This window comes from Myiozetetes cayanensis, unplaced genomic scaffold, assembly GCF_022539395.1.
Source record: "Myiozetetes cayanensis isolate MyiCay16 unplaced genomic scaffold, myiCay2020 scf1, whole genome shotgun sequence".
NCBI lineage: Eukaryota > Metazoa > Chordata > Aves > Passeriformes > Tyrannidae > Myiozetetes > Myiozetetes cayanensis.
In genome coordinates this window covers 69984434-70561149 of record NW_026086604.1, presented here as the reverse complement: position 1 = coordinate 70561149, position 576716 = coordinate 69984434, and the positions used below count along the sequence as shown (strand labels likewise).

General features: G+C 38.0%; 4 protein-coding genes across 7 annotated transcripts; 1 reads left to right on the top strand and 3 right to left on the bottom strand.

The window, feature by feature from the left end:
* Positions 1-107915: 107915 nt before the first annotated feature.
* On the bottom strand, positions 107916-137645 carry MTRR (5-methyltetrahydrofolate-homocysteine methyltransferase reductase). Of its 4 annotated transcripts, none has more exons than XM_050317900.1 (15): positions 137496-137645; positions 136759-136888; positions 130169-130322; positions 126979-127096; positions 125678-126050; positions 123024-123146; positions 121275-121428; positions 119572-119660; positions 117794-117974; positions 115394-115436; positions 114763-114949; positions 112361-112479; positions 110979-111071; positions 110712-110891; positions 107916-109783 (listed from the first exon to the last, which is right to left on the bottom strand). In XM_050317900.1, exons 2-15 carry the CDS (start codon positions 136774-136776, stop codon positions 109639-109641), a joined length of 1977 nt encoding a protein of 658 aa, XP_050173857.1. In that variant the 5' UTR covers positions 136777-136888; positions 137496-137645; the 3' UTR covers positions 107916-109638. The 4 variants fall into 4 exon arrangements, with proteins under 4 accessions (XP_050173857.1, XP_050173846.1, XP_050173866.1 ...); XM_050317889.1 differs by lacking the exon at positions 137496-137645 and adding an exon at positions 134381-134562 and having other exon boundaries at positions 136759-136891; XM_050317909.1 differs by lacking the exons at positions 130169-130322; positions 137496-137645 and having other exon boundaries at positions 136759-136891.
* Positions 137646-137739: 94 nt separating this feature from the next.
* On the top strand, positions 137740-144990 carry FASTKD3 (FAST kinase domains 3). The gene is made up of 7 exons (XM_050321548.1): positions 137740-137807; positions 138343-139797; positions 140936-141021; positions 141483-141645; positions 142526-142595; positions 143840-143954; positions 144704-144990. Exons 2-7 carry the CDS (start codon positions 138372-138374, stop codon positions 144800-144802), a joined length of 1959 nt encoding a protein of 652 aa, XP_050177505.1. The 5' UTR covers positions 137740-137807; positions 138343-138371; the 3' UTR covers positions 144803-144990.
* Positions 144991-148015: 3025 nt separating this feature from the next.
* On the bottom strand, positions 148016-156029 carry CFAP90 (cilia and flagella associated protein 90). Its single transcript, XM_050327974.1, has 3 exons — positions 155853-156029; positions 151734-151850; positions 148016-148229 (listed from the first exon to the last, which is right to left on the bottom strand). The coding sequence occupies exons 1-3, from the start codon at positions 156027-156029 to the stop codon at positions 148086-148088; spliced, it is 438 nt and encodes a 145-aa protein (XP_050183931.1). The 3' UTR covers positions 148016-148085.
* A 6967-nt stretch (positions 156030-162996) lies between these two features.
* Positions 162997-371165, bottom strand: ADCY2 (adenylate cyclase 2). The gene is made up of 25 exons (XM_050320235.1): positions 370900-371165; positions 351274-351471; positions 306944-307105; positions 271912-272061; positions 237132-237280; positions 235759-235870; positions 234590-234717; positions 228756-228914; positions 228267-228399; positions 227761-227937; positions 226400-226443; positions 223968-224048; positions 219585-219654; positions 216553-216650; positions 210116-210200; positions 199639-199776; positions 190819-190938; positions 186281-186465; positions 184748-184832; positions 178120-178278; positions 172941-173087; positions 171696-171803; positions 169561-169675; positions 164932-165056; positions 162997-163788 (listed from the first exon to the last, which is right to left on the bottom strand). Exons 1-25 carry the CDS (start codon positions 371125-371127, stop codon positions 163636-163638), a joined length of 3309 nt encoding a protein of 1102 aa, XP_050176192.1. The 5' UTR covers positions 371128-371165; the 3' UTR covers positions 162997-163635.
* Positions 371166-576716: the final 205551 nt, after the last annotated feature.

Here is a 576716-nt window from a genome sequence, read left to right as displayed (position 1 = left end):
GGAAAAGAGTGTAGAATACAGTAAGAAACAAACTCAAAAATTCACAGTAAAAGAATTACTGGAGTCAGATGGCATTTATCCAAGAGTTATAAAAAAATTAATGGAGCCAAGTGTAGAACTATAAAGGTTGGCATAGTGTCTCCTGCTTGAAAAGGTCTTGGTCTGACATCAACTTTTAAAGAGGCTTCCAGTGCCCCTCTGGGAATAGTATGTCTGTAAACTTGGTGTCTCTAAGGACCTAATAGCAGGAAATTTAATCAAGTAGAGAATTGGTGAGCACTGGTAAACATTATCTAGTTAAGAAAAGTCAACACAGCTTTTTTTTTTAAAAAAGGCAGGACTAGAAGAAATCACTGTTGTTCCGTGAGTCATTAAACAAACAGGGTGATAAAAAAATCAAAACAGATATTTAAAAGACTTCTGACAGAGCACCTCACCTACAGGCTTTCAAGGATATTAAGCAGTCATGGAATAAAATGGAAGGTCCTTGTTTGGCTAAATATCTTTTTAAAATAAGGAAAACAAAGGGAAAGAATAAACACCATTCTTACTGTGAATAAAAATAATAAAGAAGTTCTGCAGGATTTGCTTACCATCTGGATACTGAAGTTTTGCTTCTCTAAATGACATCACATCTGTATGGCCCTTTGTTGTTGCTATACAATTCCTCTTTTAAATCATTGTCCTCATGCAGCCTTTGGTTGATTCTTTCTTCTCTATAGGGTCCTTTGTAATCAGTTTTCTGTTTAATTTGGTCATGGAAAAATCTTTAACTTGATTCTTATCCCAAACTTCTCTGTTTTTCCATTATTCCTCCTTTCTGTCCATTCAGGTTTTCTAAAGTTCAGGATAATTTCCCATTGAAATACAGAGGGTGTTTCCAGTGCTTTGTCACAGCCTTCACAATGACATGCAAGATGACGGTGATGATTAGTTTATGTTGTCAAAGCAATGGTGCATCATCTCCATCATCAGTGGCTCGCTGTCACTATTGTTGCTTCATCCTTCCCTGAACTGAAGAATGACAGCCTCAACTCCACTTCAGCTTCCAGCTTCATGGTGACATGATCTGGAACCAAAACTGTGATTCTTTCTGTGCTCTGCATTCTCATCTGGATACAAATACCTTTATCTACTGACCTGTGAAGCACTCCCTGTGCCTAGCTATTGGCAAAAAAAAGTTCCATTCTGTTTCACGTTCCTCTCACAGGTATTTAAAAATTTCATACATAAAAAAAGAAAAATCCTTCAAAAATCCCAGGTGATTTTTCTTCTGTAGAATTAGACGCCTGACTGCTCTTCATACTGGAAGCAGAAAGCAATTCTTTGGTTATAGAAATCATTTGAAGTGGATTATTGGAGCATTAAAATCTCAACATTTTCTGATGTTAGGAATTAAGTATAATGTCTAGCAATCTATCCAGAGAAGGTAATTTCTGGGGTATAGCTGCATAAACACTAGAAATTACTGCCAAAAATATTTCCATGAGAAAAACTATGCTAAATTGAAATATGAATGATGTTTAAAAATTACATCCTTATTTGAAATATGGTGCTGAATAATGATATTTTATATGGAAGACACTTTAAATGGCATCCCTCATGCTTCATTTTTTTAATAAGCAATACTGATAGAACAATGATGTTAACAGTTGATTATAAAACTAAAGATAATAACTGTTTATTTATAATACATTAAAATACAGTTTCTGATAAAGGAAATGCAGTAGGGTTTTATGATTGTATGGTTTAATTAAGGGGGTTTTTTAGTTGGGTATTTTCAGATTCATATGTTTTGTCAGGTTTTGCCCAAAAAGCTGTTAAAATTATTGCAAGGGGAAGGTACTTGTATAAAAACAAGCAGCATTTGAATTTAATTTATTTCAGCAATGAAAACAATTCATTTTATGAAACAATGATGGAACAGCAGCACAGGATGAATGGAAAGCGTTGCTTGCATCTTGGATGTAGGTCCCTGAAGAAACTCATTAATAGCTTCATTTTAATGTGTTCACGTATTTAATTTATATTTACATTTAATAGATATTTATACTTATATTTAATTTATATTTACAATTCATTAATCTCTATGCTATTTAACCCTGTCCAAATTCTAATTCAAATTCTAATATCAAACCAGGTAGTGCGGAGGTCAATGAGACTAAGACAATCCCAGGGGAGGCAAAAAACTGAAATGTTTTATTGGACTTACAGGTTCATTTTTAAACAGTTTAGGGTTTACATGTTCAACAGGGGTTAGAACTATTACAATTTATTACAAATAGGGAGTTTTGGGGGACGATATAAGGGGAAAACCCACGTTAACAAATTTGGGGTCTTAGCAATAACCTCATGGGAGAAAAACTTTATCTTAAGGGATTCTACAGGGGAAAATAGGTATTCAGGTTTACAGGATGCAAGGACTCAGGGAACACAATGGGAGAGGTATTCTACAGGATGCTGGGATTCAGGCATACAAAAGGAGAGATAAGATACAATAGGGTTTCTGCAGAGGTTTGATGCAATCCAGGTGTGGACCCTCTGGGCTCTATTCTTTTTTACATCTAACTAAAATCATCTGTATGAATAGCAAATGACGATAAAACCAATGCAAAACAAAAAACCAAAAAACAACAACAACAACAACAACAACAACAACAAAAAGAAAAAAGAAAAAAGAAACAATCGCCCAAGAAAAACTTTTTAGATTGTAAGCACTTCAAATCACATTACAAGTCTATATGTAAAGTTTCAAGGACATGAAAAGGTATGATCTGTCCTCAAGTTAATGTGAACCTGGGAATTCTTTTCTGCATCTTGGCAAAAATTCAAATCTCTTTCAGAGTTTTGCTGCTATTGTCTTGACACCTTTGTTGCACCCAGTGAAATGCATGGAATAACTAAACATTCAAGAGCATATACGTATATGTATGTGTATATATATATAATGAAATTTAACTGTTTTTTAATGGAAACACAGGTTTATCTTTTACATCATATGTTAGAAACAAATTACTAAGACAAGGACGGGGGAGAGGAAGGTGGTTTACTGATTTAGCATTAATCCTAGGTTTCTGAAACTGATATTTCTTTTCTGCATTCTGTGGGCAGTGAATTTCCTTGGAAGACACAGCCAAGAGAATGCAGCTTTAGCATTGACATAGTAGCTCAAGATTTTGTGCTCCATGGCTTTCATAGAGGTTCCACACAAGAGTGATAGTTTTTCTGCTTCTTTGTCAGTTAGGGATCTCAACTAGAAGAACATTGTATTAATGAAACAAATGAAAGGGTCTGGAGGGGAAGCTTTAAAGGAAAAGCTGAGGTCACTTGGTCTATTCAGCTTGAAGAAGAGGAGACTGAGGGAAGACCTCATTGCAGTCTACAGCTTCCTTGTGAGGGGAAGCAAAGGGTTGGGTAGTGATCTCTTCACTCTTGTGATCAGTGACAGGACACGAGGAAATGGCAGGAAACTGAGTCAGGGGAGGTTTAGGTTAAGTAACAGGATAAGGTTTTTCACCCAGAGAGTGAGCACTGGTACAGGCTCCCCAGGGAAGTGGTCACAGCACCAAGCCTGTCTGAGTTCAAGAAGTGTCTGGACAATGCTCTCAGGAGCATGGTGTGATTCTTGGGGCATCTTATGCAGGGCCAGGAGTTGCACTTGATGATCCTGATGGGTCCCTTCCAACTCAGCATATTCTATGATTCTATGATTCTATGTTTCTATGAAAAAATGAAATTAATTGCAAAATTATTCAAATTACTTTTACCACATAATAGAAAGAAGCAATCTTTGCACATGGTGAAAAATCTGATAAGTTTAGAAATTGCTTCTACTTTTAGTTATAAACTGACAGACTAACTTGTAACAAATGCTTTGTCCTAATTTTTCCCCAGTGTCCTGGAGACAGCTGACCGCCAATGACCAAAGGGACATTCCATACCATATGTTGTCATGCTCAGTATATAAAGTGGGGGAAAGAAGGAGAAATGGGGGGTGCATTTGGAGTGATGACACTTGTCTTCCCAAGAAACCACTGCAAATGATGGAGCCCTGCTCTTCTGGGGATGGCTGAATATCTACTGCCCATGGGAAGTGGAGAATTAATTCCTTGTTCTGCTTTGCTTGTGTGTGCAGCTTTTGCTTTCCCTATAAAAATGTATTTATCTCAACCAATGAGATATCTCATGTATTTAAAAATAAATGTATTTACCTCAACCCATGTTCACTTTTATGCATCTGATTCTCTCCCCCATCTCACTGGAAGGTCATGAGTGAGCAGCTCTGTGGAGTTTAGTTGCCAGCTGGGGTTAAACAATTGAAAAATCCATTTTTCAAAACATACATGAATTCTTATAATATCTTGGAATATGTTTGAACATGTTCATCAAACAAAATAATTAGTTTACTTGAAGAGTATTTACAGGTGGTTGACCTTTAAAATTTTAAAATTTTAGTGCCTGTCCTTGAACACATGAAAGCACAAAACAACTTTTCTTTAATCAATATGAGAATTATGCAACCTTTTCTCCTGAGAATACCTAAAATTTAAGATTCTTTTAAGATATCTAAAACTGTATTGATACATGACTGTGAACCTGATTCTTTTTAAGAAGTCACATTGGTTAAAATAAAGTTAAGTACTTCAAGTACTGCTATCTGCAATTTCATTGTGATGACTCCAAGGGATCCCATATGTGTTATGCATGGCACCATGAGTGTTTAGAGAAACCGTGTGTGAAAGGCAGTGTACAAATACAGCAGAAGTGAATATACTCAGAAATTCAGGCAAATATGGCTGTCAGACTCTATAAGGTTTACCAACCTCTGTTGCTAATGCCAGGTTCTGTTCGTGAAAAAGTAAAGTGTCTCCATTCAGTATAAAAGAAATTTGAAGAAAATAAAAGTGTTATTTAGACTCTATCTGTGACATCCTGTAGAAAGAGTAAGATCTTAGTTCTCCAAACTTCAGATATGGTTTCATTGTTACTAATATCTGCAGAGAAATATTTGGTTGGTTGTTTTTTGTTGTTTAACTGGAAGGTAAGATACTTTTTCTACAACTTTCAGTTTCTACCAAGGGAACAGCACACCTAATATTTAATGGAGATGTAATGTGCTTTTAGCAGCACTTTTTAGTCATCATGTTGCTGTGATATGAATAATCTTGGTTATCATCAACAATGAATTTCATTTCTGGGAATAAGTACAGTTATGGACAAGTAAATATAAGATTGAGAACACTCCAGATGACAGAATCATTGCATAATTTAAGTTGTAAGGAACCATTGGGTCTAACTTTGAGCCTCTGGAGTCATCTGGTCTAACTTTGAGCTTTGCAGCATGCCTAAATTCGAAGTGAGATTGGTGCTTGGGACCTATACTTAGTACTTTTAAGGATCAGCTGAAACTGCTGTAATGTATGATTAAATGTAATACTGATTACATGTATTGGTACTGAAATTGTGGGTTGGTGGTCAGGTAGCCATATACGGAATGACAATATCTGTGCCACAAGACACGTAACCCAAGTCAACACAGGAAACTGAGTAAATAATCCAGGTGAACTGATGGAAGCAACTCAAGTAGTGCTAAGACAATCAGCATCAGCAAGATATTATCAATGTTTCAGCTTTTTTATTTCAGCATAAAAAAATTTAACACCATCAGTTTTCAGTCCTGGCCAGAACCAGGTCAATAGATAATTTTTCCCAGAACGGTATTACCAAAGATCAATTCCTGCCAGCTACAGTCTGGAGACTGAAAAGGTTTACCTTGCAAGTAGTAATGCTGAGTAGTGTGGTGAAAAACGGAAGAAAACCTGGGATTTACCTGTAATGCAATTATAAAGTCTGACTGTGTCTTCATGGGGTTTTCCAAATTAGCATTGATTCAGCTATATCAGATCCTTACTGCAGCAGAAATAACAGGTGTTGTGTTGGACCTTCCAATTTCCAAGCACAATATGAAAGCTATTAATTTAATGCTCTCTAGTAATGTCTTTTAAAATGTGGAACAAATGCTTCTTTTTACAACCAAATGGGGCTATGTGTATCTTGGTCTGGTGGGACTGGCAACAAATGTGAACGTTGTTCACTGATGTAAAATTAATAACTTCAAATCTATTAAACTGTGATTTATTTTGCTACAACAATTAATTGGCTGAACTCAAGAAGTTCTGTGCAATTTATTATGGATGATTTTATATATACAATTTAATTTTACTCTTGGATCTCGTAGTATAGTTTTACAATGAGCCTAATTTAAAACCATAAGTAAAATACCACTTACATTTCAGAAAATCTCTGAGGAATGGAAAAATGTACTGGCAATTTTCTTTTCCCGAAATGCAGGGCACAAACTAAAATTAAAACTGAATTTAAATCATCCACTGCTGGATTGCTGCTTTTTAATGCATTTGACTCCTCTATTCTACAGAAAATTTATTTCTAAATTTGCATAAGTTTGCTCAAAGGTAGTTCTTTTTTACAGTATAACTATAAGGTAATCAATGTTGTACTTGAAGGTCATTTTAAGAAATTAACTAGGAACAGTCAGCAACTTTGTGAATTTGCAATGCCATGGCTTTACTCTACATATCTTGATGAATAATTCAACCTCATTATACAAGCAAAATAATGAGTTTCAAAAATATTGTGAATAAAGTATTATTAGTGAATAAACGAAGATGCTTAAGAGATGTGGAGAGAGCCCAGAGCAGAGCCACGAAGATGATCAGAGGGCTGAAGTGCCACTCCCATGAAGAGAGGCAGAGAGAGTTGGGGTTGTTCAGCCTGGGGAAGCAAAGGCTCCTTGTAGACCTTATAGCACCTTCCACTACCTAAGGGAACCTACAAGAAAGTTGGAGAAGGACTTTTCACAAGAACATGCAGTGATAGGACAAGGGATAATGGCTTCAAACAGAGAGAAGGTGAATTTAGATTAGATATTTCTACTGTGAGAGTAGTGAGGCACTGGAACAGGTGGCCCAGACAAGTTGTGGATGCCCCATCCCTAGAAGTGTTCAAGGCCAGGGGGGATGGGCCTTGGAGCAACCTGGTCCATGGCAACGGGGTGGAACTAGATGATCTTTAAGGTCTATTCCAACCCACACCATTCAATGAGGGTGATTTGATGATTATGACTAAGATGTTAGCACACAGAGAAGATGCAGAGTGTGATGAACAAAAGCAAATCAATTTCATTTTATTTCAGAGATGAGACACCACCAGTTCTCTTTATGTCTGTCCTCTGAGCAGCAATATTCTGTAGACACACACTCAGATTTCCTTTTTGTTGGACAACTAAGGTTTTGTCCATACAGGACATCAGCAAAATCATGTCTAGCACCAAGAGTAGTTCAGGTTAAGAGAAGCATAACTTTTGATTTTAAAGGGAGCTAGACTATTCTTTTGGGGCTACTATTAAAAACATGAATCAAGCATTTTTGTCTCGATCTCTTTATTAATTCATTGGCAATGGCATTCAGATCTGTCTCTCCCTCCTTAATGTCCCCAAACCAGTGAAAGAAAAGGAGAAATGGAACCCATCTTTCATTTGTTCCAGCTATGAGACGAAAACATTACAAGTGGAATCTGTTGCCTCACTATATCACTATTTAACTCCAACAGATTCTTCACTCTGCCTTTCAAAAATATTTCACTATTAAAAATATGCCATGAACTTAGCTGAAACTTACTAAAAGGTTGAATCATGACAGAAGAAAATATTTGTTATCAAATTTACTTTTATAAAGGGACAAAAGGAAGTTCAGTCAGACCAACCAGCAGGTTCATTCAGTTCTGAAGTCCAAACTCAAAATAGTAGCAACATAAGTAAACCCAGGTCTCAAATCTTTTCTTTTTGTTTTCTCTTGAAACAGCAAATTAATTCAATTAGTTGGAACAGGCCATGCGTGTTTAATGTGACAAGTTGAAATGGGAGAGCTACCTTTTAGCCTTGAGAATTCTAATGACATCATTAATGTTGTTTATAGAAATCTACAAAATTAAATCATTGCTATTAAACACCATCATCTCTGAGATGGAAGCTGAATGACTCCTGGGTCTGATAAGAGAAAATAGTCTTTCATTTCTAGATCACTGCTTTGAATTCAAGCCAGGATAACAACAATGAGAAGCTATTATCAACAAAAGACAGGCAACATGCTCTATGAAAGGCCATTATGGTGTCAGACAGTTTCCTACTGTGACAATACCTTCCTGGGAAGCGTGTTTTGAATTCAGTACTGTTCTACAAGGGTATTAAGATCAAGCTATTGCCTAGCCAAGAGTCCAGTGGCTATTCTGCAGAGAGATCTTAATTCCAAGTATCACCAAATATCCACATCCCACCAAAACTAAAGTCATTTTATAAAAGAGAAAACCATGGCTTCTAGAATACAAATTGTTTATGTTTATGAGAAAAAGTAATCTATAACTGCAAATTAAATAGCCTGTGTGATGGGGAAGATCCTGAATAATACCTCTGGGTGTGACTGGCCATGTCTGTTTTGATCTGGACCCTGATGCTGGCTCATAGACTTGATTTCCTGGCTAGTCCTTGAGCCTGCCTCACCTCTCTCCTGGAGAGCACTGAGCTGGGACTGAGCCTGGTTACTGTGCCTGGATCTGATGCGGACCATGTGTTATGACCCACCCCAGGAGGGATGAGTAACCCAAGGTTCTTATTAATAAGTTCCTTGGGGTGGATTAGAGTGAAACAACACTGAACAATCCGTGTTTGTAAACATATATACATAGGGTTTATTTTAGAACAATTTTATTTCAAAGGTAAACAGGTATGTTGCTGGTTTGGGTGTTATCAACTATAGCAATACAGCAATATTAAAGCATAAAAATAGCACTTCAGGAAATGCATAAGAAAAGGAAGAGAAATAAAGGATAAAATGGAAAGATATGTATAGCCACTGCCCACTGGATCCAGCGATGAAACTTGGTAGTCACAGCCTTGATCATAGAATCATAGAATTATAGAATTAACTGGGTTGGAAGAGACCTCCGAGATCATTGAGTCCAACCCTTGATCAAACCCTACTGTGATTCCTAGATCATGGCACTCAGTGCCACATCCAGCCTCATCTTAAAAACCTCCAGGGACGGTGAATCCACCACCTCTCTGGGCAGACCATTCCAATGCCTGATCACTCTCTGTAAAGAACTTCTAATATCCAACCTAGACCTCCCCTGACAGAGTTTAAGCCTGTGCCCTTCTTTCTGGAGCTCACCTCCCAGTTCTCCTTGTTTAACTGTTGGTCTGACCAGTCACCAACCCACTTCTGTGAGGCACAACAAATTTCTATCATGAACATTTAAAAATATTTCATATGTTACCAAGGCTGTATTGATCAAGGAGCATCTCCTGAAGGAACAGCTGGCAAAAATATTAATACAGCTTCTAGAAAAATGACTGGATGACAAACAATGCCACAACATTGGTATTAAAGAACACATCTCTTCACACAGTTTGGTACTTTTAAGCTCTGACATGCCATTTCTAAAGCCAAAATCTTTTTATTCAACTGATTATCTATAGAATTTGGAATGCTTTTTGGCATAAACATGAAGAAATTATTTTTTATATGCAGAGTTCTGTATTTATGACTCTGAAATTAGCTGAAGAAATGGCACTGAGCTAGTTTAAACTGTCATAGTGTGTACTAGTTGTTCTCAGGGAGACTTAAGTGCATAGTATGTTCTTGCTTATGCTTTTAACAGCTTCTCTGAGTTATAGCGTGCTAATACAGACTGTATGAAAGAATCATTCTTTGTCTGCCACAGTCTCTGAAAAGACTGAATGGGTTAATGATTTTATTTCCCTTTACAGAATACTTCCATCTTGATGTAATTTGAACTGTTCTTTTTTTTTTCTTCTTCCAGAGCAGCTTTAGAAAATTGCAGTGGTTATAAATCCTTCACTATGGGTTTTGAAGCTGCAAATGCCAAGGTGCATTCACCATTTACCTCAACAAGCCTCCTCACGGCAGCTATTACAAATGAGGTGAAATATATGTCAATGTCACGCAGCATTATTCTGACTTATCACTGCAACTGTCTTTGTAAATAACCTTTACAACGTCAGAAATCTAATCTTTTACTATTTCTAGTATTTAAACACTTGTTTTTAAATGGTATTTCAATAAATTGCTGGTAACTTTCAATTGCAAACAAAGGTTGCATACAGACTACTGCCCTGAAGAAAATGTAAACATGTGGCTCCTAGTTATTCACACTGTTAGGTTGCTTCTGAGTCCTGCTCTGGTGTGAACTATCCAACTCCCTGTGGGTCCAAACTTGGGAGAGCTGTGGGGAAAGGATTCTCAGAAAACCCACCATATAGATCACAGGGTTGAGATTGCTCAGGTTTGTCTTGCTGCACTTGGCACAGTACTCTAAACCTATGCCAGGAGGCTTATTTGCCCTCACGCTATTGCTCCAGCAAGTTCTACCCCACTCCAGTAGCACGTCATTAAAAAACCAATACTTTGAGTCATTAGATAACATCCAGCCATACATGAAACCTGCATGAGAAGTTGAAGGGACAGAGATTTTCACACGCACACACACACACACTCACACACACCCCAAGCAGATTTACACAGCTGCCGCAGTCTGTCTGCCTTTAGCAGCAACTAGGTGCCACATCAAAACTCACATAAAATATAAATAGAGAAACACAGTGAGCCCAGTTCTGTTCTTCCTCTCTGATCTATCAGGTTTGGAGCTTATTTGGGAAATCACACATATTGTCACTCTCTAGACTTATAAGCACAGCCGTGGTCCTGGATCCCTTAGCTATTAGTGTGTTTAATACCCATGCCAAGGCCCTGGGCCCCCTTACTCAGTCTATAGGTCTCCTTCTCACTCCTAGGCAACCTTGATGTTCACTATCAAAGCAGATGCTTGCACACATACATATGTACACACACACACGCTCATCTCATGGTCACCCACCCCAATAATCACATGCACACATGTAATACTGTCGAGGGCTCTCTCAGCCTGCCTAATACCTACTACCTATGCTTGGACCTGGAGCTCGCTTAGGGCCCCCTGACTCTGACCTTGAGACATATATGGGATTAGATCTGACTGGGGATAAATAATCACACTTTGTTCTTTCCAGTCCCTGGCATTTAGAGACCTTACATATATAGGTACGTTGGTGTCCCCCAGTTGCCGAGCACAGAGCTGAAAGCCCTGTGGTCTCAGGTCTTTTCTGCAGTTGCCGACACCCAGAACTCTCTTGCATGTGAGTGTCTCCAGATACCCACATACCCTACAGGACTCACATATAGGATAGAAAGTGGGTTTACACAGGAAAAATTGTTAAGAAAAATTATTTAATGGGAAGATAGGATAGATTGAGGTGCTCAGGCACCTAAAATTATTTAATAGGAAGATAGGATAGATTGAGGGCTCAGAGAAGCTAGCTGACCAGCAGGCTGTTTAAACAACCTATTTTTCTAAATTTTCTCTATTTTCTCAAGTTTATTCTTCCCAGACATGCCCTGAACATAATTTCTCAGCCCTTGGCTCTTCCTTTAGGCTTTCCATAATAAGTTTTGCAAAGTCCACAGGGTTCCTCAAGCATCCCATAATATCCAGCCTTGTTTTCAGCTTCGTATCAGTTACAAGGTTCAGGTTGACCCTCTTCAATGCTGTGTCTGTGTACTTTTTCAGTGAACTATCACTCACTGTTAGAGGAGTTCTGGTTTTCGTTACTATCTCTGTTATCACATACCTGTCAGATTTGTGTATCTGTGTGTTCAATTTATCACCTTTTTTGTTATTTGTTATTTAATAGTGTTGAACCAGGTAACTTAATGAAGCAGATGGTCTCACATTCCCAACACCCTTACAATGATCAGTCAGTCTGAAAGGTCTGCAAATGAAGTCCAGGATGCATCCTGTGCGATAATAGGCTTTTTTCTTTACGTGCTCTTTGATTTCTAGAGTGTAAATAGTACATTTTTGCTATGGAAGGTGTTGTATTATGTGCATTGTGAGGACTGGGTGGACCCACTGTATGGTCTTTCTGCAGTGCTCTGTCAATGAGTGAACAGGTTCCTGTAGGCACGTAACTACAAATGCAGTACATTTATGTTTATCTGTCTTCTCTGCTGCATTTTGAACTGTGGCAACTTTCCGGTTTCAGCCAGGACATGCAAAAGCTGAAAGGCCAAATGCCACAGCAACTGGTCTGTAAGGAAAGGCAATAACATTCTCACACAGGTTGCACTAAATGTAGCCAGAACTTTGTATGGTTCAGGAGATCTTGGTGTCCAGCCTCTCCTCAGCATTTGCCACCTTCTAAGTGGGACATATGCACGTGCCAGATTTCAGAGCCCAGTCGTGGTCCACAGCTAGAAATTTCCACTCACATTACGCATAAGGTCTCATCAGCAATCTGCCATGGTATGCAGGATGACCAAGTGTTTCTGCTTGCAGTTAATGCTGTCGTAGTAATACTGTGGGAGACGTTGCCTTGGTAGAAGTGGGAAAAGGCTCTTACCATCCCAGGAAGGTAAGCTATATGGATGACTTGTGAAAAGATGGTCGTGGCAGAGGCTTCACAGTCCTCTGTCATTTTCAGACCCACTGTGAACTGACTGGCAAGAGAGAAGCCCAGCCAGATCCTTATACTGAGCATGGATTCTCACAAGGACCATGGCCAGTGTGGGATGCTGGAGCTGACAGGTCCTCACAAAGGAGCTCAGTATGATCCTCACAGCACTTCCAGCCTATCCCATCTGCAGAGCTTCCGAGTCTCTCCCCATTGTGGGAAAGTTGTTGGCCACAGCAACTCAGGCAGCCCATCAGACTGATTTTAGTGACCGTTTGAGTGGCACACTGCATTTTTAGCAGTCATTCTGCTAGCCTGTCTTGCTCATATGGCATGCTAGCAAGCAGCAAGCAACTTTCCAGATGTTACTGCAGACAGTGAGAGTTCTGCCAAAGTGCCAGATCAGCCTGGCAAAATGCAGCAGTGGCCAAAGTATCAGTTACTAGCAGCCTGCAAAGCAACAGATGATGCAACAGGCAGCCTGGCTTTACTGTAGGCAGCAGATACAGACTGCCAAACTGCACCTATCTGTGGAGGCTACTGAAGCAGTCACATGCTACATAGGGAGATAATAAGCAGCACTGTATGTTGTGCTAGAAAAGCACCTCTATGAGAAGGCACAAAGCTCTTTGTGATGTGGTACAAAGAAAGATATCCCATCAAGTGCAATGCAATACGGATATAGCACTTCTCTCTAGAGTGCTTGCAGCAATATAGACATGAACAAATCCACATAACCAGTCCAGAGGGGAAGTGAAAACTCTCCGAGCTGAATACTGTCAGAAACATTGGCACAGAAATACTGGACTTAAGATGGTAAAGAACACAAGAAATTTCTCTATTTTTTTCATATTTTTTTTAAGAACCAAGCAGATTATACACTTTTTTCTTGATCGGATTGAGACACTGTAAAGAAATAAAAATTCCCCGTGTAGGTGGAAAATAAAGAAAACTAGGTGAAATAATATCCTCATTATTTTTGCTGCTGAATTGCAATTCTACAGTACTGTTATAGCAGGATGATTTAGCTCAATATAATACTCCCAGTTGTCTTATTTTCCTGTTAACAATGTTTGTTTCTCTCCATGGCTGAAGAAACTGTTCAAGGTTCTGCAAGAGTGATATATGGAAACTTCTGCTAGTCAGCAGTGACTGCTAGTGGAGAAAACACTAAGGAACTATTCTTCTTCATCCACACTTCATTATCCAGGATACAAACCAACATTTCAGCATGAAAGGGAGCAGATAAAAAACACAAGAGAAAGGGAAAGACAGGGAATGGTTGACATGGTAATTTCAAATTCTCTGCAATTTTTTTCATTGTTAAAACATGAATGTGGAGAAGTTGCAATAATGTCTGGGGTTAGACAAATCAAGCTTCAGAAATTTTCAAATTAAGTGTAGAGTATTGAGGTGCTTGCATTACCAGTAGCCTTGGATTAGCACTTGGGCTGTGCTGTTATCAATATGTCCATGACCTGAAAGTTAAGGCTCTGAAACAGTGTGGTCAATAGTCCTGAGTTTGTTTGGGTTTTTTTGAGATAAAACAGAAGGCTTCCACTGCAACAACCTCTGCCATGGAAGCAGACCTAGATTTACTTAGAGTTGGAGCAGGAAGAATTTACGGGGCTTTAGTCCCCTTCATCTACTGGAGGTGGTGAGTTCGCTTCCTCTCCCACAATTCTTTCCTCTCCTCTTACAGGTTTAGACTTTATTGTCTGCCCTTAATTTATGAAGTCAGACTCCTTGGAAATTAATATTTTTGCTATTGCTTTCAATCATTTCCACATGCACCTCTATGTTTCTCTGGCACACCCATTGTCAGGAACACACTTCTGAGCCACAACAGGAGGAACTTTTGTGTGCTCTTTGATGCAATAATCAAGGCAAAAACATCTGTGTGTACATACAGGTGTATGTGTGTATGAAAAGAGAAAGTCCTTTCATTTTGCCCATGGTCCTTACAGAAAGTTGATTTGTGCCACAAACATCTCTAAGCATCTTCGAGTTCTCCAAAGTTAAAAACTGAAAGATGGCTTCAGTTTAAAACAGAATTCAACAGTGTGAATGTACCTCTACTTTGCATAAATGTCTCAGCTAAACTCAAAACCAAAATATAAATTGTCATACTATCATGACAATGGCTGTTCTTCCATACTTTTGTTTCTCAGTGATATCGGCTGAAAAAGAAAGGAGAAATCATAAAATGATGTCTTTGAACACCACATCTAGAGAAGACTTCTTAAAATGTAGCATTTGGAAAAACACTTTGATTTGTGATACTATTTCAAACTTTTATATTCACAAATTGAGTGAAAAATTATATTCTTCACTTTGCAGGGTTCTATTCTTTTAATCTCTGACCTACCAATATGAATACTGTTAATTTAACAAAAAAACACAAATAATTCCCCTTTAGATACTTGAAATATAAAGAATTTTCTGTAGCTTTCAGAATGTCACTCACAGATCTTCCTGTGTTAGTCAACAAAAGGCTAAAACAATTTCAAAAATGAGTTAATTAGTGAAATGGCACAGCCCTTCTAAGTGAAACCATTTTACAACATTGCTGTAACCTACTGAAAAAGACACAGATGTGCCTTACGGTGCAGATCCTGAGATTAGATATGACATTCATTCCTAAGGCTGCTTATCTTAGCTTTATGGACTCATGACTCAAGTCCATGATCAGTAAGGACTTTGAGCAGACATTTTATACATGCAAGTTGTCCTGTTGTCTTCATTACTTCCCATCTGTAAAAATGTGAAGCAATGCTGCTATTTCCCAAGGCAATATAAAAATGTCACTTAAAGCTTATAAAGATGAATTCATTAAGCATTTGAATATCATAGGAATAAGTGCACATAAAAAAAACCCCCAAACTTAATTATTACTGTCAGAGAAGGATTTGGATGTGATTCAGTAAACAAAAAATGCAGCCACATACTGAATGAGTATAAAAAGACATATAAGACAGCTGGTTCCTCCCTCGAGCAGATCTATTCTGTGTTGCAAGGCCCTAATCCACAGTCAGTGATTGTCGCAAAAAGGTTTCAGCTAACAGCAGTCAGCTGTGGACTAACTTTTGGCAAGGAATGCATCTGCTCTAAATTTAGCAGCAAAACGTGTCTATACACTTACAACATATGCTCACACAAACAGGAAGGATCCTGGAATCATGGAACAATTTGGGTTGGAAGGGACTTCTGGAGGTCTGCAGCCCAACCTTCCGTTCCGCTCAAAGCAGGGCCAACTTCAGTACTAGAACAGGTTGTTCAGGACCTTTTCCTCTTGAGTTTTTAAAATTAACGATGTCTTTAAAGTCACCAGACAGCCTGTTCCAGTACCCAGAAACTCTTGCTGTGAAATCTACATAGAGAATCATCCTTCAAACACTTTCTAGCTTTTTGGTGTTAAATTTTGCAGGTATTCTTTTATATTGGTTTCTTTTTCAAGTTCATTTCCAAGGTCATATGCAGGTGTGGGCAAGCTCTTTGAGACAGAGCTCTATTTCTCACAAAGCTTTTATAGTGTCCGTTCTTAATTGGTGATTAATATTGTAACAAGTATAGTATCAGCCATAAAATTAGGATGTAAGGTAAGCAAGACACGGTTATGTTTTACACTCAAAGGTACTTCTGGTATTTCAGGTGTCTGTCCTTTTTTGCATTAAAAGTTCTTTGCCCTGGAGACAGGAGTCATATGTACCCTCCAAGAAATCACTGATATAATGGAGAAACACTTTATGTTTCTCCATTAACACCCCTTTGTTCCCTAATGCAGATATGAAGGTTTTCCTACATTAGGACGCTGAGAGAGGTGAGATTGCACATATTTTCAATTTAATAATGTATAAGGAAAAAAAATGTCCTGGGGAAAAAAAAGCAGCTTTTCTGTCATGAAATCTCCCTAAAATCACTGGGTGGTACAGCACCTGTAGTGGCACAGGTCTGTTTGTTCAGAACAGAGCTATAGTCTACCTTTGACATACACACAAAATAAAACATTCTTTCTTCTTATGGAATCATTTTCATACATTTAACATTCTTGGCTTTTTATAAAAAACAAGTTCATTTCTTGTCACCTGATTGATTTATAATTAATTACATATTCTGTTTTCCATCGTAATGCTTATCCATGATCCTTGACTTGGTAAAAGTTGTTAGCAATTTTCAAAAAACAGACTTGCTCTAAGGATTGCAACAAACACATAGTATCAGACAGTTTGCATAAAGTCTCATTTTCTAGTTTGTTTGGTTTTTGTAGTCCATTTCATTATCATGCAAATGGAGTTAGGCCATTTTGCAGAGAATCTAATTGTTAGCATAATATGTCCTCGTTATTTCTGCAGTGTAGCAGTTTGCATTAGGAATTACCAAGTGTAAAAGATACTCACATAACAGCATGGTTTTTGAGAAGCAGAGGCTACTTTTTATCAAAAGCTGTACGTACTGGTTGCCAAATCCAGTTTAGAATCACCAACAACCCTCAGTGAGCCTAAAGTGCACAGCTCTTCCAGAGTCTAAACATGCCACGGTTTGCGTCAGTAGAAGCAACATCAGTTTTCTGACCCATACATTTGAAGTCTTCCTCCCCTAATGCTTTCATTTTTATATAACCTGTAGCTCTCAAACGATGAAGACAGTATTATGCCATGCTTACATAGTTGCAGCAAAGGAATAAAGATAAATAAAAGAGCTACTAAAATAGCAAATGGAAACCAAACTGATCTCTTTTTAGCTAGGAATCGGAATGCAAAGCTTAAACTTTCATCCTATTTCCAAACTGTAAATCTTGTATTTTCAGAAAATGCTGCCAATTTAGCACTGTTGAACTTTGGAATACAGCCATCCATGCATAAACACATTTGCACATTATTTTGGTTGGCTCTTGCTAAAGCCATATGCTGGGGGGCGTTTCAATTAAAAAGACACCTCAGAGAAACTTGCAGTGTTCACACAGGATAAAACATCTTTTAAAGTTCTAAAATATCAACAAAATACTAAAATAGAAGGAATAGTTTTCTCCCTCCATCAATGTAAATAATACTTGCAGAGTGAATTTTAACAGTCAATATTTACTTTTTTATAAAGACACTTCTCAGTCACTTGTGTTCTGACATTCAAGTTTTGATGCAGAAAGGATCAGTCACTTCTAAACCCCAGTGACCAAAAATAAGCAATCCATACTCCTCTGACAGTTACTATGGAGCACCATTTATGTAGCACAGTGACAAAGCAGCTAAAGAATAAGGGTTATTTTCCAGCAACACATAAAATTATTTAATACGATTGAATAAATGAAAACTGAAGTATCAGAAGAGGGTTTATATTTTTTCACTGTCAACTTCCAGCTAAAATATGAACTTTGCAAATATGTATGTTGTGTTAACTAGGAATAGATTAGACTGCAACTACCACTGTACTTCAAGCATGAAGGAATTTGTTTCTTAATTTTGGCACTAAACTTGTGGCTTATTGAGCAATATTGCATACTTACTCTGGATTTGCCTCTTCTAGTCATTAGGAAGTGATCAATCACAACTGAACTGTGTATATAACTGCTGGGTACTGAGCTGACATCACTAGTGCCACTGTTTCTCAGCCAGAAGAGGGGATAACCCAAGTTCCATTGCCTTCCTTGCACAAAAAAACCTATTTAAACAGACTTCTCTAGTCTTCCAACAGCTTCCAGTTTGCCAGTCTCTTTGTTTTCTGGAAAAGGTTCAAAAACTTTTTCTTGAATCAAAACAAATATTTATTCCTTAAACAGGACAGTGAAAAATGAATCAGACTGGGGACAGAGGAGGGTTCAATTCTGAGTCCTTGTTTTCAGCAGCAAATCTACTGCTGACACTGCTGGAGGACTTGCAAGGAACCATGGCTCCATTGCCTGCACTGGGGAGGGAGAGTGGCAGCTTTTTCCCTTGATATGAAAGAGAGGAAGAACATCTCCTCTTTGTCCATACAGATCAGTGCTGGGTCTCTTGAGCATTAATCAAACAGTGATTATTCGAAGTGAAGATTTGTGTCTATAGAAAACCATGGCAGCACAGAAATCCAGATACTGGCTGACTGCAGTAGTTTTATATGAGACAAGAAATACATTGCTATAGAGTCTTCCAGCAGTTTGATTTATAGCAAAGCAAACACCTTGGTAATTGTGTGTAATAATTTACTGGTCTAGACTACAATATCTTGCACTTATTAATGCTGATGAAAGCTTTTTGCCTGTAAAGTTTTTCTGAGTCTTGTTCACTCTTTGTAGTTCATTTTTGATACATTTTTAAAAGGATGTTTTGTTGTGCTGGGAAAACTGTCTGATGGGAAAGTATCTCTTAATGTACTTTGTGTTTATGCCATCAGACAGTAGGTTTATAAACAATATTTTAGACAAATTTCAGCTTTTGCTACATATGTTCTCCTCCAAAAGGTCAAGAAATCTTCCTAGTAAAATTTGGAGTAAATGATGGTATAAAATAATAAGATTCACAGTTAAAAATGTTTTTATTAATCAATTTTTAATATGTTATGATCTCATCATGTGAATTGGTCTCTTCTTCCTGATTTGTGAAAAAGAGTGAACACTTTACACTTTCCAACCTTTCTGTTTCTTCTTGAATTCCTCTCTTTATTTGTACTCCTGTCTTTGTTTTTACACTGAGCTAAGACTTTTCATTTGCCATCTATGGCAACTCACAGCTCTCTACACCTGTTACAGTTAATCTAGAGTCCAGGAATACACTTGGTGGTGAGTATTCCTCTGAAACCTGTATTTGTCAACAATGAATCCCACCTGATGTCACATTCCCTGATACCTAATACCCTCAAGATCTCTGGGACTCTGAAATGCCTCTATCTGCCTTAGTCTAAAGAATATCCTGTCATCTGAAAAAATTTGCTTCTTATTATTTATTGGTCTTTCAGGCTTGCTAACATATCTTAGAGTGGTCAATAAATCAGTTATGTTTTCCCTCATAAAAAGATTAGAATTTTCAGAGAAGCTTTGAATCCCAAATTATAACAAAAGCTCATGTGGAAGGGAGGGATGTTAGTCTTGATCTGGAACAGCTGAAAGAGCTTGAAATTAAATTGTCCAATTCATCAGGCAGGCACAGGATAACTACAAATTATTTCTGCTAGGGAAACTGGGAAATGAAACGATTTTTTTCTTATTTAAACAGTGGTTACAATGCAGTCTGCCCAGACGTGTATGTTTGCATTCTGTTTTGCAAGAGTACAGTAGCAATCTGCAAACAATACTAAACCAGGAAGAACTGAGTAAGCACTAGAGGAACTGCTGATTTTGATGGAATAGAGAAACAGAGTGAAAAAATGCAATTAAATTGCATCTAGATGCAATTAAACAACAGCACATATACATGGTAAAGTCCACAGGGAAAGGCTCTGAAGGTTATTGTAGCAGAAAGCCACTCAGGAATCAGTTCCTGTTGTGGAAGAGGTAAACATTCAAATAGGATTACAGCCTGAAAGAACAGTAAACAACCCTCTTGCTGTACTTTAGCTAACAAAATGTTCATGTTGCAGTGCCAGTGAGTAGGCTGGGAGTACGCTAGAAGCTGGGAGAGGACACAGCCAGGACAGTTGATCATAACTGGGTAAAGGGATATTCAGTAGCATAGGGCATCAGGCTGAACAGTAAAACCAGGGGGAGCTGGCTAGGGAACTGTCCCATTGCTGGGGGCAGTGGTTGGTGAGCAATTGTTCAGTGGTTGGTGACCAATTGCACTGTGCATCACTTGGTTTGTATATTGTCTTATAATCATTAATAATATTTTCCTTTCCTTTTCTGTCCTTTTCTGTCTTTTTCTCAACCTACGTTTTACCTTTTTGCCTGTTCTCTACCCCATCTCACTGGGACAGTTTGCAAATGGCTGTGCTGTGTTTAGCTGCCTGACAGGTCAAACCACAGCACAGGGAGAAGCAAGTTGTATGTTAGAAAAATAGAATCCCTTCTAACAGCGAGCACCAGGTGGGATTTCTGAAGAGGCTGAGAAGCTACAGGAGCCCTATAAAACAAATGTCTGCTGTGAATTTCTTGGGGCATGACATAGTTGGGATTCATCTTGCCCAATTCCATCTGTCAAAAAGCATTCACCATTCAGTTTATCCTCTGGGAAGTCTTCACGGTCAGTGGAGGCAAACTTAACAGCAGAGACAATTTATCTTGTGCTAAATGAGGTATCTAGACTAGATAGACTGACGGGGTGTTTCCTTGGTTAACTCAAAAGTAGTCTGGAGGCACTATACAGTTTAGGACCTGTGACTGGCTTCTAGGGTATTTTTTTAATAGTTGTAAGCCAAAAGAAATGTGTGATATTCTTTAAAAAGCATTACATTGCACTTGTTCAAGATATCTACAACTTTAGAGGTGTGTTAGTGACATAGATTGATAAATTTTCCCATTAGTGAATGTAAAAAGTGCATGACTGTGGTTTGAACCAGTTGTTTGTTTAAATGATGGTTCATCAACTTATTGACATAACTGAGGAACTCAGTTATTTTTCAAGAACTTTAGCATAGAGCTTTCTCTTTCTGAAAGACACATTTGTTAACAACTATGCTTCATTACATGCTACTTGCTCACGTTTTGGAAAGATTAACTTGTGCAGACAGAGAAAATCTTGAGTGGAACAATTGTGACCATCTACCTAGCAAAGAAAATGAATAGCTTAAGATAACAACTTACAAGAATTTCATGAAAATATAGTAAGACATGTATTGTGCTCTTACAAACCTTTTCTGCATTCAAAAATTAAAGCAAAGGATAACATCCTTGAATGGTTTATTCTGTGTGAGTTATTTTACTGCCTTTAATCATGATAATATAATATATAATAATTTAACATCAAATAGTGCAGGGAAAACCTCAACACAGTAAGGAAGACATATATGAAGGAATATTGATGCTGAGCAAAGAACAGAAGTTCCAGAAACAACTTTGTCACTGCCAGATGACATTTTAATGTTGGTGTAAATATGAGGACAACATCTTAACTGATACTTTGTACCTTCCTTTGTAAGCAGTTCAGACAGGAGATTAAACCCGAAGGAGTTAAATATTATATGACCATTGTGTATGAAATTTCTTACCTTAAAGAAATAAAAGCACCTTGGAAAGAAAAGGCCATGTGATCCCTCCAGTATCATCGTGGTAATTATTATTGATGGAATCACTGGGAGTATATCTGGACCCTAGATGTAAGAGACAAGCATAAAGAATAGTGCACAAGTGCCCTTTTCCTTTTTCCTGACCAAGCCAGGCTGCTCAAGTAGGTTTGCAGTCCAAAAGCTACAGTGCATGTTAATGCATACTGAGTCTATCCAGCAATTGTTCTTATATCCCATTTCAGGTTAATAACATAGAAAAAACTTACCTTTAACCAGTAGTAAATTCACACATGGCTGATGTGAGAGTAGAGGGAATACATAATAACTTGCAAAGTGCCAATGCACTAGAACTATAAGATGTCAAGTCTCACATCATCCAGTTACAACAAGAAAATCTTTGAAACCATTAAAGCTTCAATTAAAGCATTGATCTAAACCAGCAAAAATAGAAGATGATTTAAGTGTACCTGAAAATAATTACTTTAAAATTAGTTTGACATTCACACCATTAAACTGGAAGGAGATGCTTTCTTCAGTATAGAACTGAAACAGACAATTAGATTGCACCCAGGCAGAAAAACTTACAGATTCTAATCCAGGAAAACATATGCTTACAAAATTGACCACGGGTGTAGTAATTATCTTGGACAATTTCAGTGTAGTGGGTTGTCATCCCTTGAGGACTTTGTCTTAAAGTTACAAGCAAAATCCAACTGGACCAGTGACTTGGAAAAGTGTAACTAGGGCTCATATTTTTTTGTGATGAGGTTTGTGCAAGATTATAGTTAAAATAGGACAGAGTATATAAAACTTGAAATAATGGTATGAAAACTTCCTGGGATGGTGAACCGCTAATAAACTGGAAGGGTCACACTACTTTGAACATCAGTGTGGAAATTTTTTCTACTGATACATAAGCCCAGCCATAAATCAATATAAAAGTGGGTTTGGTTTGGGTTTTATGTTGTTGTCTTTTTTTTTTTAAATTTGCGACAGAAGCAAATAATAATCATTGCCATCATAAAGTGACCTAGACACAACATTATAAATATAGTCATTAATTATAGGTATTAATTAACTAATATTAAATACTTAAATGGAATTAATAATTCCTAATTCTTAAATCTTTACTGGTAAGCAATATCTTACATAAACTACAGTTTGCTTGTTTAAATTTGATTTGTATGGAGAAAGGTCAAACAGGTTGGACCAGAGCTCATAAGCCACTGCATTAGGTAAATCATCAACATTCTTTCTGTGTGTAAGTAGGCCAAGTATATCATGGTGTCAGTATCCAGTGATAGTTGTACAATCTGCACTCTCAGGAGGTATTAGCATTAATTCCAGATGTTTGTATAACACCACAGAAGCTGCTCTCTTGTGTGCTTATTTTGATTCATCTGCCAGGAAAATTTAGGTGGTGTTTGCATGAAGAATATTCCTGCAAAACATAGCACTACCGAAACCTGTGGCTTATTCTCCACTTTGACTCTTCACATATATATATATATATGTATGTATGTATGTGGCTTCTGGAAACAAATATACTGACTAATTAGGAGTCTGGGTTATGTTTGTTGTTGCATTTTTTGTGACTACTATCCAAGCTGCAGTGTTACAAAACAATCAATTCTGTAAAGCAGTCCAGGCTTCTTCTAATAGTATATACCACATCAAAACTTCAGTCAATCCAAGTATGTCCAGAAATGGTATGCTCTTGTTGCTTATGTTAGTGGCTGATAGTTTATGTTGGCCATTATTTCAATTTTGCTGTGATCTGGCTGCATTCCTTCTGAAGACAGAAGGGATTTCATGTGATTAACTTAGATTTCTGCAGGATGGATAATATCTTGATTGAACTTCGACATAGTCTGTTTGGGTCCTTGCCATCACTTGCATTTCTGATTGTGATCTGTCTAAGTTGATACTACTTTTAGCACACCATCAGCTCTTTAATACACAGGGCCTCCAAAAGTTATTGTTCTTTTGCTGAAACTTTACATTAACTAGCCCTAATGCAAAATATAGACACTAATGTTTACAGCACATGGGTGCATACTTGAGATATATGTCTTGCCTAAACCAAATTGCATATATCTGACTTTCTTATCTGTAAGAATATCTTTAACTTCATATTTGGATCCAGATGTATGTTGATCCAGAAATAGAATAATTCCAACTTAGTATAGCCTTGATTAAATTGATGGGATCCACAAAAAAGGTAAAAAATGACATCTCTCTTATCATAAATACACTTAAAAAACAAAGACAATAATAAACCCTAAAGCCTGACCAAAATGAAACAGGAACCCTAATATTTAATCCTTATCTAAATCCTAAAATTAAACAAAGCCCTAAACATAACACTAACCCAAACCCTAAATCTAACCAAAACTTTCAGCTTTGCCTTTATCCCACTCATCAGTCTAAGCCTAACTTCACCCTAACTGAACAAAATCTAAGTCTTAGGTGTAACAGTTTTACCCTAATCCTAAACCCTTCCTTAATGCTAAAGTCAAACTCCATCACTGAACTCTAGCCAATATCTAAATCTGAACACTAATAGTGAACCCTAATTCTAACAATAATTGCCTCTATCTGAAGAGTTGAAGTAACCCTGTCTGACTCTAAACATAAAACCAAACAAAATCATTGACTGCAAGCATAGCCATGACTTCTGATCCCAACCTCTACTCTGCCCAAACCCATAATCATAATTGCAAATCCTAGTACTAAACCTGGCAAAAATTGAATGTCTAGTCTGAATTTCCCTTTGGGTTTTTACTGTGCTATTCCACACATGGAGTATTTAAAGTTTAACACCAAATTTACTTATTTGAATCTCTTCTAACATTACATGGAATTTTGATTTTGCAAGAAGATACACCAACACACTTAAAACCCAAGTATAAACAATCAGAGTATAGCAACTGCATTATATAGTTGAATCAGAGTACCAGCATAATTCTCAATATTTTTCTTGGTTGTATTTTACTCCTGTAAAACTTTTTGCCAAAATGTCTTATTTTTCTTACCAAATTAAAAGAATTTCTCTTAGAGAAGAGTGTGTGGCTCTTTCTCCAGATGCGAATTGAAGGTTATAATGAACCAAAAGGCTTTTAAAGAGTCTTAAATAAAATGTAACCACTCCGAGCAGTTTATGGCTTAAAATCTGGATTGTAGCAGTTGGTCGCACCCTGTTTTGGGTACTCAGCTACAAGTTTTGTGACTGTTTCTGTTCTTTTTATCAATTGAGGGACAGATAAGAGGTTGATCCACTCAACTGCTACTATTTGTTGATTCACTCGACTAGTTTAGCCAGTTGGCAGCTGATCCACTCAACCGATATAATCATTTATACAGAAGGAAGACAACTGTCCAGTCTGCCTTGTGCTAAATTCAGATTTCTTTGCAAAAGTCATGACCATTCCCTACATTCCTCTCTGAGCTTCATGGACATGTCACCATTCAAATCTTCTCTGAACCTTCTAACATTGCAATGGTTCATTGGTTAGACAGGTCCTGGACAAATAATAAGGTCAGGAACATATGAATTACCTTTTGTTTAATATTTTTTTCTGCTACATAAACGCTATCTGTGTTGCAATTTGTAGTCATCACTAGCAAATTAAGTCATTCCTTAAAAAAGGGTAAATTGCTTGCTCAGAACAAATCTCGTACCTCAGGAGCTGGCAGGTGGACTGCAGTTGTAATGCCAGTCTTCTGGGACAAGAACATCGATTAAGAGAGGTAGAAGGTAATGGACTACCAAAGGCAGCCTCAAGTCTAAAGTAAAAGTATGTCTTTTATATTTGTGCCATGTAGAATTAAATCATCCCAGTGTTCTTTCCTCATGCAACCAGGAGTGTGTCTCCTTTAATTGCCACATTACAACATGGGAGCTAATAGTGAGTTGTCCATCAGTTGTGTTCCTTAAATTGTTTCCAGTGACACTGCTTTCCAAGCTACCCACTTCTATTTGTTCAGACAGGTTTAATTACCATGCTCATTATCTTAAGAGATGTATAGAGTAATTCAAATTTTTCCTATCTGGAAAGATGCTTTACAATAAAACATCTGACTAAAGATAGATACAACACTCCAGGATAGCTGCTCTGTCATGGTAGGCACCATCAAAGAGCCTTCGGTGTCATCTAATTTAACCATGAGGAACTCTAATGCCTTGAAAGCTGCACCAAGCTGTCACAGACTGCCATTCCACAATCCAATGGAGCAAAAGGATATGTCTCTGCCTGGTAATAGGTGATCTGAGCCTTTATGCATAACTTGCTATGTGTTAGAATTGAATATCATAATAGCCAAGACTGGTACAACAAGGCAAGATGGAAAAGGTTAGACTACTGGATGTGGCCCTGGTTTGAATGAGAGGCTGAAGAAGGAAGATCTAAGGCAATAGAAAAAAATATACTCCCCCCTCTCTCCAAACTTATACTTTTAGATTATAGAATTGCTGACAAAGGAACGATCTGGAAGAATGATAAAATATTCCTCACCAACTGAAGGAGAACAGGAGGTACTGGCAGATCACATTCCTGTGATTCTGTTCAATATATTCATGTCTCATATGACTGTTATAAATAAACTGGAATACAATGGCAAAACCAGGTGTATCCAAGTTCTCAAAGTATGTCAGACTTATAATACATTAGGAATATTTTTGCAGAAATTCCCATTCCAATTTACCTGAATGTGTTACAATTATTACCAAAACATATGATTTTATTTTAAAGAGGTTTTTTTCTTCATCTATCTGTGTTTTTAGAAGAGCTGCTTATTTTATTCATTGTTAAATAAAATAATCAAATAGGGAGTACATTCTGCAAAATTATTAAAACCTTGTCCAAGAAGAATATCACATGCTAAAAAAGTATCAGAAACTCAGCCCAAGGACTGTTAAAATGTGTTTTTCTCTGAATATGTGACTTTAGAAATAGATATAACCCATATACCAGATGTTTAACTTAAAAAAAATCTTTGAGGTTGATTCTATTTTTGCCTTACTAAATATGTGGCTTTCTTGAACTGGAACAAATAACTAGAAACTTTTTAAACATACAAAACCAAACTATATAAGTCAGTAAACTAACATGCATATATACTACTTAACTCAGAAGCAAAACAACAAGATAGGAATATAATTTATTTCTAGGTGTGCACCTTCAGGTGCCATAGGAGTGTTAATATTCTACAAAGAAGTATGCATCTGGTTCACTCACAGAATATCAAATTTGCTGAATGGGAACTTGCCTATAATTATTACACTGGACTCAAAAGGACATTGTGAGTCTCTTGTGTCACAACCTCCACAAAAGAATGCAGTTTAGTTAATTGTTTGGTGTATTTAACAAGCAGGTAGAAATCTCTTGTTACAGTATGGAGTGGATTCTTGAAACAGCAATATTGAGCAGTGTTGGATATGTGGGCTGATCTCAGTTCTCCCTTGGAACTGAGCTTCAATTCAGGAAAGCAGGACTTTCTAACTAGAAAATACTACAATGTTGTAGAAATCATCACACTAGGTTTCTCACTCATAAATCATTCACTACATACAGAAACATAGAATCCCAAAATGGTGAATTTTTAAGAAACTGTTATAACTCTAATAACAGAGAGAGTCTGGTACTGCTGTTGTTTTGTAGAGTAGCCAGGTATGAAGATTTACAAGGGAAAAAAGTAGGGGTTTGCCTCAGTGTTCCTCTTCTTATTATATTTTTCTCACTCCTTGGACAACTTTATTCATTTTCATAAGCAGTTTGCTCTGTTTTCAGTGTGCCAATATACAAAATTAAGCCCTGCTCACTTGACTGCAGTAAGCAGTTGGTTGTACCAGGAGCTGGATGTATTTCAAATTCCCTGAACCGAGCCAGCTATGCAAGCTCCAGAACAGCAGCATTGAGGGGGAGGAAAGGAGCAGCCATAAGGAGGACAGGGATGTCACTCCCTGTCTCTGTAACTCTGCTGTCATCTAACACACACACATATACACACACCCGCAGCTTTCCGGGTGCCTGTGTACCAAGCATCCATGACCCCACTCTGATATGGCACAGCTGCATAACTCAGGCTGCTCTGAAAGAGCTGTCTACAGACATGTAAGAAAATAAATGCTGCAGAGAGACACAGGATTTTTTAGAGAGAATCAGCAGCATCTCAAAGTTTCAAGGTTGAAATCACCAACGTGGAAAGACACAAGACCTAAAAAAGAAAGAAAACCGAAATAAGGCTAATTAGGATGGTCAGTCTAGTTGAGACCTCGCTGGGAATTATGGGGTCATCAAGTAGAGCTTTCAGGGTTTCTGTTTTTTGCTGGAGCTGGGGTAAGACAGCAACTCAGCATGGGCTACTTTTCAGAAAGCAGATGCTTCCCCTCCTGTCTGGCCAGCAAAGGCGTCTTCAGACACCTCATCAGGATGATAAGCATGCTCATGGTTAGCCTAATAGCTCTTTGCTCACATATAGTTTTGCAGTAACTGGGCACCTAAATGCCTCTTTTCCTTCTGTTTTTCTCTTTCTCTCCAGCAGCATGCTTATTGTGATACTAGTAAGCATTCATACATTCAGTTCTTTCTTGTTAGAAGCTCTCCTGTTGCAATCTGAAGTATGTTGCTAACTGCTGCATTGGTAGGAGATGATTAAGGTATAGAAGGATCATTACAATCTTCCTTTAAGTTCTGTTCAAGAATTTGACAATATTCAGACTACTCAGAAAATCCTGGAGTAGATACACTGTTGAAGGAACCCCCAAGTGAAGAGCAGAGCACCCAAGGACCAGCATGTTATGTAGAACCAGCTTCTGCAGGAAATGGGGCAAGGGGATCAAAGTCACGCCTGCATTTCAAGCCTGCCTTGTTCAAAAGAGTGTGAAACATCATAATCCTGGGTGTCTTCATGTTTCTGTGAAGGTCGTGACAGTATTGTCCAAAAACTGCAGTAAGCAGTTGGTTGTACCAGGAGCTGGATGTATTTCAAATTCCCTGAACCGAGCCAGCTATGCAAGCTCCAGAACAGCAGCATTGAGGGGGAGGAAAGGAGCAGCCATAAGGAGGACAGGGATGTCACTCCCTGTCTCTGTAACTCTGCTGTCATCTAACACACACACATATACACACACCCGCAGCTTTCCGGGTGCCTGTGTACCAAGCATCCATGACCCCACTCTGATATGGCACAGCTGCATAACTCAGGCTGCTCTGAAAGAGCTGTCTACAGACATGTAAGAAAATAAATGCTGCAGAGAGACACAGGATTTTTTAGAGAGAATCAGCAGCATCTCAAAGTTTCAAGGTTGAAATCACCAACGTGGAAAGACACAAGACCTAAAAAAGAAAGAAAACCGAAATAAGGCTAATTAGGATGGTCAGTCTAGTTGAGACCTCGCTGGGAATTATGGGGTCATCAAGTAGAGCTTTCAGGGTTTCTGTTTTTTGCTGGAGCTGGGGTAAGACAGCAACTCAGCATGGGCTACTTTTCAGAAAGCAGATGCTTCCCCTCCTGTCTGGCCAGCAAAGGCGTCTTCAGACACCTCATCAGGATGATAAGCATGCTCATGGTTAGCCTAATAGCTCTTTGCTCACATATAGTTTTGCAGTAACTGGGCACCTAAATGCCTCTTTTCCTTCTGTTTTTCTCTTTCTCTCCAGCAGCATGCTTATTGTGATACTAGTAAGCATTCATACATTCAGTTCTTTCTTGTTAGAAGCTCTCCTGTTGCAATCTGAAGTATGTTGCTAACTGCTGCATTGGTAGGAGATGATTAAGGTATAGAAGGATCATTACAATCTTCCTTTAAGTTCTGTTCAAGAATTTGACAATATTCAGACTACTCAGAAAATCCTGGAGTAGATACACTGTTGAAGGAACCCCCAAGTGAAGAGCAGAGCACCCAAGGACCAGCATGTTATGTAGAACCAGCTTCTGCAGGAAATGGGGCAAGGGGATCAAAGTCACGCCTGCATTTCAAGCCTGCCTTGTTCAAAAGAGTGTGAAACATCATAATTCTGGGTGTCTTCATGTTTCTGTGAAGGTCGTGACAGTATTGTCCAAAATATGATATACAAAGTCTTTCTTTCTTTCTTGTATTCTCTTCCATCATATAAAAAATGCGCTGTTTTCCCCATCTCATTTTCAGAAATTTTTAGCTTACCACTTGTGATTCTATCTTGACAGTTTAATATCTCTGAGTGACAGTAGGTATGAGTCACACTAATCCATTGTATCCAGCTTTATGAACTTCTCTGAACTTGCAAATGGTGCCAATTTGTGTCACTTTGAGTGACCAGATAGATGAAGGTAATGAAATCATGTCATTGCCTTGATGCACAGTGGTGGATTGCACGCTGCTGGCACAAGCAGGACTCTTGCCTGTGAAGGCTGTCAGCTCTGTCATTGGATCAGGTCTCTTCCAGGGCTCTAAGCTCAAAGTGTCTGTGGAATTATTTCTTCCACATCTTAAGGAAAGATTTTACCTGTTTAACATCCCTGCACAGTCTGAATCTGATTCTATTGCACTGGACTGTGCAAATATATTTATTTTTAAACAAACAAATAAAAACTGAGAAAGTCCATAAACCATAGAAAACAATCCTGCTGGCCGCTTCTGCCTGGGACAGAACTCTGTCTGACAAACTAAAGCCAAACAGACAAAAGTGAAGAATACACAGCTCTACACTAGGAAGCAAAATATCAAGGGCCATTATGTCACATTCTTTGAATAGAATTATAAACAGAAGATAGAATGAAAAATAACAAAAGAAGCATGGATAAACGTTTTTGCATTCCCTGATGCTTCATAGGAAAGCAAAAATCTCCTTCTTCTGTATGTGAAATTAATCTTATTTTTTGAGTTCTGATAATCCACTAGGAAGTGAAAAGGAAATATTTTGATGTCAGGGAGATACTTTTTTTTAGCCAAAATGAAATGTTTTTCTTTGTAGTGAGCATGCTTTGATATGTAAAATAACCAGAGAGAAATTAATAAGCAAAATAATTTTAGATCAAATTATCTAAACATTTTGTGGTTTGAACTTTTTTCTTTCATTGAACATGCTTAAATACAAAAAAAGTTTTAATTCCTCCCTGGAAGACATCAGATACCTTTAGAGTATGTCAGAAAAAAAAAAGAAGCGAGGTAAATTGTATATTTCAAAGGCATCAGGATATTAATTTAATGGATTTGAAGCATAAAGTCCCAAATTCAAGCTACTGTTTTGATTCAAGAAACTTTGCCCTAATGCTGACTGGGTGTTAGACTGCATTCTAGCCACTACTTTTTTCTGAGATGACTAGCTTTCTCTTTCAATAGAGATGTAGGATATGCTTATATGAAGGACTTTACAGTATCAATAACAGAAAAGACAAACTACAAAAAACAAAGGAGAATATAATTAATTTGATTACTGACCTGTGGTTCAGGCCATAGTTACATTAATCCTAGCTCTTCTGCCCAATGTACTTCAGAAGATATTTTTGAATGTTACCTAGACATTTGAGAAAAAAAAATCTCAGTAGAAATAATGAAAATTAGGCCTCCAATTCTGCTGCATTGCTTTGAAAGTCTTGGTCACTGAATTGTTAAAAAAAAAAAAAAATCAACCAACCAACAAACCAACCAAAATAACCATAAAATACCCCAAACAAAGAGAATATATGCATCATATTTACAAAGAAACTACAGTTATCATCACAAGCTCCCTTTCAAAGTTGAGAACAAAGATGGGACTAAGTCCTTGGGTAAAATTTTCAATTAGACTTAAACTTTAATGAGACAGGTTTCTAACAAACTGAGGATTTTTATAAATTTAATCTTTAGGTATTTCAAGAGATGCATAAAACCCCCACAATTTTAGAGACCAGTGACTCAACATCTATTTCCCTGTGGAAACTGATCTCCTCACATTGAAATAATACTTATGTCTGTTCCAAACAATATTTTTTCACAGTTTGAAATTATTTTGCAAATAAAACTAATACAAAATACCTAGGGAACAAATACCATTTCAGCAAAATACCATTTCACCAAAAAATGCTCCAGAAACTAAAACGTTATCATATGAGCAACACCTGAGAAAATTGTCTATTCATCATGAACAGATTCTAGAGAAAGATTAGAGGAAACTTTGTAATTTACTCAGTGTTCAGGTCCTTGAGCTCAATCATTTTTATAATGACTTGGCGTCAAGTTACAAGGTTTCAGTTACTTCAGTTAGTACACCCAACTAGATAAAACATATGGGGACAATTAACGATTCATTTCTCTTCAAATTTACATTTCTTTCATGAGGATTATTGCTTCTTTAATTAAAATAATTTCTTGCAAGTGAAAGTGCTACTTGTATTGTCTCAAGTGACTAATTCAATTTTCCTGTCTTATTCTTTCTTTTAGTGACCTTTACCACCTCTTTCTACATTATGCTTGATTTTCATCTGCTAATGAAAAAGGTTAATAATTTGAAGGAGTTTAGGTTTGCCAGCTCAAAAAATCAGATTTTTTTGCTGAGTTAGTATAATGTATGCTGAACTACTACTATCATATGCTCACTAGAATAAAGACAAATGAACAGAAATACATTCTCAACATTCATAATTTTTGTAGCAAGCTACAGTCACATGGGAAACTGTTTAATATGCACAGAATGGTTAATATTAATTTTTATATATTTGGTGAAGTTTAGTAAGATCTTTCTTCACAGCATAGTGTGACTACCTCCTGCATTAAGAAACATTTAAAGACACAAGATATATGTCAAATATTAAAACAGTAAGCCTTTTATCTTTGCCTGGTAGTATCATGTACAGCAAGTTATAGCAAGGGTTTATTTGCACTGGAAAGCAGTGTCCCCTCCACTAGAGACACTGCACTTCTTAAATTAAAATTAAGAACACCAGTGGACACACCTTTACATTTGCTGACATAAAGATCCAACATGATAAACTATTTTCCTTGATTAAAACTGAAAAACACCACTATTTCTTTCATTGTACTTTCACAGGGTTTTCTTTCTAAAAATCTATGTAGCTTTAGCTTGAGTTCTGACAGGTTTGATGCCATGACCACTTCCCTAGGGATCCTGTTCCAGTGCCTAATCAACCTCTGGGTGAAAGCCTTTTTGTTCTAATATCCAACCTAAATATCCCCTGACACAGCTTTATGCAGTTCCCTCAGGTCCTATCACTGGTCACCAGAGAGAAAAGGTTAGTCCTTAATCATCAACTGGAAATTGCTCTAAAGTGAGGAGGAAGTATACTGTACCTCCTAGATGCTACTTAACTGGAAATGTTACTTTCCTGAAGTATTCAATTTTTTGTATCCTTGTCTCTTTAATTAATGACATTAATACTTTGTAAGTAAAAAGGGGGACAGAAATCAAAATGTATGCAACTAGTGCATAGGGTCTACATTGCCATCAAGATCTGATCAAGACCTTCCCTTCTTCTGGTTAGAACCTTCTATGTGATTTATAAAGCAACAGGTTGAAAAGAAAATGTTTACAAAACGTGAGAGCACAAATGAAAAAAAAGTTGAGACTATTGTATTTTGTTAAAATTTTTTAATTATTGTTAGAATTTTGTTCCTAGTTACATTCATATGGAATTAAGATTTCAGCCTCTGTCCATTAACATCATAAGCCACTTCCATATCCAGGTGTATATTTCAAAGATAAATAACTGTGCATTGTTATAAATTAGGTCATTATTATAATGACAAAAGTGTCAAACATTTGACTGCCTTTAATAAATCAACATGCCAGTGGTGTTTTTTCATAATTTCTTTGGTGATGTAAAAAAAAAAAAGAAAAATAATGTTTTCTCCATTTACATTGGGGTTCCAGTTTATTTGAGTGCAAACAGCTCTCCAAACTTGCCAGCTGTGCTTGGAAGTCTCTTGCATTCTTTCACCCTTATTGTAGGTTTCCCACAGACACTGAAAGGAAGATCTAGATACTACTTAGGTCTCATTTCCCTCTGCCCAGTCCTTTTCCTAGCTTCTCTAAACATCTCTCAACATCCTCGGGGGTGGAGGGCTGGGATAATTCCATTTCAGTTTCTCAGCTCACCACATTGATCCTTCATCAGATGAACCCCTCCAGACATAAGATCTGTGTACCTTGACATAGGAAGATCCAAGGGGCATCCAATGTTGCACAAACGTGGGCTTGCCAGCATCTCGAGTGATGTCAGATTTAGTTGCTATCTCTATTCCTTTTTTTACTGCGTATTTTATTGGAATCTTATTAAAACAGCTGTGTTATTAAGCCATTTGTTTCTGGGCCTTGATCACTGAGCTCAAGAAAGAACCTATACTGTTTCCCTCTCTCTCACACCCTGTCCCGGTGCAGAACAATTATAATCTCTGCATGAGTATCTGTGAAAGTGGCAGCAGAAGGAGTTCTGCTTCAGAACAGTGTTTGTGAGCAGTCCTGCTTCTCTCCCTCTTCCATCCTAGTGTGCACACAGTGCACTGTAATACCACCCACATTTTTAATTTTTTTAAAAATGACAGGGAAATTTCAGTCCTTGTTTGGATTTTCTAGTGATATGAGTCCTCTTTCCAGCCTCTTGCTAAAAATAAACAGGGTCCTTATATGCTAAGGCTGACAGTTAAATTTAAAAACACATATAATCTTTATCTAGCTATTGGAGGGTTCCCCTCTTTATGATGAAAAGAAACGTTTCAATTCAGCTCTGCTTGTGCCTGGCCATGTACCCTATTGATCCAGATTCTGATCCCTGGGACTGATTTCCCAAGTTGACCTTGGACCTGCCTCATCACTGTGGGCTTATGATTGCCATCATAAGGACTGACCCTGGTTGCCATCACTGGATAAGTCCCAGTTAGCATCACTGGACCTGATCCTGACTTGTGTTCCCACCTCGACCTTGGACTTGTCTTTTCACCACAGTGATCTGAACCCTTGACTGACCCTGACTGCCTTTCTCAGGCCAGTCCTCTCTTTCTCACCTTGGTGTTGTGAGGCTGAGCCTCAGCTGTCAAAGTCTCTGCTCTGCTCTGCTCTGACGTTTGGGTCACCTGGGTCTTTTTGTTCCCCAGCATAACAGCATGACAGTCTGTCATGCAGCTGTGTACTACTCTGTTTGATCACCGTATAAGTTGTTTGTTATTGAGCACTTTAAAGGACAAAATTAAAAATGTCTGTGCAAACATGCTGGACCTAGGGAGAAAAAAATATGGATTGAAAGTAAAATGAAAGCTCAGATGAGTGGTCCATCTAACATCATTAAATAAGGCAAGAAGATATAAAAGTGAAGGAGAAAATTAATAAATACCAGAAATAAAAGTGACAGTATTTGACTGCATCTCAAACTTTAAATAATTGCTAGAGGCTAGAGGCTCCTGGGATGATTTACAATGAACATTAACAAAAAAGCTTGTCGACCTTAAGTAAATAAATCCATGACTCTAAAGGGTTGTGCTTGTCTGACATAATTCAATATGCACAGTATGAAAAAAAAGTGTAAACTGTTCAGCTCACACCTCAAATAAAGTAATAGATGTTGTCAGATGAACATTGAAGTCAGGACGTTATTGGTTCTTGACGGAAAGTTACTTCCAGAACTCATCTCCTGCTCATTCTTGAAGCCCTCTGTAGGGCATTATTTTGTAACTATATATATATATATATGTCTACCTTAGCATTTTATGGTATTTGAGAAGTATTATTCAGATCTTCACTGCTTCATGAAAACATTGAAAACTGCTCAATGTTTCAGCAAATGAATTTCGGTCTAACTGTCCTTTGCAGTGAAAAAGTGAGGGCAAGGGTGGAAAAATCAGAGACACATCTCAGAGACCTAGCTCTTCAAGGAAGCTGATCATTGTTTATTATCCCTGTGGGGACTCCTTTTTAAAGACAAACAGGAGAAGGCTGGAGCAGCTCTGTGAGAAAATGAGGGTGCAAGGCCTTTATCTTCTAGAAATTGAGTATCAGTGAAGAAAACAGACTTCAACATACTCACTGCGAGTCCTGCACCACCTTACCTCTGACAGTAGGAGACTTCATGAACCGTACCATTATTGTTTTCTCCACAATTTTCTGCTTGGTCAGAAGATGGAAGGTGAAACTTAGTGATGCTAAAAGTGGATTATTTTGCATTGGTTTTTCCAACTTCCATTTCAATAATGTGTTAGAAGACAGAATCTAATGTCAAATTCTGCATATCTTACCACCTGAGGAAAAATGCACAGGGCTCCTAACTGCACCTGGAAACTGATGCTATGCTATTGTTCATGTTGCCCTATGCAATAAAAGAACTCATTCAGAACCAGGTCTTACTGTGTTGTGTGCTGTAAAATCCAAAAGACAGTGGAGTTTTAATACTTTTGACTCTAGCCTTGTGCATGTGTGCATTTTTTCCTTGTCAGATTTTAACATTTTGAATACATCAGTTCTAGAGTAGAAACCCTAATATTTCACTGCAATTATGTTTAACATAATTTGCTAGAAATCACCTTGCAAATTAGGACACAGGATATGAAATGCTAACAGAAAGAGTAATTATACATACCATTCATATCACTTTTACAGACTATAAATCTTCATGGAGATGTCTGCTCCAAACTTCAGCTCTAATAGGTCTTTTCTTAATGTCTTTATTAATTTTGTCTTGTTTATTGTTGTAAATGTATCACCATTCTCCTGCTCATTGAGATGAAACTACATCTTTTTTTCTTACTGCTGCTTCCCGGGAGCATGAAACACAAATGAGTTACACCTCATCAAACCTCACATTTTTCTTCTGTGATATAAGTAGTCATATTTTCTTGCTGGCACATAATTCAGCTTGCAGATGCCTCATCAGCCTTCCTCTGTCCTTGACACCTGTCAACTGTTTGTCCTCTTGGTGAGGGTGTTCAGTGCATTATTATTCCAATCCGAGGAAAGTCCTTGCGAAGTGTCTGTCAATAGGGTGTGTAAGGTCACTCATATACAAGCTCATACCTTTCTCTATGCCACTATTCAGGAATGTTAGCATGAGTCAGAATGCTAAGGCTGTAATGAGAAAAATTCATTAGATCCCTTTATGCATTGAAGAGTCAAATCATATTGCAACATTTTCTGATGATCCTGATCATGCAGCAAGTTCAGTGTGCATAATGGAGAACCTTGGATCATAAATTTGTATATCTGGCTGTAAGATTTGATTTTTAATTACCTGAACTTAGTGAAACTGCTTAGAAAGTGGCAATAAGGTTTTTTATTTCAGTACTGAAATAGGGCATCCAAAAAACCCATTCTACACTATATTTATCACCTGTTTTAAAGGGCAGAAGTAGACAGCATGAACAAACACTAAAGGTTAAAAAAAAAAAAAGGTAAAGTTAAGGTAAGTTACTGTCAAGGATTGCTGGCTTAAACAGAGATGTCAGTGTTTCTCACAAGTAAGGAAGGACAAATTCTGACAGGTGAGATCATCACAATTTTGCCAGAAAATGTTATGACCTTCAGAATTTGTGCAGTAACTTTTTCTAGGCATGTGATCTCTTGTAAAGTTAGTGCAGCATTTCTGAACCATGTTAAATTGACACATGCACACAGGTAAGTCACAGAATCACAGTTTGGTTTGTGTTGGAACAGACCTTAAAAGATCATCTAGTCCCAGTGCCCCTGCCATGGTCTGGAACACCTTCCACTAGAGCAGATGACTCATCCTGGGTGACATAGTGGGGATACCACCATCAGCATGAGGTTAGAAAATACATAAATCAATGCAGAGCAAATGTGTATGCATGAACTGTCAGAAATAATGTACTTAGTGGGAGAAACAGAGAGTGAAGGATAGCATTTTGGAGTACCTCAGGGACAACAGGAGAAAAGAGATGCCATCAAAATAGCTGATAAAAGAGCAGTTAAAGGAAAACAAAGTGAATGGACTATTACCCTGAAAGCAAATGACCCACAAGCACTAGCAACATTGCTAACAGCTCTCAAACAGAAGAAATAAAGCCAATTCCCTGAGATACAATAGCAACTAACATATTACTGAGTTCTGTTTCAGCTAAGGGCAATACTCATAAACCCAGCAACAGAAGGGCAGTAGAAAATCAGCAATATCCATCAGTTGAAACGAAGAAAGATGATGAATCTCTGATTTTTAGGCAGGCACAGATACTACAAACAGTATATACGTATAATATATATTTAGAGGAGGGAAGTCAACATTAACCAAAATGAAACATCAGACGAAGAGGCTGAACTTTGCCTAAAATATTTTACTTGTTTTTTAAAGCAAAACCAGAACTCAGCTGAGTCGGTTGGTGCTGTAGATCAGTATATCAGTAATTTCAGTTAATAAGCAATCCCTCAGATATATTCATCCATTTCCTAGAAATAAGTGCAGCTTACAAGTACATGCCCATGTTTATATAAAAAATATGTCCATTTTTGTCCACATGATAATGTGAAAGAGAAATAGCTTACAAGTCATAGAAGAGATTATGTAGAATTATGTAGTCATAATATTATCAATAGAAGAGAAACTAAAATCTAGTCTGGAGTTCTAAAGTCTACTTTATGGATTTTGAAGTTTTTGTTAAGGGAATCTTAACTACAGTAGGCCACACAGTTAAACTCTTGCATATAGAATTGTTGAAACATTTTGGTTGGAAAACACCTCTAAGATCACCAAGTCCAAACAATTTCACTCTGCTGGGTGCAAAACATTATTGCCAGAAGCCCTATTTACTATAGAAATGTTTGACAGTCGTCATGCCTGATTTCTGCATGGCTCTAGGGCCGTTACAAAGTAGTAATTGTTTGAAAAAAAATATTTTAGAGGAAACTTCTGGTATTTTAGGAAATAAATCCTAAAAGCAATCTGTGACACAAACACAGTTTTCTGTAGTAGTGGGATTATTGCTAATTTTGTACTGGAAAAATCCAGAACAGTCAGAAACAATTCCACCTGTCAGCTGCCATATTATTTATAACTTCTTATGTATTTATGCTCCAAGTACCTCTCTCCATATAAATTAGTTCTACATGGATTACGTTAAAATCATCATATTTTTATCCCAAAAAGCATTCTAAGGCTCCTGTGTCTAAAAATTAGTATTTTGTGTCTTAACCATGCTAATAGAAAGTAATTTTAATAAAAAGATTTTTCTTAACTGAAAAATAAATAGTCTAAGTAGCAGCTGCACAGGGCATTCAGTGTTGAACCCTTTCAATTTAAATGATCTCAGCCAGTAACTTCATCTGGAGCAACAATAAGGCTGCAGTTATTTGTTCTCAGTTAAGTTGTCAATAAACTTTGATTGATGTATGTATATTTTGCTGAATTCAGCAATATAGCATAGCAATCAGTGTATTGTGGAAGTAAGTTGCTATTTTGGAAGCACCTGCCTTTCATATCAAATTTGAAAATTCCTATAGAATAGGCTGTTTGGTTCATATGGCTCTGGAAACCTATATTCAAGTTGTATTCAATACACATCTGCTCACGTGTATTTTATGCGACAACCTTGAACAAAAACATTTCTTAATCTCCTATTTCATACTTTTATTATATAAAAATTAACCTTCAAATTTCAAGATAAATTAATTATTTGAGAATGCAAGTCATTGCCATTTTATCAAAATCACAGGGCAAAACTAGGTTTGAGTGTTCAGTCTAGGATACAAAGCTGAAGGAAGATCAACATAAATCTATACCACAGGGATTTGGCATAGAATGCTGATCTCAGACACATGCCATGGAAATTTCTATGCAGTAGACATACTGTGAATCATAAACACCGCATCACAAAGCTGGGAGCTTCAGGCTGTAGGTTTGCTTCCCTTTTTGACAGGACTTTAATTGGTGGTTTCAGAAGACAGCTTTAGGTCAACCCCAAATAAGCTCCAAAAGAGCCTGCTCCAAACATTATGATTTTGAGTCTAAAGCTCAAATAAGTAGTGATAATTAAAATATGGATTTGGATTTTTTTCCTTCTAAATATATTTTTTCTGCTACATACTTCTATCATGTAGATAATGATAGAAGGAGTGATAACACTGAAAATATAACAAGAAATTTTCTTTCCTAAATATTGTCAGTAAGGCCATAAACTGTACTCACACCTGCTTGCTCATTCAGGAGAAGAAAAAACAATAAAATAAAAGAGAGAGAGAATATAGTTCAAGAAAAACTACCAGAATTTGCTCTGCTTGAGCTTTTCACACAGAAATAGAGTGAAGGCTTAGCCTGCCAGAACTTGCTTGAATCTAACATCACCCACCTATCAGTTCTTGACTCAGTTAGGAATCCTCGGGCCCTCTTAAGACAGAAGAATCCAGGAAAAAGTTTTCTTGGGGATCAGACTGACTAGTACAAACATTTTTTCTTAGCATTAGTGAAAGGGCAATATCTCTTTTAGCAATTGTTATCTAATTAACTGAAAGTTGGTATGCCAACTAACATCAACCCCCTAAAAAGAACTTACACTCTAATGTAAGCAGACTGCTAAGGGAGAACCATTAAAGAAAAATGCAAGATTGTAAAATGTCAAATGCTTGTCAAGTGCTAGTGCTCAGCAATGAGTTTTGTGACTCAGTTTTGGAAGAGAGCAGAGATCTTTGGATTTCTTTCTTTTTTACACAACAAGTCCTTAAGCAAATCAAATTATTTTATTATTAAAAATATTTAATTACAATTAGTAGTTATAGGGAAGCTCCTTAGAACCAACTATGCACTGGTTGAAGAGTATGCTTAAATATTAATGGGCCATCTGAGTTTAATTTTGCCTATTCAGTTCTGTGGTCAAAAGTGTTTCAGATACACAAGCAAATTCTTAATTAGATTGATATTTTAGGATTTAATTGTGACCGAGCCCCTGGTGGTCTAGTGGTAAAGGCGCCGCGCTATCACCGCGGAGACCCAGGTTCGATTCCCGGTCAGGGCCACTCCCAGGCAGGTGGAGCTCGTTAGCCCTTAAAGGCAACCCACCTACGTCCTAAGGACCTCGCTGCCACCGTCCAAGCTCGCTTGGCCCCGGCAGATGAACCTTAGGATTAAAGGGTGGGCTCAGTTCTGCGCACACTGTGTCTCACCTAAAAAATCCAATGCGCAGGCTGGAAGGTGTAAAGACCTTCCCCGGATCTTCGCTCGCGAAGACTGGCCATTATTATTATTTTTAATTGTGACCACAGTGAATTCTTTCAAATCAGATTTATATGTGGAGTAAACAGATGGAGAATCAGGGACTCTAATTATACTTGAAGAACACTAACACTGGACCCATGCATTTTAACCTAATAAAGCCATAATCCAGATGCAACAGGTACACCCCTATAGGCTTGATGTTCAGCATTCTCTGACATAAGGTATTTTAGTGTATTATTTAAAAAAAAAAATCTCAATAATATTTGACTATCTATTCCTATCATATTTAATGAGGTAGGGGAAATGAACACAGACTAAAAGATAATATTGAAATATGCAGTATACATTGATTTTTAAACTTGTATATACAGGAGTTCAATCTAAAGTAGAATGGTTTTGGGTACATGATCTTTTCCAGAACAAGTATTAATAATATATATGTTAATTAACTACACACATTGAAAGTAAGTGTCCTATAAAATATTATTTATTGTATTGGTGTTCTGAATTACTGAAACACTCACTGTGTGATTCGCAGTCGTCCAGCGTGTTACCTTCCCTTTTTTTTTCGAGTTAATTGCTTGCAAATTAATTTTGGATGTGAGTAAACATTAGTCTAGGTATTCAACAACCATTTATTCCAGGATGCAGATTTTTATAATTTATCTGTGAAAAATTAACATTAATAAAAATCAGATTCTTGCTGCCTTCCAAAATAAATCACAAAAAATTTTATTTTAAAAAAGTTCTCATTAACTTCCCAAATCAGAGAGAACTTTAGTGAATGCATTTTTTGCTATAAAAATATTTTTGGCCACAGAAAACATGTAATTAATTTCTCTCTCTCTCTTTCTTTCTTTATTTTTTTTTTTTAACCTATGTGTTGGTTATAGGTGAATACATGATATTGCAATTAGTCAGTTTTTAGCAATATCAGTTTTTTGTCCCAGGCATATTACCTCTAATTGTTAAAGGGCAATTTTCATCAGTTTTGTTGGGAAATAGCTCAGTGAATATATATGTGTATTTAAAAATACATATAAATTACTCTGGAGCCCCTGGTGGTCTAGTGGTAAAGGAGCCGTGCTATCACCGCGGAGACCCGGGTTCGATTCCCGGTCAGGGCCACTCCCGGGCAGGTGGGGCTCGTTAGCCCTTAAAGGCAACCCACCTACGTCCTAAGGACCTCGCTGCCACCGTCCAAGCTTGCTTGGCCCCGGCAGATGAACCTTAGGATTAAAGGGTGGGCTCAGTTCCGCGCACACTGTGTCTCACCTAAAAAATCCAATGCGCAGGCTGGAAGGTGGAAAGACCTTCCCCGGATCTTCGCTCGCGAAGACTGGCCATTATTATTATTATAAATTACTCTGTTGACTCTTTGCAGCTTAGAATGGCCACCTGCATCCAGAACTGTTTACTGTCTTTATGGACCCTCCTGTGGGTAAGGGAGAAGGAGCTTGAGGTATGAACAGCAAAACAGTTTACAGTAGTTTTTACATTTCTCCAATACAGAAGAACAGCTTTGTTTTTTTAAACTCTGTTAACTGCAGTTAACTGCAAAATCTTACTAAGCTGAACATTATTGCAATCCTTCACTAGGAAATGCTATGTTTAAAAGGCTACAGATATTTTAAAAAATCTATATTAAATTTGCATATCAGAATCTCCTTTCCTCTCACATCCACCTCAGACTTTATGAAACTTGGTTCCTTGGGTATATTCCTCAAACATATTTCAACAGATTTTCTGGCAGATTTCACCTGATGGTTTCTCTAGTGACACTGAAAAACAGGACAGCCTGAATTACTTTAATTTTTCAAACGTGGAGTTAATAAAATTGACTACTACCCATCACTATAAAATGTCTCTGGATTTTTCTTTTTAATTTGCTTAGCTAAATTAATAGCAGCTGAGTTGATGTCCTGATTCATTTTTTCTGGGCTCATAATTTAATACGTTTGCATTAAGCAAAGAGGGAAACTGACTAAACTTTCAGCAATTTTTAAAACCCCTAAGGACACATTATGATTATGCTAAGAGACTCAGGGGCAGGTGATAATATTAAATAATCATATTCATACTATATGGGCAATGGATTCATGTTTGGATTAACCTGTCATAGGAAACCGAAGGTACAAACTCATGTGATTTTTTTTTCTTTTTTAACACAGATGCAGTTCTTAAAACAGCTACCAATAAAAGAACCTTTTTTTCCTTTTGTATCCTTAAAAGCTTTAAAATATTCAATTCTCAAATACAAATAATTTGATGAAGATAAAAAAATGTTATATGCCTTTAGAATACTGTGTTCTGGAAGATTTATTAATAACAGGACATAGTCAGGAATATTGCATTGGTTTCTTGTTCTGCCCAGTTCAAGTCTCTCCTAAACCAAAAGTTCCTTCTCATATCTGCCTAACCTCTTTTCCAGCCTCTTTCCTACATACCCATTCTCTATTTCAGTCTCTTATTCTGGCTAGTTCCAGTCTTGTCTGTAACCTATTTCCCACCATTAGGGGAAATTCTTCCTCTCTTTACATCTTTGTACCAATCTCTATTTCGTGAGTTCAGCAGTCGTGCTGACTCTGTCACTTCAGTAATGGGCCTGAAATAAAGCACCTGATCAGAAGGCTTTAAAAATTTCTGCAGGTGATCATACATTTAAGTTAATAACTGAGTATGATTATTCTAAACTTATTAGAGCAACCTAATTTCTTGATGCAAATGTGACTTTACTGGTACTAGCTGAAAGCGTAAATCATGTTGTATACTGTTTTTTGGAAGTCATCAGCAAAGAATGTGCAATCCAAGACAGTCATTGACCTATTTGAAAGACCTTGGGGTTTTTATATTTTAGGGTTGGGCTCTTAGGCAGTAGACAAAACCAAATTTGGTTCCATTCAGACAGAAACAAATACTTCAACAGTCATCACAAATAATCACAATTATAATTTTTCCTTTGAGGGAATTATGTTTCTGTCATGATATCCCAATAGAGAAGTACTTCAAGAATCTAGATGAAGAAGAATAGGAAATCTTTAGAAGAATAGGAAGCCTTAAGTCTTTTCTTCCTATTGATTTCTGAAATATCCTCATGCTATGTAAGTAATTATTTTCCCATTGTCCATTACGTGACCTTCTCACTAGTTTGGAGACATGTCCTCCCATTCTCTGAAGTACCATGTCATCTTGTCAGTGTTGTCCTGCTTTCTTCTACTCACTCTTCCTACAGTTTCGTTATTCATTCAGTCTTTATTTTCATGATGGATCTGTCTGGCTAAACTTATTGCCTGATTCCACCATATATATACCAATGACATGCTTAACTTAAAGCATTATTGCACTACTTCTCACCAAAAAGTGAGGATGTCTATGTTGTTAGGCAACCTGACACAGGGATCTAGAAAGTAAAACTACTATGCTGTAAGTACCGTTTAGTTCTTTCAAGATCTTTCTTCATCCTTTTGGTTAGGGTTTAGGACAGTCTGTCCGCAAAAAAACCCAGTTTATATGCACTTTCTGGTTTTCAGAGAGACACAAAATATAAAGTAGTCTGTTCTTGCAGAATTGCATTGCTTTCTTTGGTTTAAAAAGGCTATATGATATTACTGATAATAAAGGTGTGAGGTTTGTTATCTCTTTTCTCTCTCTCAGGTTTTAGTAATTGTTCTTTCCCCACTTTTCACTAGATAACTCCTTTATATGTAGGGAGCCTAATGCAGGTTTCAGCCTGCTAGTACCACTTCCTTTCTGCTTAGTCTGGGTGCCATACCTATACTATTATATCACACAATCCCAAGAAATTTTCAAGTTTCAGTAGAGTTACCTTGCTTGAATGGTCCATGGCATAGTTTTGATCTCAGCCAGATAGAACACTCCTGAACAGTTTCCACTTATGGTTCAAGAATTAAAATGGGCAAGCGGCTGTTTCTAGTAGTGAGTTAAAAAGTCATCACCTAGTTTTGGAGACTAGATTTCATTAGCACACTTGTGGGCCAGAATGTGTTCACATTTAATTCACTGCCATAAACACTGCAGATTTACAGAAAAGTTAGAATCAAACACCAGTGTCAATTAATGAGATGGTTTCAGTGGAAGGTTGGAAGTGTTGATTATATCTCAGATGTTTGGTTTAGCTGATGACTATGATGTCCATAAAGTACTGAGTATAGATTCATTACCATTCTTTGTGATACTTATGCCTTTCCTGGACATTAGGTTTTTTTCAATAAAATTATATGGTCACTTTTTAAAAATCTGAGTAGGCTCAGATTTATCTTCAGAAGTCCCTTATATTTGTATCATTCCCATCTTTATTCTATCTTTTTTACTGTCTTTGTACAGTAGTCTATCATAGAAACATAAAGTATGTCAAGTTGGAAGTGGCCCACAACTCTATGTGACACTTCTTCTCTTTCCACATCATTTCAGTAAGAGCTGGTTGACAAGTGAATAATATCATAAGTAATAGAAATATGTACAGCGAGTTGCTGTTTAGGATGGCTAAAAGAGGTGAAATCACTATTTCCTATGTATACGTGAAACTGTGTTTTTGTATAAGACATGAGTTTTGCCCTCACCCGCCATCCTGGGCTTTCTGCAGCAGAGAGCAAATCAGGCAAAGGATTCAGAGACTCTATGTCTGTCATTATCCTGTCCCCATGCAGTTAGCTAGCTCTGGAAGCCAGTGCTTAGACATTTGTCAGTATTTTTTCCTGTCCACGCCTTCTTTTACAGGTTCAGAATACTAGAGAGAGCAGGAATAGACTAGACCACAGCTCTGCATCAAGCAAGAGCCTTGCTTTCTCCATCTGACAATTGAATACTTGAATAATACATAGAAACTGTTAAAGATTTGTATGGTATAGCTAACAGATTTCCCTTCGTTAAAGGCCTATATTGCAGCACATCATGATTCTTCTGTTGCATTAGTAAAGAATGTCTTCAGTTTCATAATTTCTCATCGATGGCTTCCACAGTTAGGGTCTACTACCTAGCTGACAACAGATATTTCCCCTGTCCTGCCATTTCTTCTCACTCAGGTTGCAGAGATTCTGGTTGTTCCTTCTCCTGAGAGCTTATAGGTTGATTCATGGTTCCTTGGTCGCTCGTTTTGTCTTTTTTGTTTTGCTGGTTGGGTTTAGGATTTTTTTTGGTGGGGGAAGAGGGGTGATATGGGGATTAGTAGGTTATCCACAGTCTCATTTTTCAAGTTTTCCTTCTTGGACTTACTGAATTTTTATTTTGTTAGTTTGATACTTTTCCTAGTTTAGGGTATTTTAGGTATTAATCTGAATGTCTTCCATCATTTAACTTACAGCAGTCCTTCAAAATCACTGGGAATACTTCCTACAACAGAACCAGGAGCAGCCCTGGCTGCTACGTCTGCACTTGGACTCAGGTAGACTGTTGGAGATGGCCAGTCTGGAAATTCATCAGTAACTTTTATTCCCTTATCAGTTCCCTCCCATAGTCACTTATCCTTCTATTGGATCTGAGTTTGCAGGTCTGGTTCTGGTTGGCTTCCCTGCAGGCCCGTTTCAGTTGCCAGGTGCCTTCCTTTCCATAGTTTTAATTAGTCCCTAGTCCTTGAGGCCTAGTGTGTAGCTTAGTCTGTAGGTATTTCCAGATGTCCATCTTGGATACTCTGTATCGTTCTCATTCTTGACCCTTTGATCCTTGTCCTTCCCTTCGTTACTTTATGCGTGTGCTATGAGACAATAAGCTTTTTATAAAAGTAAGATACAAAATACTTATTCAGCAAAGCACAATAATTTGTCTTTCCAGTTTAAGAACTGCAAGCTGCATGACTATCAGTTTACAATGCTGACAGATTAATGAACCATTCTGCAACTTACAGTCTCCCAACCTTAACAGAACATTGATTATAATAACATATATATGTATATAAGAATATAACATGCAATACAATTTAATGAGTAAACTACTACTACTAATTTGTTGAGTAAATTTAAACTACTACTACTAATTTATTACAGCATGAACTCATATATCCAGGTTGTGTGTCACAGAAAGATGCAGCTGTTGGTGAAAAGAATTTCCCAGAAAATAATCATTCCACCTCAATCCTTGTGGAGATGTTTTCGTTTCCACAAAGGGAATATAACAAGCCTCAGAACTCTCTTTATAGCATACTAGGATGTCTAACCCCAGCACTGACTTCTCCATATTCCCTAGACTATACACTATGTGTCTCTTTCTTTTAAGTGACCTTGGCTGGATGCCAGGTATCCACTAAAGCCACTCCCTCAATCCCCTCTGCAACTGGACAGAGTAGAGAAAAAAAAAAACAGCAAAGGATTCATGAGTTGAGATAAGAGCTGGGAGAGGTGCCTTACTGATCACTGTCATGGGCAAAACAAACTCAAAATGTGGATATTATTCGAATTTGTTACTAACAGGATCAGAGCAAAAGAGTGAGAAGCAAAATAATCTTAAAAACACCTTCCTCCCACCTCTCCTTTATTCCAAACTCCACCTGCTCCAACCCAGTGGTGCAGGGGAATGGGGATTACAATCAGTTGTTGTTTCTGCTGCTGCTCAGGGAGAGGAGTCCTTCCCCTGCTCCCATGGGGTCCCTCCCACAGGAGACAGTCCTTCACAAACCTCTCTGGTGTGAGTCCATCCCACAAGCAAGAGTTCTTCATGAAACTGGTGCCCCACAGGTCACTCCTCCATGGAGTGCAGTCCTTCATAAATGAGCTGTACTGGAGTGGGTCTCCCACAGGGGCCACAGGTCCTACCTGGGAAAAACCTGCTCCAGCGTGGGCTCCTCTCTTCATGGGCTGCAGATCTCCAGCAGGACCCTGTTCCATCTTGGGCCTCCCACGGGGTCACAGCCTTCTACATACATCCATCTGCTCCAGCATGGACTTCATGGGCTGCAGGTGGGTCTCTGCACCCTGATGGTCCCCCATGTGCTGCAGGGGCACAGCTGCCCCACCATGGTCTGCACCACGGGCTGTAGGGCCTCAGCTCCAGAGCCTGGAGCACCTCCTACCCCTCCTTCTGCACTGACCTTGGTGTCTGCATTGCTGTCCCCATGTTCTCACTCCGCTCTTCCCTCACCAGAATTTTACACTGTGCAACAACTCCCCATTTTTAAATATGTTAACACAGAGGCATTACTGTCATTCCTAATTGGCTCAGCCTTGGCCAGTGGCAGGAAGCCTGTCCTGGAGACGCCTGGCATTGGCTCCACCAGACAGGGCAAGGAGCTTCTAATAGAAGCTGACTCTGTAGCCCATCCCACTACCAAAACTCAGCCACAATACAGATACCTTTTAATCTCTTTCAGTTTGTGTTGTTCTTACTTGTTCTTACTTTCCATCTCTGTTTTTCTCTCTCTTCAGTTCTTTTCACACTCCCAATATCCTGTCTTCTTCCTAGGTAACAAGACCTATTTTTTACACAGATGGTTTAACTGATGTGTAAGTAAGTAAATTCTTATTAATTGTTATTGACATGTATTTTGTTTTGAAAGATGCTACCTCTGTTTTGAGACCTGGAAGACACCTTGGGCTTATGCCTAAGATTATTTTTCTTCCTCAAGAATATTAGCATGTCTAGTAAAGAACACTACTTCTGCCTACAAAGCCTGTCCTGCCTATGGATTCTTGGAAAATGGTGTCAAAAGCATAAAATATTTTTATGATTATTTTTCCTAAATAGATAAATTTCCTAGATGCTTTTCATAATAAACGTTTTATGAAGTTATCGTTTGTTCTTGCTTGTGCTGTGTGATGTGTTCATGATGGAGTAGCAAATAGATGAATAGTTAAGTTGAAATTTTTGCTGATGGTATTAAGTTATTCAAGATAATAAAAACGGGAACTGATTATGAAGAAGAACTTGATACTAAGTAACCGGGCAATAAAACAGTGGATGAAATTTAATGTAGATAAATAAAACATGCACATTAGTAGAAATAACACAGATTTTCTTTATGGAGTGCTGTGCTCTGATCTGATGTGACTGTGGGGCTGGGATAGAGAAACATCATTCAATAGTTGTCAAGAAATGGAATTAAATGTTAGGAATCGTTAAGAAAGTAACAGACAACAAAATAGAAAACATCATTATGCTGTGGTGTAAATCCAGAGGCACCACCTTCTGAGATACCATATGGGATTTATGACTTTCATTAAAAAGTGTATATAGAATTTGAAAAGGAAAAGAAAGTGGTATGAACAGTTAAGGATTTGGAAGGGATTCTGTATGAAGAATGATTAAGTAGCCTCTTCCGGCTAAAGGTATGACAGAGACGAGAATGGTGGGACTGTAAAGTCACCTGTGACATGAAGAAGGTGAACAGTCAAAAGCTCACTCCATCTCCAGAGATAACAAATATACCTCACAACACAAGCCAAAGGGAAGAGCTTCTCTTTGCACACAATGCACAGCTGAACTGTTTCTTCCTTGGAGAAACTGTAGGTAAAAAAAATTGACATTGTCTCTGTGAAAAACTGGTTGATGGTAGAAAAATGCACTGAGAGATATGGAAAACAAAAATTACCTTTGTTCCAGTAAGTCCCAGGGACACTGCAGGCTGAGAGTCAAGAGAACGATTTGGAGAAGCCTGCTGACAGAAACAGGATATTGATCTAAATGAACCTTCTATGTGAATCCATGCAGACACTCAACAGCTTTTTCTGGGCTGAATTGCCAAAAAGTTCCTAAGGAATGTCCCTGCTGTCCCACAGTTGATAGGAGTGGAATGACTTCTTATCAGTGCTAACTCAGAACAACTATTGTCTGATCAAGTTGTTTTCCAGTGTGATCTTTTAAGAATCCAGTCTCATGTGATGGAAAATGATCCAAATTAGCCAGAATGTTCATATTTCACTGGTAAAGCCTTTAAAGTGATAGCTTTTGGGTTGGCAGTTTTATACTGCCTGATTCTAACTTTCCAGCAGTCTAAATCTCTGAAGAGTTTTAGCCTGAAAAGTTTTTGCAAAAGAGACAGCAGGGTAGTTCCTGCCTTCTAGCAAGATACATATACACAAACCAGATGAAGCATGTTTAAAGAGTTTCAACAAACTATCACTAAACTAGGCATGCCTAACATCTTTAAAATTTATGCATGAGCTACAGGGAGGCAATGTCAGCTTGCTTTTCAGAATGTTTGCCATGTTTTAAAAAGACAAAACATCCCATGTGCATTTTAATTGATTAAATAGTCCATAAAGGTTTCAAATTAGAATTCTCAACTTGCATTAATTCTTAAAATTATTAATGCTATTCATGGGCTCAAAAATGTTATTCTATCAAAAAAATCCCCAGACTTATGAGCTCATCTAAATTAAAATGCACACTGCATTATTCATGTAGAGAACCTAATTTTATTTCAGTGGGATTATTCATTACAGGAAAGATTATAAGTGAGTACAATCACTGGACTCTAACTGCAATTACTGTTCCCCAGTCTGAGCTGATTCTGTTCCATCTGCTTACCTGCTCATGCTTAATATTTATTGTGATATCTGAGAACCTCCTTCTTTGTAACTTGTTGTTACCTTGGGATATTTGGTGAAAAATATTTTCAGTATTTGTTGGCTTCTGAAAATTTTAAGCATCCTGGTAGCACACATTCAGGGTATCAAAGCTGGAGGCATTTTAATGTCCTTTAGGGTCACTAGAAGGGCACTCAAAAGTCTCTTTCTCCTAGCTGTCTCTCCTGGTCTATAGTTGAGTAGCATAATTTTCCCAGTCCTGAAATAGACTCTGACTGCAGCACCAGTAGGTACGTACATGTATATAAATATGTATGCACATGTGCACCTACCTCTGTGGCTGTCCCTTAGTCACCCTAAGCGGACTATAACAAATACAGACACCTCTGTTTATACTCTTCAGAAGTCTTTGCTTAATACAATGATCAGGCATTCTTCTTGGAGCTAAACATTGCAGATGGTCAAGCAGAGTATTAGGATATAAACGACTTTGAAAGGACCACTAATTTGTGTAATCTAAATATCCATTGGCCTGTGACCATCATTTAAGCCAATCTCCTTTCTTGAGATGTCCTACAACATCCTTTGTCTCCACCTCTTTTCTCTTTAAATAACTCTTCACTTTCTCTGGATAAAGTAATTCTCAAATTTCTTTTACCTTCTTTTGAGGGTTGTGTGCTGTATTTTGGTTTTTTTTTTTAAATTTGTGTAAGGAGGGTTTGCACCATCTGTGGCACAGAAGGGAAAATGTCAGTGACAAGCCAGTCAGATACAGAAAACAATTTTCATGTCACGGAACAAAGGTATGAATTCTGCAAAGTCACACAGCTAGATTTTTTTCAGAGACCATCTCAATGATGGTCAGTAGCACTCCTTAGCCAAGGGAAAAATATAGCTCCTATGTGTTTCCATCCATCCTGGCTGCCTCCATTTAGGGTTCAGGTTCTTGGTCAGTGTTCTCTGAATATGTTCATTAGCACTGAAAAAGCACTCTGAGAAGCTGAAAATCAGGTCTCCAAAATTCATCTGTAATTCCACTTCAGCCTTTTCTTTTCAGTTCATGGCAGGGTTCACCTTTTATTTCTTGGCCTCTGATCAAAAACTAGCTAATTACCAAAGCAGCATGAGGCTTGGATGATTGACAGATAACACATCATGAGTGAATAAAAAACTTCATTTTGCAAGGATAAAACAATAAAGATGTTTCAACAAGAAGTCAAACAGCAGGTTTCCAGAAGGTAGTGTTAAAAGGTTCCCAGATCATCACACTAGAATGGGTCTTTGTCATCTGTCTTCATGAGAACTGACAGTGTCAGCTAAGAGTATCTGATGGACTCTAACTCACGCATTCAACATGTGAGGCAAATGATACTCCAAGATCACCTCAGGGCAAAGGGACTAGGAGTAGGTGCTTTCCAGAATTGCTTGAAAAAATACTTGTAAGTTTCCTGGATACTATTGGAGAAAAGAGACATGGAGCAGAATTAAGTGTTCAGTGTACTTCCTGTTTGTAACTACTTGGATGGGGGTAAGGAATAATTCAGACTGAGTTAACTAACACAGCCAAACAGAAAACTCTTGTAACTAAACCTGCATACAGAATAATGCACTGTAACAAGGAAGCATAGCAGTGAAGCATTATATCCATCAAGTACAGCTTTTTATATAGTATTTTAAAGTAGTTTTCAGAATTATAAAGAAATATTAGATCCAGTACCTTAAGAGGACAGTTTTTGTTTGTATGGATAGTTGATTTTATCAGGAGTGAATAAAATCATAAACAATAAAAGAAAACCATGTTTATTTTATTATTGTGATTCATCTCTGTAACAGTCAAATTAAACTGAATTTACTAATACTACTAATTCAAGATGGCAAAATCATCTCAACTTACATGTTGCCACTCCATTTAAAATTATATTTACAGAACTGCTATATTCCTCCCTAGTTACATGATGAAGAGTAAATGTCAAATAAATCATTAAATCAAAAATGAAGTTCTACCGTTACAGTTATTTTATTAATCAAACATTCTACACTTAAGTATCTGCTGTGCCATAATGCTTGTAAAACTCTTTGGGATACTAACTTGTTTCTCTCAGTGACGTCAGGGTTTGAGAAAGAACAGCATTCAAAACAATACTTATGCACTGTTCATGCTTAGGTGATCATTACAAAGATATGTGCTTTTATATCCTAATCTATTAGAAGCATGAAAATCATTTTCCACTAAGGCCATTCCATAGTTGGAAAGTAAACAAACATGATCAGAGTACGCATGCTCTTTCTATTTGGTACTAGCCAAGAGCTAGCCCATGTCCAGATGAAGTATTTTGAGCTGTATTGAGGGTAAGGAGGAATGTAGGAGAAGCTGTAATTTGCCTGATCTGTTGAAGACAGACTGACCCATGTGGAGCACCATATTGAAACATTAGTGCTTTGGGCATTACACACCCATGACAGATAAAGTCTGTGCATTTCTACCTGATGACACAAGACTCTGTAGGATTGAGCTCTCAAGAGCAGGCTTGTGGTTTTTATATGGGCATAAGAATTGTCTACTCTTATCAGCTCATAATATATGAGGTCTGTCAAAGTGGGTTCAGATTGGACATTAGGAAAAGGTTCTTCACTGAGTGGGTGGTCGACCACTGAAATTGGTCCTCAGGGAAGTGGTCATGGCACCAAGCCTATCAGAGTTCAAGGAGCATCTGGATGACATCTTTCTCATACAGATAGTCAGTCCTGTTAGGAGTAGGGAGTTAGACTTGGTTATCCTATTGGGTCCCTTCCAATTCAAAATAATCCCTGAGTTCTATGAAAAAGTTTTCTGTGATAATTTGTGAGTGGGAATTAATAAATAAAGATATTTCTATATGTGTTATTTGTCTTAGGAAAATTTAATCATGTTTTGATCTGACATTAAATTTATCTGCTACAACAGTAATGAATATTTTGTGGCTTGCAGGACAGCCTCCCATGTCAAACTGTAATAGAATCAGATGATTTGTCTTGGTTCATTATATTATATTATATTAATCATTATTTATCATATTATCACATCAGATTAGAATCATGCAGCATGCTAGTAATCATATTAAATAACAGTAGGTGTTCTCTTTTAGTAGATTATTTTCTGATTTTTAAAATGTGTCACAGCAAAACCATAGATCTGAAATTATAGGACCAAATACAGCTCTGGGGAAATAAACACACTTAAGAAGCCTGTTGCTTTATTTAACCCAATATTAAATTTCAATTTAGCTTACATCTCTGAGAATACACAGAATTATTTTGTTCATTCACAGAGGACTTTTGGTAGTGTTTCAGACGCTAATGTAAAACATATGTGAAATTGAGGTAAACAACCAATAAGAAAGAGAAAATATCTTCTGCAAGTAATCAAAAATGGTATGTTGGTATGCAGTTATAATTTATAACTGTGTACACAGGACTGAGGAAAAAACCACTCAACTAGATTTCTTCATATTTAGGGTGATTCTGGGGAAAAAAAAATTAATAGGCTGTCACAATATCACAAAGCCCATTTGTTATTAAATGTAAATTTACTGTTTTGAGGACCACCCAACTGCAACTATTTTTTTTTCCAAATGCTTTGAAATGCAATGGCACATTAGTTCAATGTATACATAAAGAAATAATTTTGCTTAAGCACTTTGTCCTTCTAGAGAGAGAAGAAATACACTGGATTAATGACATCATATAGCCCTAAGAGCAGGTCAAATTTGAAACTTATTTGACATGAAGTCTCCACGTTTATTTCATGTTCTCTCTATGGTGTCAGCATATCTAAGAGAAATGAAACAAACATCTCTCATACTTGATTTATAAATTGGAGTAATAATTTACTTTTTAAGTGCCAAGTATTGTTTTTTATCCAAAGTATCAGACCACTAAATCTTAAGCAGTTCCATAGGTTTTCTACCCAAAACTTTCAATTAAAAGCCATGGCTGAGAATTCTGTAGAGCAAACTGCTCCTTTTCACTGACAAGGGAAAAATGACAGAAAATGGCTTCTGCACCACATACTACCTGAGCATAAAATACGTATTTTTAAGAGATGTCCAAATTCAGGGATGAGGAACCTCTCAAAGCAAGCACACTTGGATAAGGAAGAATCCTTACTCTACTTGGACTTCATAATACTGGATCAGCAGTAATTCTTAATGTTACCATCCAGATAGTGCTAAACTAGACAACAAGGAGAACCAAACTAAAAGTGGAAGAACAGAATTAGAAAAAGTAGAGGCTGAAGATTAAATATTCATCTGATATATATCGTGTTCTACCAAATAGACCTATCACCACTTCTGAAAATGACAGCATTTGTATGTCAATGTAGTTTTGTATACAAATACAAGTAGGCTAAGATTTTATTCCCATTTCCAAATATTTTCTTGTTAAACAAAGAGCTTTCAGGTATATCCATTTTCAGACTTTGAATGAGAGATGCCTGTAAATATTATGTGCCTAGGTTCACATGGTGTCTTGGATTGAAAGAAGTATTATTTTATCTGCATGTAGTAAACCATGAAATCACAACTTAATTTAAATTATATATTTTTTTAAAAAAATTACAGAGTAGGTAACATTTAGAGTAAGGTGAACAAACAAATTTCAAAATATACCCTGTCTGTGGAAAAAACACAACACAATTTTGCCACTATTTTGTTTCTCAATATAGTCACTGACCACTGTCATTGAGTTAGAATGAAATTTGAAGCAATACATTAAGTCAACTGCTCCCCGCACCTTCCCCCCCCAAAAAAATAAAAAAATTAAGCTGATCTATGTTCATATAATTATACCACTCAGTTTTATTATGTTGTCTCACATTTGTTCTAGGAGTCCAAAGGAGGTTTTGGAAGTCTTAAATAAGATTTAGTTTATATTACAAGGCTTTCACTTTAAAAGTAGGAGCTCTTATTTCATCTTCCACGGTATGAAATTTAGACACAAAAGGCTCACATTGGTCATTAGACAATAAGTCATTTTCTTTCTTTGCCAGTAAAGATCACATTAGCAAGGTTCAAGGCTTAATCAGCATGTCTGTTCACTTCTGTCTGTCTCAAAGACTTCTGACAGGTTATCAGTAGTATTTGCCTGAGTATGTAAAGGAAAAACAAACACATGAATTATTTTAACATCTTAATAGCAGGCTTAAAATACATGCCCACAATTACAGTTCTCTATAACACATTCTTTATAATTCTCACATTTGCTCTACCATCTTTCATATCTCTTCTAATAGCTGCTGACAGTGTGATATTCCAAAGCCTCACTGCAGTTCAGTAGACTGGAAACAGTCCACTTATCATGACATAGGAAGTTACACTGGAATATAAGTACAGAGTTATTTCTTTGAGAATGTTTTACATGCAGACACTCAGTCTTCAGCTGCTTCTTGTGATAGTTCCTGGAAGATTCAGTAGAACAAAGCTTTATTTTTCTACAAAATCAAACATCTAGGACAGGCAACAGAATTCTATTGTCCCACTTTTCCCTTTAAGAACTATTTACATACCCCTTATGAGACTGTTTACCACAAAATTCTTTCTTCCTATGATATCTTCCCTTTCTTAAAACTTAATGGTTTATTACTATGTTATACTTTTAACTTCAGAAGCAAATCCCAATGCAACTGATGTATAGACATATGATGTATATAGACATATGATGTATATATACATATGATGTATACTGTGATATAATATTCAAAGTTAGAAGTTTTAATTTCTTTTTTCCTTCTTTTATCTTTCAGTCTTGTTCACAATGGTTTCTCAATTGAAATGGCTGCACATTCTACTATCCACTGCAGTAAACATCCAAAGTCCATGCTGCACAGTCTTTAAAGAAAAATATTGTATTTCATATCATCAGTAAATTATTTTTCTAAAGGTAATTTTTTAAAGAAAAATTCAAATTGAAACTTCTTCAGGTAAATAAAGTTGCTGAACCTTATTCTATGCGGTTTTGCCTTCAGGAATGTGCTCCAGAATGGCTTGTGCAGAAGCCACTTCTTTTTTTCTCCTTTTTTTTTTTTTTATGTATACTTTTCAAAATGAAATACTTTACTTCTCAATTGATACCAGGCAAGATACTTCAGCCAAGAATATAGGGGTTTGAGGAAGTTATTAGAAATCAAAAATAGGGTTAAGATGAAAATGTGAACTCACATATAAACAACAGCTCTCTGCCATAATGTTGCATTAGAGCAACAGAGTTTTGTATTTCTACTGTGACAAGTACTGCACTTTCTGCCTCAACTGTTTTTCAGCAATTAAACATTATGAATTCAAAAGTAATCTCTCATTGCCTGTAAAGCTGTGCTGCAGTCCCATTTCAAAATAAATAAAAAAAAAACCAGAACCACTGTTGGCCTATTCATTAAGGTTTAACAGCAATAAGGGTAAAAAAAAAAAAAAATAAGTGGAAATTATTGGTACCATTTAAACATTTCACTCCTCTTTGGAATTTTTTTCAAGATAGCTGAGTACTGCACCAAAAAAACTATAAACTCTTAAGGAGTACTGCTTCACTGAACACATTGCTGTCATAAAAGCTTTTAAGGAGGTTAAGCAGCCTATCTTCAGTTGAAGGCATAAGAATTTGAAACCCTACATATATGGAATATCACTGTCAGAGAAGCTAGGGTCACATTAACTAGAGTTTCTTACTTCACAATTAATTTAAAAATACTCTCATTCATTAAATCTTCATGTCAAAGGGACAGTAGAAAATTATATTAAATTATAATTTTAATATAAAAAATATTAAATTCCTTGAGCTTCATCTGGGCCAGTAGAGAGTCATCCACCAGAAGTCATTAATGGGAAAGTATAGCTTCAGCTTCAGTGATTAAAGGACTATTAAATGCAACTTATCCTCTAAGCACAGATATTGCAGACTCAAAAGCGAAAACTTTATAGCAAGTGCATAAACAAAATACCTCCTTTCAGAAAAAAAAAGCACGTTGGTTGTGCAATTCCACACAATATTATGTTACAATTCAATGGTTCTAAGGGATGTTTTGAGAAGCTCTGAAGCAAAGTATTACTTTTAATTTAAATTTTGCTTTGGTCCCAAATTCACAATACCACATTTCCATATGGCTGTCATGAGAAAAGGTTGAGTAAATGAAAATTTAACTGGTAAATAAAAGCAACAAAATATGGTTCCAAATTACTCAAGGAATCATCGTCTATCTATGTGTATACATTTTGCAGTATATTCATAAAAAGGTTTACTAGTTTTTGAAAGACAGCACTTGCATAACAGTTTGGGGAATGTTTAAGGGAAAATTGCAGATCATGCAGTACAACAACTACAACATAGGTGTGAAGTTGGTGTATCTGAACCATAGGTGTCTGCAGGGGGAAGAGGGACAGACAACCATTCACTGAACTGTCTCTAACTATACTAAAGATTATTTATTTATTTATTTATTTCCTCTGGGGAAATATCCAAAGGGGAGATTTCAACATCCACAGCCTTTCCAGATCTGCCACAATTTGAATTATGAGTTCCCTGAAGATGAGAGATGGGAAGCAGAGACTGAGCCATGTGGGACCACAATCAATATTGGCAAGACAAATGATTTCATCTAACCTGGGAAGTAATGGCTTGATGTTACTTCTTTACCAAGCACTTTTGTAAAGCCAATTTTTTAAAAATAGTTGTTTAATTTCAAGTTCCAGTTATTTCTTTGAATTCATATAGATAAGAATTGCTGTCAAAAGATGGGCATTTCATCCCAGTTTTCTTTTTTTATCATTTTTCATTTTAAAAAAAAATCAAAACCAGAGTAATAGTGAATATTAAGTAAAAACTTAACTGTTAAATGGTGGAAAAAGCTACCACTGAGAACAAAATTATTAGGCAAACAGTATTCATGAGTTCACACTGACACAAACTCAAAAGGTAATGCATGCATTTATTTGGCACCTGGCAGTAAGAAGCTAACAGGGGCAGACAGATATCAAAGATCAGTTTATGGATAATCTCATTACAAGGTGCCCTTCAAAAGGGAAACTGAAGTTTACATCTATATTAATCTAATCAAGGCAGGTAGTACAGAATTAAAAATATGGCTTAGGCCAAGACATGAGTCTATTTAAAAAAATATTTAAACAAAATATTTGCAAATTTCATACTCTCCATAGTACATTCCTTTTTCTTCTTCAAAAGCCAGAAATCACGTGGGAGGCAGATCACTGTGTCTTCAAACCTCCAGTATCCCATGGAAGAATTGAAGGATGGGTGCTTAAGAAAGGACTAGGCTGATCCTGACTTCCTAATGGGAAAGTTGAAGCAAAAGGCACTCTTTTCTCTATTGGCAGTATTGCACAGTGCAGATGGTAGTTGAAGTCCATCTTTGCAACATGAGTCTTTACTTTTTCATTCCAGAAGCTGAGTCCCTTGTGTGTTTTACCTGTGAAGTGGGTCACTGTGCTTTGCAAAGCAGGTGAAGAAAAAGCAGCTGACCATAGTTTAGCTATGACTTGATTTTTTTTTCCTGCAAACTTGTTTTAAAGTTATTGAAAGAAAAAAGGAAAAGATACAGTCTTATTTCCCTGAAAAATATTTTTAAATAAAGACAAGTAAGTGTCTGTCAAGACTGACACACAAAGTTCAGTTTTAAAAATTATCCTGAAATAATGTGGGTGGATTTTTGAAGACTAAAGAGTTACAGACTTCTTTGATTGTTTATCTTTTATCCTCAAAAGCCATTTGATTTTCGCTCATGATGAATTCCTCGAAGGACTGCCTTTCCTTCATGCGGGTATGAGCCAACTCCAGAGACCAGGGACTTGTGCCTCTACTCCAATTGTTTTGTGAATGACCCCTTCCCTAGAAAGGAATCCCAGCTTTCTGGCTTCCTTACCCTCTAATTCCAGGCTATTGGAATTACTACAGTGTGTAGTAATTGCCTGGAAGACAGTTGAAATCTTTTCACATATCTCTCAGATCACTCAGGGATAGGGATCAGGGATTATCACCTCATTTATGAGTTCTTAGTCTTCCTCCTCCTAGATCAGCAGCTTCTTCCTCTTCCTATTTTTATGATGGCCCTGCTTCTCAGTAATTTGCCTCATCCACTTCTTCTAAACAGGCTGACTTTCACTTCCAGTATTTCTTCTTCTGTGTAGTGGCAACTGATACCAGCACAGGCTGGTTCTTTGGTTCAGCTTTGGATCAACCCTGTCACCAGGGTTGGTGTAGCCACAGGGCCCCTTGCAGGGATTGGAATAGCCATGGTGTTTGTTGTGGGTGCTGTGTTGAATAACCACAGTGACTGTTGCTGAGTAGCCACTGTGCCTGTCATTTTGTTGCCAGAGCCAGAGACCTTCTGTTTTCCCTTTGAGGGCACTGATAATGTTGAACAGGGCTTGGTAGGCCTGGGCCAGACCACAGCATATTGCAGTGTATTTGAGTCTCTCTAGAATTGCCACGGTGACAGCATTATTTTTCCAAATATCTTACTCTTTTTCAGGATTCTGCACTTCTTCAGGGGTGAAATTCCAAAAAGTTGAAGGTGCCCACTGCCCTAGACACTTGTCCATATTATCCGCCACCCTGACACTCATAGCTATCCAACCTCAGGGCACCCTGACACTCATAGCTATCCAACCTCAGGTTGCTGAGTCATAGTCTTAATAATGGCCAGTCTTCACGAGCAAAGATCCGGGGAAGGTCTTTACACCTTCCAGCCTGCGCATTGGATTTTTTAGGTGAGACACAGTGTGCGCGGAACTGAGCCCACCCTTTAATCCTAAGGTTCATCTGCCGGGGCCAAGTGAGCTTGGACGGTGGCAGCGAGGTCCTCAGGACGTAGATGGGTTGCCTTTTTTTTTTAAGGGCTAACGAGCCCCACCTGCCCGGGAGTGGCCCTGACCACTGGTCATACTCTTAAAGACCTAAATAAGACCTGAAGCACATTCAGGAGACATAGCAACAGGAACATGCTGGTTTGACCATCCCAGAGATGTTCAAAATTCCCAAGAGCTACTGTAATCATTCTGGAGGAGAAGAGGAAGATGGAGAAATTTGTTTCCCCCATGGATGGGCTCTCCAAGGGGAAAAAGTAACAGTGTAATCAACAGTAATTCCCGACAGGTGGCTCCCGAAGCGCAGGGATGAAGGCAGTGCCGAGTGCACACACCGGGTACTCTCCCACCACCTGCCCTTTTATCAGACCATGAGCCGGTGTTACAGAGCACAACAAGATGACAACCTTAACCCAGCCCCAAGATGTGATGAGAACCATAGAAGGGAACATATACAGCATACAAGGGGCTACACAGCACAACCCTCAGAACAAGCACAACTCTGAGGGCAAAGAGATCAACACTGTGACCAATCATTGCTAAACTAGTATAATGAATGCTTATAACAAATTCAGTTTAACATTCCCTGGTCAGATCTGTCATTGTCTCAACGCTTCTTGCCTCACGTTGGGTGCTAAAAAGGACCACTGTGGTTTAAATCAGCAGGTGGATAAACATCACACAGTCACTCGCTCGCTCCATCCTCATACCACTCACTCCCACCTATTTGCCCAGGGCAATGGGAGACAGAATAGGGAAAAAAAGGTAAAATTTGTGGCTTGAGATAAAGGCAATTTAAAAGGACAGAAAAGTAAGAGAGAAAATAATAATAATACTACAAAAAGTTAGAATATACAAAACAAGTGATGCACTCTGCAATTGCTCACCACTCACTGAGGCCAAGCCAGTCCCGAGTAGTGGTTTCCCCAGCCAGCTTTCCTGCTGGTTTATATACTGAGTATATGGTATGGAATAATCCTTTGGCTGGTTTGGGTCAGCTGTCCCAGCTGTTTCTACTCTTCTTGTGTGTCCCCCAGCCTCCTCTAGGGGAGTGAAGGAGTGGTGTGAGAAGCTAAAAAATCCTTGACTTAGTGTGAACACTGCTTAGCAACAATTAAAACATAAGTGTGTTATCAACATGTATTTTCATCCTGAATTCAAAGTACAGCACTATATCAGCTACTGAAGAAATTTAACTCTGTACCAGACAACACAAGGACACCACTGTACGGAAGGACTTCCATTCATCCATGATTATTCAAAACAAAAGAAAGAATAAAAATTCCAAACAAGACTGCTTATTTGCCAATTAAGCCTAATATCCTTTCAAGGATAAAGTCTTATCTAAAGAAAATTAAAATTTGATGGGGAAATGAAATGTACCCTTTACTCTAGGTAGTTTTAAACCTTAGCTGATGGTGCATGTGTTTCCTATTTCTTTCCACGGAAAACTGAAATACCAACACTGGACTGAAGCCCTTAGATACAACTACTGTTTTTAACTCAAATATACTGAATAGCTTTCATCTTTAAGTATCACAAAATGCTTTACATACTTTTATTACATAGATCCTTTCATTCATAAACAAAGTGCTGCTATTTTTTAAGTAGAATATGATGGGTTTTTTCCATTAGTATTACAGGCAATATCTAAGAAAGGATCTCCACAAAGACTAATTACAAAAAGGCTTAGCTTTTAGAAATCTAAGTGGAATGAACATTTCATTAGTAACACTGAGGTAATTATTTTAGCAGGCCTGAGGAGGAATTAAAATCATTTTTGTTAACACCCAAGTTTGCCTTAATGGATTCATTTTATCTTGGTCATATTCAACCTAGGATTGCAGTCCAAGTGGGTATGTCCACAAGCACTAGATGCTCAAAATCTAACAAAGGGTAATGCCATAATATTCTCTACAAAAATCATACAGTCATCATGCTCTCTAACTAACCAAAGTCAGTTCTACAGAAAACTAGTTGTGGGACTTTTTTAAAAAAATGGTGTTGTTTTTCACAGATTGGAAAATATTGAATGAGAAATACTGAATGAGAAATAGGGCAACAGTTAATAATTGCACAATTTAGGGTTCAAATCATTCCCCTAAATCAAAAAAGAATTAGATCAGACTGTCTGATTTTATACTGCTATATTGAATATTAAAAAGAAAGAAAAAAAAAAAAAGCCAAACCAAAAAGAATTCACCACAAACCACAAAACTAAAAAGACATAAAGACACTAGAAAGTAAACATCCTTGGCTAGTCAGTATCTACATGACTGAGTTGTTTTCATGAGAAAAGGAATACCTAGAGCTCAGACTAAAGGTTAAATTTGGCAAAACAGAAATCCAAACCAGCAGATCACATTCATACTGAAGACTGAGACTTCTCTTGTGAAGGTCATTAAGTCTTCTGTGTTGTCACACTCATTTTTGCATTCCTTACCAGCTTTTGGGTTAGCTTACTCCACAGTGGGAAAATCCTTGAAACTTCAGTAAAGTTATATAAAACAGTAAAAAATGTTTCTTTTACAGCACTAGTTCCAAACATTTTCCTTAAAAACCCATCAGGAATTAGTAAACCTTAAAATGGATTAGGTAAATCATATTTTATGCTGTTATCAAGACATTTTTGACAGCATTCATATAATAGTAGTTTGATATATATTCTTCACTAAAAGGGAGAAACCCTAAATATCAATACACTTCTCACAAATCATAGAAATTTATTTTTCATCAGAGAATGAGTCACTGGGGATTGAAAAATTAAATTAATTCCACTTTCCTCATAAAAAAGAAAAAGAAAGTGCTTTAACATGTCCCTTGGTTACTTTAAAAAAGTTTAATTTATTAGCTAGCTTTGAGAGGTAATACTTATTGAAATTAACCTTTAAGTTGTCAAAGATCAAAATGTTTTAAAAAAAATGAAACACAGAAAATGCCTCAAAATTTCAACTTCAGTTTTAGATTGCTACTACAGCTCTGAGCAAATGCCTAAAACTATGCTGATCCACTGCTTTCTCACCAGATATGCTTATTTATTCAAAAAAGTTCTGAAGACATGACAGGAATGTTTTCAGAGAGCTATTTTTATCAAAATCACAGTTCCTGTGATTTTCAAAAGCACAAAATTCCAGACCATTTACTTGAAACTCAGTTTTAGCTTATGAAGATATTAGTACAGAAGTTGGTTAATATGAAAGGCTTTATCAAAATGGTAGTTCAGTGCAGTTCTAGTGTTGGAAGAAAATTAGGTTGTGTTAGTGACAGAGCTGACTAAGGCAGACAAAAAAAATATTAATGTTATATTTTATTTGGTAAAGCTATTGATTTTTTTAGCTTGTAAAATAGAATGGTTTATCACATTTTTCTTTTCCAAATGGTCTACACAATAATAATTTGATCACTACTAACCTGTTTAAATCCAGTCATTCTCAAATATGCCTTCTTTTCAAAGACTGACATTTACTTTAAAGAAACACACTTTACTATCACAACATAGTTGCCTGCTTGTGATTATGATCTTTCTGAAACAGTGGGAATGATACTACACCAAATCATTGAATAATAAACACAAAATTCACGACAAAACCCCCTCATTATTAAAACAAAATCATTGTTATTCCAGTGTATGTGAGAGGCTTGCTTTTGTCATTTATATTTTTCCATGGAAGACTCTCAAACTGAAAGATCAGAGGATGAACTGGTCCTAGTCAGCAGTATTTGAGAGATTCCTTTTGTAAAATCTTTCCCTTTCCTTTTTTCTCATCCTTCCAGAAATAATCTCATTACATTCATGTTCAGTCTCATTCCTCAGAAAAGATTCTATAAGGTTTCTGAGACAAGTCTGAAAAACCTCTAGGGATGGAAATTCTACCACTTCTCTGGGTGACTCTTGGAAGACACGTCCCATCTAAGCTACTCAACTTACAACTTGTGGGGTTTGTCTCTTATATTAACTGCCACAATCAAGAAGAGTTCCTTTGCAAGTCCCTTCAAGCAGTTGTAGGCTGCTATGAGTTTACTTACCATCTAACCTCCTGTATTCCAAACTAACAAAGTCCAGCTCTGTTAACCACTCCTCACAACTTGTGTGATCCAGACCCTGACTTTCCAGTCTCCTGATGGACCCTGTGCAGCTTACTGACATCCTTTTGAAATGGGATATCAAACCCCAAACCCTTCTATTGCAAGCCACTGTGCATCAGACGACCAGAAGGTGCTAAAGAATACCTTTTAAGTGTACCTGATGCCACATGCTCAGTAACTGTTTTACTGGAGTAATGCAGCTTTGGGAGTTAAGTAGAATCGATTTCAGGACATGACAGAGGCAAAAGGAATATATATACAACATACTGTATACAGGAAAAACAGAGAAGATTAAAAAAAGGGGTACAAGACCGTCACAGTCCCTGTAAGAACAGGAACAAAGGAAGAACAGATAAAGTGCTGCTTTTTTGAGTGACCGTTTTCTATATTTCATTACTGTAGTCTCAGTAATCTTTTTCTGTTTTCCTGTATAAGTTGGCTTAGTAAATGAGGTTTTTTAAAAAGCATCACATGTGTCTGCTTGTTTTCTGCTACAAGCTTTTTACATGACGAGGTAACTGATACTGCAGTACTGAGTCAGAGAAAACTCAGTTTTCTGCATCAGTAACCCTCGTTTAGTATTCACTGTGAAAACAACCAGTCTATGAGTGCTGCTGCTGGACCTGCAGATACCACTGCTTCTTGCTTTCATGCTGATACCTGAGGACTAAAAATATCACCAAAGGCCCATTACTGAGTTTCATTTTTCTCCGATAATGGGCTAGGTGTCATTATTATTCTGATATTTGACTTTCCAAAAAGCCAGTGGGAGGCTTCCCAAAGTCCTGCGTTATGATGAGAAATGCCTTAAGTTGTTGACATCAAACTTTCCTGGGAATTGTAGTCTAGCTAAAGACAGACACAGAATGTAAACTGGAGAGAGAAAGAAAATGTTAATTTCCCAGAAAGTTAAATAAAATGGGTAACAAAACCATATCCTAAAACGCTTAGTTGCAAATAAATCATAGCGCATGAAAGACATTTCTACAATAGTTCTTTAAAACAAAATAATAGTTCATCACAACAAAATATTAGCAGAAATCACTGCTTCTGCATATGAAAGGCACATTAAAATGTTTTTAGCTTTTAATGTCTATATTAACTATATAGGCACGGGAAAAAGGCACTGTAACATAAAAATCTCCTTTCTTGGCTTTTAAACTACATTTTTTCTCCTAAGCTTTTTTTCTACATTAACACCTTCAGATTCTTCTGCTTTCTTATGTTATGTCAGACAATTGTGTAATTGTGTTCTGTGCAGCTCAGACCTGATTCAAATGCTAAGAGGATGTGAGTTTCTTTTATTCAAGACTGAAAAACACCTTTTCATACCTGTACATATAAATAATTCAAGTATTGAAATAAAAGAATATTTCTGTGGGAGTTTACATAGAATACTGTTACACATACCTGCACTTTATTGTTCTACCAACTGTTTGGGGCAGAAAGGGTAGCAAAAGGAAGGAAAAGAATGGCAGGAAAACCAGAGTAACTGCAAAGAATTTGTCTTTCTAATCAACTCCTGATGCTGAGTCAGTTTTCTGAGACAATGGCTTGTTTGTTTCTTTTCAATGCAAGGTCTAATGTTTCTTTCAATGCAAGAGTATTATATTGGCAGTTCTTTATCAAAGGCTTGCTTACATATTATGAATACAGAAAGAACACCTAGATTCTATTCAGTTTGGTTGTCACTAACCTTTCCCCAGGCAGGAAACTGGCATGGAAAAGCTGTGAGAGCACACAGTTGCTTTATTTCTAAAGCCAGTGACACATTCATAGGCTGTACAACAGGTGCAGCTAAGCTGTGCTTCCCGTATTGAAAGCTCATCCCCTTTTAGACTGGCTCACTAATCTTGAAATTGTGTTTGAAATGTGGGTTAGCTTTGTCATGCTCGTGGAAGGATACAGATGCTCTGAGGAGGACGACGAGTTGCCCTTTGTAGCAGAGAGCAGTTGGAAGAGACAGATCTCTGACTGGGGACAGATGATGAGGGCTTTCACTGTAACATCAGCAGCAAAGGGAAAACTAGGAGTGCCCCGGTGCCGAATCAGGTAGAAGCACAAGTCAGTCATTGGGATTAGTCAGCAGAGGTGAAATGTCTGTGAAGGCAAAGTGCCTGACCAAATGACCTGATGAGGTGACTAGCTCAGTGGACAAGAGGAAATTTGTAGAAATTATTTCCTGTCAAAGTAATTTTGTCTATTTTGATCAATTTGCCCCTTGCCCTCAAACCTAAATATTCATCTGTGAGCATATACATGCTGGACACTGACAGACATGATAGACTACGCATTTATTTCATCCGTGTCTTCAGTGTGGCCTTTAACTTGTATTTATATTTTCTGTAAGCACGTGAAACATGCTTCACAAGACCTGAGAATTGGGATGGCGTGATAAAGTTGACAACAGAAAAACAATCAAGAAAGCAGATATTTTTCAACAGGCACTAGATTACTGTGAGCTTGCCAATAAAATCCAAAGTCAGAGAAATGCTGATATGTCATATAGAGTTACTGACACTGAAACATCAGTAAAGCTGAAGAAATGTTTTAACACCAGGTTTTTAAAATTAATACCTAATATCTGTCTATCATGCTTTTATCTGTAACATAAAAGCTGCATTATTTTTGACAATTAAGAGACAGTATTCTGTGTTCAAACATTACTGTTCTTTGTTTTGTACCATAGATGGTTTGTACTCTGTCACATCACAGATGTTGTGCTCATATAATGATCCCACATGCCACATTATGCAGATGACTTTGTTACACTTAACACCCTGACTGAACCATACTCATCTCAGAAAATCTCAGAAGAAACAGTTTTTTTAATTTGGAAACTTCTGAAAGTGAGTTACATTATAATCAGTGGAGTGAAAAATATGGAGGAAGAACAGAAAATTGAAAAGCTTGAAGAGGCTCGTGCTTTTCAGACAGTAGAAAATAGTCTAGCTCTTGTGACCTTTATCTTAAAAGATATAAGGAGATCAGTGGTGTGGAAAAGCAAAGAGTGTAACCAGAGATGAGTTTAGGTGACAGACAAGAAAAAGAAACAATAATTGGAATAAGTAATGGACCTAGAAACAGAGAAAGGATTCTACAGAATGGTACAATTATTGAAGCAAAAACACAATGGTATTTGTGTTTGGCTTTATGAATGGGCATTCAAAATATTTCCACTTGTTTCCCCTAGTCTAGATCAGTCACTCTTGGAATTAGGTATCAGTTTAAGGAAAGATGTGGTACACTAGAAGAGAGTAAGGAATCTTTATTTTAGCAAATATCAAATTTCAATTTAAAATTGAAGTTGAAAATTGAAACAGAACCTACAAATATCAAATACCTAATTTCTTGGCTCTTACAGAGAAGTAGAATATTGTGAAGGGAATACAGTGACATTTTAGCTTCCATTCATGTATTTTTCAATAATTTATATAATTCATATAAATTATAATAAATCATTTATATACTCTAAGTTTTACTTTGTTAACCATTACAAGCCAACTGAAGGTACCTCTCTTCATAGCCTAATGCTAGTTCAGGCCTTTAGAGGCTTTTCAAGTAGAAGATCCCTGCTTTCACCATATGGCAGAGAAATCTGCAGATAAAAGTAGGTGAAACAAAAAATTTTGTGGTTTGCACCACAGTCTGTGGGGGAATCTGCTCTGCTTTGCATCTCCCTCTCCTTCTTCACTGACCTTGGTGTCTGCATAGTCATTCTTCTCACATATTCTCAGCCCTCTCCACCAGCTGCTGTTGTGCAGCCATTGTTTCCCTCCTTCTTGAACATGTTATCCCAGAGGTGCTGTCACCATCTCTGATTGGATTGGCCTTGGCCAGTGATGGGTCCATTTTGGAGCTGGCTGGCATTTGCTCTGTTGGAGGCAGAGAGAGCTTCTGGCAGCTCCTCACAGAACCCACCTCTGTAGCAACCCAGCTCTCAAAACCTTTCCATGCAAGTCCAAAAAAAAAAAAAATTCCCCACACTAAAATCAAAATAACATCATTACAAAACTGATAAAAGTGGTCAGTTTACACAAAATCCAGCTCTTATTCTTTCACCACAATTACAACAGACAAAATTCCCCACAATCTTTCTGCTCTTATCTCTCTATCTGTGCTGAGGCCGTGTTTTGCCTGTTAACCTCTCCCAATTATTATCCTTATCTCAATCCACAACACTTTCATTGTATTTTCTCTCCCTTGTCCAGTTGATGATAGGAGGGATAGAGCAGCTTTGGTGGGCACCTGCTGTCCAATCAGGGTCAGCCCACCAGAAAAACGGAGGTATTTGGTACACAACAAGAAGTGGTAGCCATTTCATGCTCAATATGGGGGATATATAGATATAGATATTATATTCATGTTATCGTAGTAAGTGGCCAATAGCTTCACCCAGACCTACAATCTGCATGGGGTTTTGTATCTGTATAACAAGATGGTAATCTCCTAGCCATGCTGACAAAAATTTTGCTGCATAAAGTGCATTTCTGGCTGAGAAACTATGTAACAAGTTCTCAGTTCTCAAAAATTAAAGAAGATTATTTAGTTAAACTGAAGCTGAAGTTCAAGTTAAACAAAATGTATGTAGTTTCAAGCTTCAAAGCATTAAGCCTTTTCATAAATAATACACACAAGTGCAAGCCTTTGTATGAAATGTAGTATGGCTACTTAATGCACAAAACTAAGTGTGTTTTTTCTCTAGACCTGAAATACACATTTCGCATGAGAATCAGCTTGATGCTCAAAAGACACAGAGTTGAATAGCCCAGGCCTGTCTGAAGTGGCTAAATTTTTAGTCACTTTGGAAAATTCATCTGTTATGTATATTTTTATTAACACATTATATTACAGCAAGTCCCAGAGAACTCAAAATAATAAACACCATAAGTGACTCAGATAGTCACAGTCTGAAGATGACTAGACCATTCTGAAGACCAGCCTTTAAAATCAAGCTGCTCCTTGCTTTTTAGGCAACAGTAGCCTACACTGCATTCAGATCAAAGCTCAGCTGGTAATGAAACAAGAGTTCATAATAAAATAACAGTTTATTTCAATTCTACTTTTAATTTCAATTTGCTGTTGCTTCTGCTGCAGGTTTCTTCTTTCACCACTGCAGCTACTGAAGTGCAGAAGCACAAAAGTACAGTTGAGTTTAGGTTGAATTGTGGTTTTCAGTGGAAACCTGAACATCAAAGCAAACATAACATTCTTCTCCAAATAGGGGATTAAATCCAACAGGCTTTTCCATTCATATTTCCTGAAAATGTTCATGATCTCAGAAGTAGAATGTAAAGTTGTTATGCTGATTTACTCTGCACTACCATAGTCATGGAGTCAATTATATGTCAGTTCAAAAAGTTAAATCATATGGGAAAGAAATGAGAAATCAGATAACAGTTCAAAGCTAAAAGCTAAAGGTATCAGAAGAGAGTGGTAGTTTTATAAGCCATTATGCCCATGATCCAACAGTCCATCATCTTATTTAAGCATACAAACATCCGTTCACAGCAGTCTTACAAGTCATCGCTTGTAATTAACCAGTTTTCTTCCTTTATAGCTTATTTTGAAACTGCTTTCCTATTATTGCAAGTTCTTTTATCTATATGGGTGAATTTGCTTTCATAAATGATCAAAAAGCAATACATTTGCTTTAAGGGCAGATATGCACCTCATGTAAACTTTGCACTTACTTTGAAAGAACTCTTTTAAAAAAGTGCAGAGGGTATCAGTGAAGGAGATGTCATTTCTTTTCTAAAATTAGAGCTCCGAAGGCTGAGAAGTCAACAAAATCTAAACTTTGCACTGCATTTAGTCTGAAAAATCAAGTTCTCAAAATTTAAAAAACAGATGAGGCAACATAGCATTGCCTCAGTCCTATGTACACAATTTCACAAAGTAAGTGTGATATGGAAAATCTCCTTGGAGTTTTTCAAGATTCATCTGGACAAAGTCATGGCTGATCAGACCTTGTGCTGTCAGTAGCCTTGCTGCAAGTAAGAAATTGGATGAGGCACTGCCAGTGGTCCCTTCCAGCAATACAACTTCTGTAATTCAATTAAATATGACTAATCACTGTAAACCACTGGCACTATCTAGGAAAAATAAAATGAGCGGCAGTGATGACTGCAAGGAGCCCAAGGTTGGGAATGGCCTTCAAAGTGCTTCAAATATCTTTGTCTCTTTTTCTAATTGTCTCACTGTGGCTCAGACTTCCTGTCTTATTAAATCAGAGAGGAAAATATCTGCAATAAGTGAGTACTTGACATAACTTCATTACAAAATCCAACAGAAACAAGGTAATTTTCCCTTAAAGAACAGAGTTGCCTATAATCCATTGCATAATTGTTTATACTTTGGTTAAAGGAAAAAATGTAGTTTTGATGATTCTGAATAGCAAAGTCTTTAGTCTTTAACTTCTTGTGTTCCAGCCCTTTATTGCAGGATAAAAACCATGACAAATATAATTTGAACTATAGTATATCTTGGACTGAATTTTCAATAGTGTCTTCTGAACAAATGTATGAGTTTTGTAACAGGTATTGATCAAATTCAGCCGAACAACAACACTAATTCCTCTTGGAAAACCTAATAACAACACACAATATATACACCAGAGTGATTGTCATACAAACAGAGTGATGTTCAAAAATATGTTCAACCCTTCTCTTCTGATGGAGGTTAGTACTTATTGACCTAAAAAGTACCTAAGCTGCTGTTGATAAGAACTACTACAGCCATTCAGGAATGCTTAATACTCCAAGCAAACTAGCAAGCAAATGCTGACAGCATTGCCACTTTTAGAACAGCCTTTATAAAAAGATGTATTTGTTAGTACTTTCCGTATCTGATCTACCCAACAAAACTCAAATGCTCTGTTTTCTGATCTCCTCTGCCTGTCAGCCATAACCTTTAAAGGTGAAATTTAAATCAACAATGTTTTTCAATAAAATTATCAATATTGTCTCACATTATACTAAAAGATCAAGAACTGTTACTTCTCCTATTTATAGAAGTGTACCTTGTCATCCAGAAACATTACAAGAGCTGATCCAGAAAATTAAAAACACTTAAAGTGAGATGCAAAGGCTGCTGAAGTCAACAAAAGTATCTGGAAATATTTTACTTCTGAGCCTAATTGCCATTAAACTGACCTTTTCATTTTCTGGCTGATTTTGTATCTGTAAACATAAACTACACAGTTCAGCTAGTCACAGGTGAAGTTATATATAGCCACTAGGTACTAGTGATAATTACACCTGAAAATAGTTCTACTGTGACTTTTCGTAAATGCTTTTGAAAGGTAACATCATAAAGGACAAACAAAAAAATTTCAAGACGTGATCAGGTCTGGAGTACTGAGCTTTTCCCCCCCTTTTATCCAGTTCAGTGAATTCGTCAAGGCATGTGTACTAGAAGCTCAGATGGTAGTCTCTGCCAACATTTCTTCTTTCAGTATGACAAATTTCCCAATAATCTAAGTTTATGTGTAAAGCCCAACACATTTTCCTACACACCTCACCTCACCATCACAACAGTGTTCTCACTTCTTCCTTTGTACATAGTTTTACCATATCTTAGATTTGAAAGTGTAAAGAGCAAATATAGTTCTGTATTTTCCACAATGTGAATGTTTTATACTTTAAAGGATCAAGTGTCTCAAAAATTTTCTTGGCATTACTTCTGAATTCAACAAATTCTTCTAAAGAGTTTATCTTCTTATTTATTGTATTTTGCAAAATTTAAAGTACTTGTAAGAGTGAGAAGAGATATGAATACTGTCTGTAAATCCATCATCAAAAGCATGAACTCAGAAAGGAAAAAAATACTTAAGTTAAAGGAGATTTTTAGCACAGGAACAAATGGTTCTCTGTTAATGAATTCTCTGTGTGCTTGAATCTAGAGGTTTAATTCTGCTTAAGTCTAGAGGTTTATTTCTACTTGGTTGAGTTCTGGAACATCTTTTTTGAATGACACGACAGAAAACACATAACTGGTGTTAAAAAACAGAGTTTCTATCAATGTATGAAAAAGATCAGTGACACAGTTTGGTAAAGGGAAAAGCGAGACCAGCGGGCTCGCAGCAGGACTGCAGGAGATCTTCTATATCACGGTTTTGATAGTTGGAAAGGGTCAGGATCAGCTCAGGGTCTGCAACTAGCCTGGTGTTAGGTAGTAGGCTATAGCTGCCAGCTAGCTCTATGTACACCCATGCCCTGCACCCCAAGAGAGAGAGACAGGACACAGTCAAACAGCCGAGGCTGATCTGCCTTTATTCAAAATGGAGGGCTATTTAAGAGGTAAGACAGGGAAGGTGGTGGAAGGGAGGTGGAGCATGCAAATCCACTACAGGGGATTGGTTTAGGGTAGATGTTTAAACATGAGAGGGAGTTACCATGCCCTGAGGCAACCAGGGAGAAACATGATTGGCTACTACCACATGGTATAATAGCCAATGAGATGCTGTATCTGTGCCATGAGGCAAAGTCTCTGGAACATGAGGGAGAAACAGAAAATGGAGGATTCAATCCTAGGAATAGGAGAAATCCTCATGTGTAAAAATAGAACTCTTTAAACAGTTGATGTAGCATCCGCAGGCATTTCTTCACCAGCCACAAATCTTTCCTTCCATTCCTCATACGATGTTTCTTCCTCCTCCAGGCCATCCCCAACACTCCTATGCGGCAGAGCCTGCTACAGGCTAAGCTGCTGCTCGCACACTCAGCCCTGAAGGGTCGTATGTGGTCTCACCCAAAGGGTAAGCACACCGTGCCTGACAAAGAGATGAGAGACAATGTGATCAACAAGCCAGCCAAAGCTGATCTGATTTATTGAAACAAAATGGACGGTTTTTAAAGGACAGGCTAGGGAAGGATCTGGAATAGGGGTGGAGCATGGGAGAAGCATGCAGAACCAGGGAAAATGATAGGTTAGGAAAAAGGGAGACGTAACAAAGGGGTGTGACATAACTATGAGGCAACTGGGGAAAGAACTGATTGGTAGCTACCCCACGGTAGACTGACCAATAGGCAAACTGTTACTGTGCCTGAAAAGCAGAGTCCATAACTGAAGATAAAGAAGGAACACAAAATGGTGGCCTTAACCTAACAATAGGTTTTTAGCCACGAGATCATTAGTAGAAAGTCCATTATGTAGGCTGACAGGCTGTAGCGGGATCTTCATTATCTTTAATAAAGTTGTCTCTCCATCGTGCAAACTCAGTTTCACTCTCTAGCTCATCTCCAACAGATCAGGTAGTTTGGCTGTCTGAAACAGCAGTAAAATGGCCCCAGTAAGCCAAGTGACCCCTTCCTGGTGTATATTCCTACCTATTTTGACAACAGCTCTAGGCAAGGAAACTTAAACCACTGAAGTATTAGCACTGAAAAACTTGGAAAGCTCTTCATAATGGCTGACAGTTGTATTACTTTTTAACCCAGTGAAACTGCTTTATTACACAGAATTTTATCTCATACATAGTAAATATTTTTATTTGGAGTAAATCTACACAGAAGAAATGTGTATAAGAACCAAATACATACATCACTGAAGCAGAAAAACATTTGAGAGGAGGAAAAGGTGGTATTTATCTAACATAAAATTTCTGTGCTAAATATCTTTTCTAAATGGAAGAAGAAATGTCCTGAGTTACCAGGTGTTGTTGCATTATGGACATGCCACTGCAAGCCACCTGGGGAAAACCTGGGGTGGAACTTCAACGGAAATTCTCTTCTGAGCCTTATGTTTCAACAGCATACTGATTTTGCTTCATCGATCTGACTAATTTAATTTGTGATGATCCCTTCCCTTCACTGAGAATCTGATAATCTTTCTCTTTATCCTGGAATTTTAAGGGGGAAAATGTAGCTGATGCTTTATCTTCTACTCTGCCTTTAAAACTCTTTAACCTCTCTACTCCCTCCTAGTCAGGAAAGCCCTGCCTGGGAACTTGAAGAACACAGAACCTTTTTCATTCAGTTTCAAACATTATCACTTGTTGCTTTAACTATTGAAGATATCTTTATTTTTTATATAATGCTCTTTGATATGAGAAACATTTTAAGGTAGTCTACACAAATTTTACTCATTTTTCATGTAGTCCAACTTCTTGGAAGCATGTCTTAGGAAAAGGAGGCTGCAGTATTACCAAAATAGAAAACCTACATAATACTGGTTTTTTATGTAGTTTCCTCACACAGAATGTTGAAAATTGGCAGTGCTGGGATCACTACTAAATACTGTAATCTTGCAAGTCATTCTCTTAATTCACTTCACCAGAACTGCTGTTGAAGCCTTTATATGCTATTGGATTCTGTTCTGTAGGCTGTAATAAACAAATCAAAGAGAAGTTTCACATTTGATCTGTGAGGTATTTTAAGTCAATATAAGCCTCCAAGCAGAGGAGTTAATTCAACACTTGTAAACAGTCAATCAGACAAGTATTCATTAGCAGAGGCCAGGGTAAGAACTAGTACATGAATTCTGGGATGTTCTTGTTTTCATTATCTTTGCAACAAACTGAATGCCACTAATGGGAAGACAAAATAGGTGAGAAGCTGATTCAGAATGAGGAATCTAAAGAGAACATCTGTGAGGCTCTTTGAAAACTAATGGTTACTGAAAATTGTTTACTTGATTGTCTAATACTTCCTGTCTTAAAACTAGGATATCTTTTGCTCATGGACCTTGAAATACTGATGCATTCTTAATACATTGCCTTTTTCTTTGCTTAAATCTCTAGTTGCTTCCACCTATTATCCTCCACTGGAGCAGTTAATTAGCTGCTTCATTTACAAATGCTTACATTTGGTTTTAAACTGCACTTAAGGAAGCAATATTTTGTGGACAGGAATTTGATGTCACTAGAGAACCTCCTTATTTAATCTTTTCTTGATTTGTTTTTCAACTAAATTAGCTGAAAGTTAGTTGGCAGAGTCACATGTAAGGACGTGAGGGTGTCATGAGACACTTTCCTGTGTAAGTCTAAGAGCTACTAGCAGCTCTACCATGCTAATTTTTACCAGGACAGCCTGGGCAGACCAGCCCAAGCATTCAACATGACCTATGCTCCCACCACACTGTCAGTGAAGAATACAGCCTGCATGGCTGTAGCCTTTTCTACACCATGGAACAGTGTTCAATAAGACAACAGATTCCCAGAAGTGCAATAATGTTGCTGCTTACATCTTCACTTGTCTTTACTCCTTCAAAGACCTTTTAGAATCTTCCCCAATGCTTCTGGGAATTTGGGAAAAATGCACTGTAGAATATAGCATTATTAGCATTCATAGCTCCCTTATTCCGTGTGTCTGGCATGTGTATTTTGAAAGTAACTAAATGCAGGTCAAGTCAATGACCATTTTTACACCAGCACAGAGTTAACTCCTGTAGAGAAGCAATGCAACACCCACACAGGCTGTGAAGCAATAACCCAGCAGGCAACTTGCATGCTTGTCTAAACTCTGCTGTCTAGGCCTGAGGAAAGTGTCATTTTTGTTTCCCACAGATGCAGTCTTCAGCCATCATTTCACTTACTGTGGTTAATTTACTGAGAAAAATGTGGTGGTTTATGTTGCTGTCAAAAGTAGCCCTTGTTAATTTTTTGAGTGCTGAGACACCAGCACTCTTTCCCTGATGATTTGTAGTGTTACAGTTCATCAGCAATTGAGACTAGTTTTGCCCCTTTCCCCTGACTGTTTAGATGTTAAAAAGGAAAAGACTAAGAGGCAAAGGAAAAATCCTACTCCAAAGCTGATTAACAGTGTTTATATTTGTCTCACACATGGGCAAGAATCAGTTGCACACATAGCACATTTAATGTCTGGCTGAGAAGATATTCATTTACATTTATTCCTTTTAGGTGATCCTTCATATCAGCAGTGTGTCTCTACTGTGATTGAAATGCTAGGTTTTAATACAGCAGTATTCACATGCTGGGTGTGGGGAGGGGAGAATAGGGTGCTTTATCAAGTGGTCTCATTTGTATTTGTTTATTTCAATATTCATGATGGGCTGACAAGTTTATGAGTTCAGTTCTGGGGATGGAAAATATTAAAAGGGCTTGTGGTAACATTGATCCTGAAAAGATTTCAGTTTCAAATTTTGCAGACAAAACTTGTATTCATCAACACCCCCATATGAGTGATCAACCTTTAAAGTCCATGGGAGTGGTTTCAAGCTTCACTTTATTGTAACAACATGTCAGCTAGAGAGTTATTAGTGAGCAGATAAAAGTGATGCAGTTAGTTACATTTGAAAGTCTCAGGACTGAAAGGTAGGAAATAAAAATCATAAATGCTGCAGCTGGAGTTATCAAGACTAGAATTTGCCATCGTTCAGAAGTACAAGGTGAAAATGGAGAATGTGATAACATGATAAATGGGAATGATCATATCTGTGACAGTCTTTTGATCTTCAAAGCACAGAGGGCTCAAATTTTGCTGATGAATCTTGCTAAAATTACTTCATGTCATTTAAACTCTATGTGGCACAAGACTCCAGAAAGCTTTAGGTGATAGTTATGGAAAACAGGGGCTTGCGAGCCTTCTGATCACTTTTGCATCCAAGATGATAGAAAAAACAAACTGATGGGATTTGCACTGACAAGTAGGCTTTTACTGTTTCTCATGATCTTGGGATTTCTTGGGCTTTCAAGCAGCTTTTGGAAATAAGGCTCATGTATCTTTCAGACACACTGCCTTTCAGAGAGATATAACTTCTCCAGTTCAGTGAGGAAAACATGAATTCTCCAGCATTAAGTAAATTCTACTGCTAGATTTTAAGGACTGGCTTAATTTGCTACAGTGATTTGACCTGTATCTTCTAATCTTTATTTGTTGAAGTATAACCTTAAACCAGTGGTTAGAATAGGCAGAGGCACATGAAAGCTGGCCCTTCTCCACAAAAAGCTAAAGCAGGAATTTCCCTATGTGACATCTGTGATCACCAGACTTGCTCAGCAGCTCTCTAAATCTGCTCTGCTTTACGTCCTGTTTCTTCAGGGCAGTCAAATACTGTTGGCCACAGAGGGCAGTGAGGGAAGATAGACTGACCTGAGTAACCTAAGAAGAGATGTCTGTAGCATCAGGATCCCAGCTCATGCAGCATCATCTGGACTCTTTGAATATCAAAGAGGGCTGTCTGAAATGGTACCAAACAAAGTAACAAAGTTTCTCAAGCAAAAGGCACTGTGCTGGGAGGACAGCTATTCCCTTTCTCCTGAGGGTGGCCTCCTGCCAGAAAGAAAGAAGTATCCTGCATATAAGACACTCCCACCAAAGAGGAAGGAGTGGGACTTGGAATGGTGAAGGGGAGCCATAACCTCAACCTGCAGGGTTAGGAGGACTTAGGGTAACTGCAACTAAATACAAGATGGTATATCTTTTCAAAGGTTAACTAAAGAATCTAAAGAAAATTATTTCCAGCAGATGAGAAATACAAGTCACAATTAGTAAACACACATAACTCATGTATGCTGGCGAAAAAGACAGAGTTTCAAGATTCTCCAAATTTAGCAGAAGGTAAGGAAAAAGTATTTTTAAAAAAATCCTGTATCTGAGTTGCGTCATGCCTATTCTTGACCTGTTTATTTCTAATGGGAATTTTGAGAGAGAGGAATTTTCAAAATTAAGAAATTCTATGAGTTAGACACCTACCAGAGTTATCGCTCTTCCAGTGAATGATAACACCTTTTCTTTGACTAAGACAGAGAGGGAGTAAAGAACTAACACAGCATCACTGGTATTGTTTATTCCCAGCAGCAGCAGTAACCAGTTCTTTTGGATGAAAGCAAGAACAGTGATCCTTAAAGACCTGATTAAATAGAACCTTATTAACTAGGGATCTTTTGCAAAACATGGATTCTGGAAAGAGCAATTTATGTGGGGAAAAAAATTAGTATTTCATGTGTTTATCTTAGGACAGATTGCAGTAAGTTTAACAAACTCTGCTGACATGGTAGTCACTTCTGTCAATAAAGGTAGATTTTTCTGGCAGAAAAACTGGAGTGTTGAATAATTGTCTGCACCTAATAGAGGAATCTGTTCTTCTAACTAATTAGAATTCCCTGAAGTAAAAACCCGTATACCTGCAGAATTTATCTATGTACATTCATTAATCATAGGAGACAAATGCAGAGGACTTCCTCGAGGTAGGATTAAAGGATGTCCAGAAGTTCATCAAGGACAGCCAGGTTTGTTATAACTGGAACTCCAGTCATGACAGTCACCTTAGCACTTTGACTGCAAGGAATCTGTGACATTATGAATGTGTGCCACTGTGCATGTCACATACCAAATGAGTGTAATTTCCTTCTAAAAATACCACACAAGGATAGTGACTAAAAGGATTTTGTTTAATCTAGTACCATCTCTCTCTCACCCGTCACAACCACCTCTGTGCAACCCAAAACACAGGTACATAGTACCAAATCAAACAGAGGAGTATACCACATACTCGGGTTTGCTCATTTGGGAATACTTACAATACTCATTCTGGATACCCATTCTGGAAGTCTTGCATCAGAAAATGTTTCACTTAATCTGAAGGCTATACTGTCTTCAGAAGGTCCTTGTCCAGTTTGACGAGCTAAAAACACCCAATCTTCAAATGCTGTGCATATTGAATATCTATCTGTATAAACACATACATTACACAAATAAGAAATTAAATACTTACATATATACTGATTTTTTATTTGAATCTGAGGTTTCTTGTCACGTGGAGACATATGGTAAATATATAAATGTTTATTGAGGATTTTCTAACTGATGGCATGTTTATCAGGTATAGTTTTTTCTACACCTGTAACAAACTTTTGCTGCAATTTGTCTGTAACCATTTCAGATCACAAGTACTGTTGAGAATCCTTTTTAGCATGGTGTTTCAGAACTTTCAGTATCACCAGGAGCCAGCAGAGGACACTGTTACCTACAATGCTTAAGAAGAAACTTATTTTGTCAATAGTTTCTTTTAATCAATTTTAAGCATCAGTAGAATAGTCTGTTTCCTCCTGTCTGTCTTGATGGGAATTATTTTCTTAGCTGTTGCCTAATAATTATTTATCCACAAACAGATGTCTTAAAACATAAAACTTTATACTGAAAACAAAGTCACTTCATTTTTCTGTTCCTAGTGCCTCAGGATAAGGCAGGGAAAGGCTTGTCCAAGCTTCAACAAGTTGCACTAAGCTATGGCATCTGTTTCACAGATTTTTCATTCAACTTGCAGGTCAGAAAAAGTCCATTCAAACAAAACACTGAAGATATAAAACTCCTTTCACTGAGAAAAAACAAGCAGCTCTTGAGCTGATAATGAGAGAGAACAAGCTGAGGCGAGGGAGGAGGACTCCTTAGCAAGGAAGAACTGCAGGATCAAGCACAGCTGAGTGAAAGAATTTTGCACGAGAGGATGGAAAGCTGGAATAACAACCCCAACTGTTGGCTGAAAGCCTCAAATCTCTGATGCCAAATGTCTGAATCTTCTGAGAGTCCTTGATATAGAATCACAGCCAATACAAAGATGGCATGTTTGGACCTCACTGCAAATTCCCACCTGCTTTATTTAAGCTATACTAATTTGATCTTTAACATCTCTGAAGTTAACTACAAATGGAAGACTTTCTATCTTGCCAATGCCAATAAACATTACCTGCCAGGGCTGGCAAATGGGAATTGTATGGACACAAAAGGATTCAGAAACCCAACACAGGATGCAAAGCCACTTGCAGTTTGACATTAATCCTAACAATAAGTAAGAGCAATGGAACGCTTAAAGTAATATTATTTTACTATATCAGTGATTGGATAATGGAATGAAGTGAGTTAAAATACCAGAGACCTATAACATGTTGGAGAGATGGCAGAATCTACACCTCTTGATCCATCAGGCATCTAGAGCTGGAAAGTTAGAATGTGTCTTGTAATAACTCAGCTGACTGAAATGTACAAAATCAGCAAAAATTTTAAATTGGTTGGGTTTTTTACTGCATTGGTCATTTATTAACAATTTTGGCTTTTTATATATGTTTTATTATGAATTTTGTGAATGCATTCTATTTATACTTGTGTTGTTTGAAGAATAGGTAGCAGAAATAGTTGTATGCTAGTGCTCTTGCCATCTATAAAGGTACTCTGAAACAAATACAGTTTTGTGATGATTTCAGTAATGAGCTTACAGTGAACTTTCGTAGGAATGGCATGGTTTAAAATGAGAAAAAAAAAAGAGAAAGTAAAAGGTCACAAAAAGAACCCTTAAATTATAAAAATGGACTAACTGGAAATTTTAAAAACTCATAAATCACTTTCCCTGCTATCTCTTGTAGTCTTGCTTTCAGTGTAACCTTTCTGGTCTGCAGAAAACTGCACTGTCCTCTTTAGCCTTTGCATTTTCACTGTCCTATCTCAGGTGTGGATTTTGTCTGCTCCCTATTCCTCCCAGTAGAGTCTCCCTATGAAATGCAGGCTCAGGTTCTTTGCCTCCACCTTCAGTCTGTGGGCTCCACGAGCCCTCCAGGAACAATCTCAACTACTTCCAAGAGAAAGGACAATCTGCCTTGGAGGGTCTGATCCACTTGCTTGCTTTTAGAAGGAGCATAGCACAAACCAAAAAAAAAAAGAAACAAATAGATGCTCTCTATTCCACTCTGCAATCCCTTGGAATTGCATTGTGGTCCAACATAAATAATCCTTGCGGTTCTCTACTCTTCATGCACACAAAGAGCTTTTTATAAAAACAAATAAATTTGCTGTGTCTTCTGCCTCACAGTAAAACCATATAAGAAAAATTCTTAGAGATCGGAAATTATAACTATTTGTATTGTCTTACTTTCATCATATGCATCTGATAAACTCTTTTTTATTTCTCACTTGTACTGTTATCTTTTGAAAAGATAGCACACCCCTGAAAGCAAAGAAAACAAATGCAGTAAACCTTAAAATAAAAATTGAACTAATTTAAAATATTTCAGTATTCCAGTCTTGAATCAAATATGCTGTAAATATGCTAGTCTTTCTGGACGTTATTGTCATGCATGGTCTTTAAGAGACCTGAAAGAAAGAAAATTTGGTCGGACCTAGAAGTAAAGTAGCCTGAAGGCTTTCAATGCATTTGCCTTGAAGTTTGTTTTCATTAAATAGGAGAATAACTGTAGAAACTTTGCACAGCATTATCTTTACGAACCGAATTGTTTGGAACTGGAGATTAAGTTGGCCAGGGAGTGGGGAGGAAGAATCCACACACATAGCTGGGAAAATGTCTCAGATGCTTTTTCCTGCCCTGTAATTTTTATTAAAGTAATTTCATCTTTAACAGAGGGTCATTTCACCAAAATTAGTTTTGACAAGCTCTTAGTAATAGCACTTACAGTTACACTGAAGTGCATCATTTCCAAGGAAAGTCAGATTTCAGGACATGCAAGTTATTGGTACAGCACCCTGCATCTCCCAGCAGAGGCATTGACTGTCAGCTTGATGGCAACCTTTCTAGGTTCTTAGGACAAGACTCATGGAGGGGTGCACCTCAAATGGGATTTCTGTTCTCCAGGCAGTCTTGGTTTTCACTGCTACCTATAATCTCATCCATTGCAAGCCTCAGTCAAGCACCATGTACAGGAGGATAAATGAGTAATGGGAAAGACATGAAAGATGGGGTAGTGGGAGGGATTGAGGGAATGGTTCTGAGTACACGATCCGTTGTAGACAGTAAGCTGGTGTTAACTGCAATAGCACATAGCATTGACAGAGCTCAGGACAGGCAAGAAGGAGAGATGGAGTTGGAAAAAGAGGACTTACAAAAGTAGCTTATTAGGGAGCAGCAAGAGGACTGTAAACAATACAGGAAATAATAAAAATAAAGCATAAAGAAACATGGGTTTAAATACAGAATAAAGCTGGAATGAACTATTATGAGGAGGAAAATGGACTTTTCAGATAGGTTAGATGGGCATAGAAAGTTTATGTCAAAGCATAAAACCTAGTAACCTTTATTTTGGTTTATACTACTTCCAAAGCTTCCTTGAAAACCTCTTTCTCTGTCCCAAAGCCCACACGGCCATGACATGAGAAATTGTGCAAGATGACTCCTCATGTTGGTTCACTAGGTGTTCTTTTTGATGCTGGGGCTGCTACAGATCCTGCCAATGCAAGTACGTGATTCCAAAGTTCAGGCTGCTGCCTTTAATTCTTGTGCTTTGTCACTCCTTGCTCAGTCTCCTGTCTCCTGCTGCAGATGCCAGAAGATTTCTCAATCTAGATTTCTCCCCTAGATTTCTCTAGAGGACACTTCTCCACCAGAGGACCTCAAAAAGAATCAGAGGAACTCCAACACTATCCATGCATGATTTGACAAATTGCATCAGCTACTCTTTTGCTTTCCTTCTACCGTTTCCTTCAGTGGAAAAAAAAATACCAAAAATGGAAAAAAATTTTGAAAATTAGAACCTCAAGTGAGTCAAGTGGTTTTGCTAGACTATGAGCTCTCTTAAGAGAGTCAAAAAATAGAGAGTTAATGGCAGCTTTCCTAATGATCTTCAAATACAACAACATGAAGTCTTGGATATTGCATTATTAAGAGTTGCAAGTTTTAAATCAGATTTAAAAGTGCCTCAGCCTTCATTCTGCTGTAACTTAGAGTGGAGAATCCCCTTCAGGAACCACCAGGGCTCAGGTCTTGTCTTGTCATTGATTGCAGCTGAACTAAGTGCTACCAAATTTTAAAAATTGTTTGACACTTTATGACAGTCCAAACCAGGCAGGTGGCTGTCAGCTCTCCATGTGGGCTGCCAGGGTGGAATATTAAACTAACCTGAGCATTTGTTTCTGGTCTGCTCTTGTCAAGATTGATTTGTGTGTGAAACTTCCCAGTTCTCAGCCTGTATGTGTAATACATTTCTCCACTCAAGTGCCTTGAATGATCTGCTAAAGAAACAGCCAAAGGGATTTCTTCAGATACAGGGAGAACAGCATGAATTCTCACTTTTGGGAGAGACTCAGCCAAATCCCAGTGACCATATCCAGTATTTGTGAATCCAAATAAAGGATGCAGAGAACTTACTTCATGTCAGATACTAACTGTTCACCCTCAGGGGGTCAGGAAAGGATATGCTACCCAATAGTAGGGGGAATAGGGGCTAGTATATCTGCCCAGTCTTTTTATTACTTTTCGGGAAATTAGCTTTTGACAGTGCTATGATACAGACTATGTGACCTGTCAAATTAAGTATTTCAATGTAATTTGAAGGTGAAATTATTTGGTTTTTTTCCTCTTTGAATTTTGAGAGATCTTTCCCTGGAAAGTCAGGAATTATATTTTGGGGGTAAAGCCATGTGTTCCTAGCAACACAAACACAATTTTATTCATGTTTACTAAGGAAAAAAAATACATGGTATATGATTCAGTTTCAGTCTGAAACTTTAGATGGAATTAATACAGTTCAATGTTAGATCTCTTCCTTCCTGAAGGAATTCTATGTAATTCTTAATAAACATGATAATTCTTGCAACTTGTGTTTCTGACACTGGACATAATTTTCATTAAATGCATGTAAACCTTGTAAGCACTCTCTCCAAACTGGTGCACCAGGGACTCATTTCAGCCTTCCACTCATCCACATACAGCATTATTCTGATCCAAGGGACATCATGTTATCCCTGACAAAGTGTTCAGAAAGTGTTGCCAGTTCAGATACAAATCCATTACACTAATATTTATGGGTGATTGAATCTGATGGAGAAAAGTTTTCTTCACTTTCTTTCCTTGATTCTTACAGCCATCTCTGGATAAACAGCAGGAAATTAGAAATGGCTGCTTTGTACAACCCTACAAGACATTGATACCATACCTACAGAATAAATCACAGCAAGCCCACTTATTGTTTTCCATTGAATATATGCAAAAAGAGGAATGATTTGTTGCTTCTAATGCTACTCTTTGTGTTACTGTGGACCCAAAGGGGCCCACAGACCACTGTAAATTGTGCAAATGTAGTGAAACATAACATTTTCTGAAAAGGTTATGATGCTAGGTATTAGGTAAATACAAAGTGGAGGAATTATCATTATCATGTTTACACAGCTTGGATGTTGAACCTACACAATTCACCAGAGGCAACATAAGAAGTGTGTGTCAAAACCACAAAGTAAAAAACAGGTTTTCTGAGTCCTGTACAAAAGCCTTACTAACAAGGCCATTCTTTCATGTTTTCTCTGTTTTTCAGCAGCAGTTGATGGCTTGTAAGTGCTGACAGAGTGTGCAGTTTACAAGTCACAATTTTCCTAACACTTAATAGCAAAAGATGATGCCTACAAAAGGTCAGCCAAAAAAATAAATAAGTAAAGCATGTGATGACAGAAATAATTACTGGAGACAGAGAACTCTGGCACTGGACAGAAAATTCTGCCAGTAAATCATCCCATTAATACAAATACACATGTTGTACTTTGATAAAGTCTCTGTGTGTAGGAATAGGCTTACTCCAAAACATAAATCGTTCAGACAAATTATTAATTTAGGTATAAGGAGAAAGCCAACTGGATGCACAATTAAATGTGAAGGATTTTTTGTTTGTTTGTTTGTTCCTGAGAGTAAATTCTCAGGTGGGGAAAATCTCTCATGGAAGTACCAGTTAAACTAGACTGTCTCAGTCAACTAATAGATCATCCTATGTGAAAAAGTGGTATATGGATGAAGACAGCTTTATGAAGTTCATTTATACACTAAATAAGCAATATTTCAACATATTCTGGGACAGGTTCTGCTTTCATTCAGAGATTTCCATCTTCTCATCCCTTTGAGGCTCCTTTCGTTTCATCACTTCTGGGATAGATGTGAAAAAGTAGCACAGAACAGACAGTACGCACAAAGTGAAGCACAACAAGCTTCAGTAATTTTCTCCAGGAAAATGAGAGAGACCAGGCTAAAAGAAACTTGAAGAAACGAGACAGGTTCAGACAGCAACCGTAGTCTTCTCCTGGTCAGCTGATTATGGGAGATACTAGTAATATAAATAGCACCTTCCCAGAAAATTAAGAACGTATAAGGCATTGCTTTGCACATGTAAGTCAGTAACAGCCTAAGACAGAGAGCTCTGCCATCTCTTTTACACAAACTCATCCTCTTGAGATGTTTTTAACCCCTTTCAGTCTGTCATTGGTATTTTTGATTCTTTTTTTTTTCTCATTGTGCTCTATTTGTGTCTGTCTAACACATCTGAACCAATTCAGCTAACATTTTAGCACTTAGATGAGGCATAATCACAGACCTACGGGGTCTTTCTTACTTTCCCAGGGCCTGACTATCTGGTATTAATTCACTCAAAACCAAATTCATATTGACTGGTGTGAAACTAGAAAGCTGAGAAGACACAAATAGTGTACGGTGAGAGTAACTGAGTTCAAAATGCTGCCATGTCACAGCTCGGCTGCAGTTTCCAAAGACTGACACTATGCTGACTTGTTGGGGCTCTCAGAGAGGATCCCTTCTTTCCTTCCAGCTCCTTTTGTATCCTGTATCCAGGAGTGGTGCTTGCACAAATGAAGGTGGAAATACAATTTCATCCACTCACTGCTTCCTACTATCACCAGAAAACGCAGAGATTTTCTCCACAGACTTTAAAGTGAGCAGCCAACCAAGTCCACAGGCACATAAAGAGGAGAGAAAACAAGTCTCAGATATCATGGGGCTTTCTGTTTCCAGAAAAGCAAGGGTTTAATCTATTTTTGCATGCTTATCATGCAGAAGAGGCAGACTTCAAACCCTTGTACCATAGCAGGGTACTCAGATACCAAGACAGGTTTTTCTAGCACATAATGAAGATAACTTGATGGCACTTTAATTTTGTTCATTCTTTGTGTAAACATTCAGCTGTAAAGGGGCCAGTCTGTAGCAATTCATTACAAATGGACAAATCAGATTCTTCCTTTAGGACAAGGTTCTTCATACAGGTTATAAATCATTTATGTTTGGACCCTTTAATTCAAATATTGTCAGTAGAGTGTGAGTCTACAACAGCGAGTATTGCCAGAAGCAACACTAAGGACACTTACTTTAGAATTCACTTTATTTGTTTACCTGAGGTGAGACAGAGGAGGCCAAGGAGTCACTTTTGATAAGCTTGAGCTGTGCCTGTAGGATCCTGTGTCTTAAAACTGTGTGGTTCCTTTTTAGCTGCCATCTGAGGACAAAGATAAAGCTTAAAATTTGGCTTTAAGACACAACAAACTTGGGTTTTATTTGCTTAGTGTGGAAAGTAAATTTAGGAGTTTGCTACACCTCTCGTTTTCCTAACTCTACCCCATCTTTGCCTGAAATACTTTTCCAACACAGACATCCAAAGAAAGCAATATATTTATATGACTTAAAATTATTCTTAAACTATATATCACAAAAATGAAATATTCACTTTCATAATTATTTTATTGTGTTCTCAATCTTCACGTAATAACAGCTCATTCTAAAATTAAATGCTGTGCCATACATTTCAGATTTTACAGATTATGTGATGGTAGTTCTGAAGGCATGCCTACCCCCGTCAATTTTCAAAACACTGAACTATTTCACCATTTTTTTTAAATAAAAGAAAGAGGTAATACCACATTTCTCAGCCAAACTAGCTCTCAAAAGAAAAAAGGTAAGAACAAAATCACTGTTATTTCTACTTATGCCTATTGCTTTGGTTTGATATATTACTGTTTTACATAATAAAATTTATTTTGCAAGTGAAATCAGAAAGAAAATAAATAGATAGAAAATAATAAACAAAATCAATACATAAAAGCAAACAAAATGAATAAAAGAAATATTATGTAAACCAGATACTCTTTTGTTGTTATTATAATACTCCTGAATCATCTTTGTGACTCTTTGCTGGATATGCTATAGTATATCCATGCCCTTCTTGCACTGAGGAGCCCACAACCAGGCACAGCATACCAGATACCCTGAGGCACCTGGTGTGTCTGTTGGGGATGGTCCTGTGCAGTGTTAATGGCTGGATTCAATGATCCTTGTGAGTCCCTTCCAACTCAGCATGTTCTGTGATTCTGTGATCTGTCTCACCAGTGCTGATCACCTTCCTTAACCTGCTGGAAACAGATTTCTTAATACAGCCTGTGTGACACGGGCCCATTTTCACCTTCTTCTCCATCAGGATCCCCATGTCTTTGTCTGCAGAGCTGCTCACCAGCCACTTGGCCCTGAGCTTATGCTGGTGCATGGGCTTGTTTCTCCTGCTGTTCAGGTCTTTGTATTTCCTGTTGCTAAATTTTGTGTGGCTATTCCTCACCATGTGCAGGACTCAGCATTCCCCTTTGCTAAACTTCATGAGACTCCTTCTGGCTACACGCTCCAGCCTGTCAGGCTGCCTGTGAAAGGCAGCACATTCAGCTTGTTAGCTAACCACTAACCTCCCTGGCCTGGTTCTGCATTATCCATCAGTGTGCTGAGGGTGCACTGCCCCATCCTTCAGGTCATTCATGGTGGTAGCATGATTGGATCCAGTACTGGCCCCTGAGGCACACCACTAGTGGCTGGTCTCCAGAAGGGCTTCATGATGCTGCTGACAACAGTCTGAGCACAGCAGTTCAGCTGGTTTTCAATCCCTATACACTTGTCTACCCTAATACTTCATTACCTTGTCCAAGAGGGATGCTATAGGAGGCAATGTTGAAAGCCTTTCTAAACTCAAGATAAACAACATCCACTGCTCTCCCCTCATCTTCCAAGCCAGCCTTCAAATTGCATCAGGCTTTCGCACACTATTTCCCCTTCATAAATCTATGCTGACTACTCCCAAACACCTTCAGAGTGCCATTAGAGTCCTTTTGATGTCAGTAAGAACCCATATCTCTGCCTGTAACTGCAGTCACAGATTCTCTGCTTCTTTCCACTGTGATGTTTCCCTTTAAACTTTTTCAGATATGACAATTTGCAAAGAAATATGTTGTGAAAGAGAAATCTGGGGATAAACTGGAATTTTTCAAGCAAGCGTCCAAAGACTTAAAAGAAGCAGGCTTTCAATTAAACCAGAAAAGTTATTCCTGCATACACTGCCAAGAGTAAGTTCATCCAAGAAAATCACGTCCTGATACCAGAAACAAGTTTGCAAGGGTTGATGTGCTGATAACAGGCTGTCACACAATTTTTTGTCATGCATCTTTCCTATGTTACTACCAAAACAAGCTTTTATCCCTTGCATTGCAAAAACTTCACTTGTATTGATTTAATGTACTTAATATTTCCCCATTTGCAGTGAAGTAAAAGAGGCAATTTCTGAATCATTCTCCACGTTCTCTGCTAATGTTTTCTGGTTCAGCAGAAGATGATAACAGTTGATTATTCTCCAACAACTACTATTATATAAGTAGAGAAAATGTATGATTATGCTGTAAAAACATCAGTACATATTAAGAATAGGATGATACAAAATTTACAGTAATATTGAGAGAAAAGAGGTGGAAATTGGGAGATACAATAGACAGTAAGAAAAACTGTTCCCTAAGAATAAGCAATACTTTTAAGACCAGTTCTTTACATAAATCACATCACTGCAGAGATGTTTTAATATTAAGACTATAGAAGTTGAATAATATATAATGAGATCTTCAGTCATGAACCTTTGTTCTAATTGATAAGACAAGAAAGAAAGCATACATAATAAGTAGTATAGACACAATGAAATATTACAGTCTCATAAATTAATTTACCTCTTTATTACTGACTAAATAACATACCTAAAAGCACACTTTTTATTAATATTCAAAAATGTCTTCTGTTTCAAAGGCTTAGAATTATGCTCTGTCTAAAACAGCACCTATACCCTGCCCAGTTTAGTATTCTCAAGGTTCATTCTGCATTCCATCTTGTACAATTTTTACAGTACTTATTCCATGCCTAAGAAGAGGCAGAACACCACAAACTACAGGAAAGCAGCTCCTCTCACCCTTTCTATTGATTTTACAGATGCTGTAGAGTAGATCTGCCCACAGAAGTTCTGATCAAGGCCTGACCTAGAAAGCAACTGCTGCTTGCCTGCGAACCTTGAAACAAATCCATCCAGCAAAGAGGACAAGATTCCAAGAGGCTAAAAGACCATCTAATGGAAGTGAAACACTGCTTCATGTCATTCTGGTTCCAAAGGGAACCTGGAAGCCTTGCATTACAGCAGCCTGTGGGTGACCTGAGGAGTCAAGAGGCTGGCAGCCAAACCGGCCAAAAAGAGGGCAGAAAGATATTTAATATTCTTTGAAAACTTTATCAGTGTTGCCACATTTCCACAGGGTGTTTCACCTTCAGTGCATCATCACTCTGTGGTAGAAAAGTGCCTGTATGGAAAATTTCTGCTGATCCTAAGGCAGGTGGCTATGACTGCATTTAGATCTGCTCTTTTTCCCCAATGCTTGCTGATTTCAAAAGGGTTTAGAATTCAGATCCTGAACAATTTGTTGAAGACCATCATCAAAACTGTAAAACTTTCTAAAATTAAAACAGACTTTATTAAAAAGAGACCATTTTCTACTCTCTTACAGTAATCCTTTCTATATAACTGTACAAGTTTTAGAATTTGAAATGGAAATCTAAACTTTGAAAAATTATACTGATGCATGTATAGACACATATTCTTCTCAACCCTTATCAGTTTTTGATATAACAGAACAGGGCCACAGCTAACCCGAAGCAGTGCTGATGGAAGTAGCAGTGCTCTGAGCAGGAGGCTGGACTAGAGACATCCAGAGAAGGAGGCTTTTCAACCAAGAATTCCCAGTGCTACCTTACTTTTACTGTGGAAAAATTGATATTGGAAAGGGAAGTACTAATTTAAACACCTTTGAGTGGTTCTAGAAGAACATACTGTGAAATAATATGTTCTGAACAGTAAAGCAAAAGCCTCACTATAAAGAAATATTTTACTGAACTGTAGCTACAAATATAAAATAATTACATTCAAATATAATATAAAGTTAAACTAATTCATTTTATTTTCTTTATAAAACAAAATCAAACTGTTTTCACTGTTCAGTCTGCGTACAATTCAAAATGGTTATGTGTATTTCCTTTTGAGGTCAATGGAGCCTATTGTTTTCTACTTAATACATAATTTTATCAGAAATGTCATGAAAAATCTGCACTTACCCATTTAAATCTGAGAATATTTTTTCTAAGCTAAATTTGCTGTAGGTACAAACTAATCAGTCAGTGTTTCGATTTTATTATTTATCTGCATTAAAAACTCCTACAGCATGTAACTTGACTGTCTGACAGAAAAATAGGCTGTTCAGGCTAGATAAAGTAACATGCTACAAGGAGAGAGATCATTATCTCAACCATTTAAAATTGAATAGTGCTAACACTTAGCATGCAAGCTGAAAAAACAAAGACCTGACTGCCAATATTTGTTAATCATTTGAATTCACTAAATCCCTTGTGCATTGGGAGAAATACAGAACAAAATTAAAGTGCACATTTAAATATACAATATTTTCAAGACCAAGGGGTGAACTTGCAAAAAAAAGACTATGAACTACATTTCTATGTAACTTGTAATGGAAATGGACTCCAAGAGTAAAAGAATAAAAAGGACTTGATAAGAAAAGCAGGTCCTGTACTTCTTGAAAAACAGCAGTGCTTCCTATTTCCTTTCTTCAGGAGTTAGACTCTTGAAAACTCTGACAGACTTGTGTTAGTCAGCCTTGACCACAGTTTCCCCTCAGCAGTGATGACAGCTGATAAGAAATATGCTCAGTCATACATATTCTCTCTACACCTACATTACCTTTTAGGGCACATGAATGTGTACAGATAAATGCTTTGGATTTAGGCCTACGTGTTTAAGCATGAGTACTTCACGGAATAATCAAAGGGTTTAGGTTGAAAGGGAACTGTGACTGTTATTTAGGCCTTCCTCTGAGGCTAACTTCAAAAACTAGATCAGAGGTTCCACCCCAGCTCTGCACACCAGTTCCAATGCACCATTTGAGATGTTCTACTCACAGTAATAATTTTCCTTGCCCACACAGAATCACAGAATACAGCTGTAACAGATCTTTGCCCACCAGCTTGCAAACTTCTCTCACACCAGCATTTCAAAGTTCTGTTTCAATATAATGTCCCAGAGAAACTAAAGAAACAGCAGCACTTGAGATGGTGAAATGGACATTTGGAAAATTATACATAGGAACCATGGCCTTTGTCATGAAGAGAAAGTTTTAGCCTGTGTCCAAGGAGTATGTCCATCTGGCAACTATAAAGAATTCAAAGCACAGATTGGTTTGGGTTTGAAGGGTAGTCCAACACTGCACAACTGAACATATCTACCTGTGGTGCAAAAAGACATCTTGCATTGATAGTCCAGGTGTGAAACAGGAGACAACAGTTTAAATTAAGCCCCAGGAGGACAAGGGGAATCAAAATAAGAAAATGGACAGGACCACTGACACAGAAGAAGAACATCTGGGCCTCAAGCCCATGACCATCACTCCTAGACCCATACAGCCATGCTTGGTATGTTCCAGGTGTGCCCCGCCACCATCACAGCTGGCCTCATGGGGCAACAGCAGGGATTAATAGTCTGAGGACTGGATAAGCCTTGGGAATCTCTCCTGAACTGGAGCTCCTGACAAGCAGCAAACTGACCCAAGGGACGTGTCAAGTCAGCAGTTGGAGTCCTTCATTCGTCTCAGCAAAGAGTATTCCTCCCGCTTGCCACTTCCTCCTGGTGCTGCTGCATGCCTGAGCTTCAGCTGATTTGGATGCTTCATTAGACAGAGGTCCCAGCCCCTTGTCTGCTATCAGGGCTCTGAGTTGATCAGATGCAGCAAATCTTCAGGTGGAGTAGGAGCCTTCTCTGGTGCCAGAAGTCACAGCCAGCTTTAGCCATCTTGGGAAGTTGGGCTCTTGAGCCTCTGGAGTTTCAGAGAAGGTCTCATTAATCTCTTTCTCCTCACCTTTGATGCTGCATGCTCTTATGAATGTCTCTCATAGCTCCCTGACTTGGAAGTATAGATCCTCAACAAGTACATATCTCCTACGCCCTTTGAGACTCTCTCACTGCCCAGGCCCAGTGAGTGGTCCCAGGCATACCCTGCAGCCTGAGACCTGCAGAGAAGCATCCTCCTTCCAGAGGAGAGTAAAAACACCAATTTGTATATGTAAACTTTAGTGGTTATTCCAGCATTTTGTAACAAATAACTTCAATTTAGAGAACAAATGTACTGACTGCAATTTTTTTGCCACCACAGAGAAGCTTTTGTGGTCAGCAGGATCAGTGCAGGGATGAAGTAAGATACCTTCCTAGGATAGAAGCGGAGCACCCAGATGGATGAAGCAAGAATCCTTTGCCAGTTTCCATCCCAGGCCTGAAGGCATCGGTCAATAAGCTCCACTTGACAACAATATTCAACTTAAATTTTCCTTCATTATATTGTAAAGATTTCCAGTCACTTTGCAAGCAAAAAGGCTGTTTCATGCAGACTTTGCAGAATAACTGAAAACAATAAACAAATATTATACTGCAATAAGTTTGCAGCATGGCATGGAATCGGACTCGTTATTAACTGAGAACACGATATGCCGAGTTAAATATTGGAAAATTCTCCCTTTCTGGAGAAAACTGAACAAACAGAATGAAATGTTGTGATGGAGCAATCTCCCCTTGAGTAATAGAGACTATATGGTTATCTATGCAGCAAGAATAGACACAACATCTATCAGATTTGTTGATTTCAGTAAAGCTGATAACACAGAATACTAAAACATACTTTTTGTAAAGGCTGCTGATAATCACTAAGAGCAGCAAGTTCACATTTGAGATCAGTGCAAAACAGCAGGCTTATCACAAAATTTTAATACAGAAAATTGGCTGGTAAATTCTTGTTAAGCAAAAGAGAGGCAATTCCTGTAATCCGTTCCTATGAATTAGTGTCTGCAATCTATACCACAAACATCAGTGTAATATTCTCATTGCAGTAATCACCTAAAAACTGTCTTTGAAGATGTCTTAAGATAAGACCACTGCAAACCACAGCTGTAAAAACTTTCCTTCTTTGATATTTTATTGTTTACTTTACTCAGTTCTTGTGTTTCTCTGCAGCATGTAAGAATTGTGAAAATCAAAAAGACATCACAAGTCAGAAACACACAGTCCCTATTATTCCACTGCTATGAGTATGATAGTGCAAAATTGAAAGATGCTTTTTGATTAATTATCATATGCATGTTTAGCCCAGAAATGGAAGATGCAGCAGGCTGGCAGCACTCAGGCAACCAGATTTGTTACAGCTGTTTGTGTCCAAAGACTTCCTGAAGAGTTGTTCTGTGAAATGGGCCTGACTCAGGTGGCACACAGTTGCCAATATCTCTTACCAAAGAAAGAGTAAAGAGTTCTGCTTTACCTCTAGAATACAAGTTAAGTGATTATGAAGAAGACAGTCTTCAAACAGTAATTCTGAGTAGCAGAAAACTCCTAGAAGAAATTACAAGCTTAAGACTTAAAAGCTGAAGCCTTGACCTTTGAGCAGAAATTAGACTCAGGTGATATGTTATTTAAACACTTGCCTTTGTTCATTGACCCTCTGAGGGAAAGAAAAACTGCAGGAGATGCTACATTTCATAATATACTTTACTTTTTAATAGAAGAGTATGACTGATTGTCTAAGAGGGCCTTTTCACATTAGGACTGCTAAAGTGAAGATAGCCATTTCAAGGACTCTGAAGATTCTAGGCTTTTCATGGAGTACTTGAGGGAATATTCAAGAACAACAGAGGTCTTCTAAAGCTTGAAGCTTTGAGTCAATTAGCAAAACTGACTGCTTTCAGAATCACACTGCAACGTAACAGGTGAATGGTTTCATCTCCCATTCAGTTGCAGCTTTTATATTTTAATGGATAGGAAATGTTATTATTTAATTTATCAGGTTATGCACAGATTGAGTTTTACTTTTCTAATACTACAGCTGCGTGCAGAGTATTTCTCACTATTTCACTGACAGATCAAAATGCTTATTTAAACAGCATTGGCTCAAATAGAGTCTGAAAAATATAGCAAGAAAATAAGAAAGGGAGAAATGTCATTTACTAATACATTTGCCATAAAAATAAAAGCAAAAAATAACCACCAAATAAATATATGCAATCAGTTCATTACAATACACACAGAGAAATATTTAGCCCTTCCTATCCTCAAAGAACTCGTTTTTTCCCCCCAAGTATTAATTATGGGTTTTTTCTAATCCTAAAGGTGAATGAAAGCAGCATTATAAGCTTTACCACAAGAGTTATGCTCAACACCTCCAAATCTAGATTTTTGTAAATAATGGATAACACTTAACTTGGTTTAAATAAGTTTGAATTACGTGAATGCTTCTGAGTTTTAAGGGTAATTTTTCTTCAGGGTCTCAGCCCAACCTTTTACATTTCAAGGAACCAAGTATGTCACTTTCAAAAAAAAAGGATACATGCACATAAAACTTCTCTCTGCTCGATGTTGGAACCTACAGAATCCTACACTGTACAAAACTATTACCATGAAGTTGATTTAAGTATCTAAAGATACATGAGCCTTAACAATTATAACTGACAATAAAATAGATTGATCTATTTAGAGGTAATAAAACTAGAATACATTTTAAATACTGGAATTTTCCAGCTGTCAAACTATATGTAGTGAAGAAGGTACTTCTCTCTGTAAACTATTCCTAGATTTTCTGACATCACCAGTTGCTTCTTCTTGTATCATTCAAAATCATAGCTGAGGAGATAATGGGATCTACTATAAGTAGGTATTTTCATTTGGATTTTTTTTGTTGTTTTCTTTTGTTTTTTTTTTTTTTTGTCACAGGTAGAAAGCATTAGATTTTCCCGTGTCCAAAGAAATAGGACTAAAAACTAATCCTCTGATCCTCTTCTGAAGAAACTTCTTCCCCAAGACAGTGGTTGATTTTAACATCTTTGCTTGCTTCAGTCCTGTTAAGAGCAAAGACAGAGCTCTGAAAATGTTACTGAAAACGATTAGAATAGCCAAGTAGACAGATAGAAAACCAGGGAAGGATTCAGACCACAATCTGATGCAGACTACACTTCTTCTTTACTCAAAAAGTGGAAATAGACATTGTAGATGAATTTGTTCTCTCTTATCTAAGAACAGGAGAGGTTGCCACGGTTTTTGTTTGCCAAATGAAAGTCAATGATCAATGGCTGCCTTATTTCCCCCTCTGTCTCTGAAATAATCTCACTGAAAACAAGGATCTTGCAGAGTGAAAGGGTTGCACCCTTGTATTCAGCTTAGATGGGTTAGAGCAGGTTAGTTGAGCACTGAAGGAGCTCCAAGCACCTGCACCACAACTTTGTGCAGTATCAGGGCTGGCTCTTGGCCAGCCTGGGCAGTCTGGGGGAAAATCAAAGTACAGGTCCTGAAGTCCCTCATGCTGAAGCCTGAACGAGTAACATTTTTGTTCTTTGAAGAATTAATACAAGCTCACTTAGTCTATACCACAGAAATTTGATTTTTGCATGTATGTTTTTAAGTTGTTATAGCTAATAGGCTCCTCCTATCTGGGGTCCAGAGCAAGAATGTCACAGATTAATAAAGTTAACAGGCAAGTACTGATGTGAAGTAAAAATTATACCATCCTTCAGCTCCAACCAAATGAAGAATTCCCATCATCTGGAAACCTGTTTAGCCATTTATCTCTCAAAATAAAAATAAAATAAAATTAAAAAAAAAAAAGGTCAAATAAAATACAGAATATCTGGTATTTCATCATTGATATTTTCCAGTTTCCCTAGTAAAATGGTTCAAATTCTTACCCTCAAGGGCCTTAATGAAATCAACATTTTTTTTGCTTTTGGAGGCAAGGGAGAAACCTCCCCAAAGTAGAATCTGAGGACACTTCACTTAAATAAAAAGATGAATATTCAGTCTTTCCTTTGTTATTTGTGATCTGGAAGGCTGATCCCTGGTGATGACCAGCCTTGTCTCCAGCAGTGCCTGCTGCAATGGGAGCACCCCAGAGCTTCTTGCCTTCATTCAAAAATAAGCAGAAGATCATAAGTGAACCACAAGTTATTAGTAATGTATTCAATTTCATACCTCACATGTTTTTCCTCATTTTTTTTCGTTTCACAAAGGATAAAAAAAACCATTGAAAAGTCAGGTGGTTGAAACTAAATTGAAGCAAAATTCCTCATTTTAAAAAAATTACATTATACTACCTTACTTTAATAAATGGGTTTTACCCAACCTGCTATGCATCCTTACTGATTGGATTCCAAAAGCCAAAACAACACAAACACACATACAAAATCCTTTTTATTTGCTCTCACAAAGAAGCAATAAATGTAGATAAATAGTCTTAAGTTTGAATATTCAATTGCTTTTGTGCAGCAGGTACACGCTTTATTTATACTCACAAGTATCATGCCTGATTGTTTTGCCTCAGTACAATCCTGTGAACATATATCAAACATGATACAGATAGTCTGTAGCTATCTAATGGCACTCGGGAGGCATTATAAAATTGTATCAAAGTTGATTTCTTCTGGCAGTTTGGAATTCCCTACAGGAATTCCCTTCCTTTCTGGGAAGAAACAGTGTTTGGATTAGCTAGTAGCATATCCACGCTCTTCAACAACATTCTCCTCACAAAGAGAGAAAAATCATAGCTAATTCCATCTATTAAATAATGATGGGGATCCAAAGTCACCTTCATTGTGCTGTATTGTTCTCACATTACATTTCCTTAAAAACTATCATTAGAAGTAGATTTATTAACATATCCCAATTCATACATCATCACAGGAAACAGACATGTACACTCATATAAACATGTATTATGATAAAATAATTACCTTCATTCCCACCTTCAGCTGGACTGAACACCTTTTCAGAGAGTGAACAGTGGCACTGATCAGTTGGTCAGTTATGTCTTGTCATTCAAGAGACAGCATCTCCTGACAGTAGAGTTCTGAAAAGCTCTCTGGCTTTGTCCTTTCCTTTCTTACATTAATATGCCATTATGCTGCATACTCCTACACATGTATAGCAAAAGGGAAGGTCCCCGGTTGCCCTGGTATTTAGACCTAAAAATGAATTTTGACCATGCAACATATGCCATGCTTGTAGGCTCATAAGATAATTTAAATTGGAAAGGATCTCAGGAGGTTTCTAGTAAAATTTCCAGGTCAAAGCAGGGACAGCTACAGGTCAGGCCTTTATCCCCTCCAAACTTGAAATAAACCCAGGAATGAAGACTGTTTCTCTCTGGGCAACCCGATCCACCACATGACACCGCTCAGAGTGAAAAAACCCTTTCCTAATATTCTTCCTGAACCCTGACTGTTTTCACTTATACCCCTTGTATTTTCCTCCCATTATGCAACACCACTTTGAAACATCTAGACCCATATTTTGCTGAGTCATGAGACAGCTGCTACAAGTGCTGAATGGAGGGGAATAGCTGCTTCCCTCAACCTGGCTGTTAACACAACCCTGCTAAGTGTTGGGCCTTTTTTTCTACCAGAGCACACTGCTATCTTACATTTAGCTTGGATTGTTGCACCATTGTGCCATTTTGTGGGGGGTTTTATCCACTTTTTTCCTTCACTTGTTTAACTGTTTATCTTGACTGATGAGTTTTTTCACTTTTGTTCCTCATAACCTTTCTCTGGTCCTGCTGGGGAAGAACTGTGTGGTGCTTACCACCTGACCAGGATTAACTCATAACAGAAATATTGTGGACCCCAGTGCCAAAAGTCTTGCTGAAGTTAAGGTAAACAACATCCACTGCTGTCTACTTATCTACAAATTCACTTATGTTATTCTAGAAAGAACTTGCATTGGTGAAGCATGATATACCTTTGTTAACTCCAATGCTGACTTTCCCAATCAACTTCTGTAGGAACTGTCTGTGGAAATGTATTCCAAGTCCATGACTTTTCCAGAGAACAAAGAGTGATTAATCAGTTTGCCTATTCTGTAGCTGTTCTTTTAGTCTGCATTGAAGCCAGCACAATGTTTGCTATCCTTCAGTGATATCCTTCAGAAGATCCGGGGATCTTCTCCACTCTACTCAACATGTGGAAGATGACCAAGAGTAGTCTCACCATGACAAATTCTCTCAGCACTTCTGGATCCAGCCTGTACAGACCTCTGGGCTTGGATGATTTGAACTCTTTCAAGTAATTCCTGACCTGATCTACATCCATGGCTGGTAGTTCCTTCTCTTTAAGGAGAGAGGCCTGGAAGACACTGTTGGTGAAGATGGAGGTAAAGCAGCAACTGAGTATGCCAACACTCTGTGTTTCAAATCGCAACAGAACATCTGCCTGACTCAGAAATGGGCCATGTTTTCCTTGCTTAACCATCTGTTCCTAATTTAGAGTTTTCTTGATGGCCTCAACATCCCTCACAAGCATTAATTCCTGATGACCTTTGACTTTCTGTATAGAATTCTTACATAAATGGGCAAGGTCTCTAAAATCCTCCTTTGTTGTTTGTTCTTGCTGAAATCTAACACATATTTAAATACTAAAGCATTGAGAAAGAATGGGTGGGAAAGAGAATAAAAGATAACCAAATAAACTCAAATGCTAAAAGGCTAAGGACAGGGTCAATTTTCTATATGCATCCAAGACATTTACAAAATAATTGAGCTTTGAAAAATCCTTCCAAGATCTGATATGTGTCTGTCTTTAGGAGAGCAGAAGGACCAATTTTCATAAAGGTTTCCCTAAACTAAAGCCCAGCCAGGCCCAGAATTCCAGCTCCCAAACTCTCTCACTGCCTGGCTTCTGAGTCGTTGTTGCAAAAAAATGCAAACACTACAGTTAAGCCATACTAAGCAGCACAGATCAAAACTTGGAACAAAACCACGAGTCTTGAAATATAAGTCGCTGCTCTAAAATATTTTCAAAATCATTGACGGTTTGGTTGGAGGGTTTTTTTACATCTTATTAACACCAGTTTCACTACAAAAGATATCTCTAAACAGAGCATCAAGACTGATGAATCACTTTGTGGCTATGCTAGGAATTTGCCTTACCTTCTATTGGAGCTATTTCAGGCCTCAGTCAAAATATATCATAAATCAAGAAGTCTATCTGTCATTGCTTCTGAAATGAAGCTAATTCTACCAGCCAAAAATGATAAATAGAAGTGCTTGAGGTTAAATTTGTTAAACAGTCTCTAGACTTTGCAATCATTTTCAGCTCTTTTAAAATTGTTGACCTTAAATGAATGGACAGTCTCATTTTGCTTTCTCTCCTACTGCCTTCTTTTAAAATGATCTTTTATTTTCTTCTGGGTGTGACACTTTAAACTCTCCTTACAAAGGCCATCAAAATGAGTATCTCTTTATGTGCACTCTGCTTGCCTCTGTATGGTATAGATGCTATTGAGACATGTCCATAATAGCAGAAATAGTACAAAGAAAACAACCACAAAAATAAAAAAACTAGCTATAGTTTGTGTTCTTTCTCTGACCCAATCAGTAAAAAAAATAAAATAAATAAATAAATAAATAAATAGACAAGTATATAGTTAAAGGCAGGTAAGTGGAACAGACCAAATGCAAAAATTTGCAGAAACCAGATGTCAAGTATTGAGGTATTGGCTAGACTAGAACTCAAACAACAGTGGATCACAGCAATAATTATTCATTGTAGCACAATGAGGATGGGAACTGTAATAAAGACACAGTGGATTTCTTTTATGCTTCATCCTTAACATTATGATTTTTTCCCCCAATGATTGCACAAAAGACTTGGGTTACACTAAGGTTGTGCCATCCTCCTACAATCTGATGTCCAAGCAGAAATTTCTGCTGATTGACAGCATTATTTGCTCAGCAGTTCCATCCCTGTTCACTTTTGATATTTATATTTTGCCTCATTTTGAATAAAGCGATTAGAATTTTTCCCCCTAGTAAATCTGTTCCATCCTTAGGTTTTTCTTTCTATAAGATAACATCAGACAGCTTCTTTTAACATCACACAGGCTGCTGTTTCCAAAAGCATTTTGCCCTTTTCACTCTTCCACACCTTAAGAAAGGTAGCTATTATAAACACCATCAAATTCTCTGGTGCTGCAGCTGCTCACCACCCTGGCAATGAGTGATCAGAGACGTAGCCTTCATGTAATGGGCCAAGAGGAGAGCAGGAAGCTACTGTTGATATACTCAGGAGTATGCAACATGGGGACACACTCTCCGAAAGAGGTCAAAGGAATTACTGAAGGCAAATGCACATGACACTATCCAAAACACTAGCTCACCAGGGACATAAGTTGGCCAGGAAACACTCATCCTTCAAAGCGGGTGATTGACTGTGTTAGTTCAGCACATTTCCTGTATTGCTGACTTTGGTGGAATTTTTATCTAACTTCAACCACAAATTAAAGCTGACTGCAAGACAGCAGAGTCCGCAGCAGCTGACAGCAGTGAAAACATTCTCTGCATCCTCAGAAGTGCACCTGTGGCAGAACTGCCTTCATTGTATTCCTCGGCTACAGTTTGCTAGCGGAGATAAACTGGGCAGTATGTCTCAGGAAAGCCACTGTGTTTACTACTCTGAACGATGCAAGCAATGAATCACAGGCATCCTGTCAAGGAATCTACTCAACCCCAGAATGCATGAAGGAGACAAAAATCTGAGACTGAAAATCAGGTATACTGAAAACCAATACTCATGACTCTTCAGATACATTATACCTACTTTAATGATCCTTCTCTTCCTTTCTCAAAAAAAAAGGCTGACCGGTATGCCATGGGCCAATTTGCAGCAAGAGAAATCTTTGTATGCTACACTGATCATTGACTGCTTATTTGCTGGTTTGCCTGAGGACGATTTCCACACACCCCACCTGGGTGATGACAAGAAAAAGGATGCACACACATTTTTCTGTGATCTTACCCATGACCAGTGCTGGAAGCATGTATATCCTGCACATATGTTTTTGTTTCCTTTCACAGGAGATTTTTTGAACTAGAATTACATAAATGCAGAGGATGACATGACTATCTGCATGATACTCACTAGTTTACCAGTATCAGTGCTAGCGAAAACAATAATATTTCCATATATTTCTCTATTCTGAATGGTCTGTCATAGAAAAAGAAGGGCATCTCCTCTGCAGAGGACAACACAAAATCTTCAGAAAGTCCATGGTATAAGTTCAAAGACAAAAAAAAAAAAATCAATTAAGTAAAAAGTTCTTCCATTACTGACTCCTGGCTTCTTTACACTTTGTTGCAACAGAAGTTCCAGAAAAGACAGACAGAATTCCAACCTCAATGCTGCCATTGGAATTATTGCCATAAAACAGAAAAATGCATGGAAAACAAAATATGTGTATAACTACAGGGAGTTCCTAATTACAGAATCACATAATCACAGAATCAGATAGGTTGGAAAAAATCTCTGAGATCATTGAGTCCAACCTGTGACCAAACACCACCTTGTCAACCAAACCATGATGGCTCTGAATGCCATGTCCAGTCTTCCCTTAAACACCTCCAGGGACAGTGACTCCACCGCTTCCCTGGGCAGCCCATGGCAATGCCCCATTACTCTCTGTGTGAAGGACTTCTTCCTAATGTCTAGCCTAAACCTCCCCTGGAGAAGCTTAAGACCATGTCCTCTGATCCTGTTGCTGGTTGCCTGGGAGAAGAGACTGACTCCCACCTGGCCACAACCCCTTTCAGGTAGTTCTGGGGAGTGATAAGGTCATCTCTGAGCCTTCTTCAGGGGGGCAGAATCACCTTTGGAAGTAAGACACGTTCAAAGCACCTAGCTAGAAGCTAGGATAGCTTCTAGCATGAGAAACACAGCCACAAGAATGTGCAGAGGAGGAGAGGTTATCAGAGGAGTATATGCAACTGCAAAAGAAGATAAGCTGATGACAGAAGTGTATACCTGAAGGTGCAAGAACAAAGAAGCAAGAAAGAAAATAAGAAATTAGGAGAAATTAGCTAAATCTTTTCAAAGATTCCACATGGTTAAATTGTAGAAAAAGATCTCTTTAGTGCAGCTTTTTCATACAATTAGTGGTGAGAGTTGGCACTGAGGTATACGACATGAGATAAATTGTTAAATTAAAATGTGTGTAATACTATATGACATTTGAAAATCCTTGATTTACAGTGGCTCACATTTATACTCAGAACTATAGAGAATGTGAAAACTAGTTATTTAACAAAATTATATATTTTTGGAGATTTTATAGATTTTAATTAGAAAATTTAAAGTAACAGTGTTGCTCCAGATAACCACAACTCATCGAGAGGAGCGAGAACTTCATGGAGGTCTTTGGCAAAATGAACCAGAAGTCCTATGAGTAATTTAACTGCTATGTTATTTGTATACGATAAAACATGCTGCACATACAAGGTAATGACAAATAACTTGTGAAAGTTACTTCTTCTATTCAGCCATCACCAGGTCTTAAATTAAAGAATTTACAGAGTCCCTCATTGATATGAGCACATGGATTCAGTATCTGTGTCTCACTTGTTCCAAAGTATAGTGTTGTGGGTTAGTCACGGTTGGTTTAACCATACACTAACATGTAATTTCTACTTGAAACTTGCAGAGTTGTCTACCCTGCACATCAGTGTTCCAAGTAAATATTAAACATTCTCTGATGCATTAGAAATTTAAGTGATCACCTGAAACTCACAATTACCTGGATCTCTGTCCAGATCAAAACTAACTATCCTCTAGTTTTGCAGAGTCTCAATAAATTACTTGAAAAATAGCAATGTAATAATTTGCTGCACAAGCCCAACTATAAAAACATCCACAAAATTTGTTTTATTTGGCTCGCTGGCACGTAGACTTTGTCTTTCTGAAGCCTGCCTGCATCCTTTTTTGCAGCCTGACTCACAGTAAGTCAACCAGTTTGTTTTTAATTTAGCTCTGCTTAGGGTGAACTTGCCCAGATGTACTGAATTGCTAAAGTTCATACCATGCCTTGAATATTTTCTTTTAGGGGATTAGTCTGGCTTTGGCCCAAAACAAAGTAGGAACACATATCATATGCAGTCACATACCAGCACTTAAGACGCTGCTGCTGAAAATCTTACAATGGAAAAATACTATTGAACTTCAACAGAAAGTTTTATTAGGAAACAAATGTGATCATTTTTAATGGAAACACCAGGGGAAGGCAATAGGCTCTACTGGATAGGCTGCAGCAGCAGTCCATTAAATCTCCTCCCCCAGTCCAACCCTTCCAAATATGTGTAATATTGAACATTTCAAAAAGTGCTGTCAGGAAAACAAAATGCAGACCACAGACCATCACGAAATGCTGCAGATATCAAAGCCATCAAAACCACCTCAGAATCCCTGCTGTTCAAGCTTTGAGTAATCTCTACAGGAATCCCTCTTCATGTGCAGGTTTCCTTGGAGAATATCTTTTTATTCTCTGAAGCTCAAGTCAGAATCTATCTGGGTGAAACTACACTCCGTATCGGAGAGGTGCCAGCAGTCAAGATGGAGACAACCACTTGCAAAGATCACTTGCAAGTGATATTCCTGTTGTCTCTGTGCTCCAGACTGTCGGGGCCCAAAAAAGGGCAGCACACTCATCTTGTCTATCAACCATTACTGCACCCCATGTTCTGCATCATCTGCCAAAGTGCTGAACCTGCACTTTGCACTATTGTCCAGGTCATTAATGAGGATGTTAAACAGGACTGGACCCAATATTATCCCCTGGGGCACAACATTACTGACTGGAACCAGCTGAACTAACCCCAACCACTGGAGACCAGCAGTTCAGTTAGTTTTCAATCCACCTCACTCTTACTTCTTTAGTTCCTATTTCATCAGTAAGACAGTGTTAAAAGCCTTACTGTAGCTGAGATCAAATGATATCCATTGCTTCCCCCTCTGATTCAGAAACCAGTTTTCTGAACTGGTTTATTGGAACTTATTACTGGAACATTTTGAGAGGCTAGCACATTGGTCAGTCACTACTTCCTCATCATACATGATGACTAATTTAGATCACCAAATTCCCCTTGGTAATGGTTTGCAAGGATCAAGGCACAAAGCTGACCAGCCTGTACTTATTCAGATCTTCCTTCTGGTCCATCTTGAAGTGACATTTTCTTTCCTCCAACCCTCAGGAACCTCTCCTGGTTGTCATGACCTTTCAGAGATAATCTAGAGTGGACTCACAATCTACACATTGAATATATAAATAGAAACACTGGATAATAACCAATTCAAAAAATACATTCCCTTGTATTATGACAGCAATGTCAGTTGGTAATATAATAATCCTACAAAAGCCTTTTCAGTTAGTAAGATTAATATAAACTAGATCAGTTGTGTTTCTTGTGTTTGAAAGCCCCTAGCATGGTACAGGCACTGTAAGAAATGATGAATGAGAGAAATAAATATTTCCACCCCATCCATACAGCAGTTTACAGATTTATGCCCTCCTTTTTATTTACCATTTGTGCATTCGTGAGTTTCTTTCTCTCTGAAAAGTGAAAAAGGAAAATCCTGTATTCTTCTGATAGCAATGATTGTATAGAGGGAACTACCCAGCAGCTATTTTTTTCTTGGAGGTGTTGACATTTTCTGAATAAAGGTCTACGTATATTTTAATAGTAAAATACAGCTGTGTAAACTGAAGGAGACAGTTATCCAGACAGATATTTCAAAGTATGTTTTATCTGTAGAGAAAAGACAGAAGATACATGGAGATCTTGGCAGTGCATATATATCTAAATCAATCAATCTATATTTAGATTTAGATATATACATGCATCTGCATGGAAAAAACAAAGACGTTTTACACAACCTGTTAAAAAAAAGTAGCAAAACAACTACTGCTGGAAGAATTATTACCCTTATTGCCTATGAGTTCTGAATGGACTTTTGCAGGATGTTTTACAAACATGAAAAATGTTTCCATTTACCTTAAAATGCAATACTCTCCGTGTGCAAAGCTGTAAGACCTTAAGAAACTTGCCCATTGGTAGATAAATACAGCCATTTCTACTTAGGAATTAGCTTTTTTGGGGGGAGTTTTTCAACAGTAACTTAAAAAGTATCAGTGCGTTCTGCTTCTCATAGGAACAGATGTTTTAAAAACCAACTTGTGTGAAAATCTTGGGCATCCGATAATTTATTTTAAAAATGTTACAGGATTCCTTTCTCCCTCTCCTATTTGTGTTTGCTCCAGCTGTTCTTAGGCAAGGAAAATGTAAAAATTTACTACAGTCAAGCTGTGCTTCTGGGGCTTCTATTGGCACCAATGCCACCCCCTTCCAGCATGTGTAAGAACTGTAACATGAAAAAGGGATCCTGCCTTTGAAACAGTGTCTTCTGAGAGCCATAAGCTGTTGACTGCATTTTTGACAGCTCATATACTGCTCCTTTTTCATCCTTACAGAAAACAAAAAGGAGTGCCAGTAACATAAAGACTGGCTTATTCTACAGGAATCTATTCCCACCAAAAGAGAGTGCTGTACTATCTTAATTTCAAGAAGCATGGTCTGTAAGAATCACAACCAGGGAGCCAGCGTTTAACTAGAAAAAAGTAAATTTTACAGACACATGGAATGTGCAGATGTACACACAACTTCCTGTTTCAACATCTGCCTCCATCCAAAAAAAACCAAACCAACCTGAGTAATCACAGCACTGTAATTCTGCTTTGGTTTGGTGATGTTCATAAGACAAGGGCAAGTGACACCGTTCTTCTCACAACACCTTAAGAACTGAAAACATTGAGGAGAAAGTACTGGAAGTAGCCCTGTTGATCTTCTAGCAAGTTACAATAAAAGGCATTAAAAAAAAAAAGTAAGGAAAACCAATCAATCCTCCAAGCAATAGAGTTAAAAGTAGATTAGAAATGAATACTTCTGACTGATGGAGCCTTACAAAACTGCTGTTTTCAAACCAACAGTAGGATCTCTTCTTTTTTAATAAGCACAACTGGCTTCGAGTGCTTTGTCAACATGACAAACCTTTTCCAGCACAAGCGAAGCATTTATTCAAATGCTAATGAAAGTGACTGTAATTTGTAGTGGTGCTGAATCAACTTTTCAAGACTGTAATTTGCATTTGTATAAAACTATGATTCTTTCAATATGAAATAGATTTGAATAGGGTTTTGAGACTAAACAAATTGATATACTGTTTTTGCCATCAATTTAAAAGCATTTTGATTTCTTTATGCTAGGCAACTTTAATAATACTGAGCAGCTTTTTCTATTTACACATTTTCTGCACTGGAAAGCAGACTCTCAAGTTTCACTAAAATAGTCTACAGGTCTTATATTAAACCATTGTATCAACTAGCCCAATTTTAAGATCCAAATCAATTGCTCATACCATTGTGGCAATTTAGATTCATCTCTCAATTCACCATAACTGACCAGAGCTTCTAGCTCATACCTTTCAGCCAGTTATTCTTCCTATAACCACTAGCAGGCATGCAGTGATTCTCCTATTTTTATTTCTTCAAGACACCCCACAATCCAGAAAAAAAATATAACATAATATTAAAAATATTCTGTTGGTCTTTATTAGATAATCACTGTCATGTCTGAAATTAGACTACTGGATTCAGTTTTGGTCTTCCCAACTCAGATGATGCATAACTGGAGTGAAATTGATGCACAGAAGGAGGCATAAAGTTTCCATTTGAAGAGCAGGGAAAAATTTGAAGCTGTCAGGTTGAGATGCAGAATGACAAAGCTACCGAGAAAAAAAAAAGTCCCTTGTATACAAAGGATATCCTGTGAAATTGAGACCCTAATAAAATTGGTTGTGCAAAGCCATCAACATACCAAACTGCTTAATGCATGAATATACAATGAGAACATAATTTTTTACATTATAGAAAATAACAGTTTCAAGCATACGACTTCATAGGAACCGTAAAGCTCAAAGTTGAGTTTCAGGCAGGTCATTTCATATCTGCTCACTATAAGTGTTCTTTTATTCTTCTTTTAAAATAATCAGCTACAGAGTAATGGACTGAATAGATACGGTCTCCAATGTGGAATTTCACACTACGTACAGCTGCCGATGAATTTGTCCATTCAAACTGGAGATTTGTGAATCAGATACATTTAAAATTATTTATGGCTTGGTGCCGACCAACATCTTAAAAAACACAGTCTTCAGGTATAGGCATCTGATATGCTATCCACCATGGACACGTTAGCCAAGCATGGAACCTGACAAAGTATTTCTATCCTCAACAGCACAGAAATACTATCATCTGGGGAGCAGTTTTAGTAAGGCTACAGGATAACATTTAGATAAAACATGCAGTATATACTTTCCACATGGTTTATGTGACAGCACATCTTTGTATAGCAACGGTAACTGGTATTAGGCCACATAAAATATAACTACTGGAGAAGAATTTGCATAACATTCAGGGATGGTTTAAAAAAAGTTAGCATTTTTGGAGTACAAAATACAATACAATAACTAATAGCACAGCAAGCCACCAGTCAATGGGAGAGTCCACCTAAAACCTGCACCGCTGCTACTAACTGCAGCATTCCGTGCATCTCCTGCCCAATGCAGCAATACAAATGATGGCAAAGAACAAACAGGAAACTGAAGAACATCTAACAAGCAGAAATAAGTGTTTTTTTCATTGAATACAGCTTTATACCCACCACCAGTCCCACAAAAACACACATGTCCCACCCACCCTCACCCCCACATTGTGGGCACCTCTTAACACACCAGACCCAAGACAGAATTTTTGTAGAGCACAATGGACCTATCCCTTCCCACAAAGTCTGAGGCTTAGATTTTCCATTCCACTAAAAAAAAGTTACTCAAACATACTGTTAAAAAATACCTCTGCATTTTTGGAAAGTAACTTGATTTTCTGACAGCGCAATTATTGAGGAAACGCATGAGAAAGACGGATCTATGAGGTAATCAGCAGCACAGTACCAGGAAAGATAGAAGCTCAAGGCACTCCTCATTTTCTTCTTTACTTTAGGCTCTCAGATAGAATAGCAGAAGCACCAAAGATAGAAAGGCAGGGACTTAGGAGAAGGATTTCTAATTACACCACTGGTAAGACTTATTTTCTCTTTACTAACACAGTTATTCTCCACTTCTAGTTCCAAAGTAAAACTGGAATGCAGTAATGCCAAAAACCGTGGCCTTGGGGCTTAACTTCCAAAGGAAACAGACAGCAAAACACTACACATTCCCCAGGAGCAATGAAAAATACGACAAGGCTTACGTGTGAAACAGATTCACCAAGCACAGCACACAACTTGACCAATTAACTAATAATCACTAGACAACCATAAGACTTCGAGTAAGTGATGTGGTTCTGATTATGCGTAAGTCAAAACAAAACAACAATATTCCCCAGGAAAAAATGATTTGTCTAAAATACTCTCTCATACTTTGTTTTTATCCTTAAAGGTCTAAGGATGACAGGGAACCGACAAGACAACAAGGATATTTAGAAGTTAGAAAAAGCAGAGGGAAGAGCAGAGATCTGAAGAGAACCATGAATAATTTACACTTTTACTCTTCCACCTATTTGTACATCAAATGTGCCTTGTTAGAAAGAAGACCAGACACTTGAAAATATGCTTTCAACAAATTAATTTTGCAGTGGATTGTCACATGGGCAATTGCTTTCAAAACACTGTACTTTACTATGTCTTCAAATTAACAAAATTAGTTTAGTAATCTAAGAAACTATTCACTAAGCAACCAAATTCAGCCCAACTGCTTGAGTTTGTTCATAAATTAAACCACAAACATTTTAGAGACAGGAATGAAAACAATTTCAAAAGAATTACACAGGAAATCTAATAAGCATAAAATGGAGTGTGGCAAACTCTGAGATACAAAGTAATGATGTAATGAAAAAGCTAAGTATTGAAGAGAATTTTGGAGCTGAAATTCTTCAGTAACCTTTTGGCAGTTACTTTCATTGTGCGAACCAAAAAACTGCAGTTTCAGGAAATATCTAGGAAGTATTCAAATAAATCTTGGCAAGTCAGTAATGTATTTGATAACACAGAGATCACTGTATAACATATTTACTCTGCAGCTTCTCTATGTGTACATTATAGGAAAAGAGACATGATGTAATGTCAACATACAGTTATGCTTGTACAAGTGCAGAAGTTTTTAATTTATACATTAAACTAATCTTAAAATGAGAGAATCAAGGCACTGAGACAGTCCATTATGTACCATCTCTAAAATCTCTGACACTTCAAAGGTCAGCCTGGTTTGCTGTCATTTAAGAGGTTTCATGTTCCTGTTTGAAGGCCAATAGAGAGTTAACATTTGTGTAACTACTGACAGCACTTTTGACAATAACTTTTAGCCAAAAGCATATGTGTGAAAAGAAGTATTTTGTATTACAAAGGCATAGGAAAAGCTAAATAATTTAGCTCCACACATCCTGTAAATAGCGTCTTTCTTCTCGAAGCATGGCCAGGATTTTCATTGCTTCTAATTTGTCAGCTTCCATTTCCATGCTTAAAATGTCTACTACAGCATCACTTACACCATCAGCCATGTGCTTCTTATCTCTGAAAAACAAAAATTAGAGGAGGAAAATGTTTATTTTTCCATTTATCAATAGCTTCAGAGGCAGGACAGTATTGGAAAAGCAGCATTTAAAAAAAAATCCAAATAAAAATACAGCTTTTATATTGTACAGCAAGATTCTCACTGAGTTTTCATGTAGCTGAGCACTGACACTAACCAGGGTTTCTCTCAATCAAACATTACAAAGTTTTCAGCACTGTAATTTGTAAGTAAAAAACCTTGCAACTCTAGTTGAGCTGTCACAGAATAACTGGTATCTTTCAGGAAGAATTGGACCTACTGAAGGTATATTATTATATCACTATGTGGTTCCAATATTAAAAAAGAACAATAAAAAAAGCTACCAAACCCGTCACTTACTACAAATGCTATTTTTAATATAAATAGCTGACATTTATATCTGCAGGAGAACATATTGACATTGGGCCCTATATTCAAACAGTTTGTGCATTTACCAACAAACTTTCTAAAAATCTTGAACCTCCAGGTAAGTTTGCATCCAAATAAAATTTCCCACTGTACAATATATATTTCTATTACAGAGCTTTAGCATTCTGGAGCACCCAAACCTGAAACACAGAAGAAGACTGCTACTATCTCACAGCTGAGCAGTTTCCCATCACATGCAATCATATATCTCATTTTCTAAAGAGAAATCTATTAGCTTGAAACCTCCTATAACTTAAAAAAAAAAAAAAAATAGAGTGACTAAAATAATCAGTGGAAAAGCTCTACTTTCAAAACTATATTGGAAAAGAATGGACATAGGGATGAAACTCTAGCTTTCCAGGAAGGCTCTTTCAGCATCATTTTGGTCCCTTCTTTCAGACAGCTCTAAGTTTTCCTAAAGCCTCAAACTTCTGCTTATACTGCTTTCTTTCCGAGACAGTCCATTTCCACTCTACTCACCCACATATATAGAAGTAACCCTTCTCTTCCAGCAGGACTCTGGCAACTTCCTTGGCATAAAGCCTAATGATGTCTTGCACATATTTAGGTGGAGCTACTTCTGCAGTTGAAGAGTCTCTTGAGAAACAAACCTTAAGATGAGTTAATGTGCCATTTTCAAGAAAACATCTCAGCTCATCTCTGAAAGGTAATAAAAACCTGTCAGCAATGGCTCAGAGGTAAGCATTCCCTCATGAATACAAAATGAATGTCAAATAGTGAACTTGCTTGAACAAATAGTCTCGATCCTGATGCCGACAACCAAAAAACAGCCATGTTTCTCCAAATTCCCAGTCTGTATGGTGTTCTCTGAGCTTCTGCCTAAATAGACAAAAAAAATCCAATCCTGTTTTATCAAGTGCAGAATCTAAAACATCTATAACCTAATTCTCATTTAAAGTAGTACTCCAAAAAAACTCTGGATTGGTAGAAATGTGAAACAACTTAAGATAAATTAAAGTCAAACCCTCGATTTTTTGACTACTCAACTTTTGGACCAGCTCAAAAATCAATCAACTTCAAAATTTTTATGTTTTTTGTCAACAGTTTGATATTGGAATAGTCAAGACTGACACATCCAAACATCTCAAAACAATTCTGACTGCTGAATAAGATCACTCCCTTCTACCCTTCATTGGAAGCCCTGTAAAACCACCTGGGAAAACTCAGCAATTTTAGAGCTTTCCATTTAGCAGCAGAAACCTGCCAGATTTTTATGAATAAGAATCCATTAACTATCACATATTCAGAAAAGTTATTTCATTTTCTTGAAACAAGGCCAGAAATATTACTTTAAAGGAGTTTTAGCTGCAATTTTCCAGTTGCATTTTGAGAGACAGATTTCATTTATCCTTTTAATAAAAGGCAAAATACTTCTGAGAGATAAAGGTATATTTAGGAATTTAAATTAAGGAGCACGGATGGTATACAATGATTTGATAAAGGTAGAAGCATGGAGTTAGAGACATCAGGTCAAAAATTCACTTTTCTCTCAAACAAAATGTTCTAAAACCAATTGTTACAGGACCCAAGAAACTCCCATTATCTTGCTGGAACTGATGAGTCACCTAGAAATTATACGTGTTGGTTACTTATAAAACTTAGAACTATTCCCATCTAAATACTCCACTCTTCCTGTTCTTTAATTCCTCAGAATGATCATGTTTTTACATATTCTTGGTGATGTGATGTCACTTCTTAAACAAACATCTCTGTGCCTTGCAAAATTACACTGCTGAAGCTGGAGGGGGAAAAGAAGGGATCTACCTTCCCTCAAACATGAACTTCCAAACACCCAGACTACTGCCGAGTTGACAGTTTACATACCAAGCCTGGTATTGGTTCTTACACAATTCACTCAATTCCTCATATGTCTAGTATGAACATCAAATACTGTCAGACAAAAGTGGAAGTTTTACTCATTTGAGAAACAAATAAGTACACAAGCAATGCTTGTTGGAATTTAGTAGGACTGTTTATAATGAGCATACTACCATTAAAAAAAAAAAAAAAAAAAAAGAAAATATTAACTGCATTTATACTCAAAACCTGAGGCTATATTTTTCCTCAACATAAAAAGGCTGCTTTCCAGGTAACAACTTGGTACACACCGGTGTTGTAGGAAACCAATGAATGGTGAAATTCCTGTTCCTGGACCAACCATGATGAATGGGACAGACGGGTCTGCAGGTAAGTGGAAAGTATTGTTTGGACGAGGAAAAATAGATATCTAAAATAAAATTAAATAAAATACAATTGAAGAATTTTCTTAAGCAGTGAAAACACCATGACATTTTTCAGAACCTTCAGGATATTTACATACTGTATATATCCACACACCCTTTCAAATCCTGCATTTCAGAGTTTATCTTTAATGCTACATAGACATTTAGAATAAAAGCTCACATAACTTTTGGGGGAAAAAAAAATCTCACACCATATTTACAAAACCTATTAATCCATCTGGAGGAAAACCACACAAATACAGAAGTTGACAGCACCATGAATTTGGGCAATACTGTTACAAAATTCATGCAAAGTTTGGTGTTAGTACTCAAAGGGAATTAAAGTTTATTATTATTATTTATTATTAAACAAAGTTTATTGTTATTATAAGCAACTCAACTTTTTGAGTTGTGGGCTGGGCATCTAAAAATAGTCCACTGGAGGTCAGGATTTATTTACAGTAAATTGAAGCCTACTGATACTGAACTTGCTTTCTTAATTTTCATAAAACTTTTACATGATCTCCAAAAATGCATATGGGTAAGGGGAGGCAGATAACAGCTCAAAGATCTTTGAAAATGTTTTATATAATTCTACTGCTAAACTGTAATTCTACTCTTCAGATCTGTGTCTGAAAGGAAGCCTAAATATAATTTTTTAGGAGCTCCACAACTATCCTAAGAGACATGGCCAGCAAAATGTATAGAAAACAAGAGAAGACTATTTTTAATTCTTTAAAAGATTATTCAAGACTCAGCAGCAGCCATAGCAGAGCTTCATCATCAACTGAAGTAATAAGCAAACATCCAATTTATTTTGCACATTAATAATGAAAGGATTTGAATTTACTTTCAAGTTTAAGGAAGAAGTGAGGCACAAGACCAAGCTATTTTAACTTTGCTCTGTACACCTGAGTGGTTTAGGACTACTCATTTCTTATCCTCTAATTCACTACAGATACAACAAATTTAAGCAGGATTATTTTCCTGTTTTCGTGATGACAAAAAAATAGTATAATTCTTGTTGGTGGGGAACAGTATTTACGTATATACTTCAAACCACACCTGAGTTAGGAGCTATTTTCCCTGTTAGTAATGCCAGACTGGTCATTCTTTTAAAACAGAGTGCAAATGGTAAACACATTTCTATTGCAAAGTGTATTCAATTAATCTACGGTATTTTTGCACAAGATCACACTCACCTATTATGTATTGTTATTCCATATATTTATACAATCTGTGTGTATTGCTACACATTTATCTGTGCTGAATTCTAGCTTGCACAGCAGATGGAAATAGTTCTGAACTTTATCCAGATTCACTTTGTGATAATATTTTTTTTTGCTTTTTAACCACTTCTTTTTCATGTTGGATCTTTAATAAACTTCAATTATAATTCAAATAAAGAGCAGATGTGAACACTGGAATAAGACATATGATACACATATTAATCACTCTGTGTTTTGCATTAGTTTTAAAAAATAAAGATAACTTGTATGGGGTTTCTTCTGTTTTGCCTGACTGACACTTTGAATTATTGGTATCGTTTTTTTTCAACCAAATTCTATGTTTGTTTCCATTTTTCGTAATCAAGTATAGATCAGACTAGCAGCATTTCATCACACTAATTACATAGTACAATTCCAATTTTTAGTGATTAGTTTACACCTAATAACTTTGAGACCAATTAATTACACAGAATCTCTGACACAAAAGGGAAAGAGGGGAAAAAAATATACCTTCTCCCAATAACACGCACCATGCCAAACCATCATTGATATGCATCAGAAAAAACAGATGACTGTCCCCTGTGTCATATTCAATAACTTGGCCTTTGCAAACTCTGCAACACCTAACAAAAAGTGTGAGTTCTGCAATTTCTCCTCTATTATCTGCCACCCTCTCCTGGAAATGACCAAGTGCCTCTCTCTTACAATACAAACAGTCATAACCATTTAATTGCACAGTTGTAGTTTAGTCCATGAAAACATCCTCCAAGATGTGCTTAGAACTACCATGGGGTGGAAAACCACTCTGTCCTTTCAGCAATGGGAAGTTTCCCAGTTCGGGTATGCACACATAAGTAAAATCTAAGTTTAGTACTTAGCAATGAAGTTTTAAACATGTTACAGAGGGGAAGGTAATCTTAAAAGTAGGGCAAACTGCTAAATTAAGGTGTATCATGCCAAAACATCTGCATTACGTCACAGCAGTAAACAAAGAAACCTGCAGTTGTTTAAAAAATGCATAAATTTAACAATTAATGAGTTTTGATCTAATATTCATACCTTTGCAGTTGAAAAGCTTTCTCCTTTTGTATCCAGAGTGTTTTTATTGGGGTGCAGTAGAGGTGCAACTAATTCAGCAAGCCACCCTGTACACACTCCTTTCCGTGAGACTGGTCTAGTGGGACAGGCAGGGAACTCCACAATATTAAATATGAAGTGCAGCTTTCCTGGTTGATAAAGGTTTGAACTGCGAAGACAAAAGTATTAAAAAAACAAATCAAAACCTGAGAAACAGCTGTACAATCTTGCAGCAGGTCCATTTGCAGCCCAAGTCATTTCAATTGAATCAAGATTCTCAGCGTTCAGCTAACTGCATAATATCTATATATAGCTAGAAAATGTCTTTAGGTTGGACTCAAGAGTGCCAGTGTCTACAGAAGGGAATCAATATTCCTACTGGATCCATGTGTGAGTGAGCTTGTGCTTGAGAACTTTACCAAAGCCTTGCCAGACATTCAAAACAATGTTGTTTGAAATAGTCAAACATTACATTTTTTTGCAGTAGGGTCGCAATTATGTTTTATCCTTCACTCCTCTCTTTCTTCTCTAGATCATAATGTACACAAACACATATGAGAAAAAAAAACATACCTAAATAAACCAACGACATATAATTTGAATATTTCATTACCTTGACACTGAATAGGATCTGGCTTGTAATTTCGGAAGATGTTCTGTAGGAAAAAAAAAAGCATCACTTACTTGATTCACTCCAATGAAAATATCATGAGTGTTCACAATACATCAGAATACAAGATATTTTAATTTAACTGTAATTTTAATCTATAAACATTCAGCGTTTGTGGTTCAGAAATAAGCTATTAAGACTTGAACTCTATTTTAAATGGCGTTTAGACTTTGCAGAACATTAATTAAAGATCCTATACAGTGAGGCTCCAACAGTTATTTTATGGGGTTCTTGGTCAATTAAAAACAATTGTAAGGTGCATAAAAGAGATGCCGGTAGCTAGTAGGTATGTTGAAGCTTGAAATTTAATTTTCCCCACCTTTCATCTATAAGCTCAAAAGCTCTCACAACAGGAATTGCTTGACTGAAAGGTTCCTAAATATAATGTCCTAGAAAGCAGATATGCCAGTTCAATTTCAAACCACTACAATTATCTGTGCGAAGTTTTGAAATCTCAGCTAAAAAACAACAGAGACAGTTTACGGAGCATTTTTTCAGCAGGAAACCCACTATATACATCACACACACATTTATATCGACATATGTATGTACATATAGTATGTACATAAACAGAACTACCCTTTTTGACAGTACAGGGACACCCTGGCATATTTTAAACATGCTCTGCTATGTATGATAGCTGCTAGGCAAAGTTAAGAAAAGCCAGTGCAGTGAAATCACTAAAAGACACTAAACCAGTCAGCACATTACTTCCCCGGGGAAACACATTTCAAAAACTTTTGAGATTTCCTTTTATTCAGTTAAGTTGCTACAGCACGTTCCATACCACCTATGAGAAGCTAAGTGTGTTTGCTCTCACTGTGAAAATTTGTGTATTTGTACTAAGTGAAACAGATATTGTATTTATTTTTTGAAATCCCCACAGTGTACTAAGAAGAACAAATTTGTGGTAGGTGTGGAGAAGACTGCAAGAACATAAAAAGCAATTTCTTTGTTTCATATCATGGAGTATATTAAGAAATTCTGAATTTCACTTTGGAAAATGACTGCCATTATTTTCAGATGTGTAAGAGATGGTTACAGTCAGGAGTCTCATTCCTTCAATGTTTTGTATCAGGAATCCAGTGACTGTGTTAGACATTACGTAAATACAAATATACTGGGAACACCATTCTATTTTAACAGGTAAAAGTGTAAGAAAAGAACACGTAAGCAGAGAAATCAGGAGTTATACAAACATGTCTTTTTTAATTGTACACAGCTGATAAACTAACCTGTAAAGACCCTAATCCCACAGGCACCTTATGCTTACTTTTACGTACAGGACTAATCTAGAGTCCATTAAAGCAAAGGTATGAACCCAAGTGTTTGCAGAAAAAACGCCAAAGGCTACAAACTGTAGAAGAGAGCTTTTTTCCCCAACAACAGTTTCAGCTGGATCGCTATAGAAAGCATAATACTTCTAAAGCAGTTACCTGAACTGCTCCCCTTTCTCAGGAAATTGAACATTTAGTCTGATGCATTTTCAGAAACAAAATCTAATTAAATCTAAACCAGTCAGCACATTACTTCCCGGGAAACACATTTCAAAAACTTTTGAGATTTCCTTTTATTCAGTTAAGTTGCTACAGCACGTTCCATACCACCTATGAGAAGCTAAGTGTGTTTGCTCTCACTGTGAAAATTTGTGTATTTGTACTAAGTGAAACAGATATTGTATTTATTTTTTGAAATCCCCACAGTGTACTAAGAAGAACAAATTTGTGGTAGGTGTGGAGAAGACTGCAAGAACATAAAAAGCAATTTCTTTGTTTCATATCATGGAGTATATTAAGAAATTCTGAATTTCACTTTGGAAAATGACTGCCATTATTTTCAGATGTGTAAGAGATGGTTACAGTCAGGAGTCTCATTCCTTCAATGTTTTGTATCAGGAACCCAGTGACTGTGTTAGACATTACGTAAATACAAATATACTGGGAACACCATTCTATTTTAACAGGTAAAAGTGTAAGAAAAGAACACGTAAGCAGAGAAATCAGGAGTTATACAAACATGTCTTTTTTAATTGTACGCAGCTGATAAACTAACCTGTAAAGACCCTAATCCCACAGGCACCTTATGCTTACTTTTACGTACAGGACTAATCTAGAGTCCATTAAAGCAAAGGTATGAACCCAAGTGTTTGCAGAAAAAACGCCAAAGGCTACAAACTGTAGAAGAGAGCTTTTTTCCCCAACAACAGTTTCAGCTGGATCGCTATAGAAAGCATAATACTTCTAAAGCAGTTACCTGAACTGCTCCCCTTTCTCAGGAAATTGAACATTTAGTCTGATGCATTTTCAGAAACAAAATCTAATTAAATCTAAATCAGTCACTTACCAATTAACAGATTAAGTGAAGGCTTGCAGCTTGGAAAAGCATGAAGTAAATCCAGAAAGCAAACATTAGAATCTCTAATAAAGCGCATGTAATCAGAGGCTCCTTGTCTGCTGCAAAGCTCTTGAAGTCTCCGTTTTTCTCCTGCATCACTGGTACATTCTACAAGAGCTCGCAAAAATGCCTGTAGGGAAAAAAATAAGAGTGAAACGTAAAAAAACTTGTCCTTTTGAGAAAAGGACCACTGGGAAAAACCAGGAAAAAAACCTGGGAAAAACTTGGGTTTCCCGGGGAGAGGAAGCAGGTTAATGGATAATACATTTTACTTCCTAATGTACACTTTTACCTACTTTCAAAAATTTACCTCTTTTTTTTGTTTGTTTTTGACTGCTCTTCTAAAGTCTGGGACAAGTTAGCAGAAAATCCTACTTAGTCTGAGCAGGGTAGAGACAAATAAACAGGCACAAGCCATTCCCTAAAAATTCAAAATTTATGAAAGGTCTTCTTAATTCCTGTATTTACACTTTAGTTAGGCAGCTCCGTAACACAAATTAAATTAAGACATACCACCATTTGCTAAGTTACAAAAGTCAGGAAGCAAATAATAAAAAGTCTTAGAAGAGGAATGGCTATAAATAAAGTATGGTATTTAATGACTCGTGTAAATGTTGCTGTGGTATATAAAGTGGTACTGTAAACTTTTCTTAAAAGAAAACTGATTTGAGCATTATAAGATAATGAAAAAATCAGATGTAAACAGTTAAAATTTTTTTCCAAAAAGAAAAATGGAAATAGACACAATGTCTAAAAGAAAAGTGATCCAAAACACCAAATGCAATCAGACGACACGTTCTACACAAAAACTTACTCGGAAAGTAATGTGAGTGTTTTCAACCACTGAGCTTCCAGACGAAGTTTTGAGAATGGAGTTACATTAAGTACATTTTAGGCTGAACAGTTAATACAGTAAAACTGGCTTTGGCCATATTCCCCAGCCAACACTCTCTGCCTACTCTCATTGTTGAGACAAATTTTCAGAACTGTTAAACGAGGTTTTAAAAAGGCTGAAACAACTGAAAGATTTTCTTCTGCTGCAAAATCCACTAAATTGAATATAAAGGTCCTCCTAAAAACTAATTTCCCTTAGAGATCCAATGAACACAACCATTTAGCTTCATCCCTAATATCTTTAAAATGTGTTTTGACAATACCAGAAACACACATGCTTTTCCAGTTTCGAGTTTTCAGTTTTTACATGCACAGAATGAAAGGAAAATTTACACACTGTATTTACATGTTGTGAGAACAAATACTACACAAACAAAAATCTTTCTCTGAATTCTGTTAGGTTACTGAAACGCTAAAGAAAAGCTTTAAAATAATTTAAAGGACACTGTAGTATATTTGCATATAGCAACACGTGTCTTCTTAGTGTCAGAACTTGACAGGTATAGCCCCCTCTGATTAGAAAGAATGATTTCTCTAAAATGACTAAGGGTCCAGGTTCAGTCAGCCTTCCAGTTATTTGGCACCAAATTATCTAATACTCTTCTATTTACTTCCAGACTAGTTATGAATCAAGGTACTGCAGAACAGGAATGTTTACCAGAAAAGCACCAGAAGTGACTCAGAGTAAGGTACAAACAGTAGCATAAAAACTCATAATCCTTATTCACCATGAAACATAGTAACCACATATGAAGCAAGGACAGATCTGTTAAGAGCCCATAAAGCACAAAATTACTAAGAATTTCTCTTTAGAAGAACAAACACATAAACACCTTTTTGGGAACCGCTCTTATTTCCAGACACCAGGTTAGAATGAATTTCAGAGTGCTTCTTTCAGGGATGTGTTGTGGACGAGATGCTCCTAGTTCAGTGGGAGGGAAAAAAAACCAAAATGTATATCTATTAGTATTAAAAATGGAATCACAGAGTGCTTGTTTCTTCAAGAAATATGCAAGCTAAACTGCATTTCATTCTGTATGTTTGAGCCCCACTTGCTTAGTGGAAATGATAAGCTAAAGAACAAGACAGTGCTCCAATGAAGTATCAACGACAGTGTTGCAATGAAAAGTCAAAACTAGTTAGGAAAGCAGAAAACAAAAAGAGGAGAATACTACATGGTGTTCAATTAAAATTCATTGCTAAACCACTTCAGGTTTTGTTGCTCCTTTCCACCTTGAAGAAATTCAGTGGAATACTTACCAGGAAAAGGAACATCCACATTTTTCCCCCTCCATCAATAAGCACTCCTGAAAACCAAAACATGCTGAAGCTTTCTAATTAGCCATTCCAAGGTGTACCCCGCCAGTGCCCTGCTGGAGCTTGAGGCTCAGCAGATCCAAGGGGTTTCTCTACAAGCAAATAATCCCTCCTCTACTCTCTATAGGTTCTGTTTCTGGGAAGGAGGTACACTGACATTTCATTTAACCCTTCATGATGTCAGCCAGGCTTATCAGCCTCACTGCATGTCATGCTAACATAGCTATTCCAAGTTAACTGCAAAAGCAATATAAGAGCATTTATGTGACAAAAAAACCCTTTAACTAATTAGCTCTGTAACTCCCAAATTGTTTTCTTACAGAAAGCCTTGAGCTTGAGGGTGCTCAGGACCAATCCTCATCCAAATGCCCAGCAGAGGTTAGTTATTGGAGTGGGGGTCAAGGATATGATCAGCTGCACATGGATATCCCATATGATATGCTCCAACATGGCCTGTCACATGAACTCACTTTGTTAAGAAATTGCTCGTTACTTGTGAATTCCAAGAAAGGGGCTTATTTACATCTCATACTTAACAGACAGCTTGTGTTGCCCTTAACAACAATGAAAGCAAAGGGAATCTGACCAGGAGAACTGATTTACATACAGATCAGAACAACAAAGAGCCCTACCCCATCCTGTGGAAAAAAGGTACAACTCAGCAGCACCATTAATACACCAATTGCAATGCAAGAATGGAGTTAATTTGAACGGGTCCACAGGCATACCTTGAACCTGCAGCCACCCTTCTGAAGCATGGGATCATAAGACTCAGCAGAACATATCACGTGGACTTAACAGCCCCTTCAAATTGACCTTGCAACAGCACTAGGGTTTCTACTTCAGGAGTGTGGCCCTCTTAAGATGCAAAACAGATTGATGTGAAGTGCTGTGCAAGGAGATTTTACTTTCAAGTGGGGGATTTTAAGGTTATGTGATTAAAGCCTCATCCACAAAGGTAAAGGAGCACAGAGTAAGAATATAATGGATGAACACCAATTCCAGGCTGAAGTTCCCAGTCAGAAGCTAACTCACCTACAGTAAAACCAGCATGCTTATGTATCCTCTCTTTTTAACACATTGCTGTGACTTCCAACATGCCTCCATGAAATGACAGCTGTGTTCCAACACTAAATGTAAAAATGTTTGAAACTATGCATACCAGCTACTACCAACACAGAAAGGAGCCCTGCTCCGTGACCAGTGCATCACGCCATACCTTTCTTTTTAGTGTCCTGCTTAACCTTTACACAAACAAAGTCATTTCCTTTTTCAGAAAGTCCCAAGATGTGAAGAAGCTCTTCCACCTCGTTGGCATTGTTGGGACATATTACATAGAAGGCATCTCCAGGTTGGTAGTCAAAGATTGTATCCTGTTTTGAAACAAGGAATCCTTTCTATTACATCGTATCACAGACCAAGGCTAACAGCACACCCATTCCTGACAACAGTCTTCCTGCTATTGCACTCACATTAACTTATATGTTCTTTTACTCTGTACTAACACTTCACTGTTTGGAGCACATCAGAAATGAAATAGTCATGTTTTCTTTCCAGGCTTAACCTTACTAATTAGAAAAACCTTTCCTTATCTGGTTTAAATATTTGGACACTCTTTAATGAGAAGTGCTGAGCAGCCTAAACAGAAGGGAAATAAATACGTATTAAGAGGATGTGTTATATAATCAGCCCAGATCATTAATTACTGATGTACTTTGTTTTCTGATTTGAGAAGAGCAGAGAAATGAAGTCCTCATGATTAAGGTAATGTTTAATAGAGAAAAATTATCACTAAAAGAAAATTTGCTGGTTAAATTATTTGATGAACTGTGACTGAAATTGCCCCAGCTGCTTTTAATTTTCTGGAGGAAAAAGAAAAATAATAAGATATGAGCACAGTGAAAATTCAAATCTTAAGATCTTAAGACCTAGATTCTTCTTAGTTGCCTGGGATTCTCATGTGCAAGTGCTGAAACCCTACTCAAGCTTCTGCCTGTTCAAGGAACATACAGAATTATAACTGCATCATTATGTTTCCCTTGTGCATCCGGTGAGGTGACCTGCATACACAGACTGTTAAGAATGGCAGGTGAAAAAGGCAAAAAAATGCTTACATTTGCAGAATGCACATACACATACAAATATATGGAAAAAAACCTGTTGCTCAGATAAACAGGCTCTATTTATAACCAGAATTTAAAGATGTTCCATATAGTGATACAGATTAAAAGAAGAGAATCCATTAAAAGTTACTGCCAAAAATCAGCCTATCCCAAAAGCAATATTCTACAAATCTGGGAAACCACTCAAAAGCAACATACTTTCCTTTTAAAGATTTCTTATAAAGTAATATTGAACGCTCTCTGCCTGCTTTTCATCTTCAAAACAGTATATAAAGTATGATCTTCACTAAATAAACTAAACTAGTTTTTTAACTGAGGATAACTGAGGTTGACAGTTTCAACAGCATGCTAACAAGTCAGAGAAAATGAATGCCTGAGGCAGAAACAGTGCTCAAGAGCTAACAATTCCTACACTACCAGTCAAATTACTACTTGTGTAGATTACCCATTACAAGGAACAGTCACAATTTACTACAGTTTCTGAATATTCGTTAAGTTGTATACTTAAAAACTGAAAGATTATTCATTTTCATTATTCCCTGACCACCTATCTCCACTGCAAATTCCCTTCAAAAAGGTATTTTGGTCACTACAATATCCATGGAAAAACAAAGAAAATGACACCTTATTTCTGTTTTGACTTCCAGGAAGTCCTATATTTCAGTGAATAAATCAAACTTCACATTTACAAAATAGATCAGTATGAGCTGACATCTTACTGTATAGGGAATTATTTTTTCTTTTTTAACAGTCAAATAATTTTCCCCTCCAGATATTATACATAACAACACATGCTTTTCACCCTTTATTTTAATCCACTAAAGAAAAAGCCATCACTAACTTACTGAAATATCAAGTTCCAAGAGCAAAGCAGTTTTTATTGCATCTTCTCTAGTGAGCTGAACTGCTTTCGTAACTGGCACTTCAAAGGTTGTTTCCTCCGAGGTAAGTGAGGACAGATGCGGATTCTGAAAAAGAAGATACAAAAACTTACACTAAAAATGCAAATCAGCTGAATGACAGCTTAGTATGACATACAGGAATTATTGTTGTTTTCTTTTTAAACAACTTGGAAAACAACTCAAAACAACAAGGAAAACACGAATCTTCTATATTCATAGAGTGTTTTGCTCTACATTTTTAAAAATCACATCTAAGCAGTAACATACATATATTCAATTATAAAAAGTCAGTAGGCTTGAACAGTCTAATGGGCCTACTTTATTATCAAATGCAGCTAACTGTTTCATTTTTCAAGAGCTGCCCTGAAAATAGCCAATTAGAGAATGGCATTTATGTTAAACCCCAGAAAACTCCTTCCTAATTAAAGGATTACCAGGTGCGCAGAATGGACATAAAAAGTAAGAGCAGAAGCTATATCACTGAAGATTTACAGCCTAAAACTTAGGAGTCAATATGGGGCTATTATTATGGGCAACTTATAACAGGAGTTAAATGTAGAGCTAATCAGCAAACTCCATACTACAACATTTATACACAGGTAAAAATGTGCCCCAACAATTGCAAATGCACACAAAGAATAATTTCGGATCACATCTGTCAAAGGCTGTCACCTGAAGATCAGGCTACAGTCCTCATTTCTCTATCACTATAGTCAGCAAGTTTCACTTGAGATCAATGCTGACAAAAAAGAAAAGAGGTGGGAGAGATACCATATGTCCGTAATAATATTCTGTGAAATGCAAAGGATTTATTCTACCCATAAGAGAGTATTTGTTAATCTGAAGTATCCCTATTTAAAAAAAGGAGACAAGAGAATCATTTAAGACCAACAGTTGGAAGTTTTTTTATTCTCTTAAAATTTTGAAATGGTGATTAATGGCCTTAGACATAATCAAGTCATTGTGCATCAACTGGACTGTGGTAATTGTCTACATTTGTATTCCCTCCAAATCAAGTTCAAGGCATAATGAAATCAAGATTTAAGCTAAACTGTATTATCTTACACTTGCCACAAATGCTTAAGCCCATTACTGCTCTGGCATTAATAAGCAGCAGCTTGTTAATTCAACCCTGAAACTCAACAGCCCAAAATACAGATCATATAAGTAACTAGAGATCGTGTACTCAGCCTTCTTTAAATGGCAGAAAGTCTCTTTGGAGATATCCAATACTCAAATTGATGCGTTTCAAAACACACCAACCTCAGCTGTGCTTAGCAAAAAATACCCTTGCCTGTTCCAATGTGATACAACGAGAAAGGACTTGCATTGTTTCATACCTGCAAAACCAAACATGACCCTCTATGGAACCTACTTGTTGACAAGATCCAGCCAACTGTGTCAAAACAGTGCCAAAACTAAAAAACCCAAACATGCATTTCATTGTTTTCAAGGCTCAAGACAACCATCCAGCTTTATATAGGAAATCTGGACTATAATCTTTCATCTGCCACTGAATTCCAGACTAGCAGATTCAGTTCTTTCCATCTGCTGTTCAGAGAGTGTCACAGCCCTTGGGATACTGAAGGGCTTTCATGATCATGAGCAGACACACCAGAGGACCTGGCCCAGGAACCCCATCTCAGCTCAGTCCTGGGTCTTCAGTACCTGCCTGAGCTACATAACAAGTGTGCTGACTCAGCAGCTCAGTCACAACCATGTCTGTCATTGGACACAGATCCTGCTGATCCGGGCTTGGATCTTGAGAGCAGACCAGATCCTTGGGTTGGCCTCAGATCTGCCTCATTCCCACAAACTTGCTTAAAGATCTGCATTCTCGGCTGATCTTGGCTGCAACCTCCTGGTTTGCATTGCTTGGGTGTTGCAGGACGGTGCTGGCTGTGCTACGGCACTCAGCTCCTGATTCTCACTCATTTAAAGAGCAGCCAGACTTCACTGCTCCCTTGCACAGATAACCAAGAAATCTGCCCTTCTGCAGATATCTAGGAAAGTTTGAGTCAAGCTTGACAACTGGAGGTAATTCCCAGCTCATGCTAATTCTTCCCTTTGCACAGTAGGTCTTTGTTCAACACGGCTTCATAGGAAAAGCATACTGGATTTGATCTACAGTTCATCTTCCATTTCCAATAGTAAAATTATGATCATGTTTTTACAATGGCCAAGTTTCTCTGTTGGTAAGTGTGCAGCAAGACTCTGAGTAATTTAGAGCCTCTTAATGCATTCCGAAAGTACTCAAAATTGAACAGAAACTGTACTATACTCGTCACTACAGAAAGATGTCTTTGCTGTCATAACATAAGCCACTGAGGATCTGAATTCTTGCCTTTCCGACAGTGCAACGCCAAATTATCATTTAGCTAAATTTTATCTTGGCATAAGTGTTCATACCTCATATAGTGACAACTACATTTTCACAATATAAATGGGCCTTTCACTTAAAATTCAAAAACCTCCTGTACCTGGGGACACATCTCCTTTATGCAAGTATCCACTTCTCTTCTGAGCTGGATGTAGGAGTATACACTCATACTCCTACGAGAACTGGAGGCTTTTACCACTCAAAGTGAAGTCCTTACCTTACCATGGGTGCCTTGAAACTGCACCTCTATGTATTCTGGTGGTAGGGTAGGAATATTAAGAGCAGACTGGGAGACAGGAGGGACGGAATTAACAAGTGAGGGTTCAGTGTTTCTAGCTGGAATCACAAGATTAATGTCATCCGGTTTCTGTGACAGAACATCAGAACTCCTTGCTCTGTCATCTTCTAGCTTCAAGTTCTCTACTTCAGAACTTAAGTTCAGTTCATGTGCAACATGTGGAGTTGGAGAGAGAGAGCTAGTAACAGCATCAACAACATTGTTCATGCCTTCTTTCTCTTTCTGCAATAGCAATGCTTCCTTGAGGGCAAGCCAAAGTCCATCAATCCAAGGATCAACCACTAATTCCAAACTGGGGAGGGAGGGAAAAAAAAAAGAAGAAATGCATCGATAAATTATTGTGACTTTCTGGACTATTAATTTAGAAATAATGAAAAGACAACAAAAGCTAAAAACACTGTTAACTTTCTATTTTAGTAACTGTGGCTGTTATCAAGATTACTTCTTTGTTTAAAAAAAATTGTTTAGTTGCTATCGCTGTGCAAATTTATGTAGTTTAAAATGTATAACAGCCTCACTCTTCTTCCAGTTTCTCATTTTTATTTTCATATGCTGAACTCTATGACAGGAAGTTGAAGTAACGGTACCAGAATATGCAACTTTTCATTGTGCTACAGCAACATCAATAGCTTACAGTAATGGTTCATTTTTATTATTTTAGAACACAAGATATAAGTTTTATGGTTATGAAAATGTTGTATTCAGCTGCCTTGCATCAGCATGCACAGAACCAATATAAGCTGCAGTTCAAAATAACTAAGACAAGACTGCAGCCTACTGGCCAGAAAGAGCAGCAGAACAGTGAGAGAGTTGTTTTCTTACATAATTCCTCTACAGCAAACAAGAAAATCTTATTACGTAATTCTTCTGCATAATTCCTACAGTCACCCTCCCCCACTAACCCCCCTCCCTCAGAAAAAAGGGAAAAAACAGGCTACATCTATAATCCCTCCAATTACTTTAAACTACATAATTTCTAAAACTGCTAAATATTCGCTATTTTTCAAGGCATTACAAATGTTTGCTCACACTTTAAAAATAGAGTTTTACTTAAAAACAGTTGAGATTGAAAAGGCATACTGTACTCAGGTGGAATTCATTCCTGTGAGGTGCTGAGCATCCAGGTTCAACAGATTTCAAATGGTTCAGAACACTTAGCCAAATACACATGCAAATATTGCATCTTGAAGAAATAAAATCCAAACTCATTCGGCTCTTACCCTACACAATCATCTGCTAATCCTGTGTCATAGAAGTGCTGGGCACCAAGTTCTTGAAGTCGTCGGTCTACTGTCTTTCCACCATTACAAAAGAACATGTACTCTGAATCTCCCAGACCTGGGAAATTCAAGGAAAGAGGAATCATGTCAATCAGGCAGCCACCAAGGCTATGCAGACAAAGATCTGCAAAGACAACAGAGGATTTTCTTGCAGGCAAATAGAAAAATCTGATATGTTGGAGCGAGCCGAGAGGAGGGTCATCAAGTTAATTAGACGGATGGAGCACCTCTCCTAAGAAGAAAGACTGAGAGAATTGTGACTGTTCAGCCTAGAAAAGAGAAGGCTTTGGGGGTGACCTAATTGCAGCCTTCCAGTACCTGAAGGGAGCCTACAAGAAAGATGGAGATAGACTGTTTACAAGAGCATGTAGTGACAGGACAAGGGGGAAAGGCTTCAAACTGGAAACAAATAGGTTTAGGTTAGATATTAGGAAGAAATTCTTTACTGTAGGGGTGGTGAGGCACAGGAACAGGTTGCCCAGAGAAGCTGTGGATGCCTCATCCCTGGAAGTGTTGAAGGCCAGGTTGGATGGAGCTCTGAGCAAACTGATCTAGTTGAAGGTGTCCCTGTCCATGGCAGGAGAGCTGGAAACTAGATGATCTTTAAGGTCCCTTCCAACATAAGCATTCTATGACTCTATGATATAATTACATAAACACTTGTGTAAGTATTCAGATGCTGCATGGAAAAATACTTACATATATGTGAACTTCAAACAAAATTGTGTTTGTCCCAAAACAGAGCTGAAAAAGTGGCTCCTCTGTCACATATACAGGACAGATAAATATTCCGAAAACACTTTGCTTTCAATATTTCACATTTTAGAAGAATGCTGCTTTTGTTTGAGGCTTTTAAAAAATACAAAACTCCTTTTACAGGAAAAATGTAAGGAACCAAAAAAAAAAGAAAAATAATACAACTGATAAACTTTGTGTGAATTACTGAAACAAACTATGTCACTTTCAGGGTGAAGTTGTTAATAATATATCAAGAATATAAGAGAGGAAGTATAAAAAGAAATCAAAAAACATTGGAAACTTGAGAAAAAAGAGAAAACATAGGAGTGATTTTAAACAAGGAAAAAGTAGGAAAATCAGAAAGAAGGAATCTGGTCCAACAGCCTCCAACTCAGGAATCTAAGATTTCTTTGTAGGTCTTGTTTTAACTGCACTGGGTTTCCTGCCCTTTAACTGTTGTGAAGATGTTCTGTTAGAAGACGCTGAACTGTCAGTCAGGAGGTATGTCCACGGAGGATTTAAGAGGTCAACTAAAACACTGACCCACCTTAAAAGTGATCAATAATCCTTAACAGATGCTTGTCTAACAATCCCAAAGACCACTGGTTAGACAGTCTTCACAAATTCTGCAAGTAATCCACACTTCTGGTTCAGTATCACTGTCAGAATTTTTCACAGCCTAACTCTTTCTCATGTGCAATTCCAAACAACTAGATCCTTACTATTCCCATTTGTGCTGGTTTTGGCTGGGATAGAGTAAATTTTCCTCATCATAGCTACTATGAGGCCATGTTTTGGGTTTGTGCTGGAAAGAGTGCTGATAACTTGGATGTTTTAGCTATTGCTGAGCAGTGCTTACACAGAGTCAAGGCCTTTTCTGCTTCTCACCCCACCCTACCACCAAAGAGGCTGGGGGTGCACAAGCTGGACACGGCAATGACAGGTGACCCCAACCAACCAAAGGAACATTCCATACCATATGGCATCATGCTCAGCATATTAAGCTGGAGGAAGAAGAAGGAGGAGGAGGACATACTGAGTGATGGTGTTTATTTTCCCAAATCACTGCTATGTGTGATGGAAACCTGCTTTGCTTGAGATGGATGAAATACCTTCCTGTCCACGGAAAAGGGTAAATGCATTCCTTGTTTTGCTTTGCTCGAGTGAGCAGCTTTTGCTTTCTCTATTAAACTGTCTTTATCTGAATCCATGAGTTTTATCACTTCTACCCCCACAATTCTCTGCCCCATCCCACAACAGAGTGGGTAGGAGGAGTGAGAGAGCAGCTGTGTGGGGACTGGTTGCTGGCTAGGGTTAAACCATGATGCCACCTAGACTATTCCTCTACCCTTATAAGAGCCTTTTTTTCTTTTAAGAGGGCTTCTGCTCTCACTCAAGTACAATATTTAAAGCAAACACTTCATTAAACCAGCTGAAATGAATACTATGAATGTATTTTAAGACTGGTAACTTGTTAGACTTGAATCATGTTATAACTCAGACACTGTAATTTCTGTTACAACAGAAGTCAGTATTAATACAATGCTTATCTTCATACCTACACATATGCATTTAGTAACCTATGAAAAACCTAGCCATTTCACAAACTGTAACGTATAACTAGGCAGTAGCACATCTCAAAACACTACATGGCTGCGATGTATATATTTCAGACTTCCACACTATATATCCAGTAGAAATTTCCTTCTAGTGACTACCTTGCTCTCCAGACACCTAGAAGTTTCCTCACTCCCAGCTACCAACTTAAACTTGTCAGATAAAAATAACCTATGTTCAAATAGACATTTCTGGAGTTTGTTTATAAACACAATCTGAAAACCCAACAAACTGACATTACCATCAGTTCAAGATTCATCAGCTGCATTTTGCCAAATCTGTATTTTGCTTATGCATGTTTAACACAAAGTTACATTCCTTCTCTTGATAAATATGACATTCAAAATTAAAAAAATGACTGCAAATTTAAAGGGATGGGATGATCTTAAAAACCTTCTTTTTAAGAACATTTTATACGGTCTTTTCCTCTGTATAGAAAAATGCCCAATGATTCACGCAGTCAAGTAAACCAATCTAGTTCCTAGAGACTTGAAATTAAACTTCCAACAGTTATAGATAGCTTACATAGTATGTTTTTTGTGCAAAGAAAATTAAACAATAAAAAATTACACTGGAAGCTAACATTCAGATCATTTCTGTGACACTTTTCCACTATTGCTCGTAGATGACACTACACAAAAAAAGTGTTTATATTATAAAAATAAATGTTTAATAAGCACTTCAAAAACCCCAACCAACCTATTCAGAAGTACAAAAGACAAAAAATATTCACTGACAGACAAGTTCTGCAATAATATAGAAAATAGTAAATCACCTAGCAATCCATACTGGAGATGTGCAAAATGATCAGGAGGCAAGGATGTGTCTTGAATTTTCTTTACAAACTTGCGAGCAGTGTCTGGTGGGTCCCCAGTACCAGTAGTGGAAATAACAATAACCACAGGATCCTTTTCCGTTTCCAGGTTATACTACAAGCAACAGAACAAGTTAAGTTACAAGGTGCCATTTGATACCTATTTGTGGCCTTAGATAATCTATCTTCTGCCCTTCCTCTTCCCAAAGGTACACAGAAAAACATTTAATCTCATTTTACCTAAATTAAACCACAGAAAGTCTTTAAAGCAATTACAAGTTGGTTTGGGGACGCAATTTGTAATCTTGCTTGGAGTTCTCAAAACCAGATTGGGTAAAGCCGCAAGGAACCTGCTCTGACCTCAACTGACCCTGCTGCAAGATGGCCTCATGAAGTCTCTTCCAACCTGAAGTATCCTATGATCTCATTCATAAATGTCAAAGGGCAGCATTTTGAGCAGGCTAATACACACATGAATAATACCTCACAACTGCACTCAGGTAGCTTAGATATGCAACTCCTACAGTATTTAATTTGTCAAGTGGAAAAAGTATTTTTGCATATATGATCAAAATTGCACAGTTAGCCATAAACCTTGTAATTTCACACAGATAAGTGGGGTGTGGCCTTACAGACTGTGGTGATAATTTCTAAGTTTCATTAAGTATCACTTGGTACTATCTGGCAACTTCCATGTTACATCTGTTGCCACAAAAAGCCCCTGTGCTTTGGGAAAACTAAGGTAGCTCTGAACAGTGATAATCAGACACTGTACTCTATAGTCTGATTAATTTTGGCCCCTTCACCCTGCCTCCAATTTCCTTCTCTCCCCTTTGCTAACAGCAATCTTACACATGGGCTACTCCCATTATACCAGGTTGACAAGAACTGCCTGTATTAGGCAGTGTCAGTGTGTCAGTTCCATAAATTCGAGTCTCATCTCAAGCAAAAATCATTTCGATTCTTTGATTATTCCAGCTTTCAACTGATAGTGGGCTGGGCACTGTGCTAGCATGCTGTTGGTCAGGTCACCCACACAACTTGGTCCCACAGCACCCCTATGGCCTATGGGTTTTGAACCATGCAGCCAGCCTGTGAAACGCACAGCTCCACAGACACCTTGCTCAGGAGTGACCTCTGGAGGACGCCAACCCCACCCCACACCCCAAGTGGGACTAACTGCCAGCGCTGCACTTGGTCAGCTACAACTCTGGATGAATTTTGAACACTTCTAAAGAGATTCCCCTTTTCTGGGCAGCTTCTTTCATCCAGACGAACTTTCCCACTAGTGTCAAATCTGAGTTTATCAGATTGCAGTCAGTGGATTTGTGCTCCTGTTATACAGTTTTCTGCTGCCAAGAAGAGTTTGGCTCACATAGGCTGCTATTAGATCACTCCTTAGCCTCATTTTTGCCATAATTAGCAACCTAAGCTCCTTCTACTACTCCCTGGAGGTTGCAGTTAAAATTCTCTTCCAGCATTCCAAGTTTAATAAAAATAGTAGGGTTATGTGAAAATAAAGATTGCAACAGATACTGTGTTTCACTTAGAGCAGTTTCAGGCCTGAAATTCAAAATTTCAGAGTTTCAGGAGTTATGATGTTCTAAATATCTCACTTCATAAATCATTCAAACCTTATCCCTTTGTCAAGCCATGTAAAAAATTACCTGACACCTACAACCCGAAATATTAGGAATACAGAGAAACAGAGTATAAAAGGGTCTTGCTGTTGTCAGTGTTTCTAAAACCTTTCTGAAAAATCTAAAAGCAGTTATACAGTTAACTTAAATTACTACTGGAACCTAGTCCCATCTCAGACAGTGGCCTACAGCAGATGCCTAGAGAAGTGTAAGCACACAGACTAAGCATGCAAGGATATTTCCCCAATTACGTTGCCAGATTTCAATGAGTTGTGGTTCAGGAACATTTCCAACAGAGGTTTTGTCTTTTACAAGTTCAGGTGAACTCCAAGAACCCACAAAATCCTTTGACTTCCAAAACTGAAGTATAAGTTGTACAAAAAAAGGCCTTAAGGGTCCTGTTGCAATAAGAACACGGATTTTCAAAACTACCACAGCTGATTTGCTAAGTACAAACACAACAGCTTCTGCCACAGGTGACTACTGCATTTATAAACAAAAGCAAAGTAAGGAAAGCAAGGGTCTAGTGGTATCACATAAGAATTCACTAAATGTACTAATTTACTGAGTTCCATTAAAAAACCAAAAAAGACAAAACAAAACAAACACAAAAAACCCACAAAACCCAAAACAAAACAAAACAAGCTCAGAAAGTATGAAGTGGTGTATTAGCACAGAGCCATGATCAGTTCACTAAATTCTTGCTTGCTCCATTGCAGATTCTCATCTGCAAACTCTTGGAAGCCAAACATTTGGTGATAGAGGTTCTACAATAGTTACTGGGAGGTCCGATATATCACTAGACCAACAAGAACCTAACACAACTACAGTTTTTTATTCTACTTTCCACTTCTTATATCTTTAGTGTTGTGGGTTTGTCCCATTTTTATTCTTTCCTTCAAAAGTTCTCCTCAGCTGAGGACAGCAATGCCACATAAGAGCAGCAAAATGCATGTTCAAGTATTCTGAATGATTACTGAGGAGGACAGAATCAGAAACCCAGGTTTGTCTTATCCAGAATAATCTATATCATGACAAATGCACCTGTTATTCAGGTAACTCATCCAAGGCTGACTACATGCATTGTGACTCAAGAAGATCTCCATTTAGCCTCCCATTTCTTACTGCTACTACCTCACTCCCACTTCAGTTTTCCATGAAAAGTAATCACCATAACCAACCAAAGATTTATGACCTCTTCTCACCCATGAGACTGCAGGTGAGAGAAACTACTTGGAAACAGCCAGTGTTTCTGAGATCTGAACAGTATTTGACCATCCATTTTTGCATGGCAAGAGGATCGCATTATGAGTATTGACTCTGTAGTCACCTACTCCATCCATACACCATCACAGCAATCCCTTTATGTGATGACAATATCTGAAAATACCCAACAGCTACATAAAGATGGACCTTCTAACTGACAAACAGGAGAAAAGTAGAAGCTTATGTGATAAAATCTACGAAGCTGCAGAAATTACTTCTTTTCCTCAGTGCCTAATTCTCAGATTCTCAATTCAGTACATATTTCTACCTCATCATGAACTTGCAGCAAGACAACTGAGTTGTCTTGCCAAATCTGACAGAATAGATTTATTCAAGAGGCAGAAATATCCTGTCTACCACCTTCCTAAAACTAATCTCCAAACCTGTCAAATGCAAAAGAAATTAAATGGAATGGTGTAAGGAGAATCTTCACATTCCAGGTTGGCTGCATAGAAGTCTCTTTGTAATGTTCAGCTACATACTCAGGGAACATTCATTCAAAATATCTCACATTTTCAAGTGCGTGAAAAAATATCTTTTAGGTGTTATTTTCTTCTCGTCCCATACGAAATATCAGGTTATCAAGTTTTGATTGTTTTTTATGGGTTTTATATGGTTCTGTTTGAGGACATACAGTCAAAAGTACTTTGTGAAGGAAATTACGCTTCATATTGCTTTTAGTTAGACACTAACAGTTTTCATATTCTTATTCTTGGATAACAGCAAGTAACAAAAAGCCACTTTCTTGCTCCAGACAAGCTTTTTACTTCTTTCTAGAATACAGCTTGAGTGAATCCCATGGGAATTGAAGTGCATACACAAGCAACACAAGAAGACCCCACAAAAGCTCCAGGCCATGCTGGAGCCCACAGTTAACAGAACACAGAACATCAATGCAACCAAAGAGACACAACAAGGGGGGACAGGGGGTAGGGAAGCATGTAATTTCTAACAACAGAAGACCTTACCCTATTGCATACAGAAATAGTTTTCAAGAAATCACTGAATTATTGTTAGAAGAGAGATAAAGATTTAGAGTTCTAATAAGAAAAATCAGAAGAAATGTGTCTTGGGCAAAAGGCTATTAAGAGACTGTGAGTATTGGTCCAAATTACTGATTCACAAGGAAAAAAAATTAAAATTCAATGGTATATTTTAGGTGGGTGCATCAGCTAGCCTTTTGATTACAAAGGGCCACCACTCAAGCACATGAAGAAAAATGCAGTTCTTAAATACTTATTTTTCAAAACAGCGTGGAGTATCTCACCTTATCCATTTCACTTATACAGTGCATATCAGCTTCAAGTCCATGGGCACCTGCTTGCTGCCATATTTCCTCAGCTATGGCTTTTGCCTGCCCCTTTTGTGTTGCATAGAGGAGCAAAAACCTCCTTTTTGAATTACAGCACATTTCCCAAAACACAGGATTTTAATTTTTTTCTAGAGACACTGCAGGGGAAAAAAGAATTAGAAAAAGTGAATTTATTGTACGCAGGACAGCAAGATTTTACTTTGCTTATGAGATTCAAAAGAGATACTTTAGTGATAGCAGTATTGGTGTTTGACTTGAAAATGAGGCATCTACTCTGAAGAGAAGCCATTTCTCACAACCAAGCCTTTTAGACCAGGTTTTGAAGTACTGGTCCTGTGTGCTGTAATGCCTTGATGTTGCAATAATATTGTAATATCCCCAATATCCCCAATATCAAGAATCTAGTTTGTAAGCAATACAATACAAAAACTATTTTTATGAAAATATATATTACTTTTATTATGTAAGTTATATTTTCCATTCCAAGTCAATGACTGCTTTGTTCACTTTTCTAAGATGTATTTGAAAACAAAACAAAATATAACATAGACCTGGTGAAGTCAAACTACAAAGCCTGAGGAAAAAAACCCAAAATTCTCAGCTTCTTCTTTTCTGAAATCAGTATTTTTTTCCCAAATGACTTTACACTTCACTGTCCACTATGTCTGTTCTTTGGAGCATAAACGTTAATCTTAATTTCGTATTTGAAAAAGGAGTTTTTACACAAGTGTAACTTGACCGTGCGATTAGCTCAGGTGGTTAGAGCATGGTGCTAATAACAGCAAGGTCATGGGTTCGATCGCTATATGGGTCATTTACTTAATATTGTACTCCACTGATACGGCAAGATATTTCTCCCCACAGTACTGTGGAAGGTTTCTTCCTATGGGAATTTTTTTTTAAAGCATAATTATACATCAGAAGCAGCAAAACTAAGTGACAGGTTTTTAAGAGCCTGTAACACACATGAATTCCATGAAAAGTGTATTTACTAGAAAATGTTGAGATTCTCATTGTATTTTCTTCTACTACATTTGCATTTATATTTTTCACCTTAAACTGATTACATATATCACCTAAAAATATTAACGACTACCTTAACAATCACTTTAAATAAATTTGTTTACATTAACGGCTTCATGTGCATGTGCACAGAAGATGCATACAACAAAACAATACACAGAATGATTCTTCACCCTCTTTTTCCGGAAGAAATACAAAGAAATGTGCTGACATGCTAACTACGAAGATTCATATAAAATAGTGTAAATACAGTTTAAATACCCTCAGATCCCTACTGTAATGCAGATTCACCCTAGTCATATGCTGTTTTCCCCTAATTCTGTTGTCAGCAGGTGGCATCGCCGGACTATAAATAGATAAACACAATAAATATGAAGCAGCATTTCACTACTACATTCTTTCTCATACCTCAAAAAGGGAGAAAGACAATCAATTTTCCACTGGGACCACACCATAGCACAGAAGCCTTCTATACACAGAAAGCTGAGGAGTAAGCTGCCAACATTATAAGCAAGGGATTACCAACAGACTTCAAACCAGAGTCAGTTTGGGAAGACGTATATGCTTGAGCAGCACAAAAGTTTTAGTAGAGGGGAAGGAGAGGGCAATAGAAAGAACACTGGTCACAATGTGGTCTGACATGGTCAGATAGATTGCCCTAACAGTGCCATGATCTCTGCCCAGGTCAGGCACAGCAGCTGCGGTCTCCATAAGACATTGTAAGCTCGTTCCACTCCACACACAGCAACAATAAAGGGTACAAAAAGTAGCCATACCCATTGTTGGTGAATATATGTGAACTTGGGGAGAGTTTTTTTCACTGTGGACTAGTAGACTGTATAGCAAAATTGGAGCAACTGCACTTCCTTCAGAAAGCATGTGGAAACAAGTGAATCCATGCAGCCAGAAGAGGGGACGATGCTGGAGATGCATATGCATCCTGAAAGAGGGTACTGTGTGCGTATGTAACAGTGTGAATGCATCTTTGTGGAAATGGTAGAGGTCACAATTCACAATTAGACAATTCCTTAGAATTAGATATAGAATGCTGTTTAAATATTTGCAGGCATTTATTAACATTTTTAAGTGCCTGGTATCCTATCTGTAGCATTGTTGCTATTGATCTTGAGTATGTAATTCAATCAACTGATTAAACAGTTAACTCCCTAACAGTTAATTATGTCATCAACAGACCAATAAACTCATTCGATCGTGATGCAAACATGTCTTCTGTCAACAACCGAAAGAGCCCCATGCACAAACTGATCAAATGGTGTCTGCTCAAAGAAAGAAAAATCAGTCATGCCTACCTGCAGATGAACAATCATAAACCAGCAACACGCTTGTTCTCAGATAAACATGCTGCCCACACTGCTCTTTGCTGCACTATAAACTCTTCAAAGATGATATGCCATTCCCACATGTGCGCTGCAAGCTCAACTGGAATGAAGAAGGGGAAAACGGGTAATTCTTTACTACTGAGCTTTCTAGAGAATCCCTCTAACAGTATTACCACACCAGCAGCCTTTAACATGTTGTTGTGTTGGTAGCTGCACATGTAAAAACAATGTTTAAGCCGGGAAAACAACCTGGGATTTGCTGGACCAAAGCAGGGCTTAACATGAAACTAAGGATGAAATTCCAAATTATAGCTCATCTGATCCAGTATTCGGAAAAGTCAAAAAAGCTAGGAGTCCACAGAAGATCGGCAGGGAGTCCATCAGCCCCGTCAGTCAATAACAGAGCAAGCCCTCCGTGAATGCCACTGCACGACACGTGCTGGCCCCGGCAATTACGCGGCTGCACTGCAAGGCCAGACCACGCACTGCCAAATACGTCCAACTGAGTGGCCACGGACCGGATAAAAACGCAAGAAACTTCAGTGCAAGGGTTTTAAGTTCTCTCAAAGGGTGGCTTTGAACCGGGTTGTGGGACCGTGCCTTCAGAAACGTAAACGCCACTCCCAAGCCCCCTTTTCAACAGCTGGTGACTTGCTCAGAACCACTTGCACTCTACCGCCAAGACAGACAGAAGCCCCGCCGCGCACCTGCCCCGCCCGGCTCCCGCTATCCCCCGCAGAGGGATGCGGGAGTACTTGCGCTGGAGGACGCGATCCGCAAATCCCACTCCCGAGGCAAAGTGCCAGCCTGCGCTCCGCTCCCGTCCTGGCGGCGCCGGGTGCAGCAGCACCAAGGGCGCGCCCCGGACGAGCGGGGCGGGGCGGGGCGGGCTGATCCGGGGCGGGCTGAGCGCCCCGCGGCGGGCAGGGGGCGGGAGCTGCTGCCGGCGCCCGGAGGTGCCGCCAGGAGAGCGCCGGAAAATCCCGGCAGGCCCCGCGCTGGCCGCCATGGCGGCGGAGGTGAGGCTGCAGCGGCGCTCCGGGCGCTGCCGTGTGCCCCGGGACGGAGGGACCGCGGCCCCTTTCTTTCGCAGTACCAGCAGCGACAGCAGCAGCAGTAGGCGCTGGGGCGGGAGGGAGGGACGCTGGGACTGTGAGGCGGAGAGGGATGGAGAAACCCGATGGAGGAGCCCCGCCGGTGCCGCCCCGCCCGTGTCAGACCCCCACAGCGCCCCGGCCTTCAGGGGTGGAGGGCAAAGCGCCGCCCCACAGTTCCTGCTCGGGGAAACGTCCCTGTCTGTATCCCGCTCCTCTCCCGAAGTGTCCTTAGGGAAACAAGGGCCAGAGATGCGCTGCAGCCTGTCACGCAGGTCTCGCCGCTCCCGGCAGTTTGTTTTCTTTGCATTGCCTTGCGCTGGTGGTTATGGCAGAGGGATTGTCCCAGTCCTCTCCAGCCGTCCAAAGCGTACTTTTTTTTTTCCCTTTTTTGCTGAATTTTAGTGACACTAGTGCTGTTTCCCAAACGATATATTTACATGTATTTTTCTTCCTCTAGGTGTTATTTCAGAACCCATTTGATTCAATATGGCTTTGATTAGCCGAAAAAGTTTCCAGTTTTATTCATCCAGCACACCAGCAAGCAGGTCTGTTTTGATGACCCTAAGCAAGAGGCTGAGCTTCCTCAGGGGGCAGCAAAAGCCCCAGTACTGTAGCTCTGTAGCCATGAGGATGCTATATATCAAAGATAAATCTCAGTATATGTTTTGTAGAAAAAACCACGTACAACTGCGGCTGCAGTCACTTTACGAAACTGTGCGTCTTTGTGGAGAAACTGAGAACTGTACTAAGTCTAATAACGTGTGGATGGATGAACAATTATTTTTCAAGAAGTTGAACAACCTTTGTACATCAGAAGAGATTTTTGACTTTCTTAGCTCTCTAGAAGTCATGTCTGATACTATGGCCTCAGGAGCCCTGCAAAGGATTTCTGAACTTGAAGTGGATGACAGTGGTGTGAAAAACCCTGGAGTGTTAGAGAATGAAGTTTTCAGGGCGTTATGCTTGCAATTGGAATTTGAATCTTCGAAACTGTCAAGCAGTGGGCTGCTGAACGCATTGCAGGCTTTGGTAACACTACAAATAGATCCGCAGAGCACGCTGATGGCAAGCTTGCTTTCAGAGAGCGAGGAGAGGCTTGGTAAGGGACAGTTGACTGTTGAAAATCTGTGTGCTCTTGGAGACAGTTTGCTTGAGTTGGAAAGCCCAAACTGTGCGATGCTGGAAGAAATTGTGAACCACATGCAAGAAAAAGACATTGAGAAATGGACTCCAAGGGAAATAGCGATGGTTTATAGAATACTACAGGTGACTGCCAGGGAAAGGAAGCAATACCAAAACTTGCTGAACAGACTGAACAGTGTCACTTTACCTGCAGTTTCCCAGCTAAGCCCAAACTTTGCAAGTGTAGTACTGAATTCACTGGTGGTTCTTTGTCAGACTCAGGCAGTTGCCTTAGTTACTGCACTGTGTAAACATTCTGCTGAGCATGTTCCGTATTTCACGGACTGTGAACTGGTAAACGTCCTGGATGCCTTCCTATACTTTGGACATCGTGAACAAAGTTTTACAGAGGCACTGGAAACGCATGTCCCTAAATCCATCCTTACCATGCATCCTCAAACAGTCTGCAAAGTCATGCAGTATTGCTGCAAAAAGGTGATCCTTTCAAAGCCCATCTTTGATGCAGTGGCAGAAAGTTTCATTTCCAATGCTGACAGACTCACCACCGACCAGATTGCTGGGTATATTATACCATTTGGGACTCTTAACTATCTGCCTCCAAGTGCTTCTTCCTTGTTTAGGAAGCTTGAAACTGTACTGCACACTCGGCTTAGTCACTTTCAGCCTCACACCTTGCTGAACCTACTACACTCATGTGTCCTTATTCAACGTTATCCACTAAATTTTCTGCCAAAAATATTTAGTCCCTATTTTCTGCAAAAGCTTCAAGGTAAGGAGCAGTGTTTCTCTAAGGATGTTCCACATTTCTTTCTACTATGTGGTTTGTCTCTTGTCAAGCACACATTTTTTATCACTCTCTGTCAAATCAGCAATGACCTGACGATCCTTGTGGGTCCCTTCCAACTCAGAATTTTCTGTGATGTGACTTTAGGTGATTTAAGAGAATAGTGATAAGGAGGCTAAAGAGTCACAGTTGCAGTTGTCTTTCATGTTATATCATTTAGACAAGTTTAAAAATTTGACTGTACAATCTTAAACAGTGACTTGAATTCCTTTTAAAAATTTCAGTTAATCCTTCAGTTTTTCTAGAAAATAGTGACCTGGTTTTCCCCATGTTAGTCATTTGTCTCATACAGGCTAGAACATCTCCCACGTGATAGCCTGTCCTTGACTCTAATTATTGCAAATTCCAATACTTTTGGACACAAACCTATTATGAACAACACAACATTTTAAGGAATTCTCTGTTAGATAGTAAAGCATTTTTAGTGTCATTATAGAGAGATGTAAGCTATGCTAGAATGGTGAGTGACTTCTTAAGATCTCAGTTAAGATTCCTCTGTTAATAAAATCAGGGTCAAGTTTTCAAGGTGATTAGAAATTTTGGTTACTTAATTTTTTTGTTAATATAAAATACCTTAAGGGGTTGATTTTTATAACACAGACAAATCTCCAGAAATTATTTGATATTATCCACTAGCAGATTAAAAAAAAAAAAACAAAAAAAAAGGTGAACCAATGAAATTCTGGTATTATAACTTGGGGAGAAGGGGTTATTGGAAGGGGATATTTATCCAAGCCCTCAACTCAGACTTATTCTCTGTAGAATGTCCTGTATGTCTCAGGTCCTCATTTTTTTTGGTGAAAGACTATGACAGTTTTAACTAAGGTCTTGCTAGTTGTATATTTTTTTAAGTTAATATTCCTGTAAATAATTCCCTCATTTTTCTAACTCTTGTCATTTCACACTGATCTTTCTGTTCATTCAAACCATTACCAAGAACTGTAATGATCAAGTAGCTTCTCTGCACATTAAACTGAATAGCTTTTCCTGACTTCTGCATGGTGGCTTGTGTAACGATACGTTGTTGAAGGTACCCCTGAAAGCCTGAATATTGTTGTTTCAGCTCAGCCACCTGGTTTGAACAGAGTTGTTACCTCCCAGCTAACCCAGCTTTTTCTGACTGTCACCCTGGAGTGCCCATTTTATGAGGTACAGTACACGTGAAACCAGAAGTGATGAAACATTTCTATCTGATTGATTGACTTGATATATTTGTGTGCTTGACAGAACTGACTTAACTCTTAAGTTATTAAAGTACTTTTTTTGTATTTCCAAATACTTTTCCAACAACTATTTGGTTTCTGTGTTTGGCTTGTGAAGTTGTGAAGCCCAAAAAGAGATCAGGCACACTTTGATCTTAGCCTGACTGGAGAGGAATGGAAACAGTTGTGCATTTCTCATGAGTGTATTCAGCATGACAGCATGGAAGCTTGGTGAGGATGTTCTGGTGGTTGGTTGGGGGATTCCAGCAGATCATACCTCAGACTGTAGGTCTTTCAACAGACTTGGCTTTGAAATGCACAGAACACAATTTGCTACATTAATGAGTTAATTACAGAAATGTTATCTCCTTTTTCTTTTGTTTGATTTGGTGTTCTGTCCTTATGTAGGGTCCGAAACTCCATCCAAAGTATCAAGTAAAGGCCTTTCCCACACCTCACAGTTCTTGTGATGTTCACCTCCTTAAAAGGGTGAAGACTGGATTACTTTATTTACTAAAAAAAAGAATATATTTTGCATCAGAGGTATCAACACCATATTTCTATGCAGTTGGTAAGTAACATTTCTTTAGATTAATAATTAAATGTGAGTTTATGCTGCCAAAACTTTAATTCCCTTTGTAAGAGTTCTAAATTTTGCAAATTCAGAAAAAGTAAACTAGAATACAAAACTCTGTAGAAGGTCTGAAATGGGGAACTTCAAGTAAATCCATTTTTATAGTCAGAAAGAAGAAAAGGAGGAGAAACGAACTACAGCATTTCTTGGAATTCGTGCAGCCCGTGTGTACTGAAAATAGCTGCTAACTCTTGTATTCTGTATTTTTACTATTAGCTCCTTATCCTTCAAACAATTTGTGTAATGTAAAGCAAAATGAGGCAGTGCCTGGGAGGGATGGGTGATAATACGGTGTTGAGGGAAGGGCCTCTTGGATACCATGGGTGTCGGAGGGCTTTAAAAAAAAAGAATAAAAGAGAAGGATGATTCCAGAAATTTTCTGCCTTCAGCTTCCACATGAGTGTTGAAGTTGGCAGGGTTTAGGTCCAAAACTCATGTTTGCAAATTGACATAATCTAGAAAATTAGGGAATTAATGAGAAAAACAAAGGATGGGGGCAGAGAGAGAAACTCTTCACAAAGCCCTCAAATTCCAGAGGCCCTAGCCACACCAGTAAGGTGCCATTTGACTACATTACGGTTTTTGGTGGACTTGGAATACTAATTTGCTGATTAGCATTAGGAAAGGCTGAAGTGTTACTATTCATCATTTATTTGTTTTAAGTCTGTACAAATCTTTTGCAAGCCTCTGTGATTCAGAAAAAAAAAGAATTATGTTTTAGTTATTTTATAAAACAATGAACTCAGAATGAGAATTAGAGTAAACAGTTCATTATAGGAATGAGCTTTAATGTCACTTGTTTTTTCATTTGTACTAGATATCGAAATTAAATTAGATGAGGAAGGTTTTGTATTGCCTGTAGCCCAATGTGAAGAGGTACACAAACGGTAAGAGAATAAAATAAACCATTGGTAAAATGTTGGTTAACAATGACAAAGAGCATCCATGGTGAAACACTGGCAAAATTTATTTGGAGTTTTTTCATTGACTTCAGCTAAGTTAAGGTTTCACACTAAAACCACTGACAAAAGGACAAAATTAACAATCTGTGCATTTTGCTTATTGTTTTGCCACCTGACTAGGTGATGTCAGCCAATTAGTCTCTTTAACCATTGACAGTCAAGAGATCCTGATTTGGCTTCTATTAATGTATTTAGATCTTCTGTAATTCATTTTCAAATTAAAAGTAAATTCTAATCAAGTTTATTTGCATAGATTTAACAGTTTAAGCTAGTTCACAAATTTACTTCTGTAAGGAATCCTGCATAATGAGGATATGTGCTACAGATGCTGGAGGTTTTAATTGACAAATGCATAGGAGTTTAAAAAATATGTTAAACAAGGGTTATTTTGAGAAACCTTAGATAAGCTTAAGCAACCTGCCTGTGTGGTATTTGCAACAGCCCTTCTGTGAATAAAGCAAAATACTTTGAAAAGGTTATGCTTTCTCCAGCTTAACCTTCACAAGACTCAGAGACTAATAAAGATTTTTTTCAAAAATCCCATGCTTAAATGCTTAAGAATGGGTTTTACTGGTTTTTTTTACATAACAGTTTTCATCTGTAAATAAGGTCACAATGTTCTTAACATACTAAAAATTAAGCAACTCTTTAACAGTAGCTATAGAAACAAAGGAGAGGAAATTTAGTTATAATCCATGATACTGCCAATCATATGTGCAGGTTTAACTTAAACAGATTTAGCTTAAACTTAACTTTGATTTGAACTGTAATAGATTTAACAGGTAAACTAGTAAGTTAAATAAATTTAGCTGCTGAAATGCTTTCAAGCTGAGGCATGTTTTTTGTGTGTTTTTCCTTCTAAAAGAATTCAAACCAGCTTATTAGTATTAAAAATATCAAACTCTTATTAACTTGTATGGTAATTTTTGTTCAGAGTAAAAAAAAGCTTTTCAGATCAGTTTCACTAAGCTTCAGGCTTTTGCCTCCCACCCTTAAATTGAGTGATTTAAATTGTCCTGAACTTCTATCCTGCAAAATCTGATTCAAGGTGGTATAACGAAGTAAGAAGGGAGGTATTGTTTCATGCTTCTTAGGAACTGCAGTATTTGTGATTAAATAACTGATTGTTGGGGGGTTTTCTTTCATACTAAACTTATGCTTGATTTTAGAATTGCCCTCTGTGTTGATGGTCAAAATAGATTTTGTGCTAATAGCCACAATCTGTTGGGAGAAGAAGCTATTAAACAGAGACATCTTCAGTTACTTGGTTATGAAGTTGTGCAGGTAAAGTCCAAAGACAGTAATTTGCTTTTGCTCTGGCTATATAAACATGTAAAAAATTATTTTACAATGCTTAAAACTAGTTTAAAGTAATTTCTAAGGCAGATGTAGTTTTGTCCTTGCTATATTATGTTCTCTCTGCCTAGCTTTTGTCTCTTTGAGGGCATACAGGAAATCCATTTTGTTCCTTGGATCAGTTAGTGTATTCTGTCTGTGTTTTCTGCCAGATAGTGGCTGCTTGAAAGATTACACCTCTGCAGTGATTAATTCAAGTTCTTGACTTACAGGCAAATCTTGTGTAAGAGTTCTGTTAAATTCGTATTTTTAATTAAATTCTTGTTTAAAAGGTTTGAATTTGGACTTTAAAAAGAGAAATTAAAAAAAAAAACAAACTGATTTGTATTGTAAATAAAATGTTCACAGCAAGTGTATCTTTATTTTACCTGTTGAATTAAATAGGGGTATTTTTACCTTAAATATACTTTTACTTTGTCAAGATTTTATTTTCCATTTATAATCACTTATTACATAGGGCTAACTTCATAATATTTAACTTAGTTTATGGATATCACTCTTTGTTTTACAATAATCTTTTTTCAGGTGATTTACAGATCTACATACGCATAAGATTAAATGTTTCCTTTTAAAGCAGAAAAATCTTGGATGTGTAATTTTTCATCTGCTTAATGAACATCTGTGTTCAGTTGTTTGTTAAAAGGTATTTCCAGCAATCATTTTTGTTTTGTTTCCAGATTCCATTTTTTGAGATAGAAAGTCTAGAAAACTGCAGGAAAATGGCAGAATATCTACACAAAAAAATCTTTCCTCATACGTACGGACTCAGAAACTGACACTGGAGAATGCCACTAAATCAGAAGTTGACCTCCTGTACTACAGAGTGTAAATACTGTGCTTGGAAGAAAACTGGTGTTTCCTAAATAACTGCATCTCAGATATTTTCAGCTTCTGGACTTGAAACCTTCCAATATTTGGAACAATTGACATGTAAAGAGTAATAAAGAGCATCATATTTTTTTAAGTTTTGTGTGAGTATTTATTATATGTTGACAGATGTGAGTGCCAGACAGTCATTGCTGCTTTTCCCTTGTATTTCACTCATTCTGATTCACAGCTGCAAACAGACACGTGACCATTCAAGGATAACAGCCAGTCTGAATGTAAAGAATATGCCATGCTACCTACTAATTGGGGCTCTCTTCACAGTACAAGACATTGTGCAGTTTACTTATAGCTTGTGTAATTTCCCAAGTCTTTCATAAAGCTAAAATTTGCAGTAGTTGCAGAAGCAGTATTGGCTTATTGCTCTTAACAGATGTAGAATGCTGTTCAATAAGTAGCAATGCCGTACAGAAAATGAGAGCACTTTTAATAAAAAAAGATTTGCTTTACTTTGTAAAGTAACAGCTGCCACAGGATAATGGACTTGCACAACTGTCTCTGTGGAGGTCCCCAATGTTCTGGATATATTCCATTTGTAGTTGTGTCTTTGGTGGCAGTTGTAGCTAAACTGTCTAAATAGAGTCACATATGCCCTCCAAAGTTCCTTCAGTTTACAGAAACTCTACACTCAGAATCTCAGAACTATGTCCTATGGCAGTCCTTTTTTATGTATGAGTAGAAATACTGGAACTGAGAAACCAGAACCAGTACCCACTTCATCCGGAACAAGTGTGCCCCAACTTGGGTTAATGTGTCGCTTTGCAGATGGATGAAGGGAAAACAACACAGCTTTAGTTTTGATCAGATAATGATCAACTGTCTTGATGAACTGTCACATAAACCATGTTTTCAGGTTAGCTTATTATTTATGAGTTTCAAAGCAGAATTCCCAGCATCACCTAGTTTGATTTTTAGCTGTTATGTTTTGATACAATAAAGGCAAAAGTTTAAATCATTGATATTCTGTATTTTACCAATAGATAACAGAGTATGGCCTTTTTTCCTTCTGAGGCTACAGTGAATAATTTGTGAGTTGCATGTGTGAATTGTCCCAACAACCCCTGGAGATTATCAGATGCAAAATCAAGATCCAGAATGCGATTTCCATTGTGTCATGCTGTGCATTCTGTTCATGATAATTTGTTGCATGTATAAAACCCTTACGGTAGGATATCAATGCTGACAGGTGAGGGAGCACCAAGAGGTAATGAAATGTTTTCCAATAGTGTAACAATAAGCTCAGAACATCAGTAATCTAACAGTTTGTCATCCTAGCAAGAGAGAAATTGAAAGAAAATAGAGGAAATGTTTTTTCAGATATTTATAAGGAACTTATCTGTAATAGAGAGGAATTTGTCAAGGTATTCTTTTTACAGTGAGCACTGAAGGGAGAAGTCAACCACTCAGAACTGAATGAGAAACAAGTAGTCAGAGGAACAACCCCTGAAAGGCCTTCAAAAGTGAGGAAGGATGAGAAGAGGGTGATGTAAGCAAAGAAATGAGATGGGATAACTCAGGTGTTTTTTGATGACTCGATTTTCTCTGTGGTGGGTGAAGTGGTGGTGCCTATTTATCACACAGGCCAGAAGGTGGTGGTGTTCTCAAAGAAATTTGATTTCCAATAGTTTTTCAAACACAGATGGTATGTAAATATAGTAAGGCTACTTATAAGAAGTAATTTGTACTCACTGTCCCAAACTAAAAATAACCTGCCAAGAATATGGCCATATTCCATCTCATTCTTTACTGGTATGCATTTGATACTGATTTTTGAAAAAAAAACATTCTAGTATTAGAAAATATTTCCTTCTGACTGTTCTTACTGCGATTCCTTTCATTTAATGCTGCTGGACTTGTTTAGTGAAATATTTATTGTTGAATATAGCAGTTAATGTCCTCTTTTCCCTAGCCCATTGAGTATAGAGGAACTTGCAGTTAATGAATAATGAAAGTCACAAACACCTCTCCAAATGAGCTGCTCTATGTGCTCTGCTTCTCACACCATGCCAAACAAGTGCTATTGACTGCCTGATTTATTACTTATCATGCCCCACATTAGGAAGTTTTTTGTTTCTGTTGTTTTTTCACTAGGAGTCTTGCTGTGTTCAAAAATGACATAGGTTTCCTGTGTGTGACTGACAAAACTAGTGTCAATCAAAGCTGTGGACTTCCAGTCCTTATTTTGGCATAATCAGCCTGGCTGTTGTTCCTTTCTGAACAATATGCCTCAGCTTTAAACAACAGCAGGATCAATGGCTCTTGAGAACCAAACTGATGCATACCCTGCAGGAGAAACTCCTCCTGAAATTACCCTAAAATTTTGGTACTGGATTCAGTGAGAATACAAGGTGGTAAATATTTAAGCAGGTTTAGGCATTTGCTCTATTTAGTGCTTGTTCTACTAGTATTACTTTTTTTTCTTTTTTTTTCAGCATTGGATACAGAGCTAATGATGTTTTTTCTTGTCAGATCAATCTGTCAGACTGATTGATCAGTTTCTATAGTGAAAGTCAGTGAAATGAATGTTTGAAATCAGCTAAACCCATATTTTGTCTATTCAGATGGTAAGCGCTCAGAAGTTCCTTTTAACTTGACTTCCACTTGAAGTCTGCTGGAACTGCTAAGCACTTCTGGAAGTCAGATCATTTCTTTATTTGCCCATTTATGGGTAAGCCCATCCATTTTAGAAAATTCTGAGCTTTATCTTCGTTTCAGTTGTTGTGCAGATGAAATGATGCCTCATGATTCTGTAGCAACATCGCAAGAAGTTTGTCACCACTGATACCTTGAGGAACAAGCTTGCTTAAATGTTAAGTCTGTGAATAGTTATGTAGAAGCAGTGCCTAGAATTGCAGAACCAGCTTTTGACCCAACAGGTCTCAGTTGCAGTTTTACTGCCTAAAATATTCAGCTCTTGTTGGTGCTGCTCTTCATGAGGTTTTTATGAGAATGTAAGGAGACGACATGCATTTTAATTAGCTTGAGGAGAATTACAGCTGCTCTTTCATCCTATTTTTAACTCAGATCATTTTCATTAACTAAAATGTAGAGGAAAAGGCAAAAGCACCATATTGTTTTTTGTTGTGTTTTTTTTTTCTTTCCCCTACATAAATGTTGCTAGCAATGACAGATACAAGAGATTTAACATGGATCCAGTCTTGGAGATTTTTCCAATTAGCGGGTGCTGCGCTTTTCCCCGTATATTGCTGCATGGAGGTGATTAGCCCTTGCATGTTCTTTGGTTGGCTGCTCTAAGGGCTTGTTTACACGTTTCCCATACTCTGAAGATGACAACACAGGAACAGGTCTTGCCATTTCCTGTGAAAATACAAAAGTCATCTTATAAGAAAATCACTGAACAGAAAACTTGGCAGTTTTCTAGTGCTAAATGTGCTGTGGTCAGGGTCAAAATAACTGACAGAACTGTACAGCACCTGCTATACTGATGTATATTTATTTAGCAGTGATCTGCGCCCTTACTGTTCCATCTTTGCCCTAGTTTTTTATGTATATGAATAAACCATTAGTGTATCATTAGATGACATGATGATAAGATATGAAGCTGTGGACTGATAACTTTTTACAAAGAAACATATACACGTAATTACCATGTGATTACTGGCAAATTAAATGCTATGTTACTGAAAAGTACAGATTTTATTTTTATTTTTCTTGTGCACTGAGTTGCATGATTCATTTGAAAAATGGGAGACATTTGTGTCCCCTGTTACAGGAACACCTACCCTGCTTGCACAATTCAGTGAAAGCACAGCATGAGAAAAATCAAAGCCTAAAGAAAAACTCTGAGCGACCACTAGTCCATGCAAGCTTTTCCTGAAGGAAATAAAGCATATACTACTTTAATTCTGTACAATGAAAGGTTTTACTAAAAATGCTTGTAGCTATAAGATTACTGAAATAACTGCAATGATTGGAAGTAGACTTGATGACAAATAACTTAAGATTATTTTAAGCTTTTTCTTAGCTGCACTTTAAGTGACTGTGCAATCACTGTCTCCAATCTGCAGTTCCTTCCTCTGCTACAGCAATGGGGAGCTATGGAGTCAGAAGGGAAAAAAACCCAGCATTTGTTTGGTTTTCTCTCTCTAGCCAAAGGTCTCAGGTTTATCAGGCTGTTTCTGTGTTTGTGCACTGGCTAACACAGTAAGCCTTGGTACCCAGTGTGTTTATCTAGTCTTGTAATATAAACAGTATCTAAAAGGAAAATCAAAATGCAGATGCCACACCACAGTTCAACTGCAAACAAATTACTTCTTTGCTACAACAGACACAAGTCTGAGCCAAATCAGAACTTGAGTCCTGCTAGGATGCATGTGGGAGCACAGATTGGAGGGGTCTCAGCAAGGCAGTCAACTGAGAGACTTTTCCGACATTTCCAGACTCCTGAACAGAACCTGAGATTCTTGCAAAGATGCTATTAACCCTAATTTTTTTTTTTTTTTAGCTCCTAAAGAAACCTCAAGAGAAAAGCCTATTATAAAACAACCATTCATCCCCCAGTTCTCCTACCCACCTTACTCTATCCTATTAAACACTGTTCAGTACACCAACTTTTAATCCCACCAGAACAAAAATCAAGTCAAAAAGAGCGGCAGGCAAAATTAAGACTGTTTTCTCCCCTGCCCTAGTTGTGGATAAATGTTGAAAAATGAGAAATTACAAAGTCTTTGTACCATCAAAAAAGACTTTGCTAGCAATACAGTGTTTACAGCACTAATCACAGGAAAACACTATGTAATTCCAATAGTTTGTGTTCCTTTTAAACAAATAAGAATCAATTTTTGGCATCCTCAGTAGCACAGCACTGACTGTGCACATTGGCATTTTGTCTTTGTCTGGCATTCAGCGGATTTCAGATTTTCCAACAGTTGGCTGGGAAGCATCCTGCTACACGCCTTCGCAACGTGTAACTCTAGCACTGCTAACACTTGAAATCAGCAATGGCAGCCTTGTGCAAATGCTCCGCTGCAGTTACTGTGCTGCATGTAGCTAAACTGAGTATCTGTGACTGTGCTCTTGAATTCCCTGTGTGCACCAAGGCTCTGCAGGAAATGAGGGGCTTACATGCAGTGGTTTTTATGTTTTTTCCACTTCAAGTAAAGCAGTGTACTGTGGTGGATTCAGCCTTTCTGCTTTCAGTGTTGTACTAGAAAGATGTTGATTGTGGTATTTCTATTTACTGTGTTTTATAATATAGTTATATAAAGTCTGTGAGGGCCACAATGATAATTAAAGAGAAGGAGTTGAGTACGTGACCTGCACTTAGTTATGGTCACATCCAGTGCTGGGTGTCATCACGTACAGCAGGATCATGTAGCAATTAACAGGTGTGGGTTTGATGTGTCTCCATGCTAATTAAAGGGCTGGATTAAGGGACACCTGTTCAGACAGAATCCCTTGTGTGCACTGCCCAGCAGAGCTGGTATGAATTCTGGCCCATTCTATCTTTAGGAAGAAAACTGGTAGGAAAGTGAGTTTTGTTGACACAAGAACTCAGTATAGAATCTAAATTTTACACTACTAAACCTTCTACACAAACTTCCCAGTTGGAGGTTGGGCTTGGTAGTGAGTGAGGGAAGTTGTCTTTGTTTTGTCAAAAAAAAAAATTAATTTCTAATTGGAGTAGTCATTTATATGCCTTTTGACCTCACAGAGGTTACAGTTGACAAATTGGCCTCACACAGATTTACTAGGCATGAGCAGGTGATGGTAATGGGCACTCCTGGGATTCCCTTGGGAGCATCTAATACTTCCTGCACTGTCTGATAGAGTGGAAGGGTATTATGGCTATGCACTTCAGCTGAAATGTCTGCCATATATGGCTTCTAGTGAGACAAATCACAACCAGTGGCCTTTGTCACAAAGTAACAACAATTTTATTACACAACATCACTTCACATCCCATGAGCCCGCTGGGATTATGAGGCCAACAGCACACAGAGGCTACACTTCATCTGGTTTTTGACAGCCTCTCTCTCTGTGTGCGCGTGTATTTGTGTGTATATAAATATAATTATATATATGAACACTTGTGTATGTAAGGGCATTATTCAGACACTACATGGAAAAATACCTATGTATATATTTATGTATATATATTATAGTATTTCTGTTTTACAGGCAGCTGTGTAAAACCATGGCTGTATTTAGCTATTGGGCTGCACATCAAACCAAGATTCCGCTGGCCTTGAATACTTCGCCCATCCTTTTCCAAGCATGTCCACGGTGTTCTGATTGACCACTCCTTTGCACTAGCTCCCTATGAATTTCCTTCCTGCAGGGCAGTCTGGTGTAAGTTTCCATAACAAACTCACCAGCTTCAGAAGCTTGGACTCTCGCAGCAAATGCTGGTGTAGTGAGGATGGGTGTCAGAGGACAGCAGTGAAATCAGGGTCTCTGAATGCAGTCCTCATGGAGAGAAAAGTTTTCAAGCATCACAGGAATAGCTGCAGGAGCACTTCAACTACAACTTTTGAGAGGCACAGACATTCAGAATTCTCCCTGAACTCTGTAACAGAGGATTTGCCTCTTTCCCCATGCTTTAACTTGCATATGTCTTGTCACCTGGAAATCTTCAGGAAGAGCAAGAGCTAAATAAAGAGCAAAGAGCTAAGTGTCTTCATGGGCTAATGTTTTCTTCTAAACCTCCAGGCTGAGCACAATGATGTCCTCCTTCCAATTCCTTTCTTACCATATAGGCTGCACTACAGAGGGTAAAACAATGCCTATAGCCTCCAGCCACGTTAAAAAAAAAAAAAATCAACTTTAACAAAGATAATTACGGATTTATCAAAGGATTACCTCCTCATTAATGTTGAGACCATGACCTTTTGCGTGTTTTCTGTCACAGCGGGAAAGATACTTGTTGTAACCTTCTGGTATTCTAAAAATGGTGTCATAGGTGAAAACATGTTCTGCCTTGAGAAAAGGGGAAAAAATGGCTAATTCACAGCATTGCTTAACTTTACAGATTACAGAATATATGTAGTCAAATCAATACTTAAATGGTGCACATATTGTATTAGATGATGACAACAGTTATATTACTGAGCTTATTAGCAAGTCTGGGCCATTCCTTTGTAATAGTTTGCAAAATTATCTAATGACACATGATACCTTTTTTTAAGTCTGGTCATCTCTGAAATTTCCCTTGTGGCAATTTACCTCAATTTCCACATCCCCCTTGCCCCCCTGTCCCTTGCCCACCCCTGCCACAGCCTGTTGTAACTTTTGGAAATTTAACTGCTTTATTTGCTTTTATTTTCTGAACTTATTACTCTTCTTCTTAAGTTTATATATTTGTTAAATGAACTGGCACAATTATGTAAAAGCAAAACAGGCAGTTTCTAAATTTATTTGGAATGAAAAAGACAAAGGTATCCTGCAGCCTAATCATCATTTAATTTCTGATTAAAGCAGAATTGAGAACAGTTCTGAAACATGCCATAGTGGTAAATCTGTGATCCAGTGGTATGCATGACACAGATATGTCATACATGAAAATATAGCACACTCCAAGCCAGAATATAATCGTATAACTGTTGATATAGGTGTACCAAATAACCAACATTAAAGATCTGATCTGCTAACAAAGGCATTTGTGAAATTCAATCAAGAAGTTGTCATGAATAGAATCACAGGAATTTCAAAATCAAAAAGAGTTTTCAAGGAAAAAGCAAAATCTCCTACTGAAATATGCTGTCATATGTAAATGAGCTTCATTTAAAGGTCCATATTCAGTTAAATACCAATCCATCACTGTCTTTGTGCATAGCTGACTAAAAAAAATGATGCATTTTGTTGGGCTTTTCCCCCCCTCTAATATAGTGTGTCCAATTTAACCTTTGAAAAATTCATGTATTTTGAGTCCTACAATTTACAGTGCAATCCTTCAAAAAGAGTCAAGTTAGGGCAAGTCAAGAAGACTATAATTGTTCCATTAAAAGAAAACCATAGTTAAGAGCACTAGTAAGACACTGCTGTAATTACAGGCTTAATTTGTAAAGATACCTCCATTACTTGGTTCTGCCAACAGGACGGATTGTTTGGTATTTAACCCTTCATTTCCCAGAAACCATCGAGCCTCAGAGGTTTTCAGTGATGTTCAAGAGCATCCTGCACCTGATGTGTCACCTTCATGATTATTATTATTTTTGGTTTCCTTACTTCTCCTTTATTCCCCATGTTTCATTCAGAATTTCAGTTGGCGTCTAATTTGCGCCCACCACCAAGAGTGTTATTTGCTCTTTGATTTTATTCACGTGGCATTATTTGTCTGTTATTTGTTACTCACACCAGAGCAGAAAACTCATTCTTTCCAGAACTCACAGATAGGCATCCAGCCTGTTATGTCAAAAACCAGCTCTCTCCCAGATGATCTGTTTAAGATTTTCTGCCAAATGTGTAGAGGCAACAGTTCTGTTCTCAATACACTGATAACTTCCTGCTGCTATTTCTCTTTGTTGTTAAATGATACCTTAGTTGGCCTGGGTGGTGGTGGTGGTATTGAGCTGTTTCTTAAACCCTTCTGAGCAAGTGAGTCATGCAGAGCAGACGATAAATATGTGCTCAGGGTGGGCATCCTCTGTGTACTGCTACTGAAGGTAAGTGCTTTGCAAGCATTCAGTAATATTCCAGACATAGATAAAATAAGTAATAGCTTTCTCCACAGCTCAGAAGAGAAAATATCAGGCAAACTGGCTACAGTAAAATGTAAAGCAATGGAGGGAGCAACTGTCAGACAAGGGATTAAAAGGCAGGAATTTCTGGCTTCTGGTCACATGATGAGCACATCTTCCTATTTCTCTCTGCTTCAGTCTCTGATACACAGTTGGGTTTAGGTATTTAAACTGAAAAAAGGAAATTTTTTTTGCTATATAAATAAAAAAAATTATTTAATTCCTTAATTGTGCAGAAGAATGGGTTGAATCTGCTTGTTCCCCTGTGGCCAAGGCCTGAGCTGTGAAGAAACCTATTAAACAGCTGTTATCCTGTTTGGTTTCCATGCCACTGGAGCAGCATTTTCCACAAATCAAATCATCGTGAGTGTGAAAGCAGACTATACTGTAAGCAAAAGCTATACTACATGGTTGCTAATTCTGTGCAGACTGAGTAGACTGTGAGCTCCACCAGCCCCAAGTGCACCTTTGACCTGCCCTAGCCTTACTCTTGTTGTGCTCTCCCTATCACATTTTGTTAAGAATGGCACCAACTGTGCTTGCTCATCTTTGGCTCACAGCACCTTCCCAAGGTGATGCTGGAATCAGCACGAAAGAGTCTGACATTACAAATCTAATTGTCTCTTAGCAGTGCCATCCGCTCAATGCAGGAAATTTGCTGTTCGTCTTAAGAATAGAATAGAATCACAAAATCAACCGGGCTGGAAAAGATCTCTGAGATCATCAAGTCCAACCTTTGATCCAGCACCGCCATGGTTACTAGATCATGGCACTCAGTGCCACATCCGTTCTCATCTTAAAAACCTCCAGGGACGGTTAATCCATCACCTCCCTGGACAGCTCATTCCAATGTCTGATTACTCTCTCTGTAAAAAATTTCTTCCTAATACCCAGCCTAAACTTCCCCTGGAAAAGCTTAAGATCATGCCCTCTTGTCCTAATTCCTTTAATGCCCAGCACTCTGATTCGGTCTGCACCTTGTCCACATCCCAGGGACACACAAGCTGCAAACTCAAAAATCACCAGTCAGTGCTGCCCAGTGATTGGCACATTGATCAGCCTGTCACTTGGGCTGGACTGGGATAAATATATGGGTACATTTATTGTCATAAATAATTATATGTTGCCATAATATTGCTATATTATGTTGATATCATAGACACTTCAGAACTTTTTAAGGATAATTTTTTTTTGAGGAAAAGGGTGTTAAATTCAATGTCTCATATGACACTTCAGAGAGGGAAGAATTTGCCACCCAGGAAGTATAGCTCAGCTGAGGCTGAAGGTGTAAGATTTTTTTCATTTCTGATGTTAAACATGAGGACTGAGAGAATGAGGAACAAGGGTGATATAAGGCAGCAGAGACTAAAGAGTGAGCTTCCTTGCCTTGTACATGTTAAGTGTCAGTGTAACACCAGAAGCACTTGGTTATCCAGGCATATAATGACATTGTTTTGGGTAGCTCTATTGATTTTCATTATTAAAGCTGAGCATATGGAAAAATTGTGCAATGCACATTGAAAACCTTTTGCCTCAACTGGAAACGGAGAAGTTTCTTGTTAAAGAAGTCCCCAGAAGTGTGTGGTACCAGAAAAACCACAGGTGCTGCAATCCAACCCCAGCAACAGACGATACCTTTCTTATTGTTCCCCCTAAAGATGCCTCACATTTCACTGATGCCACGTGACCTGTCAGTCCTCAATCCTTGATGAACTATGTCTGCTTTCTCTTACTGACCAGTGAAAGACCTTACCCTGCTTGGCCATCCACAAGTAGCAAACACATTTCGCAAATGCCTCTGAAGGTGAAACCTGCTATTTTGGCATTAGGCTAGCTCAAGACTAATGTGCAGCATTTCTACATTAGGAAGACATTTTTCACTGTGAGGGCGGTGAAGCACTGGCACGGGTGGCGGAGAGAAGTGGTGGATGCCCTGTCCCTGGAAGGGTTCAAGGCCAAGGAGCTCTGAGCAACCTGGTCCAGTCCCTGCCCACGGCAAGGGAGTTGGAACTAGATGATCTTTAAAGTCCCTTCCAACCCAAACTATTCTGTGATTCTGTGATGATTTTAGGCACCTGCCTGACCAGGTCCCTCATGATGACAGCCGAGCCCTTGCAGAGGGGCCGAGAATAAGGTCTCTATACTGCGCAGACATCCACGGGGAAGCCTTGTCCCTCCGGCCCTGGGAGGCTCCCCTGTGAGGCTCCCCGGCTGTCCCGCCTCCCTCCGTTCCCCCCCTCACCTTGGGCGCCCGGTTGAAATAGCTGAGCTCTGGGGGCCCTTCCCGTCTGGGCGGGATGAAGCTGAAGGCGGAGAAGGCAGCGAGGGCAGGCCGCCTCCTTGCCGCCGCGATACCCAGAGCCTCCTCTGCCCACCGCGACCCTCCCGAGCCCGGCGGCCACGGGCCGGGGCCGGCCATGTTGCGGGGCGGCCGCCGTCACCCGGCAACGCTCCGCGGGGCACGGCCCCGGCCCGGCCCGCAGCCTGGGAGGCTGGCAGGAACAGGGCCCCGGTCGCGGCTGGGCTCCGGGGCTCTGGACGTTCCAAAGAGCGGTGTTAATTAAGGCTGAAATGTGGATTCCCGGACACTCGGGCGTGGGGTTTTGGTCCCAGTTTTGAGCAGCGGCTCCAGCATCACCCGCTCTCAGGCCAGCTCCCCGGTCCCTTGTGTCTTTGGAAGCTAGGGAAGGTGGTTAGAGCAAAGTTTGGCTGAAAGGTACTAGCTTTTTTGCTGAATAAAATAAATTTTGTTCAATAAAAGCACATCGCAGCATGGAATTTCCACCAGAATGAGGATGCCGAGTCTTGAGGAGCTTGGTCTCTTTGCCCAGCAGCTCCTCACCCACTTGGGCACAGGTTTTAACGGGATGCTCAGCCATTTCAGGCAATGCAGTTGGAAAACTCACACACTTGTGCTGGGAGCACTGAAAGTAAACATCTCCTGTGTGCAAATTTCACACTGACTGTAAAACCTCTCTGCCCTATCAGCACCTGGGTTCACCCCACAGATACCCTGGTTTAAAACATACATGTAACTATGCCTATGCTGCTTCTTACTGTGCCTTTTAGGGATCTGTGAGGGGCTTGATTTGGTTTATCTTTGTTTTCTGCAACCACACTTGTAGAACTATTGTGCTGTAGGTACAGCATTACAATTATTTTTGCTACCACTATCTTTTGGTTAGGACTTTCACAAGAGCATTCTTCCAGGCATCTTGAATTTTACTGAACATTCAAAATTTGTTTTAAAACCCCCAACATTCAGAGTACCAGAATTCTTCACAACTGATTGTTTCAGTCATCTTGGAGCTGGGCAATAATTCAGGCCTGCAAAAGTCTCATTCCTACTATGTAGCTGCTACTCTCCCATCACTAATCCACCAAATAAGACAGACTACTGCTTCTTTGCAAGTGCAGAGTGGAGGCATTTATAATCTGCAGACTTCTGTGGGTTTTTTTTTAAACATTTGTGACAATTTCCATCTGCTTATCTAATAATGTCCCTCTACCAATTAAGATCCTCTTCTTTCTGTAGCACGAGCCAAATTAGAGCAGTGTAAGCGAGCAGTAGAATTGAAAATCCAACAGCTGCCTTACATCAGCTTCCTACGCAGAGACCTCTCTGGCACTGTGCAAGTACTTTTTCTGTAGTTTAGTCCAAACACAAAGAGATAGCAAGCCCATTTATAAAAAGCAGCTCAGCCGAAACTGCAGCTATAAATAGAGCCACAAGAAACTGTTCACCAGAGATATAAACTAAGCTAGGAAGAGCTCTGAAGTCAGATCTGAAAGGTTTCTCTCCCATTTTCTTCCTACTGTTCTCATGTACCTCATTTTGATTAATGTTATATTGATGGCATTAAATTGAATTACAGCATCTGGATGCAATACAGATTTTTAAAAATATTGTTGGATGCTTGTTATAGATTTGCCATACTTCCCTCTCCATTCAAAATAATTAAAAACTAAGGTTTTCACTGTTTTTTTTCCTTCCTAATGAAGGTATAAATCCTTTTACAATCATTTGAAACTTACAAAGGCTTTTTCTGGTCAACTTTAGCAGACTCCCCAGAAGCAGGATATGAATGCCCAGGGGTGTTTGTTCCAATTGCAACCAGACTTTACTAAGATCCTACTGTTAAGTGCATGTTCCTTTTATAGAGTAGCATGGAAGGTTGGTCTGTTTCCTTAGCAACTTAAATATGAACATGTAAACAATGAAGCAATTTTAATCTGTATGGTGAAAACTATGCATTCAAATACAGCTGAGCTAAGAAACCAAAGAGTTAAAAGTTGCTTTGAATTTGGTGTCTTAAGGCTGAGAAGATCAATTGCCTTTCTATTTAGAGAGTAGTAATACCCTTTCAGGTTCCACTGCTATGGTTCCTGAGATTTGAACATGTTGGTTTGTATTTTTATAGCAATTTTTTCCACACTTAAGTGTCTCAAAGGCAGGGTCACTGTTCTAAAATGTCAAACTGGCTTATGGAATAACTTTGAAAAAAGAATTCTTAAAAGGAATACGTGAAGAAAATAGTAATGGAGGCAGGTAGAGGGGACACAACAGAGACAACAACAACAGGGTAATGGAGACAGGATCCACAGAAGAGGACAGATGACATATATCTGGACAGGTCATTGATACACAGAAAAAACACAAGTAGCTATTTTCTTACTACAAGCTGAGGTACCTGTTTCAAGCTTATGTCACTTAGAGTTGAGAGCCTTCTGTCAAATTAAGGTTGAGCAATCTATCTATCTCCTATCCTAGCTTGACCTCAATATGTATCAGATTGCCATGTGGTCCTGACCTCCAGCTGAGCCACAAAGGAGAGACAGTCTTTGCAAAAATGTTCCATTTAATGGCCCTTGAAAAAGGCTGAATCAAAAATGGCTCAAAAACTCTCCACTTCCATTCCCATAGCTTTGGGCCAAGCTAGTTGTTTCACAGAAGTGCTTATTTCTTCTAGATTCTAATTATTGACTGACTGCTCATCTTAAACAGGAAGGTCCTTCAGAAACATGGGGTCCCTCCCAGAGGAGACAGTTGTCCATGAACTTCTCCAGTGTGGATTCTTCCCTCGGTCTGCTGTTCTTCATGAAACTGCTCCAGCGTGGGTCCCTTCCATGGAGTGCAGTCTGTCAGGAACAAGCCGCTCCACCACAGGTCACCTGCAGGTTCACAAGTCCTGCCAGCAAACCTGCTCCAGCATGGGCTCCTCTCCACTTGGGCCCACAGTTCCTGTCAGGAATTTCCCACAGAGTCACAGCCTCCTTCGGACATTCACCTGCTTCAGCGTGAGGTTGTCTGTGGGCTGCAGGTGCTTCTCTGCTCCACCATGGACCTCCGCAGTCTGCAGGGTTACAACCTGTCTTAACCATGGTCTGCACCACGGGTTGCAGGGGAATCTCTAGTCTGGTGCCTGCAACATCTCCTCCCCCTCCTTTCTCACTGACCGGGGTGTCTGCAAAATTGTTTCCTCTCTTTGGCTGCTCTTGCAGTGTTTTTTTTTCCTCTTCTTAAATACTTTATCCCAGAGGTGCTTCCATCACTGTTGATGGGCTTGGCTTTGGCCAGCCATCTGGCACTGGCTCATTGTCAGACATGGGGGAAGCTTCTGGCAGCTTCTTACAGGGGCCACCTCTGTAGCCCTGTCACCCCTTCCTTGTTACCAAAACCTTGTTACACAAGCCAGTATAGCTGACTGATATATGCTCCAATTCAGGTGAATATTCTTTTCAATAACCCTCTTGGTAAGTAGAGTAACACACAGTTTTATACATGTGGTGACATTACTCTTCATAACAATTGCTATTTGTAACACTGTTTTGGAATGCAAACATGAAAACCTGTAGTCCAAGAATGTCAACCTTTCAAAATACTCCACTTGCACTTTTTCCTGTCAAAACCGAGATTTTCATGAAGAGCGTCTCAATGTCTACAAATAGATTTGAAAAATGCTGCACCAAAAAAATTTCAAACAACTCTTAGCAGAATCTTTGTTTCAAACAGAGCATCCTACAACATAACAGGGTTCATATCATCATAATTGCAAACATAAATAAAATTCCCTTATCTTACATTTTGACATATCAGAAACTACACTGACCTGAATAATTCCTGACTCTAAATTTGAAAATGCTTAAAATTAACATGTAGTAAACTTTAGCGCCAGTTTCAGTTGATTTATATACCACTTCTGACAAATCCACACAAACCTGAATTACTTCAAGAAACAAAAAATATTCTTTTAATTACATGTTTTACTTAAGGCACATATACTCTACATTTGTTTCCTTCTCAGAATCACTCCACTATTTTAGACAAGAAATTAAAAATAAAACTAAAAAGCCCTAAGCTTAAAATTGTTTGGGCCCCACAAGTAAAAATGTTAAAGGATAGTATCTATATCAGCTGAAGGAGAATCTGCTATCTAAAAATGAATAATTATAGTATGTTCACACATAACTCCAACCAAAAAGAAAACTACATATCAAAGTACATGATAATCATATCTTATAACAGTAAATCTTCTGCTATATAAAGCAGCTTGACAACATAGCATATTATTTGTCCTGACATGAAGTTCTGAAAACAAAACAGGACAGACTTGAAACAGCTCTACCTTCACATACGCACAGCTGTTGCTTTAGAAACAGATGTGTCTAACTGGAAAAAAAGGAAGGTCTGTAGATATTTCACAAAATGGAGAAAATACAAAGGAATGTAAAAAGAATGAAAAATGCTTTTCATATAACATAAGTAAGAGACTACTGTCTCTCAGCAGTAACAGCAGCTAAATAGCATTCATTTCAGGTAATCCCAATTACTTTCATAGTTAATAAAAATACCTGCAAGTCCAATCTTTGTTCTTGACCTTTGGTAGCCATCCATTAACTGGAGCAAAGCACTGACTTTGAAAAAGAATTTCAGCAGGCTTCCCAGGTGTTTCCATTTGAATTTCTTCTTCCCAGACCACAATGAATCGTTCTTACATTGATCTTTTGGCTGCTACCTCACAGTGTGAAATGCATTTGCATTGTACTTTTGCAAGTCACACTCTGTGGTTCACTAGCACCCTATGAACTATGTCACCAACATGGAAGTTGTAGAACTTGATGAACCTTACTGTGATGTAGAATACTGGAATGTCAAATACTATTTGTATGATTATCATAAAGTTTTTCAAGTTACACACTGATACATGAGTAGTGTTACATCCAGTTACTGAAATTGCTGCAGGAAGAGGGAGAAAGAGGATACAAGAACTGTGGGAGAATCTAGACAGTGGAAAAATAAAACAGTATAAACAATAGATGTAAAATGCATTGGAAGACGAGGTATTTATTAAATACAAATAACTTCTCGGCACTAAAAAGATAATAATAATGCTTAGTAACTGAAGGCTAGAGGGAGGATGGTATGCACCTTTCTTTGGGCATCATACTGCGCGTATGAAGTATATCTGTTGCCCACTTTCTTTTTCTTTAGCAGGATTTCACTGCAAGAATCCAAATGAAATTACAAAATGAGAGAAGAGCACCAGTGAAATATGAGTTCTCTGAACATGGGCATTTTCAGCATGTTCTTGGAGGGCACACATATATCTTTCTTTATATTTCATTGGACTAGTCAGCTCCCCGCCATTCAGATGTTTTAGAATTTCATAGCTTACAGAAAAAAAATATTATTTAACTACCATAAAAATCAAAGAAACAAGTCTGTTGAGCTAGGTACAAGGTTTGTTAATGATGTGCAAGAATACAAATGAAAGCAAAATCCTGAATGTACAGATTATACCTGAAGGCTGCACATATATATGACAGTATTAATAGAATCAACTTTACATAAAGGGTTTTCATCCACAGTAAGAAATTATTTTGTTGACCTGTGGTAATACCACAATGATTTTAAAGGCCTGGAGTACATTCAAAATCTAAGAAGGAGATCAATAACTTTTTAAAGTGTTCCTAAGACAAACTTATAGTAAGTGGTAAGGAGAGATTTAGCAGAAGTCTTAAGCATAGCTAAGTGACAGCTTGCTTTAGCCAGTGACTGGGACATTGGTTTTGCTGCCATGTGAGCTCTTTGGAAAGTCTCTAATTTCACTAGAAAATATTTATATTAACTTATTAATTAAAAGGAAGAAATTATAAAGACAACAAAAATGTTTTTCATGAGATTTTATTAGACTGAGCACCTATCTTGAGAATTACTGATTAAAAGTCTCCAACTCCAGGTGAAAAATGTGAACATAACTGAAATAACTTATATTCTGATTTTAAACTAACTTAAGGGGACCAAAATTCAGATTGTCTGTTTTACAGCAAATGCAGGAACTTAGAAACTTACTGTCATTTCAATTTGCTAGTGGGTAGATGGCTGCTGTGAGTAAACTGTGCAACACTCAGTAAGACTGTGGCCTGATGCCATGTACCTGTGACCCACAATTTTGAGAACTTCTGAAAGGACACTAAATGTTATATAAATATGTGTGTGTATATATATGTATATGTTTTGTGAATGAGAAATCTCAGTACTTTTTACATTTCAACAGCATGCCAGAGCTAATAGTGCATAAGCTGACTTCCACATTCATATGGTATCAGTAAGAAAAAATTCTTGTAATTATATGCTATTTTGTAAGTAGGATGATTTGATTAATTTTGGTCTTGTTAGGATGCTATGCCTGTAAAAATATGTTAATTTCAAGTACTAGTTACAACTACACAAAAATTAATTGTTACTGTCTATGCTACAAAGAGCATAGATAGTACAATTACCTGCTTTTTCTGTCTTTCACCTGGCTCATCTATGAAACTCTACAAGTGTTATACTTTTTAATACAGTGGGATTTAAATTAATTTCAAATATCCACAAAATAGCAATTTTTGCATCTCATACTCATATCCTGAAAAATAAGATTACTTAAAATATCCCATGAAATCCAGCATTGCGAAGGTTAAGTGAAAGGCATGCAAGGGCAAAAGAGGTTGTCAAAGTGCAAAACAAACAAAAGTTTTCTTCCCTTGTACAGCTTCTCCTAGTTATTATTTAAGCACTGCAGGCCAGCTGTGAAGTAGGAACTCTACTACTGTTTTCAGTATCTCCCACTTTGCTTGTGTTTACGGATTTGAGGTAAGTCTTCTGTATCATGCTTGCAGAGTGCCTAGGATGTCACCCATGACTGAGTACAGTAAAGGTGATTTAGTTTCTGAAAGGCAATAGCAAGTCTAGCAGATATTATTGACCAGGACTGTTGAGACAGCTGGCCATAGCCTGTCTCAACATCTAACTGCTGAATAAAAAGCAGCAGCAGCAAAAGACACGCAGGTTTAGAGCAACAGAAGCCACGGAAGGAAGCATAACTAAGAGACAGCAACAGTAAGACAAAGTACATATAAACTTTTAATGAATTAACCTTACAAAAGACAATAGCTTCAAAACATTTGACACGTTTGTACAAAACTATTCCAGCATTGTTAGTTCTCTCTTCAGAAAGAATGCCAGCAAGCCACCCAACGTGTCCCTGGCTATGAGATGCAACTGATCACATCCAAATCATGTGTGGACAGAGTAAACTTATTTACAAATACTGTATACTTTAATACCAAATTAGTGGATGCTGTTGGGGAGCGACTGTATTTTCCAGAAAACACCATGCATCAGAAAATAGTATGCACCCCTAGCTTTATTGCCTTTTTTCCCTCGTTTGTCACTAACACCTCTCTCAGTCCTTTCAGGACTTTCATTACCTCCTTTTGATTCCTATTCCTTTTTTTCTTGTCTTTGAATAACAGTGCAAGTAGCAGTACAATCTTCCAGTCCTATAGAGTACACCGCAACTGTCCTTGAACATAGGAATATCAAGGTGCAAAATGATGGCTCATGGGACTATTCTGCAGCCATATTAAAATAAGTGCCACATACCAGAAAATAGCACGCATGTTAAGGGCCAAAATGTAGTTAAAAAGTGCGTGATACTTTCCTGAAAGTATGGTATTGATGACACGTACAAGCATCTTCAAGATGCCACATTCCCTTGTGAAAGGGATCTTGTCATTTCAGTATGTACAAAGTATGTCTTCAATTCTCCTTTTCCTTTTACATTTATTATTCCTCTGCAAGTGCTCATGTATCCCAGTGTTTGCAGGACGTTGTTTGTCTCCTCTGTAACCTGCAACAATACATTAATACAATCAGTGTTGATAACAAAGCAAAGCAAAATCTTCTTCCAGAGTGTGAAGAGAACATATGTTCCGCACAATTATAAAGGTTTTGCTATAATGCTTATAAGGCCTTATACATATATATAATGCTTATAACAGTCTCAGGTGATGTTTAAGAACCTGAGCTTTCAAGTATTCTGTTGCTGGATGCCTATTCTAATCACTTACATCAAGTATCAACTGTGATGTAACCACTTCTGTACCTAGGGCTGCAAACAGAGAGCTTGTAGATACTCAAATGTCACTTGGGACAACACTCTTCCTCACAGTACACTTTTCTCAGCTTCAGGAGCTTATTTTCACTTCTGTAGACCTAAGCTTCCTTATCTTTTTACAATTTCTGCCAATTTAGGATAAAGCCCACTAGGACAGAGGTTGTTCAACAGCATCATTTGTTTCAGACTATCTGTGTTTCTTTATGAAGCAACTGTTTGTAGATATCACTGCTTTAACATTCCGTTTTCAGTTTAGACTAACAGATGGTACCTTTACTTTTCCATTACTTAGTTCTGAATAATGTCAGTGATAGATTTGAAGTGCTCTCAATTGCATGCTGGGATGCCAAAGTGCTAGGCAGCATACTAGGCATATACTTAAAATGTGATCTCTGATTATGGAATCACTGGAAAGTTAGAAAATTGAAGTTCTTTTCTATACAGGTCTATCTACAATCAATACAGATAATAATCTACAAAGAATATTAATCAGCATGGTTCATTACAAGGGAAGTTTCATGACTGCTCTATGGATTTAACTTGATGTACAGTTATGATAATTTCCTTTAGTTAGAAATGACTAACATCAGGATTGTCCTTCAAAGGTAAGGTAGTCAGTATTCTAGGAGTTTAGAAATTCACAAAATCTCTCTTAATCTAGGGATGCATTTCCAGGCAACCCATGACTTCCTCCACTGTATGCCTCTTTATGGTCAAGACAAAGTTTTGATTCTCCTCTCATTTTTCCTATAATTTTCTTTTAATTCTTTACTTAGCTTCAAAACAAAGACCTATTTAGTATACAAATGATATGATGTTTTTTAAGAACGAAACTCAAAAGAATAAGATAAATTCTAGCACAAAATCAAGGCTTACTTGTATTTTATCTAAGACACCAGTGCTGTCCATTCTGCTGGCCACATTTACTGTATTGCCCCATATATCATATTGTGGTTTTTGAGCTCCAATTACTCCAGCTATTACAGGTCCATGGTTTATACCTGGAAAACATAAGAACTTAACATCAGGAATGAAGAGAAGGGCAACAAACCTGATGAAGTGTCTGCATCACGAGTCCTATGAAGTGCAGCTGAGGGAACTGAAGTTGTTTAGCCTGGAGAAGAGGAGGCTCAGGGGAGACCTTATCATTTTCTACAGAGGTCTTTTCCCAACATTAATTAATTCTGTGATTCTGTGAAGATCCACCAAACAAAGACACACAGTGCATCTGGCAACATAGCAAGTCAATGAACATAGCATTTGGCCCACACTGAAGTGAGCACAGCAGTGAATATTCTGCTCATCATGGTTTTATCCATCATTTACAGCAGGAAAACGTTAGTTATAGAAATGCCAAAAGTCAGTTAATCTAATTTTGGGTTTAATTAGAAAACAGACATGTAAGAATTTCTTTTCATTTCTGCTTGTAGTGAAAAGGGCATCTCCTCTCTGCAATAATTGATGGCCGAATCAAATTACTTTTATAGTTATCTTTGCTTCTTAAAAGTAGAATAAACTAACATGAGTGAGCTGAAAGGATTTGAAGCCTTGTTCTGAAGGCTGGATTGACCACAGAAGGTTCCTAAAAAACTGCAATATAAAAATATGTATTGGAATAATTTGATTAAGCAGAGCATAGAACAATATAGTATAGTACCTCATTAGACTTTGAGTATTTTTTTATCTTGCAGTCAGTTTGTTAACCTATGTTATGTCTGTAAAGGGAGTAACTCCACTAGCAGAGAAAGAAACCAAGAGGCAAAATCAAAAGTACTATTGTTAACCAGCATCAAATGTACTATAATTGTAATTGTACCTACCAATGAGCAGGAAAGCCAAGTTAGATCTAGTGAGAAATAAACCCTGAACAAGAGAGTAGTTTGGATTTCTAAAATTACCTCAACAGATTATAACTGACTTCTGTTAATTCCTTGACTGAAACCATCACTAGGGATATATCTATGCAGCAAAATTGAAAGTGTGATTGTAAGATGGAAAGGGATCTCAGCACTAGCTGATTTAGTATGTAACATGCCAGCAAGGGCTAGCAATGACACTGTATGCCCACTTGGAAACCCTGGAAGAAGTGACTGCAGAAGTAAAATCTAGGAAACTGGGAAAACATGCAAACCCTAAAAGACAACAAATAGAACAAGTGCTTGGGAGTAAATGCACAAAGAGACTTGGGTCTTGGCAACACTCTGCATTAACAACAAAACCATGGATGGGTCTTTCTAGTTCATGGCATCCAACGTGCAGAAAGCGCCAGGGACCTAAGAAGACAAAAACCATCTGGCTAGCAGGGAATAGTGAAGAGATGGGTGTGACATACATTCTGCCATGATCCAGAAACCAGGGCTGTGCAGTGAGACATTCCTACAAAATACAATGGGCAGAAAGGGACTTTTATTTTTTACCTCCTTCCTGAACCACCACTGCAGACAGTTTGACTAATATTTCAGGGGCTGAGGAGCCAGATTCAGATTCCTCCTCCTTTGAGTAGACTTCTACCCATAGGAATGTGTTCTGGCCACTCAGGCATTCTGGGATACCCTACTCTGTGTCATTCCTCACATGAAACACAAGAATGCTGGGGCAAAGCTGGAAGAGTAGTACTCTCAGTACAGGTAAATGCTGTAACAGAGAGTGATACCAACTGTCTCTTTCTCTCATATCCCAAACAATATTTAATCATTTAATGAAATAGTAAATACTGTTCCACAGGAATGACAGAGACTATCTCTGTATCTTATAGCCTGGCCTCAACCAAAATCAGGAACCAAATTAAGTCACTTACAACATGAATGTTCTAAGTATAAAGTATATGGAAAACAATATATCATCCTCTCTTCTGATAAAAAGCAGTACCTGTGCAAAACTTGCTGCAAAAGCTAACAGAAGGGGGGGAATGACTGAAATATCATCTAGGTGATGATATTGCCTGACAAGATCAGAGTGGGCTGTGTACCTCTTAAGGCACACTAGCATTTTGGGCACTCACAGAAAATTACAAAAGCTGAAACCTCTAGTGAGTTGCAACGATTACAATGTCAGATACTGACTGAGAGGCTTTTATGAATGGCACTTGGAGTATAAGTCGATTATGTCATAGGTAGATGTTCAGATGTTTCTGTGGCTATAACTGGTATGGATATCAGATGCTTTCATCATCAGGTTTTGGAGGGAAGTGGAGAAGAAGTGAAAAGGGGAAGTGAAGATTTCAGTGGTGCTTATGTTGGATTAAGATGGCAAAAATAACAGTTTGGGGCCTGTATTCCTTAGCAGAGTTAAACATTCCTCATTTCATGAAACAAAGGAGTCTGAGTTCTCTGGAACCTTTACCAAGCACTTTAAAAATACCAAGTGACTATCTTTCTTTTGTTTCCACTTAGAAAGTTTTCTTCATGCTCCCTAGTTTAAAGGAGTCAGCATTGTTTTAAGCAGTTTGCAGATGCAGCCCTGACAAACAGCAACTCTTTACTTGTACTGACGCTGCTAATATAAGTATGTTTGCAAGTGTCATGTCATCTATGTCAAGAAGAGAACCTTTATTCGGTACAGAAATATGGTATCTCTATACATTTCTTTCAAACCCATCAAGTTCTGTAACAGTCTGAGAAGAAAGCATACTTCAGATTTGCTTTGTCTTTTTTTTGGTCTAGCAAGGAATACAAAAGTCCTGGTAAAGGAATGCCCTAAGGAGCAGCTATTTCAAGTCAGAAGACAGCAAGTTTTGCCAGTGGGTGGCACTGTTAAATAATGATGAGAGGAGTAGCTGAAAGGAAAAGCAAGCAGCACAGCAAGAAAAAATACAAGACAGGAGAATAACTGTTGGAAATCAAATACTTTTGACATATTTACAGAATTTATGGGTTTCCGATATTTGTTTACTGTTTTCATTTCACACTTTTCACATTACATATTGCATTGTAAAACTGCTGTGTACGGCTATCAGGAAATAAACATTTTGGAACATATGGTTCTTGACCAGCTCTGAATTGATTTATTTCATCATTCTTTTCATCGCTTACCTCAGCTGTCTATTTCTTTTTAAAAATACCACAATGCACAAGTAGAAACAATTAGAAACTGAAACGTAATGGATATTCCTTACAAAGATAAATAACCAGTCATCTTTGTTTTTATCTGAATAACAAAGCAGGCAAATACTCTCCCTTGTCTAACACTGCAAAGGCAAGGGTACAATTTTGTATGCTTGCTTGAGTTTAGTGCATGTAAAATATTTCAAACTTCAGCCTCATTGTCCCCTTATAGCTCTTGTTCTCTGTAACCCTTTATACAGTTTTAGAGTCTAGAATTTTCTTGTGTCTTTTGGTATTGGTGAACTTAAAAAATTTATGTAGCTAGCAAACTCTACAATACTTTTTACTGAGTTATCATAAAACCATTCAGGGCTATGCAAACACATATTTTCAACCATTCTATACGTAAGAATACTGCCCTGAGTCCTGCCTTGAAACACTCCTTGTGACAACAGCAGCTAAAGCTGACAGGCAATACCATGTAGGCTGCTTTTAAACAGGGTAAGGACGGTGTTGTTCACTATCGTGACCCTTTTGGTCAGTTCTACCAATACTTTAATAATCTGGTACTTCACACTGAATTCTCCCCCTTATCCATGATATTCTGTCTTGGTTTAATGACCATATGTTCAAGAAGTGGGACCTCTGATGAGGTAAAACTATCCTTTTTTGTTTATATCTCTCCCCCCAAATATTGACAAGCTTTTACAAGTTAGGAGGAGTCTGAACGAAGGAGGGAAAAGATAAAAATTTTACTAAAAAAAAAAGGAGAACAAACAGAACAAAACAAAACCAAACAACAGCACAAAAAATGTCACCTAGCCACCCCTCTCCCCTTTGGTTAAAATGAGAAAAACCTGGAAGAGTATTTCATTTGAATAAAAGAAGTCTTAATACCACCAAGATGGCAGCACAGATCCCGATGGAGACCACGTGACATGACAGTGATGGAGCTGGAGCAGCAGCAGGACCAGGTGATCATGAGCCACATGCAGCTCACAAAAGGAAGCTCCCAGGTTTTTTCAGCGTGGCTGTGGCAGCTGCTGGCGATGGTGCTTGCACCCCTCAGGGAGCTGGTGGCAGCTACCATGCCAAAAGCAGTGGGTGTCATGTGGGAGCTGCGGCAAAAAGCAGCAGCAGCAGGAACTCCTCCAAGCACCCATCAGGAAGCCATGGCAAAAAGCAGTGGGTGTCCTCCCTCAGTACTAACACCCAGGAACAAGAGAACCAGTTCTGGAAATACTGGGGACGGGGGTTGTTGTTGGTGGTGGTATCCTCTCCTCTGCAAGTTCTCATGGTGTTTCACTTCAGGGACACCCCCCACCTCCTGGTGCAGCCCTGATGGGTTGGCAGGGGGTCCCCCACACTTCAAACTCTGTGATGGTATGAAAAATTCATCAAACAATCTTTCTTATTAAACTAAAACTATAACATATTCTCATAAAAATCCTGTGATGCTTACCTACTCGTAACTTGAAGTCATTGAATGAATGCTTGTTTATGACATCTAGTTTTGCCACCAAGGCAAATGCGAACTCCACCATGGTTCCTATGTGCATATACTGTCGTTCAGGTTCCTGAATTTAACAGACAAACAAATGGAGTAAAATCACTTTCCTGAGCCTTAGCTGCTGTGAGAATACAACCAAAATACGCTGAACACCTGAAAGCACTTAAACCTTTAGGGGTGCCCTAGTGCCAGCAAGAATATGCAGGAAATGTAGAAAGTGGTACCCTGTCCAGCATCAGTTAGATCAAACTATGGCCAAGAAACTAAGAAGCATTTTACTTACACAGCCAGGCAGTCCAGAGATGACAGATCCAAACCATGACTAATTTAATGTTTCAACTGTCAAATAACTGATTAGCAGCTATCTAATCCCACAGGCACTCTATGTTTATGAGTGCCTAGGTTTTGTTAATTCATTTTCTCTAGGTGTCTGCTTCTATTTATGCCCTTTCATAACAAATAATGCTTATTAAATGCTTACGATCCAGTGAAATTCACAATTTTAAGAGTTCTTCAACTGATCTCATCTGGCAGATAAGCAAGGATCTCTGAGAACATCTAACAGATCTGAAAATGTGTAAATATGAGAGGAAGACAGGAAGAGGGCAACCCCACTCTGTTCCCTAATTTACTAGCTCAGAGCTTTATACCACTTATAAAGGCTGTAGACTTTATCTCTTGTCATACATCAACAAAGTAACCTGACTTCTAAGTACAGTTTTGAGTCCCTTCAGGTTGAGGGAAAAATTTATTTTTGGTCTCCCACAGCCCAGGGAAGGACCCTGACTAGTGAATGATTTCATAAGTGATGGACCCAGTGACCTCTCTGAGAAATTACTGAATCTTCCTCATTTCTTCAGATAAAGTGACAGAAAAGACTGACAGATGACAACTTCAGAGATGACTCACAGAGTGGATGCATCGATCTAGGGTGGGACTGTAGCGGTTCTTGCCAGAGCAGCTCTTTAGATGAATGAAGCCTGTTTCCTTTGGAGTTTACTCCTAGCTAAGACAGATGGTTTCCTGTTCAGTTGATATATTCAGACCCCCTCCTCAGGCACTTAGTCTTCCTTGGATGCTTACTTTAAGATGGGGGTGGTTCTCAGCAGTATGTCTAGCAGTCAGTCACTACATTAGGTATAGCAGTATCTGTGCATCTTTGGGAATCTGGACTGAAGGCTGCTGAGTTCTGGTGGATTTCTTTATAAAATGTCAACTAAATCATCAGAGGAATGCTAAAACGTGGATCTCTTGATTAATAGTTTGTGGAAATAAATGATACATTTCTTCCTCTGCATATACTAGTTTTAGTAATGACTGAGAGCTCTCTATGTCTTCTTATCCTCAGTCTCCAGTTCTGCGTTTTCTTAATTCCTTCATCTCCCTATATTAAATGTCAGGACTAATTTAAAATAATTCTCCTTTTTTTTTTTTCTCCTCAGAATCCTTAGGGTCTATAGTTCATGTGGTAATTGCTTCTGTCTAGAAGAACATGAGTTTGGCAAGAGCACATTAATCCTTAGCACAGACTGTGTTGACTCATAATTGCTGTCTCTCTGTTGCTAACCTGTAGTACTATAAAGATCATGGCAAATGCAAGGTTTTTGCTTAGAAGTTATGAATTGCTTCTCTGAACTTAATTTCTACTGACTGTAGTTCCTAATCCTATGATCTTAAGTAAACTAGAAACAATGGAATACATTCTCAATGCAGAGTCTAAGGATTCTGTAAGTGTATTAGTAAAGGTTAGTGAAGCTACTCAGCCCTCCCACTTACAACTGAAAACGTTAATTCTTGCAGTTTTTTGTAGATTCTATAAATCCGGTTCTGATGCAGCATGAGGGGAATTAAATCCTGTATTGTATTTAGAGTAGAAAGCCTGTTTTAGCAAATACGGAGGTGGCATTTTCAAACTGCCATGTGAAGAACAATTCACAGAGACTACTAAAGAATACACTTGTACAATATAATCTATGTTAATAAGAAAAAACTAGGCCACAGTATTATACAGAGCATGGATTTTAAAGAGCTGAATTTTAGCCTTCATTTGAACATGTTTTTTATTAAGCAAGAACATTTTCCTGTACCTGACACTGTTCTTGATTGGGTGTAGCACTCAGTCCTGTTGCTGCCATGTAAGTACTTCCAATGGTCTTTATCTTTTCAACTCCACTGAACTTTGGCTTTGACAATAACTGTAAAACAAGGATGTTTATTCATAATTCAGATCAGCAGCCTTGTTACTCTAACATCACTCAGAGCATCAGTTCTTAGAACAGTTTCAATCTAGACCCCAAATGGCTTCACAAACATATACAGGATGAAGAACTTAAGGATGGATAAAACAATGGTTACAGCCTCCAATGAAAGAGAATTTCTGTTGTCTGAAATACCTTTTTGTTATAAAGGCACTGAATTTATAGGAATGAGAATAAATTCCACCTTATTGTACATACAGCTCTTGAAAGTCAGGAGACTTTGCACTCATGAGATATTAGAACTGAGTCACCATGCGAGCCAACAGCTCGGCTTTAATCAGCTTTCTGAAAGTGAGCATCACTTCCATGTCAATGGGGTGCTCCATGTCAATAGGACTAAAATCCAAGGATTTTAGTTCATATCTCAGGTTGGTTTGGACATTGGACACACAGTGTTCTTCAAACGGGTTTGCTGTTAAAATACCCTTTATAGCTGCAGATCCACAAATCCAGACTGTACTCTCTGAGTCACAACACAATCTTCATACCTTTTACTGGTATCTTCATTACTAATAACTTTCTTAAAGACAAATACTGTTCTCAGTGAGGCCTTTCCACAATCCATCCAGCTGCCTTTTCACAGTCCATCTGTAGTCACACTCGTTACTTGCTTCTAACTTCAGGGAATGGAACATTAAAACTTATACAATCCTTTGATTTGCTTATGTATCAACTGATCAAGTGTGAGACCAACACAGATCAGGTATAACACAAAGTTGTATTTGACTTTAGAAATTAGTATTTAGAACCTGTAGTTAATATATGGCATGTAATGTGATGTGATGCCTCATGAGCTGCAGCTAAAGGGCAAAATTTTTCTATCAGATATACACATAGGGTACTTATTATAGCAAATCAAAAGCAACTGACTGTGATGTCAGAACAGTATCTGATTTATGCCACATAAATATCTTCTTCCTTTAATACTCCCTGTAAGTATTTACCATGTTACCAGGCACACAAAATTTCTTTTCTGACAGGCCTTCCACTCTCCCCTTCAAGTGTGTTTGTTTACTGTTGCATACCCTGAGTTATTAATATTGAAATCATAAGTCAACTGTTAGAAGTACATACATCATCGAAGTCAGCAATGATCTCATTCAGCAGCCTGAGACACTCCAAGCCTTCTTTATTTACATCAGATTCTGTGTAAAATTCCTTGAAATCCGGAACAGAGGCAAACATGACACAGACACAGTCATATGACTGATGATACAGATCCTGTCCAAAAGAAAACAGAACAGAGGGAAAAGCGATTATCATACTCAGCTGTAAATAAGTTTCCTTATTAACATGGAGTGTCCAGGTTCTGAAAAGGAAGGTACAGCAGTATTTGGAACGCCTTGAGACTTTGGCTGGGTGGGTTTTGGATTTAGTTGCATTTATTAATTTTAAACAGTGTATAAGCCAGCTTTTTAAAAGACTAAACATATACAGCTGCAAACATTTTAATGATTTTTTCCTTCTTGGTTCTTTCATTTTTCAAAATAATATCTAATTTATTATTAGTTGTTTGTGCTACTGTAATAACTAGAAAACTGAAACAAAATCATAAACTCAATGCACTATGAATGCATAATGCAACATAATCCTGACTGATAATTCCTAACCTAAAATGACAAGATGCCTAATAGGACAAAATAATTGACATTTCTTTTCCATAACAAGGTGCTGAGGCAAAGGGAAAGAAGTCACCTGAACTAAAACTTAGTTAGATTCTGTGACCACTGAAATGAGAGAGAGCATCTCTTATCCACAGGAAGATTCTGTTGCTAAAAATCACCACCCTCCCTCTTTCAGTTTTCTCTCCTGCCCTTAAACATTAAAATATCTCTTCTTTCAGGACAAATTCACATCCTAGGAAAGAAAGGAAGGAAAGAAAGAAAGAAAGAAAGAAAGAAAGAAAGAAAGACAGAAAGAAAGAAAGAAAGAAAAAAAGAAAGAAAGAAAAAGAAAGAAAGAAAGAAAGAAAGAAAGAAAGAAAGAAAGAAAGAAAGAAAGAAAGAAAGAAAGAAAAAGAAAAAAAAAAGGCATGAAGGAAGGCAGGCAGGCAGGAAATATTAACTAATACTTAAAAAAAATTAATATCTATACACAAAGGTTGCCACAGGAATAAAAGATGCTGCAAACTACTATAATGTAAAATTATCTTCAGGTTATTATTTGATTAAAAAAAGGATTTCAATACTCAGATGAAAAGGTGAATAGGATTTGTTCTGTGATTTCAAGAAGCATTGGATAATATTTCCCTTTTTACTTAGCAAAGCTTGGATTTTGCTATTTCATTGACAGTGTTTCTTTCTGGAAGAATGTAATGTGGATCTCTACTATTAATGTTCAACTGAAAAATAGCAGAACTATGGGAAAGCTGTTGACTGAAAACTGACTCATCCTAGCACAGGTGTGAGAGAAGTTTCTGGGCAAACATGAAAATAATGGCTGACAGGGAGGAACACAAGCATCTGGATGAGGTTAATTATTTATTACTAGATTTTGTCTGTATTTTCTAAGGATTCCATAACCAGAGCATCACTGAAGCTCCACCATGACTGGGTTCAGTAGGGATGGAATATATTGTTGCAGTTCACAGCTTTAGCTGTTACTCTGTTGTTGCATCATGAGTTAATTGTTTTAAGGATCCAGACATCTGAGAGTCTGCGGTGGGAAACCCAAGGGTTAAGCTGGCAAGGAAGCCTTCTCTGACTGTGGGAGCATGGTGTGTGAAGGAAGTCAAGAGGGGCACCCACTGGCTCACTGGAGCTGCCTGCTGTGAAGGGACTTTGGTCCCAGTTCAGGTGGTGCGAGTGTGACTGCCAGAGTGGCTCGTGGATGGCTGGACAGGGAAGTTTCCTTAACAAGGTACAGAGATTATATTCTGTAGTTAACTCAGCTTTCCTTCTATTTCCTTAAGTCACTTTCCCTGTAAATTGATTTCAATTTTGGGTGAAGGAATTCAGCAACAGTATCTCATTCCTCTTCCTTCCTCTTTAATACTGGGGCGATATCCACACCCATTAATGCTCTATAGCATAGTACCAGCAGAGAAACAATAACAAAAGGCACTGTTTACAACTAGATGACTAGTAATTCTGACTGTCACAATAAAAGTCAGAAAATTTTAAGAAGGCATTCCCAGTTAGTTTATTTTGATCATTCATAATAATAAAGGCTGTGGCAATAGAGTGTCTTAATTTTCCTATGAGTATCTCCCTTGAAACATTACTCTCAAAAATGTTTAATCAGAAAATTAAATGTAATACCATTCCAGGAAGGAAAAGCTTTGCTTCTTTTAATAAAGATAAAATCATCTTTCTTCTGCATTCAATCTTTTTTTTTTCCTTTTTAATAAAATCTGCAAGTATGTTCCTCTTTCTGTCCCCTTGTCTTCAGTGCCTGAAGATCTTCTTGGGACAGAGAAGGCAAAGTAGTCCAATTCTACCTCTTGCAAGGGTATGGTGGTCAGCTTCTCTGGGGTAAAATTTTTGCTCTAAGTAGGGTACTAGCTCCTGTAGCCAGAAAAACAGGATTCTTCTTGCTCAGTAGCAGGCTTGCCAGTTAGCTTACAGCACAAAAGCTCCTGAGCACTTCTTACTAATAGGGAATCTGAATGCTAACAGCATTAAAGAGAATGCTGCACAAGCCAGGTGCAGATATATTTAATCCTGCCCTGTTTCCTGTTCTTCATCTTAGATTTTTTCCTATCTTTCTCTCAACTGAAAAGTAACCTGTCTGGTACCCAGCATGCAGAACACAAGCAGAAGCTCAGCTCTGGAGGTTCTGCTAAAGCAAAGAAACCTTTATTACAGTTTGCTCTGAAGGAAGTTTTCTTTTTGCATATCAGCATTAGACAGTGTGTATCCTGTTATAAAAAGACCTTTGCTGGTCATCTGAAAGTACAGTGCCTTTGCTCCTAGTTAGCATTCATCCACTCATTTTTTCCCCCTTTCATTTCTTCCCCCTGCTCTTCAGTAGCACACTTTGTTTTCCCTTCTCTCCCTATAGCTGCACAAATAAAACACTGAGGGAAGTAGTATTTTGAAACAGACTATTCATCCATTAGCTTAATTGTAATCTCAGAATCTGTTTTAAACAGAAAAAACATACATAAAACCACGTTAACCTGAATGTTTGCAAATAAAGAAAATGTGGACAAATTTCAATTTAGTAGCTGCTGACCTACATATCTACAAAAAGAAAGGCCTGATCTGCCCTAACATCTTTAGGTGTATCTACATACATATTCAGAATGTCCTTTAAGGCTCAACACACCCTTGCTGACATTGAAACAAATCTGAAGACATGACAGATACTTATATTCCTGAACACTTCCAGGGATTTGAAAGGATCTTCCTTCTTTGAAAACTGTGTTTAAAGAAACAAAACAAGAAACAACTTCAGGTTTGTGATAGTTTGGACCTTGGCTCCCTGCCAAATGCCCAAACCTTCAGTAGCAGACCCCCCTTCCCCCTTCCTTCTTCCCTTAGGGCAAAGAAAGAAAAAAAAACTATAAAAATTAAAGAACCCAAAGTCAAGCTGCTTATATAAAAATATATATATTTACGTAAATCACAGTTATATACAGTTAAGATGCTATGTACATAGTAAAAGGGAATCCACCCCCCGAAGGGATAGGGAAAGGGGAAAAAAGGGACAAAAAGGGAACAAAAAGGGACACCGAATAGATATGCGCAATCAAACCCGAGAACTAGTAAAATAACTAGTAAAACAAATCTCACCACGTCCCTTAGAAAAAGCAGGATTGGCAGACACAGCCAGCAATCTCCAAACCTCCACGTGGCAGGACAGTGGACGCTGCAGGCCTCAGCCTTAGATAAGTGAGACCAATGCAGGGACCCACTGTTCCTGAACCTCGCCGGAAGAGAAGAGAGTGAGGTCTCTAATCTCTAACTTATTTATACCCTGGTTTACGTAAAAATCATATGGAATACTGGGTACTTGGCCACTTCCTTGGTTACAAACTGGTCACCAGGAAAGCCTAGATCAAAACCATCACAAGGTTGTAGGGTTTTTTGCCTTTTTTTTTGGTTTGGTTTGGTTTTTTGTTTAATGGATGCCATGAAAATCATGTCAAGTCATTTTTATTTCAACTGACATGATGTATTGGAGAGCTCAGCATATTACAATTTCTGTTCTTCATAACAATCAATAAAGCTCATTCCAACCTAAGAATCTTGAGAGGTGACAAGACAAATCCAGTTTTCAAGACAAAGGTAAGCAGATGTTGTTGTTCTGCTGGGGAGCTGAGGTAGAACAGCACATAAGAGAGAAAGCAATCTCCTGATGGGTTGCTGTGTTTAATGCCTTAAGAAGAACTGGAGCTGAGTCAACTTGGCTTCCAGCCAAAGTCTTCACTGCATTCAAAGGAATCCCACAGCAATTTTCATTCTGTGTGAGCTACCAAATGAGTATTTGCAGGGAATACTAAAGTATTGATATGAAGTACTGATTAGTATTGCTTAAGGCAAACCACAGTGAAAGGCAAGACACTGTCCTTTTTGACACAGGAGATCAAAAATGAATCCCTAAAGCTGCCCTCTCCTCTCTCTCATCAGTTTTGAAACAATTATTTGGTATGCAAAAGTAATTCAAACTCTTGCATTTAAGATCTCGAGAGCTGTTATTCTCTCTAAATAGTTCTATAGTTTCATTCTTTCCTCCTTTATTCCTATAAAGGAATATTAGGGCCAGAACTAATTTCCACCAAAGTAAAGATGGATCTTTTGGGTGACTTTTCTGGTGCTTAGATTACGTCCATAAGCAGAGAGTAAACAGGTAATTCAGCGTCCAAAACATCTTTGCAGAATTAACACAGACACTGTTTCAGGGAAAAGGTTAATCTTCACTCCAATAAGCAAGCTCTCCAGTCAACAGAAGAAAATTCAGAACCTGGTTGTAACTCCACTCTGATCACAGGAAAAAAAATGTCAGAATTCATATGATTTAAATTTAAATCCGTGTTGATTCAACCATCCTCTTTTGCCTACTCCTTACCTTTTTTTACCCTCCTTCAATAGGCAAAGTGCATTGCCACTTAATGTCACGTTTTTTACTTCAAGGTATTAAGGTGCATTCAGTGACGTAAAGCAAGCCTTTCAGGTAGGCAAGGGGGAATGAAAATGACCGTAAATCTATAATTCTGCGGTATGGACCTACTGTTCAAAACAGCATGAAGTGTACTTCCAGGATACACTGCTTTCTTACACAGAGCAGAGGATATACAGAGACAGCTGACCTCATTCTTCAGGTTTCTTGCCAAGAAGTGTTCAGCTACGTGGGCGGGAAGCACATTCTCCAGAAGCACCCGATTTAGGTTCTCCATGGTTTCAATCTCCTCCCGCTCTTTTTTGAACTTGTTCTTCCACAGGAAGTCTAACCTACAGTAATATTCATTCTGTTACAAGAGGACACAGAAGTAAAGAAACAATAGGCATCTTGTCCTGCTGGAGTACAGGTTTAAGAGACAAAATAAGCACAGTACAAAACCCCTACAAGGGCTATTATTTGGCCACTCGAGTACAATTCCAGATCCCCCAGAAATCAAACCCCAAGCATGCACTGTGTGACACGCATTTTATCAAACCCAACAAAAAGGCACAGGAAAGAAAAATAAAAGTTGTAAGGTGCCTTAAACAATGGAAGATTTATTTATTTACTCTCTGACTTTAGTAGATTCATTCCAGAAATCAAACACTGTAATCGAAACAATTTAATTTTGTAACTTAATATGGTTTTGCAAGTGTAGAATGTCACTTACAATAATGGACATTTCAGGAAGACCCTAACTTTTACCAACTTGAAATCATGTCATGCCATCAGCCTGGTAAAAAAGAAAACAGCCTATTCATATAACATATGTTCAGTTTATCAAAGAATGATCAGACTATCAAAAATGGCCCAATCAGTTGGACCAACCCAACTGAGTTTTGGTTTTGTTGTTTGATTTTTCCTTTTTGTTTGTTTGGTTGGCTGGTTGATTGCTTTTACAGTTCTTTCTATAAGGCGTTACCCTTCTTTTTTTTTTTTTTTTTTGTCCCAGAGTTTTCATAATAGCTTTTTAGTATCTACAACAATACCTGGATCTACATCTAAAGGTGTAACAATTTTGGAATACCAGTAAGTTTTGAGATCCAATTTCATTAAAAAGATGGTGAAAATTCATAAAAATACATAAAAATACATTTCTGTGGAACTCTAATTTCAATGTCAATTTTTTGTCATAAATTCTATGGCATTATATCTACAGTAAAGCCTCCTCTGGCTTACCTCATTTGAGCTGATATAAATCAAGAGCTATTTCAATGCAGCCTAATGGTTTAACACTACCATGCAGTCTCGATGAAGACTACATTATTAACCAAGAGAATATGATTATGATGACAATCTTACTACAGAAAAACCTAAAAATGCTAGTTAGTGTTATCAGCAGTCAGTAAGCATTCACATCAGAAATGAAAGCAGTCCTTTTGACTGGACAGTGGCTGTCATGGTGCATAATGATTCATAGATAATCCGTTGAGAACAGAGCCAAACATAAGAGTAGAAAGTTCAAATTAGATGGTATCAAAATGATTTCACAAGCTTTCGAAAGGCAATGAAAGTAAAAACTGGTGAAGCAAAAAATGTATCTGCCAAATACTTGCAGGATGAAAAGAACAGTAAGAGGAAAATGATGCCTCCTTGAAATGCATAGAGAGCAATACAATCAAGTGGCCTTTAAATTGGCTGATAAGGGTCAGGCACTATTTAGATATTAAATTACAAAATTGAAAGAGAACATCCATAACATGAAATCCTTGTTTCTTTGTTGACATACTCTCTTTGTGCTGATATAAGGACAGAATGCAGACCTCAAATGCACTGCAAAAGAAATATTCTGGCTCTTCTGACTAAAAGATAACATTCTTCTCAAAGTAAAATGGTTCTTAATGTCTTAGAATGGATCATCCTGTATCCCAGAAATCTGGACTTGGAATGTCAAATAAGCAAACAGGCTGGATATTTTCAATAATTACACATTACTAAAGGATATTTGCAGATTATAAGCAAATGAAGAGCAGACAGAGACTTAAATCCTTCTAAAGACAAACATGAAGGAACAGAGAACCTGACAGACTTCTGCAGGAACTTGAAAATACGATTTTATTGTTGCTCTGTCATCATGCGTCTCTTAAATGGCAATTATCTCTCTTATAAAGCTTGAGGTCATAAATAGGTTTTTTTTTTCAAAACTTTCCACATGATGCAAAATACATGCAGTCACTTTTTTAGTATGTCTTTTTTTATGTGTATATTAGATATTTATACATCTAAAAATTTAGGTGTATAAATATACATACACATAGATCATAAATTCAAATGCCACCAACTGTATTTATGCAGAAAAAATACAATAAAAACATGGGATGTCAAAATTATTGTCATAAATGGACAGAAGTAAAGTGGATGCCCGCTGAAATCAGACATTCACACATTGTACCAATCTTGTATTGAAAAGGTGGAAGCTAAGCTGAAGTCTTCAAAAAGATATTTCTTTTTTATGAGCTAATATTAAATAGATAATTCATTTACTACTTTACTATTTAATGAATGAAGTTTGGTCTGCTAAAAAAGGGGCAGAGAGAATTCAGAAGTAAGGCAAAATAAATCAGAATGTACTCTACAATTTGCTTTGAAATTAGAAAAGTCAACATATCATTTTTCAAAATTTATAATCAGACTTTTAAACCCAAAAAGCAATAGCTTATTAACTTGCTTTGAATTGTGGGAATTTTTTTGTTTACATTGTATGAAACCTGTGGGGGATAGCATGCTCATTCAAAACAGACCTAGTGTCAGAGAACTGACAAATAAATGGCAAGGATATAATGCAAATCTTTGGAAAAGAAGTGGAACAACAGAGCAAGGTACTTTGTAAAAAAACAATGATAAGAAAAAGAGCTGTATAGATATATCGGCTAAAGGTGATACAACTGGAGAAGCTGACACCTCTTCTGTAAACATGCCTCCATCTGTTACAAAGAAGTTAAAGGTCATGTGACTAGGAGTGAAATTTGTAATAAGTTTTCATTAAATTCTTCCAGACAAAGCTCTTGAAAAGACTACATCATCCAAGAAGAGAAGGATTCCCTCACATAAAAAAAGCTCAGTAAAAAACACAACAGAGTATACAAATAAGCAGTTTTCACAGTTGAGGAAAGTTGTCATAAGCATCTCAGCAGTAAAACAGCCAATGAAATGCAGTGTGGATAAACACAATATAATCAATAATGAAAAAAATACATAGCCAGCCTATAGAGCAATGGGATATGTATTATTTTAGATACTGTTGAGAAAGGAATTCATAGCCTATGTCAATAATGATAATTCAAAGCAGGCCATAAGAGATATTTAATGCTCAATAGTGTTTAAATGTGAGCACGCTTCTTACAAAGTCAAGCCCACACCAGTCTGCAATCTCCTGGGCAGGGTGCAAGAGTGACCATTCCCAACATATCGTCTGTTGCCAGCCTATTTTCAAACAACGCTAGGTGTATACACGCAAAAATAAATGAGTCACTTGGTCTCAGTGTCAGGAAATGATTGCAGCTTATCCTGGCATGACCATTAAAAAAAAGCAGTTCTACTTTCTCCACCTAACTTCCATCCTATGCTAATTTTTTTGGCACGAGCACTGTTGCAGCCACGTCATAAACCCTGGAAATAGATCTGGCTGAAAACCAACCATTTCTCCAGGGTTAATTTTTAAGCCTGATCATTTCCCTGTTTTGATGTAGAATACAGCTCCACAGCGAGCTGTGCCAGTAAAAATGAGAAGACACAGGGATAAGAATGAGCAGCTGATGGAAGGCCTACTTCTTCCAGCAGGGATACTGGCTGTGCAGCTAAAAGCTTTGGTTAAACCTGAGAATTAAGTTGTCTCAAAATTTGTAATGATATACTAACTCTCCCTCTCTTCACCCCCACTGAACCAGAGGCACATATTCCCCATCTCTGCTTTTGCATCAGGACAGGCTGACCTGTCAGGTGAGCAGGCTCACAGAGCCAGGCTTGTAGGAAAGCATCCACTTTTTGTTTGGATGAACATTTTGTTTACTCACTCTGGGGACAATGGCAGCTTAAGGGAAATGTAAAAGCCACTCCTTCAATCAGTGGCTATTATCTTAAGCATTTTTTAAAAAAGCAGATACCAAAAGAAGAGAAAAGACATATTATCTGCAAAGTAGAAAAATGCAATAACAAACAGAGAAATTACTTGTATATTACCCTCTGGAAGATGGGTAAGGAAGAATTTCCCTTTGCCTACACTGCCAAGATCGCTCAAAAGTGCCCTGCAAGTGACACTCAGTGAAAGCAGCAAACAGAAAGTTTAAAAACAGAAAGACAAATACTGTCACAAGACTTTTTATCAAACTGTGAAATTTATTATCAGTGTTGGGAATATCAGGAAGATAAAATGGGTTAAAAAGGGATCAGACAATGAAACAGAAGGCAGAGTGGCCAATAGCTGTTAAACACTGCCACAGGAATGCCAACTGGCAGAAAGTGGGAAGTATATGTTCCTCGAAGTGTCACTCTATGCAGGTTGATTTCCTCCCCTTTTCATTTTCCAAGCATTTGCTACCAATTAGTACATCAACAGTGCGCCAACTGTAACTTAAATGGCAGGTCTCGCTCCAGGTATGTATTAAAATTAGTCCATAACATTTGCTAGTAATATTTAGACTTTCCTTGAGAGTGTTTGAAAACACAGGTTTTCTTCTCCTTTTTTAAGGGATAATAAATTAGTAGGAAAAATCAAAGGCAAAACATTGATGAGTTACAAATAAGTGGTATCATGATGAGGATTCTGAACCTATAGCTTTGGAAATTAAAACTTTTTCCATTACAGGATCATTTCTCAGTTGCCATGACAGAGAACTCCTGTAGTTGCATGCAAAACAAACTTTCTTCTTGATGTGATTGAACCCTCAAAGAAATCTCTCCTTTCCAGTGAAGACAGTCCTTCTCTCCTTTTTTTTTGGTGTTGTGCTCATCATCTCCATCTGACACTTTGGTTGTCAGGGACTAAAGATTCTCAACTGGTGCAAAGAAGTACTTTTTCCCCCTTTCTGAGTGGAAGTAGCTGTGCTCCAGCCCCACTCTCTGTTACCACCACCAAATGAGCAAAATAATGCTGTGCTGGCAGCAAGGCAGATGAAGGATGTTATTTCTAACTGCAGAAGAATGTTCCCCACTACAGAAAATACTGCAGAAGCTGCCAGATAAATTTTTGCGTAGTAACCTGCAGGGCCTGCATGGCAATTTAAATAATAGTCATTATATTTCAAGGAATTTTAATGTAAATGAGTGATTTATGAACAGTCTGGGATAGGCTGTTCATGAGATCTCTCACAGACTGTCTCTTCCATTTCAGAGCCCTGTCATGTGCACTGTATCCTTTCTGGCACAATGGGCTGGGATTGCAGCTTTTAGGCATAGATCACTGTGGCAGGATAAACTCACCCTGATAAGACCTAAAATACAACCAAGCTATCAATCAAGCTACCATGTAAGATCAACTGCTGGAGCCAGGGTGTTGTCTTGGTGTTAATGACACTAAAACCACCCTGTTTCATCAAACTTCGAATATACACCCTGCTTTTTGAAGTCTGATTTGACAGATAAGCTGATAGCTGGCCTGTAAAGGTGTGACTAGCAGTCATCCACTTTATACTATAAAAGTCCAGTCCCCTCTCATGCAGTCAGGCTCTTCTGATGTAACATTTCTTGGGGTGTATGTGAGGACATTCCTCCCTTGGGCTGGGGATGCCCCCCAAGGATACTCCTGGAGGTTGAGAGAAAGAGGTCTCCCTAGGAACACTGGTATGGGTGAGTTACATCAGATCTCTACTTAATAGTTATTTCTTTTTGCTAGCTTTAATATAACTGCTTCAATAACTGCACTATACTACTTCATGCTATATTATACTCTACGTTCATATTGCGTAGTAAATAGTTCTGATTAAGATCTTTTGTCTGATCACTTGTATAAAATAAATCATTTATTTTATATAAATATTGTCATTTTGCCAATCATTAAAACTTGCAAGACAAAAGTTGTTCTATCATACCTCTACAATTCCTTAAATTTAAACCATTAACATAATCCAGGGCTAAGACTGGGTTTAGCTGCACCTAGACTCCTCTCTGAGGAGAGGTTTAGAAAGCAAGGGAGTCCTTTCTGAACCTCAAGACTCACTGGCAAGGCTTTACTTTTTAATAACTTTGTCTAAGCCTTCCACTCCCACCCACGACAATCATGGACAGGCTTGAGGATTTAGAGAAATAACTGCTCTTGCATCTTCCCTTAGCTTAGTATAGGTAAGACCACTGACATCGGACTTGTTCTGAAAAAGCGCAACTGGGTAACAAAAAGAGTAGTTTCCTGCTGGGTCACAATTTTAGTGCAACTGTGGCCTCAGCATGTGGTACAGTTATGTGGGCACGCTACATTGTTTCTGCGTCTGCATCAAATTGTAATAACTGTGAAGAAAATAGCTTGTAATGAAGCAACTAGGGGAGACAGCAGATGGATGCAGACAGATGGGAGCAAACCAGGAAGCTACAAGACAATATCGGTCAGAGTGACAAGCAACAGTCACAGTACACTATCAGCATAACGTCTCAGTGACAGCTACTGGTGAGTTCTGAGGACAAATTGGAAGGTAATAAATAAAATAGCTTTATAGATGCTTCTGACGCTCCTTTGCAAGGGTACGGGACAGAACAGAATAAAGGTGTTTCTTCGGGAAGGTGATAGGCTGCATGTGGCAGCTGGCACTGTGTCCACTGAGGCAGAAGAAGAGAATCATGCATCTTACCTGTCTACCCAAAACCAGTAATGTGATAAAGAATATGAACAAGGAAATCGAGCCCATTGTCTTCAGGTCTTTCAGTATTCCTGGCCTATGAAATAAAAACATAAGTAAAGCAGGCTGCTCAAAAGTTAAACCAATATTTCTTCAAGAACAGAAATAAGACCACAATTGATACTACTTGCTGGTATGCAAACTAAGAGCATTTAAATATTACATGCTTTATTACTTGATGAAATATCATTACTTATATTATGTAGCTTGAATTACTTCTACTACATTCTGTGCAAATCTGCCTACATTTTGAAGTTCAATAATTAGATGAGGACTTTGTAAAAATAATATCCTTATTCTATGTAGGCAGAATAAAAAGAGATATTTAATGCAACAATGCTATTTCCATAATAGAGAGCTTGATCATATCCAGTGAATACAGAGAAACAGAAACCAAAGCACCTAACTCCCAAGATACCTTTTCACTTGAGAATTACATGAGGCAGAAAGTAGATATAGTACAGAGTTCGTTAGAAACTCTACTTTAGCAAGACACTAGAGCTCTCCTCTGAGGCCACTGAAAGAAGAACCTTGGTGAGAAATTTAGGAAGGAAATACCAACAGAGAGCTTGACTGGCAAAATCATGGTTCTCCATACCATCCCACAGATATCCTTTCCACTAACGCAATGGAAACAGAGACCTGCATTTGTTCATTTAATCTTTTGGATTTAAGTGCAAAGAAAACAACACTTTTTTTTTTTTTTTTTTTTTAATTCAGATCCTTTTCCATTATTGTTACAGCACATGAAAAATTATACTGAAACTCTACTCCGAATATTCAGACTCTCTGGTGTGGCATATGCCACACAGCCTATACAGAAAAGAATCACCTCTTTGTCTTGAAAATGAGGTAGAAAATACATGTGTCCAAAAATTATTTTACAGTAGTTGGAATTGGAGTCATAAGTTTGGTCTTACATATTATCACCTGTAAAAACATTTCAGCAGTCTCATGGAAACTTTACATACAAATTCACAAGTACAGCAAAAAAAAAAAAAAAAAGAAAAAACAAACCAAAGAAAAACCCAACCCCCCCCAAACCAAACAGCTGTTGGTCTACTAATTTTTTCAATAGTTAAGACTGCATTTGTAAAGATTTAAGACTATGTACTAGTTCTGAGGAAGTTGATTTTATTTGGCTTGCAGCAAATATGCTTTAACAGCCTTAATGATGTACAGTCTGAGGCCCTAAAAACCTTGATGATGACTTCTTTGTAATGCCCATTATTACAAAAAATAAATATTAAACCATACTCTGCTTCCTACAGCATTTAATTTAAATGCCTTATCTAGACTTATTTCTTTTATTCTAATGCTCTGAGGTGTGACATTAAATCATGTACTAACTGCAGCGTGACAATGATTTTAAATTTTGACTCATAGATTACATAGCTAAACACATAAGAAAAAAAATCTGTTTCACGATATAAGAAGTGCCATAGGTAGTATTTAATTTCAGAATGACTGGAGTTATCCACCTACCTTCTAAGAGGTGCCATTGCATACATAAATTTGCTGTAGTCATCCAGCATGGGCCCATGAGTGTGCAGAAGGATAACATTGTAGCCCACCAATGCAATCAACATTATTACCATTTTCAACTCATAATTTATCCTCAGGAAAACAGAACAGGAAATGAGCCCTAATATGCAGCTGTATATAAAATACTGGCAAAGAAAAATCAAATGGAAAGCATTTAGAATTTGGCTCTTGAGTAGGAAATCATGCATAATAGAATGCTCAGGCTAGTTTAAAAACCAAGTTATTGACTAACCACTGAAGTATGCAATCTATCACAATCTGGGACACTATCGTTTATAGACAGCCAATAACAATCAGACGCTGGTATTTCATGAAAGAGACACATTTTTTTTTATTAGGCTTCAATTAACCGAAAACTCAAAAGAATCCAGATCATGGTCCTAATTTATACTCCCTAATTTTCACTCTCTGACACTTTTGATTTACTCATCTGCATTCATGGGACATCACTGCTGGTGTTGAAATCTAATGTAGGAGTCTACTGCTAGCAGACTCAGAAAATATTTATTCCTGTGCCGCTGCAGAATTTTCACTCATGCTTGAGCCCAACAATTACCCTGTACATATTGTTAGCACAAGGGTCAAGGTAAAAGACATGTCTAAAGACATGAAAATAACAATTCCATTGCCTATATTTTCAGTAATTATAAACTGATCCAACACATAGTTCTTATGAACCTCATAGATAAGCAATTTTACAAACTCTAGAAATACAGCTAGGGTAGAAAAAATACAAAGTTATTAACAAGTCCTATGTATAATATAAATATCCTTCTGTCAAATCCTCTTGAGTTATGACTATATAAGAACACATTCAATTGCTAAAAAAAAAAAAAAAGCCTTTTTCTTTCCTGTATCATATATATATATATATATATATATATATATATATATAAAAGTATGGTTGAAGTTAAATTCATGGAAAAATATTTTCTCTGGATGCTTTCTGGAAATTGATTAGGGCATCAAAATTCATGCTAAAAAAGGAATACTACATAATCCCTAGAATCATTATCTTAGTCTTTAATATGCAACATCTTTGCCAAAAATGCTTCCTGAAAATTACAGTCCTGCACCTTGTAAGGAAGTTTCTTTTCTGAAACTACAAAGTGTTCTATTTCTAGACATGCTATTTTCAGACTGCTGTTGACTTGTTGATGGCACTACTTTTGCAGAACCTGAATCAGTAATTTTGGAGGATCACTAAGAAGAATAATTTTCACGGCACCTATCAGACAGAATTGACCTGCCATTTCAATCTCTTACTGCAATTTGATTGAAGATCTGGTTGAAATAAGAAATAGATAGAACTATTGTTCAGAATCACCAAAAATAAAACTACTCTGATGACTGCATTTCACAGGAGGTCACAATCCAATTTCAGTGCTACATAAAAGTAGCTGCATCCATTTTTGACTCTGTAAGGCACTCTACTGGTAAAACCGGTTTTCCTAAAAGAAAAAAGCAAAGGCAATATCTTGAACACGCAACTGGATGCTGTTTGACAAAGACCAAGAAACTTTCAAGTGGAACAATCTCTGACAACGTCCCATAGGAATGCATAGAACAGATTGAAAATTTCAGCTAAAATTTCAGACAAGGGTTGATGGAATAGAGAAGAGTGGTACAGCCACACATTTAAGAATGCAGACAGTGGTACTGTGCACTGCAATGCAATATTTCAGTACGCAACTAGCAGATCTGTAGAGCTGGCAATCCACATAGCAGTGAGTCTGAGCAGGTGCATGGTTTGCTTAGCTGCAGGATAACCTTAGCCCGCTCAGACAACTTATCACAACTACAGAGCCTGCAGGCAATTCCCACTCTGCAGCAGTGGTGGTGCCACCTCTGTGGCCTCAGCTTTATCTAACAGTGCAGCAGCAAGTTCTCATGGTTGTCACTTTTGTCTCACAGCAGAAACAGTGAATAGAAATGTTTCCTTTTAAGAAAATCCTCTAACAGCTCAAAAGAGAGAAATACTGGGTAACCTCTCCACAGGCAGAATCTGCATCTCATGGACAATTCAGGGTTCTCAGCATCTGAAGGGGCATAATTCCATCTATCCTCTTTTTCCTTCTTGTGCTAGCTCAAATAAAGGGTATTTTAATCAATACCTTACAGAGTCTGGGTGCCCTTCTTACTGAGTTTACAGGTCTGGTGCCTTGCACCCTTAGGATCCAGCCCAGTGCATTTGATCTATTAAAATTTAAGATCTATAGCAGTTCTGTGGGTATAAAGATCTTTACTGAAGTAAGAAGGGATTCTACTCTCATATGTCTATAGAGAAAAACTTGAGAACAAAGACATTACTATAACTTTTATTTATTTTACATGTGGAGATGGTAGCACTGACACCAGACTCTATTTTGTCACAGGAACAGATATGTATGTCTTGAAATCTCCCAGGTTTAACTTCCATTACATAGAAACTTCCGAAGCATCATAGTAAAACTACACAAAACTAAACACAAAAATGTCCCTATAACTTACTGTGGAATCTTTGCTAAGTCTTTAAAAAAGCAAGCAGTACAAGTCAGAAAAGTTATTTTGAGAGATGGAGGAGGAGGAGAATCAATTACTTTCCTTCAAAATGAACTTATTTCAATTGGCACTAAACCAATTCCCAAACCTCTTATTTACTCATTTTAGATGACATAGTCAATATATCTGTCAGGTCCACTATCATAAATCACATAAAGTTTATTGACATGAATAAAGCTTATACCTAACACACAGACTCAAAACATTGAATTTTTAATTTAAGGAAACAAACATTTGTCAGCTTAAGTATTCAATACCTCGTTCAATGAAGACAGAGGAATTTTATTTCCATATTAAAAAAAAAATTAATATCAAAAGTGGTAACTCAAAAGGAATTTATAGATTTTTCAAGCTAAAAGTTATGTAGTGCATGGAGATGAAAACAATGTGTATTTGAGAGATGTTTTAAAGTTGTAAAAAATTTTGGCTAACCTAAATTTTTCATTTACTACTGTCAGAAGTGAAATTTTAACATAATTTTTTGGTGCTAGTTTATCAAAGTTTCTTAGATGAAAGAATGTGTTCTAATACTTTAAAAACAATATAAACCATGAATTGCTGGAAATGTGTCAATTCCAAGCTGACAAACATCTTAGTTATACACAGGGAAACAAACAAAGAAAAAGCAGATTGAATCTTAACAGTAAGTATAATTTATGAAAACTATACCCTTTGTTGGAGAACTTACTGGTAAAAAAACCCACAAAATGCCTTTCAAGAAGCTCAGAACCATAACAAGAAATAGAAAAGAAGATGACTAGACAACCTGGTAACTAAAGAAGCAAATAAATATAAATAAACACTGGAAAAATCTATTTCTATGTGCTTGTGAGTGTGAACACATGCAGAGGATGGAAGAAGGACTACGTAATTTCTTTGTCAACATTATTACTTGATGTCAGACCAAAAGTAAATGTAGGCACCTATCCATACCTGGTGGCATTAAGTTAGCTAAAGTTGAAAATGAGAAACAGGAACTAATCTTCCTCTGTAACTCTAGCAGGGACATGATGAAAATCTTGAAGTGCTGCAGTTACTGCAACTGCTTTTTTTCCAGGGGAGTTCTATACATAATTAACATCTTGCTTTTGTGTGTGCCTGGGATTGTTTAGTTTGACACAGTGAACAGCTACTCCATTTAAAACATATTGTGTGGAAATCAGCATACAACATTTTAGTAATGGTCTCATTATTTCACCATAGAGATAAAATAATCTCCTTTCTCCTCTTGTTGCCACCAGCTTATTCATCTGAAGACTGTTGACCTATTTTGACACAATATACGGCTTATTATGTTCAATGGCAGGTTTTTTGTAATCCTTTTAAGAATAACAGCTCTCTAGGAAATAGTTCCCATTTTTTGCAGCAATGTCCTCCTCCCTCTTCTTGCATGTGCCGTTATGCTTTTGTTCACACTAAGACACCTTCTACAGATCAGTTCAGATCTTTTAAGCAGTTTATACAGTGGTACATCAGTGTTTTCTTTTCATCCCTCTTACCCCCACCTCTTAATCAAATATGCAGTGACAGAAGCGTGACAATCACAGATTTCACACTTACTGTCAATGATGAAAATGGTGAATATTTTCAGGTCAGCCACTGGACCTTGTGAAACCTGTCTGCAGAGCAACCTGACTTTCAGTGCTTTGCAGACAGTGTGTTATCCTGATATCTTGTAATGCGTTGACACGGGTGAGCTACATTTCCTGGTTATCATGCTGTTTCCTGCTTTTTTAATCTGACATTCATTAAAACCTCTATTTTTAGAAGTATCAACCTCCTTTAACTTCCCACTTCAAATGCAGTTGCAGGTGACTGAAAAAAAAAATCAAGCTTTTACAGCAGTTCTAAAAACTGGTGGGTGTTCAAGCAGATCTGGCAACAGTCAATTTAGTGTAATTGTTGTAAACAAACAAAGAAATGTAAAATGAACTTACCGGTAGGAAAAAACAGTTGTTTTGTATACACCACCGTGTCTGATTACTTGAATTAGGAAAACTTGCATTTGATGAATTAAGAACTGATGGGAAAGCTATCACAGCATTATCCAGGAAAAACTAGAAAAAAACCCAACATATAATCCATTAGTTTGACAGCTGCTTAAGGTCAAAATAGAGAAGAGAAATGGAGAAGCAGAGAAAGCCTTGCCAGTAACCATTCAACTTTGGTATTTCACTGAAAACTGAAATAGTAAAGGGAAAATGACATCACATGATTACTTGCTCATACACAAGCTCACACACACAAGAGACAATGATGAAATAAATTCAGTATTAGTAATTCCTGGGTTTACATCAACTGAACGTCCTATTTAAACACAGGAAGAATTAAAGAATGAATGAGAGGTCTTAACTGAAGTTGGTTTATGCAGATGTAATAATATAATAATGTTGGTAATAATATTGGGACTAATGTCATTGAAACAGAAAAGTGGATCCAGTATCTCCTGGGTCATCAAATTCAGCCAGTTACCATATGGGTAACCATCATCATACAGACCCACTCGATGCAGTGATCCAGTGCTTTCTTAATGATTTAGATTTTGGTGACTATGTTAATTCCAGTAGTTTGAATCTCAGCATTTAACCACTATTCATGTCCAGTTCTCATGGTTTTTTCTTCTTGTGATAATCTCATCCTTTAGCTTTCAGATAGCTCCTTTCTCTCCCTAGTATTTACATTTCTAATACATAATGCCATATCAGCCTTCATTATGTTCATCAATCTATGTTTTTCTAGTTTCTTCCATGAAAACAAGTTCTTCATTCCCTTAATTGTTCTAGTAGTCACCCTCTGTACATACTTCTTTCAGTTCCATCTTATGAGTGATCAAAACTGCAAACACACTTCCAAGATTTGATCAGTGAATCAAGCAGTAGCACTAGTGCTAATTCTGCAGAAAATATCTTTTCATACATCTAGAATCATAGAATCACAGAATAGTTAGGGTTGGAAGGGATCTCTGGAGATCACCTAGTCCAACTCCTGTGCCAATGCAGGGTCACCTAGAGCAAGTTACATGGCAATTTGTTCAGGTGGGTTTGGAATGTATCCAGAGAGCGAGATTCCATGACCTCCCTAGGCAGCCTGTTCCAGTGCTCTGCCATCCTCAATGTCAAGAAGTTCTTCCTTGTGTGAAGTGGAAATTCTTATGTTTTAGTTTATGGGCATTGCTCCTTATCCTGTTGCTGGGCACCACTGAAAGAAGTCTGGCACCATCCTCTTAGCACCTGCCTTTGAGATATTTATATATATTGAATAAATTGAATATATAAATTGAACTTTATTATGCTCCTTTGCTCACAGTTGCAAAACCTTAATAGCTCAGTGTACCTCATGCAACTAGGGCTCAGACAGATCATGAATTTATGGCTGTTTTAACACATCACTGCACATTGACATCACCACAGCCACTAACATCATGCTCACCAAATGTGAGGTAGCTTTCCTTTATCGGGACTCTCTAAGGTAAATGCAGTTTATACCTACCATGAGTTAAGAGCAGTCATATGGATGGTTATTGTGATTCTGTTGAGTTGACATTAAACCCACATAACTGATTAAAATCCTGCACTCATCGCATCTTCATCTGATGAGCTTCCAACACGTATCAGAAATTCTTGACATTACTCCGTCAACCCAACCATAATCTTGAGCTTTGCACTACGAAATTTAATCCTTGTTCTTTTCCTCAAATCCTCAGCTGACTTCTTCCTTTCTAAAGTCCCAAGCCTTTCCTCACAGACACTTACTGTCACCTTAATTTCATTAGTAAATTTTACAGTGTCTCTTACACACTAAATGTGAAAATACACACTGGTTTGACCAAAGTAGAGCTCTACAGGTCGCCTCCCTCTCATGCGCTGTTCTCCACAGGTAGTCAGTGTGTGATCCACCTCTAAATTCTTTCCCCATCTCTCTCTTTACCTGCTATTACAGAGAAAACCAGCACAGTTTCACTCAGATCAACCAAATATGGATCAAAATGCTTTGCTAACATTAGATCTGGTCAGCCATAGCTCTGTACAGCCAAGTCTTGAAAACTTCCAAGGATAGAGACCCCTCAATCCCCCTTGGCAACAATCTCAGCACTGGACTACATGCACAGTGACTTTTTTTATCTTTTTAAAGACTACTCAATCTCCGATGCCACCATACCTGGTGAGTGCCCTTTGATATGTTTTGTGGCATTGCTTAGAAGAGCTTAAAGCCATTATCTCTGTAACGCTCCTTCAACACAAGTCCAAGCTTGTGGACTTGCAAAGGTTATAAAAAAATAAAATAAAATAAAATAAAATAAAATAAAATAAAATAAAATAAAATAAAATAAAATAAAATAAAATAAACTACTACCAATACCAAGTTGACACACTTTGTACACTTGCATTTTCAGGTTGTGTTCCTTCACTAGGATAGTTCTCTGACTATATATGTGAAACTACACATAATTAACCTGCAATCAGTGAACTATGCAGCCAGGATCAGTATCAGTAATACTGATCTGTTGATCAACCATGAAACCAGACCCTACAAAATGTTAATAAACCCCTACAGATTTTGGAACACCCTTCTATAGAGATCTCTGTAGAGATCTCAAAGATCTCTAATGGCTCGTACATGCACAATTATATGCACATCTGCCTCTTCTCACAGGACGCGTGGGTGAAATGCACACACTCTTCTGGGAGTGCAGGTTACTCTACCTGCACACTCCCCTGCAAGGAGATGTGGGTGCTCTAGTTTTATGTGCACTTGTGCAACTCCCAGCAAACTGTTAATGCACATGCTAGAGAGAGAGCACCCTGTGAGTTTCTGCTCACAGACAAACCTGAGGTGTGACCCTGCTTGTCACAGCCCGTGCTGTTGCCTGCCAGGTAGAGAGCAGGCAGCTCACGGTATCTGACAGCAAGGCTGCTCTTGCTGACTGAGGCAGTTGTGATGACAGAGGGGTGACTTAGGATTCTTGTTAAACCAGGTTTGGACAGGCAGCTATTTCCACTCGTAGCTCTATCTCCTGTTACACATTTCTCTGTTTCTTGTACTTCTTTTCCCACTATTTCCTTTCTTTTACTTCAGAATTCTTTCTGAAGTTGCTTGGTTACTTTTTAAGCCAGCTCATCATGCCCTTCCTCTTTAACAGAAACAATTTTGGGCAAAGGCCTTTCAGACAGCTTTAAGCATTTAATCCCCTGCTTGTCTCCAAGTATTTAATAGCTGTTGTTAATAAGAGCATTTGCCAAAGGTCTCCACATCCCAGTAACAGTGCATATACTTTTTCTGTAAACACAAAATACCTATTTAGTTTTAGAATCTCACCCTATGTATGTCCACAGAGCAAAAAATTATATAACACAAAGAACTCAAATGCAATTATATTATATAAATTTATATGATACATATATATTTATATATATATATTAATTTATATTAAAGTATTTTGGTTTTGAACTTTATACAGGGCATTTCTAACCTATAAATGTTACCTGTATACACAGAACACTCGGTGAAATATGGTGTATCTATGAATACAAGAATAAAAAGGGAAAAAAAAGGATATGGAAACATTGTCACCTCCCATGAGCTAAACAACACTTATTCTGAATGATGTGTTTGTACTTGTCTTTCTTGTCTCTCATCAGTTATCTACATTTGCTATGAAGCTTTGAAGATATATATTGTTCTTCAACATAGTATTTTTTGTAAAAGTCAGTTCAGTCCTACTAAGCAGTCACACCTACTCAAATGACTCAAATGAAAGCAGTATTTTTTATGAATACCTATGTTTTCCAGGGAACATCTGAGCATGCTACCATTAAATCCTCATTTTAACTTCACATATTCAAACAACTTTTTCTTTTTTTGTGTTCGTATAATCTGCAATCCTCTTTTTTTTTGCCTCACATGATGGAAATACCTGCTGTGCAGCTATTTATTTCAATAGGAGCCATGCGGTGACAGACCCTCTCCTCAAAAAGAGAGATGAGCAACTTAGTGCATCTGTCTTCTTATCTGAGCAAGAATCATCACAAGCCAACATACATACATAATACACTAATATAGATCTCACAAAAAAAAAAAAAGCAGCCATATTTCTCACTGAGGTATGAAAGTACTTGGATGTCAAATGTGTATCTCAGCTTCCTTTGAAAAACGCCAGTTGGTCTGGCAGTTGAGTCAGGACTTTTATCCACATATCTACATATGAATGCCTCAAGAATAGTGTGGAGGATCCCAAATTCTGGTATCATTCCTCCTCTTCACAAGCTCATAAGCAGGAGTTTAAGGAGCGCCTGGAATGTTAAGTACCTACCAAGAATATTAAGCATTTTTTAAAAACAGAAGAGGTAATGCTGAGATATCAGTTAGTTGGAAAAGGATGATGAAGATCCAGAGAGTACTGCAGTGCATTTAGCAGAATCTTTAGAACATTTTCTCTCTGGGTTTGTACAACATTTCTTAGCTTCAGAGTGCTCATGCACCTATATAAGAGACATGTCATGTGGTGTATCTCTTGTTCAGGGTCAAAATGTACCAAATTCTAGTTGCTCAATAATTTAATTTTTTATAAAAGTTTGTGTGCCAAGTGAAAATACAAAACTACCTTTGTGCCACTATGTATTCAGTTCCCAGCAGCAGGTAAGAGAGATGAGAAGCCTGCTGGGCTTTTACAGACTCAGATACCACCATGGTATTTGACACATATGAAGAGATGCTCACTTATGAGGTTTCATCTTTGCTGGTCTGTGGAGCAAACAGTCATGAGACAGCAAGACTCTCTCTCTCCCCATACACCTGAAAGACACCTTGAACTGCTGCAAATATTTCAGAACAGTGTCTCACCTGCTACTGCATCCCAGCTAATCTCATGTACCTAGACTGATATTGATTTTTGTAAGTTTCCTAAATCCTATCTATAATCTGGAGTAGATTTGTGATGGAGCCCTGCAAGTACCACTTAAATGAAGTGACTGCAACTCTGCCTCCTTCCAGTTCCCAGGCCAGGTCAAATCTCTAGGCAGTGTCTGCTTATTTTCCTTGAAAGACATGCAGCAGGTACCCTCCAAAATGGGCTCTTCAATGTGCTAGGCACTGTGGGGACATATAATTACAGCATATCTGCCAAGTACCTTGCTTATTAAAAAGGTCAGCAATCGCATTAAGATTCAGCTTCACTAAGTGGAGGGTATAGTAAAGAAACCAACTTCCCCCTATAAGAATGAGAGCAGGTTTGCTTAACTATTTGTCATTATTTAAACACAGGATATCATTCATGACTAGAGGGGGCCACAACACTTGCATAATTTAAGGCAGTTCATTCTCACAGACATGCATTAACAATGGAGCAAAACCAGTCAAATCTCAGTCAGTCTTCACATTTCAAAAGACATTTCTTTAAGACGAAACAGTCCAGTTGTTAAAAATTCACTGAATGAAAAGACAGGAAAGCAAGTAATATCAGAGGAGGGCCACAAAGATAGTCAGAGGGCTGGAGCCTCTCTCCTATGAAGAGAGGCTGAGAGACTTGGTGTTATTCAGCCTGGAGAAGAGACGGTTCTGGGGCGACCTTATAGCACCTCCCAGTACCTCAAGGGGACCTATAAGAAAGATGGGGACAATTTTTTTAGCAGGGTCTGTTGTGATAGCATAAGAGGTAATGGTTTCAAACTAAAAGAGGGTAGTTTCAGACTATATATAAGGAAACTTTTTTTATGATGAGGGTTATGAGGTACTGGAACAGGTTTTCTAGGGAGGTGGTGGATGCCCCTTCCAGGAAACAAAGTCAGGTGGGACAGGGCTCTGAGCAAGCTGATGTAGTTGAAGATGTCCATGCCTGTGGCAGGGTGGGTTGAACTAGATGCCCTCTTAAGGTCCTCCTTTTCAATCCAAGCTACTCTATAATTCTATGATCCCGAATCTTTAGATTGGTAGTTAGAGAACCTTACTGGGACAGTATAGCCCTAAGATCATGTTGCTGTGTCAAGGACATTCATGCATTTGATGCAGAAGTCACTGAAACCAAGAGCTGTTCCAGCATTCTTTCACCATGCCATGTTTCTTGAAATCACTTGAATTCCAGAAGATGGTGAGGCACAATCATTGTATGCCATCATTCATTCAGCTTCCAAGTATCAACCCTTTGCAGTCATGCAGTCCTACCATCTCTCTGAGATGTCTGGATTTTTCCCAGCAGGATACTTTCTTATGTTTGGTTTAAAGAAGGTCAGCTTGACAAAACCAGTTTTCCTCAGCCACTGATTTTTGTCCTACTCTCTACGTATATACATATCTAATGCTCATCCTCTCCCTTCAGCTAAGAAGTATTTGATACCTACATCACATTAGCTGATTTTTCACTTCCCTCCACTGATCATGACTATATACCTCTCAGATGTGAAGACTAGATTCAGATGTCTGCTGAAACAGCTAATTTGAAGTAAAATTGCATCCCCATTCTTTTCCAGTGTTCCATGACCATAAAGACTGAGTTTTATTTGACATTTTAGTCTTAATTATGATTTATTAGGTGTGGGATGGTTAGACGCTTTTTGTCTCCATTAAATCTTAATGGCTACATTTTGCCTTTTTCTACTGAAAGGGTTCATGGAAATAAATGCAGTTAATGGACTCCGCTATTAAGTACATGTTGCTTGGAGATATAATAATGATACTTCAGAGTCTCTCCCACAATTTGCTATTAATGTTAAGGAAATGCAAATTTCACAATCACACTTAAAGTCATTGTTGCTAGTCAAACTATTAAGGTTTAGTTTCAAGGGGGGAATTGTATTTAAAATTATCATCTCATGAATATCATGGAACATGATTATTTGTAACACTAACATTACTGATAAGGCACAAAGACTTTAAAATACAACCTACTGGGTTTCACTACAACATTTAGTCCACCTAAAATGGGACTTGAGCCAACAAAATTAAAATATTTTTCTAAAAATAATGTACTGAACAACTGGTTTTTTTAATGCTAGAATGTCTTTTACTAGTTGAAGGCCAAATTGGAAGTGGGCTGTACACACAAGTAGAACTTTAGTCTAAGCAAAAAACAGTTGCTGACCATATTTCCTTTTACATTTTTTAACTTAATAAATAACCATATGCACAAACTCTAACTCAAAGTATATTTTAAACCCAAGTAAGTTCTTTCTTTTCCTCTTATACATTTATAGGATTCAAAATAAGAGAAAATCTAATCAGGCATTCATTTTACAAGTTACTCCATCTCTAGGTTTTATCCTGTTGTATATAAATAACTTCTGCCTGGCCAAAAGTTATAATTCAAAAAAGCATATAGTCTAGAGCTGAGGACAAAAGGTCATGGGGAATCAACAGCTTTTCAGAATAACTGTTCCCATTGCTAACTGCTATCATTGCTGAAAAGTGGGTTTATTATCTCATTTCCAGCCATTGCTTCTTTGAGTTTCTCCTCTACCAGCTTTACACAGGCAATTAATTTGGTAAATTTTAAATGTTGAAAATGGAATTTTTTAGTCTATCTGCTCTTCTCCAAAAACACAGGAAAAAGAAAAATCAAAAAACCAACAAAAACAAGACTAGAAAAATTCAACTGTAAAAATGGAGAAAAGGTACTACCAGAAATTTCAGTTGTTCACATTTAAAAGCCCGCATTACACATAAAGCCCACATAATACCCTCGGATGAGCCTAGTACTTACAGTAAAAAATGATTGACTAAGAGTCCCCTGAAATGTTGTGGGGAAACAAAACAAAACAGAGTAGGTATTATCAATCTCTGAGTCCTTTCTGAGCCGCAAAAGTACCAGCAACTCAAGGAAGAGCTAGAGATGCAATTTCAAAAGCATTGAAATGCAAATCTCACTTACTTGAAACATGACTAATATCTATGCATTAATGTTGTAATGAAAACATTACCTAAATAAGTATTAAGGAGTTCCTATTTCGCAAATACAGAACTGAACTGGAACACCTTCGCAGGTTTAGGAACAGAAACAGCCTAGCCAACAGGACAAAACAAAGGAAGTTTTTTGATCCCATATACTGCTCATCTCATTAGACAACACACTCTCAAGAATAAACAAGATCATTAAGATTCATGCTTTAGGTAAACTAATGACAGATCTAATCTATATTTGCTATAGTTACAAAAGAATAATAGAATTACATGGATTTTCCCTACTGGGAGAGAAAAGCACAGGTTGAAATGACTAAAGTAGATAAAAGTCCTAATAAATTTGTAGTTCAGTATATTTGGAGTTTTGATGTGACTTTGAATTTTCTTATTTAAAAAAATGTATACATTATAAAAAAAAGTATAATTTATGATAAGGTTGGGATCAGCGGAGAAGAGTCACAAAACTGAATAGAGCTGAGTTTGTTTCACACAAAGTCTTCCACACATTCTGTGAGGAGATACCTCACTCTTTCAGCAATGCTCTGTTTTTCTAAGCTGTGCATAGATGATCAAGGGACTTGCACAATTCAGATCTGGAATTTAATTATCAATTACAAATAATAATTTTCTTTAACATATTTAGCCAGGTTCTGAGCTCTTGTTGAGCATCCTTTTTGCAGAGGCTCCCATTGCACAGTATGTTTTCTCTTGCTCTGCTTTCCATTTCTGTCTCTGGCAATCATTATCATGTACATTCCTGGCATAGCCACGGGCCAAAAATTCAACATCTAAACAAATACTGAACAAAAACAAGAAAAAAATCTTAAAAGAAAAAAAAAATCCAAGAAAAACTATCCCTTGTCCCTTACCATGTTGAATACAGCCATGGTTAATATTATAGCAGTGGTTGTCAGTGTAAGAGTGATCCTTGGCCAAGGACGGTTTGCAATTATTCCAGATGATTTCAGGATCCACAACAATGATGCCGATGCTTTCTTGCTACATTGCTAAGTGCAAATGGTATAGAAAAGAGGAAAAAACCAGCATTAGCATATTTAATGAGTATTAAAAAGAGTAGAATTAAGAAGGCTCAAGATTGAGGGCAGCATTAATCTTGAAACATTCTACAGAATATTCAACTATTATAGTCTCACAAGACTTACAGAACATGATTAGACACAAAACTATGGGCAAATTTAGTTAAAATATCTGCCATAGTATCAATTCTGTTAAATAATTATAATTTGCAAGTAACTTATTAAACATTTTATATATACTACTAATAATAGCAAGTACAAAGTTGAGAGCAGTGTCATTACCTTTAATATCAGTAAAACCCATGAAAATGAACTGACCTGCCTTGCCTCAACTGAAAGAGTCATATTTAGTGTCCTCTGGAAACATCAAAATGTAGATAATGACTCTGAAAAGTCTTTGACAGAGAATAAAGGCTATATACATAGATACATCCTTGGCAGTCCACAAAGCAGAAGAATGTCTGGGTTTTGCTTTCATTTGTTTGAAGTCTTGTTTGCTAATTAATTTTAAATGAAAAACAAATATGCAAAGCAAATCCACCTTTCCTAAAACTATCCAGAAAGTAAATAAGCATACAACAACTGGACTTACAATTTGACACAAAAACTATGCAATGAATAGAATTTTTTTCCTTATAAAGTGACAGAAATTAACAATAAAACCTGACTAATTTAATCTGCTTCCAAGAACACATTTCAAAGCCTCCATTCATACAAGCACAGTGCCTAGAGGCACAAGAGGCTCACACAGAATAAACAACAATTTCTGACACATCCAATAAATATTAATTTTCCCAAAACTTTAGCAATGAAGAGATAAGGTTGCCTAGAAGCATCTTGTGCCCTTTCAAAATGTCAAATTCAGTTATAGGGAAACGTCTGTAAAAAAGGCAATGAAAAGTTAAGGAACACGAGAGTCCCACAAAAGTAATTGTTTTTTTCAACATGTTTTGTCCATTTACTTAATATTATCAGAGATGGCTTTACATATTGTTTTTCACCCCAGCCACAGCAATCAGCAGAGATACAAGTACAGCCAGCATCAGAAATGGGAAATCAAGAACTAGAAATGACCAAACATAGGACTTAATTTGCAGCACTGATCCATCAGTTTAGGTTCAATAGCTATGGAACATCATGCTAAATTACACTACTACCCAACACACATGACGGATTTTGCATTAAGGTCTTTGTCATACGTCACATAACCACTTCCCTCCTAATTATACACAATTTGAACAAGTCCACTATATATGGAGAACTTCTTTTTATATATTGTTTCATAGAACAGAAACATAGAATCAACCGGGTTGATTCAAACTCTGAGATCATCAAGTCCAACCCTTGATCCAACACCACCATGGTTACTAGACCACAGCACATCCAGTCTCATCTTCAAAACCTCCAGGGATGGTGAATCCACCACCTCCCTGGGCAGCCCATTCCACTGTCTGATTCCTCTCTCTGTGAAAAATTTCTTCCTAATATTCAGGTTTCCTTTTATGATAGGGAGTTTTGCATACTGGATTGGACAGATTCTAAATTCAGTTTCTGGAAGGTCAAAGCAATCACTGGAATCTCAAGGATGGACAAAGAAAAGGTAAAATGCAGGTAGCTCTCACACACACATTACTCTTTCATATTAAAAAACCACAAATACATAAACTCAAAGAACCCGCATTTTTGAGCACAAAATTCCTACTCAAAAGCCCTTTCAAACTTCCAAACTTTGTTCTTCACCCCTAAATACATAGCAAATTTCAATATAATGGGAATCCACCTGTAGATTTTAGAAAAGTTTTGTCATCCTTCCCACTTTAATATAGTAAAAAGCACAAAGCCTTGATTATTGCTCTCGCTACAGAAGGGGAGTGTTCCGATATATGCAGGGAACGGATCTGTGTGAAAATGAATCATTCAGTCACCAACCCAATGAGTTGGTGAGCACAGATTTACAGTAAATTAAAGCAGTCATGAAATCGTGCCTAAATTCCTCTTTGCCTTTATTACAGCTCACCTGGGGCTTTACTACAACTTCACCTACATTGTTCAGGGATTTTCTTGTAAATTTAATAGTAGCTGGAATAGTTTAAGCTGTATTAAGGACAAAACTAGGCAAGTACACTGAAGAAGTATGAGGAATATAAAGAGGATAAGAAATTCTGTAGGTAAAGCTGTTCACTGTGTTCTTTCTGAATTACATTACAGGGAGCTATACTGTGTAAGGAAAACCTGTAGGATAAGAAATGTCAAGAAAATAAGCTAATGATGATAATTAATTATCTGGTTTAAACCAGATATATTTTACTATGAATTTTACTGGTTTTAGGTTACCCGATGAGAGGCTAATCAAATTAAACACAAAGACCTGGTGATGATCAAAAGAACAATGACAGATGGTGGAATCAAAGTAACCTCATCAATGAAGAACAGAAGCCACTGAATCTGCTGCTCCTATGACTATTGGAGGAGAATGTTGCAGCCATGGTTTCTCATGGGAAACCTACCAAGAAGACTCCATGGAAAAAACCTTTCTTTGCAGGATTTCCTCCAGACTAAGGGTGTTTTCTGCCTAAAAGAATACTTACTTTTGCAATGGGGCAGAGAGAAACTTGGGCTTGTGTAAAACATTATGCTGTATTTTAAAGGCATTGCGGATATGTGGAAAACTTTCATGATGTTTAAGGGACAGAAGACAGGAAGAGGAAAGGGAAGCATAAATGTGGATCAGAGAGGGAACAGAGGTAAATGGAGAAGAGAGGGGATGATAGGAAATGGTTGCAGGTAAACACGTGTCTAAATGAGTCTGTTGCAGATTATTACTAAATTCTGTCCCTAACCATCTACTGTGTAAGTGCAGTCTTTATTCTGAGCCTGCACGTGTGAGCATGCTACCAACTTCATGCTGGACTAGATGGCAATTGGACTGATTTTCTACATTTCTTTAAAATGCTGTTTTTCTGCTACCCCTAAAGAAAAAAAGAAAGATAACTTTATCACTAAGAAAAAGTCTGGAGAACAAGACAGATTTCACGAAACAATATATCATTCAGTCAACGTGATTAATCAATATTCCATTCTTCTCATTGCTATTGCTAAAATTACAGATACTGATGGCTCTGACCCAAAAAATATCTGACTGGTGTTAGAGGGTAACTTCAAAAATAAAGTTGTAGATAGTTATTTCCACTTGTCAAACAGAAACATACCATACCTCAGTGGTGTATTTCTTACCAGGCTGTTAAATGCACAGCTCTGATTTCTGGAGGGGGAAGACCACTGTTTATTTGGTACATCTGTCATGCCCACTGAGCTTGTTAAGCCAGTGAGGGTCCTGAAAGGTAAATTTGTGACAAAACCCTAGAAATCTTTAAGCCTTGGAAAATAGGAAATAATGCACTGTTGAAGAATAAATCTTTAGGTGAATTAACAGATTTGCTGAACTTTATTTCACTTTTCAGCAATCCAAATCCAGTCCATATGTGCAACTGCAGCAGTTCACTACTGCTGAAAATTCAGGGAACCTCTGGAAGCAGAACTGGAGTGATAGGGTGATCATTAAATTCAGACTTCTAATAGCACTGGCAGAATTATGCAGCTTTATTTTGCTGATTCATGCACTTTCTCTTGTAAATGTTATGTTTCCTTGGCAATTTTCTGAATAAAATGGAACACGAGACTAAAGGAAGAAAGTAATCATTTCTTGAAAGCATAAAAGTACGATAAGATACCAGATCTCAGTAGCATGAGGTTCTGTGTTTATTCTAAGTGGAGCTGACAGAATATAGCTCAGTGTTTATCATTTGCCAACTAGAAATAATAGGTATTTGTAGTATGAGAGGTGACTAATGGATTACCTTTTCATCTGAACATGTTAAATCTGGTATGACAGTTTAGCATGATAGTGAGTAATAACTTATTTTGAATATTCAGGGCATTAAAATGTATCCTGTGTTGTCTTTCCACACACAGAAACCTACTTCAGCATTTAATAAAATGAATGCTGTCTTTCTGAGTGAGATCAAGGAACTGGGGAGAGAATTAATTGTGACAGCTATGTTGTAGATGAAAGACAGTGTCGTAAGAGCTGTCACATTTCTTCACATGCTAGCTGAGGTTGGAACATCTTCACTGAAGACCTCTTATTTACAGAAAGCCATTGAATCACATTTTCTATCAATCTATTATTGTTCTTTTCTTTTTGCATTCAAATACAACTTGGTATTTTACCAATACTGATGTTACAAAGAATAAAAATCAAGAAAAACAAAATTCAGATTTTTTTTCACATGCTTGTTTACACTCAGACTTGAAGAAGACACCGAAGTTCAAACCCAAAGAACTGGTTGACAGTGGACTTAAGCTTGAAGAAGGGGGATTTTTTTACATAAACACAGGTTTTTACTTCACATACTTCTTAGTGGTCCTAATGTTTATAAAAAGGACCAAAGTACTTCTAAAATACGTACTGTAACACCAAGGCTTTGAACTCTATTGTGACACCTGTAAATCTCACCCAGGCATTTTGAATCATACACAATGCTGCCAGGTGAAAAGTCTACTCAACTTACATTTCATGAAACTGGCTGGACAAAATCTAGAATACTGAACAAATAAATAACAGCAAAACCAAAAGTATGTATCATATTTTTAATTTAATCACACTTTGCAGTGTTTATTATCCTTCACAAAGCATTACGTTAAAATGGCCACATGGTATGCTTCAACTGTGTCATTCAAAGGAAAGAATATATCTATGAGCTGCATAAATATGCCTTTAGGCAGTCAGAGTTCAGTCCTGGCACTTCCTGTGCTGCTCTCATCATTCAATAAAATATACAGTCACTGCTATATGCTACTTTAAGGTAAGATGTTCCCAGTTTCTCCCATCAAAGCTTTTCTATTTCTCAAAAATATTTAAAGAGCTACTGGTTTTGAGAAGAATCAAACCTGAATGACTTTTTAAAGACAATAATCAGGGCACTAAAGTAAAGGAAGGAGTTCCAAATGCTACATTCTATGCTGACTGAGACTTGATCTTCAAGTGAGATGCTACCATCCAAAAACTGTCTCACACAACAGGAGCCCTGATCTGTGATCATATTGCAGTACTAACACATCATGAATATCAACTCACAGGTAATACATGTAAAAAAACCTTGAACACAATCTGGATGCTCTCTGCTTTTGTCCTTTTTAAATTAATCATAGGAAAAATAATTTGCATACTAGACTTACAAGGAAGCACACTTGCATTATCTCTTTATTTGGAAGTAACTTACAATCTCATCTTGGGCAAAGACACTAAAAGGCAGCATTGCTGGATTTTAAAAACATTCAAGCTAGTCTCATCAAAAAATATTAAAGGAGAACTTATTAGCAAAACAAGAAACCTATTCGCCATGCTGGGCAAGTTCTCCAACTGGTCACAGTCATACAACGTCATAAACATGGTAAGAAGGACTTTTTTTTACTGACATCAGTACATTTCCAAAAATTCCTGAAGTCTGAACACCGTACTTTACTTAGTGGTGATGGATTTGCTGTAGTACTGCCTGTGCTAGAAACTCATCAGAATGACTTTTAGGTTTGATGAGCCTCTTTCATGGACCCTGCTGTAGATGCCAAAGTGCCTCTCTAGGTTCTCCCTGCCTTCCCCCACCACTGTTTAATCTTAATTTACAAGCAAAGCCTTATATTGAAGAAACTAAAGGGCTTAGATTGTTCATTTGTATTGGCATGAAGAGACACTCACATTAGAGGTAAAATTCCAGGTCAAAAATAATTTCCCAGTAGTGTTGGTACTGATATTCCTTTCCTTGCAGAGTTTTTAAATACCTTAAGCATATACAGTCTTTCTGACTGTTAAGTACCAATTCCAATTGCTTTAGAGTAAAATACAAAAAAAATGGTAAAGACTGTCTTTCACTCTTTGTACAGTGGTGTGGTGTAAGCAATGTGCTCTCTCCAGCAAGGACAGGGCTGCCCATGTACTGGCTGCACTGTATCAGATGCTCTGGTGACCTCAAAATAGAACATCTTTCCCAACTGTGGAGCCAGTTATTTTCTGATGTTTATTTTGTTGGTATTGTGTTCTGCTAATTCCATGGTTCAATCGGGTATTTAAGAGGAACTATAAACATGGTCAGATGAGATGATATTACTTCTATCTTCCCTATTAGCTGAAGTAGCTAAATAGGTATGCCAGTTATAAACATACGCAGCAAAAAGCTATTTCATATTAGTGGAAAATAACTGGCACAAAGAGTATGTTGCATCAATTAAGTGCAGACATGTCCCAGGTAATGCAAAGAGATTTTTGAGACAGTATTTGAATCAATGCACAAGGAAAATCTGCTTGAGACTAATAGTTCTTTGGCCAGCTACCTTAGCTACCCCAGAGATCTTTCCTTTACATGCTTGGTGTGGTTTTTTCCTATTGATTGCATTACGTTTTCTGATGTACCATTTAGGTAATCAGATGTCTACTTCCTTGCATTCACATCAGGAAACACATTAACAGTTACCTGGTCTGTGGCCTTTCACACTCATTCTATGAATTTGTCAGTACTTTAAGAAGATAAAGAGGCGAGACACAGAATATATGTGAGCTAAAGGACCATCACTGCATGGTCCTATTGCTGCATGGAAACTGGGAAGGAAAACCTCTCAAGGAAAATTCAAAGAAAAAATTCAAAATTAATAAAAAAGAAGAGATTACATTTAAAATATGAAAGTATAAACCAGAAAGTATCTTTACCAAAAAGACTCACAATCTTAAGATTTAACTCTGAATACTGTGATTATTTAAAAAAACTAACAACAACAAAAAAAAACATAGGCACAAAGAAGTAATTAGAACATAAAATATATAAATTCCTTTCAAGTTTCAGGACGTATGCCATTTTAGCTAGGATGGAGGAAGGTTCAATACCTTATGGCTCAAGACTGGCAGGGAATGACACACCCCAAAAGCAGGCTCTGGAAGTCTTATTTGTGCTACTACTGTGCTGCAACCTTTGATGGAAAAATTCCTATTCTTCTTTAATGGCTAATATTATCACTCCACACTAGATTGAGCTAGACCACACCAGTGCTGCTGAACAGCAGAATCAATTAAGAATAAACTCAGAGTAAAAGAGTGAGCATAAATCTCTTGCAATATTGTAATTAAATTCTGTAAGAGCTAGTAATTTTAGCATTACAATCTGGGTGGGCTTTTTTCTCTTGCCAATGAAATGAAAATCAGAGAAACTTGTTCAGTGTTGGCTTTTGTGTGATTTACTCAGTGGTGGTGACAGCCATTTATAATTGGTGGAGACTGAGAGGGCAGTGTCAAAAGTACTGAGGCAAGCACAGTGACAGCCAGGTGTCCTAACTTGAACTTAGATTTTGCTATCTTCACTGGCACTACAGGTACCATTCTATAATCTTGTTAACAGTCCTGTAAATATCTGACTACTACTGGAAGTTTATGGACCAGATGAAGGGGCCAGATGGTGATAGGGCCTGACCCTGGCTGGGCACCCCAGGGAACAGCAGTGCAAGAAAGAGCCAGAAGTGTTGGGCAGAGAGAGGAGGAGGGAACAAAAAGAGAGAAACAGTAGAGGGAACACCGCAGTTGGAGGAGGACATACTCTATGCTGGAGCAGACAACCACACTTCAACCCATGGAGGACACATGGTGGAGCAGGAGATGTTTCTGAAGGAACTGCAGCCTGTGGAGACCCTTAAGATGGAGCAGGGTAAAACTGTGAACAGAAGAAGCAGCAGACAGAAATGTACCAACCACTCTCAACCCCTACTTCTGCTGCCTGAGGAGAAGTAGAGGAGTCTGGAGGAATGAAGCTGAATTTGGAATAGGGGGAGTAATGATGCAGCTTTCATATTTGTTTTTGTTTATTACTACCCAAATCTATTTTCATTGGTAATAAATCAAATTAATTTTCCCCAAGTTGAGTCTGCTTGGTCTATGACAGTAATTGGACAGTGATCTCCCTGCCTTATATCAAGCCACAAGCTTTCTCATCCTATTTTCCTATCCCATCCTTTTGAGCAAGGCAGTGAGTGAGCAACTGGGTGGGTGCCTGGCCCATAGCCAAGGCTAACTCACCACAGTTCATCTGTCAGGCTCAGTTAGACCCAAGAAATTCTCAGGTTTTTTGGTGCATTTTTAGAAGAGAGATATTTGGTGACTTTAAAATCTGTAATTATGTGCATATGCATTTACACATCTACAAATGCATATACACATCTACTACAAGCCTTCTATAAGGGAATCCAAAATGCACCTCTTTAGAAAAAGAGGTATGAAAAACACCCACTGGCAAAAAAATCCCCAAACCAACCTAAACCACATAAGCATTAGGATGATAAAGCCTGATTTCTGTTAACATTGACATTGTAGCGTGAAAACTCAGATATTGATATTTATATGCTTTAAAATTTTAGACTTCTTCTAGAAAGAAAACATTTGTAGTTATGGGTCAGAAACTGCAATAGGTATTACCGAAATATGACATAGGGTGTCACTGTGGTTAAAGCCGCAAAATAATAATTGGATTTTGACATGAAGGAAGAAATCTTAGGGAGAGGACAAGGGAAAGAAAAACCTAATGCCTCTTTTGTTAGCTGTCTCTCATCCACCACCTTACAGAACTATTTCCATGCTCATGAAGGAAAGACAACACTGCATCAACTACGGTCATAACTTGTTGAAAGGCTTCTTAGCAGCATAGCTTCTGCATTAGAACAGCTGAACTCACAGAGACATAGAGATAACTATCTCCTCTTCAAGTTGTTTAGGTTAGAACATGACATCTGGTAAGTCAACAGAAATGCAATAATAGGTTTCCATTTCTGGGAAATATTACAAGGCATTGTAAGTAGCTGTTAGACATTATTCAAGTGGCAAACTCCTCAACTCTGACTTGGGATATTTCCTTAGCCATGCAGAAAAATACATCTGTATGTTTTACATGTTTGCATTTCTCCTAAGGAACACTACAAATAAAAGCCCCAGGAGAGCATATGTCCCAGCACTTCTTGATACTATTTCATTAGCAACTCTATCACCTACAGGAAAAAGGCTGGCTTTTCCTTGAAGGACTGTGTTTTTTTTAATTTGCTAATTCAAGGGCAGTACACCGATATCACCATTTTACTCCCATGTCAATAACAGCAATCAAGTATGACATTACATGAGAAATAAGTTTTGCTGTTAAGTAACAGCAACACCTCTAAGACTTCTCTTCAATGATTAAAAATATTTAAAAATATTGTTTCATTATATTTCAGATAATTCCTGGGCAGTGGGAGCATCCGTAACTTGTTGGAAAGACAACTAAAATGTACATTAATTATATTTTCTTAAAAACATGTCCTGGTTGATTACAAGCCTCACAAGAGAAGAGGGGGAAATTATAAAATCCTATTTCTCTGATTCTTTTTTTAACTACTTTTTCTTACTGTTTTACTGCATAGTCTATCACATGTGATATTTTGCTTTTTTAAAAAGATATTTCCTTTTTCTCTATGATAGTTTGTGGGAACACTGAGAAGGAGAAGTGGTGATTAAGTGACAGGTATACAGATAGTTTTATTTCAGATTACATGCCAAATTCAGATTGTGTTCACTTTCTTACAAATCCTGAAGCTCCTTGTTTTAGATGGAGTTATGTGATGGATCTATTTGAGAATACCTGAAAGGAGGACAATAATACTTGGAAATTATATTGTGAAATGATGAAAGGTTTGCCCAAATCTTGAATTAAATTAAATTTTCAAATTCAGCATAATATTGCGTACATTAATAGGTATTGAAATAACACCTGGAGTACTTATTAGCAAAACTGGAAATTTACTATAACATTTTTATATCTCAAACCAATTGTTATGGTGAAATATTCTCTAAACTCAGAAAATGGTCTTACACAACACTTAAACAAATACATAGTTCCCCAAACAAAAGCACTCATGAGTCACCTCCTGCAAGTAAACAAGCAAAAAAATTTTGAAAAGGTAATCAATCAAACAATAATGAAAACCGTTCAGAGGATTCAGCTTTATAAGGGAAAGAGATTATCCATGTTGATATAGACAACCACTCCATTGGCATTTTCTGGTTTTCAGATAAATGAGGACATTTTACAGAAAATTAACACGGACAAAACAATGTCCACAAAAGCCTCAGCATGCAGCCTTTCTCCTTTAACCGGTACTCTAAAAAGACAGAGTGACTTGGCAAAATCAGAACATGTTATTTAAAAGAAACCATCAACTAATGGATTAAATTTCCTTGAATACCTACCAAAAGCTGTCCAGCAAAACAGATAAACAAAATGAAGGAAAGGAAGAGAAATGCAGCCCCAAATGAAATTCCAAGAATAGATGTTCTAGAAGAAAAGGAAAACATGTATTAATTTTTCTGTTGCACAGCTCTAGCACGACCTTTTTTTGTCTGTAACACTGATATGAAAAATTACATGTGCAAGTTGCAACTTCCAAACATCAACACTATGGAAGAACAATTCCAATCTTTACCAAAAGTGACCAGGCTTTTCGTCCTGCCATGTTCTCAATTCAGGAATGCCTGAATTGGTATTACCATGAGAAAATAATAATTTCTACACTTATAATTTAAGTAAGTGACAGAGTACATTAACAGCAGCAATGTTTTGTTTTGTTTTGACTTTAGGAAGCCTGTATTAAAGAAGATCCTTATTGCTCTAGTTTTATGTTGTTGATTTTATAATATTTTAAGAGTCTAATATATGTACAAAATAAACTTGTTGGTAGTGTACATTCATCTCTAAAAAGCAGAAAATAGCATGGGACAGTGTTGTGTGGTTTTCAGTGTCCCACAGGTAGAATCTGTGATGCTGCAGCGTCTCAGTCAGCAAGGGCCCTGATAATGACTGGTATGTCATGAATGATCAAATCTGACTGGCTGGCCAGTCTGATTCTGAAGTCTTGGAGGACATGATAGGAAGGAAAAATAAACACCACAAAGAAAGAAGAACCAACAACAGGTTTTTAATTGGGGAAAACAAAAACAAAAGAGTAATCTGTACTCTTCTTGAAATCATCCTTACTCAAGTGTTCTAGTTCATGCTTTTCTCATGTGTTATAAATAGGAAGGTCTAACCAAAATAGCATCCCTGGATATTCAGTAAACAGAAACGGAGATGCAGTAACAATCTGTATATTCATTCAATCATTTATTCTGCAAATGTGGAAATGTCTCAATATGAACACCACAGTAGAGCATAATTGCTCCACTGGGCACCACAAGAACTTCTTATCACATCTGCCTAGGGAAAGTTGCAGTGGAACTTAATTATGCTTAATGAATGCCAAGAGGACACCAGAAGCTCTAGATCAACTGAATTGTTTAAGGAAGAGAACTAGATGCTGTCATGAAGTCCCTCACCTGAGGACCTGCCTTCAGTTTTAATCACAGAATTGATACTCTTACAGAACTAAAAAACATCTCTCAACTCCTTTGAGCATCAGCAAATATCTTATGAAAGCTTATATGCCAGAAATATTGGCACGAAATTTTAGAAATAAGTTTTATATCCCCTGCATTTCCATAAAACTATAACATCTGTTATATTTTGTTAGTGCCTCCATAAACTTAACGATTCAGAATTAAAATACATAATTAATAAAAGCATACATCTCTGTTCTTTAGAGATTCCATGTGAATTTAAACGTATACATTTTCAAATGTATAATACTGTAATATAGTATAAAACTATACTAACAATCTAGGAGTAGAACTATATGGATAAATTTCCTTAGATGACATACAAGCATTGGAAAACATTTTGATCTGTTTTAACAACAGTCTTATACAAGCTATTCTCAGGAAAGAACAAAAAAGCATTAAGAGCACCAACTAATTTGATGCCATTAAAAGCATTTTGCAGAATAACTGATGAGCTGCCCTGCCAATCACTCTGAGAACTTCTTATATGTTAAGTATTAATCATCAGATTTTGGGCTGATGTGCACAGCTGGTGAAAAACAAACAACTGGCAATTCACAACATATATTAATATTAAAAGAATATTTTTTAAAAAATTATTTGAAAATCATTATTGTTCATGAATACATATTGTCCAAAAATTTCTCAATGAGACTGAGACAGTAAGCTGTACATCAGAATATTTATAACTACTCTCTACTCTTTAGGTATTTAAAATCTAGTAAGCAACAGAAGAGATGAAAGGAGAAAAAAAAAAACAACTAGGAAATTGGAAAGAAAGCTCTGTTAGAAAACTAACAGGTTTAATTTTTATATATGCCTAAACACTTCCAATCATATAGGTCCTTCAGTAACATTCAAGGAACCAGTCCTACATTTCAAACTACTGCTATTCTTTCTCTGATATGAAGGATGAAAAAAAGAAGCCTGTACACCTTAAAAAGTAATTCAACACAAGAATAGCCTTATCAGTCAAGTTTGGACTGCATCCTTTTAGAAGAAGAAATTGTGATGTTTGTGAGAGAAACTGGAGAGCAAGGGAAATAAAATTAACATGGCATAAAGAGAGCTTATGCAAAAAGTACTTAATCTCCCTGGCAACATGCAAGAACAAAAGGTCTTTGTAGCTGTTTTACATAATCAATGATGTTATTGAGAAGGCACAAGAAAAATAATTACACAGCAAGGTGAACAGGGCAAAGAGAAAAGGACTGAGGATAACAAAAAGTCGTATCTTAGAATCCAGATTTGAGGGATGAAAACAGATTAAAAAAGCAGCATTTTTGCTTCCCATACCCCATACTTTTATGGGAACAGGACTTGTGTTTCATTTAAGACAAAATAGTTTCATAGTTCTCCTAGAAGGAAAGAAGTAGGCTGAACTTCCCTACAAAGGGAAGCAAAATACTAAAAATTTAAGTGCCACCAAAACTAAGCCCCATTTGAAGCAATAACCATAGGAAATATATAACATGCATTTATTTTTTGTCACTGGAACATTACAAAACCAGTACAGGTCTTTACAGTAAATTAATCTCAGTTTTATTGTGTAGAGTTATCAAATGCATTTCACAGGTCACCAAATACATTGCATTGACAGAGTCAGGAAAACTAGTCAGAAGAGCATCTGAAATTGCATCAGCCAGGTAACTTTTTACCTTCCTCTTCAGTGGAAGAGGAATTGACTATTCAAGAAATGACCTGCTAGAGTGCCCCACCAGGAACCCTGACAGGACAACCTTTGATCATAACCTACAGTGAGACAGTCTAACATTAAGGAGACAGCATAGAAACTTCTCAGGCTTCAGATAGTTCCACTTCTAAATAATTTATGATCTTGGCTATACTTCTCATATTTTTCTTGTTTCATCAGCAAATATCTGTTTTGAACTATTCATTTTTATCAGGTGGTATGGGATTGAAAAAATTTGTATTTTTCATACTTGTATCTTGTTGGTAACATTTCAATTGGCACCTGAAAAATAAAAATTTATTTATGAAGGTGAAGATACTAAAAAATGTAGAAAAGAATGAATTCCTTCTACAATTTTGTAACTTTTAGGGAAATATGTGACTTATGGCACACATTCCTTAGTGGCATGTAGAGAATTTCCTTAGCTTGCCAGGTAATGAACGTCCATGTTTTGAACTACAGAACTGCAAATTGTCTTGAAGTGATAAAATCATAATGAAGACATTGCAAATGACAATTATGCTGAATTCAGACTCTTTTGGTATCTAAAAATAGCTATTTTTTTCATAATTCAACTGATGCTTTCAGTAAGCCATCGAAAGATTAAATAACTATGGAGACTGTATGGAAGTTTCAGTGTTAAAAAATACCGGTTGAGTGTTATAACTCCACTTGAGTTGTGGGTTTTTTTTTGGTGTGGGGTTTTTTGGGGGTTTTTTTGTTTGTTTTTTGTTTTTTTTGGTTGATTGGTTGACTGGTTTTTGTTTTAGTTTTATTAATTTATTTTTATTTTTTTTTAAATCAGAACAGAAAGCTAGTAATGGTGTGTTTCTTTCATTTATATTTTCTTATATTTTACATGCCTGTTTTCAGACAAAGTTTTTAAGCACTACCTTTTCGATGAAGAAATTCAGCTGTGCCTGATTGGAAATACTATGTTAGGGCCTCCTAATCACCTGCCCTGCGTAGAGTGAGATGACTGCTAGTTTGTCATGACTCAGGACAAAAGGACACAGTTTTTGGAACACAGCATGCTCAGAGAGTGAAGGCTCAGAAAGAATCTTAAATGTAGCCCCTAATAAATCCCTTAATCGAGTAGCACAAGAAGTATCTCCTGTTCAATAGATATATACTTTCGTCAGTTCAACAGTCTGCATTTCAAAAAACCCTACCAAAACACTACCAATTCCATGTTAGTTGACTGTTTGCTTAAATAAAGAATGTACAGTTGTCATGAATTATTAAAGATACTTTTCTCACTTGATAAATGAAGAATGCTAGAGAGCCACTGAAGGCCTATTCCAAGGAAATGTAATGAACAAGATCTGCTTTTATTTTAATGTCACAATAAAGACCTACTCCTCATTATACATTTCACCCCAGGATATAGTTGACTTGATTAAATTTACCACTTTGTGTAAAGTTTATTATTAAAACAACACATCAGTTTACTGACCCCAGGAAAATTGAAACATTAATAAATTATTTCAGCTTTGAAATAAATGTCTTGTGATCTTGAAGACATTACTTAGCACTTGCAACTTGCTGGATGTTATTCACCATCAAATATCTCCAAATCTACTCTTAAGTAGCAGGCAGCGTGCCTGTACAGAAATCAATGATATTACACTACTGCAAAACCAGATTAATGGAAAAGTGAATCAATAAAACCCAATGACAGGTGTAGTTCATCTCCCCCTCTTCATTAGATCACCATTTAGAAATCCTGGAGAACTTTTGGAAGAAAACAAAAAGGCTAGATAGAATTTTAGAAGGGAATAACATCTGCAGCATTGGACTACATTCACTTTGAGCTTCATCTGTGATTACTACATACACCAGTAATTTTTCAACTTTTTTTTTTTTATATTTTTCTTTGTAATGCTCCCAGTTTTCCAGCAAAGACACAGGTGTCTGTATAGTATCTTGACTTTCTGTTTTCCATTTTTTGCATCTATTTAAATAATCCACAGACCACTTGAAGCTGAATAACATTAATGTTGGTAATATCTGATTTTACACTTTTGCTTTTAAAATTTAATATACAGCTCTATAAAAGGATCGTAAGACATTCAACATTTTGTTAATGAAAATGATAAAGCATACATGTCTTTTGCTCTGATGTTACAATGAGATCATGTTTTCACAAGCTGGAGGACTCTTTCCTTATATCTCCCTAGGGTTTACTCATAATATGATATTTTTAAAAAGCTACACTACTGGTTTAAATGACATAATAAGGATAGAGCAAAATGAGCTTCTTACTACATGTATGATAGATGACAAATGTAGATTAATTTTCACGAATGAAATCAAAACCTAAAAACAGATTCAGAAATCATACTGCTGCAAGGGAGTAGTGAGATTCACCTTTGGCTTTTGGGATACCACAAATCATGAATTTCCCTGAATTAATTCCCATATTTATCAAAATATAGTATAAGCTTGTAAAATAAAATTAGCCATGTGTCTTAGTTTCATATTTTTCAATAGTAACGCCCAAAGTCAGATTGAACCATGAGTAGGATACTGCTGAATTCTTGGAAGAGTGTCCCTTGGTGGCTTGTGTCTCTGCTTTAGAAGCTAGCTGAGAAACTGCTGTAACATCTGAACAGAAGTCCATAAAACTTTATAACATGTTACAAAATAAGTCTGCAGTGTGGAAAATCAATTTATAATGACCTAACCGTTCCTTCTGGCTTTGAATTAAAATGTAAATACTACAGAAAAAGACCCATCAACCAACTGTGATTACATGTAATTTCTCCTGAAAAGGCTGTACAGGAGAAAGGACTGTATAAGAAATACTGTATAACAGGGAACATAAAATGTTGTCTTTAGAAATGATTCCTATAAAACTTTCCACTTGGTAAACCATCAACAGCAAAATTCCATTTTAAGAAGTCTAATAAAACATTTCTTATTAGAACTATCTTCCAGTTTTCAGCCTTTCTAGAATATGCACAGGAAAAAAAAATAGCTGATTTATATGCATAAATATAAATCAGCGCATAATATATAAATTCTGATGAAAATTATTATTCCAGAAATTAATTATATCGTAGCAATAATTTAAAAATATAACCATTATGAATACTAATTATGTTTTCTGTTTAATAGAGTAGTAATATCACAGTGATATGTTAAATACATTTATTTATTTATCACAGTTCCAACTCTGTAATCCATTTTGTCCCACTTCAACATCCATCACACATTTTACATATAATTTTAGTTGCACAAACTTATAGCTTGTATTACTTTTTTTACACATATGAATTTCATTCCTGTCATCATCATCATAATATTTCTAAATGCAAGGAGAAAAACTAAAATGAATGAAGAATTTATACTAGTGTTTGGCACAACACTATTGACAGTGTTTAAAATTAGAAATAAGCCTAACTTTGAAAATGGTATGAAATTCTCGATCTTTTCTGTTCAATTTCATTTCCACAAATTGACCTCTGTAATCTGACAATTAAAAAATTTTTTACTTATTTTTTTTTAACACTAACAAGCAAATATACATAGGAATGAGTACACGTTAAATATCACTTACTTTGGCAAAACCAGAATCTGTACAACAAAAATGCAGAAGAATATGAGACAGGCACAAGTCACATAATACTTAAATGCAGGCAGAGTAGTTGCGCGGTACTAGAAGAAAAAAAAAATCTAATGTTAAAAAAACAATTGCCAAAGCAGATAAAACATCAGCCAACTGAAACTTCAGCTTAAAGATGCACACACATATAGGCAGTCTTTAGCAACAGTAAATTTCCTGTTCTTCAGTGACTTCATATCCACTAGCCTAGGGCTAGGGGTTATCAGGCACAGTATTGAATCCTTCTGCTTCTTGAAGAACAGCCATGTCAAACACACTTGTGCTGAACTGACTATCCCAAATTCATAATAAAAAGTTTAATAAAGAACAACAAAATTTAAACATTTTAAAAAATATTTTTAGGAATGGCCAACCATTCTTAACAGATTCCAAGATTCTTTGTCATTAATCCTTCAAACTGATTTTCATTTATTGAAAAATACTAAATGGGCTGAAACATTTATAAAAAACATAACCCTCATTTAAACAGGAAATTTCTGAGCACAAAAGTAGCAAATTATAAACTGTGCTACAGAGCATAGCTAGCAATCACACTGATATTTACTGTACCTATATTATTACTTCAATTAAAATATTTTATGTCTCTGTTAAATGGCCTCCTATGTCCACTGATACTACTAAACACTTGATATTCTTAGGAGAGAGTCAATTTGATCTGTTTTGTCATGAGAAAAATCTATTTATCTCTAATTACTCTGTCTAGAGACATGAGAATTAAGCAATGAAATATTTATCAGAGCTGTTCTGCTATTTGAGATAGATATATCTAGGTTGGAACCAATTAAGTACTCAAAGGAAAATGATCTAAGTAGCTAATAAAGTTACTTACACTATCCAAATTTTTTTGCAAGGGATAAAAGTTCAAGATTTAATTACTAAAAGAAAATACACCAAAGATCACTTTGCACTTAAAATGCAAACTTCAGAAAATGGAAAGTGCATGAGCTGTGCCTTCTAACTGTAAGCACACACCTATGTCTTTGTGCTTACTGCCAAGCTCTGCCCATGAAATCAGTGCATCAAACTTTACATGAACATGAAGAAATGGACTTTGGTAACCAAACAGCTTTTTTCACTTTTTAACTATATGACAAACAAAAAGCAATTCTGATCACGTATCTAACTGAATTTCAAGGTACAAATATGACTTTGCATGATGCATAAATGTGCAGCAAGTTGTGCTCTTCCACCTGTTAAATATGTTTATAATAGTCCTGTTCAACAATTTTTGGACCTTGAGCTGCTGCTAAAGTCTCATGGAATTCCAATCCACTTTTAAATGCATTTGAGTGTTTCCCACTTCTCCATACATTTCCTAATGAAGGCAGGCAACTCATTCCTTAGGTTAAGCTTTTCTTGCTTTATTACCTTGCTGTACTGTCAGGTCCTATAAGGCCAGAAAAGATTCTGTTTAAATCAAAAGCAGACTTCTTACTGAGTTGTTTAAAGTCAAGACTGGATTGGTGAGTCATTAAAAAGCAGTGAAGAAAGATATTGAAAAGCTGGATCCAAAAAGAACAATTAGTTCTCTGCCCTTCCATAGCATTCTAAATCTGAAAGAGATTAGACTTCTACAGGGAGCACCTACACAGCTAAATAACTCAGCTCCCAAATTTTGTCCCAAGTCACATTATGGTTTTCTCTCAAGCTGTCTTTCGAATTTATTGGTTAGTACCACACAGATCAAAATCTTAATGTGCTCCTAAGGCACAGCTTTGATCCACTCAGTGTACCCCACAAACTACAGATGAGAACACAACAGGTCTAGCTTCGATCTTCTTCTCTCTTATGAAGTCTTTGAGACAGGCTCAGGGAAGCCTTGAAACCTTTTCCACCCTAATGCATTGCTAAAGGCATACAACACATGCCTTTGTCAGCTGGCCATAAGAACACTATTCTGTTGAGCTGTGAAAGAATCTGAAAATTATCTCAGATGCTTTGAACTGAAAGATATGTGAAAAATATTTAAATATGTATTTGACTACCACACGGACATACAGGATACTTGCTGTACAGTGTGAAGACAGTATGGTAATGCTTCCTCTAGCCCATTCTTGCCAGGTTCACTCAGTTATACAGCTAGTTGTGGTCAAACCTACCTCTTACTTCCCTGAAGGACAGCATAACTGTTCAGCTATCAGCTGCCCTATGCTTATGAGAAAGCAGAAAGAGGCAACTCCCCAGTCTTCCTGCTGAAGCTCTGTCAGTATGCAGAAATACACTCAAGGTCCACAGGGCCACAAAACAACAAAAAGGTCTGGCTTTATAGGCTAGTGGTCATGACAGGGAGGAATCTTTCGTTCTCCAACATCATTACTCCAAGGACAAGAAAAACTATCAGTTACTCCACCTGAACATACAGGTATCAAGTGTTTTTTATCACACGTTATTAGTCTGAAGAACATTTGGTGTGCTGCACCCAAGACAGCTAGGCATTTTTCTTAAAAATGTATTGTTTCCCAGAAATGACTATGAGTAGCAAGTGCATTAGGAGAAAACTAATGAGCAACTGATATCATTACAAGTCTATCATGAATACAGGTAATTATTACGTTACTAGAGGAGTCTTTGAGACATTGAAAAAAAATCCCAAACCATAATTATCAAACTGATAAATGCCTTTTGAGAACACAGGTTATGGAACTTAGAAATTCTTTGCTCCAGTTACATAAAAATTGGAATATCAAACCTTTTCCCACTTCTGTGAGACCACGAAAATTTCAAGAAATTCAAGTGAAAGGCAGAGCCCTACAAACAGGGAAGTAGTTGCAGACATCACATTCATAAAATTTCTTCTGTAAATCAGTTAAAATATTATTGTAAGGTTTGAGCACTTCTCCCTGCAGAAGAAGTAGTGTAGACATGGCTATGTGTTACAAAAGCAAGGGATATAAGCCTCATTTAGGGTAGGTCAAAGAAGGAATCAACCAATGAATGTGCAACTGAACTTACTGAAAATAACTTACTTCTTTTTCCAGAGTCTTATTATAGAAAAGAAGTGATATTCTTTGAATGTCTTCAGATTTAAGCCATTGCCTAGAAGAGAAAAGGAATGTTATCACTGAGATAAGAATAAAGTAGTCCTGTCCTTTTACATAAGTGAAGTGCAACAAAATAAGAAAATCAGTAGGAATAAAGCAAGTTCTTATGTACTGCAATGTATACGGTGAATTTTCACTGACAGTAAAAGTGGAGACTACAAATCCCCTCTCCTTTTTGACTTCTACTGCTAACATGAAACAAAAGCTCAGATGAACAACTGCTTTTCTGTAGATCACTCCTAAGCAGAATCAAGGGAGAGATTAATATGATGTAATTCTAACAGTGATTTTCCACTCATGTCCGAAATACTGTAGTATATCCAGCAGGCAGAAGAAAACCTGAGATAAAACCAGTCCTTTACAAGTTTCTTTTAGAAAGCACACTGTTCTGATATGCAAAAGTGGTAGGTAAATTACACTTCACAAACTCCTATTGCAAACGAAAATGTAATAAATATTACTAAAAGAGGAGTGATTTTGTCTTTGAACTGTGTCAGTCTCTTGACCACAGCCCTGTACAACAGAGATAGATTTTGACCTTTTTGCTGATTATAAAAACTTCTTCCCCACTTAAAAATGAGAAGTTGTATAAGTACTTGCACTGAAATGAAAGATGTATTTTAAACTAAGTGAATCTTGACAAAAGCTTGACATAACTTTTACAAAATGGAATGCTCTAATATGAAAGTCTACATTTATTTTAATGGACACTTGAAAAGATATAAAATATTAAAATTTCAAGAAGGTTAGGCTGCTTCTACCTCAAGAGCACTACACAAATCTGGAAAAAAAAAATAATTAAGCAGACTAATTCTGTGGACATGCAATATTTGAGCTTGAATAATAGTTGGGCCTGAGATTTTTTTGCAACATTTCCAGCAATAACTTTAAATTAGGCTCTAAGTAGTGCTCTCAGTCTCAACTGACAGGCTGCAATGCAAATAAGTAGCAGTAATGAACCACAGTGGAACAGATCCAAAATTAAGGTCCTGGGAGAACAGGAGTGGACAGGGTGGAGGGTAAGCTATTAGCTTTGATTTATGAAATCAAAAATATTTGTTTCCTTGCCTGGGAGACTGTCCCTGTTCCTATGCAATCACCTTCATTATAATAAGGGGCTATAAACATTCTCAGTTCTAGGAATGTTTAATTCCAAAATATATTTCCCAGTTTGCTCTGCAATGGTTCAGGTTTATATCTGATCACAGTTAGGATTCTGAGAAGAAACACATGTTGTAGGCTGATGTACCTATGGCATCATTTTGTTTTGGTTCAGCTGTAACCTATTGGACAATTCATTTTGTGGAACATTTTTAGTAAACTGTTAAAATTTAATGCAATTCTTTTTCCATTTAGTTAGAAAAATCAAACTTAAAGTAACCCTCTTTTGCAAATAATTAAATCAGAAGCTGTTAGTTTTTCTTTACAGCTCAGAAAAAAACCCCTATACTGCTTTTAGGTAGCATGTGCTGAGAGGTCTGAGACGAGGGAATAGTACAACACATACAAATGGAAGTGGAGAGCAAGTACAGAAGAGAAAGTACGAAGAAGTCACATACCTTAGGAATAGAGATAAGGGCTGAAAATTCTGCCTCCAGCCTCACTCCCTGATGAGCCTAAATGTTACCAAAGTATTTGCAAGCACCTGGGAATATGTCTCCTGGAAAGCTAGGTACCAAAGCTAACAGACTACCATTCATCCATGTCCTACACAAGTTCCTAACCACCAAGGCTCAGGATGGCATAGCTAAGGCTGCTCATCCCCCTCGTGTGCAGGACAGGCACTTTGCAGTCTGGAGTACTTTGTTGAATGTACAGCAAAAGGAAACACACGGAGAAGGCATGATATTACACTCTAATGGCTAAGGCACTGAACCTCTTTGTTTCTCACTCACTCTTTTAAATCTGTATTTCTGTATCCTTTAATGCAGTGCTCTAAAAGAATAATATTGAATAAACAGGTCATAAGTTTCCTCATGCAACTCTGCAAGGAGCATTGCCAACTAAGTCTACTACTCTGAATCATGCTGTAAATCCCCTGGGCTGCTTTTTAGATACCAGAGTTTCATTTATATTTCACAAGAAGGAATTTAACCCAGATGTGCAGAGCTACTGACTGTGTATGCATGTGGTGCTTGGCAGTTTTGTTGAAAGATCACTAAACCAGCTTGTGAACTGGCAGGGGAGCAGTGAGGGAGGAAGCCCAGAGAAAATGCTACATGACTTTAAAAACTTGAGGTACCATTTCAATACATATCATACTGTTTTACACTGTGTAAAGACAGTGATTCATTTGGGGTACAGCATTGTCTTGGACTTTCCTTAGCTTTCAGTTACTGGCTGTAAAGTAAAATTGAACCTGGTCATGTAATTTCCAAAGACCCCCATATTATGACCACTTTCTTGCAACCAGTTACTTTTTTCACAGAATGACACGTGGCAAAGAACCATGGTACTGACAGTTCAAGGTGGAAGAAACATGACTCTGTACAGTGAATGTTTGCTTTTGAATTCCTTTCATGCATTTTTCTAACTAAAAAGGTCAAAAGCATGGTACTTTTAATACCATATTTTAAGTGCAATAATGTTTTTCTAATTTTCTTTATTCAGTCACAGACCTATTTGCTATACAATCCAAACTTTACACCTAAGAACATTTAGAAGTACCAGTCTTCTTACAGATTTTCTTAAAATCTGTATCTTAAAATCTTAAATCTTTTCTTTGCTTCTTGGTTCACAAAAGTAAAAGATTTTGTTTCACAACCACTCGATTACTGTAGCTGACAATGTTATTTTCACTTTACAGCCAAAAAATTGAGGCACAAAAATATGTATAAGGTGGTTAGTTTTGTGTTCTAAATGTAGCAAATATTTTAATTAACTGCTCTATGTGCTTAGCCTTTACATAGTTACAGTATTATTGAATTAACTTGCCGTTTGAGGAATCAGGACTTTTGACAACTTAGTCTCAGATATTCAACTGAATCACAGCTTTTAAGTGATTCATTCAGCAATTCAATCAATACTGAGATGGGTAGACAATCTAGTTTTGGAAGGTGACATTCAGACTTTCTGATATATAAGATCATCCCTTATCTTGGTGCAATTCCCCATGTAATTCATGAAATACACTGAAAAATTTTCAGAAACATTTTATATCCCAAAGTTTCTCCAACTTTTATGTACTAATTAGATAAGACAAGGATTCCCTGAGATAAAACAACATACAGTATGGTCACACCATTATTTTAATGCATTTATAGAGATGAATTACTTTTGACATCAAACCATTATTTTTACAATCCACTTATCAGAGCAAGTGTACCCAAAGACATATAAAAACTACCAAAAGTTATACAGCTGTTTTAGGCAAGTCTAATATAATCAAAAGGCTTTGCCTATCACATGACCTACCCTCTTTCACTGTATTCTTTCTGTGGCCTGCAACTCCCAACACTCTTTTCTAAAATGACTGAAAAATATCTTCCTAAGGCAAAGTACCATTAATAGGACTAAAAGATGAAAGAAACTCCAAATGTGACATATGAGCATTTAATAATTAGGTGTAATACTCAGATGATTAAGATTCTGAGTAACAAAAGTAGAGGGGGAAACCTAATTCATCGCAACTATCATCCACATTTTTGAAGGGCAATTCCCGTATTTCATCAGATAAATACAAAAAGCCTGAACATTTATTTTTTCTGGTATTGATTTCTCTCTCAGTCTTATCTGTTCACCAGCAAACAGAGAAGATCAATACTGCCTCCAGCTCTTCCTAGGGCACAGAAAAAATACATCAGGTTACCTCCCCCAGCAATTCCAATATGTCAGCAAGATTTTCTCTAAGGAATTAACCAACTAGTTGAAACACTGAGATATTAAACTATGATTTTAGGGAAATGTTCTAATTCTGAGGAATTTTTTCTGTGACAATTGTGAAGCATCTATTTTCACATCATTCTGATTCCCAAGCCATTTATTTCTCGGGTCTTACTCCTCTGCTCTCAGTTAAGGCAACTCTGTAGTTACGGCTACGAGTCTACAGACACAAGCAGCTACAGAGCAAAATGCAGATCAGGACAAGTCAAAGCCTTTGTCACACCATGATTCACAGGCACTGTCTTATCTCATATAGTCAAAAATGCTACTGTACAGCCAATCTTCACAATGTGCAGAGCTTCCTATGCCAGTATTAGTGACACCTTTACTGTTTTCAGATTTGGTGTGCATGTGGGGGCAAAAAATATCTTGCAGAGTTTATGCCAAAGTTGGAAAGGATAGAAACAACAGAGGATAAAAACTTACTTTTGAGCATTGATTCCATCAATGGCCTGGATCATCCTCTCATTCAGTTCCTCCTCAAACCTCCTTTTCTGTGATTTTGTTCTGAAATGAAAAATGTGGGAATTTACTTTGGAAAATCATTACATTGCTAATAAACATTAAACAATAGCTTCCATAAACATGTGAGCATAATAACAATTTTTTAAAACGTATACTGCAATAGGAGCTATAGGAATCAGGCACACAGAGCCTCGTAATAAGCTCTTAAAAATACCAGCATAAGGTACAGTCTGACACACATATACACACTCACAAAGCTAGAGTTTAGCTACTAGCAAGCCCTTAAAATACAAACATAAGAAAATTTCAGAAACAAAACCGAGAACTCAAGAAATTCTGGTTGAAGGAAAGTCTTCCACAGTATTATGAATTTATGAAAAAGAATGAGAATATGCTCAAATTCATAAAACATTCCTGTTTCTTGCAGTTATTTTTGAAAACCTTGTCAGAATTTTATGATGAGCACAATGTGATAGTGCACTGAAGCGTAATAGGTATTTTCTACCATAAGCCTGATAGCTCTTCTATTCTTGGAAATACTTTATTATTTTTAATAAGAAAACTCAGAACCATCTTAAATTAGTTTCATACATACATCATGTTTCTCTGTTTATAACCTTGTAAATCATCTGCAATAAAAAAACCACCTTTTCTTTTGACTGGACTGAACACAAACCCAACAGAAGATCATCAGAATGGGTTTGTCTTTGCTAATATAAATTAATGCAAACATCATCAATCCTTTCAGTAGTTATGCTCTCCTCAAAAATGATATATTTAAAATACTGATAGATTATGTCTCTGTATTTGAAAATTTAAATCCAATGTTAACTTAAAAACAGTGTTTTGTAAGATGTCAACAGCTAGATCTGAAATTTGACTCTTTGCTTACCAAAATGTTCTTAAGCTACAAACTGAACCCTGTAAAAGGTAACATTGGTTTTCTTCAACATCAGGTTCTTGAGTTATTTCCCCAAAACTGACAACCAGTTGCAGGATTCAAATTAATACAGAAATTATATTAGTGTACTTACAGGAATTTTAAAAAACACAACCAATTTCTTGTCTATTCAATGTATTGAATTTAGGTAAAAAAGTGCTTATAACTCATTTTTCACATATAAAACAATCTAGAAGGAATACACAGATTAGGAGACATTGTCTAATTACACTTAATCCCCTCGGCAGATTCTTAACAACATAAGACTATCGTGTAGCTACATAAGAGCTAAGACTGCCACAAACAGAAGCCTACAGTCTGGTTTCAAACTCTACATTTCCATATTCTAATAAAATATTGATTTTCAAAGTGCTTATGATCTTTTCCGCTCTCTCATGTGGGAATGACTAACTAGCTTAGCTAGAATTCTAGTTACATGTCTGCCTCACTAAGGACATTAGACTCCAGTAATGGTTTATAGAAACTCCTTCCATAATATGGTATCAAGACACATTTGTACCTTCTGAATCTATTTTGGAATGGAGTTTAGAAACACAAAAGCAAGAATACTTTAGAAACTTCAAGAACTGCAGTATTTCCAAATGTCACAGCACAGTGATCTTTCACTGGTTGACAGAAGTTCTTTGGACATGTCTAAATGTTCTTTGGACTGTCCAAATGTGAATGTGGAGTTTTAAAATTAGACTCTTTTTATTAATGTCAGGAATATTCAGTCAAAAGTTGTTCATCCTCTGGAACTTAGCAATATTTTAGGTAATTGCATAGCTCTACGGTAACCAAGGACAATGAAAACACAAATTTTTAAAAGGATCTTTCAAATGACTTTATGGTATTTATGATATCATCATCTTGCCTTAGTAATCAATGTACCAAGCAGCAGCATGAAAACTTAGAGCTATTGTGATCTTGTAAACATTTTGTGTAGCATGAGCACTGTAGGAAGACCACAAAATACCTTTCAAATGTCTATTACTGCAAACATACAATAGACTGAAATAAGAGACCACAATACAAATACAAAGCAATTAAACAAATATATAAAATGTCTCTTTTAGTATATATTATTAGCTGTTGTAAGAAAAATTATTAACAGCCCTTTCCATCTGCTCTTTTCTTACCCCTCTGTGCCTCCTCTAAATTTTCCTGCATATAATTTTCTTCCCACTGATAGAGTAACTGGTTTGTTAGGAGAAACGAATAGTAGCTCACCAACATACCAATTCAGAATAATGCTCTTTGTTAGGAGGAAGTGTACTTGCAATTCATAAGTAATATGTCTGCCCATCTGTTTCCATAGCCCTTCTCTATGTAAGAGGTATCAGCTGAAAAAATAGTTTGCATGAGAAATGGACCTCAATATTTGAAAGCATATGAATGCATATGTATTTATATAGACTTCTGATGAATAAGTAATTTTTTAAGATTAATTTACCTCTCTCTGCAACGCTGAAAATGATATTGCCCCATGGGAACATCCTAAAGAACAAACAAACAAAAAAACCTTATTAACTACAATAGACTTTGACAATACTAAGTTGCTTTAAAAACAGTGTTGAAAACAGGGTCAAGTAAGGGGGAAAGTTTCCAGTGCAAATACTTTTAGCGTTAGATTAAAATTGTTTAAAAGAAAAATCCAGCCAAGAGTAAAGATGAACTGACCTGGAGAAAAACTGATCTATCATTATAAACACTAAACAAGTAATACAACAGTCTGAATCCAAGAACATTTTGCTTTACCAGAAATACTTCAATGTCACCACATTTGGATGTAGCCCAAACTTTTGACAGCTTCAGCAAAAACAAATTTTAAGTGCTTTTGGAAAAAACAGACCTGAGTAACCAAATACAGAAAATAGTAATTATTTTTTATTAATAAGCAACAGCAGCCATCACAGCCACACTTATTTTGTGATATTAATAGTGATGGCTGGGTACTTTCTGTAATGAACATGCCACAATACACGTTCTGATGCACTGTATTTATTGAACAAGAATACATGGCTCAGTCCTATGTTCCTGGACCAAAACTGTACGCCGGTGTTGAAAGCTATTACAATTTACCTTTGTGATTTCACTTTAGAAGATAATGAATGCATAAGCTGTAGATCCACAGTGTCTTACTGATAGCAGTAAAACAGTGTTAGCAAAATTAAAAAGAAATCTGTTCAATGTAAGAGATGCAACATTGCAGTATAGTATTCTAAAACTCAGGCCATCAACCACAGCTAATGAGTAGTAGGTGCACCTTCAGAAAGCAGATGTAACAGTGAATATGGATTTGGCTCCTGGAGTACTCTATGAATAAAGTCCACTCCAGCTACCACGGGATTTATTCTAACTTCATAGCCTTTCCTCCAGGTTTGGCATGTTCCGAACAGAGAATGTAGCTGAATAGTCAGTGAATTGTAAGGAATTTCTCTGTATTAAAAATTTTCCTTCCTAAAGGTGTTTCATTCTGGCATTATGTTCAAAATATCTTCCCACAAGACGAACAGAAGCCACTCTCCATGCTGTGCCTGAGGAGGGTCTGAGCTCAGAACGTCAATTGTATATTTTAGTAAGTATGTTGGACTCCTTATAATTCAGAGATGCATTTATAGGAAGACATGGCTTCTTAGACCTAATCCAAAGCTCCCATGTCAATGGAAAAGCTCCCAACAACTTCACTGGGTTTATGCCCTGTACAAACACATGTATCTTCTTCTATCAGAAATAACCAGGTATTTAGCAGTGAGCACCTTTTTCCTTTCAAATGTTACTAAATTGTATGAAATGACATAAGTAGGCCCCTACTGTTGTGCTTATCTTGCCATTTTCAGTGGTCATGCTGTCCCTGTGGTGCAAGTGTGCAAATGGCTTGGCTGCTCCCCAAGATTCCAGGTACCGGGTCATGCGGACAGAAGCTCTCATTTTGGCGCCATCAAGAGTGTGTCGAGGTCGAATGTGGTGCTGAGGGCTTCGTTTTTCTCCCTGGTTGGAAGAAAATAAAAGGTGGTATCAGGCTTTGTGTTCGTGACCTTTTGAAGCAGCAGTACATCATCTGGTACCACAGGTCTGCATGCCTAAGAACTTAAAAATGGAGAGTTGCTAGGAACCTGCAAATCTTAATGATATTGCTGGGAAATATTAGAGACTTATTTCTGAAGAGTGGGAAACATTTGCAACACAAACATTATGTATTTGTAGGCATCAGTAACAGCTCTGATCAATATCTTCTGGTAGTGAATTATTCAGTAAACAGATTAGTGGTTCTGCTCAAAAATAACTATGACTGGCCACAAAATAAAAGTACTACTAACCTTAGGATTGATTACAAAGTAAGTCTTAACATTATGCTCTTTCAGATATGGGTCCCTCACATCTCCATCCCCATCTTCCACTTTGTAAGCTCCATTCAAATGTGCCAAGGTGACTGAGGTGATGTGAACACGGCTGAAATTATATTTTAAAAGAATGATAGAATCACAAATACTGATCAAAAGCATAATTTGAACCTGATCAACCATTTTACTAGCTTTTGGATATACCTCTTCTATGCTGCTCACTTCATTTACAGTCCCTCTAATTTTTAGGAGTTCTAATGGGCATAAATCTAAAGGTTTCCGTACACAAATAAATGATCCTTAAAATCACCAGAAATACTGAGTGTCCCTTTTTTTTTTTAACCTAAAGACAGTACTAAGAATTAGTTCACTTTCATCTCCATGAAAGCTTAAGACAAGGTACCCATGCGTTTCTTCGTGTCTGAAAAATCCATGTTCCCAGAGGTTAACAGGGAAGCCTCTTACCCTGGGACTCCTCCAGCTTCCATGTGATTGGCCAGAGTAACGTCGTGTGACCACACATCGTACTGCCACTTCTGCAGCCCAATAACACCGCACAGCACATTCCCGGAGTGCACTCCCACGCGCATATTGATATCAACTCCAGTTGCATCTCTCACTTTCCTGTAGTTGATAAGAAAACCTCTGTTAATAAACGTAACAGGCCCCTTGTTTTCTTTTAATTTACCAGTCAAAATTATGCAGATGCCACACCCCTGGAAGTGCTTAAAGCCAGGCTGGATGAGGCTCTGAGCAACCTGATCTCGTGGGAGGTGTTCCAGCCCGTGGCAGGGTGATTAAAACTAAGTGATCTTTAAGGTCTATTCCAATCAAAACTCTTCTATGAAATTAGCAGTATCAACTGTAATAACATTTTATTCTTTTTAGCATTGCCTCCATTCTTTGTATGCTAGGATTATATATTACCTTTCCTATTAGCTGTACTTGCAAAAATTTGTAGAAATATTAATTCTCAAGTCCGCATCTGAAGTTCCTTCTTTTATACTCATCTGAAATTATTTGGGAGGGCTGAGCTAAGTAGTGGAAACGTCTGTTCTCATGGTAGAACCTAAGGACTGTTTCTGTTCTGAAGAAAGCTTTCAGAGATATGAAACTACTGTTAGGTGCCCTTCTACCTGAAGACCCTAATATCTGTGTTGAAGACCTTCTGCTATCTGTCATATCTGAGGCGAAGGATGAAAAACACGGCACCTCAGGATATTCTACAGGCTGTGGCTTGTACACACTTTGTGTGTACAATGGCTCAGTGCCATTCAGACTGTGGAGAACACGAGGCTCAACAGCCTTCCACATGCTTAGTGTATGCTGTACCAACTACAGCATTATACAGTGAATGAAAGGCCACCCCCACTGTCCAGACCACATCTAAACTTTTGACCTTTTCAATGACAGAGTTAAGTATCTCTTCACCCAGCCCAAATCTCAGAAGACCTCTACACATAAGATAGGCATTTATCTTTCCAGAAGAAGCTTTTCTGAATCATGAGTGGGTGACTAAAGTCCAACAAATAGAACATTTTCAGACACGTCATATGTAACTACATATGTAAGGAGTTATAAAATGAATTCAGATATTGATAGGCTTATATAGCTTTAAGAAATGGAAAGATCATAACTTAACTGCACTTAGGTATTAAAACCCCAACTCACATGGATCCAAACCTGACCAGTAATAAGGAACATGCACATAAATTTATCTTGGAGAAATTCAGGGTATTATTGGAAGAAACGACTATAGAATAAGGAAACTAAATGGCTCCTATATACGAGTCAGGTTCATAGTTCTAGCATCATCTTCAGTCTCAGTGATGAGAATCATCAGCTCTGAATTACAGAATTGAGCTGGTCCATTTATCTTTCTTTTTTTTTTTTTTTTTTTTTTTTTTTTTTAATGAACGGGAACATAGAACCTAATAGGCTTAATTTGATACGGTAAATCCTACATTTAAGCATTAGTTCTCAAGTGTTCTTATTCCAGGAAATTAAAGTAACAGGAGCATGACTGAAACTATTTTAATTCCTGCAGTCTCTATCAAGTGTTTATTAGTATCTCTTTTCACTTTGCCATCTTACACTGCTCTCATGTAGCTGACACACTTGAAAATGAACTGCCTGTAAATGATCTTTGTAAGCAGTTGGCAAATGACAAATGCCATTTTGCTTTGTACAAGGAATATGACACAAGCTTAGCACTTCTGAAAACAAGTATTTTACAAAACTGGGCAAAATAGAAGAGGAACATTTATCCTCTAGGAGTAAATTGGCGAAAGGCTGCCCTGCCATATTCTGCAGAGCAAGTAGAATAAAGTCTACTTTATAATAAGCTCTCAGGAGTTAAGGAGGGGAGCAACTAGAACATGTACCGCTACTGAATCTTTTCTTCTGTCTCACAAATTAAAGAAACCGTACAAGACTTTAAATTAGCTGTGTAACTCTGGACCAAATTAGGGCTTACTACTACTTCTCTCCTGTGCTCCTTGAACAATTGCTATGATGACGCAGACACAATGCACTCAAGAAGGTATCTATCACATCCCCATAGGACACTCAACTTACCTACACAAGTGTATCTGAAACCTCCCACTTTTATTTAATTTTGTCTCCCACAGTCTCTCTGGTTTCCCTCAGCAAACCACAGTCTATGTGCCCATCCTGGCTAGGCAGTCAAAATATTCATCAAGACTGTTATTTTTCCTACTGTAACCTGAAATTTGAGTTTGTAAGGATTTCATGTTTTTCAGAGGCATGGTTAGCTTGCAGGTAGTTGTAGCAACTTTACCCCCACAAGCAGGGGTTCAGGTCATTAGGAAAACACCTACTCTCTTAACCTCAGCTTTATTCATCTCTAATTATTGCCTAAGGTATCTACGACACTACAACACATTCAGTGAGCCTTAAGCATTTAGTCCCCTGCAAATTGCTAGTTTTAAAAGCATATTTTCCTTTGGGATCAGACATACAGGAGAGAAAACATACCTAAAAAACTTTTTTTTTTTTGTATCTAACATTCCAAATGGTATAACCATCTCATCCAACAGTTTCTTTTACTTTCCTCTGAAATGGAACTCACTTTATGCTACCAAATCAAAGACTGTCCTTGAGAAACATGTGGTTGAGAAACAGGAGAGACAGAGGAGTGGAGTTTGGGCTAAAGGAAAACAACCCATATATTCACAAATAAACATATTTTGCCTTAACAGATAAACTCTAGCCCTAAAGAACCCAGTTAAGGTGGCTGGTTCTCAACATCACAGGCAGCATTGGCATCTATGGATTGATAAGGTGAGCATCCAACTCCTGGGCAAGTAGACTGCAGACTACAAGAAACATTGGATTTGTTCCAACATAGAGTAGAGCAGCAAAGAAATTAATCAGTGAGACTAAAATCCACATTTAAATGGAAACAATCCAAAGCATAGTGAGGCTGAATTGCTCAAAATGACTATCATTAGATAACAAGACTGAATAAGACTTTGTACTACATATCACCTGGCAGTTTGGCAGAATTCCTCTTTTTTGCTTCAAAGAGAAGTGGAACTGAAACCATATTCAGGTGGTAAAATCTATACAGAATTGTTAATCTAAACAGCAAACTCCTCTATTTCAGTAGTTTACACACTGAAGAGGCAGTTTGCACCTCAGTGACTGAATACAGTAAAAATTCATATCTGGCAAAAAAGATATTTTAGATAGAATGAGTCAAACATATTGAGTTACACACTTCCAACAGCAAGAGTATTACTACTACTCATTTTACAGAGCACAGAAGTATGTCAGGAGACGCTTCTATACAAAGATGCAGCAAACATACAACAAAATATGGAGTTGATTAATAAACAGCAATTTTGTTGCAGGCTGCAACACTTGACATAATACTTCAAAAGCATTTGAAAGCAGAGGGTACAGATTCCTCACTTCTGTAAACAGGCTGTGGTAATCAGGCATCTACAGGAGCGCTGTGATTTCTGACTACAGTATAAAGTCAGATCAGAATATGCTATACAACTAACGTATAATTTTCTACTCTATAAGGCTGCTCTTACCAAGGAGAACCTGATCATACAGCATTAACAATGAACATACCTGATAGCAGCTTGAGCAGAAAGTTATTTCCAAGAAAATTGGGAAGTTCTGAAGTGTGAGGAACTGACAGATTGCTCTCTGAGCTCAAGTAAAACAGTCCATTATGATGTGTGATATTGTACTTGCAGTTCTTCCTGAAGGGCACTTAATGGCTTGAGCTTAGCATTGTTTTTCCACCAGCCTGTAACCTCCTATACTTTTTTCTCTTAAGTAACAAAGAAACAGGCTGATCAGAAATTCTATGCAATTGCTTTTAACTCACATTTCTCACACAGCACACAGGTCTTTAGAAATCTAAACCAGAAAGCTTTCATTTTCACTCAAAGGCTGGGCAAAAAATTCCAACATTTCTAAGGCAATGAATAGGGTGGGTCAGAACTTCAGGACTGACACCCTTTCACCAACTGCCATACTGAAGGGATGGTAGCTTTAGTTCCTAATATGCTAGAGAAGCAAATGTTTTAATTATAATATTGGTCTAGTATGTCTAAGTAAAAAAGAGAAAGTATCCAGTGAAAACAAGTGAAGAGGCACCGAAATCTGTACATTTTAAAGCTTGGCAAGAAGAAGTACTCCAAGTATCATCCAAAAAATGGGGCTTTTTGGACGCAACGTAAGGTACACATGGATGACAAAAAAAAAATTTTAGAAAATGCAGCAACCTGATTTCTGTACTGACTCCCAAATATCCAGACCTCCAAAAACATGATACATGTTTTTGCAAAGTGTAGCTCACCTAGATATACTGTAATTTTAGTCAAAGGAAACTTAGTATTTCTACAGAAAAGATATTTGTGCCACTAACTGCTACAGTTGTCTATAATCCATTCCCAACCTACTCTTCAATAACAAGCTAAAGGATTCTTCAAATATTCCAGTAGCTGTATCCTCAGCTGTCTTACAGTGTTAATCCATCAAATACAACCATATTTCTTTTTCACAAGCACATCAAGCCTCCTGTTATTACTTGAGTTACTTGAAATAAGTTACAATTGCTATTTCAAATGCAATCATATTGGGATTCACAAATACTTTGCTCTGTTTTCTGTTTCAAGGACAGAACAAGCACAATTTTTATGGGGAAAAAAAATAAGGGACATATATAGTAACCCAGAAATTCAAAATACTGTTGATAAGCACAGAATTCTCAATAGTACCTTTAATGTGTTGACTGAAAAAAACGTTTCAGGAAGTCCTCACCTATACAGAAAAGGTGAAATTAAACCTAAATATGGGGTTTAGTAAGACAGGCATATTTAATTGCTTATCTAACAACATAAGGAAATAGGTCTCTCAGCCCAGAAATCTCTAAGCCATTAAAAATCTCTTTGGTGGACATGATCAGTATCACACCACAGGCTGAGGGCTGTGAGGTATCTTAATTGTGGACAGCTAACAGCTCCTGACCACTACTGAATTCCAAACTTAGGAGGAGCCAGGAGCTCTGGCTTCTCATAGATATTTGACTCACAGGTGGGTGGCAGCATCACGACTCTGCAAAAAGCAAAGCTTTGAAGTTTTAAGTGATGTCTATTGGGATATTTACCATCTCAGAATCACAGAGTTACAGAATAGTTGAGGTCAGAAGGGACACCTAGAGACTGTCTAGTCCATCCTCCTGTTTCAAGCACAGCCAGCTAAAGCAGGTTGCTTAGGGCCGTACCAGTTGGATTTTGAGCATCTCCAAGGCTGGAAACTCCACAACCTCCCTAAGCAAACTCATGCCAATGCTCAGTGGCCCTCACAATGAAAAAAAGTGTTTCCTGAAGCTCAGAGGAAACCTCCTGTGTTTCAGTTTGCGCCCATGGCCTCTAGGCCTGTCACTGGACACCACTGAATGGCCTGGCTACATTGTCTTTGTGCTCTCACTTCAGGTACTTAAATACATTGATGAGATTTTTTTCCCCTCAGCTTTCATTCCTAGAGGTTAAACAGTCCCAGTTCTCTGAGCCTTTCCACATATGAGCAATGTTCCAGGCCATTAATCATCTTTATGGTGTAGTGATGACATAGCCTCGCACAACCCAACATTTTAAAACATTTCTTTGCTAAGGCCGAGATCGAGATAACCACACTGGACCTTGCAGTGAAACACGCCAAATACTGCAGGTCTGAATGTTTCAATTAGTAGCACAGATACAGATAGAAGAGAGATTTTTTATTGTTGAATATTTAACAATAAGTTTAGCACTTACTTAATGGCTTCACACATGTCCAGTCCCATTTTCACACAATTCTTGGCATGATTTTGAAGAGATATAGGTAGTCCAGAAACACAGTAATAGCAGTCACCTAAGATTTTAATTCTCATACATTCATTTTCCTAGAAGAAAAAGCAAGGTGAGATGGTCACTTTCAACTTGAAATACATAAATGTAGGGATACTGTTACAAAGTCTGACTTAAATGATGTTAGCAAATTTATTCTACTTAATCTTGTTTCAGAAGAGAAGGATTTGGCTTGCTAAACCAGAAGTGCTGTTAGGGTTTTGTACGGATGATGCCTCCATCTGTTATAGTCCTTAAGGGGCACAATCAGGAAGTAAATACACTGCAAAACATATATGCGTGTTGCTCACAGATGAAATTAGAAAACTGAGCCAAACTATCATATTCTCAATCAAAAAAAAAGCCTTTTTGTTTGAAATATGAAATCAAAACACCTAGCCTTCCACATTTACATCTTTGAAGATGTACTATGGAATACTTCCAGAAACTACCAATCATAATAGTATTTCTATAATTCAATGTATTTTAATGTAAAGGCTTTTATGTTTTTAAAACCAATACTGGACAGTAGTTTTTGAACTAATAATACAGGAATTTTTATATGTTCTGGTGTTTCTGATTTCACTTTCACACATAAAGTTTGATGTAATTTTTTAAAATGGCACCCAAATAAACAGAAGAAAATTTTCTAATTGCATTTTTTTCTTTCCTTGAGTGATCAAGAGGCTGAGGTCAGGGATTAAAATTGCTTCAATCAATATTGTCTCTCTTCTCCCCCAGTCTCTTGAATGCTTTTCCAGAGATCAGAAAACTAACACTTTTCTATGTTGAGTTTCATAATCCTTGTCATTGTAAAAAAGGTATTGAAAGAAGAGTTCATCTGCCATTAAGCTTTACTGGGCTCCACAGGCTGTCTCTATGGGTCCTATTAGAGAGAATTATCTTGAGTTTCACAGTCACACTGACATAAATACACTGATGCACTCAGACCAGAGCCACAGTTTTTTCCTTCATGTTTCAAACCCAATCTTCCTGCCAAAGTCTCAGAAATACTGCTTGAAGATCCCAAGAAGAAAAAAATATTTTAAAGATTATTTACTTACTTAAACTAACAGTAGCAGCCCATAGAAACCCACCTTTGCAATCTGATCAAACTTGCCAAACAGCTCATTTAGCATGTGCACCAATTCCCCTGGTGAGCAGTCACTGGCCAGGCGAGTGAATCCCACAATATCAGCATACAAGATGCTAGATAGAAATAGAAATGAACAGGATCTTGGTCACAATTTCCTTCTGCAGGACTCAGATTTATCAATCGACAGCTCAACCTGAGAGGAAGCATTCTGGACTTCACAGGGGTATGCCCATACCCAAAACAGTCACTGCTAAATGTAGGGGAATAAATACAACTATATTTATAGGTAAACCTACATTTAACTAAATAGGTGCTATGTTTATAGGTAATACATACCTAAATTTATAGGTATTATCTCCTCAAATATTACCTTTATAGTATACCTATATTTACGGGTATTTATAGACATTCTATACCTATATCTGTTAGTGTATTAAAGTTTCTAAGAATGTAATTCAAACTAACTTGTCCAAAGGCAAAAGAAAAAAAAACTTGTCTAAAGGCAGGAGAAACTGGAAAGAAGAAAGACTGTTTGAAATAAATGGTGAGTTATTTTTCAAACTACTGAAGTTTATAATTAATAAGTAATTGGATCCTTCATCAGAATATTTTACTTCAGGCACTGTGCAAAATACATATGTCATACAGCTGTCTCTATTTACATGATATAAAACCTGAGAAGTCGTTCCAGTTAAGAAAAATACAAAATCAAAATAGTAAAACTGACATGAATTACAATTTTGACTAGTATACATGAAAGCAAGATTTAGTACTTTAACTTGAAAAATCACAGAATCTGCCAAGTTGGAAGGGACCCCCAAGGATCATTGAGTCCAACTCCTGGCCCCGCACAGGACCATCCCCAAGAGTCTCACCAGGTGCCTGAGAGTATCATCCATCCATTTCTTGAACCCTGCCAGGCTTAGTGGTGTAACCACATCCCTGGGGAGCCTGTTCAAGGGCCCAAACACCCTCTGGGTGGAGAACCTCTTTTTAATATCCAGCCTAAACCTCCCCTGACACAACTTCAGGCCATTCCCTTGGGCCCTGTCACTGGTCAATCGGTGTCTGTCCCTTCTCTTCCCCTCGGGAGGAAATAGTAGACTGCTATGAGTTCTCTCCTCAGTCTCTTCTTCTCCGGGCTGAATAGACCAAGACGACATTATCAAAGAAACTTATTAATGTGTGGCTTTTTCTAAACAACTCCATTGTATCATCACCTTTGTGGCTTTCTGGAACATGGAATTGTCAGCATTTGATCAGATTAACAGATAAAACAGATAAAAGAATTACTTTCTTAATTGGTCCCTTAACACTTTCTTTTCAGTTTTGTTTTTCTGAATGTTGTTGATACATTTAGTTACAGTACCTTACCTTACATTGGTGTGCCTTTTGACATACAAATTGTGGAAGTTGTTGGTGTTTTCCAGTTGACCTGCCTTCGGACCTTGTAACCTCTGAATGATCTCTGCTTTCATTTCCATGGCAATGTGAGCAGGCAGTAAAGAAAGTAGAAGACGCTCCTAAAGATTAAAATGAAATGTCCACAGTTTCTTTAAGGAGAATAAAATTAGTATGGTGGCAACACTGTGCAAGGCAAACACTACTGTCAACGCTATAGAACATTCTGATGAATGGCCAGACCTGGTACGGCCTCCAAAGTTAATCAGTTCCTTGAAGAATATGACAGGAATATATACATGCTTCCATGCAATACCTAGCTTCTTCAAGGTTAGAAAAAGCTTAAGCTAAACTTAATATCAGAAGAAGTTATGTATAGTAATCTATTCAATATCCAAGTAGCATGCAGCAAATAAAACAAGAGCTGCAAGGCTAGTTCAGAGGACTTTAAGGGAAATGTAGTCTAATTCAGGCAGAATAGGTTAAATCTTTTTTTAAATGTATTTAAAATGTTTAGCCATAATTTTAGAAGTTGTTAGACTGAAAATAAAAGATAAAATACAGACATAGAACACTGAAAATCTTGAAATTTTGCAGACCATTTTGATATGTACTGTCCCCTTACTTTATAATTGCATTTGACAAAACTTTTTTTTTTACAATACTAACTTAAAAGCAAATTGAATACTAAAAGAACCCCACACCCTATATGTTTTTCCTCATTTGTTGGTATTATGCTCTTCCTTTTGCAAAGGTCTCTTACATCAGTACATTTTCATTTTGGCCAGCTTTAAACTGTGACAGCTTTAAACTCAATTCCTCTTTCTCTGGAAAACAGATCAACAAGAACTCCTCAAAAAAACCCTCCTTTCTTTGATTGTACTCCATCTTGAACCTGAACAAGAATTTCCCGTTTTCTCCTAGGTAGAGGAGAGAGACGAATTCTGGCTAAGCACAAAAACCAGAACTTTGAACCAGTGAGGAGTGGGAAGGCATCTGAAAAAGCCCTTGTCAGAGTCAGACAGAGAGACAGCTACGCCAGAAGAAATGACAATCTCAAGAACTCAGAATGATGCCTTCGCTTTGTTTCACAATGTGTATTTTTGCAGAGTTTGCAGTTCTATTCATGAAGGTACCAGAAGAAATGCAACCATTAATCCAACTCTCTGCCTGGGATAATTACTCCTGTTCAGGTCAAATGAGCTTGAGTAGAGCATGGTAATACAGGGCTACAGACTCTTCAAATATTTGCAGCTACCTCAGCTATCTATCTCTCATACATAATGAAGACTTCACATTCCTTATAGCATTTGTGCACTTGTAAGCATAGCATTAAGTTACACGAGGCCCTGTGAAACTGGTCCTACACATACTTTGTAAAAAACCTTCATTTCAGTGAATCAAGACAGAATCTTGCTTTATCAGTAAGTAATATTGAACTAAAAATTTTCTTTTTTTTTTTTTCCACTCTGATGAGATCTAAAACCAATTTTGATTCACATAGGTATGGACTGTTCTTTATTTTCCATACTAAGGCATATCATATAAAAGGAAGATGACTCATGAAGTAAACATTCAAGGTAAAGCATACCTTTTTCTAGCATGACTACAGGAGGCAAGAATAAAATAAGAGGTACCGTTTTCCTACTGCTAGGATCTCAGATTAGACACATTGTAACTGAGAAGAACGTATACAATTGACTTTTCATCAAAATGTTAATGTGACTTTGTTTCTTAAATGAAAGTTTTATTTCGTATGTCAAGGCATTTTAGTAAGTTTCCTTCCAAGAGACCAATGTATTTTTATTGCTTATGATCACTGGCAACATTTCACTTGCACTGGTTCTTGGTGGAGGTATTTTGCTAATATGAAAAGAATATCTGTATAACCAATAGATTTTTTTTCCATAATGAAAGTTTATTCTTCTAACTTGATTCTTATCTAACAGAAAATTGTTATTTTGGATGGGTCACCACTTAATTATTATTACACAGTTAATGAAGAGGTGAATACTCTGAGCTACAACTGGACATTACCATACTCCTGTTGTACCACAGCTAGCAAATGCAAGCTAGTTCACAATCTTCCTAGGATTGTTATGATTCTAGACACACAGTGATGCAGACACTCAACATTAGGTTACTGCTTCCCAGAGAGGCTGGACAAAGGTCATAAGAAAAAACAGCAAAGATTTTCAAGGAAGCAAGAGAAAAAGTTTTCATAGGAAGAACCATAAAGTCAACTACAAGCCAAAGAATCATATGAGAGAAGGGAAAAAAGAAAGGGGACATCATGAGAGATGGAGTATTTCCCCTCCTTTTTTCTCTCCAGATGAGACCACTATTCCATTCTGCTTAAACATCCTGGTGAAGCTGTTCACCACATCAGAATTCACTCCAAAGAATGTTTTGCTTCCTCTGTTTCCACTGTACAAAAGAGAAGGTTGCAGCCAGAGGTGGCTTTAGAGAACTGCAACTGGTGAAGCACTCTGTAGAATATGTTGCCATGCCCTGATTGGACATACAGCTTTCAGCCACCCTCTCTGTCATGCAGGCTGCAAGCGTTCACATTTCAATCCTGAATTTATCACTTGTGTGATAATGTGGATTGTTAATTTTAATTTCTTTCCCTAAAAGACAACTGTGAAAGAAGTTGAATCTCAACTGCTTATGAAGACTGTGGCTGGGCTAGTCAGCTAGACAAATGCAAAATGCTTAAAAATACCTTGTTGCCTCTCTTTCAGCTGAAAATCCAAAGATACGCAAAGCACTTAAGAACACCTCTTCCTTCATGTTTTGTCATTGCTAGTGTCTTAAAAGAACATAATTGAAGCATCAAAACCAATTGCTTTCCTCTCAACCACTCAAGACACTTGTAGCTGAAATCTTTTAAGTCCTAGGGCTAAAACACAGAGCTCACATTCTGTACTGAATACAACATTATAGTGCCTTTCAATACTGTAGGGTTACGTACTTCTCTCTTCTTCATCTGGATCATGTAGAAGGATAGCAAGTAGTCATCCTCTCTGGATTCTCCAACTGAAGATTTTCCATGTTATACGTCACACTGTTATTTGAGCTCCCTTCTCTCAATCTCACGTCCAAGTTGATTTCTTTGTCAGAATTTTTCCTGAATCATACAGATGACTTTAGCAGTGATTCGCAGTTACACACCACTCCTCTACACTTGGTAAACTCAAGTTGTTTGTTTAGCTAGAGTAAGTTAGCATGGCTCATTTAAAGAACACAGGACTACATTGTATTCTGCAAGGTGGCAATTGTGTTTGAGTATCTTGCATAGTATCATGATGCTGCTATACAGCAAACAAGCAAAATATCCTCAAATGTTTGGTACAGTACATTTTTTAAAGTGTGTGTTTCACAAATCAACCTCTTCTTGGTTTGAGGAAATAATGCTTTATTTATTTGCTCATTCCTGTTTTGTTATGTAAACTACCAATACTGATTTTGCTGATTTATACAAGATTATAAAACTAACAACTCTTTACTGTAGCATAATTTTAAGAATTTATAGATTTAAAGGCCAAATACTCTTCCATCTAGTCTGATCCCTTGAATAATATGGACAACAGAATGTCATGGAGAAATAAAAGTAGTCTGATATGACTCATTACATTAAAATTAGCTTAGTGCCTTGCTCTCAATAGAGAGAAACTGTCCTTCAAGACAATTCACAGAATCTAATACTGAATTCCTGAGGGAGCATCTCTCTCTCTCTCTCTCTTTTCTATGGAGGGAACTGCAGGTCCAAATTTTGGTCTTACTGGAAAAAATGTCCATCTTTGTTGTTAAGCTTCTTCTGATGTTCCTGATGTTCAAGCAGTCTGCTGAAAAACTATGTATTTTTAGATCAGTAAAGGACTATAGGAATATTTTTGTCCCTGTAATCCCATATAGGGATATTTTTGTCTCTTTCAGTGTCATTTCACTGAATAATAGAATCATATTTAATTCTGATTTCCTGTGGGCTGAATTTTGTTTTCAGATTCCTGTGGCATATGTTTAATCATCTATTTAGTGAGTTTGACAAGCCAGGTCAGTAAGTCAGCAGTAAGAGATCAAGAAGCAATTAGCCTTACATGTATTCTGCTTCACAACAAAGTTAACAAATAAACACGAATAAAATTACATTTTCAGCTGCCCTTGAAATGTTGAAAGAGATAACCTACAGGAAAGGAATCTTGTGACTCCTGATCATTCCTAATCATGATGAAACAGCTATGAAGCTGATAGAGATGGTGATCAACAGGGTACTTGTTTGTCAAATTATGGTACTGTTTACCCAGACCTCATGGTCATTCTCTTAAATACACCTACAAAGATAAATAGTTGTAAATTGTTTTTTCTTCAAGTTAACTTGGACTCCCAACTGGGAGGGGAGATGATTTCTAAAAATTACATGTTATTATCCCCTTAAATTTAGCCTACGTTAGTAACCTCCACCAATCTTATTAGTTGTGCTAAGTCAAATAAATCAATTTTATTCATACACACCAAGAAAGCTATTCAATCTTGATTATAGAGACATCAAGAGATGAAGAATTCATCAACTCCTCAGCAGTTTGTTCTAGTGGTCAATCAGCTGAACTGTTAAAACTGTTAAAACCTGTTAAAAACTGTTAAAATGTGTTGTGTATTTCTTACTTTGAAGTCTTGGCCCTGTTATATGTCTCTCAGCTCTAGATTAATGTCCATACTCTGTTCCTTGCAAACACAGATAACTTGCTTTTTGATCAGGTAAACAGCTCCAAAAATCTCCTGCTCTTAAGTATTTTCTACATTCTCTTTCCAAAACCCTAAACAACCTTCAAATATTTTTCAAAGGTTTTTTGACATAAATCCTAACATTTTGCTCCAGTAAATAAAAACATGCATGCACCCACCTCCCCACCCCCCGCCAGCTTTATTCCCCTCATGTCCATGATTTACACTGCACAACTTTTTGTTGTAACATTCCTGGAGTTCCCTGTCTGCCGTTTCATGTCTCCTATTGTCTCCAAAATATTTTTTGAAGAGCCCATACTCTTTGCTTCTAGAATTATGACTCTTCAGACAGTTATTATAAACACTCTTAATATAATTTATAAAGTATTCCATAATACAGTTTTTACTATCAGAGCAATATTTGTGATTTCTGCAAAAATTATTGTCTATGAATGTCTTCACATACCTCTTAGATCATTAATACAAAATATAGAATAGCATAAACAAGGAGATGTGGTTCTTGCAGAAAATTACATACATGCTAATTCATTGAACATCTCCACTGCTAGTTTCCAGTTACTCCACTCAAAATCCATTACACTGTGCTCTTTTCATGGGGAGTGTCAGTACTTTTATGCTGTGCACACTGCATCAAACATCTTACTGAAATATTATGATTTTGGAAAGTTATTTAACCTGAATCTATTCCTCATTAAAAACTGAAAGACATTTTCATATGACTCAACTTCCTACCAAGCTGTTGATTACATCACTGTATTTCTTTCCAAATGCAAAACCATCTCAGCAACATCTTTTATTTCATACTGATTGTTTATACTTCTTCTGTCTGGTGGCAGCCCCTTTGTTGTGATGACTTTTTTCTTCGAATACTTCCAAAACACTGTTACTGACCTTGACAAAACCAGATACAGTTTAAGGATTTTTCTTGACATCTAGAAATCTCCTACATATCACAACTTTTACCATACTGAACTACATTTTTACATATCTAATTGCTGTTTTTACTTCCAGTTGTGGCTAGGACAGACTTTATGCCACAGATAACATCTCTCCTAAGGACAGAACTATGAACTCTCATCTGTTCTCGTCTGTTATCTAAAGGGTCCCCCATTGCTAACAATATTCATTCATGATTTTTTTTTCCCCCATGGAAACTGAGCCAGAATATCAATACTAGAAATCAATACACACAAGAGGAATGAAAGCACCATGCTCTCAGTCCTCACTATTTCCTCAGCCATGGAATGCAAATGCCCTCGTGAAGCTATCTTGCAGAAGACAAGTCAGAGTTGTCTGGGAGCTGCTCCCTTGGGAAAGAGAGCCCTGAGTGGGGGCTGCCAGTGGGCAGACTCATGCTGGCTGCCGAGGGCCCAGGTCACCAGCTCAGACCATGGTGACAAGAGATGTTCACCCAGGTGTTGGGATTGGACCAGGGCCAGGGTGAGGCCCAGGGAGGGGCCAGACAAGCATCTGCCCCTGTGGTCCTGCCAGGGAGCCTCTGCCTGTGGGTGAGGGGCTGCCCTCCCCCACCTGATCCTGAGCTCCAACCATGCCTCTACAAAGGGGTGAGTTGTCTTCAAACTATTTTGCAATAGCAAAACATCAGTGGTGTGACTTGCTTGTTTTGCAAGAATGGTACGGCTGATGCAGGCTTTCAGCTGAAATACATTTAATGATTTTCAGGCTAAATAAACAGTGTTGTGCACCCTCAGTGTGCCCAGCTCATTTGCTGCTGAGTAGCTCTGTGAATGCAGAGCTAGCATCTAGCCGGTCACCTTCATCTCCAAACAACATTAAAGCTACCCGGAAGCATTGCTTCTCTGCCACATTTTTTCAGTGTAGGGATCTGAAAGCTCATTTAAATTCACAGGCTCACCGCATATTTGGCAAAGACAAATTCCTTCACGGAACTTAGGGGATGTTCAATGTTTATGCATAGATTACAGTTTGTATATGCAAGCTTTTAATGACTAATTCTGCAAATGATGTTCACTACACCTTCAGAATACGTGCCTATCCTGTGGGTGTTCAAGTGATGAGTCATCAAACAGCAAGACAATAGAGTAAACAGAACATACTGACATACACAGCCAGAGCTGCTTAATTAACTGACAGAATTTCAAGGTTTGTTTCTGTATGATCCTGTTAACTCTTGCTTTAAGTTTTATATATTTCAAGAACTTATGAACAGACAGAAGAAGCATTTTAGAAATAATCCGTTTAATGAGATTAACATGTTTATTACTATATCAGCCTTTAATAACTGTGAAGTATTACACTGCTGCCAATTGCTCAATACCATTCTTTTAAACAATAAACCCTTTAACTCCAGTACATCTCGCTTCACAGTCTGAGAAGAATTTTATGCTATTTTTTCAACAGATTTCAACAAAACCAGACTCATCTCTCTTTTCACATATTTCCCATCTTCCAAACCATCCATGCAATGTCAGGGAAGACATTCAAGAGTACTGCTTGAAGTTTCCTGTTCAGTTGACCACTTTAGAGTGAAACCTTGTGGTTGAAAGCATCAAATCCAAAGCAAAACCAAAAGCATTTCTAAGGCACCTCATTGCACTTAAGTTAGATGATCATGTCTGAAGCACACTGTCAACATCACTCCTCCATGCTCCTCTAGTTAACATGAAACAGGTTGCTTTTACCTCTGACATTGTGTGCTGATGTTTTAGCCATCTGCTTACAGAATACCAACTATGCACGGAAGAATGGATTTCTTTCTGTATGTTGCTGGTGATTTTCCAGAATTTTGTTAGATACTCTGCAGATATCACACATTTGTGTGATCAAATGTTAGTCACCCTACAGAATAAGGATCAAAACCAAGGATTGGTCACCCAGCTATGCCTGTCAGGAGCTCATAAACACTTCAAAGTGGGTCAGACAGAAAGGTCAGAAGCAGGGCCAGACAGCAAAAGAAATGAATCAAAACTCTCAATCTCTGTATTAGATTAGTCAAGAATAGAAGTAGCTAAACATAGGTTTGGCCCATAAAACAGCCAATTCAAATAGAGATAAAAGTTTATTCAAACAGAAGCTAATTGCAGAAGTTTATTTCACCCATATATTATTGAAAAATGAAGCTACAGTAAGGACCTGTCCTACTTCTTGCAAAACAGTGATAAATTTTAATGTTGCAAGCTGTATATTTTAACACCTCTTTTCTGAACAGCAGTGAGCATCACTGTTCATTCAACAACTCACTTCCTAGCCTTGAAGACAGAGGAAGCTGACTCACACTAGGTAGAAATCAAAGAACAGGCAGATGTCTGGAGGGTATACGCTGTTACTGCATTCATAAAGCAGACCTTTTGTTTCCTTACAATGGTCTAAATAAAAGCGAACAAGAATGATTTGCATTATATCTCTGTCTCAGGAATGAAAGTTTCTCTTCTGCTTAGTCACTGAATATGTATCTTGGAGAAATCTCCCAATTGCTCTTTAATGGTTATATTCACCAGCTACTAAAGATAGAAAATTTTAAATGAAAAACTTTGGTCCTATTGAAAATTAAACAAAAACTCAAGAGTTTTGAAAACCAATTCTCTTTAGTTTGAGGAATCTGATCAAGGGAAAAAAACCAAATAAGAACTTACAGAATGGTAGATATATGTTAACTATTCCTTAACACTCATTACTAGGCCTAACCACAAAACAAAAGTTAGCATAAAATGTAGCAACAGTTAAAGCTTTCAGAATTAGCCTGGTTTTATTTTCTAAAACTCCTGAACAACATTTTCCATATTACTGTCAGTACATTTTCCAGAGTGTTTTCTATGGTTCCAGAGGTACTTACACATAAAAGTATGCAGACAGAAACTCAGGCTTAATCACAGAAGGACAGCAATGGTAAATACCAGACCTTCAAGTGCCTTGTCACCTAGGGAAAACCCATCCCATGAGGACAGGCACTAAGTCTGTGTGTGCTATGCATGGAGAAAATCAGAATCCTAAAAACGCAACTGAGAAAAATTCGAGCTGCCAGGAGGAGGCCACAAAATTAGAATATACCCAGAAAAGGGTATTGGTTATGATTCCGTACTAAGAGTCACCAGGTTTTTAGCTCCAGGCTGGAAGGAGGTACCTTTATGTGCTTGGGACTCTGTTGTGAGAAAAACAGTCTAGAGTCAGACAATTTTAATTGAATTAATTTACTGCAAACAAAAACAAACCTCTCATTGTTGATTGCAGTTTTGAAAAAAAAAAAAAAAAAGAAAATAAACACTGAGGCAAACACTTACACAATCATCTATCCTCCACACTTCCTGGTCTCAATTTTCCCTATTTTTGCTGTGGATTATACTCAGTCCATCAAAATTCTTGTGATGAGGAGACAGGAAATGTAGGAAGCTGAGAGAGTAGTGTGATAGTTTCTTCTGTCACTGTGTGCTTAACCACTTCAGCTGCTCTGTGCTTAATGGTTTCTGCTGCCCTTTTCTTCAGTGTCCTTGCTCTGGCCTGGGACATTGATGTGTTGCAGTGCCCTCAGGTGTGCCTCTGCTCCAGCATGGGTTGTCCATGGGCCACAACCCCTGAGGGGTGAGGATGCCCTACTTGGGTGTAGAGGTCCTCTACACAAAACAGCTTGTCTCCAGCCTCCAGCAGCTGCCCGTTTCCTTGTGAACTGTGTTTGGGCAGAGGCACCATGAGTCCCTGGCTAGATAATGTTTTGATGCCCAATGGGTAATTTTTTTGTACACAAAAAAGTTTTTATCCATGGCTGTTTTTATATTCCCCATGATAGGCTGGACACAGCTTTGGCTGACATGTAGTGATTCACAAAGTGTCCCCCACCAGGTCACCACCAAAATGAAACCATTTAAAGATCACTGAAGCAAGTTCTAGATTTCCTGTCACTGCAGTGCTCCAGGTGAATTCCCTAATCCCCAGACTCCTGAACAAGGGCTGCTGCTCTTCCTCTTTCTCTCTCTAGGGATGTGCAATCCAGTGGGGACATTTGGTAAATGTTGTTCAGCACTGGGAAAGATAGGGTCCAGTTTTTCTCCTTGAGGGATTAGGTCTGAATTCTTGTCCTCACATGTTGAGGGTTTTAAAATAGATATAGTTCCATGTCTATTGTTTTGGAATCCTGGTTTACACACTGAGGCCTGCAAATTTGTACATGTGAATATGAATAGTGTAAAAAACAAATATGAAAGCTGCAGCTGATTGATTGTGACAATGTTATTTTTAAGGGCAAATATGGTATGGATGAATTACATCTATTCTAAGATTACTGCACTTATAAAAGTTCCAAGCTTTTGAGAGATTTGGAAATGGATTGTGACTTCTTTACCTAAAATTCTTTTTTATTATTTCCAGCATACATCATCAATATACTCCATGTCTTTATTAAATTTGATTAATTTTGAAACTCTGCATTTTAAACATGGATTAACAGATCTATCTATCAGAAAAATGTGTTGACAATGAGGATTGTGTTGCTGTTCAAGAGATAAAATTAAAAGAAACCAGAAGGTAATATATAACTGATAACATTTTACCATGTAATTCCCAAGATCATAATCTATTATTCATCAGTGAAACCTCAGCAATACAGGTACATAATGCTAAATGTTTAAGCTACAGCAACCATAATTCCTGAAAAGGATGGAAGAACAAAAAATTTACATCTTTAATGTAACAAGATGTTTATTTTCATACTTGGCTTCTGTTCCAGTCCTCTTGATGAAATTTTTTGACTGTTTCAAAACTCTTTCATATGATATTAGCAAAGGTTACAGAATACAGAAAATAGTAAAAAATAAGGCTTCTATATATTTTCAGCCACGTATAGTAAGAAATTTTATAAAATATACTTTTTGATTTTTATAAGTGCACTGTTGTTATTAATAAGCAAGAGCGAGGAAATTTCCTTCTCAATCCTGCCTCCAAGGTACACCTTAAAATAGTTGCCTTCCCCACAACAGCACTTACATTGCCATGTTCAGCACAGCTTAGCAACATGCAAATAATAAGTCCTGCCAAGAATCCACAGAACATGTGCTAAATACACTGTTGTGTTCTGATGAATCAGGGCCTTCCTACAGAAAGGTGCCCTATATATTCCGTTTGGGTCATTGCAGAACTCGCTTGTTTGCAGTTGCAATCTCAGTATTAAGAATAATTGCCTTTTTTTTTTTCTTTTTTCCCCCAAGGGCTGTGACTGGAGGCAATGCTTCATTCTGAATCAAGTGGATCCATCACACTAAGAGGTGCAGTAGAAAGTCTTTCGGAGCACTGGATGGAGCAATCAGGAGAAAGCATGAAGAAGTGAGATATTACTCTGCCACAGTACAACTGACTTCTGCAGAGTAAGCTGTCAAGAAAGTGTAAAGGTGACAGAAGATTATTCCTAGAGACCCCGAAGGGGCTTGCTGAGGTTGTTTCAATGCTGGAAGCTACTGGAAGCTGTTTACTAGAAGGGCTTTCTAGAAGAAGCTGGAGGAAACTCTGCCCTGCAAGGACTCAATAACAGATTTATTTTCAAGTTTAGTATTTCCTCTGTTTCATTGACAATTCTGAGGTTTCCTTAACTAAAGAGTTAATTTATTCTAAGTAAGTTAACTATGCTGTAAATAAAACTTTTTATTTTTGAGAAGGGCAGCTATTCCATCCAAGGACCTATGAGTCATGCTCTGTCACACCAACTGTGGTTTAAAGTTTGAATAAGCTCTCTCAGTGATCCAGCAAGGTTAAGCCTTTGTAGCCATGCCTACTTCTGTATGGATTGCAGCCCATGCAGTGAGCAAATTCCATAAATTATTTGGGGGCAAAAGGTTCTTTCTTATTTGGGCAATTCAGAAGAAACTTCCACTGCAGAAGCTCATCCCTTAGCTTGTAACTGCTGTTCAAAGAATGACACTGCATAAGGTAGTTATTATTTAATGCTTGACAGATAAAAGTCTGCATCATATCTCTCTGGTGTGATACCAGTTCCACTGCTATTCTCCTGTATCCCTTTCCTTTTGCAGTCTCCAAGGAAGCCTGATGCTTTGGTCTGAGACTGTACGTTGAAATACTGACAGCTGATTCAGAGTAAATGTTCCATCTTTCTTTTGCAAACCTACAGCTCCTCCAGCAGAGCAAAATTCATTGGATTCAGGACAGTAATAGATATCCAAACCAATTAGCTCACATCTTCCAGCAGAACTTCTTCAAAGTTTATTTTTCTCTCAGCACTAAGGGGAAGGTGACATTCTGATAACAACTTGCTGGTTTTAGCTAACTTTCCTCACCTACAGGTTCACATTTACATTCTTCAGATGCCTGTTTCTAGTATCGAAGAGCAGCACGTTGAATGGATGTACTTTTTCTATTCAAGTGGTACAGAAATCCAGCATATGCAATACAGCATTTTCAAGTCTCTGCTTCCAGTGCAGAAGAAGAAAGTAAATAGATAGGAACAAAGTATGGCCCAGGAGGAACTGGAAGAACAGTAATAACATCATGTTTCTTCAATATGACATAGGACACAGAAAGGAAAGATGGTTGGGCCAGCTGCCCAAATTTAAAATACCTTCAACTACCTAATGTGATGGTTTTACTTTTTGGGGGAAATGGTCAATAAGAAAATGTGGGTCTACATCAAAAACTGGAGCCCAAGCTACACTGCAAGTTGGAGTAGCAAACATAGCTGCTACTTGGAAACACTAGACAGAAACAATTCTATGAAGAAACATGGAAAATGCCTGCTGTTAAACTAACAGTTGGCTCTACCCTCAATACCCATGTTTTTTCATAAATCTATCTGGCTACAGTAAAGCCAGAAAAAAAGCCCCGTAAACCTGCACCTTATGAATTCCAGTAAATTGCTCTTTGAGTATTCTTTTCATCTTCTAGAAATGTATATAAACTCTGTATACTCTCTATACTTGCATGCTCAAGCTTTATTTGATACATAAATAGAAACCTAAAACTATCTTATATAACAAACTAAATTTATGTACGGCTTTCCTTTGGGTAGCATAAAGCTCACAGTAGAAGCTGACAGATCTTCACGTTGACGGTGTACTATGTGACACTAAAGCACTATTCTATGAATAACACTGCAGACTGGTGGAACATGCTCCAACAGCAAATTATTCTTTCTGGGACTTGAAGATATTTTATGGTTGATATAAGCAACTTTTACTGAAATCTTTATATTTTTGGAGCAACACAAAAAGTTAGTTAAAAAATAATCTGAGCATAAAAGAAAATTGAAGGGACATGAAGGATTTTTTTAAAATACAATTTTTTAAAATTTCTCAAAGGGTAGAACTAATAAAATTTTAAATGTTTGGTTATGTAAGGACATTTTTCCTGTTCCATGACTGTTTACATTCTTGAAGACCCTTTTGTAAGGTATCTTGTCTTCCAGAAATACAGGTAGCCCATATCAAGTGGATCATTATCACCCACAAGATTTGAAACCTTCAGAGAATTCTTATTTCTTCCTCTTCAAAAGCTGTCTTGACTTTTCTTCCATACCTCACCCTCAACAAATGTGCAGTGATCTTACATTCTACTGTCACTAATATGCCCAAAACAGACAGTGGGTTTCTAAGCCAGTAGTCCTCTGGCCTCCCTTGGAGTTCTGCTAAAACTCTTATCACAGTTGTCTCCCTCTTGCCTTCCAGTATCAGCACAATTCTTGGTGATTTCAGCTGTTTCATTCCTGAGCTGCTTTGGATCTCTCTGCTGAATACACAGACATGAGGATTTATTACCACTTATTTTATTTAGTCTATCTATTCCTTGACCTCTCCTCCTCACACTTCACCTTAAGATAAATGGTGCAATTAGTTTTCCACAATGTAGGAAACTCCCTTCCTTCCACAATGAGTGTAGAAGAATTAAAAAAAATTATTCACTAGATTTACTATAGGGAATTACAAGGCATAGTTCCTGAATATGATCTTACTCTGAAAAAGATAAATCAATTAATTTTTGTACAGTCTGTCTTTCTAATAATTGTTACTTTTACAGTAGTGTCTATTCTTGATGATGATTTAATTTTCCAAAAAGAGAACAAGTATTTTTTAATTTTTCAATTTTTTTAATATCCCCTTTCATCTAAGCAAAATTTCAGATGTTTTGGTACTTATTTAAAATTACTCTATTACCAATTTTCATACATGATAACAGAGTATTAAACATTAGGAATGAATTAAACTGGATGCCTTTCTATTCCTTTCTTTTTTTGGGGGGGGGTGGGTGGTTGGGGTTTTTTTTTGTGACTGAGAAAAACTAGCTGGTCGAGAATAAACTAAATTAATACTTTACTTTCAGTGGTGGAGGGCAAGTAACTTTCTTATGATTGATTTTTAATATTTCAATGAGCTTCCAAGAAGAGAAAGCAGGCCAGCTACACAACACAGCCTAGTCCTTTAAAAATTTTGATATTTCTTTTTGCATGTATTCTCTCTCTATAGGCACTTGAATTCACCCAACATGACTTAGGTGAACTTACGTGTGTTTAAGACATATCAAGACATACCTTCCTGAACAAGTGCCTTTTTTCCATTTGTAATTTATACAATTAAGTACTGCGTACCAATATAAAATTTCAAAGGGCACAGATATGTTTTAAATTTGTATTTTTACAAGTTTTTAAAGCTGTGACTTGCATACTAAAATTCAAATGAAATCAAAACATAAATTAACAAAATCCTACCATGCCATCTTCTTATTCTGCTGTATTTCACTACTAAAATACTCTTTTTTATATCTATATATATTAAAAAAACTCCTTTCATTTCAATAATACAGTGCATTTCAACAAAAGATGCTACATAAGATTCAAATGTAAGTTAACCTACATCATTCAAGGCCAGGTTGGATGGGGCTATGAGGAACTTGGTGTAGTGAAAGGTGTCCTTGCCCATGGCAAGGGGTTTGGAACTAGATGATCCTTCCAGATCCTTCAACCCAAACCATTCTATGATTTTATGTCTACTCCCTTTAAAAAAAGAACCTAACACTGCAGCTCTACAGTTGAAAGGCTAAAAATCTTGTGTCAATGGGGCTACAGTGGCAGCACTGCACCAGGTTATAATTACCTCAAAGCAATAGGTATGGTGGGGTTACAGCAGTCCTTGCAGTGCTGTTTGTTAATTTGCTCAAGAGCACATCTTCTTCAAGGAGTAAACAACCCTGCATGTCTGTTAACACAGTCAGTGGCTCAGAAGAAGCACTGCACTCACTGCACTCACCCTGCAGCTGACACCAGAATGTTCCCAATGCCAAACCTACCTCACAAAATACAAAGCTCTTTAGAGGGCATTTTAGTTATTTTCTTTATAATATGTGGCTTTTTCAGACTAAGAAACCAATTCATTCAATAAGGTTATGCTAATCACCTGACCAACTTAAGCAAACATTTCCATAGAATGAAAAACTTGCATCAGTTATTTTCTTGCCTGCTTCTTAAAAATGCATCTTATTACCTACCCATATTAACAGGTTGAAATTCTAGCATCATTTAAGAAAGGCCACTGCTTAATGTAGGTGCTGAAAGTGACTTTCTACATTTCTTGTCAACTAAAACTAGACTTTTCAGTTACATTACCCACTGTTTTTATCTCTCAGTGAAACTGTGTTTCATTGCAGATAAATGCCTAGTTGTTCTGATACTTTCAGGGTAAAGAGTTTATTTTATAAAAGAGAGTTCCAGATATTATGCCTGGAAAGGGAGGAAGGCAGTGAGTCACTTGAAAGGCAACAATGGTTTGTAGAGTCTATGCTTACGCTCAAGAAGAGACATAAGAGTTTTGACAATAGTTCTCTGAATCCGGTAGCAATGCAGCTCTTCTCTTTAAAATGTGATATACTAGGCAGTGACTGAACCATACGCATCAAATTTTTCCTGAGTATTAAGAAAACCAAACTTTCTTGAAAATTACTATTCTACACTAAATCTCCTTCCCAGAAGAGGAGGTGGTAAATGCCCTTTGAAGTGGACATATGAAGACAAAGAGGCTACAAAAGCTGACAGGAGGAGGATGCAAAAACAAGTACCTTAGCTTGTTGGGAGAACTCTGGTCAAGTACTTTCAAGGACTAAATGACTGACCTGTCCTATACAGAGCAAAAGTACCCAGGCTATAAGAGCAACAACCTCTCCAAATCTGAAACCACAGACTAAGGCGGTTTTGAAGTCTGCTGTGTGTACACATTATGTGCTTTTCCCCCTTGCCCCTGCACCACAGCTCTTAATTAGGATTTAAACAGGGTTTTCTGAATGTCTCAATCATTTTCAGTAAGGATTGCATACGTTAACATTTTTAAATCTGAGAAGTACCAGTCAATTGGATCAATTCATGATCAACTCGAAGCTTTGTGAAACAAGGTTTGAGGGATCCCCTGTAATACTCTGTCAGGATTAGTTATCTTGAAGATATTTGATGACACCAGTGAAGGATAAAAATCCGTTGATGTATGCTGCATGTTGTTAGGACTTTCTTAATTTTTACAGTGACATCAGTGAGCAGGACTACATTTTAAAGTGATTTGGGGTTTTAAAGGATATTGAATATCTTTTGAAAACGTGCAGTGTAGTCTTAGTAGTGATGTACAGTGTGACTGCTCCTTCAGCTCCCTCCATCCCAAGTTTAAGAAAAGTTCAGGATGTTTCTCATGGCTCTCCATAGTCCACAGTTCCATGGCCTAGTTGACCTGCCTCACAGATTATGCAAGATTCCAAAAGGGTTGAAGTCCTTACCTATTTCCATAGCACTGGAATTTTTTATCTTGTCACTGAGACTCTGATCACTTGGTTTACTCCTACTAGTATGGAAAATAACAGCATGCTTTTTCTGGAAATCACTATAAATCCTCACTATGACTAACAGACATTTATCACGTGGCTTCTACTTTTTCATCACAATGTAGAAAAGTCTCTCTCCTCAAAATTGATGGCTATTTTCCTACAACATACAACATATACTTTTTTCACCAAAGTCTCAACAAGCATCATGCTGACTTGATTTTTTTTTTATAGTGCATCGCAGACAATATAGAAGAAATTTTGCAGATCTTACAACTGCCTACATTTTAAAGCATCCCAGACACATGTGGTTCTACTTAACTGTCATCAGAGTTTCCTGAGGATTACCTACTGCATCCACACTTGCATTACAGGCATATTATACTATGGTTCTCCCTCCTTCTTTTCTCTTCAGTGCATCATTATTCATAGTCTTCATATTTGTCAACCAATTCACCTTCAGAAAGTCATATCTTTAAAATGCTAATGTATTCTATGCTATGCAACAACGTGCTTCTATCTTTTACTGGTTAGATAAAACTTTTAACTGAATGAAAAAAAAATTAGGAAGAAACTGTGCTACAGTGATTTATGTGAGTAAGTTATAGTACATCTATTTATAGCATTACACAGCTTTTTAATGATAGTCTGTTGGCATAATTAAGACTCCTTGCACAGAATTTGAACAAAAACATAACAACAACAATAATATTTAATTGCATTTTATATGCAAAAATCAATGGGGCTTCAGCTAACAGCAATATGTTTCTCATATGCTACTGATTCTAAATCGGGTTGTGACATACCATTTGTTCCTCAAGCTCATTGAAGATGCACACATTAATTTACAAGAACTCTACAAAATGCATATGGAAAAGAAAAATAAGCCCCACAGTTTACACAAAATGAGGAAAAATAGAGAGAAAGTTTATCACAGGATACACACAAGATAAGCAATCAATTCTAATTAGAAAGGCATATATTAACAGAGCAATAAAAGATTAACTATAAAAGAAAGGTTTCACCTAAAAAGCTGGTATGAAAAGAAAAACAAAAGCTTATGATTTTGATTAAATTATCTTGTTAGAACAATAAATAACCCCAGACATCCTTGGGCATATTTGCAAAGTATTTGCATGTCACAATAACAGTTCCAGGCACACTAACTTCCATCTTCTATTTTTATAACTCATCTAACAAGCTGAACATATTTTTTCCCCTATGGTACCAGAAAACAAATGTTCCTTCTTAGCAAGTGCAAAGATGTATTTTAAAAGAACCTAGAAGAATAACTCAAAATGCAGGAAGACTACTGGTGCAAAGTTGGTTGTTTGTTTTTTTTTTAATATGGACAGAAAATGAAGTTGTCATCAATTTAAAATTCCATTCATCACAGACAGATTTTGGCCAGCAATCTGGTCAAACTGAAAAATCAGTGATGAGGAGTTAGTGATCTAGAGTAAACTTCTTTACTGTAACTGTGCTTTTAAAGAGTGTTGTCACTGTGGACAGTGTTACAGCTGCACATTATTCCTGTGAGCACTAGGCCTTCTTCTTAATTATGTTAAAAAAAAAAAAAAAAAAAGCAGCTCCAGTTGTTGCAGCATATCAGGGCTGCCTAAGGGTTCCCTTCAGTGCACTAAAGGGCATTATTAAAGGTATCTGTGATGCACTGACTCATGAACAAAACCAGATGTGACCTATAAAGCAAAGGGAATTTAACAAGACCAACTCATAACCTTATTTTCCCTTAGTCCTCTCACATTTGAAAGATCACAGTAGCCTCTATAGCTTAGAGTTGGGATGGAAGGCAGGTGTCAGGATCTACTCTGGCTAGAGCATTTCTAAAGGATCACATATATAACTGGAGATAGGCGATGTTCCAAAGCTGACATTCTTCCCAAATGCAAGGAATAGAGAAGAGCATAAAATTCTTAAAAAGCATGAAAAACAAAGTTCTGGAGAAATAACTTTCTCTCAGCAATAAAAACAAAGGATTTTTGTTCTCAAGGAGTTTAACACAGAGCTCGCAGGGCCGAAGGAACTTAAAATGTACTGCAGAAAGACTGCTAAAAAACTACATAACATTTCATTTCTATCAAAAAGAGGAGATCGGTAAAATACAAAGCTATTAATTTGTAGGTATGAATCAAAGTTGATACAAATTAATGTTGCAGTAGAACAGGTTTTAGAGCCACGTGACAAAAAGAACAGGAACAATTATCAGGGCTATTTTCTTTTCTGACAATATGAAGTTACTAGTAATAACTAGGAGAAAGATGGGACTGAAAAGCTGAAAATAGGTCTCAGAAGACCATGCCTGTGGTTTCACAGAACACACAACACAGTGCATGCACCAGCTGTCACCAAGAACTCCCTTCTGCCTGCCTCACCACTGCAGCTATTATGGTCCCCATGTCCCTGCTGTGAGACTTCTTTTTCCACCAGGCATGGGTGGCAACGTTTTGGCAGCACAGGAGCTGCAGAGGTGGCCTCTGTGGAAAGAGGTGAGTTGCTCTGCCCCAGACCCACTGCAGAAACAACTGACTCCACTAGCAAAGCTGGTGGTATCTCCAGGAAAATGCACGGGAAGAAGGGCAGGAAAAGCCAGAGAGAAAGAAAGAGGAAACAAAAGGAGTGAGATACAGAAAAGGGAACACCAAGGCCAGCAGAGGAGGAAAAGCTCCATTCTGGAGCAGATATCCACACTGCAGCCTATGGAGAACAATATCAGAGCAGATGGATATGCCTGATGAAACTGCAGCCTCTGCAGAGCCCACGCCTGGAGCAAAGGAAAACCATGACGAGGAAACAGCAGCAGCAGAAAGGAATTCCTATGTACTGACCTCCCCCCTCTTCCCATCCATGCTGCTTGAACAGTGGTAGGGGAACTGGAAGTGAAGGAGTGGAGCCTGGAAGCAGGGGAAGGAAAGATATGGTTACATTATCTTTTGTTTCTAACTAACCAAAGTTGTGTCAGTTCTCAAGAGATTAAGTTAATTTTCTTAAAGTTCAGTCTGTTTTGCCCACAGTGGTAATTGGTAACTGATTTGCCTGTCTTGACCCACGAGCTTTCTCATCCTTTTTTTTTATTTCCTATTTTCTTCCCTTTTCCTGCTGACATTGGGGGAAAGTGAGTTACTAGCTAGGTAGGAGTTTGGCTGCAAGCCAGAGCTAACTCACCACAATATTACACTGTTCTCCAAATAACATGGGAAACTTCCTATTCAGTGTTGCAAAAAAAGGTTGGGCCTGTTAGACACCATTAGAACCTGAAAACTCATTACCCGTGTAAAGTCATCAATACAGTAATTTTCCACTATCTGCTAAAAGCAGAAAATTAAAAAAGGCTACACAAATTTAGTAGTGTCTTACTGCTTGAGTAGTCACATTTGATGACCTATAATGAGAAAGCTGATAACTGCTGAACTTGAAAAATCTACTGAAAATAGCAAGGAAGAAACTTTAAAACAGGCACACAGTGATCTAAGCTTTAGACTGTTTGAGACTGACTTAAGTGGTCATCAAATAAAACTATGCAGGCTAAAACAAACAAAGGGAAATTATTTTTCACACCTTATGCAAATTATTTTTCACACTCTTTGCAGTTGAGCAGAAAGTGTGCCAGAGGACTTGTGGATATCAAAATCAGTTAAATGACACATCAATTCTGGTTCATTAAGTAACTAAAGCACAGAGTTGCTTGTGCGCAGAGAGATCACTGGGGAAGTATATGCAAAAGATTTTCTTCTCCACTTTTTCATATGCATAAGCTATTGGCTAACAACAAGATTCTGGGCTAGGTGGTCATTTCCTTTGCCTCAGAGTGCCTGCTCTTTATTCCTAGCAATGTCTTGAACTCTGCTTTTGAACAACTTTTTTTGGTATATTTATAATATTTTAAATAAGTGTCCTTGTCCTCTAAGCCTCTTGTGGTGGTTTAAGTAATCTCCGTGTCTCTTTCTTGACTTCAGATTTCAAATTATCTCCTAAATGCTGTTTTCAATCAGTTTCCTGTAGTTTTGTATAGTTACCTTTTTTTAAAGGTAACATTATTTTTGGGTTGGGTTTTTTTCCCCCTCTTAGCCAAGTAGGGATGCTCACATGCAAATACAAAGTTCAGCAACAAATCAAGGCTTAATCTCCTTGTGGTAGCTTAAAGAACCGAGAAGGAACTTAGTTTAAAAATTTGACCCTAATAAGCTTATGTCTGCATGGCTATACATGCTGTATCATGACCCATAATAGACCATGACCCATAACATTTTCCCAGTCCATACATGTGTGACTGAGGCCTCCTGCTGTTGTTACATTTGCCATAGGCAAAGATATTCTCATGTCTTCTCTCTCTAATGTGTCTTGTATTTCATGAGCAGTTCCTCATATTCAATGAGAGGTTGAGCATACTGAATAGCTGGGACTTGAGTTTAGCTTTTGCATTTTAGTATTTTCGAAAGAGTTTAACCTTTTCTTCATAGACTATCTAGGGTGGTAGCAGGTAGGTTCTTTTACATTTTTGAGGGTTTTATTGAACAGCCATCTAAAAAAATGGGAAGTGGGGATAAGGATGCTGAATACAGTTTGAATGGGACCAACATATCAGATATTCACAAATATTTAAAAGCACTAATCTGACTAATAACAAAAAATAAATCCAGTAGTATATCACGGGGGGTTTTGGTCCCCCGAGATGAGACCCTCAGGCACACTTTGTATAGGAGACAGTCACACGGGTGGTGACCCACAAAATGGCATTTATTAAAACAAGATGTCAGTTTATATAGAGGGGAATATGGAAGGGTCTCGAAAAGGGTGGGATTTTTGCCAGGGGCATCAAATCCTGAGGGTCAGTGATAAGGGAAGATGGAGGGATTGGCCACAGGGAATATGTCCAGCCATATAGGGAGAAGGGATGAGCTAGGGAGGAAGGGAAAGAGTGGTCTGGGGTACAAACAGGGGAATTCTGCAGAGGTTTGTGAGGCTGCATCTAGTAGCTGGGTCTCTAGGCAACCCCTTGCAGCTGCAGGTGTTCTTCCTCTGAGGTTTCCTCGCAGCCTTTCTGCATCTTTCTCCATTCTCTGTAGGCTTCTGTTGGTCCACCCCCGACAGTAGTAGAAGTCAAACCTGTTATTTTTCTAAAGAGTAAACCAGTGCTAGTTTACATAGGGGCAAAGATGTGCCTGAAAGACTGTACAGGAAAAAAAATGTACTTTGAAAGAAGAGAGAGATACATGAGGAATTAAAAAGCTGTCCCAATAGATGAAAAGAGACATGGAAGAAGACACCCTTTTATTGGCAAAGAGAGACATGAAAGAAGGAAATAGAATTACATTTAAGAGCATAAAATGCCTTTTGAGATAATTTTAACAAGAATATATGAGAAAGACTAAGAATGCCACAAATGCAAATGACAGAGGAAAAGGAATGCTTCTTGATGAAGTTATTTAAAGGGTCTTTTGGGGTGTTCAAAATGATGAATTTGGGAAAAGTCAGATGCAATTCTTTGCTCCATCACATTTTATTACTTAGTAGTAAAACAGAAAATCCCAAGCACTGGATATAAATAACAGCACAGGAGAAAGGCAAGTCGGTTTATTAAAATACAGAGCAGCCACAAATGCATGTTAGCTGGAAGCAGAAGGTTCTTACACAGTCAACAGAGTAAGACTATGAAAGAGCCTTCAAACACAACCAGTTGCTAAAAAAACCCTATGTGGTGTTAAGAGGGACGGATCTAGAGCTACAAAAAGGCTAGGAGAACATACCTCTTTGCAACTTCAGAGTACAAGATTCGAGGGGTCTTGCAGACTTCCCAGTAACTGGCTAAAGGGCATCAGTGTTGCAGCCATTTTTTTTTTCTTAGATCAGTCTAATATTCTACACGGACGGCTGAATTGCATTAATAATATTTAAAACATGAAACCATTTTAAACTGCAGTAGTTCATAGAGCCAGAGGCAATTTTCTTTTCCTCACTTTAGGAGGAAAAAGATAAATACTACATATTTATATTGAATTTTGGTTACAGCAAATAAGCAAAAATAACTTCTTTACTTCAATTCAGTGCATGGTGGTTTATGTAACTACACTCTGAAAGCAGGAAAACTACTATGTAGAATGGAGTGGTGAAAGAGCAATGAAACCGTGGAGACAGTTCCAGTCCACCAATGGTACTGATTTAAATGTGGATTTTATCTGACCTCAAGTAATTTGATTTTTAAACAAACATTTGGAAATGTAAAAGTGAAAGGACAATAGCACATTATATTCCAAGGTCCTCTGAATAGTCAAATTGTACTTAAACAGAAAAATAACACTGCCAAAGTGTTTAATATTACAGAAAATCACCTAGACTGACTGGAGAAAATTAGACAACACAAATATCAGAGGTCTAGAAAACGTTGTACAAGACACAATGGAGGAAACCAGGCTTGTTTGCTCTATTAAAGGGATAAGAGAGGGGGCAATAGCCTTCAGGTTCACAGAAGGCTGTAATAAAGAGGAAAGGAATAAACCTCATTTATATCCAATGCAATTCACACACCTAGATTGCATTGTGGATTAGTTAAGATAGGTAAAAGGAAAAATATTCCCCAAAGATAAAAACTGAGGGAAACAGGTCATCTAGGAAAAGTGTAGAAGATCCAGATTTTGTAGAGACAGTTAAGACAGACATCTGCTGAGGATGTTTCAAGTATCCTTGGTCCCACCACCAAGCAAGGAGAAGGATTAAGTAAACTCTTCACATTCGAGACTTCTTTTCCTACATTGTACAAAAACATTCTAAAGTAGGAATAAAACCTTCTATAAATTATATTTTGAAAACAGATCTAGCAGGGTCTACTCCACAATCCCACTTCTGCTCATGAAAATTGTTTGAACATTTCAGTTAGACAAAACCCCCTACTTTTAGAAGGGACAAATTAATTTCAAGAAATTGGTTTCAGTAGATACAGGTGAGTTGACTATAGAAGTTGTAAGTAGTTAAATAGGTGGACTTTTGCATCCTCTCTCAATTCTCTTGTTCCTTTTTATTCCTTTTTGAATCTCTGCCATATGAAAAAACACTAAAACTGGAGGAGGACGGAAAGAATTCATTAGTGGTTCTGGAAAGGATTTAAAAAGAAAGTGTCAGGTTTCAGTGAATAAGGAAATACAGAGAGAGGAAGTTCGGGGAGGGTGTTTACTGTCACTTCTACAGCATTTTAAAAAGGTTAACAGATTTTTATCAAGATGTCAAGTTTAATCTGACTTATAATCATTTCAACCAGATCTACCTCAAGAACCAATATAGCTGTAATTTTTGAGTTTGTTTCCCTTACTACAGCTTTCAGACTTTTTTTTTTTAACGAGAGGACATTTGTCGAAAATAATGACTGTTCATGTGATAATTTAGATTTAAACAAACATACGACTTAGTGTTATTCAACATTCTGGTTTAAAAATTAGCATAGTAGCACAGATTGAATGGCTCAAAATTGAAGTTCCTGCCAGATTTCTAAATGCATTTTACTGAGAAACATATTTTTATGTTGAGTATTTTGTGTAGCAAGTCTGAGACATCACAGGTTTCCACAAAGCTACTTGATAATCCAGAATAACAAGTAAACTTAATGCTTCTAACAAAAAACGACTTTTCTCAGTGTCCATATACATTGAATTGTACATAACCACACCATAGGTATATGTATGCCCAAGCATCTGAGGTTGGACATGCACCTTTTAGCTCTAAGAGTACCAGTATAACCACACCGTCACCTCCCCTTCCACTCCACAAAAATTTATATTGCTCTCAATCTAACAGACTTCTTATTTAAAGGAAAACCAAAATATAATAAAACATAAAACATGGCTCTGAGAATCAGTAAGGCATACATGCTGTGAACATCTTTCAGGGTAACACAGTTCACAGGGCCTCTACTTACTATTAAGTAATTTTTCTTTCTCATTTCATTAAAGCATCCACATGCACAATTCTTACAAAACCTCAAAGATACATGGGGTTGCCTCAGAAGAAGCCTGGCGACCTATGGGGAAAGACTCATATTCCTAACTGTCAACTAACACCATCTTTGAGTACAAATGGCTGAATCCAATGACAACTCCAAATAGAAGGAAAGGGATTTTCTTTAAGAAGTCAAATCTGTGGGTCAGGGTCCAGACTGACAAGTTAGATGTCACAGATATGACTGCAGTGCAGCTGCAGTGCAGCTCAGGCAGGAACCAAAGGTGACAGCCTCAGCCAAAAAGCAGTTCCTAAGGGAAGGAACAATGAGACCATACCATAACTTCTTACAGCTTTCTTCATAACACCTCTTAATAGTAAGTTCACCTTGTACACAACCAGCTGAGTCCTAGAAGGAAGTAGAGTGGGCTCCTAAACTTGACATCTACCACTTGGTATGTGGTGGTGCTTTTGGTTGAAAGCACCACAGAGTAGTATATTTGGCAGAGTTATATTTTTTACTACTGGTCTTTCCCACAATATGAAGTCCTTCAGATCCAGGGAATTCTAAAGGGACATAAGGATTTGGCGGAAAGAGAAAAGAGAAAGAATATTACAAAAAGAGAAAGGTAACCAATTTACAATTTGAAAAGAGTCAGAAGTAATATCTAGTTAGGCCATTGACAAGGACATGAACTTCCAGAAAAGTCCCCATTTAGCCAGACTGCTGAGACGGCCTTAAGACAGTGAGCACACCTTTCCCATTACAGTGGCCATAGGGTTCAAACATCCCCAACTTACGTTGTTTAGTGTACGTGCACTGCCAGTGTGAATGTTCAGCCAGCACGGGTTTAGGAGGGGCAGGTCCTGTCTGACCAACCTGATCTCCTTTTACGATCAGGTGACTCACCTGGTGGATGAGGGGAAGGCTGTGGATGTGTCTATCTGGACTTCAGCAAAGCCTTTGACACTGTCTCCCATAATATACTCCTGGAAAAGCTGGCAGCCCACGGCTTGGACAGGGGCACTCTGTGCTGGGTTAGGAACTGGCTGGAGGGCCGGGCCCAGAGAGTGCTGGTGAACGGGGCTGCATCCAGCTGGCGGCCGGTCACCAGTGGTGTCCCCCAGGGATCAGTGCTGGGCCCAGTCCTGTTTAACATCTTTATCGATGATTTAGATGAGGGGACTGAGTCCATCATTAGCAAATTTGCAGACGACACCAAGTTGGGAGGGAGGTCAACCTGCTGGAAGGCAGGAGGGCTCTACAGAGGGACCTGGATAGGCTGGAGAGTTGGGCTGATTCCAACGGGATGAAGTTCAACAAGGCCAAGTGCCGGGTCCTACACTTTGGCTACAACAACCCCTGCAGCGCTACAGGTTGGGCACAGAGTGGCTGGAGAGCAGCCAGGTGGAAAGGGACCTGGGAGTTTGGATTGACAGGAGGCTGACCATGAGCCAGCAGTGTGCCCAGGTGGCCAAGAAGGCCAATGGCATCCTGGCCTGGATCAGGAACAGTGTGGCCAGCAGGAGCAGGGAAGTGATCCTTCCCCTGTACTCAGCGCTGGTGAGGCCACACCTTGAGTATTGTGTTCAGTTCTGGGCCCCTCAGTTCAGGAAAGACATTGAGGTGCTGGAGCAGGTCCAGAGAAGAGCAACGAGGCTGGTGAAGGGACTTGAGCACAAGTCCTATGAGGAGAGGCTGAGGGAGCTGGGGTTGTTTAGTCTGGAGAAGAGGAGGCTCAGGGGTGACCTCATCACTCATACAACCCATACGACACTCATACAACTCCCTGAGAGGAGGCTGTAGCCAGGTGGGGGTCGGTCTCTTCTCCCAGGCAATCAGCAGTAGGACAAGAGGGCACAGGCTTAAGCTCTGCCAGGGGAGGTTTAGGTTGGATATTAGAAAGAAGTTCTTTACAGAGAGAGTGATCAGGCATTGGAATGGGCTGCCCAGAGAGGTGGTGGATTCACCGTCCCTGGAGGTTTTTAAGACGAGGCTGGATGTGGCACTGAGTGCCATGATCTAGTAATCACACTGGGGTTGGATCAAGGGTTGAAGATGATCTCAGAGGTGTCTTCCAACCCAGTTAATTCTACGATTCTGTGATTCTATGATTCATATGGACAATCACTTAAAGAACCAATTGTATTAAAAGTGATGTAAAGAAGATATTTAGAAGTGATAGGGTTATCAAGAATGTTAGAAAAATAGATAACTATTTGTGAGCAATAATACAGGAGGTATTTAAAACACCCAAAGGAAATTAATTCGAAAAATACTTGTTTACACTATGGAAGCATATATGTTGGAAAGTAGTTATTCTGGAAAGAATACAGATTCCATGGTACTTAACCCAGTGAGCAGGACCTCCCAGTATGATGCTGCTGCTAACAAGGCCACTGTGACCTATAGACTTGTAAGAAGACTTTTTATCTATCTTTACCTCCTTATGGGACTTACAGTGTGAACATCATTGACAACAGTGTGTTTAGATATGCTTGCTATGAAAATGATCCAAGAAATCATGAATGAGTTCACTAGAAGGTCCCAAGAATGATCAAATGCCTGGAAAATCCTCACTGTAGAAAATCCTTTAAGATGTTTAAGCTATTTACAACATTGTAGGAATATTTATGACATGACTGAGCAATTTTGTATGTGAAAGAAAAAGACTGGAAGAGGCCTCTGGATTATCAAAATCTATGTGTAGTTTCTGTAAGCACAATATCCTGTAATCCCTGTCTGAAAAGAATAATTTCTAATGTAGAGAGCTGAAAAAGACATAGCAAGGTTAGTAAGGACAAGGGGATCTAGTTGGAGTTTAAGTAACTTTTATCAGGAAATAAAATGGCAATTTAAAAATGAGGCAATTAATTATGGGCATAATTAACAACTGAAAACTTTGGACTCGTTGTCAAAAGACATTCTCTTTCTAAAAAGACTGAATTTTTATCCATTAATTTTAGCTTTTGAAATGCGGCTGACAAAATTGCAGGTGCCATGACAAAAATTAACATTTGCCTGTCAGCTATGTATTTCATCCAAGCTATCAGGATATCTATGAAAATGTGGTAATTAGTATCTCTTAAACTACACATTTTCCTCATAAAACAAAACAGCATGACTCATCGGTTTATCTGAGTATGTTTGATGTAATAAATTACTGCAGATCAACACACAGAGAAGCAGCTGAAATCTCCAGCTCACTGCAAAGTGGTAAATGACCTTTTCTCACAATGAAGTCCTGCGGTAGGAAAAAACATTACAGGCAAGAACTGCAGCGTCTCTATTGACCTGTGAAGTAGGTACTTGCAAAAGGCATTTGCTAAGCCATTAATTTCAAAATTGTGGACAATATGAGTCTCTTCGTGTAAGTAACTAGACATGTAATAGTGGTATCTTTCCCCCTACGAATGAAATACACATTCCCTGGGGTGAAAGGCACAGTTTATAACATTTCAAAACATGACAAATCCTTATTTCTACATAAGGAGTCTCTCACAGCTCCTGCAAAAAATTTAGCAGAGTAAAAATTGGAAAATAACAGTTAAGAAAAGTCATCATCTGTCAATAGTGTTTTGCTATAAATTTCAAGGTAATTTTTCAGATCCCTGAAAAAGCATCAAAAGGGCAGTATTCCACAACTGATGGACCTCTGGAGTTTTCCAGAATGGTAAACTGAAAAGCTGCAAGGAAATTAATATCTTTTCTACCTTACAAAAGCTCTGGGCAGCAAGGCATTTGTGAAGCCTCTGCATCTCCTATCCTTACCTTTGTTATGGCTTTTTGATTTACGGGTCTCGGTTGTGACATAAAGTTTGATAAAAAAGTTTCAGATTTTTATTAAATATGGAACTTTGGGGGAAAAATAATTGAATATTCTTAAATAGATACCAGAAAATGATGATTATTTAGTCCATTTCAAATTCTTCAGTGACAGTATTCCTGTATTTCGCAGCACTCTGCTATAGGAAAGACATTAAAGAAAACTAGAGTCACTGAAAAATTCAGGTTGGAAGTCACCTCTTGTGATCCACAGTCCAGGATCTTGTTCCAAACAGGGCTAATTTCAAAACTAGATGAAGTCACTCAAAGCCTCTGTAGCCCAGAAAATATGATTTTTACCATAACATCGTAGGCTCTGTATTCAACACAGGATCTCCAGGCTTCTCTGAGCTTGCCTTGGCCTGAGTTTTAGTTGAGGCAACAATTGCCTGGCGGCCACATGTCTGTTGCCTCCCTATGATAGCTTTGCTCTGGAGTACCCATGGCAGGACACTGACACCCTTACCTAGCCACTGTGGGAAAACAGAGCCTCCGGGGTAACAGGGCTGGGGCATAGTAGCATACAGCCCTGAGTGGAGTAAAACTGAGGAAGAACGGGGTTCAAACCACGAGCATTTACCTCTCCCTGACGAAGAACTTGAGACACCTTGCTGTGAAACCCTTGCTTTCTGCTCAAGTAACATAGATATAATTCACCTTAGGATCCAGAGGGACATATGAAGCATAACACTGAAAATCTTGTTCATGGACTAAAAGGAAATAAATCTGATAACACACACACACACATAGAGATAAAGCTAAGATTTATTTATACTAACATTTATTGTTAGTTTAACTGCAATCTTAACAGTCTGATCTAAGAATTAATACTACTCCTGCTCTAATTATTGGAGGAAAAAAAAAAAAAGAAAACCAAATAAAGAAAAAAGTACTTCTGGATTAAAAAAGCAAAGTCCCAGTAGTATTAATACGGCTTAAATTGTTATACGTACAATTAGTAGTTTATGACCCTTCTTCTGGTAAAAGGCACAGGCTCTAACTGTTTACGTCCCTAAGGTTGATGGCTTCAGCCTGGCAATGATGGTGAAAAACTTTCAGTAAGTTATCAGCATCAGAAGTCCTTTGTGAGGAGGAGTATGATGCTGATGAGTTACTTCTTCCTTAATCTAAGATCTCTTTGCAGTAATTTTTAGATATATGACAACACACATTTATACCCTGCTCTTTCTTTGCTGGTCTGCAAGTCCATACTATACACGCTGTTTTATATGTCTTAAAACTTGTTCTTTGTTCTCTCTAACAACATTTGTGTCCAGGTTCAGGTCTGTATTTTCTGAAGTGACCAGTGGTGAACTACTTATAGATCTGGAGTCTTCAGTGCCAAACCTGTGAGTCATCTCTAATCATTGTATGCCTGTATTGCTCCGCATGGCTTTTTGTGGGTTTGCTTCTTAAGGCTTCCACTATCATGTCAGGTTTGCATTTTTCCAAATTATGTTACAGTTGTACATATCTCATTCTTCACAGAGTAGTTGTTCATTACTCTTATTTATATAATATCTATGGCGTTACAGTGCCGTAAGAAAAGTGAAATTAATTAGCAATAGCCACCTTGTCAGAAAAATTGCTGTTACAGCAAAATCAAGTGGGGGAAAAAAAGCTCCAGGAAAGTAAAAAAAAAAATTCAGACAGCATTAACCCTGAGGCCTTGCAAACTCAGCACAAAGCACATGGCAATGGCAGTACTGTAGTGCAGGGCTACATGGTTGCAGAAGACTGAGGGCAGTAACAGAATAAAAGCGGGATATACTTGAATATTTTCTGTATAACAGTTTTAGCTGTATTTATGCTTTTTTTGGTGTTAATTAGATAATGTGGACTGTGACTGTTATTACTATTGTAAATTAAGTATTACCAATAATTGGTTTTTGTGCTTTTGTTAGATTGTTAAGACTTTAATTAGCCTAACAAGAGATGCTGAGTTCTATATTTATAGTGTTGAAGAGTTGAAGCCCAACAACTGGTCCAGTTGAAACTTCACAATCTCCTTGAACACAGATTCCAGCACCTCTGCAGGTAGCCTTTCCCAGTGCTTAACCCTTCTCTTGGGGAAGAATCTTTTACCTCCTCCCAGTCAGGATTTATCCTGTCACAGCTCATGACTATTGCCTCTCATACTTTCACTTTCAGAAAAATCTGACTGCACCTTTTGTGCAAGCTCCCTCATGTAGTAGGTAGATGTTGGTAGTCCCCTCCAAGCCTATTCTTCTGCACCTGAATTCCCTAAGTCTCATCATCCATCATGAGCACTAGTCCCCTAATTATCCCTGCACCCTTTCAGTGGACTCTCTCCAGTTTCTGTTTGCATATTCTATCCATCTTTCCCATGGTCTACCATGAAAAACTTGTCACTTGCTCAGAATAGGCTTTAATTCCAGTAATGATACGTAAATTAACAGATAGGACTGGCCATGTCTATGTGTACACACACTACTGAAGTAGAAAATCAGTTCTAAAATTTAAAAGACCAAAGCTAGCTTTTGTTTTTCCTGTTTACTAGCTTTGAAGCTATGAGAAGAAAATGAAATGAGGAAGCTTAGAAAAACTATTCTATGTTCATGAAAATATTAGTAGCTTACCTTTTAAAATGCATCAATTGAACATACAGGAATCCACATTTTATATATTGGTTCCAAATAATGTATTTCAATGTTTCCATTCTTTACTAACAGCCTCATAAATGTGTAAGGCTTTTCTGCTTTACGTTAATTTTAAAAAATTTTGAAATAGTTCCTTTAATGAATAGTATTACTTCACCATGTTTCAGTGAAAAAATTAAAATCCCACTCAATGATTTGAAACCTCATTCATTTTCATCTGCTACCTGAGTGTCGTTTCTAAAACTGTCATTATACTGCCTCCTTTTCAAAGACAGCATTTCAGAGAACCCACTGAACACCAACACCTTACAAACACCTCCCTGTGATGTTGTAAGAATCTCTCAATGTATATTCCTGTCTCCTGATGCAAAGCACCAGAAGAGAGAAGAGCAATTATACTAACTGCTTGTCAGTGTTAAGATCTTGCACTCAGTGTTAGTGAGTCATTACCCCTACAAACTGTCAGCCAGACTGTATCAGTGAGACAAATAACATTAGGAAAGGGTTTTTTAAATATATATCTTGAAATAAGGCTGCAAATTAAAAAGAGGTCATAATAGTTCCCCGTTTCTCTTTTATAAACACTGAAAAGACGTAAAAGCTGTGCGAGAAACACCAAAGTGGGCACTGAAAATACTGCTTTTTACTACAGGAGTTAAAAATGGCCCCTGGCTTGCTGGGAGGGGTCACCACCCATAGCTTCCCATCCCTTCGGGAGCTGCCAGCCTTTGCTGTGCCCTCACAGAAGAAATACAGAGTGGTTTCAGTACAATATGTCCAACTTGTACTTCAGTATATATGCACACACCCCTGTTTCACCAGATTCTAATGTACATTGGCTTTAATTGAAAACAATGAACCTGCTGTTTCTCTTGAGTTCTTTGGCATAACTGTTGAGTGGTAATTCAATATACTCATCTATTGATCTATCAAAATGGTGTTCTCAAAAAGGCTATTGAAAGACACAAAAAAAACCCTAACAACCAAAAAATAATAGTTGGCTACATTTTTATGAGCCTATTCTCAAACAAAATAAGAGGAAATTCATGGAATAATTTAAACATAAATGGCACACCTTTCAAAAACAATTATAAAAGACATGATGTCCCTGATCTGGAAAAATGTGCAAATTTGACCTGGAGCCCTAACCATTTAGAAGCACATCCTACACTCTGCACTTGTACAAAAGTAGCTTATGTAAAGTAAATTAAAGTAAATTAAATTTTTTCCTGTTACAGAGATGTAGAATCAAGGGTCATGCTACAACCTTTTACAGGCTAATAAAGGCTTTGATCAAAACCAATGCTTTTTTAAAATGCACTGTAGTCCTACTGTTTCAATGTATCCCAGTTCTCTAAAAATAGTCACCATTATGATTGACTTGCTTTCTGAATGCTAACAATGTGGATTATCTTCTGTATCTTCTTGGTAAAACAAGCAGTGCTAAAAGACAGACTAAAGCATACCCACTTCTGAACTACTGTTTGCAAACAAAGAAGCATGTTAATCCTGAGGGAAAAATACCCTTATCAAATGAATTCTCATTTAGCTTTTCATATTTAAATATGTAACATTCCTAAGTGTGATAATATGGAGGTATGCATCTTGTCGTTTTTGTTGGAAAAACCTTGACATGAGATAAAGGACATACTAAGAGGCTGAGGGGATAAAGGCTAAAGAAATCTGTATAGGAAGATCTGAAGATCTAACAACCTCTTTTTCAGCTCATTAGACGTCAAAGAGATCACTGACATCCACAGAACACTTCTCTTTATTAAGATATTGATCCATCTGTTATTAACACAGACCTGTAATATCCTACTTAGAGCTATATAGATGTCTTAACTAATTTGATACATTTATTCCTATCAAAATGCAAATATGAAAACACACAAATATATATATATATAACAAATTATGTACAATTTCCTTCCTTATTCTATAAGAATGGCATAATTTATCAGTGAAAGATGGCTTTTGCTGCTTTCCATCCTGCTAGGCTATAACCCTTTTGAAACACAACTCCTACAAACACCAAAGAGGAAGCATCTGTCAGAGAATTCCAGAGAGTTTTGCTTCCTTTCATTGTCAGGTTCTCAATACTTTCTGCAACACCTTCAAAAGTCACAGTAAACCAAAGCTACTTATTTCTGTCTTTCCAAAGAAATGAGTAGTGTTTAGCAAATAATACACATTTGCAGAAAACATCAGCTAGAAATATGTTTGCTGTAACTACTGTCTTCTTACAAGCAGACTGCCTTCTTACAACAGCATCCTTACTCCTTTGAATTTGGTGTCCGGTAACACAGCCCTCCTGCTTCTTGCAGATACACCAGTGCATTTCCTATGCTTGAAGGAAAAAATAACCAATAGTAGAAACCTGAGCCCTTACAACTGTGCTCAGGAAGCTAAGGGATTGGGTCTCTCCTGAATAAGGGAGACCTTGACGCCTGCTATGAATTCTGCTGTCTGATTATGGTCTGCATACATGCTTCTGGCAGTCGAGGCCTAAGCACAGGGAGCAGTGCTAGCCGTTGTCTACAAAGTCACCATGAGCCTAGAAGCCATCACACCAGGACCCACATTACTGGCAACCCAGATGCCTGGCACTGGCTGCTCTGCACTCACAAGCTGTTTCATAGAACAAATTCGAAGATACTCTTGCATATTCTCAACAGATAGTAAACCAGGCGTTGTGTACCATCACTTACAAAGCCTTCCAATCCACTGCACATGGCTTGTGAAGGCAGAAGTTGAAACACAAATGACTGCTCTTACAAACCTCTCCTGCAACAGTACCTTATGCAGATTTTGCATCTAATCACCAAAGCTTGCTTTTACTATAAAACTTTGTCCTTAAGAAGTTGTAGCAACTTCAGCCAGCATGCAATCCAAATGCCCAGCAGAATAAGGATAGCCCTCTGAATATGCAATCTGTTAAAGTCCTGGTTGGGGCTTTTCATTTGCTTTTTTTAAGAAAATAGTGTTGGTGATGGATCTTGAAAACTTCAATTTAAAATGGCTACAGGTATTTGTGAGGTAGACATGACAGTTAGGGTCAGCTGGGACACACAACGTGTGTATCAGCACTTTCCGTAACAATAGAAACATGTCACCGAAGACTCTATTCTCTGACCCTTAACAGTTCACAGATTTTGAGTCTTGGTGACCTTCTAAGCAAAATGCACCTATCTCCTTTACTACTTGATGAAATCATTTGTATTTCAAATTCTCTTAAATGAAGCACCTATCTGTCAGGATGACAGGCACTGTACAGAGCTTGCAAAGAGAAAAGGAACTATATAAAGCACTCAGAGAAGTCTTTTATTCAACTGCTACAATAAATGACAGATACATCTCATTATGCAATTCCCCTAGCTCGTCTTAACAAACCTGACCCCCAAAACTATATCACATGATTCATCAGTATTTTGGTTTCAGATATTTTTCAAAACCAGTGCAGTGATATCTTCTTGCAGTGATTTGCAGCACTGGTCTTCATCATGAAGAACTGAAGATTTCCAAAAGCACATATGTACATCTCAGCTCATTCAATGAGGACAACAAAAGAGACGGTGTGCCAACATAAACTATGCAGCATTTTTAACTTTATCATAAAATATTTATGTAAAACAAATGAGAGAAAACATAATTTGACAACACAAATATCTAAAATACTCTTCCATATTCACATGGAAATTGTACACAACCATGTTCAAAAGACTTTGTATATTTCATTAAGTAAGTTTAAGTAAGTCATTAAGTGATTTTTCTTTAACAAGCTGGATTATATAGCAATGAATAGGGGGATAATGTCAAAACAGAAGAACAGACATGGGTGTGACTTTACCTGTTGCCTCTTCTCAAATTCTAACTTGATACGGGATTTGATGCAGTTGCACGTGTCCTGATACGTCTGCTGCAGTGCGAGTTCCATGAGGTGTTTGTGGTACGCTCCTGCCAAGTTTCCGCAGATAAAAATTATTACATTCGCCAATATCTAGGGGTTAAAGAAAAAAAAAGTGTCAGGAAATTTATATAAATAAATTAACAGAAATTAATTTTAGGCTGCAATGAAAGATTGCTGCAGTTATGTACTTTGCTTCTGTTTGATTTATAGCAAAGGTTAACCTTTCAAAAAGCCTTCACAAATAGTGGCAAAATCCCAAGCAATAACAGAATTATATTTAGGTTGGATACTGTTATAATTTAGCATTAAATAAGAATGAAAATTAACAACGTTTGTCTACGAAATGAGGTACACTTTTCCTGATAAAGGAAATTAGGCTCATGTTAAACATCCACTGCTGAGTATTAATTAGGTGGGATCATGATCTACTGATGCAAAACAACAGCTACAGCTCCCACTAACAATTTTAGAAGCCATATTACTGCTACGCTCTTTTAGCAAGACATTTTCTTTTCCAGTGCCATGTGACTGAGGGGTGAAAAGTTTCACCTACACACATGAACAGCCTGACCCGCATTTTACCCTAGCCTGATCCACCACTATCTGTCAGTCAGGTAAAATATTAACCTTGGTGACGATAGGCAATGTTTAAGTAGCGAGATCTGACATCTGTCTACTAGAATATACTTTTCCCTTCTACCAAAAAATTGCTTTTGCTTAAAACACAGAACTTAAAGATTTAAGGTTTAGGTTCAAACTTACAACATCAGATACCCTCTGTACACAACAACTCACAAGCATGAGAAATTAGTTTGCTTAAAAAAATCCAGACCTTTGCTGTGCTTCACCTTTGAAAAGGACACTATACTGTGTGGTGATGCTAATACTTTTAACTGTACACAGCTTATTGGTGCAAATAAAACAGACACATTTATCCATTCTAGCTTGCTCAGAGCAAAAGAAATATGAGAGAGCAATGAAACAATTCAATAATAAAAATAACAAAAAAGATAATATTAAATTGAAGTTGAGATACAGTTGCAGTCTAGTCAGAGCAGGTCTCTATCTGTAAGGCCCTAGTGTATCATATAACCTGGATTACAAGCACTACATGATGTCATAGTACTCTTGGTCTGGGAGGGAAGATGGAAGAAAGAAAGCCAAAATTTCACTAATTATCCACAGTTATTTTAATCATGAGGTTTATGACAGATTTCCCTAGTGATTATTCATTGGTTGGTTTTGGTGTACTTATGTACCAGGCAAGCTTTTGTGAATAGCTAGCAGTGAAAGAGCCAAAGACCAGAAAAAAGTCCAACAGTATGCTACAGTTGTTCAGAGAAAAAAGGTAAATTGTCCCACTAAACAAAATCCATCTTCTTGTGGAACATGTTACTCACAAAAAATACATAGGCAATTTTAATGCTCCTTTTCTAAATGGACACTTTAAAATGGAAGATTTAAAGATACACTTTTATTTACATGTCTGGCATGTCACCTCTCATAGTCCCACAAAGCTAAAAAAGGGAACTATCCACCTTTGAAAGAAAAATGATCAATGTTTGCAATTTGATATAACTCTTCTTTCTTTCCCTAAACTTTTAAAGACCATGGCATTATAATGTTTCTAAAAGCAACATCTGAGTGACTTATTCAATTTTTCTAAAATACATAAATGTAAATATAATAAGGAAAATGTACATATTTCACTTTCTCCAAAGATCTCTGTTATGAAGTAGAGGCATAAGAAATAGTTTAAATGAAACATTTCACAACAGCCAATAATTAACCCCACCCCCAAACATACAAGAATATGGTGTACAGTAAATCATTTGAACTTAAAATACTTTTATATCTCTTTGCAAATCAGAATTGCTTGATTCTGCTCTGATGTCAGCAACACCATGGCACTCTCAGAAGACATGGGTTAGCAAGAAAAGATTTTATGTGACAAATAGCAGTGCAGGGGTAGGGTGTCCCAACTGGCAATCATTTCAGGTTTTTAAAATGGAATGAATGGAAAATGTATGAAGACAGCTGGGCATACAAAATGTTCATATATTGGTGGAAAGTTTAGTAACAAAATGATCACTAAATTGAACTGAAAACAACATTGTGCTGTCATAATCTTTAGGTAGATGTTGCTGTTGAAAGACTGCACACAAACTTACTAACTGTATTGTCCAGTTTCAAAGTTATAGAGTATTATAGAGTACTCCTGAAGCAAAACTTCAGGAACTTGCTCAATTGAAATAAAAAAAAAATACTGTAATGGGTAGATGGAGGAGTAAATTATGAGTATCTTCTTCACAGTCACAGAAAAACAAATTACAGTTTTATGACTGAACTAGCTGAAGTGAGAAAATAGATGGAAAGACTGACAGGCAATGAAGCTAATTAACCAGGCTTTACAGATTCTCAGTGGGGTAATTCAGCCCCCACGAAGCTCTGTGATGGCTTCCAGTACCTGAATTAAGCTGCTCAAAGACAATTCAAAATATCTCTTCCGTTGCCCCAGTGTAGATCTAACACGTAAGTGTGTAAGTGAACATGCAGATAGAAACTGTGCTCAAAATACCCTTAATGCTTTTGGCTAGAATATAGTTCATTCAGAAATGCGTTACAGGGTATTAACTCAAAAAAAAGAAATTCAAGAAATTCAAATCTAACGCAGATTAACATATTTCTAACTTGTTTCTAATGCAGATTAACATATTTTTTTGCCTGTATGTAGTCCAGCTTAAGTGAATATTTCTGCTATTGAACAAAATGCATATTGTCAATACACTGTTCAATAGTAAGTACAATTAACTTTACTAGAGAAAAATAAACAACATATATTCTTCTTCCTGAGTATCTCTCTTCTCCTAAGCCTTGCATTTTCTTCTGAACTGCAGCCCAGTTTCAATATACAAGCTCCATCCCAAGTTTGTTCTAAACGCTCATAGGGTCTCCCACAATGGACAGGTTCAAAGTTTTCCTCAGCCCAAAAATATTAACTGAGCTTCTCACTTCTTAAGCAAGTACACTAACCAGAATGTAATCATAAAAAAGTTTCTTTTTTTCAGGCACATGCTCAGAGAAGACCCCATGCTGTGAATCCTACCTGTTTCAAAGCACTTCGAATGAAATCCTGAGTCAGACCAATCTTTTGTTCTATAGGCTAGGACTCTGCAGGGTTTTTTTCCTCTTTTTTTTTCCCCTTCCCATCCCTGCCTCCCTCTTGCCCCAGATGTATGTTAGATAATAAGAAAAGATGTGGTGGATCTTCTGGTAAGAAATTCTTTATCTTACCGTGATAGCTCTGATAACTGTGCAGATAAAACTGTAACCAAGAACCTCTGTAAGGGAATTCAGGGACACCTGAAGAGACTACACAACAGGTAGGGCTTTGGCCCAGGAGGACAAGACTGAGCTGTGGAAAAGGGTGTAACTAATGACGGTAACTCAGTAGCACAAAAAGACCAGAGTGACATTAAACGCAGTGTTGCATGAACCATGTCACATCCTTTACAAACAGATACTGTATGACAAAAAACCCCAAACCAAACCAAAAAGCCAAACACCAAAACAAAACCAAAACACACACAAAACCAAAAAAATTAGGCCAAAAAAAAAAAAAACCACCAAAAACCAAACAAACAAAAACACAAACCAAACCAAAAAACATAATATGATAAACTGTAGTAAGGTCCCGCTCAATTCATCATATGGAAATGCTGAGTGACACAGCAGAAGGTTCCATCTCTCTGTACAGTCAGAGTGGAGAGAGAGGCCAGTCCATCTCCTGGGCCATCTGTAACCCTTCAGATTGATCCACTAAATAAACATTGTAATGAAGTTTCTGCTTTATCAATAAATAACTTCAATGCCTACAGAAGGTGATCTAAATATGAGTCAAAAATTTACACAAGGAACACCAAGGTACCAATGGGAAGTATTTCCAGGTACTCCAAGTACGAGCTTGTACCTCTAATCACTGAAGGAACATAATCATGCCTGATGTCTCTTCCATCTCTTTGACCTACAGAAAACTACACACTTCCAGGTAATGGGGTAATTTTACATTCAAGCACATATATTTTTCAGTGAATATCAAGTAATCAGATGTCTAGTGCTTCACTATGAAAACGGACTATTTAAAAGCAAATGAAGACAAAGTTAAGTAGCTATGACTAATTTCTCAAGAGAGTACTACAGTACCCTGAGCTGCTCAAAAAAATGTAGTGCATCATACAGAAGTTCAGCTGATGAAAGCTGCCCACAAAGATACATGCATACAAATAAGTACTATGCTATATAAAAATAAAAGAATTATAATACAAGTTGTTGATTGAAAAATAAATAATTTGTTAAGTATCCTGGAAACTGCTGTTGAAATACCAATATGAAAATCAGAATTCTCCATAGATTTTCCCTACATTTAAAGCTCCAGCTTATGAGTTACTTTGTAGCATTTCTTCCTCTGAATTCTTGCATGAACAGAATTAAAAAACAAAACAAAACAAAACAAACCCCACCAACATAAACAATTAACATTTTCTTCAATAGTTCTCCACTTTTCTTCTGGGTAAAAAAGTTGAGGAAATGGAAGCTGAGGGGTGGGCGAAAAAGGCTATTGTTTATACTGTCTGAATGGAAATTAATGGGAGAAAAAAGAATTCTTATGTTACTGCCAAAGTGCAAATTCTTCAGTCTCTGCAAAGATGAATCGTCTCTCCCTTCACTTGATCTTTCATGTGAGGGTTTGTGGTGTGACCTGCCAATCTACGGAACAAGTCTATACTTCTTTGGAACCTGTACAGTTTTCGACTCAGATTTAATTCAGTTAGAAAGAACAACGCCAGGTAAAAACTGAAAAACAACATTTAAAAAGGAAATGCTTAGCCACCATGTAAAGTAGTCACCATGTACTACACCCAATACCATCACTTTAAGTAGATGTGTTCAGAAGGTTCTCAAGCTATTCTATGCAAAATTCTTGTCCATGATGCTCTGGCCAGTCACACAACGTTGACTTTTTTCCTTTCACATTTCCAGACCAATGGAAGTCCAAAGTCCAACATTTTAACACGTTTCAGTGTCAGCAATATCTATAGCTATGTCATAGTTCACAAGAAGGATGACAAATTTGAAAACAGGAAACATTTTGCCATGTTGTCAAACTCTGTTTCAAAAACAAGCAGTTTGGGGAGGAGCAAAATTAATGAAGTCTGGATTTCTATGGATTTGTATCATTTTGCCCACTTATTTCATAACTTATACAATACTTCCAACTCCTCAAACAGACCAAAGATTTCTACAGCTGGCCTAAAACAAGTTATCATATATTTCCTAGTCCACCAGCTGCTGTTACCGAGAGTAACAGCTGGCCTTTTCCTGTACATAGTGAGATCAGTAAGTTGGGGTCTTTAATATGAAAGCTCCTGTGTTTCATAAAGAAATGTATCAATCTCTTGGACTTCTATTTCTGTTCCAGAGACAATGGTCAAAGTTCAAGAATTAAGGTTATTTGGGTACAGAACATGAAAGGTTGAAGGAAAGACAGATAAGGAGTAACTGCTTACTTACTTCCTCAGGAATTCAAAGTAAAAATCAATTTCTGTAATCGCTGTACAATTATTTTAATACTCTGAAAAGTAAAAGATATTTAAATCCTCAAATACTTATGAAGGCCACAATATGAACAGACTACAGATGAAGAGAAGACACAGGAAGCTTCAGTATCCTCAGACACTTTGTTTGTATCAGGGAGAATGTCAAATGTTTTTCAGAAAGGTAAATAGAAAAGCAAGTTGCGATTTTGCAAGAAACAACCCAATTAAAAGAAAAAAAAAAAAAAGAAGATACAAAACCCACATATAATCTAAGATTTCTCAAAGTAACTGAGAAGCAACAAAAAAATAGTTTGAATTACTCAGTATCCCAGATGGCTCCATATTTTCAGTGCTAAAATAAACTTGGTAAAACGTTCCTTTGTGGGAGGGGAATTGATGTCATTTTACAAGCCAGGAAGTTTTGACGCTATGGTATGTCTAATTCTCTTTGTAGCTTTTGCAATCAGACCATTGAGAACAGCAGCAGGATATTCATTTTTTGTAATATCTATGTTATTTGACATGATTTTCTTTTCATCATTATTACAGACTGAAATTTCTCATAGCTCTAGGCGGTTCTGTGGAATGACTGGATTTATTTTATTCAGCTCTGTGTATACACAGACCCTATCTATACACCAGTGTAGATGAAAACAGATCACAAACTCTAAGCTCTTTAATGAAACCCAGGGAAAATAAACTAGAAACAAGAATCAGAGTTATGGTCCCTTTAGATCACTTCTGTATAACACATATAATCAATATCATTGACTCTAATTAATGACTCTTCATATTTTGCCCAAGGGGAACTCATACTCTCCTCAGTCAGAAGGAACCAGCCAAGCCACTGGGCTTCCCTGCCTGCCTGCAGAGAGGTCTTTTCTGTTTACGTGAACCTCTGAGATCAGTTAATTTCATTACTACTAAAACTGCTCAAACATATTTGAATACAGAATTAATTGAAAGAAACAAACAAAATCAAAAATTCAAATTATTAAGATATTTAAGTAAAACAGTAACTTCAGGTTTGGCTTGAATTTTGGAAGCAAAATCTGTAAACAACAGATACTCTCATTGATCTTAAAAACTCAAATGTTCTCTCAAATAGAATTAGATTAATTTTTAGGTCCTGGATCTCATATAAGGGTGAGAACTAGTGTGCTCTAAAAAACAAACAAACAAACAAACCCTCCAAAAATGCCCATAAAATTTTTATAAAAAACCACAATGAATCATTAGTCTTTGACATATTACAGAAATAATCCTATGTCTGATTTTGAGATACCCTCAGTCTTTTCCAATAAATTAATCTGGTTCACTCTTAAAAAAAAAGGAAGACTAAAATTCATAATATAAGTACACTTACTTACAGGATCAGCAATACACTGCTGAGTTTAACATGTACCAGTAGATTTCTCCTTACTTGCCCTCATCAGGAGTATTACTAAGCAATCTCTCCTGTACTATCTACCACTCTTCATGAAGTCTATTTCATATTACTATCTACCAAGCTTCATGAAATTTCTTCTTATATTATATACATCTAAGTACCCCCCCTTCTGGTACCTTTTACAGGAACTGATAAATGAACTAATAATCACATATATGCTCTTTATTTATGTACTCGTATGTTTAACCCTCAAAACCACAATAACGATTTCAGCTTTCTTCCCTAATTGCTGTATGTCACTGTATGTAACTGCACTGCATATTAATATGCTACATACTCTCAATTATCAATATACATGCAAATTAAAATCAGTGGACAGTTAGGACTGCATGGATAAATTACAGTGTAATTTTTTTACTGCATTGCAAGCAGTTGGCAATTGATAGACATTTTGAAATAGTATTTTTTATGATCTCTAAATGAAATCCTGATTTATATAAGAATATTTTTCTTAGGTAATATTTTTCTCTATCAGTATTCATAATCATCTGGATAAGCCTTTAAATGGGAAATACTCAAGTATTTGTTCTGCTTGTCTGATGACTAAGTTAAACTTTTATCAAGTTCATTTGTCATAATTTGTCAGCCTGTGCTAGGAATCAGTGGTCTTTGGCTATATACTTCGCAGAGAATGGTATGGAGCAGACAGGAGAATAACGAAGTGGTGTGTAAATGAGGAAAGTGATGACCTGCAGAATTGGATTAAACTGATTCCAGAATGTCCCCAAAGTCAAAGTTTTGAATTATGACAGTCTTACATGTGTTTGTAATGTTTTGTAAAGAACTTGGTTACCATTTTGAACTATATTGAGATCTCTAATCAGTATTTGGGTTAATTCTTGACTGGAAGTAATCTAACAGGAAAATTTGCTCTCAGGAAACCTGAAAGTTCTATTTTCTGATGTCAGGTAAATTCTGTGAAGAGTCAGCAAGTCAGGACAAAGAAAGTACCGAATTTGGTTTACATTTAGGAAGGAATGAAGTAAATATTAAAACCTATTTAGGCTTTACTGCCAATTCATTCCATCTTTACATAAAAAATGCCATTTTTCTCTCCTTCATGCCTCAAAACTGCCAAGATGTTATTTGTCACATCAGGTTTTCTATTCCAAAGCCTTATTGTGAACCATGTTGGACACTCTGAAACAGTTTCTTCTAAATCATATGCTTTGTGGGAACAAATTCTGAGTAACACCTCAAAAGTTAGCACAGTAGCTCCCATTCATAGAATAGAATCACAGTCAAAGAATTTTTAAGGTTGAAAAAGACCTCTAAGATCTTGAAGATCACCCAGCACCACTGTGTTCACCACTAAACCGTGTCCCTAAGTGCCACAGTAGCATGTGGGTATATACTATGGACACCTAAAATACTACACAACATTGTTAGGAATAGGTTGTTACTCTTAAACTAGCTGAGGGCAGTGATTAAAGAAATGGAGGTAATTGTTGGGGGAAGAGAGATTTTCCATATCTCCACACTTGTTCTATCCTTTAAGCCTGAATATAAGAACCTACCATTCACTCCTACATCCTGTTCCTTGCCTTTTAAAGAACTATTTATGCATGCATAGATCTTCCCTCCCAGCTTTTCAGATTACTGAAAAGGTTTGGGAAAAGGACTCCTTCAAAGGTCTTTTGGAAATCCAAGCAGAGCTATCAGTGAAATCTGCCTCATGTACCTGTTCGTTGATGCCTTTAGACAGCTTCAAGATACTTTTAAGGAAATAGCTCCTTTTACTTCTTTCAAAATAGAATGTGTTACAGCTTCATTTTTCTCCTCATAAAGACACTGAGTTTACAGGCCTACAGTCTCCCTGACCCTTTCTAGAACCCTTTCTTAAAGTTTATTTTCACATTTTCTACCTTATGGTCTTCAGAAACCAGAGTCTACTTCAGAACAATCTATATATGCTCTCCTTCCCCCATTCCTACAAGAAGGATTTTAATGTGAGATTTTCTTCAGTTTCTTCTTCACTGAACAGGGATACAGAAATTGTTTCTTTGTGATGGCCTTATCCTCCTCCCTGAGTATTTTTATAACCTGGATGTCAAATGTCCTTATAGACTCTCTGAAGGTTCTTTTTGTAACTCAAGTGCTGAAACAAGGATTCAACATGCAAGGAAGGCGAAATCGGTTTGGTTAACTGCCATGGCTCTAGCTGTTATCTAACGTAAATTACATACTTGTAGATATATGCTCTTCAAACTTCTATCTGACCTGAGTACTGCATACAAAGACATTTTGCAATACTTTAAAAAACATTTGCACAGATGAAATGTTTTCACTTTGGCTGATTAACTTCAGTGGAGCAAACAGATTCTAAAATTGCTGATAAACCATGCTAATTAGCAGAACAAATACCAGGAAAAATTGTGACTACAACAGGCACAATCACAAGGTGAATTGAGATAGCTCCATAAGCTTTTTTATAGTTAGACTATTGTGCATCAAAGGCAAATGCTATTTTAACTGAATTAAAATTTAAAGCTTCTTATGATTATGTAATATTAAAAGAAAAAATATAATTCCCTTTCTATAATTCTCTGACACATTCTGAAATATCTTTATTGCCATATTTTAATTTACTCATTCCTGTGCTCAGAACTATTCTCTAGAGATTTTGCTTTAGGGATGGACCTACAAATTCTGTGCACTGTACAAGAAGCAACCTTTAGGCTGTGAATGCTGGAGGAAAAATTAAATTCTGGTAGTAAACACGACAAAGTTTTCCCTTCCAAAGAATGTATTGCAAAAATCAAATGGGTTTAATAGTGTGAAGACAAACAGAAGTCCACTAAACTGGCAACACCACCATTTCCATGAAAAATTTCCCTATTATTACCTACATCTCTACCTTATTAGCAGGTTTTGCATTTAACACATTTCTCACAGATTAGTTTACAATTTGTATACTACATTTCCACATATTTTAGAAAAAAACCCTGAGAATCTAATATTGAAACACATCATGATGCTTTGCAAAACCCGACAGGACTTCCTACATAAAAAGAGAAGTTACTAACAATATGAAGGAAATAATATTCCAATTTCCAGATGATCGCATTCATATTGTTATTATATTTATTAATTTCTGACTTCATTCCCAAATTTGACTGGAATAGTATTGGAACAGTATAGATAAATTACAAATAGTTTCTTTTTACAGCTTCTGATACACATACATACAACAACAAAAATAAACCATTTCCCTTCTCTAATGATTTTCGCCTCCTGCCTGTATTTATAAAAGATGCCTGTTCCTACATTAAAACTCATAGAAAAATTACATCATAAGTGCTCATAAGCAGCAATATGAACAATGCAAAAAGTGCATTTGACCTGGGGGAGGGGGGAGGGGTTCTACATTGAATGACTGTTTTTTTATTCTCCACAACAAAAACAATCCTGTACCAAAAAAAGTTACTACTTAAACCCCACCAGTTTCAGTTGCTTTTACAGTTACCTTCTACAGCAAAGTAAATTTCAGCCTACAACATACCCTTTAATAGTATAGGCTGTCATTACAAAGATCTGACAATACATCATGAAGATACAAAGTAATGCTAAATTAAAAAAGACATGGAGTAGTATTTCTGACACACCACCCCTTCTGCATCAGAGAAGGGTGCTGAAGCATCCACGTGTTGAGAAGTAAACCAGGAAAGGGACAAAATTACTAATGGGTTGAAATGCCAGAACAGGATTGCAATGAGTAAGGAACTTTGCTTCCTCTGATCAAGGCTTAAAAATTCCTGAGTTGTCTTAGTGCTCCTTAATTCAGTCACTTTGCTTATATTTTGCAGTTAGTTGCTCTGAAGTTTATTTGCTTTGCTGTTATGTACACACTAAAAATTGTGACTTTCTTTTGTCTTCCCATAGATTTTTCATCTTCTTCCATCTCCACTTCTTTGCACTGTACAGGTAGTGTACATAGTGTCTGTGGAGGTAACACAAAAGTGGACAGCAAATTGCTTCAAAGTGGTCCTTTACGAGGCACTCTTCAGTAAAGGCAAGCAGCAGCAGGAGTAATGGCTATTAGGACACCTAGATGGCTAGCACTGGAAAACAGTTTGAGAGCCTGCATCCAAAGCTGGGCAACAAAGCTGGTGAAGGGCCTTGAGGGGGGAAGATGTATGAGGAGTGGCTGAGGTCACTGGGCTTGTTCAGCCTGGAGAAGAGGAGACTGAGGGGAGGCCTCACTGCAGTTACAACTTCCTTGTTAGGGGAAGAAGTGGGGCAGGCAGTGATCTCACCTCTGTGGTGACCAGTGACAGGACCTGAGGGAATGGCCTGAAGTTGTCTCAGGGGAAGTTAAGGTTAGATATTAGAAAAAGGTTCTTCACCCAGAGGGTGGTTGGGTACTGCAATAGGCTCCCCAGAGGACACAGCACCAAGACTGACAGAGTTCAAGAAGCATTTGGAGAATACTCTCTGGCACATGGTGTGACTCTTGGGGATGGTCCTGTGCAGGGCTAGGAACTGGACTCAATGAACCCTGTGGGTCCCTTCCAACTCAGCATCTTCTGTGATTCTGTGACCCTTCCTGGAATCCTAAATCAGTGCTAACAAATGTACAAATTGTGCATGAGGTCCCCACCTTTAGTAAGGAAAATGCAGACCCAGATGCAGAGTAAAATAGTAATGAATAGCTTTTCAGAAAATAAATACTTGTTACTCTTGATCTGTTCCTACTCTGAAACAGTGTTAATCAAAAGTACTTCATAGATGGACAAAGAAAAGAGTGATATGCCTCTTTATTGGTGTTTTGTGGAGCTGCCATCACTGGCCTGCATGGCTGAGGGCAGATGTATCCCCACTGTAGTTACCAACGTGTATAGACCTTTCTATACTTAGCACTGTGCTGAACATACTAATTGCCTGCCAAATAACAAAAAAAGGTTTGCAGACAACACATGAAGGCAGTGCCTGCTAAAAAGTACTGCTACAGACCCACAGAGATTATTTCCTGGGAAAGTATTTTTTTCCTCTAACAAAATCTCAGCATTCCTCCTTTCATTCCATTACGGATTAGGAAGTTACAACATCTTAGATAATATGTCTTTTAGAGTCTGACTTTATCCTAGAGAAGGCCATTAAAAATGAAGTGCTCTCTATGTTAGCAAGAGTCTGCTATGGAACAGGAGTTTCATTAGTTTTGAAACTGGAGAATAATTCTGAGCCAAAGTCTTACATCCAACAGCACCACAAGTATCAGCAATTTTATACAAGGAATTAATGTGGTTCTCTCTTGTTAAGAAAATGGTGTTCTTTTCAAAAAGTTATCTGCCATTTCTACATCAAAAGCTATCTTTTGATTTATATTCTCTACACATTTGCATAGCAAAGAATCTCAATCATCTTTTCTAAATCAGAATGCCTGGAGATGGTCTCAGATGCAAAAGATTCAGCACACTATTTTCTCACTAGGTTGTTAGAGACCTCAGCAGAGATCCAGTTGACAGACCAGTTCAAGGACATGATGGGATGCAGCCACAAGAACTAAGGGAACTTGCTTATACCACTACAAAGCCACTCTTGAGTACCTTTAAAAGTTAATAGGAATCATGGGAGGTTCTCGAAGTGCTGAAAGAAAGCAAATCTCAGTCCTGTGTTCAAGCAAGATAACATCACTCTGAACTCTGGGAAGGTGATAGTGCAAATCCTCCTAGAAGCCATTTCCAACCCTATGAAGGACAAGAAGGTGATTAGGATTAGTCAGGATGGAGTTTTGAAGGCAAAATCATGCCTGAAAAACTTGAAAGCCTTATGTGATGAAATGACTGGCTTTGTGGCTGAGGAGAGAGTGGCTGATGTACCAGAGCCTTAAGCAGCCTCACAGCCCTTAACAACCTGACCTGGGGCTTTCACTAACATCCCTAGGCCCAGGAGTCCTATAAAAGCACGACCTAGGGCCTTTAGTTCCTGCCTGTGCTATACAAATGCTGGTCTCCAGTTTAAGCTATGCCAACCACAGATACCCTTGAACTGGATCCTCAGCCTGTGGACTGACTTGGTCTCAGTCCTGCCTTGTCACTGTGGATGTGTCCAGCAATTGCTGAATATGATCCTGACTTAAGGATTGGCTTTCTGACTTGACTTTGCACCTGTCTACTTGCCATGATTTTGCCTTATAGTCTTGACTACTGGTTGAACCTGGTTACTGTTTCTGGGCTTGCCTTGCTCAGGTCTTGCCTTGCCTTGCTTTGGGACTGGGATCAAGGCAGTGAAGCCCTGGCCATGTTGCCTCATCCCTTAACTGCTTCCTTGCAAGGAGCTCTGAAAAGAAATGCAATTCAATTCACTCACTTTTCATTAAAATAATATGATTCACCTAGGAACTTCAGTTCACCGCCTTCAAGATTTTCAAGTAATTTCCCTGGTATAATACCTGAGGTATTGAAAACATAGTAAGTGCTTTATAAGCAAGCAATGACAGGGAAGATTGAATTCCTGAGATATATTTCTATTTGCTACACATCAAAGTAGCATACTAAGGCAAGAGTAGGACATAATGTCAATGCTATCTAGTCACTTTCTATAGTGTAGGTTCATCAGCAGGAACATTCTAGCCAATTAACACATCAAGATCCATCCATGTCCCGCCCTAGTATCTTTTACTTGCTGAATAAAAGTGCACTGAAACATTTATAGTTTCTAAAAACATAATTTCCCCTTACAGTAATTAAACACCAGGAGCATTTCACGTGGATTCATGTTAAAGAGTTGCCTCTATCTCATAATTTCTGAGAACTCACCAAGGTCCCCAAACTCGGGCTTCAACTGTTGCTTTCGTATATGCTTTTACGAACAACAAGTTGTACCTGTGCATCAGTTCGCAAAATAAATTATTTTACTATACAAAAATATAAGCATAACTATAACTTTGGCATACATAAGCAAAATATAGTTTTACTAGTTTTTTCATAGTTTTCACCCATATAGTGGTGAAAATTCAAAAGTTCATGAATTGTCACATGAAATACTACTAAGTATAAGCTCATCTTCTAAACTGAGCAGATAATATGATATTGGGAACTTCAGCGAAGTGGAGTTTTGACTAACATCAGTGCTACCTACTAGGAACAGTGATATTTTTATTTTCAAACTTATATCACAGAATCATGTAATCATAGAGGTTAAAAAAGGCCTCTGAGATCATCAAGTCCAACGTTTGACCTAATACCACCTCGCCTACTAGACCATGGAATTTCCCTAGGAAGGTAAAATTACAAAATACGTTGAAACAAATTACCTATTTAAAATTGGAAACAGATAAAATTCTAAAACTATCAAAAATAACACACCTGTCTAATCCTAAATATTTTTTAATGATCAAACAGTTAATACTGCTGTGAAGAAACCCTAAAATCCCAAAAAGCAACTCACATATAAAGTACTAATTTATAAACAATGGTTGTTTCACCTTAATCAAAACACACCCTGCCTAAAAAGCATTATTTTATTAGTTTGGTAAAAGCTTAAACAAAACATCACTTTAGCAAATAATGAGCTATGCTGCCATATACTAAAAGACAGACACCACAAATCAGTTACACAGCCTGCAACTAATGAGTATGTCTGCTAAGTGAGGGACACTGGTGTATTGCAAATGGTACTGTATATCCTCTAAAGGCGGATCTGTATGGCAGATGGCTAACCACAAAAGTGTAAGACCAAAACCCAAAGTTTAAAGCCTCAGGTAATAAATTTCTTTGACCAAGGACACAAAAAACTCAAAAGTAAAGCTGTGATCATTTATCACTGTCAGCGCAGTACAGCACTAAGTGTCCAAGCAACCCTTCAAAAATTGTATCATATGCTCCAGTGCAGATAACTCTAAAACCTATTACCATCTCTCTACACTTAATTCTGCTAGATGTTCTTTGAGATGTCATGGACAACATGCTGGGATGCTGTTATCCTCTCTGGGGACACAGCCGTAGCTGCATACTGTGGTCATCCACTTCTTTTTTCAGGTAATGTAGTGGGTCGAGGCTGGCTGGACACCAGGTACTCACTAAAGCCACTCTCTCACTTCCCTGTACAACTGGACATAGGAGAGAAAATACAGCAAACGGTTCATGAGTTGAGATAAGGACTGGGAGAGATCACTCATCAATCACTGTCATGGGCAAAACAGACTCAAAGTAGGGATATTACTGAAATTAACAGCAGGAGAATGAGATGTAAAATAAATCTCAAAAACACCTTCCCCCCACCCCTCCCTCCTTCTCCATGGTCTACCTCCTGCCCATCCAGCAGCGACAGGGAGACGGGGAATGTGGGTTATGGTCAGTTGTTGTTTCTGCCGCTGCTCAGGGAGAGGAGTCCTTCCCCTGCTCCCTCTGAGGTCCCTCCCATGGAACATACTGCAATACACCAGTGTACAAAACACTCTTACACAAGAGTTATTTCGGGATCATGAGTGGAGTTTATCCTGAATCCCACTTCTGTCATACCAAAAACTACCCAGGGTTGGAAGTGCTCAATGTAGCTTGCAGCAGTCAACCAAATATGCCACTTTGTAAAAGCATGGCATGACCAGATGCTGAGTATTACCCACAGTAGTGGTCTACTCCTCTCAAAAGGGGTGGAACAAGATAAAAAAGTTCTGGAGGGAAGAGCTTGGAAAAAGGACAATATTGTGGGAACATTATGAAGATTGACACACTGCAGGGCAGACAGAGCACAGAGTGCTCTTGAGTGGTTTTGAGCTTACTGACTGTTCAGTGCTCTAACAGTAAAAGTCTGCTAAATGGATGTAGAGCTCAGGCAGCAAAACTACATTTGAAGTATACGTAGACACCATGCAGTCACTTCTCCCCTGCGGATCACTTCAGCTTTGGGTTACCTTCCCACGCTAAAAAAAGAACTGTAAGACTTTGGAAAGTAAGTCTGGAGTAAAATTCTCTTTGTTTACACACAGTATCAGAGTCTTACTGCTACTAAATGAATTACACCTTTTTGTTTTGCTTTCTTTACAGATAATCCAGGCAATCAATGGGTAAAAATAAGGGCTTTTAGGCAAGTTTTAAAGGGAGATATTAGACTACCTGGGTTCCAACAGCAGTTTTAGCTGCAGATTACAGGCAGGGAAATGAGACTACCTGGTGTTTGTGACTGCCACACACCTACTAAATATCAGAAGAGATAGGGGGCCATATATTGATCTATTCAGATTTTAAAAATCAATAATCAAACTTAGCTTTGAGAAGAGACATAGTAAGTGCTAGAAGTAACTTAGAAGAGACATAGTAAGTGCTTCCATGCTTTTAAATACGGTAAGTTTTACTAAGGCTTTTTCAACATTTCTTGCTAGTGAAAAATTGCTGTATGTGTTCAATAAATGTTTAAATGAATGGTGCTTAAAATAAGATTTTTTTTAAACATATTCCACAATAATCAAAGAATATTCAAGCAGAGAGTTTAGCAGGAATTAAACTAGTAAGACACAAAAACAGAATTAGAACAGTTTATTAATATATTTAATGACTATGCACTAAAAGCAAATTAAAATTTATTCTAAAAGCATCTCAAAAAATATCTAGAAGGGTTTAACAAACTTTTATTCAGCAATCTATTCTTTCACAAGCTCTTTAGAGGCCTCCCTGGTTTTTTATATTGTAGGCAATATTAATCTGATATTTAAATGATCCTCTACTAGTCCTTCAACATTAATTTAGTATTCAATACAGAGGTCATCACAAGCAATATACTTAGAGCCAGTTTGAAAATGCTCAAGATAAATCCAATCACCAGCAGTCAATTCCAACAAGAATTAATAATAATAATAATCCACCTCACATTTCAAGAAATTATAATTTCATCTGCTTAAAATACACATAAAAATAAACAAACTATAGTACAGCAGTTGGAAGTCCACTGAAAATGTCTATTATGGATGAAGGAAAAGATTAGTCATGTACCACAACTAGTACCAGATGGATAATTAAGTGAAGTACAACAGGAATACAAAGATTAGTGCAGGTAAAATATACAGAACAAAGACAGTAAATAAATAGTTGGAAATACTGCAAAATTATCTCAGAGTAGAACAAAATGGATGACATTTTAAAATATCACTATATTAACTTCTATATTACTCATACTTAGGAGAAATAGTCAAAGCAAATCCACTGCCTTAAAGACTCAAGACTGAAACAGGATGCTGATCAAGGTGGTTACAAAAACACCAAGACTGTCATCTACATGTCTAAGAAAACCCCTCACAGTTATATAGACATGGCTGCAAGATGAATCCTGGATTCTAAACATCTCCCAAAACTAATACTTTGTAGCACATAAATAATTTTTTTGCTGTCCACATTTGGTATTTGTCTGCTTGTCTTAACACCTTGATACTTGAAATACCAAAAATATTATATCCTGCCCTCCATTAAACAATCTCTCTTCTCCACAATCCTTATTTTCCAAGGAAAATTAATGACCTTACATCCACAACAAGAAAAGTGGAATAAAATTAGCAAATTACAGAACTGTCAACCATCTTGCTCTGAATCATGTGACGGGGCATAGTGGTGCCTACCAGCTGGCAGGGGAAGGCAACTGGAGAAGTTGGTGCCCCACAAGGTCATTGTCTTTGCCTCTGCTGCATGTCCCTCTCTTCTGTGAGCCCCAGGCAGCCTGCCCAGATCCCATGCCAGAGCGGGTCCCCAGGCAAGTAATAAATTACAGGCTGCACAAAAGCGCATGCAATATAGAAACTGCAAAATGGGGGGAAGAAAAGAGCAAAATAAAAGGGAGAGTAGGTGGAAAATGACTAAGTTTAATGTGCTGCATTTTGGACGAGACATGCCTGTTACTGTTGTTAAAAATAAACAAACAATTAAATACTCCAGATTTGTCTCCCATCTAGCATGTTTATGGTAGTTACAGGAAATTCTATCGTATCATGGGAAATGTTTCCATAACTGTGGAAATTTATATCACATTTGAATAAAGGTGTTTTGGAAACAAGTTAACTGCATGTCTTTTAGCTTGCCTATGCTGTGCTCAGTTGCTAGTTTTTTGAGGAACTCCTGCAGCAGGGGACTACCAAAATAGTGTGTGATGTTAACTCAGATGTGTTGATTTCATCCTTAATTAGGGTCAGTGTGACCTAGGTCATGGCAAACATCTCCAAGCTTTAATGATGACAGGAAAATCCATTCACAAGTTAGAATCAAATTTTCTCTTTTTCTAAGAGAAACAAATCCATCTGGATTTTAAAGTGCAGGTATAGCAGTGTCAGGGTGGATGCAGAAAGGCCCCTTAGAAACTCTGTGATAGATAAGCAGAAACAGATTTTGCTTTCCTTCTTTCTCTGCTGCTTTCAAAGGCTGTCAAAGGCAATCACCATCAACACTTGCAGCATGGGGAGGGAGCCAAAAACCTTTATGAGAATTGTCAGGTGAGGAACATAATATTGATCTCAGCAACACTGGCACCAGAGGATCCTTGCAGCTCCTTCTGGCTTTGTAATCTACATAGTAGCCTTTATTTCTGCTTCAACAGCACACTCAAGACCCTAAGGTACTTTCTGGCCTTGGACAAGTAAGAGTTATAATGATTTCCAGGCTCATCTGATGATACAATACACCTCATGTTCCAGGTGAAAAGTAATTAAATTCCCTACAGTGCAGGTAGAGACAACAAACAAATCACAATAAGAAAACCTATTAAGTTATATTGATTTTTTGAAAACTTTAGAAAGGATGATTTTTTATGTACCATATGAAAGATCCTAAAAATACATAATGATATTCATCAGATCTGTTGAGAATAGACAAGAATATGGCCAAATAAAATATGTTCTTTTCCACTTCAGATCTGAGCTTTATCCTTTGCAATAACTGTCCTCATACTACAAACATTATATAGGATGTTTGAGATCAAACTGTATGACCCCAAACATTAAAATAAGCATTTAACCAATAAGAAAATTGAATAAATGGAGGCATATAGCATAAAGATGATATTTGAAAGGACTTCAAATAAATCAACAGGACTTCAAGAGTCAAAGCCAGAGAGACACAGGTCAGCTCTCCTGAATCCCAAAGCAATGCACCGTGGTACTTTGGCACTGATGAAATGTTATCACTGCTCTAACTTTAGAAAATACAGAATTTTAAAATAGTTACATAACTGAATACAGCTTTGGATTTATTTTCTTTTTTTATCCATCTCAACAAACTTCTAAAAAAGTACAACAGAATTAACTTCTGTAAAATGTCTTTTAATTCAATTCTCTACAACACTGTAGGGAAAAGGGAAAAGCAAACCACCCAAAACAACAGAACAGGTAGAGCTGGCTGTCACAGTATAGTACTAATGATATTTGTTGTACTATTTCCAAAAGCTTACTTACATAAATGTAACAGTTCAGGAGACTTACCAACTATTAAAAATATCTAGGTATTTAAAAAGAAATTATTTTTCCATGTACATTGTGGTTTAGCACTGTCCCTTACCACAGCTATCTCCACCACCCTAAAATGCTGTAAGTGGCAGTAAAAGAAAAATGAACAGCCACAGTGTCAATCCGTGTAGGAGTTATATACCCTACTTGCTTATCCAAGCCTATTCTGCTCCTCCAGATAGTCTGACTTTCAGAGGCAGTGCTGTGTTCATGTGGTCTGTGTTTTAAGCTATGACTAATCAAACTTTATGGCCTGTTGCTCACATCATGGCAAAGTACATGAACTTGATGAAGAAACAGAACCTGTAGAAAGAAGACTTCTATACTTGAATTCAGGCTTATAAAAACGTCCTGTGATATTTAGATGTGTTCAATTCCAGCCGGACTCACTGAACCAAAATGGAAGGTATTTCAATACAAACCTAACAAAAAAACCCTTGCTAACTACAGGTGCAACACAACAGTATAATCCATAGACTTCAATTTGCTACTAAAATAATGTGTAGAAGAGGGGCAAAAAATACATTTATCTATATCATGTAGATTTTATATATATAATTTTGCATATTTTATATATATATATATACACACATGTATGCACTGATGCTGTCAAGACCTCGTATAATGGAAAACATTTCATCACCATCAAACTGCTGAATACCACAGAATATACCACAAACTTTCCCAGAAAAATACTGGAACTATCTCATATCCATAATATGAACAGATTTGCAATCCTGAGTTCAAGAAAATATGTATGAGTTTCGAGCCATACACACTGCAGTTCTACTTTGATCCATGTCTTGGGTACTTGTTAAGGGAAGACTCTAATTTGCTCTTTTGTGAACTGACTTTGTCAGGATGAAGCACAATGTCCATAATGCATTCTGAAAATTTTCTTATCAGCAGCTATACAATTATCATTGCCTTCTTTTGGCATCCAGTTAGTGAGACAGTAACTGCATTGTCATTCAGATGCACTGCAATTTTTCTTTTTTTTTTTTTTTTTCTAATTCATGTCCATTTATATGTCCTTCTGATGAATACATGTTTTAGAGAGGAAGAGAGTAACCTTATTAAAAACAGAAATATAAAATTTTTCCTCCTGGTCTAGAAAGGATTCTCTGCCTGCTCCTAAGTACAAATTTTCATTTCCTACATCCCTATTAGTATGGGTATAGAAGAATATATTTTTTTTATATATATTTAGCTTCACAACTCTTAAACTAGAATTGTTAAAAAAACAAACACACCAAAAAAAAAAAAAAACCCCGCAGTAAGCAACAGCCCTGCCGAAACAATCCCAACTGCTCAAGTTTTAGCACAATACAGTATAACCACAGCCAGTGTTTTCTCCTTTAGAATTATTTTTAGTAGAAGCAAACCTCAACGGTTTAGCTTCTGACATGAAAAGTGAACATATTTATTTCTCTTACTTCACCCTAATAAATGCATAACAGTTCTTTTGAACCTCCTTCTGAAACTACAGAATAATGTGCATTTTGTTAAGCAAAATGTTCTAAGTCTTCACCTCAGAACTGCATGGGTAAGGTCACAGATTTTTAATTTCCTTCACTAGTAACATTTCAGCTAATTTGTGCTTGCCTTGAGCATCAGGCTTGCCATTTTTTTCCTCTTTATTCAGGGTCATCAGAATTTACATGACCTACTTCCTTACTAAACAAGCATGTTATGAAGTATTAATGGATTTTCTCTCTTATAGACTGTGCTTTCATATTGTGTAAGGAAAAACTTTCAGATCAGAGAAAAGCAACAAGGAAGATCAAAGGTATAGAATGGCTTCTAAGTAAGGAAAGATAAATAATTTTCAATCCTCCAGCCTGGGAAAGAAATTATAGGAGAGATGTGACAGAGGTTTATAATATCATAAATGATCTGAAGAGGGTGAACTGAGTTCAACTCTTCAGCCTTTTCCAGTGTAAGAATTTGGGGGATGCAAACAGATGACAGGTTTGAAACAAACAAAAAATTATACAATGCAGTTAAGCTGCTGAATGCTTTGTCACAAGAAACTGAGAAGCAAGATACAGTATACTGAAGGATTAAAAAAAAAAATCGTGAAATTAAAATTTTAAAAAGGCCCAGCTAGGTTGGGAAAAAAACAATGAAACAGGTTTGTAAGAAACAATAAACAAGAAATAAGCAAAAATGGATTTCAAACAAAGGTGTGAGGGAAGTAGAAAGAAGAAATAAATCATCAGAGAAAACTTTTAGCAATTCATAAGGAAAAAACTGAATTCAGAAGGCTAAAATAAAATGGCAGACTTCACAGATAACAGAACGTGAAAGGTTAGAAGGGACTACAGTGGGTCATCTGGTTCAAATTCTCTGTTTGAGCAGGGTCATCCTAGAGCACATGGCACAGGACTTGCATACAGACAGTTCTTGAATATCTCCAGACTTCTGACTTTGCTAGTTTATCCTCAGTACAATCCAAAGGGTGCCACTTGCAGAGCTATCAGCATGACGGCCCATAGTCCTAGCTTTCAAGAGGGGAGGATTTATTTTTATTTCTATAGTGCAAAAGAACCCTATTTAACTGCACACACTGCAACTGAAAAAAGCATCACAGATACAGAGAAGCACTGTCTTGAAACAGTTAAGTCCAACTCTTGCCCTACGTCTTAGCTCCTCAGTTCTCTGAGATACCCCAATATGTTTCACATCTAATCATCCCAATTGAGCCTAGCACGACAGAGAATCTGAACACCACTATCTTCCTCGTGCTGTTTTCACAAACTAACAGGTACTACAAATTTTTAATAAGAACAGAATGAACCATTTCAGATATTTTAGGGATGGAAAGAGCATTCACTACTGTAAATCCCTTTTCAAAAGGTGTATTATTTCAATCTTTCTCAAAAATTTATAACAACCCTTCTGGCTTCACACTAACTCTGAGCTGCCCTCTGCTCTTTACCTTCACATTTCTTTCGGTGATGGTGAAGAGGAAAAAAATGTACACCACCACCTGAATGCTCAATGTGTCTCTAAGGACAGCATCCTCTGCTCTGGCAGTCGGCATCAGAGAGGCCTTTCTTTTCTCTCGGCACCCCCCGAGTGACTTCCTGCAGCAGTCCTTCACTTTCAGGTATCATTTCAGTTCAGTAATTATGGAGCAGCATTTCCACACTTATTCTTTTTTTAACTCTGGTATTATTGTGGTTGCCTGGAACTCTGACACTGATCAGTAAATGTATAGTGAAAAATCAATTACCTCATCATGCAGTAATACATATGCCTGCAACTCCCAGAAGGAGAAAAAAAAGTTCTACATTTTCTCATGATAACCATATCTTATGGATTCAGGCTTACCATATCCCACATGTGAATATGATGGGAAGAGATGCCCAGCAAAGAAACTGCCCCCATGTTATACTCTGTAAAGATATAAAAGTCTAATCTTCATCAAGTTTAACAAAAAAACCCAGTTCCTGCACAAAAGTTATAACGCTGTTTACAAATATATGGAATTCTATTTGAAAATATGTGGCTCTGGTTTATGTTGGAGGTTGCTGAATCTCATAGCCTGACGGAGGCAAAGCTGCTACAGCACCACATCCCCGCATCCATCCAGTGGTGAGGTGTATGGGCACACCTGCATACAACGCATATACACATATACCCAAAGCCAATCACACAGAATAATTCAGACCAAAAAAAAAAAAAACAACACCAAAAAAACAAACAAACAACCACAAAAACACAAGACCAACACAGCACTTGGGCAAACACAAGCTGCATCAGCCTTCTGATCCTGCTCCCCTCACTGGTTGACTGGGATGAAGCCAAATTAGTACAAAACACATACATAGATACATTATGTATCCCTCCAGTAATCTGTTCAATAACCAGACTCTGGATCACCCACCCACCTGCACAAACAGATCTGTTTCTGGTCCAACTTGGACTCTCTGCTACCTCCAGCAGTCAAGCCACACAGCCTCTGGCCTCTCCAGTATCCATCCCAGGCTTACAGCCTCATCTCCCACTCACCAGCTAGTGTGGCCTGACCAGTGATCACCCATGAGACATACACCCACAAAATATGTATGCAGTGCAGTCTTTCCAGCTGCCCCAGCTCTTGAGCCCCTCTGACCTACAGCCCCCCTGAGTACCAACTGGCACTTAGACCTCTCCATTCTCTCCAGCTGCTCCAACATGGACACCTGGGACCCTGTGATACTTGGTTTCCATTCCACTGTCCCCCTGCACACATAGACATGTACATGGACACAGAATAGGTGTGTCCCTTCATTGAGCTAGGAATGGAGGTTGAGAAGAAGACAGAACAGGCAGTGCAGGTCAGGGATAGGGCATGACCAGATAACTGTACTGACCAGCAGCCCATTAACACATAATCAACCCCTTTTATTGCCTTATTCCTTTATTCTCTCTCACCTGTGACTCCTCCAAACCACTATGATCTCCCCTTCCCTCACCTTTGGTTCCTCCCCTAAATGAGGAGGTTCCTCCCCCACTAATGAGGCCCACAGCCTGCTGGGAGTGACCCCCTCCATCTGTAGAGTGAGCTAGGGAGCCATTCCCATTGACTCACCTGGCTGCTGGTTGTCACTCCTAGGCACTGGGGCTAATGTCTGTGCTGTGACCGCCCACCAAGGAGCTTGGGCAGGGTGTTCGATTTGCTCTGAGTAGTTACTGGGGTTCCTCTGTCATTGTTTCCCTGCTCCTTTGTAGTTTTGCAGATTAGCTTTTAATCAACTCTGACCTAACAGCTGATTCAATCTAAGCCAGTGGAGTTTGGAAATCACAGGCAATGGACATCAGCAGCAGGTTGAGGTAAGGAAAATATCCAAATCTCTTGTGAAAGCAAGGGCACATTTTTTCCAGAGAGGACAAGCTGGTTGCAGCTGCAATGATTAGCTCAATAACAGTATGAGAAGGACTGTAGTCACTGCTGGGGCTGCTCCAGCAGGGCTGAACGTGGCTCCCCAGCACACCTGCTGCTGCCTAACTGTGGTCTCCACCCATCAGAGGAGGGAAAGTAGCAGAGCTTTGCAACCCGAGAACCATCATCATGTCTCTCATCCAAGACCTTCAACAGGTGATTCAAATGCAGAGCTGGGCTTAACACCGACTCTGCTGAGGAAAGGAGTGTTGCAAAATGGGATCTTTATTTTTACTCTGCTCTAGCCTAGAGGGTTGAAAAAGCCCAGGACTGATGACATAAGTAAGTCCAGGGAGAATAGGGTGTATGTTCACAAAGGTTAGTGCTTGCTCCCCCACTGACCCAGGCCAGCTATGCTTGTGTTCAACCCTTGGATTTGATTTAGGAATATTTTTAGCAAATGTAGCTGAATTTCAACAAAAGCTGAAATAATGTAGTTGAGAGAAAATAGCTAGATAATGATTTAAGGGACTATGTCTCTACCACATGCATGAGATTCTGAAGTGACTTGGTCAATACTGATTAGAAAGGGAATCATCTCTGCATTCAGAGGTCATCAGTGCAGCATCAATAAACTGATGTGAGAAAGTTCCAAATACCCAAGGAAAACATTCACTGTCTAAGTGACTAGATTGCAGAAAAAAAAAAGGTGTCATCACTCAGGACTGCAAAGAAAACAAATCTGAACAGCAAATAAAGCAAACTCTTAAAGCAAATAATAGAGAACCTTATTAAAGGTGCCTTATTACCCACTTTTCAACTTTCAGTATTCTACTTCCTATTTCTTATCATTTATGCTTTGGTCTCCTTTTCTTGCACAGATAATTTAATGTGTTTCTTTTCTGTCTCCTTATCCTTTTTGCTGCATGTTCTTTTTATACACCGTGGCCATTTCTGCTCTTAAGACTGTCAAATTGTTATTCTATGCTTATTTTAATATGAAGTGTGTATGGGGGTGGTGCTGCAAGACAAGCCCTAAGGATCTTAACCAACCTAAGTGGATTTGATGTTATGAAATTAATTAAACATGATAAATGAGTGGATCTAAATAGCATGTTAGGGAAAAAGAACTGGAGTCAGAATGCCACCACTTCACTGCCCTGTTAGACTCAGAGGACACTGTCACTACAGCAACAGCCTCTCCGGGTGTCACACAGGGAGCACACCATCTCCTCTCTCCGTTCCTGCCCGCTGGCCTGTGTGAGTTGGCTGGAGAAGGCAGACCACCTGGGAGCGTTGCTCGTTGTCACTATGGGTTGTTCTTTCCACAGGCTAAATTTTAATGACTCTTTCCACAGGCCAAGCACTGTGCAAGCATCCAAAACATCTCTCAGAGAAAGAAAGAGTGCATGAAGGTCAGCATCACTCAGCATTCAGAGACCACCAGCAAAACCCCAGTAGACTTCCATCAGAAGCTAAAACTCCATCCATCACGTACGTACTAAAGGAAGTAGGATTATTGCACACCTCATATTTGCATTCAGAGTGTGAAGCTCTCTCACACAAGCTACTGCAAACCTCCTTGAATAATCCCAGCAGTGTTACTAAAAGTATGTATGTGAGTAAATGCTCATTGGGACACAGTCTCTTCTTGTCTCAAAAACATTTGGGCAAGATCTCATCTCCATGACTCTTCAGACAAAGTGCGGCAAATAACGCTGGCAAATAGGATGGACAAATCCTGCTGTGGTTAGCCTGAACAAATGTTTCTGTGATAGAGACACTGCTAAACTAAGATCACACAGAGTGAGAGAAAGAAGATTATTCAAATGTGGCCCTTAGAAATCTCTTAGACAAACGAGAAAATCTCTTCAGAGCAAAACTTGGTTTAACTCTTCAGAGCAAAACGCAGTTTGGGCTTCTAAAAGACAAAAGTGTCTCTATGTTGAGGAAGTCAAGATTTCCTGCTTCAGAGATTTGCTATTCATTTGCATGGGAACTAACTGAAACAATTTCCCCCAGTTTAAAATTGATTCAATGAACTTTTAAGTTCCTCTTTTCATCCTCTTCTGTAGTAGCACATAGTGGCAACAATTGTTAGGAGGACAGGCACTGGGGTCTTGAATAGCTACTATTTTGCAAGCGGGAAGTCTTCCCACTTATAGGATCAATGGAACTAATCATTCTTGCTTAGGAGAGAGAAAATTTTCTCTGGGTCAGATTGATAAGTATTGATAAGGATGTGGAGGGCAACAGCTCCCTTCTTCAGCACTGACAACAAACATGAGGTGGGATTCTTTAGTGTGATTTTGCTCAGGTGTTTGTTTCTTGTCTTGCTGAGGCCTCAGTCACTGAGCACCTATCAGTCTTAGTCCTGGGCATTCACAAGCTGCTGAATCTTCTGCAGAACTATTCTGTTTCAACATTGATAAGTCTTATTTATTTGCTAAAACAGCGTACAGGGCTGTGGATTAACTGTGCTATTGTATATCTAAAGACACAGAAGCTGGCCTAATGTTCAGATTCAGACACCTCTGCACATCTTGTGTTTCCAGAGCAGCATAAGTGCTTTCACGCAGCCTGAACTCCCAGTGCCTGTGAACCTGAGCTAGCTCAGTACAGAGCCAGCTTGATTACTTCCGACCTGCGTTCTTATGGCTTCTGAGCTGACAGACTGCCACACATCTGTGAGAAAATACAAAGGGACAAAGAAAATAAAGAAAATAAAACTGCAAATAGATTAATGAACATAACTTTATGTCTGATAAACCACAGCCTATGCTGCAATCAAAACTGAAACATACAGAATAAAACCAGTTAACAGAGGAGGAGCCAAACACCAATTGTAACTAATACTGTCCCACTCAGGTAAGAGCTAGCAGAGTCCAGGCAGGTGACCTTTGCAGCAAATATGAAGCATACAGTCTTTAGTAAACCCAGAACCAGCCTAAACTGACAGCAGATAAACATGATTTATTACACATAACTAGTGAGAGGCACGGAAGAGACATGATTCCTCCTCAGGCCCACACAGAACAAATAATGATGCCATTCACTGGGCGTGCAGGAACACATGTATCTTGAGAGGGGAAAGAACATGCAGAGCAATTACCAAAGGTGCAATCTCTGTAAAGAATTAGGAATTCATAGACGCACAGAATCACTGAGGTTAGAGGAGACTTACAAGATCCGCCAGTCCAACCCTCCACCTAGCACTATGGCTGTAAACCCTAATTCACTAAACTGTATCATCCAGTACCAGATCCAGATTTACTTCTGGGTTTGCAGATGATGTCCTCCAGCTGTGTCCCTGCTGGTAAACCAGAGTAGAAGGCAGTTTCAAGCTCTATGATCATCACTTCTGTATAGCTATTATTTTGCTCACTAGCACAGTTTCAGTCAAGGTCAACCAATATTTTCCCAGAGCCTTGACATGTTTTAGGGGACAGAATATGTCAGGGCTTATTTGGAGAAGGTTGACACCTGACAACCCTGTTTGGAGAAGAAAGAAGAAGTGGGAGATTAGGAAGGTAAACAAAAGCTGTGTTCCAGGACCAGAGAACAGCTCCCCTTTTACCAGCAGCAGAGCTGTAGCTGCTAAGAAAAAAAAAAAAAAAAAAAACACATGGCAGAAGTTTACCTTGTTTGTGTCTGGCCTCCACATACTTATTTGGGATCATTACCTGATTCCATCATACACAGCACCAACAAGATTGGCACTTAAAGGCTGTAGTTAAGGCAGTTCTGTTATACTGAAACACACTGAGGATCAATGCATGCCAAGTCAGCTGAGGGAAACAAGGGCTATCCAGGGACTCCCATGACCAAGCACTGACAGGAATGCACAGTACAAATTCTGGAAGATGATTGGAAGAGGAATGACTTCTGCTTGACCAGCAGCTTAGCATTGGGGGATGGTAGGGTCTTAGAGGACAAATAGAAAGACCAATCCCACTGCAAGTGTCTACAAACAGATGGGGTTTGAACCACTGCAAGGGAGGCATCTCAGCTGGATTCTGAATTGCCAAAGGCTTCCCTACACAACAGGTGTTTGTGCTCCTGATCCCTCTTACTTTGTACTACACTAAAAGTGGCTCACAGGATGAGGAAATGCATCCACATATTGATAGTGAAAAACATTTTTGTTTAACTGAATTCTTGAATATAACATGTTGGGTTAGATGATAACTCTATGAGTACATAAAATGACAAAGCATCATGTCTAGAGTGAGTATCACTCAGAATTTAATGCTTTGGCTGCAATAAGAGGAGAAGTAAGTTCCAATAAATTTGACAAATCATACCAAGCTGTAAAAGCACTATGCAACTGAAAAGGCTGGGCAATGTCTGTGAAAATGGAAAGGAATCAGCAAAACTAGCTCAGTTGAAGTAATTAAGATTCTTTACTCACGAAAAATTGTCTGACAGACAGTACTGCAAAATTCTGAATGCATGGATTTAATCTTTCACTGGTAAGTTATTTACATTGTCATCCTTCAAAGGATATGGAAAACAACCCCCCTGCAAAAGGTATACTGTATGGGTGAGAGTTTGATTGCCTAGAAGTACTGGGATTTCAGAACACCTGTTCAATTTTTTTACATTTTTGGAGGTATAGCAGCCTCGAGATTGAGCATTCTGACATAGGCATTTTATAATTTCATGAACATATTGAAGTACTGGGTACTTGTTCAACAAATTAATTCATCTTTTGGAAAATTAAAATTTCTAAAAGAAATCGTCATTTTTAGGATAATAAATGCAAGCAAAAGCAGTATTAAAGTGATAAAAAATAGGGATGAAATTCATTGCTGTTAAAATATTAACTTAAATGGAGTTAACACAAATGTCCATCTGACGCTTTCAGTGAAGCTCAAGAATCAGTGCTAACTGGAGATGTTTCCATGATGTTTTTCTTCCGTGCTCTGATGATTTCCTACACATCTCACCAGAACTATTTTCTATGCATTTCTTAGATGCTGATTTTGGACTCCAGGTAAATGCTGCTTTTGAAAACCCACAACTACCTGCACACATGATTTCATATCACAATGCAATTCTAAGACTTTGCTGGATCTTCCATCATATTAAGTATTACAGGTCTTCCCTTTACAGCCTTAGGGACTTTATGGAAGATGTTCATGTTCTCCATGTTAATGCTTCAATACTCTGAAACACAATTATGTATTCTCCTTTGTATCTACACTCTTGCAGGCAAGGTGGGCTCTCTATAAGCATATCCAAACTGTACAGATTGCCTTAAAAAAATCAGTGAAACCCGAAGTACATCCACCGATTGGGAAAATTAGTTAAAACCTACAGCAGACAGCTTTTTAATATCTGCCTAGATTTAAGCATAAAATCAAGAGTAAAGAAATGTGCAATAATAAAAACTATGACTAATGCATTTTGCTCTGCAGGACATAGCATTCCTCTCTCTAACTGGCTTGCAGCTTGCTGTACAACATGGTGAGCTAGACTGCTGCCAGGGTGGGGACAGCAAAGGGAAAAAGGCACCAGGTATGGGACACTGGCAGCTGCTGCTGCAAGGAGTACAGCCTCCCTCCTTCCACGGTAGTCACTGCCTTCCATACCTGCAGCAGGGACAACAGCAACTCATGTCATGTAACTGTGGAACAGAAAGCAAGATTTGTTTAAGCTGCATTACCTTCAGGAATAATTGTTCCCTATCTCTTTCAAAAAAAGGTATTCAAGGAAGAAGGATATTTTCAATCCACACTAACAGCTTTTAGCCTTTCAGACTACTAAAATTCCTATGTGCTTCAGACTTTCACTGTGCAGTTATACAGCCTCAGGGGTTATGGAGCAATGAATGTATTTAAAGACATGGTCTTTTTTCCCAGACTTTTTTAAATAAATGTGCCTTTTTCTTGCACTGTGTGATAACAGCATAAACCATCTTCTATTTCTGAGCCCTAGGGCTGTACATTTTCTTCTTTTATTAGCCAGTGAATGTTGATGCTTTTTATTTTTATTTTGCTGCTACGCCACTCTATTAAATAAAAATTTTTTTGTAAATACCATTACCTGTTAAAGATACTCAGTTAACAGATGAGTTTAAATCAGTGGTCTAAACATAAGGTATATGTTGCATGTGGATTAGAACATCTAAATGTATATGTCATCTATAGATGATGTATATGTCATCTATAGATGACATATCAAAGTGGTCCATCTTTGAAAATCCTCCTTCACATCTGGTTATGAGCTTTTGGTGTAATTGGTTTCCAGATTTGTAGTGACTAAGAAATTGGTAATTATTTTTTTTAATAAAACATTCCCTTTTTCAATCCACTATTGTTTAGTTTATTTGCTTTTTTTTCTTGAATAGGCCATAGCCATTTATTTTTTATTTTGTAACAGGAGACCTCAGCCTAGCTGATGGCAAATGCTCAAGATCTTGTGGATGTAGCCTTGGAATTGTCCAATTCAAACAAAAATTCCTGAAACATAAATTTTTCACTTAGCATTTGGGTTTTGCCCACCAGGACAGAACATATCTTAAGAATTACCCAGGCCAACAGACCACACAAACAAAGGCTTTCATACAAGTTCTTACAAATTGTTTCTTTTCATATATGCATTCTTGAACAGCGTCCAAAACCAATATAAAATTGTATGTATGTACACATGCATTCTGCCTAGTTGAAATTTTGTGCCTCTAAAAGGGACTCCTTTTACAGTGTTGCAAGAAGGTGCCAAAAAAAATCCCCCAAGAAAGTCTGTAGTGATTTAGCTAAAGTTTGGAAAACACTTAGCCACAGTTCACAGAAACAGATTACAAGAGCAATGAAATTGCCTATTGAGAAAGCAAAACTAAAAGACTAAAAAATATGACACTCCTCACATAAAACAAACGGGAAAAGAAAAATGGAAGCTTATAGGATGTTTAATTATTTTGATTAGCTCTTTTTTTAACAAATTGAGAACAAAATTACTTCTAATGATAATATCAAGCCATTATGAGATCAGAATGGCTGAACAGTTGATAGTAGAGCGGGAAAAACACAAGTATTTGATTAGAATCTGTTCTGGTTTAGGGAAAAACAGGTTATGTGTTTATAGTAAGAGATGGCAGTTAAATACTTTCCATTCCAGAAATAACCGAAAGAGATGTTAAAGTCGTGAAAGTCTTCTGAGCCAAACGCCTTAACACCATAATTTGACTTATGTTCTCTTACAGCAACCCTGAAGCAGACAGAACAACATCCCCTGCTTGGCAGTAGGATCCTCACATGGAAAGAGGGGGCAGAGTCCCAGATTCAAGACCGCGTTCCTTGTAAAGGTTAGGATTAAAATTTTCAACAGAAAAAAAAAAAAAAAACAAATCCTACATACACTGTTATTTTTTCATAAACTGAAGCTGGAACACAGGACTCTTTTTCCCCCTCCCTGTCACAGATCCCACAGCTGTGCATTCAATTCCCCACAGAACTGCCTAGGGAGACTAACTGGGTGTTTTACTGTAGATTCTGTGTCTCCGTGCTGAGCACACAGCACACTAACCTCTTTGTAGACCTGGCCCCCAATTAGCATTTGGCACTGCTGCAGCTGCTCCTGGCATGCTCCTCTAAGGCTAATGCCTACGTTGCAAGAAAGATGATGATGAAGCACAAGTGAGGACTCAAAAAACAACTACGGAAGGTGATGAAAGGCTTACCTAGTGCAAAAGCAGGCAACTCATTTATTTTACTGACAAAAAGGTTATGAGGCAAATTCATGATAGTCTAGAAGCACTCTCAAGGGAGACACAGAAATTGGATACTATTGGGTTTATCAGCCTACTGACCAAAAAAATGAGATCCAGAAGCTGAATGCCAAGGCTAGACAAATTCCTACCAGGAACAATGAACAAAATTTCAACATTGACAGTCAACAACCACGGAAAAAACATGAAGGGTTGTGGAAATGCATCTCCATCACTGCTATTATTTAAACCAAGGTGCATTCCTCTCTTCCCAAAAGACATGCATAGGTCAAAGAGAGACTAGCTCATGTAACCAGTAGAGAGTTTATGGAAGAATTCGTTATCCCAGCAGAAGGCTTTTATCTCAGTATCTCTCACTGTAACCAACACTGGGTAATCAAGAGCATCCTAAGCTTTTCAGCTTTAGTGAAACCACTTTTTGGATGTAAAATCTTACAGAGGACAACAAAATGAATGAAAAAACCAGTAAGATGGGCTCTGTCAAATCTCAGTGCTTCTGAACAGTGATTTTTCTCTACTGATAGGCTGCAGCTATGATAAACTTTCAAAATGCTATGTGTTGCCAATCAGAGTCATTGAAAAATGCTGAACAATTGAAGAGGGTCCAGCAGAGGGCTATCAAAGGCATTATATGGCAGGAGAACCTGACATAAGAAAACAAGGCTGAAAGAATGCTTGTTCAGGCAAGAGAACAGAAAGCTCAGAGAAGATATAATCAAAGTCTTGCAATACATAGACACTAACTATAAAGGAGATACAGGTACTCTTTACAGAAGGATACTTGCTATATATACAAGGTTTATATGTTATATCAACTTGAGGTATACCATTGACAAATGTTGTCTTTTTTAATGTAATCCTTATCTCTAATCTAAGACCTTATTTGTGGTCCTGCTTTTCAAAAGCAAAGAACACAAAACAAACATTTTTTGCTTACACTCCAAAGTATAAACAATAGTAATCTAAAAGTGTACAGAGGGCAAATGAAATGAAATGAGATAATGTCATTTAGTCCCTTCCACACAGTCGCAAGAATGCAGTGCACTCAGTACTTCCAGTAACTGCCAAGCTATTGATAACATTTAACACATTTTACAAAGACAGAATAGAAAACTGAGAACAACCTGGAAATTAAATACTCTTAACAAATTAAAAAATTGCTGAAAGACCTCCACTCTTTCTGAATGAAACCAGAAGTTACAGAAGAGATGAAAGACACTAATGGTACATCACAGACCATAATTTATTTCTTCTGATTCTGTAGACATGAGGTGTCAGAAGATACAACATCTTCTGACAGTGCTGTTTTAGGTACATCAAATGTAAACAGTATAGAAAGATAGGTAAAAAAGTAAATAATTTTGCAAACAGCAACTTTAACCCAAAATAGTTTTAGAAAAGGAGTGGCAAACATTAATACTGCTTTAGCAGTGTATCCACGCCCACCATAAAAGCCACAGGTTGACATAAAACCAAGAATAACATTCTCTCTGATTTATTCCACTACAAATATCAATAACTGTATTACTGAATTATTAAAATACTATAGACGACCACAGTTCCTGCTTAACATACAGCACAACTTTGCAACCTCCACAAAAAAACCACAACTAATCCAAATCAGCAAGAGAAAAGTAAACCTACTTTTCTCATAATTTAAGATTTCTACAGAGAATTACATCTTAGATCATATTTTGTTTATCAGCTTTCAATGTCCATACTCCATAGAACATAGATCTGCAGCCATGTCTGGAAAAAAAATTTATTTTCCTGAACAACAATTTACAAGGCGGGACTTTTGTAAAATCACTGCAATTTCAAAGTTATCCTCTGAGGCACAATGTTTTCCAAAGTAAGTCTGAAGTAACTTATAAGATAAGTAGAAACTATTATTTACTTCATTCTTAATGCTATTCACAATAAACAGTATGATGCCTGTCTTTCTTGTTCTAATAATATGTTTATAAAAATGTGTTTACTTTAAGGTTTAAGTAGTGTTTTGATGCAAAAGTTAAAATAATTGTTTCTCTAAGATTGCGTAACTATATCAAAAAGCCAAACCCAAGTATTTCGTTTTCAAAATGAAATCTAAATTTTTCCTAAAAAATACAGATTTCTATCAATGACAGCTGAGATTGTCACAATACTACAATTAAAACTGTAATATTTCACCATTTAAAAGATTTTCTGCAAAAGTGTGAGGAAAACCAAGTCCTAATATTTGGACTTCTACATATTATTAATCTGCACTATGTCACATAGCAGATTATCAGATTTGAGTTACAATCCAAAACCCAACTGCAAACACAGATGGATTCCCTAAATGTCATGGAGTCTGGAGTCAGCCAGTCTCCTTCAATCATTGCGCCCAATTAGGACGAGGCTCTAAAATTCCTATTGATGGCTGAGAATTAAAGGAGAGGAAGACCTACAGCAGACTTGGAGAGGGTAATGTCTTCACAGAAGACCTTTAACCCAGCAGACCTCAGGGTATTCAAAGGAACAATGTTCTTTTTTTGAATCAAATATAACACTTTGATGCCTGGATAAAATCCTTGGTCTTGCGAGCTACGTTTTAAAGAGATGAGGAGAGGAACGAAGTGCTTTACAAAACAGAGGATAATGCATCTACCACAATACACCTACATCACATAGTTTTTCAAGCAAGTAAGTTTTTACATTGGTGAGAGTTACTAGGATGTAGATTCTACAACTTAAGTGTTCAATCCAGCAAGACATAACATTACTGACATCCTCATTTTAGCAAGTAAATTACCTCTAAATTAGCAATTCAGAAATTAAGACAGAAATAAGTTTATACTCCCAAGCACCCACTAAGGCACTCCTGGCTCATTTACCAGGCTATTCAGCATACAATTAATCATTAATTCCACAAAGCACCTACCTGCCAAACCAAGTGTTCCTTTACAACATCTGTACCTGATAGACAGACGCTCAGCACAATCGTATGAGATGCAGAGGTCAAGACACTGGCAACTATAGCGTCTCTCATGTTGAAGGGTAGCATGGTATACACCACAAAAATAATGAACAAGAAAAATGATACCTGTGCAAGACAGAAAGAAAAAAAAAATAAGCATGTCAATATTACTTTGTAATAACATTAAAGAAATAGCATTTAATTTTGAAGTTTCTTCAGCCTAGAGTTATGCAATAGTTTTTTACAGTGAAGTTATTCCTAACCACTGCAGAAAATTGATTTAGGAAAAATTAATTTCTAAAGTGTTGGAAAATTTACATTATACCAGATTTAAGAAGTGCAGTTGCAAGATACTGTATCATGGTTTCAGACCTACACAATACTCCAAACTTTTCAAATTTAACTTCAAATTTATCTTTTCACATTTTATCTTTATTAACACCTTGTTTACAATTAAAAAGTAGTTTTCCCAGGACTGGTGGATTCTGATTGTGAACTGCATTACAAAACAACCTGCCATACCACTCCATAGAGCCTTCATTTCAATACAGAGAGATTTTTTACATTCTGATGCACTGAAAATTCACAATATGTGACATGATGCAAAAAAAAAAAGGCAAAAATACACCAAACAACAAAAAAAGCCCAGGTTTAGACAAGCAGTTTGATTTAATAAGATTAAATTTCATGTATATCTACATGACCTATGTAAAATTCCATCAAAATACTACATTTTAAGGTAATACATTTATTTAGTCATGAAAAACATTTTCAGATAATCACAGCCCATATGCAAAATTTCCAGTTAGTTTCTTTTAAAGGATACTAGTGACCAAACTAACTTTGTGGAACAAACTCTCCAAATGCACAGCCCAACCTGTAACAGCAAAAGGGATTCCTCCACTATACATAGAAAATACATATTTGATGGTGTGCATATGTTCCAAACTCCACCACACAGCTGAGAAAATGCAACTAGATTTGGGACACGGGTTTTGTACACATGAGTAGGCAATTCTGAAAATGTGCCAGCTTGTGTATAATTATATCTCTATGTAAGGTTTTCCATCAGTTTTAGTTGACTTGCAACCAACAGGAAAGGGTATACAAATTTGGTCTAGGTTAAGAAGAGAAGGGTTAAGGAAGTATGATGTTTTAAAATTGTCCTGGCTTAAGAAAAATCAACTGTGATACTGAGAGAACTAACTGATAGTCTTAAAACTTGAGAAAGATGTAGAAAGCTCTGGCAGGCTAGAAAAGGAAACAAAGCATGTGCCTTTGAAAGGCTGTGAAAAGGCCTAAAACTTGTCAGCTTAGCTTTAACTCCTATAGCAGTAATAGACAAAATGACAGAACAATTAATAATGAAGAGTACTGAAAGTTAAGAAAAACATAGGTAACAGCCAATGTGATTTTGCTGAGAAAAAATCATATTAAAGTAATCACAATAACAGGCATCAGTATAGGGGAAAACCCAAATAATGAGTTAGGCAGCAACAAGGGATATGAAAGGTCCTCTAATAAAGGCATAAGGAGAATGGATACCAGAGATAAAATACCTTATCAGCATGTAAGACCAGCTGCCTAAGACATTTTTCCAGTTAAAGGCCAGGCTGGATGGGGCCCCGAGCAACCTGGTCTAGTGGAATGTGTCCCTGCCCATTGCGCTGGGTGTTGGAAGTAGACTATAAGTTCTCTTCCAACATAAATCATTCTATGATTCTATGATTAAAAAACGGTTTGATGAAGAATCCTGGACCCTAGTCCTGGAAGAAGGATTTCAAATGCTCCCATTCCTAGGGATTTTTCATGAAAACAAAGTTTTGTTGTTTCAAGTTTAGCTTTCTTATTGACTACAGGGAAAATGACATTCACATATTTGTGAAAATTTTATTATTAAAACATAAAAAAATTTCCTTCTCTGTTTTGTCTCCAAAAAACAGAACTGGCATATTTTTTGATATCTGATTTTGTAGCAAGACTAAATGATCTACTCAATTTTTGAGGTATTTATTAAAACTCATTAGTGGTTATAAGATAGGATATGACACTGTTGTTTTTTTCAGTTTTCATATAAAACAGGCTACTAAGCATGGAAAAAAAGATTTTGGCATTTTGTAATGCTTCCAGCGATATCAGCTGTATCAGCTCCAAATTTGTTGTATATCTGTAAACAGCTATCCATTCTTTAAGTTACCCCACTATTTTCCTTGGTCAAAACAAATGAATAAATTCAACATCTCACAACTACAAACATAGAGTACTTTTACAAGGTTCAATTCCCTTAACACTACACTTCAAGTTCTCCATTTCTGAGCATGGAACAGGCTGGGTTGCACTGGAACTGTGTTATTGAACACTTGACACAAAAAATTGACCCATCTTGAAATTTGGGTATCAGAATGCTGTTACAAAGCAGAAGAGCTATAGTTCTGCTAAGACAGAACTCTCATGCAAAACACATAGCAAACTGCTCCTGCCAATAGCTCCTTGATTCTTGGCTATGCTGCTTTTCTCCTATTTCCAGTAGTGGTCTAATGACCCAAGAAGTTGAGAGCTCCATTTATCACAAAGTTTGCTTTTTTATTTCACCATGGCTCAAGAATATTTTCCCCTCATAGCCTGAAATAAGATGCTTCTACACTTAGTAGACATGCATAGTATGTAAGGTGTGGGACCTTTCAACATACCTCAAAATGTCAGTGTATTTCAGTTTGATATTGTAGAAGTCAATACTCAAAGGCTTATGAACAGGTGGAGAGAAGAGACAGGCTTTCTGGACTGAGTCACAGTCTGAAGAATGGTCAATAGCCCTGAGCATTGATCTTTTTCATGAATGGCCCTTTTCATCATCCTTTTGTATGAATTGGCAGAATATTGCTGACAGTAACATGACAAAGCAGTGATGCCAAGCTTTGAAGGATCCCAGTATCTCACTGTAAGGCTTGCTAATGCTAATGCTCATCACTGGATGCCTGCACTTGGTGTGTGTACCCATCAGCAAACATAGCATTAATTTACAGTGCACAGTTTTTGACACTATTAAAAGGAGTCCGTTCCACCAAAGTGTGCCGTAATCACAAAGCCTGTAGCTGTTTTGAAACTATGTTGGAAGCAATCTTTAGTGTGAGTCATCACTATGACTGCCTAGTTGAAGCATACTTTTTGTCCTTATCTGAACTTCCCTTGCTTTAAGAATTTGATTCTCAGAGACTTTATCTATGAGTTTATGTTATCCATACCTTGGAGATGGGGAGTACTTGGGCATTCATGGTATGCATCACAGCACGCAGCATTCATTTTTAGTTAACAATGGTGTAACATTAATGTGGTTTTCCTGCTTTGACTGAAGAGTATCCAGGACTCTGGCCCATCACTCTTGACTGTCAGAGCTCAGCAAATACTGAGTGCATTTGCTGCTCTCCATATTTCTTTCCCATACTTCAGCAGGGCCACGTTTGTCACAGAATACAAGATAAAACTATATGTATCTTCAGGCATCATGCAAAATGGAAAGACACCGGTTGCACAAGATAGAGAAGAAGATCCTTCTTTAAATCAAACCCATTCTGAGTATTTGTCATGTTGGTAGTTTTGTCCCAGCATCTCCAGATGTATATTTGCTGCTGCAGCCTCTGACCTACAGTGTTGACTGTGACCTAGGAGAACTGGTATGAAGTTGATAGTACTTGGTGGTTCACAGACACTGCTGTTGGAAACATCACTAGTTTGGACTGTGATGGCACAAACTGCAGTGGATCCAAGCTATGAATCTATGCTGGGTTTGGAGCCCATGGATGCCATCTGTTCTCAGAAACCATGTCCCCCTATTGTCACCAGTTTCTCCTCTGAGTAGTGTTGCCTTAACTCTGAGGGGTATCTGAAGTAGAAATTTTAACATATTTTACACATTAAAATTGTTTTTCCTAGCATACAGGATACCACAGGGGATGTTGCTGTTGATTTTGAGAACAACTGTAGAAAAAGATACTAATCATTCCTTTTGTACAAATTACATTCCAACAACTCATAATTTCCCATCTAGATAGCCTTTCTAAAAACTGTATTAAGATGGTTAATTGAAACTAGCTTGGCACGTGTAAAATTCACTCAATTTAATGTTACTTGCACCAGAATTTCCCCTTGAGGAGTACAACACCTTGGCACTGAAGCTGGCAGGCAAATCTGAATGCGCCATTTCAGTATGAGTTAGGAGAAAGCACTGCTTTGATCACAGCCAGCAGTAATGAGGCAACAGGTAATAAAACAACTGCAGCTCTTTGGGACAACTTCAACAGGGCTAGCTTTTCACTAGTGTAACCAGAAAAGACCCTGTTCCCATAATTAAAATACTAGACTACAAAAATTCCTACTAAGTCGGCCAGCCTACTACAGAGTCACTTTCAGAGGTTTTTCAAGATCAGCTTCCCCCTTACAGTGTAAAGGGAGTAAAAATTCATCAGGTAATTAAAGAATTTTCCCTTGGAAAGACACTTAGATTATAGAAACTGATTTCAAATGTCATCTGTATATGTAATTTCATAGAAGAAGACACTCTAGCTTTTCAAAATAAATAGCTAGGTTTTGTAACAAAATTGGCAGGATCTACTAATCTTAAAAAATAGTTACAAATACTACGTTTTTTGTTTAGTACGATAACCCTATGTTAAAGCTTTGTGTTGGTAAAGGTTGTAAATATGTAAAAGTCTTTGCCATTCTACTTCTGAATTCCATCCCTCAAAATTTCTGACTCAAACTTCTAGAAGCCGGGCAATTTTCAGAGAACAAAACAAGCTACCCACATAAAAAAAAAAATTCCATGAGTACCAAAATATGCTTATTATCTGAGTCATCTATAAAAAGGCTTAAATTATGAAAAAAAAAATGAATAAGGTGAAGGTGGAAATATTGTTCACCAAACCCTGAAACATCAAAAAAACACAAGCACTCAATGAAACTAGTAGAAGATTGGTTGAAAAAAGGTGAAAGGAAGCACACCTTTACCTAGAGGATACCTGTCACAGGTGATCAAAATATACTATGAGGATCAAAAAGTTATTAAACAAATTCATGGACACCTTGTCCATAAACCAATAATAAAAAGACAAGGCAGGGAAATGCACCTTCGGATTTCACTAACACAACTGTGGAGACTGGACAAAGTATGAAGAAAACTGACCACAAAAAGTGATCAAGCTTGTGTGCTGCCTTTTAATAGCATCTTCTCTTGTATTTCTTGGAGACAGCATACTGTGTTAGATGGACCATGGTCTTAGCCTGCAGGAAGCTCCTTGTGTTCTTGGGCTAAGAGTCAAAAGTGCTTCAAAGAAAAAGATAAAGCAGTTCTGATGCAGTATCCTCTCTGACTTTAAAATAAAGCAAGGGAATTCAGAAAAAGAACTGAAAGTCCAAGGATACTATGAATAGAAAGCATTGTAGAATCATTTACTAGTTGGAAGGGAACTGTGAGAGGAAAGTTGAACTTTGAGCAACAGGATAAAATATAGAAGATAAATTTTAATTCATATAAACTCAATGTTTCTCAAGTCCCTGGTATGCCATAAACCTTCAAGAATAAAATCAACAAGGAAGATTTTGTTTGGAATTTACTCTATAAATTTCCACAATAAATTATTACTTCAAATATTTTTACGAAACATAAGGTTTATTTTCCAATAATTGTCATAGATGTAGTAAACAACCCTGTAAATCATGCCTTGTTCTTAATCATACAGAACTCTCAAACTAATAATCCCTTTCTCTTGTGCATAGGTCTGGGTTTAAATGTCATCAGAAAACTAACAGTCATTCCAATCTCTGCTGAAAAATTAACGACAACCATTAACAAAATGGGACAGAATAAAAGCGAGTCGATTGCAAAATAACTGTGCAATAAGAGACCTTCAAATATGCTCTTAAAGTAACATATTAATGTGACAATAAGATGAAAGACTTCAGTAAAGGAAGGAAAATTCGTATTTGAAATAAAACATAATCTGATTACATGCCATCTACCATGGGATTGCTTTCTATGTCACAGAAACTTTTCTTTCACTGGATTGAATCAGTAAGAAGGAGTGACCCAAGGAACATCAGTAGAGACTCAACAATCCATAATAATTTTTTGCCCTTCCTGTTACAGTAAGAGGGAACTGAGCAAGCATCATCTCTAGCAGATTTGAGAATATTCCCAAACTCACTAAGAAAGAATTTAGTCCACACTGTATGCCTGTTTTTACTATCATTCTCTTGCTCACTTAATTCTCTTCTTTCTGCTGTATCTTATCACCCTTGTTTCAACCACATTATAGTCAAAGCAGTCAAGAAGACAGATTTGCTCTGTTGCAATGCTGATAAGTCCCTGTAAGCAGAAAGACAACTTCATGAAGCAGTATATAGCCCAACAATGGCATCTCTTTGCAATGATTTGAGACTCTTAACTGGATCAGATGACAATAAGCCATGTCTTTGGTATTTTCAATGATGAGACAAGTGAAAAGCATCAGAGACAGTGAATACACTTGTTCATCCTTGTTATTTTTCCCTCCTGCATCTTACAGGAGTTCTGGATTATGTATGTTGATTTTCTGCATTCCTAAATATCAGGTCAGTTCCACAGAACTGCAGAAAAATTGGATTGTCAAAAGGTAAAAATGTGAAGTAAAAACAGCAAATAAATGGTCAATTTTTACACAGGAAGGACTGTGTTATTGAACTCAGAGAATTTACTCAATGTCTTCCTAAGTGTTTTGTAAAAAGGAGAGGAACATTGATGTGGCAATGATTGATGCAATTTTAATATTGTTCAGGGTATTCAAAAGCAACAAAACATGGGAAAAGTTGCAGAAGTGACTCACACTGGTGTGACTAGGCCATAAAATAGCAGATGAAATCCAACATGATAAATGCAAAATAGCAGGTATGGAGAAAACTTTAACTTCCAAAAGCAGGCTTCACCTTAGTTACTACATCCTCTGAAAAAGATACAAGACTCACTATGAACAGCTCATTGAAAAAATTAACGATAACAGTGGTTTAAAAGGCAAAAAAAAGGACATCAATTATTAGGAAAAGAACAGAGAATCAAGTATCATGATGCCATTGTATGAATCCATGGTGGGTATATTTCTTGAAAAGTTCATGTGATTCTTTTCTTCCCATCTTAAAAAAAATCCAAAGGAAAAAAGCTTCTGTTGGTAACACACACACTCCTCAGCATTCCCTACTCTAGGCTGAAAAGCCCCAGCTCTCTCATCCTGTCTTCAAACAAAAGATGTTCCGGTCCCTGAGTCATCTTTGTGGCTTTTCACTGGACTCGGTTCATTAAATGTGTATTTCTCTTGTACCGGGGAGCCCAGGACTGGACCCAGCACTCCAGATTTGGTGTCACCAGGGACTAGTAGTGGGAAAGGATCACCTTCCTCAACCATTAGGAAGAGTATACTGCTTCCTAATGTAGCCCAGGGCATGATTCACAGACCAGGTCCAGTACCACCCAAAACTCTGAGGAAGTCTAAACCCCGAGAGACCTATGCCTCTGACATACTGACCTACAGGAACATTGCAGCCATCAGAGGAGCCTCAACAATACACTGAGAACCCCTGGAAATCTTCTGTGTTCATGGTTGTCAGAGGACCCATCAAGAGCAGTGCTTGAAATGTGAAGAAGGAAGTAAAGCAGGAGTATGCATATGGTAACACTGAGTAGTCATTACCTCTAGTGATCAGAAGCATTCCATTCCTTGAGATACTCAAGTGTCAGCAAAGGGCAACACCCCTGGCGAGCTGACATTTGCTGTGGCTGGTGTCAGAATGAAGGGAATAACCAGACAGTGATAAAGGGTCATGGTTGGGGTATATCTGGTAGAAAAATTTAGACTTCTGAAGAGCCTGAATAGAGGAAAATTGGATTTCCTTTGCACAGATCAATAGTCTCATATAGCAGCTCAAGTAAAAAATTGCTACAAAGGAAAGATGTGGTACAGTGATACGACTCCACTTACAAAAACCCAATACCCTGAATAGATTTTTTTTTTGCAAATTATGGCTTATTCTAAGCATGTGTGTTTGGACAAAACAGAGAAGAAAAGCAAGACATTGCCATGGAAAGGAGCCTCTTAATAACTCTTAATGTCCTCAAATACTGTGATTGTGTACAGAGTGCTAATAGCATAATGTTAATAGAAAGAAAGGAAACAGATTTGTTCTTTAGGAGACCTGCTGAAATGGGACATAACACCTCCTTGGAAAATTTTATTACTCATGGAAACAACATGCCTAGGCATGACATCAAAAAAGTAGACAAAGCCATGTTAAAATTATCTAAACTGTGAAAGGAAAAAACCAAGAAAAATTAACAGTATTTAATTGCCAGGAGGCTAAAACACATTTTGTAGCACTTAAAAATCTGTGCTATACCCCTGTGACACCAGCTTTTCCTAAGTTTTTCAAATCATCTGCTAATACATTCCCAAAAACTTTAATACAGAGTGAAATCACCACTCTGGTTCTTGCACAGGGCCTTTAGGACCTCAGCCTTTCATATTGCTCAGAGCTTCCTATTTGCAATGTTGGCTGTTACGCCCGTGGGCCTGCACATGGCAACCCAAACAGTGTTGCTGTAGTGGGTTCACACGGACATGACTGCCACTGACCTGGGTATCACCTCTTTTTTTTCCCCTCCTTTTCCCTCTCTTCAGGTGTGGGTTTTGATTTACATGAGGGGACCCAATAATAAGAATGCAGAGAGCTTTGCAGCTGCTGGTATTAGCATGTTCCAGTCAGCACTAACAGCATCCCATGCAGGAACAATCATCTGGGAGTCTAAACAGGTCCTGAAGAGAAGCATACAGTCACTATGGAATAAGAACTACAGGGAAAACCACTTACTGGACTAGAGGGGACACACAGGAAAGGATGCTTATCTGGAGTGCCCTTGATGCTTCTCCTCCCAGCTGCCCCTGGGGAAAGTTTGTTTTTAACCTTTTCTGTCTCTTCCTTATTTTGCTTCTGTTTCTTCCCACTAGGGTCAATGCATGCCATCAGCTACAAACCTTGCTGATAAATCTTTGTGAGACTGAACTTGTCCCTACATCTTTTAGTCAACATGTTTTCCCCTCAACTTCAGAAAACCACAAAGTGATTTCTGATTCAAAAAGTAGTCAAATTTTGGTAGCCACTAAGACAACAACTTTTACATGAACACTGGAGACCAACAGTGCTTAGCAGCCTGGATGTTGTTTGCTTAGGAAGGATGAACTGCTACTGTGAAAGGGCAGTCCAGGTTTCCTTTACCCTTTCAGTCCAGACAAACCTTCTGGTAGGGTAAAAGGTAACAGGTGTGGGATGCAAAGGTTGAACATTAACGTAGGAATGGACATGTGCACCAATTCTGGTAATGATAAGGACAATAAGAATTATCATCAACATCTCTTCTCCAGTTTTGACATGTAAAAAGTACATGTATTTTACTCCTAACACTCTCCCAAGCAAAACAAAAAGAGAGGGAGGGCACTCATACATTTATTTCCTACTGCCCCATTTTTCAAACTGCCTTTTTTGGGAGCACTAATCCCTACTAGATTCATGGATATATATCAAAGCGAATTTACAGGGATTTAATTTCAATTGAAATTCAAGAAAAAAAGTGGGTAAAACAATTTCATGGTTATTCACAGGAATTCAACCTGTTTTCATAGCATAGATAGGCCTTCACTTGAGATCTGTCAGAGGTTTAACCTGTTTTATATAAAGACTGGACAGAGAGAGATTAAACTGGAGAGTGGTTACACAGAAATTATATTAAGGTTTGAATTTAACCTGACAGACAAGCAGATTCACCATTATCAAAGTCATCCCAAACTTCTCTCATTGCCTGCCTGTGTACTGTTCAAGGTCAAATGCTTTTCTCAGCCCAGGTTTTTCACAAAGAGCTTCTTTTCCTTCTAAATCCAAACCCTGATGTCATAATGCAGCTGGGATTTGCTCTCCAAAGATTTTTGTGGATTTCTTCTGAAATATACCAATGTGGAAATCAATCAAAAATTATAATAATGTCTTTGAGAAATTCTCAGATTAATTTCACACATACATATAGACACACACACTCTTTGTTACGGACATAGAAAATTTAACACTGGTCATTTCAGTATATAAGTAAATATAGATTGATAATATTTTAATGTAACACCTATATTTGAAACAATATTATGTAAAATTTAAAGTTATTTTGCAATAGAGAGCAGCAATAGAGCATATCCTTAGGTTGTGTGATCTTCATAATCTTTATAATACTGATTTTAAATACAGAGGAGTCCATATTCTAAATATTGTAGTTACTTTTATAAAGTGTTCATTTGCTTAATGATTAAGGTAGGCCCAAAAACTCATGGACTAGTGATGTGATTGCATGTGCAGCTCTTAATTGTAGCTACCTTCTAATTACAAAGAGATTCATTATGTAGCTGTAGGATTAGCTAAATGTGGTAGACTAAATTAATCCCAGAAGGATGAATATAGAGGAAAAGTTATCCCAATCTCTTTTAACAAGCATGGGATTTCATGTCCCACTGTGTTTCAAATATTAAAATTAGTCAACAATTAATTTACATGTTATTTTGCAGAAGGTTCCACGCTGCTTGCTGAAAAGACTGTTGTTTCACACCTGCCATTTCACACCTTTCACACTGCAAAGCTTTTTGTCCTCAAAAGTTTTCAGTGGAACAATTTTTCTGGAAGTCCGGGTCATCCCCAAAGGAAAAAACCAGCATACTCAAAATCCCAGAAAGCATGACACAACTTCCAAAGTAGTCAGAGTAGCACCTTTTTGCAGTAAAATGTGCCTAAGTAGTGTACAACACACACAGAAACAGAAAATTTATCTGAATTGAACAATGAAATATTTGTCACATTTCTTCACTTAAAAGAATAATTTTAGGTTGGAAGAGACCTCTGGAGGTCATACAGTTCAACCTCCTGACTGGTTTCAAAGATAGATAATGGTCAAATTACTTCATATAATGGGCACAAATCTCAAAATAATTTATTGTTGTCTACACAAAACCATGTGTGCTTTACAGAGTGATGAGTTAATTAAAGGACAATAAACAGAGAATAGAACATAAAAACTAAACTGTTCTTTAGTTTCTTTCTTATAGTAGGAAATAGCACTTGTATTATCAAAATTGATATTCAATTTCGCAAGTGAACAGAACAAGGCAATTCCCCTAAAATGAGAGGAATACTTTTAACCTCTTTATTGACATACCCAATCCCAAATCACTGTTGAAGTCAGACCCCCAAATCCAGTTAAGTTCCTAACAACAGCAGATACAACTGGAAGGAAAAAACTTGCCAAAATTACAGGAGTCACAAAATATTAAAAAAGAAATGGTCACATTCTGCCTAAATTATGACACAGTCTCACTTTATGGAACCACACAACTTTGCCCATGAGAAAAAACAGCAGGAAAATAAAAGTAAGAATTTGCAGGTACTGTTGGGAATGCAATGACAGAGACACTGCAACAAAAGTGTGAAATACAAATGTGCTCCTTACAGTTATTGCAACAATACAGCAGTGATCTCTCTTTTTTTACTATCTGATTGTTCACAGGCACAGTAACAGACGGAAACACAAAGACATCCACATAAACAGATATGGCTGAATGCTTCCTCCTAATCAATGTTTGTGGATCATACTATCGAAATCAATGGAAACCACGTATGCCACGTAGAAGAATACAGTCATAAGATGATATTTTCAATATATTTCTGAGGAGATGGGCCAGCTCCAAGTAAGTGCTCTATATCAAATCCAAAGTCACTGCTGACCTGATTTAGTGCTGACAAAATAAATTAGAAAAAAAACCCAGCCAAACAAAAAGCACCCATGCCATGCATTTCAGAAGCTGCAGGACTTCGCATCACTTTCATTTCAAAGCCCTGAGCATTTAAATAAGACAGAGAAATAAATTAAAGTTTAAACTAAACATCAGTCCTGCGTCCTGCGTTTCTTTCCTAAGCAGCCTATCCATAGGATTAATACACTGCCACCACTAATAAATCTATACCAACACACATTCTTACTAAGCTGCCTCATTCCTTCTCTCTGAACAGATTCTCAGCTGCCTGGTCAGTAGTAGAGAGGAATCTTAGAACATCCAAAATGAAGAAAGCTTCATTTAGGTCAGAGGGAAATGTTTCCTCTGTTTTGCTGTGCTTTCCTCAGGTGAAAAACAAAAAGGGTGGGACTACTTGGGAGCAACAGGATATAATTTTTCTTCTACTCATTATCATGCCAGGGGGCCCTGGTGGTCTAGTGGTAAAGGCGCGGCGCTATCACCGCGGAGACCCGGGTTCGATTCCCGGTCAGGGCCACTCCCGGGCAGGTGGGGCTCGTTAGCCCTTAAAGGCAACCCACCTACGTCCTAAGGACCTCGCTGCCACCGTCCAAGCTCGCTTGGCCCCGGCAGATGAACCTTAGGATTAAAGGGTGGGCTCAGTTCCGCGCACACTGTGTCTCACCTAAAAAATCCAATGCGCAGGCTGGAAGGTGGAAAGACCTTCCCCGGATCTTCGCTCGCGAAGACTGGTCATTAATTAATTATCATGCCAACTGTCTGCCACTACTGCACTGGCACATTAAAAGTCAGCAAAGGGACTGATGATCACTGTGTCTTAATATACAACCGTAAGCCAAGGGTATTAATTCCACTTAAATGACTGGATACAGCAAGATTGACAAGATACAGCTGTAACATACGATGTAAGATTTGAAGACTGAAGACTGTACACAGAGCATAAACACTGCCATAACCAGTGAAAGAGAGGGTTTCACCTCACATTAAGCTGGCAATTTGTAGGTTAATAATTTAAGACAGCACTGGGTCTTTGAACCGTGCAATGAGGGGACTTAAAAACTCTCTCTGCCATCAGATAGGAACAGCTTTATCCAGGCAAGAAAGGAGAAGAGAATGATGTGAATCTAAACAGAACCTTAGACATGACACTTGTAATAAAAACGTAGACGGCCAGATCAAATTTCTGTTCCATGAATAAAAATGTAGAGTTTGCGTAAGAGCAGCTTTCTTGTGCATAAGAACATGATGGTCAGCCACACAATTAGAGGGATGCTGCAAACAACTACCAAAATGAGAGCAGCTTTGGGGTTGATCTAAGGATAACTCAACCTAAGAGTGATCTTCCTTTACTTGTTACATCCCATCTCAAAAACATTTGCAACTGGATAGCTTTCTGTTTTCCTATTTTGTAAACAAAATAATTATTTTACAGTTATTTAAACCTAAATTGAGCTATAGGTGATTGGTAGGTTACCGGTAAATACTATCCCTGCCAAAGGGATACTATCCTTTGGGTAAAAATAAAATACTCTCACAGTGCTCAGTACAAGTCCAGAGAACATAAAAAGAAGGGTCAAGATAGAAAAAAAGCTTGAAAACTGGGTCAGCTGGAGTTTGTACGGAAGAGATATCTTCTGAAGAGAAGACTCATTAGCAATCACTTTATCTCCAAGAGTCTTCCAGCAAGCTTGGAGTACCTATGAAGATAATTCAGTTTATTTAATCTATTCTCTTGCATCAAGAATCATTATTCACATCTCTTTTTTTTCATGCTACGGATGTCAGTGAAAGCAACTGGCATATGCCACTACACCCTAACAGCAACTAAAAGAGTTATGTCAGTTACCAAGAAAGGGAAATGGAGAAAACATCAGGTATCACAAGACTTCAGTGTTTCCATACTCACACTTTTAAAAAATTCATAAAAGTACTTCTGAACTCCCATTACAACATCTAATTATACACATCTTACAGACACTGTAATTATTTCACCAATATGACAGGAGAACTCCACAGCTTGGAGATGCAATTTTCTACACTTTGAAGCACTAATGGACAAATCTCATTCTGTGCCCAGTCCACCTCTGCAAGCAGCTTTTTTGTAAAGGAATGGTTTAGTGAAAGCTTTAGCTAAAAATGGAAAGAAGTATGAATTAAAGATGACAGGAATAAAACTTAAAAACAGACCACTGTAAAAAGTGAGGCTTTCTGTGGCCCCTTTCACAATTATTGTTTATCTGAAAAGAGAGACAGCTAACTACATTTACAAGACAGGCAATATTTGTCATCACTGTACAGAACTTGAATAAAAAGATAATTTATGTATCCCACTCACCTATTTTTAGGTAGAATTATCATTATCCCTATTACAATTTTCTTTTTTACCACAGATATTATAATTTTTATTCTCAAGACATTTTTAGTGTATATAAAAACTATGCAAATGCTTCTTCTTTTCCAGATCAGGGATTTTCATTTACATCTTCATATGAGACACTATGTTCTCTTCTATACCCCAACACACAAATTCTTCAAGTGGGAAACCTCTTCCAGTTCTTGGCGTCAAAGCCTAGCAGTACAATGTCCAGTGACATTACTACAGATGTGTGCACAGATTTCCCCTGAGACTGCATCCTTGGAGATTCATGGCCTAAAGAATTAAATTTGCTTGTTCTTTTCACTCCTGACAATATCACTGGAATACATTAGCTTTCCTTTGTTATCATGTAAAATTATAGAAACAGTGTACTTCTTTCTCAGCAATTTCCTTCCTCTTCTTTAGTGTTATCAACATGAAAGTTTGGGTTTGTTTGTCAAAAATTATGTCCTCCACAGTCAATGTACCTTTATCAAACATTAAAAAAGAGTACTGCAACTTGACTCTTCTCACATCCCACACAGAGGGGGGAAAAAGGTACTACTTTTCTGTTGCTGCCACACTTCAACAGATGTTTCCATACTAGATAATGGGAGAAAAAAAAGACACAATTTAATCCATATGGGACTAACTAGGACTAGGAAATGTTGAGAATGAAAGAGTTCAAAGTCCCTTTCCATCCTCATGCATGAAAAGCCAAATCTGTCATGCCCTTTGAAATTTTATAGTCAAGCTGGTTTACAAGCTTGAGTTATCTTAAAATGATAGTCAGACATTTTACATACTATAGTTGCCACTCTTCATTAAATGAAAATGCTTTTTATTCCATGCTTTACTTTTACACAAAAAACAAAACAGTAAATCTTGCTGGGGAGGGACAAAGTACAAGCTTACTCCTGTTCTCACTTAGCTGGTTATACTAATTGGTAGCAGGAGAGTTAATCTGATACACAATAGTATGAGAGCAGAATCAAGTTTGAAAAATTAGAACTGATTCAGATGCAGGAAGTCAAATTAAAATTTCTAAACTTTTATATTTTTTTAATTTATTGACTTTGAATATTTTAGTATCCTATTTAACTTCAGTAGCTAGGTAATGGCCAGTCTTCGCGAGCGAAGATCCGGGGAAGGTCTTTCCACCTTCCAGCCTGCGCATTGGATTTTTTAGGTGAGACACAGTGTGCGCGGAACTGAGCCCACCCTTTAATCCTAAGGTTCATCTGCCGGGGCCAAGCGAGCTTGGACGGTGGCAGCGAGGTCCTTAGGACGTAGGTGGGTTGCCTTTAATGGCTAACGAGCCCCACCTGCCCGGGAGTGGCCCTGACCGGGAATCGAACCCGGGTCTCCGCGGTGATAGCGCGGCGCCTTTACCCCTAGACCACCAGGGGCTCCTAGTAGCTAGGTAATAGCTAAAAAAAAAACCAACCTGGAGAAATCCTAAATGCAGGGAAATTGCAGCTAGCAGAGGCACAACTCCTCAGATCTTCAAAATTCAAATACACAGAGGAATAAATGTCAAAACTTTTAAGTTAAAATATTATCGGATGGGAGAAAATTAAGTTATACATCTAATATGAATGAGAAGTCACAGCATGCATTAGCCTGAGTGTAATTTTATCAACAAAGCTTTTCACAATATAGTACAGTGCTTTTTTCCTTAAATCCAGTTATTTTTCTCCCATATTTTTACCTCAGGCCCACAGACTTACTCACTTAGGCACTAGAATAAATGAACAGCATCTCAGTTTCTCCAGAACTAACATTTTCAGTATGCTTTGTTTTTCTATTTTCTCTCCTCACAACTCTTCCTATTTCAGTTTTAAAACCATTACTGAAGAAAACATGCAAGTTTCACCTAACCAAAAGCATAACTGATGGTCTGCCAAGAGACGGAGGAGCATCAGTACCATTTCCAATGTGAAGGCTGACAGGCAGCCCACAAAGCTGTAAAAGCTTCCAGTGATCCACCCTGATTAAGGTCATGTCTACATTACTCAGGTAACTTACAATGTTAAATTGTTTCATCTCTATTGCAGTTTTTCACATACTGTGCAGAAAAATATCTTAAATATATTCAACATATTCTGCATACGCTACCAGGAGAGGAAGTTTTAAATGGAAAAGAACTGGTTGGTTTTACAGCTCTTACACAGCTACCTAAGATGGGTTAACAATATCAACCATCACAGTTCAAAGGTTCAATACATTTGATCATGCTATGAAGAGACACAGGTTCTGATTTGTTTTAAGAAAACAGGACTCTACTTTTTAAAGGATACTCAAGAACTATTTTTAGTTTGGGTATCTTATTCTACAGATAAAGAAAATATATCTGCATTTTCAGTGTAAGAGTATGCACTATGAGGTTCAGCGTAAAAAAAAAATTACTTTGTATTCCCAAATGCTCTATCCTCTATTTCCAAATGCCTATGTCATAAAAATAATTACAGAGATAGGCAAGATCCCAAACCTCCAAAGCAGACATCCTTTTTCCTAAGTGCTGCCCAACCTTCATGAAAACATCAAGCCTTTGCCTCTTCCACTCACTGGTTTGAGATTTGGGGGGAAAATGGGGGTTTTGATTGCCTGGTAGCAGCACATAGATGGATACTAGAAACAGTTAATTCTGCCTTAAAAACAAGAGACCCAGGCAAAGAAAGTGAAATAATTTGCAGAAAATGGAGGAAAGTAGGTAACTGGGAAACAGCTGCAATGTTAATGGACTATGACGTAGTCAATGTAAAGATGATTTTAATGCACATGCTTTTAATGGCCAGCATTTTGGACCTGAGTTACCTATGTTTCTAAGCTGTTCTTAAATTTTGTTGCAGGCAAAATGGTCTCCACTTGTGAGATTTTTACTTAATGCATTGCCAGCTAACGCCAGCTTGTGATCACTGCTTGGTTATCAGAGGAGTAAAGAACATGACAGCAAAGTGCTAAGCCAGCGCTGCACTGACGTGGGCCACCCATGGCCACTGTTCCTCAGAGATGTCCATGCCCCAGCATGGGTCACTCAGCCACAGTTCTCTTCTTAAACTGACAGAGGGTAGATCTAGAACAGATATTAGGAAGAAAGTCTTTACTGTGAGGGTGAGATGCTGGAACAAACCGGGCAGAGAAGCTATGGATGTCACGTGCCCAGAAGCTTTCAAGGCCAGGCTGGATGGGGCTTTGATCAACCCGCTTTAGTGGAAGGTGTCTCTGCCCATGGCAGGGGGGCTGGAAGGCTGATCTTTAAGATCCCTTCCAACCCAAACCATTCTACACATCTTTGATTCAGAAGGATGCACATATTGGATGGAATGCCTCCTTCCAAGTGAACACCTCCAGCCATGTATCTCATCAGCAGCCTCTCCCTTCCTGTATCTCCTCAAGAGCATCTTGCTGCCTGCCTCTCCCCCAGGGGTGCAGCCACTTAAGACACACTGCATGCTGCTGTGGCTGGCACACAAGAGGGTGCTCACATTGGTTTCAGAGCTATCTGGACCCAGTTGTGACCAGCACAGGGCACCCTGCAGCCCCTACTACCAACCCTTGCCACCTACACCCCGTATGCTTCCCCAAAACTCTTGCTTTGGAGTTTTAGTCATTGTTACCTTGCTGCTTGTTAAAAAAAAAAAAAAAAAAAAAAAAAAAAAAAGAAGTCTTTCAACATCATTTATATATAACCATTCTGATTTATAATTAAATGTTCAAATACATATATTAAGAAGAGTCTATACCTCTGCTAATGTTTGAATTTATTTCTAAGCAAGCTGGTTAAAATTTCTCAAGTGCTTCCCCACACAGACTATTAGAATTACACAGCTGTCAGTACAAGGTAGAAGAACTGTTCATCACAAAAAAATGCCTACTCTTCTAAATATGCTGCGACACAGATACCTTTGCATGCACTAGCAGAGTGCAGTGAAATGAAATCAAAAGAGGATACAAACCTTTCTGTTAAGGCCAGAAATGGAACACAAGGAGTGATAACAATTTAACTATGATGCTAAAGAAAGGTAACAAATAGCACTGCCTATTCAAAGGGCTACTTAATTAAAGAAAAAAATTATTAAACCCCAATATTTTGGAACACTGCACTTCCCCCGTATTCAGTGATTTGAATAGCAGGAAAGCTTAAAAATTAATGAATGCTGAGCAGGTCAAAGTCTGCACCCCAGCTCACTCCACTGAGGTTCCTGGGCTCTGGATGCAATTGTTTCTCATTCATAACAAAAAGCTCCTCCTGGTGGATCATGAGAGCTAGTCTCACTCCCAAATGAGCAGTTCCATATCAGAAATCCCACACTACAGATTTACAGAGCACAAATACACACAACTAGTGTTAAGAAAATACTAAGTAAAGCTAAGCACAGCCAATTAAAGTGGCAAAGCCAGAGGTCTCATTCATGTAGTTCAGCAATTTTGACAAATACGCACTAATGCTGTAGAAACAAACTTAAAAAAATGTTTCGACTTTTCAAGGTGAAATACTCTATCAATGTGACCTTATTTGTCCAGAGACTCTGAAATGAGCCATTAAAACAAGCAAAAGCCAAAGGTACTTTCAGATTTTCCCTTAGATCTTAGTAAATAAGGAAATGAAATTCCAGATAAAAATTCCATTGTTTACAAAACTAAGTCTATTTGATTACATCAATAATAAACTAAGAAAATAATTTAAAACTTTGTTGGGTTTCTTTTAATGGCATTGTTCCTTTAAAGGCTTCCCTTGGAAAAACTAAAATGTGCTGCTTTAAGCACTTCCATGGACAAATAAGTAGGTCCACTGACCTTAGAAATAAAACACTTCACACCTCCTGATATGTCATTAATTCCATCCTCTGGGGAGGTAATGGAAAAATAATAATTAATGTACTGCCAGAAAACTGTCTCAGATTTCAGGTCGTTTCCTTAGCTACCAATTGATGTGTTAGTTATTTTCCTTTTATTAAATGTGTAAATCAATGGTCACTATTTTTTAATGGGGTAGTAAATAGCTTTTTGATTTAAAGTGTCCACTTTAAATCTGGACCAGCATCTCCACTCAGTAATAATATGCTCCTGAAATGCTAGCTTATATGTCAAACAAAAGCCTCAAACAGATTCTGCTTTTATTAAAAGGATTCTTCTTTTAATTTTCCTCTATGAAATCTAAGGCTTCTTAGAAGAACTTTCAAATCACTTAAGATTTATACTTTGATCCCTGCATTTTGACTTTATGCTCTAAACCTTGAAATATTGAAGAAAAAGTTGGTTTTGTCTCTGAAGAATTATTGTAAGGTAGTAAAATTAGAAAGGTAGCTGAAAAGTAATCAGGAAAAGTAATTTGAGCTCTTCAGCCTTCTCTCTGTTACATCTTTTCAATTCCTTTTTTTTTTTTTTAATTTGCAAAGCAAGGATAAGCACTGATTTCAGAATACCAGGTCATTTGGCACAATTAAAAATACTTCCAGAGAAATGACACTTTGTGGTATGGTTAGTTACCAGCAGCACATAATGTGCTTTCCTGTTCACATTTAAACCGTTTCACAGAAATGTACTTCTTCAAAAGCTTATTTAAGAAAGGTGTTACAGAGTCTTATTGGTCAAAACTTTGGCTTTGAATTGAGTGGCTATACTGTTTAAACAAATCAAATATCTTTTTCTTGTCTTTCTCTAGGACCTCTTTTACCAGTTTTTCTTAGAAAAGAATGAGAACAGTGACGAGAAGACACTGCTACAGTACATCTAGCCTGTTGTGTCTACTTTCTGACATACGTCCCTGTTCAAATAAGCTAACAAGTCTAAATAATGCAGAAGCCCTATTAAAACCCAGGGCTGGAGTTGTGCAGAAGAAAGACCCCCTTCATACAAACTGCAGGACTAGATGCGTGGAGAGATAAAGAGCCTTAAGGAGTGAACAGAGAACGAAGCCAGAAGTAGGGGAGAAAAACAGTTTTGAGGGTCATCACTCCACCTTCATGAATGCAATCATATTCAGTTCCTCAGGGGGAGTAAGAGCAGCAGCATACCAAATGCTGCCAGTGCAGTGGTGTATTTACATTTCAACAACAGCTGTACAAAATTCACCTCCCTGAGCCCTCAGTACTCTTCCACAGCATATTCCTAAACTAATATATGCAAGAGAAACCAGACAACCTCCAAAACTGCCTTTTCTGAGATATCATTTTGTGAGGGCAACAAGAATAGTACAGTGCATTTGTACTGCTGAAAGAAGACACTGCTCACTGGAGTGAAAAGGATCCTCTAGATGATCCAATTCTTTTATTTACTCTGACTGTGAATGGTTGCATTACTGAGGCTAGCGCAGCTGCCTGCTACTACTGATATGCAAGAAGAATCAAGTCTGGCAAAATGCTTTCTTAAAACAAATATCAAGGTATTACAGTAGTCCTATACGTTAATGAAATCTCACTGTAATTTTCCTCAAAAAAAAAGTGCTAACACTATGCAAAATTCTATTGATCCTTCATTTTCAGATTGCTGTCTTCCATGTATATCTTCCATGAGTAAGAAGCTAAGATGCAGCATTCAGAATTACTCATTCTGCTAGCAAGTTCCCTATTCATCTCTGCCAAGAACAAATTCATTCCAACGAAAACATTTCTTTTACTTCCACTCCTGAGACAAGGTCTTACCTAGAAGTTATGGCAATCAAGAAAAATTCTGTGCTGACTTACTTTTGAAGTAAAGACAAATCACTAACTACTGTGGAGTTTGGTTAAACATCCTGCATGCCACCATCTTCTCTTTTTGATGCAATTCTTTATGTTTTGTACTGTTTTATGAAAGGTGGGGAAAGGATGAACAATGCAATGTCATAGTATGCTTGCTCGTTCGCAAAGTAGGGAATTAAACAGGGTCTTTCATACATCCATCCAACTTATATTTTTACTCGTGTGGCAGTAGAGTTGTATGCTTAGTAAGTCTGTGCTATTAAAAAAGACTTCTCAAAAAGGGTCACAGTTTCATTTAGAAGGGAAAATGGTCCCATTTCTTGGGGCGTTTTGGAAAGTGTTTTTTGTCATCAAAAGACCAGGCTCTTTTTGCACAGCCTGATTACTTCTCAAACTGTCCTTTCCCAAGCATGTTATTGAAGCGTCCTTGCATCTTGAGGCTCAGCACTGTTCACACAAATCTTTCTGCTGACAAACCAAAGATAAAGTTTATCTCTTATTGCTGTACTATTTCTCAAGCAGCCACAAAAAAACCACCAAACAACCAAAACCCACAAAAAAAAAAATAGAAGACAAAGACCAACCACAAAATATTTCAGATTGGCTTTGCTTCAGACAGAAGATGACTGCTTTCTGCCTGATTTCTCATTTACTCACATGAAGATCATACTGGGTATTGTCCTAGTTCTTCCCTCTGTAGTCATTAAGGCCATAAATTTATTCTTCTTAGGTGAAAGCTAGGATTGTCTGATGCTAGAGTCTGTGACTCCTTTACTGAGAATCCTAGGACACAAAAATTAAAAATGCTTACATGCTCTCCTCCTTCTAAATTTGCCTTTTACTTCATTTATTTGTAAAAAACCCTACACCTTTTTTCCACTTGTCTTTTATCCTTCTCCCCAACACTGTAAATGTTCCAGACTGTGAGGATTTTTCCCCTTTCTGGTGCAGTCTTCTACTGAAGGAAAGCAGTGTCTCTCTATCTCTGAAAATGACTTCTTGGATTACAGTATGAACTCTCAAGACAGAGCTCAAGCAGCCCATCTGGAAAAACAGCTACTGGACACGCACAACATACACCTGTGTGGAACTCGCTGTGCTGGGTGGAAAAGATGTGCCCTCAGAGCCTTCACACACTACCTAGGAAGAAAAACCCATTCCTCCTGGTAGAGCACAACGCAGTTCCCCCCTTCCGCATCTGTCTGAATTTCCTTCCATAGGAAATAGCAATGTGGAAAGAACAACATGCACCCAGGTCTCATCAAAACATGCCATTTGGCCAGGAATCAGTCGTGGGTATCAGAGTGACAATGTGTACCACAGGGTAATAAGATACAGCCTCTCAGACCTAAACGATATAAAGGCTGACTTGTTTTCTCTGTCTCTCTCTCTTTCTCTGAGGCCGCCTTCTTAAGAAAAGAAACGGCAAAGACCATTTAAGAAACTGTTAGGTAACATCACAATGGCCAGTCATTTGTCAGCAACAGGGAAAGTAGCCTCGAAAGAGCTTTTAATAACCTGAACTATATAATACTGCTAACCTGCTGGTAGACTCAACCCGCTGTCAAAATGAAGCTCTGACTTCTCAAAGTCAAAAGACTTAATGAAATGTTTCAAACACAGGAGGGCCCAGGAGGCCACACAGGAAGGAAAGGGTTTGAGGGACAGGAAAAGATGATAGCTCATCATCAAGCAGCTAACCTGCCTGCAGACAGCTCTACCATACCAGCTAGCCAGGGACATCCATGTGGAGAAGTATTATTTTTAAGTACCCTGCAGATCATATAGAAAATATTACATCAACTTGACTACCTTTAATTGTATGAAACCTCCTATTCACCTAGGAAAGATAGCTGTCCATCGAGAGTACCAATTTATTCCACCCAAATATAGAAAAAATTAACTCCACATCAACTGAAAATATTAAATACTCTATTTTCAACATAATTCAAGCAATGATATCCTTAAGATCAATATCGTACTGACACCTGCTACACTTCTGCTTCCCTTCCATTACTAATGTCAGTTGTGATCCCATTTCTCAGTAGGACTGATGCCATGTAGCACTTATTTTTCAACATTGACAAAAAATAGGTAACAAAAATCTGTAACACACAGATTGGTCTTCATCTAAGCAAAAGACAAGCAAAGCTCAATTCTTTGCCTGACTCATGTTTACAGAATCAGGCAAAACGGATTGTTTTCTGTTAAGTAATCCATCTTGAGATGTTTCTATGAACAGCACGGAAAATGAGTTTTTCTCTTATCCCTTATGCTAGCCTGCAAATGAATCAAGAAACTATAAATGTATATGTGAAATTTCATGAGAATATTCTCTTTAGAAGCTGTATTTTGCAAGATAATAATTATTTTTAAATGAGAAACCTCTTTTATAGGCTTTCCTAGGAGAACAGGAAGACCTAGTGCCTTGCAGAAAGCTCCCAGACATCTCTACTGTACTGGCAATATATTTATAGGGATGGTTTATCTCACTGAAGCCATTACTCACCTATTGGCAATTGCAGAGAACAAATTCATTCCCAACTGTGAAACATCCCCTAGCAACTTCAGGAGCTGATTACATATGGAAAAATAGCACTGAGATCATATTTTAAAATTTCAAGCTCTGCTCAGCCCATTTCTGGGTTTTGGAAAGACCTATGCACAAGTCATCTTCTACTCTTTATACAGGGATTAAAAGCCATGTATATATACGATTATATATAAATTATATATATAAACTGATTATATATAAACTAGAGCAAAATGAGGCATGGCAGTATTTGTCCAGAAGAAAAGTATAGGCATAACATTTCTGCATATCAATAACATGAAAGTTTTGGGGAAAATTTTCAGTTATCAGTCACTCAGATGGAAATAAAATTATGTTAATGAACTATTCATAAAGACTTCTCTAATAGCCTCCTCATCAGTCCTGGTTGTTTTCTTGTTCCATCTAGATTTAAATCAATATATACTAGCAACAGAGTCAGTCTTATCCAGACTCATATGAAGCACTAACACAGTTCTCTCTGTTTATTTTGCTGTCTGGACTGCTGCTGCCCATGGTGAATGAAAAGATGCCTGTCTTCCATAAATGTCTGCTGCTGGCATAACTTCTTTCACTGACCCTGTTTTCAAGACTAATGACTTTTATTTCTAGTTCAGCACTTTCCATTATGGTATTAACAAAGCTACAGCAGTATATCAGTCTAAACACACTTGGTGTTTGGCCTTCAGTGCTCATACAACACGAATTTAAATACAAGGTAAAATATCTACTCCAAAGTCAGTCATATTTTACACTGGTCTTTTTTTTACAGAGGAATTCAGTCTTAGTGGGTTGGGGTTTGGAAGACAAGTAGGCTACCATCTTAAGAGAGACGTCTCTCAGTTTTCTGAAATGAAAGAACATACATAAATTCAGGTAACTCAATGACCCATTACAATTTCTCTAAACAATTCAAAACTCTAAACGCACAAAAACCTCCCACAAGTGCCTGGGAACAACTCTATTTTAAGGCTGGCTATCTAAAATCAGCTTAAAATCATAGCTGCAGTCCTGTTTTCCTCTAAAAGCTGATATTTAAAATCAGTCAGAAATGTCAGACAGAATAATTGTTTAACCTTCAGACTTACTGGCAGGTTGTGGGGTTGTTTTCTCTCTGCATTTTATAAAGTAAAATTTGGCTATTGAATAAATCATTTCTTGGCAGCCCTGGTTTTCATTACTGACCAAGTTATCTGGAATAAAATGTCACCTGTCCTGGCAAAATAGGAAATTCAATACATCACATAATACAAATAATTTTTTGGAATGGTTGGGTTTAGTATTTTTTATCATTAGGTAAAATAATCAAGTGGATGCATACATAATAGTCATGATCCATACAACATTTATAATAAACAAATAAATAAACCACTGTATAACAAAGTGTATGTGCTACTCACACAGACACAAGTGGGTGATTTAAGGGAGCAGCTACAGAGGACAAACCCAGAAAAAGCAAAAAAAAGGAAAGCAACCATGCCTGGTTCTCATTCAGTGTTATACTTTCTGTCTAGTTTGAGGGTTGGTGGTTTTTTTCTCCTAAAAAAACCACTACTGGCTCATTTGTAATGAACTTTAGAACCTATGTATGACTTCAGAACTCTGATTAATTCTATTATGTCATGGTGCAGCTTTTACTTAAAAACTGTAAACCACATAGCCCTCTGGCAGGAGAGCCTTCCAATAGCATCCAGCAGTTCCAAAGCCTCAACTTCTGACGTCACCTTAAGCAACAGTGGTCAAGATAAGGGGAACCAGGAATTTTTCCCAAGCTCCTAAACATTCTGCATTCTTCTCTTAGGAGGTTGGGAAAAACTCCTGGCAGAGAAATAAGTCTGTAAATACTAAAGATACCTGGCAGATAGAGGATATCTTTGACTCTTTCTGACAACTCTCCAGATATCTAGAAACTATCTAGACATTATACATACTAGACATTATATATACTAGACATTATATATATATATATATACACAGATAGTTAGATATTTTGAATTTGAAAACACGCAGTTGCACCTGACAGAGGCTGTTACTGTTACTGAACTGAGACAAGACGGGAGGATGTGATGTTAATCCATCATACTTGTAGCGGCAGAGGGAGCAGCAATTACAATTGGGAAATACAGGAAAAGCAATATTCCACACCTTAAATGACACAGAACTTATGGACACTGAAAATTTTGTTACACAGAATATACCTAGTATTTCAGGTTGCTAGATAGTATAGAATTACTGAAAGTTCTGACCAGTTTATTTTTCCTGATATTATTTTCAAATTTTTTTTAAATAGATGCTATATACTTTATTTTTAAAGCAGCACAGAACAAGGTCAGGTGTATTCCCATATGAGAATATGACTATGAAATCAAAATATGAATGTTCACTCTTAATTTTTCATCTGCTGAACTCCTGACAAATCCAGAACCAGGTTCCCAAACATCAAATGGCACATAAACGCTCCAGGTTCCTAGCTGCTGCTGCTGTTGCCAGATGAGGCTTTCAAGCAGGAATGCTTTAATACCCCTGACCCAGAGCTTTTGAAATGCTTTTCTATAAACTACAAATATACACTCAGATTGGCATCTGGAACATCAGCTGCTTTCCTCCTGCATCAGACTCTGTCACTTCTGCAGCAATTCAGCCACTGTTACATAAGGTAGCACAACAGAAAGACCCTAGAAAGCATTATTTTTTTCACAAGAGTAAATCAACTAACCAAACGTGACTGAAAGACATGCAAAATATTATTCTAGTCTACATTACATTGATTTTACAGTAGCATAACTATTAGGATGTTTCCAGATTGATTTATGATGTGCTATCTTGATAGTAGTTCCTGGACTGGATTTAGATTTGTTCAGTGATGAAAATGAGAATTCATAAGTACTCAAATGAACATTTAAAAACAGTAAAGCAGGGTACAGTGGGTGGAGGAAGATCTGAATATATGCCTACTTCATCCCATTTATCCTGCAGTGCTGGTGGAGCTCTTTGAAGTGTCAGTATGGGGGAAGAAACTGCATTACCCAAATACCATTTACATAATCCAGTTTTTTCACATTTAAAGAAGACATTTCTCTCTGTTGTTACTTTAATTTGTTCCTGGTAATCATACACCTCTGACAATAAATATAGAATATATGCTAATTTCCTCCATCCTTTCTTCTTCAAAAAAAGAGATCACCTCTAGCAAAGCAAGTATTATCTTTATATGGCACTGCCAGGAAAACTGTACATTGACTGGCAATTCATTATTGTGCTTCCATTTGAATCCCTTCCTTGTCCTTGAGAAGAAAGAAATCTCTAACTACTACTTAGATTTCTGAAGCTTCAATCAAGTAGAAATAAGATAGATAGATAGATAGATAGATAGATAGATAGATAGACAGACAGACAGATAGAGAGATAAATTTTGTATCTATGCCCAGCTTCTGGGGACCATGTAGTACAAAATAATGTGCATATTCATACAGACTTTTGTTGTAGCTGAAAACAGAAAGTGTATCTATATGAGGACTATATTTACAAAGTATGGTTGAATTTAAGGCTCTGAGGCATCTGACAGGAGCAGTGTCCAAACCTTTATGTATTATTCCATGCATATGATTATTTCTGTGTTTGTTATCATCCCTATCCAGTATCACACGAAGGCAGATGAACAAATAAATTCAGTGCTTTCACACTGTAGAATGATTTTATACTATCTTCACATTCACCAACACTATTATGGACACACTCATTTGTGCAATTTTTTTAGGTGTCAATGGATCCTAATTAGTCTGGATCCTGTGACGGAAACCTTCAATGTAACCAAAACCAAGTAGAAATACCTTCTGTAGGTTGCTATACATGTCAGTGCCCACATTCCGAGCATTTCACCCACTCTCCATAGCCTGGTGCTCTCTCCACAAGCAGTAAGAACAGATCAGTGCTGGTAGTACAGAGAGGCAGCAAAACAGCTCCAGAAACATGTGCTCTTCTCTCACTATAATATCTTCAGATTGAGCATCTGCTGCTATAAATCTTACTTAAGGTTTCCTCCACTAAAAATACAAACACCAGGATCCCCATCACCACTCCCTGCCATGCCCTGTGGGCCCTTCCCCACCGTGCCCCTGGGTCACCATGCTGAGCAGCCAGCACCCCTCAGCACTCCCGTGAGTCAACACCGAGCAAACCATGCAATGCTCCCTCACAGCACTGAGGGTTGATGCAGTACACAGCCTGCCTACTGCACAGGGGGGCACAGCAGGGGAGAACATGTCTGTTTGCAGCAGTTGCAGCCAAACCCCCATCTCTGCACATCCTCATTCAAAAAAGGTATCCCATTTCTTGGTCCAGACAATAATTCAAGTATTGCTGTCAGTAAAACACTCTTCTCATTTTGCTGATGGCACAGAAGGTACTTATCACAGAATTGTTTAGGTTGGGAAAGACCTCTAAGACCATCAAGTCAAACCATTAGCCCAGCATATTAAAGTCTACCACTAAACCATGTCCCTAAATGCCACAATTACATGTCTTTCAAATATGTCCAGGGATGGAGATTCCACCACTTCCTTGAGTAGTCTGTTCCAGCACTTGAAAACCCTGTTGGTGAAGAAATTTTTACTGATATCCATTCCAAACCTCTCCTAGTGCAACTTGAGGCCATTTCCTCTTGTCTCATCACTTGTCACTTGAGAGAAGGGACACACCCCCACCTTATTACAACCTCCTTTGACTCAAAACCCATCACCTTCCCCATAACCACTTTGTCTCACATACCTATGGATTATAGCCGTCCTCCAAACAACCACCTGCACAAGTGTGCCTCACACAAGCCACTGTTACCCACTTGGTCAATTTCCATGTCCTGCTACAGCTGCAGGTGAGCAGTCATATCTTTGATAACTTCATCCAAATGGGAATGCTCCAATTTTTTCTTATGCCTTCTTCTATTTAATTATTTCAGACAACGCCACAAACACATCTCTTATGCAACCACAAAGGCTTGTGCAACTGGAAAAGCTGCCTGGGCCAGCTCCTGATCAGCAGACTGGCAGGCTAACGGTGGGAGCACCAGCTGTGTGACCATCTCCAGCTCATCACGGCTGCCCAAGCTCCAGTAGCACTGCAGGGTCCTTCCTCAGCCTGTTCCACACTGCCTTTGCAGGTTCTTTCCCACTTCCTCCTTTCTCTACGCTTGCCACCTTGCATATTCTCCCAAATCAACACCTTACAAGGAATACTCTCTCTATAGCATTACCTTTATCCATTTTTAAGTGGTCCGTGGAGGTTTGATGCTGCTACTGAACTGCAATAAAGCAGGATGTTGCCGAAATGCCGCTGTGACAAGCAATCGATTCTGCTTTGCACGGGCTCCTTGAAAAATCTGAGAGATAAACACTTCTGATGGTCACTAATCCTCAAATACAACCCAAAGAGGAATTTTCAGTACTTCCACCAAAATTATAGCTGTTATGGTAAGTACCTGATTTTGTTCTCCTACAGGTAAAACCTTCACTTTTGACTATCACTATAGACAAAACAGTAATTTTTAGCCATAAAACTGCTATTTTGCACAAACATACAAGAGATAAAGTAATTAATTATTACTTTATGACATGCGACCTCAAAAAGTGCACTACTCCAGGAAAGAAAGAATATACTTTATTAAACTTCATCTTCTAAAAGTGATAAATTGCTTCTTTCTCACATCAAAACACCTCAAGTGGGAAGCTGAGATACTAAGTGCAGAATTTGAGAGTTCTTGGCTTCTGAAACCAAGTATTTTCTGTGTCCTTACTGTTTTTAAAGGCCAAAATAAAAATACAAATAAATAAAACATTTTAAAAAGTAATTGTAATATGGCATGCAATTTTGCCACATATGTTCTCTCTTGGAAATCAAGTGTAACCAGAGATGAACAAACTTTATTGTTGATATATTTAATAACCTGTCATTTTTTTATTCACCCAAAAGCAATCTATTGAAGGCTCCGTCACAATCTGAATGAAGTTGGTAACAGACGGTATCTGTATCTCATTTGAAATGTAAATGAGTCATTCTTGTCTTTTGGGGAACTAGGATAGAAGAGACTTATCTTCAGTCTTGTGGTTAAAAATAACTTTCCACTCGTCCCACACAATATCCCCTTTAATGATCCCTGTTTAGCATTACTTTCATGATGACCCATTAAACAAATGGGGACATGATGCAGCTTCCAAAACTTAACCAAAGGCAGATATTAAAAATAAAAATAAGCACATGGAATGCAAGACCAGATACTGCATTACGTACAAAAATAACATAGTAAGATTCAGGAAACTGAAAAAAGACAAAATAGGGGTGTGAGATACCGCACAGAAGGGCTACAAATTATTGCCAGTCTTGAATGTTCAGGAGAAGGACCCGCTCGCTACTCCAGAGAAAATCTCCTATTTGGCTTCAGCCTTGCCAAACACTGGAATTGTTCCAGCTCGTACCTTGGCTGTTCTCCCTTCTCTCAGAGCAAGCTGAAAAGCCACTACCCTGAGGGCGAAGAGGCTAGATCCTAGGTAACCTTTGTCTATATTCAGGCAAATATCTTCTGATAGTCATGATAAAATGCTTGCTTAAGCACAGTGGATTAATGACTGCAAAATACTCTCAGCTGAGCTCTTCTATGGTAGTCTGTCAATATTTAAACTATGTAAATGTCAAACTGGACAATGGCAATGCATCACCTGAGAATTTCTAGCAATAGTAATCTAATCACAACCTTTACAATGCTGTTTTCTCACTGCAAAAGGTTTAAGCTGTAATGAAGAACTCCAGAAAAATCTTACAGGATGTCTCTTTGTAGCTTTTAAGTTTTCTGGACTGGGGACAGAACAAAGCCTTTTGCTAAGAGGATGGATAGACAGATTGGATCAGAGATGCTATTCTGGAAGAGATTTCACTCTGGATATATTGATGGAAAGACTCGCAGTTCTACATCACGCTTGTCCCATTTTGGGGGTTCTGCACACTGAAAGGCATGTAGCAACAGTCAGATGCTTCAGCTATATCTAAATTAAGTACCAGAGGCTGCATTAGTGTGCTAACTACAAAATTGTGGCAGGGTTCATTTACTGTGTTGACAAGGTCCACTGTCGGTCATTCCCAAACCTCTGAGATCAGATAGGACTATCATAAAATCCGTAGGCAGTAGGTGGGGAAGAATCTCTCACAATCAGTGGTGATTATGTCTTAATATTGCATAATTGGGAATAGGAGTTGGGATGTGTTGGAGGAGTGAGAGATTTGCACTTTCAAGGAAAAGGGGTGGGAGTTCAGGAGTAGAAGACATTTCTGGATAATCAGGATATGGTTTTCCATGAGGCAGCTTGGCAGCCCTGCTTGCTCAGGAACCAGTGATACTGTGGTTTCTCACCCCACCAGCTGCCTAGTGATGCCTCTTCCCTAACTCAGGACTTCAATTGTGAAAAATGTATAGCCCTAACCCTAAAATACTCCAATACCTCCAGTCAGGAAAACAATAACACTAGCAAAGTATCACTAGTTTGAGAACTGAGAAATGGGATTTGAAAGTAGCAATTTATTTAACAGTAAGAAGAAATCTAACTAGAGGAACATTTTAATTGCATAGACACAGCTATGAATCTTCTACTATAGAGTTACAGTTTAGGTGATGGCTTTTTTGGGAGGATTTCAAGGATAAGACTGCTCAGGATGAAGGAAAGGTTAGAGCACTACAGTCTTAAACAAGAGGTGTTAGGACTTCATTTTTCTACTGTATGGTTCAACAATTATTATTATACTTTGCCATTTAAGGGGATACTGAAAAAGTAACCACTAAAACCCACTGCACTGGATTTGTAAATGTTTCTTTTTTTCTTCTTTTTTTCTTCTTTAATTCCAAGTATAATTAAATACAGAAAATTAACTGGCAGAAAAGCAAAAACTTCACTTTCATTACCAGTAAGACACTGAAGCCATAACATTTTCAGCTATATTTCATAAGAACATTTTTAGACAAAGTCTTTTCGCCCAGAAATCTCTTTACTTTAAAATATATTCCAAAATTGTGACAAGTTTAAAGTATTACTTCATATTGCATGACTTCAGCAACAGACCCTGCCTAAAAAGAATGACATCTTCATGCATATTCCAAATTAAAATGAGTCTATTCAAAACACACACCCCCTCTTGCTAGTGTTATTTTTTTTTCAAACACCTGGGGAGTCACATTAATACTAGTATGTCAAGTGTTAAACTGTATTTAAAAATATATAAGATAAATTTTCCTAACTAAAATACTTGATGGTGTGATGTATTCAAGAAGCAATTTCCTTAACAGCAAGAAACCTTACTAGAGTCACATGATCTAGTAAGATACTGCAGCCTGAAATACACAATCTTGTTGACCTTCAGTACTTCAAAATTGTTCCCGTTTTTATAGCCCTGTTGTTTGCCCTTCCATTTCTATCCATTGCCACTCAGTATAAATAACAAGAGTTGAAAGTCTATTTTCTGTACAAACAAAATGCACGTTGCTCCATGTCTCCTCAGCCAGGGATTTTATTTACCATCTGCTTACACTGACTTATCACTAAGGGCTGTATTTCTTTCACAGTTTTAACACAACCCTTCTCCATCTCTCCCTTCAGCCATTCTCCATCCATGCTGCTGGCCAGGGACCATCTATTGACCAGGACTATGTGACCAGCTTTCACAGCTCCCAGAAAGAAGCAAAACACCAGAGTAGCGTGAAAAAACACAACAGGCACCACTTTTGCACAAGCCATTACTTGCCTGCATGCCCAGATCTCCACACTGTAGGAGCAGAGATGCACAGCTTTCCTCACACTTTTAGGTGGCTTTTTTTCCCCAATACTGAAACCCAAGGAACTTGGGATCAACTCCCAAGGGTTGTGGCCAGTCTTTTTGCCTCTGTCCTCCCAACACCTTTACACAGCGACTCCAATGTTTCTGCAGCTCAGCCTCTGCACACCGAACAGCCCAGGGGCACAGAATTCTTCTCATGGAAACAGCAAGAAGCAGAGGTCAGACACAGTGGTGTGGGCTTCTGTCCTGACTACAGTCCTCTCCCCCTCTCACTGAAACTGCAGCCATCCTGAACAAAGGGGCACATATCACTCTCGATAAAGCAGGTAAAAAAACCCTCAAACAGCAGCCAAGAAAACCCTGGTGTAAGAATTGAAACAAAACTGTAAAAGCACGAAAAACTGAAACCTGACATTTTGCCAAGTAAAACCCATAGACTATGCGGTTGCTCAGCATGGAAAAGAGAATACAAACCCTGCGACAGCACAAGAGGCAAAGTTGTTCTGTTCTGCATTTCTATATTATGTGAAGTCACCAATCTGTGATCGCAACTACTAGCTAAATAATAAGTCACAGAAATTATGCAAATTCTATGGATCCAGAAAGATTTTCCTTTTTTAGCTTCAGTGGCCACTATATGTCCCTGCAATATTGTAAAACGCTGTTTCCAAAATGTTCACATGGCTTGAGAAAAGTAGTACTTACTGAAATGTGATTAAAAGTAAGTAAGGAGAGATGAGAAGAAAAGGAATTAAGGGGTATTAAAGCACAGATTTTTCTGCTAGACCCTCTGGAGAAATATGTCCTGTAACCTTCTGCCTACATCACCAATGAGTATGGAACCTTTGGGGTAATCTAGAGGAAATCATAGTATAGAAATAAGTATGATTTACACATGATAATATGTATTTATTGCACTTTTCTTCATTCAGGGCTTTGTTATCAATCAGTATTTCTCTTTCCAGTCTTCATCTGATCAAAGAAACATGACCTTTCTCAATTTTTTTTCTGCACATCAACCCAACACTTTAAATGGAATCGAATATACAAATTAACGTCATTCAGACCACATACTTTCCTACCATTGTCAATATGCTAGGTCATCCAGTAGACCTCACAGTTTATCTACATCAGACCTGACAAATGGTAACTGACATTCTTAAATAAGTTTCTAAATACTGAACAAATTCTTGTTACTGCAAAAAGAAAATAAAAGGCAATCCACATCTACCCTAGTAAGACTGTAACCACATCTGTGTGAAAGCTGATTTACAACTTGTTTATATAGGCGTGTAAGTAACATGTACACACCGACAGGAACCGTCATTAGATAACATACGTAGTCATAATGGATAATCAGAGCATCACATGGGGAAAAAAAAAGACTTACTCAAATATCTGCCTCATTTAATAGCAATAAGATCTTTTTTTGTTGTTTTATGAAAGTAGAGCTTTTCAGATATGTGTGTTTAATATTATTTTTTAGTGTAAATCTTTTTTATATGGCAGACAGTTTAATCCATTTCCTTCATCACTGGACATTATTTGCAAAAAAACCCCGTGATGATTAAGGCTAACAACAGCATAATAAAGAAAAATTTACTGCCACATTTACTTAGGATCAATTTCACCCCAAATTAACAAAAAAAAAAAAATTTACAAAGTCTCGAAGATAAAGCCATAATACTTTGTAAGCTTACATTACCAACAAAGAGAAAAAAACCCTTCCATGCATTTTTTTTCTTCCCTTTTTTTTTTTTTTGTGAGGGAGTGGGGACATGGGGGAGAGGCAGAAATGCAAGTGTGGTCAAGCAGAAAATAACAGAACTCTAATTGAGCTCTCAAATATTTGAACTTGCAAGACTATCCCTGTCATAATGACACCTAAATATTGTTATTTATGAGAAAACTGATCTGTATTGAATGAGGCAAAAACCATTCTTATGAAGACTACAGCTGGCTGCAAGACAAAAAATACAGTGTGATTACAAGTATACTAAATTGAGGAAAGGCTGTCCTCATTAATAAGTGGGAGAGTAAACAACTGTCAGTAAATGTGAGAAGGTGTTACAAACTTGGGAGGAAATGTATGAAAGGAAGAGCTGACAGAGGAATACAAAGGAATTGTGAAATAACCAAAACAAGCAGAAAATAGTCAAAGGACATTCATACTACAAATGTGCAAACTGATAAATTACAGAGAGCATCTCTAACTGGGATATTACAACAAGTAAGAAATCTAGAAAGAACTTATGTTGAAAGAAACTGTGCAGTGTACAAAATGCAAATTACTGTGCAATGCTACATGAAGACACAAGACGGAGATCATAGAATCATAGAATCATAGAATAGATTGGGTTGGAAAAGACCTCCAAGATCATCAAGTCCAACCCCTGATCCAACTCTAATTACTATATCATGGCACTAAGGGCCATGTCCAATCTCTTTTTAAAAACTTCCAGGGATGGTGAATCCACCACCTCTCTGGGCAGACCGTTCCAATGCCTGATCACCCTCTCTGTAAAGAATTTCTTCTAACATCTAACCTAAACTTCCCCTGGCAGAGCTTGAGCCCATGTCCCCTTGTCCTGTTGTTGGTTGCCTGGGAGAAGAGACCAACCCCCACCTGGCTATAGTTACTAAGTTATCACTTCACCTGCCATTTTGATTCTTGGAAAACAAAGATATTTGCAGATCAGCAAAGTGTTACAGAAATCAGAACATTTAAAAAGAGATTCAGGTTTGCCAATTTAAGCAAAGATAATGCCCTGAAAAGTAAGATACAGAATTTACATACCTATATAGCTTAGCTAAAATTGTATGTACAAGAAGCAAATAAGAAAAATGCAATCTAGAATTCAACATAATTAATATGTATTTACTGTTCAAAGTAAATCTTCTATAACAGTATAGTCCAAGAACTTCAGATATTGACACTACTGATAAATATGTTATTTTACAGCAAGTTTATTTTAAGCTATAAAAACAATATGAAGCTTTGGAGTAGTAACAAAAATATACCTTTTCCCTAACTAGCAAAACAGCAGATGCCACATTGCATGAAAATATTATTTATTTTTTGAAGCCTTGTTAGTGTATTTATGTGGAGGGACAGAGGGTGGGATTTTTTTCCCCTGATAGGCTTTTCTTTTCCTGTGACACTGGTCCAGGAGGCCTAGCTTTTCTGCAAAACTGAAGCTGGGAGATGTTGTGTCCTTGCCCCTGATATGGATCTCTCAAATAGTTACTGATACCCTTTTGAAAGACTGTTCCTTTTGAAACCTGCCTTCTGAAAGTCCTCTTGCCCTTCCTGTTCTCAGCCCTCCTCCAAAACAGACTCATATATTACCTAAAGAAGAAGTAGAATCATAAAAGATAAATACCTCTGAGATTTTCCTTCATCAACACTGAAATGTTGTCTGAGAATTGACTATTATCTTAGTCAATTATCTTTCTCCTTCCTGTTTTTCTAGACAGCCTATTGATGAATTAAACCAATATAAACATCAAAGCTATAACCCAACAAACAAGCACCACACTGGTTTGTATACAAAAAAGCCAAGCCTGTCACATAGAAAAATAAAACAAAAAAGTCACTGATGAACATGAATAACCGCTTGAAAGAACATCTATTTTCTATTTCTCAATGAATTTATAATTTATAAGGTATAATTATTTATGTAACTTATATTTTAATTATAATTATTACTAGAAACCTCAGCTTAACCACGTGAAATCATGCAATATCAGAATCCTATGACATAATTATATTTGTGCACTTAAAATACCTTTAAAAATTAATTTACATAGATTTTATAAATTATATTTTTCTATGAATATATTAAACAACACCTTCTACAACCCATACTGAATGGGCCTTACTACACTTCACATGTATTTCTACCTCTTTATCTCTTACTTTTGTAAAACTCTACAAACTTAGCACCTTGCTCGACAACAAACCAGCAGACCATATGGCTTTCTTTCAAATATTAGTTAATTTAAGGTAATGTTTCCTAATATCTGCATAACTCTGCAGATTTGCATCCTGGCAAGTGAAACTGAAAGGCATTGCACATCCAGAATGTTATAAATTGCTGGCACATGGGGGAACTTTCTGTTACCTTCTTCCTAGACTAAAACCAAAGCCAACCTCTGACAATCCAAATACTAAGATTATTATCATCCTTAAAGTTTTATAAAAGCTGCAGTAACAGGGAACACTCCCAAACAATAAAACTGAGGTCTTCTTATGCAGCTTGTAGGAAAAATTTTCACCCTCTATTTTACTTTTCTTTGAGCTACAGCTCACCAGTTAAATTATTACATCAGTAGAAACCTGCAAACAGAATCGGATTTAAAACAAAAGGTAAAAACATTACCAAAGCTCAGAATCTATGATGAGACGCCTTTTCATCACCTAATTCACAGAAATAAAAGCATACAATATTATGTTCAATGGCTTTGTAAAGGTGCATGCTTTCCCATGGCCAGGAGGTGTGCAAGGTCAAAGAGCTTAAACCAACAGACTAATGCAGTGTCATGACAAAACCGTCCCTCCTGGAAGTCAGGTAAACTGTTACATTTCTGAGTGAAAAACACTTCCAATTAATGGTAAACTTGCATGGCTTCCCTAAATTAAACGTGCTAGCAAGAAGTACTGGATAGCTTCTTTTATTGTTCTCTGGTAGCTCTATCACACAAGTAATTTTTAACTATATATGTATTATGAAATTATTAAACGTTTATTTCCTAACATCAAACCAGTTATTAAGCACATAAGAAGCCATATAAATTGCTTAAATTATTCATTTTAATTTGTCATTTGGTCTCTTGATGTCAGCAAAATCAGAATAATATGATGATATATAAAATCAGCATTGCTTAGTTTCAGCACTTTCAGAAACATTAATATTTTTATTGATAAATGCAACTTTCCATCAAAGAGAAGACTCTTACCACATTCAGTTCTGCATATTTATCTGTCTCACATTTTTATTGTAATTCAGCATGTACACTTCCCTTAGCAAAATTCATTCACATGACTTGCACTGCAAATATCATACCACAATTAAACTATGCAATATCTTGATGAAAACTACAATCAGCTCAGCCTTTGTACTTAATTGTCCCCTCCAAAATTAAAAAATCACTACAGGAAATGGAGTCAAGAAAATAAACTATCAGGAAAAAAAGGGTTTCATATGGTTCTTCCAATATCACCCAGGACACATTCAGTCTCTTCTACTCTATATTACATCAAACCTCTCTCATAAATGTTATAAAGAATGCCTAAAGAAAGAAATAGACCAAGATTATTATTCTCAGATGTTTTAAATTTTGAGACTACTTCTCCATAAGAACACTGGAAGGATACAAGATATTTAAATAGCAAAAAGTCCATGTCTCTGTTATTGAAGACACTGAATGACTCTCAGCTAAGAGCAACATTCCACTGTAAAATCAATTCATTATTTTAATCCTTATTATCCTGAGGATATTAGCCACTCCACAAAACCAGTGCCCTAATGGCTATGGGATTTATTCCAATTTTCAGTTTAATTCTCATTAATGGTCACATGATTTTTATTTGGGGGGGGGTGGTATGTGTGTATGTGTCACTAATTCTTTATCTTCTGTAGCTTCTTCTCAAATCTACTGCCTGCAATCATGGACTATCTGTAGATGGCAGTCACACCACTCTCAACATTCTTCTCCTCAGAGGATCTATACCCAAGACAAGCTCTTCTCATCTCCTTTCACAAAACTCACCTTTATCCTGGTGATCTTGCTCGATGATCGCTATATTTATTCCAGTTTCAGTTTAACTTTTTGAATAAAGGTCACTAGAAATGTACATAGTCATCAAGGCAAGGATTCATCTTCAGGTGCATACTTTGCCGTCGTAGCTGAGTCTTTTCTGGATGCATGTCCTAATGATCCAGTGATCAACTAATGCTTCCTCTCTTCATTCTGTCCTTGCTCATTTTCTACTGATGAACTCAGACTATAGCTGAAGCTTTTTCTGTTATTCCCCAAATGCAGATACCTCACATTTCCTGTTATTAAATTTCATCTTGCTGCTATTACTGCACTCCTCAAGGTCAAGCTTTTCTTCCCCATAACATTGTGATCTTTCTCTGTATTAGGAATCCTTGAACTGGGTCATCAACAAATTTCATTACAGCACTGACATTCTGTCACCCCATCACTAGTAAAAAGCACTAATAAAGGCAAACATTCTCCAGAGAGCTCCCTGAGAAATCCAGCCAGCAATCTTCCTCCCGCCTGATGCCCTCTGAAGTCACACTATCTGCCATCTCCCCTCATCTACATGTACAGTTACTTTAATAATGGTCACCTCCTCCACCAGTGCTTCTAGTCTTCTGTTTGGCACTAAAAAAAGAGTTGTATTTTTTTCAAAAATACATTCCCTATTTAAAACAGTAACCAGTTCTCTTTCCATAAACTATTCCAATGCACTGCCATGCCATAGCAAAGGTTAAGAATGGCACGTTAGTTGTGCCAACAGGGATTCCAAGGCTCCACACACTATTTTACTATATTAATCTACTATATTACTGATTTTAAGAACTGGTAGGCCTCTAATATTTCATCTTTTCCCTGTCCTCTAAACAGATATAGTCATACCACACTTGATAAACACACTTAAATGCCTTGCTATTAAGCCTGTGACTTCACATCTCTCTAAAAAAAAATTAAGATAAAAATCATCTGTTCTTCTCCTTCCTCGAATATAACTGAAAATATGGCATATAGTTGTGGATTGTGGGTTTCTTCTTTTTTCTGTCACTCCTAATCCTAAAGCATGGTATCACTGCTTGGCAGTATCTTCCCTTTTCATACCACTTTCCTGGTTTTCTTCATGTTCTTTTTCAGGTGACTATTCACCTACAAGGTACTGAACCATGTTCCTACAAGCTTTGATTCAGGATACTCATTCCTGAGAGTTTGATTAATCTTGAACTTAAAAAAATGTCAAGTGTTCTTCACACTCCAGAGCATGAACCAGTGGTATAGCATTAACTCATCCTCACTCTACTGTGCTGCAGGCACTTCAACGATACCTGTCTTGTGTTCCTCAGACATCTAGTTTGTTTTTTTTTCTTTTTGCATTGCTTAACAACAAAACCTGCTATTAGTAATTTACAGTAGGGCTGACTTTAGACAGGACAGGTCCCAAGCAAGATGCAGAAAGCAGACCCAATGTAATTCCTCAAAAAGGCAATTCTTCTTCTCCTTTTGCAGACCCATCGGCTCACCCCATGGCCTAATACAGGAGCTAATTACTATAACCACAGAAACTCTGTGCAGGACCCCCTCACCTCGCAACATTCAACAGACTGATACCCACAGGAGCTATGCCACTATCAAAAAAATTAACATTATAAATACTAGGGCATAAAATTTTGTCCGCACTTTGTAAACCAGGACTGCTCCAAAGCCTGAACTAAACCGTTCCATATCAACACATTAAAACAACACAAGAAAGTGCTTTAAATTCAGCTCAAAAAGTAAAATTTAAGCTAAAATAATCAAGCATATATTCTAAACACATCATTCTGGATAGTTTTTTTTTTAAACCATAAGTGTCAAATTCCGCTTGAAGTAATTTTCTGTGCTGTAACTGAATATAGAGAAGGAGGAACACATCTGGTGCCTGTGCTGTGCAAACGTATTTATAATTAAATAGAATTGAACACCAAAATCCTGCAATGATAGAATTCATTAGACTAGTATAATGCTGTATAATTACTCTTTTTTTATATCATCTACTGCACACTTTAAGAGCTCTTTTTACCCACTGATATCAATGTGCTATGACATATTTACATACACCCTGTATAAAAGGCTGAGGAAGTATTAGACATGTCAGAGGGTGACATGGAAAGGCGACTGTTGTACAATAACTACACTGTCAGCGAAACAAGAGGAAACTAATTTCAATTCATTCCCTGGCATGGAACTCTACAGATAGAGACTGGATTTACATTTTGAAAGGAAAGGTACTTCATTCTATAGTAGGAAAGAGTCCTAACACGACAAAATCAATACATCACCTTTTCTTACCAGAACTCCCTACTCAGCTTGCCTGCCTTGCATTATTGGATATTGCATATCTACCAACACACCATCTAAAGATTTCCACATGGACCTTGCTAAGTAAGCATCACTCTCGGGTCTTTCCTCACTGAAACCACGTCCACACACTACTGCTCACACCCTAGACTTGAAAAAAGTTTGCCAGCAGAGAATCACTCCCTCTAAGCCTCGGCATGACCTGCTTTGCTCTACTTCTTTCCTACTCACTCAGGTGTCTCACGATTCCTAGCAGGCGGCCCAGTTTACCTCCTGGTTTTAGCACAGTGTAGTGTGTGAAGGTCCTAAAAGGGCATCCAAGTTCCCTGGGCCACCAGGAAAAAAACAGGGGCTCCACTGTCAAGTTTGGCAGTGACAGAAACTTGGGCTGACACCAGTAAGAGAGGGTGGCCATACTTCTTTAAAAAAATTTGTCAGGTACCAAAGACATTTGCCATCACTGTTCCAATCCTGTAAAGCCACCCACTACCTCCCTAAGGCATGCTCCATTTTCCTCTCAGTGCACTCACTGTTTTTCGTTGTCAGTGCAGAGGAGTAAGGGAGCTTGGACTGACTTAAGAAGTTAGTTAGTAAGGCTTATAGTGCAAATATCCTGGCTGCTGTCATGAATGGGTTAGTGATGATGCCCAAGCAGACCAGTGACAATAAAAGCCTTTGGATCAGGCTCAGCAGGCAACACCAGAGTCAGTATGGGGATTGCAGACCAGCCCAAGGGACAAAGTAACTGTCCACAGCTGCACTGTCTTCCCCCTTCAAACTGTGGCCAGATACCTACCTGATAACAGCTTTCTCTCCAAAGATGTAGCTGCAGCCAAAGAAGAGTCAAGGAAATGGAGACTGATAAAAAGGGTCTGCAGGGACAGCAAAAAGATAGCTGAAACCAATTATGATTTGCACTTATTTCACATCAGCCTACAGGTTTCTAATTAAAGAAAAAACAACAGTGGCCCTGACCAGCCAATTCATTTCCAGCCCTCAACTAATCGTGAAAGTTATTTGAGCTATGTGCCTGCAGGCTCTGGAGGAACTGCTCTGCATTAAATATATATTGAGTTCCTAACCAGAATAGTCTCTCTCAAGTGGTACTTTTTATTGTAAACAAAAGCTGCAAAAGTTCACACCTAAGGTTCCTTAAGACAACAGAGAAAAACTATATTTAGCAGTCGCAGACAGCCAAGAGACATATGAAAATCATTAAGCCAAAATTTAAAAGATGCAGTGTTCTCATTCAAAGGGAGAAGGCTTGTGCACAAATGACAGAACAACACGCTTTCTTCTATCAACTTTGGTATGCAAAAAATCTATCTTTCAATAGCTACCAGTACAATTAGGAAATGCCATATTCTTACAAGCTTAAGATTCAGGGGACATGAAAGATATGATGAAAAGAGTATTTTTAAACTCTGCTGGACCAGAACAAAAGTTAAGCTGTAATGTGAAGAAAATTAAAATAAAGCACTTGTTTAGAAAGTAACTGTGCATGAACTGGCTCTTTCTTTTATTTTCATAATTTTCCAATAAGTTATGTTGACAGGGACATATTTGAAACCGAACTAATTTAAATTTTACATCATGTCTCCTTTCTTTCATAAAAAGTATAAAGGAATGACAAAAACACCCCTAATATGCCAAGCAAAGTGGTTTAAAGACTCACAAGACATAAAACTTCAACAAAGCAGCTGTCAGTGATCACTGAGGAAGGAATTTTCAGACTTGCTTTCATGTATAGAGAGAGAATGTGGAAAGAGAATGTATAAGAGAAAATACCAATTATTGACCTGCACATTCTTGATGAAAAGCAAACAAAACACCAGCATCACAAGTATACATGGTAGTATTTTATTGCTCACAGTTCTTTTTCAGATGTTCGAAAACATCTAACCTGCAATTAGTCTATTGTGTAAGGTGTCAAATTCCCAGGAAGATTCCCATATTTCCACAGTTTACTCTTAACTGACACTAGGCAAAAGTACGCCTACAAAAGCAAATCCACAAAAGTGCACTGCTATTCAACACAGAAAAATGTGGTTCTGGGGAAGCAAAGGGTCCCACTGCAGGGAGTCACAGGACCTTGGACTCCCAGCAGGGGCCAGGGGCCCCTCTGGCACAGCCCCTCTCCCGCCAGATGCCAAAGACATCTGCCGCAGTGTCCAGGCGTTCTGGAAAATCCCTGCCCACTCTCAGCTGGAGCCTGCTCAGCACTGGGCAAGGCGGCTGCCCGGAGTCGGCTGCTGCTGGCAGAGCAAGCGATGCAGCTCCTTCCCAAATATCCTTTTCTCCAAACAACACTTGCACGCAAAGCAAGGAGTAGACTGAAACATCAGAGGAGTTGTGTCCTGGCAACCTGCAGCAAGACAATGCCTTTTCCCGGAGCTCTACAGCCCTTCCTGCCTCACACAGCCAGCCATGTCCCTGGGATGCTGTGGTAATGTCTACAATTTTCCAAAGAGGAAAGCAAAGGAGGACAAACCATCTTCATGGGCTAAACACAACCTCGGGACTGAAACATCACTATCCCGCTTACATCTCTTGTAGGTCATATGCTTTTGAAAATCATTATCCTATCTTTCACATACCAAAATTAAACTCAGTACAATCTGTAATCAACAAATAATACGGTTAATTAAATATTTGCATCTAAGCTTGAAAGTTTGAAATATTCTAGCATGACTTCCCACAACTGGCAGTGAAAATGTATCAGAAAAGTAAGACCATGTGAATTATCTAGACCTGATATCACAAAAATACAGAGACTCCCATGGTGAAATCCTTATCTAGAGAAAAGTATTTCATGTTCTGATTTGCTTTTTATTACATGCAAGTGTGGCCTGATTTGGCAGTTTCAAATACTGAAAAGAAAAAAAAAAATTGGAAGGAGGTTTCTTACATAATTAATCCCAGAAACTTCCAAGAAAATGAAAATATAAAGTCAACCACAAAGGTAAGGGCTCCAAAAGCATTGCAAACATACACTAGTAAATTAAATAATTTGAATTAAAGAATTTAAAGGAACTATCTGCATACTTAAAGTTCAGTATTTGCATAAGTCTTTGCAAGATCTGAATAACAAGTGAGACAATTTGTTTCAAGTGTATCTCAAAGACCTAGAAAGCATTCTGGATAGAGCAATACCATTTAAAGGTTATACTAAACTCATGGAACTAGCATGAAATTTTAGAAGACAAATTTATATGCTTGAAATATTTTTTTCCATCCTTTGAAGAGTTTTAAAATTATTTTAACAGGAGTATTCCCACACAGAGCCGTTTGGGGAAAAGAAAATAATATGGAAGAACACAGAAGAATCAATCAGGCACAGCATTGGATATTGTACATCATTTATTGATGTTTCAAAAGTGCTGCCATTAGGCTGTAATTATATTTTGCTTTGTCTCCGTTACAAAATTTAAAAAATGTCGAAGGTACTTCACTGCTTCTCTGCTCACTCATTTCCCTAGACAAGTAAGGAAACTCCCAGTCCTTTTTCTCACACGTTGCTAGAGAACATCTTGAAAACCACAGAAAGCCTACACTGAGATCTCAAACGTTTTAAACTGAAGAAGATAGCATCAGCAGTGATGAACAAAGCTAGCACTTCTGCCATATTAATTGGTCACTAGAAACAAATATTCACTATATAAAGAAGTTGGTGATTGGATTCAAATATTCATTACACAGAGAAGCTTAAAAATATGAAAGCAAAGTCCTCCAAATATTTCCTAATATATCCTAAGTATGCACATCTCTGATATTTATAAAATAGATGCAGGGAGTCTCAGCATGCAACCACTTAGTCACAAAACCATTTTATGAAATGTCCCCTAAAAATGAATGTGAATGCTATTGTATAGAATGGTTCTTGGAAATTTACCCAACAGAAGTAAAATCAGTAATAATGGTAGTCTTACCTGGTCCCAGGGACAGATGATTCCTCCAAAACACATAAAGAGATATCCCATGGCAACAAGACACACCCAGACCACCAGAGAAAATACACGAAGCAGCTTCTTAAATACAGGTTCTACGCAGACAAGGATAAATATTGCAAAAAAAATTGCTAGGGCAGTTGGAACAGTTATTAAAAATGCCACGTGGTCTTCAACTTCCTGGAAAGAGAGGAAAATGAGAAGGAAGTTAAAAACTAATGTGTTTAAAGGTCAGACAACAATAACATAGTCTAAACTTATGGTATATGGAGATCCCAGAAATACATGATTGGATATCAAAAGCGAGTTCAATCAAAATAATTTTTTTTCTCGGTAAGAAGCTGTTTGTAACTACTCCTGTAACTATTAACCACAATACTGCATGCTACTTCTTTTACTAATTTGAGCTGCTGTGAGAAGGCTGCACAAAGCCTGTGACCAACTAGCCAACAACTGCACCACTGGCACACACACACACAGAAGGGAGAGGTGCAGATGATGCAGAACAGTGGCAGCTTGCAACAGCATGGACACAAAGGAGGAAGAAACTTTCCCTGAAGCCTGGGATGCCCTTGCACTGAATCACTTCAGTGCTCTGCAGACCAAAGATGAAAACCCTGTCATATCAGGAAATGAGCAAGGCAGCCCCATCTGCTCCCTGGGTGAAAACCAACACAACTAAAAAAACATGATGGGTGACAGTAGTAGGTGACTTTCTTCTGAGAGGTACACAGGCACCCATGGGCCAACCTGACGCACTCTAGAGATTTGTGAGGCTGACTGGGGACTAGTATCAGGGATGTCACCAAGAGACTACCAAGCCTCACAGAGCCCACCACTACCCACGGCTGTTGTTTCACCAGTGGCCAACAGTGATACAGCCAGGAGCAATCTGAGGAGTAACAAGGAGGATTACAGAGGGTGGTAGTAATGGAATATGGAACGCAGGCAGTTTATTCACCAATCCTCACCAAACTAAAGTTGCCAGAGGAAGGGAACCTCAATCCATTCCACTCCACGTTTTGCTTCTGCTTAAAGTATTTGTCTGGTAGGACAGACTCTAGATTACATATACACATTTTTTCCTAGCAACTACTTACTTTGAAATGTAGCGAACGATACCCAGAGCAAGGAGTAGAATACAACTTGAAGTAAGTTTCAGAATAATAAATATTTAAATTTATTTACAGAACTTACTTGGAAATTACAACACTAACATCTTTAAATCATCTAATTATGGATTCATTAAAAAGGAATAAATATTTGATTTTATATTCCTGGATGTCTGGTTGACGTACAACACTATATCAAAAGTCTGGTCATAGGATCTTTAGTCATTCCCCAGCTGTTATGAATTCTAGCAGCCTCATTTGCAGCAACAAGGATTCCAAAATCAAACACCAAATGCTACTGCTGCAACAGTATGAAATCCTCCACTAACCACACACTTCGTGCAGAAAAGCCTCAGATTCTTTTTTCATATTAGTGAAATTTTCAGAAGAATCAGAAAGTACTTATTTGATGATTTGTAAGACATTTAAGCACAAAGAAATAACATTTCTTTTTCTTTGATTCTCAGTTGCTTCCCTAGTGCCCTGATAAATCTTGTTTATTGATGAGTTTTCAACTTAAATATTTCGCATTTTACTTAAAAGTAGATTTAATGTAGCTTTTTTTGCTTTCTTATGTGTCTAAGACTTGCTCCAATTAGGTCAAAACTAAAAATTTACGAAGAAATTTGTAAATTTACAGAAATTTACAAATGCTGTCACTATTTTTTCTTGGTGGTTTTTTTTTTATCTATTAAGTTTTACAACTCGGTATCTAGAAATGCCTTAAGAACCTGTTCCACTCCTCTCTTCCAAAATCTTTGTTTTTCTTGTGGCTCTGCCTACATCTGTACTGCACACTGTGACACACAGCTGCTGCACCAGGCCACCTCCAGCCCAGGATCAGCCACTGCCCTGACAGGTTCAAACCAAGGGATATACCACAAAGAAAACCCACATCTTCCTGTGCAGTCTGCAGATGATCTTTCATACAACCTACTCTGCCTGATAAAAGTCAGCTCATCTTTCAACTTGAATTCACGAAGTCACACATTCGAGGCAGTTATTATTGCAACACTGATGATCAGGATATAAGCAAAAAAAGACCTGAGAAACTGAAAGTTATGGTGCGAACTTTGAAATGCAAACACTAGCTTCCATATTTTAAATACACTCATGAAGGCTTTCAAGCACTTGGGTAGTCATACTGAAAACAAAATTATGGTCTTAAAATTAGGCATAGAGATAAGTGTTCACAAGAGTACAGAGCTGTATGAAGTAAGATACATGCAATCTTGCATAGTAAGAGAAAGAAACCACAAAAACTATCTAGCTGTAGTAAGAACTACTCATTTATGTATATGAATTTTGGGATTTTTGATCATTTTCATCTCTGAAATTTGTTTCTGTTAATTTTCACCAAATATTCTGAGTTGGAAGGGAACCACAATGTTCATCAAGTCCATCTCTTGAGTGAATGGTCCATATGAGGATTGAATCCACAAACTTGGTGTCATTATAGAATCAGGGAATCACAGGATCACAGAATATTCTGAGTTGCAAGGGAACCACAAGGATCATTGAATAGCACCATGTTCTAACCAATCCAGATAATCTCAGGGTCAACTGATTCAGTGATGTCGCAAACAATGTCAGTCCACATGACAGCAAGAGCATTTAACTTCGACCTTTGGCTTCTGCACTTCCAGGTGGGATGGCAAAACTCTTGTTGCAAGAGAAATGATACCCCTCACAGGTGACAGGACAACATTAACTTCCTTGTACCATCTGTCACACAGCCCAGGTCACAGCACTGAAGGAAACCGCAAGCTCCTGGAGGAAGCCAAGAATGTGGAAAACCACATATTTAAAAGATGGCAAAGTCATTTCAGTGATAACAATCATGCTATAAATATACTAGTGAGAATATCCAGATGCACAATTAAAACTACTGTACTTTCTGGGAGGATCTGGCTTTACGACAAATCAACAATACTTAGATGTCAGTTTAGCGTGTACATATGCTCATGCAGTTACATATTTTTATATATATTCTATAATTAGATCAATACATCAAAATGTTTCTTCCAAATAAACAAATAATCAATTTCCTTGCATACACTGATCTCAACACTCAGCTGAGCCATTTTGATCACTAAATCTAAAATTTTACTTCTACTTTCTCCCCTTCTCAGGTTGCCTATTACACAATTTTACATTTTATTTTGATTTAAACATATGGAGGTAAAAAAAATAAAATTGACCACAATGCATCAACTCCTCAGCACGTGTAAGTGAGTGCCACCACTGACTGCTGTGGGACATCACCTCTCTGGGCTGACATCAAATAACTTGCTCCTGCAGTCACAGGTTGCTTGCATCATGTCGTACACTGTACAAATTCTGAAGCAAAATTGAAATTTAAAGACAGAATAGTATACATATCAGGTAATTTATAAAATATATGAGAAAATAAACCTTATTACAATTTGAACCCTTTACAGAAAGCCTTAGTGTGTACAGGGGGATTTTTCACAATCCTGCCTGTAAAATACATGCTAATGTCAGGCCAACAAAAGCAGGCCCTGTAAGGAAGAGCTTTATTTTGGAAACTGCTTTTAACAATATTTTCCTATTACTTCATAGGTACTCAATCTTTATAGAACTGTAACTTTAAGATCAGGACATTTAGAACGTGTAGCTTCCTGATCAATATGTGCAACCACCAGTGGGTTTAGCAGATTAAAAGCTGATATGCAAAAACAAATTCTGAAGGCTGTTCTGTTACTTTAACCATTTCCCAAAGATGTGGGAGGAAGAAAGAAAAAAAATCAGACCCCAACACTTTTTTTTTGTTTGTTTGTTTCTGAAATTAAAATACACCAGAGGTAAAGGAATTAAAATATCAGCATGACACTTGTGAACATAATGGCTAAGCCTGCAGTAACATGGATCTTACCTGACAGCTCTGTCTTCCTGAGTGTTTTCTATCTTGCTGTCTTTTAATTACTGAAGAAATTAAAAAGTCTACTGCTAGAAATTTTTCCAACCCCCACAAATTCTTCAGAAGTGTGATAATCTTGTTATCACCACTAACATCTGAAGAGTCACCTCCACTCATCTTTCTAAAATCCACCACCTTTTCTCATTCTACATTCTGGTTTTTTCCAGATAATGCCATACTTTCAGTTTTAATTCTAAACAGTAAAGCTGTTATGGAGCACTTCACTCTTATATATGTAAATATAGTCAGATGAAGAACTCTGCAAAAATGAACAAATAAGCAGTTAAAAGACCAGTTTTAGCATAAAAATCTTTTAACATGGTCCCTTATTCTTTTGATACTTTCTTCTTACTATTTTCATCTAGTGGAAATTAACAGCAGACTATATACAGAAGACTCCTGCTGGGATCTAAAGTATCACACTATTTGAATTAACTCAAACCATTTAATACATTGAATTCCTACTAAAATCACTTTTTGCTGAGATGAATGAAATGCTTTCTAAATGTAAATATAAAAACAAAGGAGTAATGTTCTTCAGACATTAATTTAATTTTTTATTTCATACATCTATTCAATTCTCAAATTCAATTTTCACTACCTTCAATTTCAATATCTTCAATCTTTTAAAAAATGTATTAAAAAAATTAAGGATTACTAGCTTACTGACCTCTCAATCAAAACACAACAACCTCTTCCTTTAACCAGACTAACTGATCGAAAGAATCTGTTGTAGCAAAGAAACCTTTGTAGCAAAAACTGCTCATTTTCCCTGTAAAGCCTTTTCCAGGACTTGAGACAAAGATTTGCAGAAGAGACAAACACTCTTCTCTTTTTAAAACTGTACAGCATTAAATTCTCTAACACCTCAAGAAACAGTTCTCTACAAAAGCTGCAAAAGTGTTCTGGCTAACTGCAGACTGCACTGTGTGCCATTTGCTAGACAGTTGGAAAAATCTCCATTTTACTACAAGATGCCACGCCCCGCTCCTGGCCAAGTAGCTGTACAGTTTCATCTAGGACTTCATCATTTAGGACAACAACTGAAAAATTTTGGCTCGCAGTCTCAGATTTCTTTTCCATCAGTTCCATCAGTAATAGTCCATCTTCACTTCAGAAATGATTCAGTGTCTTTAAGGCCAGATGCTATTTCCAGGTCCACATTGTATTTTCTGGATCCACAACTAAGAAAAACTCCTCTGCCTTTTGTGCCTACCATTTATCTTCCATTACATAAAACTCTGCTCATTTTTCTTCCTTAGTTGCCTGGTTAGAAGCTTTCTCATGTTCTTCTTTTTTTTTTTTTTTAATGTTTCATTGAGTTTTGTGCAACATGTTCAAGGACACTAGCAGAAAATTAACTGAACCGTATCTATTAATCAAAGTGTCCTGAAGTTTGTGTCAATGAAGCTTTTGATTTTCACTAAGGCTCTCTGTAACTGCATGCCTGAATTTTTTCCCTTCTGATTCAGCATTCCCTGTCTGGCTTAGTAGATCAATGATAACAGCATCAGGCTCAAATCCAGTTGTTTCATGATGTCGACTGTTTTGAGAAATTCAGTTCTGTCTATTAATGAGTTAGCAGTGATGTTTGACTCCCCACTATAAGCAATCAGTCCAGCCATTTGCACATCACACAAATTAGGTAATTCTAATTGCTAAGCTGATGTGTGATGTCATCTGTAATGACAAGAAATAAATCTGCATTCATGGATATATTCTACACCATTTCGTACTTGTTAGTACGTAGAAACATTACTGGAGCAGTAAGATTTCATCCAAATCCTTCAAATGACATGCTGGACACCTGGACCTTTCCCCAAGCTTGAAAGCCACAAACAATGTGTGCTGTAAAATCCTCCCTGTATGAGAAGTGTGTAATTCTGCTGAAATCCAACAGGAGCAGTTCTTTGACTTTACAGGGTCTGTCCTCATTAGCACACGAGACTAATAGTGATAATACAGTGACCAACCATGCAGGTCTTATGAACACCCTTCTGACCATGACATGTTTGACTACAGAGCCAAGCACTTTTTGCTGGGGGACTTTTTTTAGTGAGTCCAGCTACATATAGGTATTATTTATCTTCTAACTTAGTAGAAAACAATTGAATCCAGGTTTTTGCAAGTTTGCCTGACAGCTAGGAGTGAACCTCACCTGTCTCGGTGTAGTAGCAATGATTATCAGGAACACACAGTCTCAACATACCAGAGATCAGAGAGTTCTCTGCTTAATGCAAAAAACGTCAGACCTCACAGAAGGTTTGGAAAGGTTCCTTGGAGGTGCTGAGTCAAAGGTCATGGCTATTCTGCAACTAACAGTAACATGAGGAAATTGAAAGAAAGGTTCTGGAGGCAAAATATTTGTTGCTACTGAAGAAGCAGAGAACTATGGTAGCATTCCCAGAAATGCTGCCAAAACAAGACTGGTTGACAAGCAAAAGTTCAATAAGCAGCTAAGAACATGTGTTCCAAAGCGAAATCAAAGAAACTTGAGGAATAGGGAGGGAGCCTCTAGAAGGTATCTGAGCTTAATCTAAACTAGAAAAGAATGACTTTGCTGGTACTTTAAAGGTCAGAGGAAAACATTCAAACTGAAGAGGTTATAGAAACACAGTACGTGGTTTAAGAGAAGCAGCAATTTCAAAGAGGCTCGTAAGTCTCAACTCAATGAAAGGACATAAGTAGATTAAACTTAAGCAAGAAGGAAACAGCAAAGGAAAGGCAGAACAGACAGACTCTCTTTTTAAAGTTTTTTAGAGAAATAAAGCACCCATGTAAAAGTGCTCTTCTCTATAAGCCTAGGAAGTAAGATGGAAGAAGTAAAATGCCCGTTGTTAAAGCATTATTTACACAATAGTCTTACTGAAAACTTGGTGGAAAAAAGACCATTAGCAGAATACTGAAAAAGTAGAGAAGACTGAAAGGCATAATACACTTCAGCAGGGACTGAAGAAAGGCCTGTGTTAACAGTCTAGAAGAATTAACAAATAGTAACAAGTGGCTATGAACCAAAAAAAGAGACTGAACAGCACAGGCTTATAAAAATAAACTACCTAGAAGACTGGTCATCCAACCACGACTGAAACTATCTGAGATTCTACGAAATGAAGATATAAGAAAGGCTGTCAAAGAAGAAACACAAGAGGTCAAGGGATAATTTAGTGACACCCAAATAGACTTGCTGTGGATTACAACAGCAGATGGAAGTTGAGATGACTATCTGTGTCTCATGTGCTGCAGAAGAACAAAAAAAACAAGTACACAGACAAACAAAAACCACCCATATGAGGAAAGAAAAAACACTCAATCTGACCTCAAGAAGTGGAAAGAATATGGTTCACAAAATATTGCTGTTGAAGACCTGCTTTATAACAATGGCAAAGCTTGTTAAGCAAACAAATGAAAAAAAAAACTCAAACACTAAAATTGAAAGGGGAAGCTATAAGCTTAAAGGTTAAAATCTTTATATGTGACGTGAAGACATTATAAAACTCAGATGCACAGGCCAAAAGCTAATTAATTCCCCAAAATTACTTGAGAAAGGACAAATAACAACCAGAATGCCTGAATGGCCAAGTAGGGAAGTTTCTAAAAATTATCTTTAATAGAAAAAGAAAGACAAAGGAACCCAAAACAAACCCCCAAACCCACTAAACAACAACAAAAACAGACACACATAAAAAAAAAACAAACCTGGAAGGGTATAATAAAAAAAGATCATAACATTTATCATTATTAATACACAGACTCAATAACGTAGGCCAAGAAATGAGCTTGCTTGAGAAATTATTTTTAGGAGTATAAAATAAGAAGTAAATTCTTTTTGAAGCATAATCAGGAGTTGGCAGCCTGCTAAAGGACTTCTAAGCAAACAGATGATGCAGGTATTAAAAAGAACAGTTAGAGAAGAGCAGACTGTAGCAGAAAGGGTTTGGTTGGGTTTTTTTTGTATCTGTGTTCAGTGTGGGATAATTCTCACTCCAAAATAACCTATACAGCAGAACACATCAGAAAGTCTGCCTCAAATTGGAGCACTGGTATAAGGCATTACAGATAAAAGCAGCAACATTAAATGTAAAAAAAAAAAAAAAAAAAAAAAAAAAAATTACCACAGGCAGACAGGGTTCACCAGAAAAAGCCAACAAGCCTCAAAGGAGAAAGAGCTAAAGCTGTAGTAAGATGTAACCTCCACCAAAAGTTTCCCAGTATACAAAGATTGGAATGTGAAGTGTCACCAGTCTCTCCTGGGATCCGTCTCAAAGATTAAGGCAAGTCTGACATCTATCCTGGCAAAATTTATTAAAAACAAAAGTACCAAAGTCCTCAGGAATCCTAGGGTGTATGTTGTTTGGTATATCCATAAACAATGTGGGAAAAGAGCTGGATAGCAATTTGACGAAGATGAGAGCCAAGTTTGAAGAAACACAACAGGATCTCCTAATAGTCACTATGGAGCAAGAAAATGGTAGATGAATTTCAGTTGAGATGTATTTGAAGGGATGTAGCTCCGACAAAGCAATCTGAATTTTATACATGTGACAACAGGCTCTTGGTTGGCTACTGACACTTAGATTTAGTGTTTATCATAGGTAGACCTATAAAAATATCACTTTGGTGCTCACTAGCAGTCAAAAAAATAATCCAAAATGCAGAACATAGGAAAAGAATAAACAAGAGAGAACATCACAATGCCACGACAATGCACGATGAACACCATAAGAATTCTGGTCCAACCACCACTTTCAAATGAATGCAAAAGAACTAGAAAAGATGGGTTTCCAGGGATAGTCAAAGCTGCAATACAGCGGCTAGATACTAAAGATGTAACATTTGGTTTTAAGGTTTCTCTTCTTTGCATGGAGTGGGCACAACAGTGCTTTGATACAGCTCTTTTGATGTTTAAAGGTTGTATCCATCTCAGACCAACAGGAACAACCCCCACTGGAGCGGTCTGCATGCAAATATGTAGCTGAAATCCCACGAGCCTGTTACCATTCCTACTGTATCATATGCCACAGAATAGAGGATAGACACCTATCCCTGCCAAAAACATAATTAGTAGAATCAGAATGTGTGTGCTTGACCTTTTATATACATAAATACGTCCTGTGCAAACACCATGTACTCAGCTTGAACAGGGAGCAGTTTCTTTAAGCATCCTTATTTGCCATATCAGCAGTTTTCTCTCTCTCCGTTTATTTTCCATCAAATTGTACCTTCTCATCTTGCTAGCCATATGTCATATAAAATCTGTCAGTGCATACAACTATGTATTTCATAACCTTAGGTTCAGAGGGCCCACAGAGGGTTAGGAACATGAACACGACTGTCATGCATATCAGTCATCCAACCGTCATCCATGCATTTCAGTCATCCATCTCAATCTTCTTTTAGGCTGGCAATTATCGACAGTTTTACTTTAAAACACTTAGCCTATGAAAAACAAGACAGTCCAACTCAGTTACTAGGGTAACTAGTGACTACAACACTCAGCTAGTGCACTTCTAAAATTGTCCTACCCCGTGGCACTAGCTGGCAGCCACAGAAGAAAAGCCGTGTCCTAGAGAGCGATGACAATTAATTACATTGGGCTCCCTGAAGTGTCCTCTTCTGAAGAGGGAAGAAGCAAGCAAAAGTTTGTACTTTCATTAAACTAATTATTTCAGCCTCCAGAGCTAATTAGCAACTACTCATATAATTTAATTTCTTTTAATGTAAATATAGCGATCAACATATTTTTCTTGTGTGCTTTATTCTACATGTATTGGTTCTGAATCCCTCTCAGAAAAATGTGGCTTAATAACTTAGTTTAGTTTGTTCTCAAAATCCTTCCTCCTACCCTTAAAGAAATCTTAAAGAAACTCTCCAATAAATGCAACTACTATTTATGCAAATCCCATTACGTGAAGATAAATTGAGTAAAACACTTATGAAAAACATATGTTTTGCAGTTAAATATATTCAAAATATGTCATTGTTGAAAGAGCTCCATCAGTTAAACACTGTGCGTAATACATTACTTCACAAGACACAAAGACATGTTTTTCAGATTAACTACACCATAACATGTATTAAAAGTGAAATTATGGCCTTCCTTGTACCCATACAGATCCAGCGAGTTCTGAAATACCTGTTCAGATTCATGGAATTCAGAAGTACTCATTCAGTTCTTTGAGCTATTTAATAACGACAGTCACATATCTCGGCTGTCACTTTTAAATCAAAGCTAAAAGATGGTTTTCCCTCACCACTTTACTCTTGACATAATAACTTGTAATCAAGAACAAATGTCAAGATAGAACTTGCTTAAAAGTAAAGATCACAAAATTTGAACCAGGGAGCACATGAGTTTCAGCACATAAGGTTCATTTTAAAGGTCTGTTAAATGAAGAAAAAGGTACATTTAGGCTTCTTTCTCTAATGGGTCTCTTAGAAATACATTTCTCAAGAATATTTCTCAGATTTAACATATCAGCATAATAGAGTACAATGAAAAATAGTTTTAATATTGAAAAGTCACTACTGTCATTGTGTAATTACTTTTCAAGTGTTTCCTGAGGTTTTGTAATTACATACGAAAAACAGTTATTATTATCACAAAAATGTTCTTGAAGTTTATTCCCCTAAGGACACTTTTCACACTTGCATATGTCTCTCAGTTCAACTAACTTCAAACCAAAGAGATTTCTTATCATTTTTGACTCCAGGATTAGGGACCACATTCTGCAATGGGTATTATTTCTACAATGACAAAATTTGAAATAAAGGTCATAAACAGGTTAACTTACATTTGAAACACAGCTGTGCCAAAGAATGTCTCAGGAGCAAAACTTCAGACATATTCATAGGAAACAGAGCAAAACTGACTGTGCAAATCCAGGCATTTCTATTTTGTATTAGCTCAGGGCTTATTTAACTAATGCTGTTACCCCATTTCATTAAGGCACAGGTAAGAAAATATTAAAACTTGAAGAAAACAAAATCAATCTGGTAAATTGTTTCAGTGTTAAACAGACATCACATCACTTGAAGCAACTTTTCAAAATCCCACCAGCTATCAGTCAGGTTTGGAAATTGCCAGGACTCGCTGGAGCAGAAACAAGCCCCAGTGAGAGTCTGTGACCGTTTTCTGGCACAAGCTAGCAGGGTGCTAGTGGAGATCACAGGACCACCTACTGGTCTGGACAACCTACCACCTCCTAGGTCTTGACCAGAGTAGACTGCTCTCAGACCACTGTGCTATTACAGAGGACCACCACAGTGCTTGCATCAAAGAAATAGAATCTATCCACCTGCCAGGGTATATAAAGCAACAGGACTTACGAGGAGCAGCTGAGGGAACTAAGGTTGTGTAGTCTGGAGAAACAGAAGTTCAGTGCGATCCTTACCACTTTCTACAACTATCTGGAAAGAGGTTGTAGTGAGATGGAACTTTGTCTCTTTCCCCAAGCAAGAAGCAATAAGAAAAGAGAAAATGGCCTCAAGTTGCACCAGGGGAGGTTTAGATTGGATATTAGGGAAAACCTCTTCACCAAAAGAGTGAGCAGGCTGCCCAGGAAAGCGGAGTCCCCATCCCTGGAGGTATTTAAAACACATGTAGATGTGGCACTTGGGAGCATTGTTTAGGGGTGGACTTGGCAGTGCTGGGTTAATGGTTGGATTTGATGATTTTAAGAGTCCTTTCTGACCTAAACAATGCTATGATTCTCTAAGAGCAGGAGCACTAGCAAGCAGATGCTGAGCCAAGTTCAAAGAGCATCTGTTTTCCTAACAGAACTCTCAGAAGAAATAAGGTGTCTGAGTCCTCAGCCTGAATTCAGTCTTGCTGGAAAAGGAGCTGGGGGCAGTCTAGTCTTCCTAGGACTTTCCTGAAGGACTGACCAAAGTACCAGCAAATTGGATACAGGGATGTGGAAATTTTACCAGGAATGGGAGGACAGCAATCCCACTTATCCAGTAAGTGAGCATGTTTACTAGGCATGCCAAAGCATTTAGGGTCTTTAAAAGATCCCACAGCACACAGTTAGCGGTGAGGAGGCAGGCGGAGCAAAGCAAGTTCTAGCTACTTTTGCAAACACTAGTGAGCAAATCTGAAACACTGTCAATCTACATGGGATCTCAAGGGACTATCCAGCGATCAAACTCCAGACTAGTTGCACCTGAAGCTATATGGGAAACGCATACAGGCCAGAGGACCTCTTACCCCAGCTGGTCTCTGGTATATGCAACCAGAAGCCATTGTTCCTGCACACTGGAGCACATCATCTAGGTAAGAAAAACTTCAAAACTAGAACCATAGATGGTGGAAGAAATAGATGCTCAGACTAGTAGGTCTGAGAGCAAGGCTGAGAGGCCAGTCATGATGCATGATGCGTGCTGTTCCCTCTGCCTCTCCCAAACACAAGTCTGGAACAGGTTCACACCAGAAACAGCAAGGGGATTTTATATCATCTAGGCACCACTAAGAAAAAGGGTTCTGTTTAGAGACAAAAGATAATGTTTCTATACAGGCTGGAGAAACAGACAACTGGGAGGATAAGTGTAGAGACAGCCTCACAATCCTGTGCACAGATGGTGCAACAGGCCCTTCAATTTTCAGCATCATCTGAGTAAGGTTCAGTGTCTGAAGGTTGTTTACTCAAAACACAAAAATAAAAGATCTGGAGAAGAAATGCATGGAGCGGTTTGGGTTTTGTTTGGTTTGATTTGTTTTTTTCCCAATAGGATCAGGACTGATGCTCAAAGGAAAAAAAAAAAAAAAAAGTCAGGGAAAAGGGGTGTAACTGTGTTAATTCACTTATTGTGGGGTCCGAATCCTCAAAACAGAAATTTAATCTGTTGGCATCTTACCATCATCACAGATCAATATGGCTTGAGCTGTCTCAATTCGTTTTGATCTATGCAGAAGCCACTACAGCAGCACATAACTGTTTGGGATCAAAGCTTGCCTATGACGGGGGATGCAGGCATGGGATGAAACACTACAGGCATTCAGTTGCGCGTTGTTCCCATGACTCCCGCACACCCAGCCGCTCAAGAGGTCTATCTGTGTTAAGTGTCCATACCACCATCAGCTTGGAGAGACACATAGTGCAGTCTGGAAGACTCCAGTGATTGCTACTATTATAACAAGGAGAAGTTTTCTTAATCATAGCATAAATGTAGGGACTGTGATCTCTGGTCAATGTCCTTAATCTAGAAGACGACTTGGAGGCTCAAAGAAACCTATTCACCATTTTTATACAAGTTTTAAGATCCCTACAAATGGGTCAGATATATTTGTTCACAACAAGAAATTTGAAACCAATTTAAAAAAAAATAAGGAAGATAAGCAGACAGGTATTCACAGGTCCATGGCAGATCCACTATGAAGTTGCCAACACATGATTTGAGAATCCACATACCTGGCTTGATGCTGATAAAGACAGCAGACAACTGTAGCCCAATCCATTATCTGTCTTATTCCCATTGCACTGCAGTAAACAACAGCACTAGTCAGTATGTTATTTATCATTTCTGTCAGCTGCAGCAGTAAATAGGAGTTGTGGATCCACCATTTTGAGTCACAATTTGTGACATGAAATAGGTTTTCCATTGCCAGAGTATTCATAAAACTTTATTTTAAAACTTTAATTTATTAATACTACAATTGCAATTCAACGCAAAGTATTTTTCCAGCATAGCCATATCCGTGGTTTTATTGAATTCTTATTCAGAATTCAGGTTATCCAATATGAAGGATGAAACAGAGGTATGCAAAGTGAAGTTGCCACCAGCACCTCATTAACTTGACAGCTCTCTGTTTCCAGGCTTGCTAGGGACTGACAAATGAGACAGGCTCTTAGCAGCATTAAAAGTAACCACAGATGAACTGGGAGTGTCATTAGTGAATGAAGGAAGAAGAAGAAACCCAGACTGATGTGGTACTGACAAATGAAACCAGACAGAAAGCTAAGCAATTTCTGCGTTAGACAAGAAGATACAGCAACCTTTCTGGCCTGACTAAAGAGGTAATACTGGCTTACAAAAGTCCCTCTCAGAGAACCAAAGATATTATTGGAAGGAACACCGAGCAGGGATAGCAAAATCCTAAGACTGTATCAAAAAACAGCAACTACAGCTAGAAAAATATATTGCAATATGGTGTCTAGAGATGAGAAAAACAATTAGAAACATGGGATTTCCTCATGGAACATTTTAATAGGGGACTTGAAAGCTGCTCTGTACATTCAATTATAACTGAAATTATGAAAAGAACAGGCATTGTAAATACACTGGTGTTTATTTTGACTCCTTTCTCATCTTAGTAGTAGCAATAATCTGGCAGACTGAGTTTAGGAAGAGGTAGGTACCTCCTGGGCACAACAACCACAGCATCAAGCATACAAACAACCTCAGCTTGTCCTTCAATTAGTGAGGATTTTCCTACTTCATTACCTTTGCTGTGGCTTAGCTTTCTTCTTGAGGGAATGGATATACTGCAGTTTGAAAGCAGCACAGCAGATGCTTTGGCTTACTTTCACTCTACAAAGATTCCAAGGAACGCTTTCAGATCCTTGGGTATTCTTGGACTTTAGGAAAATGGTACTCCCAAACCAAAAAAAGCTGTAAATTACACAGAGATGATCTCAAAGATTTCCTAAAATTGAGAGTACAAATGATCTTATATTATGGTTATATTATTCTGTGCAATTAGGTTTTAGCAAAACATCTCATAAATACAGATATAAAATCACATCGTCAGCGTGGTGGCCTTTTGCTGTGGAGGGATGAATTTTTCAGACCCAGAGTGATGAGAACATTACAGAGGTATGTATCAGATGCTCTTATACAGACACCTTATCACTTGAAACACTGCAATGTGAATGATGAAACATCTTCTAAAGCTACTTTTTCCACATGGACTTGGAAGACTTTTCTCCCTTTATTTCAGAATGAGATTATGATCCTGGAAATCTGGAAGGGCTTGGCTGATGTCAAATTTTTACCAGAAACAGCAAGGTTTTATTTTAGAAGTAACACCTATTTGAGGGAAGGAAGATTTTCTACCTTTCTGACCAAGGGCCCAAAGAGATGGCACATGCAGTTGAAGCTCCAGAAGGCTTAGAGGAGTCTCCTGCTCCTGTTCTCTTTGCACAGAGAGTTCCCTGCCAGCCAGGTTGGCAGCTAAAAATTATCCTGTACTTCATCAGAATGAGGCAGCTACCTCTTCTTCCATGCAGATCAGCTGAAGATAAATTCAGTCAGTCTGATTCCAGAAAACCAGTTCCTGCAAAATATACATTTGCCATGTTGGAAGTACAGCTCCCTAGTTAACTGCACTCCCCTCTTAAGCATGATTGACTATTCCTCTTTTTGCTACAGAAGGGATTTGGGCAGTGAAGCAGCTGTGCAGCCAATCTTTAGTTTGCTGAATTTATGAATCAGTAAAAAGGTTCAGGAACCATAACTGAGCATACCAGCATGATCGTGAGCTTTTCAGGAACTTCAAAGAAGTGGTTGACAGGGTATCTAATACCTCTGCTCCACATCAGGAGGCTAACCAAAAGCCATCTCAGGTGCTTTAGGAAAGAGAAGGCAACAGAACGCTACACTGCAGAAGCACTTCTCACTCAGCACATGCTCCACTCGGATAATGATACCATCAAGAAGAATGCATCTACATACCAGCATCAACACAGCAACAACCACATCTTAAGAGCTTTACAGGGTCACATGTAGCAGCAAGAATTTGTGAGGGAGATAAGGAGATAAGGGCTGCAGACTAACACTAAACACCACATAGGAGGCTTGCAGGTTTTGAGCAAGAGGCATGGGCATACACATGTATCTAGTAGCAGATTGGTGAACCTTGAGTTTTGGGAAAAGGGACAGAAAGAACATCTTGACAGACTTAGATCTTCTCCCACTTATACCACAAGTGCTAAAAGATTCTGATACCCTTGAACTGTAGAATTTTTTGCAGTCTATATCTAGGGACTGGGTACCTTTTATGTCTAAAAAAATGTGTGGATAAAGGAAAGTTATGGCCTTCCAATAAATTGTACAATTTGGGCATCAACTCTCTCTTCAGTAAGAGCTTTGTTTAACCATGAAAGAAACAAAACATCACAATTTTGGATAATTCCATAACACTCATATCTTACATTAGGAATTTTAAAATAGCACTTTTTTAATTTCCTACAAATCGTAGTTATAACAGATACACTCTGGTCAGAGACAAAACTATTCTATATTCCACTAAAAATGGTCATAAGTTTTTAGTACTAAAAAGGGAGAGAGGGCAAATAATGAGTTTGCCCTACATATTATATTGAAAGAACAATACAATAGTCGGAGAGAAAATGAAGCTGACCTCTGGCATTTTTAAATGGTGGAAGGATTTCACCGGTTTGGAAAAATAATTTACTCTCTATCGATTAAAGCAGCAGCTAAACATGGATGACTGATCTCATTTTGCCAGTTTGCAGTTCACGCCAGGTGCAGAGAAATACAGAGGATACTCTGACACAGGAAATTCAAAGGTTGATACTATCAGTACATTATTTAAAACTACAAGCTGTAAATGGTCATCTTTCAAGCAGACTCCAGGAGTTTTATATCTAGTGTTTGAGGAGACAGAATGCTTAATTCCAAAGGTCAAAATCACAATAGTTTTCTGAAACAAAAGCAAAATCTCCCAAGAAACCTCTTTCAGTAATAATAGCGGTACATTGTCTGAAACAAAAGTAATCAGATTTCCAGGCACACTTTGTAAGTAATCTTGTTTACTGTAATTTTGCAACAGCTTTAATAAATTTTTCATCTGAAATTAGGATGGGTATAGCTGGTATTCTGACAGGTTGAAATAGCTGAGTAAGTGGAATACATCTCTCTGTGGCTGGCTGTGTTTGGGAACACTTAAGAATACACTGCCACAAAAAAAAAAGAAGTAAAAAAAAAGGAAACTCAGACATCACAGTGATATATTTTAACAACTAAATAAAACATTAAAATAGAAAGAAAGACTCTCGCTTCCATTGGTTTCTGAGTTTTTTTAAGAAAGCCTAGATCATAAAAATGGTTCAATCTTCATGAATATCCACCTTAACAATGTCCAATCCCACATTCCATGTTCTAAGCTGTTCTTTGAAGTACAAGCAAGAAATACAAATCGAGTGTTATGGTGAGTCATTTTGGAGTTTTGCTTCCACAACAGGCTTAAATAATTTTCAGTAAAATCTTAACTACTTTGTACAGAATCTAAAGGAAACAACTGTTAATACTTCCTTTAACTTCAAATGCATACCACAGACCTATACAGAACTATCCCACTTCATTTCCATTGCACCTTCTCTACAAAATTAAATCTTCTGTCAAAATAATCACATGCGTACAAATTGTGCAAAATAAAAGACAAGGATATTAGTACTGCCTTTTGTGGCTCAGATACTCTTAACTGCATGTCCCTTTTAAATCACCAGGCACAAAAAAATGACTAAGATTCCACTGCTATATAAAATGTGTATTCTTTATGCAGATGTGGGAGAAACATATCTAAACCTTCAGTGGTTTTCAATTAAAATTCAATATTTTAATCACAAATGCAACAGAAGCTAGACTATAATAAAGCGCTTTTAGGTGAAACTCTGGGCAAGGCTCCAAAGGATTTTGTCCAACTTCCTGTGGCTGGAAATCCATATAGGCAAGCTTTCTCTGCCTGCAGTTACTTTCATCTGTCGACTGGAAACTTTAAGGATGAGCCCCACCTCTTTCTCCACTTACCCATCCAGTTGTTAGCTACAGGAAGATAAAGGCTCAGGAAAAGGGTTTTAAAAGCATTTTTTTACTTTTCCGGTATGTCTGGAATTCTAAATGCAGACTGAACTATAAAAATTCACTTTTTCTGAAGTAGGAATGCCTGGCAAGATTCAGCCAGCTCACAGTTTTGTTTCCATAACTTTGAGCAGTCCTTTGACCCAGGCCCAATGCTATGCCCACCGTTGTTATTGTAAATGATTTACCTCAAGAAACAGAATTACCAAAATAACCACAATCTTTAGATCATACCACAACTGAAGGTACAAAATTTAGTGTTAAACACTGCCAAGCCCAAATTCTGCCACCTTGACTGTAGGTGAGTATGGTCTACATCTCCACACCCATATGCCTGACGGTCTCCATTTCCACCTTCCACTGGTCCCTTCAGCCCTGATGGACAAGCACCCAAGTTAACATACCAGAATGAGATAAGTGGTCAAACCTGTATTTTGTACACAGAGCTCCAAAACTGAAACATTTAGACATTAAGCAGCTGAATTATTCCTATCACCATTACTGGCCTCTCATTAGCCCTTTTACAACTGTTCTGTACTTAAAAGGAATGGCACTTGAATTAAAAAAAGCACAAAATACAATTAATACAAACAGTAAAAGGAAATAAACCGCCAATTGACTCGAAGTTCAGCTAATGCTGCAAGCAGTTCCTGCAGTTTCTAAAGCAAAAGTTTGGTCAAGCAAGAAAGCAGGGTTCTCAGTATAAGCAAACACTAGCTGCAGTGCCTCTGGAATAGAGTCCATTAGATTATACTAACCTACTCATCCTCGCCTTTAAAGACCACAAGCTCTATTCAATAAACATTACGCTTTTCAAGAGACCATCAGAAGATGTGTATTTTAAAAAAGAGTTTGAGACCACTCAAATCCCATTATTTACTTCAGAAGTATACAGTAATATCAACAGCCTGTCTCTAATCACTAACAGCAGGAAAACTGTAAGGAGCAAGAATTTTACTGCTCTCTGCAGCTTTTCCTTTGCGTTCAACGCAAGGACAAATGCCACCGATTCCTGGGAGAGATAAACTCATATCGACTGTCATCTGCCTCTGTGATATATTTTTCCTCCCAAAAGCTGGAAGCCCCGCACTGGTCATGTAGAAAAAGGATCCGACCGACCAAACTTCACCTTCCCTAAAAAGAGTGCTGCGCTGTCCCAAAGGCTTCCTTGAGAAAAATGGGTCAAACGCTAGAAAATGGTATCGGGGAAGCGGGCGCGGGGGGGAGAGTGCATAAGCAGGTCACGGCCCCTGCTTACTTGCCCTAAAAATATTACTTTAGATACGGGTACCTACTGCATCTTTGTGCGGCGATTTAAACCCTGCCACTACAAAGGCCACCACGGCCAAGCTGCTAGTTGGAAGAGAGCGGAGCCAAGGAATTAAGTGAATTAAACTCGATGCGCTTGTTGACTCGCTTTTCGCTCCATCAGCCGCGCGGCCGCTGCTCCAGTGTCGCTTCCAAACATCGGGTAGCAAAGTTTGGGCGGGGGTTCCCCGGCACTCGCCGCCACCTCGGCGCCTCCCGCCACCAACTTTCCGCCGCAGGAGCTGCAGCACCGGCTCTCACCCGTCCCGTCCAGTCCCGTTCCGTCCCGCCCGGCTCGGATCAGCTTGGCTCGACGGAGAGCGCCGGGTGCGGGGATGCCAGCGGGGCGGCGGGAGAGGGGATGCCGGACAACGGCAGCGGGGATACCCGGGGACGGCGCAGGTCCCAGACTGGGAGGGTGTCTCTTACCAGCCCGGAGGCGAAGAAGACGGCTAGCAGGGCCAGGCAGGCGCCCATCACGATGAGGAGCAGGAAGACGATGAGCGGGTGCTGCTGGCTCATGCAGTAGTAGGACTCGTAGAGCCAGTCCCGGGAGCGGGACTGCTCGGCGCTGGCCCCGTAGCCGCCGCCCGCCTGCTCTGCCCGATCCAGCAGGTAGCGGCGTCTCCTCCTCATCATGATCGCTTCTTGCCACATCGGGCAGAGCCCGCGCAACTCCCTCAGCGCCGCCGCCGCCGCCGCCGCTGCTGCAGGAGGCAGCCGGGGAGTGGAGCGGGGCGCGCTCCCGCGCGGGAGGCGGAGAGGAGGAGCCGCGGCGGCGGCGGCGGCATGGGCATGGTGCGCCGGGATGCCGCGGCCGCCGCGCAGCCAGCCCGGGGCTTGGTGCGCCTCCGGCAGGCGCCACCCCGCACGCACAAGCCTTGCCCGGCTCCCCCGGAGGAGGGGGCGGGAGGCGCGCTCCTCCTCGCCGGGGCGGGGAGCGGCCGCCCGCCCAGAGCAAGCGCCCGCGGGCGGCGGCGGCGGCAGCGGGAGCGGGAGGTGTCTTCGCGGGCGGCCTGCCCCGTGCCCCTCCGCCCCGGCGCCAGGAGTTACCCGAGGGGCAGGGCCACCTGCCCCCTCTTGCGTTCGGCCGGGAGCCCTGGCTGCCCCTGCGGGGTTCGGGGCCGCCGCAGGTGCCGGCGGTGCCGGCGGCCGTGGGGCGAGAGCGCGGCGTGAGCCGCTCCCCAGCCCGCTCCCGGCGGCCCCGGCTCTGCCCGACTCCCAGCGGGGACTCCGCAGCCTTCGCGAAGGTGCGTGGCAGCACCTCCCGGCGCCAGAGGGAGAGACATTTGGAAATTTCTTTGAAATTACTCCCACGGGCGGAGGGCTCTGCAGGGCTGTTTCTCAGGGTACCTTTTCCGGAGGCGGAATCTCCCTTTTAGAAATCATACCTCGATTTTTTGCCAATGCTAGCATTCAAATTAGGAAGAAACATTTTCCCCAGCTTACCATGTTCTGAAGGACTTTGGTATTTCTAACAGAGCAAGCACTGGAAATGTGCTGGACATATAACACTCTAAAGTTACGTGTATGACATGCACAACATTGACTGGCTGAAGTTTTGTAAGCAGATATAGGCAGGTCTGCTTCCCCAGACCATTGCCTCCCTGAATGTCCCTCCCCATATGACTAATCCGTCTCTGCCCTTCTCTCTAGCCTCTGTTGTTGCTTTGCCACAACCTTAAACTCGTGGAGACCACCTAGGTCTGACCTAGAGGAAGAGCCCAGAGCAACATGGATGATACTGGGCCTGAATGTCCCAAGGGTGTCTCCTGGTGACTGGAGTAATGCTAGGAGCAAGATAGACTTGGGAGTACTACAATACTACAAAAGGTGAAAAACTGGAGCTAACATAAATGGTCATCGTAAGTCAGTCATACAAGTCAGTCATCATAAGTGAGAGACACAGAATAGAGGGCTAACCACTAGCTAGGTGGAAGAGAAGGCAGTTAACTAGGATGATATAGACCAAAAATATATGTACAATTATTAAGTAAGTTATATTTAATGCCTAATTTCTGTGCCAATGTTCACATTTTTATCCAGAAGAAGAGAGAGATCATCCACAAGTGTTAACAAAGCAAAGAATCCAATAGTACATATAGCTCAGAAGCCCTGTCCATATATTTGCCCTTCTTCAATTCCTCATGTTTTAAAAAGGGATAAGACTTGAGCTTTCCTGCCCCCTCTCCCTCTCCACTAGCTGGATGGATGCTTTTCAATCTTCCTTCCCCTGAAGTGTTTGCTGGGTCAGGAGGAACAAATGAGGCAGAAATGGAAAGTTACAACTTCACCCACTGTTCTGGAGAGAGAGGACAAAAAACTCCAAGAAGCAGCAATGATATTATTGAAGGATGAACACAAATGTGTGGAGAATATTCTGGCAGAATTAATTGCTGGGAAGGAGTTAGTAGAGGTGGGTGTGAGAATTTTTGCAACATGAAAAGGCTTTACTTGCAGTCACTTTAAAAATTATGGAGTTGGCCACCCTCACTGTCACACACACATATACAGTGGGATAAGCATGGGGAGTTTAAAAAAAACCAACAGACAAACCAGAATTTCAACATAAAAATTCTTTTAAAAGCAGATCTCAGTATTTGGTATTTGATGGCATCGGAGTTTTGATCTCTCAAAGATGGAAAGATCAATATCAAATATACACTTTAGAAAATTACAAGAATAATTACATGATCCTGCATGTACTCACAAAAACACAGAAGATCTGAACAGGCTAAATTAAGTATGTTCTCTGTTCCATGTGTACAACAACCCTCCCCACAGAAGTATTTGAAACTTAGACAGTATGTTTATGTAGATGACAGAACTGGTTGTCTTTCTTCTCACAGCTTATTCTGCTTTAATAGCTTTCCACCACTTTTCACCTCCCTGAACTTGAACAGGAAAAGCCATTCCAAAGAGTTTACCATGATGATCATGTAGTTTGTTTGTTATTGCATAAGGTCTTATGCCTGTAACAACTAATTCCTCATTATATTAGTCTCATGCAATTTCTCAGGAAATAAAATTATAATTCCACAGCAAAAACTTAATTAAGCCAAAGGTTGCCCAGTGGTATCTCATGCCTTTACAGAACGATGGGATCAGCATAAGTCTCTTCCGAAAGACCAGACATAAGGTGCTTCAAGAGCAGAGTAAAAGGAAGTAAAAAGATAACAAGAGGAAATAAAATAATCACTTTTCAAACATCACCTCCTAAGGGCACAGGAGAAGGCAATTCCTAAATATTGCAAGTCAAGCAGGCAGGCTTGGCTGAACATAGATCTCCTCTGGGAAAGAAGTTAAAAAAGGAAAGTATATACCCGGTGGAAGCAAGGACAGGTGACATTGGAAGAATTCAGACATGCTGCTTGCCACTGTAGGGAGAAAATTCATTCTGCTAAAGACCAATTGGAGAGGAAGCTGGCCAGTCCATCAGTTGGATATGAAACATGGGCGACAGTGAGAAGAGATTTTTTTCAAATATATTAATGGCAAATGCAATATAGAAATATCATTGGCCCATTACAGGATGAAGATGGTCATGTCACAAATAGAGGCATAGAAAAGGCAAATGTGTTTAATGCGTTTTTTGCCTTTGTCTTTAACATGGATGACAGATCAAAAGGGTCTCAGTGCCCTGAGCTGGAGGACCATGACTGTGAGAATGATCAGCTCCCAGCTGACCCTGTAGTTTTATGGGATCTGCTGCTTCAGCTGGATCCCTACAAATCTATGGGGCCTGACAGGATTTATCCAACTATCCTCAAAGAGCTGGCTGACGTCATCTCAAAGCCTCTCTCCATGAGTTTTGAGTGGTCTTGGGAATCCAGAAAGGTCTCAGTTGACTGGAAGGTGGTGAATGTTGTCCTGATTTTCAAGAAGGTCAGGAAGGAGGAGCCTGGAAACTACAGGCCTGACAGTCTCACTTCAGTGCCTGATAAAAATGTGGAAAAAAATATTCTGGGAAGTATTGAAAAACATCTGGAGGGCAACACAGTCATCAGTTACAGCCAGCATGGTTTCATGAGGGGAAAGTCCTAATTGTGGAACATGATTTCCTTCTACAACAGTGTAACCCATCTAGTTGATGAAGGATAGCCAGTAGATGTAATCTTTTTGGACTTCAGCAAAGCTTTTTGCTAGATTCTGCACCTGGGACAGGGCAACCCAGGCTGTGTGTATAGACTAGAGAACAAGAGGTTTGAGAGCAGTGCTGCAGAAAGGGACCAGGGAGTCCTTGTCGATGGGAAGTTGAATATGAGTCAGCAGTGCCCTGGCAGCCAGGAGGGCCAATCATGTCCTGGGAGGCATCAGGCAAAGCATCACCAGCTGGTCGAAGGAGGGGATTGTCCTGCTCTGCTCTGCACTGGGGCAGCCTCACCTTCGATACTGTGTGCAGTTTTGGGCACCACAATACAAGAAAGATATAGAGCTATTAGAGAGTGTCCAAAGGAGGGCAACAAGGATGGTGAAGGGCCTTGAGGGGAAGTCGTATGAGGAGCAACTGAGGTCACTTGGTTTGTTCAGCCTGAAGAGCAGACTGAAGGGAGACTTCATTGCAGTCCACAACTTCCTTGTGGGAGGAAACAGAGGGACAGGTTCTGATCACTCTTGTGACCAGTGACAGGACTCAAAGAAATAGCAGAAGTTGTGTCAGGGGACGTTTAGGTTAGATATCAGGAAAATGTTTTTCACCCAAAGGGTAGCTGCGCACTGGAACAGTCTCCCTAAGGAAATAGTCACAGCACCAAGCCTAACAGAGTTCAAGAAGCATTTGGACAATGCAACACATGCCCTCAGGCACGTGGTGTATCCCACAGTATACCTTAGGGTATACTGTGCAGGGCCAGGAGTTGGACTTAATGATCCTATAAGTCCCTTCCAACTCAGCATATTCTATGATTCTATGATATGTTTTCATTAGACTTCATGTTTTCTTGCCCAACTGATGAATTTACCCTTTGTACTTTCCCTCTCCAAATTAGAAACCTGTAGTTTTCAATTCTTTCTCAAACTCCAGCTAGAAACATTCCACATCTTAATTTCTAAAACCCTCATCAGTTCTTAGAGCAGATATATAGATAGAGGCAGAGGTTCAGTGAAAAAAAAAACCAAAAAACCAAAAACAAAAACACCATACCATCCTGTATATAATGACTGCAACATTCTATATATGGACAAGGCAATTGAAACTATGAGTACCCAAATATGAATTTGAACTTCTAATTTGAATGCTCTACTTTTTATTTAACATATTAACACTTTTTTTTCCCTCAGGATGCATTTAATGAAGTGAACATTATTGCAGTTAAATGACAATTATGTCATTGGTAAAGTTGAAATGTCACATGTTTTTAGAGACAAATTACCCCAGGTAGCCTAAAATAAACATACTTACTTAGCTCAACCTGAAAGTTTGCTGTGCCTTAGGGAAAAGGAAAGTACAGTGTATTTCATAATCTGGCATTGAAAAATCAAAGGATTTTCAGAAAAAAAACTCTCTATACATTCCACCTTATTTCTTTAAAAGAGAAAAGAAAGCAAAGCTAGCACTTAAGATTGTCAGAAACTATCCCCTGTGTACCCTTGGGACTCCAACAACATCAAAGAATTTGTTCCTTAGCCAGCTGGTGTCTAAGCATCTGTTGTACCCCCCTGGCGAAGCAAAACAACATAGAACAAAAGGTTGAGGTCTACAGCTGCTTGTCAAAGCAACCCTGTGCCAGGGGCATTATGTACTACAGTAGCAAATTCATTTAGAGAACTTCTATTTGGACTATCTCCGGAGGTCCCTTCCAGCCTCAACTGCTGTGTGATTCTGTGGTATCAGAGCTTTTTAGTAGTGTCAAGGGATCTGTGATAGGTCGTAGGGAAAGAACTAAATAGGAACAGGAGGAATGGGAGAATCTCCTGTTCCCTACATCTTTCTCTTTGCCACTCTGGCTCAATCAATTTCCATCACCTCTTTCCTTCATTTTCCCCTCCCTGTTGTTTTCTCCTGCATGAGTGTTCTGGTCAGGGATGCAGACTAGCTCTCAGCAGAGGGTGAAGAGAGACAGATCCTTTGCTCTCAGCAAGTCTGTTCATCTGTAGGACATCCCTAGGCATGGGTAATAAGTTGCATGGAAAAAATGTTGAATCCCACAGTCCTGCAACATAGCAAGCACTCAAGAGCCAGAACAATTGGCCTGAGCAAAACACTGCCCTCAAGTCCACTGGTGGTCAAATTCCCCTCCTCAGCAGCTGGCCACCAAAGTTGCCATCACTATAGTCTTGACACTGTACTGCCACTGCCCACATCCATCAAGCTACCCTTATGCTGAGCTGTGATGCAGGTCATGTTGTCCTACCAGTGAGATTACATATAGCCAGTGGCTGAATGGCATTTCCAGAGCTTGGATGTGGCAGCATGGCCAAGCACAGGTGAACCATCCCTACTTAAGGCTGCTCTTGTGAGACACCAGCCCATGAGCCAACCCTACCACATAAGAACAAAACATTAATATACCTGGCTTGACTGATGATTTTTGACACATGATTTTAGAAGGGTGGTATTAAATTTTGTGCAGGGAACCTGGAGCTCCCTGGGACCTTGAAACCCATAGGCTGAGAAATGGAAAATCTCATGGGCATTACTTAACAACCTTATCTTCTCCATCAGGGATGCATAAATTTTTTTATGTTATTTAACACTGAAGACTGCTGATTTTTACTATTTTTTTCTGGATTCACGTTACTGAGTTCCGTTAATAGCACTTGCCCTCTCAAACCTTATAACTGCAGCTATGCACTACTATTGCTCTTCAAAAAATGATGGCAGAATTTCTTACAGAAATATATTTGACTTCACACACCTGGAACCAGCTGAAATTCACTCATGAGCTGGATACAAGACTTGACTGAGGTGTTTAATGTTGTTATTTAAGGTGCTAAATTGCAGTCTGACTGATCAATAATTCCCTGTGTAATTTTTCTCCCTAGCTCTTTTGAAGACAATGTCTAACTTTGGGCCTGTCTCAGCTTCCATAAACTTTCAAGAGTATTTACTAATAAGTTCTGGGCTCACTGAAGGCACTACTTGAAATCCAGATGATCTGAAAGTACCTCAGTAATCATCCTTCTTCACAGAGTCATAGAATCATAGAATATCCTGAGTTGAAAGGGACCCATAAGGATCATCAAGTCCAACTCTTAGCTCTGCACAGGACCATCCCCAAGAGTCACACCATGTGCCTGAGAGTATCAGCCAAACTCTTCTTGAACTCTGTCAGGCTTGGTGTTGTGACCACTGGGGAGCCTGTTTCATTGCCCAACCACCCTCTGGGTGGAGAACCTTTTTCTAATATCAAACCTAAACCTCCCCTAACACAACTTCAGGCCATTCCCTCGGGTCCTGTCACTGGTCACCACAGAGGTGAGATCAGTGCCTGCCCCTCTTCTTCCCCTTTTGAGAAAGTTGGAGACTGCAATGAAGTCTCCCCTCAGTCTCCTCCAGGCTGAACAAACCAACTGATATCAGATGCTCCTGATTCAGCTTCCCCTCAAGGCCCTTCACCATCCTTGTTGCCCTCCTTTGGACACTCTCTAATAGCTCTATATCTTTCTTGTATTGTGGTGCCCAAAACTGCACACAATATTGAAGGTGAGGCTGCCCCAGTGCAGAGCAGAGCAGGACAATCCCCTCTCCTCGACCAGCTGGTGATGCTTTGCCTGATGCCTCCCAGGACATGATTGGCCCTTGTGGCTGCCAGGGCACTGCTGACTCACATTCAACTTGCCTTCGACCAGGACCCCCAGGTCCCTTTCTGCAGCTTTCGAACATCTCATTCCCCAGTCTCTATAAACATCCAGGGTTGCCCCACCCAGGTGCGCAAAGGGCACTTGCCCTTGTTGAATTTCATTTGGTTCATGATTGCCCAGTCTTCTGAGTTGTCAAGGTCACAGAATGGTAACTACATGGGTTGTCTAACTATAGATAACCTTTTTATTAAAGATTGGAGTGAAACGTAGGTCAGTTTTTTTAGATGGTATTAGTTAAATAGTGGGTCAGCCATTCCCACAGTCTGCTTCTTTCAAAAAGCATGTGGTGAATAGAAATTAGCCAGAAGGGCATTAGTCTTCTCTCTGCTTGCACCTTTACCCTTTCTTATTTTGATAATGCTGTTCTTGACATTCACTGTTGTAATTTGACTTATTTTCCAAATTCTATTTCATACTATACTTTTCCAGTTTCAAGACATTAAGCTCCAGTTATACACTTCCTAATCTTTCATACTGGGACAGTTTTCTCTTGTGCAAACTTAGTGGTGTTACTTTAAACTCTTCCAGATATCCTGCTTTCAGGTAGGAGATCCAGGGAAAGTTGTAGGAAAGCAATAAAACTCTTTGGAAATTTGGAACTACTCAGGCAGTTTTATAAAATTGCAAATTAACTGGGAAAACTCAAGACAAGTATCATAGGGAGCTCAATCTATGACCACAGTCACAACATTTTTACAGATTTGAATGCATAAAGAATAGAATAATAAATAATCTAGAACATAAAATAACATCTTCATATTGATCAATCATACAGCTTCATCTTGAGTTGTATTACCCTATTGCAGAACTAGATACAGATTCCTCAGAGTACAATTAGTCAAAACCAACAAGGAAAGGTCTCTTCTATTTAGCAAGTGTATAGGACTGTTACCCACAGAAATGAAAACATAAGAAGAACTATACTAATGCACATAGCATTACTTTAGAAAAGGTTGCTTGGAGTTTATGCTTTCTTTACATTATTTTTTAAGAAAAAGGTTAGACTGAAAATTAAAGGAATGAAATGCAAAATTATTAAGTGGTATATGTCATTTCATGCATCCTGTAGTTTATCTGTGGAACTCTGTCACAAGAGGCTTCTAAGGACAAGAATTTCAGGGTGACAAAATGGATTTGGTTTTATATGGTTGTCAAAATAAGTTTGATAATTGGAAATAATAACATAAATTATGAGGAATATCAATCCTGTTGTTTCACAAGTACTGTCAGTGCAAGGCAACAGATCCAGAAATGAAATAAAAATACAAAAGTCAGATTATGTCAAAATGGGTTTCTTGCATCTTCCACTGAATCGTGATGTGGCTTTTTTTTTTTTTCTCAGAGGTTGATTATTGGCATGGTTTATTCTTTATTTTCACTCAGTGGGGATCAACATTGGTCCTAAGATTTTAATTGATTAAAAGTAATCGATTTCCTGAATAAAGGGTGAGACAATTGAGTAAGTCAGCCCACTGACTCTTACAACACAATCTACATATTCTCTCTGCAATAAGGAAGGCACACATATGGTAAAATTATTTTGGTTTTAGACATTTTATTATGATCTTTTCTCCATCTGCCCAATCCACTTAAAGTAAACCAAAATGCATCTAAAGAAAAACTATAATTATGCAACCCTTCAAAATTGCTGCAATGATCAAATCTGATGCATGGCACTTACTGACCCTATACAGGTTAATCAGGTTAACTCATACTACAGAACAGAAGTACATAAATCTAAATATAAAATGGACAGTTAAAATAGAGAAATGCAATACATTCATATCAAAGAAAAGCATGTTCATATGTATCTAAAAAGCCATTTTTGCAAATAATCTTTCATTGTTTCAAATTTTCCCTCAGTAGTTGTCACAGTTATGTTAAAGGAAATTTCCTCATAACAGATGCTGCTACTGACAGTGCAAATCAATGGTACAATCCTGCAAAATTCAAGATATGATCCAAGCTCTGAAAATACTTGAAAGCAAACTAGCCTGTGCATGTTAATTCTGAGATTTCTGTGAAACTTTTCAAAAGCTCAGAATTAATCAGTGAAATAAGTTTTTGCAAGACAGAATGGTCAGTATTTTTCCTAAATGAAACATTTGCTACTTTTAATTTTATAGTCTTCTTGGCTGCAAGAAATTCAATCTGGGCTCATGTTTTTGTGTTTATTGTGCTATTATATTTTAATGGCCAAAGTTTTGTGTAGACCGAGAAAAGAATACCCCAGGAAATGTTATCAACAAGTTAATATTTAAATTGGATTGGTCTTAAGCACAAAACTGCAGAAGAGTTGAACATCACATCAGATTTGGATCTCAAGTAAATTTCATCCATTATTTTCCCACTTGCCTCGGCTATACTGTCTCTCCCCTTCCTGCAGAGGTCTTGCATTTCCTCTTTTCTTTTGTCATAGCTTCATCGTGTTCTGACAAACAAATGCCACATGCTCCCTTTGGAGATGGAGCTGGCACTTCTTGCTTTCAGACCTCTGCTGTGCTACTTAGTGACCTTAGTAAAAACGTGTTAACCACAGATGGTTTCCAGAATCGTGTGAAGCACTGCAAGGTAATGTTTTCAGCTGCATATTTGATAAGAGCACCCAGCTGACAGCAGAAAGCTGTAAGAATTGGTAGTGTTCCAGGATCCAAGTTTGTAGAGTTCTGCCAAGAGTAATGGATCCCAGGATTTTGGAGAAAGTGCTATTTCTGGAGTGAAGTAGGAGGGACTGAGCTGCTACTGAAGATAAGGGGTCACTCTAGCCATGAAATCCCCTCCTGTTGGATGAGCGATAGACTGGGGTGCTGGGGTTCAGGAGGCTGAAGTGATTTTCTTAAGGGAGGCTTTGGTTGTGTGGTCTGAGTCAGGTCCTGGCACAGTGTCACACCTTAAACACAGAGATTGTGAGTTGACTGCACAGCCCAACCCTACTGCAGCCAGCACTAAGGAATGGGGAGCTGTAGAGTAAATGTCATTGGCAAAAGCAGTCCAGCCCTTTGCCTCTCTAGTAAAGCCTACTTCATGTTGGGAACAATTCTCTAGATAGCATGAGGATTACCAGGTCTTGTTGTTTTGGAGAAAAGGTATTGATATTAATCAACAAAATATTCCAACTTCAGAAGTTTTCTTCAAACCAGTTGATTGATGCACAACTGCGTATCATCAGTGTGTGTTTGGAAGAGAAGCTTGTAAATGGCTGCTATAGCAAACTCTCGGATATTTGAGCACCATCTTATCACTAAGAGTCTTTGTAAACTTTTCCATTAAGAAAAACATCAAGATCTCGAAAACTAAAGTGCCAGAAACCTATCCATTTCACAGGTTCTTTCTGTCTCCTTAGGACTGAAAGAAAATTCACAGTTGAGGCTGTAAGGGGCCTCTGAAGATTGTCTAGTCTGACAGGATTAGGAGGGGCAGCCAGAGCAGGTTCCTCAGGACCATGTCCAGTTGAGTTTTTGAATACCTCCAAGAAGGGGAGTCCACAGCTGCCCTGGGCAACCAGTTCCAATGTTTGATCACTTTTTCTAAACAATGTCTTTTCTTGCATTTCGTGTCCATTGCCTCTTGCCCTTTCACTGAGCTTTGCTGAGTCCATGAGCTTTGCTGAGCCTATCTCCATCTTTTCTGTTCTTTGCCCCCTGCCAGGTATTTATACACATTGGAAAGATCCCCCTTGAACCTTCTCTTGTCCAAATTACACAGTCTTGACCTTTCCTCAAAAGACAAATCTTCCAATTGCTTAATCAGCTTCATGACCTTAGTTGGACACACTCCAGTATGTCCATGTCTCCACTGTACTGAGAAGCCCAGAAATGAACCTAGCCCTCAGGTGTGTCTCATCAGTGCTGAGAAGAGGGGAAGAATCATTTCCGTCAACCTGCTGGCAGTAGGCTATTGTCCTTCTTTGCCACAAGGGCACATTAATGTCTAAGGTTCAACTTGTCCACCAGAACCTTTCAGTCTTTTTCTACCAAAATGCTTTCCAGACAGCTTGTGGTATCAGATGTCAGGTAAAGACATGTTCTTAAATCATGTTACACTGTCATATGTATCCTTATTGATTGTTTGCATTATGGTAGGATTAAAGGAATTAGTTTGTTTATCCAAATATTTACAATGTATTTCTATTTTTTTCCTTTGGTTCCTGAGCCTTCTTTAGGTATGATTACTAAATTTCACCTGTTTTAACTCAAATAGCTGTGAAAAAAATTTCTGAGTTTCTGAAGAATTTCCTAACTTTGCTAAGGTTGAAACATTTTCCACAGGTTTTTTTTGCAGACACTTAGCATAATAAAATACTTTTCTGTTTCCTCTCAGTATCCAGTTCACCTGACCAGCACTAAAGTTTTCTTTTTAGAGATACCCATGTTGGTTGATGAGTAACTGATTGTGGTGTTATGCATATTTTTATTCAATGTAGGTCTCAGTTATAATGATCAAAGATTTTTGTTTTAATGGGCAACTATTTAAAACTTATATGACTGCAATAAAAACTTTCAATGAAAAGTTAAAATCCAACAGTCTATCTCACAGCCATAAGAAAGCATCCAGTAAATGAGTTTTTAGGTTAAAAACAGAATAACCTAGGTCATGCATTTTATACCAGTAGTGTCAGTCTCATGCTTCTCCGATGCAAGTTTGTTGGACATATGAGTGATTTCAATTGTTCCTGTAAAACCACCCATGACAGTTTGAAATAAGCAACTAATGAACTGCTCTTGAAGCCATGCTAATTAGATGAACATTACACTATTGTGATTATGATATGCTTACTACAGTAAATTATATGTAATAACTATCACTACACTCATGATAGAATGCTTCTACACCACCTCATTTTCACTTTTAGGGCACAACTAGGAATTCTTGAACCAATAAGTTACAGACTTTTATGTATAAGTTAAATCAAAATAATACACAGAGGGGAAAAAAAATCCTAGCAATTATGTTGCTGGGTAAAAAATCCCAAGGAATCAGCTAATCAAGGGCTATTAAAATTTATGATCAGAGTTAAAGAGCTTGCAAGGGAAGACTCTAACATGTTAAACCACAGGGAATATTATCCTATACATGTCTTCTTCTTATGTACCTTCTGTAATCTTCATGACCAATTGGCAGGAACTTGTGCAAGACAGTATAGGAAGTCTTATGATTTTTATCCTTGTGGAAAAGAGGCAGTATGTAGTCATAACTAATTATGGCAGTTCTCATGTAAGTTATTTTATGATAAAGTCCTGTTTCATTATAAGCTCCTAATGTCATACCTCCTTTATGGAGTAAAATTGAACAGTCTCTGACTGAAAAAAGCCCAAAATTTTTCTTTTGATCATGGAAGAGTAAATTTTTGTGATGCCAGTAATTTAGCTATTGACATGATTTTTCACTAGCAGTGTGTTTTCCTGTATGTGCATTCATAGTGTGTGATCATCCAGTAGTTGAGTTGTGTATAGTCAGACTGGTCATATACTCCTTGATTCGAAACAGTGTAGCATTTAAAATTGATATGCAGCTAAAGGCAGCAAAATAAATAAAACAAATGTGACAAAGAAACCTTTTAAGCATATAAAATACAGACGGAGAGGACTATATCACTATATCAAGTACTAGTTAAAAATAAATTTGAGGCTTTGGAAAAGGAATGGAATTTATAGAGCAAGTCACTACTTTTAAAGATAGTCACAGAATAAAGAAAAAAGTAGATTCAAGAATAAAGAACAAGCAACAGTTTGATGATGGCTACAAGAAACCATTTAGAGATCAATATGTAACTTGAACATTTGTTCAAAGTCCAACATCAGTCTCCTGCTGGGTGGTAAAGTCTGAAGAGAGCAATAGACTGATGAAGAAATCCAAGTGAATGCTTACACAACTTGGTAGAGAATGTTCAAAGGCAATTGTGACAGTGATGTGTGGGGTATCTTGGAAAGTTATCAACATAGAAAAGGATAAGAATTCTAAAGCAATCTAATAATGAATAAAACTAGGAAAAAATCTTCTGGTTACAGAAAATATCCAGCTATAAAACAGGTCCTTCATAGTGAAGTAGATTTATTTAAAAAACCCAAAAGTTGGCCATTTTCTATGCAGCTGAGACATTTAGAAATTTGTAGTTGTAAGTTTAAGTACAAGTAAAAATCCCAAAAGGCAATCAGAATTCCCAGGAGCAAAGTATGAAGTATCACATTTACCATGCTGATATACTTGCAGCAAGAGGAAAAAAAATTAATGCAGTCTTATCCAATTCATAAACTGATTGCATTGGTCTGAAAAGTTGAAAATATGCAAAGGAACAGAAAATGATAATTTGCTCAACTTAAAAAAAAAAAGTAAAAAACCCTCTTTTGCAATGATTACTATCTCGTAGGCTAGGAAATCCTGGGTTTGCTATTACAGTGTAGATTTACATTTAAAATGAAAGAGAAATACAGGAGTTTTATGGACTTGTGAAAAGCTGATCTTTTAAAATAAAACATGTTCTAGTCATTGACTGTTTCGGAAAAACATTAAAATTTATAAGAGTTACACAAATATTTTGATTAAGAAAAGTACAGTAATACATCAGGAGGTTTAGGAAGGTCAGCACTTGTTTTGTCAGCTGTCAATACCTGATTAAGCTCGCGAAATGCTTTTCTACCATTCTCCCTGAAGTAGCCATATATGTGTCCCTTTTATTACTAAATACACAAGTCTGGTAGGAAATAATGACTTACACCTGACTTGTTCTTATAAGGCTAATGATCTTTGGTGTTACAGAAATAGGCAGAGGATGCCGCACAACATAAATCAGGACCTAAACATACTATGCTTCCACAGACCCTATTTGATCTTAAACTCAGTTTATTAGACTAACAGAGTTTAGTAGGGAGACAAGGAAAACCATTCAGTCCCATGTGTTTCATCTACATCAGTTTTCAGGTCTGAATCAAAGTAGAATTTATATTAAATATCGATTGGAGGAATTGTCCTGATTTAAATGAAGTATTTCCTTATATTATGCATAAGCAAGGTGTGGAACTTTTTGCTGAAGGATGCTGTGAATGAAGGGTTAGAGCTTCAAGGGATTTTATTGTGTTATTTTATGTTACTAACGAGTAATAGAATTAAGAAATTTGGACTATAGGTCATATCATTGTTGTAACTGGACTTAAAATAAGTGGTTGTTGCATTTGATTAGTCTTTTACAGCATTAGACTAGCCATAAAGTCCAGTCATGGATTTTCATGTAAGTTGTAGTCTCTCTATTACTTATCACAAATTTCTGGGCATAATACTAGGCATGTATCACTAGCCACTGTTTGAGACAGATTCCCAGGATGAATGGATCTTGGATCTCACTCAGTAGGACTTTTATGGAGAAGAGGCTTTGAGAGAATTATCTCAGTGAAGTGCCCAAACTATTCCCCTAGAACCATTTTAAAGTTTTCTCATCTTGGAGAGCAGCAATCTGCACACTTTGTAATGCTCCTGCTATTATAATTGGAGTTTCTGAAGTGTTTCAGAAATCTTGGAGAATAGTCATTAAGACTGATAATAGAAAACAGATATCTTTTCAACAAACAGATCAAGGGACACCATTTAAATTCTCATCCACACTGTACTCTCATCCAAAATGCCAGCTGCATAAAAACAAGAGTTAAATTCATACTACATAAACATCACACAAAAGCGAGATGCAAAGCCATTCCCTCTTCCTCCTTTATTTTTACAAGAGAATTACCAGTTAATTAACTGGTGAATCGACGCAACCCAGCCCTTATTCAGTGAAGGGAAACCCATCCAGAAGCCAAAAAATACCTGCCTTTGAAACTCACTGGGTTGACATCTGTTGTTCAAGAAAATTTTAAATCGGTTATTCCTTTCATCCTTTTCCCCTCAGATTCCTGTATAGAAATAGCAGGGCACAGTTACAACACAACAGGAACAGTCCTTCCACTCTAAAAAAGACAGACATATATAACAATGATAAAAAAGTACAAAAATATTTGTCTTAGCGTTATGCCATCAACTTTTAAATGTGAAAACCTAGTTAGAGGTGAGCCAATTTAAATTACACAATTACTACAAGAAACCATATTTTAAAGATAAGTTCATTCTTTTATTATTGTTGGGCCAATTCCTGAGTCTGTGTAAATACTGATAAATCCCATTGAAATAAGTCTGGGTCCTCAAAGGTGCCAAACATCAACACTTTGATACAAATGGTTTCTTCAGGGATGCTCAGCATTCCTAGGAGTGTGACTTATATAGCTCCTCCAATCAAAAGTCATGTCACTGTGGTTTTATCTTTTCTTTCAGCCATACCAATTTCCAAAAAAAGTAGAAAGCCTTCTGCATGAACACTACAAATGAACTTAAGTCACTTCTATACAAAGTAACACTAAATTTAAAAACCCTTCAAGTGTTCCTTGGCAAATAGCTTTGTTCATTTGAATTACTGCAAAGTATTGGAATGTTTTACGTGTGCAGATGATGCATAAGGCTGTTCTGGTGACTGAGAATATGCTCTTGGTGACCACAGTCATTCATTAGAGTGAAAAGCTGGAATTTCCAATGGTGAGGAAATAGTTCGAGAATATTTTAACATGTGGGATGACAGTGCAAAAGAAAATTGAAAAAAATGAACATTTGTGAGATGCAAATGCCATATAAAATAGAGAAACTCGAACTTAAGGTGGAAGAAGTAATTAAATACGTTCTTTTTTTATGTCAACATTCATTTAACAGGTCTGGGAGACAGCACCATTTTATAGACGGAAAAACAGAAGCACAGAGAGTTATATAAACAGTCCTTGATAACACTAACACTTCTCACTCTCTGATAAGGACATGTTATGAGATAAAGACATGTTTTGAGAAAAGCATCTGTGACTTAAAAAAATTAGTTATGACAGATCATAGAGGATTTGCATTAACTCACCACCCCCTCCCCAGAACATATTGATAATATTAATTACACTATATGCTTTAGCTAGCATTGTAATAGAAAATTTGCTAAATATCCATTAGCTTAAGGAGCTCCTAAATGAGCTTGAAACCTGTGAGAATGCAAAAAAAAAAAAAAAAAGTGCTTTTATTAACATTGCATGCTTTCTGACACTACAATATAGGCTGAAGCATCAATAACAGAGAAGCTGTGAGAAGTAAATGTATAATTAATGTATGATACAGTGCCAATGGGGAAAGAATAAAGATCTTCCTGTAACACAACAGGCCTCCTCATTGTCAGAGGAAATCAGGCATGGGAAGGAAGGAACCATGACAGATATGATTGTGTCTGAAGGTCTTCAGACCCTTTGAATGTTGACACTGAGTCCTGGATGGACACAAATTAAAAATTAGGTATATAAAGTCTTTAGCCTGAGAATAAAAATTATTTTTATTTTCTAGGAGATGTGAGGACTGGAACCAGAGAGTTTAGCTCAGAACAAATATTTATCTTGACTGAAATCCCATTTTTATAAACATATTTTCCTGGTAAGACAGGTGTTCTTAATATAATATATTCACTGCCATATTTGTCAGAGCTGGCCTTTACTTCTTCCCCTATATATAAATAACTGCTTTACTTTGTTTTATTACTCAAAATGTAGCTTCACTTCACTTAAACAGAGGGATATGATTATCATAACGTTGTTACTGTTATTATAAGCAAGATAATAGCATTAATGCTATCAAACAGATGAAAAATCAAGTGCAGAAAATCCAGAGCAAAGGCTGAAAGCTTTAACCATCCTCTAGTTATTTATTTCTATCCCTAAGAAACCAAAACATGCTATAAAACAATGTGGAATATCTTATACAGCATAACAATGCTGTATGTAGAACATATATTCTTCCTCAGTGTGCTCACTTTATAGATTTCTATGATCTACAAAGCATGCAATGTTTAAGAAAAATGGTGGAGCAGCATAATAGGGGAGAAATAGTTGAACTAAAATTTTAGAAGAGAAACCTCTTATGCTTGGAGCTTTTATTCTGAAGAAAAAAAAATATAGTGAGAAAGATTTATTATGTGAATGGGTTGCTCACTTGGAATAAGGAAAAAATTAAGTTGTAGACTAGTGCTGAATAACTACACAAGAACAAGGCATGGATTAAAACTGTACAAAGCATCAGAAAAAATATAATTGGTATCAAAATAGACCACAGTGTCAATTATAGAACAAGTGCCACACAGTCTACTGGGTTGTGGAAGAATAAATCCTGCAGCTTCAATGGTTTGTTGTAAATGTGTTGACAGAAAGTATAAATTAATTTTGTAACAAAGGTAGATTCAGAAGTGTTGAGAGCTGCATAATACATGTAGATAATGGAAATATTCTCTCTTTCCAGTGTCTTGATACAGCTACCACCTACAGGAAAAGGCAGAAAACTTGAGTATTCCTGGATTCAATATGGCTCATATCAGTGGTGAAAAAAAAAGCAACAAAAGACACACAATATTTTTTGTAAGGATCATGAAGTTTGTGGTAAACAGTTTTAACTTGAATCCAAGGCAAAATTATGCAATTCTGGATTTTCTATAGATATCTGGAATTGCATCATTTCCCAGCGTCCCAGACTTTCCTGAAAATGTGAAGATGAATTTAATTTTGGCATAGCTGTTGAGCACAATGGCACTATTACTAAGAACCATATATAAAACAATAACTTTATGATGTTTAAGTAATCCCAGGAAAAGTTATGCACAACTTTATGGTCTGGAAAACATACAAAGCAATCAAGATCATCAGTGCAGGGCTGGATGTAAGCATAAGAACAAATGTTGGAGAGTGGCAGCAGCTTGCCAGGTGTCAGTTCTAATCACCTGTCCTTGGAGGAGTGATCCTGGTTTCTCATTTTGGTCTAATACTGTTCTGGATTTTTGCTTTAACACTTTGTCTGTCTTGCAGAGCTTCAATCACACTCACTTTCCACACCTGCCTCTATATCAAATGTGTAAGAACCCCCAAATAAAATACTCAAAATATTCTGAATTTTTCCCCAGGATTTCTTTCATAGGTTTAAGAGCAAGCAATTAAGCTTTTATGCTTCCACTTTCCTTGCTTTCTGTTTGGTTTCATCTTTTTTTTGGCTGGGTTTTGTTTTCTGGATTGTTTTGATTTTTCTTTGAGGTTGTTGTTGTTCTGGCTATGCTATCTATATTAGAAAATAAACGTATAAGTTCACAGTAGAAGAGACCAGGAAGTCTAGTAAATCTAATATTAATATTTTTCTATTTTTCCTGTTGAATAACCTTGATGAATTCTTAGAAAATGTACTTTCCCCTTGGGAGAAGGGGGTGGGGGGCGGGAAGCAGAAGAAAAATGTGGACCAGACTAAAAAGATTACTAGAAAAACAATAAAGAAAACCTATGGCATGAAGTTATGTATAGGAAATGATGTAACAGTAAAACCTGAAAACCTGTAGTGAAAATTTTTTTTTAATTACTTGAGTTGTGAAATCAAAACTAAAGACCTATTGAATATGAGGGAATGTTATGACAGGCCCTGTGGAGAGGCTTGATGATTAGGCATGATTCTTTTTCAGTCACTTGTAATCAGATAGTTATCAAAGTAAAGATAACTAAGAAAAATTAAGAGTCCATTATGTTATAGAGAGGGAATATCTGGGTAGAAGAGATGCTTTCAATTCACCTAGACCTGATTTAATTTCATGCTAGGCATTGGTCGATGATATCTGATTTCTGTCCATGATGGTGGAACAGATTTCAGAGAAAAAAGATAGTTGAGTAAGGTTTTTAAGCCCATCACAGATGGTATTCTCATATGCAAACCAGGGAAAAAATCCACAAATTAAATTATTATAGAGTGGGTGCAGGACTGCTAGCATTCAAAAAGTCTGCACCAAGAGAGCACCTATTTCTAACTCAGTGTCTGAATGAATCTGAGTGATCTAGGAAGATCCTGTGCAAGTCTATTCTAAGTCTGGTTCATATTTCCATGTGGAGCCTGGGGATAAGAGAATGGTTTATTGAATCTGCAAGTACGATCGAACAGGAAAAGGTCTCAAGTATATTTAAGTGAAAATGAAACCTAAGCTGATGGGGACATGATATCAAAAAGCAGAGTTCTGCTGTGCAGAGTGAAACACATGGTGCTACCTACACGTGGGAGAAACCCGTTTCATACGGGTTTTATTTCATACGGGTTTATTTCAAAGCAATAAACAAAGGTTGTCACTGCCCCATTCAGCACTTGGAAGGCAACAGGCAGAGCTGTGTTCAGAGCCTGGCACTGCTGTTTCAGGAGGAGCTAGACCAGAGTAAAGGTAACCTATAACAGAAAAATAAGATTGAATAGCGTACTGGAAAACACTTAGGTCATTTGGGGGAAAGAAAAAGGAAAACCTCTCAAAATTAAGGGAATAGTTGGTTCATATGATGAACAGGGAGAGAAGTAATGGATTGTAGGTTTAATGGGAAAGATTTTAGCAACTCTGTAGGATCTTTATATTTTATTTTATTTTATTTTGTCTAGAAACATACTGGAACAAGTTAAAGAGCAGCTGATGGGATGTGCACAAAAGTAAGTGATCCTGTTCTGGGCCACAGGATGGGCTAAATGACCTCCTGAGGCTTCTTTTCCAGTCCTGTGATTACTGCTGCAATGATGTGACCATGAAACTCAGGTAATCGCAAGTTCAATACTAAATGGCTGGTTCTAATATTTGAAATCTTAGAAAGCAACTCTAAAATATGTGATATATCAAAATACTATTTTGGAAAAGGCTCGGTTCAACATAGTCTTGATTTTCACAGACTACTACCCTGTCTACTAGTACTGCCTTATGCAGACCTTAGAAATATTTCACCAGGTGGTGCTGTTACACATAACCTTCCAAACCTTACTCTACCACCTGGGAACGTGGCAGTCTTGGGAAAGTATCTGTGGGTTATGCAAAGGTGTCTGTAAGGGCAGAATTACTTTTAGTCTTTGATATAGCTGTAAGAATTGTGGAAAGAGGAATTGTCTAAAAGTTTGCTGCACAGAATCAAGTCCAGAATGAGTAAAGGATATGATACGTTCTGTATGTGTATGTCTATATAAATGTGTGAATGTATATTTTTTTTAAATATCTGCTTTACTGATTTCTCCTTCCTTCAAAGTCCTGAATATGATGACAGAAGGACAATAAAGCTTCTAAGCAGAACACTGTGTGATCATGCATGACTGGTGCATCTATAGCTGTAATATCTAAACACATGTTCTGTGAATGTATACTCTGAAAAGCACAATTAAGATTAATTCATTTAGGGACAATTTTTATTGTACAACGTAAGACAAGTGTTCTGTGTGACATGGATAGAAAAGATAAGCCTTATATTTACCTTGAACCAAACAAGCTTTGGAATACTGTCTAATTCTGCTTTCTAAATATAGAAAAAGTTTTTGTTGTCTTCTTAATGCTCTCTTTTATAAAATGAGGGCATTAAAATTTAACAATATAGTAATCTTTTACATTAAATTAAAAATATAGGATACATACAAACTTTCATTAAAACTATGAGAAAAAAAATCATAGAATCTATAAATCTAAGCTACAAGCAACTTTGATGTTTATCTAATCCAAAAAGGTTCCTGGTCAAAGCACACTCAACTGTATCAGTTTGCTCAGGGCGCTGTGCAGGTGACTAAAGGAGATTCCACAACTTCTCTGGGCAACTTGTTCAAATGCTGAACTGATTTCACATAAAACTGCTTTCCTTGAATCTCCTCAGAATCTTTTATGTTGCAGCTTAGGTCCATTACCACTGTGCAATGCATTTTGCATTTCTGAGAGGAGTATGGCTCCACTTTCTCTATGCCATTCTGTTAAGAACTTTAAAAAAGCAGTAGGAAATCCTCTTGACTTCTCATTGTAAGGCTAAAAACTCTCAGTTCTCTCAGTCTCTTAATATTTCATAAGCTCCAACCCTAGTCCAGCTCCACTGGACTTACTCTGGTATGCCAACATGTTGAGATGCAATTTGTGCTGATGTTGTTGCTGCTTGTCCCATCCCCATCTACCTTGGAAAAGAACTTGCCTTTGCTTTTTCTACATGTGGTGATTTGATAGTCCGAAACAATAAGATGTCTCCTTAGCCTTCTCTTCTCTTGAGGGTGAAAAACCATAGTTTTCTCATCATCCTCTCATTTGCCATGTGCTGCATCCCCTAGACATCTTGATGACCTTCCACTGGACTAACACCAGGGTGTCATTGTCTTTCTTGTACTGTGACACCCACAAGCAGGCACACCAGTCCCTCTGTGAATAGCCCAGAGGGGAAGTATCACCACTCTTGACCTGCTGGCTACACTCCTGCTAACACAACCTGCTGTGTTGTTGTCTATCCTTGCTTTAGAGGCACGTTGCTGACTCATTTATTTTACACCCTTCTTGTACAGCAGAATTCCTCACCCCTTTCCTGCAAAGCTGCTTTCTAGACACATAAAAATATTGGATCATAAATCTGTATTTGTTGAACTTCATGACCTTCCTGTCAACTTAACTGTCTAGCCCATTGAGTACCCTCTGAGTGGGAGCCCTGTCCTTCAGTGTGTTGAACCCCATCTTTTCTAGTCCATATCTTATCAAACTGAATACAAGAATACTATGTGATACCGTGTCAAATATTTTGTCAAAGTCAAGGTAAATGTCATGCACTTGCTATCCCCTTCCCACAGAGCCTGGCATGGTATTATTATAGGTAGGCAGGATTTCCCCCTGCTAAATCTATGTTGGCACCTTCTTGTCATACATATGCCTAGCTAAGGCTCCCAGAAGGGTCTGCTGCACAATCTTCTGAGAACTGATGCTAGACTAAAGGTCTGTTGTTACTTGGGTTTGCCTTCCTGGTCTTCTTGAAGATGGGTGTGATATTTGCCCTTTTTCTGCTCGTGAGGAACCTCCCTCCTCTGCTACGACCTTCCAAGGACAATGAAGCATGGCCTTACAATGACTACGTTCAGCTCCCTCAGCAACCCCAAGTAAAGGCCATCTAATGCTGTGGATCTGTGTATGCAAAACTGACTTTATTGCTTCCTAATTGACTTCCTGAACAATGAATAATGCTATATTCCCAGAGACGCTGCCAGTAGGCTCAGTGACCCAGGAAGGCAGATGGCAGACATTGTCAGTCAAAACAGACAATAAGTCATTGGGTATTTTGGCCCTTTGTGTGTCCTTGTATGTTGTACATACAGAAGTTCTTGTTGTTATTCTTTCCATCCATTTTTAATTTCAGCTACAGGTGAGCTTTGGCTTTCTGAACTCCAACACTGCATGTTTAGGTAACATCTTTATATTCCTCCTCAGTAGTCTGTCCACAACTCTGCCTGTCATGAGGTTCCTTTTGGAGCCTGAGCTTGATCAGGAGGTCCTTGTTCATGCTGACCTTCTGCATGTGCATGGAATGGCCTGTTGTTCTTTGAGGAGGACATTCTTGCAGAACGACTGGTTGTCCTGAGTTCCTTTGCCCTTTGTATCTATTTTTAATGGAATTTTGCTAAAAAACCTGAATTCTATCACCTGGAAGCTCACAGTTCTTATCTTTCTATTCTTCTGCTCAGTTTTCCCAGAATTTTAAATTCCAAGATCTCATTATCAATGCAGGCAAAGCTGAGCTCAGCCTTCACACTCTCTGACAGATTCTGCATTGCTTTTGAGTAACAACTTATACAGAGCATCTTTCAATCTTGCATCTACATTCTAATCCGTCTAGGATGGAACTGGGGATTTTGCTTTCCTTAATTCCATGTTAAAAACATATTAACCTTTAAAAGACAGTTAATAGACAGATCAATAAATATGCAATCTGTTTCCCTCTTCAAGACTGAAATAAAAATGATCATAGGAAAATAGGCAAATTCAGGTTGGAGAGGACCTCAACAGGGCAGGGTCCTGCAAGGTTAAAAGCTGCTGTCCCCAAAACAGGGTGAGCTATGAGGTCAGACCCTTTTACTGAGGGCTTTATCCAGTCTGGTTCTGAAAATTTTCAAGGCTAGTGACAGCACACAACTTTTTTTAGGTGATCAGATCCACCGCTCAACAGTCCTCATAGTGAACAACTTTTATCTTATATCTAATTTGAATCTGTCTTGATTCAACTTATGCCTGTTCTTTCTCATCCTCTCACCCCTGTGAACAGCTTGGCTCCCTCTTCCTGATAACTTCCCCATGGAAACCAGCAGACTGCTATTGGGTTCCCCCAAAGCTCTCTCTTCTCTGGGCTGAACAAACCCCATTCCCTCAGCCTTTCCTCATATGGCATATGCTTCCTCATTTTATGCCAGCAAGTTTACCATTTCCAAGTCACTTTGCAGCATTTTGTGTCATCAGGACCAAGCTCTCATATGTCATTCAGAGAAGCTTCAGAACCTACTGGGAGGTTGGAAATCCCACTTCGGCAGCAGACTGCCTGGGACTTAGACATTGCATTGAAGAACATGGCAATGCCTAAAACCCCTATGGGAACCCAAGTGGATATATTTAATCTTTGGAATGGAACAAACAAACAAACAAACAAACAAACAAAAACAAAGGAAAAAAGAAGGCAGAGTAGCACAGAACTATAGCAAAATTTTCAGAAATTGAACTGAAAAGCATTAGGGAAGGCATTCTCATAAAATAGTAAATTAGTAAAAGTTTTGGAGGCTTTGTTTCTTTTGTCAAGTCAAACTGCATAGACTAGCTTCTTAATTTCTTAAAGATACAAGGTAGGCCATTAAAGGCTTTAATAGTATCAGAGGTGCCTTCAGACCTTCGTGACACTGTCATCGTCACCTTGTACAAGAGGAAAGGAGATAAATCAGACTGCTCAAATTACCGAGGTATTACTCTACTCTCCATTGCTGGTAAAATCCTTGCAAGAATGCTTTTGAACAGATTAATACCCACCATAGCAGAAGATCTTCTACCTGAAAGCCAGTGTGGTTTCCGAGCCAACAGAGGTACCACAGACATGGTATTTGTTCTCAGACAACTGCAAGAGAAGTGTAGAGAACAGAACAAAGGACTCTATGTAGCCTTTGTTGATCTCACCAAGGCTTATGATAGTGTGAGCAGGAAAGGTCTGTGGCAGATTTTGGAATGTTTAGGATGTCCTCCCAAGTTCCTCAAAATGAATGTTTAGGATGTCCTCCCAAGTTCCTCCTCCTTCACGAGGACCAGTGCAGTCAAGTCAGATATGGCGACACACTTTCTGAGCCGATTCCAATAGCCAATGGTGTGAAGCAAGGCTGCGTTCTTGCACGAACTTTATTCACAATCTTCTTCAGCATGATGCTCCAAAGGGCCACGGCAGACCTCGATGACGAAAATTGTGTCTACATTCTATATCGTACGGACGGGAGCCTATTCAACCTAAGGCGACTGAAGGCCCACACTAAGACCTTAAATCATCTTGTCCGTGAGCTGCTTTACGCTGATGATGCCGCCCTTGTCGCCCACACAGAAGTAGCTCTGCAGCGTTTAACATCCCGCTTTGCAGGGGTTGCTGAGCTTTTTGGACTGGAAGTCCAAAGAAGCTTGAAGAAGACAGAAGTTTTATGTTTTTATGGTGAAATAGAGCTCAAATCAGTCCAGCAGTTTAATTACCTGGGAAGCATCATCTCTTCAGATGGTAAGATTGATGCAGAAATAGACAACAGGTTAGCTAAGGCATACAGAGCTTTCGGTGAACTCCATAAAAGAGTGTGGCAAAACAAACACCTGAAGAAAAGTACAAAGATCAGTGCTTACAGAGCCATTGTACTGTCTACTCTTTTATATGGATCCGAATCATGGGTCATTTACTGACACCACTTGCGTCTCTCAGAACGCTTCCATCAGCGCTGTCTCCGTACAATCCTAAACATCCACTGGACGGATTATGTGACCAACACGTCTGTCCTTGAACAGGCAGCAGTCACGAGCATTGAGGCCATGCTGCTGAGAACACAGCTGCGCTGGGCAGGGCACGTCTCCAGGATGCAGGACTACCGCTTCACTAAGATCGTGCTCTATGGGGAACTTGCCTCTGGCTGCCGCAAGAGAGGAGCCCCGAAGAGGAGATACAAGGACTGCCTGAAACGATACCTCAGCCTTGGCCATATTGATCATCACCACTGGTCTACCCTGGCCTCCAATCGGGAGGCCTGGAGACACACCATCTATAACGCTGCTGCTGCTTTTGAGAACACACGCAGGATCACTCTCGAGGAGAAAAGACAATGCAGAAAGAATCGCATCTCATCGATATCACTTGGGGAGTCTTTCTGCTGTGCCTTCTGCAATCGGACTTGTCTATCTCGCATTGGCCTTTTTACCATCAGCACGCTTGTAGCAAGCGTGGGTAGAGCCCTTCTCAAATCTTCGTTCGCGAAGCCCAGCCACGATGATGAGTATCAGAGGTATCACTTCACTGCAAAGAAAACTCCCACTCAGAGATAACTATGTCCTTCTACCTTCTAATACGTTATAACTTCTGAACTGCTCTAGCAATTCCAGCTGTTTACAATTTGGCCATAGGATAAATTTGATATTTTTTCTTATAAATTCATATGTGCTTGTTGATTAACCCCTCCTCCCACATGCTAATTTTTTCCCCTAGTTATGTCTAACTATATATGAAGTATATATGGTGGCATTGTAGCTTTCTGGTGGTGTATTTTATGATGATAAGGAAATGTTATCTTATTCCTTTGGACACAGAGAAAGTAAAATAATATATATCATATTTAAATGGCCATGACTGTAGTTCATGACTGCAGTGATTGAATCCTACCAAATGGTTAAAAACTAATTTCTCATAGTCTTGTTTTATAAATAATACAGATTTTTATCTCAGGTATGAATTTCACATATTTTTAATTTATGTGAGCTGTACGACTAAGGACTTCTAAATGGGTGGAACTCTTTACCTGCAAGGGTTAGGGTATGTTTTTTTTCTAATTGATAACTTTTGTGAATTGTTTGATTCTTTTGATTGAACATGAACATGTACTGCAATCTCCTTTTTGCTTGAACTCTTGTATACTTACCTCTAAAAGCAGGCTAGAAGAACAATTGGATCAGGTAGTGCAAGCTGTCAAAGAGGTTTCAAGAATTACAGGTTGAGTCAGTTAAGGATCAGATGATGGAAAGGAGAGAGTATATCCTCACAGAAGAAAACGATCCTAAATTTCAAGGTTGGAATGAAATGGCTTTTGAACTATTGCATGCAGTTCAGAAGGGGGAAGAAATTTGTACATCAAGCAAATCCTGAAAATCCTAACCTGAATGTACCCAGAAAATGATGATTCTGGACAGTCTCCTGCTATTCAAAATCCTGCTTCTGTGATGGTCCATGTCACCAGAAGAACCTAGAATTCTGGGGGTTTAAAAGTGTTAATTGGTTTATTTTGACTGATTATTTGTCAGATGTTTTCTTAAATGTTAGGGCAACCTAGAGAGTGTTGCAGACCGAGTACCACACTGTCTTTGCACACATGATTTACAAGACACCTAAGAAAGTTTCACAAAAAATTTTACTGCTTTTAGTAGACTTGCTTTTGCAGATTATTCTTGACCAGAATAATAGTGGGATTATGTAGCCCTGATATGAAACATGCCACAGAATAGAAACAGTAGATATGAACTATATACTTTATTTCAAGCATTTGAGTAAGGCAAATGTCACATCTATAACTGAAAGCATTCTAAAAATATATAGGTTTTTAAATACACTTGTATTAATGATAGTTCAAATCTAAAACTATTAAACGAAAGCATAACATCAAAGCAATCTCTTCTCACTTGTTTTAGAGCTGACTTTGCCATAAGAGCTAGATCCATCAATAAACATGTAGGAATAATTATCCAGCTAAGCAATTGGGAAGTATTTGCAAATTTCCAGGCAGATAATCTTGCCCTAGAAAACACACTGCTCCTAATTTGTTTTAGCACATGTGGTTGTTTTAATGTTTACTATTTACAGGTACAAAAGCACTACTTGAAAGACCTTTTTTTTTCCCCCATTTTTATTATCCATTTTACAGGTAAATATATGGAACTTCTCACTTTTAAATAGTTGCCCAATTCAGAGTTCCTTCAATCAACAACTTAATCTACCAAGGAAAAATAAAAATTAATTTAGTAATTTAAAAATGTGTTCTCAGACCTAGAGACATGTATACTTTTATTTACTCAGGTGAGCTACTCCTCTTAATTTCTCAGGATTATTTACAGCAATGATATTAAATAAGCACATGGAGATGAGCAATATGAGCTCTCTAAAACCCTTCCAGTTCTGTTATCTAAGATTTCTTTAAAATCTCTGGCCTTTTTAGTATCCTTATTTAGCAGCTTACTCGTCTGGGAATTATATAAAGGAGATCAAATCTTACTGGTGGAGAATTATATAATTACTTTGAAATGAAGAAGGTCCAACATGTACATTTTGTTATTACAATAATTATCTTCAATTAGCAAAATCTTTATTTAGCCACTATTGATTATGATAATGGTATGAAAATTAATCACTGAAATTAATCCTTAATGCAACTTTGTGATGTTTCCTCTACCAAGTTAAAGACTTTTTTCCTAATTTCGGTTGCAGCTACTCTACATACAGTGAAATAATATAAGGAACAAACTAATTATAAAATTAAATGTCTAAGTGATATAAAGGGCCTTTTTCTCCTATAACATGTGTCCTGGTTCCAGTCAGGACAGGGTTAATTTTTGCAGTATCCAGGAGGGGCATAGCCAGACCCTGAGGTTATTCTGTATCAGCCCATGCCATTCCTAAACCACAACATTCCATCCACACACAAAGAATGAAAGAATATCATATCCCAGGTGCAACACACAAGCCATTTTACTGAAAGCATGCAATGCAGGCAGTATAAATCTCATCACAATTTGACATTGTAGAAAATCTCAAAGAATTTATCAGTATCAATTCCAAACAAATAGATTTTAATTTCTCTGTATACATTTACGTAGTTACTTCTAGTGTTGCAATCATTAGCATGTATTCTGTTGACTCTGGTTTTCATAGTAATGCAGTGAGAATGCATATGTTATTCACTTGTCTGTGTTGAAGCTGATGAAGCTTTGTCCCAGAGGTCTGTTTAGTCTTAAGGATTATTAAAAGCTGTTCAGCTAAGTGAGGCCAGGGTCACAGTTTCTGAGAGAAAGAAACTATGTACACAAGAAGTCAACAAATAATGGAATAATTCATGTCAGTATGACCCAGTCAACAACTCAATGCCACTGACAAATATCTGCTTAAAAATCTTGGTTTCAGAATTCAAAGGAGGCTACAGGAAATGCCTGAGGGGACCAAGTTGGTGGATGCCCAAGTGAAGATGGACTTGCTAAAGTGAAGATAGACTCACTCAAGTCTTGCCATCTCTGAGGACACCCTTAAAGCAGGTCAATGCACATGTCCAGGATGGGCCTCAAACTCTGTCCTGACACTCCTGACATATGACCAGCTCCTAGAAAACCCTTTTATGATTGCAGCTTGATTCAAAATATGCTAGAAAAAGCTAAGATAACAACTGCAAGCTCTTCAAATGGTTATATATTTTTTTTCTTGAAACTGTTCCACTTATTAGATGAAGGCTCTCATCTTCCTTTTAAGCCTTCTTTAAGCTAGGAAGTCCCAGTTTGTTCAGCCTTTTCAGATGATATATACAACATTTTAGCTTCTTTCCATTTTTGTCATCTAAGGTTCCATTAATTGCTTTACATCTTTCTGGAAAATGAAGCTTTCCTAATAGGATATGGTACTCCAGCCTTTACGTTTATACTTTCCTGTTTACAGCCTGTCTGTTTATACTTTCTGGAGTGATATTTATCTCTTTTCACAGTATCCTGACATTGCTGTGTCACAGTCATCTCATCATCCTCCATTTTTCTGTATAACTCCTAGAGTGCTACTTCCACTGATCCCATCCAATCTTCATGACGTTTATCATTCCTGAACTTTTCACCACCATCTGATGAATTTATTTCATAACTTTCTTTAAGTAATTTTGTAATTCTTTTTTTCCTTTCATAAGCTTCACTGAAGTCAGAGTAAGCAAAATTTGTAGCTTTTCCTTTGTCCAAATAGAGCAAGAAGTAGTGGACTTCTGCAGAGGAGATTGTGATTATATATTCAGGAAAGATTTCAAATGCTAAGAACAGCAGAAGAGTGGGATAGAGTGGGTGTAAAATCTTCATTGCTAAAGGCCTTTCAGATCAGGATCGACAGGCATCTGTCAGGAGTGACATAAGTACGAGTACAAAAGTACTTTATACCAGTAATGGAATAGATGAGGCTGCTTCCAGTGATTCTCTGCAAAGAGGAAACCAATAATTGTTTTCAGTTGCATGAAGCTGCAGAGTAAATTTACCACAGAGCAAGTGAAAGAAGTCTCAATAGAAGAACAAAGTCTACATTTTAATCGCATTTGTCTCCATGGGGTCTTCAAAACTAATTCATAAGGATTTCCAAAGAATCTGAGGCATCAGGTGTTTGAAAATATACATGTATGTAGACAGAAGCTATTGTTACAGTATTTTTATACAAAGATCAGGTATCAAAAATTACCTTTGATTAAAATTGATTTTTTTCACACAAGTGATGCTGTTGACTAATTTTAATTTGGTCTTTAAAACCATTTATATGATGTTCAAAAGTTTGCTTCCCCTTATGGAGAAAGACATTGCATACCTCTTCGTGTATGTTTTCTCTTTCAAACTTCACCTTAGTTTGCTTTTGAGCAGAAATGTCAGGAAGTTTCAAGATCTGGTGATACAATAGTAAATTTTCATAGTGATATTCTCTGGGGAACAGGAGTAAAATAAACTTAACACTTCACATGATAGCTGCCATGCAGCAACTAAGATTCATGAGTAAAGATTCATGAGGTGGGTAAAATTCAGTAGATTGTGTGGAAGGGGAGAGCAGCCTGTCTTCTACAGTTGGTAGTGCTTCATTATTATGCTCTGGTTCATGCAAAACAGCCTTGAGCTTCTGAAAACAATAATTCAAAACTTGCAAGCCTACTGCAAGCAAAGGTCCCCCAAGGGATCAGGAAGTTAGCCTATATTTCATAATCACTCATTTCTTTTGCAGTCCTTTTTTATTATTCTAGCAAAAAGGATCCTTTTACAAGGTTAGTTCTTGCAACAATATGAAATGTGCAATGGCAAGCAAAAAATGTCATAAGAGTCACTGTAAGTAAAAATATATTATGGTTTTAGTAGTTAGGTCATGATAACAGCTAAAAATATACTGAAATTTCTGTAAATACCTGCACAGAAATAAACTGAATTCTTTGCTTCTTTTTGCTGGGAACTCACATGTGCAGAGATTCTTGCCTCCAAGCTCTGGAGCAAAGAAAATATACCACTGACCAAAGAATATTGGGTGTAAATTCATACAGCTTTAGGGAAGCACATTTATTTCAAACTACAGCTTTCTCTAGCAACTAATGTAAGTTAAGTCAAATTCAATATTGAAATCTAAAACAGTAGATGAAAAATGTGAGCTTTACCACTTGAAATTTCTATTTAAAGATAGTTTCATTTTGCTTTAAAATAATTGATTCCCAAACACATGATTGAGATCAGCCGGAAGAATTGCATGCAGTGTTGCTATAGAGGAGCCAAACTGCAAAAGACTGTAAGACTGTACTGGAAATAGATTAACACACAGAGGAACACAAGCGTCTAAAATGAACCTAACAGTTTTGAAATTAGTTTCTCCTCAGGTTATGGGAGATCTCACTGCAACTACCCTGGCTGTATTTAAATCCTTAAGCCATTTTCCTAATACCAGTGTAATGTTGTTGCATAACATACATAGCATTACAAATAAATGTTCATTTATGTGAGCAATTTAGTAAAAAAAAACCAAGAACATTTATTTTAGTTCTGAAGGTAAACCCTGAATGAGTTTGAACTCTGCTTTTTCCAATTGCCAATACTATTTGTAAATTGTGCCCTGAAAGCCACTCTTTTCAATCAAATGGAGTGCTGCCATGCATGTGATCTGATGTGGCAAGTGTCAGGGACTGTTGTTAACAAACTGTTGAACTGAACAAATGGTTTTACGTACTAACAACAACAACAAAAAAGTTACCATCCTCTATCCCTTCTTCCACCCCACTGCTTGTGAAACAGCTGCAGGGTCAGACAACCTCACAGAGGTAGTCTCAGCTCAGCTGTTATCACAGGACGACCTAATGTGAGAGGTTAACGTGAAAACAAGAAGATAGAGCCGTCACAAGGAGGTCTAACAGAAGAGCAGTGGTGTACAATAAATGACATTTTAAACACCATCAAGGAAATGTAAATAAGCAAAATGACTTTACAGCAGAGGATTGTCTGCTGAGCAGAAGATTCACAAGAAATGCAATAAAGCAGATGTAAGAAATACCTTGAATTTATGACTTGAGTAAGTGGCAAATATTAAAACTTTTTCTTACAACTTTAACTTCTAAATCCTCTAAAAAACTGTGTCTTTACACAACATCAAGAGATTAACAGTTGGCATATGACAGCTGTAAGCACAGAACCACAGAGGAGCATGTATCAAAAAAGAAAAAAAAAAAAAAAAGCTCAGTTATCTTAAAATAATAGAGTATCTGTTTTTATAAGGCAGTGTTAATCCAGCAATATAAGGAATTAAAACTCCAGAAAATAAATAGGTTTGGCTTGGAAAACAACAGAGCTTAGAACTAAGATCATACCACCATCCAAACCTTTTTGTAATTCATTCCCACCCTAGAAGTTTCATAAAATAAAAGAAAATGAGTAATGATTAGAAAATGAAGTTACTCTGAAGACTGCAGGAAATTCTGGCACCTCTTTGCTTTTATCTACTTAGTGGCAGTTGGAAGCAGAGGGCTCTACAAGAGCAGCATTTCAGTGTTGGTAGGCTGTGTTGAGTAGAGCATGTCAGCTCTAATACCATCCCATCCACACCACACTTACAGACCACTCTTCACTTCCCAACCAACTCCTCATTTTTTTCCCAAAGACAGCCAGCTGCAGTGCTTGAAAACAGAGAGAAGGAGCTAACTTGTTTTAACAGGAAGAATCATCACAAAATTTGGTCCCTTGTGACACTTCTGGGCACTATATTTTGACGTGATCTGTTTCTGCCCTTGCATTTCCTTTATGTTAGATCTTGCCTGTGAATCAGTCATGCTCCTCCAATGCATAGTCCCTGTGTTGGATCTAACAAGAAAGCCAGTGTTTCCCTTTTATTTATTAGCACTTTACTTCTGGCTCAGTAATGTAGAGTGGGACCTGTAACTTCTACTGAACTTTCAGAAGTGTGATGTGTGCATGACATTGTGCTTGTGCTTGTGGGTCTCTTTTGCATTCATTGGAATGTCCACAGGCTGCATGGTTCTCCTTTTCATTAGGTGCCATATGCTGCCCCTTCCCCCTTTTATTTTTTAAACAATCATAGGTAAGCATATGTTAGAAAACACTATTTAGTCTTATGAACTAAGAGGTAGAAAGAATTTGAATAACTTATTAACTTGTTCTTGCTGTCAGTTTGAAAAAACACCACCACTGGAATTCTGAGTGCAAGTCTAGGCTCACCAGATCATCAACTCCAAAGAATATGTTAAAGAATGCTTAGAAAAGTAGTGGTGTGCCAGCAACCAGCAATCAGACACAGTCAACATGGGTTTACAAAGGGAAAATCACATTCAACTAATTTGATATTCTAATATCATAAGTCTTAGTAGGTGAAGGGAAGGCAGTGGTTGTGGTTTTTCTGATTTTAATATGGCATTTGATACTATCCCTCACAGCATCCTTCTGAACGTTTCCAGCTGTGGGATGAGTGGGGATCACAGAACATGGATGAAGAACTGTCTGAAGGGCAGGGTTCACAGTGTTGTAGTGGATGGGGCTACATCTGTCTGGCAGTCAGTCACCAGTGGTATTCCTCAGGGTTCCACCTTAAGGCCAGTTCTGTTTGGTATATGAGTAATCTAGATACAGAAGTTGAATGTACCATTAGCAAGTTTGCTGATGAGACCAAAGTGGGAGGTGCTGCTGGCTGTCTTGAGGGACAAGTTGCTTTGCAAAAGGATCTAGGTAGATTGGAACACTGAGCTATGATTAATAGGATGAAATTTAACAAGTCAAAACCTGCACCTAGGAAGGAGTAACACTGGACACGAGTATGAATGGGGAGAGAAGTGGCTGGAGAGCAGCCTGGAGGAAGGGACCTGGGGTTGCTGGTCAGCAGCAGCTCAATGTGAGTCAGCAGTGTGTGCCCCAGCACAGACGCTTTAAAACTTTGGTCAGCCCTTACGTGGTCAGGCAGATTGACTGGATGATTGTTATAGGTCCCTTCCAACTGAAATAGCCTGTTCTATTCTATTTTAATCACACCACAATTTCAAGACAGATAATTGCTCATGATCCTAACTGCAGCTAACTGGAGACAGTGAACCACAAAGTTACCTTGGTTAGATGTTTCTACCAAGACCATTTTGTAACCTAACAAGATATTTAATAAGCTACTGCGTGACAGCAAAGGCATCTATCTTGCTCCAGATTCATCCTTCCTCTTTTGATTGCCTGTTCCTGCCCCACAGCACTTGTACAAAACAGAGAAGTCATATCAGAAAAATCTTGACTTAATATGTCTAAGCCATGTCATGGACAAAGAAGAACAACTAGTTTCACAAAGAAAGATTACATCTGTCTGGATGCTATAGCAGAACAGACATTGGCTACAAAGAACTAATATGGTTTTCCTTATTAGAGAGAATTTCTTTCTAGCACACCACAGGGCAGATTGAAAATCCCTGAGCTGTGAACAGTAGAAAAGCACAGAATGAGAAAAAGTCTCCTATCTAATCTCACTGCAAGTAGCTTCCTTTTGCCTTTTTGTCCCTTTTCTTCCCCAACAGCTTGAGATGTTTCCAACTGTGATGTGTACTTGGTTGGACGCAGAAATCAGAGCACTCCAGAGATCATGAATAACTTTTCTTTGTCTTACTGTAATTTGTCTGAAGAACGATTTTAGCTGTTTAATAGTAGGGTGTTTCTCAGAGAACATTCTAGTGATTACACAGATCTGAACTCTGCAAAATGCTTCTTTCTGAAATTCTGCAGGCACTTCCCAGCAGAAGCTGTGCTTGCCCAAAGGGAAGCTGGTGTCACAGATGTACTTGAGGTAGAACACCCATCCTTGGGTTCCCAGAGATCTCCATCCCTGCTCAAAAAACATATTTCCCAAAAGGATGTTTGTGGAACACATATTTGAGTAAATTCAGTCTTTGAGTTGTGCTGTATTACTGGAAAAAAATGTGGTACTCATCAAAGTTCAGTTAATAAGCACTATCGTTACAAAATTTCAAAATTTTATTGGTAGAGAACATAATTGAGACTGTCACATGTAAACTGAGCAGTATATATTAGAAAAAAATATTAGTTTACTATTTAGAGGCTCCTCTAGTCTGCAGGTTTCTCCTTTTGTTTCAGATTTTGCTGACTGCTACATTTTGCTATAAAGTGTGTTCTTTTTTATATTGTTTCTGAGCATGTCCTCACTCTCAAACTAATTTTCAAATTCCATTGAAGAATCTTAGCAACAAGGGTTGGTGAAACCATTTTTGTTATAATAATTTTACTGATTCTTAGAGGAAAACTATATCTATACTGGTGGTATGAATGTTCATTAACTAGCTGGGATGAATTAAACCACTGTGAAAGACTGCTAAATTAAATGCATTCAAGTATAAGGAAGTGTTACTCACAGGCTCCAAGCATCTGCCTCAGATGAAATAGGCATCAAACACTGGAAGCAGCAGAGCCTTGTTCCACTGTGAAAAGAAATTATCTTAAGCCTTTACACTCAAGAAGTTAAATCAATGTACCAGACTGACTACTGTTAAATAATTGACACCCTATAGGACAAATAGATGAGATAATGCTGAACAAATAGGGACAGCCTAATAAATTACTGAATTGCATGCAGCAGCGTGAAGAGGTTGTTTTCATGGATTTGGAAAGGGCAGATTTGTTTAGGGCAGTGCATGACAAAGATGTATGAAAACTGTGAAGCAACAGCAAAATGTAGAGCACATATTTTCCTCATTTTTAGAAAACTATTGATTTATTCTATTAGGAATAAATAAGAAATTGGAAAAAATACATGCCTTTTAAGTTGTAACATACATAAACAGAAGTAAATTAAAGTTGTAGAAATGCTGCAAATATTAAATATCAAAATACTGTACAGAACTACTCTACATATTTTCTCAAATATCAAAAAAGGTGCATAAGGAAAATACAGAGAAAAAAATTTTAATTAAGAGGATTTTACTACTGCCAAAATTAAGACCTGTCTTCTTGCTGGGCAAAGACCTGTCACTGCATTATATTCTGGGGAGTGGTATATCACGGACTCTTTATACATCTATATTTCTCTGAATGTCCGAGCTTTGTGACAAAACATCACTTTTCCACTTATTTCTCTTTTAATATTGTCAAAAAATGGAAAAACTTTTACTAACATTAGACAGCCACTGATAAATTTCTGATTACTAATAAAGGGCTGGGTAGGTGTTCTGTATGAGATTCAGTCTAAAATCAACTTTTTTTTTTCCCTTAAAGGTTTTTAAAAGGGCATATTCTTTGCCACAGCTTCGTCAGGTGCAAAGTTCCATATTTTCAGGCATGATAAACAAATTATTTTGGTATAGTTGTATGCTTACGGAGACAAAAAACAATAGAAGCTAGAGTCATGATTTCAGAAGGGCTTGGAGGAGAGAGGAAAAAATCCACAGTCTTTGCCTTTTAGTTATTCCAGTAGAATTTTAAATTCAGACAAAGGAAGATCTGTATTTTGGACCCTTTCTCCCCTCCCATTTTTTGCCTCTGCAATTCACATATGAAAAATAAAGATGCTTATTATGCACTCGTATTTTCAGCTCCATTTGTCTGATTAGTCTTTGAAGTGTGATGAGGTATGGAGAAGAAAGTATTTATCTTCTTCTATAAATTTCAGAAGTTTATTTCTTTGATTCATTATCTATTACATAGAGGTTGAGTGAACATGGGAGCACTTTCAAACAGAAAATAGGGACTTTTGCCAATTAATTTCCCCTTATGAGGGTAGAATAATGATTTTTATGTATATTCTTCCAGTTTCACATTTCAGAGGTGGAAGTGTTCTAAAGGAAGAGCACATATTTATTTTTTGAAGAGTTTAAGAAAGTTCTCCTAAAACATTTCAAAGATACTAGATTTGTTGAACAAATTGGACTAATTTTTTTGTGGTTTGTCTTTGCAGGGAGAAGTAAAACTTGTTCCTTTGTCACATGCTAAAATAGCTGTCAAATACTCTGCTTCTGGTAATTTACAGAACATCATATGATATTTTAATCACAATATTAAAGCTTCCAAAAAAGGTATAAAATACCTTTTTCTTCTTCCTTGTAAATGAATGCATTCTGATGAAAGATCTTAATGCAAGTTAAGTATTCAGTCATAAGTTAAAGCTGGTAGTGCTTATAGTCTGCGTACAAGGCACACTGACTAAGAGTTCCACTCTCATTACTCAGCATTTGGGGATGTAGATACACAGATGAGTTACCAAAGAATATTCAAACATTACAATTTTTTAGAATTCTGCTATTTCTAGATAAAAGCATTTAGCATAGCATAAAAACTTCTGTATATAGATAACATTGTCTGATTCTTAGCAGATACTAACAAATTCTATGAAGCAGAGAAGTAAATATTACGAGCAATGCCATTACTTCTTTCCAAACACTACAATTCTTGTATTACTTTCGATGTCATATAGAAATTATTTTAATGAACAGAACTCAAGTATCATGAGGAGCAGCAAACGTTCCAATTCTTACCACCACACTCTGAAAAGGAGAAGTGTAACAACAATTGGTGAATTAGAAGAGTAAAAATGCATTGCCTGTAAAACATGGGGAAGGAGGTGACTGCTTTGGGATGTCTTTGGGATTTCACTTACATGGCTATTTTCATCCACTTACTTTTGCTTGTTTGGACAGAATCACACCCTTCTCTATACTTTCCACAGGTATATTCAAAGTGCATTCAAGACTAAGAAACAATTAATCAAAGGGTTTTGGATGTTCTCACACAACTGAACAATTCAGACTCCCATTGTTTTCACAAAAAGCTCTGTAAACATATGCTGTCGATTTTCCAACTATTATTAACATTTGGCAGAAAAATGGTAAAACCATGGGAAACTCTTGTTGAAGACACTGACTCCAACAGACACAGTTCATGCAATATATGGCCAGCAGCAAAACTGATGCTTGTTTAAGTAAACCCAAAGGAGAGTTGTGAAGTGAGGATGAATAGGAGTGGAAAACAGTGCAGGCTTATGAAAAATGTGCAGTCTTCAGCTCTGAATAAACCTCCCACACACTTGCAAGGCTCTACCAATGTGCAGCACATGTGGGTTACAAACTCCCAACTGCTTGTTGCCTCTCTCCTAGACCTGGCAACTCTGGGATTCCTATGAAGCAGATGAAGGCACTCCCTGCTCAGGATAGCCCCCAGCAGTCTCCTCAGCCAGTCACCTGTTGTTAAAGATGCACTGCTCAAGTGCTCAAGCAAATAAAACAGATACTGTTGTCATAATCTAAAACTTACATCTCCCGTAGGAGAGGAATTTTCTTTGTGAAATGTGCAACAGCAGCTGATAAAGTGTGTACATGATCATTACTGACTGGACTTTTCTATTTTATGTTTTGAATGCTTAAATAACTGCTCTGAGAGAAATATATCTAGCTTTTATTCCTCTTATTCTGAGACATAATAAAATCTTTCTGTGTTTTTAACTACCTCTTCTTATGTTTTGCTGTCTTTCCAATGCTGGTGCCCCTTCATTCATGCAAAAGCAGCCTGCATTTCACATTAATCTTTTCACAGTTTGGCTTTCACTCTGAAATTTTCAGATCTCTGTGGAAAATGTACAAAAAAAGTTTGCAGTAAGTTTTCAATGTCTCCCTTTAACTTTTATTTTTCCAGAAGACTTCTTACGTTTTGCTATCTAATCATTCACTAATCTTACCTCAGCGGCCACTTTGCTGGGAGTGTTTAAAATAGCTGTAGGCAGCTACATTTTGTACCTTATAATTTGACTCTGGTGTCTTTTAAAAATGCTATGAATGTTTATCATGCCACTCTATCGTAGGGTTCTCTGAGTCATGTTCTACCAGTGGTGGTTCAGTCTTCTTCCTAGTCATCAGAGTCTCCCAGTCTGGCATTTCAGTCCATTAATAAAAGAATAACAATTTGAAAGAACAACAATGTATGAATATTATTGACATGGATACAAGTAAACCAGTGCTAATAATACTATCACTTTTAAATATATGAACATTGGAGCTGCAACATAAAAGTAATAGCCATAGTAATTATAATACTATTAAAAAAAAACTTTAACTGTAATAAAGTAATGTTAATAGTAATAGTAAAGATCAAATTCACTATACAAGCAATTAAATGGTGATGTATGAACTAGTGCTTATGACAACAATATTGCTTATAATATTTCCTGGATTTGCTGCAGTAATGCGCCACTGTTAAATATTGTTTGATACCATGTATTCATATCTTAGTATGTTCTGTTAAAGCTGCTGCAACCATGAAGGATATGTATTTTGACTCCTCCCTCCTGTATATGTCATCCTACTTTGAAATGTTCCTCTCAGCGACACAGCAATATTTTTATCCAAGGCTATGACAGACACTAACTGCCTATAACCTCCAAAATAAGTTTATACAAATTGTCCCTTCCACACAAGGTGGGTGATATGTAATTCCAGAATTGCCTTCAGTTAGGGTATTGGAATGGTTCTGAACTACCTAGCTAATACAGATAATACTATCTTTTTTGTCTTCCCAGGAGAAATTTTCACTCTGAGGCAGACAATATTTCATGGAATTTAGTACTTTTCTCTCCACACCTTTTCCTTGGTTATTAAAAACTTCAATCTGGAGAGTCTCAGTGGAGGTAATAGAATAACAACACTCCAGCCTTAGGTCTCTGTAAAACCTAAGGGTATGTTTTTAGCTATATTTGTCTCTCAGTGATATTCCAACAGTTTAATTAAAATTATTCACCTAGTAGTGGTTTATATGCTATCATAAAATTATAAAACTTCCTGAAACACATGTGTTAAGGTAGGCTGCCCATGTGATAAAATCTTCACAAAGCCCCAGGCACCTACACTTGTACTGCCAGTCTGTACTGTCAAATAGCTCTATACGCACTAAGCCCGGGATGGTCTGCACACCTGACCTCTACAAGACAACAAAGTTCAGCATCTGCATCCAACCAGCAGCCCAAGCTCTGTGCAGGCCCTGAACACAGGGGAAGAGAACCAGAAGTATGACCTTGGCAGTCTGCTGGTCAAGATGAAATAGACTTATTGCCAACCTTTAGAGACTCAAGCTATCACCTGTCTCCCCAACTTCTCCTCTCTGCCAGTAAAAATTTCTCTTTGGCTACTTGATGAACAACAGGGCTAAGCACCATCTCAAGCAAGCTAAACACACCTCAGGAACCAGGAACCACTCAGCCTCAGAAGATCCCTCAAAAAAGCAGGGAAACATTTTTCTCAGCTAGAGGAACAGACACTTTATTGTGTGACTACAACTGAGAAAGGCCAAGCTCAGAGAAGGAAAATGAAGGATCAAAGAATAACTAGGGAAGTAGCTTACCCAAGAAATCCTTTCTGGATTCAGTGCAGCAATTAATTGTCTTTACTAATTACTTCTCTTTGTCCTAGGAAACATTAAGACATTCTGAGCACATATCTAGAGTTTTCCATTAAGGGACATGATAATGAGGTCATGGACATAGTTGTCTGGATTATGGTACTAAAAAACATTGTCATTTGAAACAAAATGATTCTGGATTAAATCATTGCATTTCCTTTCAGTCATCCTGTATCTCCTCACCATCATAGTTTTTTCTCCCTCTTGACTATGCTTTCAGTACTCAAATTAGTTCAGGCAGGCTCAGAATACTTTTTGATTTTGTCTATATCAGCTTTTTACCATGACACATTATTTTATTCCTTTTTTTTTCCTCTGTTTTTTTATCCTTACTGGGATTATTTTCTTTCATAATCATAGAAAGACAAACATTGCATCTTTGCTTTTTTTGTACTTTTTTCCTGTGAATTACAAGTATCAAAAAATGCTTCATCTTTCTTCAGCAAAATTTATGGCTTCAGGTCACTCCTATGTAACTATTAGAGTATGTATATATTATAGTCAACTGATCTGGAATTCTGTGATTTCCTCAGCAGCCTATCTCAATGTTTTGAGTACAGGTTGCCTGTACAATAGAGTCCTCAAAGTCATCATTTTGGTGTTGACTTTTTTTTTTGTCTACCTCTGTCTTCACATGTCTAAAGGCACAGAAAGTTATGGGTTGTAGCTATTTTCATGAGCAGGTCTTATTCGTAACTTGTCACAGAAACACAGAGTCACAGAATGGGTAAGATTGAAAGGGACCACCATCGGGAGCATCTGGTCCAACCTCCCTGCTCAAGCAGGGTCATCCTAGAGCATATATATTGCACAGGATTTTGTCCAGACAGTTTTTAAATGTCTCCACAGACAAGCTGGTTTAAAATCTGTGCTTACACTTGAGATTTCAGGGAAAAAGTAGTGAAAAATCCAAAACTTGGACAAACATTCTTAAGTGCCATAAAACAGAGCCCTTCTTACCATGCTAAAGAGGAAAGGAGACTTCACCTCCTTTGAAAATTCTACTTTCCATAATGGGCTGTTATTTTGGTTTTAATACAGTACTCTACCCACTAGATTGCTGCATTTTTTCATTTGGGGAGGTATGAAAATACTATCCATGAACCGAAGCAACCATCCTTTTGATAGACCTGAGCAAACAGAACAAGAAACAGTCTAGTTCCCTTACCTCATATTCATTGTTGTTAGAAGTAAACTCAAATCTTCATGAGACCGTGTGGAAAAAAAAGGAATACTAGGAAGACACACAGTTGTTCAGAAGTGGTGATGGAGCTGGTTTATATTATAAGAAGGGGCTCTGTCATCATTAAAAGTTAGTGGAAATTGAAGAGGAGGAAAAAGGAAGATTCTTCTCGATGAATGAGAAAAGGCAAGTGTCACACATCTACAGGAAGGGCAAGAGGTTTCTCCTCATACACCATGTGCTGCAGTCCCCCGAGCCTTCTGATGACTCACCACTGGACTTGCAGCAAGGTAGTGGTGTATTTCTTATACTGGGAAGCCCATAACAAGGCACAGCAGTTCAGCTGTGAACTTCCTAGTGCTAAACAGAGGGGAGTGCTAAACCTCCCTAGACTTGCTGGCTACACTCTTGCTACCACAGCTGTTGGCCGTTCACTGTAGAGGCATACAGCTTGCCCATGTTTATCTTTAAAGATGGTTTTTGGGTGGAGGAATCAGCAAGGAGCACGGTGTCAATTTTCTGAAGTTTAATACATCCAGTCTGAACTGAAAATAGCACTACCACTGGTAGTGCTAATGTACGTTCCTTGTTGTGCTGTCTTTCATGTTTAATTGTTGTTTAGGGTGCTCTACACAATAATACCAATTGCTTTGCCATTGGTTGGTGAGACAACTCCAGAAACGTTTTAACCAGTTCTGGTAGTGGAAAAGCATGAAGCCTTCTGTTGAGTTAGAGATTAGTTTATTATAATAGAATAGATAAGAAATAAGTGTTGCCTTCATAACAGTTCTCCATCTTCCAAATCAATCCTTGTTTTCTTCCACCTTTTTAAAAAAACTTGTACTTAATTACTAAAATTATCAAGAAAAACTTGATAGCATGATCAAGCATAGAGGGATATAACTCCAGCTATAGCCACTCCAACAAACTTAATATAGCCAGTTATAGATTAATCTAAGTCAAAACATATAGGCTGGGATCTACAAGAGGATGAATGGTTAAAGCATAAAAGTGTTATAAAATGTAAATTACAATTCCATAAGAAAGGTTAAAACTATTATTACTGTTAGAGTCAGTACAAACACAACAGAAGAGCATGGAGTAGAATTTTAATTAATAGGAGAAAGAGCAGTATCATCACAGACTAAGATCTGCCTGTCTTTGTTTCAGGTTCTGGTTTGCACTGGAGTCTTATTAATTAAATATTCATAATCTATCCTTTTGCAATTAAATAATAATCATGTCTGTCCAAAGCTGAAAGGTCATTTATCCAGGGAACCTCAGTCCAGATTCACTCCTTTTATCTCATGTCTTTTATTTGAAACAGCTCTTCTTTCCATGAAAGATAGTACTGAAAGACAAAATTGTCTGAAATTTCAACTTGTCAAACTGTTCAAGAGTATACCAGACATTATACTGTAAAATGGAGAGTGTTTCATGACTAATAAAGCTTGGGAAAGTGTGTTTCCACATCTGACACACTTTTAAACTTTACAACAAACTGTTCCTTCTTCCTAATGGTAACAAATATGTGTCTTTTTCTTTTCCTGTCATTTGCTGATATTTTCTACTATTTCTACAATCTTTGAGTATTTGATGGCAAAGTCTTAAAGAATTTCCTTGTAGAAATCTAATTTGATTATGTCTGCATGGTTTGATGACAATGTATAGAATTTGGATTTTACCATATTGACAAATTGGCCTGACGCAGAAGTATTATAATAAATATTTGGTATACTTAAATATCACACGTATCATGTTTGAAACAGACACACTACAGAAATATTCTTGCTCGTGTTCACTAATGGACTTTGTGCAGATGGTATTTTAAGAAACCTTGCTATGAGGTGGTGAATGAACTGGTGAAAAGGGATACAATGAAGGAAAATGGTCTTTTTGACATGATACAGGGCTCTGCAAATACAGGACAGATACAGTGAAGAGTTAAATTCTTTTTAAAGAACCCTTTACATCCCTGTCCTGCTTCATTAATTCTTGGTATTGTTCTTCATTTGACCTTAACTCTATTAAAATTGATAGTAAATATCTGTAAATATGCCTTCTTCAAGTAGGGACTTAATTTTTTCCATTATCTGTGACCTCTTCCCTCCCCTCCTTTTTTGTCTTCTGAATTTCAAAAGAGCTTTCAGGTGGATTTTTGCAAGCCCCTCAGACAGATAGTTGGTGATAATCTTTATAAGCAGGTCATAAAAGACCTACATCTTCTCTTGAAGCAATTCAGATGTGAAACATCAGATGTGAAATATTTCATGTCTGGATGATATACAGTTCTATATTTAGTACCCCATCCCATAGCAATACCAACACGGAGTGCTTTTTGATAGCACACAAGGCAAGCTCAGGACTGCTTGCAACAACTCTTGCAAAGGCACTTCTTAGCTTGCCAGGATGTCAGCAAGGTGCTGCTGCTGATGTTGCCAGGAAGGTGTGGGTTCTTGGCCTGTGGTTGGAATTAGTGCTGGAAACAGGAATTGATGCCCATAGAAGTGCTGGTTCTTTATCTGTTATCTAAAACTACCTTAAAAATTAAATAAACTCCCTCCAGACTCAGAAATATTCCTTTCTAAAGCAAGTAAATGGTATTCCTGAGAGAGACAACTTGCCAGAAACTTACTGGCCATTACTACCAATTCCACTGAGGGAAGTAGAGGTGCTGTGTTTAAAAGCCTCAGGCCTTTCCTCATCATCTAATTGTTTCCTGAACAGAAATTCTCTGTCATCTCTGGCAAATTAGACTTAAAAAAAAAAAAAAATCCAAGCAAACTAATCCTTAAAATTTATTTCCTCTGTACCAACCGTCAGCCTGTTTTCTTGCATGTCAGACCAGTGCCCATGTGCAATCAGATCTCATACAGTGTAGTTAAGACAGCTTTTTAAGTTACTTGAGAAAAAGGGAACAGACAATGTATCATTTGCTTTGCAAATATATGAGATGTGGAAGTGGAAATGCCAAAGCATTTTGGCATTAACTCTTGATTCTCACTGGTTTTCATGACTCATTCAGTTTGAGAGTGAGCGATGAGATTGCACCAGAAAAGGAAATTTTGAACAGCTTATTTAAATTAACATATGTTTACTCAGGAAACTGTATCCTATTCTGACTGCAGGTAGAGGTGAGCTAATTTTGCCTAGCAATGCATAAGCTTAAAAGCAAAGAAAGTAAAAATGTGGATGAAGCATTATGAGTATCCCAATATTTCTGCCTCATAATACATGCCCAGAGTTCTGCCAGGTAATGCCACCTCTATGTGCCATGTGACAGTATCTTACACACCATACTAAGGTTACAAAATCCTGCCTTCTGTGAGCAAAGCAGCTTTCACTACACCAGTGGATTTATTTGAGACTCCTAAATGTTGTTCTACTACTACTAGCTCTTAGATGACAGCAGCAATGAGAAAGAATCTGATGAAAAATGAACTTCCTCTCACTTCCCTTCAACAAATTCTTAATTATGCCCAACTGAGACAGATGTGATAAACGCAGATATGCTAAACATGGATTTATTACTGTGGTGGTTTGACCTTGGCTGGCTGCCAGACCCCCACCCAGTCGCTCTCTCACTCCACCTCATTAACAGCACACAGCAGAAAATGCGATGGAAAAGCTCGTGGATTGAGATAAAGGCCAATTGCTGTAATGGGCAAAAATGACTAGACTTGGTAGAAAACTAAATGTACTTTATTGCCAACTAAAAATAGAGTAAAATTGTGAGAAGCAAAGACAAAACAAAAACACCTTCCCCCTACCCCTTGCCTTCTTCCCACAGTTAATTTCAGCCCTTCACTGACAACTCCTCTATTTCCTCCCCCCTAAGCGGTGCAGAGAATGGGGAATGGGGGGCTGTGGTCAGCCCATAACAGCCCATCTCTGCTGCTCCTTCCTCCTCACACATTTCCCCTTCCAGCATGAACTCTCCACAGGGTGCAGGGAAATCCACAGCTTTTCATTGAATTGCCTACTCCTTTCGAGTTTGAACTTTACATACTGTATCAGCTGATACTTATTCGCAACGCAAACACTTGATAAAACTGAGTAATGCAGCTAAGAGGGTAAAGCAATCCAAGCTGCCTACTGAGGCTCAGCTCCTTGCAGAAGGTGGCTTCTCATAGCCAGCACAGGTTGTGCACGTCAGCAAAGTGGCTGCCGGCAGCTGCACGCACTGCACTGCCATTGACGCACGCTGCCTGGTCTGCCGTCAACACTGATGTGTGCAAAGCTGGGCACGCTGTTCCCACACTGGGATTCAGGGTCTAAAACAACACATAAGCCTGGAATTTCTGAGTCCTGCTTTCCTCCCTACGTCTCTCTTTAGTGGCTTCTAAAATGAGCAATTTCCTACTTAGTCTTTCTCTGAGGACTGAGGTGCAGTACTTGGATGAGGCAGCTGCACTGAACTGACTCATGCTCAGTTTATATTTAATTTTCAGGTATTAAACCAATGCTCTTAAACATGGTAGAATTGCTATGCTGTGCCCCCCTGGGTTTCAGATTGATGCTTTAAAACATTTTCTCAGCATTCGTCTGTTTAAGGCTTCTTTTCTCTATCCCCTATATTTTTCATCATCACAAGTTCTTTTACTTGCATCTTTTTCTTAGAGTTTTGCTTACCATTACTTACTCGCTGGAGATTCATGCGGCTCTTCGAAAAAAAATCTCCTTGCCACAGTATCTTATAAGGTTTTTTATACTTCTCTGCTTGTAAGGTGCCTTTAGTGTCAGTTTCTTTTTAACCAGAATGACTAATGTGACATTACTACATAACATGGAGATGGTAGACACTCTGGCTGATGAAATTTCCACCTGCAAACATACCCAGTGGAACTGTAGTACAGAATTTATATCAGGGTGAGGTTTTTTAATTAAACAGTTCGTGGTGTGTGTGTTTGTAAAGTGCCTAAGGATAGGTGGGTTTAGCACAGAAGGGAGTACAGGACTCTGAGCTACAACCACAAGTTCAGGTTAACTGTTGCCTATGTATTCAGGTAGGCAAGCTTCATTTGTGAATGGGAAATATATCTGAACAAGCTCTTACTGTATGAATGCACATAAACCAATGCATTTAAACAATTCTGAGCTGGACACTCTGCTAGGGTAAAGCAGCACAGATTTTTTTTTTTTTTTTAAATCAATAATCATCTCCTAAGAGTGTCCTAAAATCAAGATAAGGATCATTCTTTTGGGTTCTCCTCAGTTTTTTGGAGTGCTAAATGATGTATTTTCATATAACTTGTCACTGCAACTTTAAATTCTCCTGTTAGAGACAGTTTGTGTTCTTTATTAGCAATGGTGTAAAGGTAAAGGCAGAAGACAGAAGCCTCAGAATGGTTATAAAACATTTTAATGAGAAAACATAATCTTGTTGGGCTACAGAGCACAAATATAGAAAAGTTACAGAAAAGTTGTATTTTAAATATGGATATGTTGTTCTGGGTTTGAGTACCATTGTATGCACCTCGATATCATGTTGCAGGGACTGACTCGAACATTCTAAAAAGCTCATTTAGATTAACCCAAATTGCTCTTTTGCCTTCTCCCTCTTCTCTACCTCTTTCCGTACATTATATTTATCACTGTGGCCTGAATAGCTTTTTCTATTTTGATACTCCTCACTGAAATATGTTTCTGGCATCTGGTCTCTAAGAATCTCTTCAAATGAGCTTCCCCACACCTTATAAATGCTCATGCACAGGAGATGGATGACTCAGCTGAAAGAGATGGGAGATGGGAGTTTTCATTCTACTTCACTCAAAGAACAGAAAATGGAGTTGTGATAACAATGCTGGTGGTTCTCATCCTCATCTCTCGACAGACACTCTGTCTTCTGTTTCCTCTGTGGCCACGGATGGTTTAAAGAGTCAAGTGACAGACATGTTGAACTAGCTCAGCCCTCATTCTGTGTCCAGTCTGTCCAGTGAAGTACAGGAATCCAAGGGAAAGGGCCAAGAACAAGTGCTACCTCTCAGTACAAAATCTATGCTAATATCCTTTTCCAGACCTCAGATACTCCAAACAGCATGCATCCTGGATGGAACTGAGATATTGATGGGAAACTTTGTAAACATCTTCAGACATATATGATTAACTCTAAAATATTAATTATTTTCAAAAATTGAAGTGTTGGCAATGTCCATCTTAAAACTTATATTAACCTCCCAAATTTGTAGGTAAGAGTTAAAAAAAAAAAAAGGAGTACTCTGCATTCATCCTTAAGGTACTGCAGAACTGAAAGAAGCCGGGCAGAATTCTTTGCAGGAAATTGCACTTCCTATTTTCCCCCCAGAGATTCAAAACAGTAAGTCGTTGTTCCATGGGCAAATCCTGACAGCACAGATGACTCCTTATTGTCAGCCGGGGGTGCTAAGAACATTGGAACAATTGTATCGGGTCAGAACAGACATCCGTCTAGCCCAGCATCCTGTCTGGCGGTGCCTTAGCGGATGCCTAGGAAAGCGTATGAGAACAGAACAAGCATATAATGATGCTTCAAACATCTGGTGATTTGTAGCTCAGAGATTTTTATCACTGAAGAAAGTGTCTTGGAAGTAAGTAAGTAAGTAAATGTTGGTAGAGTTTTTTCCTCTTTTTTTTTTTTCCTAATCTTTGTTCTCTTTTGAATAAACTTTCAGACTCCACAGCCTGTTTTCAAGTATTTCTACAATCCAGTGACATGTGTCATGAACCATGTCCTTCTATGTTTTTTAAATCCATCAACACTTCATTTATTTGAAGGTTTCTAGGTCATTCACTACTTGAAGTCTGGTTTCATATCAGTCATCTCCTTTTCAGGATGAAGAGTTCAAGCATTTTTAGTTATTTCTTTTACAGAAATACTCCATACCTTTGATGACCTCTATAACCCTTTACCATGCCTACTTTATTATTTTAAGATGAGGAGGAGCATTTATTTCACTGACTTTCATCTTCCAGCACCAAGAAATGTAGACTAATGCACAAATTTATTAATTCTAGTGCAAACCCCATTCCTGACTTTGCAGGCAAACTGAAATGCTCTCATTGTTAAGGAGTAGCAAGAGTGGGGCTGCTCCACAGGGGAAGGTAAGCCATAAGCCAGAGGTGACGGACAGGAAGGCAGATAGATGTAGTCCCCTCACTTACAAGGGTGAGTTCCATACCTACCAAAACTGAAAAGAACGTGCAAAAGCCATTTTATCTCAAAAAATGTTGTAATTACTTTTTATCAGTTTTTTTTTAAAATGTTTGAAATGTTCTGTATTTTCTCCAAATGAAGTGGAAAAAAATTGGCTAAATGTCTTTCATGGTTTTCCTTGTTTATCTGTTTTGAATTTTCTTTCTTCTCTGTTCCTTCCCAAATCAAAATATGCATCCATTCCAGGCTGTGATTCACACTACTCTTGTTTAAACATGTACAGGAAAACATAATACCTGGAACAGCAGAATGTAAAAGGACATCTAACAGCTTCAAAATTGGGAAAACCTGTTTGAATTAGATCTGAGGAAAACATGTAATATTTCTTAAAAATAAACAAATGAAACAATGTGAATTATCTTTCAGATATTTCAGTCAGTATTCCTTTGAAGTGAATGGTAAAATCCTGTTAATTACACTAAGAATTGGAATTTAACCCAGAAATATACCACAGTTATACAAATCAAGCAAGACAGCAGTTCTGAAGAACCTTGTTAGCTTCTGTGTGTTGTTTGAGGTGACCAAGATATTGGATGTCTCTACATCTGTGAGAGTACATAAATACTCAGAGACTTTGTGAACTCAGTTTAGATCTTTATACCTTGATCCATCAGGTCATCTTAAAAAGGAAACTAGGCTTGCCTCAAAGTCATATCTATACAATAGGGCTGCTGTGGGTCAGATCCTGTAATTACCTGTACTTTTTGGCTCTTCAGCTGTGAACCTGTGAGTTGGAGCTAATGTCACTTAGCACATTAGTCACCAAAACAAGAACTGTTTGAAAAGTTATCCTTGGGTCATGAAAGAGACTTTTTCATAGAAAAGGCTACCAAGAGCAATTTTTCCACTTGCAACACTTTTGAGATAACAGTAGTTGGAATAAGTGAAAAAGGTTGTGAAGCAATCCTGGACTGAATGAATGTACAACAATGCAACTTAACAGCTAAATATACATCTTCAGGAAATGACTCACCACTGGTAGCAGCAAAAATTCCAAGGAATGTCTAGTGCCAAGTTGCACAACTAGACATGTTTTGTTCTCTTTGTATAACTTCATCCTTCAGAAGAATTGAATATATTGAAATGAAAATAAACTGAAATATTGTGCCATCCCCATGGTAGACAAGAAAAAACATTAAGTTGATTGAGTATGACTTACTCTCAATTTTCATAGAACATCTCTCACAGAATGATAAATCAAAATGTTTCTTAGCTGGTGTTGCAAAGTCACCACTTCTATTTTTAATACAGATAGAAGATGAAAAAAATTAAACAGTCAAGTTTTCCATTTTCTCTTAGTCACCTTTGAACAAATCCTATTCTGGGAGTAACCTGGAGATAGCTTGCCTCAAAGATAATGTTGAGTTTGTTCTTTTCTCAGTCTTGGGCACCCATACCCACAGCATTTCTAGAAATGTAAGATTTTGAATTAAAATTCTTTTTCTCTAAAATACACCTAAAACTATTATTTTATAAAAAATTACAAGAAGATATTTTTTGTTTAACTGCTAATATTTTTTGAAAGTTTTTATATACACACTCATCCTTCAAAACCTGTGGAATAGGAATTGCAGTTTAAAGATTTACCCCTAGGTGCAAAAGCTGATATTGTCAGGCAATCACATAACTCGGGCATTAAGAAAACTACCAGATGTTATGAATTTGGCAATAAACACATGAAAACATTTTAAATCCTTCATCTGAGTGATGAAGCAAGGAAGCATCAATATACAAATTTGTATGGAAAATTAATTACAATATTTGCATTTCTAAAGCTAACACCACATGGAGAAGAATACCCAAGGGAAAACAATTTTCATGTATTATTTTCTTTGAATTTTCTCTTTTTCTTCAAGTAAGAGGAAAACTGTCTGAAAACTACCGTGGCTACTCTGATTATAAGGTGGGATTGTTCACATGTTAGTAAAACTGCATCTGAAGTGTAATACAATATTTACAGACCAGGTGCTACATGGATATTAATCTAAATGAAATTTGTGTTTTATTGAGAAATACACACTGTTAACTGGGGGGGGGGGGAAGAAACCCACAACAAAATAAAATATTAATATGTATTTGTTTTGGAGGTATAAATATGCATATGCTGTATTAAAGAAGCTTATGACTGCCAGTGTGTTTACCACTTTTGCTAGTCCATGATGCATTCACTGTGTCAACAGTGTGTATTTGCTCAGGAAACATTAGTTCCTGTCAGCATCTGAGTATTTTACTGGCAACAAAAGTGATGTAGTAAACAGACATGCCTTGGAAAGCTCTGGTCTGCTGAAATGCCAGTCTCTCCTCTTTTCTAGCCAGTATTCTAACATTCAAACCAACTGCAAGCGAAGCTCTCATTCCTGCTCAGTAAAAGCTCAGCTTATTCTCTCTTCTGCTTTTTATTTCTATTTCTGTCATTGCAAGCCCCCGTTTTAGAAGTGGTTGCATTGTGATTTTTACAGTGCAGGAGATGAGAGGTGATTCTGCACAGTTCTCCCTCCCTCCCCTCATATCCCTCTCAGTTCACTGCTCCTTCGGCTTTAGAAGAACTGCATACTACTTTTGCTAAATTAAACTCTTCATAGCCTTTAATTAAACTTTCAGTGCTTTTGTTAATAGCCGTTCCTATTTGGGTGTAACTTAATGATAATAACTACCCTGTAAAAATATGCTGCTTTCAAGGATGAAATGTCACCATCTAATCTTTTCTCCTTCATTTATTTTTGTCTTTCCTTTACTGGAATGTCTCTTATCAGCTTGCCTTGTCAGAAGAAATAAACTCTTTCTAAAAACTAATTCTCTTCTTCTGAATACTAACGACCTGGCCCTGGAGAGAGGCTCTATGCAGAACCACATCTGTGCTTTGGTTCTCTTAGAGCTGAATAAGAAAGAAATACAATTCAAATCTGATGTATTTTTTACTTGTAAAAGAACAGAAGTGATAAATATAGCCTCAGTTAGACATGAAAGAAGGCCTTGTGAGAGTCTTGAATTCAAATCTGATACATTTAGTTATTATTTCTGAAGCTGTTTTATCTCAGTCCACTTAAATTGAAGTAGATTGGATACAATTACTTTTGCTATATTGGGATTGTTCCCTTAAAAAAACATTACAAAAATAATGTGGAAAATTTTAAAACTCTTTCTTTCTCTCTAGTTTTTGTGCAAATAGTTGTGGTTGCACTAATTTTGAATGTGAACAGCCTACTATGAAACTTGAACTCTTTGGCTTCTGGACAATACAAGTATTTGTGTATCTGAAATTCTGGTAATTCTGTTGTTTAGCACATCTATTTGGTAACATACAGGTAATTATCAAACAGCTGTGTTAGAACACCAAAGCTAAGAAATGCTAACTGTACTAAAAAATGTATTCTCTTCATGACAATAATATACAAATTTTAAACCCCCGCAATTTAGTAAAAATGCCTCTTATTTCTACTCCATTTTCAAGAAGATTTATGACAATGAAGCAAGGAGCACTTCCATTCTGTTTAATAAATTTTATATTGTGTGCTATGACTCATTATTTTGTCAATTATGGAAATGTAACTTCATCTGGAATGGATGGTAGTAAACAATTGCTCACAGTGATGAGAAAAAGAAAGTGTTTTTTAACACTCTTTGAGACCTACAGAAAAGAAGAAATTGATAAACAACAGTTTAATGAAACCCACGCCTGGGGCCTTAGTAAAAGCAACTTAATGTTCATCCAGCATATACATAAAATTGGATTCTGCACTAATGTACCTAAATATAAACCAAACATAAATCTAAACATAGACCAAAGGACTCAATGTTTAATCACCATTTTTGGAACAATTTTTGCCATTACTAATGCAGAAATGTTGTCCATGGTCTTCCGGTTGTCATCCAAAATACCCATGCATACTGAGCAGTCCATATCCTTATAAACTGTTTAAGGAAAAGAAAGAAACTATGTGTAGAAGACGTGATTAGAACTCAGATTTTCTGGTTAAATATTCTACTGATGCAACAAGCTGTTTGTACCAAATGAGCTTTGTCCTGGTAAATTTTTGAAGTCCTGATTTTTCATCAGAAAGTTCATAGCAAAAGACTTCATTTGAGCTTGATTTGATCTTAACCAGAGTGGTTTCTGTGTTGCCTTATAAGCCTTGTACTTCTACCTTCTGGTCTCCTCTTGGGGTCAGGCTACAACTCCCATACAGGACTATGAAAATTGACAGAGCATCGCAGGACTAGAGGAATTCTTGGTCCATAGTGAGCCACAATGTTTGGCCACAATGTCTAACACATTGAGAATCTCTATTTTCATCTTCCTCCTCAAGGGTAACGTTCCACTAGGGAAGATAGAGATGAACATTAAAATTAAATTACAATTAACATTAAAATAACTTGAAATTAAGCACTTCAGGTCATTTCACCAAGCCAAGGGGCAGTAGTTAAATTCAAAGTATTTTTGAAAAGCTCTGAACTGACATTGCTGATGTCTCTTGCCATAAACTTTTCAGAAGTTCTTAAAGTTCCTCCACAGAAATTTGTCATATTTGTAGAAGGATAATCCAGTCTTAAAGTTTGTTCTCAAAACTTTTTTGCTTCCTAGAGCACCTGACTGTAGAGAGCAGCACACGTCATCCTTTCAAGAATACGGAAATAACTGAGCAGTGCATGTGAAGGTAGAGCTGACCATCTCCTGTGAATAACACTCTCATTCAATCCACTTCTGTAGCATCAGATCTTGGAGGAGAAAAAATGAGAAAAATTTTGGCAGATGTTGGGAAAGCAGATATAAACACCTGAGAGGGTTTTTAATCCTTTTAACCCTTAACAGCAGAAGGTGACAACAACAGAAAATTATTTTCAGAGAATTCATGGAACTGGGAAATGCAATCAGTGCCTGCATAAACAGAACTCTTCCAATAGGATCAAAGTAATTTCATGCTTGAGGAACTTGGTTAAATTTTCCCAATGAAAAAAATTTCCTGCCCATAAAAAATGATAACAAATCCATAAGGTATTTGGGTTTTGTTGGAGTTTTTTCCTACTTTCAGGCAACTCTTACAATATCTGGAGAATTGGTTGAGGATTTTTGTTTGGTTGGTTTTTAACTTTTGTTTTTACATTTTACACCTGATCTGTAGGTCTGAGCCATCCCATCTGGAGATAACACCTACAGATAAACCACGTTTAAACTGGCACAACAGAAAACATAATGAAAAGTTATGTAATATAGCCACTTATTCTGCTGGAAAATCAGATTTAGATAGGCACTTCTGAAATCAGTGGAGTAATAGATTGATCTAAGATCAGAATACAGCAGCCCAGCTGAGTCCTGAAAGACAGTATGAGACCTTACCTCACAAGCTAACTTTACCACTTTGTAACTCAAATGCATAATTATAGCACAATAATATGTAATCAGCAACAATGGCCGTATTTTAGTACTTGAATTTCTAGGAAATACTTTTCTATAAGAACATTTCTAACTAATATGAGAGCCAAATCAGAAATCAAGACTTTGTATTATTATAGTAAGTGTCCACTTGCCACAGTACTGACTAAAATCTCACTTGGTTCAAATATCAGTGACTGGTTTGAATTGCAAGTCTGAAAACTTGCCTGATCATTAAAATTGTCTCCAGTATATAAATAAAAGAAAATCTTTCCCTGTCCCCTCCCCCTCCACGATTTAGTAAGGGCATTAATGTTGGGAGGTGGGAGGAAGGATAAAAGAGGGGGTTTATTTCAGTTATTGCGTTATCTTTGCAAAACACACATGTAAGGTAAACTCCACTAATAGACTATGCAAAAGACAAATACAAGCAAACAAAACCCCATTGTTACTGTGAAAATAGAATATCCATAGATCCACCAGCACAATTACAGGTCATATCCTAGGGCTCTAGGATAATTTTCTTAAAGTTCTTGCAAAACTGCATAGGGGTCTTGGTGAGGGAAAGCTTCTGGCTAGATAGCCCCTGCAGCACTGGAGGGAACCTGGAGGTATAGGGACTGGACAGAGCTCTTTCTATGCCAGAGATCTAATTTAGGGCTAAAGACATACAGCGTCAGTAGCATTCAGTACTACTTGCCACCTTATTCCAGGTCAATCAAATGTCAGTGTTCAAAATTCAAAGGCTGTATTTTAAACTGCAAACTGCTCAAGTTAGGAAGACTCTTGATTGAGCTAAGTGGGTGCAAAGAACTGTCTGTCAAGCTTTTTGCTCTGGTTTGGAGCCCTCAAGGATGGGAAAAAATACAAAGAAGAAAACTGTGTAACATATCAAACAATGATCCCGATTTATCCAGAAACAAAAACTGACACATAATAGGGAAATTTGTGTCCTGGTTCAAAATGAAAAATCACCACTCTTTTTCTGAAGCAAAATAAAAATTCATATTCAGATATGTTTTATAAATATTCAGGAAAAGGGCCAAAGATTTGATCTGGCACCTTGTGCATTTTCGCTGTGCAGCAACAGAAGCAACCTCCTATGGCTCTAGAGAGGAACTGGTTCCAGCAAGATTCCCAATCTCTTTGCTTTTTGCAGCAAAGGAACTGGCAGCAACGCTCTGTTCCTGCTATGATGCCCAAGTGACAGACAGGGCCTGCCATACATCTTAACTCATATGCTGGGCTGTAGAATTGCCTTGTAGCTGCTGCTTTTTCAAAAAGTGATGTTTTTCTTGTGATTCCCAGCTGTGAAGGGGCAGCATGAAGCAACAGCAATCTCTGTGGGAGTGGTTGCAACATTACATGAGATGCAAAACTAACACTTCCTCTCACCACCTCCAAGTTCTCCAGAAGCCAAACAAATGCAGCACACAGTCCCTCCAGCAGATCTTTTCAGGTCCCAGAGCATTCTGTTACTCCAAGTTATCTTCATCCTACAGCTACCAAGCAAGCCTAGCAAAGATTTCCTCCCACAGACATATACATCTCACACCTGTAGCAAGTCATGATACCAACCACCTACTGATCTACTCCCCATATGTCTGCTTGGTTTTCCAAGGAAGGCAGCTACCAGCTTTCCTGTTCCACACATATGGGTGTGCTCTGAATCCTACCCTAACACTGCACTTGCAGGTTGAGTTAATTAAAAGCTAACACTTGGCATATATCAATCTGCAACATGCCTCAATGAGTTTGAGAAAGTATCCCATGTAGAGCCACATAAAGCTTGGTAGCTCCGTTAACAGCAGAAAACAGATGGCAACAGTGCATTCCAAAGGATCTTACAGAAAAGCTCATGATATGGGAACAGGATTTCAGTTGCTACAACTGCTGCAGGCTAAAATTTCAGATAAATTGTTGAAAAGCATCCTCAAGTCCTCAGGTATAAAAAAAAAAACCCTTGCCACATCAGATATCTGAAGTTCTGCTCACAGTATTTCCTGGGGCTATTGGGGAGCAATTCTTCTCTCTGCTTTCCTTGGCCAGGTTGCTCTGCTGAGAGAACATTGTGCTGTTGCTTTTCCTTGCCCTTTGGCTTTTCTTCAGCTTCCATTAACAGGTTGGATAGAAAGAAACTGAATACTTTCTCACACTGTCTCTGCTTCTGGCTCTGATATTTAGGGACACTTGGGGACCTTAAAAACTAGGGGGTAGGTTTAGAAGATGCTCTTTCCAGGTGTTATTTGGGTTTGACTAAACCTCAAATGGGCTACCTCTTAGTGCTGTTGTTGCTGCTGCTGAAGTTACCCCTCTAGTCAGGATTGCATATGAATTGGTGCAAGAAAGGAGAAAGGGAACAAGCTATTAACTGCACAAGAACATGGATTATTCATGGCTTTGACAGATTTTGGAGCTGGCTCAAAGTGCTGTCAATTGCCAGTGGTAAATTGCCAAAAAGTGAAAAATGAGCTTTTTTTTAGACTGTGTCAGCAGTATCAATCACAGCAGTATCCAAAAATCTTGAAATAGACAGAGCATATTTCTGGCTGATGATGTTCAAGCAGAATATATTTAAAATGGACATAAAAAGGAGGACATATCACCTTACGTTTATTTGCCAACCCACATTTGTTTCAGAGACTATACAAAAATTGAGTGGTTTTTTGAACATGCATCTGGTTTTTCTCAATTATTTATTTTCCTACTTACAAATGCTTAGGTTTAGTTTACTGAGATGCTTTTTTTTTTGAATATTTATGTTTAATTTTCAGGAAGAACAACAATTTGTTATGATATGCAACACAGATCTGTTCTGCTGCAGGGTACTATGGAGAGGCATGTCTTGGGGGTAGTAACTGGTGTTAACTTTGCTACAGAGCAATGCCAGATGCCCACCTTTTGCGTTCATCATTTCATCTCAAAAACAGAACCCCGCCCCCAAAAAAAAAAGTAAGTACTGGAAAATCTCAGGATCTGTCAGGCTCTTTTAAAATGGCTTTTAAATTGTTTCTTTCTGGAAAACAGACAAAAAGCTCTTATAAACTAAAGTGGAGGTCCACATAAGAGACATAAGGTAGACAGAAAAATCATGAGAGGTGTGACTATTTGGGCAGTGAAGTTTTTTCAAAGGTTATGAAACCCATACCTTTTAACTTCAGTGCAAAACCAGTGCGTTGATGACAGTCTAGAGTGGGATTTCTTGGGCTTACTGATGTGTAAAAGGAACCAATAACAGTGATAATCATGAACATTTAAGGAAATGTTATTCTTCAATTCTTTGTCCAGGTCTTGGAGGAGTATGGAGAGCTCAGTACAGACAGAATGGAGACTATGTTAATACATAGTACATGCTAAAAATATCCTGTAATAACAGGACTTTAAATTTTCACAAATTTCAAGTTGAACTCATTGAATTTCTTAAAGTTTAGCCACCCACAACCAGTAATATTACTATGATTATTTTTATGCCTTCCAATTTTAGCCCTTGCATTTAAGATTAAAACATAATTCAAATATCTAATACATTTTTTAATGCAAGCTTTATAGCTAATAACCACTCTTCAAAATAGTTTAATTACATTTCCTTGACTGCTTATTTTCCATCTTTCCAATAATCTCAGATTATTTTTTTCCTTTAATTCTATATTATTCAGTTTGCAATTTCTTTTTACTTCTTAGTTTGAGAATTATTTATGCAAATTCCTATGGTCAGTAATGGAAGACCTGATCCTTCAAAATTATTTTTGTGTTTGTTACTTACACAGTGAGTGAACTTCTTTCTCCTTACTGTATCCAATATACTAGTTTCTACAGCCCTTAGTACAAACAAGTACCAACATACAGTATAAAAATCTGTAATTAGAGTGCTGTCTCTCTTTAGTTGCAGCTATATTAATAAGCATAATACTAAATTATTATACTAAAAAATTAGGTTCTTACAAGTCCTACAGTAATAAGAATTTAGAAACCTGCATAGGAATTCCTACCTAAATGATTGCAAGTAATTAGCTTCATATTCTAATTGCAGTTTAGCATTAAAATCCTGTGAGCTTCAGTGGGAACCTTAGACCTAGGACTGAAGCTGTTCACAGTGTTTCACAGATTAGTCAACCATGAACTGTGCGTAGATTGAGACTGTGAAACCAGGTTTTCTTCCAAGGCCAAAGTTTGGTCCTTTTTATGATTTGGGAGTTTGATTACACAGGTTAAGGTATTAGTGAAAATGCTGAGAATAGCTCTTTGTTTATGGCAGCTTGAGAATTAATTTGCTGCCCATTTTCATCTGAAACACCCCTCATGAACCCAGAGGGACCCAGCTGATGCAGCAGCATTGTTGCACACCTGCAGGGCTATGCAGAGGTGAGGTGACAGGTCATGGGGCGAGCAGTGTGCTCGACAGCAACCTGCTCCATCACCACAGACCCTGGAGCAGCTCCCAGCCTGGGATTCCACTCAGCTCCCTCCTCCACCCAGCTGTGAGACTAGGGCAGCTGAGGTCCTAGGCTTCCTTCCATACCATTAAGTTCCCTTGTAAGCTCCCTTGGTCCTTAGCTCCAGTGAGTTCTTGCTCTTCCTTCTGCGCTTGCCCTCCACCATGTGGAGTTTGGGATACTCCCATTCCTCTCCTGACCTGACCAGTGTCTTTCCAGCTTCCTCTATGCCAAGTATGCATTTGCTTCAGTAGGTGCTTTTCTTTCCTCACCTCCTCTTACTCTCTCCCCTTCGTGCCTGGGGGGCAAGCACACAGAGCCAACAGGGCATGGAGCTGAGGCTGTAGCTGAGCTAGAAAGTGTCACAGGCTCCCTGGAAACACAAATTGATCTACAAATGATTGTGAAGAGTCCTGAAGCTCTGGCTGGGCTAAACTTACCAGGCTATTTATCGTGTCCAGACACAAATTTAACAATGATAATATTCCTACAGCCTGTTTGTTCAAATTATTTTAAAAGATTTTGCAATCAGTAGCTATGGCTTAGAAATCTCTTGTGAGTAGCACCCTCAATGCATGGCTGAGGAAATTTAAAGTACTTAGAAGAAAACTTTTTTTTCTCCTAATATTAAAATTGAGTGAAAAGAGTATCTTCTTTTAAATGAATTGCACAAAGACGTGTACCACTAGTGGACAAAACAATGTGGAAAATAAGGCTAATATTGTGTATTGTATATTGTATATTGAGATTGCATATTTTAGACATAACCTAATATTTGGATGATAAGCATAAAGAAGTCTAATAAAATGCTGGATAATTGTACACATATCATTAGATACATAAGCAAATAATTAACTATATCTTTTTTTATTAGACTGTATCATTGCAGTTTGGCGTGTGGCATAGAACCAAATAATTAAAAAGAGTTGAACTGCATGCACCACATTGTCCCAAGATAAAAATCAAAGCTCTGTCTCTTCCAAAGCAAATTACTGCAGAAAAGCATTACGGGGACTATCTCAGTCAGAGCAGTAACGTACAGTGACATTCTTCACTGCTACAGAAAATCAGTACAATTTCATTACCCTGCCTTCCTGCAGGGCAGCTTGATGCACTTACATTAAAGTCTCCATCTCTTACCTGTTTCTTAAAATGCTTGCTCTTTATGTCTTCAGGGTTCTACTCTAATTTTAGCAACAAAGAACCCTCTAGCTTTATAAACCAACTCATTTTAGAATTGCCTTAGTGTGTTTTTTCCAGTATTTAAAAAACAAGACAACACTGAAGCAAAATGTGTTTTGGTTTAACAACTTATGCAATGTCATGCAAATCCTATAACATCTTTGCTTACCAATTAGTTTTTTCCTGAGTTTGCTGCTATCTTAAATAAGAACCCTGGTTAGTTCTGCTGCTTGTTTTATTGTTTTGTTAAGGCCATAATGTGATGAACATTTCGTGAAGGACGATAATGAAAACACACCACTAACCCTGAATTGCAACAACATAAACTGAGATAGGAAGCAAAAATAAGAAGCAATGTGAAAGGCTGGAGGAAGGACAGTGCTCCCTAAAATGACTCTACAGATAAGAGAAACAGTCTCAAACAAATCTTCTATACCATTAGCATTGCAATACTTCATACCACACAAGACTAATGATTATTCTTCACAGTGAGTGGAGATAGACTAAAAGAAAAAATACCTTTTTTCCAAGTATACAACCATGTAATTTAGTAACCTACTTTTATAATCTCTTCAGCTTGGCTTTGGTCCTAAAGTGTTTTAGCTAGATCTCAGTCTGTTTTAAAATAATGGTATAATTTTCTAACTTCTGTTTATGTGTCAGATTTATTGCTCACATCAATGTGAGGGACTAGCCTCCTCTGTAGAAAAAGTATTTAATAGGACACAGCAGTGCAAAGTTCCACATGCATTATAATTCAGTACTTAACTGGAAAGGCCACTCCTCAAAGTAAAATGTAGTTCGGTTCTCTGGGCTGTTTCCCCTCTCTGGGCTGCTGACAGCTCCACCAGTTATCAGAACTTAAAGCACATAATTTCGTAAGAGGGCTCAAATTCCTTTATCTTGCACAAAATATAACATAGCAGTGATACCCATCCAGACTGTGATCAGGTGAGTTTCCTGACCATATTTTAGACATTACAGAACTCGTAGTGTTTTGAAAGGGAAAAATGGGGAGTGTAGCTGTATTGTTTTACATGTGCATTCACATCTTGGGGCTTAATTTGAGGCTGCTTTTCAGCTAAATAATAAACAGCTGACAAATTCAGCAAGTCTGCTTCTTCATGGAGGAGAAACTACTAATTCAAAGTATAAAAATTTTCTGAGCATAACTTGTTCTGTTTACACACATAAGCCCACTCTTAGTAAATATTTTTTCCAGTTGTTCCCTATAGCCCTCAGGAAAGTTGTATCCCGTGCATTGCAGAGTAGTAGTATACATGGAGATCTAACTATCTGAAGCTAAATAACCAATAATAGTTGCATGGAAGTTTCATGTCATGTGTTCAGATTGAGGCTTGTGGACAGAATTTGCTGTGTACAGATTTAGCTTGAGATGAAGGGAATCAAAAGTCTCTTTGTAGCTGTTATCTTCCAGCTCTGCCAGAACCACCACTGCGGTGGCCACAGCAGACAGAAGGATACTTATTAAATCTATCCTGCATGCAAAAGCCTGACTCCTGTTTATGTCAGACTGACTGCAGGTACCTGTGAAGGAGCATGGCAAGCTCCTTCTCGACAGCTGGGACAGCTTAGTGACATAACTCTGCCTCATTGTTATCACTGCATGCAAGCCAGCATCTGTCCTTTACCTGCCCAGAACCAGTGCACACTGCCATAATAATGCAACTGAAGTACCAGTGTACAGGACGGACAACCTTTAATATCACTGAATATTGAAGAGAACCCTCTGTGATACCTCTAGATCTCTCTCCATAGGAATACTGCAGTGGTGAACACCTGCTTGGCGCAGTTGTGTTTCTCCCTCTGGTCTCATAACAGCTCATGCTACTGGTCCACATGCTCAAATACATTCAGAACCTGGAAGATACACACATACACTTTTCCTGTTGTCCCCAAAGGTATTCATTTGGATTACAGTGTTATTTCTTGCCTGCTTTGTCTCTTTTAGATTCAGTGTGTTCCAGGAACTTGTGAACATTGTGTTACTTCAGGTTATACTTCTGGTAAAAGTCACATACCCTTAACTCAAATAATTTATTTTGTTGCTCTTGTATAATATGATTTACTTTGCCCTTGTGTTAGAGCTGAGATGAAAGCAGACACTACAATAGCCACAAGCATTTTGATAAAGGGAATCCTCTCATTACAGCTGAAAGGGGGGTGCTTTCAGCTCTGCCCTTGATATGTGGCACCAGTCTTCCTTACATAACCAAAGCAGGAAGAAATGAGCTAAAATGCTGGGAAATAATGAAATGCATGACCTAGAAAAAAAGAACAGTGAAATTAAAACAAAGCAAACCTTCTGTGCGCCACAGTTAAAGAAACCTGGAATGGTAAGATTTTTAAGCTAGCAAAGCCCCAAGAAAGAGCTTAATTTCCATACATCTGATGTGTCAGGTTTGATTTGTCATTGTTATATGTATTATCCTGAAACCTTTAGCCAAGGAGGGTAACCTCCACTTGTCCATGTGAACATCAGGTCCAGGAGAATCTAAATAAAGTCCATGTTCCTCATGCTGTTCAAAAATTAATCCATAGCTGAAAAGAAAGAGAATGGAAGAGGGAATTGTTGAACCATGTAGCTTTGTATCAAAAGTAAGTGTTACATGCATTATGTACATTATTCACAATGCTGGTAATGAGTCTATATTGAGGCTTGTTCATGGAAAAATGAAATACAATTAGCTACAGATGACCACTTATCACATGGAGCAGCTTTTTTTATATCTTAAAGAGTAAAACATCCTTTTTCAGAAGTTATTTTTATGAACAATGTATAGATAACTAAAATGGATAATTCATTTGCATTAGGGATTGATTAATTTTTAGGAATAATTCATCTGATTAAGGTATAACATAATAGTTCCAGACTGTGATTCATCTAAAATACACCAAGCAGCACAAGATTCTTGGTACTCTGACTATTTAAACACTGTGTGCCAAGCTAATGGCTTCTTTTATTTACTACCCTCTTGGTTTGCACTGGGGCTAAAAAGAAGCATGTCAGACATAGTCAGAACTCTTTTTTAGTGTGGAAAGTTGTGACTTTACTGTCCTACGAGTCCTTTTGTCACAGGGGTTTTGGTTAATTCAGCATCTTTTCCTGATAACGAGCGTTGGTTTTTTTAGATTGTTACAAATGCCAGATACAGAAGCACAAAAGGGGTCTGTTGAATTTACTTTGGCTATGGTGACCTCTTCATTCCTTGTAGGAAGTCTGTGAGCTTAATGACTCTCTCAATAAGCCCGCAAGCCTTTAAAGCCTCCAATGGCATAAACAGGAGAAGAAGATATCTGTCCCAGTGGAGATAAATTGCAGCTGCACACAGGCATCATCTCTGGGGAATTTTGAGGATGACACTTAGAAGAATTACAGCTTGTATAAGCATAATGTGAATGCATAGTGTGACATTGAACCTCTTTCTTTTCTCTTTAAACATTTGTTTTATGGTAACAATGAGAAATATTTCCTTTTATTCCTCCCTCTTTCACGGATTCAGAGCTCAGGGTGCTTCTTTTGTATATGCAGTATTTTAAAAACATTTATCTAACCTCATAAACCAGATTTATTTTAAGGAGAATAACCATTTTGATTATAAAAAGATGTAGCTTTTTTCCCCGTCTCTTCCAATAATAAAGAAAAAATTCAGAGCATAAATGAAATTACATCAATATAGAGTTATCTAATTGATACCAAAAAGAAAAAATATGTGTTAGCTCTCTCTTCATCCTTTTTAGAACTTTTTGGCAGTTTTGTGCAGCTCTCCAGGTCTTACTGATGTAGACAGAGGATATTAGCTTGCTCTACCAAGATTTTAGATGTGGTCCAGGAGCCAGTCAGGATAAAGACGCAGGCTTAGGAGTGTTGAGTGACAGAAGCAGGGAGAGTGAGTTCTTGGGATGCTTTTATACTGCATCGTGGTATTCTGCTTAGAGGAGAGTAGATACATGCCACTATGATTGTGTGGTGTGTAGAACTTGCACAACTGTACTGCATGTAGAGGAGTGCTACATGGCCTGTGCTGCTAAATTCCTTGGGCAAACACGGTTTCCAAAGGCAAACATGCTTAGAATTGCTCTTATTATATTTATTACTCTGGTCTTCAGATATTGTGGAGCATGGTAAAACAAAAATTCAAATTATTTACCAATTTAGCCAAACTTTTATTATATTTTTTCTACATATAATATCTAGGGCAATATTGTTGCCTGGGCAGATGTATGTTTTGGTTTGTAAAAAACTGAATAAGAAAGATAGTTGTCATTTCTCAGTGCCTTAATCAAATCCACCTTTTACTCTTCCTATGCTAAAACATCTCTTTTTAGGTTGGAACTTGGGTGTTCTTGAATGTTTAAAACTTTATCAAGGACACATCCAGTAACATATGGGTGTGCTTTCACTGCCAGTGTAAGGACTAATTATGTTTCAAGTTCTAAGAGGGAAAATATTCACTGTATCATGTTACACGTGCTTAATTTGTGTCAGATGAAATGACAAACCAGAATGTCCACAATTCATCTTTGTGCAAGTTTTGTATTACTCCTGGATGCTCTGCATGCTTTTGCATGCCTGCCAACCTACTCCAATTCTGTCAGAAAAGAGATTCTCTTTCGATTTCAGATTTGAGATAGTTTGGGTAGAAAGGACCTAGAATATGACACTAAGATATTACTCCTATCATTTAAATGGTGATAGAGTTCCTAGAGAAGCTTGAAAATGAATGAAAATTAGAAAGAGAGAGTGGGGAAAAAAGTAATAGTCTCACAAAAAAACCCAAAAAACAACAACAACAAAAAAAAACCACACACACAAAAAAAACAAACCAAAAAAAAAAAAAAGAACTTTAATTATTATTGAAATCCCTCCAAGGGCTTTCTATTTACCTGATAACAGGCAGGATGAGGATCAAAACCTTTTAAAATTTAGTTATAATCTAGCATAATTGTAGAAGATTCACTGTTCAGATTTCTATTCAGATGCTGCAAGTTGAATTAACAGAAATACTAAATAACATTTGGAGAAAAACTGATGTTTAAGATTATGAAATTACTTCTACATTTTTCCAAGGAGTGATGTAGGTTACACCAGTCCACTAAGACAACATTTCCATGGGTCATTTACCTTCATAGATAGCAATGAGTTTTAAACAGAAATTGAGTTATAACACAGAAAAAGGGCATTTTTCACTTGCAACTACATTTGAAAATGTTTCAGATACATTTTCACTTGATTCAGCTGCTGTTCAGGGTTAAAATACCATTCCTTTACTGTACCAATCAAACAGTTGCAATGCCTGTTATTTTCACAAACATAAATTTGGCACGTTCACACTCTCTTCCAAGGTTTTTTCATAAGGCACCAAATCTAATCTGCTTCAAGCCTTTTAAGATCTCAGTGGAAGGTCGTGATATCAGGTTTTGAAAAGATGAGAGGCAAAACTTTGCTTATGGCTCTTAACAGAACACCGATGACTCTGCTTGTACGTGTGGTATATTTCTTTACTTGCACTGCTTTGGGGATCTGATTGGAGCAGCACAGTGAAGGGATACAGTAATTCCATTAGGTATCTTTTTGACTCCAAACACAGCATTGGACATGCTATTAATTAAATTAGTTATTATGGTATAATTTTGCCACAATCATTATAATGATTAGATATAATCGTTATATACACAGTCGTATACTCAACATATACAACATCTGTTTTTTAATTGCTATGGTTCACACAGTCTGCAGCCATCTTGCATTTACAAGATGTTAGTGGGCAGTAAAGCTGTGTAACCTCTAATTCTGAGTGAGCCAGACTTACCTATTCTTTTTGACGTTCCCTTTCCATCTCCCATGCCCCACCTCAGCCTCCTGTCATCCAGGAGCTTAGGTGTATGTGCCTGGGGTTTTTTTGAGTCACTATAGAATTAATTTTAAAATAGGAAATATTTAGAAACATAATGTAAAGAAAAAGAAAGAGCACCTCAAGAAAAAGAAGTGGATTTTTTCAAATTTGTGAAGCTCATTCATCTGGAAAAATAGAGGATGGGCTGGTAAAGACAGTTGGGGATGTGCGTTATTTTAAAAGAAGCTTAAAGAGCTTCACTGTAGGAATGGATTTGCCCTATATAGAGTGGAAGAAATCCTGCCAGAGATGGACCAGTGAAGGAAAAGAAGAAAACAGCTCAAGGGTTATAGAAACAGAAGTTTTTAATGTTGTTTAAACGGATCTTAAGATGGCTTTTCTGTATTTTGCAAAGTCACTGCTTCTCCTTCCCGACACCCCCCTGTGAAGGACCCTTATGCAGGAATGTCCTGGGAAGATACCCTGAGGTCTTCCCATTGGCCTTTGTTCACCTCTTTCTATTGGCTGTTAACTCTTTACCTGATTGGGTTTTTCTGTGGTACCTTGACCTTGTAATTGGTCCCTTTCCAATCCCCCTGAAAGCCATATAAACCCCCATCCCCAAATAAACTTCCTCTTTCGTCCGTCCCTCAGCATGGTTTGTGTAAGCTTCTTACGTGCTTGAGGGGCAGTTGGAAGAGCATCACACCTCCAGAGAATGGTGTAACACCCAGGACCTGAAGGCGCCCCCCTCCAAATCAGCCATCGTACTTCACAACTTATATGTTTTTTGTCCTTTTGCTCCATTTTTCAAATATTGAGACTATAATTATAAAATTCAGCATAGCAATTGATGACGCTTGCTGTTTTCAAACACAGTATGTTGTCTCATTTTGCAAAGGGCCCAATACAGTTTGATCTGTATACTTTCTTTTAGATATAAGTTAAGGGTCCTGCTTTTCTTGTATTCTGGAGCAAGAGAACAGGGGCAATATCCATTCCCCAGCTGTTAAGCACCTTTCTAACTCTTTCCTGGGTAAGAATGTCTGCGCTCTGTGCACATGTAAGTGCATACCCGTGTGTATGGGGTATGAGTGCAGTCACGGGGTCAGAGCACGAGTGGGAGGGCCTGTGTGCCCCTGGTGCTGTGGCAAATGCAGGAGTGTGTGTGTGTGTGTGTGTGTGTGTGTGTGTGTGTGTGAGTGAGAGATGGCTAATGAAGATCAACCCAGATGAGCCAATGAGCAGGTGAAATGGTCAGTGAGCAAGAGGTGTGTGGGGGTGTCTAAGGGCTGTCTAAGGGCAGCTCTGGGTGTGAGAGCTGCAGGAAAGCAACCGAAGTGAGCACTGATTCTTGCCTGGACCTGCAGATCACACCTTCTCTAAGGTGAGGTCAAGGTTGTTCTCTCCTCTTGTATTTCATTAATCAATTTTTTGAAAGGTCATAGAATATTAGAAAACAGGATGCTCTAGTGAACAAAGGGTTACTCAGAAGTCATATTAGTTCAAATCAATGAAACCTACATAATGGAAAGCATTGAAGCACATTGTTATTGCAAAGAAACATTGCAGATAAACCCAGTTCCCTCACAGAATGGAGTTGCAGGAATTTGATTTTCTTTTTAATAACTTTTTCCCAACTCTAGGCATATCTAGGAGAGATACTGCAAAATTCTGGGGTTTTGCTGCTACCTGACTTGTCTAACTCTGTTCTGTCACTTTGAATCCCACGCTCATCAGGAAATGACAGATTTTTTCACAGGAAAACACAGGCCAAGAAAAACAACAACCACTAAAACAGGGGAAGAGGGAAGATTTATAAGATCGCTCCAGAAGTATTATTTAAAAGGCTCTTTTCCTCTCAAGAAATAAATTTGTTTAGGGACAGTATGAACCCAGGAACAATGTCAAAACCTGAACAATTCTTCACATGTATATGCCTGATATATATCTGATTACGACGTTCATTTAATATCTTCTTTGCACAACACTAAAATAAAAAAAATGCATTTAGCCAAATGATTCTTTGTATCTTTCCTCCCATTGTAGAATCACTCATAAGGACATCTGGTTATGCAATGCTGGATAAAACATGGTGGATTATATCTTACATAAGAACTGGCATGAAAAAGCTCTACTGATTTTGCTAGCAAAAAGGTAAGGTCAAAAACTAAATATTTCAGAAAATTTTGAAGGCAAAATATATGTTTTAGTACTACAAATATTCACTACAGTGTTTAGTTCTACCTGATCTCTATGTTAGACACAGTATATATCCACAACTGGTACTGAAAGAAACGGAACCTTCTCTTCCCTTTTATCATTTTCCCAGAAAATTAAGCAATATAGCAGTAATAAAACGAATTGCTATTTATGAAGGCAACTAAAAGTAAACAGAAGTAGAAATTATAACAAGTAAAGACTACCTATTTTAGTACTTAAGACTATTAAAGAAATTACTAATGTCTCCTCCATGAAGCCAGCATGCCCTGTAGAATCCAGAGGGAAGAATGAAAGATCCTTGACAGCTTTTCTTTCCCACCTGCACCCTTGCTCCCACTTACGCTGTATGGGGTTTGGAAATCCTAAGCACTTTTGTTCAGCAAGTAGTCTGAACAAATGGTATCAACTAAACTCATTTTCCTCTCTTTTCCCATAGAAACTAAAAAATGCTCTTTGATTGCTTCTTGTCTAGCAACTTGCTGTAGTATACTTTCCTATGTATCCTGAAGTCTTCTATCAGATTTGGCTGGACAAAACACTGAGAATCTGAAACTATAAATGAACGTAGACATCCATCGGGAAATTTTGTATGGTGGTCAGTGGCTGATTATAGCTGAAATAAAAGCATCAGTGACATTTCAAAATCAGTCTTTATTTATGTGGTTTCCTAACTCGGTTTGGGATCTCAGGGTCTTCTCAGACCAGCGGGTTCACAGCTGAGCTGCAGTTTCTCTCATTGTGCCCAGTGGTGTATTGGCCGAGCTCAGGGGTCAAATCACACAGAGACACCAGCTGTGGGTGCTAAAGCTGATCTAACTTTATTTTACAAAATGGAGGGGTTTTATATGCAGATAAGGAAGGTTCTGGAAAAAGGGGATAGGTATATATAAACTTGGACAGGGCATTGGATAGGATTTAAGATTGATATACATAATAGAGGGGATACATGCATCTTCAGATAGCTACTAAGTACTTAATTGGGAAAACTAACTGCCTCTGACTGGACATTGGCCAATCAGAGAAACCTGCTGTCCCCCACAAGAGAGAAAGCTCACAATCTAACAAACAGTCTGTATGTCTGATGCTGTCTGGCCTATGTTGCCAGAAGTCATTTCTTTCCACCTTCTAAACTCTTTGTCCTCGTCCAGATTACCCCCAACGGCTTCCTTTGATCTTCTGTAGGTAAAAAGGAGCAGTCCGGCACTTTTCATCCTGGTAATGATTTCCTCGCCACTGCTTCTAAAAATGTAAAATTTCACAAATTTTAGTTTCTACTAGCTTGACATCTATCTAGTTCCTAAGCACAATTAGAATGCATCAGAGGATAACCTTAATTCAGAGAATAACTTTAATTCAGCAGAAGTAAATACAGTTTAGAACCTTTAGACATTTTCATATAAAAGGATTTTGATGGCTACAGATATTTTTCAAAAGCTGTGATGTCATGTTAAATTTCACAAGTTATACAATAATTTTGGAGTGCTAAATGATATACTTCACTAATATTATTCAGAAATGTATCACAAGCAAAGCTTACTTCTTAAGTAGATATATATAGAATAAATACGGACAAACTATAACAGAAACCCTTGATGATTTTTAAAAATGCATCTGCCAGTGTTATGTATCTAGTAAAAATGTACAGAACATCTGAGATAGAAATGCAAAAATCCCAAGACGACTGAATTCATCCCTCTGGAAGTACAGCATATGTTATACTACACTTCAGTCAACAAATTGGCATTTCTGAAAAGATAGATAAAACTATGATTCCTAACATGTAACAACAAGGTTTGATATAGCTTTACAGCATGGAAGTAATTTTTTAATCTGATTTTAAATGTTCAGGTAGAACTAAGAGAGTAAAAGAGTCTGGTGAAGAGAATTTTCAACAGTACTAAATCTGTGTTTGTGTCCAATTAACATGTACTGCACAACTGACTCTTTCTTGCCGGTATTAGGTATGTGTGGAAAGGTTTTGGTAGTGCGGGAGCTGAGGGGTGGCTTAGTCTGGAGAAATGGAGGCTCAGGGGATACCTTATCACTCTCTACAACTACCTGAAAGGAGGTTGTAGCGACGAGGGTTGTGGTCTTTTTCACCAAGTAACAAGCAATAGGACAAGAAGAAATGTCCTCAAGTTGCACCAGGGGAGGTTTATATTGGATATTAGGAAAAAATTCTTCACCAAAATGGTTGACAAACATTGGAACAGGATGCCCAGGGAAGTGGTTGAGTCACCATCCCTGGAGGTATTTAAGATGTGTAATTGTGGCACTTAGGGACATACGGCATAGGGCTGGACTTGGCAATGCTGGGTTAAAGGTTGGGCCTAATTATCTGCAGGGTATTTTTCAATCTAAATGACTACCTGATTCTGTGAAAAGCTTCCAGAAGCTTCCCCCATGTCTGACAGAGACAGTGACAGAAGGTCATTGACTGATGGCTGAGCCCATCAGTGACAGTGACAGCACCTCTGGGATAACATATTTTATAAGATGGGAAAAGAAAGCTGCACGACTTCTTCTAGAGAGAGGAGTGAGAATATGTGAGAGAAACAGCCTTGCAGACACCAAGATCACTGAGGAAGGAGGGGGAGGAGGTGCTCCAGGCACAGAGTAGAAATTCCCCTGCAGCCCATGGTGAAGATGATGGTGAGGCAGGCCGTCCCTCTGCAGAGACAGGCTGTGTGTTTCTGCAGCCCATGGAGGAGCCGCTGGAGCAGGTTTGTTGGCAGGGCTTGTGGCCCCCATGCTGGGGCAGCCTGTTTATGAAAGACTGCACCCTGTGGGATGGACTCTACACTGGAGCAAGAGAAAAGTGTGAAGAGGAAGGAGCAGCAAAGACAATGGGATGAGCTGACCACAACACCCATTCCTATCCCCCTGTGCCACTCAGGTGGAGGAATTGAAAAAGTCAAGAGTGAAGTTGGGCCTGAATTACTTGCTTATGCACTATTGCAAATTCTATGTAAAAGGTGTGCTATCAATGAGAAATGCTGCTTTGACTAGATATTCCCATCAATACTAAAGTTTTTCTTCAGGGAAATACAGTCTGAATCTTTGTGACATGACAGAAGTGTGTGGGAATTAACAGCACTTTCAACTAAGACAGTGCAATTCATAGCAAATGCATTTCCTGGTAGCATAACTCCATTTAAGCCAGTGAATCTACTCTGACAAGAAAATCACTTCTGCATGCAAGAATGACACACACCTGACTTGATTTTTAAAAGTGCAGAACCTCTAACAGCTTTCATTGTGGCTGCTAAATTAAGTATCTGCAACCAGATTTAGGATCTTCATTAGTTATGAAATTTCTTTGCCTTATTCCTATATTGGATTCTGATAAGACTTCTGGAAATTGAATTATCAAAGTATATTCAGGATGGATGACCAAAGTTGCACCAAGAGATCTCTTTTTGTTTATAGTAAGTATTAGTGAAGTCCAGGAAAACTGTGACTGTTTGATGTCTTGAAAAATAAGACTTGGTTTTTAAATACTTGGCCTTTGTCATTAAAGCTTGAACATCATAGCTTTACATGGAGTATATATATCATACATATATATATACTTATATAATTCCCATGTCAATAAAATAAACATCATTCTTTTCTGCTGCATCCCTGAGAACTATTATGAGACCATGTTGGTAAGTCCTGATAAGTTGTTTTTCCTAATTTCCAAGAATTCTTTGTATACTAAAACCCATTTGTCAAAGATTCAGTGAGCAATGCCTGAGCAAATTACACATGATTAAATAGAATAAACAAAGAAGAAATGGGACTAGGCAAAAAAAGTATTTTAAGGTCACTCCAATGAATGCACTTGATCAGGTATGATTTTAAGGGCACTTCAATGAATACACTTGATCAGGTATGATTTTAAGGGCACTCCAATGAATACACTTGATCAGGTATGATTTACTGACTAATTCTTTTAATTTTTCATTATTGGCAAATGCTTTTGAACATCATAGTGTGGCCTTTGTTATCAAGGATATGCACGAGGCAAAGCATGTTAGCAACAGCAACATGATACCTTATTTATTAATTGACAAGGTGAAGTGTTCATTAAAAGATGGTTATTGCACATGTATCTTAGAGTCATCTGTTTAACAACTGCTCACCTCCTACTTCCCTGAGCCTGAAGCAGTGCCTAACTTATCTATGACAGTGACAACAGTAACTCTTATATAATGGAACCTTCATGACACATACAAATATTTTAGAATATTTTAGATCTTAATTTTTGTCAGTAAGAAGTATATTCTGAACCAAGGTTCAAGAATGGCTTTATAGTTCCTGCAGTAACATTAAACACTGAGAACATCAGAGCTTCTTCCCTGAAATGTTATTTCTGTTAACAGGGTGTTGGTACATGTGTAAAAGCCCACATGTTCTCTTGAATTCAGGATTTTGTGAGCTCATTAGTATGCTTGTTGATTGAACCAGAGTCCTTGTCATTCTTTCAGATGTCACTGCTAATGTTTCTGAGGGCTTGAAGTCCCTGAAGTCTTGGCTGCTTTTAAAGGATGGACATAATGAAATCCATATTTTGGAGTGATCCAGATGGTGGGATTACTCCAGAGCTACAGGATACAGGCTTCAGTTCTGAGTGCTAAATGCATCAGCTTCAGAGGGAGACTACACCCCTTGCCCAGATGGGCCCACCAATCTTATCTTCTTCTAAAGGAGACTGACTGTGTCTGCCTCCTGTGGCACTTGTCTCTTTTGGCCTATCCCATGGTATTGTGACATTGGTAGGAATAATGCAAAGGCTGTGCTGCAGCCCACCAGAATGTTATTTTCTAATGGAAAACTGAGGACATATCCTGCAACTGAGACACAAGCTTTTCTGAGATGAGGCTGATGTACTGCATATGGCAGGTAAAGCTGAAGAAAAAAGGCCTTGGGAATCTGCAGTGTGTCCCACCTTCTGACAGCATCTTTAGGAACCTGGAACATATCCTCATCTTGAACAGAGATTCCCAGGCATCTAGCCACTCAAGTAAAGACTTTGGAAGGCAAAATGTGGGGATCTTGGCTAGAAGGAGGCCTCACACACTTTCAGGATTGTCAAAAATCCAAATTTGGCATAGACATCTTCCTTTGGAAATGCAGAGCCCTGTTTCCTTAAAAGTCAGGTGGGAAACCACACCATGCAGGAAATCCAAGGAAACCTCATCATTTAATAGATTTGTCACATTTATAGCATTTTCATGGCAATTTTTTTTTTTTTTTTAAATTGGCAAATTAGTATTTTCCACTGGAGAGGTCTTTTTCCTGATAAATACCATTTTACATATCAGGGAACTCCTTGTGGCAGCATCCATGTGACTGTGTCACCACTAAGAATGGCTTAAGGTTGAAAGTAGAATGTCCAAGCTTTAGTCACCTAGCAATACAGTTCACCCAGAATTAACTATCTCCGTAGAATGCTTTTAAAATGAAAATTTTTAGTAGATTTACAAACTCTAGCAAAAGAGTTCAAAGACAGGTGAGCTGAAAGTAAATTGGGCATAAATTTCATGTACTAGGCATAACTATAGGAGCAAAGAAAGTCAGAAAGTATCCATTAATTTATTTTCTAAGTAGACCTAAATTTGCCAGCTGATATTTACATTGTGTACAATTTTCACTATAATCATTGTTTTTGTCTTTAAAGGCACATATCTGGGTCCATTTGAACAAACCTGTTCTTGGATTTTAGACACTGAAGGTGTGTTCAAATTCTGAAAAATTAAAATCCCTTAAAATACTAGAGGTGGGACTAGAATTCTTCCACTAGAACTGCAGATGCCAGTATATTTTCACTTTGAAGTTCTGAACATCTAAAATAAGATCAAAGTGAATCTTTGTTAGGGAAAGCATACAGGATTTTTTCCTGTCTCAGTTTACCTACTTACTAATTTTGCAGCTACCACCGAATTCTTATTCCCTAAAAGCTATCAAGAACATGAAAGATTAGAGTCTAGTACAGATTCCAGAGACAGATGGTAGAAAATATATGCAACATATTTAGTATTTCATGGAAATGTCTTCTTTTGGCTGCTTAAAGCACAATATTATCTTTAATAACAATACATGAAGTGATTGTTCAGAAGTCTTTATATTCGTAGTGATCCACATAGCTCCCAAAATACAGTCCCTTTGCTCTTTCAAGTTGATTCTTATGACATAATTTCTCTATAGAGTTACATAAACAGCAAAGGGACTCCTGTAGCTAGATGCAGGGAAGTTGCCCTGAGAGAGGTAGCAAATTCCACAAATACCCAACAAACTCTAGCCTAAACAACCAGGCCTCATTCCATGCTAAAAGAAACCCTTAATCTCAGTGGAGTATGTAGGCATCTGTGCTGTAATTGGAGGTCATGCATGATTCATCACACCATGACACTCTCTATTCTGCCATTTTGGAGTTTCCAAAAGACATTGCAATCATTCCCACTCCTTACTTCTTAAGATGGCATGTACCATGAGCTCAAACATCAAATGTAGTTAGTTCAGACATTAAGGGATTTCCCTTATCCAAAACTGCTGAAAACTTTCCTATCCTACTAAAGGCCCAACTAAGACCATAATGCCTGAAGACAACCATTTCAGAGCTGGCATTAGAGGAGGCAAGTCAACACCACTACCAACATTCCAGTATTAAACAAGATGACCATGCTGAGCTAAACAATGTGTTATGCAGTGTTGGCATCACTAAAAGTAACAGGCTCAGGACAGGACAGAAGATGATCCTGCCAGGAAAAGGAGCAATAATATTGCCAGTCAGTGTTACGGGACTCCTCAAAAAGTACCTAAATGACTGTTAAGAGCTGGCCATGCAAATCCCCACTAGCACTCTACAGGCCATTTGTAAAGCCAAACAAGACACAGGTAAGGAAGAGGTAGCCTGTTTTCTAGGGCAGAGGACCATACTGTCCATCTGGTCAGTCAGCCTGCTTAGGATGGATTTTTTTTGGAAATTTAGCTGGCATCCGAGTTACAATATGAAAGAGATTAAAGCAGTTCTACACAAATATAAAAATGAGCAAAGGTAAAATCTATGTCTGATTTAGATAACAGCGTTTAATTTAGTTCTTCTAGGTTGGGCAGTATAACATTCATAGCCCCACTCTTGGCCCACCTCATGTACAGATACATATAGAACTTTGTCTCATATTTCATACGCCCATTTAGCCACCTCTTGTTCCTCTCAGTGCCTACTTCTGGAATACAGACATGTTTTTATTGCTCTAAGTTACAGATATGAACCCTTGGACGAGAGTATGTTCTCTTCCATAACTTGAAGCAGAGGAAATTCTTAATCTGACAGGATGCCTCCCAGTACTCAACATCTCAAACATGCAAATCATAACTCCATCCAGTAAGGAATTGACCATGCGAGAGTCATCACTCAGTTTTGACCATAACTTCTGGAATTTCTTGCCTTGCACTTACAAATGATTTTTTTCCTCTGTCTCTGGAATGTGCTGATAAGGATTATAGTACTGACATGCCTGTGGTCCTCCATTCTTCAGATTATTTCACTAGGAAGTGCACAGAGGGAAGCTGGAGTGAATTAAGGAACTCAGACTGGTGTTGAAAACTGATAACCCTCCTGGAGCCACCTGTACCGAAGAGCTCAGTGGCTGGATTTTTTCTGCTGCTGGGTGTGGTAACGAATGAATGTCGTCTGTCGTAAGCAGAGAACACAACTGTTTTTTCCAATGCATTTTCCAACACATTTTTTATTTCACTAAAATGGTCAAAAAAATCAGTGTGAGACAACATTTTTAATGCCCTAAAAAATGTAGCCATTCCATCTGGCCTTCTGAAATAGAGGAAACCAACTGCTCCTCAGGGAAGCGATATGCAATACCAAGAATTCTGGCTTGGGTTTTGAACAGCAACAATTTCCTCTTCAGTGCTCAGCTAGAGTACTGTGTTTCTTCCCTATTCACAAACATGTAAAAGACTTGCTTCCAAAATACAGTAGAAAAAGCACTATCCATTTTCCATTTTTTTCTCCCCCAAGAACTGCAGTGCTGTTTGTTAGCAGTATAATGAAGGCACTGTAGGCTTAGTATTCAATTGCTAGCATTTTGTAAGCACTGTTTTCTCAAGTTCTGCCTACTACAGCAGCTCATGGTTTCTCAGAACAAAAACTTTCTCTTCTGTTTTTTTTTTGGTATCTGCCTTACATGGCCAAAACAATGCAGCTGAGATCAAGATGAGATAGAATGAGAAGACAAGCAATGGGCACTGTGGAAGGAGTACAAGAAAGATGGAGCAGGTACACTTCTTTACTTGTTAAATTTATATTTCACCTTTTTATTGATGTGCAGTTGTGAGAAAATAAAATATCTCATTTTCTTCCCTTCTTTGTTAAGAAACAGCTTCCTCTACCCTTTATCTGTATGAGTCTAAGATAAAATTGTATGTATTTCCTTATATATTTAACTCAGTCTCAAGTACAGCAGTTGTGAGCTAAGGAAGCAAAAATAATACCGATACATACCCTGTTAAAATTTTTGATTGAAAGAAACTCTTTAAATAATACCAAGGAGTTGTCTCACGCTTTCTGAAATGGGGACTAATGTGTTCACCAGTGTGGCGCAGAACCAAAATCAATGACAATAGATTAACTTTAATATGCTAGATGTAATGGCTACATTTGGGAAGGAACATTATCTCAGATTGGCTTTAGCCATGCTGCTAGAACAAATAAGGCCAATACTTAGAAGTTAAATGCATTTCAATCCATTTAAATGAAATGTATTTAGTCGATACTACCAAACAAGCATTTTGCTTCAGCAGACAGAACTCTGGGACATCTCTGTGATGACTTTGGGTATGAACATCTGTCAGCTACAAATAGAGTTCTCACTAATCCAACCAGTGCTGAAGGCAGGTAAAATAACTTCCGTAGAAGATTCAGTTGTTTAGTGCCTTGGCTGTATACTAAGAATACTGTACCTACTGAAACCAGTTAGAAAGCATTTCCAGATCCATTTTCATAACATGCAAATCTTTTCTGATCTCCCCACTATTCCCTAGGGCAAATATTATTGGATATGCTACAAATCTGAGATGGTGGTGAGATGTGCTACCTCATGACATGTTAAGGAATATATGCCCATTTCTCTGAGAACTCACTTTTCCCAGATATTTTTACAAATCCTGATATGGTTTTGAGATGTTTTATCTTCTACAAGTGATGTTAATTGCTTTAGAAATAGATTACCCACTAGAGAAAAAAGTGTGAGACAGCTGAGCATCCAAATCGCTGCTTCATTCATTGTTTAAGGGGTAATTTCAAAATTTAAAACTGTCTAAAGTGTCTGTCAGAGATAGCTGGGAGATAAAGAGGGCAGTCAGAAAAACCCTTAGGGGATTATTTCTATTTGGTTGAGCAGCTCAGAGTGCTGTCAAACATTAGTGGAGGAAGAAACTTTGACTTCATGAAGTGACAGTCAGAGGGGGGTTGAGATGAATTTGCAGATATATGACAGCCTTGAATTCAACCAAGCTCTTCATCTCAGTAAAGGATTTTTTTTTTTTTGGCAGCGGGTTCCACAGGTTGATTATGAACTCTGTTTTGACATTTTCCCTTTCATCAATTAACACCTTCCTGAGAGAAAAAATAAAAAAAGTGAATATCCAAAAATATTTATCTTCTTTAATATTGAAGTTGACATAATTGCCTCCTTCTTTAAAAGGGCTACCAGCTATATACAGGTTAAGAAGATCAGAATTCTGATGAATGAAAAAGCAAATTACAGACTATTTTTACAGAAATATTGACAATAGTTGCTGTTAGCATCTATCTTTTCTTATAACCCTTATTTGTGGAAAACCTCCGAGAATTATCTGTGAGTCTCTGGACAGAGAATTTTGCAAAAGTGGATGACAGTTTAGATGCGACATAAACATTATGTTATATGAATGCTGATGTAGAGAAAAGTACTCATTTTATGTTGAAATGAAATTTTATATTAAAAGATAGCACTAAAAAATAGTATCTTAAAATACCACATAGAATTTAAGCTATGGAATTAATTCACTGTCAGAAAAAAAATAGAAATAATTTGGACAAAAGTTAACATGATTTCAAAGATTATTCATTTATACAACTGACTTCAACTTAATGGCTGGCAGACATCTGTCTATCTTTCATGTTCATTGGCATGTTTCCCCCTCACTTTTTTCAGAAGTACCAAAAAGAAGATGGATGTATGTTGCACTTGAGCGACTCTGTTCCAGAAAGATCTGAATGAGTAACAGAATTAGATAGTACAGGAGCTGCAAGGCAGAGAATGTGCTCCCTAGAGGGGTGAATACAACAGGTACTGCAAAAGGAATAAATATCATGCTAGCAGAAGGTGATTGGTGAAGTTTTTTATGTATTACCCCTGAAACGGAACTTTTCCAATATTTTCATTAACATCATTGGCATAAAAAAAAGGTGCAAGCCAATAAAGTACACTGAATATGCTAGGCTGGGATGCATTACCAAAAAGAGGACTGCAATAACTGAATTACCCCAAGGACTGAAATAATGAAAAGGAGAATAAAACCGATATTGCTATATGCAAGGCAATGCACTTTAAAAATACTGTAGATCTCAGTGTTAGGAGTTTCTGTTTGGAAATAATTGATAAGTCATGGGACCTGTAATCAAAACTAACTAGCTGCAGGTTCACTACAAGCTACAAGATTAAGCACCAAGGAAGGTAAATGAAATTCTTTTATGCATGAGGAAAGTATTTCAAAGAAAGACAGTGGTATCATACTGACTATCTGTGCTGAAAAATACGAATGCAGAACAGATCATGTACAGAGAATTACATAAACCGTGTCTAATTTGTGGATAAGGGCACCCCACAGCATTTTCTCCCTATGTCTTTCTAAAAGAGTAATCAGCTGCAGGCTATTAATGCTCCATTTCACTGTTCTTCCTGTAGTATCCTGGTTTCAGCTGGGGTAGAGTTAATTTTCTTCCTAATATCCAGTGCAGTGATGTGCTTTGGATTGAGGATGGGAATAATGTTGATAACACAATGGTGTTCCAGTTGTTGAGTAGTACTTACCCTAAATCAAGAACTTTTCAGTTTCAGCAAATGAGGGAAAACCAGAGGTGTACATCCAAGTTTCACCCCAGCACAGACTAAAAATCCTACCAGGTAACCCATCTTAACCTGGAAAGTGTCCCTGATTTCCAGGGACAGGCATATTCTTAATTACCAAGTCAGTAAAGAACTGTCTTTCTACTTCCACTTTAACGGAGACTAGAAGAGCTTATTTTTTCCTAATGTTGCAAAATCAAGTCTTAGCTGGAACAATTTTCATCTATAAATAGAGGTGAGCATTGATACCAAAAGAGAAAAAATCAAAATGGAAAAGGTATTATAAAAGCAAATGCATAAAAACAGCCTATATGGAAGATTAGCTAGATGAGAAAGGTCTTTAGCAAGTATCAGAGCAGTGAAATTCTAAACCACCTTTCCAAAAGAAGATCTGTCTGTTCACAAGATTTATTCCTTTTTACAAACAGAATGTCAAGTGCCTGGGAGAAGGATTATCAGAACCCTAACTAAACCTACCTGTGCAAGATTCCACTAGAAACATTGTCGTCAAATGACTTTCTTATTCATAGTTATTTTTGCAGACTATTATTTAACCACTTTTATTATGTATGCTGACTGTGTACGGCATTGTTTTAGCCGAGCAACAGGTGAGCCCACATTAAGCGTCTTGCAAAATTTAAGCATATTGCCCTAAAAAATTTTCATTCCAATGAAGAAACAGTACACTTGTTAAATAGCACTGGCCATAAAACTACAGTAGCCAAAATGATTGAGATCATAATAAATACAATAAGGTGACATCTCATATCACTGTTGTATAGAGCTAACTTTTCTAACTGCAAAGAGAAGTCAGCATTTTTTTTAGTTGTTGAATCTAGATATTAGGCAGCTGACTGTCTTGCTAGGAAAAAGCATTTAATGCTTAGACTTTTTAAGAACTCCCTTTATTTGCTGTCGCTGCTGCAAATTCACGTCCACTGACAAGTAAATTGTCACCAGAAAAATCCTCCAGGGTCTAACAAAATCCAAGGACCTTTGCTATTAAGCAGCTCACTCACTGCACCTCACTTATTCTCTGTCATAACCTATAAATTATTTTTCTTTCATTTTGTTTTCAGTCATACTGAAGGAATTTGAAGAGACAGCCTGTGCCTATCTCAGTGCATGGGTAATAGACTGATCCCCTAACAAGCTAACCATGTGGATCTCCTATTCATGGCCTCTTGATGAAGCCATATGACCTGATGTTAGGCAACTGATTTGGGGCTGTAGCTCCCGCTCCAAGAGCAAGATAACTAGGAGTAACACTAAACTGTGTGGCACTAAAGTAATCACCTGTCTCCAGGACTGTGTGATGATGCCCAAGTCAGCAGCCACTGGCCCAAGTATAACCAGCAGTCATAAGGCACATCTCGCCTATGCAGTTTTTCAGCAGAACAAGTGAGTACCAAAAATCCAAAACCTCTTTTTCTTTTCTCCTGGAAACTTGAAGCAAAGCCATGGACAATGCAGTCAACTTCTGAGAAATGCTGGACTTATTGGCACGTTACTGCTCTCAGATGGAAACAGTCAGATGGCTGATATACAAATGTTCAGACAGCTTCTGTTCATCAAAAATTTTCCTTTCTGTTTGCCCCTCAGTTACCCTTCATTCTGCCTTGTTTTCTTTAAAAAGCACTTTCCATGTCCTTGATGTTTGGTATTGCATGTAGGTGTCAAGATGTCAATAGAGGGGTGATACAGGAGTGGCAGGGAGGAGGAGGAAGAGCTCCAGAGTGGAACAGAAATCCACGTGTCAGCCTGTGGAGGACCCCAAGTCAGAGCAGCAGAAAAGAGTGTGGAGGAAGGAGAGGATAGGCCTACTGCCCGTAACCCATCGTTTCACATCCACTGTGTCTCTGGGTGGGGTAGAGGAGTCTAAAGGAATAGAGTTCTTCTTGGGAAAGAGGAGAGGAAAGAGGATGTTTTAATGTTTGGGGTTTGTTTTCTTACCACCTAAATCTATAAAATAGATTGGCAGTAAATTAATTCTTGGCAAGTCAAGTCTGTTTTGCCTGTGTCAGTATTTGGAAAGCAATGTCCCTGTCTTTATTGCAACCCATGAGTTTTCACATTCCTGGTTTTTTTTCTTATTTTCTCTCTTTGTCCCACTGGGAGAGTGGTGGTGGAGTGAGCAAGCAGCTGGGTGGGAGTTTGGCTGTTAATCAAGGCTAACCATCTACATATTTACATCTGCAAGATGTATATTAAGATGAAAAAACATAGCTGCTCCCAAGGCTGTAGAAGAAAATAAAATCCTAGGAGAGAGCAAAATTGTCTCAACTCATAGTTTGGTCATAGTTTCACCTGATTTCTGATCAATAATCCTTTTCTCTATCAGTAAACCAATTGAGATGACAAGCATTGGTATTTCACTCTTTGAAGTGTCATTCTCTTCAGGTAATTCTTTTTCTTTACCATATCAATGCTGCAGACTCATTGGGTATTTTTTTGTTTGGTTGGTTTTTTTAACCAAAGCTGAAGGTTCCTAATTTACATTTGTAACTCCTTTGCTGCAGCAAAAGATCCTTTTCCACAATCCAGCAAGACCCCACCTCAAGTACTGTATGCAGCTCTGGGGTCCCCAACAGAGGAAGGACATTGACCTGTTGGAGAGAGTCCAGAGGAGGATCACCAAGCTGATCAGAGGGATGGAGCACCTCTCCTATGAAGAAAGGCTGAGAGAATTGGAATTGCTCAGCCTGGAAAAGAGAAGGCTTCAAGGGGACCTAATTGTGGCCTTCCAGTACCTGTAAGTACCTGGAAGGTAATGGAAAGACCATTTCCAAAAGCAAGTAGTGACAGAAGGGGGTGATGTTGTTAATGTTACATACACAGACAGTGCCTGTCTTCCAGGTTAAAGCTGTACTGTAAGAATTATAGAAAAAATCATGTGGAAAAGGACCTCTGGAGATCTTCTAGAATAAATTTACTCTAAACAGGATTAACTTCATAGCTACACAAGGTTGCTCAGGGCTTCCCCAGACAGTTCAAATTGAAAGAGACTAGTTTTAGATTAGGGATTAGGAAGGAATTCTTTACTGTGAGGGCAACGAGGCACTGGAATAAGTTGCCCAGGGAAGCTGTGGATGCCCCATCCCTGGAGGCATTCTAGGCTGGGTTGCATGGGGCTTTGAGCAACATGGTCTAATTGAACGTATCCCTTTTCACAGAAGGGTGTTGGAACTAGATGATTTTCAAGGTACCCTTCCAACCCAAACCATTCTCTGATTCTAGGATTCTTTTTAGATTCAAGGAATGTTAATTTGAATACATCTCTCTGTTATAGTCTACAACATTTTTGGAGGAAAGCACCTACACATTCTTGCCTCTGAAGAAATATATATTCATCAGAAAACTATCAATTTTTTACATTTCTGAACATTTTAAGGTAGTGCAAAACAATCCACTCACTAGTAGATCATTATAGTGGCATGACATTCAAAACCTGACGTGTGCCCAGAGGGTGTTTGATCTGTGGTGAAGCACAATCTAAGGTCATGTTGGACTGTCATGTGAAACAGGCCAAAGCTTACTTTCAGTCAGCTATTCTGTGATACCTAGACTGCTATAGATTACAAATTTCTGTATCAACTATACTGTCAGACCTTGGAGAAGTCTTCTTCAGAAATCTAAGTGGACTTGAGAGACTATGATGAAGAAAATGTTTTTAGCATTCACCCTGAGATCTGTTGCATATTTCATGCTCAAATGGTTTCTCAGAGGATAAAATCCTTGAATACCTCTGACATTAGTGAGGTCCTTTGGGGATTTTTCCTGCTTTTGAGAAACAGGTGAGGAAAAATGCTAGATTTAATGACATGTCTTTCTGATGGAATTGTGAAGTAAGATGTTCCTCTGTTCTTTCCACTTACTTTCATAGAGAAATATATTATTTATCAAGTAATAATTCAAACACAATGTATTTCACTAATATGTATATTGGAAACAGGTTTGGAGATAGAACAACTGTTACATGCTTGCTTTGTCCAGTACTGCCTAGGGTTAACTGCTGAGGGCAACAAGTGCTTTTATTCACTTAAAAATTGTGGGCAGATTCAAAGATAGAGTTAACTCCATCAGAAAAAGTCATAAATTCTGTCCTGCAGGCTGAGTTGAACATGCTTCCCAGAGGACATGGGCAAGGTCACAAAAATTCCTGCTCATGCATTTGGTTATTTCCTTGTTTGTGGCAAAAGGAATATGCTGAAATGTTCCCATGGATATGGTGAAGTGCTATACAGATGGGATTTTCCTGCTAGTAAGACATTACTCAGCACTCCAGAGATACCTAGTGGAACACAGTTATGTTAGGGATTGACACTGTTTCTTACCTACATGTGAACTGGCCAGACTTCTGACATGCTTTTGCCAGCATCATTTCCTTCATCTAAAAACCATGTAGATTCTAGGCTAGTACCACAGCAACTAAAGCAAAATAACTTTTAAACAGAAAGGTGTATAAACATTCCTCTTTCTACCTCCTGTCTCCTTTCACTGTGCTTTCCAGTCCTGCTCAGGCAGATTTAATCCGATTTCCAGTTGTAGACATCATTGCTAACCTTCTGGGTCTGTAAGAAAGAGACCTATGTTTCCAGACAGTTTCTTAGGGTACACTATACTGCAGATGCTCCACTTCTCCTTACCCCATAATAATTCAGATGAAAAAACCACGCTTCTTGCTGTCCTCCCACCTCCCTTTTAAGGGGAGATAAAGTAGAGCATCTGTAAACTCCAGATAAACAATAACTGCCCAATACATGCTCTACAATTAACATTCAAGTGGCAACAAGATTGGCTTTTAACTATTAGGGCCACTAAGCTAGGATTGAGCCTTAGTTGTTCCTATGTTTATGTAAAAGAAAATGGAAGGTTCTACACACATTTACAAAGAATTATACAAGATCAAATGTTATGGAGATATTGCTGCATTTGTGGGGATAATGTTTGCCTCAAACACAGAATTCTAGTGCCCTCCTATCGCTCATCTGAGAATATTTTTATCTCTTCTTTTCCCCCCATAGCATCTGCTATAGAGAAGCAATATGTTTCTTTGCATTAAACAACTGCTGTACATAGAGACTGGCTGACTTAAAAACTTCAACTCCTTTCTTTTGCTTATGCGTTTTTCATCATTGTTGAAAATAATGTGACAAAAGGCATATTGCTTACTTTGGTAATTATAAACCAGTAAATGTTTCTGAATGCCACAGCTGTAAAGATTTGCTTTAGTCTCTCGCGGTTTCCTAACTACAAGCCTTAATATAGTTACGTCTATACCAGGAACACAGTAACATTAGCAAAATTAACTTTAAACTGTATTTGAACACATTTAAAAAGAGAGGACTGCACAGTTGGTACAATTCCTGTGCAGCTGTCAAAGCCTTTTAACAGTCCTCCCTGTCCACACTGCTGTTTTGGGTGATGTTGTTAATATTACATATACAGACAGTGCCTGTCTTCCAGGTTAAAGCTGTACTATAAGAATTATAGAAAAAAATCATGTGGAAAAGGACCTCTGGAGATCTTCTAGAATAAATTTACTCTAAACAGGACTAACTTCATAACAAGGTTGCTCAGGGCTTCCCCAGGCAGTGTGCCCTGGCAACCAGGAGGCCAACCATGTCCTGGGGGGCATCAGGCAAAGCATCACCAGCCAGGTCAAGGAAGGGGATTGTCCTGCTCTGCTCTGCACTGGTGAGACCTCACCTCGAATATTGTGTCCAGTTTGGGCACCACAATATAAGAAAGATATTAAGCTATTAGAGAGCATATGGAGGAGTTATATTGTCTAATGCAAAGCACGAGCCTTTCAAATAGTTACATTAACAACCAGCCATGAACCTGGTTCTGTTCTGCCTCTGTTGTACCTTTTATGCTCAGCAGCATATAAAAAATTAAAATTGTCCCAACCAGTCAACAACTGACTTCTCTGCAGAAGCACCACCTCCAGAAGCTGAAGCTGTTTTGGCTCTGTATCATCTGCTTTTGACCTCATTTTGCTCAATGAACTCTTCAGAAAAGGTAGAGTGGGGATAAATTATGACTGAAATACACTGTTTCAGCAGTCTTGTCAGTTAGAACAGTCCCTGTGACCCAGTATTGCCACTGGAAAACAGAAGAACTCTAAGGCTGGTGTAACATATTTATTGTGTAAGACCAGAGTGTGACTCTCCCAGCAAGGAAGTGCGAAAGAATGGCTGAACAAAATCGAGCTGCATGCATCTCATAACTGGCCCTTTGTCTTGATTCTGCAGAGCCCTTCTCTAAAATTCTTATATTACAGAAGGAGGGTTTTCATAGATTATTAAAATAAGAAAAATCAAATACCAGAGCTTGATATCAAGTACTTGACCCGTGAATTCTACAATCCTGTACATACAGACACATGCATACATTTTCGGTTGTGCACCATCCAACCAAACTGATTTTAAGCATCTGTCTAAAAGATTAATTTTATTATTCAGAGCTGGTTTCTTTGCTTGATTTCACTGTGAACTGATTTTTTTTTTTTTAAGGAAGAACTCTATCTTACTGATGTTTCTAGCTTATGCTTTTGTTGTTGTTTTGAAGCATTCTAATAGGACATGAATTGGAAATGAAAATTGCCATTAAAATTCTATGCAATGGAGTACTGCATGGAGTACAGTTCTTTTTTATTTGTTTCTCATAATCTAACTGAAAACTGATGATTATAGTTAAAATGCTTATTTGTAAAATATGTCATGGAAAATACAATCTCAACACATCTGATCAGTGATTTTCCACAGTCTTTCTACTAACTCATGGAACATAAAAATAATATTTTTAGTCTTAAATGTACAGTATTTTAAATACTATTCTAAAAGAGGAAAGGAAAAATGGGAGTAAATAAATAACAGATAATAGCATTCAAATAATTATGTATCTTTTTCCCTTAAAATGTTAATTAGGCATTTGCTTCAGCACTGAATCAGTATTGCAAAATATGCAAGAACTATCAAATGACTACAAAGTGAAATTATTTGAATTTTCTCCATATGGTGCAAAGTAAACAACAATCTTGACACAAATCAGAATGCCTGTTTGACATCAGGATTTCTGCCAAAACGTAGGTGGTTGGGACAGCATTCATGTCTTCTTCGTCTAAAATTACACAACTTGATTGTTCTGTCAAAATAAAAAGGAAAACTTCATGTAGTTTTCTAACCTAATGCACTAACAGAATCTGCATGTTCGCAATCTAAATGTTGACAAGGTCTGAGAAATGAAACACATCTCTCACAAGAATCGAGAATGGAGTTATAAATGTATGAGACAAAGACCCCATGTAAAGATCAGTTGTCTGAAGACCAATAATATGCATTGGTAGCAATTCTTAACTAAAGGAAGTCCGAACATCCATAAATAGAATAATTTGCTCTTAATTCCAAGAAAAGAGAACATAGTGACCTTCATGAACAAATATATTTTTACATGGCATACAGATAACAGATTACAAACCTCCCAGTCTTCAATGATTTAACAATACTTTATGGATTCAGATTAAGCACTATAAAAAACATTAACTTCAACAACACACAATATCACATAGCTTTCTTCATTAGTAGTCTGATTTTTATAGGTATCAAACATTGTCAGCTTTATTGACTTCGTTTTCGCTGTCACCTAAGGTGCCTGCAGCTGCCAGCTGCGAGGCCCTTTTTATACCTCTCAGCAGATCATATGCACCCCAGGTAGAACATGATATTTAGCACACGGATATCATAAAGAGTACCTGGAATTAGCAGCCTAATGACCTACAGGCTTCCACTTTCAGAAGCCGTCTTGTACCCAGTTATGTCTGATAACATTTCGTGTCAATTTACAGTTCACTCTTTGTGTCTTTAAGGTTCATTAAGTATTTTCAAAATTACCTACCTGGAAAAAAAAAAAAATCACAGAGGTAGATAACATTGTGTGATAATTCTGTTCATAATGAAAATGAGGTTGTTTGTCTATATCTTGACAGAGTATGCCCAGCTAAGGCCTGATTTTTTTTTTTTTTTAAGATGGGGAAGTACTCATGCCGTTCAAACTCTTCCTACTCAAATCATGGCACATCCAGGTCAGCATACACCTAGTAACGTTCCATCGGTTTAGATAGACACTGAAGGAGTGTTTCTCATTCCAGGAAATAGTCTTTCTGCCAGGAAGGAAAATTTCATCTAAGTGCTCCAACTGCAAAGGATTTTCTGACAGGAGGAAAACCTGTCTTGATCCTACAGCAAATGGAAGCTCTGTTCAAGTGTTGCATTTGAATCTCTACAAATGAACATGAGAGAAGATATCTGTTGTGGTATCCTCTCTTCTGTGTGTTTGGTGTTGACAAATATCATACCTATAAAATCAGTGCAGAAAAACCAGCAATAGTGAAAGATATGTTATTGAAAAAAAAATTACAATATAAAATTTTCCCAGAGTACTGAAGAAGCATTCTATTTATAAGCTGGGGTGAAAGGAACTGACTGAAGACTTTGCCTGTTGTCCAGAAAAAAATTAACATAAAAATTAGCATGTGCCAGGACAAATGATGGCCTATCAGGACCATCAGTAAGAAAAAGATCTGACTACTTTGCTAAAAAATCTGGAAAAGCTCAGACTGTTCAAAAAGTGCCCATCTCTTAGTAGGACCTGTGCTGTTATAAGGAAAATTCTCTTCCCAGCAGAGCTAAACACTTACAAAAGCTAAGACACAAATACATCTCATTTTGTTTAAAAGAAAAACAACTTTCAGTTTGAAGCTGCAATTTTTTCACATATAATAGTGGTAATATGCTTAGTTAAGTAAATAATAAGAATCAGAAAAATAAAAAAATGTGCTATTATTTTTTCCATTTCATATAACTAAGGAAATATTTCTGTATTTTTGTAAATGTCAGGTTGGCTAGAAAGGTTTTGCAGTCACCATCCTTAGAATGTTTCAAAAGTCTCCTGAGCAAGGCTTTATCCAACCTCATATAGCTTTTAATTTAGTTCTGCTCAAAGGTAGAGTGGGACTAGAGACCTCCAGAGACCCTTCCATATGAAATCTTTCTATGACTCTGCAGCTCTATTTAGGAATAACAAGAGAAAGAGGGAAGGAGAGGAAGGAAGGAAGAAGAGAAGGGGGAAAGAAGGGAAGAAAGAAGGAAGGAAAGGAAGGAAGGAGAGAAGGGGGAAGAAGGGAAGAAAGAAGGAAGGAAAGAGAAAGAAAGAAAAAAGAAAGAAAGAAAAGAAAGAAAGAAAGAGAGAAAGAAAGAAAGAAAGAAAGAAAGAAAGAAAAAGAAAGAAGGAAGGAAGGAAAGAAAGAACGGAAAAATTGTGCAGCTCTGAACAAAACATTCCTTATCACTCTGAGCATTGTCTGCCAAAAGTTCTCTTTTTTCCCTAAGAGGTTGTCTGATGCCAAATATTTAATTAACATGTTTCAGTCATTTGGTACCTTCATAAGGAAAAAGGAACATGGAATATGCAGGTATCTTGTTGGTATCCTTAGCATTAATACAGGGAGAAAAAGGATGTTCTAGACCTTATAGAGAAATAATTAGTTAAAGGAAAGAAAATACTATTGTGGCAAAATAAATTTGAGCACTGAGTCCCTTTAGGTAGGAATGTAATTATTAGTAGTTACTGCAGATTCTGCAGATGATTTGTCCTGTCAGATGACAGTTTATTTCATATTCTTGAATCAGATGGTACTGTCATAGACAGCTTTCCTTCTTAATTCTTTGTTCCTGACTTCATTGCCCCCTAACAATTCTGTGATGAGACAGCAGTGCTGTCAGAAGATACAGCAAAATGCATCTTTGGCTGTACTTTACTGGGTAAAATGCTTGCAAAGGTATGTCTTTCCATTACATTGCTTCGGTTTTGATGAACTATTGCAGAGATTTGCTTTCTGACAGTCTCTAGGAGCATCCCATTTGAAGATTGCTTGTATTCTGTAATTGGGGAGGGGGGAGGGGGTGTTAAGTTAACCTGCCCTCAAAAGTAACTGAAAGTATCACCAATGGCAATGAGCAATTGTGCACTGTCCTCCAAGCATGTCACTGTCACACCTCCATCATTCACACACTTTCTGACATGCCAGCAGACACGAATCACAGAATCATAAAATGGTTCAGGCTGGAAAGGAACACTGCCTGCTCAAGTGGGGTCATCCTAGAGCACATGGCACAGAATTGCATCCAGATGGTTCTTGAGTATGTCCAGTGAGAGAGACTCCACAACGAACACATATGCAAGCCTCTTCCTATCCATGAGTACGTATATACATCAAATCTGTCCTTTCTTCACAGCACCATCTTTCCCTGCTGCCTACCTCTGCTGCTTTCCCTCCGTCCTCTCCATTGATCAAATGGCTAATACTTTCAGACCTCATTTAGGCTGCCTTCCCTTCCTGCCATTCAGGGAGCTCAGCTCCTCAGAGGCACAATTGTCCATCATGATTTTCTGGCAAAGAAAATAAGAGAGTCTATTTTATTTTTTAGGACAATTGTATTCAGATTTAATTTTGCACTGTGAATATAGTACTTCTGCGCAAATATTCCCTTTATGGTTGCAGCTGGCCAGGCACAAAATGCCAGCAGTAGATCAAACCTCTGCAGACCTCGTCTTATTTACGTTTGCAACATGCTCGGTTTTCACATCCATTGAATCCTTTGACTTTGTTCAGCTGACAAATAAATGTTCCTATTATCGTACTTTTGATAATGTAGATGCAGTTTCATGCATGCCAGGAGCAGAAAGCATGATGGAGTATCAATTTGAGGCAGAAGCATTCCCATAAAGGAGTTACCTAAAAGTCAAATTCCTCTGAACTTTTAAGTCAGAATTCATTAGTGGATAAAAATGTTAGACACTACTCTGCTTCGTGGCTTGGCACAGAACCCAGTTCCTTCTCTGGCACTCTATGGGCTGAGGCAGCCTTTCCTGCTGTGTTTTGCCATTCAGCTCCTCTCCAGTAGCTTCCTGGGTTAAGCACACCATGCACAGCCTCTTCTTCATTTCTAGGAGTATCTCTTCTTTGCAGTCAGCTCTAAATCTTGGTACTGAGCCTGCCTTATGCTTCAGAGAAGAGACCTTCCCTCTCATCTCCTCTCCATTTTCTCCAGCCTCCCTGGTTCCCTGGTTTTGAAGGTCTTTCCTTTTTCAATAAGCTGGGAGCTTCCCTGTGCTTTATGTGCTGGGTAGCTCTGAGGGAAGCAGTGTTTCCACCTCTCCAGGGGCCTCTTGCTCAATCTGGAGGAAGGCAGCCACTAGAAAGCAAGGAGACACCCTCTTGCTTTGAAACAGAGCCACACTTTTTATAGTAGGGCATACCACACAGTGTGCATAAATTAAACAATGAGCAAAGCAGTAGGACTGTTCTAGCATCTTTTACAGGAACACAGATCATTGAACAGGCATTAGAAAATCCTGTTATGAAACAAGAAAGGATCCAAAACTATGAAACAGAAGTTTCTGGACACTAAACTAGTTTAGTACTCAAGTGTCAAGCTTCATGACCAGGCTTTAAATATTTCTTCAGTATTTGTCAAATAGTTTAAAACGTTAGCTTTCCATATATTTATTTTTAAATCCCCTATATTATGACACATTGTTTCATATTTTTGGATCTCTGACTGTTTAAATTCAAAATTAAATGGTTTTTTTCCAGTTACTAGTTATGACATGTTGAATCACAACTGACAGAGTTGAAGCAGATGAATGAAAGGCCATAGGACTGCTTCCTCAATTCTGCTTATTAATAACTAGTAAATTAATCTATTTGTTAACCTCTTCACGTTCAAATGAATATTTCAAATTTCTTCTCACAGAAGTGAAATAATGGGAAAAAAGAAACATAAATCAGCAGTGCTTCAGCAGAACACTGTAATTGTGAAAAAATGCATCAGGCAGCAAAGAGATGTGCTGAGCGTTGCTCCCAAACCTGGGTTTCAAAACAGATGTGCTGAGAAAAGCAGCATCTTAAAAAGGGTTATGTTGTCCCCATTTGTTATTTACTTTTATAATTTATTACCTTTCCATTGCACCTTTTTCTGAGGAGGAAGATGCAGACTAGTTTTCAAATCCTTTAGAGACTGTAGGTGTGTTTAGGATTAACTCCTGCAGTTCACTTTCTGCGCTGCATGCCATGCAGAAGGAGGAGTGGCTTCTAACCAGTAGCCCCTGGGATGATCCCTCTGGCAAGCAAAGCATTTCTGTCTCAAAGGAGTCAGAGTATGTTTCCTCACAAGGCAAGAGGGCAGAGGACAGAAATGTTTAAGGGGCTGAAGCTTTGTCCCTTCCTTGCCAAAAGAATTATACTGACATTGTAAACCAAGACGTACAGAAGTCTGCACCCAGTTGCAGGAACCCCCTAAGCATCAAGTACACAGGATTTATTCTCAACTACTATCACACTAGCAAATCAGACTATTTTGGTAGTGAAGAAAATACATAAAGTGTGCTAGTGTATTCCAGAGTTCTCCTGCTATTACTCCTGAGAGATTCTGGAAAGGTGTGTCAAAGCATGGGGCTCAGATCTCCATGGCAGGTCTGAAGCTCTGGGGAATATCCATATTATGCTTAGAAGGTCCAGAAGTCTGATACTGGTGAAAATGAAAGACCCGTGTCTTTATATCCTCAGTTTGAAGGTGATCTCATGCACAAGATGGGAACTGTAAGTAATCAGCGTCCAAGAACGCGTCATGTCACTGTTATGGCTCCTGTGCTCCTTCAATGTAACCCTTCTGTGGAGAAATGGAACATGTCAGATACTGTCAGTGTGCTCCTCTTCACGAACAACAAACACACACCAAACCTTCAAATTTTAAAATGGTAATGTGTACAGTCATCGTGCTGATTACACATATTTGTTGGTGTTACTGGTACTGATTTTTTGATGCAAGATTGCACGAGACTACAGTTACTAGAATTGTTTACTTCTTCCCAATCATCACACATTCTATTTTAAAAATAGAGTGTAGGAGAAGAAGAGAGCATCATCCAGATTGATGACAGGCATTCCTACTGGAAAGCTCAGTCTGCATCCGTGATATAAGATTAAATAAATCTCAGGAACATGGGGAGTATCTAGAAATCAAAACTGATTAAAAAAAAAAAATCTGATTTACCTATTGATTTAGGATGAATCAAAGAGTGTAACCAATTTGCTTCCATAAATATTTTATTCATGTCAATATTTTTGCTGTCAAAAGATCTCATTTCAGCAGAATTTACATGAAGAAAGAAGACATGAAAATATGGAATACCATTAAACACCTTATAAACATTTTTAAAGAGAATCTAAAAATAAAGATAGAAAAGCATAAGTGAAGTAAAATATTGCAAAAACACTTTATGTATTTTCAACACCTAATGAAGGAGCTTTACTGTCCTGTAAAAGTCAGTCTGGTCTGTTTTTTTTCAGTGACTACAGAAGGAAAGTTACTTATATTCATTTCTGTTTGGCCTCTTTCTTTTGGACTTATTTGCCTCTGCAGCCAGACCTTAAACTCTGTATTACTTTCTCTATTCTGTCAAGTCTTTCCAAGTTCTGTTACCTCTTCCTCATCTGCATATCATCTGTTCTTTTGATTCAATCTACTTTCTTCGTTTCAGTCACGTCATATGCCTAAGTCATATATATTTGTCAGCTACAAGCATATCTTTTCCCTCAGCCTTTTCCCTGTCATTGCCTCTTTCTCCCTCTGCTGCAAAGGTTTGCTATGAACTCAAACTGCACACATTTACAAAGCCATCCTAACCATTCCTGCCTGTTCTGCTCCTCTGTTCTCCATATTGTCTTCTGAATTCCCTAGGCCTGCATAGGAGGAGAAAAGAACAAAAAGAGAAAGACTCAAACAGTCCTTTCATTATATAATGTAATTCACTCACGATCTTGTGATCTGACAGCACTGAAACTTGCTGGTTTTCTGGAGAATTTCCTTGGATGTTTTATTGTCGACAGTGTGCTGTGCCCACCACTTCGTGTTTTAATAGAATTTGATGAAAAAGCTCTTTTCTAATCACAACCATATGCAATGTACTTTTCCTGAATTCTGTATTTTAAACTTCTGAGCCAATTGGCTCAAGGAGGGTTATTTTTGTCTGGAAAATCATTCTGGTTTTAAACCAAAATGGAAGTAACATACCAGCTGAATGAAAAGAATCTGTATTTTTTGGAGTATGTAATGAAACTGAAGAATCCTAAACTTTAGGAGAGTTTGGCTTGCCTTAATGAATGCTGTTATTTCATGTTAAATGTAGTATTCTTCGGTTGACTGCTGGAGAAGAAGTGAATTGCAGGGACGTGAGAGAAAGGCTCATTTGGCAAAGGGGCAGGTAGCACAGTACATCTGCTAACCCCACTTAAGAGACTGACAGGCTTTGCTTCATACTGAAAGAAAAACTAGATAAAAATACTGCAATGTACCCTGCTTTTGTCCAAGTGCATTAATACTTATTTGTAGGGATAGATATGGGACAAAAGAAATAAAATTGTATTAAATCTCTGAGTGTTTCAAACTTTGTGTTGGCATTCATTCCTAATTGAAAGAGCTCCAGACAGTTTTGTACAGATTCTGCCTTGATGACAATAATTATTAGTTCACAAAAAAATGCCTGCTTGTATAATACAGGCTATCATACATCATCTTTTTTTTTCCCCCCAGACAGCTGCTCTTTTTCTTTCTTCTGAATACATCCAGGCAGATTTTTGATGGCTGCAGCCTGGAGCCAGCTTTTGTTTTTCCTGTGGGGAAAGTCAGGAGAGGAGGTGGAATCAAAGATAAATGGATGCTGGAGAGTAATCTGAGTCCAGGGGTGGGGGAGGAAGGAAGAATTATCAGCTATTTAAAAATAGAAAGACAGGGATTTGCAGAGCAACTGCAGACAGCAGACACGTGGGCTGAGGATGGGGGCTGAAAGCGAAGGTGAGGAGGGAGGTCTATGCAGGAGCAGAAGCTGAGCGGTGGGATGAGATAATGAGATGAATGTGGGGACTGTGGTGAGTAAGGGGATGCAGCCCTGTGTTCAGAATGGCATGCACCAGTACATGCTGGAGGCTGACCAGATGGAAAACAGGTATGCAGAAAGGACCTGGGGGTCTCGGTAAACTACTGAGGTACTGGAGAGAGTCAAGTGAAGTACCACAAAGATGTTTAAATGACAGGAGCATTGCTTATATGCGTAAAGGCTCTGGGGGACATTCCTTGAGAAGGGGGATTGGACAAGAAGAACTCCAGAGTTCCCTGCCAAGGTCCCTTCTGTGAGTTTGAATCTTGGGAGGAAAGTGACTCTAGGAGCAGAACATTTATACAGTTACTGTATGAAATTTCAAATTTGGAGAATTTACAGATGGGAACGCTTGAAGGTTTGTGCTGTAAACAATAACCTGCAACTCAGGAAGTAGAAACTTAAGAACCAGGGATTCTGGCAGAGAAAGATGAGAATTATATTATGTTATTCCCATTTCTGTTTTGGGGCCAGATGAACTCAGATAACTGTCCACTTCCATTGCACGACACTAAAAAGCACAGGAGCTGATTTGGTACCTCTCTTTTATGACTGAGACCATGGTAGTTTTGATAGTTAACCTAAATTTGTTAGAGAGGTCATTTGGGCCTACCATACCCTTGACTACATGCTCACCTGTTTTCATACACACACACAAGCAGATATGCAATCCCTGCTCCTGTAATCACATACCACAAAGTTAAAAACATTGTGCACAGAAAGGAAGATTAAAATAATGCTCATTGCACTGACTACAACACAACAGTTTTAACAACAAAACAAAACATAGTTTGCTATTGCTGCCAGTAGTGGTATATTTTTGAAAGTTTGCTTGAAGTAAATCTGACAGGAAAAACCCAAATCCACAGCTTTCTTTTCCATTTTATCAATTTTTACTCTGACATATTATGAGTCTTCCAATACCGATTTGCTGTCCTTACACTGTTAAAGTTTTCCCTTGGTTTAATTTCCTTTTTTTAACCTCCTGTTGCTTTAACTCACTTCAAGTATTATTTGTATGACAGATATATCTTATCTTCTTTGAGAGGCAGGGATTTATTAGCACTGCAGTTCCTTGTGATGGACAGTTGTGCAAATGGAACAAATGAATTCTTTCTAAGAACATCATGGGAGGGATATCAGTGAAAGAAGTTAATCACCAGGTTTCTTTTACTGGGAAACTTGTACCTACTTCTGCTATGCTCTATTTCTCTCCAGTTTTCAATTATTATTAATACTTGATTACTAATTTATTACAGCTTCTGAATCTTCCCAGAGAAATTAGCCTCCAGTGGGCTCAGTACTGCAGGCATGTAAAAGGAAAGGCCTAAGAAAGAGTTCCTCCCACCTGTTTACCTCTTTTCTCTCAAATTCTCACAGCCTTACGGAAAACTTTTTCACATGGCAATCTGTATATCATCACAAAAAACAGATATTTAAGCTTCTGCAGTGCTGCATTTCACTTCCTGAAATGTGCTCTTAGCAGTCTACGTCTACTGCAGGAAGCCAACTGAGCCTTGAAGCACAAAACAGTGAGACTAAGATAATATCTTAAGGACTCAAAGAATAGGGATGGCTGGAATTGCATGGGATGCAGCCATGGTGAGACAATAGCATTGGGTCATTCCCACACATCAGGACTCAATTCCTGAGCTTAGATGGTGGCAGGAGAATCCTAGTATTTCTAATGGAAACCAGTACAGCTCTTTCCCTTACAGTGGTGAAATCTGTGGAAGGTCTGAAGTCATTGAGGGGAACTAGCTCTGGGAAGAATGGCTTGCCTTGCCTAAAGCAACCTCCTAGACATCTCAGTAATCTGCATGAAAAATAGGAGGGAAAACACATTGTAAGAGGAAAGAAGCATCAAATGCATCCAAAAATATGAATATGTTGGTGTTTTGTTGGTTTTTTGTCGTTGTTTTGTGTGTTGGAGTTTTTTTTTCTCAGAGGTCAAAACTGCTGCAGTTGTAGCACCATTATGACAGGTTTTGTTAAGAAGCCAACGTGGTTTTAGAAATATGGAGTTCTTTCAACTTACCACCCAATAATTCATGACTCAGGCTTCAGATCTCACTGCTCTTTGTAGTCCTGCCAGACATACCTCAGAAGACTACTTAAGGGTAGCGAATAGCATGACAGATTTACAGAACTACTTGGTGAATTCTTGACTCGCTGAGGTAAGGAAGTGGGGCCCAGTGGGGATCATGTCCAGGTCACCACATCACTTCTGCAGCTCAGAGTGGTACTTCTCATACTGTTGCTGCTGTCTGTTGTCTTAGGGGGCACTGCTCTTAATACTGGCGCAAGCTGATGAAATACTGAAGGAGGATGATGAAAGACCCTTATATTTCTTATATTTGGGAAAGAGAATGTGTTTTGCAAGTGGTGGCTTTGTACTTTATAAAAGGACTTGTCTGCAAGATAAAATGAAGCAGAGGGATGAGGGAAGAGTGAAATCATCATTGTGAAGGGTAAAAATTCTCAACTGTGGCTCTTTCATACTGAATTTCAGATCATAGCCCAACTAGGAGAGTATCATTTATTCTTAGCTATTGAAGTAATACAGACAGTAAATTAAGAGAGTCTTACTTCAGGGAAGGCATATAAATTCTCTGGAGCAAAACCACAAAATGTGAGATGATGCTCCATTAGGGTGCCACTCTGCCCTTCAGGTCTGCATAGGCTTTTTCAGTCAGTGTTTTCCATCCTTGATTGCAGATTTGCAGCAAAGAGTTCAGATGCAGAACAGCATTCATCCTTCTTAGTTTAAGTTCATGGGGCACATAGGGCTGGAATAATTCATGCAGGATATTTGAGAAAAGGGTACAAGTCAAGTCAAGTCTACACCTGAATTAAAGAGTGTACAGAATTAGTGAGTCCTGCAGAATCCTACATATATGTATATGTGTGGTGAATGCTGAATGTATGGTTTCTTACCCTGTTGTGTATGACAGAGAAATAGTAAGAGGTTTCTGTATACAGCCCTCCCACTGAGATGTATTTTGCTAACAACAAGGCTGGAGCAGATTCATGTTTCAAAAATTAAAAGCATAACTAGGCACATATCTAGGGTGTGAATCTGGATAGAAAGTCTTTGTAATTCACACCAAACCCACGCTATAGACCTGTATCTCAAAGCTCTGCAAAGAGTTTGGATCTAGATTTATACTGCATGAAAGCACGTGAAACAAAGGCAGTCTAAGGGGTGGGAGAAACACCAGAGATTAAGTAGGTCCTAGACTCTAACAGCGGCAGAATTATTATACTGCTCCTTTGGGGCATTCCTGCAAGCTTCATCCCTGCAGCAATTATCACTGCACCTATACTGTGTCCAGCACTCCAAGCAAACTGTACCTTGCAGTCCCCACATGTTCTCCACTGTCTTGTTCCCAGGAGATGTTTTAGTGAGTGATTTCATTGAAGGAGATCATGGGTGCTACTGGACTGTGATGACAAGCAGGTTACAAGGGTAGAATAGATAATACTGAATATGAGCTCTAGCAAATATTTTCAAGAAAATTCTCTGCCACAAACTGAATACCAGCTCTCTTTTTCTACACTGAAGTGGCTTGCAGTTGTGATTTCCACTGTAACATTCATCAAGCATACAGCCACAAGTGGACCAGAAGTACAGGGTGTATTTTCGAAAGCATTCACAGAAACCAGCTGGGTGTCTTGGTAAGCCTCTGAAAAGGTCAGATGAAGGATCTGATATTCCTGAATACATTCACTTGATGCGTGTCACTACAGAAAGGAGTTTAAAAAAACAAAACAAAACAAACCCACAAAAAACCAAACAAACAAAAAACACAAACCAACAACTTGGAAATATAAACCAAGAGCAAAATCAAAAATAGATCAAGTTTTGGTCAGGCCTGTTATTTAAGATCTCAGAGAGCAAATGCCTATGTTTCTTAATGCTATAAGGAACAAACTCTATTGAAAACAGTACTTTTTTTGTTTGAGACCATGAAAAATCAGTACTGACATCAGTTTCTATAGCTGAGTTAATGGTTCACATGTTTAAAACCAATAATACAATGGAGGAAGTGAGTGACTTGCAGTAACAAAGAACTGACATACAAAAGCTTATCTATTTCTTCCATCTGCAGTTATCAGGAGAAGTAGAGAAATAAATCCGCCCTGGGAGATTGAAAAGTATGGAACAAGCACAGGGCTAATGATTCCAGCTTTGGTCTGTGCATGCTGAGGCTGCTGGCAGTGACATTCCTGGAATATGATGAAATGTACTACATTGTGGTGAGCAAACACAGCATATCGTGAAGTGGGAACAATAGCCAAAGTCTGCACACAAAGAACATAATGATTTAGAAATCCAGAAATTATGAAGAATGTCAGGATACAAAAAATTCAAAGTCAAACTAGCAGACAAGCCATGTTTAAGAAGATGTCATAATTAACAATAGACAAAAATAACTACTATTAATAATTATTAATTGAATGCATAGTTAAGGAGAGTGGATTAGTCTACTTTTGGTCCTCTGAGTTCCACTGTCTTTGCAAAGAAAACTGGTTTAGAATAATTTCTGTTATGTCTACATATGCATAGTCTAAGCTATACATAGTCTAACAGAGTTTTGTTTTAACCATTTCGTTTAAAACATGGAAAAAGCATATTTAACACTCTGCATGTCAGTTGCTTTGTGGCCCTGCTATCATGCCATACATGGTTAAAGAACCTGTCTTTGCATAAGAAGAAAAAGGATTTTCTAGAAAAATATATTAAGATACACTGGATAAGTAACTCACATTTCTTGTTGCTGACACTGGGATAAAACAGTGTTGAAGATTACTTCAACATAAGAAAGTGAATTTTGGAAGCTTTAATTTGGTTTAATTTCAGGGTTGGCCAGAAAATGTTTTTACACAAAAAATAGTTCTTGACATCTGTTTCAAAAAAACCTGCAACACTAGGTTTTCGTGAAGAAGCTGTGGGTGGAGAAAGTAACCAAAGTAATGATGTATTTTAAGGATGTATGCTGGCTGATATTTGAATTTTTCTTGCTGGCTCTTATTCCTTGCATTTGATTAAAACATTTACTGGACCAGAGAGAGAATGAAACATTAATTAAGTGTCTTTGTTTGGGATCTAGGAAGCCACTGGAGCAGATAATGACAGAAAATACCTCATTAAAAATATACTCATTTTTCCAATTAATAGCTTAGCACCAACTCCAGTCAAATAGAAACATGAAATTACCAACTGCGATAACCAAAAAATGACTTAAGTATCAACAGTAGAAAATCTGACCAGAAAAATTTAAGCTGAGATTGAAGATCACTATGAGCAACAATGTCATGAAGAACTGCCCCACAATATTTATTCTAATATTTTTCCATTCCTAACACACATGGACATTTGGTTATCTCTGTAAGTAAACTTCTCATTATTTAATTTGCATATATCCTATTATATTCCTGGAGTCTAACATTCAAGGAGTCTAACAATTCAAGCATGCAAATGCAATCAAAATCTCCATTTGGTTTTTAAGAGAGACAGAGGGAGTTCTGTTAAGAATTTTAAACTGGCAAAACCTGTCTATCACATTATAATTGGCTCTAATTAATACTGCCAGAAACCTCAGCTATAAAAATCTTTATCAAACATTGAGTCACACTTAAACTGGTACAAAATCCTTCTCTTGCCCAAGAAAACATTAGACAAAATCAGTTCCAATGTGTTCCTTAAAACTGAGAGCTGATTGCTGACTGAAAGACAAACATATCAGCATTGAAGAAGTCATTTTGTTGAAATACACAATATGATGTATTTTCCTAAATGGTCAAGATAGATGTGAAGATCAGTAAATTATATTACATACTGTTTACCCCAAATAGAAGACTTAAGCACCATCTTTTTAAAGATGGAAAAGTGGGACATGAAGAACTGTGCCTGTGGAATGAGCCTGTGTTACAAGCTGTAAGACAATTCAGCCAACCCTGAGGCATTTGAAAACAATGGTGGAAAAGAAAAATCATATTAAAAACTTCAGGCATCACACTGAGAAACTTTATTCGACCAGACACAGAGAGAGTCCCTGCCCAAACACAATTTCAAAAGAAACTGCAAGCTGCTGAAGGCTAGAGACACTCTTTGGTGGTAGAGGAACAGCCCTCTACATGAAACAAGGGGTACTGACACCTCTCAGTACTGCAGGCTATGGACACACGGCGGGATGAAATTTCTGACTCTAGTGGAAGAAAACTTTGGTTTGAATAGATGAGATTGGTACACCCTCACACCTACTGCCACTGGCCCTGATGCCCCTGCTGTCACTGGGATTTATTCTCTTGCCTACTGTAGACAGACTCATGGGGTAGGACATTCTCCTCTTTTTCCCTCTAAGTGATGCAAAGGAAGAGTATCTCAGACACAATCCCTTGAAACCGGAGGCAGTCAAAATAAAGCTAAAATACACCAAACAAAAAGAGAGTGTAAAAGAGTTCATTGCACAAACCAAGAAAAATGGGCAGGTACCACTGAAAACTCTCCTGTTTGCTGCATGGGTGGGGTTTTTTTAGTAATATCTTTAATACCTTGTCTTTTGTAGCTTTTGCACATCCACTAACTGCAATGCTATATTCTATTTGAAGTCTTCTTTTTGCATTATATAGGACTAGCACTTTCACATAGTGTAATATACATGTGTTACATACACACACGAACAAAAATTGTGAGGTCAAAGCAATCAAAATGCCAGAAAATACTGGTTTGGGTCTTTGGAATAGGTGATGTATCTCCTGCCTACCTGTGCTCAGGTAGACACAGTTGCCATTACTGAGAGACCAGGTAATTAGTAAAAAGCAGTATAAAACCAGTTGAGGGTCTGGCAATGAAATTTAAAAATCAGCTGATTTTTTCAGAAAAAAATTGGGCTGTGTCCAAAGAGTGTCTGACTTACACCAATTTGTCATGTTCAGAACATTGTGGAGTGGTGATGCCAGAGAAGCAAGATTCCCATTTGCCTTCTCCCAGAACAGGGTGCTGTACGCTGGGAACCAGCTGTCCCATGAAGAAAAACATCCTACTACCTGCCATGGCATCACTGGTATAATCCATAAAACCTTAGCAAAATACCTCTGGAGAACTTTTTCACTGTGCTGATAATGCACTTACTGAAGGAATAAACCCAGAAGAAAAACTAAGGACAACAGGTAGTCATTACCTTCTTCACTTAAAATTCCCTGACTTTAGACCATTTTGCTTGTGATAGCCCAAAATCCCATTTTAGTTGACTCAAGATTAAAAATGGCCAATATTCCACTAAATTTGGAATACTTGGTAATATATTACTCTATTTGACAGTATTACTACTCTTGCAAACCATTTCTGTCTTTCACACTTTATTCAGTTCATGATATTCATCTTCCATGACAGAGTGAAAAGAAACTTGGATACAAAGCAGAAAATGGATTTCCTGTTAACTTCTGCTGTATTTATTGATTCTCTATCACCGGTCGTGTGGCAGTGGTTTTTCATCCCTTTCAAAGACACAGGTAATAATGACAGAGTTCTTTCTGCCACAGTTATTTACAATCACCAAAAAAAAAAAAAAAAAAAAAAAAAAAAAAGGAAAAAATCATGGCATCCCTTATCTTGGGGATAAAAAGAGAGTTACCAAAACCCAAAAATCTCCTCTCTGTACAGAAAACAGGTAGGCATTACATACCCACATATCAGATACAAAAAGTCATGGGTGAGGAGGCGTGGCATAGGGTCTGTGGAGTAAGCCAGACATTTCTGCATTGTTAATACTTTGGTAAAACTGTCAGCTTTTCCTCGAAGTCACAGGGGAAAGAAATGCCTACTTTTACAATCAGAGAGTAAATTTGTCATTTGAAGTCACATGACTTTGGGATCTAAGGGGTAAGTAAAAAGTCTGTAATATTTCAGTTTTAAGCTGTGTTTGTTTTAGCCAGGTAGATCTTCTGCCTCTGTTCAGGCTTCTCTCTGGTTCCTTTCACAGGAATCTATGTGTGACTGGGAATATTCAGTATTGTTAGATTATTTGATATTTAAGGATAAGTTGTAGATACTAACTCTTCTTACAGTCTGTTTGACTTTGACATGGGTAGTTCTCAGTGAAGTCATTTCTCATGTGAGCTTGACAATTTTTCATAGTTCTGAGAAGCTGCTTTCATCTCTAGAATATCTGTTCTCATGAACTGCTCTCATAGTCATAGTGTGCCAGACGGTTGCACTCAAGATCTTGCTCAGAGTAGAGACAAACACAAACTAAGGGTAGAGCTGGGAATGTATTGTTAGAACAATTAGTGTTTAATTGGCTGGTTTTATATGTTTCTTCATCGTAGCCCACTCCCTTGTCATATCTTCCAGGCTAAATACTGAAAATAAAATGCTGTCCTCCCCCATCCCTGTTACCCCTGAGAGGCTGTTTATCCTACAGTGACTATGTAGGGGTGCCAGCCCCCAGCCCTGGGCACTTCCAGACTGAAGCCAACGTAGGGAGGCCACAGGCATGTGGCCATCAAGCAAGAGGTGCCTCAACTATCACCAGATAAAATCAACAAAGGCCTAAAGAGGCAAATGCAGAGACTGCACTGAGAGGTCAGTACAAAGCTGTGATGCTTTACAGCTAAAGGGGAAAGCAGTATTTATGGGGCTACTTATGTATAGTGCCATCATGGTCACGGAGGATGGGTGAGGCAGAGAGGTAGAGATGATGGTCTGCATTTCCTATAGAGGTTGTTGCCTCTATTACTACACAGAAACAAGCTGCTCAGAAGTGTGAATAACCTAAATGCTACTTCTAAAACAATACAACTTCAGACTTGGGTTTTTTAATGTCTAGTTGAGATTATGGCACTCTGAAAGGGAGATCTGTGCTCTTTGCTAGTAAAAACAGATGCAAGAGCAGAAGATAAAAAAAGGCAAGGTAATAAAAAGCAAAATCTTTGTGTTGAAAAACTACTATTTGTTGCAAATTATGAAAAGGGACTCCTTTTGTGGTGCTTTAACGTCCTTTTTTTCCTATAAGTATTTTAGCCAATGAATGAAAAGAGAATAATTTGAAATGGGCAGGCCTAACCTACACACCTTTCTTAAATCCTAGATATATCTGTACTCCTTAGATCAATACTGAACCAGATCCACTGAGGTGAAAAGATAGGATTTGTACCGTGGTGACTGCTCTTTTTTTCCACGTTCAGAAAATAGGCCGAAGTGCTCTTATGAGAATGCTCAAACAACAGTGGAAACCTGTATCATGAGGACACAGGTTTGAAGAAAGATTAAAGGAAAGTCCAAGAAGGTGCAGAAGTAAAAACTTTCAAAGAAATTCCAATCTTAGAATATGCAAATCTTTTTTTAAAAAGTGTAGCAAAATTTTTATTTTGGTGATTAGACATTTAGTGAAGTAGTATCCTAAAGTCTTGAAAAGTAGTCATAAGTTAAAAATGTCCTTCAGTAAAAATGACACAATACTGGCCTATGAACTCTGGATGAAGAAAAAAAAACTTCTAAAAATGTTCATCTCCAAATCTGTGATATTTTAAATATTACTTTTTACTTTTTTAAAAAGTAATTGTTTAATTGTTGTAATTGTTTAAAAAACAAGCTTTTTAAATATTGATAGCTCCATATACAGTGTCAGAAAGTTAGTCATAATCACTGAAGCATGCAATTAAGATTACAAGATCAAACTTAATTGCAGCAGCGTCCTTGGTGCAAAGAAAAACAATGCCATTTTTGTAGTGGATTTAAAATTCTAAATATATTTACTTAAACTTCTTTAGGAGGGGGGGGGAGAGAGGCACTTGGAGAAATAAATGAAAATTATAAACATAGGAAATATTAAGTAAGGTTTAGTTAGAGACTGAATAGACTGGTTTCATTTCTTGGGTATTTAAAAGATAAGCATATTAGTATAGGTGAAGTAATTTAATAAATAATATGAGATGATGCTGTAATTTCATAAGAAGTTATGTGCATCTGTGTGTGTTAATACAATATACTTAGGAGTTTGTATGTGTGAAGACATACTTAAAGGCCATCAACCTTGTAAATTAATTACAGTTAATGGAGAATCAGGGGCATGGAAATAATTAGTATAGCATGAATTAATTCACAAGCTCTGTATCAACCCTGAGGCTTGAAAACTAGAGCAGCCTGATGTAAGCAATCTCACTTGCAAGGTAAAAGTTATATATAAATTACAGAGATGCAGTAAGAAGCTCATGCAAATTCTAATGGTTCTCTATCATTCAACAGAGAACATGATGCTCAATTTAAGAGACCTAACTAGTGGTCCAAGTGGCTACTGAGAAAAGCTGGCAAAACTGAAAACTTCTTCAGCCTACCTTGGCAGTAGACTTGCACATATTTCAAGACCGAGTCCTTTGTTCCTAGACCTTTTTGTAGGAAAGCTGGCTTCTCAGTGATGTGCCACCTATATATTAACCACAGGAATGAGGCTGTAGGTCCTACACAAGTGCTAAAAACTGGTAGCTCTTATGAAGAAGGCATGTGGCATCTTCTCAAGGTTTTAGTTTTGTTTACTGCTAATGCAGTTCCAGCTCTGAGTCTTGAATTTTTGCTGAGAAAGCCCTAAACATCTCCCTGAACTTGGAAATTAGGATAAGCAGCCCTCTATCTAGCTGTCTGTCTTCTGGATGCCTGTAGGCATTCAGCAGGAACAAGATGCAAAAAAGGCTGTGGCCATGAACCCACAGAGTCCTTCTGCATTTCTGACTTAGAGCTCTACATGCCCAGTGGGACTATCCAAACATCATTCTTCTCCCACTTCCCTCAGGAGGCTGGAAGAAGGCAGGATGGCTCTCAGATATTTTATTTGCCCTGTAGGAGAACAGTGCCCCAAAATACAACAATACAATTCATCAACTCCAGTATTCTTGGGCCTGCAAAATACTTGTAGTGTTTGCCATTGAAAATGCGATCATGCATCAACATATGGAGCTTGTTAACAATAAGAAGGAAAGTAAAGTAAAAAAGGCATTATATTTTGCTGAGTTATAAAGAATATACATTTTTCCATCCTAAGACACAGTGTGAATGTTATTTTGTAACCTGTTATTGAAATGTGTAACATACAGATTTTTGCTAAAGAACCTTAGGTTTTCTAAGAGTTTAAAATTTATTCATAGTATTCAGATTCCACTCTTACGTTTTATGCAATCTATAATGCATTCCCATCACAATATTATTTAAAAGGTTTAACTAAGAAAACCTATGGCTAACCCTCTCTGAAGTTCACTGAGATCTATTAACATGTAGTTATAATTGTATTTTACCTGCAATTTCCTTGAGGTTTCACTTTCAGTGTAATGACTTAATCTGAGAGTAAGTTAAAAACAAAACAAAACAAAACAAAAAAAACCAAACCAAACCAAAACCCAAACCAACCAAAAAAAAAGAACAAAAAACCCAAACAAACAAACAAACAAAAACCAAACAAAAAAACCCACTGCTTTGGTATTCCCTAATTCTCTCTCTTACATAGAGACTTTTTAAATTGAACTAATTAGTCAAAGCTGCTGATATAAACACATTTCAGCACCTGGACTTTCATGATTTGTGGTGGGGTTTTTTCTGTTTTTTTTTTTTTTTTTTTTTCTAATTGCTAGCTCTGGGAAATAGGAGCTAAATCACCAGCAAGCAGAGTCCATGTGTGTTTGATTTTGCAAGCCTGAATTTTCTCTGCATAGCCAGCTGAAAGTCTTGGAAATACTGGTGTGCAATATGGGTACATATCCTACCTAGTTTGGAATTTTACCCATAAGAGAGGGAAAGAGCAAGTAGCACAGATCAGGATACATGATATCAAGAGGCATTAAGTAAGATTCCTTGGATACAGTTATTAGCACCTGTCACATTGTGGGTCTGTGAAAGTGGATCTGTTTTCTGTTAGATCTGTTAATCATTGTAAACAGCTTTAGGCACAGTCACTAAAATAGAAATGTTAAGGTCCAGCCATTAAACTGATATGGAGACCTGTCAGCTTCATACTCAACAAGTATTCTTGCAAGATCACAGACTTCATAGCAGTGATTTATGGATCTCTGTTGTATGATAACTATCAAAATAGACAGTAGGAATTGACTGCTTGGGGTCTTGGGATTCTGAGTTATGGTCTCAGTCTCTTGGGTCCCTACACACATGACTTGGTCTCATATTTTTAGTAAACGGCACAAAACAGCATGCTGCAAAGACAACTAGACTAGGTTTGATTCACTGGTCTGTATGCAGCTCTGTCAAGTCTGGACCACATTATCATCCCTTTTTTTTTGCCTAAAATTTTTGCAATGATGTTATTGAGTTCCTTCCTTTTCTTGCCTATTTAGGAACTTGTTCACACAGCCACACTACAAAATCTCTCCTTTCACAAGGGATTTCCCTGGCAAAGAAATTAATTTTTATGATATATGTCACTAATCCACTAAATTAAATTTAGCAAGAGGAAATGCCAGGGTGGCTTGAATTCATCAAAACCTATGTTGCTATAGCACAGTCCTGCCCCTGCCACTACTGGTAGCCACACGATTCTCACACATGTCCTATCTGGCAGCAGTTTCAGTGCTCATATGAGTGGGGAGTATAAAGAAACTAATTTATCTGAGCAGTAATTCTCTGGGGTTTTTTATCTGGTTGTGGTGGTTTTTTATTTTAAACCATGACCCTTTGATATATTTTTGTGATCAGATAGTCTGGATGACAGATGGCAGATAAGTCAATCTCTCAAGCTATCAAAACCACCTTCCAGTAAAGGATACCATTTCACATGGAGTTTATTTAATGGAAAATTAACAACCTGCTGCGAGTAAGTTTCCCATTAACCTCCATGGAGCAAGTCATGCCTGCAGTACTTATTGCTAACATTGGCTGTGTTTGAGCTCAACAATAATACTTCTTTAAGTCAATGACAGCCTAGATATTAGAAATAACTAAGGACTGTTAATGAAGCTGATAGCTGTTTCTGAGCAGAAATCTGTTTTAGGTGATAGAGGGCCATAGTGGTGCTGCTTGTCAGGTGCATACAAAGAAAGTTTGGAAAAAGTGATTGTCTAGTAGATATGTGAGGGATCTATTGCATATCAGGGCTGAAAAACAGTTTGCTAGCCTTGAAACACCATATTGTAGTCTTCAAAAGGTTAAAAAATATTGAACGTTCTAGGCTATGGATAGTTTTACTTAAAGATTATTCAAAACTAACAGAAAATTTATTCTCTTCCCATTTTACTTTAACAATGAAATCCAAGAAGACTTCAATTTTTCCTAAAGGAAGAAATTGTATTACATGTAACTTCTTCCTGTTATCAATTTCTTGCCAAGAACTGGGCTGAGAGAGGTAACACATATCCTTTAGGACTATGGTATTTGTAGAGTCACTTTGATCCAAAAGAATTCTATCAAACAATTACAACAGAAACAGAATATGTTCATAGCTTCTGTTCTGCCACCAGAAAGTTGAACTTGACCTCTGAGTGTTCCTGCTTCAGTGTTACTGTCTGAAAAAATAAACATGCATTGAGTTCTCAATGTTTTGGGCCAAAGACATCTGACAGATGTTAAGATAGAGGGTCAAGCCAAACAAAAGAGATGTCACATAGTTCTGTATTAACTGTACATCATTAAGTTTGTGGAGTTCAATATTGATGGTATCATGGCTGTCTGATTGTTTACACACTGCTGTTCTGCAACAGCACGCAAACAGAGCTTACAAGGTATAGGAATGTATTTATATGAGTATTTACACTCCTGCTGCCTCAGAATCAAAAAACAGGTTAGTTCACTGAGACCTTTAAAGAAATGAAATGAAATAGCCTTGCAGTTTGGTTGGTATGGAACATCTGGGAAATAGCCTTGATGGTGGTCAGAGAGCACTTCCAACACAGTCTTTTGGTAGAACACATACAGAGGATAGCATAGTAAGAGGTGCAACAGTTAATTCACACACACAAAGCAGAAATTAAATGTTCTTGTTAAGAGAGTATTTCATTTAATTTGTCATGAGAGCATTCTATTTCTTAGGGATTAAAAAAGTTAACTTGAACTCTTTACCTAGCAAGAATGGGGATCATACTTCTTACTCAGAACCTCCTAAAATGGATTCAGATTAATGTCTTACTACAGCAAATAAAAACTGAGTCAGAAATTCAGATGTCAACCTGAATAAAAAGGATGGCCATGAAACTGAGAAGGCATCAAATCTTGTCTGCCTTGAACATAAGAAACAAAAATAGGATGAGAAGAAATATCCCAAGGTGAGCCAGTAGTCACAGGCCACAGCCTGTGGGACAATGCTGCACCAGAAACGGGCAGCATAATTGCAAAGAGCTATGCGCTTTTTGGTGCTAGAATGTGATAAAGCATTCATGTAAAAGCAAATTAGAGTAACCAGAGTCTGGGCACCCTGTTTTGGAAGTCAGAAAGTTTACTAGCATAGGACTTTTTTTAGCTTACAACTCTAGGAACTGCCAAACTTTTGTCTCTCAGCTGATTACTGCTTTACTTTTTGCCTCTCTAATTGTTATCCTCCATGCCTCCTCTTTCAAGGTATTTTCAGTGCCTAAACCTCTATTCCTAAATTCCACTGATTTTAACCAGAACTGGACATCTATGTACCTTGAAGAGAAAAGAATAAGAAATTGATGCTTATGGAAGCTGAACAAGAGGTCAGTTGGACTATGTGCAGAAGAAACTGAGCAGAAGGCTTGGGGTAAGACTTGATATACTTCAAGGTTCGGAAGTCCAGTGAGGAGGTCTGAAGGGGTCTACAGACTATGAAGCAAATACAAGGGGTTTTCCATGTTTCTTTTTCCGGCTTACACAAGTGGAACAGTTTTAGGAGTACAGCCAGAGGGACCTCCAAGACCTCTCTCTCAGCATGTTTGTAGAACAACTGCTAAAGAATTACCGTAGGTGGATAGAGAACCAAATCTGGGCTTCAAAACAGATACACAGTTTATGAGTTTGGGTTTCAAACACCAGGCAATTGCTCTAACGAGCACACTTCCATCTTCCTTCTTCCATCTTTGTTCTATGAGAGCTGAACATGAAGGCAAGTGCTTGGGGCAAAATCTGTGATCCCCCCTGGATCAGGTCATCCAGAGAAAAATACCATTGGGCTCCTGGTGACTTTGTGTTCTAAAACAGTGCAAGACTGATGCTGGAACTTACTGATACTGAATCTATCCATTGGTAAAAAAAACATATCTATTGATTTTCACTAGTGGACTGTCATATCTCCAGAGCACAGGAGATGTGGGCTATGAGATGGTTTTCTTGAAGTTGAGAATTTAGAATGGCAAGTAGACTATTTTACCATTCTTTTATGTAACTGTATCCTGCTGCATGTCTCCTTCACAAAGGAGGGGGTTTTATACATGCCTGTATAAAACACAGGCATGAAACACAGTTCTTCCACTAAGAGCTCTAGAAAGTCTAAAAAGTACTATTTTCCAAATGATTATTACATTTTTGTTAGAATTTATGGCACACAGAGGAAAGCCATTGGTTCATGTTGTGCCCTATGAGAGAAGTAATGTCCACGTTTTAAAAGCAAGGCTCATTAATAACTGTATAGCCACTAAACAGTGCCGGATCGTTCATTTCTCAAAGTCTTCCAAAAATTCTATGAAGACATAGCTGAAACTATTTGACTTAATCCTTAAATACAGCAGTTGCTAACCATACTGCTGCATAGCCTTTGAAAACTGTGAAGAAAAAGCTCAGGTTTTAAGGTCTCTTGTGATCTTAAGATTTATGAAAACCTGTGTTTTCAAAAAGTAGTAATGTTGACCCTACATGAAATAGGAAAATTTCTTTAAAGCTATAATTTAAAATTCCTTGAGAACTTCTAAGGAAAAGTAAGTGATTTCAGACTCTAATTGTTTTATATCAGTTGGGGTAAAATTATAAGGATATGATTCAATTTTACATAAAATCAATCTCCACTGCAGAATATCAAAGGGTCATAGAATGTTTTGGGTTGGAAGGGACTTTAAAAATACAACCCCTCTGCTATAAGCAGGGATATCAGCTATATCAGGTTGTTCAGAGTGCTGTCCAACCTGACCTTGAATGTTTTGGGAGTGGGGAATCTACCACTTCTCTGGGAAACCTCTTCCAGGTTTTCATTGCTTTGATCATAAAAAAGATTTCTCCTTATATGCAGTCTGAATTGACCTTCTTCCAGTTTAAAACCATTATCCCTTGTTCTGTCACTACAGGGCCTATTAAAAAGACTGTCCCCATCTTATAAGACCCCTATAATCATTGAAAAAGTGAAATACGGTCTCCCTGGGATATATGCTTTGCCTTTCTACTCTTAGCCAATACAGTATGAAGAGTTATAGAAATCTTCAGTGTCACATTGGTTAAATTTTGCAGGTACATGCACCTGCGGCCCAACAGCTGGCCCAACCTGTTAAATCAGTGCAACCTGTTCTGCAAGGGTGCTACTCTGAAAACTCCAATTGGTCTAGAAAGATTTTTGTTGTGTAATGCAACAACTGACAACTGCTTGCCATGGGTGCACAACAAACTCCTCTTAACAGACTGGTAACAGTCATGCCCTAATCCTCCTACTCATGTTACCAGGAATCACCACGGTTATGGGAATGGAGTTCCACCAGTCCCTGTCCTGCCTGTCCACATAAAAAGAAACCGAATTTTAATCATACAAAGGCCTACGTCCGTTCATAGGACTGGACTGCCATTTTCACAGGATCATAGAATCATTTGGGTTGTCAAGTGGTGAAACAAGGAAGCAATCCCTGAATTATTATGGGATGTTCTCCTGCGTGAATTCAAATATATTACATTTTTCTGTCATGTTTTGAAATTTTAATGGCATCATCTTTGAATCTTTTGGAGAAAAAAAATATTTCATTTTCCTCTTCTTTATTCAGTATGTTCCTGCTTTCTAATCAGCCTGAGATTATTTCCTCTGATCAGCTTCCTCACTCATGCAGCTGAGTCTTGTTTGCTTGCTTACTTCTGCAGCTGCAAATACCAAAGAGAAGTTTTTTCCACTGTAAAGCACAGCTACGGGAAGTAGCACATGCTACTTCTTTATTCTAGTGACTCCTGCACAAATGGTAGCAGTGTAATACCTGTTCTCAGCATTAAGAAAACTATGTTTTTGCTCAAATCCATCAACTGTCTAATTCACAGGACTACAAAGTAACTGAATATGGATTCAGTTTTTTAGGCAGGAATAATTAATTGTATAAATATAGAATGGGAAACAGTCACAGAAGTAAACTATAACAAAGAACACTCAGGATGGAAAAAATCTTGCGATGATCATGATAGCGAAGCAATTGGGATAGTACAAGAACATCTCCATCATTTGAAGCTGGAGGACAGGTCTTTCTTGAGAACAGGTTAGGGAAATAGCCTTTTGGGAGTGACCCAGCTTGAGCTGCTGGGCTGCTATGAGGAACAGGGTGGACTAGAAGACCTCTTGAGATTCCTTCCAGATCTGTGACCCTATACTTTCTTAGAATTTATTAACTAATAAAATCATTACTATTGCTGACTTGACCTTGGAGGTCTCCTTCTACATTTGATTGTTCACGCATGGTCTGGTCACATACATTTGTGTAGTAATTATAAGTAATTGTACCTGGCTGAAGGGAAGACTGATTGTAGCTTGAGTGGATGTCAACGGACTGGTTTAGACTCCAGCCCACCCTCCTGCCCCCCAAAGGTCTCTATTTTGATGTGCTATAATGTGTTTTATAAAAATCCATTACTCTCATTCTCTACACCAGTAGTTTCACCTCAGTCACCACCTTGGTGTGTTACAACAAAATTCAAAAGAAAGGATTAAGCAGATAGTTTAAATATGTGTTTCATTCCCTAACTAAAATGCATGGGGTCTCCCAAAAACAGATCTTAATCAGCCTTGAAGTAAATTTAAGCCAAGCCTGAAGCAAGCCTGCTGGCTGCAGAAGCTGTAACAGGTTGCCTATACTACCCTTAGCTGTAAGCATCAAGGCTGTTCTCTGCGAGTGCAGTCAGCCTCCTTGCATGCTGGGTTTTTTTCTGCTTGGCTTTTCATCTTGTAAAGATGAACAGCAAATTTCAGCTGCCATCCCTGTTCAGAAATTGCTTTTTGTGTGGCTGATTCATGCTATAATCTGTCATGGGCTACCTGTAACCTCAAACGTCATTTTGGAGCAGTCAGTTGCTCCTTCTCAGAAGGTGATGATAGGTATATGGTGGTTGTACTTGGCAGGAGGTGCTCCTAATGGTTTTAGAGGGTTAAGTGACCATAATTTTTATTATTTGCTCATAAACTTTTCAAAATTTATGAATCTTGAAAGACAGCTTCAACAGTTAAGGCAAAATGAAGAGGTGCCCAGAGGGATATTCACTTTGAAAATAAAATATCTGTTTTGGCTTGTTACCTTCCATCCATGAGGAAGGGCAGTCTTTTATAATTTTTGGCTGTGATTGCTCTAAAGTGTGGCACTTATTCAAACAATACAAATACACAAAAGATGACATAGACAAATTCATTTTTGTTTGAGACCGTTCTTGAACTCTTTCTGCTCAGTTAAAAAAATAATAAATCCCTTTTATAATATTTTTAAAACTTAAAGCCTACTTCGTACCTTCTCCTGTGTATCTCCTGTAGTTTGACTGCCCTTCACTTTTATTTTGGCTAGCACACTTTATTTCTAATGCTTTTAAGCAGATTGCTTGTGTCATGAGTACAAATATGCAAACTGATTACTGGAAAAGAAACATTACTGAAAAATGGAAACAAGTAATGTCTTTTTATTTCATGGAAAACTTATGTAGAATAATTCAACTTTCAGAGTAGACTAAGACACATGCTGAACATATTAAAACATTCATCTAAACCTCAGAAGGTAGACCAAAGCAGACCAAACCTTTACAGTAGACATATTTAATTCTTTTTAAAAGTCTACTATAGAAGGATTTGTAAGAATTGGCAAATGAAGGACCAAATCTTAAAAAGATAAAGCATCAGACCTAAATTCAATCAAGTAGGGTATATTTGAAATAAAGCATAAATAGCATCTATCTATGGTCAAAATTGCAATCCTAAAAATTTGTTTATTTGCTTTCTTCTATTACAAATACAAGAATTCTGTAACTGCTTGTGTTTGGTTTCCTTTAGTATTTCCCAGTTCTCTATATTTTTATTTCTTGGCACATCTAGAAATGCCTCAGCATTAACAGGACTGAGCAGTTCAGGATGTAGCTAACACAAAAGACTAAATAACATTCCTCTAAATTTCTGAGGACTTGCTGAAGTAGATGCAGTCTGCGATCTGTTAATGTGCAAGAGAGAGTTTCTCACAGAGGATTTTTTTCTCATAGGTACAGGAGGAAACAAAAAACCTCTCCCTTTATCCTTTTTTTTTTTTTTTTTTTTTTTATAAGTTTTTAGAGTGGGTGTGGGAGACCTAAGTCCATTTCCTTCCTGTACATAGCATGGTGTTGAAAGGAGTCTACTGCTCATTGCATGCCCCCCCAAAAGATGCCTGAAGTGTGAACTAGAGCAGACTGGAAAACAACCCTTGCTGAAACTAATCTGTTTTGCAGAAACATTCAAAATTTCTTGGCCAAAATCATGAAATCTCTAAGATTCAGTACTCACTGGAGAAGAGGACCTGGTTTCTAGTTTGTGTTCCCATGGCAGGATTTTATTCTGTGAAAAGTTTACAGAAGTTACCTTTACTGAGAGGACTGCAACTCACTCCTTTCTTTTCCCCGTGAGTTTCCTAAATATATAACTCAAGAGGTTCCTGTCCTCTCTGGATCAGTAAGAGTTCAGTGTGGACAAGTTCATGGTGGACTAATGCCAATAGAAAGGGAGTACAACTCCCTTGACCAACACCGCCTGCTCATTCACACAACAAAGATACAACAAATCCTAAAGAGAAATATGAGTGTGAGATAACAGAGAGGAAGGAAACCTGTTTAGCTTTCCCATATATGAACTACTGAGCTTGCTTATAAAGGAGAGAGGGTAGGGAAGAGTGGTCAGGACTGTAATAGCTTGTCATCCTCTGACAAACTCTTATGAATGCATGTCTGTCATCTAGGATATACCCAGGATATACCTATTTATGATCACTAGTAGAAAAAATTCTGATATGACACAGAGATAAAAATCGTGTGACAAGTTGTTCTGCATCATATTTTTGAAGAAGCATGAGAGTACAATGTGCCATGTTTCCACAGAAGTTCAATACTAATAGCTGTCTGGACTAAAAGGCTATTAAGCAGGGACACATAGGCAAACAGCCCTGTAGTTACCAGCACTCTGCAGTGCGCTGTTCAATATAATCAAGCCATCTCAGGGCTGAACATCACAAATGTGCCACTCAGATTTAGGTTTAAGGGGGCAGATGCGATTTACAACAAGCAGCCTATTCTTAATGACTGTTAAATGCTTACTGAGGTGCCAAAGGCACCTTCATCCAGGTCCCAGCATCTTAAATTGGGAATGCTAACCAAAAGGGGAGGCTGGAAACACACCAAAATGTGATGTTCTGGCTCCAGTTGCTGTTTAAGAATTAACAGCAACCAGGACTTTTTCCTTCGCATAAATATTTCAATTATTGTTTTCAATGGGTGAAAAATCCCTAGGATCATTTCAGTAAACCTAGGTTAGAGAGTGATATTCCATCTGAATTTATGCTGACAGAACCACGGAGGGGATAACTTTTGGGAAGAAGCAGTGCTAATCTGCTGATACAAAACTTTTCACTCATCATGCTGAGGCCAGAAGATTATACCTGATCTTAATTGGCACAGTGGCTAAGGAGCTCCAAGGACTGGGAGAGTGCAAGTGTCATGCCAATATGGAACGCAGAAAATCAACCAGCTAACTGATGCGACAATTGGCTAGTTACATTATAATAATCCCAGAAGGAAAAGAAACAAACAAACAAACAAAACTATGGAATACAACAGCAAAGGAATTGAAGAAGAGCAATATCATTAATGCTGATAAGGAGGCTATGAAGGAAGGTGACTATTACCAGACATCTGATTTATTCTTTAACACAACAAGTGCAACTTTTAATCTTTAGAGAGCTGATTTTCAAACACAGTGGCTGATCCAGTTTGGGGTGGTCGTCCAAAGAAACAGATCCTCAAGAAAGTAATGGCTCCACCATTTCTGAAAATTCAGCTATTGTGATCCCTACTCTCTAAGAATTTGCTTTCAGATAACTCCTCTAATTGTTTTAATGGCAGTTTCTCAACAAAAATCTTTCTTCATTTTATCGTCTGGTATTTGACTTCTTTTTTATTTTCCCTCAGCAACTTAAATATCATACTAGCATGTTAGTCCTTCAGCTATTGTAGTATGTCAAGCATATGGGTATTAGAAAACATTAGAAAAAAACTTGACATTTTGCTAGCCTATTTGTCAGGTGATAACCCAACATTTATATTTAATTTTTAATTATTCTCCACTTATCACTTCCCATTGTTTTTACTTTTCCTTATTCTGGTTTTCTTTTTTTATGGTCTGCATTTTCTTGTTTCTTTGTGCTCAGTTTTGGGGTTGGTTTTTTTTCTCCTTTCCACCTGCTCTCCCTTCACCCTTCTTTCTGCTCTGTTGTACCTCATTTTTCAGTCAGGCAGCTTCCATTACTATAATACAGTGCAAAAAATTTGCAACTGGTCTGGAATTTTACGAATATTTCAGTGTTACACCCAAACTTTGAAATATATTATTGGAGAAGAATAAGACAGACTAATGCTGTAGAAACTGAAATTGTAGATCAGCATGAACTCATAATTACCAGTTGCAAAGAGATAAAATAAGACAGATAGGAAGAGTTCAAACAGAAACTTTTTAAATGTCTTATATAACTGCTGAATTTTCCAGTGCCTGCACAAGAATTACACCTCACAGTGACTAGGAAAAACCAAGTGACACCATTGGGATGTAAGGGCACACCAAAGTCACAATTCCCTGTTTCATTTTACCGTCCAGGTAATAAGGAGTAGTTTTTCTTGGCTCTTTTTATTAAGTGCAAATCAGTGTTAACAATTCTGGGACTGGTGGAGAACAAGGGAGGGAGCTTCAGCGTGAGGGCAGCTTCATGGCAAGGAGTAGAGACTTCTGTAGAACCTTGTTGGTTTCTTAAGTCCAGCTTCCATCAGTGAGCTGGGCACGAATACAGTCATCTGAACTCCCAGAAAAGGGGAGCCTGCTCTGGGCTCTGGGCCCTGACACTATTTATTGGAAATTAAGACATCTTTTTAGGTAGATATGAAGGATGCCCCCAGTTTGTACAGCCTAGCAAAGTCAGTCTAAGAAAGGATAAGACTGTGTATTTGGGAGCTAAGGGGCGGCATTTATGTAGCGACTGAATTTTCATCAAACTACAGACTCTACCAGCTGTGAACTGAAGCTGAAAATGTAGGGCTAACAATGCTGACATTTTCAATAGAAACATTTCTCTTCAATAGAACAGAATTTGCAAGCCTGTAAAGGGTCTCCTTATAAATATGAGTTGTTAAGGACTTTAGGAGTGATTCCATTCAGCAGTCTCTTACAAGAGAACATTTGTATTGATTCCCACAGGAGAGACTTCAGGAGCAGATCACCAAGATGTGCAACCTGTACAGTTTAAAAACATCATTTATGTCAATGGTGCAGTTGTCATGTATAATTCTACACTACAAAAAGACAGGTAGTTTATCAGTGTGGGAAACCAGTGAAAAATATATCATCAGTCAGGAAAACACACTGACTTTGGGAATGTGACTCCCATGAACTATCATTTGCATCTACTCGTTGAACAAAATCTTATTCATACTGTTAAGATTTAGTCCTTTCATCTGAAATCTCTGATTAGCTCAATCATCTATCAAAGGTGAGTAGTCTCAGTTGCACAGGTTGCTGGAGACAGAGTAAGCACACAGAAATGCACTGTGAAAAAAACCCATCCAGAGCCTTTCAGTAAAAATAAGCACCAAAAAAATTAAAATGCAAGAACTTGGGAGTTTTCTACATGTGCTAGCTGACATTACTGTTTCCCAAGGAAATTCCTGGCTGAATTAAGTAGGATCTATTCCCTCATAACTAGTTGCATCATCACTGTGAATCTTTTTTCATTTTTCTTGCTGCCTCTGGGAGATGTAGCATGAAGAGCAAAACAGCAAGCCCCAGCAATGAAAAAGGGGTTAAGAACTTGTAGGAAAGCAGAGAACAAAAAGGTTAGGGGCTGCTTTGCAGTTGGCACAAAATGTAGAGGGGGAGGAGATAAAGAAAAATGGAGAAGAGCCAATGAGCAAGAGGAAAGTGCTTTCTTTCCTGTTTTCCATTAACCTGGCTCATTGGAAGTGCCCTAGGCTAAGCCACATGCATGTGCAGTGTTTCACAAATGAGTCAGTATCTCGTCCTTGACACAAAGATATTCAAAAGCACAGTCAGACATTGTCAACAGAGTGATAATATCTAATCACTGAGATGTCTGCCTAAATTTCAAGTTGGGAAGTGAATGTAATTTTGCTATATGAATTTTGTGTGCAAGGGAATGATAATTTTGCTAATTCAGCATAACTGAGGAACCACATTAAGAGCTAGTGAGATAAAACAATCAGCTAGAGATCTTCCGAAGTAGATAGTTTACTTCTGCAGAAGGTTATTGTTTGGTTATGCTGATTCAGAAAAAATCACAGAAAGACTTGGGCTGGAAATGGCCTCCAGAGGCCATCCAGTCTGACCCTGTCATCAAGCAGGTTGACCTCCCAAGCTAAATCAGGTTGTTTGGACCCTTGCCCTGCTCAATCTTGAAAACCTCCAAGGGCAGAAATTCCACCAACTCTCTGGTCAAACTTTCCAGTGCTTAAACACTTTCATGATAACTTTTTTCCTCCTTCTTTTTAATTTCTGCTCTACATCTTCTTTCTACACCTATATGAACATTCCTGTCTTCTCTGTCCTGACAGAGGTTTCTGCCATCCACTATGCTAAATACAGATACAACAATGCATATACTCAAATGCTGAGGAAATGAAAACTCCAGGAGAAAGCATCTAGAGGATATCTCTGCTCTCGTGAGACCTGACATGGAGTACTGCATCCAGCCTCTCGGGCCCCCAACATAAGGACATGAAACTGTTGGAGCAAGTCCAGGGGAGTGCCATGAAGATGATCAGAAGGCTGGAGCATCTCTCCTATGAGCACAGGCTGAGTGAGTTTGTTTTGTTCCGTCTGGAGAAGAGAAGGCTTTGGGGAGACCTTATGGCAGCCTTCCAGCACCAGAAGGGCACCTACAAGAAAGCTGGAGAGGGACTTTTTACAGAAGCATGCAGTATTAGGACAAGAAAGAACAGATTCAAACTGAAAGAGAATAGGTTTAAATTAGTAATTAGGAAGAAATTCTTGATGATCCTTGTGGGTCCCTTCCAAATCAGCATATTCTGTGATTCTGTGGTTCTGTGATTCTGAAATAAGGCCCAGAGAAGTCATGTATGCCCCATCCCTGGAAGTGTTCAAAGCCAGGTTGGATGAGGCTTTGATCAACGTGGTCTAGTGGAAGGTGGCCCTGACCATGGCAGGGGGGGTTGAAAGTAGATGGTCTTTGGGGTCCCTTCCAAACCAAACCATTCTATAATTCTACGATATCTTTTTATCAGCTATTGCTTTTGCAAGTCCTAAAATAGAAGTCTGTCTTCTCCATGCACAAGAATTTTGTAGGCTGTGCAAAGTGTGTGCTTAAAGAAAAGTATCATTGAAAGGATTAAGAACAGCTGAGCTGCATTGCAAAAATGCCCACATAAGACCAGGAATGTAGCAGCCATATTTATAGCAATGCATGCATTTTAACATTTAAAGGATGACAAAATTATTATTTCTCTAACATTTCAATATGACAAAAGTGCTTTCTTTCCAAGAAGACAGAAGTTACTCACTATGAAAGCTTTGTGATGAGAAACAACCTTCTAATACTGTAGGTGGCATAGCCAAAATAATTCAGAAAGGCAGAAAGAGATATATTCGGTTTCCTACCTTTATCTAAAACTTGAAAATTTTATAATCTGAAATAATTGCCTGTTTGTCACCCACCTATGGCTTATGAAGGGACAACTGGAAGGATTTAGTTCACACATGTCAAACAGAACAGGTGGGTGAGCTTTTAAACATATTTAGCTTATCCACAGTGTGGAGTGCCTTCTTTTTTGCTGCAGTATGTTTTTCTCCTTCCCTTTCCCCTAAAATCTGCTGTCCCCTTTTTTATTTGCTATCCAAATAAACAAAAAAGTTGCTTGACATAGTATAGTAATATTCTTGTGGACTTGCAGGTTTGTTTGCCTGCAAAACCACAGCAGACCCACACAGAGACAAGATCCTTTGCAGCAGGAAAAGGAAAACAGATGAGTGTCTTGGCATGCTGACAAAACAGCATGGTTGAAGTCTGGAAAGTGTAGGAATAGTCACTCAGAGAGATGCTTGCTCTAAGTGGCCAGCCAGCTAAGAATCACACTTCCCAGCTGATGTTGAGCCAAACAGGATAAATTATTTGTCACCCTAAGGTATTGCTTACTGAGCTATATTCTGCACATGGGTCCTACATCATGCAGAAATTATTCTATCAGCTGTCTGGCGTAGCTGAAATCACAGCACTATCCTGACTTTCTTCTCTTTAGAAATGGAACATTTCCTTTTGTAAGACTATTGGTTTTATTTATTCTCTTTCAGACAAATATAAAAGGAAAGTTTATCCACAGTTGGAGGAAGACTGATGCAATAAAAATTGTACTGAGGGATTAGCATAAGGGTATCTGTATGTTAATCACTGCAGTGATTGTCAGTCTTGCAGGCAAATGTGGACTGTATTTTCACAGGAACATTTCTCTAAGGATTTCCTATTGTCACTGGCATAATAATACACTACAACTGCTTATAAACAGCATATGGCCAAGGTGAAAGGAGCATTACTTTTAATGAGCACCTAGTCTTCCTTTATTTACTAGGTTGAAAAATCTGATATTGGCATCTTCTAGAGGAGGGAATACTTTAGGAAACAAAACTGTTCCCAAACTAGTTTAGCATGCACAGATAAGTTCTTTTGCCATTACTCCCAATGCATTGCACCTACTTTCCTTCTTATTTGGAAGACTCTGGCACCCCACCAGATCAAAATGAACTCAGGGCAAGATCCTGCAAGGTCACGTGTATTTGCAACTGACTGAGCCAGGTCTACTAAAACCCTCTTGGCTACCACAATTGACTGTGGTTTGGAATCCCTTATTACAGCATACTTTGGAGTTACATCATATGTAAAACCAAGAAGCAGGTGGTGACTTTACTCAGTGTTTGCTCAAGAATATACACAGATTTGTTTTAGATCAGAAGGATGGATCTGAAAATCCAGGAAGAAATGTGCATCAGAAGAGAACAAAAAAAGGAATGGCAAAATGGAGCAGAATATTTTAGCTTATCAATAACATTTTTATTTGGTTGTTTGAAGAATTTTAGAAGGCTTTTCAGATGATTCATGAATGTAGGGCCATGAGTGCACTAAGAGGCCTAAATTGCTTTGACCAACCTCACTTGGGATCTCTACCCACACAAGCTCTGCAGAGTGGTCCCGGAATTCCATTTAAGCTCAGACCCAATCTTTCAGCCCTAGAATGAGCTATGTTGCTTTGGAGGGTAAAAAGCATAACTTAAATGGCTAATGTTTACAGGTTGCAGATACTTCGTTGTGGATTACTAGCTAAAATTGAACTTTTGAATTTTCAGACAGGAACTTGCTAGCAGCAACACATACAGATTGCTTGTAAATTTTGGTAAAAAATAAACCAAAGTAGCAGATTCTGAATCTGTTGATTAATGAAGTGACATGCAACAGAACCACCTGTGCATAGACTACATAAGTTCTCGTGGATGCAGCTCTGCAAGGCAAACCAGCAAGTGTGTAGTCATAAAATAGAGTAAGAGTCTATCCTCTTCTCTTGTTTGTTTGTTTTATCTTAAATAAACCCTGGATCTGCTATAGCTCTTGCTTACTCTACTTTGTCTGTGACACCTCTAGCTGTAAGTATCTTATTCTCTGTTTCTGGTACAGTCTCTGGATGGATTTCAGACCTATTTAACTTGTTTTCAGCCCTACCTCCTTTTCTTTCTTCATCTCCATTTGCATCTCCTCCTCTTCCTAACTGCAGTCCCTGATGGGACAGTGAACCTGAGAAATCACTCTCTTTTGGTGGCACCCTGCTATGACCCACCCTACTCAGATGTGGGGGACTGCTGGGGAGAGCAGTATCCCTACCTGCAGTACCACCACCCTGTGCTATTGCTGGTCCTCCCTCGTGGGGCAATCCTGCCTTTTCCTGATGGTACCTCAGAGCAACTAACCTGCCTACACCTCTGGAGACAATGAATGTTGACTAAACTTGCTGTGCTCCTAGAAATCATATTTCGGAGAATTGGCTTTTTTTAAACTTTGTTCTGGGAAAGGCATGGGATACAACTACTGAATTTAAGAAGAAGTTAAAGGGAAAAATAACAAAAATAGAGATGAAAACCAAGGGGAATGAAATGAGGTACTTGGATTTTCAGAGCAGAGTGGAACACTGAGAGCTGCCTGCTTGGTGCCCAAGGAAATGAACAATTCTTTGCTGTGATGTGCCAGAATAGCAGGGGTTAGGAGAAAGCCTCAAGAGTCACCAGGAACACTTTCTCAAAGCAGAGAAACAGAACAAAAAAGACTGCAAAATTTCAACAATAGAGCAATAGAAATGCAACAATATGTTGAATGTCAAAGTACATCCGTTTCCCATCATTTACTGGTGAACTAACAGCAAAACCCTCAGCTTTAACTAGCTGCAACACAGGGAGAGAAAAGAAAGTCTGTGGTTAGTTGAACTGTGAACCACCAGCTTGAAGAAGTTATAGAAGAGGCAAGTAAAAAGCCAAGATGCATCAGGCAAACTATTTCTAGTTTTCCACTTCAAATGCTATTATGTATAAGCCCATTTACAATATTGCTGTAATTCTGGCCACCCACTTCAAATTCATCTATTTTGAGTCAGATAGATTTAGCAACATAAGAGGACCTGCTTTCTGTTCTATTTCTTGGATAATACAGTGATTTAATTGGTTTAAACCTAACGAGATACAAGATGACACAAAATTAAAATATAATGCTAATAAACAAAAGGGAGAAGCTCCTTGTGCCAGAACTTGATTATGTTGGTGCAAGATCACTTGAACATCAAATGGCAATCAGTGCGTTTAGTCCAATAGGAAGATCTTGTTATAATATAAAACAAATGGATCAGCACAAGACTAAAGAAAATTCAAAGGACATTCAAAGAACATTTTGAGGAAACACATTTCTCAATGTATCATATATTTTTTTCCTATTCTCACAGTTCATTTTTAATATGCATCAATTATTTTAATTCAATGATCTGGGTTTTTTAGCTCAATATATCTTTACTTTTTCCAGTATAATGCAGCAAAATATTCTTTTCCTTGCTGTATCAGCAAGAAACTGATATTATAGAGACAACCCATTTTAAAACTGAGAGAATAATATTGATTTGGAGTATTCATCCACTTCATAATAGAGGATCTGAAACATTATTTTGCATTCTACTGGATTTCTCAGACAATATACCTCAGAAACACAAGCCATAGCCAAACCTTTGGTCAACAAAAGGACCTCTCTGTCACCTCCATCTTTATTACGAAAAAAAAAAAAAGGCAACCAGCTGATAGATAAAATAGAAAAAGCTTCCAACATATGGAAACATTGTATTATTCCACTGCAGACTGTGGAAAAAATCAACTGAAATGAAACAACTTTAAATCTCTAGGTATTTGAGAATGATAAAAGAAAACACCTTCTGAAACTTCGATAAGCATTAGGCAAGGAGCGCAACTGATTGAACAATCTTAATTTTCTATTTAATGTCTCAATAAACATTCTGTTTGATAGGACAGGGTGCACACTTAACAAACCTGCAGATGATTCCAAGCCAGAAGGTCTTGGGAAGAGCAAGCAGTACTGCATTTCCAAGAAACAGGGCTCCCATTCAGAGGGACCATGACAACAGGTAAAGGAAGCCAACATGAAACTTGTGAAGTTTAAATTGCTTGAGGAAGAGTACAAATAAAAAAAGTAATAGAATGATAAGGATTATCAGAAAATTGCTTTGATTTCGTCCATGAATAGCTAATAAAAAGTGATTATTTTTAGCTGGAGAGGTGACTGGGGAGAAAATATGCTAGAGACCCATACAATGAATCATGCCCTGCAGAGGTTAACTCACTGTTCTCTGCCTCTTTCAGTAACGACAGCAAGCTGCAAAGTAAATTAGGTGCAACACTTTCAGAACAAAATTTTTAAAAAATAACGAAAACCTCATGCACACTTCTCAAGGGGTAGATTTAAGGTACATAGCTCCTTTCCACAAGAATTGATGAGTTTTTAGAGTCCCTGGAGGTTTAAAAGAGATTGAAAGATTTCTAGTGCACAGAAAAAAACCCACACCTATGGCTACAAAACACAGAAGATGTTAATTGTGTTAAGAGAACAAAGTGTGCTTTTCTGCTCTTATACTCCACCGTAAGCACATTCTACTGAACAGTGGTTCGAGGTGAGATGCTGTGTTGGATGGACCTCTGAACAAACACAGATGTGCTCAAACCTTGATAGGTCCCCTGTTGATACTCTTCCATTTTAAGTGAAACCATGAAGATTACAACCTCTACTTCCCTCTCCTGCACACCCATTTTCACTCAAAGAAAGTCTAGGCATGTGTCCTGCACGTGTTACAAGAGGTATCTGACATGGACAATTGAAGCAGCAGGAGACAGGGGAAAGTGCACGGTGCAAGCAAAGAGAATTCAGATGTAGTTGGTGGGCTCTAACCCTCTCTCCAGAATCAAACCCTAATTCAGGAGAACATTGGATATTTGCTTAAATGTATTGTGACTCATTGATGTGAAATGGGAAAAATAATAACATCTATTTTTCCCTTGATCTTTCCATTTCGATTTTGTTTGTGTAATACCTAACACAAAGGGAACACATTATCATTCAAAGCTTCTAGTGCTAGTACTAGTGTTATTACTATTATTATTAGATTGCAACCTTTAGCAGTGAGGACTTATAACCTAGAGTGATCAATGCAAGCAGCAGAAGAGGAGGCTGTAGTTCAGTTCAGACAATTATTTCACAAATGAGTTCCTTTCTAGTACCCCAGACATAACAAATCTATTTTTCAATGTCCCTTTTATTTCAATTCCTACTATCTAAGCCTGATCCCCCTTAGGAAACTGAGGGGGGGAGCGATAGAAGGAGGGGGCAGGGGAGAAAGAAGGTTTAATGCCTATAACAATGGTTTTTTACAAAGACAGAAATAGTTATGTTAAATAGCATTTTGATATCCTTTTATAGTATGTTTATCCTATTCTTGCATTAATAATGAGTTCATTTGTCTAAGTGTTTGCTATCCTGCTATCCTCCCTTAAGCCAATAATACAGTTCAGAAAATCAAGTTATTGCATTCCTCTTGTAGCACATACACCATGTTTAATACTAAGAAATAATGAGATGTTTTCTTGGAAAGTTAGTTTTTTGCTTCATTGCATAATTAAAAGTAAATACTAATTTTTTAACATAAACTCACTAAGCTTTTAGTAAAGGAAACTATTTTAATAAATGTGGAAAGAAAAATAATCATTATAAAACTAAATGTTCAGCTTGAGAATGCAGAGGGGATAGTAAACAGTTGCTTATTTTTAATTTTTTTAAATGAAAACAGGCTTTTTGGAAAAATTGTGCACTCCCTCAGTTTTTCTAGGATAGATATATTTAAGTTTTAATTTATTTTTAATTACAGTATCAGTGGTTAAAGACAACAGTTTTTGGGTTTGCAGAGTAATAATTTGCTAGTGTAGCAAGTAATTTAGATCAGAGAGAAAGATTCTATAGCTACTTCATGTAATGTCTTAAAAATATATGATAGGATATGATCACAATTCAGTTTGAAAACTTAAAAGCTCTGCTTGCCTCCTGTGGAAACAGAAACATTCCAGCAAGAATTTTCATGGACTCTTGCAAAAGATAAATACCAAGTCAAAGAAAAGAGGTTCCTTTACTTACATGAAGTTCTGTTTCCCTTCTCTTCTTGTTACAAGGTAAGCACACAGATGCAGATGTGGCATCTGCACAGGAAGACCAGTCTGAAGCCCATTAGAGGTCTAATCCATGTCCTTTGGAAGATCACACATTTTATGTCTATTTACCAACAGGGACAACATAATAAAAGTTCTTACTGTGCTGAACAGGAGTTGTCTTGATCTGCTGAATGGAAACATGAGTTTATTGCCACTCCTGTGAGTACGTTCAGGTCTGTTTCATTCTCTGGAATCCTAACCCTGCACTTATACAGAAAGAAGAAGAGATGGAACAGAGGTTAGGAAAGGTGAATTTCCTTGTGATTGAGCAATATAATAAATTGCAATTTTCAATTCTTCGTACCATTTCTAGTTCATTGGTTTTATGCCCCAGTTTTTTAATCAAGGGATTATATTTTTCCTTAATCAAATTTGTTATCAATGTGGAAGCTAAATATATCGCTACACACATATTCTTTGATCACTTAGATACAATTTTTCCTCATTTGTATTGTTTGCCACACACATTCTTGGAAATCAAACTCTTTGTTTGATAATAAGATTTTCCAAACTACAAGAAAACTCTGATCCAGGAAAAGGCATTTAGCAGTTCCCAAATAGTGAAAATCCTATCCATTTCTGCTAAACTTGAAGACTTTGGATTCCATTTTCTTCCCTTTCAAATTAAAAATATGTATTTGGAAAGATGGGAACCTAAATTAACAGAAGATAACTCTTCAAATCTAAGTCATAGAACTGCACACTGTTTTTCACAACTAACTCCAAATCAAGAAAAATAGTTGTGCTTCAGAACATACAGCACCATCTGTACATACATACATACATCTGTAACAGGAGGCTTTCATCTTTTAATGCCCAGTCCTGCAGCATTTAATCACTCCTCTCAGCCATAGGAGCATAGGATCACAGAATCAAATAAGTTGGAAAACACCTCTGAGGTCATCAAGTCCAACCCGTGACCAAACACCACCATGTCAATAGACTATGGCACTGAGTGCCACGTCCAGCCTTTCCTTAAACACCTCAGGGAATGGTAACTCTACCACCTCCCTGGGCAGCCCGTTCCAATAACTAATCTTTCTGTGAAGAATTTCTTCCTAGTGTCCAAAACTCCTCTGGTGCAGCTTAAGACTGTGTCCTCTTGTCCTACCACTAGATGACTGCGAGAAGCGGCTGACCCCAAGCTAGCTACAACCTCCCTTCCACCTGCAGCCTGGCCTCCCAACAAAAGACCTATATAGAAGAAGTAGAGATATACAAACCCTTCATTTTTGTCCATTTGCAAGCATCTGCAGGACTCTCAGGTATGAGTTCTTTATGTGAGCAAGAGTGAAAAAGTTCCAAGGACAAAGTCACTTCAGAATTACTATAATGGCAAAAGGACTGTTATGAAAATTGCAGCTAACTGCTCTGTATTTTATAAGAAAATAACTGTCAAAACCAACTTCGGGATCCATTGTTAGCACCCCTCAAGTCTCTTTGATGTGCTAACTAAATCTAGGACATCAGAGCTACCCAGATCTGCATCTTATTACCAGGAGACCCGCACAATAGTTAATATTTCATATTCTGGGGGGTCTTTTAAATTGTTTTTATCTACCTAACCAGAATGTGCTCTGATTCCCTTGCAGGGAAGTAGTAATTTCCTTCTAATTTGTGCAAGACACTAGTCAGCTTCATGAAACGACTGCACAACACAAGTAAACAGGAATTTGGATACTGGAGTGAATTTGAGAAGCCTCAAGCGAAGTCAAGGGAGATACTCAAGATTTAAGAATAAAGTTGAATTTTCCCCTGAATTAGAGGGTTTTTTCCCCTAAATTGCTTATGATTTTTCAACTGGTGATCCTCAGAAGCAGTCAAATGTTTCAAAATCCCACTGTTGGATTGGAGTCTTCCTGCTGAACACAACTCTTGTCTTCTATATTATATTTTCACATGTAAAGGAGTAATTTTATTTTTTTTTCCAAAACTGGATACTAAAAGGTTATAATTATAGACAGTCTCCTTATTCTATTTGCATAAAAGTTAAAGGGCAGTCCTTTCTGCCACCATGACAACTCATAAACCTATGCAGGCAAGAGGTGTGCTGTACATGCCCAGTTTCTACAACATTCTGTTTATGTCCAACAGCATGGCAGGCTGCAGAGAAGGCCCATGCCCTTCCCTTTCAGGATCTGTACACCTTCCCATAGCCTGGGTCAGGATCCTATAGTCTCTAAGAATTCAGCAGCAGTCTGACCTAACAAGTAAATTAACCCACCTTTTAGTAGAGGCTGGACAAGGTGACCTCCCAGGCTCCCTTCCAGCCCATATTATTCTACGATAATATTCTTCCTGCCCCTCCCAGCAGACCCAGCAAAGAGCTCAGCCCCAAACTGCCACACCTACTCTTCCACCACCTATTCCCTACTGCTGAAAACCAACACCTTATCTCTGTTCCTCTCCCCATGCCAGCCAAGCATTCCAGTCATTCCAATGTCTAGCACATACACCATCTCACCAACTGGATTCTTTCATTCTTACACTATTTCTGTTCCATGCCTAAACATTGCACTACTGAGAAAAGAGCTCCTGACATCTATCTAGGCTCACACAGGCACTGTGAAACACAGCAGAATAGGTTCAATGGCTGAAAACCAAGAACATCAACTACTTGACAATCACCTGGCTAAGGTAACCTGCATGAGTCATTTGCCTACACAGAAGCTCTTGTTTCTGGTTTCAAACACCCTACATAAACAGCCAGGACTTCCTGCTATTAGATAAGGAAAATTTTAGAGGGATGGTAAGAAACACATACTTTTAGGGTAGTAAAATTTCACCTTGTAAATCCCTCTGTTTTTCCTGGCCTATCTTTCTTTTTTATATAATCCAATATATTTTATTTTTGTTTAGCATTTTAAATCTTCCTAGGGCTTTATTTTTAGGGCTTTATTCCTGCACCTTCCCTAAAATTCTTACTGAAGCATGACTGATATTTTTCCTCATTGATGGTTACCAGGCTTTACATGTGGGAAAAACTCCTGCCTGATGCTCACAAAGTCATGCATATCATTCACATGATCCTCAGCAATGTCAGGCCTTATCAAACTTCAACCACACAGTCCCCTGTGGGAAGTTCCCTTAGAAATTGTACAGCAACTGGGACAATAATCTCCTCTGAACAGATTTTCCATCATTTATATATCTGTGATACAAGGTCAGATATGGCTTCTAATCTCCAAGCAGTTTGACTTAACTCATGGGATTCCACAACTGTGAGCCCTTTCTCTCCTCTGCATCACTTTAGTATTTGAAGCACAAAATCCTTTTGAAGTCAGGATGTTTTTAGTTCTGCCTTTGCTTATCAAGGGACCTCATTAGTGTCAGTCTTCTAAGTTATCAACAGGCGAAGGGAAGCTCCACATGACTGTATGGTACTTCTTGGCACACTGCATTGCATGTTCATTATATAACTAAGATGCTCCCCAGCTTGAACCAGTATGGTTACAGAATCTTTACTTTGGCACAGTCATATTCAAAATAGAACTCAAAGTCTTACTTCTTGTCTTGAAATTCTTAGCACAAAAAAAAAAAAGATGGGGAAGCTTGCTGTTTCCCTTGTGCTTTCACATGAGTCAGTCTAACATAAAAAACAAGCAGCAGAAACAGAGAGTGGCCAGATCTCTGGAGGGGAAGGTCCAAATCTGTATTTCTTTTTCTATTTCTATTTCATCCTGCCTTGTGGACCCTCAGAAGTACAAAAAGAAGAGACTGTTCATCTGTGTACCTTGAAATGGAATCTACTATTGGGCAACTCCCCTCAGCCACCAGATAGGCTTGGGTGTGGCAGTCACTACTCTGAGCAGCTCTTCACTCAAAGAGCAGACATTCTCATGTTTTTAATCAGATATCTGTTGTTTCTTAGGATATTGCTTGCTTTCAAGTAACTACCAAAACCATGGCACAGGCAGAACAACTTCTAATTCCTGATCCCCACCAAAGCAAAGTCTTCTCAGAGTCAACAGGTTACTGAAATCACAAGTGATTCAATCACAAACTCTTGTATGATAGAAAATCTTAAAAAGACTTGGATCTGAGCTATTTTAATGCAGGAGCTCAAATATATTTTATTACAGAATAGATGAGTCTTGCACTTTGCTTTGGAGCATCAGGTAAATGTGAAGAAATACTACCACTAGTAACTGAAAAAATAATCCCCTTCAAAATTCCTTTTAATCCAAAGCAGACCAAACCCATCGAGAGCACCTGGGGCCTTAAGTCCACTGGTGGTGCCTGTGCTTTCACATCCAGCTTGAACAACCCCATCCACCTCCAAGTTTCCCATGCCATGCTATGCCATGCTGCCACATCCCTTTCCCAATTTCCCATCTCAGTACTATATGCTCTGAATCAGCCTACTGATACCTCACATCAATTAAATAAGTCTGTATCAAGAGCCCAGACCTACAGGAGGTCACACCTTGCTGGTGCTGGTGTGTGGACATGGTTACTGTCACCAGACTTGACCTGCAGATTGACTTTTTGGCTCGACCTTGGCCCTGTCTCCTTGCCTTGCCTGAGGATGTGGGCTCTTGCCTGAATGTGGCAGCCGTATTTTCCTTAATCACTTTGTTGGATACTGTGAGGCTGGGCGCTGGCTGGAGTGGCCTCTGCTTTGCTGACCATATTTTCATGTTCCTGAGCAAACAGCTGAGCTTTGCTGCTCCTGGACAGGTGGGAGTGTTTGTTTGTGGAAGGTGGAAGTCTCACTTGCATCGCCCTGATAGGATGTACTCTGAAAGTACTGTTCTTGGTTTTCATCTGATTTCAGGCTGCTTCCTTGACCCATCACTGCCATATTCAATTACAATCCTTTCCTCTAAAGTATTTGAAACTGCATTCTAATGTGGCATCTTTGCAGATACTACATTTATTCAGCCAAAACATTTATGAACACACTCACTTGATTCCTACCTGAGGAAAAACTGTAACACCTTGCACGGTACATCTCTTCCAATTTCATGTTAAACCATGATTATTGCTTTCCAAAACCCTTCAATTCTCCATCTTTATGTTGTATTTGTTCCTTAACTTCTTGTTAACAGCATATTTTTTAATAAAATTGTAGCATGTATTTTCACATAGGGGAAGAGCTACCTTATACTGAAATAATCCATTATTGAAAAGACCATGTTATTTTTCACTGTGTTGATTCCTAGTTGCTTCCAAAACTATTATCAGTTTCAACAGCCTTTTGGGAATCAAACTCAGATTGCCTGAATTATCTGGCGACAGCTTACCTGTGTACACAATCCCAAGAAAAAAAAATAAAATAAAAATAAAAATAAAAATAAAAAATTCACTAAATCTGGTCTTCCAGAGTCTTGTTCACCCATTTTACAGCTCAGAGGTAACTGGACTGCTACTCTTACACCAAATCCTCAATATATCAGAAGCTGAATTTAATTTTTTATGCTTATTTCAAATCATAAGGTACTTCTACTTTCCAGCCTGTTGTCTTTCTGTTCTGTTCTGAGCCTTTCTTGGTTACATAAATCCAAGTTAAGCTTTTTGCCTGGAGACTAACACAGAAGATATCTTAAACAAACTGGCCTTCTTAACATCACTTCTCATTAGTTTTTCACTTTCCTTTATCCTTTTCTCTTTTTCTGACTCTGTTCATAACCTCTTGTACTTATTCTTTCTTCTCATCTTTAGAAATTTGATTAATTTTATGCTTTTTTGCTGCTCCTGCTTCCCTATATTCTTTCATATTTTGTTTTCTGGGGCTCTAAGCTTCACATCTGACAGTGATGGCTGATAGCCAACAGCAAGCTAAGGGTGCAAGGAATTGAACTGAAATGTCATTAGTCTTGTGAAATGTCTTTTGCAGCAACTCTATTGTTCAGGCATTCAAGCATCTCACAGAATACCACAGTTTCAGTGCAAGCAAGGTTTTTCTGAAAGTAACTTTTTAACTATTTGGAAATAAATGCAAGGAATAATCAAACATGAATTTAAAAGAAAATATTTTGTTCTTAAAAACATGTGTATTTTAGAAAAACATCATGGAATGCATGAATGTGGGATATTTTCCTCGTTGTCTTTATGATTCTCCCTTTCACTTATTTATTTTTAAACTGAAAGTTCAAAATACTTGTGTCTTTCAGTTTAGAAGAATTGCTTATCTTCTGTCCAGATTTTATTTATTCCATGACTTTCCCAATTCTGAATCATCGGAATCCTTTCCTAGAGTATTTTAAACAGAAAAGAAACATAATCAATGAATAATTATTACTCATAGGGTGTTACATACTTTGGTGTTATGAATGGGGATTTTTTTTTTTTTTTGCTTGTTTGTTGATTCAGAGCTGAGCCCTACAGTACAACCTAGTCATCTACAAGTAAAGTTCAGAATATCTGGTGGTACTGAAGGTATTACAAATTCTTTAAAACAATCTAATGCCTTATCCTTTCCTCTGGCCCTGAGTCATATTCTTTGGGTTAGACCCTGCTCTGTATGAGAGATGTTTATAATTTGCTCTGGCTCGATAAACTTTCTATCGCAAAGGCTCAACATTAGGCTCTAGCTAATATTTGCTAAAACACTTATCACAGATTAAGGTGTGGCTACTGTTGCCTTAGAGCTTTTGATTTCATACACACAATGCTGATTAAACAGCTCTTCAAAATGTAACCAAAGTTTTCCAGGAGCTAAATACAATATATACCACAGAATTCCAACTTTAATCCTTTTTTTCTCCCCCGTGTTGATCTTTTTTCCATTGTTATAAATAATATATAATATTTATGTTACAGATATTTTAACCCTTTTGTCAAATGATAATACCTGCAGCAATGCTATGTTTTCATATGTTATGGCCACTTCTCCACAGTGCTTTGAGTATCAAGTACAGCACTCTTTGGGTATCAAGTACAGCACTGATTGTCATTGCTGAAATTCACAATCCAAGTGCCAAAGTAGAGTTAAATGATGATTCTTCCCCACAAACAGACATACGGTGCCCTAAACAGTTAGTAAACCTGAAGTCTATAATGATTGATCTGCAGTAGGAACATTCTGATCTTGTCTTCAATTTTTATGACTGAAGCTATTGAAACAACTCATTTAGCAAAACTAACACTGGAAGCAAATCAGAGGCTTAAATGAGATAGAGGAAGAGAAACAACAAAAGGTCTTTTTCTGAACCTGGGACTCATTGTATATGGAGCTGTGAAATTAAATACAAGATAATTAATACCTGCATGATAATTATGACCTCAGTTACACAGTCATAGTATAGGAGAGCAGGTTTACAATTTCAAATAATACTTTCTAGTGTATTAATTATGCAAAAGGTTGCATGCAAATGAAATTTCAACTCTTAAAATGTCAAATAACAAGAAATCATTTGGGGAATTAAATAATGACTTTGCAAATGTCAAATTACTAAAAACACCACAAAATTTTTCAGAAACCTTCTATTAACTAGGTCACTTAACTAGGTAAAGATACCGAATGAGGGGAAAAAAAAAGTTTCTCAACTGCTAGTTACAAATAGATAATTTCAAGCAAAATATGCCACTTCATACACCAAATGCTTTTGACTATTCATGCTGGAGACAGTGTATATTCATTCAGAGAAAGACCATTTGGAAGAAGTAGTGATGTGAGAAGAAAATATATTTTTTATTTCATAATCTATTGTAACAGTGTTCAGATGAGAAAACAAGAGAAGTTGTCACCAAAGTATTATTCTGTCATAAAATGAAATGAGCTCAGTAGACTGAATCAGAGTCAGGTCTGATTTTATTTATTCCGTATCACCTGAGAACAGATTTTTACAGAATTTAATCCAATAAGCTAAGGAGTCTTGTGGAAATCTTCATCTTCACTGCCTATGTGCTATTCTGTTCACCGAGTTATTGAATTTCTCCTAAATTTTAATCTTTCATGTCACACAATACATTTGTATTGGCAATGAAGACTATCCAGATTATGGTAGGAGTGAGAAGGGGCACAAAGGAGAGCAAAATAAGATCATCTATTGTTTATTACCTTGTTCTTTCTTCCTAAGAAATGAAAGGCAGAAGAAACTGTTGAAAAGTTTCTGTCTAGAAGTTTTCATGGACTTTTGCACATTCATGTCAGCCAAAAAAAAAGAGGGATATTTTGCCATTTTTATGCATGTGATTTGATTTTAATAATTAAAATCAAAGGTTCCAGAATTTTAGAATCTGAACCACATCTATAAAGAAGGGCATTATTTATATCACGGTACATCAGCTCATTCATTTATTTTAAAGAAATACGAAGAGGAAACATGCTAAACAGAACCTGAGGAAAGATATCACTCTACCTATCAACAACAATGCATTTCATAAATATTTCTTATTTTCCAGTGTTAGATGATCCACCAAAATTCAAATTTAAAATGTAATTTGTTTTGGAATAGGATTGTATTTGGGAACTATAATATGACTCCAGCATCAGAATTGTTGACTCAAGTATGACAGTTATAGATATGCAGAGGGACTCTCAAAATGTCTTCTAATCTACTCTCTACATTTTAGCAGATCATGTGTATCTAAGTAATTTGTACAGATATTTCTCTAACCTTTTCATATTTACTTAGAGTGAAAGAGATTCCAACACTTTTCTAAGTCTTGGTACAAGGTAGTTTTACTGTCTTAATAATGAGAGAGTTTTACCGCTATCTAATCTTAGTTTTTCCCCATTAACTTGTTTTCACCTCATCATTTCCTGAGGGGATATTTATACCCTTATGAAAACCATAACCATAAAACTTTCCATAACCATAGAGGAAGACTCCTGTGATCTCTCTCTTTATCATATCCTCCCTTAACAAAGGAACAAATCCAGTTTCTTTTGTCTTCTTGGTTTTGTGCCTAATGAACATTTGTGAGAAAAAAGAGTTTTAAACCTAGTCATGATATTTCAACTCAACTTCTACCAACACTGAACAGACCAGAAGATAGGTGAGTTCTAAGGTCACTGCAGCTGTCAACCTAGGAGGAATTTCTCTGAAAGGCAGAGAAGCCTCCCAGTCAGACCACTGACATATATTGTTCCTCGGAAGCTCTAAACCAAATGCTCAAATGATGGTGAGTGAGGCTTCTAGCAGAATTTTGGCACTAACATGCCTTCATGGCCCTTATCTGGTTGGAATCAGGAGTGCTGACAGAGAGGTTTGTTGATGTCAACTTCTTTGTTTCCTGTTTCTCCTGAATTTCATTATTGATCAGAGGACACATATATGGAGATTTCCTTATTTCTTTATCCTTTTGTTTAACATTTATCTTGTGTGGTTTTATTAGTACAGTCCTATCTTCAGATCACCTCTTTCAATTTCAGCTTTCTGAATGTTTTCCAGAAAACCTCGTCTGCCATATTAGGAGAGATATCAAGTGCAAAGTCTTCATAATATCTGTGAAACTATAGTTATTCCATCAATACTATACAAGGATTTCCTGTCTGCTCAAATATGGACATGGAAGTGAGTGAAAGTAACTGGAGCAAGAGTCACTGGATGGTTTTAAAGAATAAATTCTAGGTGAGTTTAGCACACTCTTGCTGTCCCAAGAAATATACAACCTCAATAGTCAAGACACAAAGAATGATCAGATTTAAATTAAGATATGAGATAGCAACTGTAGATATTATTATCACATCATTATCAACTGAGAAAAATTATTCTCTCATTATTTTCAGTGACCTATAAAGACATACTGAATCTTAAACACCTTAAAATGTCTCAAGCTGAAAGCGACAAAATGAATGCCAGTGTATTTGCATGCTTTGTATTATACAGGATTAATTTGGAGTGCTTCACAATCAAGAAAATCACCCTGCAATGAACAAGAAAGGGTCAGGGAAGATTCTCATGGATGTGTTTTGAATATAATCCTGAGTAGGCCAGCTAAAACTAAAGAAATATGCTCACACAGCCTGTCTAGAACATACAAATGCTCAGCATGAAGAATAGCTTTGTAGATAAGCCTATGAGTGAGTAGGTGCAAAGGCCTGTACAACAGATACCAAGCTAGAACTTACTCCAGGTGTTCTGCAACATGGAGATGCTCATTTCACATCATTTGGGAGTTGCCACTGGTAGGATAGACATGAGCTGCTTGTAGCAGTTACTAGAAAAGGCATTGCTCCCTCAAGGAGATCATAAGGATGTAATAGATGTAGTCTTTGCTTATACTTCAATCTTCATTTTACTCATTCTGTTCCTGCTCTTCTCTCCACTGTATCGTACATTTTTAGGTGTTTGGAGTTTTATTTCCACTCAGAACAGCAACCTTTTTGCATCAGTCCCTTGTTAGTCAGTCTCTTCCATCTTGGCATCTACTTATCACTTCACCTCTTTTTCCCAGGTTATTTTTTGGGTTTGGGGTTTTTTTCCCCTGTGTTGCTTTTCTCATTCTCTTTCTCCAACCCACATCCATTTCTTTCCATTCCCACCTTCCCTCTTGCTTATATAAGAACTCCTGCTCCCCTTAATTAAGCACAAGAAATTCTGGGGCAAGAAGACATGAGAGGTAAGGAGGATGGAGTCCCTGTCTCATACCCTCTCTTGGAATTTAGGAATTCATCTCCTTAGAATTAAGTGCAATTGCAGATAAAGGGTGCATGATACTAACTTATCTTTTGCTAGAAATTTTTGATGTTGTTGGTTTTATGCTTTTTACTCATTGTACAGCTTGGGAACTTGAATCACACTGCTAAAGTATAGAGGAATCAAAGCTATTGATTCTGACAAGAAGAAATATACTTTTTCAATATCTAAACAGCAATAAAGAACAAGGTGCAAATATTGATTTGGTATATTGCTATCATTCTTTACTTAAGAGTGTTCACTGAGACAGTGATGTCAGTGGTCAATGTGTTACAATAGTTACTGGTGTAGCATGGACTGTAGCTGACCTGAGACTAAGATGGCCATTAACATGCTTTGAAATAAAATCATTGTATATATATCTATATCTATATATCTCTCTATATATATATAATCTCCAGAGCTAAATTTAGATAATGATGTTTATCAGCAAGCTCGAGGAATAATTGTGATAGAAGGACAGTTGAGTAGACTTTTCCTTATAATACAATAAACTACTACTGCATTTTACCACAGAATGATACCTTGGAGCACAGATACATAGGGAAAAAAACCCACCATGTACCATATGTCAGGATCCAACCCAGCAGCAGGTCTTTACCTCTTCTGGTAGGTTTTACTTCTACTTTTTTCTCGCTTTTCACACTGAAATGGGAAGTTTGCTTGTAATAAGTAATTAAGAACCCAATACTTGGATTCTTAATCCTCCAGCAGGAGGTAAGAATATGATGGAGATATAACAGAGGTAAGAGGTCATCTTTTATGCCACATACATGGATGCCTAAATTAGGTTTATACTCTGTAATTTGCTTTGCCACATGGCACTTTGTACACAGGTACTCTTAAGATGCCCTCATTTTTCCAGCTGTAAAATCTGCAAACATTGGACATACATAAAGTGGGCTTTGCAAATGAGCATAGAATTTTGTTACACAGACCAAATGGCTTCACTCCAGCACATTGTAGGTAAATATTGTAACACTCAAACAACACAGTCACCCCATGTTCTCTTTAAAATTTCAGATGATGGACTACGCAAACTCTCTGCTGGGAGAAAACGTAAACAGCCAACACAATTTGTAACTTTATAGCATTGCTCATAATTAACTGTTCCCAGGTGTTTTTACATCACAGCAGTTAATTAACCACTCTTGCATAGTATTTCATGGTTAACAAAGAGCTCTTTGAGTTGCTTGGTAATAGCTCCCAGTATTTAAAATAGGGATAACCATTCAGTCTTTTTAAATCTCTGTTTTTCTAGAGAAGTGGACCAGAAAAAAAAGAGAAAGAAGGTTGTCTGAAACAGCTAGAAAGAGTCAGAAAGCTTTCATCAGCCTAATGGAGCCCATAAATGATGGCAAAACACAAGATAATGGTGTGCTTGCAAGCCTTCATCTTTAATGATGCTGAAATTTGAGACCATTTTATTTGTACATTTGTAAAACTGGTATAAGAATCCTTAGAAGCAGTACTGTCAATGCTGCTCTTTTCTTAAGCTAAGGGGCTTTGTGCTGTCAAAGTTGTTACACAGTGTTGCTGGGTTGAAAGCAAGGCATTTTCAGAGCAATTCATACAGGAACAAAGCAGACAACTGTGTAATGGGGAGGACTCTCACTGCAGAAGTGTGAAGAACACAGGGCTGAGTTTCCCTGAAGAGAGTGGGACCAGCTAGGCTGTCTAGGACTGGGTTTGTGAATCAGTGTGGAAGCAGAGGAGATGCGTGGAAGGAGGTTAGTGACAGAAGTCTGACTCTGAAAGTGACTCACGGAGCGAGACGAGACTGAGGAGAGACCTCATTGTGGCCTTCAGCATCCTCACAAGGGGAAGAGAAGGGTCAGGCACTGATCTCTTAATTCTCGTGACCACTGACGGGACTCGAGGAAACAAAATGAGCTGAGTCAGGAGGTTTAAATCGGATATCAGGAAAAGGTTTTTCACCCAAAGGGTAGCTGAGCACTGGAATAGGATCCCCAAGGAAGTGATCACAGCACCAAGTCTGACAAAGTTCAAGAAGCATTTGGACAACACTCCCAGGCACATGTTGTGATTCTTGAAGCTGTCCTGTGGAGGACCAGGAGTTGAACTCAATAATCCTGATGGGTGCCTTCCAACTCAGTATATTCTATGATTATGTGATTCTGTGAATGAGGGAGACGCTATGGCTAAGCACTGAATTGGGAAGATCTGGAGGGGAGGAAAACAGTTATGAGCTCCCAAGAAAGAAAAAAGGGATAAGGATTTTTAAGGATGTGAGCTGGGTCTCTTATGTCCTCATATAGGGGTATGTGGCTGGGCAACAAAGTTGGAAATAAAAGTGAAGGAAGGATTAGAAAGCAAAGACAAAAGACAATATAGACAGGAATGTTACAGTACTCTCAGGTGCTCTTCTGGTGCCCTTCACGAGGCTGTCTCTGAACAGTCCCTTTATGTTCTCTTTGGTCTTTCTTGATGTCTCTGTTCAGCTGGGATAATTCATTTAATAGGCAGGTTTTTCTTCTAGGTAGATAATGCTCTAGATAGATGATCTTTCCCCATTTCAGTCAGGCAATTTTAGGTTTGTTCACATACTGTTGTTAAGACTATTCTGACAGAGGACATGTGGTCTACTGGAAGGTGTCTGTCCATGACAGAGGGATGGGAACTAGATGATAAATCAATTCTATAATTATGTGATTGTATAATATAAAAATAAACAATGCTGCTGCTTAATAGTGCTCTGATTTTTAGACACAAAACCTCAACTGGATATGCAACATTACTGAATACTTTTGAAAAGCAGAGTTTGTAACATTTGTACCTTTTTAACAATAGATGAAAGGAAGGAAAAGTTTGTTGCCTCGTTTTCTTCCTTCTTTGTGTAGTGTGCTGGTTTGGTCAGGGATAAAGTTAATTTTCTTCATAACAGCTAGTATCAGACCAGGTTTTGAATTTGTGCTGGAAATAGCATTGATAGTACTGGGATGTTTTCATTACCACTGAGCAACACGATTAATATTAATTATTAACTGGAGGCTCTTGTGCACCAACTCCTCATATTCCATACATGTAGACACCTTCACTGGAAAAGTGGCTAGGTAGGAGTAGAAGTAGCTAGGTAGGGATTGACTTTCTTGAGGGACAAGAGGCCTTGCAGAGGGAACTAGATAGACTGAAGCTCTGCAACGAGCAGGAGGTCAGACTAGATGATGCTTAAGGAACTCTTTCAACTCAATATATTCTACCTTTCTATCATTCTAAGCCCAAATGCCAGATCCTGCACGTAGGATGGACTAACACCGGGCACAAGTACAAACTGGGAGAAGAGTGGCTGGAGAGCAGCCTGAAGGAAATTACCTAAGTGTGAGTCAGCAGTGTGTGCCTTGGCAGTCCAGAGCCCAGATCCCATTCTGGGATGCATCACATACGGCATCACCAGCCTGTCAAGAGAGGTGATGATCCCTCTGTATTCAGTGCTCTCTATAGCTCCCTGAGGAGGCAAAGGGGAGAGGGAGGTACTGAGTTCTTCTCCCTGGGTTTCAGTGATAGGACACAGCAGAGGTTCAAAGAAGAGGTTCAGATGGCATTAGAAAGCATTTCTTTACCCAGAGAGTGGTCAAACACTGGAACAGGCTTCCTAGAGAGGTGGTTCAATATCCCAAGCCTGTCAGTGTCTAAGGCATTTGGATGATGACCTTAAAAACACTGTAACTAAACCTGTAATTTTTGGCCAACCCTGAAGAGGTTGGGTAGTAGGATTGAATTCATGCTGAAGGTCCCTTCCAACTGCAATAGTCTGTATTCTACTCTGTTCTGTATTCTGTACACAATGATAGATTGCACAAAAGCCAGGGTTTTTGCTGTTTTGTATTTTGGTAAAAAACAGTTGAGAAATAAGGAAAATGGATAAAGAAAGGGAGCCAAAGTGCCCCATATTTGTAAATGAGCACTTGAAAACAAAGGTGTCCCTAAAGAGGTTGATTTTAACACCTGGAGCAGAAGTACTTTAAGCATTGACACATAAAAAAATAAGAATTATTTTTCCTTCTCTCAAATGAGTTTTGAGGGCAATTTTTTTGGTTTTGTGTACTCTTTATTTTTTATTTTTTTCTCATGTATATTTCCATTATATACAATCCATGTATAATTCAGTCAGATTAAAACAGAAAAACAAACCAAAAACAACAACAACAAAAACAAACAAAAACAAAACCACACCCCCAAAACCCCCACACACACATAAAAAAAGCAAACCACCAAAAAAAACCCACCAAACCACCCATACACACTCTGCCAGATTCTTGTGCTGCCATTTTCTCTGAAAATCTTATGTATTTTTTAGTGACTTCTAGTCTACTGTGAGCAAATATGGAAGAAAATAAATGCCCTGACTGAAGACAGACTGAAAAGAACCAGATGAAGGTTGAGTGTGGCTGCTCATCCATAGGCAGTATTTTCCTGAAGAATACTTTTTCTTGATACAGAAAGCTGTAAGCGAGAAATTGTTAAAAAACTCCTAAATATTGATGTGAGGAAATGCAGCAGCAAGGGGATTAGGAGACTGTCTTTAAAGCATAAGCTTGCAGCAAGAAGACTACTATGACTCACACATCTGTGCTGTCCTCAAAAAACTTAGCACTGTAATCAACAGCATATACATTTGAATCTTTTCCATCAGGTAAACCAGAAAAGGTGCAGTCCCATTTTCAATTCATCCTTCAAATTCTGTAAGATCAGTATGTCCCACAGTTACTTTAGTTTCAGCAGTACTGCCTTTCACTTCATATTAATCTAAGTTCCCAGTAACTGCATTCTGGGAACAGATTTTCTGCCTTGTTTGGGTTTCTGTGTGTAACTTTTAATTAAAATGTACAGAGTAGTTGGCTAAAATCCTACACTCCCTCTATATCACTGCATTATTACTAATAGATAAATACAAATAATAATATTGTGTGTTTTAATCCTAATTTCCTAAGGAATTTTGTTTGAATGAGTTTTCAATTTTTCATTCAGTCCTAAAAGCTTTTGATTCCTTTCTAAACTGTCTAAACTTGAGGAGGGGTGAGAAGAGAGGGACCAGCAGCAGAGCTGGAGTGTGCCCCTCCATGGCAAAGGCACTCACAGACACTGGGCCACTGTGCGTACAGTTGGGTCTGAAGGGCACAGGAAGAAACAACAGCCAAATATCCTGCTTTCCTGCTGATCAAGTGGGAAAAGGACTCATTGCTCTCAGAAAGGACTGAGAGCACTGTCAGGGCAACTGAAGTGAAGGCACTGCAGCTGAAGGAAGTGGAGATGGTGCCAGGTGTGGTGGTGAGGGTGCTGTCTCATGGGAGAGAGGAGGCATGAAGAGTGCTAACTGGGCAATATTGTAGGAGATGGGATGCATTTCTGCAGGAAAATAGGCTTTGGTTGACCTGTTGCTTAAGGGACAAAAGTGTTCAAAGCCTTCTGTTTGAAAGGAAATAAGAAATTACATTTTTTAAAATGAAATAATGGAAAAGCAACAAAGCTATCTGTGTTTTTCCTTGTTTCTTATTGCTTAGACTTCTTTCTCTAATTAAAATAGAAACCTAAATAGGAGTTTGAATTTCTGCAAGTTGACTAATTTTTCGGTTTTCTTGGAAAATTATTTCTAACCCTGTGAATTTTCTTTCTTTTTTTCTTTTTCTTTTTCTTTCTCTTTACCCATTTTTAGATCTTTTTAGTTTGTTGTCATTTCACTGATGCTATACTAGTGAAAAATTACTCCTGAATGCCTGCCTGCCTTATCAGTTATGACCAGGTAGCAGGGCATTATTTCTGATTCCAAATTTGCTTAAAAGTGTGGATGTAAATAAAATATTTACAGGTGTTGATTGTTCCACCATTCAGTACTGATCTTCATGCAGATGCTCTTTGCAAGCAGTGTAAATATTTCAATATAGTAAATGTTACATTTGATTTTTATGCATTGCCTGTACTGGGATGTAGTTAGCAGGATTTTTTGGAACCAGGTCAGAGCTTGTTAAGGTGTATTAGCTATCACATTAAATCACATTGCCAGCATAAAAACCAGATTCTTATGCTACAAGGCACAAAGTAGGAAACAAACAGTACTTCGGATGTTTTGATACCTCAAGTACTAGTTTACTGTTTTGTGGTAATATGGCAAATAAATCCTTCACAAACAAAAAATGCTTAGAATTAAGGCTCTAGAATAGCATTTAGAAGACTTGTTTCTGCTCCTGAATTTGCCATAGTTTCTGCATTTGACCCTTGGACAAGATAATTACGGCTTTGCTCTGTGTGTTTTATTCACTGTCTGTGAACTAGTGATGATGTTATATTTGGCTAGTAGGAGGTAAAAGCATTCATGGTTGTAATGAATTGAAATACCATGGTAATAAAAGACAGTGGAGGGTAAGCAAATGTGCAGAGCAGCTTTGCTCCTGAAGCATCGTGTCTTTTTCCCTGGTTCTGATGGAAATACAGCAATTTTTCTTCCCTACCAAACCTAGTGTTTAGGGTATTGGTATGAATGTGCTTTTGGCCAAAATCCCATGGTAAATAAATATAGTACTCTGTAGTCTAGTTCTTGCTTCAAGTTGAATGGACTTCAAAGCTAGATCTTGCTCAGGAGTTTATCTAGACATGTTTTGAAAATCTCTAAGAATGGAGATCTCCATTCTCTCTGGGCCTGTGCCAGTGCTTATTCACTCTTGTGTAGGTGAATTTTGCCTTCTGTCTGTTTGGAATTTCCCCTCTTCAGTCTGAGTATTGTCTCCACTCTTTTCTTCATGAATCTCTGGGAAGTTTTCTCTTTATCATCCCTTTGGGTAGAAACACACAGTAATTACATCCTCCCAAGGCTTCTCTTCTTTTCTAAAAGCCACTTAGGCTTTTAGAGAAATTTGGATGAGGGGGTGGTTTTAGATTTAGTATTTTTTTTAGCTCTGATGAAATAAACTGCATTGAAACTGAACAGCAATTTAAAAGTATCTGCAAACATATTTTTCCCAAATTCTGGAAAGAAGTAATCCTATTGTGAATCTATTTTTAAAAAATGATGTCTTAATTTCACTCACAGGAGAATCACAACACTTTCTTAGGAGTCTAACTTAGTACTTGAGGTGGTTACATTACCATTAGATTTTTATATTCAAGACTGAAATAAATAAGAAAACTCTACTCAGTGTTAAATAATCTCAAGAAAGGTAATGGCAAGATGATGGCCAGCAAAGTGGCACCAGTGTGGCCTTACACTGAGCTGCCCTGCTACCATGGACCTTAGAGAATAGGCAGACTATGCCAAACTGTGATACCTCTTCTTCCTTTTCTTAGGTTGCAGAACAGGCACAGTGGAGAGACACAAGATCTCATGAATTTGTGGACAGTTTTGCAGTAGACATTGAAAACTTATTTCAAAAATCTTTCACATCAAAGTTATGTTTTCTGGAGGTAGGCAATTACTATTGCACTTTGTCTCCATTGAATACGTGCTCATTAATGCTTGTTAAACAGTATTTTGCATAAGTATAATAATAATTAATTATTTAATTGTTTTGTTTATGTTTAACAGTGTTTAACAATTGAAGATAGGTGTGAAACCCTTAAGATACAGCAGCCCTTAATTTAATGACAAGAATGCCTGCTGTCTCTTCAATAAATTAGGAGAAAATTTTCTTCTTTTTTGAAGAAAAAGACTGAAAAAAACTCATGAGAACTACTGGAAAGAATTTGTTATTTGAGCTAGTGTTCTCCACAGCTAAGATCTTCCTGCTGATGCGGCTTAATATGTAAGAAGACTACATATGTGATGAATCACCTTAAGAAAAAGTCTGCAAATTTTTTGATGAATAGGGGGGATAGGATAGTCACCTTTTTACATAGGAAAATTAAAGATTTTTTTTCTTTAATTTCTTCAGGTGTGACATTGTGCAGTTGTTTTAAATAAATCATTTCAACATCTTCTTATCCTTTTAATGTTAGCGTGATTTGAGCTAAACAGCCTTACAAGGTTACTGGCTGACTTCAAGCTATTCTCCATCTAGAATTATGTAGCTGACAGCTGCAGTTCTAGGCAAGGAATGCTTAGAAGGCAGTAAACATGGACCAAACCATTCAAGATAGCTGTGGACAGTATTTCCATATGAGCATCACTTACAGTACAATAACAAGAATCTTTATCGATAAAAACCCATTATTATTAGTGCAGTTATTGATTCACACATAGCACAACCAATGAAGGTGTTCTGTGCTTCTGTATATGTATTACAAATGTATACGTGTAATGAATAATGTCTCCTTTTCACTTCTTGGCAGACAAACATTCCTAAACAAAGAGTGCAGCTTCATGGAAAAGTTGATGTGGTATTTTGTCATTCTGGTTGCCTGCCTATCTGAGAGGTAGATTGCTTTTAGAAAGACAGGACTGCCTCAGCCATTTATTTGTGACTGTCAATAACAAAACCGACACACTGAGTAAACATCATGTTTGGACATTATACCTGAGTGTTGAAATCAAGAAATGAGTCCAAACATTCAATTCAAATTCTGAATTATGCTAATTGTGATGACATTAGATTTCTTTAATCCTTGAAGTCTATGATAAAAGCTGTGTAATTAAGCTGGGTAACTTCTGAAATGATAGCCAAGTTCTAGATTTTACATTCAAACTTATGTGACACATGATCACAATCCCATTGCAAATCTGCAGGTCTGGAAAGCTCTATTCAAAACAGATCTCTGCTCATTTAGAAAAATGATAAAAGAAGATTGTTTTTTGAGGTAGCAATTTAGTCACCTGGGCTTTTTGGCTTATGTGAATCTTCAAAACTTTGTTCAAAACACATACACACAAAAGAGGGAACATTTCTTTCCTTGGAGAGTTCTAGGCATGTACTGCCATATAACCGTCTACTTTGTTCGGGGAAATTATGGTTGCCTTTCTTCATCTACAGCAAGGCAGCGTGTACTATGGCCACTTGAGAACTGCACAGTGCTGCTTAGTGATTATCAAGTAATGGCTGATTGCTTTTGCTAATGGGTTTGCTTTTGATGTTGTGTTTTTGTGTCATGTCACTTCACATGCAGGATTTTGAAGTGTTTTGCTGAACAGCAGAACAATGTTAAATAAAACCCATCCTAGAATTGTTTTGTTTGTGAATGTAGGGGGTGTAAGCTATAGGAGAGATACAGACACTATATCTCTGCCATCATCATCACAGACAGAACAACAGAAAAACTGCAAAGATATATAGCTTAGAATGATGTAGTTCTTCAAAGACCAAATAATTTCTTGGCTCTTATCATGTTTCTTCTTGCTCTTTGATATCAAGTTATTAATACTTCATGAGTTAGTTTTCACTTTTCAATGTTATCTTCCTGCACTACATGTAATTCTCCAGTGAGCATTCACAGTTATTGCTCATGTTCTGAGGGCTGATTTTTATTTACATAAAATCCATAGTTTCTTTTTGCTTTAGGGGGTATTCTGTGAAACTGAGTTAAATATAGATTGTATATGGAATTAATGGTTTCCTATTCTTTTGTGTATTATGGCCAGCATTTTACATACAGCTTCTGAAAATGTCTTTGTATTTATTTATTTTTATTTATTTCCTAAAAATCTTGTTCTGTTTCAGCATGATTGAAGGTATTTCTGTCAAGACAGTTTCTTTGTAGAAATCATCCCTGTTCTGAAACATCCTGGAATATTTTGCATTAAAATATCTGGCCACATATGTTGGCCTCGTCAGAACCACTGGAGTTCATCATGTGTGAATAAACCAAAACTGCTTAATTCTGAGCAATTTTGTGACCTCAGAAAACTGCTAAACTAGGCTGCTCAGGATCACATTGAAGAGTGTTTCCAGTCTCTTTTGAAATACCTGATATTTACTTGAAATATTCAAGGCTTCTTCAAAGAGTAACTAGTTCTCCTAACGAGTTCTTCTGTGCTGGGATACAACAAAAGGTAAAGCACAGTTTTCAGTTAAGATTTTTTCATATATTTTCATTTTGCATTTTTGGGAGCTGATAGGGGTTGGTATTCTTGTGTGAGTTCATCCTTGGGTTAGTTTGCAATAGTGTTTAATCTTTGACATTTCCAAAGATAACTGTTCACTATTTACTAACAGTTACACAGAAATGTGGGAAATTACACTTAAAATACATTATGTTATTATGACTAGATGTTATGACTATTAGAGACCATGTGGTAACAGAAGGCAGAGTAAGGGATGGCTGGGGACACTCTTGACAGTTTAGAACTAGAGAGCTGTACATGTGCTGGGGAATGTGGAGAAGAGCTGATTTCCTGCTAGACTCAAACCTCTTTATAGTCTATCCAGATGCTTTGGCAAAGAACCTTCTGCAGCATTTTTATCCAAGCAAGTACAAGCCTTCATTGTCCTAAAATGACCCCTTAGTGAGCCTGTGGAGGAGTCCAGTGCACAGTGGGCTTTGTTCTCAGCATTTAGAAGCACAGAATAAGGATGCATAAACATTGCTAGTCACGCAGCCCTAAAACAGTGCTACTCGTGCTCCTTGGTGCTGGTACTGCTTTGAATGTGAGGCAAGTCTGGCTCCTGTTGAGACCTGTGCTGATCCTTTGGTTCTTGAGTCAAGTAACTTAGGCCATATCTCTCCTTCAACAGCTGTATATACCTCCTCTGCCCTACTGCAAGCAGACAGTCTTTGGCATAAACTCATGGGATTAAAAAAGGCTGAAAGGCCCTAATAAGAAAAATGATAAGAAAAGCACAAATGCAGAGGAACCTGAAAAGGAGAAGCTGGTGTCGTACTGGAAGGTCAGGAATTAGAGCATTCACCTGGAGACCCATCTTCCAGTTTCATGATTTCCTCAAAGGACATGCTCCTATCTCTGCAACCTCCTTGAAAGGTTCTTTAATGGCCAAAGTTTCATTCTGGGGATGAATGGTGCTACCAATTTCTTTCAGTGAACCTGATCCACTTTCTATAAAGCAGCATCTCTGGAATAAGCACTAAGGTCTGTATGGCCAGTTTTATAAGTAAGTATTGTAACTAATAGGTTTATAATTTTTTTCTTTATTACATGTATTTAATTAATGAACAGCTCAAGTTTGACATTTCAAGTAGAAGTGCTTATGAGACTGAAAGTACTGCCTTCTCCTTATGCCAGTGTAGCTATAGGATCTGGGTAGGAAATTTTACTGAGAGAGAGAGAGAGATATATGTGTTTAAATCCTCTCAAAAAAAAAAAACAAAACCAAAAAGGACTTCGACTTTGCTGTTCCATCATTAAACATTAGCTGTTGAACTAAATAACACATTTCATTTCCTCCAGAATGCCTGTGTAAACACAAAACCAATTTTCTTTTTCTGCCAGATATAATTAAAAATTGTGGATCATTTTTAGAGAACAGGAGCCACAGTAGTTTGTAAAAATAGATTCACAGGAATTAATTTTAATAGTTTTTGTCATGCTGTTTACTGAATGCACATGGAGAAAGTACTGAATATAATTCATTTTATGTAGAACAAGAGGTATAAAGTCTCTGAAGCTAATTATACAGGAAAAGTTTTTGTGCCAAAGGAAATTACTTATTTGCATAGTGTTAATAGCTATATTTATAACAGTGTTAGAATTGGAAAGAATTACTTATTTGCACTTTTGCAAATTCAGGAAGTTTTCTAGGTTGATCATGGTACGATAAAAATATTCTGGTCAGGAGTGACCTTGGCAGGTTATCAAGACTAATCTATTACTCAAGAAAAGGTCATCTCTGAAGTCAGACTAGGTTATCTAAGACATTATCCAGACTGGCCTTGAAAATATCCAAGAATGAAGACTGCATAATCTCTCTGGGCAACTTGATCCACTGCTTGACTGTCTTTATGGTTAAAAAGTGTCTCCCTCTATCCAGTCTGAATCTCTGTTTTTCATTTTATGCACTTTGTCTCATGCTGCTGGCACACACTACTGTGAAAAGCCTGCTTTCGTCTTCTTGATAAAATCCCTGTAAATGTTAGCAGGCTGCTATTATGTGTGTGTACTGTCCCAAGCCACCTTCTCTCCAGGCTGACAAGCTCTGTTCCCTCAGTTTCTCCTACCATAGCAGGTACTCCAGTCCCTTGACTGATCTGGCGGCCTTCTACGGAATATGTTCCAGCTTATCAATGCTTTTCTTGTATGAGTGCAGCATTTGAGATGCAGTTTGACGAATGCTGAGTAGAAAGAGATGGCAATTTTCCTCAGTCTGAGAGCTATACTCCTATTAATATGCTCCATGGTACAGTTGACCTGCTTGGCTGCTGGAACACGCTGCTGGCTCATGTTCAACAGAGCACCAAGACTCCCACTCCAGCAAAGCCGTTCCCCAGCCAGAACATCACCAGTGCATGCTGTTACAAGTGGTTTCTCATTTCCAGGTAGAGAACTTGTCGAATCTTTTAGTTCCTTCCAGACCCACCCTGAAGCCTGTCAAGTTCTTCTGAATGGTAGCTGTGCCCCTGAGTATGTCAAGGATGCCCGAGTCTACTACCCTTCCCAAGTACGGATCCCTAGGCATTCGAGCGAATGGTGTTACTTCCCATGGATGCTATTTGTGGTGGAAGTGTGTTAAAATGGGAAAGATGCCTTAATAACAGGAAAAAGGAAAGTGGTACATCTGAAATAACAAACATGGGATCAACATATGCTTAGCTAAAGTGAGCTTTCAGATCATCTTCTCTTGGCACAATAAATGGGACGAGTGAATGCAAAACTAAGAATGTGAAATTGTTCAAATCCAAATCCCACATGCTTTTCTATGGGGCAACAGTCCTCTTTACAAACCATTTTCATCTTCCACACCTGAGTGTACCCAGACTGTGAGATATCTAATACCCTCATTTCTGTGCCAAAAAAACAGAATCCTAGGAAATTTCTTATGCTGAAGCCATTCAGTAATAAAAAGATAGATACAAGAAATATAAAAATTATTATTTGTGCAACTTACTACTATCTACATATGAATGCATTTATGTATTTTTAAAATAACAACACTATGGATAAGTTTGTAATGGTATAGCTAACTTAACTTGCTATAATGTCTTCTGATAAATGTTATTAATGTTTTCATCATCTTTGAAGTTTACAACCAGTTTGCATAACCTGAAGATTATTTTCTCCTTGAAGCACTCCTGGAAGACTGATAGAGGAACTAAAAATGAGTAAGAGGGAAACAAGTGGCAGGAAACTTGTGAAAGGAGTGATAAATATTGACTTGGGTTGATTGAATAAAAAACATTACATTAAAATTTCAAAATGGTACCTACAAGCCAAATTTCTTTGGAGGACACAGAGTGACAAGTGGAAAAGAATCAGCATCCATTAATTTTAGTTTAACGTAGGTTTTCATTTTTTGAAAGACTTTCTTTGCAATGCTTTTAATATTAATAAAATAAAAAATAAAATAAAGTAACTCTGTATGTTGTGACACTTAGCTGGTTGCTGCTTAAGTCTGATGTCCCAGAGAATTTGCAGACTTGAGACAAGATACAATAAAATACCGATACTAAGTAAGTTAGCAAACAAAACCTTGATAACATAAATAATTTCTACTGGAAAAAAAAAGGAAAGAAAAATCTCTCGTCAGTAAGACCACAGCAAACCTTGCTGTGGTATAAACAATCAAGGTACTTTCCTTTCTCAAAAAAAATTATGCTAATTGTGCTGATGATAGCGTCATCATTATCTTTTTTGATGTGCTCAGTCATTCAGACTTACATCTCAGTCGTTTGGAATTAACAAGGAGCCTCCTCATCAATACAGCCACACGCAGGAAATATTTTCTTCTGTTCTGTTCCCATGTTCTAGTATAGATTCTTCCCGATAGAATCATAGAATCATAGAATCATAGAATAGATTGGGTTGGAAAAGACCTCCAAGATCATCAAGTCCAACCCCTGATCCAACTCTAATTACTATATCATGGCACTAAGGGCCATGTCCAATCTCTTTTTAAAAACTTCCAGGGATGGTGAATCCACCACCTCTCTGGGCAGGCCGTTCCAATGCCTGATCACCCTCTCTGTAAAGAATTTCTTCCTAACATCTAACCTAAATTTCCCCTGGCAGAGCTTGAGCCCATGTCCCCTTGTCCTGTTGTTGGTTGCCTGGGAGAAGAGACCAACCCCCACCTGGCTATAACTTCCCTTCAGGTAGTTGAAGAGAGTGATGAGGTCACCTCTAAGCCTTCTCTTCTCTAGACTAAACAATCCCAGCTCCCTCAGCCTCTCCTCATAGGACTTGTGCTCAAGTCCCTTCACCAGCCTGGTTGCTCTTCTCTGGACCCGCTCCAGCACCTCAATATCCTTCCTGAACTGAGGGGCCCAGAGCTGAACACAATACTCAAGGTGCGGCCTCACCAACGCAGAGTACAGGGGAAGGATCACTTCCCTGCTCCTGCTGGCCACACTGTTCTTGATGCAGGCCAGGATGCCATTGGCCTTCTTGGCCACCTGGGCACACTGCTGGCTCATGTTCAGCTTCCTGTCAATCAGCACCCCCAGGTCCCTTTCCACCTGGCTGCTCTCCAACCACTCTGTCCCCAGCCTGTAGCGCTGCAGGGGGTTGTTGTGGCCAAAGTGCAGGACCCGGCACTTGGCCTTGTTGAACTTCATCCCATTGGAGTCAGCCCATCTCTCCAGTCTATCCAGGTCCCTCTGCAGAGCCCTCCTGCCTTCTGGTAGGTTGACACTCCCTCCCAACTTGGTGTCATCAGCAAATTTGCTGATGATGGACTCAATCCCCTCATCTAGGTCATCGATAAAGATGTTAAACAGGACTGGGCCCAGCACTGATCCCTGGGGGACACCACTGGTGACCGGCCGCCAGCTGGATGCAGCCCCGTTCACCAGCACTCTCTGGGCCCGGCCCTCCAGCCAGTTCCTAACCCAGCACAGAGTGCCCCTGTCCAAGCCATGGGCTGCCAGCTTTTCCAGGAGTATATTATGGGAGACAGTGTCAAAGGCTTTGCTGAAGTCCAGATAGACCACATCCACAGCCTTCCCCTCGTCCACCAGGTGAGTCACCTGATCGTAAAAGGAGATCAGGTTGGTCAAACAGGATCTGCCTCTCCTAAACCCGTGCTGGCTGGGTCTGATCCCTTGTCCATCTTGTAGGTGCTGTGTGATTGCACACAGGATGATCTGCTCCATAACTCTGCCAGGCACCGAGGTCAGGCTGACAGGCCTGTAGTTACCAGGGTCAGCCTTGCAGCCTTTTTTATGGATTGGGGTGATATTTGCCAACTTCCAATCATGTGGGACCTCCCCAGTGAGCCAGGACTGTTGGAAGATAATGGAGAGCGGCTTGGCAAGCTCTTCTGCCAGCTCCCTCATTACCCTAGGATGGATCCCATCTGGTCCCATAGACTTGTGAGGATCCAGGTGGCTCAGTAAGTCACTAACTATTTCCTCCTGGAATACAGGGGGGCTATTTGGTTTCCTCTCTCTGTCTACCAGCTCCAGAGGCCAGTTGCCTTGAGGGCCACCTGTCTTACTGGTAAAAACTGAGGCAAAGTAGGTGTTAAGTACCTCAGCCTTCTCCTCATCTCTATTAACTATGTTTCCCTCCGAGTCCATCAAAGAATGGAGGTTTTCTTTGCCCCTCCTTTTGTTATTAATGTATTTATAGAAGGACTTTTTGTTATCCCTAACAGAAGTGGCCAATTTAACTTCAAATTGCGCTTTTGTATCCCTGATTTTCTTTCTGCATGATCTAGCTGTCTTCCTGAATTCTTCGTAAGTAGCCAGCCCTCTCTTCCATAGTCGATAAACTCTCTTTTTATCCCTGATTTCCTTCAGAATCTCCCTGTTTAACCAGGCTGGTTGTCTTCCCCGCCGGCTTGCCTTTCGGCACACCGGTATGGCCTGTTCCTGTGCACTCAAAACTTCCTGTTTGAAGCACATCCATCCCTCCTGGACTCCCTTGTTTTCAAGGGTTGTTTCCCAGGGTATGCTCTGGACTAGACTTCTGAATAGGTCAAAATCTGCCCTCCGAAAGTCCAGCGTAGAGGTTTTATTGTTGTTTCTCCTTGAATCTCTGAGTATTGAAAATTCTATTATTTCATGATCACTATTTCCTAGGCGGCCTTCAACCACTATATCTCCCACCAGCTCCTCTCTGTTTGTAAACAGCAGGTCTAGCGGGGCCTTACCCCTGGTAGGTTCATTTACCAGTTGATGAAGGAAATTGTCCTCTATACACTCCAGGAAATTCCTAGACTGCCTCTTCTCTGCAGTATTGAGCTCCCAGCAGATATCCGGCAGGTTAAAGTCACCTACAAGGACAAGGGCTGACAATTTTGAGACATCCGCCAGCTGCTTGTAGAATAATTCATCCCCTTCATCATCCTGGTAGGGCGGTCTGTAACAGACACCCATGATGATGTCAGTCTTGTTGGTCTTCCCCCTGATTTTGATCCACAGGCACTCAACCTTATTGTTGCTGACCTCAAGTTCAACAGGGTCCAGAGAGTCTCTAACATATAAAGCCACCCCTCCACCTCTCCTCCCCTGCCTGTTCTTCCTGAAGAGCTTATAGCCTTCCATAGCAGCACTCCAGACATGCGAGTCATCCCACCATGTTTCTGTGATGGCGACTACATCATAGCCTTCCTGCTGCACAATTGCCTCCAGCTCCTCTTGTTTGTTGCCCATACTGCGTGCATTAGTGTACATGCACTTCAGGTGGGCTGTTGATTTAATTCTTAACTCAGGCTTTCCATCCTTAGGCTGATCACTGGAGAGCCCGGTTTCAACCCCTTCCCCCTTCAAACCTAGTTTAAAGCCCTCCTAATCAGCCTCGCTAACTTATGGGCTACAGTCCTCTTATTCTTCCTAGAAAGATGAATCCCATCTGATTTTAAGAAACTAGGTACCATGGAGTTTGCCCCATGGTCAAAGAAACCAAAATTTTGATGGTGGCACCAATTCTTTAGCCATCTGTTGAGGAGTTGGGCTTTTTTACTCCTCTCTTTATTTAACTCCTCATCCATCCCAGATAGTACAGGAACTGAGGCAAATATCACCTGTGCTCCTGTCCCCTGAACTGACTGACCCAGTGCTTTAAAGTCTTTTTTAATTATCTTGGCACTTCTTTGATTAATGTCCTCACTGCCAGCCTGGACTACCACCAGAGGATAATAGTCTGAGGGCTGAATTAACTCAGGAAGTCTCCTACTAATATCCCTCACCCTGGCCCCAGGAAGGCAGCATACTTCTCTCTGGGATCACCAGCTAGCTGGCAAAAGTCACCCGCAAGGATTATTGCTATTTTCTTGTAAGATTAAATCCTGTATATTTTTCCTGTCAGAATAATAAGGGCTTTTGAAAATTTGCATCACTGGTCAAGTTACTGCCCTATTAATTTTCTCGTTACACTTGTGGAATCCTATTTACTTGTAAATTGGAGTCTCTTTCACTCAATGAGTGCTAAATACCGCACAAAAATTGTAATTCAATACTGTCTGAGGAAGTTAGGAATCTCTTTCCACATATACTAGAACCAAAGTGCACCTGTTGCATCTGAATATTACCAACTCTCTCCTCATCATTCTTTCATGTAATATACCACCTCACACAAGACACATAAGGGCAGAAATTATTTAGATGAATTATATTTAAATTTATTTTATTCATTCTAGTTCAATGGCACAGAAAAGTATCAAATGGCATTGTGTTAGTCATTGGTAAGGTTCGTTTGAAATAACTTATACCTAAAAGTTTCAATTTAATCAGCTGTACCGTGAGAAAAGGTAAAAATATAGCCAGGAAAATAAGATAGAAATAACACATTATGGTGTAAAATTCTTTTCAGAATGAGAAAACCTGTAGTCCATGAAGACTACAGCTCAATCGCATAGGATGTGATCTACTGAGCTTTTAAAAGTAAATTCATGAAATAAAATACCTCTTGTATTTCTTTCATTAAGAAACCAGAGAGCATTCTTTCTGGTTTCCTATTGTTGGAATAATATTTAGATAAATGTTTTATTCCTTCCATAGTTGTAAATATTGCTGTGTTAAAATGATTTAATAGCATTTTCTACTTGGATGGGAGCCTGTCTCCATGTGAGTATTACACACTTTGCATTCACCATTTTGCAATCCGCTCCTTAGCCTTCTAATGGCAGAAACTCTTTGGCTGCTGTACCATTTAAAGGAGTTCTCAAACCTGAATTAGATTCCAGTTTAGCTGCATAATGCGTGGGCAGCATTGTGCACCTGAGAAATGTTAACAGAAGCCAGAACACTAAGCCAGAAGTAACTTTCATCAACTGAGAAGAAATGCCAAAGAGAGTAATGAGACCTTGAAGCCTCACTCCAAGATGGATAACACTGTCTGATTTTGGGGGTTTGGTTTTTTTTTTTGTTTGGTTGGTTGTTGTTTTGGGGTTTTTTGAGGAAGATGAGGAATGTTGTGTTTGGCAAGATGACTTGCAGAGATGCCTCCCATCCAGCATTATTCTATGAATCTGTCATTCTGTGACTCCAGATGGAGGAAGTGACTTGTCACTGTTATTTCAGTCTTTGGGTCATATTGATGACAAAAAAATCTAGAATGCCACTTTGTACTTATGCTGTTGGCCTGAGGAGATTGGTTATAGCTATTGCTCTGGCCAGGGTGCACAGAGGTCTAAGAGTGCATTTGTGCTTGGCATGTGGAATACACACACTGGCACCAGCATGTTTACTTCTGAGATCCCATCACCAAGCAGTAAGAACCAGTTTGAGCTTGGCAAGACAGCACATGGTGGGCATGGTTGCGATAAATGTTCGCTGTTCCCTACACCTTTGTTTTCTTCCCAATGACACCTGCAGTATCCGTAACATCCCACTAAGGTGCTCCTAAGGTTCAGGTAGGCCTGCTAAGTCAGACATGCAGTACAGACAGACAGGAATGGTAGAGCTGGGACGGGTGTAAAAAGCTCTGAGTTGGCTTCTAAACAACACTTAGAGCAAAGAGGATGAATTGGAGCTGCATTAAATTCAGTATGCAGAGAGGCTCTGGGTGGCTGGTACTAAGCCCACGTGTAGTGCAGAATCCAGGGAAAGTCAACACGTGATGAACTTGGCCAGGGCTAAATGTTTGCCTGTGCAATGGCTGGAAGAAGGCAGAGGAAACCCGTTTTTGACAGATATGAGGAAAGATTGAAGGTCATGGGTGTTCATATAGGAAGTGCAGTTCTTTGGTCACCACCACACAGCCATGGATGGCCTAATGTCCCTGCCTTCCCCATCACCAACTCAGATATCTAGGAAAAGAATACAGGAATAAAGAAAACACATAGTGATAAATGCCCCAAATACTTTTCCAGCATCAAGAATTTGCAGCTTGGAAACTTCTCAGTCCAGAAGTAACTTCTCTGTATTTTGCCATTCTGTGTATGTATTTCTCTTATGCCATTTCTTCTCCCTTCAAGGCCATGCAAACAGTTAGTCCTCACCAACATCTGGCAAGGAGTTTCATATTTTAACACTGCGTGAAGAACCTCCACCTCTGATTTGTTTGAGCCTGCTGCTAACTAGCCTTATTTGATGCCTCCAAGGGTGGGGTTTTTTGGTAGAAGCAGTGCCCTGTTTCCTCCCTCTTCCTGAGCAGTTTTGATTTTATTGGCTTTTTATGTACATTTTCCATGACCTCAGTCATGTCCATCCTAAACTGAAGAGTTATTGTCTAGTTGTTCTCATACAGAGGCTTTCCATATGTTTTATCTTCACTGCCGACCTTGTCTATATATTTTCCAATCCTGTTATAACCTTTTTGCAGTGAAGGTCTACAGAGGAGGAAGTTGGCAAGAAACAGTTTTAGAACTGCATGGCAGTAACATAACAGTATCTTTTATTCCCTATTGTTTCTCTAATAATTTACCAGCATTCACCATTCATTTTGGCCATCACTGAGCACTGATTTGATGTTTCCATGTAACTATTCGTTTTCATGAAACTAACATCTCTATCATATCCACACCAAAGAAACATCTAAAACTGTTACTTTAAAATGTTAATGAAATTTATTTAGACCAATCTAGATAATTCCTCACCACAAAAAAAAAAAAGTTTGTATGATTTTATTTCTTTTGTTTGCTGAAGGAAAAGCTGCAGGCTTTTACTCAGACAATAAGGAAAAATTCTTTAACCAAAATTTTCAGATTAGGAAAGTCTGTACTTTTGGAGTCAGGGAATGCTGTGAGGAAGACTGATGACCCAGAAATTCCCCAAATAATTTCTACCCTATTGCATGAAATTGTATAATCTAAAATAGGCAGAAGTTGAATCATATTTTATGAATTCATCTGAGAGAATCTCAACAACAAATAAATTGAATTGCAGGAAATTTTCTCTTTGGGTTTTGTATTTGTTTGGTTTTAGTAATTTGATCTTCAATTTTGTTCCAGGAAAATTTCATTATTTTTCCATGCCTTTTAATCTACTGGTTGAAATATATATCAGCTCTAGGAAAGGAGGTAAGAACTAGGGCTTTGAACTCTAACCTGGAATATGAGTGTTTAATTACTTCTATGATGTTAGTAATTGAGACTGTCTGAGCCCTTTATTTATGAAATGGAGGAAAAAATGAAAGTGAACAAAACCTTTTTGTACCAGCAGTAATTTTGATGGTCTATTCCGGTACATTTTCACTGATGATTCTTTAACTTTTTTTTTAAATCTTTAATCCTCCAAAACTGGGATAAAACAACAGAATATGTTTTCAAAACTTCATTCAGAAACTGGAAATGAAAAATTTTCTCTAACACTTGGGAATAAAAGAAAGTTTTGGAAAAAAAATTTGGGAAAAAAAGTTTGCTGACACCTAAAAATTTTCTTATCCACTTTGAATTCCTACACAACTTCTGCTGGGTCTACTCAGAAAGTTGAAAAAAATATGTTTATAAAACATTCTAAATTACTAGTAAGGTAGGTAAAGTTGTATTTAGTGATAAAATATTGATTCCTCTTCATCAGTATAGTGAGGAACATTAATCTTCACTTAATGGCATATTATATTCTTCAGTTGGCCACCTGTTTGCATGAGATTATCAATATCACTTGCATAACAATGCTAACAACTACTCAGATATCCTGCCTGGACTTAAGAAACATTGCATTTATTCTGCATTCAGTGAATCAACTGAAAAAAGGAGAGACCTTATTTTTCACAATGAAATAAAAACATCTAGGATTCCAGGAACCTTCTGAAAGACACATCACATCCCCAGCCTGATTTTGTCTTCAGCCATTACACTTATTACAACACAATGCCAATGTTTCAGTGAAGATCAATTGGCGTACACCCAGAAAAAGGCCCTGGTGAAACCCGTCCTACAGAGAGCACTCTAGTGTAAAGGAATTGGAAGATGCAATTCCCAAGATCTATACTTTTGTCCAGTGACTGGAAGGTACAAGGATGGTGGCTCCGGGTAGTGAAGCAAAAATGGGGTAAAATATAGGGTGATTATTCCAACTTCTACTAAATTCTGCTTTTGCTCTGTGAAAGAAACAATCTGGACACAATAAAAAATCATCATTCCTCATTTTCATACTTTAGCTTTTTTTTTTTTATGGTTAAGTCTTTATCTTTTTGTCCTATTCCAATATTTTTTTCCCTTTGTGCTTCCTGTGGATAAGTATTATTGCTTTTTCTATTGTAGCAATACCCAGAAACCAACAGAGATCGGAATCCTGATACGTTTGGAATTGTGCATACAAGTAATAGAAGCAATTCGTACTTCTAAGCACTCACATTCCAAAGGGACATAATCAACAAAGTGGCGAAAGAAAAGGAAAAATTATTGTGGTTTGGTCTTCTCAAAGTTACACAGCTGGGTAGTGGAAGAAGTAGGAATAGATCAAAAGACAATGGCTGCTATAGCCTTTGCAGCACAAGAGAACTGCCGTGAGTCTAGCAGGGGGTCACTGAGATGTCTGAGGAGCTGGAGCACATGACATACAGTGACAAGCTGGGAATTCGATTGTTTAGCTTAAAGAGAGGCTCAGGGAATCCAGTTGTGGTGTTCTTCTGCCCAAAGGGGTGTTGTAGAGAAAACAAAGTCAGACTCTTCTCAGACGTGCATGAAGAAAGGAGCGAAGACAATACTCATGGGCTGGAAGAAGGAAATTCAAAGCAGATGGAAGGAAAAGATTCCCCTCCACAACAGTGTCTGAGCACTGGCACAGGTTGTCCAGAGGGGAAAGGGGATCTCTATCCTTGGAGATTTTCAGAACATGCTTGGATAAAGTATGAGCAGCTTGACCTAGCTTTGAAATCAGTCCTGATTAGAGCAGGGACTGGACTGAAGATTTCTATAATTCCCCTCAGTTCTGCAACCTTCTATGATTCTACGTATTCACTCTAGCATTTTGGCCACAAGCACTTCCACTAAACACAATACTGCTGAAAACTATATCTGGTAGGGTAAGAAATCTTTTGTATTTTAAGCAGCGAACCAGGTTAGAAGACAAGACAGTTCTGAAGAACAGCAACTGTATATATTTGCTCACAGTCCAGCAGTTATTCAGTGATTTCATATTCATATAGAGGCATTCCTACAGTCAAACCCATATTCTTTTTTATTGTCCTGAAAGAACATGAGTCTGTGCTTACTGATTGTAATAAGCCCATCTGACTCATTATCACTGAACTGAGCCTCTGGTTACATAGATAAGTCAAGTCATGGGCGCTAGTGTTAACACAAGCACTGAAACAATCGCTGATGTCACCTTCTACTATAACAATCATTTTTCTAAGATAGCAGTGGTTCTCTTTCTGTTGTGTTTTATGGTGAGACTCATTTTTTTCTCTGTACTTCATCCAAGCTGCATCTGTAAGTCCTTTTTTATTGCAGAATTGGCAAAATCTGATCGTGAATGGTGAGGAGCTGGAGGTGAAGGAAAATAAAACCATAATCTTCTTGATTAAAGGAGAGAAAACCTTAAATATCAATTTGGCATTGAGTAAAAAAAGTCTCACTTTGATGTCTTTATCCTTCAGTGTTAGTTAATTCATTTTTTGAGAACAGTCAGAAGCTCTTAAGGAAGTGTCTTGGTCACTGCAGTGTACATTTTCTCTACAACTTCCATTAAATTAGTAAGTCATAATAATGTGGTATATTCTGATCTACTTTGAATAGATATCCATTTTTATATGCAGAAATTAGCAGCTATTATCCCAACAAGAATGCCACAGGAGTTTTTTATTATTTTTGTTTGTGTTTTTTTGTTATTGTTTATTTCTTTATTTGTTTCAGTAGTTGTTGATTCCTTTAAATATACATCTTAGTTTCCTTTAAATAATCTTGTTAGTCTTCTGGGTGCCTGAGTGAAGGTCCATAAAAATAGACAAGACCTTACATTTCAATAGAGTAAGTTCATAATCAGTCTGGGAGGTCAGCAATAGTAACCAAAGAATCTTTAAAAAAGGTCAGCAATGGCTGCTATAGACTTTGCAGCACAACAGAACTGCAGGGAGTCTATGTGCAGGAGCATGGGACATACAGTGACAAGCTGGGAATTTGATTTCTTCCTTTAACTAACTGGTTTGCCATAAAACAACTTACTTAATGTAAAACATTTAGCAGTTTTACCTGCTCTATTATGATGTGGATTAATGGCTTTTAAATTTCAGACAATGATGTTGATTTCAGTAAATTTTGCATCCCATCCTAGATCTCCTTAGGAAGAAGCTATTTTAAATATATGTGACAAAGCAGGCTGTATATTCATGTCTTTTAAGTTCTACTTTACTTTTAGTCATCAGGCAAAAGGGAAAAGGGGAATACCTAAGCTGTCTTGAAAGATCTTGTATTTTAGATTGTGTTTGAATACTTCATAAATTTGTATATAAATTGGTCTTCAGAAAATGTTCCATAGAATTACAAAATGAGATATAAGTAATTATTCTCAATAAACCAGAATATATATGTCTGTCTTTATTTATTTCTGCAGAGGAAGAGAGTGTCTTAATGCATTATTCCCAAAGCAAAATGTTTCTTAGTGAATTTTTTTTATCTTGTGTCTTTGAAACACAGTAACATTTTATTGATCTGTGAACTTCCATCAGGTGTTATAATAGCATCAAGTGAAACATTTAGTCCATAATATTAACTTTAGAAGACCTAAGTACTTAGCCAATATCTGGGGCTCTACATGCTGTTTTTGTTGGTTTAGACAGAGGAAATAATGGTGGATGGCAACTTAGACATTTAACAAAAAATCTCTCAAAATGGCACATAATTTTGTTTTCTTGTACTACAAAAGTTCTAATTTAGTTTATTTTCAGACAGCTTTGGAGCTTCAGAGACAGTTATGTCTCAGAGCCATACAGTTTTTCTGTGCCTGAGGCTATGGTTATTTTTTTGTCCTTCTCTAATAGTTCTTTTCATTGCCTTTTTTCTCTGGTTAATGGGGAATTAGGCTCTATAAATGGGTGCCATAAGCAGTTAAGCCCAGTTCTGACAAACTCTTCAGGAAGCCCTGTTATCTACAGAACAACAGGCTGAACTGCTGAGATACCTGAACTTCTTTATTGGCTTCATCCTAACTTTCCACAATGTTTTGATGGTCAGATTTACTCATCATTTGGGTCTAACTCATAATCATCCAAAGGACTCACTGTGGTGGGGCAAGAAACCTAAGTAGGAATCAGTGCCCTTCCTGAGTAGATTTTCTCCCAAACCACCTGGTAGGCTCCAGGAACTGGAATAATCTGAGTTGGCTCTCTCAGAACATGCTCCAGAAGTGCAGGGAACTAACTCTTCAATGGTGCACTGAAATCAGAATTTTCCTCTTTTTCTGTTCATCAGCTTTCCTTGAGGAAGAAGTACATTGGCATGCCTGTCATCCCCTTAGGGATAACAGTGGTTATACAGGAAGAGTTCTGATCACATCAAAAGATGGTTTAATAAATTTACTGTCAATCTACACCTACAGAGAACAGCAAATACTCTGCTTGGTAAATTGCTTACCTGGTTTCAAATAGCTGCTTTGATAAAAGTTTAAGTATTTTAAATCAGGTATTCTTTGAATAAGAAACTGGAATCCAAGTAGTTTTCTTCTGAGGGAAGAGCTTCTTCTCACAGACTAAAGGATTACATTTTGTTCTCCTGTAGATTCAGAAAATTCACAGAATAATAGAAAATGTGCTACAACCAACACTTGGCTGCCTAGACTACAGTCTAACAAGAAGTATCTGGTTTCAATTGTATTTAGCATGACATGAAGGAGCTAGTTTCTCTCATTCCTGCTGTTAGCATCATTCTTTTGTTTACTGTCTGTCCTAATTACAGATTAATTAAATACACAAAATGCAATATATCACAGAATCATAGAATGTTTGGGATTGGAAAAGGACCTTGAAGATCGTATAATTCTAACTCCCCCTTCCGTGGGCAGGGACACCTTCAACTAGACCCATGCAACCTGGTCTTGAACACCTCCAGGGATGAGGCATCCACAATTTACCTGGGCAACCTGTTCCAGTGCCCCACCACCCTCACAGTAGAGATTTTTTTCCTAATATCTAACCTAAATCTACTCTCTTTCACTTTAAACCTATTCCCCCTTCTCCTGTCACCACATGTACTTGTAAATAGTGTTACCCATCTTTCCTTAAGTTTCCTTCAGGTACTGGAAGGCCACAATTAGGACACCCTGAAGCCTTCTGTTTTCCAGGCTGAGCAATCCCGATTCTTTCAGCCTTTCTTCATAGGAGAATGCTCCATCCCTCTGATCAACTTTGTGGCCCTTCTCTGGACTCACTCCAACAGATCAATGTCCTTCCTGTGCTGAGGATCCCAGAGCTGGATGCAGTACTCTGGTGGAGTCTCATAAGAGCAGAACAGTGGGGCTGAATCTCCTCCCTTGACCTGCTGCCCACACTGCTTGTGATGTAAGCCAGGATACAATCAGCTTTCTGGGCTGCAAGTGCACATTGCCAGGTCATGTCCAGCCTCTCATCCACCAGCAACCCCAAGTCCTTCTTAGTAGGGCTGTTCTCAGTCTGTTCAGCCCCCAGCCTGTATTGATATCGGGGGTTGCCCTGACCCAGGTGCAGCACCTGGCACTTGCTCTTGTTGAACTGCATGAGACTCCCATGTGCCCACATACTGAGCCTGTCTAGCCATCCTGTCTTTCAGGTGTGTCAACTGCAGCACTCAGCTTGGTGTCATCTGCAAATTTGCTTAGGATGCCCAATCCCTCTCTCTGTGTCATCAGTGAAGATGTTAAATAACACTGTTCCCAGTACACACCCTTGAGGGATACCACTCATCACTGATGCCCACTGGGACTCTGAGCTGTTGATAACTACCCTCTGGATGCAACCATCCAACCAATTCCTAATCCACATAACTGTCCACCCATCTAATCCATCACCCTCCAGTTTGGAGAAAAGCATGTTGTGGGGAACCACGTCAAAGGCTATACAGAAATCCAGACTAATGACATCTTCCCTTATCCACTGATGTAGTCACTCCATCATAAAAAGCCACTAGGTTGTTCAGACAGGATTTTCCCTTGGTGAAGCCATGCTGGCTGTCTCAAATGATCTCCCTGTCCTCCATGTGCCTTAGCATAATTCCTAGGAGGATCTGTTCCATGATCTTCCCAGGCACAGAGGTGAGGCTGACAGGTCAGTAGTTCCCAGTGTTGTCCTTTTTCCCCATCTTAAAGATGAGTACTATGTTTCCCTTTTTCCAGGCACCCAGGACTTCCACAACCATCATGATTTTTGAATATCCTACAGAGTGGCTTGGCACCTACATCAGCCAATTCCTTCAGGACCCTGGGATGCATATCATCAGGTCCAAAAAGCTGGAATGAAAAACACTCTTCAGAGAACAGCCTGTACAGTATGTCCCGGGGTTCACATCCATGCCATAATGAGGCACTGTTCTTCGTTCTATGATGGTCTTGTCTGCCCTGCGTGAAACAACCAGTACCATTAGGTTTTGGCTGTTTCGAATGCTGCATGTGTAACAACTGCCTGAAAAGCTTTGGAATATGTTGTCTCTGCTCCAGTGAAGAGAAGTCAAATTTTTCCTACACAGCTTTGCACAGGTCTGTCTGCTGGCCTGTGATCCTGAGAAATAAGTGAGCTGGGACCACCCAAGAGATTCTCTGAAGGCATTGGCATTTGGAGGAGATTGCAAGGGAGGGAAGCATGGCAGGAGAAGCAGCACTGCAGTCAGCATCATGGTGGGATGTCCTTGATATGCTGATTACTGTGATTGGTCTGATATAGATCTGAACTACCACTCTGTGCATGTATCTGTCTGTTATCTCTGTGAGCTTTTGAACTGTCAGTGTCAGACTTGAGCCCTTTTGGCATCTAGAGCACCTTCTGGGATTAATTTTTCTTCCTTTGTTATATGTTCAATTCTCATCACTTTTTAATAAGAGGGAGGTTGAGCATCTATCTACAGTCCCACCCCCTTTTAAAAGCAGTCTTTGTACCTCAGAGAAGAGACATAGACTACCTCTGGACCTCTAGATTTCTGCAGCTTTCGAATCCCAGCCATTCCTGTTTCATCAGTCCCCATGGCCCAGTTGTCCCTGAGTAACTTCAAGAGGAATATTGCTGCTGAATTAGGAAGACAGTGCAATGCAGTGGTTCAAAGTAGCAGCAAGAGCAGTGAATGTGATATCAAAATACCAAGTCAGTTATGCCACGTATGGGAATTTTAAAACTTTAATATATTGAAGTTGCAAAAGCTTTTGCATATGTGGAAAAAGGCAGTTGCTCAGCCAAAAGAATACACCTCCTGCCCCAAAATGTAAGAGGAAAAGTTAGGGAAGGCCTTTTAATTGCTTCTTTGCAATGCTAGTAAATCTTCTACTAAAATGGTAATGGAAAACTCTCAGTAAAACTGACAGTTACTCTTTCAAATGTGAAGACAAAAATGTGTCTCACATACATCAGCAACCAGAACCGAAAGTCTGAGGAAACAGAATAAGAAGGGGGCTAGTAAAGAGCAATACTGTTCTGTCAAATACTAGGAAAACCACTTGTTATGGGAAAACAAAATACACATTTAATTTTCCTTCAGTTAAATCAGTGTAAACAAAAAAGCCAAACCCAAATTGCAACTTTAGTAAAAGAAAGAGTAGGAAATACTTCGGATGCAGTGGCAAATTCAATATGCCAAACATGGTACTTTTATTTTGATAACACATTTCCTTGCGGGTTCTTTTTTGGTTTTTTTTTTACATTATAGGTGGCTCCAAGCCAGCTGTAGCCCAGGATTCCAAGGCCTGGGCTTCCAGTATGATTAGATTCATGGCAATACAGTAAGTGTTTTGCAACATGTCACATCCTTTGTGTAAAGCGAAAGGGAACTTAAATCATAGTATCTACCTTTGCATCTGGTCAAAGGAGAAAACACTGGTATTTGTTAGGCACATACCATTTGTTATCTGTCCAGACTGCTTATGTAGTGCCTTGTGAATAGATGACAAAACTTAGCACAGGAGCACTTAACTGAACAGGCAAAATGAATGTCCTCATGCTGTCGCTTTTTGAGGCACTTCCCAAGTCAAAGGTTATATCTGCCTTTTTCATTGTAATAACTGTTGATGGGTGATCTTCTGCAGATTTATCTAATCACTTTTACAAATTATATATATTTTGGGCATGTATGGCTTTCTGGGACAAAGAGTTCTATAGCTTAATTATACTTTGCATTGAAGAAGGCCTTTGTTTCTCATCTGCACCTTGGTAATTTCATTTGATGTTTACTATAGTTCTTGTAATAAATAGTGAATTATTCCCTATTCACCTTTTTTAGGACAGTCATGACTTTATAGACCTCGTCATATTGTTTCCCTTATCTCTTTTCTATATTGAAAGATCCTAAATTCACTTAGTCTCTGCTTGTATGAAAACTCTTACATGCATTTACCTTTTTGTCCTGTACCGAGAACTCCCACAAAATAGATTCTGGATGGGAAGCTGTACATATTGAAAAATAGAAAAGCATTTGTCAAAAATTTACCCTGAATAGGCAGTCTATTGAGCTCAGTGGGATAAGCAAGGATAACCTCTAGTACTTCAGCCCTCAATGAAACTTTGTTTCTTCCTCCATAGCTTTCTTCACTGACTTCAGTAGCTGCAATGAATTACAGCATGGTCTTGACAACAGTGCCTTTCCTGCTTCACAGCCCCAAGTCAGCCCCACACCTAAATAAGGCACAGATCTCGTAGCTGAAGCATAAGGCTGTGACTGAAAAGGGTCTAAAAAAAATTCTTACTGAAAGCTATCAGATCAGGTTGAGAAGATAAGAAATGACAGGATTCAGATAAATTTTTGTCTGCTTGATTGTGATGTTTGCAAGTTTTAGATTTTCTTCTCTCCCAATAGAAATTGGAAGCTCCCTCAGAAAATGCAGATTATGTTTACAGAAAGAGATGTATTGGAAGAGACATCTGCTGGTCTTCCATCCAGGCTTCTGCTCCAAGCAAGTGCACTGCTGAAGCTAAAATAGGTAGCTGAAGGCCATGTCCAAACAAAGACATCTTTGACTATCTTTAAAAAAAATGGTGGGAATTTTACCATCTCTCTTGGCAAGCTGTTCCACTGCTAAACCACCTTCACTGTGAAATTTCTTTTCCAGTGTTTGAACTGTGATGTCTCTTTAGTAATTCATGTGATTATAGATTTGAAAGTTTGGCTTTTTTTTTTCAGAGATCCCTTTTAATTATCCCAAAAGAGTGACTGGAAAGCAAAGCCAATTGTTTTCCTCCTTTTGGACTTAAACACAGAAAAGGCAGGCTCTGTCAGTGGACTTTGCACCTATTTTGAGGGGCTGGAGTTATACTGGTTAGAGATCTTAAGTCTTGTTCAATCTTTCACCTTTCTGTACCTTTGTCCTTTGGTTTTAGTAAACTCTGGGCCATGGTTCTTACCACTTATTCAAGACTTCAGTTTCATCTCTACCTAAATCTTTTCAAATTTAATCCCTTTTTTCCCGACACCCCTTGGATTTTTCCCAACTTCAGTCTCCCTGATCAGGCCATTATTCCTGATCTCCTCCTGATACCTCCTTGAAAGTTAACTCTTGCAACATCAGTCTGGTCCAGTCACTGCCGAGGGCTGCAATCTCACTCAGGTGGTTTCTCACCAGCAGGAGGAGTGCTGCGATCACAAGAGAGCCATCACCTCCTTTCACATCCAGGATGCTACGGCCTGGGGCAGAAACCACAGGTGCATTTCTGTTCAGGTCCTCAACTGAAAGCTCGCTTTAAGTTTTCTTGGGTGGACTAGCCAAATCTGTCTTGGCATTTCAAAAGGAAAAGTAAGGATTTATTTCAGAGGAAAAAAAAAAGGGGGAGGGGGACGACGACTCACATGTGCATGTTTTTATTTGACTAGAACTTCCTCAAAAAACTGTTACACCGCTTTATTGTATTCACATACAAGAACATATTTATTTATTTATTTATTTATGTCCTACTATAATGCTTCTACTTTCTTTCTACCTTAGATTTTAATTTTGGAACATATCATCTCTCAAAATGGCATAAACATTTTCCAAAATAACAAGGGGACATGTGAACCAGACATCAGATGCTTTGTTTCTACCAAGGCCAACAACTGAATTAAAAGTTCTAGTCAATTGTTACTTCATGTAGTTACCAATTTCAGAATAAGGTCTTCAAAGCCCTGAATTACAATTTATATGTTGATGACTGTAGTTGATCAAGGAGGTTTGCAAAATTCAAACTGGTAGGATTTATCTTTTGTGTTATTTCTGTCTCCTTTGTTAGCCTGAAAACCTCAGCACAATTTTTATAAAATATTTCAACCTGAAGTCTGTCTGGAGAACAACAAACGTAGAATCGTAGAATCAGATTGGTTGGAAAGGACCTCAGAGATCATCAAGTCCAATCCTTGATCCACTACCACCACAGTTACTAGACTATGGCACTAAGTGCCACATCCAGTCTCTTCTTAAATACCTCCAGGGACAGAGAATCCACCACCTCCCTGGGCAGCCCATTCCAGTGCCTGATTAAAGCTCTTCTTTTCTATTGGCACTAAAATTTCATACAACAATATACTAATTCATGTAGAGATATGATAACATAAAAGCTTTAGGTAATTTACAGAAACAGATATTCCAAACAGAAGAAACTATTAGAGTGCATGTATCACTAAATCATGGTGAAACTCCCAGTTTGCCTTCAGAACCATAGTCATAAAATCATGGAAACATGAAAAAGTTTGGGTTGGAAGGGACCTTAAAGATCATCTAGTTCCAAACTCCCTGCCATGGGCAGGGGTACTTTCCACTTGAACACTTCCAGGAATGGGGCATCCACAATTTCTCTGTGCAACCTGTTCCAGTGAATCCTCCTCACAGTAAAGAATTTCTTTTAATATCCAATGTAAACCTGATCTCTTTCAGTTTAAAGCCATTACCACTTTTTCTGTCACTCCATGCAGTTGAAAAAAGTCCCTCTCCAACTTCCTTATAGGCTCCCTTCAGATACTGGAAGGGTGCAAGGGTCCCCCAGACCCTTCTCTTCTCCAGGCTGAACAAGCCCAGCTCTCAGCCTGTGTTGATAGGAGAGGTGCTCCATCTCCCTGATCACCTTTGTGGACCTCCTCTGGACTCACTCCAACAGGTCCATGTTCTTATACAGGACTCCAAGTGTGGTCTCACAAGAATGAAAGGGTGGAATAATTTCTGCTGGTCATTCTTTTTTTGATATAGCCCAGAGTGGTTGTCCACAAACCAGAATACAGTTGGCACATATAACATTATGGCACTAGTCCATATGATACTAGGTCACTCCTGAGCTGTTTTCTGTAGTGAACCAATTGCCTGACTTGGTATAAAGCCACAGGTGTACTAGCCTGCAAAGTAGCTTTCTTAATGCCCAACTTTTTTGCCTTTGTATGGAAAACAACAGTGCAGGGCCCTAGAGGCTGTCTGGGACATGAACAGAACAGGGCGGGTCTCTGTATGTACATGTTCTTTACTTATGGCTCCCCTGCAAACAGCATCTGCAGGCACAGCTGAAAAAGAAGGCACAGAATTCTGGTTCTGGGAAAAAAACAAAACCAAAAACAACAAAAAACCAAATGTCGTGGTTTTGCCCTGGCTCAATTTACTTTTATACCCCCACATACAATTACTACTAGTTGAGAGAAGGTTTATGCAGACAAAAAGAGACTGAATTAAAAAAAGTATGAGTATTTATTATTAACAAACTAAAACTAAAGAATTATATCTACAATAATTTTACTTAAGTAAAAGGTACTATGTATTTACAAAAGATACTTCTCCCCCCCCACCTCCCTTTATATTAGTCCAAGGAGGAGAAGCAGTCCTTTTCTGTTCTCAGAATTCCAGCTCTCTCTCTCTCCAGTAACTCTGCAGCACTTTCGTCGCAGTTGGAACTTCTTTTCTCCTCTCTTATCTCTGTGTCTGGCCTCCAGGGCTGGGCCTACCCCCCTCCTGGGTTAAAACCGAAGGCTGGGGGTTACCCAGGTCCTGAAGGGTCTCCTTCCATAGACTTGCAAGGGGACACTTGCTTACTATGGATCTTCTTCCACAGGGTTACAGGGGATAATGGTTTAAGAGTTCACCCCTGTTTCCCTATGGAGGTCCCTCCCCATGGGAGAACAGTCCTTGATTGACTTCTCGGCATGGGTCTAGTCTGGATTCCTTACTCGGATCCCAATATCCCACCTGAGCCATTTTCTGCTCCAGCGTAGGTTCTCTCTAGCACCAGCAGCACGGATCCCACACATGGATCCCAACATCCCTACCTGAACCGTTTTGTGTTCCAGCGTAGGTTCTAATACCCGTCAGGGTCATAAATCTTCAACAGCAGCAGCATGGATCTCTCACTGAGATCCCAAGCTTATCTGAGCTGTCTCGCTCCAGCATAAGCATCGATCCCTTCGAGGGTCACAAAGTCTTTAACAGGACTCTGCCTCATCTGAGCCGCTTTTACTCCAGCATAAGGCTTTCTCTCTGTTAAAGTCACAAATCTCTGGTGCATCCATAAGCTCCTCTGTGAGCCGCATGGGGGGTCTCTTCACCCCAGCAAATTTTCACAAGTGGCAGGGTTTTTATTTTTCAGTCTTTACCCTGCTGAAGGGAGGGAGAGCGAAAAGGAGAAAAAGCAGTTCTCCCCCCTTCGAACTTTTCTTCTCTCTCCTGCGACTGCAGCTTTGACCTTGAAAGTCTTGTTATCTCATGGCTGGAATTCTTCTGCAGCGGTTTCTCGTCTAAGCAGTTCGTCTTTTTAAACCTTTTTTTTCTTCACTCTCTCACAAGAGAGAAGAGAGGCTTCAGTACTACACCTGCCCCCCCCCGGCCCAAGCCGGGGGAGGAGGGGGCCTTGGCCCTCCTCGGGCCCGCTACTCTTCTACATGGCTGCCGCTCCTAATTTCAACTGCGCCACAACCTTCTCTTCCGTTTTCTTAAAGATGTAATTAGCAAAGGCGTCACTGAACTTTTTGATTGGTTTTTTGTCCGGAAATCACCTGGACAAAACCATCCTCAGCCCCAGGGATGGGCTGATGGGCAAAACCACGACACCAAACCAACCAAAAAACAACCAAACAAAACCCCCACCCTCTTAGTGATACAGTTTAATATGGGAAAGTTGCAAGTTGTTTATTCAAAAGTTTGGGACAAAGACCACAGCTCAGCATGCACACTTCCAGTGTGCTGAGCTGCATTGGCTCTCTGGCTACTTGGTGGATTAACCCTAACCCTAACCCACTCCCCTCTCCCAAGAGGCATAAAGAAAATAGGAGGAAGGAAAGAAGACTCACCAATCAAGATACTACCCTTTAATGACTGAAGCAAAAGCTGTACTCATGAGCAAAGCAGAAAAGAGAATTTTTCTTTCTATCACTTTTCACTACTTTTAAGTAGTACTTTTCACTTCTTTTTCTTTTTATTAAATCCCTGGTGATGTCCTTGTTTCTAACCAGAAAACTTGCAGAGCATTTCTACTTTGAAAGCTTTGGGGTTTACAGATATATACTGTGATATATTTGATTTCATCCAAAATGCATGGATTGAAAAAGGTATTTTCTGTACTCAACTATTTTCTCAAGTGAATTCTAAACTTAAAAGATTAAATAGTTCATATGAGAAAAATGTATCAACTTGTGATTCCTGCCTTGGGCGCTGAACTGCTTTTTATTACTTTCAACATGGAAAAATTTATCTAAATTTTTTTATGTTATAAGTAATGACTAAGTTTGAGATGCTGCAATGCACAAGGATTTTTTTAAAGATTAATTTTGTATATGTTAATGGACATAACTTGTGTGTTTCAATTGTAATTAGTGTTACATGAGGGCATGAATGCAGCACTGACTTTATATTTCTTTTAGGAAAGTTAGTTTTATTTTATAATTCCTTCCATGACTATTCCACATGAGATTTCTATATGAAATTAATCAGTACATTGGATTGTTTCCAGATAAGAGAAAATACATACATGCAAATAAAGCAACTTTATTTATTATTTATTTATTATTATTTATTATTTATTTATTTTATTAATTATTTATTTAACTTTATTTACGTATTGAAATATTATTTATTAAAATATAAAATTATTATCTACAGTAACTTTTGCAGTAAGTTCTGCAAAACTTCATCTGATTTCTACATTCATTAAAAGTTAAAAAAAAAAATAATTGTTTAGGGTTTTTAAAGTTACACTTTCAATATTTCTAACAAAGAGGCTTTTCATGGCTGGTTCACTGTGACAGTAATCTAATTAAGCAGACTTTGCTTATGTAAAAATGGATAAAAATACTAATGTAGGGGATGAAGTAGTTAGGTTAGGGGGATGAAATATGAGAAAACAATGATGAAAACTCACCTTCCTCTGGTTAGGATCAAAAGAAAGTCCTCTGAAGTCACCATAACTTTCTCCTGTTCTTGAAGTAAGGATAATCTGTAAGGTGTTGGTTTTCTGAAATTTTCTACTGTTGTTAATCTGTGGTTTTCATCTTCTTGCATCGTTGATCTTAGAGGCATAATTTCTTATAACAGTAGTTTAACATATGCAACTTACAGTTTCCTCCAAGAAGGAAATTTTCTTTTTGCTTGAGTCATGATCTTTTTTAAAGATTTTCTTTCTCTCTTTAGTATCATGACTCTTGTACACATAAATGTGGACGGTGAACACTTCAAAATCCTTGAAATGAGGATATGAGTTTCCTGGAATGTCAAGGGTGTGGTTCATCACTCTTCAAACTAGGAAAGCACAGAAACCAAATGCTCTACCTTTCTGAATGACAACTAGTAATTATGTAAAAAGTGGCCATTTGCAGTGCCAAAGCTAGTCGTAAGTGAGCTGAAAACATTCTAAACCTTGAGCATGCTTAACTATCTGTGTCCATGGGGCCTTGGCCAGAACTGACCTTAATTCAGAACCATATCAGCTGCACATGGGTTTCACTCTCTCCAGACCAAGGTATGCTCAGGAGTCCAAGCTTACATAGCCTGGGAATGCTAGCATTCAAAATTAAGATTATTTAAATAAACTGTTCAAATCTGTTTGTTGAGTTAGTTCATTCTGTATTTCAGCTTGGACACTTAATCTTCTGGCCATCCATGCTGTGACTTGGAACAAGCCAGCTAATTCTTTTATGGGGAAACATGGGTGTGGAAGAGAAGATGCTTTCTGCCAAGGTCCTTGTTCTACAGTTTGGTCCCAAATTGGCTACTTCTTTGTAATACAATCTTCTAAGATACCTAATTATGTCTTTTGTGCTCAGAGCCTTTGCCATGCCCTTATAAACATGCCGTGTGCTTGGCACTATGCTGCAGAACATCAAGTTTGGCAGATTGCAAATTGCACTCCTGTTTTATGTACTGCTGTGCTTATTAATTATGATGGCTTAGGACCAGAGGAAAAAAAACCTCTTAGTCTAGAGGGGACAGGAGTCAGGATATGCATTTGCAAAGAACTTGCTCTCAGCCAGAACTCTGCTGTATTATGGGGCTGCGCTGGCAGCCCTGCAGAAAGCTGGATGGGCAGTTCATCTGGAACTGCTGATTCCCAGCGTGGCACTGAGCAATACTACTTTAAATTTAAGAAATTAAAATGTCCTGTTTGAAGGTGCAGAACCAGGCAAAAGCTGTAACTTTGCCATGCCTTCCCTTTCAGCAAGCTGCATCAGTCCTTTTCTAAAACAGTTTTAAATACCTGTGAGATGCTCTACTGTAAAGGCACAAAAGATTCCGTAGTCCTGGCCATGGGCTCTCTTGATGATAAAAAGGATAATTATGAGAAATCCTATCCTATCATATCCAAGTACCAGGCTGCATACACAGTGAAAATGATACAAATGCAGACTGAACATGTACACTGTAGTTACACTATGAGTGTACGTAGCTGTTATTACTCTTCAATATCAAAATGTTAGACATTGTTTAAACTGTTTAGAGAAAACCAGGATATTTACCATCACTTACCATTGCAATCTACAGTATGAATTCTGTCTGCCCATTCATCCAATTTATGCAATATGCCTGGGAGACACATTTCCCTGTAGTGCTTTGGTATTTCATAAGTTTTCATGTGATTACATTATATTCCCAGGTTGGGAATATTTTTTTTAAGTATTCAGAAAGCCTGTCAGTTTCCTGGAAGGATTGTTTTCTCTACCAACTGGAAATCATATTTAAGATTTTCCAATTTAATTTTTAAAGTAGTTTTAAACATTTACTTTTCATAGTTCCAAGTTTCCTCAATTTCTGTATCAGCTAACAGCCATGACATAAAATGTATTTGAACTATTGTATTAACCTGATAGTTCACATCTATCCAAATCTTTAATTTAAATAATTTTTGAAGGAATGGCATTTGTCTCTTGAACTGTAGACACAAATATTTCAAATGTGAAAGAACCGCAGGGTCAAATTAAATGTTTTGAAGACATTAAATGGTGAACAGAGTTACGTACAACTGTCTCAGAGGATGCTGCCATTATTATTCACGTTTTTGTGAGACTGATACATCATCTTAGTAACTGAATTGACATAATGATTTAAGATAGTTGCTTCTAACTGTCATTTTTCATTGTTAATTTAATCTATCAGGTTCCAAATTGTCTAGAATAGCAAAGAATCCTAAATACATGCTAACCTATTTCTACCTAATTCAATTTCTGTTTTAATAAATCCCTCAGGTTTCAGTGCACTTACAAGCAGATTGCAAAGATGTTCTTCCAAAAAGGACAAAAATGTTTTGGAAAGTCTGTAAGAATGTTTTGATTTAAAGATTTAAAGATTTAAATAATTTTTTTTTTTTGACCTGACACTTTGCCAAGGGTATGTCACCTACCAGAAAGTGATCAAGTTCATTTGATCAGTAATGCATCACCTGTCATCCAAGAATTCATAACAGATAATAAATCTAAATCCATTTCTAGCTTATTACAGTTGTGGTGCTCAACACATTGGCTTAAATCTCCTTGGATAACTACGGCTATGAACCGAATGTGGGTACGTGAACAGACAGTTATTTCCTCCCAGATGATGTGTAGTAGCTTTGCTGAACTGCAGGGACCTGTTTTTAGATGCTTCTGCTCTGTGTTGCATTGCCTCACATACTTGTCTCACATAGTGGTTGTCACCTCAGTATTCACACAAGGCTTTCACAGGTATGTTTTCTTCCCTTCCGCTGGCTATGGAGATCTCTCCTTACAACTTACTGATATTCTTATTATCTCCTGGTGGAACAGATATACATATACTACAGTTTATGTGTTTGGAGTTTTTTCTGGCTCTTACTTCCCTGTAGGACCTCCAGAAGTTTAAACTGGCAAACCCAAGTTTAAACTGCAAACCCATGCTTCCATGAGAGCCACGACATCTCATCTCAAAGAGGTCAGCTTTGCAGCAAGCCTTTCACCTTGTTTTGCAATTGTCTCTTCAGCAAGCTGATAAAAAGAGCTTTTGCAAAACAGATATTATCCAGTTTCCTTCTAACAAAGCAAAACCCCTTCCAGAGGCCTACCCAGGTCTATAACACTCTACTGTTTGCAATTATTTCATTTGGAAAATGCACAGTTATGCTGTGTAGTCAGGGAAGTCAGGAATTTTGCTAATTTGGGAGGCAGCTGTTGAAAGGTGTTGTGCTAGAGACATCCATGGCTGAGCTTGGTAGTCATAACTACTTTGTAATTAACACTGTTGATATTTTAAGCCTGTATTTAGTTATGAACTCATTTGAGAAAGGCCCGGTTCCATCTCTGAGATAACATCTCAGACTGCTTCTGCATAAGAGCTTTCAAAAATGAACGCACATTGCCACAGATTCCCACTAGGAGAGACCTCATCACAGTCTTCAACTTCCTCATGAGGGGAAGAGGAGAGAAAGACACCGGTCTCTTCTCTGGGGTGACCAGTGACAGGACCCAAGGGAATGGCCTGAAATTGTGTCAGGGAAGATTTAGGTTGGATATTAGAAAAAGATTCTTCACCCAGAGGGTGGTTGGGTGCTGGAACAGGCTCCCCAGGGCTACAGCACCAAGCCTGACAGAGTTCAAGAAGCATTTGGATGATACTCTCAGGCACATGGTGTGACTCTTCAGGTTGATCTTGTGCAGGGTTAAGAGCTGGACTCGATGATCCTTGTGGGTTCCTTCCAACTCAGCATATTCTGTGATTCTACAGTTCTGACTCAAAGAGCAGAGGATTTAATGACGTTATAATTTAGCAGTTAAGTGGACTGGAGGATGTTACAAATCAGAAGCATTTCTCTAGGATTAGAACTAGCAAGGTATGTGGTGTAAAATCAGGCATGGTGAATGTTTTATCTTAGGAATCTGAGAAATCAGATTTTATAGGAAGATGATCTTAAAGGGGAGGCTAAAAGTCAGCTTTGCTCTTCACTGACACGAAAAGTCCAGGAAGTTTTAAGACTTTCCTCTAAGAAAAAGATACTTTGCAAAGATAATTAATTCAATACATGGATAGGGATTATCCACAGAAATGAATGCACAAATCAATAGAAAAAGTTTTAAGGGAAATGGTTCAATACTTATGGAAACTATAAAAAATTAATGAAGAAAATTCATTCATTTTCTCCCTTATTACCATTTAGATGAGCTCAAAGCGAGCAGTTAGCACAATAAAATGTGATTACTTTTAAACTATTCAAACAGATCTGAATAAAAGGCAGTGTCTAAGTATCATATCTCAAAGTATTTAGAATGCAATTTTTACAGTGAGCTCATTAAATGTTATGTCTGAATAACAGATGTTTTAATGATGAGAAAAGATTACAAAAGTGCTAAATATTAATTTCCACTTTGGGTGAATGAGAAGTCTTATATTTCACTTGTGCAGCAGTACCAATGTCAGAACTCGAGTTTTCATTGAACTATCATGATACATGACACAGACTTTGAAACTCCTTTCTCTTGATTGCATACAGTTCTAAGATTATTTTAGATTTCATTTTTTTAAAACAATACATTTCCTGGTCTTACAACTACATTAAAAAGTATTGAAAATATTGTCTAAAAAGCCTATAATCAAACAGCTAATACCAGAGAAACACAGAAAGGTCTAGCCTGTATAACACCAGGACAGGTCTACCCTATTACAACATACTTCATAACAGCTGATATTATGATAGTATCATACTTGTGAGGCCACTCTCAATTCCCTTTGAAGGGCTGTGATGATCAGAAGAGTTTCCTTAGACTGGAAGACAGTGAATGTCACTCCAGTCTTCCAGAAGGGTATCAGAGAGCGCTCAGGTAGACACAGATCTGTCAGTCTCACCTTGATCCTTGAGAAAGTGATGGAACAACTAATTCCAGAAACCATTTCCAAACACATGATAAACAAGTAGGTGATTGGGAGCACTCAGCATGGATTTATGAGGGGAAAATAATTTTCCAATGAGATGATGAGTGTCATGGATGTAGGGAGAGCAGAGGATGCTGTTTACCTTGACTTTAGTAGAGCTTTCATCAGTGTTTCCCATAACATCCTCTATCGGATTTATGTGGCAAGGTTTTTCTAGCAGGGGGGCTACAGGGGTGGTTTCTGTGGAGGACTGCCAGAAACTTCACCTTCATCCAACAGAGCCAATGCCAGCCAGCTCCAGGATGGACCTGCTGCTAGCCAAGGCTGAGTCCATCAGCAATGGTGGCAGCCACTCTGGGATAACAGATTTAAGAGGTGGGAACAACACCTGTGCAACTGAAGCCAAAGAGAGGAGTGGAAATATATAAGAGAAACAGCCCTGCAGACACCAAGACCAGTGATGAAGGAGGGGAAGGAGGTGCTGCAGGTGCTGGAGCACAGATTCCTCTGCAGCCCATGGTGGAGACCATGGTGAGGCAGCTGTACCCCTGCAGCCCATGAAAGTCCATGAGGGAGCAGAGATCTGCCTGCAGCCCCTAGAGGACCCCATGCCAGAGCAGGTGGATGCCCAAAGGAAGCTATGACCCTGTGGGAAGCCTGCACTGGAACAAACTCCTGGGAGGACCTGTGTATCCATGGAAAGAGAAGCCCACACTGGATCAGGTTTGCTGACAGGACTTGTGAACCCTGTGAGGGACCTATCCAGAAGCAGCCTGTTCCTGAAGGACCAACTCTGGAGTAGTTAATGAGGGACTGCAGCCCATGGGAAGGACTCACATTGGAGAAGTTCATGCAGGTCTGTCTCCCATGGGAAGGACCCCATGCTGGAGCAGGAGTCCTCTTCCTGAGGAGGAAGGAGTAGGAGAGACACTATGGGATGAAGGGACTGCAGCCCCCATTCCCCTGCAGTGCTGAGGGAGAGCAGAAAGAGAAAACTGGCATGAAGGTGAGCCTAGAAAGAAGGGAGGAGTGAGGGGAAGGGGTTTTTTAGGTTTGAGTTTATTTCTCATTGTTGTATTCTGATTTGACTGGTAATAATTCAGTGAATTTCCCCAAGTAGAGTCAGTTCTTCCCATGACAGTAATTGGTGAGTGACCTCTCCCTGCCCTTATCTCGGCCCATGAGCCTTTCGTTATAATTTCTCTACCCTACCCAGATGAGGAGGGGAGCAACAAAGCAGATTTGGTGGGCACCTGGCATCCATCAGCAATCAACAACCACACATCCTCACAAATGAGCTGGTGATGTAGAGGCTAGAGAAGCATACAGGGAAGTGTACTGAAAACTGGCTGAACTGCCAAAGCTCAGAAGGGTTGTCATCAGGGGCACAAAGTCCTACTGGAAACTAGTCAGTAGTAGTGTGCCTCAGGCACTGTTAATGGGTCTAATCCTGTTTAGCATCCTCATTAATGACCTGGATAATGGGACAGAGCATACTCTTAACAAGTCTTCAGATGAGACAACTCTGGGAGGAGTGGCTGATACTCCAGGTAGTTGGTTGTGCTACCATTCAAAAGGACCCTGAGGAGCCAGAGAAATCAGCAAAGATAAACCTCATGCACTTTAAAAAAGGGAAATGAGAGCCCTGCACATAGGCAGAAATAACCCTATGCACCAATACGTGCTAGGAGCCAGTTGGCTAGACAACAGCTTTTCAGAGAAGCTTCTCTTAAATGGCTCCAGTAGCTCTATAAATTGCGGATCCTTGTTGGAATAGCAACATGGTGGGATGCAAGCAGTAAAGGAAATTCATGATGCGAGTCAAGGATAATTTATTCACTAAAGCACTTGTTGGAGCAAACAAGGGTGATGCACATTTGGATCTAATATTCACTAACAAAGAAGTGTTGCTGACTGAGATGAAAGTTTTATTGACAACTGACACAAGTTCTGATGTGGAGGTCAACAAGAAAATCGATCCAGACTTTTCATGGTGGTGTATGTTGGGGGGCCCAGAGATGATGGGCAGAAGTTAAAATGAAAGAGGTTCAGACTTGCTATAAGGAGTGCTTTTTTCACCATGAAGACAGTCATGTAGAGGAAGCTGTTGCCTAGAAAGTTTTACAGTCTCTGTTTTTTGAGATTTTCAAGAAAAAGCCTCAGATGACCCTTCTTTAAGCTGGAGGTTCAACCAGATGACTTTCTGAGTTACCTTCTAGACTGAACTTTCCTATGGTCCTACCATCTCATTTTTCTATTCCCTCCCAGCCTTTTTTTTTTTTTTTTTAACAGAATCTGTCCTTCCAGAAGAAGGAGTAAAACTGCAGGTTATTTTTTAACTGATATTTTAAATTAATATTCATTACATAAATCACCCATACTAAGGCACCTCATTAGTCATTTTTCCCCATGGTATAAAGTTGAAAATGTATTACTATTTATTTCTGTAAGTCAGTTCCAAGTCATGCTAATTGATTTAAATAGCTTCATATGTATTAAAGAAAACAGTTGCTATCAGTGTTGACCTTGCAGCATGCATCATCTTTTAGATATTCTGTTCTGTCACATTTTTAAGAAACCAGTCAAACATTATGCAAATAACCTTGTGTTTCTGATTATTTAAAAACTCACAGTTTTGAACTTGTTTTGCTGCTCTGCTTCAATTAGAGCATGCTGAACAGATTACTTCAGCCCTCAGAATTTTGTTCTCAGCTGTACATGATACATTTCAAACTTTAGACTGAAGTTACCCAATCTGGTTTTGAGTTGTTCAGTTAAACAAGACATTGGATGTTGCATGAGTTCCTCAAAGGTGTAAAAACAGTGTTCTGAATTACTGCTGGTGTTGATCATTATTTGAAATGCTGACCAAATACACTTATTCTACTGATAATATTTCAGGTTTCTTAAAAAGTTCATAGAAGAATTGAACAGATGTCCTTGAAGCGCTGGACTCTGCTACTTTCTGTCACATTAGCAAGGTATAGAAAGAACACCAGAAAGTGTGGAAAAATTTTTGCTAATTTCCTCTTTAAAATAATTATATTCTAGCCCAAACTTCACACACAGCATTAAAAACATATGTGTTGGCTTTGAGGTTTTTTGTTTGGTGTGGAGATTTTTGGTTGGTTGGGTTTAGTTTTAATTTTAGTTTTGGTTTTAATGGTTGTAAGTTGTTTTTTTTTTGGGGGGGGGGTGTCTTTTCTTTTTTTTTTTTGCTCATTTATTTCTCATAGAGGGATGGCATTTGAGGTTGAAACAAGAAAGTCTAATGAATCTCTGCTACTCTGCTTTGCTCTGGTCAAGTCTGGTCACAACCAGGCAAAATTAAGAGTCAAGAGAAGCTGTTAGAAAAGCATGTACCAGTGAGAAGACCTAAGGTAGGAAGGGTAAGGATGACCAAAGCTTGGGGTAGTTTCAAGAGAGTTCATTGGGAAGAGAAGGTGTCTGTTTCTTGAGAGAGGCACAGCAGAAAAGGCACAGCACTTGCTCCCACTCTAGAAGCTTATAAACTTCTTTAAAATATCATCTTCGAGACTGAAGATAGCCACACTGATCTGTCAGAAATGGAGAAAAAAAGGTTTTTCCTGAGAAAGTGTTGTAATAAGGTTGGATATATGGCATACCCTATGTCACATATACTCTTTAAATATCTGAAGTAGAAATATAAATTTCAGCTCTTTCTAGATTAATAACAAATGCTGCTAATTATTTGAGCTGGGAATCTAGAAACTGAGCAAGGCTTTTTGCTGAACATATGCCTCTAAGATATGCTAGCGGAATATTTGACTGTCATGACCAGTTTGGTTGCCTAAGCAGAAAACAAACACAAAAGGGCAGCCTAAGGCACAGTTGGAAGGTCTGATTAATTACTGCTGTTGGTAGAATTTATTTCCAGAAATATTATCACAGAATTGGAAATAAAAATGTCTTGCTTGGCACCGCAAGAGCTTTTTCAGATATCATTCTCAAATGTGACTCCTCTGAACAAGTTGGAGGAAAAAAAGAAAGAATATTGTGCCCACTGACTTCTGACAAAATGCTATACCCCAGAAAGCATCTAGCCTAATGTTCAGTGTCCTAAGTGCAGAAGGTATTGCAAGTAATCAGTTTGTATCTCAAAATGTAAGCGCCTTGCTTAGCATTTTGGAGAAGCAAACATCATAATTTTTCTATGCAACTATCTAGATATTGCTTTACCTTCGTAATTTGCATCATGACTTCCCAGTGAAAAAGTTATTTTTGCTTAGAAGAAAAATTTTAACATAAACAATTATTAAATTCAAACAATTATTAAAATAGACCCTGCTTCTTCCTCTTTTTCATTAAAATCTCTCATCTCTTTGTACCTGTAATATTCCTGTGGGCCTTGCAAATCTCTAAGAGAGTCTCTCATTCAGAGTCATTGTTGCACCAAGGTCTATCAAATAGGAAACAGGCAAAATTAATCCTTCTGCTTTGTATTCTGATAGTATTTTCTCAAGGTGATAAAATAATTTGCAACATATATTTATATGCACACCATTTGACTATTCAAATGTCTAAACAAAATTTATCATGAAAATGTGTAAGCTTGTCCATCTCTAAAGAAAGTATGCTGTATATTCCAAGGCCCGACATTTATTTTCTAAAAGGCTTCATCACTGTGGGGATACAAGGTTCCAGAGCCTTTCTTTTTAGGACTGTTTAATCACAGGACCACCCTGCAGAACACTTGACCTCAAGTCTGATCTCAGAAGAGACGTACGAAATTTTCGTAATTTCCGTGGAGACACCATACAGTCTTCTGACCCTGTTGTAAGAGTCCTCAACCCTGCTAAACTCAGTTTAGCTAGGAATTTGCAGAACAAGATGTGACTTCACAAAGCAGCTCAAGCTCATCTTCACCTAAGAATAATTTATGTAAGAGTCTTTACCTCCTTGATTTATTTCTCTTCCTTATAACAGTTAAATTCCTGAGATAATTTCCAGTCTGAATGTACATACTAAGACTGAGAAGTATCAGCTAAGATTTGGAGATAACAATATATTGTAGCAACCTATCTCCTCAATGACGAGAGCTCAGCATGAGAACAACCCACTCCTGAAACAACAGTAAGTCACTTGTTAGCGGGGGAAAAACAAAGAAGTTAGGCAGAAAAAAAAAAAAAAAGAGATCAGCAAAGAGAAAGAAAGTACCTTTAAGTGATAATTCAGTCTCCCTGGAATCTTTTATTTCTGTTTATTTTATCTAGCAGGATGAGAAATGTAGTATTCTCTCCAGATTAAAAGATGAAGATGGTCCTCACTGGAATTGAAAGAGGTATTTAATGAGCTCTGTTGATGATATTCCTGGTGATAGAACAAAGGATTGCAGTGAAATGTCTGACTTGCTTTGTGTTCCCAGGACTTCAACATAATAGTAGAACTTAATGTTAGTTAGTTAACTTAATGTTAGTTAATGTTAACCTGTAACTTTCAGGTTATCCATCCTGAAAAAAGCTTTTTAAGTAATAGGAAGAATAAAAAAAATGGCAGGCAGTGCAGCAAAGATGTTTTGCTCTTATTTTGATTTTTTAATTATTAAAGGAGCTATGCACAATGCTCAGCTTAGATGCAAATGCTGTTATGCTTTCTCCACGAAGTATGATACAAGCTCCCCATAGTATCTTGGAGCTGTTCCCCTTCAGTATGCAAAAAAGATGCAACGTGTCACGGGGGAGTGGTATGACAACACATATGTTTCTCACCATTCCTTCACTGTACAGTTTAACAACTACATATCTCTGGAGGCACTCTACCCCTCAAAGCCTTAAATGACATGTCCTGTCAAAGTTCTTAATGCAAACAGTGTGAACTATTTTTGTATTTCATGAAGGAACTGCTAACTCCCCTCCTCCTCACTCAGCTGCACAGTTGCTCTGCACTGGGAGGTGCGCAGGGTTCTCTCTGGAAAGAGAGAAGGAAAGGCACAGCAGCACATGGCGTAACAAGAATGCTTTAATAATAGTAATAAAAACACAATAGAAATAGGAAGAGAAATACAGTTAGCAAATAAATTTGTATTTCTTCAGATGCTGGAAATGCTGCTCTCCTGCAATATCAGGCAGGGCCTGGATGTATAGCCATGGCATGATCCTGCCTGTGGAGAGGTTAACTCCTGCCCAGTACCATGTCTCCTAGCTTCTAGTGTAGCAAAAAAAAAAAAACCCTGTAGATCTTGGTTTGGCACGTGCTTCTCCATAATGCTCTTTCCTTATGCCCACCAGAGAATGCCTCAATAGACACACCTCAGAACTGTATCCAGTAACAGTACACATCCAGAGCCTTCCCTGGATGTACCTGGCAGCACCTGCCTTCTGCTGCTATACACTTGGGCTTGTGCAGCAGTCACTCATGCAAACATATATCCATATACCAAGTCGAAGACCCAGTATGGCTGTCAGATCACTGATTGCTGAAGATCACTGATTCCTCAAACATAATGTCTTCCCTAAGACTCACAATGCAACAGGATGTCTTGTTTGCTTCCCTTCGGGAGCTAAGACAGAAAAAGATATAAAAGAAGGGAGCACTGACTGGAAAAAATGACTGTGATGGGAATGACAGTCTGTGGCAAATATTGTATCTTTCCACTCTGGAAAGTGTAATGTTGTCTACAATTCTCAAGTTTTATCATTCCTCTGCTGTCAAAAAACATCTGTGAAATCAGGGTTGATTTAAGTAGAAGATAACACCAGCTGTTGATGCTCATTTTTCCACTCCATTTAGTGGCACACAGGTGTGCAAAAGATCTGCTTGTCTCTGAGACTGTCCCCTCTATGATGGGATCTGTGCTTTTTTAAAACAGATGAAAGGCTTACAAATGTCATAAAAAGGTAATGTTTTGAGTAGATTCACACACAAGTTCAGAAGCATGAACATTATTACTCACTGCAAAAATCCTCTTTTTTTTTCTCTTCAATAATATCTAGTTCAGCAGACTAGATGTATTTGCCTCGTGGATGAAACAGGACAGTATAACAGAGAAAGTAGAAGTGCCAGAGTTTGAAGGCATGGTGTCATCAAGTCAGGAAGCCATGTGAGACCACATTGGTCTCCTGATTAAGGAAATTAAATGTTTATTAGTAGTCTTATTATGCAACCTTGCCTGTTCAGTGTTCAAGTAAGGGATGCTTGTTAAATTAGTAAATGAAGTTACCTGAAGGTAATAATTCATTTATGTTCCTCTATTCTTGGATTCCTTAACTGAGACTCTATTGCCTTTAATTGATTTAAATTTATTTTTCTGATTTGTGACTGTACCAAGTACTTGCAACTGGAAACGAAATGAATTGTGCAATTTCTCTAAATCTATGAGAGTTTCCTTCCCCTCGGGGTACTGGGAAGATACAATAGCATTTGTCATGCATGTTCATAATATTGTGATAAGTTGAAGACAAAAATATATTGATAAAAATATTTGGGTTTTTATCGGAGCAAGTTCTGAATGGTGCGTAGAAAAACAAGTGCCATTGAAAAATAAGGAGAAAAATCAGATAATGAAGGCACTTGCTTAATTTATCTCCAGCTAGGCTGCACACTGACCGTGGGATATATCTAACCAAGTTTTAAGGCTCCCAGGTGAACCCAGAGATAGTCAACTTCATGGTCCAAAATCTGATTTTCTTCTGTTTGTGAAATGTTTGTGACAGCTCTAGACAGTTCCAAGATGTGTCAGACCACTGAGGGCACTAAGGGGCTTTGGTCAGCCTCACCTGTGGGCTTCATCCACCATTTCTGCTTGTGAGTCCAGCCCATTTAAGCTCCATCCTGTGCTGTTAATCCCTGTTAGTCTCATCTATGCTGTAGGTTTGCTTGTCTCTAGCCATATCACAGCACACCTCTGCCTGGCCAAGGACCCAATTGCTGTGCCTGAGGCTGTGGACTGGCTACCCGGTTTGACCTCAGACTTTTCTTGCTTTCTGCCTTGAAACTGCTGGACTGGATCTGACAAGAAGTAGCATTGTCTTACATTCACATAACTCCTTGTCTTGCTTCAAATGTGGTCATGGATTTTTGCTTCAATTTTCAAGTCTGAGGAAAGCATCATTTTCTTGGGGCTTGGGAAGTCTGAGTATGAAAACATTAAGCATCAAATATTATTTGCGATCAAGGTGTCTTTGTATCACAGTACTCTTTAGTGAACTGAGGGAAAAAGTATTTCTCCTTGAGGGATGCACCAGTCACATCAAACCCTACAGGAGTCAAGAAATTCCAGATTAGACTTCTGAAGATAACCAGAGGTCAGGGAGGGAGGTCATTTACTTTTGTGGCTTTGAAGGAGATTTTGAACACTAAATGAAAATGTGCTGTATGAAACTGGAGTGTTCTTCAGGCATAGGAAAGGCTCCAATACACACTTTGACATTATTCACTGTTTTTTGTAATTTTTCAGTCTCAATCCTTACAGAACCTAATTAGTGAAAATTAACGGGTTGGGTTCTGATTTTCTTAACTTTTTATGGGCACTTATTCTATGTCATGAGTCATAATAGCTACAAATCTAGTCAACAGGCAGTCCATACCTCAGCCAGCATAGAATATGTATTACTTTGAGAGGTAACTTTTTTCTTATCAGATAGCTTGAACAGTGGACCATTAAGAATTTATTATCTCCTTGCAGAAACTTGGCTGTGATAAGAACTGAAGGCAAAAGAGACAGCTTCCATAGTCCATAGATGAGACCTTTTTTTTTTATTCCATTTTTTTATTTTTAGGAAAAAAATAACAATAACCAAAAGATCATAAATTTTGCTAGAGAAAACAAATTTGTTTCTAACTATTCTGTGAAGGCAACAGTCACGGGCAGAACAGTCCAGAGGTTTCTCTCTGCATATTGACATAGAATGAATTTCCACGTTGTTTTGCATTTCAGTAATCTTTAGGATACACATTTCCCAGGAATCTGGCTCCATCTTTCCTGCCACTCCCATAGGTAAGGGAAGACTGAAGTGAGGTTTCCCCCTCTAACTTTTCTTCTCACAAACTTATAAACTCAGCTCCCTCAAGCCTCTCCACACACAAATACTCCAGCCTCCTAACTATCTTTCTCAGCAAGGCAGTTCAGCTTTGTAGGCAATGGCAATATAGGGTGGCTGCATGTCGCTCTATCCTGAATGGCTAGCCCCCAGTCCACACTTGGATTGACTAGGCTGCACAGCAGCAGTTGAAAGGTGGGCCTCTGGATGCACAACATATCAGAGCCAAACTGCTGTCACAAACTGAAAAAGATCAAGGAAGGACGTTCTGGTTTGGTTGTGAGTTTGGGGTTTTTTCATATGAATTTAGGACTAGAATACCACTTTGCATTCAAATAGCACAGAGTGCCCAGAAGCAAGAAATTAAAATGAGCTGCTCTTAATGTCTTAGCAAATTACAGAATGTGCGTTAAGGAGTATCCCATATCTAGCTTTGAGTTAGCTCTGCTTGGAGCAGGAGGTTGGCCTAGATGGTATCCTAAAGCCTCTTCCAAATTAAATTACTCTGGTTTTATTCTGTACCTTGAAGAAAATTCAATACTCAAGAAAATTCTGTAACATTCTTAGAAAAACATTATCTGTAAAGACAAGAGCAATTGACTGATTGGATGAAGTAAAGAACTCTAAAAATCTTTTTAAAATTAAGATAAATGGAGATAAAATAATATATAGGTACTCAAGTCCAACATTTAGAAACCACAAGAGGTTTCTAAAATACCCATTTAACCTGTTACTTAAAGCTCTCTATCAGTCTGTCTTCCCTGAATTATCAATCCAACACCAGTGTCTCATTTGCATTCCCACCTCACTCCCTGACTGTGTCACTCCACAAATGCCTGTGGAGTGACACAGTAGAAAGGGCATCTCTTCCAAAAGCACGACTGTAGTTTAAGATGCAACAGACCTGACTGGTGCATGATGGGTGTGTGTCTGTCATGTGACGGGTGCATGACCATCCTGTGACTGCCTTGTGCTGGGTGCATCATTGTCACATGCTGGGCACTTTATTGCTGCGTGATGGATGCGTGCCAGTGACGTGATGCATCAATGTAGGACTAAGGACTTCTGCTCAGTCCCAGCTACTCAGTCCTGTGAATCCTGACCACTGGTCCAAGTGACACAACTGGAAACATGACATAGATTTTTGAATACAAAATCCCTTCCTAGGAGTCTTTAGGAAACCTTGCTGCTGAACTCTAAGAAGCCTCCCAAAGTTGCTAAATTCAGAAGCACGTTTCCACTGTACAAAATATAGCAAAGGGACCTAGACTAACAGAAATCTGTTGCAACCAAACAAAATTTTGTCAACAGAACACCTTTAGCAGTGAGATGTGATAGAATCATCCATGTAAAGATGGACACGTTGGGTCAAACCTAAGACACATTTTCTTGGTTCTGATTCCAGTATCCTGCTTCTCCTGACCAAGAGCAGCTGGAGGACTGAGCCTGCTACCCTTATATGGCTCCATTTGCTTTTCAGCCACCTCAGAGCACTAAGCTGACATATGCATGGAGGCATCTTTTGTAGCTGCAAATTCTCCCTTCCAAGAGGTAACAGTCAGCTAGAAGCTGTTCTTTTTATACGTATAATTGGGATTATTTTTCCCCTTGTGTGCATCACTTCATGTTTACTGACAAAAATTTCATAGTTCGTGGTAGTGCCCAGACAGTACCCTGATGAGTTTCTGCTGAAAAGCAGCCACTAGTTTTACCACTCTGGTATCTCAGTATCAGCTGCAAACTTTGTCACCTCATTTTCCTGACATTTCTAGCCTGTTGATGAATGTGTTGGACAGCAGAAGCATAAGCCAGATCCCCAAAGAAATCTACTAGTGACCTTACTCCACTCTCAGCCCTGACTTTTGCACATTTGACTCAGCTCACGACAAAAGCTCTGAGAAACTGCAGAGGAGACAGCCACTACGAGCCAGAATTAGATCCTGTAGTAGTGTGTAGAGTGAAACACAGACATCAAGGAAATGCTTTGCACAGAACAAGCACTTCATTTCTCAGTCCTGATCCCCAAGGGAGATCTACAAACCATTGTGCTCAGATGCACTTGGGAATTTAATGCATAACACTTAGAATGTTGAGACCCATGGACTCAATAGAGACATTTTTTACAGGCACATTATAGTTTACTTCCTCCCCCTCCAAACAAAATTTTGTGCTCTACAAAATACAACACTTCTCTCTCCCTCTTTCCTTCCCCCCTTGCACTAACATCCTGCCTACTCTGAAGACTCCAGAAATCTTTCCTTGCAAAGTTAGTCTGACAAGTAACTCACCTCAGGGGAGTTAATCTGAATCATCTGCTCAGAACTTGCCTACTTTTCTCCTCATTGTACCACATATTTTAATAAGGTATTGCTTCCTATAGGCCTCATTCTGATGATATCTTTAGATCATTGTGTTTGTAACAAAATCCAACACTTTGTTTTGGTTTGGCTTGTTCGATATTGTTTTTCGCATCCATGGGAGATGCAGCTGGATTGTCCAGTATTGAATACTGCCCTAATATGTCCCAAATATATTTACACTGGGCAATTGGCCAGTGCACTACATAATTTTAGGCACTGCTCCCAGGCTATGACAGCTTCAGCTGACCTTGAACTTATGAAGATACTTCCAGTTGTCTTGTGTACATATGTGAAAGTCATCAGCTGGTTTAAACCCCTGGCCATCAGGGAATATTGGCTAGCACTCAACACCAGAACTCAGTCTGTGTCATACCCAGAATTTGAATCTTCACCTGAAGAATCCCTTGGTTACCTTTCATTCCCATGAAAATCTCTCAGATAGCAAGTGCAGGTATCCTCTTTCTAATAGGAAGTGAATGAAAATTCAGAATAATACTCTTATTTCATATAGTGGAAGACACAATGGAACTGAAAGTTCCACATATTCTTTTTGCAGCTCATTTATTTAATGGTCTACAAGGAGCTGCAAAAGGGACATATGACATGAAGGATGCTGACCTTGCATATCCTTTCAGAAGAGGTCAGAGGTTGAAAAAAGTTATTGTAATTTTTCTTGCTTATCTTCACTCAGAACAAATGTGAATACATCCATACTGAGGTTACACACTAATGCTACAAGTGCCAGCCAGGAACTAAATTATGCGCAGCAGCAACCAAGTGCCTTCCAGATTCACAGGAAACTGCTGTCCAGACAAATACACATTTCCTAGCACAGTCTGAAACCAAATGAACTGTCATTAGGGAAGATAATATCGATATAGGAAGGATTCAAGAACAAAAATTTCCCTCATAATCTCATTTATTCATATCCCTTTAAATTGCTATAATTGAGGATTTTAGGTTTTCATTTTAACAGTTGCATGTAAAGAAGTAACGTTGCTATTAAGCACTCAAAAATTAAGGACAGATATAAAGGAATGTTCAAAGATCTATCATCCTCTCTAAGCAGAATTTCAAGAATGATGCGGAAAAAAAAAAGGAGTGAATGTTGGGTAGGTATCAGACCCACTTTTATCCTAAGCCAAAAGTCTTGTTGTATTGTATTTATGTTGTTTTATGCTTTTTGCTCACTTAGTTTAACTTCTTTATTTTACATGGCCATGAAATGAAGCAAGAAAATCAGTCCTGTGTTGAAATACCTCTCTCATAACTGAAACCAAAATAAAATCTTCATTTTACTGAGAGATTAAGGTTAAGATTAGTGAGAGATTAAGGTTCAACTGTTTCCTACTTGTTTCACTTTTCAGCTTCAAATATTATTAATCATCAAGATAAAAATAGATAAAAGTTTATTTGTGAAAATCTTTTCTTTTCCCTCCTGTAAAAATAATTTTTCAGTTAAATGCACTTTAAAACAATATTTAGACAACTAGTAGCACTGATGACATGAAAAATTGTAAAAAGCCAGAGTCCTTGATCAAATAGTTTCACTGGGGTGGGATCAAATTAGGATGTATTCAAGGGAACTAATTCTCCATTAACATGTTTCTCCTACAGTGCTGCCAAATCCCTAGCTACCAGAACAATCACAAGCCCTTTCCAACCTTCTGACCCTACACAGTTGATATAGGAGACCATATGTCTCTCACCAATTACGGATTGTAGCAGCTCGTGTAAGGCATGGAAACAATAATATGATAAATATTTAATATGAAGATGCCTGGAATTCTTAATATAGAAAAGTTCTGTGAATCAGAGATTTCCTTTCCTGAGATGCCTCTTGGAGACAGAAGAAAAGGGAAATGGAAAAGGACGCAAAACTTTAAAAGAGACCAGGACGAGATGCACCTTGGTTTTAGGTACTTCCTCTCACAGCATCCTTATTCGAAAGCTGAGAATGAGTATGATGGACAAGACTGTTGAATGGGCTTAAAATTGTCTGGACTAAAATACTCAGAAGGTCATGATCAATGTCCAGCCGGAATATGACGGTGAGTGAGGCAGAGATCCATACTGGTGCCCAAGTGGTTCAACATTTCCATCTCTGGCCTGCTTAGTAAGAGAGCCCATCTTCAGCACATCTGTGCAGCACACTGACCTAGGGGTATGGCTGTGACTGTTAGGGTTTGCCAAATCCAGGAGCCTGGGACAGAAATGCTGCTGCACTTCCATGCCTGCAGGCCAACTGGTAGCAAGGCTGAGCATGTATTGTCCAGAGGTAATACATTCGTACCTACACAGTACATATTTCTATACACATACACCCAGCCACGTGGATCAGTGCAGTCAGGCACACTCAGCCCACTCAAAAACACACCCAGCACCAATGGCCTTGTCCTGCTTCCCTCTCCAATTAAGGAGGATAGGGCAAAGAGACTTGGAGGACTGCAAGATCACTGTCCACACTGCTTCCGAGACAGCTACACAGTCAAGGAGAAAAAACCCTCCATTTTGCCATAGTGCCAGGCCATATAATCCACAACAATAACTGCATCCAGCACCTTGGGGCTTCACCAGGAGGCCAACGCAGCACCAGAGCAGAGCAGGCTGCCCAGGGAGAGGTGCAGTATGCAGGGGATTTCAAGCTGGGGCTTGGTGAAACCCATGCTGGCACAACCACCTGTTGTTCTGCTCAAGAGGAGGAGGTTGAGGAACAAGCTCAGTTTGAACTGGGATTCCAGGGATATGAGCAAGGCAGGGGGAGACCCTAAGTAGGGCTGGTCCAGACCAGGAGGCTGAACAGCACCCACCACTTCGATGGGATGCTGACCTGGAACCCTCCAGAGGTCTCCTCCAAACAGCATTTCTATGGTTCTTCAGATGGAGCTCAGTTAATCAGGTGCAGCAGATGCATAATCTTCATCACTGTTATCCTTATCTGTGTTACTGCATCCATGGAGCAAGCTGGAGAACCAGATTTCTCTTACTTTTTTTCTTCTCCCTCAAGGTAAGACAGGAATGGCAGGAAAACTGTCTAATATGATTTTCATTAAGTATGTCTGATTATGAAACTGGCAAGTGCTTGCTAATGCAATCAGCCTTTCAAAATGTGTATGATTTCAGTGACAAACCTGACCAAAGTTTCCCAAACATACGTTCATCCTCAACTTTCTCAAATTTCTATATTCCCATAGTGTCTGCAATGTATTTTCTGTCCTGATATCTCTAGTTTCTGTTGTATTGCCTCTTGGCTTCTTCTGTGAACCAAAGAAACTTGATCAGTAGAAAGAAAAGAAAGAAATATCAATTTAATTATTTTGACATACACAAGTAGCAAGTAGAAGAATAGAAGGACCAAGTAAATCATGTGAGGAAGTAAACTTTGTTTTCAGCATTAAGAAGGTATTACACAAAGGCAAAATAACTACCTCCGAGTGATCAGCTACTCGGGATTATTGTGAGAGAGAAGGGAATGAAAACTAATTACGAGATGTGAAAACCAGTTCTGTGGTGGCATGTGAAATACTTGCATAATGATGGGCAGAAAGGGATGCATGATGAGATGGAGGCAAGTTGAAGTGAAAAAGAAGGTGTATAAGAGCTATGCCAACAAAACCTACTGTGTTGCAGAAAAGAACACATTCAAGGAGAAGTCCAAAAGCAATGAGATGCAGAAGGGAAAAAATATTTTCTGAGGAGGTACGGAATGAAAGGTGATTCATAAAAATGCATGCATATGTAAAAGTGAAAAGTAAAACTTTTAAAAGTCATGGGTGAGTAGGAAAAGGCATGACAACATGGAAAAATCATAAAGAAATGCAACTGTGTAAGAGGAGAAAGTGAAAGAAATGCAGAAAACATTGCACACTGATGTGTAATACAAATGTGTAAACTAAAGGAAATACAAATAAAAAGACACATAAAATTATATAAAAAGGAAATACAACATCCTAGGGAAAAGAATAGTCAAAGTGAGGTGACAGAAATGGAAAATTAAAAAAGAGGTAGAAATGAAAATCTGTAGTGTGATACAAAAAAGTTCTTTGAAAGTAAAAATGAAGTGGTGAAACATAGTGGCAAGTGAGAAATAAGAGATGCAAGAAAACATGCAAGGGGATGTGAGGGCATGTGATAAGAAAGTTAAAATAGATGTTGAACTACAGAGCTCAACATGTCTTTAAAGAGCACCTGTTAGAGAAGAAAACCCATACTGAGTTAAAAAAGTTAAATGCTTCAATTAGAGGTGAAAACATGATATGTGCAATTTGAGATCTAATAAATTGTTTAAAAAAAAAAAAACAAACAACAAAACAACAAAAAAACCCCACCCCAACCAAACCCAAAAACAACCTGCAGTAAGAACACAGATAATGGAAGGAAAACCTGAAAAAATGTAATTAGGCAATAGAGGAATGTATTATGAGATGAACAAAAATCACATCTGGTGCACATAAAACTGCTCAAAACCACAAACAATACTCGTAAGTAGAAAAATGCAATATAAGCAACACATAGGGACTTGTAAAATGGAAATATGTAGTGGTATTTTAAAGACAAATGGGGAATAAGATGTGAATAATGGAGCTGTATAATGAAATGCAAAACAGATATAAACCTTAAAAGAGGAGACACAAAAAATCTAAAATGTGTCATGTTATGCACCAAAGGACGTAAGTTAAAAAAATCAAACCAGGTGATTCATTCAGGAAAACTTAGTAGAAAAACTGATGTTTGGTGAGAGACAAAAAAGAAAATTAATTCTGAAAGGAGAACTTCATAAAGAAATGTGAAAATAAAAATTCATAAATAAATAAAGAAGAAAAGCACAAGAGTGTTCAAAATCAGAAGTGTGTCATGAGCTACAAAATATGAAACATGTAATTAGAAATAAATCAAGCTGCAGAACCAAGTGCATTAGGCAAAGTGCAGAAATAGCTCTGAAAAAAGAAAACACAGAAAATATGAACAATGTGAAAAGGAAATGTGGGAGGATTTGCAGATACAAAAATGTATGCTAAGAGGCATCCCCAAGTTTCAAAAAATACAAAGATGGAAGCTCATTATGCCTTCTTTAAATGAAAACATAGTGCAATACACAAAAATGAAATTTGCAATATGATGTTTAAATTATTAATGAGATAGAATAAGTTTATTGAGGTGCAAAACAAAGAGTTTACGCGAGCAAAAAAATGTTACAGATTTGAAAAATCATAGAATGTAAGTGGGAATATATGAAATTTATCATAAGATGTTAAGAATTTAACTAAAGAATGTGAGAAAAGGAAAATGTACAGGGAAATCTGAAAGCTCACGCTCAGAATGCAATGTATAGTCTGTAATGGGCAACAAAAAGGAAATTGGCTAATAAGCGATGATACATGAAATTTCTAATTAGATCTAAAAGCACATAATGAGATGTTGAAACAAAACCAAGCAGTGAAATACAAATGAACATGCACAGCAAAAATCGAAATTGGAAACTGGAAACGAGATGAAAAAAAACATTCATGTTGAGATGCAGAATCAAAAAAGTGGGTAATGAGATATGAAAAGGAAAACTCATAACAGGATTTGACATCAGGAATACATAATAAGTTGAAAAATTTTAGTAAGCCATGAAATACAAAATGTGAGAGAGTAATGATAGGCAAGACCAGAAATGTACCTTTAAGATCAAAGAAGAAAGATTAAATAAGATTCAAAGTTAGGTGGTGAATCCTGTGACGCAGTAGGAAAAATGCAGAACGAATCAAGAAAGATTAAATGTATGGTGAAATAGAGTAAGAAAAATCTGTAATGAGTTGTAAAAAAATCAGTGTTTGATGGGAAGCAAAACCCCAGTGTATGATGTAACATGAACACTGAAATACATAGTGAGGGTCTGGAAAATGAGAGATGTGATGTGAAATAGAAATTAAATTATTTGTGATAAAAATCATTCATAATGACAAGTAAAAACAAGAATTGAAATTCTAATGCAGCATGGCATGTGAATTGCCAAAGAAGATACAATAGCTGAGATGCATAATGGAATATGGAAACAGAAATATATAATGAAGTGTGAAACAAAAACATGTACCATAATAAAACGTTGTATTGCAAACCATTTTGTCTTAGAAGGACTGAAGCACATAAAGTAGCATGAAAATGGAACAACATAGGAGTCAAAACTGAAACATTCGAGAGGTTCAGAGCAGGAATTTTACTTGAATATTTGAACAATGGGGTTAATTATAAAGTCACTGGCTGTTTTGGGTTTATTTTACCCTTTTTTTTTTTTTTTTTTTTTTGAACTTGCCCCACTTCTTGATCCAAGATCTGACACTGTGTTCGCACAGGAGTTCCTCACATTCAGCTTACAACGATACTGCAACGTGCCAGCTTCACTCTGTGTGGCATCATCTCTTACATGTCAGACCAATAGGCTGCACTGGCAGATTATATAGGATAAACAGCCTTTGGGAATTCCCCCTCAGGCATGTCAAAGCCACCAAGCAGCATACTAGTGGCATAAGAGTTTCAACCCAATGCATTTGTGCCCAGGCCCACCAGCAGAAATGTGGATGATTTGGTCAGGTACAGGTCTACAAAGAATCAGACATTAGGTGCACTGCAATTTTGAGCATGTTGATAATATATATAAACAATGGGCTTAAGTGCTCAAAGAGGAAAGCAAACAATTGCTCTACCTTGTTGCTGCCTTATGCTTTCGCCATGCCATGCAATAGCTCTAAGACTAAATTCCCCAAGCAACAGCATATTTGGTCTCAAAGCCTGTTTGCAACCGTTGTAACTGTGCTTTGCTCAAATGCTGGGTCTGGTTGGCCCTGGCAGTTCCATCTGTGGTGTCTCAAGACATTGGGCTGTGATCTTGATTTTCACCTATTTAATGCTAAAACAGGCCTGTCTCCATACATACCCCAAAAGTAATTTGACATTGGCATCATCTCATGCCCCCAGGACATTTCCCTCCACAGGCAACTCATTTTTCCAAAGACTCTGTCGCACAAGCAGATTGCAGGTCTTGATGATAAAAGAGGATCATCGCCCCTGTAGATGGTGCCTGCAACAAATCATAGGGAGGAGCAAGACTTGGATCATGCAGGATTCATGCCAGGGAGGCTACACAGTCACAGGCAGGTTGGGAGCATGCTTTACCTTAACAATGCTGAGTAGAAGGTTCTCTGAGAGAGAAATGGGGGAGTGCTAAAGCAGTAACTCCATCTGACCCATATAAGGCCAGCCTACTCCTAAGCCAAGTCTTTCACAGGCTAGTCAGACAATGCACACCAGAAATGCAGTGTGGCACAGGCTGTCACTCCTGGTCAGGTGGCCTCCTCAGGAGGGTTCAATTCACGGAACATACTCTGCCTCAGTTCTGTTGCCTGTCATCCCTGCCACCGGCCATAAAAAAGTCACTGCTCAGAAAAGACTGAGGCTGCCAGCATTGAGGCTGCCAGCATTCTTTCCATTAGGATTAGCTTTTTGAAGAAAAAGTCTCAAACTCTTCCAGGAAGCTGGCTAAATTAGAAGAGGGCAGTGCTGGCACTGACCTCTCTTTGGAAAATCTTGCTATCTGTTGTAATAATAACAAGGCATGCCATGGTATAAACCAGCTAAGTCATAAATCCTGACTGTACAAGGGATCAGCCTGACATACTGCTGGTACTAGAGCAGGATCCAGCTATTGAACAGAGGAAAGTTCAAAGCCCTTGCATGGTATCTCTAGGGCATTTCCTTGTTTTACTATTTGCCACTAACAAGAAGTGTTCCATGAACTTTGTAACTGTCCACTATGATGTAAGGGGCAATTAGAACCTCCGTCAGTCTCATCTTTGTTAGAGCCTCTCAACATCACATGCTTTTTTAAATCATGTGTTATTGGTCTCTGATCAACTAAATGTTCTCATACGTGGCCAGCTACTCTATCTTATGCTAAATTTTATGGCTAGGGTTACTGAAAGGATTTCAGATACATGACATTTCCTTCCTTCCTTCCTTTCTTTTCTTCCTTTCTTCCTTTCTTCCTTTCTTCCTTTCTTTCTTCCTTTCTTCCTTTCTTTCTTCCTTCCTTTCTTCCTTTCTTTCTTCCTTTCTTTCTTTCTCTCTTCCTTTCTTTCTTTTCTTTTTGTCACCTGAGGTCAGAGGAGCAGAGTACAACTGAAGTCATTGTTTACTGTAACCATGACAAACACACATCAGAGAAAAGGCCTTTGCAGTCCTAACATGGACCATCTTCCAAAGGAAGTTTTATCTCAGTTCCAGTCCAAAATCAGAACAAGAGACTTGAGTTCTCAAAGTGGTGGCTGAGGAAGAACAGCTGCCAGGGACAAGCATGTCAGAGTAACCTGATCTCATACAGCACTTCACTCTAGCGATGCCTTGTGCTGTAAGGTCAGGACGGCAGTCTTGGAGGCTAAAATGAAAGAAGAATGCAAAGTGGCATTCCTGGTGGAGCTTTGCAATTGTCAGTATCAAATGTTTTGGGTCAAGTGGTTCAGAAGTTACTTTGGAGGGTGATGGCTGGATAAAAGTTTTTAACAGGGAGAGGTTTCTGTCACCTCAGTCCTGATGTTTGGGTTTTTCTTAGTGCCCACTCAAATTCAAACCAAACCCTGGTTTCCTGAAAGGATCAACACCAGATTTGAAATATCCAAGCCCTTTCATCTTAGATCCATCTCTCAAGAATGAGAAACTCCTCATAGAAAGCTGACTGTCATCTTAGCTCTAAGCTGGAAAAACTCCAACTGACTGCAATAAAATGAAGATTTCACCACTAAAATTTTCCCTGCTTCAGAAACTCTGATCCTTTTAGTACACTAACCCGAAAAATTTGATCTGACAAGAGGCAAAACCCTCAGTGGCATTAAGCTTATTAGACTGATTCAAAAGCTAAAGTAATACTGTGATTAGTGCATATTGCATGCATTAAGACCATAATAAGTAAGAACACAATCAGTTCCCAGCAGCAGCTGGTAACTTGTCTTATGCTGTAGAGTCAATTTAAATTACTCACTGAACAGCAGAACACTTTAAAAAATCGGTAATGTTTTGGATGAGAAATAACACCAGAATACAGGCTCTGATAGTATAGGTAATAAAGCTAACAGCTGAATAGGATAGAGACACTGAATGCACATCTAGACTCCATTATCTTTCCACAGCATGCTTCCCTTCCATATATCCTGCAGCCTCCATTTATACTGTCTGGTAAAAGAAGATTAAAACCACGCTCAGTCAGCTACAGAAAATTCTCACAGATTATTTTAAATAAATAAGCATTCAGCAGAACTCAACTTTAATGGTGCAAGAAGAATTTTGTCAGAGCTAAAGATCAACATGAGGATTGTTTGTCTTTGATTTAACATTTAGCAGTCAGTTGGTTATTGAATATTCCACCTTACAAAAATGTTGAACAACTTTCTTTTTTTTGAGAAAATGAAGATGTTATTACAAAATAGCCTCCTTCTTTTAGTTAAGTGTAAGCCATCTCCATGCATTCTCTGAGCACACATTATTTCTCCTATAAATAAAACAGATCCAATTCTTGGAAAAGCACAATCACACCTCACCTAAACCTCCAAAATTTTAAGAGGTTGTTATCATAAATTTTGCTTGTAACTCCTCTCTAGCTCACCATTTTCTTTTATCTCTGGATGATGCTTCTGTGGTTCTCCTGCTTGGATGATATACTGCAGCAGTACAGTCAATTGAGCCTGATCAGAAAGATGCAACAAGGTTAGAAAACACCTCAAAGAAGAGTGGAGTTTTTTCTGGGCATTCTTGACTGAAACATATGGAACACGCTTTTTCCTTCCTCTATATTTTAAGTTGTCACAGTACCGTGAATCTAGGAGACAGGTGAGAGCAGGCTGGTATTAAACAGCTCATACTCTGATACCTAACCTAACAGTGTTCCAAGTGAGTTTACACCAGCTGGCAAAGACTGCTCTGAATCTGATATACAGTGAGCGTGAGGGATTCTCTAGAGGCCACATTGAACATTGTTCACAAGCACAAGTGAAAATTAGAGTTCCTGTTGAAGTCATGACTCCCACATTGCACACTGATTACATCCACTAACACTTTATTGGAAGTAGGGGCAGGCTGAGTTTTAACATTTTTATGCTCATAGACAAATTGTATATTTAGCATATCGTTTAGTTGACTAACGGTTTTTTGTAATAAAACTTGGTTTCTGCTAATTACAATTTTGTGAATGTTAAGGTGTTTGGACCTGAATTCCCTCACTTATGTGCTTGCTGCAATTGACTGTTACCTCTTTGATTTTTAGTTCATGTAATACAGACATTTCCAAGACAGATGTACCAAAACATAATTTCCCCCAGTCTGAATATAATAAGAGGGAAAAAAAAAAAAAAAAAAAAAAGCCAAGTGAAAACTCTGGGTTTTTTAACTTTTCTTTTAAAAGCTTTAGTACTCTTGCAGATGAAGGAATTGCTACAGTTACTACATACATAACAACAAAGCTTTTTTTGGCTCTTGAAGTTGCCCAATTACATTCAAATGATAATCTTTTGGAAGTGAGGAATTGGAAGTTCACGTATACTCAAAGGCTACAAAATTGTCTGAAGATGTGACCTTCACTGAGTATGGTCCATCCCTTTGCTCTTTTACATATCAAGCAAATGGCAACTACTCCATGAGCTACAGAGCAGATCTGTAGTTATCTCACTTAAGTATTGGGCTGAAAGGACTTTGTCTGCTGATCCTTCTCCCAGCTGGCAAAATAGAAAGGCCCTCTGAATTTCCCAGCACTTCCTCCTGTGGCAAAGAACACGAGGAGAGCCAGACTTTTCTCCCGGTGGTCCTCCTTGTAATAGGAATGGGAGTCCTAGAAGAAGAGACAGGAACAGATTCTCAGCATCTCTCTGCAGACAGATGAGAATACCACCAGCAAAACATATGTCTCTTTTTTTGCATCAGCAAGCTCATGTACAAGCATCATGTACAAAGGGATAAAAGACTGTGCCATGGCTCTTCAGGCCCCTAGCCAGCCGATGACTCATGCTTTAAGGAGGGCTAAATTTTTTTAAACATTTCCCACTAAATTCTAAGGCAATAAGTCTAATTACACTTTATGCTTTAGCGCACTTAGAAGAACAGCATGATTTGGAAATGGCTCTTTGCAGAAAATGGCTTTGTAGAACACATTTGAAAGTGACTGCTTTCCTGAATGCAAATGTCTGAATTGCTCTAATTATCTAACTGGGGAAAAAGAAGCTTTTTTTAGATTGCCAATATCCGAAGAAACTATGAAAGGACAGGACAGCTTCTCCCAGTATTCCTTTTTATTATGCTTTCTATTCTAGTTCTAAATACAAATAACCAGTGAGAATGCCAGTACTTTCATTCTGTTATTTAGTAATTAGATGTCTTTTTTTTTTAAGTCTCTTAAAAAAAAAAAAAATCAGAATTTTAATTTTCAGCTTGTAAATCCTAATTTTACTACATTGTCACACTGAGGTTTGGAGCTCCTAAACACCATCAGAAGGAATGTCTCCTTTTATCTACCTATTACCAACCTTAATTTGTCTTTAGCCTGACAGGTAAATAATATCCCTGTAGTAAGTACAGCATCTGTTTGGATGAAAAAGCACTAATAGAGCATGTATTTTTAGTTTCTTTTAATGCAATTTCACAGCAGGAAGCTGGTAAAAGAAGCATCATGCCTGCATCTGAGCTCCTTTCAAATATGATTTAGAGACTAAAACAGCTTCTACCCTTACTGCTTACAGGTGGGAACATGATCAGGACTCACTCTCAAGATCTCTGCTTGATTTCTTGGAGCAGGTACAGGGTGGGGCAGGGATCCACTGCAACTTTTATTTAAAACTCCAAAGCAAATATTCAGCTGCTGCCAGTCAGCCCCCACCTATCTCACTGAGCTTTCTGTTGACAATATCAGGCAGAAAAAGATGGCCTTCATGTCTTTCGCAACTGCAAGAGAAGACATGGCCTGTATGTATAAAGAACATGGTCTGAATGCTTATCATATGGGTACCTGCATAACAGAAAGAGAGATCTATTCCTCTCCTGATTTGCACTAGTGAGGAAGTCCTGGGTTCTCAGCCAGTTCCTGAGATGGCTGCAATGAGAAGCTCATGTACAGATGGATCTGAACAGCCCTAAAGGAGCTGTCAATCCTGCCCCTGCATCCTTACCTTCCAGCTGTCTCTCTTCCTACTATTACACTGTTTACTATCTCCTGTGCACTTATCTCCCATTTAATCCACCAGTCATCAAGATTTTCACAGCTGGAGACCAGGTCTCCTCAGGTCCCCAGGTTAATCCTATCTAGCACCGCTGTCTCATTATTTTACAGCCTATAGGACAGAAGGCAGAATAGTAAGAAGTTCGCCCTGCAGTTCAGTGTAGCTCTGCTTGCATGGTACATATACTGGGATTTGTTACAAGGGTTTCTCAGCATGTTGGATAAAGGAAAGCCATGTCTACATCTCTCTATATAGACTCAAGTAAATTATTTTTGAACTATATTCGCCTTTCTTCTCCCAGAAGAGCACTGGTTTGCTCTCCATTGGATGAGGAGGATGAGCTAATTTGCACACAGTAGGAGTAAGGTGAAGACCAGATCTCTGGGTGACCCTGTGCAGGCAAGCTGACAGCGTGGTGTTTCTGAGGCATGGGGGAATCCTGATGAGTCTAATTTGGGAGGAGCTGTGGCAGGAGCAGTGCATGGGCATGGCAGCCACAGCTCCAGGCCTCCATGTCCAACAGCAGCAAGGCTGAGCATGTGTTCCCAATAGGCACCTGCACAGCCCTGCACTGACAAGCACTGGAGTTAGAGTCAGCTCTAGAGCAAAGCCAGAGTCAGATCCTGCCTGGAGACAAGCCTAGCAGCATGGCAGTCAGTTTGGATCTCCATATCTGGTGGGCTAACTGCTTTAAAAAAACACTGAGTGTGTGCCTTTAAGCATACATTTTATTCAAATAGTCCAATTCCAACTCCACATCAGGAGCCAATTTATATCTCATTTTTGACAATAAGCTAGGTTGTTCTCAATTCAATTACTGGAGTTGTCCCAGGATTTTCCCTCACAATCATCTGAAGGTTTGGTGAATAATTATAGCACATGGGACACATTTTCAAAAGCTGCAGTCCCTTCTACATGTGGGCAATATGCCTCATGGTGATCGGCATCTCCCCAAGACCATAGAGCAGATGGATCCCTGCTCCCTGTGTCCTTGCATATTAAGTGTAGGGGTGAGATACTGTCAGCAGAGAGGCTGCAGGGACATCTGCTGTGACATCACCCTCATTCCCTCCTGTGCTGCTCAGGGCAGAGGCAGAGGAGCTGGGAGTGAAGGATCCTATCCTACTTTAGCTATCATCTGTAATGATTCATTATATCATCTAAAAGTTAGTGGTGTATTAGACCAGAAAAGTAATGAAGTACTAGTAAGCCATTCCCTGTGAGGTGACCACAAAATTTGGATTTCCTCTCCCTTCTCATCTATCCTGTGAGGGAGGTAAAACTTCCCTCTTTCCTGCACATCAGCTTTTTCTGTTCCCATTAAATGATCATGATGTGTTGCTGATTAAGATGTATAAAATGCACACATGTATATGGAAACATGTTTCTTCATCTCATATTAATAATGCTAATGAGCTTACAACTCAAATCTCATCTTAAAGACTAAGAAATACTACTACTGGATTTCAACTGCCAAATAGCAAGTCTGTTATTATTCTTCTTATGCTTCAGTATAGTTAACTCACTTTTGGTAACATTAAGAGATCCAGTTCTTCAAAACAGAGTACAGGACAGTGGTGTGGTCTGTCAGTATAATAATTTCACAATAAATCAGTAATCAAAATTAGTGATAATCATTAAAAAATATCTTCTGGTTTTCACAAAGCGAGATTTGGGGCTCAGAAGTGATACCATAAAAACACCTGAAGGAGTTTAACTAATAACTAAAATGTTCAGTGTTGGCTCACTGTATTCCCTAAATTCTCTATTGCCCTCCTGTCAATTGCAACCACTTGGAGATGGCAGATGTGGATGGCCATTGACCAGGAGTTATCTCCTGGGAAGGAAACAGCCTCCTTCGCTGGGAGAGTGCTAGAACAAACAGGGCACCTGGACAGACCTCTCACTGTGATGGCTTTTGCTACCACTGATGATATCAGTGTGAGTAGGTTGTGGCTGGATAGATGGCATGCTGCTCATAAGCAATGTAGAGGAAGGTTTGAAACCAAGTGTACAGATTCATATCTCTTTTCAAACCAACAAATAGAATGATAGTTAAGAGAACAGTCATTTGTACAATAATTAAAATAACATTACTATTTCATGAACTCACAGTGGTTTGCTCACTTGAACTTATCTTGGTGTCCCTAATATCTATTTTTAAATTGTACAAAGGCTGCCATGTAGCTGTACCAATATGTTCCTTTGGCTGATAACAACTAAGGGAAAAACATTAAAAGCCAATAAAGGGAGAATTTCAAATGTCTTACTCTCAAAATGATTGTTCTATTAACAGAAGACTTAACACTTCTAAGCATAAAATAGAATTAATTTAGTTCACAAATAACTTCACAAACAGATGAACTCCAAATACAGCCACAGAACTGCTGAATATTTCGGAAACAATGACATATTTGTTTAAGAAAAAACAGTGTTGTCATAAACATATCTTATGGCATACAGATCAGTGCAACACCATCAACACACAGCTGTACACATGAGCTTGTGAAAGAACACTACTGCTGGGAGTATAGCAACTACAAAAGTATAACAGTAATGAACTCTCCTTTTCTGAGAGGAATGGAGAAGAAGCTCACAACACATTTCCAAAAGTGAATGGATTTCTTACTAACACTGGGACAATTCCTGTCCTATATTAGTCTGTGACACAAGGCCCCTTCATATCCTTTTAGAGAGGGACTTACCCTCTTAGGAAGTCAATTTTCTCTAGAACACTCTAAAAATATTGCCTGGGTTTGATTCACCAGCTCTTTCTCCCTTTCATTTCAGAGGCTTGCTGAAGCAAATGCAAGTTTGGGAGAGAAATGTGGGAAAAGAAAATGAACTTGAAATTAGGAGAGAAATGGGTGGTGGGGGGAGGGGGAGGATTACCTTTCATTTGTTTTTCCACATGAACAACTTGTGTAAATTCTGAAGGAATATTCAGTTTGAGTCTTCTGATATCAGTGTATCAGGCTGAAAAAGAGAGAAAGATCTCTTCTTCCCTACGTGGTAGTTATGCCCACCCAACAAAATAATTACGGAGAAGATTATAACAGCAGTAACACCTATAAAATGGGCAGCATGACTTTATATCTGCAGTTTCCCTCACGAGAAGCTCATTTTTTTATAAATTGAAAAGTCATGTCACTAGCTACATGGACATTCACTGCTCTGATGTTGAAGCAACTCCATCATGGTGCATGCACCACCAATGCTTCTTGCTTATGGCTCAAACCCTGTGCACTAGTGTCCATATATTTGTGATAAACCTTGGAATGCCCTTCCTTTTGAATAGCAAAGTGAAAAGTCCTCCTTATAACCTTCTCTCATGCTATTACATTATTAAGTCTGTTCATAGGGATCTTCTGCTTATTATCAGGTGGATACCACCTTCTCCTAGTAGACCCTCACCTTCACCAAGTGAAGCGCAATGGTTAAATAAACCAAAGCTTTTAAAGATATCAGTTAGTTTACTCCTAAAATCAGTACAGGCTAGGCACAATAAAATGAATCTGAAAGTTAAATGAATTTCAGTAAAACACAACAGGGTCACTGTAGTTTTTCTACAAGTGTGACTGTCTTATGAAATCTATGTAAATTGAATGCTCATGAAAGATCATGAAATTATAAACTTTCAGACTGTTCCTTTGTATTTGTTCCCAGAATGGACAAAACTTGTTGCCAGGAATTAATGCAAATTTCCATTCTTCCACTATAGACTTAGAGAAGCCATTCAAGGCAAGTGAAGTAACATCCCATTTACATATATATTGGGCCTTTTGGCAGTGTACTAGACTGTGAAGTGTGGTCACTCAAAAGCAGAACTGCAGCAATGTTTTCTCATTTCTGATCTTAACTGAAGTTAATACAGCAGCTGGCAGGTGAAAAAACCTGAATCTCATTTTTCATTCAAACAACTAGATTTCAAAGGCTGTTTTCATCTTCCTATAGTGACTGGGATTGTGTCAGATGGAAAATGTAAGAAAAAGGAATTAAGCACTTTGCTTGGCTAAAAATCTCTTTCTCAATGTCACAGTAGTGTCACACTAGTTTAATACCTAGTGTTAGAAATGTTTTCACCTTGCTAATTGCAGAGTTTTTTAATTCTAATCAAAAATTATCTAAAAAAATAAACATGATTCCGATATATCTTAGTGACCTAAATTAAAACCACATTAATTCATTAATTTATTAGCCCACTAAATTATCACATTTAAAAGAAAGAACAACCCATATTAAAATTTGCATAAACTTTAAATTAAAATTTATAAATCAGAGTACAGAATTCAAACATTTTCTTGGCTCCATTTCTTTGTGTTTTCAAATGTTTAAAACATTTGCTAAGCCAAAAATAGGATTTAAATATTTCATTATCCAAGTCATTAGGATACTGGCTTGGGAGAACAAATGGGATAACGTAAGTATGATTATGGTTTATCAGATAACACAACATCAAAAGATCAAAACGGAACATGTCAGTGCAGTACAGTATGCACTCATCTGCAGCATCAACCGTGAAGCCTTTAGATTAAGTTTGTCTGCATGGGAATCTGAAAACAAACAAGGTATTGCACTTCCAGTCATGTGTTCAACTTCCCTCTTGAGCACGTCATTTAGGGATCACATTCTCTGCTCTGGTTTGTTAGTTGAGAACGCTTTTCCCTTCCCCCAAAATAAACAACTAATTTTCTAGTGAATCAGTGTGGCTAGCACAAGGCTGAATGCAGATTTCACCAATCTCTGTGAAGATAGCTTTTCAGATACAGAAAGAAAAATACTCATCCCAAACAACAAAAAGAGAGAAGAAAAGTCAATTTTACTACAGCTGCTTCTTTGTAATTCAGCTTCAAGTAGCGGGAAGACACTGGTGTCTTCTAATCATACCCATTATAAACTCGGATGCAAATCTGAAACAGGAAAAGGTGATGAGGAACACACAGGAGAGACTTCATCAGTGCTGGAGCTGGAGAAGCCTGACCATCAGCCATTACTTCTCATACTCAATTAATGAAATTTCTCTGTGTATGAGATTTCTTAACATGTATAATAAAGGTGTGTTGGAAGACACGTTTATGCCACAGCTCCTGTTAGAAGACACTAAGCTCCCGGGAAAATGGAAAGCTTTGGGGATATAAATAACCTGACAGGAGTAGCTAAAGGACAGTGTGGCTTGCGAAACAAGAAGCTTAAAACTTCTGTAAGGCAGCAAGAAAGAACTTTAAAATAAACAAGGTGATTGGGGCAGAGGTGAAGGCACAGTGGCCACCCCAGCAGATGTGCAACCGTTTTCCAAATATAAGGATAGTATTAAGTGCATCTTCATGGTGACAGGTATATTGTGCAGGCCACTGCATAATAGCCAGGGACAACCATTTAGAACCATTTTTACCAAGGGCATGCCACCTCAGAAGTTACAGACTGACTGGGAAAACATGTTTGAAACTGGTCTTCAAAAAAGCTTTTAAAACTGTATAACCTTTAACACTTTGTTACTATTAGTGAAGTAACAGCCTCCGTCATAAAGCACTTCAACTGAGCACTCTAATCAAGAGTTATTTAACAGCATACAGCACTTTTTGCTACAATAATATATTATTAGTCTTTCTAAGCACCTGTAGCTTGACTGTCTGCTAGCCTTCTGCCTGTGCATTGACACAGTCAGTCTTGAAATAAAGACTGACCAGAACAAATACACCTTATTTTAATTTTTTAATGAGTCCTGCTATCATGGTAGAAGCAAATTGTTACAGGCATCCAGCCTCATCAATTAACTATATTGTCCAGGCTACCAATAGTGTACCTGATATTCCAAGCATTCCTACTACGTAGGCCATATGCGTGGGTGGTATGCTCTACAGCCTGCCAATATTCTGTACATGAAGGACATATATTCCATATGGAATTCCATCTACTTCAGCTGTAGAAAGGCCAGACAACTTTTGAAAAGGCTTTGGAAATTTTTAAGTAAGACATTGAAAGTCTCACTCATGACACTGTAGAAAATATGTTTGGATGAATTTCCAAGGCCATGTTGGGCAAGTTGGAAACAGTAGAAAATCTAGGAGGGTTTGCAGCTTATTTACATTCAAAAAAAGAAACTTTAAAAGAAAGAAAGACTTGTCATGCCTCCTGGCACTGCTCTTTAAATAGATGAGGACAGAAGGCAGTCTGACTGTGAAGAAGAAAAAGAACAACCCAGGCTAAATGGTGCAAAAGAAATTGAAAGCCCTCCCCTCTAAAAAAAAAAAAAAAAGTCTGTTCTACCACATGAAAAGGAGATATATAGCTTAAAAGGGATGACTTACATTTAAGGCTCCTCAGAACAGTAAATACAGCAAATCAAAGCCGGTTTTGTTAGAAGCACTGAGAATAATGTTTGTGAAGGTACCTCTACTTTCCACCATGACAGTCGGTACCTCTGAGCTTTTCCATAGCCGGGAACAGGGAAGATCAGAGAGAGGTCTGAAAGGATGTAAAAATTAGGCTGATGCACAGCAAAGCCAGCATTTGTTTGATGTGCTCCCTGGCAACAGGGACCTGCAAGGCATATTACCTATGGCCTGCCATCTGTGAAGAGAGTGTGTGTGGCACACAGGGTGTGTTTGGGACACACTGAGTCTTTACACATGACCAACACTAAATACCTGGTTGACCAGGTGGACATGAAAGGATTCAACATAATGAGCAGGCAGCCATGTCAGCAAACAGGAAAATTTGTTTCTGGGACAGCTGCTCAAGCTTCCTGTTATTGTGGTGATAGATAACAAGGCTTTTAGCATTAATTATGCTTAGAACCCTTTCAATCAAAACTTAGAGACAGATTTTGTGGTTCTATATGTGGATGATGAACAAACCCCAGTGAAAACACTGGAGCTTTACTTTAGGTATAGCTGTGATGTGAGAGAATACCTGCAACTCACAGAAAGGATTGAGAGCCAT

Coding starts and splice junctions, on each gene's coding strand:
- MTRR (XM_050317889.1), bottom strand. CDS start 134,524: ATGTGCTGTAATTCAAAAAGGAGGTTTTTGCTCCTCTATGCAACACAA. Junction 130,323..134,380: donor GTATAAGTGAAATGGATAAG/GTGAGATACTCC, acceptor TGTTGCTTGTAG/TATAACCTGGAAACGGAAAA. Junction 115,437..117,793: donor TTCACTTAATCTGTTAATTG/GTAAGTGACTGA, acceptor TTTTTCCTACAG/AACATCTTCCGAAATTACAA.
- FASTKD3 (XM_050321548.1), top strand. CDS start 138,372: ATGGCTTTGATTAGCCGAAAAAGTTTCCAGTTTTATTCATCCAGCACA. Junction 141,022..141,482: donor TGGAGTGCCCATTTTATGAG/GTACAGTACACG, acceptor GTCCTTATGTAG/GGTCCGAAACTCCATCCAAA. Junction 142,596..143,839: donor TGTGAAGAGGTACACAAACG/GTAAGAGAATAA, acceptor GCTTGATTTTAG/AATTGCCCTCTGTGTTGATG.
- CFAP90 (XM_050327974.1), bottom strand. CDS start 156,029: ATGGCCGGCCCCGGCCCGTGGCCGCCGGGCTCGGGAGGGTCGCGGTGG. Junction 151,851..155,852: donor ATTTCAACCGGGCGCCCAAG/GTGAGGGGGGGA, acceptor CCTTTTCTCAAG/GCAGAACATGTTTTCACCTA. Junction 148,230..151,733: donor GTCTCAACATTAATGAGGAG/GTAATCCTTTGA, acceptor GTATTTTCACAG/GAAATGGCAAGACCTGTTCC.
- ADCY2 (XM_050320235.1), bottom strand. CDS start 371,127: ATGTGGCAAGAAGCGATCATGATGAGGAGGAGACGCCGCTACCTGCTG. Junction 219,655..223,967: donor GATGGAATCAATGCTCAAAA/GTAAGTTTTTAT, acceptor TTTCTCTTCTAG/GCAATGGCTTAAATCTGAAG. Junction 186,466..190,818: donor ACAACTGTTTTTTCCTACCG/GTAAGTTCATTT, acceptor TTTCTTTGCCAG/TATTTTATATACAGCTGCAT.